The sequence below is a fragment of the Bos taurus genome, chromosome 29 (genome assembly GCF_002263795.3).
Source record: "Bos taurus isolate L1 Dominette 01449 registration number 42190680 breed Hereford chromosome 29, ARS-UCD2.0, whole genome shotgun sequence".
Classification (NCBI taxonomy): domain Eukaryota; kingdom Metazoa; phylum Chordata; class Mammalia; order Artiodactyla; family Bovidae; genus Bos; species Bos taurus.
Genome location: NC_037356.1, coordinates 39,561,792 through 40,049,378, shown reverse-complemented (window position 1 = coordinate 40,049,378; position 487,587 = coordinate 39,561,792). Strand labels below are relative to the sequence as shown.

Here is a 487,587-nt window from a genome sequence, read left to right as displayed (position 1 = left end):
AAAGAGAATGGCTACCCACTCTAGTATTCTTGCCTGGAGAATTCCATGCACAGAGGAGCCTGGTGGGCTACAGTCCCTGGTGGGGGGACACGACTGAGCGACTAACACAGGGCAGTGAGAGAGGCAGCTCGGGGTGGGGGTGGGAATAAGCCAAGCCTAGAGACCCTGGAATCCCAGCCTATTGGCTTGGCTTTCTGGGGTGTGCGAAAAAGGGGTGTGTGGAGAGTACCTGAATTTTTGGCTGTAGATGTGACTGGCTGCAGAGTGTGTGAAACAATGGCCCTTGACCAGGGGCGGAGGAGCTGAGATTTCTGGCCACTGAGGAATTATGGGCTAGAACCTACAGATGCCTTTTTTTCCCCCCTTCCATTTTGAATTAGAACATTCAATCCAAGGAAATCTGTTCTCTACCGGAACAATCTTCATGGAGGTTTGCTTGGGGGAATTTCCTTGTCTGTTTCTCAACCAGAAAAGCTGTGGGTGGAGGTGAATGTGTGTGTGTGTGTGTGTGTGTGTGTGTGTGTGTGTGTGTTATAGGCTCCATGTGAGTTCACGGAGATGGTGTGTGTGTGTGAGTGAGTGTGCTGGGGGAGACTTGAGATGGAGGCTTGTCCCTGGGGTGCTGGCTGCCTGCTGCTCTTTGGGAAGGTGGAGGTGTGGCTGGGTGTGAGCTGTGCAGTATAAAGTCCATTTCTCGAGGTGACAGTAGGAATCCTTGACTCTGGAAAGCCTGGTTTCCCTGCTGACTGCATTCTCAGTGGCGGGGAGGGGACGATGCTGCAGCAGTCCCCGGGATAACGCCCTCCTGCTTATCCCCTTCAGTTCAGGGTAGGGGCAGGCCCTGTGTTGTTTGACGCTTCGGTGTCTGTACCTCCTTGTGTAGGAGTGTATTTGTGTGCCTGTGTGTGTTGGAGGGGCGGGGAGAGTGCTGTGGAGGCGGTGTCATTGATTAGGTGTGTAGGTATGTGCAGGGATGCATTTCTGGACCTGAAACCAGCAATGGTTTGGTTCCAGGCTTTGACAAGCGTTGGTCTTGGGCCAAGCCTTGGGCCCCTTCTCCTCCCTGCCCCAGAATCAAACAGTTCCAATTCTGTAGAGAGAGGAGAATTAGGGTTCACCTAACTTGGACTGTGTTGAGCTGACAGAGGCAGGGAAGGCCAAGTGAGACCCAGGGTTGGGAGGGCAAGGAGGCCCTTCCTTCTTACTCACTGAAGGGCTGGGGTCAAGGAAAACAAGAGGGCAGTGGAGTGGTGAGAGGGAAGCAGGGACAGAGGTTGAGATGTCTGTTTTATTCTACTGTGTGGCTGGGTTAAGTAGGGAAGGTCACTAGGCCTAGTCCCTCGCTCAGGGTCGAGATGTTAGACCTTTCGGTTCCAGCTATGCGCAAGCTGTGGGCATGGCCAGCGTGGTGGACCCAGCTCAGCGTTGGCAAAAATCCACTCCTGGTTTTTGCACACACCAGCTTCCCTTCCCGGGACCGCCGCTCTGTCGAGCCCCGAGCTGACGCCCTTCAGCCGCCACCGAGTGGAAAACGCGGAGCGGATCTGCTCGCCTTTTGGAACGGAGTCAAAGGGCACCTCGGAGGAGGTGGCCGGCCTCGCCGCTTTGCCGGGTTCGAAGCCGCTGCCATCCGGGGCGCACCGGCCAGCTGGGGCGCCTGGTGCGGTGGGACCCGCAGGCCCGAAGAGCCCCGCCGGCGGGCTCCGTGCCCTCCCCGCGGGGGCTGCGGGCGGGCGGGGCGCGGGGCGGCGGCAGTGCCCTCGGGGCGGCTCCGGGCGGCGGCGGGCGCGGGCTGCAGTACGGCTCGCGGCCGGCAGCGGGCACCGGCGGACGTCAGGCGGTGGCGGTGGCCACGGCTCTCGGCGGCGGGCGGGCGGCGCCGGCGGTGTCCCGGGCGCGCTCACACACGCGCTCACACACACACATACACACCGCCTCGTACACACTCACACACGCTCCGGCGCGCACACGCGGCGCGCAGGACGGAGGGAGGAGGCTCGGCGCGGCTCGGCGGCGGCGGCGGCGGCAGCGTGCTCGGCGGGCGGGCGGGAGGGCTGGCGGGCGGCCCCCGCTCCCCGGCTCCGCGGCTCGGTGCAGTCCGCACGGCCCCCGCCCTCGGACCCGCCCCCGGGGGTCGCCCGGCCCCATGCCCTGCAGCGGCGGCGGAGCAACGCGCGGCCGCGGGAGGCTCTAAAGAGCCCGGAGGGAGCCGGCGACGAGGGGACCATGTACCGGGACCCGGAGGCGGCCAGCCCAGGTAAGCGCGGCCCCGCGCGGTCTGGGGCGCCCCGCACCGGCGGGCAGGACGGCGGCAGCGCCGGGGCGCCGTCTCGGAGCCCCAACCGGGGGCTGCTGTCCAACCAAGCCGCACGGACTCCCCTCACCCAGGGTCACCCCAGCCCCGGGGGCGCGGGCTGGAGCGGCAGCAGCTCGGACCCCGGCCCCCCGCAGTCAGTCCGGGCACTGCCAAGCTTGATGCCCGGCGCCGGCTTCGCAGTGTCCCCACAAGGACCTCCCCCCCCACCCCCCGCAGCCCAAGGACAACGTGTGTGGCGGAGCGGGGAGCTGCCGCCCCCGCAGTGCCCTCAGAGGCACCCCTGGGTCCCAGGCAGCTTTCGGCCAAGGTTGTGGGCACGGGGAAGCGGAGTGACATCGGCCGTGACAACTGTGAACCGAGAGGGTGCCAGGGGGCAAGTGGAAATCTGGTGCAGCCGCAGGGGAGGGGGGCTTCTGGAGGGCGGTGAGCCCCAGGAACGATGAGAAGGGAGGCAGGGGTACCTGAAGGGAAAGAGAGCAGAGATTGGTGAGAATAGGGGTGCCAGGGGAATGTTCTCCAGGCCTTGGGGAGGGGGGAAGCAAAGAACCCCAAACTCACTCCTGTCCTGTCGGGGGTGGGAGGGGGAGGGGCCGTGCTCCTTTGCATTTCTGCGGAGCCGGGGAGTGGCCTGAAAGCCCACGACTGCTAGGCATCTTGGAAGCAGGAATCTTTCCACCTTTCTCGGGAAATTGCTCTGCCATTTCCTCCTTGGCTCCTGATGACGCCTCCTCACACAGTGCCCACCTGTAGACAGGTCCCCTGCCCCTCCTCCCCAGGCTCAGTCTCAACTCCCACCTGGGGTGCCCCACCCCAGACCCAGCACCCCCAGTCTGCCAGTCCTAGCAGCAGGGTCTCTGCTTCTGGGTTTCTCTCTGATGCTGAAAGCACGACACCCAAGCCCGAGGACTTGCTCCCAGACCAAGAGCCTCTAGGCTTACTGATGCTAACCTCCGGGGTCTGGGGGCCCTGGGTGGGGGGAGGGACAGCTCTGAGGTCCTCTGCAGAAGGGGCCTAGAGCCCCAAGGCTTTTGAGGGCACTCCTGTGGTGCCAGCTTTGCCCGCTCTAGCCCCAGCCCCACATTTGCTCCTTCCCTCACATTTGCTCAGCCTGCCCCCGTGTCTGTCCTCACCCTCATCAAGTCATAGCAGCTCGAGCCCACCCAGGAGGACCTTCCTGGGTGCCAGGCATTGCACTCATTCTGTGCTTGCGTATATGCATGAAAGAGGACTCAGTCTCCCACTCTATAGCCTCATGGCCACCTATGAATGTTCTCTAGGTGACGGCTGAAGGGACAGTGCCTTTGGAGACCCCTCCCTTCATTTCTCGGGACCCAGATCACCCACCTTGGCACCTTCCCCCAAGTGGGCTGCCAGCTTCCAACACTGAGACCAAGGACATAGGCGTTCTCTTCCTTGGATCGCACTCTCAGAAGCCAATAGCTCAGTGCAGAGACCAGCTCTGGGGTGTGAAGGTGGAAGGGGGATGCAGTGAGAACTCTCCCCTCCCCCTGCCAGGCTGGCAGCCTCCTGTTAGGCCAGTGGCCTGGGCCATGCCCTTGTCCCCTCTCCTTCCCTCCTCTTTCCTCCCACGCCTGGGCACCATGACATCACCACAACCCCAAGCACCTCTGCCCTCTCCACGGAGGCCAACTTGATGTGCTTGGCATCTTCTGGGCAGAGGGCCTGGAACCCAGTGCTGCCCCCTGGCCTGCTGGCAGCCCCTAGACTTTTCCTTCTCCCCCTTGAATGGGCCTCCCTGTCTGAGCCAGAGACCTGTCTTGCCCACTCCAGTTGCAGGACTCACCAGTCCTCTGGCAGGGCCAGTTCTGGTGGAAACAGATTGGCCTTACTTACAACCGGTTTACTTCTGTCTGAGGTGGGCAGTGGGCTGGATGGGGTCAGAAATAGGCTGCAGAGGGCAGAATTTGCTTTTGATCCTAGATCTCTGGGGGTCTCTGAGGAGCCAGGGACCTCAGTCTGGACTCTGCGCCCCCTGGCCTCCCTGCCCACCTCCTTTCATCCCTACAGCTCCAGGCCAGGCATTCCCCCTTCCCCAGCTCACCCCAGGCTCCCCGGACTCTGCTCCCCCAGGCAGGGAGTATGTCCCCCAAGGCTGGCACTGGATGGGAGTAAGATATGCCAATGAATTCCTGTGTGATTCAAGCCCATCCCTCTGGTCCCCCAAAGGCCAGTGGACCTTTTACATCCTCATCACTTCATCCCACTGCGTGGAACACCTGCGGCCCAATCCTTTCAAAAAAAGATCTTTGTCTCCTGTCCTCTCATGCTCCCCACTGCCCCCGGCTGGTTCCAGAAGGTCCCTGTGGTACTCTCTCCTGTAATCCATGCCCTCTGCAAGTCCCCACATGGCTCAGCCTACTGCTAAGACCATTACCCCAACAGGGGACAGGCAAGCCTGTGTGGGCCCCTGGCCCACAGGCCATTCTCTTCCGGATCTGAATTCTCTTCCTTGGCTGAAGCAACGGAACTGTGGGGCAAAGCCCGAGCCCAGTGAAGAAGGAAGACCAGCCCCCCACCCCACACCTCCATCATTCCTGCTCCAAACTCTGCCCCGCCTCCCCCCTCCCAGCCAGGCCTGCAAGCTCTCCTCCACCTTCCCGTAGACAGGCAGCCCTCTCCCGGCCCACGGCCTCCATCTTCTGTTCATCCCGAAGCTGGGCTGGCCTGGCCGCTCTGTGTCCCTGTCCCCTGGCAGGGCAGGGCCTTGGCTGGCCCACAGGGGTCAGCGTTGCAGTGGGCAGGCAGGACGGCAGCAGAGAGGGAGGCAGGGATAGGTGACCTTGCGGTGAGCGAGTGAGCAAGGCCAGAGAAGGAAAGCCTGGGCTGGTGCGGTCGCTCTGGGAGAGAGTTCAGGTCCTGAGGGCCGCCAGCTCTGGCCCCAGCCCTCCCTGAACTTGTCCTTGGGGATAGTAGTACTTAAAGTCTCCTCTGTCTGTCCACCTGCTAGCGGACTCTGCTCCCCCCTACAGCAGCTCTGCCGGGTACGTCATTCCTAAGGAGTGTGGAGAACACCCCACGGGCCAGGGGGCCTTGGCACAGCAGGTCTTCTCTCTCAACCCCAAGACCAACCCCTCCACCTGTGGGCACAAGTGAGGGGCAGAGGCTGCTGGCTGGTGTGTGGGACAAGAATCAGGGCCTGGCCGAAAGGGCAGATTGGGGCTATACACTGTGAGGGCCATCAAGGTCAGGGACGGGGGCTGGGGTGTGGGACGGCCCAGGGAGGCCTGACCATCCTACCGTTTCACAAACTCTCCCCTCCCACCCCCACCCACCCCACCTGCACAGGCCCAGACCTCCCAGGCCTGCCTCCCGGGCTTGAGTCAGAGTCTCGAGCTGAAGATCACGGGACCTCCCGACGGGCCATGGCTGGTGGCAGGGCTGGATGTGTGACTTCTGTGGGGCTTGGGTCAAGGTAGCCAGCACCCCCAGACTGTAGCGTTTCTAGGACCAGCCCCCACCCTTGGCCTTGGGTTGTGCTGTTCAGTGGCCTTGTGCGGACAGCTTGACTAACAGGCTGGGGGGCTCAGGACCAGGGGATGGTGGAGGGGAAGAGAACCTCACAGCCCCTCCTGGTTCAGGAAGAAGGGCTCGAGCAGGCTGGACCAGCATGGGAGTGCACAGGCCAGGAGGTGACAGGGGAGGCACAGCTGGAAGGCAGAGGAACAGGTGGGCGTCAGGTGGACAGAGACAGGCCCCGGGCAGCTAGGGCTTGGCTGACCCCAAGCTCAGGCCCCAGGGACAGTGAAAGCAGCGTGGGGTGACGCTGGTGACAATGGAGGGCTGTCCCCTTCTCGCCGGCTCCGACCTACCCGAGGGACAGGCAGAGGAGGGGTGGGCGGTCCCCTCTCCCCCTCCACCTCCCTCCGCCTGACCCGCCCACCCGCCCCCTATTCTCTCAGGGACTCTGAATTCTTATTGAATCCGCTGGACCGTTTTCAATAGCTGCTTCCCCCAGGGAGTGAGGCCAGGAACAGCAGAGAGAGGCGTGGTGAGGGGGGCCTCCAGGAGGGTGTGGGGGCTGGGAGGTGGGGGCGGGAGGCCCAGTCCTGAGCAGAGGACTCTTGGCTGGAAGAGGAGTCGGCCGTACAGGCTCCCCAAAGGCTCTGAGGCCTCTCGGGTGGGCCCGAGAGGCCCTGCATGGGGCCAGCACCCTGTCACCTGGGCATGCCCGGCAGGTGGCACATGCCACCCGTAAGGTCAGCGCTGTCTGTTGGGGCGGTCACTGATCTGGCCTGCTGCCGGAGCCAGCCTGTGCCAGACCTAGCCCGGGTGACCGCCCGCCTTGCCAGGGAACCCCAGCCAGTGGTACCAGGTGGACCGTGCCAGTTCCACGGACATGGACGTCCCTGACCTTCCGGGCAGCGGGGGCAGCCTTGCTGGGCCCTGTCCAGCTCGTGTCTAGAGGGCAGGGCTTCGTCTCACCCCGCAGAATTCCCCAAGGGTTGGAACAGAGTTGGTAGACAAAATGGGACCTGTGGAAGGGGCTGGATGGTGCCCAGAGCCTGTGCCCGGAGCTCTGAACCCAGCTGGTCGGAAGGTGGGCTGGTGCGTCGGGCCTGCCCCGGGAGGCTCTGCAGCATCTGCCTGGAGGGGTCCCTTGGCAGAACTGTATCACCTGCGGGGCTGAGCTGGAAGCTGACCCAGACGGTGAGCTGGGAGGTTTGGGGAACTGATGGATCTGAGTGACTGCGGGTGTGGGGCCCCAGCACCCAGGAAAGGGAGGGCAGGGCCGGTGGGCAGAAGTGCTGGGCTGTGTATGTACTTGGGTGCAGGCGGGTGGCAGCTGGACGGCCCTAATAGCTCATCCAAGTGCCATGCCCGCTGTAAACAGGAGCTAATAAGTGGATTTGTAGCGAGGTGTGTCAAGGTGCGTGGGGAGCTGTGACAGAGAGCGTTGGGGGAGGGCAGCTCCCCTGGCCCTGTACCCAGCCAGGCGGAGCCTGTGCCCTCCAGGGGCCCTGCCTGCCCCCTGCCACACCCTCCCACCTGCCAGCTTGGCTGCCTGCAAGGCCTCCATCTGCTGGGAGCAGGGCCTCACCTGGCTGTGCAGTGTGCACGGCAGGGATGTTAGGGTGGATGGGGGGGTGGGGTTGGAGCTTTGGTGTGTACAGATACGGGGAGGCCCAGGACAACATGTGAATCTGTCAACATGTGTGTGTGTGTAACTGGGTGTGTATACGTGTTTCTCCAACTCGATGTGTGTGTGTATACACCCCTTCCCAGAGCTCTCAGAGGAGAACTGCCTCCCCCCATGTTGGTAGTGGCCCTGCTCCTCCGATGCCCTTCCTGGGGCGGAGGGAGCTGGGGTTCTCCAGCTGGCCAGGGTAGAAAGACGGTGACCCTTTCTGCCCATCGGAAGAGGCGGGCCGGAGGTGCTGGTTGCCTCGGAGAAAGGGGAGAACTTTGCACCTGTAGAACCCTGCCAGCCCTGTGGCTCCCGAGCGCTCAGGAGCCCCCAGAGTGAGAGGAGAGGTGCCAAGGCATCCATCCTAGCAGGTGGGGGTCTCACAGCACGGGCTGGCAAAGCGTGCACCCTGCTTCCAGCTGGGGTGGGGGGTGGCGTGGGGTGTGGGAGGCCTCGAGGGGTACCGGCGTGAGGCACTCCATGAGGGGAGCAGAGGAGGGAGCTGTGTGGCAAATGTGTCCAATTAAATTACTTCAAACCCTGCCGCAGCAGCTGCTCCCGGCGGGGCCCTGGGTACAAATTGGATCCGTCTCATTACCGCGGGGTGGTGTCAGCGGGGCCATAGAGCAGTGGCCAGCTCAGCTAGCGCACGGCCAGCCCCCTCCTGCCCTGCCCAGCCTGGGCCTGCCATGACACCTGCGGGTACTGGCTCCCTCCAGCATCCCTCAGGTTCCTCAAGTCCCCTGGGTCCAGATCCTGGGGCTCCCTGTATACCTTCTTGCCATCCCAACCCTCACTCCTGGCAGCCCAAGGCTTCCTCTGCACCCTCACTTTCTTTCTCCAGGAAAATGGGAGTTTCCTGCTTTATGGCAATCCACTCCCATATCCTTGCCTGGAAAATCCCATGGACAGAGGAGCCTGGGGGCTACAGTTCATGGGGTCGCAAAGAGCTGGACATGACTGAGTGACTGAGCCGACACATCCTGCTTTATAGGGGGTCCAGCCTAAGGAAACCCCTCTTAGATCATCCAACAGACTTTGTTCCCTCCACTGATAGTAACAGCAGGACAATAATAGAAAGTTCTTATTTATGGAACATTTGGTATGTGCTACGCACTTCATGTCCATGCAGCAAGGGATGGCTTGCTTAAGCCAGGTGTCTGGGGTCAAACAGCTTCTGGTAGAGACACTTGCGACTGTGTCCCTAAAGCAAGTCCCCCCACCACCCTGGCCTCAGTTTCCTCCCCTGTTAAATGGGTATGATGCTGGTTCTTACCTCCCATGGAGTCAGAGGATGAGGCGAGATAAGGCAGGAAACATCTTTAGCAGAAAGCCCAGCAGATAGTAAACACTCAACCAGCGACAGCTGTTATCAACATTACCCTGCACTGAGTGATTGATGTGCGGGATGCGGGTTCTGGAAGCTCCAAGGAGGACAGGCCTGCCTCAGCCCCACTCCACCCTGCTGCCGGCAGTGGGAGGGCTTCACGGAGGCAGTGTCGGTCCGTCTACTTCAGAATAGCAAAGATGTGTGGAGCATTCAGTAGATGCCACGTGCTCTTCTAAGCCCTCGATGTACGTTAGCTGGTCCATTCTCAGACCACCCTGGGACGGCGGAACTTGCAGTTAGAAGTTGATTTGGGACCAGCCACACTGCCAGACCCAGGAGCATGAGCCTCGGGTCCAGGGTTTTGGGTTTTGGAGGGAGAATGAGCTTGCCACGTGAGCAGGCAGGAAGGAGTCATTCCACGTGGTGGGGACAGCATGTGCAGTGCCCTGGACGTGTGTCAGGTCTCGGCCGGTCGAGGCAGCAGTGAGTGTCTAAGCCTGCAGGGCTGGAACGGAGGTCTTTGGGGGCCGTAGTAGGAGACTTGAAAGGCATGGCAACCCACTGCAGTATTCTTGCCTGGAGAATCCCCTTGGACAGAGGAGCCTGGTGGGCTACAGTCCGTGGGGTCGCAAAGAATCTGACACAACTGAGCAACTAAGCACAGGAGTCGAGGCTTGGGCCAGCTGATGAAGCTCCTGGCGTTCTGAAGTAGGAAAATTGGACATTTTTTTTTTAATTTGGGCAATGGCAGGCTATGGATGGCTTTTCAGCATTCTCTATGAAGAACTTTAACGCAGCAGTGTGGAGGGTGGGAAGCCTGGTGGCAGGCCCACCTATGGAGCTGCATCCCCAGCCATTAACGTCTTTGTTCCCACCTCTGTCCAGCCCCTCCACTGTCTCTTACCTGCCCAGGGCTGTGTTGAGAGCACCCTTAGCAGGAGGTCTGGGGCTCTGCCCTTGGAAAGCTTGTGGTGGGTAATGGGCAGTCAAGGGAACAGCCTGGTGCAGGGGGACATGGCTGTACACCCCCAGGGGCTTACCTAGGGGGCCGGGGTATCAGAGGAAGTCTCCCGGGGAGAGATGTAGAGCCAAGTGGGGTAGTCCCAGGGCCCACTGAACACAGTAAAGGCTCCTGAGAATCAGTCCTGCACCCCACCCCCCACCATGGGTATCAGGGCTTGGCCCTGGAGGAGCCGTACTGCTCAAGCTCCAGCTGCCAGGCCTGAGCTCCAGAGCCCCACTGGAGCCAGCCTGTCTCCACAGCAACTAGGCAGGCCGCCCCCCTCTCCATGCCCACGGCCCCTGGCACAATGGCCCATTCACAGCAGGGCCTGGGTACGTCCTCCCACTTCCCTAAGGGGGTCATCCCAGAGCGAACGCCCTCACACCCAGGCACTGGCAGCAGATGAGCGTGTTGGCATTTGAGTCTGTGTGCACGTGCAATGGGCATGGGTGCCCCATAGCAGGAAGCAGGGGGTGGGGATGGTCTATGATTTCTGCCCACCTTAGCTGGGGGTTTGTTTCCCTGGGGGAGAGGGTCCAGTGGGTACCAAAGAGGATGAACTCTGGGCTCCTGCCTCAAGGATCATGGTAAGGAGGAGGATTTGCCAGTGGGGGAAAGCCGTAAGGGGGATCTCTCAGCAGTGCCTGGTGGACCCACAGACCACCTCGTTCTACATGTACGGCTTTCATCTAGTCTTCACAGCAGCCCCTCGAGGGAGATATCGTTACCGCTGTTGCACAGATGAGGAAACTGAGGCCCAACGAGGTGGAGCGTCTCTCCAGGTCACTCAGTAGAGCAGGGCATGGAATTGCACATCAGCCTCATCACCAAGCCCTGGTCTTAACCACTGCACCACACTGCCCTTATCCTGAGCCAGCCTGTCTCTTGGTCCATTGCTCAGAAGGGAGGGCTAGGGATGGGTACTGGCCTCAGAGCTGGACCCAGAGTATATCCCAGCACCTGCTTTAGTGCCCGGCGTCCCCTAAAGCTTTATTGCCAGGCCCCTGGAGTGGGGCGGAGCCTCCTTCCCACCATATCTTCTCTCCCTCTCTCTGGGCGACGTGGAAAGATCCTCTCACTCAGAAGGAGGCACCCCTTACTCCCTACTTGGCACCTGCCAGCCCTGGAGGAGCCTGATGAATCGGCTGTGTGTGTGCCCCTCCTCACAACCCCGTTCCTCCCTCTCCAGCCCCCGCCTGGTTAGGGAGGTGCGAAGGGAGCGATTTCACAGCCTGTCAGCTGAGGCCTAAAAATACACAGAACTCTGAGATGCTTGGGCAGGGGGAGGAGAGAGCAGGGACCAAGGATGGGGTGGGGGGTGTGCACCGGTAACTTGGCCAGAGTAGCCCTCTCGGCATCACAGTCCTGCTCGGCAGTGGTGGACAGACCCTCTGTCCCCTGGTTCCCTGTCTGGCCCCATATCTGGCGATGACAAAGGGGAGTTGGCATCTCTAGGGTCCTGAGGGGCTCAGCTCTGCACTCAGACCTAAGGGAGGGCTTAGTGTCCGATGGGAACCATAGCCCCTGGGCCCCCAGAGCCTCTGATCAATGGCTCTTTCTCCCTCTCCTCCCCCCGGGTTGGCTGGCATCTTTGGGCTGTGGGAGCCAGGCTGGGCCTGTGCCTGCTTCCTTCCTGGAGAAGGTGCCTGCTTCTGTTAGGGGAGAGGCGTGAGGAAGGCAGCGTGGATGGGGGTGCCGGCAGGTGTGCGATGTGACGTGCAAGCCACCCAGGCACTGGTGGGGGGAGGGGGACGCAGAGGAGAAGGGGTGTGGCGGCCCACGTCACTGCCACGTGGCCATATGCTGAAGCCTGGCACACGGCTCCCTTGAGTCAGCCAGTGCCCAGAAAGGGGGCCGTGCGTGCGCGTTCATGTGGGCCTGCTGGAGCTGGCCTGTTCTTGCGGCCACGGATGGTCGTGTGTGGCTATTCCAGACAGAAACTGGGCGGAAGCACAGGAGTGGGTGTGGCAGCATGAGCAGACGCATGTTGTGTTATGCAGACACGTGATGGCGGGTGTGCCTCCCATGTGGAAGCATGATGGTGTGTGTGCCAGGGCCGAGGAACATAGGCAGATCTCTCTGGGGCACCAAGCAGGGGCGGAGAGAGTCATTAGGGAAACTGCAGAGTGGCAGGCAGAGCATGGGCTCTGGATCAAAAGTAATGGGGCCCAAATCCCAGATCAGCCATGTATTGATTAGAATTGTGCCCTTGGGCAAGTTACTTAACCTTTCACTGCCTCATTTTCCCATCTCTAAAACAGGCAATAATAGCTCTTACTTTAGAGTGGGCTGGAAGGGGCTGCTGAGTTAACATCCATATGCTGCCTAGAACCGTGTCTGTCACAAAGTTAGTATCATGTATACCAGCTCTGCCTGGAGAATTCCATGGACAGAGGAGTCTGGCGGGCTACAGTCCATGGGGTTGAAAAGTGTCGGACATGACTGAACAACTAACACACACACAAATACACACATACATACATACATACATACATACAAGCTCTATTATCTGGTCCTACCCTTTGATGGAGAAGGAAATGGCAACCCACTCCAGTATTCCTGCCTGGGAAATCCCATGGACAGAGGAGCTGGGGTGGGTGTGGCTACAGTCCATGGGGTCACAAAGGGTCAGACATGACTTAGTGACTAAGTAACAGCTCTTTGATGATATAGGTGGGAGAACCAAGGCCAGAGAGGGCAAAGGACCTGCCCAAAGTCGCACAGTATGTTAGTGGCAGAGCCAGAACTAGAACCCGGACCCCAGCACTGTAAAACAGGGCTTATTCAAGTCTAGGATCTCCTTTGGGCCATCAGAAGCCTCCACAACACAGAACTGTAACCCCATTGGCATCTGGGGCCTAGATTCTACCAGGGCTGGGCTAGGATCTTGCAAATTCAGGGCTCTGAGCATCTCCAGATAATGCCAGGGTGCAGGGGTCCTCAGAGCAGTAGCCAGCCACCAGAGTTAGAACCATGCCATTGGTTAGTCTGCAGACTTGGCCAATTACTCAACCCTCCCGAGTCTCCATTTCTTCCCTATAATAGAATAACAGTAATACATACTTTATAAGGTTATCGTGGGGATTAAATGAGATCTGCATGTAATGTCTTAAGTGGCTGGAACACTGTACCTAGTAAGTGCTCAATAATGTTAGCTGCAATTATAACCCATGCAGAACCCTCCCACCCAGGGCTCCATAAATGGTGACTTCCTTTGCTTCCCTTCCAGCCCCTGGAAACCCTCGCTGCCTTCTGCCTGCCACCCCACACTCCACAAGGCTTAGACGGATCAGGGACTGACTTGCTGGCAACCAAGACCTGTCTTGTCTCCTGTTATTGGCTTCACCCAGGAGGGAACAGGACCCACCACTGAGACTTAGCCCCTGAGCTCTTTTCATCTGGCCTCCTCGCTCACTTGTTCTGTGACCTTGGACAAGCTCTGTTTCCTCTCAGGGCCTTGATCCTCCTCTCCGTAAAGTGGAGGGGCTGGACCACACAGCCCCAGAGCCCCTTGGTCACATGGCTTTGTGACCCAGGAGGGTCCTGGCTTAGCCTGCTGGAGGGGGCGGCAGGTTGGCAGAAAGGAGAGTCGGCTGGCTGCCCTGGATGAGTGAAGCATCTGGGGCTTCAGCCGGCTGGTGCCCTGCCATCCTGCCCGCCCGCACCTGTGGCTGCGTAGGAGGGCGGGCAGGCCCGGCTGGCTGGGCACTGACATTGGGGGAGGCTCAAGGACAATGACGTAGAGAAAGCCCTTCTTCTCAGGGCCCTGGGAGCGGCCACTCCAGCTGCCCTCCCCCGCTCTCCTCCCCTTCTCCCTAGGGCTTTCCTTCAGCAATGCCTCCTTCCCCCTTCCTGGAGTCCCCCGGTATCTCCCCGCCTCTACCTTTTCCACTTCTGTCATCTTGACCATTTTCCAGGGTTCCGTCTTTCTCCCTTGGCAGAGGGGAAATCTCTCCCTCCTCCTCTGTCTCCCTGCTTCCTGAGATGCCTCCTTGTCCCTTCCTATGACGTGTCCCCGATTCTCTGGATCTTCCTGGCTCCCCCTGCTCCTCCCGAGCCTAGGTCTCTCTCTCACTCTGCCTGGCATGTCTAGGCTTCTTCCAGCTTCTTGTCCCCTGGCGCTCTCTCACATCAGAGCTGTAGCATCCCCGCCTCCCTTCTTCCCATTTCTTGGAGTACCTGACTCCACCACCCGTCCCCCCGCCCTCAAAAGTTTCCTGGCCTCCTTCCGATGATGGGGCTGGTCCAGGCAGTTTCTGTGGCTGGTGCTGCTCCCTAGGATCTCAACAATCCCCCACCCCCATGAGTTGAGAAAAGGGGTCAGCCCAGGGCCCAGGGACTGGCAGTCTTGCCTCCTAATTAGCAGGAAGTAATTGCCTGGAAAAAAAAAATCATTTCGAATGAGACTCCGAGACTCCAAGTTAGAGCTGAGCCAACTGATGGCCCCTAGAGAGCAGGAGAAAGGAAGCAGCTCAGGTCAGGGCCTCAGGAAGACCCCCAGGAGATGAAGGTCCTTAAGACCCCCTTGCTGGTTTGCCTGCAGGACCCCAGCCATGAAGAAGTAGGGAGAGAGAGAGCACTGGGCTAGGAGCCCCACCATCTTCACCTGAGTTCTGGCTCCATTACTCATTGTGTGACATGGAACAAAACTTATTCCTTTGAGCCTTAATTTTTTTTTTTCCTCCCCTGTAAAATCGGAAGAGGGCCTCAGTATCATGAGAGTTGATTCAAACAGTGGCTTTGAAAGCAATTCGCAGGCTGTAAGGTGCTGTGGGAGGGTGAAGTTTTCCTCCATGTGGTTCTCAGCTGAGACATGATGATGATGGAGGGGTGGGGTGGCTTTAGAAACCCCTAAGGGGGCAGTGAAGCTTCCCAAAGAACATGGAAGGATGGGGTGGTAGATCCAGTTGAGCTGTAAGGTTAAGGGCAGAAAGATGTGGTTTCCCTTGCTGGTCTCAATACTCATCAGCTGCACCCCAACTGAGTGGTCACCTCACCTCTCTGAACCCCACTTTCCTTATCTGTAGGATGTTGACCATGATGCTTCCCTGGGGCAGCGGGGTTTGGCCAGGCTAAATGAGATAATGTTCACAGAGCTCTCAGCACAGCGCTTGTCCTGTAGTAACTGCTCAATGTATATTAGCTCTATCTGCTGTAATTAAGTGGCTTCCCTGGTGGCCCAGCTGGTAAAGAATCTGCCTACAATGCAGGAGACCTGGGTTTGATCCCTGGGTTGGGAAGATCCCCTGGAGAAGGGAAAGGCTACCCACTCCAGTATTATGGCCTGGAGAATTCCTCAAACTGTATAGTCCATAGGGTTTCAAAGAGTTGGACACGACTGAGCAACTTTCACTTCACTCACTGTAATTAAAGGCTATTATCTTTACTCCCTGCCTGGATCCAGAGAAGCTGATTCAGGGTGTTGTCTTCAGGTGGTTTGATTTGTTTTGCTGTTTGTTTTAGGAAGAGAAGAATTTCTGCACCCAGTGAGGCTAATACAAGCAATCCCTAGAGACACCAAGCTGCCTTGCCTCTCCAAGAGCCCCTACCTGTGGGGTGGGGGGAACAGGCTTGGGCTGCAGCTGTGGCCCTCTCCCCCAAGACCCATTCTTCATAGGAAAGAGCTGTGGGCACGTTTCTTATTTGGGTGGATGTGAGGTAGAGAGACTATGCCATGGTGAAGGCATATTACAGGCCTTAGTGTTCATTTTGTTAGGACTGGCCTGGCAGCAGGAGAAAAGGTTGCGTTTGTTTAAACAGGTCTACCCCACCCACCTTGGAGGAGAGAACAGGAAGTTTCACCTGGTAGGGTCCAGCTGTGTGGGTTGAAGTTGCCGTGAATGGAGCAGCACAGCACCCCAAGGCGGCCGGAAAACAGTTGGACAGCCTGCAGCGTTTGTGTGTTGGACAGCGCTGCAAGCTCAGAGCTCCAGATTGCCCCAGGAGGGGTGAGGGGGCGGCGGGGGCCCAACCGTCTGCTGCTCCTTCCCCACACTCCCGGCGCCACCCTGGGGACCCTTCTGTGTGCCTGCTCTGAGCGCAGTACCCGCGCTAGCCGCCAGGAGGCAGTGTGGTGGGGGGCTACCCTGAGGGAAGGGGATGCCGCATTTTCATTATCTGGGAAGCTCTTTTTATCAGGAGCAGGGCTGCTGACTGGGGTTCTTGGCATCTTCAGGCCTCATCCAGGAAAAGGGGGTTCTTGGGGTTGGCTGCTCGCTGCTGGGTCTTCAACTTGGGACTTATCAGGGAGTAATTAGCAGAGGAAAATGGGACCGCCACGCTGCAGTCCCGGAAAAGGGCGCGGCCCTGGGACCGATTTCTGTTTCAGCACCAAGGACAGAGGCGATGTGCCGATCGTTGTTTAAGCACCGCGGACAGAGTTCAGAGCAGCGGGCTCCGTGGATCCATCCAAGTAATTTGTGGTGCAAATAATACCACCAGAATATGGAAGAACAACAGCTCCAAGAAGGAATCTCAGATCCTTATATTCTAACGCGGAGACAGGGCCAGAGAGTTGAGTTAGTTGCCTAAGATCACACAGCCACAGTGACAGTGGGTGGCAGAACTGGATTCAGATCCACAGTGGTCTCTCTCCATCCACCTCCTCCGACACCTTGATCCCAGCGAGTTAATCCCTCCTTCTTGAACATCTCTGGGAGCAGCTTCACATTATGTTGCATCCCCCGGAATTTTGAGCTGGCGAGGATTAAGTGTATCCCCTCCCCCACCAAAAACTCAAGTCGGGAATTTGAATCCCAGGAGAGAAGATTCCTAGCCCCCATGGCTTTCATGGCTCCGAGCCTCAGGTGGGAAGGTGTCACGGCAGGACAGGTGCCCTGTCTTGTAAAGAAGTGTATGACTTGCGGAGGTAGAGTTGAGTCATCAGCATGAGGAACTCTTAAGTGCTCTGAGGTCCTCAAATAAAATATAGCACACCATTCCAATCCCAGCTTCTTTGCAGCTGTGTATTATTAATAACAATAAGATGCTGATTTAGGCCAAGGCACAACAATGCATTATTCATAAGAGTAACTAGTGGTCAAGGCCTGCACTTAATCATCACACGTCCCTGATCCTGCCCCCGCTGCACACACCTGGTGGAGAAACCCTCTATCTGAGCTTCTCCTTTTCCTGGGCTCTTGCTGCCCTGATGGACATGATCATTTTCATGGCTGCCCAGGCAACTCATCAGGTTTTGAGTCAGGGTGAGTGACAGGTTCCAGGCTAGCTTCTGGCTGGACACCCTTCAGTCTGAGCTCCCTGCTCAGAGCTGGCACCTGGTCCTCTCTGTCCTGAATGGCTTTCACCCTGAAGACTTCCAGACTCAGTAGGTCTCTGGGGTCTACAGATGTCCTGTAACCCTCCCTACACACACCCTTTTTTGAGGCTGAGGACTAAGCCAGATGCACCAGACTTCCCTAAGCCAAGAATTGTAGGAGTTTGGGGGTGTGGCTTTAGTGAGGGGAGGGAGTCACCAGATAGAAGATACCCTCGACACCTCCATTAAATATGACAATGGATTTAAAATCCTCAGTAAACTCTGGAGCACTGTCAACTGTTCTGCACTAAACAAACCTGAGCCGTGTTACCAAGGCCATGTTCTCTGCTGGAAGACAGAACAGAGGTAGAGAAGGCATGGATGAGGTCCTTGTAGTTCACCAGGCCCCACTCCCTGATGAGGAGTCAGAGTTCTTGTGGATCCTGACATGTCCCCGTCCAATTTCTTGCTGGAACGGCTCCTGGCCCATCCAGATAATCCTTCATTCGCTGTTTACTCACTTGGCATCTCTTCTGAATTCTAAACTGTCTGCATCCAGCCGGCCTCTGCGGCCCCTGCCAGCACACTCTCCCTGGCTCACTCACGCATTATCTGTTTTTATTACAGTCAAGGTTGAGGAGGCTTGCTCGTGCTAAGCCCCTATTTTCAGCTACTTGTAACTTTCCAAAACAATTCCCTTTGGGCCTCCTCTTTCACCAGCCTTGTTCCTGCCCCAGGTGAGGCCAGAGAGCTTGTGGGTGCCTCCGCTGCTTTCTGAAGGACACTCAGAGAGACTGTCTGGAGGGTATGGGGGTAGAGCAACAGCCCAGCGCTCCTGGGAAATGAGAGGCTCTCTTTCCTCTCCTTTTTCTTTTTCCCTTCTACCTGTCCATCTCATTTTCTTTTTCTTGTTGGAAGGAATGAGCTGCCCCCATTCCCAAGGTGGGTGGCCTGGAGTGGGGGAGTTTTCAAGTGAGGAAAGGGCAGAAAATTCAGCATGACAGGAAGCCTGGAGCTTTGCCTGGCTGTTTGGGGTTCAGAGTTTAGCTCACTGGTTTTCTGTTGCTTTCTCCTACACTCTGCCTTTTTCTGGCTTCCTTGTGCATGTTGGGTCGAGAAGAGGAAGGGAGGTGGGGTAGGTGCCAAAATTGTTCCCCTTCCTATGCCCAAATAGTCCTGGGGCTGGTAGGCTCTGCCCTTGCCCTGCCACCCTCCCCCATTTCCATCTGCTCTGCATGCACGTGGAGGGGTGCTTCCTGTGGAAACCTGTGACTCCAGCTTTCACTGTTTTCCACCTCGAACGTCATCCTGCAGCCACCAAAGGATGGTGGGGGGAGGTGCTGGGGCATGATACATTGCGGTGCAGAATCAAGTGGGAGGAGGCAGGATCGGGATGGGAAAGTGATGGCAGATGTAGTCCCAACCACCCCCAACATCACTGCCTCATCTCTGGAAGAGTGGTTGCACCCTAGTCAGCACCTGAGACAGGGCCCTGGGTGAGTCCTCAGATACCCCACTCACCCCTTCTTCCTGCTCCTACCCTGTCTGGCCCCAAACACCCAATCCCCAACCTATTCTGAGACTTTAGAACATCTTAGCATCTATCTGATGGAGAAGGAGAAGGCAATGGCAACCCACTCCAGTGTTCTTGCCTGGAGAATCCCAGGGACAGGGGAGCCTAGTGGGCTGCCGTCTATGGGGTCGCACAGAGTCGGACACGACTGAAGCGACTTAGCAGCAGCAGCATCTATCTGATGAGGATGCTTTACTGAGGCCAAGGGCTGGACCAGTTGAGGAAGGAAGGAGCAAAGATGTGTGGGTAGGAGGGGTCTCTTACCCACTTTTCTCCAAGAAGTGCTTGGAGAAGTTTGTGGAAAGTGGAAGCCCTTTCCCTTTTGATGTGGAGCAGTTTTAAATTCTTTATTGAATTTGCTACAGTGTTGCTACTTTTAAAAAATGTTTTGGTTTTTTTGCCACAAGACACGTGGGATCTGAGCTCCTGACCAGGGATAAAACTGGAACCCCTGCACTGGAATGTGAAGTCTTAACCACTGGGCTGCCAGGGAAGTCCTCCTGGCTGCTCTTTATATTTTGTGTTCACTCGTTTCTTTCTTCCCTTCCGTCTCTCCTTGAAGCAACTTATTTTAAGGCTTAACTCCCATGGGGCACAGAGTTGAGGCCTTCCAGACTCCAGGTCCACTCCTGGCTTTGTCTCTCCTCTGCTGTGTGTTCTCAGGCAAGTATTTACCCATTCTGAGCCTCAGTTTCCTCCTTTGTGAAATGAGGATGAGAGGGTTTACCTTCAAAGGGCTGCTGAGGACCTGAACATGATTCAGTGTTGAGCATACACTAGTTACTATGATTAAAGGCACTTGGTGAGGAAAGCAAGGCCTTGCGATCTGAGGATGCCCCAAAGAGGGAAGCAGTCTAGGTTAGGAGGGTGTGAGGGTAATGGGACAACTTTGGAAGGGCTGGATGTGGGGAGTGTGAATGTCACCATCAGACTGTCAGAGCAAGTGAATTCTTGGGGAAAGAGTCTGTGTGCCCAGATTCCCAGCATGTCCACTAGTTTCTCTATATTGTGTCCTGGGCCATGGGCTGTGGGAAACCCAAGCAATGAGGAGAACCCCATAGGCCCTGCTTGAGGGACAGGCCTACTCCCAAGAAAAGGAGGTTGGACATAAGACAGTTAATTCAAGTTTGGAGAAGGAAGAGACTGCTGTGAGCACTTGTCATCAGGGAGGGCTTCCTGGAGGAGGTAAGCTCATGTGGGGCCTTGAATAATTTCATGCATTTGTTTAGCACTTATTTATCCAGCCTTTCCTGTGCACCAGACCTTGGGCTACAGAGATGAGTGATCTGGGGGTCTCAAATCTCCAAGTGTTCCCCGTGGGGGGAAGACATGGAAAATGCTAATTATTAATCCACAGGGATGGATTGCCATAGTTACAGGGGAGGTAGAAAGGAATGTGAGAGGAAATGAAGACCATCTTTGTCTAGAGATCTTGAGAATAAAAGGAAGAGAATAGATGGTAGAGAATAGAAGGAAGGGCCTTCGAGGCAGAAGGAACAGCCTATGTGAAGCCTCAAGTGTGAAAGAGGAGACATGTGGGTTGTGGCTGGGCTGTGCAGTGTGGCATGTTACAAAATGCTCTCACATGCTTCAGCTCAGAGGAGGGCAGCCATAGCAGGATCAAGGCCAAGTTCAAGCTGCCTTAATTCTCCATACCTGTTTCTTCCTCTGCAAAATTGAGATAATATAAGGTTGAGGAGATCACACGAGATGGTGCATATAAGCTTCCTGGCACAGTGTCTGCCACAAAAGGCACGTGTTCAATGATTGTTAGCTATTCTTTGATCCTGATGACACCCCAGCAAGAGAAGTTGGGGTTCTTCTCATCATTTGGAGGTAAAACACTGAGGCCCAGAAGGAGACTTGCCCTGGGTCACTGGCCAGCTGCAGAGGTGGGACCTGAGCCCAGGTCAGTTGCCTCCAAGTTTACTTCCTGTCCCACTGCTCTGCCCCAAAAGACAAACGGGGTCCATGGGGAGAGGACTCCAGGCCAGAGAAGGTGCATGAACACTTAGACTTCAGGGACAGCAGAGTGGGCTAGGTATCTGTTCATGACTGTGACCGTGGCTGTGTATTCACTTTTGTGTGTGAGAGCATGGGTGTCCATCCATGGGGTAAGTCCCGATGGCTTGTGTATATGTGTGTGTGTATACGTGTGTGTGTGCGTCTGTGCATGGGGGAGGGGGGCATAGATGTCTGCGCCAAGGGTGAGTCTCCATGACTTGTGTGTGTGCACGTGAGCCATGGGTGTCTCTGGCCTGTGTATGTGTGCCTGCTCCCCCTCTGGCTCCCCTCGTGTTCCCCCTGGGCAGCTGTGAGCTTGCCTTCAGAAGTCCACTGCATCTCCAGCAGCTCCCCAGGGCATCCCAGCAGCCGCAGCCTGTTTGATTCTCTTCATCTATAAATCATGGCTTGCTGAGGACATGAGGAGGAGTTGGGAGCTGGGGCAAAGTCCTGGCAAGGGATGGGGTCAGCTCTGCAGTTCATATCTGAAGCCTTGCCTGGCTTCCAGCTGTTGCCCCGACCCCCGCCACACCACCGCCCCCACCCCCACCCCCATGGCTCAGCTCTCCCCATTCCTTGTCATAGGTGTTCACTGAGGTTTGCTCTTGTTAAGCCCTGGGCCAGGTCCTGGGGAGGAGGTCAGGAGTACACAGGATTGAGTGAGACATGACCCCTGACCTCTGCTATCCTGTGGGGAAAACTAAATGTGTTTTTAGTATTTCATTCACCACTCACTGAGGGCCAACTTCGTGTCCCAGATGTCTCTAATGCAGGGCTCGATGTGGTGATATTATGATAATAGCTAGCATTTATTGCCTACTTATTCTGTGTCAGGCACTGTGCTAAATGCATTGTATGTGTTAATTCCTTTAAACCTCACAATAGTCCTATGAGGCCTGTACTATTCTATCCCCTGTTTGTAGACGGGGAAACCAAGGCACACAGAGAATCAGAATTTGAGCCTAAAAATCTGGTCCCAGAGCCCTGGCCCTTAATCACTGCATGCTAAAAGACGGGTACACGCACAGAATGATGGGAGCTCAGAGGCAGGAGAAATTCCCACTGGGCAGATTATGGAAGGCTTCCTGGAGGAGGTGCTTCTCATCTGGGTCTAGAAAAATCAGGACTTTTCAGGCAAAGATGGGTATGGGAGAAGACCAGAACTGATCCTGGGGGGGTGTGTGTGTGTGTGTGTAAAAGAGAGAGACTCTCAAACCCTCCCATCTCTTCTCTCCCATGTTGCTTGGGTGACAAGGGAGGTAACATATGCAAACACTGGGCATTCAACAAATATTTACTGAGTACCTTGCATGCATTGGCCTGTCACAGAGGTTATAGGAAAAAGCAAAACAGAAACATCCCCTTCCTTTATAATCTGGTACACAGTAGGCACTTAATAAATGGTAGCCTCTATTATTATATTTATCCCTAGAGGCTTGGAATTCCTCCTCATGCATTCTTTCAACAAACATTTATCAAGCACCTACTATATGCCCAGCTGTCCTTGGTGCTGGGAAGACAATGGTGAACACGAGGTCCAGCCCCCTTCTTGTGGAGCTGATGTTCTAGAAGGGAAGACTGTGTCTGGACATCTTATCCACCTTCAGAGGGGACCACTTCCTCGAGCACACAGGTCTTATTTACCCTGAGAGCTCCCGGTGGGATGACATGGTCAGGACCATGGTCTCTGCCCACAGCACCTGGTGAAGCCCACAGCACTCCACCAGATGGTCATCAATCCTGGGCTCTGACACGTTGACATGGTGGCCACAGTCCCGGGCAGAGGAGCAGGGATGTGCCTGAGTTCATGTCTCGCATCCTGACACCCCTGGGGCTGGACCCCGAGGGCCTGGCTCTCCTTCCTGGCTCACCCTGCCTCCCAGGTCTCCTGAAGACATCTGTCTGCCCTTGTCTGTGTCTCACCCCTGGGACCCAGATGTCTCCTCTGCCCAAGGGTAGGTCGTGGAACTCAGCCCTATCAAAGGCTGACTAGGGCTGCATTATTTTGTTTCCCCCAATGTTAATATGCTGACGCTAAGGGGACTTGAAACCATGTATGTCATCGGAGGAAGGGCCAGGGCAGCTTTGCCTGGAGAAGACCGGAAGGGGACATGAGAGCTGTCGGCGGGGATTTGGAGGCCTGTCATGTGGCAGAGGGAGCCGGCTTGTTCCCAGCAGCTCCGCAAGGCAGGCTTAGGACTGCGGGGGGAAGATCGAGGGAGACAGGCACAGCAGCCCTAGCTACCAGTGCCTGTTCATGGAGGGTCTGCCTCCCGCAGAAGCAGCTTCCTATCCCTGGCAGGGCTGCCCAGGGGGTTTGTTCATTGACGGGACCTGACTTCCGAGGTCTCTTGCAGCCAGAGACACAGTGACCCCACGCTCTGGGAATGGTTTCACTCTGGCTGGCAGGCAAAAATATGCCTGCCCCCCTTGTTGGCAATATCGCATGTTGGCCGAGGGCGTTGTGCCACTTGATTATGGTATCAATGCAGTTTCTCATTGGCAAGCATTTTGTTTTACCCTAGATTCAAGGACTGTTTAAGGGTTGCTTGGTGGAGGGTGGGGTGGGCAGGGAATCTTTGGGAGAGAGGTCAGCTGTGTGGAAGATGATAGCATCCGCACATGCTGCAGGGGGTCCTAGGGTCACTGATCTGGGAGGATTCAACTTTCCTTAGTAATATTTCCCTTTCTTCACATGGGACGTTCCATGGACATGAAACAGGGAAATCAGGTTCTTTTGGTTGCAAACGGCTTGAGGGGACACAGCCCTATCTACTCAGCATCCATCTTTGTCTGTGGCCCTTGAGAAATTCCTGGGAACCCTAGGTGTTCCAAAGAACACACTTGGAAAACCACTGATCACCCTCCTCTGTAGTGGGTGTGATGTCTGGGCAAAGAGTGTAGGCTCGAAGTCAGACGGTCTGGGTTTGAGCCTTTGCTCCATTACCTACTAGGTGAATGACCTTGGACAAGGTACTTGACCCCCTTTGTGCCTCAGTTTCCACGTCTGTAAGATGGGGACAATCTTAATGCTCCCCTCAGCTGTCGTGCAGACAAAGTTGTCACTGCATGTAGAACACCTTGAACATCTGTTCCTCGTCAGAGCAAGGACAGGTCAACTCTTCCACCCAGGAGGGCACTGGCATCTAAGGCTGAGTGCCTTGCAACCAGTGCCACACATCTGGTTAGTGGCCAGAATAGGGCCTCAGCCTCCTTCTCCCAGACTCCAAGTTTGGTGCTCACTCTGCATGCCTGCAGAACGCTGATTGCTTAAGACAGGTATTTTCTGGATCTCTGGGGTCCGTTCAGAGGGGCCACTGGCTTCTGGGATTGACAGGCTCTGTCCTCAGGGGCTCTTCAACTTACAACACAGGTCAAGGAGCAGTTTTGATAAGGACCTTGTTTGACAACGAGAAAAGGGAGCTCCAGGGAGGTGACCCCGTGGAGAATTGCCCCATGGCCAAGAGATGTGGGGCAGGGTGAGTGCGGAAAGGGCACCAGAGCAGAGGAATCACCTGGGGTGTAATTGCCAACCACAGCTCCCAGCTCACGAGCTTGCTGACTCCCTCTCTGATCCTACCCTCCCTGCTCAAAAACCTTCCATGGCTCCCACAGCCCACAAACACAAGGAGCCCCTCAGCGAGAAAGACAAAGCCCGTCTCCATCAGGCCCTATTCTCATTCCCAACCCAGCCTCCACCACTTCCCTCCCCATCCCCTAGTCCAGATCTTCCAACAACACGCCTGACCGTTCTTCCCTCTCATGCCTTCGCTCTTGCTGTCCCCTCTGCCCAGACTGTGCTACCTTCACATCCTGTCCCTCTCCCAGATCACACCAAATACCGCCTCCTCGGGGAAGCCTTGCCAGATAGCTCCCTGGTCCAGCAATCATTTCTCTGTCTGTACTCCTGGAGCTCTCTGGACACCTGAGAGAGAACTGACACTGCCAACCCTAATAATAATCCATATCTGCTCAGTCGCTTCAGCCGTGTTCAACTCTTTGCAACTCCATGGACTATACCCCACCTCTGTCCATCGGATTCTCCAGGCAAGAATACTGGAGTGGGTTGCCATGCCCTTCTCCAGGGGATGTTCCTGACCCAGGGATCAACCTGCAGCTCCTGCATCACAGGTGGATTATTTACTGTTGAGCCACCAGGGGAGCCCCAATCTGTATCTGCTGCTACTGCTACTGCTAAGTCGCTTCAGTCGTGTCCAACTCTGTACGACCCCATAGACGGCAGCTCACCAGTCTCCTCTGTCCATGGGATTTTCCACAACAACTCCATGAGTGGGTGTCATTATTATCTTCACTTTATTATTTTTTTAATGTGGTGGGGGGGATTAATTATTTTATTTTATTCTTTTGACCATGTTGCTTGGCATGCAGGATCTTAGTTCCCCAACCAGGAATCAAATCTGTGCCCCTGTGGTGGAAGCTCAGAGTCTTAACCACTGGACCATGAGGGATATCCCCTATCTTCACTTTGTGGAGAAAATGCAGACACTGAGCGGTTAAGACACTTGTTCAAGGCCACACAGTTATTAAGAGGCAAAGACTGTACTCACACCTGAGTCTGTTCTTGGGTCTCCTGGAGTCTTGAGCTTCAGCCTGGGTGTCTATCTGCCATTCCCTGGTTCTAGGACACGAGCCGTCCTAACAACAATTAGCTGAATTCTGACCTGTCCCCTGGGCCTCAGGGTCAGCTCTTAATAGACAGTGGTTGAAGAAAGCTCAGCCCAAGAAGGGAATTTATTTAAAAGTGAGTTCAGCAAAGGAATGTCTGCTCTCCCAGCCCACACAGCACCCCACCCCCAGGCTCTCTCCGTGGGGGCAGGGGCAATTCCCATGGAGAGAGCTGGAAAGAGCGCTGGCCCCATTCCCAGAAGCTGTGTCTGCACATCTCTTGACCACAGGCCTGAGTCTGGGGGCCTATGGTATTATTGTCCCTCCGCACCCCCTGGAGCCTGAAGGTTCAAGATGGAAGCCTCCCATCTGGCCTGAGAACCATGACACAAGTGGCCGCTCCAGCCTCAGCAGAGCTGTGCTCCTCTGCTGGAGGGAAGGAAGGGCAGGACCACTTCCCAGGTGTCTGCAGGCTGTCCAGGCCAGAGCCCCTGGGTGCTATGGACTCTGAGGTTGACAGTGAGCTGGGTGCAGTGGCTTTCTAGGGGCTGAGGCTGGGACTCAGGACAGGAGGAAGCGTAGATGGCCTGCCAGGTGGACACGGAAGGGCCCCACAAGACTGGCCTTTCCCCACAGCTTGCAGACTCCAGACTTTGAGGTGGGAGGGGTAGAGCCCAAGCAGGATTCTGAGGAGACCAGACAACGGGACTGGCTGCCCAGAGCGCTGGAGTCGTGGTGGGAGGCAGCCCGAGGGCCCTGAGCGCTGGGGCTGGCTGCTGGGCACTCCTCCATGAGGCCCCACAGCAAAGCAACAGGGACTGGGCGCCCAGAAGCTAAAACCGCAGGAACCGGGAGCAGACAGATATCGTCGACTCTTAATTACCACCATCGCTGAAACCAAAAAGCCCACGCAGGCTCCTCTGTAAATAAACAGCGTCTCCTTGACTTGAAGATCCATCCGGGCACGCACATATTTACAGAGCACGTGTGATCTGTGCCGGTCTCTGTCGACTCACTCCCCCACACAATAATCTCTGGTCAAGTTTCTCCTTCCTTACATTTAGGTTTGAGCTCGTGTTCACAACCACCTGTGAGGAGGGAGGGAGGAGGGTTAATCCACATTTACAGGGGGAGAAAGCCCAGCGGTTAGGTGACTAAAGCCGCATATCTAGCAAGCAGTGGGATTTGCACAGAAACCTGGGCTTTGGCTCCCAGGGCAAGTCCATCAAGGTTCCCACCCTGGAAGCTTAGGGCCCCTGGGCTGTTAGGACGGAAGCTGCGGGGCACACCCTTCCCCATCCACCCCTGCCAGGAGCACGGAGGGGCACTGTGAGCAACCAAGGTGAGGCTGAGCTGGAGGGGAGGGGGGTGCGGGGAAGGACGAGAGGCGAGCTCAGGGACTAGGGCAGGGGAGGACAGGGCATGCAGAGGTCAGTTGGGTGGACTTCCAGCCCAAGAAAAGCTGAGCTAAAGGGGATGAGGACTGCTCAGGGGGTTCCAGATTCCCTCTTTGATTACACATGTGGCCAGCACTTGGGGAGGGTCTGTGAGGGCCCATAGGGCACATGGCCTCAGAGGGGCTGTGGGAACTAACCCTTTTGGCAAATGAGGCTGGAGTTGTGGCTCAGAGTATGTGTATGGATTGTGGGGGTGGAAGCATTCTTGGCAGAAGCTCTTTAAGAGGTACTTGAAAGCCCATTGGGGGCTTCCCTGGTGGCTCAGACAGTAAAGAATCCACCTGCAATGCAAGAGACCTGGGTTCCATCCCTGGGTTGGGAAGATCCCCGGGAGGAGGGCATGGCAATCCACTCCAGTATTCTTGCCTGGAGAATCCTATGGACAGAGAAGCTGGCAGGCTACAGTCTATGGAGTCACAAGGAGTCGGACACGACAGAGCAACTAAGCACAGCACAGCACAGAAAGCCCAGTGAGGTCTGGGTAGGCCAGGGGCACACTTGACCTCTCCCTTAGGGGACGTGAAGTTTGGGGGACCATGCAGTCCATGCAGTGAGGGACTGGGAGAGACCTACCAGAGGCTCCCATTTTACAGATAAGGAAAGGGAGGTGCAGAGGGAGGAAGAGATCGCCCAAGGTGAGCCCAAAAGGCAGAGCTGAGTGTAGAACGTGGGGCGCACAGCTCCCAGTGTGGGTTGGGCGGTTGTTCTGGCGGGGGCTCTGGGCTGCGGGAGAATGGCTGGCCTTGACCAGTGAGGGTCTGACCTGTGCATGTCCTCTCCAGGGGCGCCCACCCGCGATGTCCTGCTGGTCTCTGCCATCATCACCGTCAGCCTTAGCGTCACTGTCGTCCTCTGCGGCCTCTGCCACTGGTGTCAGCGCAAACTGGTGAGGCTCTTAAGGGCTCCCGGGGGGACGCGGCCTGGCCCTGCACCCCGCCCTCCTCGACGACAGGCTCGTGAACGCTCTCAAGGGCGCGCGCCCACGACCCACCTGCCCACAGAGCCAGGCACACGTGGAAATTCACACCGGGCGCTCTGTGTTTGCTGGGGCTTGGTCCCATACGTCTGTGTGCACACCCAGAGCCACACACCTAGGCACACACTGGTGGGGGCATTCGCAGGCTCGTGACTACGCGCACACACGCCCCACTTCCCGCAGAAAGGACTGCAGGCACACACGCGCAGACTGAGAATGGAGACCCCCCTCCCACCCAGCGCCGCGCGCCCACTCCCCTCCGCCCGCGCGTTCCCGCCACCACCCAGGGCTGGGCGTGGCCGAGCCAGGCCTCCTGTCCAATGAGGAGGCTCCGCCCGCCCCGCCCCCTCCCCCTGCACCCTCCCATCCATCCTGGTTCTCGGGGGTTTGTACAGGCACAAACGGCTTCTTTTCATTTTTAACGAGGGCTGGGAAATTAACGAGCAGAATTAGGCCATCAATAAGTAACGAGACCGTCAGGAGGGACATTCATCACCGGAGGGCGCCGGGATGGGGAGTCGGCTTGAATCACCCTCCTGCACCCCCGCAGCTCCCCAAGGGTGGCTGCCCTTGAGGCCGCCGCCCCATTCCCCCTTCTGCTGCCCCAGTTTGGAAGTGCTGCGGGGTCTTTGAGGATTGCAGGGGGCACCCCCGGAGGTGGGCCCAGAGGTGTCCCAGGTGTGGGGCGTTTCTGAGGCTTCGGTGAAGAAGTGTCACTAGCAGACACCTTCCATGCCCCAGATCGAGGATGGTGGGAGTGAGGTCAGGGTGCCACATTTTTCTCCCTGCCCAATCACAGAGGGGCGAGGGGAGGGGAGGGCTGTGGCCATGGGTACCGTGTAGGTGGGAGCTCCATGCCTCAGTCCTAATGAGGAGAAGGGGCAGATACCCCTGGGGCCAGACCCAAGAGGCCACCATGCTCCCTTCAGGACTGTGTGCCTGCAGTCCTTTCTGCGGGAAGTGCGGCATGTGTGCGCGTAGTCACGAGCATGCGAATGCCCGTGAGACCCCTGTCTGTCCACCAGTGTGTGCCTAGGTGTGTGGCTCTGGGTGTGCACACAGACATATGGGACCAAGCCCCAGCAAACACAGAGCGCCCGGTGTGAATTTCCACTGAAAGGCAAGCCTGGGGGTTGGGGGTGTTCTTCTTCATCCCAGGATGTGCAGTTTCAGGCAGCCTGTTCCCTGGGGAGGATCCAGGGAAAAGGCCAACCCGGCCCCACGCACGAGAGCGTGCGAGTATGTGTGTGTGACTTGGGCCCACTCCTTGTGTGCAGGTGCCAGGCTGGCTGCCCTGCATTGTTCCTGGATTTCCTGTCTCTGTGTCTGTCTCAGAATTTCAGGGGAGGTGGAGGAGGGGGCTTGGCCACGTGCCTGTGTGTGCCAGTGTCCTCGGAGGCCTGGGAGGGGCTGAGCCTGCACTGCAGCCCTGTGCGTCTTGTTGCAGGGCCCTTAGGCTGCCCGTCTGTCTGTATGTGAAGGCAGGGGACTGTCGTATGAACAGGCACTGCTGCTGACCTTGAGTGGGGGCTGTTTTGTACTGGGGGTGTCAGTTTTGAGGACATTAGTGTTGTGTGCGTGTGTGTGTGTGTTCTGCCCTGCACGGTGGGATGTGGATCATCTCATCACATCCCCATGTAAGTGCTGCAGTGTGTGTGTATGTGTGTGTGCATGCGTGCATGTGTCTGTGTGTGCATGCGTATCTCTGTGTTTGTTGAGGGCCTCACCACTCACCTGGGGACAGGAGTTCAGAGATGACAGCTTTTGTAGCAGGTGGGGGGCTGTCACTGCAGGAAGTGCCTTGGGAAGCTGAGAGCTGCAGAACCTTTCCTGGCCCAGCCCCTCCTCCCAGCCTCCAGCCAGGAGCTTCCTCCGGGGTCCAGACCAGACCGGCACGTGTCCCTCTTTGACTTAATCCTCTGAGCTGCTGCTAGAACATTACTTTGGCCAGGACCCCCCAGTCCTGCCACCCCTTCCCCGCTGCCCCTCCACCTGGGTCTCAGAAGCCAGGGAGCTTTTTGTCCAGATTGTCTCCGGAAGGGGCTTTCAAATGCACCCCCAACAGTTGCTGGGCTCTCCTTGCCTGCCTGTCCCCTCAGCAGCAGTGACGTGATACTTGACAGCCCAGATCCCATTTCCAAACATTAATAACTTCCTTAATCTCCAGCTGGCTTTTTCCGGATCAGCCTGGCCAACCCCCTCCCTGCTAAGCAGGCTGGGGGGATCAGGCTCCTTTAGAGCCACCTAATTCTCCAGTGGGGAGGCTTCTTAAATGGCGTTAGTGGTAAAGAATCCACCTGCCAATGCAGCAGACACCAAGAGACCCAGGTTTGATCCCTGGGTCGGGAAGATGCCCTGGAGAAGGAAATGGCAACCCACTCTAGTATTCTTGCCTGGGAAATCCCATGGATAGAGGAGCCTGGCGAGCAGGAGTCCATGGGATCGCAAGAATGGGCCACAACTGAGCACTTGTCAGCAGCAGTGTCTCCAGGACCCCAGCTGGGGTTCCTCTCTTTGCCCCATTTACTTCCCCCTGACCCCTAAAGCAAGTCCTGCCTTGGTTCCTATCCCCCATATGCCCCAGCTCCTCTGCAAAAGGATCGTTGCAGCTGAAGGGGAAGCTTCCCTGAGCTGTGGCAAGAAGAGGGGCAGGCAGAAGCTTCCAGAACACCCTGGGTGAGCCAAGTGCCTGGGCTTGGGGCAGGGGCCATGGACCAGTCTTGGAAGAGGGTGCTGGCCAGAGCAAGTTCCCTGAAGACCAAGAAGAAAAAGGAGAAGGGATGAGGGGTAAGGTAGGGACTGCCAGCAGATGCTCCCTGCCCCAGGCTGCCTGAACAGCTGGAAAACCACGGGGCCAGGGCTCCAGACTGAGGGTCCTGCCCATGAAGGGCCCTGGGCCACCACAGAGGTGCTCCAGGCTCCCCACCTTCCCAGGTGGAACTAGGAATTGTTTGGGGCTTGAACTTCTGGGCGATGATGGGAAGGACCAGAGCTAAGCTGAGAGAGGCAGCTTTTGTGGACCCAAGGCATCCAGCACCTCTGGTGGGTTTTTTTTTTTTTTTCCCACTCTTTGGGTTCTGGCTCAGAACATCAGCCTGAGGCAGGGATGCCAGAGTGGGTGGGGCACCACACCAAATACCAGAGCCCATACAGTCCCTGCCATTGGGGGCTACATTCCCAGGGGTGGGAGCTGAAGTAGGGAAAGAGAAATATTAAAGCCGTGATAAGAACCTTGAAGGGTGAGGGACGAGGGCTCATCCAGGGATGCCACACCATTTCAGAAAGGAGGAAGGGAGGCTAGAGAGGGCAAGGGACGTGAGCGGGGTGACAGGGGGAGTGTGGGGCACTGCTGGGACAGGACTCTGGTGCCCCCAAGGCACAGGGATGCTGGGGGGTGGCATGAGGGCCTTCCCCCCACCCCCTCCTGCAAGCTCCACTGTTGTTGTCCCTAAACAGGCAGCTCCAGTCCCAGGAAGGGGCTGCAGCTGGCAGGAGCGTCGGGGAACACGGCTGTGCGGCTTTTATTTTGCTTTAGGGAGAATGGAATAATTGACTGTTGTGGCTACGGTCTTGGCGCACATGACGGGATGTTGGGGAAATGTATGCCTGTTTGTGTGTGTGTGTGTGTGCACACGTGCGTGTGTGCATGTGTATGTGTGTGTGTGTCCCCGTCCCTACTCTGCTGGGCAGGGGCAGGCCAGTGCCCAGTGGGTGACAGCCCCAGCCCCTGCACTCCCCCTTCCTCGCCCAGGCCCGTGGCCCCTGGGTGCGCGTGAGGACGCTCGGTGGCCGCCAGGAATGTTAATGGTGCCAGGCTCTGCAGGAGCTAAATTTAGAAACCCAAACCGAGAAGGTGAATGGTGCTCACCTTCTCAGCAGCAGGCCCAGTCACCGCTGTAGCCGTGGCCCTTGCTCCAGCCAGGGGACCTGGCGTGCCCACCCCATGCCCATCATTCTGCCCGGCCTGTCCCTCCACGCATGCTAGTTGAGGACATCTAGGGGGCTGAGCCTGGCTGCCCCCAGCCCCAGAGTTCGTGGGCAGCCCTGCTTCCTTCCTATAGTGGTGGGTCCTCAAGCCCTGCCCTGCCTCACAGGCCCAGAGCAGAAGTGCCTCAAGGAGCCCCCAGATAGTAAGGGACATGGCCCCGGCAGGACTAGGCACAGGCCTTCTCCCCGCCCCCGCTGCTCACGTCACTGGCCACTGCCAACCTTGCCCTGCAGGATGCCACCCCCACCATCTGGGGGCAGTGACGTGGCCCGTGTGACGTGGCCAGGCGCCTGAGAGCCGTCTGTCCATGGCAGAGGGAGATATGTTTCTGGGAGCCGAGCCAGAGCCCCAGGAGACAGGCAGGCGGGAGGGGCCTTGTCCCCAGGGGTCAGGGATGTGGTGCAGGTCAACAGGGCGGGGCATGGAGCCTAGGAACTGCCAACCGGGGAGCAGGGATGGGTGGGGGCCGGCACTCCTGGCTGGTGGCACCCTCAGGCATTGGCCCTGGCCCTTGCTGCTGAGGCTGGGCTCCCATCCACTCCCCTCCCCACTGGGACCTTGCTCTGGGGAGGCAGGGAGAGTCCAGGCCCTGTCTCCCAGGACTGACCCCGGTGCTGTCTCCACAGGGCAAACGCTACAAGAACTCCTTGGAGACGGTGGGCACGCCAGACTCAGGGCGTGGGCGCAGTGAGAAGAAGGCCATCAAGTAGGTGCCAGGCTTCGAGTCTGGGGAGGGGCACGCAGGCAGTCCAGGTGGGAGGAGCCCCCGGGTGTGGTCATAGTTTCTCCTTTACACCTGGGTGCTGTGCTCTCTCCGCCCGCACGCCCATATACGCCCTCCCAGCACCTCAGAGTGACTCCAGGGCCCCACCTACTCTGCCCGTGCCTCCCAGAACCCTCTCAAGGCTCCAGGGCCCCCAGCCCTATCTCTGGCTGCCTTCATTCCCCCCATGGTCTGCCTCCTCCCTCAACCCGGGTCCTGGGTGCTCCATCAACCTGCACATCACACACGTGGTCCCCCAGCCCTGCCTGGCTCCCCTGCACCTCCAAGCTCCTCCCCCAGCTGGGGAGCCCCTTTCTGGGGGTGCGGTGGAGGGGGCTCAGACCCCACCCATGTTCTGAGGGTCACCTGGAAGGAGAACAGACAAGAACCCTGGGCACCCCGACAGAACCCAGTGCTGGGTGGCTCTTGGAAGCAGAGCGTTGGGGGAGGTCTCCCTGGTCACACCTGGTCCCCACTGCAAGTCTTGCTGCCCTGACTCCACCGGTTTCCCCATTTGGCTCTGTGATCCCTCTTCAAGTGGGCAGGTCTGCCTTGCCCTGCAGACCACTCCTGAGAGTCACTGGGAGACACTGGGATAAGCTCCCAACCCCGCCACTGGGGACTCTAGGAACTGGGTGAGGGGAGAGGCCTCTTCCTAGAGGGCTTTCTGCCCTGTGGCCCAATGGATCGTCCCCTTCCTCTCTGCCTAGCCCCGGCCTTTGCTAAGAGGCGGCTGGGCACCCTTCCATCTTAGCCTACCAGGGCCGAGCCTGCCAGCCAAGGGCTCTGCCTGGAAGCGGGGCCTTCCCCAGCCCCCCACGCCCGACTCCAGGCCCCACTGCTCCTGCCCACGCCTCCCCTCCTGCCCTTCCCCTGGTCCGTCTTCCTCTCTTCCTCCTACCCTCCTTCGCTCCCCCTCTGCCCTGCTCCTGAGGGCTCCTTCCCTGCCCTTCCTCGGGCCCCCCCCTCTTTTTTCATCTCTTGCTCTGACCCTGTTTGGGGCCTTCACAGAAGCTGTGGGTGTGTGTCTGTGGGGGAGCGGGTAAGTGGAGGGGTGGGCCAGGCCGAGGTTGGGGGTGGGGAGGAGGCTCGGGAGGAGGCTGCCGGGAGCCTTTGAAGCTGGGTTTGGTTGCACATTCTGCAGTCTTCAAAGCTGAGAGCTGGCAGGTCTCAGGGGCTGTTGCAAGAGCCCAGGCCCCAGGCTTTCAGAAGGAGGGGAGGGACCACGTCGGGGAGCAGGGGCCAACCCAGCTCCTGCGCAGCCTCTGGGCCCGACTCCAGTAGCCTCTGTAGCCACGGTCTGGGCCAGGGGGCCTGTCTCTGCCAGGTGACCATCACCTTCCTGGATAAGGGTGTGTGTGTCCCAGACAGTCCTAGAAAGGGCCGTGAGAGGAGATGGGATTCCAATAGCAGGGAGAGTGGGCAGCAGGCTCTGTCTGCTGGGACAGGGTCCACAGGTATCAGACCCTCAACCCCAGGCGAAGGAAGCCACCTTTCATGGCTGCATGCCCCCAGGTCCCTAGCCTTTGGCTTTTGCCTGGGCCCAAGCCAGCGGGCTTCCCTGGTGGCTCCGACGGTCAAGAATCTGCCTGCAATGTGGGAGATCTGGGTTCGATCCCTGGGTTGGGAAGATCCCCTGGAGCAGGGAGTAGCAACCCATTCCAGTGTTCTTGCCTGGAGATTTCCGTGGACAGAGGAATCTCGCAGGCTACATGGGGTCACAAAGAGTCGGACAGGACTGAGCGACTAACACACACACACACACACACACACACACACACACACACAGCCAGTGGGGCAGCAGGAAGCAGGGTTTACCTGCTGCACAATTGCCCCATGGGCTTGGGACCTCCTCCCAAAGGATCATGTTATCAAGGATTCTGAGAAGCTGCATCCTTTAATAGCTGTTTTTCAAACTGTTAATAGTGTTTCTCAAACTGTGTTCCTCAGAGCACTCGTGCCCTGTAAAAGATTGATAGTGATCCCATGGATCCAGGGGTCCGTGACCAACTAAGTTTGGGAAACACTGATATGCATGGGTACGTTAAAGGCTCTGAGAAGCCCCTGCAGTAAAGAAATCAGTGTTTTGTAAACTTCTTTAATGAAAGAGCCTCTTTTCTGGTACTACCGCACGCAACCCTAGGGACCGTGGGCTCCTTGGAACACAGCGGAGGAGGCCAGCCTGGCAGTGATGACCCTGGGTGGGATGGGCCTCGATTTTGGAGATCTGGAGGGGACAGAGGAAAAAAGCCTTCCAGCTGCCCCATTGCTCTGTTACGCTAGGCCAGGGGGCCAGAGCATGTCTCCGGCAGAGTAGGGACTAGGGTCTTCTGGGGAGGGAACCTCCCCGGGGAGCCCCCACCACCACTCGGGTTGCCTTCCAGTGGCCTCCCTTGCTTCTCCCACTCCCGGCTCCTGCTGTACCCTGAGCTGGCTCAGGGCTTGGGCCTTGGACCCTGAGTACAGAATCCCCTGTGAGACATTTCCAAGGCACACTCTGGCAGAGACTGTCCGCACCAGGGAGGCCCAAGGGGCCCCTGCCCACCCTCAGGCCCGGGGCGCTGTCTCCTCCTAGCCTGGGGAGACATCTCAGCTCCACTTCCTCTTTTTCTCCTTTGTTCCCCAGTCTGAGGCTGAGAACCAAGGTTGAGGTCAAATGCTGGGGCTGGCTGGAGGGAGAAGCAGGTCCCCCGAGAACATGTTTCCTCTGTCCTCAGGGGCTGTGCCTCCTGACGGTGTCCCCCACCCCCAGCAGGGCCCTCACCTTGGCCTTGAGCAGTGGCATGGCCTAAGCACATGCCATGCCCACCCCTGACACGCCCCCCAAGCCCCTTGCTGTTGATGCCTTCCTGAGGGCTCAGACATGACCCCTTTCTGGAATGTTCCTTTGGCCTGGGGGTTGCCCTCCTCTCACTGTGCTCCAGTTCTGCTCTTGGGGAGGTTCCCAGGAACCCAAAGAGCTGGTGGAACCCCTGGTCTTTGACTCCTGGGTTTTCCAGGCCACGCCTCCTGCCGAGGCTTCTGCTGCCCACCCCTAAGGGAGATCCCCACCTTCTCTGCGCTTCTAGCACACCTGCTTCTTCCGTAGGACATGTCATGGAGCAGGAGGGGTGGGGAGGCGGGCACACGGTCCCCTCCAGACCCAGCAGCTCCACTTTGGAAAGGGACAGGGATAGGCCAAGTACACGTCAAGAGCCGAGGCTGGGTCTGCCCCGTCACTCCCCTCGCCCAGAGAGGGGTAGTCTCCCTCCATGCAGGCCTCAGACCTCCACCTGAAGGGCCTCTGCTGACCCTGCTCACACCCTTTTCTGGGCTGACCCAACTACCACTTTTGTAGTGAGCAGAGGGTGCCTTCAGTTCAGCTGACATTGGGATAGTCTCCTGTGAAGGCTGTATCCCAGCCTTTCCTGAGGCAGGGAGAGAGCAGAGGAGGCCAGGGGGACCTGGGGCCAGTGGGAGGGCGAGAGACCAGCCAGGAGCGGGGCCTGTCACCAGAGTGGCTACCTTAAGTAGATGGAAGGGTGGGGAATTTTGAGTCTTATGGCTCAGTGTTTGCAGCCAACCTTCCAGTTTGACAGGCAAGGAGACCGAGGCCAGGAAAGGGGGGCACGTAGCGGGTAGGCAGCAGGGTCTGATCTACCTTCCAGTCATTTCCAGCCAGAAACCAGCACGGCCCCGTCCTCCTCCCCGTCCGCATACCATCACCATCCCACCCTAGGCTGAGTCCCGGCCTCTCCTCCCCCGCCACCTCCTCTCTCACCATCTTTCTCTCTCCCACCAGCTTCCGGGGTGCAAGGCTCCAGTCTGCCCGCCTGCAGCTCGCCTCCTTTCACCGACCTCTCCCGCCCTGGAGCGTGTGTGTGTGTGTGTGTGTATGTGTGTGTGTGTGTGTGCACACGCGGTGTGTGTGTGTGTGTGCGCGCGTGGGCCACCCGCCTCTCTTCCTCCCGCAGGCACCGACCCCCGGCCCACCCCACCCTCAGTGGCCCCCTGGGGGCCCGGCCCCTCTGCCCACACGGGACTTGGGCGGTTCTTGTTTCTTCTTGTATCTCCCTGTTTTCTCCCCTCTCTCTCTGCCCCTCCAGTGATCTAGACAGAGACTTTTGGAATAACAATGAGAGCACAGTGCAGCAGAAATGGAGCTCCTACCCTCCCAAGGAGTTTATTCTAAACATTTCACCCTACGCCCCTTATGGCGACCCACGACTGTCCCTCAAGTGAGTGACTTTACCTGGTTTGATCATATGTACCCAGTACCCTCGCACGCCCTCCTTCCCCCTCCTGGCCCTCCCCCCACCTCCCCACCCGTGCACCCCATGGGCAGGCCGACCATGGAGACGAGCAACCCCTCCTGCCCCCCCACCCGCACCTGCCTGCCCCTGTCCCGTCCCCTCCCCCAGGGCCAGCCACCAGGAGCGCCCCCCACCCCACTCCGCAGCCACACCCGGCTCCCCAGCTGGCCCCCACGGCCCCCGCCCCCTCTGTGCAGTCAGGATGGGGTTGCCCGTTTTGGTTTTTTTTTTTGGATCCCCTCTCTCTCGGTGTGGCTCGCTTTTTCCTCCCTGCTGTGTGCTGCTGCCCTGGCTGCTCCGGTTGGTGGTCGGTGGTCTCTCGTGGAGGTGGTGGCGGTGATGGTGGTGGTGGTGATGAACTCTGACTAACACGGCTTTCTCTCTCTCCCTGCCTTGGGGCCTCCTGGCCTGGACAGCCCGCTCTTCCTCCGTCGTTAACCCTTCGTTGTCCTGTGGGATAGACTTGGAGGTGGCTGCCCTCCCCCACCCCCGCCGCCCCGGCCCCAGGCGGTGGGGAGGGGCCCCCCTCCGTTGTCGTGGTGCGTTGTTCTCCGACCCCCAGCCCGCCCCGTCCCCTCTCTCCTCTCTGCAGGCTCCGCTGGTGACCCATTTGCAGTGCTGACGTCTCTCTCTCTCTCTCTGTCTGTCTCTTGTCTGTCCGTCTCTCTGTCCTCCTCCTCCTCTCTCACTGCCTCTTTTTTCCTTTTATCTGTCGTTGTTTCTCCTCCTCTGACCCCACCCCGCCCCCACCCCCACGTGTGGCCTACCCTCTCCCCCACCGCCACCCCCGGTTGCCCCTCTGGCCCGGCTGCCTCATGGTACGTCCAGTGGCACCCTCCTGGCAGGCGCCAAAGTGGCCGCCGCGGCGGGGCTGGCGGTGGAGCGGGAAGGCCGGCTGGGGGAGAAGCCGGCAGCGGCGCCGCCACCCGGAGAGGACGCCTTGAGAAGCGGCGGGGCTGCCCCCAGCGAGCCGGGCAGCGGTGGCAAGGCGGCGGGGAGAGGCCGCTGGCGGACGGTGCAGAGCCACCTGGCCGCCGGGAAGCTCAACTTGTCCAAGTGAGTGATGGCCCCACGGCCGCCGGAGCCGTGAGCTCAGGCCTGCCCTCTCACCCCCCGCCTCCTGCCAGTGTGGACAGCGGGACCCCTGGCATGCCCGCTGCTGCCCCCAGAGGTGCCGTCCTCGGCCCCTGGCTCATCCCATCCCTTCACAAAACTCCCATCATCCTTGCCACCCGGCACGACCAACTCAGCCATGCACCGTGCATCTCAGCCTCTGGTTGCCACCCCCATCGGTTTCTCTTTGCCAGTGACCAGATCATTTCATTTTCTGCCCCTAGGGCAGCTTCATTTCAGTCCTTGGGTCATCCCATCCTCTTTGACTGGCTGCCCCATCTCGACCTCCATGGGCACCAGGCCACAACTGTTAGCCACTGGACCATCCATCCCTGGGGAGCTGGCCCAGCCTCAGCCTATTTTCTGCTGCTCATCTGCCACCGGGCCTTCCCTCTTGCAACCAGCACAAAGCTCTAGACCCAGAGGTCGAGCCATTTCATCTTGACCATCAGGTGACTCCATTGGCTTGTCCCAGTCTTGCTTGCATCATGACACCATCTGTTCCTTGGGCCCGCTGTGAGCAGCTGGGAGGTCCCCACTGGCTCATCCCCATTGACTGTCCCGGTCTCGGTCGGTGACCTGTCCTGCTCTCAGCTGTTGGGACTGGATGTTCTTGGAGGTTGGGTTGTTGAGCCCCCAGCTAACTTTTCTGACGAGGGTGGTCTGGATGTCAGACAGAAGAGCCGTTTCCCTTTTAATAACTTCTGAGCTGGCCAAACAGTCAGTCTAGTCCCTCCCTGGGAGCAGACATAGGGTGGGCCTCTATTCTCTGCAGATATTAAGTTCCTCCCTCCCGCCATGGGGCAGCCTTATTCTCATCTTGGCTCTTAGAACCTTCCATTTCCCCACAGCTAAGCCTCCCAAGCTCTAAATCCCTGGAACTATGACCGTTCTCACCTACTGGGACGTAGGTTCCATTTTCGGCTTTTAGAACCGCCTCGTTCCCAGCTAAGGCAGGAGCCTCTCACTTAGAAGGCCAACAGCCCTGACCCCTTCTTGGTGGCCGGGCTGGTTCTCTTCAGCAGACCTGTGGTTCCCGCCAATGGGACCACTGAGGACCACCACACTGAGACCTCGTTTGCTCATCGGCCTGAAGGAGCACCAGCCAATGTGCCCCCTGACGTGGAGCCTCAGGAAGGCCCCAGAGGGAAGCCCCAGCGTCCTTCAGAGTGCCAGGCCCAGCGCCCCGCCCTCACCGGGTTACTCTGGCCACAGACTCTGGGCTGCTGAGGCCTCCATGCTCTCTGCTGGCTCCAGGCCTGGAGGAACCGATTTTAGTCTCCCTGTGACTGAGAGGTTGTAAATTGGACTAATTCTGGATGTGATAGAAAACCAAAATGAGGTCAGCAAGGAGGAGGAGGAGGCGGCCGCCCCCGTGCCGGCCTCCCCTCTCCTCAGCCTGCCCCCGGGGAGTGTGGGCCCACCCGGCCAGCCAGGCCACGGCCTGCTCCTGGGGGTCACCCTGATGCCAGGCCTGAGCCAGGTGAGGCTGCCACCCCTGCCAAGACCCCAGCTGAAGCCATATTTTGCTTTTCTCTTTCTTCTTTCCTTTCTGTCCTTTCTCTCTCTCTCTTCTTTTCTTTCTTACTTTCTCTCTTATTCTTCTCTGACTTTCTGTCCCTCCTTTGCTCTCCCTCTTCTCGCTTTCTCTCTCTCAGCCCACAGGGGCAGCCTAACTGTTGTCCTTTTGGTTCCCAGGGTGGGCTCAGGGGGTGAGCCAGGCTGCCTGGTCATGGTGAACGTGGCTCCAGGGGCCCCAGGGCCTCCCTAGGGCGGCTCGGGTCGGGGAGGGGGGTGTCCCATCTGCCCTGTGGTCCCAGACCAGGAGGTGGCAAGCTATCTCTCTAAGAGATCTGATAGGAAATAGGCTTTGCAAGTCAGGTCCTCTCTTTTATGACTACTCAGCCCCAAAGCCACCATAGACAACATGTAAATGAATGCCAGTGGTTGCATTCGAGTAAAACTTTATTTATGAAAACAAGCGTCGAGCCAGATTTGGCCCACAGGCCGTAATTTGCCAACCCCTGCCCTGGACGACTGAATGGAAGAAGGAGGGAAGGGACAGAAGACGAGGAGGGTGGGCCCCCTGAGGCTGTGGCCCTGCAGGTGCTGAAAGCTCTGGCCAGGAAACAAAGCAGACAGGTTGCCAGAGGAGGCCAGTGGTCTTTGAGACCTCCTTCTGCCTCCATTTCCTGAGACATCTGTAGCTTCCCCTGGCAAGAGAGCAAGGACCAGTAGCATATTTCCCTGGGCCTGACCTCATTAGGTTCCCATGGCAACCCTGTGATGGAGGCAGCTCGGAATTTTTACCCCCATTTTACAGATGAGTAAACTGAGAGGTCGCCTCCTTTTCCCAAAGTCCCTCAGTGAGGAAGCAGCAGAGATGGGTCCTGAACCCTGGGTCTCTCTGACCCCAGACTGCCTCTGATGAGCCATGTCCTGTTCCCAGCATGTTTCAGAGATGCTGGTGGCCCATGAGGCAGGGGCCCTATTGCAGATGCATAGAGGACAGGATAATTACCCTGTTCTTTGTCAGAACTTGGGCAATCCAAGTTCTGCCAAGCAGCCGGCCAAGTGGTTTCCTGAGTTCCTCCTCCGACTGGGAGTCATTCCCAAGATACTGGGAAAGGAAACTAAGCCTCGGAAACAAGGAACCCCAGAAGGGTTCCCCGTGCCAGAGCCTGAACCCTGAGGGAGCACCGGCCAGAGGGCAGAGGTCCTGGAGGCCCGGGACACGCCCCAGCCTCTGAGGACAAAGCAGGACAACTTTTAGCTGCTCCTGACTCACCACACGTTACTAGGCCAGCTCCACGCTGGCCTGGATTTCCTGGTGTCTCCAAAGGCCTGTAGCACTTACAGCACAGAGGCGGACTTTCTTGGGGTCCCCCAGTGAGATGGTGGGAGGGGGTGGCCCAGCTCCCTCCACTCCCTCCCGCTCCAGCAGGACAGGCAGCCACGGGGCCCTGGGACCCGCCTTCACCACACGGCCAGTGGCGCAGCTCCGCGGCCCGCTCAGACCAGCGCAGAGGTCGGCTCAGACAGGAGGTATCAGGCACTAGCTGAGCCAGGGCCGGGGTGGGGGGCTGGGCAGGCCACCCTGGGGGCCTCTGGGTGGGTGTGGGGCCTGGTGGTGGCCTCCTGGGTGAGTTGGTGGTGGCGACGGCAGCGGTGACAGCTCGGATGGAGGCCCGGCGAGGTATTTCGGCAGAGAGCGCCCGGAACTGGGGCCTCCTTGTCCTGGCCCTAGGCGTCTTTCTCCTCCACTGTGATCCCTTCACCTGCTTCTCCTTTCTCTCCTCTCCTCCACCCGCCCCAAGTTTCGAGGACTCCACCCTGTCCACGGCCACTACCCTTGAATCTATCCCCAGCTCCACGGGAGAGCCGAAATGCCAGCGACCCCGCACCCTGACGCGGCAGCAGAGCCTGCAGCAGCCGCTGAGCCAGCACCAGCGGGGCCGGCAGCCCAGCCAGCCCACCACCAGCCAGAGCCTGGGCCAGCTGCAGGCCCACACGGCCTCAGTGCCCGGCCCCAACCCCCGGGCCCACGGCCGGGGCCAGGCACGGCAGGGCTCCTCGGCCGGCTCCAAGTACCGGCCGGCCGGCGGCCGCAGCCGCTCCAACCCGGGCAGCTGGGACCACGTGGTGGGGCAGATTCGAAACCGAGGCTTGGACATGAAATCCTTCCTGTAAGTGCCCTGCTTGAGTGGCCCGGCCCCCACCTCCCTGACCCAGCCTCTTTTCCTCCCCGTCTCCTTTGGAGCAGCTGGCTCTGAACCACGCTTAGCCCTCCGTCTCCAAGGCAAGGTGCCCGGCAGACTCAGGCACCCTCTCCCCAGCCTCTTGTGGCTTGTGGCTCGTCCCTGAAGCGCCCCCCTTCCCATGGAAGGACTTGTATCTGAGCCACCCCCTGAAGACCCCAACCCCCCGCCCCGATGTCCTCCAAAGCCAGTGGAGACACTAGGGGATGCTACCGAGGTCCCCAGATCTGTCTCTCCCCTTCTGGCCAGGCCCAGGCTCTCCTGGCCTCCCTGTCACCTCTCTCCTCTCTCCTCCTAAACCTGGTCTCCTTCACTCCAGCGCCCAGGCCTCGCCTCCTCCCATCCCTGTAACCCGACTCTGCTCACCTTCCGGCCCTGCACTTCCTCCCTCCCTCCCTCCCACTTCCCCTGTCCCTGCCTGGGGCCCTGTCCTCTGTCCCTCTGATGACCTTCCATAGCCACCTGCCCTCCACTTCCCTCCCTGGCTCCCACCATGACCCGTTCATTCCCTGAGAACAAACCTCAAAATGTCCCCCCAAAGCTTTAGAAAACATCTCTGTATCAGAGGCTTTTTCAAAGTGCACAGGTCAGAGAGGTAACAACACCCCATCTGTGTCTGGCCTTAACCATTCCCCTCCACTGGATGTGTCCCTCACCCACCCCCTGCTGTGTGCCCACCTGCCCCTCCCGCACTGGCAGGGCCCCACCTGGGGTGCCCTCTGCCCAGTGTCCCTCTGGGCATCTACACTCACTCTCTGAGCCCAGGGCCGGCCTGGGCTTCAGTCCCTGACATTACCTCCTTCCTCTGGCCTAACGTGACCTTCCTTCCAGGCTCTGGGGATTATTCTCAACACCCAGGTCTTTCCTGGGAGCACTTTACATGGAGCAGGAGACCAGCACACTAAGCCTGGGAGAGGAGAAAGGGAGGAGGAAGGGGAAGGCCAAGGTGAAGGCCCAGCTTACTGGCAAAATGTGAGGATTCTGAGCGTCCTTCAGGGCTCGTGCCTCCGGCTGAGACCCCAGCCCGAAAGGCGGGCAGGAGTGCTACCCCTGGGAGGGGCAGCCCAACGGAAGACACCCCCCTGCGCCAGCTTCCTGTACCCTTGGCCCTGGCCAGGCAGGAACATGCCATGCCGCCTGTGACTCTACTTGGCCAAACTAGGCAGCGCATCTGCTGGGGCTTTTCCCCACCCGAGGACCGTCAGGAATTCAGTGGACGCCGGCCTGAGACAAGACAGCCAACAGAGCCTCCTGGCCTGCAGAAGGGCGGTTTGTCCTGGGGCAGATGCTATGGCACCGGCGTGGATTGGAAGAGTGATGGGAATCGGTTCTGCCGTGGCTTGAGCAGAACGGAGAGCCGCCGGGAACCCTGCACCCCTCTGCTCCTCCTGACTGCAGGCAGCCATCTGCACAGCCATCACCCTGCCTCCCAGTCTGTAGCTGTCACGTGGGAGCAGGGGCCATGCCCAGGCTTCGGGAAGAAAGCAGCCAGCCTCAGAAAGGCCGCTGGTACCCCTTCCTCTGCCCACCCCTTCTCTAGCCGGCCAGGATTCGATGAGCATCACTCTCGTCCCAGCATCAGCGCTTCTTCTGCCCACTGCGGTATTTGCGCCCCTCACCAGCCGGCCAGCCCCAGGGCTCACCCCAGTTCCCCACCTCTTCCACTTGTAGTCCCTCACAGCAGGGGTCTGCAAACTTTTCCTATAAAGGACCAGATTTATAAATAATTTAGGCTCTGAGGGACACGTGGTCTCGATCACATTAAAAAAAAAAAGCAATATTTTTAAAATGTACAAACCATTCTTAGCTTGTGGGTTGCACAAAACAGGCCACCAGCTGTAGCTTGCCAGCCCCTGACCCCTCTCACAGTTCAGCTGGCGTGCTTCTGATATCCTTCTCTCACCACAAATGCTGGGGACCCACACAGAGAGTCAGGGTGAGAAGGCTAACCAGGACCCCCCAAATCCCACTACCTCTTGCAGGGAGAAGGCGTTCCTCCTGCTTCCAGGATGTGACCACCCCCCTCAACACCGCCAGCTTCTCCCCACATCTCTTCCTCTTGCCCTTCACTCGTGCCTCTGCGGCCTGCGATGCCATGGCGAATGACAAACCAGGAACTTATGCAGAGCAGCCGTTTTGTTTTTAAGAAGAGCAAAAGGAGTATCTGAAAAATGCATTAACCAGGGAAAAACATGTTGTTTTCGTTGGGTTTGACTTCCCCCAGCACAACCAGCTTCCAGGCAGTCAAATGGAATTTTACCAACTGTGAAACAGTACCAGTGGGCAGGGAACAAAGGAAAAAACGAGGATTCGTCCTGAGGAAAGGGGGGCGTTCTTTCCGAAAGTTAGATGCCGGTGCAGGTGTCAGCCTGGAGCAGCCGTGGCCAGGACGAAGATGCAAAGACAAAGAAGTCAGCATCCACCGGCTCCAGACCCCACGGCCTTCCCCCACTTTCTAAGACCCCCGCCCCTTCCCCTCTGTTGTCATGTATCACTCGCCTTTATGACGACCTCTCCAGCAACTCTCCAGGGCGACCAACCTCTTCGTGCTCTTGGACGGTGGTTGAAGCGGGAGACCTCCTGGCCCAGGACTCCCACCCTCTGGGACGTCCCATCAGGCTGGCCATCTTTCCCTTGGTGGCTTGCCTGCCGCTTCTGAGAATCGCTCTCCCTGTGTTCAGTTGAGAAGCCAAAGCAGGGGGAGCTCAGCCAAGCACCCAGAAAAACCTACAAACTGCAATGGACTAGAGGGGCAGAGGGGCACTTTTCACCCCTGGAAAGGGCAGGCAGCCCCACAACCGCCCAGCGGTTCTCTGAGAGAAGCTGGCCTGGAAGACGTCACCCCTTGACCTCTGGCCCCACGCTGCTGCCCACATGATGATTCCTAGGCCATCTGAACTGAGCCTTCCTCAGGGCACGATTCCTCCAGACCACCCTGACTGTGGACACAGGTCCCTGAGTCCTGCCAGGCTCTCTACAGACCTTGCCAGCTTCCTGCACTTTCTGTCTCTCTCTCTCTCTCTTTGCCCCTTGGCGCCTTCTGGACTGATTCTCCAAGGAAAGGCCCCTGAACTGGACCCCAAAGCCTTAGTGGCTATTCCCCAGATCTCCAGGAAGAGGGACCCAGGAGAAGGCGCAGGATGGCCAACCCACCATGTGCCAGAAGAGACTAACGTTCTCCTCCAATGGGCCGAGTCTCTAAGGACCTGGGAGGGAGCCCCCCAGACCTGCCTCCTGGCGGCCAGGACCCAGGGATGTCTTGATGAGGGACTTCTCTGGATGCAGCGCCCTCTGGGTTTCCAAGCTTTCTAAGAACTTCCTGCCTGGAAGCCCAAACCCCTGCCCGCAGGGTCCCCAAGCAAGATGGCAGCAGAGGGCCTCCCCCTACCTTCTCCCAGGGGCCCAGGTGCTCTGAGTAGCCTCTGGTCTTTGTTCAGCCCAAGATGAATGAACCTTCATATGGACCGTGTCCCCGGGCCTGGGCTCCACTCCTCCTAGCCTTCCCTGCGGGTTTTCTTGGGGCATCCCAGCCACACGCCTCTGCCCAGCCCCTCCTTGGTGGCGAGCTGGGTCTCAGGCTGCAGACACCTCCACTCCATTCCCCTCCCTTCCCCATCGGCCCGCCGCCCCCGCCTTCTCCCCTCCTCTGCTCTACAACTGTTGACAGTGCTGAAGTTTGGTTTCTCTTCTGCAGGCCAGTTTCTTACGCTGCTGTTTTCTTCTCTCTCTTTGTCTCTGTCTCTGTCTCTCTCTCCTCCCCCTCCCTGCCCCCCGCCACCCCGCGGGGCCTCCTCCTCCTCTCCCCCGGCTGGTGGGCTGCCCACCCCGCCCCCCGGGCAGGGAAGGCCGGATGGTGGTGCTATCCTTGGTCTTAGGGCTTTCGGAACAGGATGACTTTGCCAATATCCCTGACCTGCAAAACCCAGGAACCCAGCAGAACCAGAACGCTCAGGGGGACAAGAGGTACGAGCACAGGCGAGGGCCTGCGGCGGCCGTGGCAGAGGAGGAGGCGTGGAGAGGCTCCCAGCCTCGACCCCCGGCTGCTGGACAAGGCAGCGGCACCTTCTGCGGATGCTGGAGCGGGAGGACAACCCCTCCCCAGCTGGCGCCCTCACACCTGCCACGCTGGTGGTGTCCCTTGGGCCTGAGGCCAGTGTGGCTGTCCTGGGACCATTCTGGATCAAGCCTGCTCCCCGGGCCTGCCTGCCCTCGCCCGGAGCAAGCCAGCCTTTCGGCCCCATCTTCCTGCTTGGCTCCCCTCTGCTGCCCCCTCATCTTTCATTTCTGTCCCACCCGACCCAGAAATCCCAGTTTCTCCGGTGGTTGGTGGGCGGCGGGGATGTTAGGGAGGGGGCGTCAGCCTGTTTTCCCTCATCCCCGCCACCTCAACCTCCCTCTTGCCTGGAGGTCCCCTTGGGGTGATGGTCACACACACACACACCCCACCCCTGCGGAGATGTGACCCGGCTTCTCAGGGCTGATGGAAGAGGAGGCCCTGGCAGGGAAGATCTGGGGCCTAAGAAAGGCCCAGGGATCAGAAAGAACCAGAAAGGCAGCCCCCCCCCCGAGCCTGAGATAACTCAGGGAACGGGGTGGGTGGGGGGTAAGAGCAGGTGGCAGGGGCTGGTCAGGCCCTCTGTCACTGGGAGCCCTGCAGCTGGCCTTCGGGAGTAGCCCGCGTGGCCCCAGCATGGGCTGAGCAGAGGGCTGGGCATTTAACCATCTGTCGCCCTGGTCATCAGGAGCCAAAGGAAGCATCATCTGATGCCCTCACCTCAAGGAGGGAGCGGAGCGCTCTCATGGAGAAGGGGACGGGCAAAGGTCAAGGGACCCAGGGTTCAGGCAGCATCACTAAGGCAGGATGACCCTGCACCTGGTCTGGCTGCCGCCTCCCGCCTGGCCTTGGGCTGGGTCAGGTACATACCTGTAATCGCGGGAGGAGGATTCATCCTCTTGATTGGGTTGTACTTTTCATCAGACCAAAGGCCTACAGGAGAGTTGTGTGGCCTGACAGCCAGGCCACCTCCTTCTAGCTCTGGTTTTGAGACATTGGGCAAGTCACAGCCCTTCTCTGGGCCTCTGCTTCCTCGTCTGTCAAGTGAGGGATTGGACAGGGTGACCCCTTCCAACTCGGACATGCTAAGCCTCTAGCGAGGGAGCAGCCCCTCGGGTTGAGGCATGGGTCAGAGCCTGTCTGCCAGGCAGGGACCCTGACCCTCACTCACTAAGAGCCTGAAAGGTGCAGGAGGGACTGTCCCAGGCTGCTGCTGGGGGCCTGTGCGGGAGGGGAGGACAGGCCGAGTTTGCCAACTTGCTGTCTCTGCAGTGGCTTCTGGAAACCCAACTCTCCTATGTTCTTCCCATCCCAAGTTCACAGTGGCATGTCTGGTGGGCAAAGCCGCAAGTGAACAGAGAGTGGGAGGGGAGCATGGGACCAGCTCTTCCGCTCACGGGCACAAATGGTGTCACACCCTGAGCCCAGGTCCTGGGATGCGGGAGGAGCTGAGTCTGCCACCTCCAGGCCACTGGAACCATCGGAGTCCCGGCTTCCCACAGGCCAGCCAGAGGTCTTTGGGGGAGAGGGCTAGGGGCCGCAGGAGCTGGAGCCCTCTGAAAGCCTTGCTAAGAACCCGAGCTCCTGGACGACAAAGGTGTGAAGCGTGAGGGAGCAGATGCAGGCTGGAAACGAGATTTCACATCACCCATGTGTTAATTAACTGGCTCCATTTTCACCCACCGCCTATTTTTACCTCCTTGCCACTCAGGTCTCACTCCATATTTTAACACACTCATCCCTTCTGATCATTGCATCAGTCGTCCCCTGCCTTTCTGGGAAAGGTGGGTGTGGAGGTGGGGGCCCTGCGCCCTCGCCCCCACCCAGCCTGACTTTCAGAGTGGACCCAGGCCATTCCCACCCAGTCACACCTACTCCATTCCGGAAGCTCATTTCTCATGGCTGTTGGGGTGTTTCTCAGGCGATGGGCCACTGCTAGGGTGCTTCCTGCCCGGCACTCTCCCCTCCCCCAAGCTTGGCATTGGCATCACCCTCCGGGCACCGGGCACTTTAGGGTCCACCCTTCTGGGCTCCTGGCTGCATGGACCTTGCAATGGTGAGATTGGGTCAGCTGTTCCCTTCCTCCTCAGCTTCTGCCTCCATGTCCAGGGTTCGCCCTCCAGTCCCAGCGCCCCCGTCTCCACCCAGCTGACCCCTTGGCCAGGTGTCTCCGGGGTAGCAGATGGGTGGCCCACAGCTGTGGTAGGGGAGAGCATCCAGCCCCCCCAGGTCTGTTAGCCGCAGGTTCCCGGGAGACAGAAGAGCCCTAGGAGGAGGTGTGGCCACTCCAGGTCCCAAGCAAGGTGGGAGTGCATTTAGCAAGTCACTGCCCCCCACTCCCACAGTTCTTGGTGGCCCTGAAGCACCCCCCATCCAGGACCCCCCAGACCCCTAGGCCTCAGTGCTGGAGCCCCAAGAGATGCAGATGGCTCCTGGGCCCGCGAGGGGGAGGGAAGGAGGCCACAGCTGCTCCTGGCTCCCACGCCCCACTCGCCCGGCCCACCTCACCCGCGCTGCCCTGCACCCACGCATGCCTCATGCCCTGTCCGTCCCTCTCACCATCGCTTCTCGGGATCCAAATGGTTTCCATCATGGCCCCACCCCCCAGAGTGGGGTGGGGGGCAGGACGGGACCTGGCCACCCCATCGCTGCCCCCCGCTCCGAAGCCACCATGCTTCCTCCGTCCCGGTGTGTGTCCCCGCCTCCTCTCGGCCTCTCCTCTCGGCCGCCTCGCTCCTTGTCCCCTTGTCCACCCTGCAGCCTCTTCACTTGTGTCCGACTAACCTTTCTTGGCTTCTCTCCCTCCCTCCCTGTCTCCTTCCTCCCATCTGCTCCTCACAGGGGTGCCCCTGGGCCAGGCTGGGCCCCTCCGCCTCTCCCCCTGCCTCTGTGCCCCGTCTCTCTGTCTCTCTCTGTCCTGTGACCTCCGGTAGCTTCAGTGGTGCTGACCATCTTTTCCCAGGCTGCTTGGCAGCTGTGCTGATGCTGTGGTGTGGCCAGAATAACTCCGACTTTCTCATACCTTCAGCAGTCAATCTTGGCTCTCTCCTCCTCTCCCACTCTATTTTTAACCTGACTTTACCTCTCCAGCTATTTCAGTCTCCTCTTCCTCCCCGTGCCTGTCTGCGTGAGCACGTGTCCGTGTGTGTGTGTCTGTGATGCGTGCATGCGTGCGTGTGCTCTGCTGTGGCCCCGCCTCTGGGAGGGTGCCCCGCGTGTTCCGGCTCGGGTGGGGCGTTTTCCGTGCTGTCTGGACGAGGCCGGGTTCTCACAGCAGGTGCACCGTGCCTCTGACTCTCGTGGCGTCTGTCCCCAAAACTGCTCCCTGCTTTTTCTGTTTCAGTGTGTCCCAGTTCACACGCACCCCTTGGCATGCCCGGGCCTCCCTGAATGTGTGTCCTCTTGGAATCTAAGTGTGCACAGCGCTGCGTGTGCGTCATCTTGCTACCTCTGGTCGATCCGCCTGGTTGCCCATGCCATGTCTCTCCCTGTTGCCTGGGTGTCTGTCGTGCTTGTGTGCACTCGTGTGTGTTTATGTGTGTTTGTGTGTGTGTGTGTGTTCACACACCCTGCTGTTGGGTCCTGGTGTCTTCTCTCCAGGGCCTGGCATACTCCATGCATGTCCTATCTGCCTGTTGTAGCCAACCGTGGCTGCTGGTGGCTGGTCCATTCCGAGGGCCATGGCTTGTGTCCAGCCTGTGTGTGCCTCCGAGTCTATGGCTCTGGTAGCCTCGAAGCTGTTCTACCGTAGCCCGTCATGAGCCCCATGCTCCTCACCACACGGTCCCTTCCTCACTGCCTGCCCCCACCTCTCTTTCTCATGGGATGTTCCAGCCTGGTCCCTGGACAGGCTTCCTGAATCCCGGCTAGACAGAGACTGGCTCACCACCCAGCCGCTGGGCCAGAGAGCCCAGCTTCCCGGGGGCCATGCAGAGTCAGGGTGTAGATAGGGGCCTGGAGTGGAACCATCAGAGCCGGGGGCTTTTCAGTGGGACCCTGTCTTCCTCTGACCCCGGGTGAGAGCCTTATCAAAGTGCAGTCCTCAGAGTGGGAGGAGGGTGGAGATTGGGGAGCAAGGCAGTGTAGAGTTGCCCCATCCAGTAGGTGGCCATTTAAATTATGTCAATCAAAAGAAAAAATTCGGTTCTCAGTTGTACTGGCCATGTTTCAGATGCTCAATAGCCACACGTGGACATGGAAATTTCTAGTGGACAGGGCTGTGTGGACACCGGTCCCAACCTCACCTGGTCAGTCTCGTGTGTCTAAAGGGCACCTGTATTCCTGCTGAGCCTGAACAAACAGGTGGGGCCTCCAGGAGACAGGAGCTCTGGGAGTGTTTGCCAAGGGAAATGACGCGGACAGGGGAGCTGGACACGCTGTCTCGGGAGCCTCCCTCCTGGGCTGGGGCCAGCAGGGGTGGAGGGAGCCTCTAGGGAGGGCGGGTGCTCAGAGAGCACCACGTGAGCAGGGGCTGCAGGGTGGGATACTTTCTATGGGACAGGAGGGGTGGGAACACGGGCCAAAAAAGCAGCTGCCAGGGGATGTCCAGCCGGATCACGCAGGGGCAGAGGCGAGGGGGAGGTCTCCTGCTGGCCCGCAGGAGGTGGCAGCCGCTTGGGTACCAGAAGGTCCTGCCGCCTCCCAGGCTGGCACTGCCCAGTCCAGCCCACCTCCAAGCCCACACTCATTCGGATCCCTTCCTGCCCCCAGGTTGCCTGCAGGAGGGAAGGCAGTGAACACAGCCCCAGTGCCCGGCCAGACGCCCCACGATGAGTCTGACCGCCGGACCGAGCCTCGTTCCTCCGTCTCAGACCTCGTCAACTCCCTCACCAGTGAGATGCTTATGGTGAGAAGGGCAGGGGGCAGGGGGTGGGGAGCATGGGGGTCAGTCATGCAGGAGAATGACCCTGGTGGCCAAGTGAGCCTGCCCTGCCTCCTTTTCCAGCTCTTTCACCCCAGCAGCCTCTCTGTGCTTCAGTTTCCTCATCTGTCAAGACAGACTAAGAATTCCCATCCTCCTCCCATCTCTGGGTGGAGCCAGGGCCTTAGAAAATCTGATACATGGTCCTAGGAGGAAAGGCTTGTGGACCAAGGACTTGGAGCGGAAGGTGTCCCCTCTCTTGGAGGGACTGCCCGCTGAGTGGAGGTGTCAGGTGGCACTCCGGGACCCCGTTGCTGGGGGTCAGCTGAGGCCCAAAGAGAACAGGAGAGCAGAACCCCTCTGGTCCTAGTCCTTCTGAGTGGACCCCACCCTCCTGGGATCCCGGCCCTGTGGATCTGGGGTGTGCTCTCTAGGGGAGAGGTTGTGGCGTCACATGGCACCCCCTGGTGGCAGCAGTGAGTCACAGCCATTTGCCCCACCTGCACTTTCCAAAGGGCTCCTTGGAGGGCCCAAGGCCCCAGGGCGAGCCCCCTGTGATTGGGCAGCCGCAGAGGTCAGGCCAGAGTCAGTCAAAGGCCTGGCAGCCCAGAAGTCCCAGGAAGGCTTGGCGAGGACCTACCTGAGGGTGGGAACCCAGTGCCTGCTAGATTCCTAGTGGAGACAAATCATTTCCCATCCCTGAACCTGGGTGTCCCACCCTCCTCCCCTTACTCCTCCCTGTCTTCTCCATCCCTCCTGTAAAGAAGGAAAGGGGCTTGGTGGGCTCCCGGGCCCTTGCTAGACCTGACATCATTCAATTCAGTGTTCCCTTGCCCACCATTCTGACACCACACCCCCCACCTTCCCAGAGGCCCCACCCTCCTGCCATTTAGGGTTCTGGCTGGCTCAAACCATCCATCCACACTCCCCTTTTCTAGATTGTGATAGGCACACACATCACTGGGAGATCTCATTAAAATGCAGATTCCCAGTCAGCAGGCCTGCCACGGGCCCAAGTCTGCATTTCTCTGGAATATAGACTAGGGTATCAGATTTTTCCACATTCCAGATCTGGGCTTCCTTCGGCCTCTCCCCTCTCCCCTTCTTCCTGCCCGCCCTGAGCCCTGCCTGCCTGGTCCTCCACCACCTTCCTGCCTGTCTTCCCCAACCCATGTAAATCAGCCCGGCCTTCCTCTCCTCTGGACGGGCCTTCGGCACAGTCCATCCCGCCTCCCTGCACAGCCTCTTAATTGGTTCCAGCTTCCTGGTAGCCAGGTTCCCAGAAGGGACAGCCCTTTCCCAGCCAGCTTGCCTGCCCCTTGCTGCCTCCAGGGAGGGGCCGGCAGCCTCAGGCAGAAGGGAGTGCAGGCCCCAGAGCCCTCTCACGTGCTCAGCGCATGCTCAGAGGTGGGCAGGCAGGGTCTAATTGCCTAGCCTTAGGCCACAGCTGGGTCACTGGCATTAACAGTGATGATGAAGATGAATAGGGCAGAAGGAAACCAGGCCCCAGGCTGATCTCCAGGTCCCAGACTGTCCGAAGCTCAGGGGTCAGGAAACAAGTCGGGCACCCAATATAGCCTTTCAGACAAAGGGACTGAGGGGAGGGGGTCAGAGAGGAGGCCTAGCCATACCTGCATCTGGGTTACTCCTGCCTGCTTACCAGAGCTGGGGCTGAAGTAGCACCTCCTCCAGCCCTTGGTGGGAAGGGCGGGGGTGGCGTGGCATGGCTAGCTTGGTTGCCATGGATACAGATCCAGGAGCTGCCCCAGCTGGTTAATTAGGGCTCGGGGCTGTGGTTTGGGAAGACTGGGAGTGGACACAGAGCCACTGCCCACTTCTGAGGTGAAGTCCACTGGCCCAGGTTAAGACTCTCAGCACCAGACCACCCTGTTTGCGAACCAAGATCCAAATAACCAGACCAGGAGGGGCTGGGGCCACCTGTGCTCCGGTCACCAGGGTCTCCACCCCAGTTTTAGAAGGCATGGGGTGGGGCAAGTGGTCCTGGAAGGGACTGCATGCCCCAGGCTCTCAGTTCGTGGCCAGCAGTGGCAGGCGCCAGGCTGCAGAACAGGACCACAGAAGGGTCCCTTTAACCTTCCCTGGAACCCCATTACATAGGTCTGTCTCATGGTCCCACTCTATAGATGCAAAAACTGAGGTTCAGAGGGAGTGGGGCCAGTAGGAGGAGAAGGAAGGAGCTCCCGGGGAAAACTGGACCTGAGCTGGAAAGCCAGATTCTCAGTGGGCCTGAATGGAGCTTGCACAGGGCTGCCTGGATCCGGCCAAGGGGTGGGGCTAGGGGGACCCACTTCTGCTGTGAGAAGAATAGGGGAGGCAGCTCCGCCCTGCTCCCACCTCCAGGCAGGACCAGGGGTGTGGCTGGTGAAGCCCCAGACACTGGACCTGAGTGCAAGAGTGAGGGCAGCTGGAAGGGCATTCATGATGGCCGGGCGCTGACCTGCATTTGAATTCTAGCCCATCACTTAGTCACAGGCTGTTTGAGGCAATAATCTCTGTGCCCCAAACCAGACTAGAGCCCAGTAGTGTCTGCTTCATCAGGAAGTTGGAGGGAGTAGCTGAGGGCAAAGCGAACAGGGCAGAGCCGGGCCCAGGGTGGTTACTATTGGTGTGATCTGGGTGCCTCTCACCTGAGGCAGGGGAGTCCACACACTGGCTTGAGGGGGACGGTGGGAGAGTCTCAAAATCACCCTGGGATGTGCGCCTGCTTTGGTGGCAAGAGCGGACTTTCAAGTCAGAGAGAGTCCATACTGCTGTGCAATCTTGGACTTGTGACTTAACCTCTCTGAACCAGTCTCCTCAGCTAAAGAGTGGTCATAACTGCCTCTCCCAGCTGTTGTCAGGATTCAGCAAGAAGGTGATGTAAGAGACTTCTGCCGTGCTTGGTGCACATCATACATATTCGTGTCATCTGTATTCCTTAGTAGTTCAGAGCCTAGGGCCGCCTCTCCAGGAGGAAGGAGGGGGCACAGAAAAGTCTCCTGCAGGGGAAGGGGCGAAATGAAACCGGTTCCAGCAGTTTTGTCTTAAATGTGGTACCCTGGGCCCCACCCTGGCTCTTAATCCCCTCAGGAGCTTTTAGAGAGAGGAATTGTTGTTGTTCAGTTGCTGAGTCGTGTCCAATTCTTTTGCAACCCCATGGACTGTAGCCCACCAGGCTCCTCTGCCCATGGCATGCTCCAGGCAAGAACACTAGAGTGGGTTGCCATTTCCTTCTGCAGGGGATCTTCCCGAGCCAGGGATTGAACCCGGGTCTCCTGCACTGCCCGGCAGATTCTTTACCACTGAGCCACCTGGGAAGCCCAGAGTACAGAATGCAGGGACCATGTGGATCCCTGGGTCAGAGGCGGAATTGAGGATAGGACCCAGGGAAGGATGCAGGTGGCTGGGGAAGGACAGGATTCTAAAACCTAACCACGCGTCCCCAGTGAGCAACCACAGCTGGGAACACTTGGCTGAGAGACCCGCCCCCAGCTACTTCCCATTTTTTCGACTTCCTCCGGGGAATGGGACACCCATGCCACCCCCCATGTCTGTTGGTTGCTGGGTTGGCCCAACCAAGTGCCACCCGCCCCGGGGATGAGGACTGAATGCAGGTGCGGCCGCCTCTGCAGCCATCCGGCGTGCAGTACTGTCATCCGAGGCTCCTAGGAAAAAGCTCTGCTGCCCAGGCCCACCCCAGCCCCCCAAGAAGGAGGCTCCCCAGGGATGCGGCCTGGGAATCTGCACTTTGCATGTCCCTGCTTTACACAAATAGACGTTGCTTCTGAAAATTCACCTCTCTCATTTTGGAAATCTCTTTATCCTCAGAACCCCAGAGAGTCACTTTCTAAAGAAATGCCGTGGTAAACTCTTTTGAGATGAGAACAATCTCCCTCATCTGTTTTGTAGCCCAGGTTTTTGTGTTGGTGTATTTCACAGGAGGCCCTCCTGTAGGGCTGATGGAAGGGTGGGAAGGAGGAGGAGGGAGCTGGGGTCCCGGGGCGCACCAGGGGAGGTAAAGCAGCCTGTGGTGAAGCTGGGGGTGGGGGCAGACCCAGGGCTGTGAGAAGAGGCTGGGGAGTGGGGTGCACACGGCTCTGGGGTTCAGGGGTCGTCCTGGCTCTGCCCCCTCTCCCTGTGTGATCCTGGTCAAGGCACTTGGCTTCCGCCTCGGCATCCTCACCACCAAGATGTGAACAGGAGAGGTGCCCCACCAACCCCACATGGTGACGGGGCAGGGATGGAGGCAGCTCTCCGTAGCTGGACCGGCCTTGGGCACAGGCAGGGGGCCTCCCAACCCCGCTGGACTGTGGAGGGGGCTTCGGGGAAGCAGTATTCTCCCCAACGCTGCCTGCCTCTCCCCTGCCCCCAGCTCTCCCCAGGCTCCGAGGAGGACGAGGCCCACGAGGGCTGTAGCCGAGAGAACCTGGGCCGGATCCAGTTCAGCGTCGGCTACAACTTCCAAGAGTCCACGCTCACCGTGAAGATCATGAAGGCCCAGGAGCTGCCGGCCAAGGACTTCAGCGGCACCAGCGACCCCTTCGTCAAGATCTACCTGCTGCCAGACAAGAAGCACAAGCTGGAGACCAAGGTGAAGCGGAAGAACCTGAACCCCCACTGGAACGAGACCTTCCTCTTTGAAGGTGAGGCTGTGCCGCCCCTGCCCCCAGAGTCCCCTCTTCCCCTAGGCTGTCCCCCGTTCCGCCCAGCCACACACACACACACACACAGATGACCACATGCACAAACACACTTGTACAGATACACACACGCACAGGCCCAGGAACTCGGCCCAGTCACCCCGATGCATTTCATGTCTGGCTGGGATGAGGTTACAGGGCTGAGTGAAGCCAGCATCACAGCCAGAGGGCAAGGAGGAAAGCTGGGCCACTGCCCGGACACAGGACCCATCCTCAGCATGCAGGGAGGAGGGGAGGCAACCACAGGATCCAGAGGAGGAACACCTGCAGTGACCATAGCATAGAGGGTAAGAGCCCAGGCTGTGGCCCAGGCTGCCTGAGTTCAAATCTCAGCTCTGCTGCTTACTAGCTGTGTGGTCTGGGGCAAGTTCCTGAACCTCTCCGTGCCATGGTTTCCCCATCTGTAAAATTAAGATAATAGTGAGGGTTAAACAAATCAGCGAATTGTAAAAGCACTCACAACACCCAGAAAGCACTTTATATCAGTTTGTTAAACACCCTCTGGCAGGGTGACAGCCAGCGCACCCACTAAATAATTCCTTAAGGGTGAGCCAGTGGATATTTGTTTGTTTCTCCCCTCCTCAGTTCTGCATGGGGTCCTCAGCTCTGCATGAGGGCCGGTTTAGAGATGGCATAACCAGTGAGAGGCTCAGCTGTCTGCTGGTATAGGTGGCCAACTGGTCGGGTGAAGTTTAAGGGCAGAGCCTCAATCCACTGATCCCTTCTGCAAACATTTACCCAGCATCAACTATGGGCTGGGCACTGTCCTGGGTACTGAGGGTACAGAAAAGAATGAGGCACCATTGTGACCCTTAAGGCATTCTTTGGAAAACACAGATGTGTAGATAGGTAAACCATGCATTTCATGGCAGATGTGCAAGAGTCCAATATAAACTCCTGTTGGTGACACTGAAAACCATTTCCCAGAAGCAGGATCATTCATGGTGGGTTTTGATGGGTGAATAGGAGTTTGCCAGATAGGTGTTGAAGAGAGCTGACTCAAGTTCAGGGACTTCTTGGAGCCTTCAACCTTTCCAGAACACCTGTCCGCATGCATTTCACCTAAACATATGCCAAAGGTCACCTAGGGAATTCCCTGGAAGTCCAGTGGTTAGGACTCCATGCTTTCACTGGCAAGGACCTGGGTTCAATTCCTGGTTAGGGAACTAAGATCCCATAAACCGCATGGTGAGGCAAAAACAAAGTCACTTGAACAGGTGCCTGGGGTACTCCAAAGTGAGCAAGACATAGCCCATAGCACCCCCCCCCCCGCCCCCGATATGGGCCCCCTCTCAAGAATTCAGAAGCTGGGGGCTCAAGGGACAAAAAATTTCCTCTTCGAGTGCAGCTGCTCCTATCAGAGGCAACTCCGTGCTGCTGGCATCTCTGGTAGAAGGCACCAGAATCCCACAGAACTCTTCCTCTCCCTTCATCTTCTCTACCAGCTGAACTAGGATCTTAAGTATTCTCTCTCCTCCCTGCTCACACCTTGGTTCAGGATCGCATCACCTGAGGCCTCCAGGCTGGCCCGCACCCCCTGCCCTCCCAGGTCAGCTCTTCCTCCTACTAAGCCTCCCAAAGCCCAGTGAGTGACTCAGGCTTCAGACCTTCCTCTGGCTCCCCAGTATCTTCCATCCTGTCCCAGCGCCTTCCCCTGGCTCTCCGCTCTGGCCTGAGGTCCTGTTCCAGCCCAGAACACTCCAGCTGTTCCATCAGGCCCTTTCACGGGCATTTGTTCAATGATTGATTCACTTAACAAATATTTAATCGAGTGCCTACTACGTGCCAGAAATGGTGTTAGACGCTGGGATCTGGTGGTGGCTGAGGACAGAGATGCCTTCCTGGAAATTCTAGCCTTCTGGGAAAGCCAGACTCAAGGAAACATAAATCTCTAGTGCAGCCTGTGATAAGTGCTGCGAAAGGAATGGGCTAGTGTATAAAACAGGGGATCTGAGCCCCTCTGGGACGTCGGGAAAGAAAGCTGAGACCTGACGGAAGAGGATAAGCTGAGACACGGCGTGGTGGGGCCAAGGCAAGAAAAGCCAGGGTGGCTGGAGCCCAGTCATTGAGTGAAGAGCGGTCACGAGGTGAGCAGGGACAGGACAGCGGGCCAAATTAAAGCCGAGGCAGGGCACCCGGCTTTTATCCTAAGTGCACTGGGAGCCATTGAAAGGCTTTAAGCTGGAGAGTATCATGATGTGATTTCTATTTTTAAAAGCTCACTCTGGCTGCTGTGTTGAGAATGGGCTCTAGGAGAAAGCTCATGAGCAGGGAGGGCTGTTTGGAGACTCTTGTGAGTGTCTGGGCAAGAGGTGCCAGTGGCTCGGATGGCGAGGTGGCAGTGGAGATGGGGGTGGCTGCTGGTTTGTTGAGGAAGGACGGACGGACAGGCTGAAGCATTCGCGGGAGGCTAGGGCGAAAGTGGGGAACCTAAGACAGGAGTCTAGTGCTGTTTCTCCACCTTTGCCGTTTCCCCTGTCCTGTGTCCTCCTGGGCCTTGCTTTCTAGCAGCCGTGGCCATCTCAGGCAGGGCCACGTGCCCAGACTTGTCTCAGGATAATTGGCAGCGGCACGGCCGCCCAGAGGGCAAGGGGGGTCACTGCCCAGCCGCCAGGACAGACTCGTGATGAACAAGTGAATGAATCGTCTGCTCTTGATTAGCTGTGGGACTTTGGGCCCATAATTTAAGCCATCTGAGCCTCAGTCTCCTCATCTGTAAAATGGACACGATGCCGTCCACCTCGCAGAACTGTCGAGGGAGACAAATGAGACGGTCCTTGCTGACACTTCAGGGAGGTCTGAGTGCACACGTTCCTGCCCGGGAGCGCTGCCCTGCCGGGCTCCGTGTGACCGCTCTGTCCTGCTCTTTACCTGCACTGTCTGCCCCCCAGGTTTCCCCTACGAGAAAGTGGTGCAGAGGGTCCTCTACCTCCAGGTCCTGGACTATGACCGCTTCAGCCGCAACGACCCCATCGGGGAGGTGTCCATCCCCCTCAACAAGGTGGACCTGACCCAGATGCAGACCTTCTGGAAGGATCTGAAGCCATGCAGCGATGGGAGTGTAAGGCCCTACCTGCAGGTCCCCGGCTGGGCAGCTAACAGACCAGGTCCTGGTTGTTGTTCAGTCGCTAAGTCGTGTCTGACTCTTTGTAACCCCATGGCCTGCAGCCCGCCAGTCTTCCCTGTCCTTCACTATCTCCCAGAGTTTGCTCAAACTCATCTCATTGAGTCTGTGATGCTTTGCGACCCCATGGACTGTAGCCCACCAGGCTGTCCATGGAATTCCCCAGCCAAGAATACTGGAGTGGGTTGCCATTCCCTTCTCCGGGGGATCTTCCCCACCCAGGGATTGAACCTACACCTCCTGCATTGCAGGGGGATTCTTTACCATCTGAGTCACCAGGGAAGTTCAGATGGGGTCCTAGTCCCTCCTCAATAGCAAGGAATCAGGAGGGTTGTGGGCAGGGTGGGTAGGCGGGACCTGGCAGACCCGAGTTCCCACCACCCGGCTGGAGGCCAGTGCCAATGCTCAGCACCTGGGGAGGCTGGGCGGTGATAGAGAGCCTGGGGAGCAGGGCCCAGACCTTCCAGGTGAAGGGAAACCAGCTGTGCAGCTGTGACAGGCAGAGGGGGTGGGTAAGCACCCAGGTGCAAGGGGAGGGGTCCCCTGGTCCCCACGGCCCTCTTGTTCTCCCTCTCAGGGGAGCCGAGGTGAGCTGCTCCTGTCTCTCTGCTACAACCCCTCTGCCAACTCCATCATCGTGAACATCATCAAAGCCCGGAACCTCAAAGCCATGGACATCGGGGGCACGTCAGGTGCTGGCACCTCTCACGGCTGGAGGCAGATGGGCCAGGGAGCTTTGGGTGCACAGGAGTCATGCTGGATGTGAACAGCAGGGTCCTGGCTGTAGGCTTCACCCCCGACCCCCAGGCCCCACCTCCAGTCCCCACGCCTTTACCCTACAGCCCTGGTGGCGGCCTTGGGAATACCCTAAGGTTCAGCATCATCTTGAACTCTGCCCTGCTCAGGATCAGGAAGAAAGTGAACACGATGGTGGGGGGGGCCTTGGGTTCTAGCCCCAGCTCCGACACGTCTTATCTGTGACCTCGAGTGAGACCTGAGCCTCTCAGTCTTCCCGTTTGTGTTCCCAGAAGAGCACTAGGCAATGGCTACAGTCCCTGGCAGCTCCTCCATCTGCTGATGCCCCAGGTCCCCCTGCCCTCCTTCTCCCTTGGGCTTTCCTCACCCCGCAGGGAAAGCACACAGCCCTTCCTGCCCCAGCTTCCCCTCTCTGCTCCTCTGACCCTTCCCCCTGGTGTCCCCCAGACCCCTACGTGAAGGTGTGGCTGATGTACAAGGATAAGCGGGTGGAGAAGAAGAAGACAGTGACGATGAAGAGGAACCTTAACCCCATCTTCAATGAGTCCTTTGCCTTCGACATCCCTACAGAGAAGCTGAGGGAGACGACCATCATTATCACCGTCATGGACAAAGACAAGCTCAGCCGCAACGACGTCATTGGCAAGGTAGGGGGCGGGGTGGGGCAGCGCCTGGCAAGGATGTGTCCTTAAAAGGAGCTGCCAGGGTAGTGAGTGAGTGCAGGGCTGGACAGCAGGAGGGAGAGGGGGTCAGTCTGTCTGTTTCATCTGAAAAGGAGAGGATTGGTCGAGATTTGCCCCTCAGTGTCCTCCCATGGGTCCATCAGTTCAGGGCAGACCACTGGAAGAGCAGGGAAAGAAGGAAATGATAGGGAAAAGTGTCCTGGGCCCCAAAGGGGGTTTTCTGGGCAGGACCCTCTGACAAGGTAAATCAGTGTCACCCTGGGTTCTGCCTGCAGAGGGTAAGCAGCCTGGGGCCTGTGTTGAGAGCTGTAGTCAGGCTCTGAAGACTGTGCTCTTCAACAGCTGTAGGACCTTGCCTCTCTGAGCCTCAGTGTTCTCATTTGCAAAATGGAGCTATAATACCAACTCTACAGCACGTAGCAGGGTGTTGTAAGAACTGCCTGAGGCATGTGGACATTCTCCTTGCAGAAACTGACCTCTCTTCGTCATATATTAAGCGAAAGTCCATGCCTGGCCTTGAGTTTTTCCAGGATGCAATTCTGTACCGTAAAGCCATCTCTTTTCTACTTTGAAATGTCTATTCCTTTGTTTGGCTATGGCTTAGCGTGGAGAATGTGGGCTTGAGAGTCACCCTGCCTGGATCCAGGGCCCAGTGCTGCCTCTTAACAGTCATAACGTTTATGAGCCTCGTTCTTCCTCTTGAAATGAGAGTAAACAAACCTAGCCTCACAGGGTGCTGGGAGGATTAAATAACACAGGCAAGGTGCTTAACACAGCATATGGAACATGTATGTTAGCTACGATGGTAATGGCTGTTACTGAGAAGTTCCTAGTAAGGGCATGGGCGTCCAATCGGGAATGGAGGTTCGACCAGGAACAGTGCAGGAAGTCAGCTGATCAGGGAGGTACAGGGGAAGGGAAGATGCTCACTCACAGGAGCAAGTGAGGGGAGAATACGCGTCACCCAGGGGATGGCCCGGTATGAGGGAAATGGGAAGTGGCCTGGGCACCCACAGGGAAGAGGGCCAAGGTGGAGGCACCCCTCAGACAGATGGGAATGGAGAACCTAGCTATTGGGGGTGGGAGGGAAGCAGCTGGCCCCAAAGAGGAGACCTGGCCCAGCCTGCCATCCAGCAAGGCCCAGGGAGTATGTATGACTTGCTGACCTGTGGTCACAGGTAGGATGGGTCCCCAGGACAGCATCACCCACATCCCACTGGGACCATGAGTGTTGAGCCCTTCCTTGACCAGCTTAGTCTTTCTCAAGCTTAGTCTTTCAGAGTTGAGTGAGCCCTACCTTCTGCTGGCTGAACCGAGGTGAAGGTGGATTTCTTCTCCCTTTGGCCCAGGTAGCTTAGGGAGCCCTATGCTCTGAGCTAACCACCAGTCACAAGGCTGAGGTTAGCCAGGGGATCACGTACACAGCCTCCCCTGCCCCGGGGCTATGAAGCTTCTCACATGAAAGCAGGTAGAATTAGGTTGATAGTATAAAGTCCACGGGGTCTCCAAGACTCGGGCACGACTGAGCAACTGAACAACAACAAACGAAGCCCCAAAGATCCAGATTTAAATCCCTCTGCACCACTCATAAATCCTGTGACTATGGGTACAGGATACCTCTCTGTACCTTACCTCTCTGTACCTTAGTTTCTCCATCTATAAAATGGGGATAATAACATACCTGCCTCACCGGTAAGGATTTGATGATCTAGGTATGCAAAGTCCCTAGCTCCGTGCCTGATAGGTAGTAAGTGCCTATGAAGTGTGGGAGTGTTTGTCAGTAAGGAGAGATAGACAGTGCCCAGCAGGTAGGGGAGGGAAGGGCGTGGGAGAATCCTGCCTCCATCCCCATCCATCTCCCACCACAAAACTGGCTGGGAGTTTAATTCAAAAGGGCCAGGCATGCCCAGGCTCCCGAGAGAAAGCACAAGGAAGATAGGTCAGGCTGGTGGGGGGGTTGCTGGGGATAGGAGGGGCTTCTGTAGGGTAGGTTGTCACTGCAGGCAGAGACCCCATTGGTCCCCACGATCACAAGCTAGGGTGCCACCGTGGACACTGAGTGTCACCACCAGTGGGGGAAGGGACAGTGCCTCAGAGGGTGCCACTAACGCCTCCTCTTCCCTCTCTCCCCAGATCTACCTGTCCTGGAAGAGCGGGCCCGGGGAGGTGAAGCACTGGAAGGACATGATTGCCCGGCCCCGGCAGCCTGTGGCCCAGTGGCACCAGCTGAAGGCCTGAATGGGGCCAAGGGAGCCCCAGGGGGCCGAGAGCCGGGTCCCCATCACACCCTCGCCACTTTATGCACAAGGCCCGGCCTGGCCCCCCCGGCCATGGGTGAGGGAAGGATCCTGAGGGCTCGGCCAGGGAGAGGTCCCAGGAACCAGTCGGGCCCTGCTTCTAGGAAGCACCAGCCCCATTCCCCACCGGTCCAGCTCTGGGGGAGGGGCTCTGGGAGCCATTTGCCTGCTTTGCCCCTTTCCTTCCTGACTTGCTGATACTCAAGAAGCGGGGAGGTGAGCTTGAGAGCCAGAGGGCAGATCCCTCCAGAGGCCCGCCAGGTGGGCACGGTCCCCCCGTTTTCTTTAAGGCAGAGCCTAGGAGTGGAGGAAGGCCGCCCCCTCCCCCGCCCCCAACGTGGGCCCAGGAGAGGGGACTTCGGAGGCGTTTGGCCCTGGCCTGGCCTGACCAAGAGAGAGGGAGGCCTGTTCCAGGGCAGTTTCGGGAGCCGGCTGGGCCCTGAATGCCGAGGATAGTATATAGCCTGCTCCGGGGGTCCTGGAGCCGCAGCCCTGTGTACTTGTGTTGTGTCCACCGTGTGTGTGTAATGTGTGTGTGTGCGTGCACGTTTGGGGGTGGCAGCACGCACTCCCTGTGTCCCTGGGGCCCATGTACTGAAGGCGATGCAGAAAGGACTGGGTGGGCTAGAGGCTTGAGAAGTCAACGCACAGAGCTAGGGGGTGGGAGAGGAGAGGCAGGTGAGGGGGTGAGGTGAGGCAGGGATGGAGGAAGAGGTGGCTGGGGAAAAGGGGCAGAGAGGAGCTGGGCTGAGACCTGGGCTCTGTCCTTCTCCTCCCGCCTCCCAGAGCTCTCCACTGCTCCCTCCCCCAAAATGTCATCTCTTGAGCATCGGCTCATGCCTTTTAGGCACCACTGTGTATATCACATTCCACCTCTGCTCCTTTCTGTCTCAGGGGTCCCAAGCCCCCACGAGCTCTCTTCCCCAACATCCTCAATCCAAAGACACCCTCCCCGTTCCCAGGTGTCACCTCCCAGCCACACTGGTAGCACTCACCACGCCTTCCAGCTTCCTTCCCCTTCCTCCTCTCTGTCTGCCGACCTCCCTCCCAAATTCTCCCTCTCCTCCATCCCACCCCGTCTCGGAGACTTGCCCTTTCATTCCATCGTGGTCTCTGTCCTTGCATCACTTGAGCAGCTCACGTTTCCCACCGCCCCTGGTCCCCTGGTTAAGGCGGAGGAAGCAGAGAGCATTCCCGGATCCTGTGAGCTTTGAGGTTGCCCTCCTCCCCGACAAAGAAACTGTGGTTTCCCTGCCTCCGCGGCTGCAGAGACCAAAACTAGCAGCTCCACGGAGAGGGAAGATTTCAAGATGATCCCTGCTTAAGCCCCCCTCATCCCCACGTGGGTACCGGTGTTGATACAAGACAGCTGGAAAACGCCTTCGAATCCCGGGGTCCGCGCGCTTGCGCCTGACATTCCCGGCAGATGCCGCCAGGTGGCGCCAGCACACCACAATCTGTGGACGAGGCATGAGACCACGGCTCTACCCCCAAATGGGTCTGACGCCCCAGGAAAGGAGACCCTGGAAAAGGTCCCCCACTTTGCACGGCAAAAGCATGGGCAGTTGGGAACCATGTTCCTTAAGTAGATTTCCCTTTGAGCTGAGCGTTCTGCTCACATTTTTGCCCATATCAAAAGTTTCTTACATAGACTCTCATGCCTTCACCCTTACCCCTGACCCCAAGGATCTGGAGGAATATCATACAAAGTAAGTGAATCATTTTGTAGAGTGAAGAGTGCTAACGTAAAGCAAGTAGTCATCCACATTCCTTGTAAATCCCAAATTTTCTATATGGTAGCTTTGCTTAAAATGGGGGTCTGCCCTCATGGCACGGCCCTTATCGGGCAGGCTGGGGAACCAACCCCCAGCAGGGAGGGAAGACAGCGGCTCCGGAGACAGTGGAAGCGAAGAAAGGTTGCTGTTGGAAGCTCTGAGAAGCGGAGGGGCTCTGCCAGCCTCCATCCCGCCCTCAAATCCTGTGCCCCTCCACCCCGAGGCCGGTGGGAGAGCAAGCCCCGCCCCGGGTCCCCTTGCCTGCTACAGAGCTCTCGGGAATTGGACCAACTAGCACTGAGTGGGCGGGGCAACTGCATCCCCGTTTTCCGAGCCCCGCCCACGAAGCTCTTAGCCAATCACATGCAGAGAGCCTCACAGGGTCTTGCCTATTCCAAACCTGACCGCACCCAGGCGCAGCGATGAACCCTGCCTGGGGTTCTCCAACCCTCGACGTGCAGCCTAAGCTCTGGGACGCGGGGGTGGGGTGGCAAGCGGCGGGCCAAGGGCAAAGTGGGCTAGCAAGGGAAGAGGCGGGTGGTATGGGTGAGGGCGGAGGGAGGTCTAAGGCTTTAGGGAACAGAGAAAGGGGGAACTTGAGGGTGGAGGAAGGGCACTGCCCTGTCGCCATCCCAGGACCTTGGAAAGATCACCCACACTCCCAGGGCCTCAGTTTCCCCATCTGTAAAATGATGGTAATAATACTTCACCTACCTCATGGGGGAGGTTGTAAGGCCGCCGTCACCTGACCTGGGGGTGGAGGCAGGAGGATTCTGAAGGTGCTACCCGCGAGCAAAGTATTATTACCGCAGCCTGAAGGCAAGGCCCGCCTGCCCCTCCCCCCACAGAGCCTCCGGGGATAGCTGAGGCCGGCCTGGGCCCACCTATCTCTTCTCCACTGTGTTCCTGCACTCTTCTTGAGCGTCATCCACCATCTTTGTGGGCACCCTAGAGTTAGTTGTTAACTTGTTCAGGTATCCTTTCTTGTGACCATCACCCCACATACCTGCTGTATAAATTCCACCTGCCCCAGGACCCCGCACCTGCCCACTGGCGCTAGACGCCAGGGAAGGGACAAGGAAAACAGCCACACAAAAAGCCAAGGGGAGTCCCCAGAGTCCCCAGTCCTGCTGGGGCCCCAGGGGTGGGGATTGGTGGTTTCTGTTTGTATTGTGTTTGAGTCCTTGAGCGCAAGTGTTTTATTAAAAAAAAAAAAACTACGACAAAAACCCACCGTCACAAAAAAAAAAAATTGCAGCGAAGAGAAATGAAGAAAAACTGAAGAAAAAAAGAGGGAAAAAAAAATTTTTTTTTCCACCACATGCACCCTCTAAGCCAGCAAGATTTCCTCTTTGCAAAATCGTATTTTTGTGGGGATGGGCCCTGCTTTTTGTGGCAAGGCCCATTCTGATTAATAAAGGATCGTGAAAAAGTAGGGCCTTGGCTGTTTCCTCCGTGGGTCCTAGCCCTCCACTATCTCCCAGGGGAAGAGGAAGTGGGGGATGGGGATGGGTAGCCTGGGGCCAAGTCTCCCCTCACCTGTCACCTTTGGGATTCAGCTTCACTTGATGAGGCCCTTTTAGCCTATCTTCAGGTTGAGGATATGAACCCACCAGCTACCCAGAAAGCCAGGAAGCAGCCATACTCCCTGGATTATGCCTAAAGCAAGGCTTATTGGGAGTGGAGTCTCCTTAGGGCTTACAGGGTGCCCCCTCTAGTTCACCCAGCCCAACACACCCTCCCCACAGTTCCCAGGGGACCCTCACCACCCTCCAAGGCAGGTGAGACAAACCAAAGGGAGAGCCTTCACCTTCCCCACCACCAATGTGAACTCTGACAGGGCCACTGTGGTTTCAGGCCAGTGTGTCCTCTCTGTGTTCCCTGTGGAGTTCTGGGTCTGTTGGCTGGACCTGAGCCTTCTCTCCACCCTTTTTCTGGTTTCATCCTTTAGAATTAGAAAAGTCTCAACTCAAAAGCGTCCCAGGCCAGTCCCGGCCTGAGGACCTAGGAAGCTGGGCCCCAGTAGACACAGAGGCCCCGGGGCAAGCTGTTTCCTTCCTCAGTTCTCTCCATCCACAGAAGAGCAATAACCATCCTTGCCCTTTCTCCTTCCCTCCCGCACACAGCCCAGGGAAACGAGGCTTGGCAGCTCTCCCGGTTCTTTCAGAAGGGAAGTGCTGCACCTGTATGGGTGCACAGGAAAGGAGAGCCCTCCACTGTCATGTGGCCACCTGCTGGCCCCTGTCCACTCCTATTAGAGGGGCCACCTCGCCTCTTGCTCCCCCGCACCGGGGGCTGGCAGCTTTCTCCTCACTCTGCACTAAGTACTCCCACCTGAAGCTGCCCGCCCTCTCCCCTTCTGCCCCATACTGACAATATGGTTTAAATGTCTCTGGTTCAGAGGTTGGAGGGAGCCCTAGGGTCAGGTAAGTAAGCCTCACAAGCAGTTCTGGCCAGGACTTCTGCTCAATCTGGAAAATCTAGGCTAAAAAGCAGGACAGCTCGGCCTGGCAGAAGTGACAGCCCCTTGCCGTGGGCTCCAAGCCTCCCTCCTCCTGCACTTCTGTCTTTCTCCTGCCTTCACTTCGTGGGGTTTCTCTTCATCCCTACCTGCAGAGACTCCCCTATCCTTCCCTGTGCCTGGGACCACTGCCCTCTGGTCTCTTTCTCCTGCCAGTCCCTCTTGGATTCTGCTGCTTTCTGGAAGGCCATCTCAGGCCATGTCCTGCTCTCCTCTCCCTCCCCCACAAAGACAACCAGAAGGACACGGCTTGAACATGCTGTATGCCCCAGCCCTTGGCTCCCCTGACCACCTGTCTCCCTTGAAGAAGCCCCGCTCCCTGTGTCTGAGTCTTGTGTGTATGTGTTGTGTCACCTTTAGCTTGTGAGCCCACCCTCGGGCAAGGACCCCTGTCTGAATACATGTTCTGCGTAGCACACTCGGGTGTGCTAATAAATGTCCATTCTGAGAACAAGAGTGCCCAGGTGTCTTAAGGAAGCTTTGGGGCAATGGCTAAGCAAGCCCATGTGATGGCACTGGAAGCAAGGGAGGTGCTTCTGGGCAGGGCCCCCAGTTTCTGAGCACCCTGTTCTCCTGCTTTCTGAAGCGGGAAGAGGGGGATGGTGGTAATGAATTCAGGAATGCTGCTCTGCCAGCTGGGAGGGCTGGCTGTTGGGAGGCTCCAGGAGGAAGAAAGGCTATGATTCCCACTGACTCCATACCCAGACCTGACCACCAGCCACAGGCAGGTAGCATCTCCGGTGGTTCAGATTGAGCACTGGGTTAGGAGGCCTAACATACACTTATGGGCAAGTCACTTACCTCCCCGGGCCTGTTCTTTGCCCTGTTGCTGCCTCTGCTCTCATCTCATCACCATCCCCACAGCCTGCCTCTGCCCTGCATCCCTGGCACAAACACTGAACTCTTCCAGGGCTTCCCTGCCCTGTTCCCCCACAATCCACCCACCCCTGACTGTCCCCCCAACAACATGGGGAACTGCTGACCTGGCCATTGTTACAAGTGCTCCTATAAAAATCATCTCCCTTTCTCCCTTCTCCTCCAAGGCCAAGTGTTAAGTCACGGGCAGCTGGGGGCTGGGGAGCAGGTGGGCCAGTGGGGAGGGACCACCAACCCTGATGGAGCCTCAACAGGGGGACCGTGGCACCTGAGGGTCTCTGGGAGGGACACAGTCAGCAGCCAAACCCCAGGCTCCTTTTCTTCCTTGAGAAGAAGGCAGCCTCTAGTCTTCCCCATTCTACAAGCACTTTGTGCATTTGGAGGCCTTCACTCTCCCAAGCTGACTCCTTCAGATCCATCCCTGGCCTCCTCCTGATCCGCAGGGCCAGCCCAGTGGCCAGCGAGCTGCTGGGCCAAGCCTGACCTTTGGGCCTTATATGACATTATCCTTGTTGCCATGGTGATGGTGGCCTGGCAGCATCTTCTCATGCGACATAGGCCTCCAGGCTTGAGGTTTTACAATTTTCTCTCTTTAAAAAAAAAAAAAATTTAACTCTTTCCACCCTGCCCCCCCCTTAACAATGAGGAGAGAAAGTAATGACTGAGCTTAAAAAAAAAAAAAAAACACGAAAAAGAGGAAGAAACAGAGAGAGGAAAATGGAGCCAGGGAGATAAAAGGAGGGAAGAATAGTCACAGATGGGGAGGAACAGGGTCAGAACCAGTGAAAGAATAGAGAAAGGTCAGCCCAGCCTGAGATTCAAAAATATATTAAGAGTCAGGATATCTGAGAAGGAAGCTGGAGAAGACCGGGGAAGGGAGGCTGGGGGTTGGGGGCAGTGGCCGGGTGGCAGAAAGATACAGCCAGACGGAAGAGCAGTCTTGAGCAGCCAAAGCCATTTGTGACTGAAGACAAGCTCTCCTGCCCCAGACAGGATACAACAGTTGGCTGGGGCCACTGTGACGCAGAGCTGGGGCACATGGACAAGGGGCAGTGCCAGGGGCAGCCCAGAGTCCCCACAGCAACGGGACCCAGTGCTCCCAGGGCTTATAAATAAACAGACATGTGGGAAACGCACATTCTTTCTCCAAGAAATATAATTTATGTTTACAGCCAGTTTTTTTTTTTCTTTTTCTCTTCCTAAAGAAAACACCACCATGTGGGGCCCCCGCCCCAGACAGTGTCCCTGAGTGGCCCTGGCCCTGGGCCTTCCTCCCATTATTGCTTGGATGGGAAAGATCTGACCCTGGGAACTGCAGAGCAAAGCTTCATTCCTCACCCCCTGGAGGCTGTCCTGGTGACGGAGAGGAGGCACACAGGGCTCGTCCCCTGCCCCACGCCGTGCCAACCACCCTGACGCTGCCCATTTAAGGGAATGGAGAGTCCAGGCGGTGGCTACACAGGAGCAGCCGCCCAGAGCAGAGAGCCTCTCTCTTGGTGCAGGAGGCCCTGGAGGCACAGTGGCTTCTTTTCAAACCTGACAGCTGGAAGGCTCAGGCCGTGGGGAAGGGAGGGCCTGTTCTCTTTGCAGCAAGATTCCGCACACAAGCTGGGAGAAGAGAACAGAAGAAAAGGCAGGGGCAGAGACCTTGCCTTCTGGCTGACCCCCTATCCCCACCCCTTCCCCACAAAATTTAGGAGGCCTGGAAGGTATGTACCATGAGCCCCGGTGGAGGGGCAAGGGCAGCTGTGGTGTTTGGTCCCCAATCCCCGGCTCCCACACCTGTCTGTCCAGGGCACAGGCTCCAGCTCCAAGCCCCCTGCCCCTGAGCCAGGCCTTCTTCTGTTCGCACTTCTGCCTCATGCAGGCATGTGGTCCACCCGAGAGGTAGTGGCTCCTGCGCCAGAAAGGGTGGACCTAGGAGATCCAAACTCCGGTTGGAGGTGGGGGCCTTGGGCATCCAGACTCAGCCCAGGAGATGATTCCGTGGTCAGTGGTGACCCTGGTTCCAGGAAGAAGCTGGTGCTTTTATTGTGTTGTCAGTGACTCTATCAGGGGCCAGAGGAGCTATAGGTGGAAAGAGCTGGGGCTTCTTGGCCTGACGACTGCCCAGGGACCAGCCGGGAGGCAGTCTTCTCATCACCCTGGAATGTCTGAAGATGGCTCCCAGGCCTGCCTGTCCCTGGCAGTGTGCCCAAACTGACCCCTCCTCTGCCCCCAAGTAGGGACCCACCGTTCCCACAACCTTCCCGGAGCCCCTCCTCCCAGACTGGCCAAAGCCCATCGTTCAGATCACAGGCTCAGGTGCCCAGTCCTGGAGCTGCTTCCAGGGCACGGAGGCTGTCGCCGGGGGCCCCCAGAGCCTGGGAGCTACCGCCCCCTATGAGCAGGTCTTCTTCCTCTTCATCATCAAAGACCCGCGCTGGGCGCCTGGGCGGCGGCCGGGGCGTGGGCTCGTCGCGCTCGGCCATGCGCTCGACGGCGCCCTCGCCCACAAGGAAGACTGTGTCGGCCACGCGGGGGGGGCCAGTGACCGGGTTGTGGTCGTAGGAGAAGACGCGCAGGGCGCGCAGCGGGTGCAGGTCGGGGAAGCCGCCCAGGCGGTTGCGGTCTAGGTCGAGGATGTGCAGGCGGCCCATGCGCAGCAACGCGGGCGGGAATTCCTCGAAGCGGTTGCCGTAGAGCCAGAGGCCGCGCAGGCCCGTCATGCGCGGCAGCTCCGCGGGCAGCGCGCGCAACCGGTTGTCGCCCATCTGCAGCGACTGCAGCGCCACCAGGCGCAACAACGGCCGCGGGAAACGCCGCAGGAAGTTGCCCTCGATCCAGAGGCAGCGCAAGCTCTGCAGCTGCGCGAAGTCGGCGGGCAGCGCCAGCAGCCGGTTGCTGCCCAGGTAGAGGCGCGTGAGGCGCGGAAGGCGACACAGGCCGTCGGGCAGGCGCTCGAGTTTGTTGAAGTCGAGCGCCAGGATGCGCAGCTCGCGCAGCTCCTCGATCTCCTCGGGCAGCTCGCGCAGACCCGTGCCGCTCACGTACAGCTTCTGCAGGCGGCTCAGCGCGCACACGGCGCTGGGCAGCCGCCGCAGCCGCCTCCCGCTCAGCTCCAACTGCTGCTCGCCGTTGCGCAGTTGCTCCTCAGCGTCCGACGGCAGCTCGTCCGGCGTAGACTCGGCGATGCCCATGGTCACCAGCCCCGGGCGGGGCCGCCGCCGCCGCCCGGCATCGCCCCGCCCTGGCGGCCCCTGGGCCTCCTAGACGGGGCCGAGGCCGCGCTGGCTCCGGGGCCCCCCGCCCCGGCCTGTCCCTGCTCCGGAAGGGAGGCCGTGCGGGGCGGGGAGGAGGCGCCCCCCTGGGGCCCCGCCGAGGCGCGCCGCGCTCGGCCGCCCGCCCTCCGGCCTCTGCCGCTCCCTCTGCTGGAGACCGACTGGTTTGGGTTAGCGCGGATTCTTAGCTTGGAGACCCGTCGCCCTGGCAACCCCCGACGCGCGCGCGGCTGCCAATGAAGCGGAAGGAGGGCGGGGTGGGGCCAAGGTGCAGCTGAGTTGGGTCCTGGAGCTCCGGCCCGCGGCCCGCTTTCCCACCCGTCGGGCGCCGGAGACAGCACTAACCCAGGGAACCCAAGAACCGCGCCCCGCAAGCCTGGCTCCGTGCCAACACAAACCCGACGACTGACGCTGTCTACGCTTCCAGCCACAGCGAGCCGCTTCGTGTGCGGTTTGTAGGCGCCCAGAGCTGCAAGTCCGGGAAGGAAACAAGGACTGAGGAAATGCCGGCGCGCGACCCAAGACTCCGGACAAGTGGCTCTCCAGCAGGGACTGAGAGGCGAGGTCAATGCCCGCCAGCGTGCGTGTCCAGTCTTCCCGCTAGGGTCACATTAGGGGAGTAACTCAGAACAGTGCTCTTTCTGGGCTCTTTCAGGGTGGGTCGAGGATCTGCGGGGACCCAAGCTTGGCTCCGTACCCCTCCCCGCCCGGTACACCCTCAGCGCGCCGCAGGTTCCGGGTTAGTGCACTCACCCCTTCTGCCGAGTTCCTCCAGCTGTGCTTAAGGTCGGTGGGTAACTGCGGTGGACAGAGGACTGGAGCACACGAGCGCCTTTGAGCACCACAAACGGTGACCACACTCGTTCTGTAACGCTTCCTTTTGCACACGCTCTCACCAGCAGCCTTTTTGCCCCTGACTTCCCTCCTACTCCAAGCCCTCCTGCTAGAGCTGCCAGCAGAAACACTCCCTCTGGTTTATTGCCAGCCTGTCATGTGCCCAGCACTGTACTAAAAGCACTGCGTTGAATCCTTGCCACAAACCTATGAGGTAGGTACCCTCACTGCCCCGATTTTAAAGATGGAGAAACTGAGGCTCAGAGAGGTTTGACATGAGCTGGGTGACTTGCTTGGGGCTTCCCCGGTGGCTCAACTGTAAGAATTCGCCTGCAGTGCAGGGGATTCAGGAGACACGGGTTCGATCCCTGGGTCAGGAAGATCCCCTAGAGACGGGCATGGCAACCCACTCCAGTATTCTTGCCTGGGAAATCCCATGGACAGAGGAGCCTGGTGGGCTACAGTCCATAGCGTCGCACAGAGTCAGACAGGACTGAAGTGACTTAGCATGCACACATGCACGGGTGACTTGTCCAAGGTCACCCCGCTGGCTAGTGGCTGGGATTTGAAACCAGGCAGGGGACTTTCCTGGCTGTCCAGTGGTTAAGGCTGGCGCTTCCATTGCAGGGAGCGCAGGTTCCATTCCTGATTGGGGAACTAAAATCCCGCATGCCTCACTGCTTGGCCAAAAATAATAATAAATAAAAATAAAACCAGGCAGACTGCCTCTCCAACTTGTTTTCTTAACCATGTGTGCGTGTGTGTGCTCAGTCGTGTCTGACTCTCTGCGACCCTATGGACTGTAGCCCGCCAGGCTCCTCTGTCCATAGGACTTCCCAGGCAAGAATACTGGAGTGGGTTGTCAATTCCTTCTCCAGGGTATCTTCCCAACCCAAGGGTCGAACCTATGTCTCTTACATCTCCTTCATTGGCAGGCAGGTTTTTACCACTAGTGCCACTTGGGAAGCCCCTCTTAGGTACTTATGGGATTAAGAATGCCTTTGTCATCAGAGTTAGAGGCTCTGCCATGAGAAAATTCATGGTCAGAAGTGGAGTCGTTTCCATTTATTGGAGTAGTCTTAACCATGTTCCACTCCAATAAATGGAAACGACTCCACTTCTAACCATGAATTTTCTCATGGCAAAGCCTCTAATTCTGATGGTTATTAATCCCGTTGGAAAGATGAGGAAAGTGGCCCCAGAGGGATTAGGCAACTTGCTGAAGGTCACAGAGTGATGAAAGAATACAGTCAGGGAGTCAAGTGTGTAGGCTCCAAGCCTCCTCCATCCTGCCTTCCCATGTGACTGGTGTGTTGATAACTGGCTGAGTGACTTCTCTGATGGTCCAGTGGGTAAGACTCCATGCTCCCACAGGTTCCATCCCTGTTCTGGGAACTAGATCCCACATGCTGCAACTACGAGTTTGCATGCTGCAACTAAGACCTGGCACAGCCAAATAAATGAAATAGTAAATTAAAAAAAAAGATAATTGGCTGATGGGACAGACCTCTAGACTGCATCTTGCCCTTTGACCCATCCCATTTTTTCCCACTACAGGCAGGGCAGGAGGCCAGTCCAAGGGCAGACAGCAGTGGCTGATGCAAGAAAAGGATGCAAACCACAAGCCCTGAAATATAAGCTGGGTGGGGCAGGCACGCTTGTCTCCTTCCCTGCTGGCACAGGGTCTGGCACATAGTGGTGGTTCAATGAGAATTGTCAACATTTTAAAAGATGAAGGCAAACCTTACATACTGTGAAATGCCTAGGCCATAAGTATACGGTTTGGTGAGTTCTGACAAATGTAAACACCATGTAATATTTCCATCACTCAGAGTTCCCTCCTACCTGCCTCTTCCAGACAATCCCCATCTCCCAGAGGCAACGGTGATCCTGACCTCTATCATCATGGATCAGGTTTGCCTGCTCTTGAATTTCATATAAATAGAATTATTCCGTGTGTACCTTTTTTTTTTTTTTTTGGTCCTGGCATCTTTTGCTCAGATGCTTGATATCTATGTGTTGGATAAGGGAACAGAAGGGCAGAGCAATAGCAGTTGTAATCAGCTGAGGGATGTCACGGGGCAAACAGATGATGGAGAACACAGAGGCAGGTGTTGCTCTGAGCCAGGAGCTAGCTGCCCTGGAATGAAGACTAACAAGATCCGAGCTGAGTAGAGGAACCAGGCAGAGGATAAGTAGGGCTGAGATACCAGATCTGGGATGGAGGAGGATTCTGAGCCCCAGGCAGCAGGATTTCAAGCTCCTTCTGGATCTCCCCTAAGCCCCAAACCAACTCTCTCCCTTCTACTCATTTGGGAGAACTTCTGGGAAGAGCTGACACCTCAGAGACCAGAAAGCTGAGGAAAACCCAGCCAGGCATCTGGGACAGGAAAGAGCGCCTCCCCATCCACCCCACCTCCTGGTGCCACCCCCACCCCCGCCAGCAGCTTCCCCAAGGGAACATTTGCTGCGGAGGAGGGGGCCCAGCCAACCCCCCTCACCACATGCTCGGGGCTGGCACTGCAGCACCAGGCAGCCCTCTTGGGCTCTGCCAGCACTGGCAGGACACCCAAGCCCCTGCCACCCCAGCCCCGGCCTTGGCAGAGCTTCCTGGGCTCAAGGGTACAGGGGACCAGCCCTCTCCTTTCTTTCTTGCTCTCGGTAGATGCTGTACCTCGCCTCCCACCAGGCCCTTCTCAGTGGGGAAAGGTAAAGCGCGCTGTCGTTCTGGGCCCACGCAGGCTGGCAGCGGGGCAATCGTGTTGATGAATCACGCCGGCGCTGCGGGCGCCCAGCCCTTGTCGAGGCGTCACTAATGAATTAGCTTCAGCCCCAGCACGGGGCCTCTCAGCCTTTTCCCACTCCCCCGAAAGGCAGGAAACTGAAACCTGGGAGCCAGGAGGGGCTCTGACAGCTCCAGGAATTCACCCAGACCCCAGCCAGCCCCTCTGCCCACACGTGCTGGAAAAATGTCCAAAGGCCAGGCCCCTCAGGCCCCCTGAAACAGTTTCTCCAATTCTGGTCAGGAGCTAGAACTGTCCCACCCACCTCCAAATCCATTGTGTTGTTTGTTTTTTTTTAAGAAATTTTTGAAATACAGAAAACGTACAGAGCTTTCTGGGATAAACACCCCTGTGCCCAGAATCCAGCGCTAACAGTTGCTCACACTGTGTCACACTTGCTTTATATCTAGTTTCTTTTAAATAAAAGGAAGAAAACTGCACATGTCATGTAGAAGTCCCCTTTGTTGCCCCTCCTGTGCCCCCACAAGCACCCCAGCCCCCTGCCTCACTGACCCTGCCACGACCTGTCTGGTTCCTACCCCCACCATCCCATGTTCCAACCCCCCACCTCCCCCTCACCTCCCACCCCCCATCTTTGGAGCCAGGACCTCTGTGGCTGATGGAACTTAAATAAGATAAAGGAATGTTGGCATCGTCTATTCTTAGAAAGCAAGGCTTTGAGCCTATTAGAGCCAACCATGAAATGCCAGCCCTGGGAGTATGCTTGGTACATCAGAAGATCACAGGTTCTGTTAAGAAGCCAGGGACCCTCACCCCAGAAAAGTGCATGGAGGCAGGAACTAAATGACACTTACAATTCCCATGGTTCCTCATCTCCCGAGGGTCTAGTCCAACTCCCTCATTTGGCCAAAAAGGAAGTGACAAGTCCTTTGTACCATGGCCCACTCCCTTTACCTGTACCAGCCAGAACTTGAGTCCTCACCATCATTCAGGTTTCATTCAACAACCATGAAGCCCCTGCTCATATGCCCAGACACTGCGGATGGCTATGCATGTGAACCTGAGACAAAAAAAAAAAAAAAAACCCTGCCTTTGTGAAACTTGCATTCCTATGAGTGGAGATAATTAACAAACTGCATTTGAATATGTCAGGCAATAGCCAAGTTATAGAAGAGCTAAAATAAGAAGAGAGGACTGAGGACCCCACTTAAAACAGAGTGGCCAGGGACTTCCCTGGTGGCCTGATGGTTAAGAATTCACCTTCCAATGCAGGGGATGTGGGCTTGATCCCTGGTCAGTAAATTAAAACTTCATATACGTTGGGGCAACTAATCCAAGATGCAGATACCAGAGAGAAGCCTGGACTCCCCAGAGAAGAGCCTGTGAGCCTGCAATGAAAGACTCCTCAGGTTGCAAAGAAGACCCAATGCAGCTTACATAAACACATAAATAAATAAATATCAAAGTGAAAAACAGAAATAAAAAGTAAAAACAGAGTGGCCAAGGAGGCCTTGGTGGCAGGATGGCATTTGAGCAAAGACTGGAAGGAGGAGGAACAAATGAAGCAGACAGATGTCTGAGGAAAATAGGTTCCAGGCAGAGGGGATGGCAATGCCAAGACCCCAAGGCAGGAGTGTGCCTGGGCGTTCTGGAGCCACAGAATGCCCGCAGAGCAAGGGTGGGTGGGGCTCGGCAACAGATGAGGACAGAGAGGAAGGGACAGGGCAGACCATGGAGGGCTCATGGCCTCCTGTGAAGGCTTTGGCATTGACCCTGGGTGAGAGCTCCTTGGGGACTTTGAGCAGAGGAGTGACATGATTTGACACACATTTTAACAGGATCCCTTTGGCTGCAGCTGCAAGAAAGATGTGTGCCAGTGCGGCGTAGGGGGAGGAGGCGGGGGAGGAGTTTATGTTGCTCTCACCCCTCCCATCCAGTTCTCGGCCACAAAAATGATGATGGTTACCATTTACTGAGCACCCCCGGGTTTTCTGATTTACCTTTCTCCACACCTTGGCCAGGCAGGTACCTGCCCTACAGATGAGGAAAACAGATTCAGAGAAGTTATGTAGCTTGAACACGGTCACACAGCTGGTCAGGGGCAAAGGCAGGATTCCAACCCAATCCATCTTATTGCGAGCCAGGCCTCCCCCCACTGTATCTTGTTGCCCCTCTTGGCTGTGGGAAATCAGAAGAACCACCCAGGATGCCCAAGTGCTTTCTCCCACCCTGCCGACAGCAGAAAAACTTCCAGGACCGTCCTACTTGGAGATCTTGATTCCAGGCCCTGGGGTTCAGTGTTTGCCCAACTGGGGGTGTCTAGAACCCACAGTGCTAGTCTCAGTTCAGATCAGTCACTCAGTCGTGTCTGACTCTTTGTGACCCCATGAACTGCAGCACACCAGGCTTCCCTGTCCATCACCAACTCCCGGAGCCTGCTCAAACTCATGTCCATCCAGTCGGTGATGCCATCCAAACATCTCATCCTCTGTCATCCCCTTCTCTTCCTAGTGCAAGTCTAGGAACCCCAGAACAAGCTGGAGAGGGCCAAGCAAAGAGGCCCGTAGGGCTGTGATCTGGGCTCAGGGTTTGCCTGTTAGCAAATCCCAGGTAGTCTCTGGCCCCTCACTGGCCCAGAACTTTCTCTAGACAAACAGACTCACAAGGCTAGCCCAGCCTCAGCCTCTGAGCATCTGCTCCCCAGGCTCCCTGGAAACTAGAGCCTAGATATACCCTGGAGGATCATTTTCCCCTGAAACAAGAGCTCTGAGAGTGACCTGCCTGGTCTGTTGAAAGCTGAGAGTGTCATTTTCCATTCAGTAGCCACCCCCACCTCCACAAACCCTCTTCATCTCTCCCAAGGACACAGGAGCTGGAGCAACATGGCCAAGAGAGTGAGGCTGACTCAATGGCCAGGGCCTTGCCTCCACACTGTGGATGGAAACCTGACCAAAGTAATGGTTCTAGTAGGTTCCACATTCCAAAATGACTTCTGAGCACTTCCTTCCGAAATAGGCCACAGTGGTCACAGCTGACTGCTGCCCATATGTTAATACCTTCCTAGACCTGTGGCCAAGTGTAGGTCCAATCCTTTGCTCCAAGACTATAAACTCAGCTCCCAACCATGACCACCAAGGACTAGCCTGTCTTAGTCCCCCTCCCTGTGGTGGGGGCTGTTGAGGGTCACCAACTTCTGTTTTTTCCCACTTCTTCCTGAGTTCTCAGGCTGATGGGATGGGGCCCTGGGATGAGCCCTGAGCCGATGGATGTCGGCAGAATTGACACATGCCACCTCCCTACACAATCGGCCTCTCTTATTTTCTGCAGTGTCAATGGTGGAAAGGAATTGGATCCCCGAGTCATTACTTGGAAATGCAGTCTCTGATTCATGTTAGACTATGTAACAAATAAGGAATACATTTTTAATATGTTTAGCCATTTAGAGGTATAGGCTGTTTGTTACAGAATGCACCTGGTCTAACACACTTCCTCTCAGTTTCTCAAATGCACCAGCTTCTTTCTACCCCAGGAGCTTTGCATGTGCTGGTCCATCTTCTTCCCATTCTCCTTGCCTCGCACTGCTTACCCTTAAAATTTCAGCTGAAACCTCCCACTCTCAAAGAATCTTCCCAGATCCTTCAGAACACAGGAGTCAAGCCCCGATGTTACAGATTCTTCAGCTCCCACATTTCTCCTTCAAAGTACTTATTCCAATTATAATTAAATAAATAATTAACTGTGAATTAGTTGAAGTCTGTTTCTTCCCTGGTGGCTAAGAAAGTAAAGAATCTGCCTCACTTCAGGAGACCTGGGTTCAATCCCTGGATTGAGAAGATCCCCTAGAGAAGGGAATGGCAACCCACTCCAGTATTCTTGCCTGGAGAATTCCATGGACAGAGGAGCCTGACAGGCTACAGTCCAAAGAGTCTCAAAGAGTCTAAAGAAACTGAGTGCAAAGAGTCGCAAAGAGTCTAAAGCAACTGAGTGACTAACACTTGCACTTTCCTCTGTACTAAAGATATAAGATCCATGAAGGTGGAGACCTTGTTCATGGATGTTCCATGGTGCTCAGCCCCATACCTACTGAACGAACATGTGTTGAATGAATGGATGGGAAGTGTCCCTCCCACAGGATCCCTGGGGCCGTCTGTCCTGACTTGAACTACTCACCCTCTCAGAACCTCAGTTCTCACATCTGGAGGAAGTCCCAAACCGTGGTGGAATTGCGGGTGGGGAAGAAGTGGGAGGAGGGGAGCTAGGGACAGCTAGATTACTTGGGCCAGGCATAAAATTTAAGGGGGCACCAAAAAACTCAGTAATCAAGAGAAATAATAGTTTAATGCAATAAAAGCAGGGTCATAGCCAGTGCTGTGATCCATAGTGGATCATATGTCAAAAGAAAAGTCAGTGATATGAATCCTGTGTTTAAATTTCACTACTGTGTTCCTCATGAGGTTTTTTGCATTAATTTTGATTTTTTAAATTACTGCATTAAACTAATATTTGTCTGCATTCCTTGGCTTGATAGCACTTCTTTAAATCTTCTGCCCAAAGAAATGCCTCACTTGCCTCACCCTAGTCCCAAACCTGGAATCCTCCTCTCCTCGCAGGATCCTGTGTCAGTGAGATAACGTAGGAGCTGGGTATTATCTTGAGATAGCAAATGATGCTCCTCTGGAGGCAATTTCCTTATATCCCTTACCCTCCATTCAGATGCTAAATTGGCTTCTCAAATTCCACTCTCCAAAGGAAACTCAGAACAAAGAGTCAAATCCTTGGCTTTAAGTTGCAAAAGAGGCTTTGAAACACAGAGCAGGTTCTAAGAGAGAAATACTTTGTGTTAAGTCAAAAAGCTAGGCTTTGAACTTGGAGAGCCGGGAGCTGATGCTGTAAGCCCTGGAGCGAGGAAGCGTGTGTCATCACAGAAGTCAAGATCCCACCCAACGGGAGCTGAAGGCTCAACAGGCAGGCAGGAGAGAAGGGGGCAGGGGGTGGGGGGGAGGAGGCAGAGCCACATTCCTAAACATGGATGCTGGCCCGGGCTGAGCCTGAGGGTGCCATGAAAAGATCCCAAGTGGGCCTTCCCTGTTGACTCAGTGGTAAAGAATCTGCCTGCCAATACAGGGGTTACTGGTTCGATCCCTGGTCCAGGAAGATCCCACGTGCCACGGATAAACTAAGCCCATGCGCCACAACTACAGAGCCTGTGCTCTGGAGCCCATGCTCCACAATAAGAAAAGCTGCCACAGTGAGAAGCTCCTGCTTGCAGCAACTAGAGAAAAGCCCACGCAGCAACGAAGACTCAGCACAGCCAAAAATAAATAAATAAATTATATATATATATAAAGGTCCCAAGTACGTTTGAGGAATACCAGGGCAGAGGGGATGGCACTTCTCTTAGCAGGTGTGTCCTGAGGATATAACAGCTCCTCCCACCCCGCCTGTATGCAGAAGCCTTAGTAGAAATGGAGGTGATCTGGACCCTCCCCAGAATCCACGATATCCCCCTGTTTCCTGAGGGGGAACATCCTGAAGTTTATGCACCCCCAAGGAGGACTTGGTATGTCGGAGAGCAGGCTGATGGACCTGGAGGTGCTGAGTGTGTGGTCCAGGTAAGGCAGCTGAAGGACTGGTTGCGTGACCCTGGCAACCAGAGACCAGAGTGTCACTCTTGTTTCCAGGTAGATGCAGGCAGGACAGGTGTGGATGACCAAAGCCCACTTCACATCTCGGGGGAGTCAACCATGGACAGATGCCTCTCCCCCGGCAGCAAGCTCCAGGCAGGTATGCGCCCTCTTGGGGAAGGAGATGAAAGAGAACAGGAGCAGATCCTGACCAGACTGGATTCTCAGATGGACAGTTTTGCCAACTCCACGCTGGCACTTGCCATCTACAGCTTCCCAGCTGGCTCAGTGGTAAAGAATTCACCTGCCAAGCAGGAGACTTGGGTTCGATCTCTGGGTCAGGAAGATCCCCTGGAAAAGGAAATGGCAACTCACTCCAGTATTCTTGCCTGGGAAATTCCATGGACAGAGGAGCATGTCGGGCTACAGTCCATGGGGTTGCAAAGAGTCAGACGCGACTTAGCAACTAAATAGCAGCAGCAACAGCAGCATCTACCATTATGAGCTGATGCGACTGCTGACCTTGAATACCTCCTGAAAGGAGTTCAGGGTGAAGATCAAGAATGAGGCACTCTGTGCTCCTGCAAAAACTGGCAGAACAGGTGCTCAGATAGTTAAATATTTTCAATAAAAAAGGTTTTTTGAGTCCAGTTCTTGCATCTCTTCATACCTAGAAAAGCACTAATATCCTTCATGGTGATGTCTGCTCCTCGTGACTAGCAGTAACCTTCACGAGATTATCAGCAACCTCTGTTAAAAAAACGGCGGGGGGAGGGGGCGGCTTCCCCTGTGATCCAGGTGGTAAAGAATCCGCCTGCAACGTGGAGACCTGGGTTCAATCCCTGGGTTGGAAAGATCTGCTGGAGAAGGGCATGGCAACCCACTCCAGTATTCTTGCCTGGAGAATTCCATGGACAGAGGAGCCTGGCAGGCTACAGTCCAAGAAAAACATGTGCTTAATTTCATGTACTCTGCCTTCATTAAAATCGCATATACACTGACCTTCCTCTCTACCTTTTTGGATCAATTTCTCAGAGCTATCTGAAATGCTGCCTCTCAGCCTATAGTCCTCATTTTGCCCCAAATAAAATTTCACTCACAACTCTCACGTCGTGATTTTTTTTTCCAGTTGACAGTTTTAATTCAAAGGGGATCAAGTTGCACTGGAAGCAAAGAGATGGGTGTCTAAGTTCAGTTACAGAGAGACCGAGGTATGTTTCCAAGCTCCTGAGTATGTGCCTGTGAAATCTACATCTGCTGTGCGGAGGGGATGTCATCTATACGTGGGAACCACGTCCAAGGGGCTCCGGTTGCATCAGGAAACTTGTAGATTGGTATGCTGTTAGGGCAGTGGGGAAGGGCATCTTTTCTCATGTCCCACAGAGAGTCCTTAAGGACCAGCAGCAGCTCTGCCAGGTATGTGAAGCTCCCAGCTCACGGGAGGCATGCAGCAAATGCTTATTCCCTTCTTTTTTTCTTAAGTCTTTCTTGAATTTGTTACAACATTGCTTCTGCTTTATGTTTCCAATTTTGGCTCCCAGGCATGTGGGATTGAACTCAAATCCCCGACACTGGAAGGTGAAGTCTTAACCACTGGACCACCAGCAAAGTTGCCTTGTTCCCTTCTTGATGGTAACCCATATGTGAAGGACATTTGAATTCTTTGGGCCTCCCAGCAGTCTCTTGAGAGGGAGAACCCCAAATGCTTTACCAAACAGAACCCACACATCCTACTATGGAAGCTGAAAACTCTGGGAACTCCCAGCCTCCCTGGTAAGTTGGCTGCAGCCATCCAGCACAAGTACCTGTTCCAGATTTTGAATCGGATATGAGAGATGCAGAGCAGAAGAGACTGTGTGGAGTCCCTTCTGAGGATGTGTGGGGGCGGCGGCAGCAGGAGGAACAGAGTCCAGGCTCCTGCAGGGAGGGAGGCACGTGCTCTCAGGGGGCCCAGGTCCATGGGGCGATTTTGATCATGGTTCTTGGCTGGGTAGCCTCTAACCTTTATTCTCAGGTCCACCTAAAGATTTTGTGAGCTCCAAAAGCCTTTTAATAAATTTCTTATAGCTTAAATAAGCTGAAGTTGGTTTCTTTTTTCTTTCTTTTTCTTTACTTTATTAAAGAATATTTATTTATTAATTTGGATGCATTGGGTCTTAGTTGCAGCATGCGGGATTTTCATTGCAACACGGGGGCTTAGTTGTCTAGCGCCTTGTGGGATCTTAATTCCCCGATCAGGGATCATACCTGCATCCACTGCATTGGAAGGTGGATTCTTAGCCACTAAACCACCAGGGAGGTCCCCGAAGTTGGTTTCTGATGCTCGCAAAGAGCTGTGACTGCTACCCCGCATGGTTGGAGCCCTAAGTGAGTCACGTGATCACAGTGGAGGGCCCACTGACCCGGACCCACAGGGCCTTCACTGTCATAACTAGGAGGCCCCACACTGCCAGATCCTCCTCCTCATATATGCTCAGGAATAAGTCTGCCCAGGTTCTTCAATACCAGCTTCCCACACCTGGTGCCAGAGCCCACCAGGAGAAACAGGATCTGCAGCAAAGCTGTCCTGCCATGGGGACCACACCTCGCTGGGCCCAGAGCCTCCTAAAGCCTTTTTTGAGCACAGCTTTTTCAGGATCTTGTCCAATCTCTCTTCTTAGAATCCCTGTCTTAGATGCCTTCCTGGCCTCTTTACCTAAGGACCTCTGAAGTGTACACACACACACCCCACTTCAGCAAATAGTGAAAGTGAAAGTTGCTCAATGGTGTCCAACTCTTTGTGACCCCATAGGCTATACAGTCCATAGAATTCTCCAGGCCAGAATACTGGAGTGGGTAGCCTTTCCCTTCTCCAGGGGATCTTCCCAACCCAGGGATAGAACTCAGGTCTCCCACATTGTAGGCAGATTCTTCACCATCTGAGCCACCAGGGAAGCTTAAAGCCCCATGCTTTTCAGCAGCTGCAATCCAAGACCCCCAGTGCAGTGATGTGATGGGAAAGACCATGTATTCCTAGCAGAGACTAAGCCATGAGCCTCTGGGAGCTGGCTGCACCCCTCTGGCTCAGGCTGAACTTATTTTCACAAAGGTCTTTGCAGCAGTGAAGTTTTATGACTCAAAGAACTTTCTTGGCAAACCTTGTCTGTAGCAGCATCTTGAGAAGCAAGGAGTGTCGGGATACCTGGAGCAGGAGAACTCAGCAGGCCCTCCTCTGACCTCGAAGAGAGACCTCAGCAGGAGAGGGGTTTCCGGAGTCTGATGCCTCCAAAAATATTTGCTGCTCAGGGAACATTTCCATGGGACTGGGGACCTCTCAGGACAGTCAGAGAGGAAGTTGGGGGTCGGATCCTGCCTTTCAGGCCCCCATGTCTCTGTGTGTAGCAGCCTCCCCATGCAGGGCTTCCCACCACCCCCCAGGCTTCCAGTTCCCACCAACCAGTGCCTTTTCCCAGCTGGCCAGCTGTCAAGCCCGTGAGCTGGTGGATCTGTAGGTCGCCATGTGACCCGGGCCAGATGGTGCCCATCAACATCAGCTGCCACGGTTCTATAATGGCACCAGCCTTACACACATCTGCCTGCCGATCACACAGCACCCAGCACCTGTCTGCATCCTGCCGTCTGGGGCTCCACTCCCCCACACCCATGCCATCAGCACAGCACCCACCTGTGTCCCCAGACTTCCCCCGGAGGGAGGTCCCTCTGCATTCTTGCTCAAAAGATGAAGGCCCACAGAATGTTCCCAGCTCCCAGCAGGCTGTGGGGGCTTAATAAAGAATAATCATCCTCATTGTTGATGACACCTCAGAACAGTTTCTAAAATTTCAGTGGGGGGTGGGCAGGATTCAATATGGTAGCGGATTCAATGTGAAAGTCGTTCAGTCGTGTCCAACTCTTGGTGACCCTTCCATGGACTGTAGGAATTCTCCAGGCCAGAATACTGGAGTGGGTAGCCTTTCCCTTCTCCAGGGGATCTTCCCAACCCAGGGATCACCTGCTGAAAGGAGAGACTGTCCTGGTTACAGGTGAGCAGAGGCCCTTCCAGGCCTGGGGAAATTGGCCTGGGAGAATTGTCCTCAGAGATAGCACCCCCTTGAGGGGCCTCCGGGTAAGGCTGTCCAGGTGGATCAGCTACCCAAACTCTCCCAGACAAGCGGAGGCCTGCTGGCAGAGAAGAGACCAGAGGAGGGGCCTGTCCAGAGCCAAGCAGGAGGGGACAAAGGTCAGACCCTGTGACAATTTCAAATCCCCACTTCTATCTGGGACTTGGGTTTCCTCTGCTCCAGCATCAGTACAGCTATTCATCGCATGCTAAATTCTTTACACACGTCATCTCATTTAGCCCACAGGGTGAGCTATATTATATTAGCTGTAGCTCAAATGATCAGCTGGAGGAGGGAGGCAGCCTCAGGGTTCAGGGAGCTGGAATTTGGACCCAGGGAGTCTGATTCCACAGCTCAGGCCTAGACAGGTACACTCTGTGGACAGCCCTGGCCCAAGGGAGGACAGGGTGCTGGGCTGATGCTAGCTGGGGGCAGGCTAGAAACTCGAGACTCAGAGGGGTGAGGGCCCAGGACCCTGAAAACGAAACTACATCATCAGTTCCCACATTCACCTGACAGCCCAGAGGAGACTGACGAGGCAGAGGCCAGTCCCTCCCACGTGGTTTCAGTAACACAAATAGCCACAGGGCGAGAACATGTCCACCCCTCCTGCCCTGACAAGGCACAGAGGACTGCTTGGCACTGGTCCTACTGTGGTCCTGGAACCTGCCAGGGGTCAAGGTTGGAATGTGGGGCCCTCAGGCCACTGCAAGGGAACACAGTTGGGGCTGGTCAGAGGCCAAGCCAGAGAAGAGAGCAACGGGGCACACTCAGAGGGAGAAGAGGTGACCTGGGGGGCAAAGCACAGCGGTGCCAGGGGCCACAGCCATGGCATCTGGGCAAGGAGGCAGGGCCCACGCAGTCTCCATCACTGGGCCACAGAGATTCAGGAAGCCTGTGCTACTGACCTCCTGGTGTCGGGCAGGTGACACTGAGAACCCACATCTGGTGCCCACACCAGCAGGAAAAATTCATTCATTCATTCATTCTATTATTTAATATTTACTGAGTATCTGCAAGGGTGCACACACTGCCCCTGGCTTTCCGTGTGAACAAGACAGACACGGTCTGCGCCCTTTTGGAGCCTCATAATGGAGGAGAGCGGCAGAGAAGGGCCCTGCAGCATGGCCATCAAGGCCCCTTCCCCTGCCTTCCCCACAGGGATGCCCACCTCTCACCCTCCCTTGCTCCCACCCCCGACCGAACATTGGGCTGACCCCTCCCTGGAGTCCTTGCCCACAGTCTTCCCTGGTTCAAGGCCCATGACTGATTACTCTGCCCATTACTTCAAAGTTCGATCCCTTTGAGGCTTGGGGAGGAGGGCAAAGGCCAGGAAGCCAGGTATGACTTGGAATCAACTCACTCTTCCACCAGGCGACTTCTACCCTGGGTTCCCACTCCGCCCCTCTCCAGCAGGCCCCCTCCCACAATCCTTAAGACAGGGGGACCTGGGCCAGTTGCTCTACCTCTCTGTGTCTGCTTCCTTATGGAAAGATGAGGAAACCTGTGTCCTGCACCAGGCAGGGGCTCTAGAGTCACCTAGGTTTGACCTTGACCCCCTGCTGGACTCCTGTCCTGCCACCCCACCCTCTGGGCCACCCTATCCTCACACAACCCCTTGGGCTGGAGCCCAGGACCCAGACAGGGAGGCCAGGATGGGCTGCCTGAGAGCTGGGGGGAGAAGGCAGGGGTAAGGGGAGCCCAGGGGTGGAGTCCACAGCCCGGGCTCAGGAAACATTGTGGCGGGGGTGGCCCCAGGCTTGGAAACGGAGTTTAGCACAGTGAAGCAGGAGGTGATGGAGAGGGAGCGTCCTCCAGCTCTGGTGTCTGACATCGTAAGCCCTGTTGAGCTAGCAGAGGCAGGGCGAGGAGGAAACACGAGCTGTAACAGGACATGGCTGAGGAAGGACATGGAGAGGTGAAACTGGGTGAGGAGTGCGTGTGTGTGTTTCCATCTGCCTGGACTTACCCCTGATGCTGGGGACCACGGACCAGCAGGCCCCGCCCACAGTGTGTGGGGCTGTCACTGGGTCCTGAGTTCTGTGCGTTTGTAGTCGAGATACGCTGTGTCCCGCACTCCTCTCCTCCTCCCATGCTGGAGCCAGCTGGAGCCACCCACTTCCCACATGGAACCCCACTCAGACCATGGACAGCCCCCAGGCCTGCTGCTCAAGACTCCTGAGCACAGACAGGCCCCGGGGCCGGCAGAGCTGTTCCACAGACTCCCACGCAGGGGCAGGGGTGGAGGTGGAGGGTGGGGGCCCAGCTCTCGGACCACTGTCTGCCCCTCCACCTGCTGGGCTGAGCTGCGAGGTGCAGCGGACATCCAGGACATCCCCAGAGGGGCGGCTGCTGCCTTTCTGCCCTGTCCGACTTCGAGCATCTTGAAGTCGTCCCCTCCTCTCCGGGTCTAGGCTCCTTATTTATAAAATAAGGGGCTGGTGCGAGCAGGACCACGGCGTATGGTCAGAAGGCTGGGCACTGCACAAAAGCACTGGAGGAGGTGATGGAAGGCGCTGAGAGGCAGCCCAGTTTCTGCTTTGCAGGTTGAGGGGTCTCAGGCTGCCGCACCTGAAGGAAGGGAGGCTTTTCTTCCTCCCAGAAAATTTTACTCTTCAAGTCTTGTGTTAAAGTGGGGCATCCGCCTAGAGGAAGGCTTGTTCTCATTCTCACGAAGGTACTGAGGCACCAGCCTTGCGACAAGCCTTCACCCCACCCCCAGGGCCCAGTGTCCAGGGAGACATCCATTGCGGACCCTCCTCCGTCTGTCTCTGGAGAGAGATCTCTGGGACTCTTCCTGCCTGGCTTTCCTCCCCTCTTATTTATTTATTTATTTTGGCCATGCTGTGCAACTTGTGGGACATGGGATCTTAGTTCCCCAACCAGGAATCGAACCTGTGTCCCCTGCAGGGGAATTGCGGAGCCTTTCACCACTGGACCGCCAGGGAAGTCCCCTCCCATCTCCTTTAGATTCTCCGATGTGGGCACCAGCAGGGCCCCAGCAGACCTGCTCTGATCCCCCTCCCCATGCTATAGACCCACCTTCCGCTCTGGCCTGCCCGCCCCCCACCCTGCGGGCTTCCTCCCGCCCACACTGGACAGAACACTCAGCACAGGCCCGAGGTGACCCATTCCCAGGAGAGGACACTGAGTCTGAAGAGCGAAGTGCCTTACCCAGATCATGATGGTGAGTCCAACCAGGCCTCCCTGACTCCACATTTGACTCCAGTCGTGCACCCCCTCCCCAGCCTCACCCTTCCTTTCCCAGACCCCTCTGACACTGCAGACACATTATTTGGCTTCACTGATTTTATTTCATTAGGAAAGTAGCTGGGGAGCCCCCGGGGGGATGTGGGAATAGGGACAGTAGCCGGCTCTGTCCCCTGAGGTCAGCAAACCTGTGTGAACAGAGACGAGGCATGAAGGGCTCTGGGTGGTCCGTGCACTACTCCCCTCTCTCCTTCGATGCCCCTGACCTCCCACCTCCTATTCTGGGGCTGGGGTCCCCGGGCAGGGCTGGCCTGACTCAGGACTTAGGCTGGGGGGCTGCCCCACAGTGACCACCCCGGCACGGAGTGGGGGTCCCCAGCCCCTTACCCAGGCCTCAGGCTCAGTTGGGCGCAGTGAAGCGGCTCACGTGGCCGCTGGGAGGCGCAGTTCGGTAGAAGGGGTCCACAGAGATCAGGGTTCTGCAGGGAAGAAGCGGGTGCAGGTGAGAGAGGGGAGGGGGCAGGGAGCCCAGGCCTCCTCCCCTCTGCCTTCCCCTCTCTGCGGGGCTCAGCCCACACTGCCAAACCACAACCAGTCTTTGCCTGCCAACTCCAGGCCATTGTTGGTATAAATGTGATTTCTGAGGAATTGAATTGAGCAAAAAGAAGTCAGAGTGAGGAGACAGAACCACAGTCATTCAGCTCTGTCCCCCCCGACACCCCACCCCACCCCACCCCACCCCAATTAGCCAGGCAGGGAGCATGTCGGAGCCAGCTGAGCTCCCGGGAACAAGAAGAGGGCAGGGGAGCAGCGGTGCAGAGGAGGGGTCGCTGGGGTGAGATGGGCAGCAGAGGCAACGGATAAAGCAGTGGGGGGAAAGGCGCATCTCAGACGGGCAGACAGACGCAGGAGGCAGGCAAGGCCGGGGACAGGCCGCGGGACACAGCAAAGGACGCAGCGGGGCTGCGCTACCTGCCCACGTGAGGGTGCAGGCGCCTAAGGCTCTCCGTGGGGGTGGGGGTGGCCTCCAGGCGGGTGACCGGCTGGTTGAGGGCATAGCCTCCTGGCTTCTGGGGCTGCAGGCCACCTCGAGTCCAGCCCTCGCGGTCCAGGCCCTTGGGGATGTTCTCGAAGTATCTACCACGCGGAAAGAAGGGCAGGTTGCCGTACGTTAGCCACCTGGGCTGCCTCTGCGCTCTGCTCCAGCAGGAATCTCGGCTCCAAAGGAGCTCGCCCTGCCGTGGTCCTCCCGCCTCGTTGCCTTTGCCCACGCCACCTGCTCTGCCAGGCCCTCCTGAAGGCCCTGGCCCCTCACTCCCCTCTTACCCTGGAATCCTGCCCTGAGCTGCATGCCCCTCCTCTGTGGTGCCCCGGATACTGAGACATACTCAGGAGTGGAAAAGACTTTTGAGAGATGCCTCACTGAGACTTCCCTGGTGGTCCAGTGGCTAAGACTCCACGCTCCAAATGTAGGGGACCCAGGTTCGATCCCCCATGCCGCAGCTAATAAGACCCGGAGCAGTCAAGTATATATAATATATAATATGTGAGTGTGTCTACGTGTGTTTGTGTGCACTTCAATCGCTTAGTTGTGTCCAATACTTTGCGACCCCACGGACTGTAGCCCACCAGGCTCCTCAGTCCATGGGATTTCCCAGGCAAGAATACTGGAGCGCGTTGCCATTTCCTTCTCCAGGGGATCTTCTCAACCCAGGGATCAAACCCACATATCTTGCATCTCCTACAGTGGCAGGCAGATTTTTCACCACTATATAAAAGAGATGCCTCCCTGAGACTTCCCTCGTGGTCCAGTGGCTGAGACTCCACGCTCCCAATGCAGGGGACCTGGGTTTGATCCCGCATGCTGCAATGAGTAAGACCCAGCAGTCAAGTAAATACATACATATATATATATATACGTATGTATATATAAAGGAGATGCCTTCCTGGCCTGTGAATATCTCAGGGGTGGGAGAGGATGGGGGCTGGGAACTCCATCTCATCCATTCCCCTCTCAGCGTTGGACATCTCTTCCATTTTGCCAGTTTCCACTGAGCTAGCCTAGGCTGGGTTCTGAAGGTGCCAAGATGAGTAATATGTGGGCCCAGCCCTTGAGTTTACAAAGAAGGGGTACAGAGAGATAAATGAAAAAAAAATCAGTAATCACAACCCCCAGGGTTCTGGGCGCAGGAGGAAGAAGCAGCGTGCTGATGCTGGTGGGAGCTCAGGAAGTCGGACAGGTGGGTGGAGAAGGAGAAGGTGGAGGGCTGAGGGGTCTGTAGGAGCCTGGGGAGGGGCAGGGACACAGCTGTCCCCAGTGTCCTGAAGGAGGCTCTGCCCCTCCTCCTTGCCCTCCATGGGAACTGCAGCAGCCACGCACATCATGATCTGCTATCGGGCTCAGGCACTGCTTCTGCCCTCTGAGCCTCAGGGTTTCCATCCAAAAGAGGGGGCGTTTAGCTCCAAGGATCCAGGGTGGATGGGGAGAGCTCCCTGGGAGATGGAGGAGCTGGGGGAGGGCAGTGTAGACGCAGATGACGCATGCTGACACACAGATGACAGATGCCGTGAGGGCAGGATTTTCCTAAGAATCAATCTCCTTGCTCCCACTTGTTTGTGTGATGCCCTCCCCACCCAGTGCTGGCCGGGGCAGCCCCCACCGTGGCTCTAAGGCCGCTTCCTCCTGGAAGCCCTCCTTGATGCCCAGGACACTCATCTTGCCCAGGGCTCACACAACAGAGCTTACCTTCTGAGGGTACGTGGAGCCCTCCTGCCATGGACTTAGTGTTGTCTTAGCAGATGCTCTGTTGCACCACGTGGACCCCGTAGTACCCATTATTCCTTCCCTGCCCACCCATGACCTGCACAGCATCTTTGGGAAGGCTGCCCTTGGGTTGTTGAAGCCCACTTTGCCTGGGCAAGGAGGTACCTGGGATTTAACATCACCCCTGGGGACAGTTGTTAACCAAGGACCGGCAGAGGTGGGGTATAAATACCCCAGCTCTCTTACTTCTTGGCCCGGATCATTCTGAATTGTATGTTTTGCACTGGTTTCTAGAGTCTTCCCATGGGATATCTGGTTTAGTAACACACTACTGTTGGCCACCGGCCCTTCCTCATCATGCTTACTCCCTTCCTGACATCCTCAGTAAAGGGCTCACACCCAACTCCTCGGCTAGGGATCTGCTTCTGGGGGGAACCACATTCATCAAGTGTTGGGTCCTCACTAATTATTGTAAACTCATTACTTGTCCAGCCTCAGTCTCCCTGTCTGTGAAGTGGGTACCAGCTTCACAAACCCAGATATAAGTAATAGGGAAGGGGGCTCACCCTTGGTTGTAGGTGGTCAGGTAGCGATTATCCATGTCAGGGTCATAGGGGCTCCGGACATAGCTGGGGTTGTTAAGGCTGAACCCTGAGGGCTCCTGCACCAGAAGGTCAGAGAGGGGACTTGTCAGGTCAGGAGGGGAGTGGGGATTTGGGGCTGGGGGGTGGTACCGCAGACCTCACCTTGTTGCCCACGGTCTCCCGGCCAAGCAGGGCAACATTTGTCTGTTGCATCCTCTGGGGAGACTGGAATTGCCAATGGTTCATGCTGCTGGGTTCTGGGCAGGGAGGGGGCACCTGGAAGGGACAGAGCCACAGGAAGGGTGGCTGGGTGGCCAAGGCAAGGCAGCAGGATGGATGGAGGACAGGCAGAGAGCCCCAGCAGCCCCAGCCCCAGGACGGTGTCCCTCCTCCTTCAACACCCAAGTCACTGCTTTGAACACGCTCCTCACTTTCCAGCCCCTAGGCCTTTGCCTCTCCACCCAGGGGTCCTTCCTCCGCATCTCCAAAGATCCTGATTCTTCCCATCCTGCCTGGATCAAATGCCACCGGGTCCAAGAAACCTCCCTGTCCCTTCCCTTCTGAGTTGCTCCCCGCTTTGAGGGAGCCCCCTGAGGCCACTCACTCTGGGATTCAGGGTCCTCTCATTCACTCGGCTGAAGCCCGTCTCCCGCTCGGAGCCTCTGGCCAGCACTGGCAAGAACTCATCCCCCTAAGGCAGCAAGGAAGCCCCTGGTACAGCTTCCGGCACAGCCCCCACCGCCCCACCAGAGGACCCCAGGCTGCAGCATAGACATCCCTGCCCCCCACCCCCGCCCTGGCTCCAACCCTGGCTCAGCTTACATGAGGGTGGGAAATGGGGAGAAAGTCCGACTTGGTGACACTCCGGCCAGGGAGGAGGACCTGGAAAGAGGCCACAGGGGAGCATCAAGCCAGCAGAGGCAGCAGCTCCTCTATCCTAGGTACAGAGGACAGCTCAGCACCAAACGGGAGAGTTTGGAAGAAGGGAAGGAGCATGGTGCTGAATGGGAACCAGCAGGCCATGGGTCTTGTCTAAACTCCAAGTGACCTTGGCTACACTGCTTTTCTTCTTTGAACCTCAGTCTTCTCATCCGTCAAATGGGGGAGCTGACCAAAGTGGTGATTTTTGCCCAAGTTTTTTCATCTTGTGTTTAGACAAAGGCATTTGCAGCATATACATATTTAAAGCTAGAATTCCCCCAGACTGGAGGGCTGCAATCACCTTGAGTCTAGTGGGTCCCAGCCTGACTTACTGGGTCCCCAGGAAGGGCCTGGGAGGGTGGCTGGAAGACGATGGGGTTCTTGTTGGACTCTTCGGTGAAGCCAGTCTCCTCCTTGGCACCAACTGAATTCTTCTGCAAGAGATCTGCAAAAGACAGCCCTCCCTTGCTGGCCTGGGACCAGCTGGTCCCACCCATATGGCTGCCAGTGGCTCAGGGTCCCAGTAGGTGGGGAGGGAGGCAGCTCCAAGGATCTGGAGGCCTGAGCCACCAGGATCATGGGTACTGGTGGGGGCTCCAGAGTCCAGGGCAGAGAGCAGATGAGGAGAGCACAAGGAAGGGCAGGCTTCAAGCAGCCATCCTAGGCAAGTGAGTTGTCCTTTGGAGATCGGCAGGCCTAAAGCACAGAGGTCAGGCCGGGGAGGATAGTTTCCCCAAGCAGCCTGTGAGTCCTTCTTGTCTTCTGCTGATACCTCCTTTAGTGTTGTGCCAGCTCTGGGGTCCCCAGGGATTCCCTCCCCACGGGTCGGGGGTAGGGATGTGTGGTGGGATGGTAGCTAGAGCTCCAACTTGCATCTGCCTACCCGGCTGATGTGACGGCTCCTTGAGATACTTGGAATTATACTCGGAAGTCATAAAGCGGGGGCCCTGGAACAGAGAGAATGGAGCAATGGGGCACACAAGGTGGGCCAGGGCCTGCAGGCGGTGGGGGTGGTGCTGGCTCTTCAGTTCTCTGGGCTCTGAGTAGACCTGCATGGCTCTTTGAGACAGGAGGGCCGGCAACACTTTCCCTCCACTCCCTGCCCCCACACAAATCTTTCTTTCATCCAGTGTCACAGCACCCAAAATTCCAGCATGAGAGCACAGCTCCTCTGTGACGACTGAAACTAAGTCACATCCAGGGTTCTCTGGTGGTCCAGTGGTTAAGAATCTGCCTTGCAATGCAGGGGGACACTGGTTCGATCCCTGGTCCAGGAGGATCCCATATGCCACAGAGCAACTGAGCCCGAGAGCCACAACTACTGATCCCACGCGCCGCAGCTGCTGAAGCCTGCGTGCCTAGAGCCTGTGCTCCGTAGTGAGATAAGCCACCAGAGTGAGAGGCCTGTGTGCTGCCAGCAAGACTAGCCCCCACTCACTGCGTGCAGCAAAGAAGACCCACCACAGCCCCAAAAAAGACCTACTAAGTCACATCCCACACTGGACTCCAGGCCTGGAGCCCCTGAGAGCCAGAGCCAGGGGGGACCCAAAGAGAGAAGAGAGACTGAAGGGAGGAAGTGGGTGCTCACAGAGCACTGGGCCCCTGGAGGGGGTCAGGAGAGACGGGAGCTTGGGGATTAAACCCAAAGATACACATAAGGGGGACCACTTTGATGCTGTCTTAGAAACACCGAATATCAAATCCTTGGCTCACCCCTGTCTTTGTGTGGGCCCTGAGCCTGCACTGAGCCAGCTCCATGGGTGAGCCAGCTCAGAGCCTGTCCCAGGGAGGAAGGAGGAGGTGGGTTCTGGCCCCTCTGCCGGCACAGGGCCCTCATCGGAGCCAGGCACTCACATGTCCCGCGTTCTCCCACTCCAGCGATCCCTTGTTCTGCTGCTGGTGGAGCAGGGGCGCATCCTTGGGCTCCAGCCCCGTGATGGCCTGGGGCCCATAGTCCTGGGTGTCAAAATGGACCTTCCTGACCTGGGAGGAGGGAGCAGTCAATTTCCATCCTGTTGAGGGGATGGCAATCACTTCCAAACTCTGATTCTGCCCTTGACCCCTGCAGAGGATCTGCACAGCAGCCCGAGGGTCCTTCTACAGTGAAGCTGGGCCAGGACCCTCCTCTGCTCAGAGCCCTGCGGTATCCCCACCAGACCCCAGGTAGGATCCCACATCCTGACAGCGGCCCACAAGGACCCGGCTCCTCACTCTGCTCCAGTCTCCTTCCTTCCTGCCATCCCTCCTCCTGTCAGATGCTCCCGCCTCAGGGCCTTTGCACTTGCTGTCTGGACTGCCTGCTCTTCCCTCACTTAGCTGCATCCAGAGGAACATTGACCTCCCTCAAGTTTTTGTCTAATGTCACCATAGCAAGCTCTTTTCTGACCCTCCTGACTTGCAGGGGAAACTTTCACTTCTTCACTCCTTGCCCCTTCCTTGTTACATTTTTCCCTCCAGCACATATCACCTTCAAAAATAGAAGAGGTGGGACTTCCCTCATGGTCCAGTGGTTACAACTCTGTGCTCCCAATGCAGGGGGCATGGGTTCAATCCCTGGTTGGGGAACTAAGATCCCACATGCCACACAGCTTGGCCCAAAACTTAATAAATAAAAATAATAAGAGAGGTGTTTAGAACGTATGGTTGCATGAATGAATGACAGCATCCATCCTGGTGGTGGTGATGATAATAAGGAAGTGTTACTTGTTAAGTCATGTCTGACTCTTTGAGACGCCATGGACTATATAGCCCACCAGGTTCCTCTGTCCATGGGATTCTCCAGGCAAGAATACTGGAGTGGGTTGCCATTCCCTTCTTCAGGGGGTCCTCCTGACCCAGGGATTGAACCCGGGTCCCCTGCATTAGCAAACAGATTCTTTACGGTCTGAAACCCCAGGGAGGGTTTCATAATAAGGAAGACGGTCATACAATTACAGAAGTGAAAAAGATGGGGATGCCTGTGCAAAAGTGGGGATGGTGATGTGGCCATGGAGATGTGGATGGGACGGGGGGATCGTGAGACGGTGTTGAGGTTGAGGTGGGGAGGGAATAGGACTCGGGGGTGGTGATGATGGTGACGGGAGTGGAGATGGAAATGGAAGGGGACGTGATGGGGCGTAGGGTGCAGTCAAAGTGATGCAGGTGAGTGGACCCCAGCCTACAGTGGCTCCTACATGCCCAGTCATCTCAGCCTTGACCAACTCTTGGCAATGCAGCCGCACCCTCTGGAGGTATCCCCACTCGGGCCACCCTCTAGCGCTTCCTCCACCCCAGACTCGGGCTCCCCGTCTCCCCTGGCCCTGGCCCAGCACTGACCTCCTTGATGGGGGTGACCGCACTGGCTTTCTCCCGAGAGTAGCCAGAGTTGGTCTGGTGCAAGTTCCAGGGCAGTGGGTGTGTGCCATCGGGCACCTCCAGGGGGCGGTAACTCTGACTGGTCACGGTCTGGAAATTGTTGCAGCCTTGTTCCCTGAGGGTGGGGCAGGAGCTATTAATACCGGCGCCACCTGTCTTTGTCCCCTGCGGGTCGTCCACCTCCCTCCAACCTCCCACAGCTGCCTCAGGAGTCTTCTTGCCTTTGGGTCCCAGGCTGAGGACCAGTCCCTGAGTCCCCCAGGACCCCAGACCCCAGGCGCAGAGGCTGGAGTTGGTCTGATGAGGTCCGATGGCCCTGAGGGCTAAGGCCTGGGAAGGCAGGGGGTGAGGAGGGGTTGGACAGACTGTACCCCGTGGCCGTGTTATCCAGGGCATCGAGATGCGGTTGATAGGAGACCACAGGCCGGTAATTTGATTTGTAGCCTGTGCCTCTGTGACTGCCCACGCGGGGCTTGAAATCCTCCCGACCTGCCAGACGGGAAGCAGGCAGACAGGACTGAGGGTCAGCAGGGTGGGAGAACAGTGACCGGGGCTTCCCAGGCAGGGCCAGCATACTTCACGCCCACCCACCAAGGTCTAAAAGGCAGTCCCCATCCTGCCCCATGTGCCAGGGGTGGCTCCTACACAAAGGAGCCCTCACCGTAGGCTGTACAGTAGCTGGTGGCGTAGAATTTCAGAGGGTCTGTGCAGCCCCCCGAACTCATCTTCACATAAGGGGAGACAACCCCCAGGGGGAGTTTTCCCATCATGGTGCTGTGGGGCAGGGCCCCGGGGGGCCTAGGAAGGAAGCACACGGAGCCCTGTAGGTCTGGCAGCCCAGCCTGCCCCAGGCCCAGGTTGTGGGGACCACAGAGGGGGTGATGGAAGCCTTCACAACGGCCTTCCTCCCAGGTCTGTGCCTTTCCACCAACACCCTCAACTGGAGAAAGGACTAGTGATCGTCAATACGTAGCAGCCTGTGTCTCATCTCGCTTTCCCCACATCTTATCATCAACCCCTCCCCCATTTTACAGCTGGGAAACTGAGGTTCTGAGTGATGAAGGCTTAGCTCACAATAGGTGGCAGAGCCAGGACTCCCCAGTCCTATGTGAACCCACACACGCCCTCTTCTGGGGACTGAATGGCCAGACTACTGCCCTCCCTGGGAATTCTTGGCCACCCCAGCTCCGAAGCTCACTCTCAGCCCCAGGCTCCATGTCTCTCCCCTGGACTCCCCCATCCTTGCCCACCTCCCACTAGAAGTTGGCTTGGCTCTCTCAGGCTCTCTTGGGGCCCAGCCACAGTTGGCTCCACCCTTACCTGCCCTCCGCAGGGGCTCTGAGGTCGGGCAAGAGGCTGCAGGAGGCAGGAGCCGCTCCAGAGAAGCCTGAGCCCTCAGGGAGGTGGCCAGGCCAGGAGAAACAGTATGTTGCCTAGCAACAGGTGCCTAGCAACAGCGTCCCCTGGCCTCTCAAACCCTTCTAAAGCCAGGGCCCACTGGAGGGCTGACCTGGCTAAGAGAGGAGGCCAGGAGCTGCCCAGGCAAGGTCCTGCCTCTGAGGCTCCAGCCCCTATTGTGGTGTCCCTCGCCTGAGCTGAGCAGAATTGACGTCCGAGTGACACAACATAAAAGATAATCCTGAACAATCACTCGCATTTATTGAGTACCCACTTCTCACCAGGCACTTTACATCTTTTATCTCCAGGCTTCTGAGTAGCTCTTCCAGGTAGCTATTATTATCCTTCTTTTCACACAGGGAAAATGAGGCTTAGGCAAGCAAAGTGACTTGACTGGCCAGAGATCTCACAATCAGAAAATAGCAGAGTTGAGTTTCAAACGTGGGTGAGTCCAGATCCCACTCTTAAGCCTCTGGGTAAATTAATGTTTACTATGTTCTGCTAGAGCCAAATCTGTACCAAGCTCCTTTACACACATTACCTCGTATAATCCCCCAAACCACCCTCGAACTGGGTACTATTATTACAGAGCCAATAAACCACAGCAGTGAAGAGTGTGGTTCAAACCTGGCCTGTCGCCTTCGATGAGTTATTTATCCTCTTAACACCCCCATTTCCTCATCTTCACCGAGGGTGTCACTAGACCCGCTTCTAGGGCTGTTGGAAGATTTGATGAGAGTGTGGATTCAGTACCTAGCAGGTAGTTGAGACGCAGTTTTTAAAAGCTCTTCTCAGTTTTATTTTGTGATGGGAAAGATGAGGCCCGGGCCTCACCTGAATTAAAAGGGCACCTAAATTAAAAGGGCATAAGCCAAGGACTTCCCTAGTGGTGCAGTGGATAAGAATCTGCCTGCCAATGCAGGGGACACAGGTTCAATCCCTGGTCCAGGAACATCCCACATACCATGGAGCAACACTGCAACTACAGAAGCTTAAGTGAGGAGCCACCGCAATGAGAAGCCTGTGCCCTGCAACCAAGAGTAGGCCCCACTGGTTCCAACTACAGAAAGCCTGCACGCAGCAATGAAGACCCAGTACTGCCATAAATAAACAAAAAATAATTCAAAAAAATTTTAAAGTCCACGCTCCTTCTGTGAGGGCCCATTTACCTCATACTGACATAAGGCTTGTGAATGTTTAACAGTTGGATCTCTGGGGAAGGGGGACTAAGCAGTTGGGGTTGGGAAGAAGTGTCCTGATTTGTAGCATTTATCAATTTCTGTGGAGAAGGAAATGGCAACCTACTCCGGTATTCTTGCCTGGAAAAATCCCATGGACAGAGGAGCCTTGCAGGCTACAGTCCATGGGGTTGCAAAGAGTCGGACACGACTGAGCAGCTAACACTTTCATGATCTAAACACTCTCATCACAGGTCACTCTCAAATTATGAATGCAATGTTACCAAGAAGAGGACTGGGTAGACGGAGTCAGTAGCCCACCACTATATACTGTATCATATTTCCAGCATCCAGATGCAGTAGACGGAAGTAACCACAAGAACATGAACGACAGAAAAATGTAAGCATGCGATGAGAAGGTGATGACTTTGAAGTATTTATCTGCTTCATTTTTAATATAATTTAGTAGATTATAAGTTTATATCATCAAGTTTTTAACAATGGCTGCATTCAACAATCAGCTGCCACATTTCCTGGAAGTTTCCCCTTTCGCTCTCAGGAGCTGTATTAGTTGGTTCCAGGGCACCCCTGCTCTTAGGGGACAGTGGGATGTGAATGAAGTGGGGCCGTGGGAAGGGCGGCTGCCCTTGCCCAGGAGATGCCCTTGCTGCATTCACCCAGAGTGAATGACCTGCTGAGGAAGGGACTGTGTCTCTACTTGACCTCCACAGACAGGCCCTGGACCCAGAGGTGACCAGGACCCAGCAGAGGTGTAACAAGCACCTGCCCTCCAGAGGGACAAGTCTGTTTGGGGATCAGAAGTTGCAGGGACAGGGACTTCCTTGATGGGCCAGCAGGGAGCATGGGCACGGGACAGACAAAAAGGAAGAAAAAGGAAGAGCCGCAGAAACAGAAGTGAATGTCCACAGCCCGGCCCTCCAGCCAGGAGCTCCCTGTCTAACGACAGAGGCTCCCCTGAGTGCCGCACGAGAAACAAGACAGGGAAGAACAGGTGGGGAATCCCTTAGGACAGAGAGCGGGGAGGCTCTCCTCCAAGGGTTCTCAGGGAAAGGGTTACAAGCAAGGGTCCAGACTCTGAAGCCAGATGGCAGAGCCCTGGCTCTGACACTTAATAACCAGAAGACTTGGTGTGAAGGCTTGCCTGGGGGCTCAGTGGTAAAGAATCTACCTGCAATGCAGGATACTCAGGTTCAATCCTTGGTTTGGGAAGATCCCCTGGAGAAGGGAATGGCAACCCACTCCAGTATTCTTGCCTAGGAAATCCCATGGACAGAGGAGCCTGGTGGGCTACAGTCCATGGAATTGCAAAAGTCTGATATGACTTAGCAACCAATCCACCACCATGTTACTTGTGCCTCGGTTTCCCCTTCTGGAAAGTGGGGGTGATAAGGGTACCTCCCTGTGGGGCTGTAAGTGGCACCGAGGTGGTAGGTGCCATCTACGAGTTGTGGAAAGGTCTTGGCAAAAGACTGGGTTCTAGGGTTAAGAACACAAATTCCCCAGGGCACTGCCCTCTGGGAGCCCAAGTCTACAGCAGTCTCAGTCATGCCGGCATGATGTAGCCAACAAAAATTCACATCAGGACCCTGAGAGGACTGAGCTCAAAATTCAGGTCAGGGACCTGGTGGTCCAGTGGCTAAGAATCTGCACTCCCAACATAGGGGGTCTGGGTTCCAGCCCTGGTCAGGGAACTAGATTCCACATGCAGAGACTAAAGATCCCGCGTGCTGCAACTAAGACCTGGCACAGCTAAATAAATAAATATTTTTTAAAAGTGCTTCTGCCACTCGTTAGCTACGCGACCCCAGTTTAAAGGGGCTATGCGAGCCCCTTTCTGCACCTGTATGGAAGGAACTCGGCATCGATGTTGCAGGGTTGCTGGTGAATCTGAAATACCCTTTGCACAGTGTCTAGTAAGCAGTAGGCCTGCACCAGGCAGAGACGAGGGAGGGCACTCCACGTGGAAATCCTAGCCAGGCAAAGGTGGGACTGCCCGGTCCCTGTGTCCAGAGCACAGGGTGCAAGGGAGGGGCTCAGCTGGGGGAGGCAGCCTGGAGGGAGGCTGGGACTAGATTTTCCTTTTCGCAGTGGATGCGAGGCAAATGGGACAGTGAAAGGTTATTGTCCCATAGGGCTGTGTCTCGGAGAGCTCTTGAACCGCTGAGGATACCAGCGTCAAGCCCACGAAAACCTTGGGGAGGAATTCTGGGAGGCGGCGGTCTGTGTTTTTTTGCTGTGTGGCGACACCCAGCGGTCATAACGCAGAAACTGCAGGTGATCGAACGGTGCAGCCCGCGTAATGCTGGCAAGGGGCGGTTCCTGCAGGGGCGCGAGCAGAGAAGCTGCTAGATCGCCCAGCCACAGGCCACCCCTAGGTTCTCCAGAACAGAGGGGCCGGCCTGGGTAAGGTGTGCTCGGGGGCAGGGGCTGGAAGAGGTGGGCGCGGCAAGGACCGGGAGCCCACAAGGTGCAGGAGTCTAGGGGCTGCTCCCGGCGCTAATCCAATTGCTCTTTGACTTTTGAACCTCTCACCTCTGGACCTCAGTTTTTCTACCTCCCCCGTTCTCCTCTCCCCGCAGCCCCTGGCAACCTCCATGCGACTTTTGTGTCTCTGTGAATTTGACTGCTCGTTGTTGTTCAGCTGCAAAGTCGTGTCCGACTCTTTGCGACCCCATGAGTCATACAATATTTGTTCTTTTGTGTCTGGTTTCTTTCACTTAGCATGATGTCTTTAAGGTTCATCCCTATTGTAGCAGGTATCAGAATTCCTTCTTTCTTAAAGCCGAATAATACTCCATTATATGCATATATCGCACGCTGTTTATCCACTCATCTGTAGATGGACACTTGGGCTGTGTCCTCTCTTGGTTATCATGAATAATACTGCTATTACATGAGTGTACATGTGGTTTATCAAGACCTTGCTTTCAGTTTTGAGGGATGCAACCCAGAATTGAAATTGCTAGAAATTCTAAAATCCATACTCATAACCTCTAAAGTCCATGTGCTGGAGACTGGGATAGGCACAAAGGCAATGTTTCCTGACTTCAGGTGGGCCCCGAGGTAAGGAGGTTACTGGGGTAGGAGAATGAATCAGGTGCTGCCCCCAGAAAAGGCCTGGGCTGAGTTCCTTTAGGTGAAAGAGGAAGAGGCTGGGATGCCAATGTGCCAATGTCTTGGGTGAGGTGATGTCACATCTCTCCTCCTTTCTGAGCCTTTTCTAGAACTTGGGTTTGCTGTCTGCCTCTGGCACAAATGGCGCTGTGTGACTTTCCTTAATTAATCACCCTCTCTGATCTGGCTGTCCGTGAAAGAGGGCGCTGGGCCAGAACAGGAGGTTTGGCGTGTTTGTTTTTAGTTTGAGATGTGTGGTTTGTTTGGCCTCAAGGCCTTGGAACTCTTTCTTCAAATATATTAAAATGATAACTGGCTCAGCGTCTTCCCCATCCCCCTCATCGGTGAGACAGCAGGACCCAGTCCACCCTCTTTCCAGGTCCTTCCTCCCTGCCTTGTTACAGGGGAGTGTGGAGGGGAGCCTGACTCACCTAGCCCACACTCAGCCTCACCCTCTGGGACTGATGGTACCGGCACTGGCAGTACCTCCCAGCCGAGATCCTGAGGTTTGTCTGCAGAGGCCACAAGGTTTGAGGAACAGAGCTCATCACACCCCTGATTCTGCCCACAGGAACGCTGTTTCTGAACCCAGACTCTTCTGAGCCCACCTGACAACCCTCATCCAGGCCAGGGGTCCCCCATGTGATCACCTGGATCTCATCTGTTTGGAGCGACCCTCTGAGATGGAGCAACTTGAAACTGGGACATGACATTAAAAAGGTCATGGCAGGAAGGGCTGGCTGGGGCAGCGCCAAGCCCACGGGCCCCCTCTTGTCCGCGGCCTGGGGGTAGCAAGGTGGCCAGGATTCACACAACCATCCCTCAGGTCAGCCCTGGGTGGTGGGGGCTGCCCTCTGAAGGGTTCAGGATGGCCAGGTAACTGAATCGAGGGAAGGGGATCTGGAGGCTCCTGGGTCTGAATGGCCTGGTGTTAGGATAGGAGCCCTGGGTTTGGGGCCTTACCAACCTGCGTTTTGATCCCAGCCTCATCAAGGACAACCTTCCTCCCTGTGACAGCAGGGTGCCACCTGTTCCCTGGGCTGTTATGGGAATGAAATGAGGACTGTAAGAAAAGGGACTCAGTGTGACCTGCATGGTGGAGCTGGTGAGTGATGGGGGCTGGGAGTATTGCGGGTATACACACTGGGTCCAGGGATCAGGCCAGTACCCAGGCCAGGATGACTTCAGGTTTCACTATCGATTTTGCCCATTTCTAGTCTCTGCACTGTGACTTGGGCCTCTGGGAAGGCTGCTGCTTCAGTGAGGCAGATGAGGTGCCCAGGCCTAGGGTCCTAAAACCTCTACCTTTGAAACATGCCCTGGAGGCTTTGCTCACTTAGCTGTCACCACAGACACTGAAATAGCTGAGTCTAGTGACCTGGGCCCAACCCCTCTCCCTCTCTGTTTTTCCTAAAAGGAAATGATTCTCTTGCTGGTCTGAGCGCTGTCTCCCCTCACCTCCCACCAAGCTAGCACAACTTCCTGTAGTTCATGTGCACCCCCGGTAGATGCTTCCTGGAAGAACTCTGCCGAGCGTATTTGATGGCTGTTCTGTTTCTGCCTGTTCTGTTCTTTTGCTGTCTCCTCTGGGGGAACTGGCTGATCTTGCACAGGGTTTAAAAATTCATGACTCCTGAGGAGGATGAAATGAGATGGAGCAGAAAATAAGAACCCAGCCCCAGTTTTCCAGCGGGACAGAGAGATTCTTGCCAGTGAACAGCAAGACACCGAGGACAGGGGGCGAGAGGAAGCCCTCTGGATGCACAGAGACCTGGTTTTGACTCTCCACACACCTGATTTTCTGGGACCTGTGCTCTGGGACTCAGCTCATCCAAGCCTGTTTCTTTAGCTGCCTGATGAGGTCATGGTAGAATTCATACCTGAGGATTCTGAAAAGACGATATTTAAGTGCTTAGCGCATAGCTGGGTGTACAGAAGGCACTCAGTGAGTGCTTATGAGTCTTTTACTTTTCCCAGCCTCTCTTGCAGTTAGGGCCATGTGGCCAGTTCTGGCCAATGTGCTACACAAGGAGTTGAGGCGTGCCATTCCCAGTCTGAGACAGTCAGTGGTGGTGGGTTTTCTATTCTCTGTGCTTGGAGAGAGGAATGTCAGGATGGAAGAACCACAGGATGGAAGCAGCCTGGATCACTGAGTCACTGTCTGGAGGCAGGCTGTCCCTGAGAGCGGCTCTTCGCTCAGCAGACAGAGACGTGATAGAGAAACCGTGGCACTTCCAGCCCCTCAGGGCTGGGATGCTGTTTGCTGCTACAGCATAAGCAAAAGGTTTTTCAGAGATTTGACTCTCCACACTCTTTCAGAGTCAAGTCTCCGAAAATCAGATGCCCTCTGTGCATCCAGAGGGCTTCCTCTCAACCCCTGTCCTCAGTGTCTTGCTGTTTTTCAGAGAAACAGAATCAATAGGATGTATAAGAGTTCCTAACTGTGTATCTATAGTGGAATATTATTCAACCATAAAAAGAAGGAAGTCCTGCCATTTGCAACAACATGGATGGACCTTGAGGGCATGGTTGTTTAGTCCCTAAGTTGTGTCAGACTCTTTGTGACCCCTGGACTGCCAGGATCCTCTGTCCATTGGATTTCCCAGGCAAGAATACTGGAGTGGATTGCCATTTCCTTCTTCAGGGGATCTTCCTGACCCGAAGATCAAACCCATGTCTCTTGCATTGGCAAGTGGGTTTTTTACCACCAAGGAAGCCTGAGGACATTATGCTAAGCAAAACAATTTCTCAGACAGAGAAAGGCATACTGCATGATCTCAGTTACATATGCAGTCTAAGACAGACAAACTTATATTTCTATAAGTAAATTGGTGGTTGCCAGAGGCAGAGATGGGGAAGAGGGGAATGAGTGAAGGTGCTCCAGGGGTACAAAATTCTGATCATAAGATGAATAACTTCTGGGGATATAACGTACAGCATGATGACTACAGTTAACTGAGCTAATATTGTGCACTTAAAAGTACTAATTGATGCTTTCGATAGTGGTGCTGGAGAAGACTCTTGAGAGACCCTTGGACTGCAAGAAGATCTAACCAACCAATCCTAAAGGAAATCAACTCTAAATATTCATGGAAGGACTGATGCTGAAGCTGAAGCTCCAATACCTTGGCCACTTGATGTGAAGAGCTAACTCAATGGAAAAGACCCTGATGCTGGGAAAGACTGAGGGCAAGAGAAGATGGTTGGATGGCATCACCAACTCAGTGGACGTGAGTTTGCGCAAGCTCCAGGAGATAGTGAAGGACAGGGAAGCCTGGCGTGCTGTAACCCTTGGGGTCACAGAGTCAGACACTACTTAGCGACTGAACAACAAGAAAGTAGATCTTAAAACTTTTCACCATATACACATAAAAGGTAATGATGTAAGATGACAGATAATATATTAACTCACCTTATGGTGGTAGTCATTTTGCAATATATGCATATCAAATCACGATGTTGTACACTTTAAACTTACCCATGGTCTATGTCAATTACACCTCAATAAAGCTAGAAAAGGAGAAACAATAAAATTTAATATTTTATTTGAATTTTATGGGCAGGAAGTAGATGAGAAATTCCTGCAATTCTCAAAGAGGATAGAGCCCAAAACCCCTGCTTCAGATGCAATCAGGGAGGATAATAGGAAAGAAAGAGGCTCCAGTGAGCAAGCCAAGGGCCCTAGAGAGCTGGTGAAGGGGGTTGCTTGTAGGAGAACAGTCGCAGGGTCTCCTCTGCCTCAGAGGAGGGACCCACATTGTGTCTGCCCAGCAGGCTTCCAAACCATGGCTACTGGCGCCTCCCATCCTCCTCTTCCCAACAGCATCATTTTTTAAATCATTTTATTTCTTTATTACATTTTTAATTGAAGGACAATTGCTTTACAGAAGTTTGTGGTTTTCTTTCATATATCAACAAGAATCAGTCATAGGTACACCCATGTCCCCTCCTTCTTGAACCTCCCTCCCATCTCCCTCCTGCATCTTTTAAAAAATACTTTAGTTCCTTGTGGCATGAGGGATATTTAGTTGTGGCATCCAGGATCTAGTTCCCTGACCAGGCCAACCCTGGCCCCCTGCACTGGGAGCGCAGAATCATAGCCACTGCACCGCCAGGGAGGTCTCCTCTCCCCAGCGGCATCTTTCCTGGGGCTACCCTGCCACTGCTCTGTGTTTGCATTCTGAGCGTGCAGGGGGAGCAGGGAAATTGTCTTTTAAATTCGTGTATCTCTGGATCAAGAGGGGCCACATCTAGGCCCATAAGGAGACCTCAGGGCATCCAAGAGACCCTGGGCTAGAGGCAGGGATTGGGTTTTGTCTCTTGGAAAGGGGGTTCGTGTGTGTTGTGTGTAGGAAGAAGAGTGCATCAAATGCAGTATTTGGAGATCAGAAGGATGGACTGGGATAGACTTCTAGGGCTCAGCCAGATCTGGTTCTCCTCCCAGCTCCCTAGGAGAACGACCCTTTCCAGGCTCTTTGCAGACAGCAGGGCCACGTGACAATCTGCAGCCCCTGGGCCGTGAGGGTTGAGAGGATGAGAGTCTTTCCCACTCTCCCGACTTCTTCAGTGGCAGCAGTGGAGACCACACACTGAGATGACAGAGCCTGGATGGCTGGGTCACCACACAAAGGAGCTGTGCTGAAGAGATGCCCAGTTCACACTGGACTTGATACAAGTGAGGAGTAAACCTTGCTTTATGAAGCCACTGAGATGTGGGGCTTTTATTGCTTATCATTGTCTAGCCTAACCCGGCAAGTACCTTTCTATTAGGAAAATCATAGCTGTAGCATGCCTGGGATTGTCTCTGTGTGTGTTCAGTCGCTCAGTTCTGTCTGACTCTCTTCAACCCCATGGACTGTAGCCCACCAGGCTCCTCTGTCCATGGAATTTTCCAGGCAAGAATACTGGAGCAGGTTGCCATTTCCTACTCCAGGGAATCTTCCCAGTCCAGGGATTGAACCCATGACTCTTACGACTCCTGCATTGGCAGGCAGATTCTTTACCACTGGGCCCTGGGCCCTGGTTTGATCCCTGGTCGGGGAACTAGATTCTGCATGCCACAACTAAGACCTGGAGCAGCCAATTACATAAACCAATATTTAAGGGACCCTCATAAAACATTCAAACATTCTCCATTAACTTGTTGGGTCTCATGAACGGGCTCCATCGGCCACACTCCTGAATGGTCTTGCACCCAGTAGAGAGAGCTCCACGAAGAGCCTTCACCTTCATTTATCTGATCAGTCCATTAGTCATTCGATGAGTGTTAATGAGCACCAGTGATGTGCCAGGCATTGTGTTAAAAACAGGGGCTACAGTGGGGTGTGATATAGGGTTCCTTCCCCTATGGGACTTGTAGGAGGGGAGGGTTACGCATAAACAATCTCTCCATGCTCCCGGGGACCATGGAGGGTAGCAGAATGAGCAAGAGTATTGGAGGCTGACCTGGTTGGGTTCAAATCCCAGTTGAATCCATGTAATACACTTGCTTAGAACACTGCCTGGCAGGTGGCAAGTTCTACACACACACACACACACACACACACTCATGCACTTACCCCAGGACTGGCTGACTGCAAAGGCTGCAAGCTAATCCACCTTAACTTATAATTTTTTTGGCTGCACCACACGGCTTACAAGACCTTAGTACCCTAAGCAGAGACTGAACCTGGGGCCACAGCAGTGAAAGCACTGAGTCCTAACCACTGGACCACCAGGGAATTCCCAAGCATTATAATTTTTAAACATTATTGTGTCATTTTATTCCAGAAATAAGCACACAAGTTTGATCATGACATATAAAATCGTCTATCCTCCCTTCCAAATGTCATCTCTAACCCCTCCCACCATGTGCCCCCTGCTCCAGCCTCACAAGGGAAACCCCATCAAGAGTCTGCAAACAGGCCCTGCACTCTCGCACTCGCTCTGCCTGGAAAGCCTTTCCCCTGGCTCCGTGCAGGGATCTGAGTAAGTCTGTTCCCTGATTATAGCTCTCTGATGGTTCTTGGAGGAAATGCCTCAAGGAAATCACTCTCAAGCTGAATCAGAGGGCTTGTTTTCGTAGATGAAGGCCATTTTATTAAGTGGGATCTCGTGTGTTACCACAACTGGAAAGCGAAGCAGATAACTCAGGGTGGGGCTCGCTGCGTGGGGGGAGTGGAATGCAGTGACACGGAGAGGAAGAGATGAGAGCGAGGAAGAGATGAGAGCGCTGGGCCGCTGGGCCCCTGGCAGAGGCCTCCAGAGGCAGTGAGTAGGAGGATACAGGCAGTGAGCCCCAAAGAGCAGAAGGTTCCCAAAGCAAGCAGCCTCCCTGAGGTTTTACTGGGGGTGTAGACAAACAGTTTTGTTAAGTATTTATTTATTTATTTGACTGTGCCAGGTCTTAGTTGCAGCCTTTGTGATATTTTAATTGCAGCATGTGGGATCTGAGGAAGGCAAGGCAACCCACTCTAGGATTCTTGCCTGGAGAATCCCCATGGACAGAGGAGCCTGGCAGGCTACAGTCCATGGGGTCACAAAGAGTCGGACACAAGTGAATGACTCAGAGCAGCACAGCACAGGACACGTGGGATCTAGTTCTCTGACCAGGGATCGATCCCTGGGCCCCCTGCATTAGGAACATGGAGTCTTAGCCAATCGGACCACCTAGGAAGTCCTCAGACAGGTTTTTAAGAGCTTATATCCTTAAGTGGCTGAGTCGTGGGAATAGCACACATAAGTGACCCACCAAAGAAAGCCCTTTCTTGGTGCTTCCTTGATGGCTCAGATGGTAAAGAATCTGCCTGCAATGCATGAGACCTGGGTTTGATCCCTGGGTCAGGAAGGTTCCTTGGAGAAGGCAATGCCTACCCACTCCCATTGTTCTTGCCTGGAGAATTCCATGGACAGGGAAGCCTGGTGTGCTGCAGTCCATGGGGTCACAAAGAGTCGGACACGACTTAGCAACTAAGACTTTCATATTCACTAGGAACAGGCAACACTGCAGCAGGTGCGGAGGGCAGCTGGAACCAGGCTGCCGGCTTCTGTCCCACCTTCCCACTCACCAGCTCCCTGGCCAGTGGCATGACTCTTCTGCACCATTTCCCAGTTACAGTGGGATGGCCAGAGTGCCTCTCCCTTTCTTAATGAGAAATAAATTAGCTAAATTAGAAACTTGCTTCTCATGGTAAGCACATCTGTTATTAGTCTCAGGACAAAGCTAAAAGAAGTGTGGTCTGTCTTCCTGACGCTGACCAGGACACCAACCACATGTCAGCTCGTTTCTCTTGCCACGTGGCCAATGCACAGTGTAGGTGGGGGGATCCCATGGCAAACGTTACTCTTGAATGTTGAAAACCATTTTTTTATGGAACAAACCAATAGAAAAGTGTGTTGGAGAAGCCAGCTGAATTCTTTCAGTCTCTCCACCTACACACATATGGCTGTTGGCATTCTCAGCACTGGATAATATCACGGCTTAAAAAGAAAACTGATTTAATGGAGAATTCCACCTCCATTTTATTTATTTATTTTGGCCACACCACGTGGCATTCAGGACCTAAGTTCCCCTGACCAGGGATCGAACCTACGCCTCCTGCAATGGCAGTGTGGATTCTTAATCACTAGACCACTAGGGAAATCTCTCACCTTCATTCCAGATCTAATGGTATTAAACTAAGTATCCTTGGAGGGCAGATGAGTCCTAACCAGTTCCATTTTTCTTAGTGAGGAACTTATTTTTACATATGAACTTTTGTAACTCACTTAGACTACTTTTATTTGCACTTACTTTTCATTTAAACATTTTGTTTAAAACATTAAAATTTAATAAAACTGTTGCTGCTTTTTGTTTTTACAGTCACAGATGTGATTTTTGATGAAGATGCCAAAGCAATCAATGGGAAGTCTTTTTAATAAATGATGTTGGAACAACTGGAAGAAAAAGAACCTGAAACTTTACCTCAACCACACCTAAAAATTCATTTGAGATATAAAGATATGTTCGTGACTTAGTGACAAGCAAAGACTTCTTAAACAAGCCACAGAAAACAATAACCATAAAAGAAAAAGCTGATAAATTGGACTTCATCAAAGTTTAAAACTTCAACTCTTCAAAAGTCTCTCTTAAGAAAATGAACAGACGAGCCACAGACTTGGGTAAAAAGATTTGCAAACAAATATCTGGCTAAGGACTGGTATGCAGCACATACAAAGAACTCCTACAATTCAATAATAAAATGACAACGAAATTTAAAAATGAGCTAAACCATTGAACAGATACTCCGCAAAAGAAGATAGATGAATGTGGCCAATAAGCACGTGAAAAAAAATATTCAACATCATTCATTATCAAGGAAATGCAAATTAAAACCACAGTGAGGCAACAGGACATACCTACCAGGATGGCTAGAATTTAAGGCACAGACAACACAAAATGCTGGCAAGCCTCTGGGACAGCTGCATGTCTCACACATTTTTGGTGGGAGTGTAAAATAGTACATCTACTTTGGAAAAAGTCCTGGCAGTCACTTTGAAACTGGTTATACACCTTCCTATGACCTGGCAATTCTATTTCTAGATGTTCACCAAGAGAAATAAGAACATGTGTTCAGAGAAGGACTTGTGTATATCTTCATTCATAATAGCCCCAAACTAGAAACAGCTTGGGTGTTTGTGGGCATGCGTGCGTGCTCAGTCACGACCAACTCTGCAACCCCACGGACTGTAGCCCACCAGGCTCCTCTGTCCATGGGATTCTCCAGGCAAGAATACTGCAGTAAGTTGCCATTTCCTACTCAGGGATCTTCCTGACCCACAAACAGACTGTGGTTGAGTCAGATGATGGAATACAAATGGCCAATAATAAACAGGGACAAATACTGATGTATGTGATGACACGGATGAACCTCAAAAACTTTGTGCTGAATGAAAGCAGGCACATGCAAAAGAGTCCATACTGTGTGATTCCATCTATATGAAATTCTACAGCAGACAGAACTAATCTATGGCAGAGGGAAAAATCAGAGATATGGTTGCCTGGGCTGTGGGGAGGTGTGTTGTGGGGACTGACTGGGATGGAGCATGCAGGAAATTTCTGGGGTGATGGTAATTTCTATATCTTGATGGGAGGTTGGTATAAGCATTTGTCAAAACTCAGCAAACATACAATTAAGATTTGTTCATTTCATTGTATGTACATTTTATAGCAAAAGAAAAAATTTAAATACAAAGTATCAAAGTCTAGTTAATAATATGCATTCTGAAGTATTTAAGGGAAATGTTTTGATGTCTATAATTTTCTTTGAAATGCATCAAAAACTGGATGGATTTTTAAAAATATTTATTTGGCTGTGCCAGGTCTTAGTTGTAGCATGCAAGATCTTTTTAGTTGCAGCACGTGGGATCTAGTTCCCTGACTAGGGATTGAACCCATGCCCCCTAAAGTAGAAGCATAGAGTCTTCGCCACTGGACCACCAGGGACGTGCTCTAAAACACTTTGGACATTGCTGTATGTTTGAAATTTTTTAAAAATAATTGTTAGAAAAATTCAGTAACATCTCTCTTTTTTTATAGTTACCTTTTTAATTTTGGCAAGTGACACTATTGATGTGATTTTTTTCTACTTATGGTGATGATGTCATTTCCTTTTAAAATTAATTTGTTTAAATAAAAAGGAACTCAAGAGAAATAAGTAAGTAGATATTGGTATAGATGGTACATCAGCATAGATGGCAGAGCTCATGATGACAATGAGTGAACAAGGTAAGTCTGGGACAAAGGGGTGTTGTCAGATACCCAAGTTCTGGGGAGACCTCAACTTAAATCCTGTTTTGCTGCTTCCCAGCTCTGTGGCTGTGGGCAAGCCTCTCTGAGTTTGTTTCCTCAGATAGAAGCAGGATGACACAATCTCCTCTGAAGGGAGGCTTGTTGTGAGATGACCCAGGGAAAACCTGGCTTGGGAGACCACAGTAAGCGCCACTCCACTGCCTGCATCTGGGAAGGGTGGAGAACAGTGCTACCTGGAAAAACAGTCTGAAGGATACAACCAAGGCCGGGGGCATACATGCTTGGTGGGGATGAGCGGTGGGCAGAGAGTGTAAGAACGTCCACCACACTGAGCGAGGAGTAAGAAGGCACTCCCCCTTCTTTATGGTCCAACTCTTACGTCTGTACAAGACTACTAGGAAAATCCTAGCTTTAACTACACGGACCTTTCTCCAGTGGGGAGACAGTCATTAATCAAAGAATGATGGATTTTAAATGGATGGGTCAGGGAGGGCTTCTCTGAGGAAATGCACCTGAGCAGAGATCTGAAAGAGGACAGGAGTGAAGAGGGAAAGGGAGGAAAGAGAACTCCGGGCAGAAGGAAGCACATGTGCCAAGGCCCTGTGGCGGGAATGGTCATGGAGAGGATGAGAGGCTGAAGGAGCCTTGGAAGGGCCAGAGCAAAGAAACTGGTGGCTGCGCCAAGACGAGGTTTAAGATTGTGGGCATCCCATACAGGACCCGTACAGGTCATGTTAAACACTTTCTTTAAAAATTTTTAAATTTCTTTTTGGCTGCATTAGATCTTTGCTGTGTGTGGGCTTTCTCTAGTTATGGCAAGTGGGGGCTGCTCTCTAGTTGCAGTGCATGGGCTTCTCACTGCAGTGGCTTCTCTCGTATGCAGATCGTGGGCTCCAGGGTAGTTGGGCTTCAGTAGCCGCAGCCTATGGGCTCAGTAGTTGTGGTGCATGGGCTTAGTTGCCCTGTGGTACATGGGATCTTCCCAGACCAGGGATTGAACCCATGTCCCCTGCCTTGGCAGGTGGATTCCCAACTACTGGACCACCAGGGAAGTCCCCCCAATTTTTTTTTCCTAGAAGGTTTGAATACCTTGTATTTTATCTATTTATTTTTTAATATGGGCCTTTTTTCCCCCCAATTTCATCATTTTTGGCTGTGCTGGGTCTCCGTCGCTGCATGGGCTTTTCTCTAATGGCAGAGAGCAGGGGCTACTCTCTAGCTGTGGTGTGCACGCTTTTGATTGCGATAGCTTCTCTTGTTGCAGAGCATGGGCTCTAGGGTGCATGGGCTTCAGTAGCTGCAGCTCCCGGGCTTTAGGGCTTTAGTGTACCAGCTTGGTTGCTCCAAGGCATGTGGGATCCTCCTAGATTAGGGATCAAGCTCACATCTCCTGCATTGGCAGGTGGATTCTTTACCGCTGAGCCACCAGGAAAGTCCCAGGATTTTCATTTTTATTTAAGAGCAATTGCAGGGTTTTCAGGAGGGGGAAGCCATGGCTGGTACAGTGCATTGCAAGTCACTGATTTCAGGGCTGCAGGTAGAGAACAGATCTGAAGGGGGTTCAGATGGCCATAGCCATTGTGCAGCTGAAGAATGCAAGTTGACCATGGTGATGATGCTGGAGACAGACAGAAAGTGGATGTTTGCAAGAGCTATTTTGGAGGAAAGTCCACCAGCCTTGGGATGTAATGGATGGAAAGGGAGGGGCTCAGCACAATTCCTAGCTTGAACAACTGGATAGAGGCTGATGCCCTTCACTGAGAGACTAGAGGAAGACTAGGGAGGTTTTGGGGGGTGGGTGAGGTAGGGGGAATAGCCTCGTTCCCTTTTGGACATGCTGAGTTTGCAGGACCTTTGAGATACACTGGAGGAGCCAAGCTGGCAGTTAGATGTGCAGGCTGGAGCTCAAAGGAAAGTATGGTTTGAACCCAGATTTGAGAATTGTCCACATTCCGCAGTAATGGGGAGTTTCCCTGGTGGCTCAATGGTAACAACAGCAGGGTGCTAATGGATACCCTGGTGTGGGTGAGATCACAAGAGGGAGCACCGAGAGAAAAAAGGACGACTCTTAGGGAAGCATCAGGGAGGACTTCAAATTTAATGACTGCAGGGGAGTGGGGGGCGCCAATGTGTCTCCAAATAGGTAGAGGTGTGACTGGAAAGGCAGAAGGAAACTCAATGAAGTGTTGAATCATAAAATCAAGGGAGCTTTCTATCATTGGTCAGAGGGGACAGTAAAGCTTTGAATAATGATCATTGGATTTAGCAACTTGGAGGTCCTCGTGACCTTGGTGAGAGATGCTTTCGTCATCTCTGAAATGAGGTGGGAAGCTAGAGAGGTGAAGACAAGGAAACGATGGGAGACAAGGAAGTGGAGATGAGTATAGTCATCTCTTGAGAGAAGCTGACTTCTGAAAAGAAGGAAAGGAAAAGGTTTCATGTACCAGTAGTCACACACACCCTGTCTTTTCCTAGACCTAATTCTGGAGCCTAACTTGTTTTGCTGGTTCCCCTCCATGCTTTTCCCTTTCTCCTCAACATACTGAAGCTATTTGGAACAATTAAGTAGGAGGCTTCCCTGGTGGCTCAGGTGGTAAAGAATCTGCTTCCATTGCAGGAGACCCAGGCTCTGACCCCTGGGTCAGGAAGATCCCCTGGAGAAGGGTATGGCAACCCACTCCAGTATTCTTGCCTGGAGAATCCCATGGAAAGGGAGCCTGGCGGGCTACAGTCCATGGGGTCGCAAAGAGTCGGACACGACTGAGTGACCAACATACACAAGTAAGAGGCACACTTCTAATCTGATCCTTCCTGAGACACTTCATCCAAGGGAAAGTTTTACTGGGGCTTTGTTGCCCAAAGCTTTGCCTATATATTATCTTTGTCTATTTAGAGTATAGATTTCTAACCCTGGAAGGCCCAAGATTTCTGGGTTCTATTTCCTTTCATACCTGGTGAATTTCAGACACCAGGTAATTCTTTGCTGAGCTCATGTCTTCCTTATAAATCCTCACCAATTGCAGCCAATAGTAACCAACAGGGGTGACTGGTTTTCTGCCTTCCAGCCTCTTCCTTGTGGGCTGTCAGCCTGATAAACACATGGGCTTCCTCCCCAGTCAAAGCAGGCAGTAGCATTACCCACGTTTTGCTACTGCAGAACATAGAACTCCTACTTGTCAAGGGTCCTACCTCAGTTTCTTTGATTGCTTCTGCTCAAGTGCTGAGCCAACGTCACCACAGGCGAGTAACTCCATTCCTCTGGGTCTGTATCTTCATTGGCAAAATGAAGCCAACAGGACAGCCTACTTCATAGGGCTGTTACAGGGACTGCGTGAATCAATGCAGGTTCTGTGTTAGCCCAGTGTGCGAGCACTCAGGACGTGCTGCCTGTTCAGATGGTTGAGGAGGAGTTACATGTGTTAGTATGAGACGGACACTACGCTTATGAGTCTGATATACTAAGCAGCTGCCTTTTAAAAAGTGCTAAAGTGAGGCAGTCACCGGCCCAGGAGACAGGATACTCACTCACACTGGCCAGTCAGTGATTTTTCTTCTCTGTAAGCACATCTATATGGGAAGCCCAATTACCATCTGTGTCAGTTTCCAACAGTGATAATAATGCTGCATCACAAATCGCCCCAAAACTTGGTGGCTTAAAGTAATAAGCATTTATTTACCTTAAGGGTCTCTGGGTTTGCAATCTGGACTGGGCTTGGCTGGGTTAGGGTTGGGGCCACTTGCCTATCAGCTGACTTTGGCTGAGGGGACAAGTATGACTTGGACACACATCTCTCATGCTCTGGAAAGCTCACCTGGTAAGGCTTCCAGGTGGTGGCAGTAGCGGTGCAAGAGCTCAGGCAAGCCCAATTGTGCAAGTGCTTTTCAATGCCCTGCTTACTTTATAAAGGAGGTAGCGGATGGCTTTGGAGCACAGGCACTGGAGGCCCACTGTCCAGCTTCCAAATCCAGCTGCCCCACTTCTGGCTTGCGATGTGGGGCAAGCAGCTTAATCTCACCAGGCCTCACTTTCCTCACCTGGACAAAGGAAATGAGAGCTGTGCCCGCCTTGGATCCCTGTAGTGAGGCCTGAGTGTCATCCGAGGAAAGCTCTGAGAAGTGCTGGGCACACCATCAGCCAACACCACTGGCCGTGATGATGTCACTCGGGTGCCAGGCACCATGCCGAGCACTTCCCACGCGTGACTTCTTTTGTCTTTGCGGCAACACATGAGGTGGCTCTTTGACCTTTCCTTTTACAGATGAGACACAAAGTGGACAAGGTTAAACAGCATGCCCAAGGCCACCCAGCTGACCAATGGGAGAGCCAGGATTCTACCTTAGGTCTGTGCCCAAGGTCACCCAGCTGACCAACGGGAGAGCCAGGATTCTACCTTAGGTCTGTCTCCCGAAACGGCTCTGCTCTATTTCTCCAACCCGTGCCCCAGGGTGTCACCAAATGTGAACGTTCCACAACACAGAAGCTAACTGAAACCCACTGGGAAACTATGTTCATCTTAATGTCGTAATTTGCTTTTTAATGCTACACGCTGTGATGTGTAGTTATGGAAACTGCGTTTATGTTGTCCTTTTAAAGATAATAGTCTCATCCTTGGCAGGGGTATCTGGATTCGGGCGAGACCTGGGACCCAGATGGAGACTTTACCTCTCAGGCTACAAGGAGGTAGATCTCCTCCTTACAGATCTCCTCTTCGGATGCCTGATGTTATTTATCTTCGATAGCTTCAACTTTTCTGCTGTCCACCCTGAAATGTCTGGTGCCTGACAGGTGTTTTTTTTTTTTTTTTTCCCAGATATTTGTTTTTTAAAGGCAGAGGAGCACTCCTTGCCTCAGGTCACTATCCCACTGATGCTATGTTGCCTGACGGGGGTGGGGGGAGATCCTAATGCCGGTCCTCACTTCCAGAGGGCTCACCGGGAAACCAAACACAATGGCTTAACTGGGAGCTCATGAGCACTCTCGGCTTGCCAGCTGCAGGATGGCAAGTCCTCCGCCCTCAGATACAACCCGCTGTACTAGTAACAAGTGACCAGACAGGTCTCCCAGCCCTGCTTGCTGCTTACGGCTGTGTGAGCTTCCCCATCACGGCAACTCTCTGTCTAGCAGATGGACGGAAAGATAAAAGTAAACTCTCAACTTGCACAGTGGAATCTTTCCCTAGGGCTGTTTAAAAATATGAGTGAGGTTTGTGCCAGTTGCTGCCCTGCCTGGAGCTGAGGAGACAGGGCATGTGACCCCCAGATGACGGCCTGTGCTGGTCAGAGGTGGCTCTGTAGTGACCCCAACAGATATGCCCCATCTAAGGTCTGCTGCTGCTGCTAAGTCGCTTCAGTCATGTCTGACTCTGTGCGACCCCACAGACGGCAGCCCACCAGACTCCCCTGTCCCTGGGATTCTCTAGGCAAGGGTGGAGTGGGTTACCATTTCCTTCTCCAATGCATGAAAGTGAAAAGTGAAAGTGAAGTCGCCCAGTCGTGTCTGACTCTTCACGACCCCATGGACTGCAGCCCATCAGGCTCCTCCATCCATGGGATTTTCCAGGCAAGAGTACTGGAATGGGGTGCCATCACCTTCTCCGCATCTAAAGTCTAGAATCGGGCAAAGGGGATTTGGCTTACGGATTTTGGAGACTTAAACACTGGGGAGAGGACAGCTTTTACTGCCCCCATTTGACATCTGATGTGGGAGCCTGTGTGACAGGTCTCGCGAGACAACTTCAGGTAGGGTGGGGCAGGTCTCGCAAGACCTCTTCAGGAGGAGAGGGGCAGGGCCAGATGCCCATGTGCACATGCTCTGAATGAGGTCAGCGAGCAGTGAGGTGTCAAACGGAGAGGAATGAGTCCAGATTCTGGTTCCTCATGGATCCTTGGGGGGCTGCTGGCCCTTGCTGTGTGTTTATTCATTTTTAAAAAATGTCCTGTGGTCGGCCTAGTTTCACTTAATGCCTAATAAAGGGAAAAACTGTTCACACAGCACCCCTGGGTCTGACACTGAGCAGCTGAAGTTAGTTAAGATCCTTCACTTTCAGAGATGACAGAGACCAGCAGCCTGGGAAGAAAACAACTTCTTCAGAAGCATGCCATCCCCAGGTGAAAGTGGCAGCTCAACCCCTTATATTAAATAAGACAAAAATCAGGCGAGGAGAGATCAAACCTCCAGGGGAAAAAAAAGCCCAAATTGCATACTTGGCTGCTGAGATTTGCTGTCTAGGAGTCCAGGATTGATGGGTCACTGCCCAACTGTCACGTGCATTTCTGACAGTCCAGACATCTCTCTACATTGTCTCTATATTAACATTCTCCTCATGGTACATCAAACAATGCCTGAGAGATTGGCCAGAGTCTGCAATGAGCTCCCTGGGCCATCAAAATCGGCTTCTGCCCTCCATTTCTCACTCCCATTCCCTGCTTAGATGATCACGCTACAGATTTTTCCTTCAAAGGTCTTGACACCAGGGTCTGTTTTCTCTCCAGTCTTCACTGGCTGGTTAAGACACCCCGTGGTTCTTTAACAGGCCTGGCTTTCCTACCGGCAGAGGACTCGGCCCTGCACAAAGCTCTGGTGACCTTGCTGACATGCCAGGCTTTTTGCGTTAAGATACAACTTCTCAGACTGAAGCCATCTACCAGGCGCGGACTGTGTGATGAGGACGATGAAAGTCTTGAGACATGAGCTTTCTCTCTTCATGTCTGATCTTCACAGAGTTAAGACAGGGAGTCATCAACCCCGTTTTATAGATGGAGAAACTGAGGCTCAGCCCCATTCACTTACCCAGCAAGTAAGCAGTGGAGCCAGGATCTGACTTGCACCTACTGCCAGCCCTGCTTCTTCCAAGAGCTACCTTGGATGACCGAGCGCTTATTTTGGGAAGCACCTGACAGCTCCTCGTCCCCTACATGACACAAAGGTCATGGCTTAGAACTGTCAAGTCTCTTCACGATAACTTTTTATTTTTATTATTTTATTTTTCTTTTTTTACTTTTTATTTTGTTTTCTTCACTATAACTTTTTTTTAATTTTATTTTTAAACTTTACATAATTGTATTAGTTTTGCCAAATATCAAAATGAATCTGCCACAGGTATACTTTTTAAAGCGAAGATCTCTACAGTTTCCACCACTTAAGGCAGCATGTTCTGGCAGAAAGTTCATGAGCTTTGGAGACAAACTGAACTTTGGAGACAGACTGAACTAAGCAAGATTTTGGCTTTCTGACTTATAGCGACTAGATCTGGGACAGACCACTCTCTCAGAGCCCACTTTCTCATCTGCAAAATAGGCATGACAGCGCTTCTCTACAAGAGAGCTGGGAAGCTCTACTGAGATCATAAGTAACGAAAGGCTGGTTCTCTCCTCTCCTCTCGTCAGCCAAGGACCCTGAAGGGCAGGCAGGACCACATAGAGGTTCCATGGGAACCCCAAGCTCCACGACGCTGCAAACGGGTACTTCCTGCCTGTGTGTATCTCTGTTGTTCACCAACCGCCTGCCTAGCAAGTCTGGCCTGTTTCCTCCGATTCACACCTGTATCCTGGCCCAATCTGGGTGACATCTGTTCTGTCTGGATGACAGCTCCGAGGGCAAAATTCCTCCAGCGAGACAAAACCACCCTCCAAGCAACCAGAAGTCTTTTGGTTCTGGAGCTAAACACATTTTGCTAATTCATCCTAACACAGTATTTCTTACACATTATGAGTTTATCAACTAAAGCAATTGTGGAGACTGCAGAAATACAGAAAACATTTGCTATAATTGATACTTGGAGATTGTGACCTTGTAAAACTCTATAAACATATTGCCTGCATGAGAACACACAAAATTAAAATAATTGGGTGAGGTCTGAGGAGTTGTGATTTTCCTTTTTAAAATATTCTTTAATATACACAATTATCATTCAGTTTATTAAATGAGCATTCTAGAGAAAATCTGCTGAGGATGCTGACTCTTAAGCAGCACGCCCACACCATTCCTGCCCACTGCCCTCATTCTGCCTGTGGGGCCTTTGAAGGGTTCCACTCAGGGGGCTTGGACCAGCTTCCCCTGGCAGAAAGAACCAACCCAGGCTGGAAGGGGGAATTTCACAGGGACAAAGCCCTGGCTCACCCGGGGAGCTTTCCACACAGCACAGGCAGCTGGCTGCCTCTTCACACTGAGCACACTTCTGGTTGAAGCAGCGAGCCGGCACCGTGCTTCCTCCTATGGAGCCAGAGACAGAGTCAGGCCCGAGCGACAGTAACATGGACAAACTGCTTCTGAGGCTTAGATGGGAGCCAAAGGGTCTTAGCACAAGGCACACTGAACATATACATGTCCTTGGAGAGAGGCGGGTCCATCATTGCAGGCAGGACCAGAGGTCTGGGTGGGCTGAGCATCTAAGGAGAAGCAGGACATCAAGGCCAGTACCCATCACAGGCAATGAGCATCCGTGGAGCCCCCGAGGCCAGGCAGATGGCAGCATGTAGCTCAATGTGGCTTTTCGAAGAGGTATTCAAGATCCGGGGCCCGCAGTCGCTGCTCTTTGTTTTTGTTCTTAGCAAAGTCTCTCAGCAGGGTCATGACTTCGTTTTCAAATATTTCTGGGGCTGGTTTTGCTTCTGTAAGGATGGGCAAAAAGAATTACATTGGTCAGTCAACTGTCAGATATAGAAAGATATAGAACGATCTTTTTTTTTTTTTTTAAATATTTATTTATTTATTTGACCGCACGGGGTCTTAGTTGCAGCACTCAGGATCTTCGATCTTTGTTTCGGCAGGTGGGATCCAGTTCCCTGACTAAGGATCGAATCCATGCCCCCTGCATGGGGAGCACGGAGACTTAGTTACTGGACCTCAAGGAAAATCCCGATGGTATAAGGACCTTAAACCTTGAAACTCTGGCTTGGCCTAAAACCACAGTGGGTACACAGAGCAGCTGCATTCTTTCTCTGGATATACACGCAGCCTGCACCACAGGCTGGCAACCTCCGGCAGCTGGTATTTGTAAAGAGTGCTATTGGAGCAGCTGCTCTCACTTGTTTACATATTGTCCGTGGCTGCTTTTGCGCTACGATGGCAGGGCTGAGCAGTTGCCACAGAGACCATATGGCCACAAGACGACAGCATTTATTATCTGGCCCAGCGTTTATTATTTGACAAACACAGCCGACCCCTGGCCTGCCCAGCCTTGGCTGTTCTGTTTTGCTTTGCATTCGGTACTTCAGTTGTTTTTGGAATACTGTGTTTTTCCTTCTAGCCTATTAATTTCCCGAGGCAAAATTCCTTGGATATTAAGTGAAAGCAACTGATAACTCCAGTAAAATCAAAACATAAAAGAATTTACTGGAAGGCTATAACAGAGGCCCATAAAACTGACATGAACCTGTAGAACCAGATTTGGATGGAGGCAACAAAGGCACCAAGAGCAGACAGGAGGGGATGCTAGCCTCAGGGCAGCAGGAGTCTGGCGGATGCTGCACACCTCCGGCCTTTCTTTCCACCCCCAAGTCTCTCACTTAAGCAAAGCCTCCCATTGGGAAAGCTTGGGTACTAAGCTTTGGAATTACCCTCCTAGCAACACTAAACACAACGTCAGGAGAGGGCATTCCTCAAAACAAAGTCTGATTTTCCCTCATTCGGCACACAGCTGGCATCTGGTGGGCCTGGCGTCTGTTGTTTTGTGTGACCATCAGAGTAAGATGGAGGCGATTTCAGTTTCCCCCTAGAATGCTGAAAACTGGACAGAACACCCCATTCATCCCAAGAAGAAAAAGTCAGATAAACTAGAAACATCATAACTTTTTTGAAGTCATTAGAGAGCTGAGGTCACAGGCACCCAAAGAAAATAAAACATAAGGAAAGAAAGGCCCCTCAAAGGAGAAAATGGACATGAACACACATGCTCACTTGAGATAGGGCACAGGAAGAAGGGGCACTGGGCACCATACAAACAGGCAAGAATTTAGCTAAAATTGTTCATCAACTGCTGAAAGCCAAGTGTAGGTGAGCATGAGTGTAAAATCTCTGGGAGCCACAGACACAAGGGGAATCTGCCCCAGGGGGCAGGTTCTTCTCAACAACCCCTCACTGAGTATGCTCACAATGAAGACAGGGTCCAGAGCAGGAGGCTGCAGAAAGCCTCCCTCAGCAATGGAGGCCAGGAGTAGGGGAGCAGAAAAACACAGCCCCCACCCCCCAAAAGCATAAACCCCAGCCTAGTCCTTCTTCTCTACAGAACAAAAGCTTCAAGGGTCTGTGAATAGGTCAGTGAGTCCTGTCTCCTACAGGGCACATGTGAGGACCCGCTTGGGTTAGTGGAAAATCCTCTACCCCTGTGGGACCAGCAGGATCACTGAAAAAAGACCCTCCACCATGACGCATGGTCACAGGGCCGGAAGCTGGACCAGGACAACAGAGAACACCCTCCCCATCTCCCGTCCCCAAACTAACAAGCACCATCTGGAAATCAGTAGGTTTCTGCCTCTGGGGGAGGGCAACACCACGGACAGCCCTTTCGGGGCACAGAAACACAGGGAAGCGCACATGGTGAGACGTGCTGCCCTGGTGGCTCCGTGGTAAAGGATCCACCTGCCAGTGCAGAAGGCGTGGGTTCAATACCTGGGTCAGAAAGATGCCTGGAGAAGCAAGTGGCAACCCACTCCAGTATTCTTGCCTGGGAAATCACATGGACAGAGGAGTCTGGTGGGTTACAGTCCACTGGGTCTCAAAGAGTCAGATATGACTAAGCACACATGTATGCATATATACTGTAAACCCTAGGGCAATCACTAAAAAAATTATAAAGAGATATAAGAAACCAATGGTGGAGATAAAATGAAATTTTAAATACTCAAAATCCACAGAAGTAGAGGGGGAAGAGAACAAAAAACAGTAGAAATAGAAAACAACAACAACAAAAAGATGGTAAGTTTTAATTCAATCACACTGGTAGTTATATGCAAATGGCCAAAACACACCAATGAAAAGACATAAGATCAGATTAAAAAGAATGACAATATAAGCTATCTATAAGAAGCTCAACTTCAATATAAAGACAAAGATACATTAAAAGACTTCCAGGTTGGCCCTGAATATTTCCCACTCCCCTGTGTACAAGCCCTGTGGAAACTAAGTGGAAATATGGTGTATAATTTCTTGAGAAGGGTCCATTAAAAAATGGAGTGTGCTCTCTTACTCTTTTTCCCTGGCTGAAATATAGACATGACAGATAGAGCCTCGGCAGCCATCTTGAGGTCATGAGGTAGCCAACACGGGAGAGGGTGAAGGAACAAGTCAAGAGGAATCTGGCCTTAATGACTCTGAAACCCCTCTGTGCGTTCTGGAGGGCCTAACTCTGAACTTCTGTTATGAGAAAGAAAAACACAGTTCTGTCTTCCTTAAGCCACTGTTGTTTTGGGGTTCTTTTACTCACAGCCAAAGCTAACCCTAACTATACACAGTGAGAATTCATTCCTCACAAAGCTGGCGTCAAGAGAGAGACTCCCAAGGACTTCATGCTAGGCAGCCGGAACAGTCTTGTTCCACTTCATTCCTGCCCTGGTGTTTCTTCAACTTTCCCTTTGATGCTAAGAGTTTCCTATACTCTTAGCCTTAGAGAATTTCACTAAATTCTCTTTTTGCTTAAGTTAGACGCAATCAGTTTCTATTGCTTGCAAACAAAGGACCTTAACTTGTAAGACAAATTTTGCACATTTTGGAAAAATCTGAAGAGAGGTTGGGTTGAGTATCTATAAAAGAAAAACAAACTGCCCATGATACCTTTCCAGACTAAATCAGCCCACATCATCCCGTTTTTCACCTTATGCTGCTTATCATGCCTAGTACCTGTAGCCCAGTAGTAAATATCCCAGTCGTTACTGGGTTCATTAATCAGGCGATCGTAGAGGTTCAGCTGTTTCTCTGTCATGTGTTGCAGATGTTCCTTAGCGAAGAGGCTAGAGTCAAGAAAGACAAAGGTGAAAAGGCTGTCTCTAGCCAGAGAGAAGCAACCCCCATTCTCCTCTTCCCCTACCTAAGCAGGATGCAGTTTTCCAGCATTCCCCTCTTTCTGCTCTCATAGAGCAGCCGGGCTCGTTTGGTTTCTATGGATTCATCAGTTCGCTCCTGCCAGGGAGGCAAAGGGATTTCAATCATATCCTTCTGGGAATCTGTTGGGCTGTCACCTCTGTAGCAGCGTCTGCATGATGTCATGCTGAGTGAAGGAGACACTAGGCGGCGCCTTGACACAGCAAGCATCTGAAACAAAAAAGCCACAAACATCTTTTTTTTTTTCTTTTTGGCCAAGGCGTGCAGGATCTTAAGCTCCCCAATCACAGATTTGAACCCAGGTCCGTCGCAGTGAAAGCCCAAGTCTAACCACTGGACTACCAAGGAACTGCCTCCCATAAGCACCTTTTTAACAAGGATGACCATCGCTGTCATTCACTCAGCACATAAACCAGGTGCAAAATGCATCTTGTCTCCTTTAGACCTTAAGAAGTTACATTGACTTTATAATAAGTAAAGACGGAATTTAATCTTTAAAAACTGTGAACTGTTATATATCTGAAATTTATAAAATACTGTAAGTCAACTACACCTCAATTTAAAAAAAAAGAAATTATGCTGACACTGTCCCCACTTTACAGCTTAGGAAGCTGAGACTCAGAGAGGTTAAATGACTCACCAAGATCACCCAAATATTAAGAATAATTCCTGAGGGTTGGAACCCAACTCTGACTGCAAATATGTTCTTAACCAGTGCCTTCCCAGAAAGTCTCCAATGGAAATATTTTCTTCTTCCCTTGCATTCCCTTCAAATTCTCACAATATGGTCTGCATTCTAGTCACCTGCTTGTGTTAAAATCTGAGCATACAGTGATGGCAGGGTCCCTAACTCCCCAAAGTTTCCCGATATAGAGAAGGGCAAAAACTATCAAGATGCAATGAGAAGGCGGTGACGTCAGCAAGATGGTGTTAACAGGAAGCCCCACACTTTCCTTCTCCTGTGGAGACACCAACTCCCAACACATGGACCAGTTTCCTTTATAAGAAATCCAGAAACCAGCTAAGAGGCTCCTGAACCCTGCTGTGGCTGCTGCTGCTGCTAAGTCGCTTCAGTCGTGTCTGACTCTGTGCGACCCCATAGACAGCAGCCCACCAGGCTCCCCCGTCCCTGGGATTCTCCAGGCAAGAACACTGGAGTGGGTTGCCATTTCCTTCTCCAATGCACGAAAGTGAAAAGTGAAAGTGAAGTCACTCAGTCATGTCTGACTCTTAGCGACCCCATGGACTGCAGCCTACCAGGCTCTTCCATCCACGGGATTTTCCAGGCAAGAGTACTGAAGTGGGGTGCCATTGTCTTCTCCTGAACCCTAGGTGAGCACAAAAACAGCTGCATCACAGCTAGAAAATTCATGGGCCTCATTCACCACAGTCCCTGCCCCTGGCTCAGCCCAGTGCAACTGGAGAAAATTCTCAGCCACCGGCTTCTCTCTGGGGAGGGAAAGACTGAAACAGACGTCCAACACATGGCCTTTCACGGGGAGGCCTGGGTGACTAGTTTCCGTCTTGTTTGAATTGAAGTGTGACAGAAAAGGTGCCAGGTTGGGGGCTGCTGAGAACTAGGTGAGGGTTTGGACTAGCACACGCTTACTTGCCATCGCCCCTACCTGTGGCTCAGGACAAAACTAGCAGAAGAAAATCTCCAATTCTTGGCTTTTCCCTGGAGGAAGACTTGGCATGTGTGTCCAATGTTCCAACTTTTTGGGTAGCTGCCTGAAAGAAAGTTTTCTTTTTTGCCTGTCTCAGAGCACTAACAGAACCCAGTATACTCTAGATATCTGGGGGTCTCTGCAAACAAAAAGAGCTGGATGGCTTGCTGCTGCTCTGAGGACCCATGGTACAGCAGACAGAGGCCAACAGAAAGAAAAAGGAGCATGCATCCCAAACTCCTGCTTTCCAAGGAGCTGTACAAGAGACTAATTTCCGTCTTGGCCAACCTGCAGCACTCACGGGACCTGGGGTACTCTAGAAGACTGGAATGGGCTGAGAAGAGTTGGGAAGCTTGCGGCAGCTACAGAGAACCTGCAGTGCCATAAACAGACACAAGAGGGAGCCAGAGGTTATGAGCACTTGAAAAAAGCCAGCAAATCCCTTTGGTTGGGAATTTACATGTACAAGTCTAGAGAAGACATTTCCATACAAAAAGTTTGAGAGACCCCAAGATTCTCTGGCAGAACTGATGCAAAAGATCTTGTACAAAGAAAAGACTGGGAGGTGGTTACTTTTTCAAATGCATGGATCTAAGCACAAAGCTCCAAGGTGCATGAGAAAGAGCAAAACAAGGCCTAACCAAAGATACAAAATAAACTTCCAGCAACCAATCCTGGAAACAGACATATATGAATTACCTGACAAATAACTCAAAAAAAGTTGTCATCAAGATGTTCAGTGAGCTGAGGAAAACAACACATAAGCAAAATGAGAATACTGATAGAAAAAAAAATGTTTTTAAATTGGAACTAAAGAATAACAATTTTTGAAAAATTCACCACAGAACTTAAGCAGCATACTTGATCAACCAGAAAAAAAATCAGTGAACATAGTTTACTTGAGACTACTCATTCAGAGGAAGAAAATGAAAAACAAATGAGTGAGATAAGCTTGTGAGACATCACCAACCTGACCAATATAAATACTATGGGAGTCCCAGGAGGAGAAAAGAGAAAGGGGCGGGAAGAGTACTTGAAGGAAAAATGGCTCAAAACTTCCCAAACTGGGGGAAAGAAATGGACATCCAAATTGAAGCAGCAGATGACATTATCCTTATGGCAGAAAGTGAAGAGGAACTAAAGAGCCTCTTGATGAAAGTGAAAGAAGAGCATGAAAAAGCTGGTTTAAAGTTCAACATTCTTTTTAAAAAAACTAAGTTCATGGCATCCAGTCCCATCACTTCATGGCAAACACATGGGGAAACAATGGAAACAGTGACAGACTTCTTTCTGGGCTCCAAAATCACTGCAGATGGTGAGTGCAGCCATGAAATTAAGACGCTTGCTCCTTGGAAGAAAAGCTATGACAAACCTAGACAGCATATTAAAAAGCAGAGACATTACTTTGCCAACAAAGGTCTGTATAATCAAAGTTATGGTTTTTCCAGTAGTCATGTATGGACGTGAGAGTTGGACCATAAAGAAAGCTGAGCGCCGAAAAATTGATGCTTTTGAACTGTGGTGTTGGAGAAGACTCTTGAGAGTCCCTTGGACAGCAAGGAGATCCAATCAGTCAATCCTAAAGGAAATCAATCCTGAATATTCAGGGAAGAACTGATGCTGAAGCTGAAGCTCACCTGATGTGAAGAACTGACTTATTAGAAAAGGCCCTGATGCTGGGAAAGTTTGAAGGCAGGAGGAGAAGGGGCAACAGAGGATAAGATGGTTGAATGGCATCACCGAGTCAATGGACATGAGTTTGAGCAAGCTCTGGGAGCTGGTGATTAACAGGGAAGCCTGGCTTTTTGCAGTCCATGTGGTCACAAAGAGATGGACACTGAGCGACTGAACAAACAAAAAGGAGCCAAAGGACAGTAGATAATAACACAAAAGCATACGAAAGCATAAAGCTCACTGGTAAAAGTAAATTATGACAAACACAGGCTACTGTAACACTGCAATGATGGTAGGTAAATCACATTTAATTCTGACTTAAAAGTTAAAGACATTTAAAAAAAGCTATAAAATATACTAGTGGATACAGAATAAAAGGTCATTGTAATATCAATAACATAAGGTGGGAATAGTAAAAGAGAAGTTTTCGGATGAGACTGAAGCTATTATCAGCTTAAAATACATTATAAAATGCTTAATGCAAGCCCTATGGTAACCACAAAGGAAACATTTATACACAATAGAAATGAGAAAGGAATCACAGCATGTCTATAGAAAAATATCAATAAAACACAGAAGATGACAGCAAGAGAGGAAAAGGACACAAAGCTACAAAATAGAAAACAATGAACAGAATGGCAACTCTAGGTCCTTCTCTATCAGTAATATTTTAAAGGTAAACAGATTAAACCCCCCAATCAAAAGACACACAGAGACTGAAGGGATTTTTAAAAACCCACAAAATCCAACTATATGCCTTACAAGAAACTCATTTTAGATGCAGGCTGAAAGTGAAAGTGTGAAACACATTCCACTGCAAATAGAAACCAAAAGAGAGCACAGATGGCCCTACTTTCACTAGACAAAATCAACTTTAAGTCAAAAGTATCAAAAGAGATTTTAAAAGGCCATGAAATAATGATGAAAGGGTCAACTCACCAAAAAGCTACAACAATTATACATACAACCAACATCTGAACACCCAAATATATGAAGCAAATATTGACAGACCTGAACGGAGAAATTGCAACACAATAGTTGGGGATTTCAAAAGCCACTTTCAATATGCATAGAACACCCAGAAAGAAGATCAGTAAGGAAGTAGAGGACAGGAACAACACTGTAAGCCAAATGGGCCAAACATACATACACAGAACATTCCACCCAACAGGAGCAGAATACACATTATTTTCAAGCACTCTAAGAATATTCTCCAGGACAGAGAGCATGTTAGGTTACAAAACGAGTTTTAACAAAAAAGATCGAAATCATACAAGGCATCTTTTCTGACCACAACAGAATAAAACTAGAAATCAAGAGCACAAAGAAAACTGGAAAATTCACAAATAAGTGAAAATTGAACAACACCCTCACTCTTGAACTGGGTCAAAGGAGAAATCAAAAGGGAATCAGAAAATATCTGGAGACAAAAACACATCACAAAATCATGAAATTGGCAAAGAGCAGTATTAAGAGAAAAATTTACAGTGTTAACAGCCTATATTCAAAACGAAAAAAGATCTTATGAAACCATGTGAAATCACGACAGACACTAGAGAAGATTTAAAAAGAACAGAGAGGCTTAAGAACAGAGACAAAAAGCGCCCAGAAGCTGTCCGGCCAGTACCACCTGCAAATAGGTGAAATCTGAATTGGGTCTCTCACGAAGACTGATGGTTCAACGATATTGCGAGACAAGCACACAGCGGGCTCAGGCCAGGGTGGATGTAACCTGAATCTCCTACGTTGCAAGATCAACCTCTCCTTGGGTCTGCCCTTGCCTGGGCTATGTAAGACAGATAGATGCTTCTCTAGGTATCCACAACTTCAGAGGAAAACGAGACACAGTTCCCACCCTGGCCTGCCCAGGAGTCTAGAACCCCCCCCCCCCCCCATTCTCCTCACCCGCGCAAGAGCCGGGAAGACAGCGACCACCGCCATTTTTCCCGACCCGCATCAAAGGCCTACAGCCCAGCCACTTCCGGATACTTTCGAACACCAGGGCCTCAGACAGCGGCGCCGAAGACTTGAGCAGGAAGATGCGTCCTCGCGTATGGCGGAAGTGGCTGTGCGTGTGACGCCGGCGGCGGGGGGGGGGGGCGGGACCTGCGGCCGAGAGCGGTTCGCGCGCTTCGGGCCTAGTCCAGACTCGCCGCCGCCGCCGCCATATTCCCGGTAACGGGGGCGCGCGGCCGGGGGCCGGCTGGGCCGGAAGAGGGCTCGGGGACGGCGCTGAGGCGGGGAGGGGGTCGGTTGAGTTTGCGACAACCGGAGTTGGCGGGCGGCGGGAGGCGCGGGCCTTTGAGGGAGGGGGCCGAGGGCGTCGGGCCGGGTCTGTGGGGAGGGAGCGGGGCGGGCCTAGCCGGGGGCGAGGACTAAGGCCTGGGTGGGGAGCGGAGGTAGCTGGAGCTCCGGGAGCCGCAGGGACTCCTAGCCCGGGCTGCTTGGGGCCTCGGCAGGTGCGGCGGGCTGGGCCTGCGGGCTTCGCCGCGGTCGTTCTTCGCAGCGCCATCCGAGGGCCCGTAGGAGCAGAGGCCTGGACTTTCTCGTCGCGCCACGGGCAGCTGCGGCGCAGCTCCGGTCGGGCCCGAGGGTGATGGGCAGCGAGCCCCGCGAGCCCCGGTGGCCTGGGAGAGCGAGGGGCGGCGCGAGGCCGGGGGCGGGGCGGAGCGGGTGGGGCCGAGCTCGGACTGCCGGGATGCTGCGTCTCTGGAGACGGGAGGTTGGCAACCAGTGCCCTCCTTCCAGCCCGGGACCCTTATGCCTTGTAACTCTTGCTTCTTTCTGGATACCGCAGTGGCATCTTTCTTGCCTTGTCCGTTCTCCGGGCGCGAGATCTTCCTTCCGAAGCCATGTCAGAAGGAGTTGACTTGATTGATATATACGCTGATGAAGAATTCAATCAGGTGAGGAGTCCTCGGGAACAGTGGGATTTTCCTGTATCAGGCGAGGAATCTCTTGCAGCAAACTTGCAGGGGTCCCAAGCTCTGTCAGTGGTTGAAGATTTGCTCGGCCTGAACACACGTCTGTCAAATCTAAAATCTTCCTCTAGCACAGACTTTCAAGACATATGCCTATTCCGTTTTATGTCAACTAAAGCCTGCAGGCTTAATTTTAAAACCTTTGATTTAAGAGCAAATAAAAATTAGGTTTAATAGAGTGGTATATCATCAACCTGTGGAACTTGCTCCTCCAGGAAGCCAGAGTTGAACGTCAGTCTCCTGGAAGACTGGCCACATTTAAAAATCAGAATTAGGTGTTCTGTAGCATCTACGAAGGCAATGTTGATACGTGTTCCTTTGAGAGTCTCTCAAATGGCAGCTGGAGAAATGTAGTACCCCTTCCCTCTATAAGGCAGTGCAAGTATGAAAGATAACTTTAACTTTTAATGTTAGTTGTTTTCCAGTTGTTTTCAGCCTGCCTTCTTTCAGAAGTAGCTTGACTCTGGTCTTGAGTAGTCCATAGGCTTTTTAATGTTAGTTTTTTAGTAATACACTTTATTGATGATGTAATTGGTGGGAGGAGGTAAAGGTATTGGACAAACCAGTTCAGAAGCAGATAGAGACCCACTCACATACTCTTGAGTTCAGTTTGTTGATCTCTTTATGATATGTCAAGAAAATTATACAGTGATCTCCCTTGAAACAATCATCTCATATACAGGTCAATTCAGAAAAGATCTCAAGAATGTTCCAAAGTCTGTATTTAAAACTTAATATCCTGCCTGGATTATTTTCAGCACTATTCTCTTGAGTAAACTGGTTTTTCCCATTTTCATCTTTCAATGGCTATATGTAAGGACCTATAAAGAGGATTTAAAAAACAAAATCAGGCTAGAGAAGGAAAGCGGAGAAGGCAATGACAACCCATTCCAGTACTCTTGCCTGGAAAATTCGATGGATGGAGAAGCCTGGTACTGGTAGGCTGCAGTCCATTGGGTCGCTAAGAGTCAGACACGACTGAGCGACTTCACTTTCACGCATTGGAGAAGGAACTGGCACCCCCTCCAGTGTTCTTGCCTGGATGATCCCAGGGATGGGGGAGCCTGGCGGGCTGCCACCTATGGGGTCGCACAGAGTCAGACACGACTGCAGCGACTTAGCAGCAGCAGCGGCAGAGAAGGAAAGTGCTCTGATTGGACCCTGACTTTTTTTTTTAACTTCTATTTTGTACTGGGGTATAGCCTATTAACAATGTTGTGATAGGGAAGGGACTCAGCCACACATGTATCTGTTCTCTGCCAAACGTCACTCATATTCAGGCTGCCATAAAACATTGAGCAGAGTTCCATGTGCTATACAGTATGGACCCTGACTGATGTGAAGCAGCAGACAAGGTTTATATATGCCATTATGTGCCGTTTCTTTCACTTGGCAAAAGTTGATCATTTTCCCATGTCTTCTCAGGCAAACTGCAGTTGTCTACATGTGGCTGCTGCTTAACTTAAATACATGAAAATCTTTCTTTAAATTTCAAATAAGTCAATTATTTATGGATAAAAAGAAAGACTTAGCATATTTAGTTACTATTTACTTTCCTGAATTTTTCATATTTGAATCAAGACTCGTACTACTTTTTATGTTATTCTTTTAAATATAAGATAGCAAGAAAAAAGTCTCCTTTAATTCTTTTCTATTATTAATTTTAAAAACATCGTTTCCCCTTAATTTCATTATCTGTGGGTTGATGACAATACTGCTGATGATTCACTCTGGGAAATGGGTAGAACAGGGTCCTAGACCACAGGTCTAGCCACATGTGGTCTGAGAAGTGAGATTTCATAATCTCTTAAGCAGTATAGCTTGTTGGTCATAGACAAGACAGGTCTCATCCACTGAGTTGTTATCTCAACAATTTGATCTCTGGTCTCCTCAGTTAAATAGGACTTTTTTGTGTGTGAAATCAAGTAGATGTTTGTACTGAAACGACAATTTGGTACTTGGTTATGTTGAAGAAAGTATAGATTTTAAATGTTTTATGTCCTGGGGAAAGTCAGGAAAGGGTGCTTTCCCCCCCCACAAATGAGTTAATTTTAGCAAAGCTGGTTTTAGTAGAATTTGGAAGCTGCTGGAGAAGTGGTAAAAGCTCTGTTTGACTGGGATTCTTAGACATAAGCTTAGATTGAAGGCCAACAGTACAGATTGTGTTTTAGAATGTTACAGGAATGTTACTAATTCACCCCAACTTACCCCTCCCTGCACAAGAACCTTGTCATGTGTACTTTGCTCCCCAGGGGAAATAAGCACTGTTCCTAGATGGAACCCTGTGGTGCCGACTCCAGATATGTTACAGTGTGTGCTGCAAAATCGTCTTTTGCAGAGCTGCTTCGCTCCTGTTACAGAGGGAAACTTGGAGTTCTTAGGGTCTCTCTCAGGCTGAGGAGAGCAACTCGGAAAGTGACTGAAAGCTGCCGTCCCTGCTGAGTGTTTGGTCTCTTTTCTGTTTCTAGTGCTGAGACGGGCGCTTTGCACAGTATGCTCAGTTTCCTCAGCAAATAGTTACTGAGCTACTTCTGTTTGCTAGGCATCGTATTAGAACTAGTGAGATAAAAGGGGGAAGATGGATTTGTGTGCTCAAGAGGTTCCATTCCTGGTGGTCAACAGCAACGGACGGTGATAGGGAAGGAGAGTGAAGTGAGAATTGTGGAAATAGTAATCACAAAGCCAAGAGCATTGAGCTTTGGTTACAGTTATAAGAAAATTAAGTCACATAGGTTGCTTTAAGAAAAAGCTTTATTACTGTGTCTTCCCTGGTGGCTCAAACAGTAAAGAATCTGCCTGCAATGCAGGAGGCCTGGGTTCGATCCCTGGGTCAGAAGATCCCCTGGAGAAGGGAATGGAAACCCACTCCAGTATTCTTGCCTGGAGAATTCCATGCACAGAGGAGCCTGGTTGGCTGAAGTTCATGGTGTCACAAAAGAGTCAGACATGACTGAGTGACTAACGCTTTAGATATCAGGAAAGGGCTGGCAAGTAGGAACATTGAGCATTCAGGTGGGGAAGTTCTTATTTAAATTCAAAATCGTGCAAGTTCTTTTTTGTAAACCAAGAAGCTTCCTGAGACAATCACAGCTATTCCTCTGCTATAAAATGGAAACTTCTCTCTGGTATTAATTTAGTATTAAATACATCTTTTCTAATCTCCTTGAAATGAAATCCTTAACACCAATGCCTGTAAAATACTGTATTTTTCACTTAATTTGTAGAATTAGATTTTGCTTTAGCTGCATAAATAATCAGCTCACTTGGTAATCAGAAAAACCTCAGGTCCTTACCTCTTTTCTTGTCTTAGCCCCTTGATGTTGCTAGAAGATTTAGATGCAAATACATCTTGATAACATTATTTCTTCAACAAAATCTTCAACAGAATCCTCAATAGGTCTGCCATATGCATCAGAACAGTTCCTCCAAAATTCTTTGAACTGAGGTTCTGTGGCCCAGAGAGACCATTTGAATCTTGTGACAATTTTGCATTCCTTGAATCCTTTTGTATTTCTTAAAGTGGTAAAATAATCCATACACCAGAGTCTTCTGGGATTGGGACTGTCATATTCTCTAAGGAACCCCGAAAGAGTAGATTGTTCACTGAGGCTTACGGTATGGGAAATTTCCTGGTGATACCTTTGATCTCTGAGCTGCCCATGTCTGCATGTTAACTACTCAGTTATCAGCAATAGTCTTTGTATTAAAACGTTTCAACATGCATCTCTGAATCATAGATCATGGAAAGAATGCCACTTTGGTTCCACTGACCGTACAAGATTGTGAGTTTCCTTATTTAAGTTCCGTTTCACAATCCTTGATTAATTATAAAAAAAAAAAAAGTTATCCTGGTTTGAAGTAGTGTTGTTTTAGGGTTAGAGGATTGAAGAGGATCAAGTGGTTTCTAGGTCTTTTCTACACCTTGAACCATAAGAGCAAGTCATATGTAGTGCATGAATAAATAAATGATTTGTCTAGAGTTATGATTGTTTGAGACTTAGACTGTCAAATATTTTACACACAAAATATTGAGTTACTAGCTGTGACTTTCTTCACCTTTTAAATTCATTATCCACCCTGTACTCTCCAGTGTTAGCAGTTCCCCATCATACTCATCTTTTTTTATGCAAGGTCCTTATTTATAGATTTGACTACCTAAGATAGTCTTCTTGTGTTTATTTACCTCCCTGATTCTTTTTCAGGCTCTTCTCTTTCTGAGATTTTTACAAGGTTCAAGCTCTTTTCCTTTGGGCTTCTTAACAGTATCTGTAACATTTGAAGTTATTTACATTATCTTGCTGTGGATGTTCTTCCCTTTTACTTCAGATAAACTGAGAACTATAAGATTGTTTCCAAAAGTTTCTGTTGGTATGTAGGTCTAAGAATGTATTTTGTAGTGAGTCCTCTAGTTGCACTCCAGAATCAGGAATTCTTGTGATGGATTTGAAGGGAGAAAGTTACTGCAGCTTCCGCACCTGAGGTGCATTAGGAGAGATGATTCACCTTCAAGGAACTAAGCAAGTTGCCAAATAAGGTTCTTTTTTTATTCCCTTTGTATGGATCTTTATTCCCATTTTTAAAAGACAGCAATGACATGAATGAGCTATAGTGTCCCTAAAACACTCCAATGTCTCCTTGTATCTGTTTTTTGGCAGTTTCATCTTTAGCACTGTTTGGATGTTTGGACTATTACCTGGGGGGTGGCGGGGGGAAACAACTTGTCTGATCCTTAAAAGATCCTCTCTAAGATAATAACACTGAAAACTCTGAAACATTAAGTTCCCTTAATAGTAGTTCTTATGATTTTAGGAGTTTTGATATGTGTTACCTTGGTCTGCTATAATACTAAAAATGGGCTGACTTGTAAACAACAAATTTATTTCTCACAGTTCCAGAGGCTAAAAGACTGAGATCAGGTTTGTGTTCTGGTGAGCAGCCTCTTCCAGTTGCAGCCTCTGCCAGCTTGTATCCTCACATGATGGAGAGCAGAGCAAGCAAGCTCTAATTCTTACAAGGGCACTAATACATTTCATAGGCTCCACCCTCAAGACCTCATCTCATTTTAATTACCTCTCAAAGGCCCCGCCTCCTAATACCATCACACTGGGGAACAGTGTTTCAATGTGGGTGTGTGTGCTCAGTCATTTCTGACTCTTTGTGACCCTATGGACTCCTCTGTTCATGGGACTCTCTAGGAAAGAATACTGGAGTCGGTTGCCATGCCATCCTCCAAGGGATCTTCCCAACCCAGGGATTGAACCTGTCTGTGTCTTCTGCATTGGCAGGTAGATTCTTTACCACTGTGCCACCTGGGAAACCCTTCAAGGAGGTGTGTTGCGGGGCGCGGGGGGGGGCCACATTCAGTCTGTAACAGTAATATATAACACAGACAAAAAGTGTATCTCACCTATCTTCCAGAATGCACGTTCATATTATAAATGGTTAGTGTAATACAGCTTTATGATATGGGTGCTTGTTCTGTTTCCTGAGCTTTATGTTTTAGAAAACTTTGACTGCTTTTGTATATCATTAGATATCTCTGGTATTGTTCAGAGATGTTTCTTATATAAACGTCATGGTAATGTGTTGGATCTGCACGTCATGCACTAGAACGTATAAAGGAAAATCCCCCAATTATTCACTTCCTTTTTATTTTATTTATTTTTTGATGGTTAATAGAAAGATGGGATTATATACTGTGAGCTTTAGAGCGTTATTAAGTAGAATAGTAAGTTTTGTCTAACTCTTGATTTTGGAAATAGTGTAAGATGTTGAAAATTTCATTGGTATAAATGTGGTCTTGGGAAGCTGGCTTCCTGATAACAATAGCAGATGTATCTCTGTGCATTCTTGCTGTGCTGTGCTTAGTCTCTCAGTCGTGTCTGACTCTTTGCAACCCCATGGACTGCAGTCCAACAGGCTCTTCTGTCCTTAGGGATTCTCTAGGCAAGAATACTGGAATGGGTTGCCATGCCCTCCTCCAGGGGATATTCCCAACCCAGGAATTGAACCCAGCTCTCCCATGTGTTGCAGGCGGATTCTTTACTGACTGAGCCACCAGGGAAGCCCTGTGCATTCTTAGTGTGCTTGTTTAATTGTCCTGTACATTTTGAGTCTCACGGTTGATTAAAGCTAGAAACACTACAGACTCCTAATAGGGTCTTAAGAGAAACACCTACATAAACATAATTTTTACAATTGTTTTACATGGGGAAGTTTTTTGAGTATGACAGGAAGTTTTTGTATGTTTTACAAAGTATTTGACTGTGGATTGTAAGTAAATGCGAGTAAAATAGAATGAACAAAATGAAAGGTTTTCAAACCCACCTTTGCCAATGCCTCGTCTCTTAGGACCCAGAATTCAACAACACAGATCAGATTGACCTGTATGATGACGTGTTGACAGCCACTTCACAGCCCTCAGATGACAGAAGCAGCAGCACTGAGCCACCTCCTCCTGTTCGCCAGGAGCCATCTCCCAAGCCCAATAACAAGACCCCTGCAATTCTGTACACCTACAGTGGCCTGCGCAATAGGCGAGCTGCTGTCTATGTGGGCAGTTTCTCCTGGGTGAGCATGGGTAACCAAAAAGGCTTGGGTGGGCTGGAGGGAGAGCACTGGGAGGTGATGGCATTTTCAGAAACCACTGTTGCACTGTTTTGTGCTCTGATGGGGTTGGATTTCTTTTTCCTGGGATCAGGTTGGATTGATCTCTGAAAGAGAACTATCCTGAGGACGTACTGGTGCCGAAGAAAGCAATGATTAAGTGGGTAGTTGCTTTTTCTGCCATCTTGTTACCGCCCCTGACCCTGGGGCTTTATGTCTACCAGGGTCATCTGTGGGATGAGATTTCAGAGTGAACACCTTGAACTCTTGGTGGTCATTAGATGGTCCTGTGATAATGATGGGTGAGAGGGAGCAAAGACCTTGATAGCTGTAGTACACTCGGGGTAGGTGGTGATTGTTGTTTTGCAAAAGTTATTGTGTGACATGTTTTGGGGCTGGTGATGGGAGGTGGTTTTTTCCAAGTTAAGAATTGTATATACTGAGGGGGAAGTTGTTGACAGTGATCAACTCTGGCCTGTCAGATCTCCAACTAAAAGCTGCTAGTAATCAGTGTTTGAACTGATGATCCACATGGCAGTCAGAGTTAAAATAGGTTTTAATATTCTTAGTTTCAGATACGGGGATTGGGGCAGAGGTGGGTGGTTTGCAGTTCTGTCTGGGTGAGGACAATATTAAAACCTGCTCTCATTGACATCCTGATGGCCTTCTGGGTTTCCTTTGGGGGGTCGTGGTTATGACTAGACTCCTAGGTTTGGGGGAAGGGTTTGGGACATTCTGGGGGAGGGGGTATACCTCTTGACATTTCTTCCTTTTCCATCTTGCCGGCCCCAGTGGACCACAGACCAGCAGCTGATCCAGGTTATTCGCTCTATAGGAGTCTATGATGTGGTGGAGTTGAAATTTGCAGAGAATCGAGCAAATGGCCAGTCTAAAGGGTGAGGTCTGGATTTAAGAAGCCCCTTTTAGTTTGTAACCATTGGGATAACAGATCTGTACTGTTACTTTGGCCCTGTAATTTAATCCCTCCCACCCTGGCCCAGTTTACTGCCTTGGTTTTGACAAACCACCTTAGAATGGGGACCTCATTGTGAGGTAGGGGAACATCCATCCATTGAAGGGCAAAGAAAGCTGGTTTCTAATTTGAAATAAATGGTAACATTTTAGGCTGACACTTTTTGTTGTTGATAGTTTTGTATATATAATATAAGCAGGGTATCCTTTGCTTTACCAAAAGTGGAAGAGAATTTCTGTGTTTCTCTCTTGATTGTTTAGTAGATCTCACACATTTTTAATTTTTCTTCCTCAAGGTATGCTGAGGTGGTGGTAGCCTCTGAAAACTCTGTCCACAAATTATTGGAACTTCTGCCAGGAAAAGTTCTTAATGGAGAAAAAGTGGATGTGAGGCCGGCCACCCGGCAGAACCTGTCACAGTTTGAGGCACAGGCTCGGAAACGTGAGTGCGTCCGAGTCCCAAGAGGGGGTACGTGGAGACCATCTGTATGAAAGGGGGGTATTTTGTGGGTTTGTTTTCTGTGCTGTAGGCTTGGTCTACATTGTGGAGGAGTTTGAGGGAGGGTGGTAGTGATTATGGGTGGCAGCATGGCAGTGGGTGAGCTAAAAGTGAGACTTGTGTGCCAGGAGTCAGGTAGTTCAGGTTATGCATTTCTGCTGCTAACTCATGTGGCCTTGGGCAAGTCACTTTACTGTTTAGGGCCTACTTCCCCATTTGAACTGGACACAGTGTATAAAGTTCCTGTCACCTCTGAATTATGTGTTTACTATTTAAAAAATCAGTATATAGCAAATGGACTTACTTGTAAGACATGTTTCTCTATCAAATACTAAACAACCACAGTAAAATACAAATATGGTTACATAAAGATGGCTGTAATCTTGTTATAAACATACATTGGAAGGTACTCTTTAAGGAATCGACTGAAAGAAATGCTGGAGAGTAAAAATTTAACAGTGTTTTTCCAGCATTGACCAGGGGGGTTGGGTACCCTTTTGATTACCTGCTATTTTAGTTTGCTTGGCAAGTGTTTCCCATTAGTAAAGGATGTTGCATCATGCCACATTAGCCTGATGATGGTATGCCTTAAGCTCACGTTATTCCCTTTATTCTGACCCCGTTCTCACCAAGCCATCTTCTGATACTAATTTGGTTTCCCAACTAGGGTCTCCTACTGGGAAGAGAATGCACTGACCAGGTGACACGAGTATTCCAGTCTGCTTGGCAGTTGTATTTCTCATTGTAAATCACAAAATTGGCATTCTGGTTTAAGAATCAGTCTCTTGTGAATTTGAATAGTGTGAATCAATCTCCTAGGGTCCAGTCACCCCTGGGCCACTGTTAAAATCAGTGTCTGAACCTGTGAAACCTGGGAACCAGCTTTGGATTGTCATGACCTCACAAGGTGCAGCTACCCTGCAAGGCCCTGCCTGAAACAGCCAACTGCCATTACTTGCCTCTTACTACAGTGGGGGTGATGGCAAAGTTTTGTTACCTACTTTCTGTAACTGCTTAAGTCCTTTTCTCAAAACAGTGCCTTGTGTTGATTGAGTAGTCTACTGGGACCTTGGATAGATTGATTGAAGGTGGAAATATGGTCACTTAACTCTTGCATAGGAATAGCTATGTTCTTATAACTAGATTGAGAGCCTAGATGGAAGTGTTGTGAGCTCCTATTGCTCTGTATTAGAGGACACAACTTTTTTCCTTGATAACATGAATTTTCAGAGTCCATTCTGTTTCAGAGTCTTTGTATGATTCAGCCCTCTTCTGACTTCCGTAAGATGTATAATTTTACATTTATATTGAACACCTAATTGTCCTAGCACCACTGGGCTGTTTACTCCTGGGTTTTACCTTTCTTTGCTGGAATGATGATGGTGATTGAATTGTTTTTCTGCTCTGTCATGTTGATATAGTTGGACCCTGTTAATTCACTCAGTACAGCTGGTTGACATAGTCTGCTTAAAAATGGTTGCTACTCTTGGGACTTGTAGCCATAGCTACCAAAAAAAAAAAGAAAAAAACCTTTGCTGATGTGGGAACAGGAGCTGGGAAGGTAGCTAACTTTCAGGGGATTACACTTGCTAGTATTCTTTCTTCAGTTTGAGAGAACTCAGGGAAGAAGCAAGTTGCCATATGTGTGAGACATGAAAAGCACGAGAATGCTGGGGTAGGCACTGGTGATATACTACATTAGAGAAACCAAGGTGGTTGCCAAAGGGATTAATTCCACTTAATGCTTTCATCGGGAGTTAGGGTTTACTAACAAGTTTTTGTTTAAGGAGCACTCTTCTTTTCTCCTCTTCACACTTGTCTCCTAATGGCATCGTTTTACATCCAAGACTCCCAAGGCCATGTGATCACATTCTTCTGTTGGATTTCATATCAACCAGGCTGAGAGTAGACTATTAAATTGGAAAAAGGGAACAAGTTTAACCCAAGTGACTCAACGGTATCACAGCCATGTTTCCAGCAGTATGCAGACATGTTTTGAGTCCATTTTGCACAATGATATAACCACTGAACCATGATCATGTTCCTAGAAGGCTGCCCTGTGGGGTAGAGGGTTTGGACTGTTGAAATATAGTAGGAATTTCCCAGATTTCAGACATATTTTGTACCAAGCTTTTGCAAGGAGTCCCTGATGTCAGCTGTGTGCCATCTGCTCATTCTATGGGCTGATCTCATATGACCCCTGGTAGCTCAGACAGTAAAGCGTTTGCCTACAATGTGGGAGACCTGAGTTCGATCCCTGGGTCGGGAAGATCCCCTGGAGCAGGAAATGGCAACCCCCTCCAATATTCTTGCCTGGAAAATCCCATGGACTGAGGAGCCTGGTAGGCTACAGTCCATGGGGTCGCAAAGAGTGGGACACGACTGAGCGACTTCACTTTTTTGGCTTATCTCCCACTTTCTCTCATTTAACTTCTAGTCTTCCACTTCTTGTTCCGTGTCTCTTCCTCATCCCAGTTACCAGTTTTGGTACTTGGATGGAAGAAGTGTTGTTCATGCCCTGCCTGTCCCTCCTTTCCTCCAAATTTACTGGCCAAAGTGCCAAGGCAAAGAGAAAATTTCAAATAGATAGCAGGATAGAAAAGGGTAACTATTACAAGCCCAAGGAAAGAGTCCCTGAACTCCTACCAGAGAAAATTGAGATTTTTAATCTGCTTGAATCCAGCTAAACAGTAATGAACATATTTCAGCACTGTCATTTTTCTCGTGGGTTATTAAGAACCTTCTGCATTTAAAAACAGAAAACAAATTTAAGGATAATTTAAATGTGAAGCACTGAGAGTTCTAGATAAAGAGAATTCTTTAGCACACAGAATTTAGGGTGGTACTGCTTCCTGGGTTTATGTCTGAACTAGGCTGCCTCTTACCTTTCTGAGGCAGTAGGTGATTTTACCTTCTTCCTCAGCCACCTGTCACCTTCCTTAGTGTGGTGTCAGATGACTCTTGGTGACGGATGAACTTGTCCCATGGTTATGTTTAAGACTTGGGCAGTAACGGTAATTCTTTTTTCTTCATAGGAATACCTCCACGGGCCCACTCCCGAGATTCTAGTGATTCTGCTGATGGACGGGCCACACCCTCTGAGAACCTTGTGCCCTCATCTGCCCGTGTGGATAAGCCCCCCAGTGTGCTGCCCTACTTTAATCGCCCTCCTTCAGCCCTTCCCCTGATGGGTCTGCCCCCACCCCCCATTCCACCCCCACCACCTCTCTCCTCAAGCTTTGGGGTCCCTCCTCCTCCTCCTGGCATCCACTACCAGCATCTCATGCCCCCTCCTCCTCGATTACCTCCTCATCTGGCTGTACCCCCCCCTGGGGCCATCCCACCTGCCCTTCACCTCAATCCAGCCTTCTTCCCCCCACCAAATGCCACAGTGGGGCCTCCACCAGATACTTACATGAAGGCCTCAGCACCCTATAACCACCATGGCAGGTAAGGACTATCTTGTTCCTTTCAAATGTGAGCCAGGCATAGCAGGGTAGACAGTGTGTTAAGTTTGTTTTCTTCTCCCCAAGGAAGTAAGTGAGCACTGAACTATTATTTTCTTTTTCCCTTGTGGAAATTCTGTTGTCATAGTATTGAGTCCTGGGAAATAGTTAACTACCTGTTAGAGAATGTTTTTATTTGGTATTTTGTTTGCATCTTAACCTCTCACCCAAACTGTGTCCTTTGTATCCCCTTTTCAGGTGGTTGATTAAGTTGAGTGCTCTGAGTCACTGTTATGAGTGCTACGAGTGTCTAGCACTATGGGGTCGTGCCAGAATTACAAAAGTATACCACATAAATCCTGTCTTTAGAGAACATGAACATAGAAAACATGTGAACAGGCTTAGAATCATTTCAGACAGCATACAGGATAGTGTAATTAAATAGCATAGTACTCTAGAGGATGGTAAGATAACGCTGGGTATGGGCAGTCAGGAGTGATCTTGTCTCTGTATTTCTGTGTGCAGCCGAGATTCGGGCCCTCCGCCCTCTACAGTGAGTGAAGCAGAATTTGAAGACATCATGAAGCGGAACAGAGCAATTTCCAGCAGTGCCATTTCCAAAGCTGTATCTGGAGCCAGTGCAGGTAACTCATCCTTAGCTTTGCTGCCTTCTCCTTACTTTCAGTTTTGTCATTTCCATTGGTAAGAAATCCAAGATAAAATTGGAGCACTGGTACATTTTGAAAATCAATAATAACCTGCTTTTGGGCTTTTGGGGAGCTCCACTGAGACTATTTATTTAGCCTGTATCTAGACCTGCCCCATGAAAGCCAACTTGATGCGTAGAATATAAATAACTAATACTATCTCATTGTGGTGTTTCCTGCCTCCTGGAAATCTTGATCTCAGTGGTTGATCACTGGGTCTAGTGTCTGGGTACACCTTGAGTTTTTAGGACTGATGATGATGGTTGATATGGAATCCGATTATATTTGAGGATTGAGGCAGAGCTGATGGCCTCCATGTAGCCTGTCCTGGAAAGAGGCAAATCTATTGGGTGTCATCTTAAGGCATGATACACCCTTACAGCTAACTTTTGCCCTGCTGTCAGTATTAAGTGGCCAGAACCAGAAGCCATGCTTTTGAGAGCTGAGGAAACAGAATCTTTGCTTCCTAAGAGAAGAGTATATAGAGTTCTGATCCAAGTTTCACATTATAACACTAATCATATTCACTTTCTTCCTGTGAGTTTCCCACATGAATGTAGATACAGATTGTCATATCTAAGAAATAACTGTTTTCATCCATTTTCCATAATTTCTCTTTACTACGAAATCTGAATGCAGAGTAAAGACAGAAAGCATGTATATATTCTCTCTGTTTTCCACCGGAAATCTTCATTGACATCTGAGTAAATCTCTTTAAGTTAAAAAGTTAGGTATGCTCGTCGTAGCAAGTCAGATACACAGTGTAAGGAAAAACAGTCATTGTTCTCCACCAGTTCCTTCACATTGAGATGATCAGTAACTGAACCTCTGTCTCCTCCCTTTGTTTTGTTCTCATTTCAGTCATTCAAACCACAGATATCTATTGACTGCCTACAAAACAGGCAAAAATTCCCTCCCCTGGTCGAGCCAAAATCCCAGCATTCCTTGGCCTCCACAGAACTGCAGCTCCTCCAGTCTGTTTCGTTCTTTACTACCCTGCACGAGGAAGCTGCTGGTCCTGTGACTGGCCCCTGCCTGGTTTCATGCTTTCCTTGCATTATCTTGTCCTTAAGGCTCTTGCAATGCAAGAAAGCTTTAGTTAGGAAGTATGCAGGTCCCCACCCCAACCACTAGCCGTGAGTCTGAGTATCGCTCAGATGGTGAAGGAAGGAGCTAGTTCTTCATGGCAGCAAAATTTAAAGTGTGTGTGTGTGTGTGTGTGTGTGTGTGTGTATGCACACAACATAACGTGTTTTAACTATATGTTACTTCTGTGCATATACATGTTTGGTTATAGATTACAAATAATTCAGACAGAACTGTGCAGTGTTAATAAATGAAAGACTTCTGTACAAGAACTGTCAGTAAGACTACCATGCATCTGAAGTTTCTGTCCTTCAGGGTTGTTGTTTTTTTTTTGCATATAGCATCATATATGTATAATTTTGATATGGAATACTGTTTCACAGCTTTTCAACAATATTCTGATCATCTTTTATACCAGCTAACACCTAACATTTATTGAGCCCTTACTGTGTGCCTGGCACTGTGGTTAAGTGCTTTACATGGATCGCTTTGTTTATATCCAGATTTATTACCTTATGCTTTTTAACAACTATGGAATATTCTGTAGAACCGATGTTCCTTAATTTATATAGTCAGACCCTATTGAAGGAACTTTTAAGTTGTTTCTGATTCTTTAATAAAACAAATGATGCTAAAACAAACATGGTTTAAATTATACACTTGTGAGCAGAAGTTGAAAATTTTTAGAATTGCTAGGTCAAAAAGTGTGCACATTGTTTATTATAATGGGTGTTGTCAAATAGCCTGCAGACAATGACATGCCAGTTGATACATCCATTAGCAGTATCTGAGAGCATCTGTCTGATTCCAGACCATTGGAATATTGGTTCCATACAGTTCTGTACTTGCCGCTTCTGCCTCATCCACTATACTGTGGTTCTGTGGGACAGCTAGTTACTCTTGGTGTGTGTCCTCCTGAGTTCTCCTTTTCATCAGTTAGTTTACTCCCTCTGCTTATCCTTGGCCTTTCCCATCCATCCCCTGTCAGGGGATTACAGTGACGCGATTGAGACGCTGCTCACAGCCATTGCTGTTATCAAACAGTCCCGGGTCGCCAATGATGAGCGTTGCCGTGTCCTCATCTCCTCTCTTAAGGACTGTCTTCATGGCATTGAAGCCAAGTCTTACAGTGTGGGTGCCAGCGGGAGCTCGTCCAGGTGAGTTGATAATTGCTCCAGCGACAGCTAGCCCTGAGCAGCATTTTTCCAGGGGTTGGCAGGGGAAGGAAAGGAACACAGGTATCAGGCAAGGACCTGGCTGAAAGAGCAGACCTAGCCCTCGTGCCTTTAAGGAGAAGAAATTGATCAAATGTTTACATTAATAAATGTTGTAATGTCTGAAATCTGTGTTGGGTGAGGCAATGGGCTTATTTAGGATGGAAGACCAACATAGTTAAGAACGTGGGCTTTGGAGCCATACATTCTTGGATTTGAATTCTGCTCCTAACTATCTGTGTGACCTTGAATGTGAAAGTTACTCAACTTTTGAAGCCTTATTTTTCTCATTTTTAAAAAGAGGACAGTGATAGTACTTATCTTACAGATCTGTTGTAAAGATTAAGTGAAATAAAGCATGTGAAGCTCTTAGCACTGTGCCTGATACATTAATAAGTCTCAACAAATTTGTTCTTACTTTTCTTTAAAAGACTAGTCCTTAAAGAGCTAACATCCTCAGACAGTGGGCCCATGATAGAGTAATAGAAGAGTGGTTTAACAAATAGTAGGAGACACCAAAACACCAGGTTCTTGGAAAGAATGGGGTAGGTCTTCTGAGTGAGGCTGAAAACAGTCTTTCTAATAGGAAAAGACATCGGTCTCGAGAGAGGTCACCAAGCCGGTCCCGGGAAAGCAGCAGGAGGCACCGGGACCTGCTTCATAATGAAGATCGGCATGATGATTACTTCCAAGAAAGGAGCCGAGAGCACGAGAGACACCGGGATAGAGAACGGGACCGGCACCACTGAGAAAGGTGGGATAGAGCCCCATCGCTGGCTTGTTGATGATTTCTTATGAAAGAAAAAATATTGATAGTAAAGGTTTCTCTCCCTCCTTTTAAAGCAGGTAAAGGGGATGGGAGGACTTTGATTTATGTAACCAGAAACTCAGGAGGGCAGATTTTTTGCTTGTTTGTGAGATGTCTCACCTTGAAATGGACCTGAGATTAAGCTATTTTTGCTTGTTTTTTGACTGCTTTCACTCGACATGGTATAATGGCTAAGAACATAGTTTCTGCAGGTTATACATCCCATCTCCTCCAGCCATATTACTTTCTGTTCCTCATTTGTGAGTGAAAATAATAAAACAACTGTCTCATTGGATTGCTGAGTATTCAGTGAGCTAATTCCATATAGAGCATTTAGCTGTCATAGTATCTGTCACATAGTAAGTTCTCAAAAAATGATAGCTTTTGTTACTGTTATTGTTACATTTTATTTTTTGCCATGCCAGGTGTGGGATCTTAGTTCCCTGACCAGAGTTTGAACCTGTGCACCCTGCATTGGCAGTGCAAAGTGTTAACCACTGGACCGCCAGGGAAGTCCCTCACTGTTGTTATTTTAACCCCACCAAACTTTCAAAGGAAAAAATCAGGGAAATTGGCCAAGACAGAAAAAAGAAAAGTAAGACCATTGCCTACTTGTAAGTTTTCAAGGTGCAACATTAATAATTTTTTAGTATTAATATCTATTATTTAAAAGATTTTGAAAATCAGGATACTTTAGAGAAAGCAGATCTGAAAAAAAAAATTAAAGCTTTAGAGGATATGTGGAGTATGTGGAGGATACTTCAATGGCAGGATATGTTTTGGAAAAACTCATTGACAGCATTTTTTTTTTTTTTCTTAAAGCAAAAGCCAGGAGGGTTGAGGGCAGGGAACTAAATATGTTAACTCAAGTAACTGAAAAGTTGAGGTAGGCTTCTCAGACAGGCTCCAGGTTACATCCCACCAGCTTGGCAATCCCACCTGAAACCAAACTTCCAACAAAGATTGTTTCTGGTACATAAGCAAGCAGGAGCAGTTGTTGCCTCTGTTTCTTTGGAGATCTTTAAAAGTAGTCTAGACTCTGGTGGGGATGGTCTGTTTGTGGTTCCTGAAGGCTGTTGCATGACCCAGGTGATACTTTGGGGTCTCTTGTCAATTTTGTGGTTTCACATCAAGTACATTAGGAAAATGTTCTTGGTTTTGGCCAATTTGGTTGGTCTGAAGTCATGGTAATTGAGGAGGGTGAAGAGTTGGAGTAGTTCTATTTTGTGTTTTTGGGGTGGATACATGGGGGACTGGATGAAGAAGGGAAAAGAAGCCCTTCCTCTTCTGTGAGTGCCTGTCGTTCACAAGCAGTGGCTGGACTACAAACTGTTGCCTAATGATAACCTACCAAACTAATGAGAAAGGAGTCTGGTTATATTCAGCTACTGCCCTCTAGTTTGTTTTTTGTTTTGTTTTGTTTTGTTTTGCCCTCTAGTTTGTTGTTTGACATTGTCTGCCGTAAACCTAAGTGGAGGGATTTCTCTGGTCGTCCAGTGGCTGAGACTCTGCTCCCAATGCAGGGTCCCAGGTTTCATCCCTGGTCAGGGACCTGGATCCTGCATGCTGCTACTGAGACCCAACACAACCAAATAAATAAATGTTTTGTTTTAAAAAAAAAAAAAAAAACTTAAGCAGAGTTGTAGTTGGAAATTATTTTTGTCTTCTTTAGAGAGCAGATATATGGGGAAATGAAGTTAACATTTTTTACCTGCCTCCCTTCTCTCTGTTCTCGTTTATTCCACAGTCTTGGAGTACTTGATATTAATGGAAATCTAAGATACCCCTCAGAAAATCAGCAGTTAGGCTGTGGGTTCTAGATACTTCTTTCTAGATTTTGCAGTAGGTTGAGATTTGAGAAGTGCCCGTATATCTTCCAGAAAAGCAGGCTTCAGGAGAGGTGGAGCCCACAGATAGCTTTGGCCTAATTCCGTCTCGGGGTGGGCAGGAGGGTGGGTTGAGTGGGTCTTTTGATTGAGTCCTTCCCTGCTGTAGCAGTAGCAGCACTTCGCTGTCTTGTTGGAGCTAGCACAGTTGCTGGTGTTGCTTGTAGGTTCAGTGTCAGTCACCACCCTCCCCCATTCCTGCAGCCCACCGTGTGTGTCCTTTGCAGCTAGCTAGGACAGGAGTGACCAGGGAGGTGTTACTTGATGTGTGCGACGCATGGGGCCACACTCAGCTTCATAGTCGGAATGTGTAACTGCACATCACTGTTCTTGGTGGCTTTGCTCATCTGACAGCCTTTGATAGAGAAATTGTGAGATCCACTGATGATTTGAATTTTGGGGGTTGAACATGTGAACCTGAAACTTTAAAAACTGTCGTCTTGCTTCGTTTTATCCACCTGTAAAATGGGAGTTTTCTTCCATTATGGGATGGTTCAATTTGGATATCTGAAAAATCCTGTAACCCAGTAGTTCCCAGAAAACAGCCATTTGGCTGGTGCAGGCCCATGACAGATGAGGAAAATTAACTCTTGAGATAGGTTTCCTAGTTCCCCAGTTTTCCTAGTCATCCTTTAGATATGTTGGTTATTCCATCCGGATAATTAGTCTCATTTATCTTAAGAACTTCCAAGCTCTGTGTACAGTGAGTGAGTGAAGTCGCTCAGTCGTGTCCGACTCTTTGCAACCCCGTGGACTGTAGCCCCCCTTTTAGTTATTAAAAAAAATAGTATTTATACTGTATGGACAGGTGTTCCTGAGAGCAAAGGATATGTTCCATCTAGAGGCAACAAAAAACAGCAGCCTTTTTTTTTGTCTGCCCTTCCTCAGGATGGCCTCAACCTCTGAGGCTTAAAGTCTGATTGACCCACTTTGGCCTCAATCTGTTCAAACTTTACCACCAAAATGGAGCCATAACCTCTAAGTGGGTGATGTTCAGTTGACCCTTGAGCAGTGTAGGGGTTAGGGGAGCCAACCTCTGTGTAGTTGAAAATTCGAGTGTAACTTTACAATCAGCCCTCCCATTTCTGTGGTTTCACATCCACAGATTTCAGCCAACCTCAGATGGTATAGTACTGTAGTATGAATTTATTGAAACAATTCTCCATATATGTGGACCAGTGCAGTTCAAACCTGTATTTTTCAGGGGTCAACTGTAGTTTACTTCTGGTGCGCTAGTTTTCCTCTGAGTCTTTGTTTTGTAGGAGCAGTTTTGTAGGAGCAGTTCCCAAATCACATCTCTTTTGTGGTATATGTTTGTATGCTTTGGAGTGTGAGAATATTCTTAGGTAGTCTGTGGCGCTGACTTTTTGTAGTTGTTTTAAGACATTATCCTCTTTGATGTATATTTATTCTTTCTTCATTGCTGTCCTCCTGAGTGAGTGAAAACTGAGCATTCCGTTCAGTTTTGGTCTAATGCAGAGATTCGGAAACCCATGTGATATGAAATTGAGAAGGCGTTGAGGGCTTTCATTCTCTCGTATAGTGATTGAGGAAGGTGCTTGCATACAGAGGTGTTTAGAGAAGCCAGAGGCCATGGCAGAGTCTGAGGACCCCAGGCTGAAATAGTGCCATTTCAGAGTGTAGAAGGATCAGGTAGCTCACAAGTGTATTTTTTCTTTGGCTAGCTCCTCCATGTGCACACATTACGGTTGAGCCTTTATGTATAGGCCATGTTGCCAGCTTAGGCACTAGTTTAAATCTTCAGCCCAAATTTCATTCCCCCTGTCGCTTCTCACCATCAGTTCTGTCTTCTATGGTAAGACGGCCAGGCCACCCCTGCAGATTGGTATGACGGCATTGGAACTAGGGCTGTGTACTGGGCACCTAAAGTGTGGTCAAGATGTGCAAGTGATGTAACAGTGCTTTACTGTTGAGCAGTTCTTAACTGTGCTTTTAGTTTTCTTGGATGGTGACTGCTGATTGTTTTCTTTGATTTCCATGCTCTGCTTTCTGTTCTGGCCAGATCACTCCTGATTGGTGTTAGAGTGCTTCTTGGTCCCTCCCCCACAGCTGTCATCTGAGGGAAGACTTAAAATCTCTTGAGTTTTAGTACAACTTAGAACATCTCTGGCTGTGTGTCTATATCTATGTGTATGCTTTTTTAAAAGGAGAAAAGTTTAGTTTTTCCTGTATAAGTGCATGCTCCCTGCTAGGGCCTCTTAAGTATTTGGGGGTTAGTGGATTTGGTTATGTACACGCTTGTTTTCTTACCACTGTACCTCCCATTTCCAGATTTTTCCCCTTTCCCTTAAGGTAAGCTATGACTTGCTCAGAATAGATTTTCTGAAATAGTATTTAAACTCACCATGCTCCTTTACAGCAACTTTTCTTGAAATGTAGCAGTTTCCATACTTTTTCTGCCAAAGTCCCCTTGCCAGTCAGACTGCTTTGATTCCTCATTTCGTTGTCAGTGTTCTTCCCTCTAACCTTAAAGTAAGATGTACTCCTTTTTCCTCTATTCTGCTCCAGCCATGCCCTCACTACTCACAGTGCCAGACATTCCCAGACAATTCTGTTTTTTACTTTCCCACATGTGCATTCTGTCTGCATCCCCTACTTCATACATTTTAACTTTAGAAAATGCCACTATAATTTATTATAAGCCCTTGTTAATCAGAAAGTAACCTCTAACTTGTGCTTTCTTTCTTCCCTTCCGATGTTCTCATTACAGGAGTCTGGTTGGAAGCTAATGTTTTTTTAATGGACTTGCATCTCCTCACCTTGATCAGGACTAAAGGACGGAGGCCGCTCCACCCCTTCCCCTTCCTCCAAGCCCCTAACCCCTCCAGACACCCAGGGAATACCCTCTACCCTACAGGATTGAAGATTGCCTGGCAGCCCTCCCAGTCCTGCTCCTTTTTGCCAGGGTAAAGAACCTAAAGACTCCATGTGGTTGGGAGGGTGGAAGACAGGAAGAGACCATGTCCAGGTCCCTGGTCTCCATAGAGAATGGTGCTTTGTCCAAGGAAACGCATTGAGTTTCTGATTCTCCAGGAGCAGTTCAGTGGTGAGGTTGATGGGAAGAATCCTTCCCAAAGAAAATGGATCCTCCCTGTGGGATCTAGGAGAGTGACTGGGTGTGCCAAATATGCCCAGGGTCCTGCCCTCAGCACTAGGTTTGATGGGGCCAAGAGGGTCCAAACCCCTTGCTAACATACCACTTCTTTAACTCCTTTACCTTCCCAGCCCTTTGAGGAGGGACCATGGGAACAGAAACTACTTCCTGGAAAGCTCCTGTTCTTGCTTTTCCCTCTTACATATTGACGGTTTGTTTTCCTAACCTCCCGGAGGGCTCAAACCCTTCTAACTCCTGCTGCCCAGCCTCCTCAGTGGACCTGCCCCTCCTAAGCAGAGAAGGCCCATGAGGTTGCTGTCTGCTGAGGGGTCTGGCGGAGCCCATTACCACCCTCTACTGCTTCTTGCTTGGTTGCCTGTTGCAATAACCAGCTCCATCCACTAGATGTTCCCTTTCCCTGGGGCTTTTCCATTTCACATGTGGAGCCCTTCCCCCAAGAAGGCGGCTTCCTTGTTTTAGAGGAAGGTACTGCCATTGGGAGTTGGGGATGTCGGACCTCAGCAGTGAAGAACCCTCGTGAAGTACTAGGAATGGGGAAGGAGGCAAGTTGGGCAGGATATGGCCTACTTCCATAGGCTTTTCTTTTTTCAGGTTCGATGTGAGCATGGGCTTGCATCCTCCAGGTACATACTTTTACTTATTGTGGGATAACCTGGCACTAGTAAGTAAAGTCACAAAAATTTGGTATTTTTTCACCTTTTGACTTAATAGCTCCCCTCGCTCTGCCTGGAGGTACTTGCTACCTCTGATAAGGAGCAAGGAAGAAGTGGAGCCTGACTTGAATGAGCTCAGCTCAGAATTCTAAGGACCACCACTCTGGGGGCCATTTTCTACACAGGCAAATGGAATTGCTTTTCCCATAACATCCAGATTGTGATGTGGTTGCTGCTGACAGAAGCGGCAGCAACAGGGTCCTGCAATACCCATGGGGCGACGGATGCTGCTTCTGCATCTATAAGGGCATGTGACATCTAACAGGAGACGTGGCATGTGAGATGTAGGGTCACTGGAGACCCTTCTGGCTCAGAGGGGAGAGACTGAGTTGGACCGAACCCTTCCTCTGTTCCCTGCACGTTTCTGACACAGCCCTCAATCAGTCACTAAGGGAGTCCCCCCAGGGTTGGAGAGGCACATTCCCTTGGGACAGAGGCTACCGGTTGTAGCTTTTTATCCCCTGTCCCCCAACCCCATCCCCGCCTCCACTTCAGAATATGGCACCCCGCCCAGCCAGCCAAGTGTTAAGTGATGTGCTTATCCTCAAGAGCAGCTCCGGGTGTCTTTTTAATGTAGAGAAAACCAAGTAAGGTGACAGTTTACGGCGAAGAAAATACATATAGAATACCAGAAAAGCCGTTTACCCGGAGAATTTTTTTTCTCCCTATTTTTTGTTTTGTTTTTACTCAATGACACAATTTTTAGTTTTATTTCCTGATAGCAAAAAGAAAGAAACCCAACCCTCAAAAAGGCCATGGCCCCGTCCCCCTGTTGTTGGTGATTTGTTTGTCTTTCTGATAGGTTGAAAATTGTGTAATAAACTTGATGACACTGTCAATCTTTTATACTGCATTGTATTTTTTTTCCTTTTGTAACAAAATATTTTTAAATAATAAATGGGGTGTGCGCTGTTTCACAGATTCCGCATTGCATAGATTTGTTGAGGTGTCTGGGACATGGGTGCGGGCTGATGTAGAGGGAGGGGAGTGAATCCCAGAGTTCTCAGCTGAAACTGGACGGTGGGGGTGCAGTGTGTTTGGTACACCTAGGAGGCCTCGTGTAGTACTCTGGAGGTGCTGCCCCTTGAGGTTTAGCTTTTTTTCCTTAGCCATCTAAATAGCCTAATTCTAGGTCATCCTTTATCCTTCAAGATTCCTAAGATATATTCCCAGAATAAATGTCCTACCTTGTACAGTTGAGTTCTGCTATCATCAGGTTCATAAAGGGAAGAATCCTCTGCTAGGAATTAGCAGATAGGCTGGCTAGTGCTTCCTTCCACTGTCTAAATCTATGACCATGGACAGGCAGCATGTCCTCAGGCTTTCATCTGCAGGATGAAAATGATAGCTGTCCTGCCTTCCACACTGGGATGTTTTAAGCATCAGCAATAACAAATGGGAACGTTTTAGGTAGACTGAATTGCTATCTAATATAAGGAAGTACAGGTTAGAAAGCAGAGTGTTGAGGGGTGATCCTTGGGATTCCAGAAAGCTGACTTTTTAAAAAGCCCAGTGAACAAGAAGAGTTAACACAATAAAAAGATGAACGAATGACCAGGTGACATACAATGTGTTATCGAGACCAGTAAAGGCAAAAGCAGTATAAAAACAAGTAACCTGTAGTGGAAGGGAATCTCCGGAGGGTCTACGATGTTACCAAACTTACAGGAAAAAAAAATTGCAGTGCCTCTCAGAACTTAAACCAGTGTTCTCAAGTTGAGTTCCATGGTCACCTGCATCTCAGATGTGTGCCATTGCCAAAATGCCTTCCTGTGCTGCATCAACTCTAAAGTCTAGAAGTCTACTTTTTATGTTCCAGATGGCTTATGTGTGTGGGGACTAGAGTGTGAGGACTGTTAGACTGGAGAAGCAAATACATTCTGCAGTTTCTCTTAGGGGCAACCATTGGAGTATAGAAAGGGAAAGACTTGGATCACCTCTGCCGTGCAGTCACCTGGCAGTTCTAGGCATGAGTGTGAATATCTGAGCAACTTCTGTCAGCCTGTGACCAGCGCCTGCTCCTTTGTCCTTTCCCACTGTCCCAGAATGTTAGTTCTTCAGGTGTGCATGGTGTATGGTGGCTTCCCTTGACACTACGGTGAGTACAGCCTGACACGTTAAACCCTGAAAGACTAGCTGTGCTGATTCCATCCTCCACTGCCTCAGTTTCTATTGTATGATGTTCTCTGATGACTAACCATCCACACAGTTGGCTCTGACAAGCAGCAAGAAGAATAGAACATTTATGGGACCCCTGGTGGTCCAGTGGTTAAGGCTCCTAGCTTCCACTGCAGGGGTCACAGGTTTGGTCTGTGGTCAGGGAACCAAGAGCCTGTGTGCAGTGTGGCATGGCCAAAAATTAAATAAAAAGGAGGCGCATTTATGAAGCCATGCATGGGAAATGCAATGCTTCGAGGTGCCCAAGGAGAAAATGTGAGGACTTCCTGTTTTAATCCTGTGCCCGTTTTCAATCATTCATTCCCATACTCATGTGGTACCCTTTGAGGACTGGGGCTAATCCAGACTGAGACAAGTAAGACAAAAGTTTCTAACAAGTTAGTAACCAGTTGATGCTTGGCTATGTTACTTCCTCATCTCTAAACCTGCCAAGTCCAGGGTGAGATTGAATTGCTCTCTAAAGCCCCTGTGAATTATAAGTTGCCTCTTAGAACTGAATCTCCCATTCATTTTTCTGCATTGCTGGGAGGGTGGTGATGGTTTAGTCGCTAAGTTGTATCCTACTCTTGGCAACCCCATGGACTGTAGCCTGCCAGGCTCCTCTGTCCATGGAGTTCTCTAGACTGGAGTGGGTTGCCATTTCCTTCTCTGGAGGGGTCTTCCTGACCCAGGAATTGAACTCAGGCCTCCTGCATTGCAGGCAGATTCTTTAACCATAACCAATGAAACTAAATGAAATAGGTCAAGGACAATGAGTTCTCCAGGTTCATACCAGTGATTTCTTCAAAGCAGGGCTAGGTGGCAAAAAGGCAGTGTGAGAAACAGCAGAAAATTGTATTCATGGGATATGCTATTGAAATGTCAGGGAAGTTCCTACTGGAGTTTTTGTTACTGTGTCATGCTGAATTAGACCTATCTAAATACAGTCTTTGGATAGACCCCAAAGGCAGCTCTTAGGCAAGGACACAGAGGGTTAGGAAACACGAGAAGGCCTGGACAGTGGAGACCTTTGTAGAATGAGAATGAGCCTGATCACAGGAAATAAGCAGTTAAAAACCAGCATGACATTCTTAAAGGCCAATTACTTTTTACTCTGAGTAAGAGCAGATAGTCTAGGATTCACCTGATAGCATAGGGGCCATATGGCTCAAGGTTTCCTAAAGTGGCTTCTGTTAGGGCTTCTTGGAGCTAAAAAAATGGCCGCTATCATGTAAGACGAGAAACAGTTTTAAAGATAGTTACTTGGAAAAAAGAAGATACACTCATTTAGGGCAACATTTCTCCAGCTTAAAAAATAAAAGTATATGTTCCTTTTATGTTCACTTGAAATTTTAAAACAAACAACCAAAAAACATTGGTAAGTTTAGAATATGTTTCTTCCAATTAACCACACCTCATCCTGGAAAGATGACGATTATCTGTAAGTATGAGAGACAAGATGCTGGCTGTACAACTACTGATCCTGCGTGCTACAGCTAATGAAGCCTGTGTGTCTAGAGCCTGTGCTCCGCAACGAGAAGCCACTGCAGTGAGACGCCCGTGCAACACAACGAAGAGCAGCCCTCGCTCACCGAAACTAGAGGAAGCCTGAGTGCAGAAATGAAGACCCCGCACAACCAAAAATAAATAAATTTTAAAAATATGCTGGCTTTGGGGCAGAGGTGAAGAATGTGAGTGGTCAGGATGACAGGTCTGAAGAAGACACTGAAGCTGGCAGGGCCTTTAGGGATTAATTGAGACTAGAGCTGCAGGGGAGGAAATTCAGCAGGACATCTTCATTGCTGCCTCTGTGTCTGCACAGGATCACTAAGCACAGCCAAGAGCAAACCTTGGGGACAGTCTCTACTTTCTCTTGAAGTGGATGAAATACTAGGTACAGGTGCCATAAGGAAAAGGCTACAACCTCCCACAATAGAAAATACATATTTATTATAAAATAATGTTTGTTTCATGATGAGAGTAGAAAAATAACACTATGACCTTCTTAAAAAGTTCTGGAGCTCAGTTTCTGAGGAATAGCATGAGCGGCTTTTGCATCACTCTGGAAGCACACCCTCCTGAGGCACCGTGTGCTCTTGCAGGACATGTAGGGCACAGCACACATTGGGAGAGTGTGGCTCAGGTCCTTCTGGAAGCCCAGGGAGCCTGCAAGGTCCACACAAGATGCTCTGGCCACGAAGATCAAAGAGGAAAACCTGAGGTCAGAAGGGAGCTGGTTCCAAGGAAGGCCTGGAAGGCACCAGCCGTGCCCCTCCCTATACTGGAGTGTAGAAGAGTTTCCTGGCTGATGGTCCTTGTTGAGAAGATGGTGCCCAGTGGCCTTATGCTGGGTTTGTTCCCCAGGTGTCTGTGCTGAGGAAAAGCTGCAACCTTTCTCAGGACAACTTGGCCTGCCATTTCTCACTGGTATGGCTGAAGTACCAGAGGTATGTATGGTACTGCCATACATACCTTCAGCCTGTGAAGGCTGCTGGCTGAAGTTTTTGTACTTCACATCCTGTCCATACTGATGGCAGAAAGAAAGAAAGAAAATGTTAAAAGTCCAGTGAACAAAAGAAGCTGGCCTGAACTGTTCTATAATCCAAGCCTCTTGGCCCCAGAAAGCAAGAATATCTTCCCTAAGTGTGTAACTTCGGGAAAGACACCTTTCTACCCTCAGTGGGAGAAACACCTTTCTCACCCTTAAACATCCTCTAGAGTCCAGACCCTTCAAGCTTTAGAAGAACAATGAATCCCTCCCTGGGATGGGAACCCAACCCTCAGGTGATGGGAAATGGCCCCTCAGCAGCAGTACCTGGAGAAAGCGGTCAGGGTGAGCACCTCAAGCAGGAGCTCTGAGCCGCAGAAGAAGAGCAAGATGCTGTTCATGATGGCTTCCAGGCGGAGCACGTAGGTCTGCAGCAGCAGGTAATAGGAGGCCATCATGGTGGACGGAAAGGTCAAGGCCACACTAATACCAAGTGGCATCTTTCTCTGGCAGAGGTTTCCCTTTGTACCTGTCAGACACAGCCCATGGAGTCACCTCCAAGTGGCCTGCTTTCCTTGGCCTCAGAGGAAAAGGCGGGCAGGATGGGATGGACTGGCAAGCAGAGGCAAATGGTCCTGAATAGGGAAGTGCAACTTCATTAACAGGGTCCCACTGTGTTAAAAACAAGAGGCTTTGGAGCGGCTGTGAGATTAGCGTCATTCGCAGAAAGGTCCTGCTCCCAGTGAAGAAACAATGGGATCTTTATTTGAGGAAAGATCTTTATAATTATAAAAATAATATATAATCATTGAATACTTTGTCAATTAATATAGAAACTATGGACTTCCCTGGCAGTCCAGTGGTTGACTCTGCTTCCACTGCAGGGATCATGGGTCCAATCCCTGGTTAGGGAACTAAGGACCCACGTGCCCCACGGAATGGCCAAAAAAATAAAATAAAATAAAAAATATAGAAAATCATTTTAGAAAATATAGAAATTAAAAGACCTCATGATTCACCCTCTAGAGAAAGCCATTACTACAGGATGAGGTATACTGCTTCAGACATTTTTTGTGTATGTAGTCACGTGTTATTATTTTCATTATTATAAAAGTAGTGTCATACTCTGCATACTGTTTGGCAACTTGTTTAACCATTTAACATAGTTAGATGTCTTTCCACATTAACTACCTTTTACTCTATCATAACTCCACACATAACTATCTTTTTTAATGGCTATGAACAATTCATTGAACCAATATCATAATTTAACTAATCCTGTATTGATAGGTGTTAGGTTGTTTCTAAGGTTTTGATGTCAAAAAATACGTGGCAATAACATCCTCATATAGATATATTTGTGTATCTGTAGAAGTGTGTTTTTTTCAACCAGTTTTAGAAGGGAAATTGTTAATGTCTAAGAATATGAATTTTACCTGGTAAAACCATTAGCAAAAAAGGTTGTACTAATTTATATTCCTAGGGGTGTGGGAATAGAAATACTCACATGAGTGTGAGACCATACATACTGTTTCTTGCAGTTATTTGCATACTGAAAATCTGGAAATCTTTTAATCCTATAGGTGAAAATGTTACCTTGTTTTTCCAGTTTGCTTTTTGTTAGTGAGTTTGGGCATTTTATCACGGTTACTGGTCCTTTGTAATTATTCTTATGTGAACTGCCCATTAGGGTCCCTTGCTATTTTTTTTTTTTTTGCTGTGCAGCATGCAGAATCTTAGTTCCCCAACCACAGATTGAACCCCTACCCCCTGAGTTGGACGCTTGAAATCTTAACCACTGGACAGCCAGGGAATTCCCTCCCTTGCTAATTTTTAAAACTAGCTTTTTTTTCTTAGCATTTTATGTGAGCTTTCTTTATCCCTTGTGATATGTGCTGAAAGTATTTTTTTTTCTTCAGTGTGTTTAAAGAACATTTTCAGGGATGACATATTCTAACTAATTAGGGCTTGCTCTGTATTTCTGGGAATATAAAACTTGTCCTAGAGAGATCCTTGTTCAGAAAAATGAAGGGGATCTTAGTGCTGACCTGTGCAGGCATCTCCTGCCCCAGACATGGAGTTGCAGCTGAATCTATTCTCCCAAGAAAACCAGTGAGAAGAACAAGGCACTCTTGTAACAGTTAGACAACTGGGAAGGAATTGTCTAATATCTTGCCACTGCCCACTTCTGGCCCTGCAGGGCAACGGACAGATACATCTTGACCCAAAATATGAAGCAGCTTGAAACTTCAGAGAGGGGGTAATGGGATATACCACCAGATCCAATCTCTTGATTGGTGAGCCTAGGTTATATACTTATCCTTGTTGATCAGGTTACGGATAACAGCTCATCTCAGAAAGAATGGAAATATTCTTTGGACAAACACTCACCAAAAAATAGTCGAATTACTTCAACTCCGAGATACAGGAAGAGCATCACCACATCCAGAACTAGATTGGCTGTTGGGTATGGGAGCAGGAGACCTGCCGATACAAAAGTCAAGAGTTTGCAAACAACACAGAACAGCACGCAGGAGAACTCCCACACGCCTGAGTCTTATCAGCTTTCCATGAACTACTTAGTGAGATGTGGGCAGGATCTGTTAACCTGATGCAGGATGTGTTAACTCCTTGTTGTGGCTGCATTTCTGTTAGAGGCAGGCATGTTGTTATGGGGTTTTACTCCTAACTCGGACAGTCTATGAGGACTCCACCCTCCACCATTATCAGCTGTACACCGGTACACAGACCGCTGAATAGCTTCTGAGGGTCATCAACGGGCTGAAAGTGGAGTCCAGCAAGAGGTGATGGGGGAGAGTTGGAATGGAGAATCCCACATTTCCCAAACTCAAGAAATTCTTGCCCAGGAGCTTCCTACTAAATCATTCTACAGTCATCTGATGAAGAGACTTCTACCTTACAGTGAAGAGGATCCCTAGAGGGCAGAAAAGAATGAAAAATAGGAAGGTTTTTGGTGGGAGTTGGCTCTGCGCTGAAGTGGGGAAGGGATGTGGACAAGGGTAGTCAAACGCCAGGCCTCACCTTTATACAGAAATATGAAGAGTTCCAGCAGGAAATAGGTAGCATAATACCACCCATTCAGAAAGAACAGAATTTCCAGCGGGGTGGAGGACAACCGTTTACCTGAAAATGTGAGCACAGAGAAAAAGAGATGGGCTGGAGGGCAGCTCAAACCTGTTATTTCAATGGTTTTGTGTCTAACTTGAAGGAAACACGAGGTCGCAGCTAATGGAAAGGGCCACTTGGGGCACTTCTGATTGCTGATGAGGAGAGAGAAAGAGAGAGGGAGAGAGAGAGAGAGAGAGAGAGAGAGTGTGTGTGTGTGTGTGAGTGTGTGTGTAGGGTGTCCGTGTGTGTAGCGTTTCTCTGTGTGAGTGTGTAGAGTGTCGCTAAACTTGACTCTGGGCTTCCGGCGCGAAAGTCAAAGCCCCTTTAAGATCTAACCTCGTCACTATTTGGGAAGGGAAAAGGGGTGCAGAGGCCAGCACTGGCTTGTTTGAAGTCACGCTACAAATTTGTAACTGAGCTGGCCTAGAACAGGCCCGGCCAAGAATTTGGGGGAATCTGAGACCCGCACCTCGAGACCTTCAGGAACTCAGGGAGGGTGAGGCTGCTAGACCCTGCTTTGGACAAGTGAGGTGTGATGTCCATAACACCTGAGAATAGAGGGTTTATAAAAGTCGAGCAATGGGAGAGAAAGGAGTGGAGTATAGAAGCGATCAGGACCAGAGACTCACACACCTCCGTAATCTCACCTCGCGGCGCCATCTCCAGTCCCCATGGAAACTGCTTACGCGGCTACCTCTACTCTTGGAGCAGCGAGGCGTTGCCGGAAGCGGGGGACGGAGCGGCCCGAGATTCTGGCCTCTCTGCCCGCCCATCACACTCTATGGTTCCCTGGTGCGAAGGCCGTCTTGTTGCGTCCGCGCGTGCGCGCAAACGGCCTTCGCTGGGGTTCTGACTGGCGACCATCGACAGCGCAGTGTCAACCCACGGAGCTGGAGTCCGCAGGCCCTCAGGGCTGGGAGCAGCTGTTGGGCTTCACTACCCGAAGTTTTTTAGAAAAGGCAGAGGAACCAGAGATCAAATTGCCAACATCCGCTGGATCATGGAAAAAGCAAGAGAGTTCCAGAAAAACATCTATTTCTGCTTTATTGACTATGCCAAAGCCTTTGACTGTGGATCACAATAAGCTGTGGAAAATTCTGAAAGAGATGGGAATACCAGACCACCTGACCTGCCTCTTGAGAAACCTATATGCAGGTCAAGAAGCAACAGTTAGAACTGGACATGGAACAACAGACTGGTTCCAAGTAGGAAAAGGAGTACATCAAGGCTGTATATTGTCACCCTGCTTATTTAACTTATATGCAGAGTACATCATGAGAAATGCTGGGCTGGAAGAAGCACAAGCTGGAATCAAGGTTGCCAGGAGAAATAACAATAACCTCAGATATGCAGATGACACCACCCTTATGGCAGAAAGTGAAGAGGAACTAAAAAGCCTCTTGATGAAAGTGGAGAGTGAAAAAGTTGGCTTAAAGCTCAACATTCAGAAAATGAAGATCATGGCATCTGGTCCCATCACTTCGTGGGAAATAGATGGGGAAACAGTGGAAACAGTGTCAGACTTTATTTTTTTGGACTCCAGAATCACAGCAGATGGTGATTGCAGCCATGAAATTAAAAGATGCTTACTCCTTGGAAGGAAAGTTATGATCAACCTAGATAGCATATTCAAAAGCAGATATATTACTTTGCCAACAAAGGTCCGGCTAGTCAAGGCTATGGTTTCTCCAGTAGTCATGTATGGATGTGAGAGTTGGACGGTGAAGAAAGCTGAGCGCCAAAGAATTGATGCTTTTGAACTGTGGTGTTGGAGAAGACTCTTGAGAGTCCCTTGGACTGCAAGGAGATACAACCAGTCCATTCTAAAGGAGATCAGTCCTGGGTGTTCATTGGAAGGAATGATGCTAAAGCTGAAACTCCAATACTTTGGCCACCTCACGCGAAGAGTTGACTCATTGGAAAAGACTGATGCTCAGAGGGATTGGGGGCAGGAGGAGAAGGGGACGACAGAGGATGAGATGGCTGGATGGCATCACTGACTGGATGAACATGAGTTTGAGTGAACTCAGGGAGTTGGTGATGGACAGGGAGGCCTGGCGTGCTGCAATTCATGGGGTCGGACATGACTGAGCGACTGAACTGAACCCAAAGTTTACAGTGAATCGGCAGAAGTAACCAGTAGTGGTAATGTGACCACAGGATTGGCAAATAGGTCCTAGCCCCACAATTGTCTTTACTAATGGTCTGACAATACATGGATAAAAAAAAATGAAAGTGTAGTCACTCAGTCATGTCCAACTCTTTGTGATCCTGTCAACTGCATGTAGCCACCAAGCTCCTCAGTCCATGGGATTTTCCAGGCAAGAATACTGGAGTGGGTTGCCATTTCCTTCTCCAGGGGATATTTAGGACCCAGGGATCAAACTCAGGCCTCCGGCATTGAGAGCAGGGTCTTTACTGTCTGAGCCACAAGGGAATCCCACACAATGGTCTGACAATGCATGAAAGTGCTTTGCAAATGCAGTTTGGGGTTTGGGGGTCTTTTGTCTAGCAAGCAGTCTTTTGGGGGAGAGTAACAGGGGATTTAGTGCGTCCGATTTATCAAACGAGTACTTAGAACAGAATTAATCAGAACTAGAGGCTCCTTTGGCAACCCACTCCAGTATTCTTGCCTGGGAAATCTCATGGACAGAGGAGCCTGGCAGGCTAGACAATCCTGGGATTGCAAAGAGACTTCACTGAGCGACTGAGCAGGCAGGCAGAGGGTCCTTTCAAGGAGCATAAATAAGATGGGCAAGATGAAACATGATCACCACGTGACCCCTGACGTGCATCGGAGTTGGGAAGACAAAGTAGGTGGGAACTGAAAGAAGTTTTCAAGAGATGACTGGTGAACTGCGCTCTGAAACCTGATTATGGTTTGGAGCAGTTAGCATGTGTTACCGCCCACAGGGAAGCAGAAAGAAGAGTTTTGATTGGACTCAGGTTGACTTGACTGTCAGCCACTGTCAGGATAGGACAGAAAACATTGTACACTCAAACCAGGTGATTTGAATAGAGTGACTTTTGTTTTTCAAGTGTACAATTCAATGGCATTAATTATATTCACAATGTTGGGTAACCATCACCATCATTTTCAAAGCTTTTTGTATCATGGCAATGAGAAACTCTGTAACCATTAAACAGTAACTCCCCTTTCTCCCTGTCCCCCTAGGCCCTGCTAACCTTTGATCTACTTTTTATTTCTATGAATTTGCCTAGTCTTTATATTTTAAGTAAGTGGAATCATACAATACTTTTTCTTTTGTGTCTGGCATAATTCCATTTAGCATGTTTTTAAGGTTCATTCATGTTATAGCTTATATCAGAACTTAATTCCCTTTTATGGTTGGATAATATTCCTGTGTGTGTGTGTGTGTGTGTGTGTGTGTTTGCGCGCGTGCACGTGCGTGCCACATTTTGTTTATCCATCTGTTTACAGGTAGACATGAGTTTTCACCTTTGGGCTAGAAAAATGCTGCAGTGAACACTGGCATAGAAGTATCTGTGGATGTATCTGTTTTCAGTTCCTTTAAATATACATCTAGGAGGGAATTACTGAATTTTATGGTCATTCCATGTTTGACTTTAAAAAAAAAATGTTTTAAAGATTTAATGTTCAGATTTTTTTAAATGTTAAAATTAATTGGGGCAAATTCTGTTACAAGTAGGGGTTAAGGAAAGTCAGTGTGTGGCACAAAAGAAAGAGCAAGGACTCGACAGTCACAGATAATCTGCTCTCTTATTAGTGGCATCTCATCTTGGGCAAATTACTCATGCTGTAGCAGCAGTAGCTAATGTGACAAGATTCTTCCTTAGCACATCATAGAGAGAGGGCTCGGATCTTTCACAGAGAAAGTCCCATAGCCCAGAAGTTCTCCCAAAAGATCTCCACCACAGTACACCATATGGCTGCTCCTGCTGATCGTAACTCACCAATGTATACTGGCCTAGATAATACATGACCTCGTTACCAATGAACATTTCACCTTGTGCACCTGCTGCTTACAAAATCTTCACAAGTGGCAGTTTTGGTCATACCTGATTGGTTTGTTCAACTTCAGCTTCTTCAGCATTACTGGTTGGGGCATAGACTTGGATTACTGTGATATTGAATGGTTTGCCTTGGAAACGAACAGAGATCATTCTGTTGTTTTTGAGATTGCGTCCAGGTACTGCATTTTGGACTCTTTTGTTGACCATGATGGCCACTCCATTTCTTCTGAGGGATTCCTGCCCACAGTAGTAGATATAATGGTCATCTGAGTTAAATTCACCCATTCCAGTCCATTTCAGTTCGCTGATTCCTAGAATGTCGACATTCACTCTTGCCATCTCTTGTTTGACCACTTCCAATTTGCCTTGATTCATGGACCTGACATTCCAGGTTCCTATGCAATATTGCTCTTTACAGCATCAGACCTTGCTTCTATCACCAGTCACATCCACAGCTGGGTATTCTTTTTGCTTCGGATCCATCCCTTCATTCTTTCTGGAGTTATTTCTCCACTGATCTCCAGTAGCATATTGGGCACCTACTGACCTGGGGAGTTCCTCGTTCAGTATCCTATCATTTTGCCTTTTCATACTGTTCATGGGGTTCTCAAGGCAAGAATACTGAAGTGGTTTGCCATTCCCTTCTCCAGTGGACCACATTCTGTCAGATCTCTCCACCATGACCCGCCCGTCTTGGGTTGCTCCACGGGCATGGCTTAGTTTCATTGAGTTAGACAAGGCTGTGGTCCTAGTGTGATTAGATTGACTAGTTTTCTGTGAGTATGGTTTCAGTGTGTTTGCCCTCTGATGCCCTGTTGCAACACCTACCGTCTTATTTGGGTTTTTCTTACCTTGGGTGTGGGGTATCTCTTCACAGCTGCTCCAGCAAAGCGCAGCCATTGCTCCTTACCTTGGATGATGGGTATCTCCTCACCGCCACCCTTCCTGACCTTCAACGTGGGATAGCTCCTCTAGGTCCTCCTGCGCCCGTGCAGCCACTGAAAAAAGATATCCTTTTCATTATAGGGGACTGGAATGCAAAAGTAGGAAGTCAAGAAACACCTGGAGTAACAGGCAAATTTGGCCTTGGAATATGGAATGAAGCAGGGCAAAGACTAATAGAGTTTTGCCAAGAAAAATGCACTGGTCATAACAAACACCCTCTTCCAACAACACAAGAGAAGACTCTATACATGGACATCACCAGATGGTCAACACCGAAATCAGATTGATTATATTCTTTGCAGCCAAAGATGGAGAAGCTCTATACAGTCAGCAAAAACAAGACCAGGAGCTGACTGTGGCTCAGACCATGAACTCCTTATTGCCAAATTCAGACTGAAACTGAAGAAAGTAGGGAAAACCACTAGACCATTCAGGTATGACCTAAATCAAATCCCTTATGATTATACAGTGGAAGTGAGAAATAGATCTAAGGGCCTAGATCTGATAGATAGAGGGTCTGATGAACTATGGAATGAGGTTCGTGACATTGTACAGGAGACAGGGATCAAGACCATTCCCATGGAAAAGAAATGCAAAAAAGCAAAATGGCTGTCTGGGGAGGCCTTACAAATAGCTGTGAAGAGAAGAGAAAAGCAAAGGAGAAAAGGAAAGATATAAGCATCTGAATGCAGAGTTCCAAAGAATAGCAAGAAGAGATAAGAAAGCCTTCTTCAGCGATCAATGCAAAGAAACAGAGGAAAACAACAGAATGGGGAAGACTAGGAATCTCTTCAAGAAAATCAGAGATACCAAAGGAACATTTCATGCAAAGATGAGCTCGATAAAGGACAGAAATGGTATGGACCTAACAGAAGCAGAAGATATCAAGAAGAGGTGGCAAGAATACAGAGAAGAACTGTACAAAAAAGATCTTCACGACCCAGATAATCACGATGGTGTGATCACTGACCTAGAGCCAGACTTTCTGGAATGTGAAGTCAAGTGGGCCTTAGAAAGCATCACTACAAACAAAGCTAGTGGAGGTGATGGAATTCCAGTTGAGCTATTCCAAATCCTGAAAGATGATGCCGTGAAAGTGCTGCTATTAATATGGCAGCAAATTTGGAAAACTCAGCAGTGGCCACAGGACTGGAAAAGGTCAGTTTTCATTCCAATCCCAAAGAAAGGCAATGCCAAAGAATGCTCAAACGACCGCACAATTGCACTCATCTCACACACTAGTAAAGTAATGCTCAAAATTCTCCAAGCCAGGCTTCAGTAATATGTGAACCGTGAACTTCCTGATGTTCAAGCTGGTTTTAGAAAAGGCAGAGGAACAAGAGATCAAATTGCCAACATCTGCTGGATCATGAAAAAAGCAAGAAAGTTCCAGAAAAACATCTATTTCTGCTTTATTGACTATGCCAAAGCCTTTGACTGTGTGGATCACAATAAACTGTGGAAAATTCTGAAAGAGATGGGAATACCAGACCACCTGACCTGCCTCTTGAGAAATCTGTATGCAGGTCAGGAAGCAACAGTTAGAACTGGACATGGAACAACAGACTGGTTCCAAATAGGAAAAGGAGTTCGTCAAGGCTGTATATTGTCACCCTGTTTATTTAACTTCTATGCAGAGTATATCATGAGAAACGCTGGACTGGAAGAAACACAAGCTGGAATCAAGATTGCTGGGAGAAGTATCAATAACCTCAGGTATGCAGATGACACCACCCTTATGGCAGAAAGTGAAGAGGAACTAAAAAGCCTCTTGATGAAAGTGAAAGTGGAGAGTGAAAAAGTTGGCTTAAAGCTCAACATTCAGAAAACGAAGATCATGCATCTGGTCCCACCACTTCATGGGAAATAGATGGGGAAACAGTGGAAACAGTGTCAGACTTTATTTTTCTGAGCTCCAAAATCACTGCAGATGGTGACTGCAGCCATGAATTTAAAAGACGCTTACTCCTTGGAAGGAAAGTTATGACCAACCTAGATAGCATATTCAAAAGCAAAGACATTACTTTGCCAACAAAGGTCCAGCTAGTCAAGGCTATGGTTTTTCCTGTGGTCATGTATGGATGTGAGAGTTGGACTGTGAAGAAGACTGAGGGCCGAAGAATTGATGCTTTTGAACTGTGGTGTTGGAGAAGACTCTTGAGAGTCCCTTGGACTGCAAGGAGATCCAACCAGTCCATTCTGAAGGAGATCAGCCCTGGGATTTCTTTGGAGGAAATGATGCTGAAGCTGAAACTCCAGTACTTTGGCCACCTCATAGGAAGAGTTGACTCATTGGAAGACTCTGATGCTGGGAGGGATTGGGGGCAAGAGGAGAAGGGGACGACAGAGGATGAGATGGCTGGATGGCATCACTGACTCGATGGACTTGAGTCTCAGTGAACTCCGGGAGTTGGTGATGGACAGGGAGGCCTGGCGTACTGCGATTCATGGGGTCGCAAAGAGTCGGACACAACTGAGCGACTGATGAGTGTGTGTGTGATTGGTTTGTTCTGGAGAGTTCCTGCAAGCAACTGTCAGTTGTTGAACACTGGGCCGAGGTGGAAAATGGTGTCATTTTGGCCGTGAAGTGTCGTGAAGTCTGCTGGTAAGTCTTAATCGCCACTCGGGAGTTGTTTTCTGCCGAGCCTGTGGGTGAGGCGGCGTCAGTCACTGGTCGTAGGGCCTTAGCAGCATTTTGAAACAATGCGTAGTCCCATGTTTAACTTTTCAAGTAGCCATCAAACTGTTTTCCACAGTGTCCGTAAGCATTTTACATTCCACCAACACTGTACAAGGATCCCGATTTCTCTGCATCCTTATCAATACCTTTTATTTTCAGTTTTTAAAATTATTATCATCACTATCCAAGTAGGTGGGAAGTAATGTTTCAGTGTGGTTTGGGCCTGGAACCTTTTGATAGAGTACTTGCACCTAGACAAACATCTCCTTGAGCAACAGAATACAAAGATTCTTTTGGATCTTAATGTACATAATATCATATCATCAGAAAATAAATATAGTTCTACTTCTTCCTTTTCAATCCCTGTACTTTCAGTTTTTCAAGTTACCTTCTTGTACTGGCTAAGACCTCCAGTATAATTTAAATAGAAGTAGTGATAATGGATATTCTTACCAAGTTCAGTTCAGTTCAGTCGCTCCGTCGTGTCCGACTCTTTGCGACCCCGTCACAAAGAGTTGGACGCGACTGATCTGATCTGATCTGATGTCAAGTCTTTGTTGTGACACACGGGATATCTGTTGCATTATGGGGAATCTTTCATTGTGGCACATGGACTCTCTAGTTGTGGCAAGCAGGCTTAGTTGTTCTGCGGCATGTAGGACCTTAGCTCCCCAACCAGGGGTCAAACCTGCATTGCAAGGTGGATTCTTAACCACTGGACCACTAAGGAAGTCCCTATGATATGGATTTTAAATGTTGTATTTTCATTATGATGTAGTTTAAAGTACTCTCTAATTTCTCTTATGGTTTTTTCTTTGTGCTGTGCTATATGTATTTAGTTGCTCAGTCATGTCCAACTCTTTGCAACCCCATGGGCTGTAGCCCGCCAAGGTCCTCTGTCCATGGGGATTCTCCAGGCCAGAATACTGGAGTGGGTTGCCATGACCTCCTCCAGGGAATCTTCTCAACCCAGGGATCGTACCCAGGTCTCCCGCATTGCAGGCAGATTCATTACCGTCTGAGCCACCAGGGAAGCCCGGTGTCTTCTCTGATCCATGATGATTTACAAGTGTAATGTTTAACTTGTAAATATTTAGTGGTTTTCCAGTGTGGCAGTTATCAACATATTGGTCCTCAGCTTCAGACAGACACTTCAGTACCTGTTGTGCAGTCATGGACTGGACTGAAAGCATGTCTCCTTTTCAGTGAGCACCATGTTAGGCTCCGTCACTAGAGGGCACTGGATGGACACTGCAGGAAGAAAGGGGTTTTGCTTCCTGGTTCCAGCCTGCAATGTTTTGGTTTTTCTTGCTCCTGCTGCACAGTCAGAGGTGCATATGCGTGAGGACATCCAGCGGTGCTCTGCCCCAGCTGTGTTCCAGCAGGGGATTGGGAGCTCACTGGTCTCAGCCCCAGGCCAGGCCTGGTGATCTTCACCCTGCCTCTGGCTCACACCTGCAGCAGCCTCCTGATCCCCTGTGTCCCCCTGCCCACCAGCCTTGACTTCCTGCACCCCGAGGGTTGTTTCCTAGGGCTCTTCCTATGTGGACCCCACACCCTCCAGACTCTGCCCCTGCAGGAGTGCCTCAATTCTTCTGCACACCCACTCACCAGCCTTGGCTCATTTCATAAAAGTGAAGGTTCCTCGGATCCTCTCAAAAGAGACACGATGTGCCCCTCATAGCATTCTACACAACATTGCATCTGATGGAGAAACTCATTTTACAGCAAAGGAAGTGTGGCAATGGGCTTATGCCTCTGGAAATAACTGGTCTTAACCACGCATACTTCGTCGCCTGGAAGAAGGTGGTGTAATTGAAAAGTAGAATGGTTCACGGTAGACTCAGTTATAGTATCAGTAGGGAGACAATATACTGAAAGGATGGGGGTTCTAATAAACAGAATGAAGTATGTCTTTGAATCGGAGACCATTATATGGTATTGTTTTCCCCCCAGCCAGCTCACATGGGTCCAGGATTCAACAGGTAGGAGTGGGAATGACTTCTCTCACTATTACACCTAATAAACCACCCCCAGAGTTTTTTGCCTCTTACGCTGAAAAATTTGAGCCTGCTGATTTGGAGATCTTAGTTCTCAAGTGAGTCATGTTCCACAAGGAGACAGAACAATGTATTACTGAACTGGAAAATGAGATTGCCACCTGGTCAATCTGGGCTCCTTATGCCACTAAATCAAAGAACAAAAAGAAGCAGGGGGCATCCAACCTACTGGCTAGAATGATTGATCCTGAGTCACAAGGGAAAATTGGGTTGCAGCTACACAAGAGAGACAAGAAAGACTATGTCTGGAACCCCCAGAGGATGCTCTGGGGCACCTATTAATACACCCATGCCCCTCCCCCCAAAAGTAGAACTCAGATCCTTTAGGAATGAGGATTTGGGTTACTCTAACAGTAAAGAGTTCCAGAAAAACATCTATTTCTGCTTTATTGACTATGCCAAAGCCTTTGACTGTGTGGATCACAATAAACTGGAAAATTCTGAAAGAGATGGGAATACCAGACCACCTGACCTGCCTCTTGAGAAATCTGTATGCAGGTCAGGAAGCAACAGTTAGAACTGGACATGGAACAGACTGGTTCCAAATAGGAAAAGCAGTACGTCAAGGCTGCATATTGTCACCCTGTTTATTTAACTTCTATGCAGAGTACATCATGAGAAATGCTGGGCTGGAGGAAGCACAAGCTGGAATCAAGATTGCCGGGAGAAGTATCAATAACCTCAGGTATGCAGATGACACCACCCTTATGGCAGAAAGTGAAGAGGAACTAAAAAGCCTCTTGATGAAAGTGAAAGTGGAGAGTGAAAAAGTTGGCTTAAAGCTCAACATTCACAAAACGAAGATCATGGCATTCGGTCCCATCACTTCATGGGAAATAGATGGGGAAACAGTGGAAACAGTGTCAGATTTTATTTTTTGGGGCTCCAAAATCACTGCAGATGGTGATTGCAGCCATGAAATTAAAAGACGCTTACTGCTTGGAAGCAAAGTTATGACCAACCTAGATAGCATATTCAAAAGCAGAGATACTACTTTGCCAACAAAGGTCCAGCTAGTCAAGGCTATGGTTTTTCCTGTGGTCATGTATGGATGCAAGAGTTGGACTTTGAAGAAAGCTGAGCGCCAAAGAATTGATGCTTTTGAACTGTGGTGTTGGAGAAGACTCTTGAGAGTCCCTTGGACTGCAAGGAGATACAACCATTCCATCCTAAAGGAGATCAGTCCTGGGTGTTTATTGGAAGGACTGGTGCTGAAGCTGAAATTCCAGTACTTTGGCCACCTCATGTGAAGAGTTGACTCATTGGAAAAGACCCTGATGCTGGGAGGGGTTGGTGGCAGGAGGAGAAGGGGACAACAGAGGATGAGATGGCTGGATGGCATCACCAACTCGATGGACATGAGTTTGAGTGAACTCCAGGAGTTGGTGATGGACAGGGAGGCCTGGCGTGCTATGATTCATGGGGTCGCAGAGTAGGACACAACTGAGCCACTGAACTGAACTGAATAGTAAAGAAAGCTTCCCTGGTGGCTCAGTGGTAAAGAATCTACCTGCATTGCAGGAGACGTGGGTTCAACCCCTGGTCCAGGAAGATCCCCTGGAGAAGGAAATGACAACCCACTCCAGTATTCTTGCCTGAGAAATCCCATGGACAGAGGAGCCTGGTGGGCTATAATCCATGGGTCACAAAAGATTCAGACACAACTTAGTGACTGAACAACAACAGGTAAAGAACCCAGAGCAGCAGCAGAAGCTTGAGCTGAGGGAAAGAGAATTATCAACATAGGAATTGTAGCAGGAAGCCATGGTTATCAACTACAACTTTGTGACCAGTTATAAAAGTGACCAATTACAAAAACGAGAGCTCTGGTAGTTTTTTGTGTTTCTTTGTTCCTTGCATGCCTGTGTTTTGGGGGCTTCCCTCTGGCTCAGTGGTAAAGAATCTACCTGCAGTGCAGGAGATGCAGGAGACACAGTTTCAATCCCTGGGTTGGGAAGATTCCTGGAGGAGGACATGGCAACCCACTCAGGTACTCTTGCCTGGAGAATCCCATGGATAGAGAAGCCTGGCGGGCTACAGTCCATAGGGTCAAAAAGAATCGCACACGACTGAAGCAACTTGACATGCATGCATGTGTTTATTTGTATGTACTGACCATTTTCTCCTTTTTACCTTTCTATTGACTATTTGTTGGAGGTCAACTTCATAATTTAATCTTTATGTAATAGAATATTTAGTGAGACCATGACAAATTTGTGGAGTAATTAATATAGTCAGCTATGGATACCATGACTGTTGGGACTGTATGTTTTCTCATTTTAGGGGAAGAGTGAGAACGTCACTTAAAAAAATACTTTTATCTATTTGACTGCATCGGGTCTTGGTTGTGACACGCAGGTTAGATGAGGCTGCAAAATCTTATTTGTGGGGTAATCCTAATCCTAACCCTAGTTCCTTGACCAGAAATCGAATCCAGGCCTCCTGCATTGGGTCCAGTGCACCACGAGGGAAGTCCCGAGAATGTCGCTTTTAAGAATAGATATATGTTGTCAGTAGGAATGCAACATGGAAGTTCAGATAAGTGTAGAATGGTGCATGAAAGCTAAGTAGGTGAAAAAAAAAAAAAAAGAAAGCTAAGTAGGTGAAAAGACGGACATGAGCTCTGCATTCACCTTCAGAACCTGTCCTGTGATTCCAGACTGGACCTGGCATTTCTCCCTTTCAGTGAGCACAATGGTAAGCCCTGTCTGTAGAGGGCGCTGGAGGGATAGTGAGGGAAGGAAAGGGCTTGTCTTCCTAGCTCCCATAAGCTCTGGTTTGCTTTTCCTGCTCCTGCTCTGTGGTCTCAGCGGTGCATGTGTGTGAGGACAGCTAGGATATCAGATGGTCCTCTCCAACCACATACCAAGAGCGGGCACTCCCTCAGCAACCTCACGAACCTGGTCCATGCCTGGTGACCACTTTGCTGTGGCCCTCCTGTCGAGGATAGCGCATGCTCCAGGCCTTGGCACGCATGGCAGTTCCCTAACTCTGTGCGCTTGCCCCCTCAGCCTTGTTTATCTCTGCCCTGGATCACTTTCCCCCAAGCCCTCAGGCATGGACAGTGTGTATCCACAGCGGGGCCCACCTCCACATGTCTGCTCACGGACCTTGGCTCTTCTCCGAGAGGGTTGACTCCCGTGGCCCTCCATGCCTGGCATGGACATCGTGTGCTGCAGGCCTTGTGCACGTGGGGCATGCTGTGTGCACCTGCCCAACAGCCTTGGCTCATCTGTGCCCTAGAAGGTTGTTTCTTGCCTGGCAACTGTGAACCAGCTCTGCCTTGGCCAACCAGTGAACTTGTTCACCACCCAGTGGGCTGCTGTGAGGTCTAAACCCCAGATTTGGGGGTGGGGGCCCTACAAAGTTTGTCCTCAGCCCTCAGGTACCCTTTTAGAATTCTCTTTACGTTTTTATAGGGCTTTCCAGGTGGGTCAGTGGTAAAAAAATCTGCCCGCCAGCGCAGGAGACACAGGAGATGCAGGTTCGGTCCCTGGATTGGGAAGATCCCCTAGAGGAGGAAATGGCAACCCGGGTCTCCCACATGGCTCAGACAGTAAAGTATCTGCCTACAAAGTGGAAGACCCAGGTTGGATCCCTGGGTCGGGAAGATCCCTGGAGAAGGAAACGGCAGCCCACTCCAGTACTATTGCCCGGAAAATCCCATGGACGGAGGAGCCTGGTAGGCTACAGTCCATGGGGTCGCAAAGAGTTGGACACGACTGAGCGACTCCACTTTCTCTTATAATTTAAGGATTATATTAAACCTGCCACGTTTAAATTACTAGGTGGTTTCTGTCTTGTGATTGGACTTAGATTGGACCACCTAGTTATCTTATTGTTACTGATTTCTAACTCAATTCCATTATTGTCAAAAAAAGTGCTCTTTCTCCTTTTAAATGTACTGATTATTGTTTTATGGTTCAGCATGTGGCTTGCACTGGTCATTACTCTGTGTACATGGAAAACTGCATTTTATACTCATATGTATTATAAATAACTTAATAAGAAAAATATTTAAAAATAGTCTTTATATTTACTCAGATACTATTTCTGATGTACTCCATCCCTTTCAGAGGATCTGAGTTTCCATCTGTTATCATTCCTCTTCAAGCCAAACAACTCCTTTAGCATTTCTTTATAGCACTGGATTGCTGGCAACAAATTCTCTCAGTTTTATATCTGAAGTATATTTTTGGTAAATTTAGATTTCTGAGTTGACCTCTTTTTCTTGCAGCACTTTAGAGATGGTGTTACACTCTCTGCTGGCCTCTGATTTCTGGTGAGTAGCCAGTTGATAATTGTTGTTCCTCTGTATGTGTTTTGTTTTTCTCTTGCTGCTTTCAAGATTTACTCTTCATCTTTAGCTTTTGCCTATGATGTTCCTAGATGTGGCCTTTCTGTGTTAATTAAAGTGGCTTTGTGGAGTATCTAAAATCTGTACATTTCTTTTCATCAAATTTGGGAAAAGTTTTGCCTTTTTTTTTTTTCCTTTCTTCCTTCTCTTTGCCTTCTAGGATTCTAATCATACATTTGTCAGACTGTTTGACATTATCTAACTGGCCTGGGAGACTTTAAAAAAAACTCTTTTTGTCTCTGTTCTGCAGCGTGGGGCGTTCCTATCAGTTTACCTTCTAGTTCATTGACCAGTTCTGTAATCTTTTTGCTGTTAAATCTATCCATTTGATTAAAAATGTTTCAGTTGTTGTAATTTTTATTTCCAGAGTTTCTAGTTTTCAAAAGTCATTTGTTTCTTTGCTGAGGTTGCCTATCTTTTTCTTCACTGAGAACATAATTTCACTGCTGTTTTATTATCCTTGTCTGTTAACTCCAGTCTCTGGGTCACCTCAGTATTGGTGTCGGTTTTGAACATTAAATTGTGGAGACTCTGGCTTGTATTATTTGTCTCCAAAGAGTGACGGTTCTTTTATCAGGCAGTTAGCTTGGGTGGATTGTTGTTGTTGTTTAGTTCTTAAGTCCTTTCTGGCTCTTTTTTGACCCCATGGACTGTAGCCCTCCAGGCTCCTCTATCTGTGGGATTTCCGGGGATTGAGCCTGGGTCTCCTGCATGCCAGGCAGATTCTTTACCACTGAGTCACCTGGGAAGTCTGTTTTGGGTGGATATACAGTGCAGACCACACTTACGGGGCAGCAGCTCCAATCTCAGTTTAGATTTTCTGTCTTTAGCTGAGTTGCTTGAATCTGAACAACACATTTGTGGTCCAGAGCTTGGGCAGAGATGCGGGCAGACAGAACTTGGTGATTGCTGCCTCTTCCCTTCTGAGGCTCCCATCTTTTCCTCCAGTGGCTTCAGTTGCCCTGGCTCAGTACTTGTACTGTGATTGTCCACCAGCATAATGTACCTACTGCTTTGTCAGCTGCCAAGTTATAAGCAGCAAAAATAGGAAACTTTCTCTGCACAATTTCCTCCTGAGTGTGAACTCCCCGTCAAACTGTCTCCCTTCATTCTCTAGTAGTCTTTAAGTAGCTGTTTTTCATATCATGTTCAGGTTTTACAGTTATTTGTTGGAGGGGTCATTCTCAAGCATAGTACTCAGTCATTATTAGACATCCTTAGGTGTAGTCTTGGAGAAGGCAATGGCACCCCACTCCAGTACTCCTGCCTGGAGAATCCCATGGGCGGAGGAGCCTGGTAGGCTGCAGTCCATGGGGTCGCTAAGAGTCGGACACGACTGAGCGACTTCACTTTCAGTTTTCACTTTCATGCATTGGAGAAGGAAATGGCAACCCACTCCAGTGTTCTTGCCTGGAGAATCCCAGGGATGGGGGAGCCTGGTGGGCTTCCGTCCGTGGGGTCGCACAGAGTCAGACACAACTGAAGTGACTCAGCAGCAGGTATAGTCTATTTAATCCATTTCTTTCATATTTTCCTCTAGTTCTTATCTGGCTCACCTGTTTCTATTTTCTACCTTTGCTATGGTTTTAAATAATATGGTCTTATCTCTTGACTTGCTAGTAATTCTTATTGGATTTATAAATTGTATATAAAAAAAAATTATAGCACCTCTAGATGTTTTTTCTTCCAGTCTTTTCTCTGTTATACCAAGAGAATGGGGGCTGATCACCTTAATTCACTCCGAGACCACATGGTTTGAGGTTGCACTGGGATTTTGATAAGCCTCAGTCTGCCTGCTTCACCTTGTTCCTAGTAAGGAGCCCTCCTGAGCTTTGAACTGAAAGACCTATGTATTCACCAGTCCCTGCCCCATTGTGGGTCCTGAATTCTAGTCATCAGCACCATTAGCCTGCCAAAAATTTGATTCTGCTTTTCAGAAGTTTGAGGTTTAGCTTTTTATAGCTTCTGGCCCTATACAGCTTCAGTGTTTGGTAAGTATCTAAAAGAAGAAATGTGTTACGTCTTTAAGGCTCTTTCAGTCCCCAGTTTTGTTCTTCCAGTGTTATGAGAGCACTAAGCTCCACTGGCTTCTCTGGTCCCCTCTGCCTGGGCAATGCTTGGATCCTCAGCCTCTTGCTCAAACCCAGAGTCAGCAAATGCTCCCAGGGGAAAGTCTGCTGCAAACTGTCAGCTCACGTCCCTGATTCTACTTCAGAATTTTAGGGCCTTTCATCATCTTTCCTTCAGCAATTCTCTAAGATCTTTTTAGATGACTTTCATATTTTGTCTGGTCTTTCTAGTTCTCTAATTGGTCAGTTAGAAGCAACTCCATCCTATTAAAAGTCAGCACTTTTAAAAGTGTTTATTTTCTTCCTTTGATCTTTGAAAACTAACTGCCCCAAGCAATCAGTTTACATCACATCTTAAAAATATATTCCTACGGCTAAGTGAAAAAAGAAAAGCAAACCAGGTTATGGCATAGTCCCCATAATCACAACCGTATATAAAACATAAATACATAGCACTAAAGATATGATATTATTTCCAGGGTAGGATGTAGCCATATTTTTTCTTTTGTAAAAATGTTTCTGAAATATTACACTGTCTGTAAGAAATTATGCAAGTAAATGTAGATTGTCAAGGAGGGGAGGGAGAAGGAACTCAGTGACTGAGATACAGAAGTGGGAAGACTAATTGCACAAATATAACTTCAATTTTATATCACATGAATGCATTAACTATCAAGATAAAGAAACAAAGGAAGAAAGAGGGAGGGAGGGAGAGAGGGAGGTGGGAAGGAAGGGAGGAAGGAAGGAACACACACACACACACCCCCAAGAGACTCCTGGGACTACAAAGTGGCATTTATACTGGGAGTGAGGAAAACAAACATTTGATTGTACTTACTAGCTGCAAAGACTGCAGAGAACAATCCAGCCCTGATTCATTTGGGGACACAAAAAAATCTCCTATCTTTCAGGGGTTGTGATGAGTAAAGGGGATAATATTCCTGTAAGAGCTTTTATGAAAAGATTCAAAATTGGGCCGTTGTCATTTTTTGTACAGACGAAGATACAGTACACATAGATGGTGGTTTTGTTAGGACTTCTTAGATCACGTCCCCCAATTATAGGGGATGAGATCTTAGGTATTTTCTTAGAACTCTGTAACTTTCTTTTAAAATATCTGATAAATCTTGACAGCACAGCTGATTAACTACAGCCTCTCTTTCCCTAGGACTTCATTGTAGGCTTCTAAACTAGGGGTCAGCATACCATGGCTTGAGGGCACATCTAGCCCGTTTTGTATGACCCTCAAGTTAAGATTAGACTTACATTTATATGTGGTTGAAACAAAATCAAAATATTTGTGTCATGGGTCATTCATCTGAGTTTCATCTCTGCTGCTTTTGTGCTTTGATGTCAAAGTTGAGTAACTGCAACAGAGGCCACATGGCCCTCAAGATCTAAAATATTTACTATCTGACCTTTAACAGGAAAAGTTTGCCAACTCCTGGGCCAAAGTACTTCTGAATAATGAGTTTCATGGGGCAGCTTTCTGGTGGGGCGGAATGACCGCACCCTTGTCTTTTGCCATGAAACGTCCTAGCGCTTTCCCATTCTGACACTGGGCTCAGTCACATGATTTGCTTTGACCAATGGGAGTTGAAGAGACACAGTAGAGGCTTGAACTGGGGCTGCTCCCTATAGCTTGATCTCCTGCTTCTCTGCCACTGTCTAGTCAACCAACCCAGGCAAGCCTGCTGGACAGTAAGTCATGTGAAGCGGAGTCATTCTAACAGAGGTCAGCCTAGGTTAGCCAGAAGTCAATGATCTCAAGATCATGACAGCTGCCTGGCTGACCCACAGCTGACCACAGACATATGTGTAAGCCCAGCAGAAACTACCCAAACCCAGTCAGATGAGCTGAGCCTCAACTCAAGAGCCATGCACTGAAGTGTGGTGGTGGGTCTGTTACACGCAACTATTCTAAGCAACAGAAAACTGATACTACGGGCACACCAGTGTTTAAGATTTCTTTTGCCAAAAGAGGCTAGGGAACATTTCACTCTCCCGAGGACAGTTCTGGGCTCTGACAGGGGAAGACTGAATTAAACATGAAGTCTGAAACTCCAGAGATGGGGGTGGGGCATCAGATCACATCTTTTCTGCAAAAATATCTTGTACTGACAATGGGATTGAAGAATACCCATATCTTCTCTGTGGCTCAATTTGCCCACTGGACCAAGTAGACACTAAGGCTAGGCTAGGCTAGGACTTGGCATCCCTCTTAACCGCAGAGGGACTGAGCAAGGCAGAGACTCCATCATTTATGGAAAAGAATTTATTTCCTATTTATACAATGTAAAAAAAAGTACCTTGGGTATAAAATCTAAATGTCTGAGGTGTGCTCAGTCAGGAGCCCAGAAAAGTCACTCTTTGCATCCTTCAATCATTAGTGTGCAGTGCAAACAGAGGCGGGGCTGGGAGCTGCTCCTGTACTAGGGTCAGTGGAAAGTTCCCTTGGGAAAAGCCACAGAGCCCTTAGTGAGGAAGAAGGCAGAGGGCGGGAGGGAACGGGGGTGGGACTGTGGCAGGAGGCTGGGAAGGGACGGCATTCAGGAGTCTGCACTGGGGACGCGTTAAGGTGCTGGAGGGCGGCGCCTCCTCTTCACCTGCTGCACACTGGCTGGCTGGGGCCTGTCCTCGGAATGTCAAGCTACTTCCTAGCACGCAGGGCCAACCGCCCCCTCTGCAGAGCCCCCAGTGTGACTTCTGTCAGGAAGGAAAGGCGTTCATCGATGTGACAGAAAACGGTCACCTTCGAACTTGCATGAACTCCATGCGCAGCCATAAAGAGTCCTGGTAGAAGCGAGGATCGCCCAGCCTCACAGCTGTCCGTTTGTAGAAATAACAGTACAACACCGCCGCTGTGGAAAATAAACAGGAAAGAAGAGTCAGGGATGCACCTGAGTGAGTGTTTGTTTCAGGGGAAGAACACGACCAGACGAGGCCAAGGGGCCCTGTCCCATGATTTCCCAGTGACTCCCAGAAAGGGCAGAGGGCAGTGGTCTCTCCTGGTCTTGGCATGGCTGTTCCACTCATCTCACGCTGGTTGTGATGGGCTGGGAAGCCAGGATCAAGGCCCTCGCTGCCAGAGCCACAAATGGGGCCAAAGTGAGGCCTGAGGTTGCTGTGGTTCTTACCTAACCTCTGGAATACAAACAATGTTTGAAGTCCATCTGTCCAGACAAAGCAGTTGGAGTTTTTCCAGCGTAAGTTCTGAAGGAGACAAGAGTAGACAGAGAAAAGTGAATGGCCAGATGAGGCCCTGACATCTCCAGCCTGGTGAGCTGCAGAGATGCTGCTTCATTTAGTATCGGGCTAATCTCATCCTCTTCTTTCTTTCCACAGCCAAAGGAGTGTTTCTCAAACAAGCTTCAACAAGTCCCCTTGTGTTTTGCTGCAGAGGAAGTAATTCTTTTAACCCTGAGGGAGTAAGTCTGAACTAAGCCATTTATTTCCTTTCATCCCATTGCCTTGGCCAATGAGAAATGATACACATTATCTCAGGAGTTCAGCATGGTCAGTGTCTTGCCTTGGAAATCTGAGGCTTGGTTCCTGTCAGATAAAGGCTTGGTGCCCTCAGGGTTTAATCAGATTAGCAGCTTCACAGTACAAAGCCAGGACTATTTTGGCTCTAGGAACCTGAGCAGAGACAATCCTCTCTGGGAAGCACCTTGAGACTTTGGCACTGTGCTTCTTCTCCCCTGTGAGTTCTTGTTCTCTCTGGGGAATCACAGGGCAACCTAATGGGAGGTTTAGTCTGAGAAGGTGCCTTTAGTAAAGAAATGCCTGGGGATCCCTGAGGTTTTAATGTGTTCCATTAAATGAGTGCAAAGAAACACATGAGATGCCCACAGAGAAGAATCTGTGGAGCAGAAGAAATCTGAAGGAATGCCCTGGTGGCCCAGTGGTTAGGACTCTGCACTTCCAATGCAGAGAGAATGGGTTTGATCCCCGGTCAGGAAACTAAGAGCCCATAAGTCACTAGGTACGGCAAAAACAAAACAAAACAAAACATGAAAAACAAAAAAGAAATCTGAAACCACAAAAACACAGGCTTCGAGGACTATGTTAGAACGAGAGGCTCATTCTCCTAATGTAAGCGATGGGGACACAGCAGAAGACTTGTGGCACTCCTGCCTGGCTATTTCCCATGGGACACTGATGCCTAAGGATACCCTGTATCAACACGCACCTGCCCAAACAGCTAATGATGGTACAGATTCAATTTCCTGTTTTAACCTGCAGGTCTTCAGGGGCAAAATGAATCAAATGTTCCACAAGTGCCCCTCGACTCCTGGATAAGGCTGTTCTTCAACACATAAGGTTGAGAAAAAGTGCCTTATGAAATTCTCATGTGTCGAGCTCCAGGTTGGACTACATTCACTTCACCTGTTTCTTATCAAGGATTCTGTGAGATAAACATCCAGAGATGCTGGGTTCCCACAGATAAAACATTCCAAGTCCTCCAAGGACTCAGAGCCTCCCTCTTACCATGACCCAGACATGAAGAGAGATGCTCAGGGCGAAGTACACAGCTGTCAGGATGATGGTCCCTTTGAACTTATGGAAGAGGAGGTTGACCAGGCCAGCCTGGAAGACGAAGGTGTTGAAGAACATGAGGAAAATGATGATGATGTTGAAGAGGATTGCGATATCCTGGATGCTGCAAACATGGAAAACAAAAGGACAGCCAAATGGAGGCCTGGGGAGCACCCGAGTTGGCCCTGAGTCCTGAGGGACACCATGAGGTCTGTCCTTGCCTCTGAAACCCCCCAGAGGTAGTGTGGGTTTTGAACCCCAAGTGACATGAAATTAAAACTACCCGCTACCTGTTGGTCCCATCAGTTGAGTTGCAGTCTACGGACAAGGCTTTCCTGCTGACACTCCCAACTCAACAAGCCTCCGAGGCACCTGTGAGAAGCAGCTAGTTTCCTCCCTGTATCCAGAAAATGCCAGCCCTGTCAAATAACCTGACAGGCACCCAAATAACCTGGTGCCTAGTGCCATTCAAGTGTTGGTTCAAATGTCCCCTCTTCAGAAACTTTTCTTTCACCCCACTACCTTCTTCTCCCCATTCCACATACTTTGTCTACTGTGTAACATTTATTACTATTTGAAGTTATTAAAATGTTTGTTGTCTCTCTCCACTAGAATGGAAATCCCATCAAACAGAACTTGTCAGGTCCACCACTGCAGCTACAGCACTGTCTGGTAGGTTGATGAACATCTGCTGAGTGAAGACAGGGTCTAAAATTGTGGTTTTCTGTTTAGAACTTGCCTCATGGAGACTAAAAATCACTGTGGACGAAAAATGACAATAGCTTCCATCCTCTGGGATACATATATGTTATCAATATGGTTATTCTGGAAATTTCCTGGTGGTTCAGTGGTTATGAATCTGTCTTCTAGTGCAGGGGATGCAGGTTTAATCCTGGTCAGGGAACTAAGATCCCACATGCCACAGGGCAACTAGAGAGCCCGTGCTGCAATGAAAACCCAGAACAGCCAAAAAAAAAACCATTATTTTTACTCAGGGCCAGGTCAGTGAAAATGCCAAGTCTTAACCCCTGGACCACCAGGAAGTCCCTGATAACCCCTTTATCTGACATTTTGCAACCCTGTTTCATGGCACTGTAAGACACTTTCTACTCACAGACGGAGATAATGACAGTGTCAACAATCTGACCCTCTTTTTCTATGTGCATTGCTTCCTGTGTCCCAAACCCTTGTTAGAAGTATATCAAAGCAGAAGTATCAAAACAGTGTATCCTGTGACATGTCTATGGACCATGGAGTACCCAAGACAAACTGCAATTTTATTTTCCCTGATCGGGGCTTCTGAAATGATTGGGTTGAGCTGCACAGTCCCACTCACATGAAGAGCACCAGCTGTATGACTGGAGCCATTCGGAGTAGCTCAGAGAAGGAATTGACAAAGAGGTCATAGGACAGCAGCAGGAACTGCAGGGAGAGCACCAGGCTGTAGTTACTGGTCTGGAGCATCTTCCTTCTGCTCTCTTGTGCCTCCAAGGGCACATTCCACAGTTCCTCAGAAAACAACTACTGGTCCTCCCCCAGGCACTGAGTTCTTCAGAAAGGCAGCTGCTTCCCTTGCTCTAAGACAAGGGTCGGTTAAAGCCAAAAAAAAGAAGACAAAGAGAGGTTAGAAATTCAACAGTACAATAAATATTTACTTAGGACCTACTATATGCCAGGCACCATTCTAGGTGCTTGTGATACATTGATGACAAAACCACCAACAAAAAACAACTAGTCATTCCTTCCAGGGACCCTCACCCTCAAACCTGTCTCCGTGCCTGGAACCCTCTAAATGTAGAGCTCTTTCTAACCAGTTTTGAGTCCAAAGGAATCTAGGGAAAATACACAAAGTGACTGTCTGGTCATATAGCGATAATAATTCTAATTGCAGAAGCAAATCTTTGTATTTCACTTATAATTTTAAGCAGAACATTATTTAAATCTCTCCATTACCCTTGAGGTGGAAGACACACTATTACTCTCTCCATTATATAGAGGGGACAATTGAAGCCCAGGTAGGTAAAACAATTTGTCCAACGTCATATCGCTAGTAATTGGCAGGGCTAGCATTCAGATCGAGGCAGTCTGGGTCTGGAGTCTGAGGGCTTAACTACTGCACAAAGCTGCTTCTTACAAAACTGACAGGTTTACACGCAACTAGGCAGGAAAGGGCTTCCCAGGTGGTTCAGTGGTAAAGAATCCACCTGCTGATGCAGGAGACGTAGGTTTGATCCCTGGGTTGGGAAGATCCCCTGGAGGAGGAAATGGCAACCCGCTCCAGTATTCATGCCTGGAAAATTCAATGGACAGAAAAGCCTCGTGGCTACAGTCCATGGGGTCACAAAGAGTCAGACACAACTGAGCATGCACACAGGCAGGAAAAACATGGGCAGAGAAGTGGTTAATGGTTTAGGCAGAAAAAGCTGAGAGGAAATAGTGCTCTTCTAACGTTAAAGATTATGGTAGCGACACAATGGCACCAGGTAAGGGAAGCTGGGCCTTTATTTTCATTTATTCCAAGACAAAGAAGCTGCTCTGGGGTTGTCCTATGACCCTCTCCAGCTGGATCAAATCCATAAGCAAATTTCAAAATGTTTTGAAGTGTTACAGAATAACTAAATCAACATCTGTAAAATGTTACTTTACAAACTCTGCATATTTACTTCCTTATTTAATCCTATATCCATTTTAAGAACTAGCTGTTATTATGCTTATAGCCCCACTTTACACAGAGGCTCTGAGAAGTTGCAGAACTTCGTCCACCTCACCTAATGAAGTCCCACTGAGGATGTACAATGTGGTTTTTCTCTGAGCCGAGTTTCCTTATTCATCAAATAACACTGATAGTATCACCTATGTACCCACACCATGATAAACTTGTCAACCAAGATAAATTCCTTTAGTCCTTGAAAGTACTCTGCAAGATGGGAAAGAATTATCCGCATTCTACAGGCAAGGACAGTGTCAGAGTTCAGGCCGTTCCTCCAGGATTCACAACTAAGTGTGATACGAAAGCCCTTGCCCTTAACCGCTACTTCACAGGCCGCCACAGAAGGCTATTGTGAGGCTCCGTTAAAAAGAACCGTTCACCGCCATCACTAGGGAAGGATGACCATCATCTAGGGCTAGCGTAGCGGTGATTTCGAAAGGTAATGAAGCAGTTCGGTCTTCTCACCCCTATTCGCCGCGTTCCCTCGGTAGAGCAGAGCAATTTTCCCCACCCGTCCCAACCCACTTTTAAATGGGACTGCCTTAGCGAAAAACCAAAACCAAAGCAATTAACAACGAAATTCCGACTTCTGGCCTCTTGACACACTCCTCAACAAGGACTCACCTCAGAGGCCCAACGTCGGTTGTCATGGGGATACCACCCTGGATTCCGGAAACCGGCTTTAAACTCCGGAAGTAGATGGCGGACGCGGGCTCAGCCTGCGCCGTGCTACACGCTTGTCCTCGGCTTTCTCTCCCGCTCTATGGCCGACTCGGCCGCCATGTTTGGGCCCCCGCTTTCCTGGGCTCGCCTCTCTCCAGGCCTTCCCAGCGTCGCCGTGGCCTGTTCCAGGGCTCCTAGATCCGGCCAAGGCCTCCCGTTCACCCCGCGCGCCGCCTTGCGGAGGGCCAGCCCCTGGCCAGAGGCTTCGCCTTGGCCCGAACATTTCCGCTTCAGCGGAATCGTGGGGCTGAGGGTGAGGACAGGGCCGACCCGTGACGGCGTTCCTGGTCCCCGGTACCTCGGGGTTAGGGAAGAAACGCCCGCCGAAGAACTGGAGTTGGGGGTCAGCGCCTTGGCGCCCGAGAGCTGGAGACCCCCGAGATCCGGGACTTCATTTCCCAGGTGGCCACGCGCGCGACCGGAAGTATACGCGCCTATAAGAGGACAATGCGCCCCTAGCTTTTCGGTTGTAGCGCAGCGGTGCCTGGTGGTCGAGAGTGTTGCCGAGAGTCTGTCACTGCATCTTTCAGGAGCCTCGGGAGCAGCGGCTCCGGCGCGGGTTGGCAAGAGACGGGTCTCGGAGACCCCAGTCCTCTTGCGTCCCACTGTGGTTCGGGGGTGAGAAACAGCCCGGGCTGGGAGTTCAGGGACCTGGGTTCGAGTGCTAGCTCTGCTACTACCTCGTTTCGCGCTGTCACGACCCCTCTCTCTAAGTTTTCTCTCCTAGGAAATGGACACCATTCTCCATGCTCTTCCTTCCGCAGGTGGTGGTTGTAAAGCACGAAAACTTTTCAGAAGTCGCAGTCAGCAGGCGGAGCCTACCTTTTCACCCAAGGTTCAGTTGAGTTCAGTCGCTCAGTCGTGTCCGACTCTGCGACCCCATGAACCGCAGCACGCCAGGCCTCCCTGTCCATTACCAGCTCCCGGAGTTTACTCAAACTCCATTGAGTCGGTGATGCCAAGGTTAGCTGGGACCAAGGTGGTCCCGGCGGCGGGCGAGTCAAGGATCAGCCCCTGGGTTCCTAGAACCCTTTTCTGGACACTTGGGTCAGACCAGAGCACCGTGCGAAGGGCGTCCCTGTAATCACTCTGCCGCTCAGGAGGGCCTTGCTTATTTATCTCCTGCCTGGTATTTAAGGCCTCTCACTCCTGAGTCCCTGACTTTAAGGAAGCTCCGTTTGGAAGTGAGGCGTCCTTGGAGCCGAGGGGGGAGTCAACCTGGAGTCTTTTACCAGCTCTGCCACTCACCTTGGCCGAGTCACTTTAATAGTTTGGGCCCCAGTATTTTTAATCTGTAAGATAAGAATTAAGGATTTGAGCTCTAACGCTGGGTCTCAAGATTCCTAAAGCCCCCCACCATTCATCTGAAAAGTGGGAGAGCAGCCAACAGCCTTCCTATGCCTTGATCTATTTAAACTTCTAAGTGCTTGTGATAAAGTTTGGGTTTCCCTAAGACTAGGGCTGAGTAGGATATACCCATTTTCTGCCCCAGGGCTTGATCTGTTTTAGTGCAGCCTGGGAGAATCTTTTTTGCTTAGGGATTTAGGTTGGAGAGTACAACTCCTTAGATCAGGGTCAACAAACATGACCCACAGGCCAAATCTGGCTGGCCTGAATGGGTTTTACATTTTTCAGTGATTGAAAAGAAAAGGATATTTTGTGACGTGGAAATGATATAAAAACTGAAATTTCAGTGTCCATAGTTTTTTGAACACAGCCTGTACATTTGTGAAAGTATTGTTTATGACTACTTTTGCAGTATATCAAGAGTTGATAGCACAGTTATGACAAACCATATGGCCTGCAAAGTCTAAGATATTTACTATTCTCACACTTTACAGGACTTTGCGGACTTTTGTCTTCGAATGTGGCTCTACAAGTGCGGGCAGACTAGGAGCCTGCACACATCCTGAAATCTTAGCACATACTACTCTCTTGGAATAAATGAGAAGATAGTCTTAGCATTTGGATGGCAATTTTCACTGTGTTCTTTTTCTCTCCTTTTGCTCTCCATTTCAAGCAGAGGGAGGGCTCATCTGTGTACTCTGAGCAGTAAAACATTCCAGCCAGTCTGTCAGGAAAGTGTCCCTATTGTCTATTCCAAGTCTGTCCCAGAGCAGTAATCCAGGATCTCTTCTAGGGGGGCGGGTATGGTCCCTTTTGGATATTTTCTTTTTTCCTCTTACAAAGGGAAACAAATTTAAAAGTAGATACTAGCCAATGGACAGAGCCTGCTGATGGGGAGCCCGTTTGTGCTGACACTTCCCTGGCGCGGGGGGTGATTGAACATCTGGTGACCTGAAACTTCCACTGCTCTTACAGGAACGAAGGGGACACCTCTGAGGCTGGGTAGCAAATTGCTGAGTTTAGCAGCTGAGTCCAAAAGGTTCCAGGAAGCAAGTGGGATGATTTTCTCCCTCTAACCTCCTGGAAGCTTATATTTATTTTCCCCCCAGCACTCAAATCTTGCTTTCTCAGAGACTTCTGCCACCCTGGATCCCTTTGTGAGAGCTCCACAGGTGTTTCTGGTTAGGTGGACACCTGGCATCGAGACAGCTGGCACGACATGGAATCGGGACCACTGAGAGGCTTGGGCGGCCATAAGAGCCATGGGCTTCAGGGTTTCGTTAGTAGTTAGGATGAAATGCTGTAATACTACTAAGAAAATTTTAATAATTTACAATGTCCTTAATGTATTTTCTCACTTGATCCTCTGGCAACTTGTGATCAAATTAAAAACATGGGGTTTGAAATGGAAATAACCCCTCACAGGATTGTCAAGAGGAGAACATGGGATCAATCATGTGTCTTAAGGTTGTGGTGTGATGTCTGTTCATAGCTGCCTTTCAGTAAGTTACATCCTGTTGCCATGGTTTTCTTTCAGATGAGAAGACAGTCCTTCAGATGTTAAGTGATTTGCTCAAGGAGCCTCAGAGCCTAAGAATTGGAGTCCAGGCCACTACTCTGTCAGCTTGTCACTGGGTATAAAGGTGAGGGTCAAATGTTTTATCTCTTTGGGAGTGCTTGGCAATTTTAGGGGCCTCTTCTTGTGTTAGCTGGTTCCAGTTGAGGAACCTCAAGTTCCGGAAGCCATGTGTCACCTTGGCCTGACTCCTCAGGGACAGTGTGCCTGCCTTGAGAGCTGTTTTCATGCTGAAAGCAGGGGCATCCTGTGGCTTTGCAGATTGCCTGCCAACCCTCATGCCCACTTGCCTGGCTTTTAAGAGCAGCTGCTTAGGGGGCTAGGCATTCACCATGCCTGAAACCAGAGTTGGTTTCTGAGTTATCAGGTGTATGCGGAAACCTCAAAATAAATTCTTTGCTTTCTAGATCATGAGTTCTTGCTTCCTCTTTTCTCCTCTGGACTTTCCCTAGAGAAGAGAAAGCAGAAGTTGTAGGTCTAGGGACCAGCTACAGGCTTTTGTCCAATTCAAGATGTGGAGTATGGGGACTGGAACGAAGACCCCATCTCACGTTCCCATGGGTAGAGGTCACTATCTAGGGAAGAACTCTGCTGTGGAAGTGGGATCCTATAACAGTTTTTCCCAGGTGGCCTGATAATAGTGTGGAGACTGTGAATTTTGCCTCTTTATGTTAGAACGGAAGGCTTGGGCATTTGTATTATCTAGCCTGGATTTTGACTTCTGCCCTTTCTTTTTGTGAGGAGTGGAAGTATAATTCTTTACCTCTGGTCCTGTGAGGGGACACCCATCCTAGGGCTCTGGACTCAGCATCCAGCCACTGCAGAGGAGCCCTCTCTCCAGGGCCAGCCCTGGGGCTGAGCTGGCTGCACTGCACACTGCCAGGTGCTGGGGTGGCACCTCACTCTCACTCATTGTTCATAACCAGAGATGGGGTCCAGCATGCCATCAAGGCTTCATGGGACAGTGCCCAGGCTGATGGCAGGGGAACCACCCTTCCGGCCAAGAACAAGGTCAATGTTACCTCCTCTGGCTGGGGTGTGGGGTGCACCCGAGCCAGCAGGGGTGTGTGATTTCCCCTTCCTCTAGGGCTGCCTGGTCAGAATGGCCGTGGGATGGTTTTACCTGTCTGTCCTGGCACTGTGCTCCCTGGGCTCGATGTGCATCCTCTTCACCATCTACTGGATGCGGTACTGGCATGGTGGCTTCGCCTGGGATGGCAGCATGCTCATGTTCAACTGGCACCCGGTGCTCATGGTTACAGGCATGGTGGTGCTCTACAGCGCTGGTGAGTACGGGTCGGCAGCGGACACGTGGTGGGGCCCAGGCCCGTGTGGGGCAGCGCTCCCCCTGTCCATCCTGGCCTTTGTTACTGTCAGGTTCAGGGCTGTGAGGGAGGGATGGGATGCGGTGGGTTGTCTCTGGGCCCAGCTGACATTTGGAGGAAGAAGTCTTGAGAACTGAGACATCTGAGAAGGGCAGCTCCATGGATGTTCTTAGGCAGGGGTTTGCACATTTCCTGTTAAAGGCCAGGTAGGAAATATTTTAGACTTTGCAAGCCCTGTGATCTGTATTGCAACTACTCAGCTCTGCTATTGTATTGTGAGTGACCAGAGACATCACAGAAACGTGTGTGGCCATGTTCCAATAAAACTATTTATAGTGGTGGGAGGAGGAGAGAAATAGGTGAGGAAGAGGAAGAGGTACAGAGTTCCAGTTGCAGAATAAATGAGTCATAGGTACAGTGTGGAAATGAGAGTTAATTATTATATAATATCTTTGCTTGGTGACAGATCATAACTATAACTGTCACAGTGATCATTTTGAAATGTACAGAAATATTGAATCACTGTGTTATGTAACAGGAAGTAACATAGTGCTGTGTAGGTCAATTATATTTCAAAAACAAACAAACTCATAGTAAGAGTAAAAGAGATCAGATTTGTGGAGTAAGGGGTCCGGAGAAGGCGATGGCACCCCACTCCAGTACTCTTGCCTGGAAAATCCCATGGATGGAGGAGCCTGGTAGGCTGCAGTCCATGGGGCCGAAAAGAGTCGGACATGACTGAGCAACTTCCCTTTCACTTTTCACTTTCATGCATTGGAGAAGGAAATGGCAACCCACTCCAGTGTTCTTGCCTGGAGAATCCCAGGGACGGGGGAGCCTTGTGGGCTGCCATCTATGGGGTTGCACAGAGTCGGACACGACTGAAGCGACTTAGCAGCAGCAGAGGTGAGGGGTGGAGGGGAGGGGGAATTGAATGAAGGTCATCAAAAGGCACAAACTTCCAGTTTTAAGATAAATAAGTATTAGGGATATAATGTACCACATGATCTATATAGTTTTTAACACTGCTGTGTGTTAAATATGAAAGTTGTTCAGATAGTAAATCCACAGAGTTGTCATCACAAGAAAAAATTTTTTTCTATTTAATTCTGAATCTGTGTGAGAAGATGGAGGTTCACTAAACTTACTGTGGTCATCATTTCATGATGTGTGTGAGGCAAACCATGATGCTCCACACTGTTAGCTTATGCAGTGCTGTATTTCAGTTATATTTCAATAAAACTGGAAAATACCAGTAAAATTTTAAAAATTAGTGTCATTTAAAATATTATATGATTTAATTGATAATAGTCTCCATAAGCATTAATTACCTAGGATAAATTAACAAAAGCCACATTAGACTTCTACAGAGAAAAATATAAAACTGTATTGAGAGAAATTAAAGAAGCCTTAAATAAATGGAGGGATATACTGTGTAAGTAGTCTGGAAGACTAAACATTGAAAAGATTTAAGTTCCCCTGAAATTATTTCATAGGTTAATTTTAATTCCAAAGCCTCAGTGCTTATTTTTGTGAAAACTGACAATTCAATTATCTTGAAATGCAAAGGGCCAAGATTGATCAAGAAGGTTTTGAAAAAGAGCACAGTTGGAGAGCTGACTTGCCCATCTAGTCAGGGTTATTATAAAGCTGCTGTGATCAAGATAGTGAGGGGCCTACTGTATCACACAGGGCACTCTTCTCAATATTCTCTAATGGCCCTTAAGGGAAAAGGATCTAAAAAGGAGTGGAGATACATATATATGTATAACTGATTCACTTTGCTGCACACTGGAACTAACACAACATTGTAAATCAACTATCCTTGAGTAATATTAATAACAGTGTGGCCATGATAAGTGAATAGACAGGTGAGGAAAGGTGGCCCTGTAGAGCTGTGGGATAAGATGTTCTTTTCAATAAATGATGTTCAGGCAGTCATAAGGAGAAAAACCCCTTTATTCACAAAAACAGGCAGTGGCCTGGATCTGTCCTGTGAGTGGTAGCCTGCCAAGCATGCTCTAGGAAGTGGGAAGGTGAAGCCCCTCACGGCACAGTCAGGTCTCGACATGAGGGATCTGCTCACTCCTGCCGGACCAGCCTTGCTTATCCCGTGTGTTCACAGCTGGGCTTGGGGCCCAGGTCAGTCTTCCTCTCTCCACTTCTAAAATGGGAATTACAGTGACATTGATAAATAGCAGCTTGCCCTGTGTACTTGATGATATCATCCTGTTTTGTTCTTCAGTCCAGTTGCTCAGTCGTGTCCGCCTCTTTGTGACCCCATGAATCGCAGCACGCCAGGCCTCCCTGTCCATCACCAACTCCCGGAGTTCACCCAGACTCACATCCATCGAGTTGGTGATGCCATCCAGCCATCTCATCCTCTGTCGTCCCCTTCTCCTCCTGCCCCCAATCCGTCCCAGCATCAGAGTTTTTTCCAATGAGTCAACTCTTAGCATGAGGTGGCTAAAGTATTGGAGTTTCAGCTTTAGCATAAGTCCTTCCAATGAACACCCAGGACTGATCTCCTTTAGAATGGACTGGTTGTATCTCCTTGCAGTCCAAGGGACTCTCAAGAGTCTTTTCCAACACCACAGTTCAAAAGCATCAATTCTTCGGCGCTCAGCTTTCTTCACAGTCCAACTCTCATTTCCATACATGACAGCTTGTGAGGTGGGCTCTATTGTCTCCATTTTACAGATGAAACTGAGATTTAGAAAGAAGATGCCAGGTAGCTGAGAGGTGGAGCTGGGATTTGGACCTCGGTTATCTAACCTTAAAACTTGTGTCCTTGACAGCTCACTTCAGTTGTGAGAGTTCTTCCAGTTAGATGAAATAATGAATGTGATACTGCTTTTCAACCTGTATATAAAAATGCATACACCTGGCATATATTATACCATCAGTTCAGTTGCTCAGTCGTGTCCAACTCTTTGTGACCCCATGGACTGCAGCATGCCAGGCTTCCCTGTCCAGACCACCAGGGAATTTCCTAAATTGAAGTACTGTTGTTGTTTAGTCACTAACTTACGGACTGTAGCCTGCCATTCTCTTCTGTCCATGAGATTTCCCAGGCAAGAATAGTGGAGCGGGTTTCCATTTCCTTCTCCAGGGGATCATCCTGACCCAGGGATCAAAGCCACGTCTCCTGCATTGGTGGGAGGATTCATTACCACTGAGCCACCTGGGAAGTCCAAAAAATTGAAGTATAGTTGATTTACTAGGATAAATTAACAAAAGCCACATAAGACTTCTACAGAGAAAAAAATAAAACTGTATTGAGAGAAATTAAAGAAGCCTTAAATAAATAAATTACGTTAGTTTCCAGTATACACTGATTCAGTTTTATATAGAGTGTGTGTATATATATATACACACACACATATATTCTTTTCCATTATAGTTTATTACAAGATAGTGAATATAGTTCCCTGTGTTACCCAGGAGGATCTTACTATTTATCTATTTTATATGTAGTAGTCTGTGTCTGCTAATCCCAAACTCCTAGTTTCTCCCTCCTCCCGCCCCTCCCCTTTATCATGGTCCCTTCTCCCCCTTCATGGCTGATGGCTGCACTAGAAGTGATGCCAGGATGGAAGATGCTGGAGAGTTGATACTGGTGTCCTAGCACTTCCTGCTCCTTGTTGGGAAGCTGTTTGGGATCATGGCAGGGTGACTCCCCTGATGCTTGGATGAGCAAGAGGGGAAGAGGCCGAGCCCTGGGACTGCTCTCTCCGACAGCATCGCTGGTCTACCGCCTGCCCCAGTCATGGGTAGGGCCCAGGCTGCCCTGGAAATCCGGCCACGCAGCCATGCACCTGCTGGCCTTCCTCCTGACTGTGCTGGGGCTGCACGCGGTCTTTGAATTTCACAACCACGCAAAGATCCCCCACCTCTACTCCCTGCACAGCTGGCTGGGCATCACCACCGTCTTCCTCTTCGCTTGCCAGGTGGGTACTCTGTCCTCCTTGGGTTCCCGTTGGCTGCCTACTCTGGCTGGGGCTTCCCTCGCATCAGCACCAAATCTTCCTTCTGCTCAGTGCCTGGAGACAGTGTGGCAGGGCGCATGCTGTAGGATTGGCAGTTGGAGGGGCTCTGGGAGGCTGGTGGTTCTCCCATTCACCCTGTTCCATTCTCATCCCTCACACCACCCACTGTGGTCCTGGAGCGCTCTGAGCTAACTCGATCACAGTACGTACCAGGCTGACTCTAAGTCACCTTTTCCACTCCCCTTTTCTGTGAACCAGAAGCAATTTGAGCAGTAGTATCCACATCCTGATTGTAGCCATGTATGAATTGGGAGTTTTGTGAGCCAGGATAGGAAGGAAGCAGAGACAAATGAGGAGGGCTGGGTTTGCGGGAGGGTGGGGGTGTAGCCAGGCTTTTCATGTATGTGACATTCCTGTTTGTGTCAGATCACAGGGAGGAGGCTGCAGTGCCTGGCGGGAGGGTTGAGCTGTGAGAGAGGGGCCAGGGTTCATTGGCAAGCAGGGGGTGCTGACGGGCGGTGTGACCCGGCATGCCTTTGGTCACACGCAATACAGTCAGGTATTTCCTGTGTCCACAGTGGTTCCTGGGCTTCTCAGTCTTCCTGCTGCCCTGGGCATCCATGTGGCTGCGCAGCCTCCTGAAACCCATCCACGTCTTCTTTGGAGCCTCCATTCTCTCTCTGGCCATTGCGTCTGTTGTTTCTGGCATTAACGAGAAGCTTTTCTTCAGTTTGTGAGTGGGGGGGGCGTGTGTGGGACCTCCAACTGTAAGGTAGGGGGCAGGAATAGGGTCTTCAAAAGATGGGTCATAGGACCCGTCTGAGGGAGGGAAGCCTTTGGGGTTGAGCTCGTTCCTGATCTGGAAGGTAATGGACTCATCTTTCTTTAGGCTGAGATTGGTAAACTGGTCGCCAAATACTTACCCAGCATCAAAGTGATTTAGAACCTACTCTGGCAGAAACTATTCTAAACGTCTCAAATTTAATCCTCCAAGTGCCCTATAGCGTTGGTAATGTTGTCCTTGTCGCGTATGAATTAGGGAACGGAGGCACAGAGAGGTTTAGCAATGTGCCAGTAAGTGGCAGAGCTTTGAGTTAGGGGACTAGAGCTCGTACACCTAACCACTACCGTTCTCCATTTGGGGAGGGAGTTGGGGTGCAATGAAGAGCAGACAAGATTTGAGGTCAGACCTGGGTATAGATCTTGGCTGTGCCGTTTCCTAGTTGTGTACCTCAGGACGAGTTCATGTCATGTCTGGGAGCTTCAGCTTCCTCAAGGGTAGACAGCATTCTGCAGACACTAGTCATGGCAGAGACTTAGAAAGTATGTTAATATTCCAGGTTGCAGCGGGCCCTGGGAAGTCTTTCTTATCCTCTGTTAGTGGCATTGGGTCCCACATTGGGCAAAAACAGGTAGAAAAGTTTCTCAAGGGCCCGCATTGTTTTGTCATTCTCAGGAAAAATGGCACCAAGACATACTCCAACTTGCCCAGTGAGGCTGTCTTTGCAAACTGCGCTGGGATGCTGGTGGTGGTCTTCGGGCTGCTGGTGCTCTATATCCTGCTGGCTTCATCTTGGAAACGCCCAGAGCCAGGGATGCAGGCTGAGAGAGAGGTATGGGGTCTTGGTCTCCTGTTGCAGGTTGGGGTAGGGCCGGGTCTGAGGGGTCAGCCAGTAGAGGCTTGGGCTTTGCCAGGAAGACCAACCCAGTAACGTGGTGGGAAACAAGTAGCTTGAAGGTGGGGTTCGGCTGGCTGATGGGGAGCACCAGAGTGAACCCAGCGCTTCCTGTCATGGCCAGTGCAGCTGCTCCTAGGGCCCTGTCCGCTGGGGGAGCAGGGGCTTCCTCCCCTCCCCAGATGGCTGTGGTCTCACGGGGAAGTGTGGCTTTACCTTCCCCAAGGAAGGGCTGTAGTGTGAGGAGGAGGTATGCTGATTTCTGCTTCTCCAGCTTCAGAGCTCATCTAGTGGGATGGGAGCTTTCCTTGTGGGTGTGTGGTGACCGGTTGAGGGCTTGGGACATTTTGCCTGTTCTCAGCCATGCAGGCACCTGAGGGATGGAGTGTGTCGGTTGAGGGACTCTGGGGCTTCCTTGAAAAGTGTGGTGGGTGGACTGGGGCTCACCCTGCAGGTTGGGGTCTGTCTGAGCAGCTCAGGCTTGGCGGGACTCCTGCAGGTCAGAGGCCATTTTGACACCTGCTTGTCTTTCCAGGCCCTGTTGCGTGGCAGGGAGTGAAGCAGGAAGGGACTCCCAGGAGCAGTCTGTGTGCAGTCTAAACTCCTTCCCGAAGCTCTGCTCTCGCTGGTTGTGGGCCCCGGTCTCCCCTTGCCTCTGGGTGGGCCTGCTCTCCCATAGCCTGCCCACGTGCTTTCCTTGGTGGCTTTGGCTTCTCTGCCCCTTCTTGGCATTGAATTCTCAGGTCATCTGTTTACCCCTGGCCTCCTTGCCCTGGCTGCTCATGCTGTTGCTGCTTGTATGAAGTCAAGTTCGCTTCCCCTCATACCCCTAAGGATGTGGTAGGGAATCCTGAGGACTCAGATAAGCTGGGAATTGAGTACCATCCACATTGTGAAGAGTGGGGGAGCCAGGGCTTCCGTTGGCGTTCCCCTGAAGTTGAGGCTGCTGCCCCGGCCAGGCTGCATCTGCTCTTGTAACCTCCCATCCAGCCCACCAGGACACGAGGCCGGGCGGGAACGCCAGAGGTGATGCTGGAAGGAGAGCGGGGACTGGCAGAGCCGCTTCTGCAGAAGAGAAGCTGAGGGCTGGCTGCTTGCTCCTCATTTCCCGTCGCTGCCTTCTGTGTCCACGTGTTCTGTGTGCCCTGCTAGCTGCTGCTGCGACTGGGGCCTGGATCCTGGCTCTTCCCTGTGACTGACATGCCTGTCATTGCCGCACAGCCCTACGTGACCTGCTCTTTTGAGAAGAGCCTGTCCAGCTGTCCCTTGGAGTAGCAGACCTCCTTCCTTTTCCCTTACTGGGTCCAAGCTCGGCTGCCTGGCCCCAGGTGGGATCAGCCTTGGGCTGTCACCAGGGCCCTTGCCCAGCCATCTTCACTCTGCTGCTCACCATGAAACATGCCAGCATTGTGATGCACTGTACCCAGCAGAGCCCTGGAAGCCATGGCCACCCCCAGGGGCATCCCTTGCTGAGCATCCAAGTGCCTCACTTGCCCCTCCCACCCCTCCATGGCTGCTTGCCTAGCAGACAAGTCTCTGGTGTGACACAAGTGTGAGGTGTTGCTTTTCTCCCAGTGAGAGACTGGGGTGGCATTGCCCTCTGCACACAGGCCCTGCCAGGTCCCAGGCTCCATGCTGCTGTGCCTAGGTGACAAGCAGCAGGACACCTGGTGTCCTGATTTGTGGCAGATGGCAACAAGGCTGACTGTCCACCCCACCCCACGTGGCCAGATGCTGGCCAAAGGGCTGTGACTGAACCTCCCAAGCGGCTGAGACCCTCCAAAGGCACTGGGATGACTGCCAGGCACTCTGGTCACAAGACCAGCTCTCCCTTTTCTCCACGTGGGTAGGCGTTTGACTTATGAGGCTTGATTTTCATTAAATGTATTTTTAAGAATCAAAGCCTTCTGTGCTGAAATGACACTGTGACGTGATCTTGGGCCATTTGCAGAAGCCATGGGCTAGTACTGACCCAGACTTGGGGAGGGACAAACCCAAAGGCCCACATGACTCTTTTCCTGCAATTGCATGTGACTCTTGGTTCCTGAACTTGTCCTTAAAAGTAAATGGCCTTTGAGGATTTGGTTATCTTACCAGGAAGGAGCTGTTTCCTCTTTCATTTTCTGGAACACAAGACTCAAAAAGGCTTAAGTGATTTGCCTGAGGTCACCCAGCCAGGCAGTGGCAGAGTTGGGATCCACAGGCCAGGTGTCTGAGGCTAGAGTTTCCTTCCCAGGGGCTGGGTGTGTGTACCTGTGCCCACCAATAACTGTGACTATGATTGGCGACCTGTGGTGTGTCTGATGGGTGGGGGGCCCTGGGCAGAGCAGGGGAAGCCAAAGTGTTGAGGAAGCCTGCAATCAAGTTTGGGCAAAGTAAGTGGTCCCAGTGACTCCAGTGTTCTTGCCTGGAGAATCCCAGGGACGGGGGAGCCTGGTGGGCTGCTGTCTATGGGGTCGCACAGAGTTGGACACGACTGAAGCGACTTAGCAGCAGCAGTGTGACGAGCTGAGACCGCCTGGTGGTGGAGCAGAGGACTTGGAAGGAGCTGGATGCAGACATGTGATGTCAGCAACCCCCAGTGAGTGAGCATCTGGATGGTCTCTGGCCCTTTATCTTCACTGGTTCCTTTGAATCCTTTGTGTGCCTATGAGACTTCCTGGTGGTTGAGTGGAAAGAATCTGCCTGCAGTTCAGGAGACGCAGGTTCGATCCCTGGGTTGGGGAGATACTCCTGGAGGAGAGCATGGCAACCCACTCCAGTACTGTTGCTTGGAAAATCCCATGGACAGAGGAGTCTGGGATTCCAAGAGGTTGGACGTGAAGCAACTCAGCACATGTGCCTATGAGGTGGGCACCATTCTTGGTTTTAGATTCTAAGAGGCTAAATAGGCCTGAGTTTATGTGTAGCTAGTTTGAAACAGGACCAGGATTCAAGGTCATGTCAGTGTCTAAAGTGAGTCACACCAATGACTTTAACTGCACCCCTATGCCAAGCAGGGGCCAGGGGTGCGCCGTATGTCTCCACCAGGCACCATGCTGACCCCACAGCCCCTCCTGCTCCCCCTGGGGCTGTCACTGATGGCTCTGGAGATGTGGGGCCGGCCTGAGAATGGTTTCTATTCTGCTGCTGATCCTTAAAAGAGTATGGTGATTTGTTTTCCTTTTGGTGACCCACCTGCACATTTGATTTCTGAAGAATCAGTGAGTTCTTTTAGTCTAGGGCTGAGAAAAGGTCCGGGGTGGTGTGTGCACCAGAAGGACAGACTGGGTCCCAGTGGAGTTGGCCCACCTGCACAGAACCTGCCTTCAGGCCTCAGGTGGGAGGAGACGGGGGCTGAGCTCTGAGCCTCAGGGCATCGGTGGGCCCACTTGTTCACACGCTTGGATGAAGGTCCTTCAGAGGAAGCACAGCTCTTCTGCTTCAGTGTGGTTTATTGGCTGGCTTTTCACACTGGCTCAGTTCATGTGCAGAAGACCTTTCATGCGGAGTCTCAAAACCAAATTAGCATCACCAGTTAAAGGCTGTATTGCCACCCAGGGAAAAGCCTTATCACTAAAGCTCAGAACTGACTAGAGGCAGAGCCCGGTGACCCTAGGACTGCCCTCTCCCCGAAAAGGGAAAACGCATTGACACCCATTCTGGGCCTGCAGTTTCTACAGTGGAGGATCTGTAGGCTGGCTGAGGAGTTCCTGTTGAATGCAGAGGGCAGGTCTCGAGAGCCAGAGGCAGGGGAGGACGGCAGAAGGCAGAAGCAAGTGATGGTGGCTGCTGGGGAAAGCAGTGAGAGAGGCCCTGAGGCCCGTGGAGGCCTTCACGCACCCTGACTCTGCAAGACCTCCAGGATGGCACGCAGAATGGCCGCGGCTGCCACCGCCCCGGGGTCTGGCTGATCCAGGCGCGCAGAGCTGATGTAACTGGCTCTTCCAGCTCCAGCTTCCATGTTCTTGGTGGCCTCGGCTGCAGCTTCTGCACTCTGAGGGGTGGGGGTGTGGGAGCCGGTTCAAAGAGGAGCCATCAGGCTTCCTTCCTGCCATGGACCCTGGGGTCCCAGCTTTGCCAGGACCCTCTGCACAGTCACCAGGGTGGAGAGGTCACTGTCCACCCACCACTGGCAGGGACAAGGGGACACCATTTGCTGAGGGCCTGCTATGTCCCAGACCTAGTGCTGGGACCCTATGTATCTCTCTAGTCCCCAGCCACCCTCTGAGATAGGTATTCTCCACTGTCAAAGGAGGAAAGTGAAGTACAGAAAGGATATGAACTTGTTCAAGGTCGCACGGAGATGGGAGCCTGGTGGTTCTGTCTCTCTGGGTGGCTGGGCCCAGCCTCACTCACCTTGACAGCCTTGGTCAGAATCTGGAGCATATTGGCCCCTGGGCTCTTCCAGGCTTGGAGCTCCTGTCCTGCTGCCCACAGAGAATCCAGCTGGACAGGGGGAGGGGAGAGATGGGCTGAGGATAGGCCCTGCCACTGAGACTGGCCTTCAGGGCTTCTACGCTCCAAAGGGGCAAGGCCTGGGCCAGATACACACCATAGTCCTGTCACCTGGGGCAGCCTTTCCATACCTGGCAGGGAAAGAGAACTAGTGAGGCTCACCACAGGGAAGCACCACTCTGGGGGTGGGTGACATCAACCACCACCCCCAGCCCACTCTGGGCCCTGGCTCACTTCTGCATGGCCTCCAGGCCGGCATCCATGGCAGCAGACCAGGCCGGGAGGTCAGTCTTGGCCTTGAGTGGCTGGGCCGCCGCAGTCAGGAACAGGCCGTAGAGCTGGGGAGGACCAGGATGCTGAGCACGGTGTTGGCCTGGGGCCTTGGCCAACCCAGAACCCCTCTGTGTCAGCCCTCCACCCCCGGGGGCTGCTGGCACTCACTGCCCCTGAGGAGCCTCCCATCTTCTCCAGTAGCAGGAAGGACAATTTGGAGAGTAGCTGGGCAGGGCTGGCTGGGGGTGGGCCCTCCTTTAGCCACCCCTGAATCGCTGCAGGCAGATAAGAGATGGCAAGGAATTCAGAGACCTTCCCTCCCGTCTGCCTGGACCCCAACCAAGTACCCAGGCCTCACTGCCAGGCGGAAGGAATGGACGCTAGGAGAGGCTGAGGGAACCAACATGAAGAGACTCCCCGGCCCCCTCTGTCCTGCTGCATCTGGAGAGAGGAGGGGACAGGTCACCGATGGGGACCTTGGTGGTTAATGAGAAGCGATGATGCTTCCTCGCTTCCCTCTTTTTTGTCTTTTACTGATTTACCTTGTTAATGGTCTTTTTTTCCTACCAGAACATAAGCCACAAGAGCAGTGATTTTAATATTTTTCTAGCTATTGTATCCATAGAGTTGAGGGCAGCACCTGACCCATGGGCAGCACTAAATATATTTTTCTTGATTGAACAAGATAATAGCTGGATAATTCAGAACTTTTGCCTCGGCTGGGTAAGCTGAGAAAGAGTAAGGGTGTGAGTTTCCCTTTAGGATAATTTAAAGTTGTTATTCGGGCTTCCCTTGTGGCTGGCTCAGCTGGTAGAGAATCCACCTGCAATGTGGAAGACCTCAGTTCAATCTCTGGATCTGGAAGATCCCCTGGAAAAGGGAAAGCCTACCCACTGCAGTATTCTGGACTGGAGAATATAGGGTCACAAAGAGTCAGACATGACTGAGCGACTTTCACAATTATTCACTGAAAGACTGTAGTACTAGACATATCCCTTTATGAAAACAGGTGAAAAGCACGCTAAGTTTGTGATGACGTCTTTTGGCAAAATAACAGTTGCCAGCCCCATGTGAGTACTCCAAATGCTTTTGAAATCACTGATTCATGAAACGCCACGAGTGTGCCGTACCACCCCGTCTCCTACCCCAGGTGGGCCCTGGCACCAACCTCTGGCTGCACGGCTGTGGGTGGTGCCACAGTCTCCATCACCGGCAGCACGGTCCAGGGCGTTCAGATGTTCCTCCAGGCCCAGGAGGGTGGTGCACACCCACTCCAGCACAAGTACCATCTGCTTTGAGGCTTCACCTGCAAAGGGAGGACAGCAGGAGGGAGGCCCACCTGCCTGGCTCTTCTCACAACTGAACGTGACCAGAGTGCAGGTGTGGGTGCCAGGGCCCCTGCACGCCCCTCTGCACACACTGCAGCCTTTAGGCCTCAGGCCAAACGCCTGGGCCACCTTCCCCTAGAGCATGGCCCCTACCTGCTGCAGTAGTGGAGTCAGGGGCCGCCAGGGGCTCCGTGGGGGCGGCCCGGCTCCGCTTCCGCCCAGTCACCCAGACCTTGGCCACGTTAGGCCAGGCCGAGGCAGTGGTTTCAGCATCTGGGGACAGCAGGATGACTCTTCTTAGAGACGGGTCGGCTGGCCAGGATCAAGTAGGGCCTGGACTCCCCACCTGGTGGCCTGGTTCCCTCCACCGCAGTAAGTGGGTACTGAGTGCTGACTGTGTACATGGGAAATGAGGGCCCCTAGGGGAGGAGCCTAATTCCAACTCCTCCACAGTCAAGAGAGAGTTGGGGAAGGCTGGGGAAGCCAGAAAGGGCCTCTCCACAGGGTCCTAACTCATGGTCAGCCCTGATGGAGTTGGCTCCTTCCAGCTCCAGGGAGCCCTGGTTTGGCTGACCCCAGCTTCCAGGTCTCACCTATCAGTTTCAGGAGGGGCTCATCCACCAGCAGGAGGGTGAGAGAAACGCCAGGCATCTCCAGGGCTGACATGAAGGTGCCCACTAGGGCACGGGCGATCTTCACCCCGCGGCCCTCTGCAGTACCAGAGCATGAGAGTGTGAGGAAGAAGGGAAGTGCTTCTGGGCAGTTTCCCCCAGAGCATCAGAGAAGGAAACAGAGTAAGAGAAAAACAAGGACTTTGGGAGCTGGGGCCCTGAGGTCAGTAGGGAGCCGGTCAGATTTCCTCGGGGCGTCCTTTAAAGATACCTTGAATGACCACATACCCTGGAGGCGTCCCTTCTATGGGGGCAGATGAGTAACGACAGGTCTCAGTTACTGGGTTCTTCTTACCAGGTCCCATGTCCTGTGCTAAGTGAGTTAAATCTCATACGGCTACTCACTCCAGTATTATTGCCTGGGAAATCCCATGGACAGAGGAGGCCATGGCGTTGCAAAAATGTCAGACAAACTGAGAGACTAAACAACAACAACCCTCGTGACAACCCTTTAAGGCAGCTACTATTACTACCCTCTTTTTATAGACAAGGCAACAGGCTCAAGGCTCCTGGCAAGTAGGTCGCAGACGGCCATCTAAGTCGGGCCTGACTGACTGCACAGCCCGTGCTCCAGACTGTGGAGCCCGACTATCGTTGCAAGGCTCTATCTCAGGTGCCTTTCCTACATCCAGCTTCAAAGGGCGGGCGGGAGGAAGCTCGGGGGTCAGGAGGTCCGACTCCAGTGTGGGGCTCACCCAGAGAGCAGACGGCGGCGTCGGCTATGATGCCCAGTTCCAGGAACGACAGGCCACCCAGGTTGTTGACCATCAGCACTACTGAGGAGCCTGTGGGCGGACATGACGCCCAGGTGACTCTCTCGGCCCCATTTCCAGAGGGGGAGGCAAGGTGGGGAGACAGCGTGACAGTCCCTCACCGGGTGGCACAGGCACGTGGGATGCGTTGGAGGAGCTCGTCATGTGGTCCAGCATGAGCGCCACAATCTCGTCGGCAGTCGCCATCTGTCACGGAGCCGGGAGTGAGCTGCGTCGGGGCCCCGGCCTCGGGCCAGCCTGCACCGGGGAGGCCACCTACCTTTATCCGGCGCACGCCAGCCTCCCCATGGATCCCTGTGGACAGACACAAGCACTGCTGACCCACTCGGAGCCTGGGGAGTCGCTCAGCACGTTCTGCTCAAGGATTTTCTAAGTGGTCCGCATTAGGCTAGGCATGTGTATCTGGGGAGTGTGGGGTTGGGGGACACAGATGGAATAGTGAAACATACACAGTCTCTGCTCTCTGGGAGCTACGGCTTGGTGGTGGAGAGAGCCAGAGCTTTACTTAACTTCCAACTACTGAAGTAGCCTAACTAGAGGCAGTCACAGAGAGGCCACATGAGGCCTCTGCCCATCACTCTGAAAGCACAGGGGAGGAAGAGGGGAAGTTCTGTAGCTGGGGTGGCCCCAGAACTGCCCTTGAAAGAAGGGCTGCATCTTGGCAGGGTCATGGGTACAGGAGAATGGTGGGAGCACAGGCAAGGAGGTGCACAGGACATGGAGCCCTGGGTGCAGAGGGAAATGGCTGGTAGAAATCAGGCAGGTTGGGCCAGAGCAGGCTCATGGGCCCAATTAAAAAACTTCAGAGCCCCTAGGCGACGGCTCCATGTGAGCATACAGGACCCAGGAGATGGCTCCCAGGATAGAAACTGCTGGGAAAACCCAGGGAACCCAAGGGGTCACAAGCTTACCCAGCCCCAGCTCCACCTCATCAGCTGAGAGCTCAAAAGTGGGTTTAGAACCAGGGACGCTGCAAGAGGACAAGCTCACTCCCAGGGTTCCTACGAGAAATGAAGTATGAAGGGGATGACTGCTCTGCTCCTCGCATCAGGCGTCAGCCGGGCAGCAGCAAGCTCAGAAGTCTCTTCATTGATACAGGCTGCTGGGCTCTTCATCTCAGTGATGGAAGAGAACCCCTGCTCAGGCACCCAAAGCCGCTGTTCCCAGGAAACCCTCCTGCAGCCCCTGGGAAGCCTCCTGTGCTGCTTCAGGGAACCTGTTCCTGGTCCAAGGTGGGCCTCGACCTCCCCTGCCCTTCCCGAGCCCTGAGCTGGCACTCACCCATGGCCTTGGCGACGACGCTCACCCGATCTGTGATCTCCTCGAGTCCCACACCTGCCTCGGCCAGAGCACCCGCCACCTGCGCTCACAGAGACAGGCCCCCACCAGGGCAGGGGTCACTGTACCACTTTCGGGCAGAAGACAGGCTGGGGCTGAGCTTCTAGCTGGGAACAGGGAACCTCCTCGTCCTGCTGCATCAACCTGGCCCAACGTATTTAGGGCAACTGCCAGGACTCTAAGAATCCCAGAGCCAGAGGAACTTTAGAAATGGAGAAATGGACCCAGAGAGGGGAGGGGGCTTGTCCAATGTCACACAACCAGTTGGTGGCTAGTTTCCCTACTCTTGGTCTAGAGTCCTTTCTCCATGGCATATGTATTGTGGCTCACTTTGGCCACCCACCCACTTCTTGCCAAGCATCTAATATGTGCCGAAAAGGGGAAAAGGTGTCTAAATCATAGTCCCTACCTTGGAGGAACTTGATCTGGGGAGGGGTTAGAGAAACAGACAGCACAGACTGAATGTTTCATGTGAAGTGACGAATCTGATGATGGAGTTCACAGTAGGTGTTATGGGAACGCTGAGGGCAGGGGGTCCTAGCCTGCTTGGCGTGCTGAGACGGCAAGCCTCCCAGAAGGATAGACAGCAGGTGTGGGCCTCCACAGAATAGCAGGAGTTAGCCAGGCTAAAGGGGGATTGGACAGTGGAAGGATTTTCAAGGCCAAAGATTCAGCATCAGCAAAGCCCCAGAGGTGGGCCACAGCCCAGTAGTACAGGGCACTGGTGTTCATGGAAGATAAGGGGACCATAGGAGCAATGGGAGAGGAACTTGAAAGCCAGGTAGGAGGGGCAAGAGCGTGGTGGACACCTGACTGGAAGGCCTGCGCTGACCCTAGGAACCCTGGGGGTGCTTTCTGTAGCCGAACAGCCTGGTCAGAGACACATTGTTAAAAGACACCTCTGGGGTGGTATGGGGAAGAGATTGGGGCAGGGCAGGAAGGAAACAGGCAGAGGACCCAGGTGAGAAGGCAGCGGCAGCCACCTGGGTGCAAGCAGGCAAGACCAAAGCAAGGCTAAGACAGGAAGAGCAGGGCTTGGACGAGGAGGTGTGTTTGGAGGCCCTGGGGAGTAGGGCCACAGGATAGGGTGATGGAAGGTCGGGTAGGGGGAGGGCAAGGAAGGGGCTGGGAGGATGAAAGCCTGTACCTGGGCTGAGCTAGTTACGGGGATGGGGGTGCCCTCCTGGATCAGGGAGCACTGGGGAAGCAGTGGCTTCCTGGGGGGTGGGACAGATGGCTGGAAAGTTCTGGCACTGGGTGCAGCCTGGAAACCAAGGGGTCCCCTGGAGGGGACCCTCACCTTGTGTATGAGCACTGTGCCACAGAGCCCGCGCCGGCCCGCCTTCTTCAGGACGGTGAAGGCACTGTCGTCCCCGACAACCACCATCTCCACAGGGATGCCCTCCGCCCGGGCCTGCTCCCGGGCCAGGCCGAAGTTGAGTCGGTCCCCAGTGTAGTTCTTCACGATGAGGAGGGTCCCCACTGTGGGAACAGCCAGCAGGGCCCCATCAGCGCCTTCCCTCCCCACAGCAGCCCCTCCTGCAGGCCAGGCTTACCTGTGCCTGCCTGGGCCACGGCCCTGATAGCCGCCAGGATGCTGCCCACTGCCGGGGAGGTGAACACGGCTCCCGCGATGACCCCCGTCAGCATCCCCTTCCCTATGAAACCTGTGATGGAGAGAGGTGGGGAGAGGATGCTGGGTGGGGACCTGTGCCTGCAGGCCCTGGGGCTCAGGGCTTCATGCCCTGGTGAGCCCTACTGTGTGCCTGCTGCAGAAAAGCATCTGGGTCATGCTCCACAGATCTTTCATCTCCTTGGAGAGGTCTTCCCCAACCTCCCAACTGAACAGTCACTCACTCCATCCCCAGGTATTCGCTGCTCCTTTATCCTGCTCTCCTGTCCTCCCTACCTCACTTACATGCTCTGAAATGATCTCTTTCGTTTGTGTGTTTACCTGGTTTCTGTCTCCCCAAAGGAGAACAGAAGCTCAATGAGGGCAGGTACCTCGTCTGGGTCACTTTTGCGCCCCTAGTGGCCAGACAGTGCCAAGCACAGGTGCTCAGGAATGTTTGCTGAATGGATGAATGAATTCGCCAGAGAAACAGGAAAGATACAGAGGATACAAAAGCCTGGTCCCTATTCCTCCTCACTCCCTACCCCCATCCCTGAGCTCTCAGGGAAAGTGCACATGCCTGGCACTAAATAGGAAACAATCCAGGACAGTCCACTTTGAAAATGTAGGCTGGGAATTCAGAAGAGGGATACTGCTCTAGGCTGGAAGACTCAGGAAGGCCTCATGGAGGAGGAGACGGCAGGTCAGTTGGGCCTGGGAGGAAGGGAGGATTTGTGAAATCACTGACATTCAGAGCTGGAGAGGCCTGAGAGATCATTTGGCCCAACCTTGTGCTTTTACAGACGTAGAGACTGAGGCACAGCGAGCCCAGGCCTGGCTCCAGGTCACAGCTCATGGGAGCCGGGAGCCAGAGCCAACACCAGGCTTCCAGCTCTCAGCCGGGCTCCATCCTGAACCTCCTAACGGTGCCAAAGATCTCCCAGCAGCCCCCGTCCACTCTGCCCAGAGCCCACCCCCCACCTCTGCTCAGCGTGCTCACCAGCATGGGCAGGCTCATGGCCGGAGCCCCCACCCGACAGTAGGGCCACCCGGCCCTTGAGACTGTCCAGGTCAGAACGGAGGGCCACGCGGTGGCCCTGCAGGAGCTGTAGGCTGGGGTTGCAGGCCACCAGGCCGGCAAGAGCGTCGTCGGCACAGCCTGCCACTGAGTTCACTAGCTTCTTGGAGGTCTGTGGGAGAGAAGCAGGAGGAGGTTCTGGGTGTAGCTGGCAGGGACACCCCCTTGTTCTGCCCAGCCACACTGCTGTGACTAAGACCCCTAGCCCACACCTGCCCAGGAACTCCAGGGAACAGCGGTTCCTTGAATTAGGCATCATTTTATCTGGTGGATGTTTCTATGACTTAGTAATTTGTGACTTTTTATTCAATGCCTAACTTAAATTTATCCTGAAGAACGGCTTTGAAATTTATCCTGAAGAACGGCTTTGATACAAGAAAATGGGGGGACTGGAGTCCTCAGTACACAAAGATAATTGGGGCCCAACAGCCTTTTGTCAAAGGAGGAGAAGCCCCAGGTTGGGGCTCCTGTCCCAGGGGTGGGGGCCAGACAGGTCCCACACCCATCTGCTTCCTCAGCAAAACAGGGATTTAATGAACTACAGGATATGCCCCCTATACAGTAAAAACTGAATAAAAGGGAACTAGTCCCTTCTACTGCCAGCTCTGAAAAGCCGGAGCTGGCTGAAAGGGCTGCATGCGGCTCCTGCCTTTGTCCCAAACAGTGAAACTGGGGCCCAATTAGGATCAGAGTGGGCCGGGCTCCCAGCGCCCCCTGGTGGCCTGAGGGCAGCCTGCACCTGAGCCTTCCCCAAGTCTGCAGGAACTTGGTTCTTTCATGCAAACTCTGGCCTTTTCTGGGTCAGGGGTGGGCCAGGGCAGTGAGCCAGACCTCATTCTAGATCTGATTCTAAGCGTTTTCAAGCACATCTCATTCAACCTTCCAACAACCCTATGGAGTAAAATTAGCCCAGTGAGGAAACAGGCAGAATTATATGACTTTGCCCAAGGTCACCAGAGAAGGCACTGGCACCTCACTCCAGTACTCTTGCCTGGAAAATCCCATGGGCGGAGGAGCCTGGTAGGCTGCAGTCCATGGGGTCGCTAAGAGTCGGGCACGACTGAGCGACTTCACTCTCACTTTTCACTTTCATGCATTGGAGAAGGAAATGGAAATCCACTCCAGTGTTCTTGCCTGGAGAATCCCAGGGACAGGGGAGCCTGGTGGGCTGCCGTCTGTGGGGTTGCACAGAGTAGGACACTACTGAAGCGACTTAGCAGCAGCAGCAGCAGCAGCCGCCCAAGGTCACAAAGCCAGCAAGTGTCCAGGTCAGCCTGGCTCCAAAGCTAGTTCCATTTTGGCTTTATCATGCTGCTTTCCCCAGGGGCTGAAGGGAGGCTGAGAGTGGCAGACGTTCTGCCCAAGTGAAGGCATGGGCTTGTGGCTCCCAGCGCCTGCCAGGGACTGGAATATGCAATGAAGTTGAGAGTGGGTCTGAATTCCAAGCCCAACCTCCAACGCTACCACCCTCTGAGAATGGGTCCCTTTGCCACCCCTGACAGTCCGCCCTGCCTGGGATTTGCAACCATTCCCAAACCAGAGCCAGTGGAGAGATCAGCCGCCAGTGCCATCTGTGGCTCCCAGTGGCCTGAGGGGATGGAAGAAGAAAGGAAAGTTGCCTCCTACAGGCAAATGTGGGAGGCCCCTAGATCCTGGTCTGGTCAACACCCCATCGACTAATCTGCAGATGAGGAAAGAGGCTCAGAGAGGTCATGTTTCGGTAAAATGTCACACAGCTGGTTAGTGGTAGGCTGAAACTTGAACCCAGGCCTGCCCAGGCATGTGTTTGAGCACAATCCGTGACACAGTGCAGGGCAGGGAAGCCTGGTGTGTTGCAGTTCGTGGGGTCACAAAGAGTTGGACACGACTAAGAGATTTCACAACAACTTCCCAGGGCTGTTTTGCTTCAGATCTGTTCTAGAATGAGCCTGGGGCATGCTGAGGGGCATATTGAGCCTCCTGCACTGTAGATCCCACAAGCCCACACATGCCCAAGGCTCAGAAAGACACAACAGGTCCTTCTTTTGGACTCCTGTGTGGTGTCTATTACAGAGTCCAGTTCAGTTCAGTCGTTCAGTCATGTCCAACTCTTTGCGACCCCATGAATTGCAGCACGCCAGGCCTCCCTGTCCATCACCAACGGTAGCTGTTAATGTTCTAAACGCTTGACCCAGACCAGGGCCATGTGGGCCTTGGAGGGACTCAGAGGCTGCAGCCACAGATTGGGCTGGGCCTAGCTGGGAAATGAAGGGAAGTCAGGCCCTGAGACAGAGGATGACTCTTTCTCTTAAGCTCAGGAGGCAGCAGCATCTCTTGGTCAGGGAGTGAGGAACTGCAACATGCCCAGGGCTGACACACCTACTGCCCCAAGCCCATAGTGCCCTTCCTCTGCCCTGGCCCTCATGGGACTCACCATGATGGGGAGGCTCTGAAGCAAGTGTGCCTCACACCGTCTCACTGAGCTTCTGGCAGATGGGCAGTCCCGTGTGTGCAATCAGGTCTGAGCACAGTGAAGATGGCAAGCAGAATCTGCAAGAGGTGGGTAACGACATGAGCTGCTGAAGACACTTGCAGCCTACTGGCACAGTCATGCTTCCAGCACCCTGGTAATTAGGGAGCTTCCCCAGACTTTGATCTAAGTCCAAACTCTAGAATGTGAGCTGGGGATGGAGAAGAGTTTGCGGCTGACCAAGGTTCACATTCTGCACCTGGCTGCCAGAACACTGATAGATCCATGCTGGGCACACATCTGCCTTATGCTCAGGAGTGGCACCCACCTTATCACCAAGGGGCAAATTTACCCTCAGAGTAACTTCATCTATTACATGGGCACACATGCAGTGAATACGTTCCTAAAGATCTTCACAGACTTGCTCCTGTCAGTGTTGGCACCTCACCAGGAAGGAGATGGCTGAGTCTGTGACTCTATTTTCCTTCTGGGAAACCGACCCAGCAAGCTCTGTGATGTGTCCAAGGCCATTCCAACAACAGCCAGGATTCAAACCTATGTTTAGCTTCTCTACAAATCCTGTGTTCTTTCTACTGATAAATTCAGTGCCTCAAAAGTCAAGGCTGAAAGTCCTGGGTGTGGGAAATCACATATGTAAATCACAAAGACCTTTTAGCTCCTTTCGGTTCAGCCAGGTTCAGAGGTGTCTTGGGCTCAAGGCACCTTTCTGCAATGCAAAGAATCCCCACCAGCCTCAGCACCTAGCTCTGCCTCTGATTTCCTAGGGGATTCTGGGTAAATCAATTTGCCTGAGCCTTAGCTTCCTCATTTGTAAAATGGGGGCAGCTTCCTCTACAGCCTTCTGGCAGGTGCTCCAAGCCACGTGGTTCTTCTACTCCTTGCAGAGCCTGTCTGATGTGGAGTGGCTTGCAAGCTGCAGGGCTAACTGACTGCTTTCTTGGGTCACTAAGGTTCTCACCAGGCAAATTCTGCTTTCGTGTTTGAGGTCCGAGTTTGCACAGATCATGGGGGCACTAACTCTGCTGGAGAAGTGGCCTGCTGGGGCCTCGAAACACAAAGTTTCAAACACAAACAAGTTCAAAGGAGAGAAGGGACAGTCTAAGTGCCTCCCCCAGACGCCCGCCAGGTGAGATGGGAGTGATGGGTCATTCTAGGATCAGGCAGGGCTGGGTTTAGAGATACTGGGAAGGCTAGGGAGAGGGAGGTACGAACCTCGGTTCTAGTCTGGGAGGTGCACAAACTGATGTCACCTTCTTCCCCTCTCTGGGCCTCTGCAGTATCTTCTGGTTCCAAAATAGGGACCAGCCCCGAGGGCTCCTGGAGCTAAGAAGGGGGTGTGGACGGGGTCTGGGGAAGCGCGAGGGGAGCGGACTACGGATGAGGTCGGCGGGTCAGCTCCGGGGAAGAAGGAGGAGTCGGCGAACCTTTGCGACCCGCTCTCGTCCGGGTAAGCCTTTTCAGTAACCGCCACCAGTACCGAAAGACTCGCGACGGGGCGCCCTCATCCGGGTACTCCAAGCTCCAGCGGTAGAGAATGGGCGGGGCCTCCGGGGGGCGGGGCCTCCCTTGGTTGGCCGCCTCTGGCGCCTTGAGTCCTCCAAGAGGCCAGGTGAGGCCGTCCCGTGATGCCCTGCGTCCCGGTCGCTCTGGCCTGCAACGTGTCTGTGGGGCGGAGACAGCGGCAGCGGAGTTCGCCGCGCGGGTGGGGGATCCCAGTCTTTTAGCTCGTGTCCATCCCTCTATCGTTGCGCTTGAGTCCCACTGGGCTGCCCCAGGCCTCGACATGTCGTACAACTACGTGGTAACGGCACAGAAGCCCACCGCCGTGAACGGCTGCGTGACCGGTGAGGCTGCCAGGGCAGGAGACCCCTGTGAGGGAGGGAGCTGGGGGCAACCGAGGCCTAGGGAAGCCCGCGGCCCCTGGGTGGCCACCAAGCCCGCGGCCAGGACCGGGCCCGGGGAATGAGAGGCGCTGGCTGCGGAAGGACCTCCCACAGCCCCCGATTTCAAAGAAGCTGTCTAAACACACGCCTTTTAGGGGAGTAAGCGCCTTTAGGGGAGTCAACGCTGCTTTTGAGGGTCCGCTTTCGTTCTCGGCGGTCACTTGGCCTCGAGGACAGGGACGGGCCCAGTGGGACGGAGAGTGGGGTATGAGTTGATTGTGCGGTGTTGCTTGAGCCGCGAGATTGGCCTCGCGAAAGGGCGGTGGTGATGGCCATTTGGGGGCACGAATTTTCAAGTGGGAGAGCCTGGGAGGTGCAGGAGGTGGAGGGATGTGAAGAATGTCCGCACTCAAGGCGAAAGAGAGGAGTCCGCTTTGCCTGGGGCTGTTGTTTACAAGAAGGAGCTGCTGGGGAAGAGGGTTTAGAATGGCCCAGCCCAGTGCTGGGCTTGCCTTGTTTGTTTGTGCAAGAATTGTTAAGGACACAGATGTTCTGGACATAATCATCTTGAACCAGAATAATCATCTTGAACCAAATTTTCAACAGAATAGGAAGCTCTCAAACTTGTATTTTTATGTAAATTCTAGACATGATTCCAAAAGAAAACTATTGTTTGGAGAGTTGGAGGCGGTGAAGGAGTGTGGATGGGGTTTTGGTAGATTGCTGGGAGGGCAGGCAGGACAAACAAAGCAATATTTTAAGGTGAAGCTCTGAGAATTCTCTTTGTTTGATCTGGTCTGTTTGGTAAAGGTTTTGCAAAAATCCAACTAAGGAACTGACTAGAAAGGAACACTTTCTCCAGCATCTCTTCTTAATTAGAGGATGAGTCGGCCATTGCAATGGGAAAAGTGAAATTCGAGGGCACAGAGCCATCTGAAGGGTTTTCACCGTCATTGTCAGTTGAAGGACATGCTGCTCTTAGGCCCAGGCTAGTTTTCTTAGTCTGATGAGGAAAGTAGCTTTCTTGAACGTACGGAGTAAGACTCTTTGAGGATTTGTTGAGAAGGGAGAGAATGGAGGGAGCCAGAGAAATATGTGAAGTAAATGAGAATTCAGGAGGTTTTAGGTAGAAGTGATAGGATTACTTAGTGCTTTGGCTTCAAAAATTAGAGGATCTGTTCTTGCAGGACATTTTACTTCAGCGGAAGACTTGAACCTGTTGATTGCCAAAAATACGAGATTAGAGATCTATGTGGTCACTGCTGAGGGGCTTCGGCCCGTCAAAGAGGTGGGCATGTATGGGAAGATTGCTGTCATGGAGCTTTTCAGGCCCAAGGTAAGTGCTCTGGGTTGGTTGAGCCCAGCAACAAGGGGAGAACCATTGGTTGTAGTTGAGTTTGTGTTGTTTTATGTCATTGCTCATTTAGGATGGGTGCAATAAGGCCTAGGAGAGAAACTTTTCTCTTTTTGAATGGCAGATTTCAGTTTATATTCTTATTTAATACGTTTCCAAGAGATAGAAGGAGAAATTCACTGGGGAAAAAATTTATTTTATCAAGTTGAATTCTCTAGAAGAGAATATGAAAGCAGTTTGAAATGTGGGTCACCATCCTTGTGGGCCATCATAGTGATTCAGAGAGTAGGCTCTGGAGTTAGGGCAGTACACTTTATTCCTTATTAAATCTAACATTGGGTGTCACCTAACCTTTCAGAGCCTTATTTCTGCATCTGAAAAATGGGGATAACAATATTCAGTCTTCTGGGTTATTGTGAAGATGAACAGCACCTAGCACATAATGAGCATTCACTGTTGCCACTTACTGTCGAATTATTATCATTGTTATAATTCAACTGCTTTCATCAAAATAGCCACCACGTTGCTTCATTATGCGTTTATTGAATCTGATAAGAAAGCAGTAGGTTCAAAATTTAAATTATAACCCTTTGAACAAAAAACTCACTTTGTTGGGGTCTGTATTAGTAAGTAAGAAAGACTTGGTAGATGCATTTGAGCTTCCCTTGTTCAGTTTTTTTCTTTTTTCCAAGTACTTGGGAGGGATTAGAGGAGGTGTTACATTCATCTTTCAGAATTTGAATGGAATAACTGAGATTAGCTGACACGGAACTAGATGAATACATTGTTTGTAGAGCAGAGATACAGAATCTTGAAAGAGGACTAAATGTTTACCAGCTTCAGTTCTGACCTTTTGTACACACCCTTAGGGTGTGTGTAACTCATGTCGTTTATTAACATACATGTTCACCATGGATTTTTTTCAGGGAGAAAAGAAAATTCTTGAAGAATTTCATATGCTTAGGGAATGGTGAAAGCCTAGATAGGTATTCCTGTTTTCAAAAGAAATCTATTTTGATAGTATGATGTTGGTTTCCAGGGGGAGAGCAAGGACCTACTGTTTATCCTGACAGCTAAGTACAATGCCTGCATCTTGGAGTATAAGCAGAGTGGCGAGAGCATTGACATCATAACTCGAGCTCATGGCAATGTGCAGGTGAGGTGGCTGCTGCAGGCTGATGAGAGTTTTCCAGGTGGGGTTGTCATGATTCGGTGAAGGAAATTGAAGTGCTGGGGCAGCTCTCTCTGTGTGGTTAGAGAAACAAGGAGAAAGCACTAAGGACTTCTGTAGTTTACTCAGAATCCAAGGGATAAGGTAGGTAATAATACTTCGTTGAGATTCAGTGTATTGCAGAAAAGCCCACACTGACATTTGGGCTGCTTGGCATGTCAAAAAGATGGCACTCGTTTTACTACCACTCCTACTAAAGTCATCCTGGGAAGGTGGTACCCAGTGTTCTCTGTCACCCTAGGTGTTGAGGTTCTTCCCTAACCCCAGTTTTATTTCTCAGGACCGAATTGGCCGCCCCTCAGAGACGGGCATTATTGGCATCATTGACCCCGAGTGCCGAATGATTGGCCTGCGACTCTATGATGGCCTATTCAAGGTTATTCCACTAGACCGGGACAATAAAGAGCTCAAGGCCTTTAACATCCGCCTGGAGGAGTTGCATGTTATCGACGTCAAGTTCTTATATGGTTGCCAAGCGCCTACCATCTGCTTTGTCTACCAGGTACTGGGGCAGGAGAAGAGGGAGAAGCGATGTGGCTTGGCTCAGTGGGGAGTGCATTTTTGCTCATCAGAATGTCTGGATTTCATGGTAGAATGGGCAGAAGTGTTTAATGTATGTGTCCTGAAATGTTTTGAATGATGCAGTTAGTATGTGTGAGGTTTTGGTTGCACCTTGAGAACAGCAGTACTTACTGTGGAGGCAGGAAACAGTCAGGAGCTTGTAGCAGGCTTTAATCCTGAGATTACACTCTGGGTGTGCGCCTTGGAGATTTTGTAGGGCGACCCAGTTTATACTTTGTCACTTACTGGCATGCTAGGGGATTATTAAAATTTAGCTGTAGAGAAATGATCTGGAAATTGCCTTTACACGCAGTGAGAAATGTGTTGGGGATGCTTTGTGTGTCTTCCAAGAAGAAGTACATTTTGATCAGCACGCAACTTTCTGGTGACTGCTGGCTCTTGACTTCTATTTTAGTCTGTGCCTAAAACTTTTGTAGAGCTGATCCTGGGCAGCTGTTCTCTGGGCCAGATCTCTTGAGGGGGTGGGGGTGGGGGCAGGGTGGCAGAGCACCAGACTAACATGCCTGTATCTTGGTAAAATCTCAGCGTTTTAACAAAGGGCCATACAGCATGAGGTTATTTCAGTAGCATGTGCCTGAATAAATGTTGGAAGGAAGCTTAGTCCAAGTCTTAAGTACTGTGTGTGGGCATGTAAACACTTTGATAGCTGTGTTAAGTATTGGAAATACTGATGTGTTTTTGTATATTTCTTAGTGTCACCTGAGTGCTACAGCTTTGACTCTGGTTGGTATAAAGTTCATTTGAATAGGTTGAAACCAGTTTTGGAGATTTTGTTTAATCTTGTTTATAATACATTAAATATCAGAACTGAAATAAAAACTTAGGATTTCTCTCCCTTCAGTTTTGTAAATATCTGGTCATTAAGACATTGATGTTGGTTATTCAGGACTGACTCTGGGCAGGCTCAGGGCTGCCAGTTATGAATGTGCTTCATTTCCATATGTGGGAAATGGAGGCCCGAATCCAAACCCCATCTGGAACATACGGTGACGTTGCGTCTCACTCCTCATCATTGGTGGGAAAATCCTCATCAGCTATAAATTATTTTTTTCTCCTGTTTTGTGCTCAAAAGTTAGTTTGAAAACTACCACGTGAGGGAGTTCCCTGGTGGTCCGGTGGTTAGGATTTAGCACTTTGACAGTCGTGGCCTGGGTTCAGTCCCTGGTCTGGGAACTGAGATCCTTCAAGCCCTGCGGCATGGCCAAAATTAAAAAGATAAAAGAGAAAGGAAAATATCATGTGAAAGGTAGTCATGCACAGTGCGTCAGGAGCTATAACTGTGATTGAGATGTGGTCCCTGCCTTGAAACACACTGTCGGATTCCTCCCATAACTTCTCAGAGCCTGCCCTGGCCTTTGATGTGGCCGCTCTCTACTGGCCCCAGGCCGGCTCCTTTAGCTTCTTAAAGGTGACTTTGATGGTTCCAGGTCTGAAGTGAGTCACGGCTCAGAAAAAGGAGGGGAAGATGGTGTTGATGACACAGGGTTGGAAGCTGTGACCAGCGTTAGAGGGGCTGCTTGCTCTGTTTTCTGCTGTCGCCCCATCAGGATGCGTCTGAGATTATGTCAAAGTTTTAAAATTTGTTAAATGTATTTCACTTCTCAATGTGTTTGTTTTTCCTCTTTAGCTATTTTGTAAGTTCCTTGAAGGTAAGGAATAGAGGAATACACACACACAAATGTACATATATACACTTATATTTCTGTAGTGGTTAATACAGTGTGACATGTTCATTTTTCTACTTTTTAAGTCTCTTTGTTGATTTTGTTGTTAGAAACAGTTGGCCTCAGTCACAGTCTCCCCAGACTATCCCAAGCCCAGCTGGTGGCTGTCAGCATGCTCATGGATAAGGATGGGGAGGCTGGTGTGACAGGAGTGTTCAATGCTGCCCCCTTCAGGACCCTTATCTAGCCCAGGGGTCACCCTTCCTAGGGACTAACGATTCTACCTTTCCCCACCTAGGACCCTCAGGGGCGGCACGTAAAAACTTATGAGGTGTCTCTCCGAGAGAAGGAGTTCAATAAGGGCCCTTGGAAACAGGAAAACGTAGAAGCTGAAGCGTCCATGGTGATTGCAGGTTTGTTGGGGGACGTAGGAAATAGGCCCTACCCGAGTTATCTGTTGTTCCTTCCCCACCTTCTCTGCCCCTTTATGTCCGTGCTCCAGTGCTGTTGAGCACACGCATTGTTCACCCCTCCCTTATGTCTCCTCTCTTTAATGTGCTACTCTTTGCTCTTTGCATTTCCGTCTTCAAGATTGTCTTGTTTTTCACTCTTCCCCACCCCCCCCCCCAAAGTATAGTTTTCCTTTCTTTGCAGTGGTGGGTTTAACTAAAACAATGAGATTGATTTGCCGAGTGGCACAGGGAAAATAGTCTCATTTTATTGTCGGCAAACATTTTTAAAAACCAAAAGAGGCAATAATGCTTATCTTATCTGGTTCCTTTATTTCCCAGATGAGGAAACAGGGCCGAGGGACTTGCCTGTGCCTGTATTTCACTGGCAAAGCCTGGGCTGAAGTCCAGGTCTCTTTGCTGTTTATCCTATATCCTTCCTCAACATTATTGTGTGTTTTACCCAGTAGAGAAATTTTAAAACTCTTAAGTGCAAATTGGTTCTTCTGTATAGTAACTCTGATAATGGGGGAAGTTAAGCTAAGGCACAAGGGGAGAAAGTAAAAACTTTTGGATCAGACATTTAGAAGAGAAAGGGGCAGAATGCATATGGAAGAACACTGGGAAGACTCCCCACCCTTCAGACCATGTGAACTTCAAAAGAGTGGCAGTAAAAATATTTATCAGGAGTACAGAGTGGGCAGCTTACAATTTCTAAGACAGGAATCTCAGAAAAAGGTTATCGTGTTCCCTGGACTTTGATGTCTAAAATAATGATTATCTTCCAGTTTGCCTCAGAGATAACTGGCTCAGTGCCTAAGTTGCCTCAGGGTTTGGCAGGTTCCGGGTGCTCAGCATTCTAATGCTGCCCTCTCTCCTGCAGTCCCGGAGCCCTTCGGAGGTGCCATCATCATTGGACAGGAGTCGATTACGTATCACAACGGTGACAAATACCTGGCAATTGCCCCTCCCATCATTAAGGTGAGCAGCATTCCTTTCCTTTTTTTCCTTCTGTTGTCTCTCCCTCCTAATCCCCCATTGGTTAGAAGGGGATTCACAACTGTCACCTTATTCACTGTGTATATAAGACTGTGTCGGTCACTGGGAATACAAAGAGAGATTGGCTTGGTTTTGCTAACAGCGAGCTTGCTTGCTAACTTAAGGGAGAGAGAATAAAGTTCAGATTATCCTTTCTATTCACTGGTGCAATCTGAAGAAAGGAGAAATTTGGGTAATTTTGTTGAATGTTAATGTCTTCAGAGCACAAAGCATGTAAAATAATAAAGTGAAAAATACATATAGACTTAAAACATTAGTCATAAAAAAATTCACCTTAAAATATTGAGTCATAAAAATGAAACCTTACGTGTTTTTTATCTTTTGAGGCTAAATAACAAAATCTGTGGTAGCATAGTCCAGGGAATACTTACAGCTGTTTCCTCTTCTATATATTTGTTTTCCAGTAGAATAATATGTGAGTAAACAGTTAAAGTATATTGAGCTCCTTGGAACATTGTCCTCAAAAATCAAACGTCCCCATTTTTGGTCACCTATGTGAGTTGAGTGGATTTCTTGCTCATGAAGTGACTGGGTCTGGTAAAGGGAATGGTCTGCTAGGGTTTACTGTCTGGTGTGGAAGATGCTTTATGTCTAATGACTGTGTCTTTCCTCTTGGCAGCAAAGCACAATTGTGTGTCACAATCGAGTGGACCCCAATGGTTCTCGCTATCTGCTTGGAGACATGGAAGGACGGCTCTTCATGCTGCTTTTGGAGAAGGAGGAACAGATGGATGGCACTGTCACCCTCAAGGATCTCCGTGTGGAACTCCTTGGGGAGGTGGGCCTTGTCCCTACTCTTACGTTCTGCTAGGTGCCTGGTGACCCCAGACATGTGGTCCCAAACTGCAGCTGGGAATGACATGAGTTGACACCGAACAACAAATGCTCAGTCCTGCTGTGGGAGTTAGTTTTGGAATGAGTAGATTTTAGAGAATCTCACAAACAGTGGGATGCTACCTCAAGTATTAAAAAGAGAAACAGAAAGATACACTATAGAATTAAAGGTTAATCTAGGGCTGATACTCAATTATGGGAGGACATTCCAAAATAGTACTGTTAAGAACAACTCAGTGAATTTTAGAGGTCTCTGGCTATTTGGAGCTGTTGGGATTAAAATGGTCATTTAGATCACGCACCTGCAAGACAAATTTACAGATTTTTCTGACTATAGGGATGCAATAAAGGAAGAGTCACAAACTTCAGGGCTTTAGAAACGTTTATTGAGTGTTACCTGGGGATTTGAAATGGAGACTTGTTTTGGGGACCGTGGCTGCAGTTGTTGTTTTTCTAGGCACGGGTCTGAGAGATGGATAGGATGGTGTCTGGATCCCTTGTGAAGTACTTTCTGATGTCTTTCATGCTGCTGATTTTCTTTTAGACCTCTATTGCTGAGTGCTTGACGTACCTTGACAATGGTGTTGTGTTTGTTGGTTCTCGCCTTGGTGATTCCCAGCTTGTGAAGGTGAGAAGACATTTTCTTCTTTCTGGCTTCTATTTTTCAGTCTTCACTGCTTTTTCATCAAGTTTTTCCCCTGTGTTGGGTGCCACTCAGAGTTTATTCAGTTCACCCATATCCCTATTATACACCATTTTGCTTGATTGATGTAGCATCCTACCTTGATTAGCTTTTTGTCCTAAATGTTCATTCAGCGGTGTGTTAGGTTTTGTGGATACAATGGTGAACAAGACCCAGCTTATGCCTTCAAATAGATCATAGTCTAATATTCTTTACCCCCTCTAGAATATGAGAATTTGAGCCTTCTCTGCAGAAAAATGCATGCAAACATTTTACATTAATTTCCAAGCTATTCCTCTGAAATCCATCCATGGGATGCCAGATTAGAAATCCCTGACTGGTTAGTGGGTCACCTGTAGGATACCCATGCCCCTTAGTCAGCATTTCCTTTCTGGAAGCATCCACTAGAGCACAGGAAAGGCAGACCTAGTTGGGTTAAGTTTCTTTTGGATGAAAACTATCTCTCTAGGGTGCATCTGGAGCGTTCTAAGACTAAAATTGTTCCTTCTTTTTTAGCTCAATGTTGACAGCAATGAACAAGGCTCCTACGTAGTGGCCATGGAAACCTTTACCAATTTAGGACCCATTGTGGACATGTGCGTTGTGGACCTGGAGAGGCAGGGGCAGGGACAGGTAAGGGATCATCCTGGAAATGGATAGTTGGTATGGCCACTCAAACTGTGTCCTGGGTCTGCTTAGCTTGAATGGGGAATGTGCACTGCAGATAAGTTTTGAGAGCCTCACTCACTAATTCCAAAAATGTAAGGATTACTGCCATTTATTGGGTGCCTATCTTGGTCTGCCAGGCACTCTACATACATTATCTCTGATCACCCCAGCACCCTTTAGATAGGGATTTTTGGCTATTTCAGAAGTGAGGAAATTTAAGGCCTTGAAGGATTAAACAACTTGTCCAACGTCACGTAACTACTAAAGGGCAAGTGTGTCTGCCCCCAGATCCTGTGCACTTTCTAGTAAACTAGGATCCCAGGAAGGAAACAAGTTTGCTGGAAGCAGTGGTAGGGCCCTTTTGCTTCTTGGACTAGGGCACCCTATCTGCTTGATAAATATGAGACACTTTGGAGGTTACCCTCTGCTAATTCTGCATCCTCAAACCTAGCTCCCCAGCAGAGGGTGCTTGGACTTAGATATACCTTGTTTACTTTCTGAGCATCAGTCTAGTTGTATCTCTGGAGGGGGTTATTTAGAAACCTTTTCTCTACTTGCAGCTGGTCACTTGCTCTGGGGCATTCAAGGAAGGTTCCTTGCGAATCATCCGGAACGGAATTGGAATCCACGAGCATGCCAGCATTGACTTGCCAGGCATCAAAGGTAGCCTTTCGGTGGACATAGGATGCAGATCTTATTTGAGTGACTTTGGCGTCATTACATGTCATGAAGACACTTGGGAGCTAGAGGAATGCAAATCAAATGAAGAGAAAAAAAAACTTTTAATGCCAAATAAGCAGTGGAAGATTAAATGTATTTAAAGGTTCCAAAGTAAACTTAAAAAAAGAAGATATTGACCAAAATTGGATAATGGAGTAGAGGAATGGGCAATTTAGTGGAAAATTTAATGTTGTTTATATAAGGGAACTGATAGAATCTCTAAAGAAAGAGGAGACTGAGCATGTCATAGAACGAGGTACATATCAAAGGTAGCTTCTAGAACAGAAGTACAAATCTTCCTAAATTCCAGGAGAACTCTAATGATCAAAAAGATCAAACACAAACTACATAGCGAAAGACTTTTTTAATATACAAACAGTAGACATAACTTAAAATAATATGATAGAACTCAATGTCAAACATCTGTATGAGTAACTGATACATCAGATATCTACTGTCAGTAAATGTAAATAGGTTGAAATCACCTATTATAAGAAGTAGATGATCAGGCAAAAACTAATTCAAAGTAGTATATACAACACAACTTAAAAAAAGTAATTTAGAATATAAAAAAGTAAGAAGATGAGAACAGATTAAAAAAAGATTTCTGAATTAGGAAGAGATCATAAAACTACAAAACTCAAGAGAATTGAATACCTATAGACAGAACTCATTAAGGTAGGATATAAAATTAAGGTACTGAAATCAATAGCTTTCATGTAAAAACAGTCAGTTAGAAGGTGTAGTAGAGGGAAAGAGGCAGTTTACAATGGCAATAGAAAGATAAAATACCACGAAATAAGTTTAACAAGAATTGTGCAAAACTTATTTAAGGAAAACTTTGAAATACTCTTAAAGGATTGAAAGGATAGATTGATCAAATAAAAAAGACATGGTAAGGTCTTATAAATTAATATTATAAAGCTTTTTCTCTCTGATATTTATATTAAAATATATTTCAATAAAAAAATCAGTAGGTTTTTTTTCTTTGACCTGGACAAGTCAAAGTCCAAATGTGAAGCAGAAGATGCAAGGAAAGGTAGGAAAAACTTAAAAAAGAACAATGAGGTGGGTCTAGTCCTACCAGATATTAAAAGGTACTGTTAAACCTTAGAAATTAAAAGGGTGGTTTTGGTGCACAAATAGGCAGGAGTCCCATGAGCAAACTCAAATGTCCAGAAATAGACAAACTTGTACATGGGGCTTTAGTGTAGGATAGTGCTGGTATCTCAGCTCAGTAAGGTAAGGGTAATTCTTTTGAATAAACAGTATTGGGATAACTAGTCATTTGAGAAAAGATAAGTTTGGGTCCATACTGCACAATGTGTGCCCAGTGCTAGACTCTAAATAGATCGAAGACTTAATGTAAAAAAATGAAGCCATGCAAAAGCTAGAAGAAAAAGTTGGTGATTTCCTTTCTAATTTTAGAGTGGGGAAAGTCTTTCAAACTCTGAGTCAAAAGTACAGAAGCCAAAAGGAGACTGATAAATTCAACAACATAAACATAAATACCCTGCTTGGCAGAAACAAAACACTATAAGCTAAGTTAGAAGAAATGGTAAATTAGATGAAAACATTTGTAGTTCATCTTACACACAAAGGCCTAATCTGTCTAATTGATAAAAAAATTTCTAGAAAGACCACCAAATTTCCTGCCCCCAAATTGACAGAGTACATGAATGGACAGATAACAAGCCTAACTTATAAGAAGAAGTGCAAATCAAAACAAAATAGTGATACTATTCTTTACCAGATGCCAAAATCCAAGTGTGACAATGTCTGTGTTGGTGAGGCTGTGAGGAAAGGGCATGCTCATTGGCAGTGTCTACTGAAATTACAGCTGATTTACCCTGCAAGCCCAGTTCTGAGCATCTGACCCATAGACCTTCATATGTATAAGATGACATAAATACAAGATTATTCATTGTGGTATTGTATATTATGGCAGAATACTGAAAAAGCGTCCATCAGTGGGAACTTGCTAGTAAACTAGTACATCCATAAAATTAAATACTGTGCAGAGGTCAAAACCAAGAAACTGTTTGGTTCTGATAAGGACTCAGACATATATTAGATGAAAAAAAAAATGTATAGACAGTTGGTGAGAGGCTACTGTATTGGCTTGCAGTACAGCATTTATCTATTGAAAATAATTGGAGGGATAAATTATTATTGTTTACTTATTTGGGAGCTAGGAGAGGTATAGGAGTGAGACTTCTGTATTAAATATTTAAAAAATAAATTTTGACTTTGAGTCATAGAAATGAATTATCCCATCCAAAATCACTATAGTCTCACCCCTGTACTTCTCCTTCCAACCTAGCCTCCAAATGAAAAGCTTTGAAATACTAAGCTCAAACAGTTTAAAAAATACCAAACTTCTTCAGTGTCTTGAAGCCAGGGAGGAATAGAGTGGGTATTTCATCTTAGGACTGACTCAGAGTTTCTTGCTCTTTGTGTGGGGTTAGGCTGCTCCTTCCTTAGACCATGTGGAGCCAGCTGAGTGTTGGTTCATGCTGTGCCTCTTAATCTTTGATTTGTGTTCCAGGCCTGTGGCCACTGAGGTCTGATCCCAACCGGGAGACCGATGACACTTTGGTGCTCTCTTTTGTGGGCCAGACAAGGTAAGACGAGTCAGCTCCAAGCATCCATGTAAAGGTTGCAAGGTGGGGCAGCTGGTCCGGCTAACCCCAGCCTTCCCTTCTGCTGCAGAGTTCTCATGTTAAATGGAGAGGAAGTGGAAGAAACCGAACTGATGGGTTTTGTGGACGATCAGCAGACTTTTTTCTGTGGCAACGTGGCTCATCAACAACTTATCCAGGTAGTAACTGAGGAAAGGGCAGGCCCCATTTATGCATCAGTTTGACCTGGAGTGCATTACAGAGCACCACTGGATTTTTAAAGTCAATTTTTATGGCTCTAAACGTAATGTAAAAAGGCTTGGAAAAAAATTGAAATTACCTGGAGAATCCCAAGGACGGGGGAGCCTGGTGGGCTGCTGTCTGTGGGGTCGCACAGAGTCGGACACGACTGAAGTAACTTAGCAGCTGCAGCATCAGCAATCACCCATTACTGAGAGCAGTGTAACTCTTTTTTTTAAACTTTGGAGTTACTCCTTTTAGTTTTATTTTTTGCAAATGTATGTACAGTCGGCCCTTTGTATCTGTGGGTTTTGCATACATGGACTCAACCAACCACGATGAGAAGTATTTGGGGTGGGAATTCCCTGGAGGTCCAGTGGCTAGGACTTGATACTTGGACTTCAATCCCTGGTCAGCAGACTTAAGATCCTGCAAGTCACTCGGTGCAGCCAAAAAAATAAAAAATTGGGGGGGGGGAAGTCAGAAAGTTCAAAAAGCAAAACTTGAATTTGCTTTGCACCAGGAATGGCACCCCACTCCAGTACTCTTGCCTGGAAAATCCTATGGACGGAGGAGCCTGGTAGGCTGCAGTCCATGGGGTCGCTGAGGGTCAGACACGACTGAGCGACTTCACTTTCACTTTTCACTTTCATGCATTGGAGAAGGAAATGGCAACCCACTCCAGTGTTCTTGCCTGGAGAACCCCAGGGACGGGAGAGCCTAGTGGGCTGCCGTCTATGGGGTCGCACAGAGTCCATGGGGTCGCACAGAGTCCGACAGGACTGAAGTGAAGTGAGTTAGCAGTAGCAGCAGCAGCCACTGTCTACATATCATTTACATTGTATTCACAGTTATTTACATAGTATTTACATTGTATATTGTATTTTAGCTTCCCTTGTAGCTCAGTCAGTAAAGAATCTGCCTGCAGTGCAAGAGACCCAGATTCGATCCCTGGGTTGGGAAGATCCCCTGGAGAAGGAAATGGCAACCCACTCCAGTATCCTTGCCTGGAAAATCTCATGGACAGAGGAGCCTGGTGGGCTGCAGTCCATGGGGTCACAAAGAGTCAGGCACAACTGAGCAACTAACACTACATTGTATTAGGTATTACAGATAATCTAGAGATGATTTAAAGTGCACTTAAGGATGTGAGTAGGTTATAAGCAAATACTGTTCCATTTTATATGAGGGACCTGAACATCTGTGCATTTGGTATTGACTGGAGATTCTGGAACCAGTCCCCTGCAGGTACTGAGGAATGGCTGTATGTTGTATTTATTTACATTTTCTATTATGGATGGGATCATTGTATATGTGTGTGTGTGTGTGTGTGTGTGTGTGTGTGTGTGTATATATGTATTTGGGGGGGCAGGGTGATATTGTTTTAGCACTAATTATATCCTGTCATCTGAGACACATTTTCCACTCATTTTAATAGTAATATATACTTATTTGGAAAATACTGAAAAGCACAAAGAAGAAAAAGATTAGTCATATGCTACCATCCCTATATGACTTTTGATAGCACTTCCAGTGTACTACTTATAACTAGAGTTCTAACTCTGTTCAGATACTTATTTTAACTTTTTCTGTGGTAATGGGGATCATATAGCCCTTTGGTACTTGTGAGCCACGAGACCCTGATTTCTTTGCACCTCTCAGGACCTGGCAGGCTGAAGTTTGGAGTGACCATGATGCTCTTGGTTTTTTGCACACCCTCCTCACCCGGGAGCCGTCTCCACACTGAGCAGAGTCAGTATTTGCCTGTCGTGGCTGTAGCACTTGAGGGCCTAAGGATTACTGAACTCCATCGTTTTATTCTCTTGGTCTTCCTTTTAGCCAACAGGCAGTGGTGGGTTTAGTTAAAAACCAGAGGGAAGGTCTGTCACTTGGTTGAACAAGTGTGGGAAGTGCCCAGATACTGACTCAGTGCTTTGTCAGTGTTTTCTAACTGGGACCTGAATCCTGGCCCCAGCTCACATATCTTATTATTCAAGGGCCTTCCTCTTTTTTAATTTTCAGAATTATGCTGCTGCACTGGTTTTGTAATTTGTATTGGACCGGACCCTTCAAAAGCTGACTTCCTATTTTATTCCAGCTCAGTTATTACTAATGATGGGCTTCTTTACCAAATGGAAAGACTAATAACTCTAGGAAGTATTATGTAATCCCATTGTAGTTCATTAGTATCAGTAATAGCTTGTGGTATTTTTCTGCATCTCCCATAGTGTTTATCGGAGAAGGCAATGGCACCCCACTCCGGTACTCTTGCCTGGAAAATCCCACGGACAGAGGACTGGTGCACTGCAGTCCATGGGGTCGCTAAGAGTCGGACACGACTGAGCGACTTCACTTTCACTTTTCACTTTCATGCATTGGAGAAGGAAATGGCAACCCACTCCAGTGTTCTTGCCTGGAGAATCCCAGGGACAGCGGGGCCTGGTGGGCTGCCGTCTTTGGGGTCGCACAGAGTCAGACACGACTGAAGCGACTTAGCAGCAGCAGCAGCATAGTGTTTATAATTCTAAGGGTCTTTCTTTAAGTAAAAACTCAATTTTGATAAATAAGATATACTGATATTTACTAAAGAATTTTATGTGATTTTAATGGTTCATGCATAGTAAAGAACTTGCATATTTTAAATTCTTCTGGCCGTGCTACAAGCTTGCAGGATCTGCGTTCCTTGACCAGGGATTGAACCTGTGCCCTCGGTAGTGAAAATGCAGACTCCTAACCACTGGACCACCAGGGAATTCCCAGAAATTGGATATTTTAGAGATCTGATTTTGGGGTTGAGAAAAACAACTAGACTGGTAGTTGCAGGGTCCTACTCCATTGATACCTTTCCATAGGGTGCCATTTGTGATACCCAAGCCTTAATCAGAGTGAAACAGGACACGCCTTCTCTTTTTCAGGCTGTAGTATATGAGCTGTAAGCTGCTTGAAGCCAGTCTTCTTCAAGGCTTCAGTTAAAAATGACATCTTTATGTAATCGGTCATTGTGGAACTTGAAAAAATCTATATAGCAGAGGAGGACTTCATACCTTATTCTTAGGGTTCCGTGAGGGCAGCATTTACCACCTTCTCACCTCTGTGTAGATAGATCCCTGCAGGGGCTTGGAGACATTGCTCTTTTTTCTCTAGATCACTTCAGCATCTGTGAGGCTGGTCTCTCAAGAGCCCAAAGCACTCGTCAGTGAGTGGAAGGAGCCTCAGGGCAAGAACATCAGCGTGGCCTCCTGCAACAGTAGCCAGGTAGTAGTCGCCGTGGGGAGGGCCCTCTACTACCTGCAGATCCATCCTCAGGAGCTCCGGCAGATCAGGTGTGTGTTTCTGTCTCTGCTCTTTCTGCCCTCCCCTCTTCTCTGGGACTTCTTTGATCCCTGGAGTCCTTTCTGTGCCATATTCTTCTCTGTTCAGCCACACAGAGATGGAACACGAAGTGGCCTGCTTGGACATTACCCCTCTAGGAGACAGCAATGGAATGTCCCCTCTTTGTGCCATCGGCCTCTGGACAGACATCTCAGCCCGAATTGCAAAGCTGCCCTCTTTTGAGCTACTGCACAAAGAGATGCTGGGTGGAGGTGTGTTTCTTTTTTTTGAGGGCGGGGGGAGGGGTGTTTCTTTTCAAGGCCTGAGTTAGGATCAGAATCAGGATTTGGAACAAGCGCTCAATGTACCTCTTTCTCACAGAGATCATTCCCCGTTCCATCCTGATGACCACCTTTGAGAGCAGTCACTACCTCCTTTGTGCCTTGGGAGACGGAGCACTCTTCTACTTTGGGCTCAACATCGAGACAGGTGAGACTAGCATGTCAGGTGAGCGGCGCTTTGGAGAATCTGGGGTATTGGAGTCGGCAGAGTTCTTAGCTTCAGGGTGCAGCTTTTGAACCTTCACAGTCCAACTGTCCTGTTTTGTTTCTGTTTTTCTCTGGATGCTGTTCTTTCTGTAGGCCTGTTGAGTGACCGTAAGAAGGTGACTCTGGGCACCCAGCCCACGGTATTGAGAACTTTCCGTTCTCTTTCAACCACCAACGTCTTTGCTTGCTCTGACCGCCCCACTGTCATCTACAGCAGCAACCACAAATTGGTCTTCTCCAATGTCAACCTCAAGGAAGTGAACTACATGTGTCCCCTCAATTCAGATGGCTATCCTGACAGGTGAGCCTCTTTTTCTGTCTTCAGTGAGAGCCAGGACGGAAGGCGTCATGACCCTTCCCCTCCAGCCTTTTTCCAGTGACAAAGCCAGTGACTGGCTGAGATAAGATGTGTAGAACAGAGATTTGCAGACCTGCAGTAGAAATACCTCGTAAGCCTTTTAAATGTGCTGAATTGTTTTTGAATCTTTCTTAGAGTTTGCTTTGGTAGATCTAGGGTTGGGCCCCAGATGTGAATCTGTATTTTTAGAAAACCTCTTAAGCAATTCAAGTGATTGGTCAAGTTTCAGAGTTCCTGTGGCAGAGATCATTCATTATGTGTTCCCCTGGAGCAGGGATTCTCAAAGTGGCTCCCTCACTGCAGCCATGGCACCAAGTGGGAACTCTCTGTTCGAAATGTACATTCTCAGGCCTCGCCCATGGACTCACCAAATCAGAAACTCCAGGGGCGGGCCCAGCGGTCTTAGCTTCACAAGCCCCGCAGGTCGTTTTGATGCCAGCGTGGTTTGATAGTTCGAGAATCACTGTTCTATATCCGAATGCTACATGTTAGTGTTAAACAGATAGCTGTTAAAATCTCAGCCTAGACCCAACCAGACCAATTAAATAAATCTTGAGGGATGGGACTGGTCTCCAGGTGTTTTTTAACAGAGAGCTGTAGTTGATAATCACTGCCCTGTAGTAAATTAGTGTAATTCTGCCTTGTTTTTCTTCCTCTTATGGAGTTGCCTCATAGAATCCTTTTCTTCCTTAAGTGTAAGCTTAAGTGAAGTCGCTCAGTCGTGTCTGACTCTTTGCGACCCCATGGACTGTAGCCTACCAGGCTTCTCTGTCCATGGGATTTTCCAGGCAATAGTACTGGAATGGATTGCCATTTCCTTCTCCAGGGGATCTTCCTGACCCAGGGATCGAACCCAGGTCTCCCGAATTGTAGACAGACACTTCACCATTTGAGCCACCAGGAAGTCCTTTTTCTTCCTTGGGTGTACTCAGTCTAAACCCAGAACCTTCTTTCCAGCCTGGCACTGGCCAACAACAGCACTCTCACGATTGGCACCATCGACGAGATCCAGAAGTTGCACATTCGGACGGTTCCCCTATATGAATCTCCCAGGTGAGGGGCAGGGTAGGGGAGCTGCAGGGGACGGGGCCCTGGGGGTTGGTGTGCAGCGCTTCAGCCTTTTCCTGAGGGACCCTGTTGTTTGGTGCTTGTTCTGTAGGAAGATCTGCTATCAGGAGGTGTCCCAGTGCTTCGGGGTCCTCTCCAGCCGCATTGAAGTCCAGGACACGAGTGGGGGCACAACTGCTCTGAGGCCCAGTGCCAGCACCCAGGTGAGGGCAGTGGTGTGAGAGCAGCGGCAGACTGTTCAGAAAGGGTCAGATAGTAGATACTTTAGACTTTGCAGGTCACATGATCTCAGTCACAGCTACTCGCCTCAGCCATTACAAAGGCATCTGTAGACAACAGGTGGGCATAGCTGGGCTCCAGTAAAACCTTAAACAAATAGGCAGTGAGCTGGATTTGGCCGCCTCGGTAGAGACTTGAGAAGAACTTTAAATAAGTGTGGCTTCCGTGATTTTGCTACTTGGTACCCTTGCCTGATGAATAATTCCTTTCCTCTTATTATCATTTTGGGTACTTTGTGTCGGGTAGGGGTAGCAGTGTCGTACCATAGGTAAGAGCGTGGGACTTGGAGTCTGACAGAACTGGCTCCAGGGTTTGTTGCTCGCTGTGTCACCTTGGGCAGTTTCAGTTTTATCATCTGCGAAATGATAATGGACCGTCTAGAGCCGCACATCACAGACCCAGTGGAGATGTTAACTGGTCGTTTTATTCCATGTATTCTCTGCCTTTCTTGCTTGTAGACATCCATGGTATGACTTCTTCCCTTAACCCAGAGTAGGTCTTTATGTATTCATTTTTATTTGCAGTGGTTTCCTGCTCTTCCCATTGAGAGAGGTGGAAGCCTGTCACGTTATTAGGTCGCCTGGGTTTCTTGTTAGCTTTCTTGATTGACTTGGCATCACTGTTTTAGTGCTCTTAAGTGCACTTAGATTCTGGCGGTGTTTTGGACTGCTGTGTCAATTCCATATGGAGTCTGGATCCTTAGCCTCAGTCCCTGTGTCCTCTCTGAAGCCCTTTGCACTTGGGCTCTGTGCAGGCGGCCAGCCTCAAGTTTTTCTCGTTCAAACTCTGTCTCTGTTCTCTGATCCTGTCTGATGCTGACACTGCTCTCCCAGCACCCGTTCTTTTGAGAGGGGTGATGTGTGTTCTCTCTGTTCCCAGGCCCTGTCCAGCAGCGTCAGCTCCAGCAAGCTGTTCTCCAGCAGCACAGCCCCTCACGAGACCTCCTTTGGAGAAGAGGTGGAGGTGCATAACCTCCTTATCATTGACCAGCACACCTTTGAAGGTGCAAATGAGCTCTTTCTATCATGCTGTACCTACATCCTCCCTAAGCTAGGCTCTTCTGGGCTCTGCTGTATTCCAGAATTTGATAGACACTGGCAGACTATCCTAGGAGGAGAAGAAAGGGTGGGGCCTCAGAGTTGGCTGTGAGTTCAGAGTACTGGGCCTCTTCATGTCAGAATAGGCTGGCGAGGAGACAGGAGTAGTAGACACAGTACAGATGCCTTCTGTACTGTGCTCCAAGATGAGCTGTGGACCTCACAGAAGTGCAGAAGCACCCATGCGTGGGGGTTGTCAGTCAGTCACCTCTCTACTATTCTTCTTCTAGTGCTTCATGCCCACCAGTTTCTGCAGAATGAGTATGCCCTCAGCCTGGTCTCCTGCAAGTTGGGCAAAGACCCCAACACGTACTTCATCGTGGGCACGGCCATGGTGTACCCAGAAGAGGCAGAGCCCAAGCAGGGTCGTATTGTGGTCTTTCAGTATTCAGATGGTAAGTGGACACAGTCTTTGGCTTTTGAGAAATTTAAAAACTGGGAAAGGAAGCAGACAGACAGTTTTAGGTTTTAGACTCAGTTATGCAGAAGAACTTGGGTTAATTGCAGTGACACAAGATTCAAGATGTTTCTCACTTAAGCTGTTGATGGTCTGAATGAGTTTTGGAGTATGTGAGCAACGGCACAAATAAAATCTGCCCTTTTTTCTTCCTTTTTCACTCTTTGAAAGGAAGAGAAAGGGAGAGGCGACCAGAATGAGAGTTAGGAATTCTGGTAGGACTCTGTGGTGTGTTTTCCACTTGGCTGCTCAGCCTTTTAGGCCCTCTTCCCAGCATCGGCACTTGGTGTTCGTTTCTGTATCATTTCTTATCTCCCCTACCCATGATGGCTCTGAAGACTAGCTGTTAGCCCCCAAATCTCAGGTTAGATGGCTGAGGTGGAGTCTGGTCTCCATCTTGAAGGGAGATCCAGAGTCCCAGGTGGGAGGCAGAACCAGAGTGCTGTCTGGAATCACTGCGTGTGATGGGGTGGCCCACACTTCTAGAGGTGGTTAACCCCAGTATATTACAGATTCTATATTCTCTGCTTTGAAATGAGGGGTTTGGAGGGGCAGGAATTAGAGCTGGCGGGGGAAGCACAGGATTCTTCTGATTAAAGTGTGGGCTCATGAAGGAGACTGAAGGGTATCTTTTCTCCCCCAGGAAAACTACAGACTGTTGCTGAAAAGGAGGTGAAGGGGGCCGTGTACTCCATGGTAGAGTTTAACGGGAAGCTGTTAGCCAGCATCAACAGCACGGTGAGCCCTCCCTCTGGCCTCAGCCTCAGGCCTCCGTCCACAGATCCTGGTTCCCATGCATTTTCTCCCTCTGGTCTCGGCCTCAGGCCTCACACCTCTGTCCAGAGAGTCTGGTTCCCTTGCATTTTCTGAACTGCATGTGTGTCACAATTTTAAGGGTAACAGAGTAGTGAGTAGAGAGGATGGAGCTGGGAATATGGAGAGCTGGGGTTGGACCAAACACCAGATTTGGTTCTGTGAAGCCCTGTGTACGTATCGTTCTGTGGGAATTGAGAAGAGTGTAAGAACTGTGGTCCCTGCACTTAGAATGTGTCATGGCATGAGAATATTTTATCTGTGTGGGACAGAATGAGCCAAACTGCATTCATCCTGAGTAAACCCCTTAAATACTAGGCCTGTGAAATTCTTCACTTTTCTTCTGGCATGACCCCACCTCCTCCCTTGCCAAAAAACAAAAAAAATTATACACGGTCAAACAAATTTGGGACTTGCTGTATCCTGTATCTTCTGCTTAGAAGCTTCTCAGTGCATTGTAGCATATGAAAGATTCTGAGAAGATCAAGAGTAGAGAAGCATTGCTTAAATACTTCTTTTTTGTTTTTCCAAAGAAAAAGCAGCTTTATTTATTTTTTGGCTGTGCTTTGCAGCATGTGGGATCTTAATTCCTAGACCAGGTATCTAACCTGCAACCTTTGCAGTGGAAGCACAGAGCCTTAACCACTAGACCAGCAGGGACGTCCCCTTAAATACTTTAACTTGACATTCATTCAAGAAGTACTAACTGAGCACTTGAAGTATACTAAGCACTGTTTTGGTAGTTGGGATGAGGCAGTAGATGAAATGGACAAAGAGCTAGCCTCCTGGGGCCTGTGAGCAAATAGAATATATATGTGTATGTATGATGAGAAGCACCTCGTGAAAAATAAAAACAGGACAAGAAGCTGACAGAGTGCCAGCGTGAGCATGGAGGTGGCGCTGTTTTGTCGTATGGTTAGGAAGGTTCGCACAGTGGCTTTGGGGCAGATTTCTGAGGGAAAGGAGGGAGCCAGCCATACCTTGGTCTGGAAGAAGACAAGTGCCAGGAGTCCATGGCCAGCCTGCACCCAGTGTGGGAAGGCAGTGCTGGGTGCTGGGAGATAAGTCGGAGAGGCAGCCAGGAGCTAGCACGTGCGGAACCAGATAGGCTGTGTGTTTTGGGTTTGTAAGGACTAAGGGTTTTACTCCGAGGGGATGGGAACCTCTAGAGGGTTCGAGCAAATGCATGACGTGACTGTAGTTTTATATATGTATACATATATATATATGTATGATACATATAAAATATGCTGCTTTACTTATCAGGCTGTGTCCGGTCTTAGTTGTGGCACACAGGATTTTTGTTGTAGGCGCGGGCTCTCTAGTTGTGGCGTGGTGGGGTTTAGTTGCCCTACGGCACGTGGGATCTCAGTTCCCCATCCAGGGATCGAACTCATGTCCTCTGTATTGGAAGATGGATTCTTTTCCTTTTTAAATTTATTTATTTTTAATTGAAGGATAATTGCTTTACAATATTGTGTTGGTTTCTGCTATATGGAAAGTGGATTCTTAACCACTGGACCGCCAGCGAAGTCCCTGTAGTTATATTTTGAAAAGCTCACTGCGCATCTTGGAGAAGGTGGTAGAAGACCTTGGGTAGAAGCAATGAGATCAGCTCAGAGGCTCTGGTGATGATCCAGAGAGCAGTGGACGGTGCTGGGAGCAGTGTGCTGACAGAGGAGCTGAAGGGTAGTCAAATCCCGCAGATGTTAGTATTGAGGGGCTCTAATGCATCACTTCATGGGAAATAGATGGGGAAACAGTGGAAACAGTGTCAGACTCTTTTTGGGCTCCAAAATCACTGCAGATGGTGATTGCAGCCATGAAATTAAAAGACGCTTACTCCTTGGAAGGAAAGTTAAGACCAACCTAGACAGCATATTCAAAAGCAGAGACATTACTCTGCCAACAAAGGTCCGTCTAGTCAAGGCTATGGTTTTTCCTGTGGTCATGTATGGATGCGAGAGTTGGACTGTGAAGAAAGCTGAGCGCCAAAGAATTGATGCTTTTGAACTGTGGTGTTGGAGAAGACTCTTGAGAGTCCCTTGGACTGCAAGGAGATCCAACCAGTCCATTCTGAAGGAGATCAGCCCTGGGATTTCTTTGGAAGGAATGATGCTGCAGCTGAAACTCCAGTACTTTGGCCACCTCATGCGAAGAGTTGATTCATTGGAAAAGACTCTGATGCTGGGAGGGATTGGGGACAGGAGGAGAAGGGGACGACAGAGGATGAGATGGCTGGATGGCATCATCGACTCTATGGGCGTGCGTTTGAGTGAACTCCGGGAGATGGTGATGGACAGGGAGGCCTGGCGTGCTGCAGTTCATGGGGTCGCAAAGAGTCAGAAACGACTGAGTGACTGAACTGAATTGAATGAGGGCTTAAAGATGAGTCGTGAGAAGGGAATAAAGGGTCAAGTGTTTTGGCCTGAGTAACAGAGATGGTGTTGCTGTGTACTGATGGAGAAGATTGTGAGTAGGGCAGGTTTGGAGAGTAAGGGAAAACTGTATCTTTACTCACAACACTTCTGACACCATGTGTGAGGAGTTTTTATCCCTATGACAATCAGTTTTCCAACTGGGGGGTCCTATAATTTACTTGAATTCTGACTTTAGCTACCCAGAGTTGGAGTCAGATGTCACAGGTTCAAGGGCTCGGTCCCACAAGACTGTCTTTATTCAAACCCCAGCCCAAGTAGTGTTACTCAGACTTCTGTCTGACTTGCTACTAAGTTAGGGTTCCCACAATCTCTTACCACCCTTAGGTTTCATAATTTGCTGGAAGGGCTCATGAGACTCAAAATGTTTACTTGCATTTACCGCTTCTTCACCTCACTCTTGGAAGTCTGGAAGCCCAGTCCAACTGGGCTTATCCTAATCTGTGGTGTTCTGGGCTCACTTGACCCAGAACAGGAGTTGTGGTAGCCATTGTGCTTATTACGAGTGAGCCCTGGAGTGCACACCTGTGGGGCTAGTGTTCTTTGAACACATCTTGAGAAATCATGGCTTAATATATTCTTCCCAGGAGTGTCTGTACGTGCAGAGGTGTGGGTGGGGCTGCCTGGACCCTGAAGGATCTGCTGGGACTGGGCTGTGCCAAGTATCTGTTCATCTGTCTGTTGATCATAAAGCATCTTCGTTCTTTTGGAGATATGGTTATAATGGAAGAAACACTGCAGTGAAGAAAAAAGGGGCATTTTTTTCCCCTTTGGGTAGAGGGGTGGCCAGAGACTAGTTCTTTAGAGTGAGTTTCTGTTGGACTTTTCTATTCTATTTTCTTTGCTCATTGGATGAACATCAAAAGGTGCCAGGGATGTATGTGTTTTGAGAAGGGTTCAGAAAGGGCAGTTTGTTGGGAGGTGATCTTGTTTCTTTCTGATCAGGAAATTGGAAATGGATCTTCTCCTTCTAGAGATATTTCTTAGACAGTTACCAGACTTCAGTCACAAAACCATCTCTTGTCATTTCTATAGTGTTACTTGCTTTACTATTTACTTAGTATTTTTCTTTATCCTGAGTTATTCTTTTTTTTAATATAAAGGAAAACTTTGTAGTATTAAGTTTCAGGTGCTCACTCTGTTTTCATCTTTCATGAATGTATAATAATTACAAATGCTCACGCGAGTCCCACAGCAAACCATTTCACACCCCACACTGCACTGGGGTAAGTGGTGCAGCAGATGGAAGGCCCCTGGGGCTGAGAGAAACGCACTGCCCCCCTCTCCAGGTGCGGCTTTATGAGTGGACGACCGAGAAGGAGCTGCGCACGGAGTGCAACCACTACAACAACATCATGGCGCTCTACCTGAAGACCAAGGGCGACTTCATCCTGGTGGGCGACCTGATGCGCTCGGTGCTCCTGCTGGCCTACAAGCCCATGGAGGGCAACTTCGAAGAGGTAGCCGGGGTGTGGGCGGTTGGCTTGCTTAAGCTGGCGGTGAGGGGTGATGAAGCCCAGTGTGGGCGGAAACGTCATCCCTGGAGCACACGTTGTGCATCCGTTCAGTCTTTTTAGAGACCCCCAACTTGAACTCTGAGTAGGCCCTGTTTCAGGACCGTGTTGGCCAGGCAAAGGGGAGACTCTATAGAGGGGCGGTTGTTAAACACAGGCAGGGCAGGCACTTGGCAAAGTCTCAACACTGGCTTGCCTGCAAACTGCTGATTGTATTTCCCCTCTTGTATTTTGTCTTTTTTAAGATTGCTCGAGACTTTAACCCCAACTGGATGAGTGCTGTGGAAATCTTGGATGATGACAATTTCCTGGGGGCTGAAAATGCCTTTAACTTGTTTGTGTGTCAGAAGGATAGGTGAGTGGCCAGCTGTGGGAGTAGCCTGTGGTAGGTGAGGACACAGGGCCCTCACAGGCTCGCATGCGCCTCTTCACAGGGGTAGAGGGTATCTGTGAGAGAATCAGGCTGCAGAGATGGATGAGCCTCTTCAGGCCAGCTCCTCTGTGGAGTGGGTGGGCCCACCAGGGAGTCTGTCCATCAGTGCACGCGGTCCTTGGGGCCCCAACTTGGGGGACAGGAGGCCTGGGTTGTGAGTGTCTCGCACCCCTTGCAGCGCTGCCACCACGGATGAGGAGCGGCAACACCTCCAGGAGGTTGGGCTCTTCCACTTGGGCGAGTTCGTCAACGTCTTTTGCCACGGCTCTCTGGTTATGCAGAACCTGGGCGAGACTTCCACGCCCACGCAGGGCTCGGTGCTCTTCGGCACGGTCAATGGCATGATTGGTAAGGGTGGCCCCGTGAGGCGTGCAGCCTCCTTCCCAGGGCCAGGGGAGAGCAGGGTTTCGAGAGTCGGTGGCCAGCTTGTCCGTCCTCCTGCCTGGGCTCCCCTTGGCAGGCAGTGCTCGCTGTGGGCTCTGGAGCGCCCTGTAGCTTTCGGTTCCCTTTGCTTCCTTAGGCCTGGTGACCTCATTGTCAGAGAGCTGGTACAACCTCTTGTTGGACATGCAGAATCGACTCAATAAAGTCATCAAAAGTGTGGGCAAGATTGAGCACTCCTTATATCCTTCCCAGAGGTGCCCCCTTGCTCAAAAACATGGCCTGGCCCAGGCAGAGAGCACATTACCCTGAGCGGCCTCTGGAAATTTGTCCCTCTAGAAAATGTCTTGACTAGGTTCCAGTGGGGAACAGGCTATGTAAAAACTTCTCATGGAAAATTTCAAGCACACAATAGTGGAGAGAATCGTATGAGTATAATGAACCCCCATGCACTTATCTCCCAGTTTTATTGGTTCATCTTGAAAATGTACGTTGAGGTTCATGCCCTGTGTCTGCTTCTGACCTTTTTGGCGTTGCATGTCAGACCTAAGTTTAGATCACAACTTAGAACATCCTTTCAGAGATGTTGTTCGGGGCAGTGGTGTTTGGGGACCCTCGCTAGAGAGGCCGAATGGAAAAGGAGGGGAAAAGCAAAGAAGCTGTAAATTCCGGAAGCCCAAGGGTCCGCCCCCTGGACACTGAGGGGCCCAGTACTACTGGACGTTTGTTTATTGTGGGAGAGGGACGAGGAGCCCTTGGGCTCTGGAGGGGATTCTGCTGAGAGTCTGTTGTAAGGCAGGATAAACCAGCTCTCGCCAGGGAGGGAGGACGTAGGCTGACGTGTTGGTGTTCTGCTAACCCACAGGACTTTAGGCACATCTCTTGTTTCACTGAGCCTCAGTTTATTAATCTGTGAAGGCTAGACTTAAAGAGCAAGCAAGTGAACTGGCAAGCATCCAGTTCACATGGAGCACTTGTTAAAAAAAAAATCTGTACATGTCCATGCTCTGAACTAAGAGTCATCTGTATTCTGTTTTAATTTTTTAATTGTTTTTGGTCTTGCTGTGTGGCTTGCAGGATCTTAGTTCCCTGACCAGGGATTAAACAAACCCATGCCCTCGGCATTGAAAGCCCAGACTCCTAACCACTGGGCTGCAGGGGAAATCCCTGTAATTTTTAAAAGGTTATTTTGATGATTATTCCAGTTGAGAGGATCATTGGATTAGGTAATGATTTATAGGTCTTTGAAATTGCAAAACTGTCCAAACAGCTGTGATATTTAGTGGAACCTGTTGTTTTCTGTTCTCCTCCTGATGATTGCTTCAGACTGTGGTCTTGTGCACAGAGGTGGGGATGAGTTCGGAGAGGGTATTTATTATTTCCAAATGATCAGCACATTCCTTAACTCATCTGTCCACTTGGAGATCCTTTCATACTGAACGAAAAACAGAACCAGCCACCGGCTTCATCGATGGCGACTTGATTGAGAGTTTCCTGGATATCAGCCGGCCCAAGATGCAGGAAGTTGTGGCAAACCTACAGGTAAGCTGTGCCACTGTGCAGGGTGCAGCCCCGGGGCCAGTGACTCAAGTCCATTGCAGGGCCAGGCACGCCAGGAGGGCTCCCCTCCCTTGGTTCCCACGTGCTAAGAGCCCTTTTTAAAGTTTTCTTCTACCCACATGGAAAGCTAGTGTCCAAGGGCAAGGAGATAAGGCTGAGGCTCGTGGGTCCCCCCACCAGGCACCAGGCACTGTAACTTTAGCAACGAGGGCACCTTCGGGCATGTCTGGGATCCCTGGAACATCCTTAGGAAAGGGGGCAGGGCCAGGATCCTGCAGGGAAGAGGAGTTACCATGGTGCTGGAGTTTGGGGTATTGCCTACTGGAGGTGGTGCCTCTGGCAAACAGCCGGGTGGAGGTGGATGTATATACTGGGTGGCAGCCTCTGGGCAGCTTTGCTGCCAGCAGACCCTGCTCACCTGGACCCCCAAGGAGAAGCACAGGCTTCTGATGATTAGTCTTTGCTCCTGCCATGGCAGTGTGGCGCACGTACCGTTGTGGGCGTCCCCTTCCCCAGGGAGGGAGAGCCCGCTCTCAGCCCTCACGGCCTCCCCTCCTCCCCTTTCCTCGTTGCAGTATGACGATGGCAGCGGGATGAAGCGAGAGGCCACTGCAGATGACCTGATCAAGGTGGTGGAGGAGTTAACTCGGATCCATTAGCCAAGGGCAGGGATCCCTTCCCAGACCCTCTCTGAAGGCTTTGCCCTCCTGCTCTCCTCCTCCCTGCCACTGTCTCTCGGCCATGGGAAGCCTGTCCCTAAGCCCCAGAAGCCACAGCCTACCTGAGTGGAAATGGGGATTTCGTAGAACGAAAACCAGTTCACTGGAGACCTGGGCAAGGGCTGAAGGTGAAATGTTTTCTCCCTGGATTTTTACCAGTCTCACATGATTCCAGCCATCACCTTGGGCCACCAAGCCTGGATTGGTACAGCCAATTGTCCTTCCAGGGAGCAGTTTTGCAGCTCTTTGGATGAAAGGAAGCTCTGTGTGTGTGTGTGTGTGTGTGTGTCTCCCACACTCATGCATTGTCCTCACTATCTTTTTATTTAGGTTTGGGGTCGGGGAGGGTTGTGGGTAGGGGGAAGGTGGGGCGGGAGGGGTTCGTTGTCTTTGAGGTGAGAGCTTCCTTTGCTTTCTTCTGTTGCCTCTGAGAGCTTTGGGTCTGGAGGGCTGACCACCAGGCCATGGGCTGCCTGAGGGTAAGACCTGCAGATGGTGGATGATTTCCAAGCCACAGCCTTTTTGTCTCTGGGGAACTGCCTTCTTCAGAGGGAAGGAGGTGGGGGGACGTGAATTGGTGGTTAGTTTCTGAGTTTTACCAAATAAAGTAGAGTCTAAGAAGAAAGATGCATTTGTTTCTGCTCTTCTTTTCCTGCTTGGCTCTCCAGCATCCCAGGCGCTCTGTGCCCAGGGTACTGCAGTTGCCATTCTCTCCTTCACAGCCATTGCAGCGGCCCCTTGTCCTGGCTGCTGGAACATTCCTTTCAGGTAGAGAAGTGTCCTCTGTACCTCTCCTTTGTCATATGATCGCTCTTGGTGGGATCCCAGGGATGAAGGGAGTCAGGTTTTTGAAATTCAGCTGTCTTGGGTTGCCTTTGACTCCAGTCATCCTTCTATTCCCAGTGGCCTCTGTTAGTAATGCTGCTTGGGCTGCCTCTCCTGACGTCATTTTACAGCCAGCTGTATGTGCAGCATTCAGCCAACTAGCCCCCTAGGCACTGCTCCTCACACTCCTCCCAGCTTCCTGTTGCCACATGCCCTTTGGATTCAGATTTTATTTCCTCTGGTTTCATTGAGTAAACCTTTGGTGCCTTAGGTTTGAAAATACAGGAGTAGGGCACATTTGGGGTTCACCCTTCTGTTCAGCAAACAGAGCCAGTCTTCTTTCGACTCAGTGGGTCAGAGTGTCTGGGCCCACGTTTCCACCAGTGATCCAGTGGGAATAAAGGCTGCTCTGTCCCAACAGTGGAGCAGGGTTGATCCCAGGCATATTGGCTGGCTCCTTTAAGACCAGCCTTTGATACAGTGTCAGGAAAATTGTGGTTTCAAGTTCAAACTGTGGTTTTGGGAGATTCTAGGTTAAAAGGAAAAGAGCAAAGAAGCATCTCTGCTTTGGGGGTCTTTGGGAGTAAGTTTCCTTCCCTGGAGGCATTCCTTGAGTTTCATTACAGTTCTTTTCCCCTTACTCTCCTGGGGTTTCTGAGGGTGGAGGATAAGGGTCTTAAGGGAAAAAATAATCATCTCTCAAAAACCACAGTTTGAACTTGAAACTCAACACTGTGATTTGAATTCTTCAAGTCATGGTTTGAATTGAAAACGCCTGCCCCCATGCCAGAGACCAGCTTTAATGAGGCAGGCAAGCAAAGGCCTCCAGATTGTGATTATTTAAAAAATTTAATCCTAGATGGGAGAAAAACAGAATGTGGCAGGGTTATTATTCTGGTGCTTCTCAGTGGTTTGACCTGCAGCTGCGGAGACCTGCCATGTTCAGGAGAAGGTTGTCACTTACCAGGGGCTTCAGTCTTGACTTGAAACCAGAGAGCGTGCAGCTTTTTGTTTCCTACAATCTCGGGTATATTCACTCCGGATTGAATTCCAGCAATCCTTTAGAAACTGACATCCTGCTGCCACACTCCCACATCCCCTCTTAAAACCATTAATCACCTCTCCCGGGGTGAAAGGTTGCCTTTGGAGCTTTGCTGCAGCCAGCTGGAATGGCTCCTCTCCATGTAGGCGCTGATGAGCTCGCCTCACTCCGGCCTCTGCACGAACGGACCTTTGGGAGAATAATAGAAACACTGACTCATCACATGACCATTTGGAAGGGTCACAAGCCAGAGGCCTCCTTTCTACAGCCAACAACAACTTGAATCCTCCACCCTCCGTGGAGGGTCCCTTTTGTTACTGAGCAGCCACAAGCCACAGAACCGGTGAGGAAATACTGAGGAACCATATGGGCCCAAACTCATCCTTGAGGATGAATGATTTTAAGTGAGCAGCTCTCCAGGTCCAAAGTTTTCGAAGCCTCGAGGTCACACAAACCAAAACACAAAACAAACAGAAAATAGTGAAAACCAAACTGAAGAAGTGAACTTGGTATGGTGAGCAAGGTGAATGCCATAAGGTCAAAGAAACAGGAAGTGAAAGAAATGTCGGGCTATTTAGAAAGTTTCTTTCAAAATTCACCAGTAGGAATTTACAGATTTAAATTTCCTGGGCTTCTGTTGAGGATAGATAAGGATTTTCTTTATACACAGTTACATCTCGGTCATTGTGGCTGCCCACTGACCCAAGTCTGCCAGACTTACAGGGTGAGACGGAGGGGCCGGAACTCCATAAAGTAGTCAAGTTCAGAAAGGAGGTAGCTGAGGTGTGCTGGAGCATGGGAGAAGATGGCATGAAGGGTGATAGGTATGTAAAAAAAAAAAACCTATCCTGTGCAAATATGTTGAGAATTTGTGGGTAGCTTCTAGATCCAGGAAGACAGAGCACCTATTTGACACTGATGGTGGTCTAGATAGGAATGATAAGGACGGCGGTGTGATAGATTTTGCAGGCTCGAATGAAGGAAGAGTTTTCTGTTTATCCCTATTTAATAATTCAGGGCTATGGGATTCCCCTGGTGGTCCAGTGGCTAAGACTCCATACCTCCAAGGTAGGGAGCCCAGGTTCCATCCCTGGTCAGGGAACTAGATCCCACACTCTACAACTAAGACACAGCGCAGCCAAATAAATATTTTTTAAAGAATGATTTCAGGGCTAGATTTCTGACTATGTGGCCACTGACTGGGCATCGAAGCACATTGTGAGTGGTAGTGAGGAATGCAGTCTGAACGGCAGAGCGGGGAGGGCACCTTTGGGTGTGTAACATAAAGAAAAGATGCCCTAAGACCCTGAGGGTCCTCAGGACTCAGAATGGACATAAGTATGGAAGTAGCATTCATTTCCAATACAGAGTATGTTGGCAACCTATTAGCTGAAAACGTGTTGCTCAGATGGGTCAAACTAACACGACGAGCTTATGTAGTCACTAAGTCTTCTGAGACTCCGTGGACTGTAGCCTGGATCCTCTGTCCATGGGATTTCCCAGGCAGGAATACTGGACTGGGTTGCCATTTCCTTCTCCAGCAGGGTGAGGTAACCACCCTAAATTGAACACCTGCAAAAACTCAGCCACACAGGTTCAGGTAAGGAGATCGGCTTAGCAGCTTGTGTTCAGTAACAACAAAAAGACATGACAACAAAGAGCACCGGAGGCTTTCCTTTACTGTGAATCTTATGTAAGGAACTTACAGCATCATTGGGTTGTCAAAAAGGCCAAGCAATATCAGGCTGTGTTAATAGAAGTACAGCATCTGGAAGGGAGGAGGCAAGAATCCAGACCACTGTTGGCACCGTGTTCACTTGTGGCCACCAATGTTAAGGACTTTAGTGACAGGCTGAGGTCGCCAGTGGAAAGGCTACTGCACAGGCAGAACCAAAGGCACAGGGGTAATTTAGCTGGGAAGGAAAAACACTTCCCAACAAATGGGAGTTACTCAAAATTGGATTGGGCTGCCTTCTGATAGGTAGTGAGACCTTCATCCCCACAAGTGTTTAAGTAAAAGCTGGACTGATGGGAGGTTCCTGCCCAAAGCTGAAAGTAGAATTCAGCCAGCCTTTCCGCTTTCTCCCAGCCGGATGATTCTGACTTACGTCCACCACCTGCTCACCACCCTCCTGCCTACCATCTTTTGACTGGCCTGGGGCAGCTGCTGAAGGGGACAAGGGGAGTCTGTGGGTTCAAGAGCCGCTAGCGCCCCCAATCAGGGAGCAGGGGAACCCACTGACCGGCGCACCCAGGGAGGGTTAGGGTGCAAACCTGCTGGTAGGCTGGAGGCTAGCCTAGAAGTGGGTTGCCATTTCCTTCTCCAGCAGGGTGAGGTAACCACCCTAAATTGAACACCTGCAAAAACTCAGCGTCCCACCTTCTCGTACAACACAGGTATCTCGGGCTCCATCGCGACCAGCAATTCCCGGGACGCGCAGCCTCCAGCCTTGTTCCCGGAGTCTCTTTCCTCCCCCGGCCTCCGTCTCACGCCCACAGCCCTTCGCAGGAAGCCGACTCCCAAACCCGGGCAGGGGGTGTGGGCCGAGGACGAAACCCCGCCCCCAGGGGTCCCTGATCTTTGCCCCCGCCCCGGGCTCCGCGCCTCCCCGGGAGGCCACCGGCGGGCCGGCGGGCGCCGCTGCCTTTTGTGTGTTTCGTTTCGAGGTGCGAGAGACCCCCCAGCCGTACGCCGCGTCCCCTCGCGGCCCCCGGCGCCTCCTCTCGGCGTCCCCAGCCCCCCTGCTCGGCTCCGCGTGCCAGCTCGGGGCTCGCTGGTTCGCTCCCCGCGGCGCCAGGAGGAGGGGCGAGGGCCCGCAGCCCCCTCCCCCGCGCGTGGCGCCGGAGCCCAGCCGAGCCGGGGGGACCCGCCGCCGCCGGTCATGTGGGCCGGACTGCTCCTCCGGGCCGCCTGCGTCGCGCTCCTGCTGCCGGGCACCCCGGCCCGCGGCTACACCGGGAGGAAGACGCCGGGGCACTTTGGGGCTGAGAGGTAAGCGCCCCGCACCCCTCCCCTGAGCCTTCACCGGAGCGCTACCGGCGCGGAGCCGGGAGGCGCGGAGGGGCGTCCCGGAGCCGCGGGTCCGGGCACCCGCCCGTGGCACTGTCGGCGCGGGCGAGCCCGGGAGTTCGGGACAATGGGACAGCAGCTTGTGGTCCGGGCGGGTGGCCGTCCTGCGCCCCTGGCCGGGGCTGTCCTGATTGGGATCTGGCGGGGGGACCGGAGACCCCGATGCTAGGTGAGCCCTTCTGACTACCGTGGAGCGCGGATCCCTGGCCAGGGGGCCGGGGACATACCAGCTAGTCTTCGGACTGGCGGGCTTTTCGCTCCCAAACGTGCCCGTGGCTCTGCCTAGGCAGTGCCTGGCCTGCCCCGCGGCGCTGGCCGCTCCGCGGCTGGGGGCTTTGCCTGTATCCAGGCTCCGTGCCCGCCGTGGACCTTGGAACCGCCGGGGTCTCTCTAGGTTATGTTTCGGTTTCTGCCAGTGTGTGCACGCGGGCGGGGGTGGGGTGTTTGTCCCTTTGCTCTTTCCCGATTGATGTCTCCCTCCCCTCGTGTCTCCTCCTGGGAGGGCCGGGTCGCCGCGGGCGGAGCGCGTGTGTGCGTGATGCTCAAAGCGAGGGAACACGGTGTCAGCGGGCGGCCTGGCCCGCGGCCACGGCCTCGGGGGCGGGGGGCGCGCAGGGGGGCGGCCTCGCCAGGCTCGCAACTCGCACGTGTGCTCCACAGCCACCGCCAGTTCCTGCTCAGATCCGCCCTGCTCCGCCGGCGTGTCAGAGCTGTGCTGCCTGCCACCTGTCTCCCCGTCACCGCCTGCCCTCGGCCCCTTGGGGCGCTCTGCCCCTGCCCACCTGAGGATGAGGCTCCAGTGGCCTCCCGGGCATCCTTCCATCCACCGCTCTGGTGGCCCCCCTGTCCCTTTGAGAGCCCCATCTGAGGAGCCTCCTTCTCAGGCTGCTGCCATAATCGCTCCCACGAGGGCAGCGGGTGAGACATCCCTGCCGCACTCCCCACCCCCTTCCAGGGCCCCTTCTGTGCGATGACTTCAGAGAGGGAAAAAGCTTTTTGAGGCTCCAGGGACAGTTTTCTGCAGACGTTTCTGTTTTGCCCTGTGCCCAGAGTTTCCCTTTCCAGAATACTTGTCACTTTTGACACAGATTATTCTCCAGAAGAGCAGACTGACTCTGTCTTTCCATCCATGTCCCGAGTGTCTGCTGCACATCATGGATCCTCTGTAAACTGCCTATTGCTGTTGTTTAGTCCCTAAGTCGTGTCCAGCTCTTTGGGGTCCCAAAGGCCCCAGAAGAACCCTCCAGGCTCCTCTGTCCATGGGATTTTCCAGGCAAGAATACTGGAGTGGGATGCCATTTCTTTCTCCAGGGAATCTTCCCAACCCAGGGATAGAGCCTGCGTCTCCTGTACTGGCAGGTGGATTCTTTACCCCCGAGCCACCAGGGAAGCCCCTAGACTGCCTGACTGGCAGGATATTCCCACCAGTCTTCAGTCTCAGGTAGAACACTGTTGGGGGAGATTTCTTGTCCCTATTCTGTTGGACTAGGATTCCTAGTTCAAACTAGGCTGGACTTCATCATCCTCTGCCCAGCCCAGAACCAGTTCTTGTCATCGCCTCTGACCCTTTCCAGGCCCATGTGCTTGCCGCTCCTGCCTGGAACATTCCTCCACTCTCACCGGCTGCCCCCATTCTCTCTCCAGCCTCAGTTGAGGAAACCACTCCTGTGCTCCCTGGGCCTCCCTAGCCTGTAACATTCTGGCACTTGTTGCTATACATGGTTCCTTGTCTGCCCCTTGAAGGTGGAGGAAATGGCTTGTTCATGGCTGGACTGCCTCGCCTAACCCAGCCTTGGGCACACTGGGTTCCCCTTCACTCCCTTGGGCAGCTCACCAGCACCCTCTCCCCCTTCCCAGAGATGTCACCTGGGGAATGACATTTCACCATCTCCACCCCCCCTTCTTTTGTTATCCCTTCTCAACCTTGCCCTCAACTGCCATTGATTAAGTACCTACTATGTGCCAGATGCTGCCCTTGGTGTGGAGTTGAGCAAAAAGATGAAGCCCCTGTCCTCAGAGTATGGTAGGGGAGCTGGGGAATGAGTATGTCAACAAACTAGGGAGTATTGGGTTGGCAAAAAAGTTTAAGATGTTATGGAAAAACCAGAACAAACTTTTTGTCCAACCCAATAATTCAGTGTCCCAGGAAGTAAGTGTTATGAAGCAGAATAAAGTGAGGTAAGGGTGCACAAGTAGGGCCTCTCTGAGAAGGTGACTTGAGCAGAGAGACTTTTACAGGAAAGGGGGTGCTGTGTGTGTGTGTGTTTGGGGAAGAACCCTCCTGATAGGGGAAACTGCAAGTGCAAAGGCCCTGAGGCTGCCGTCCCTGGGGTTCTTCTTCCATTGCAGTCTTCCCTTCTCAGCTCTGAGGGCCCTCCTTGCTCTCAGAGCAAGAGTCCATGTGGCAGGCATCTACAGGCAGCTAGTGTCTGTTCTCTTACAACTGTGTCTTTGTCCTGCCTCCAGGAGGGACAGACCGTCTGGGTCATTTTTCTTTGGAAACTTCTCATTGTCCATTGGGGGTGGAGGTGGGGGCTTCCAGAAGTGTTGGTTGACTGACTTACTGACTGGCTGGGAGGCTTTCACTGCCCAGGAGATGAATCCTCCCCTGGCTCCCAGGACAGAACATGGAAGGTACTCTCTCCTCTCTTGCAGACGCCGGCTGGGCCCCCACGTCTGCCTCTCGGGATTCGGGAGCGGCTGCTGCCCTGGCTGGGCGCCCTCCATGGGCAGTGGGCACTGCACCCTTCGTAAGTGCCTGTCCCTGTGCCCCAAATGTCCTCCACAGCAGGGTGCGCCTTCCCTGGGCTGGCCTGAGGGGCAGACTGGGGGGCTCCAGCCCCGACTCCCTCACCTGTGTTTCTCCTCTCAGCCCTCTGCTCCTTTGGCTGTGGGAGTGGCATCTGCATCGCTCCCAATGTCTGTTCCTGCCAGGACGGAGAGCAAGGGCCCACCTGCCCAGGTAACTGGGGGCGCGGGCCCTGGCTGATGGGAAGAGCTCTGTTTACACTGAGACTGTGCCGGGCACTGGGCAGTTGTGCCCTAGCGCATCATTTTCAAACAACCCTATGAGGTAGGCATTCTCATTCCCATTTTATAGATGAGAAAACTGAGGCGCAGAAGCTAGTGGCTCACCCAAGGTTACATGGCCAGTAAGTGGCAGAGCTGCATTTAAACTCAGTCCTGTGTGCCTCCAGGGCCCCCTTCCCCACAGAATTTAGGAGGAACGGGGCGGGGGGCTGGGGAGGGGGGCGGCTGGGACTGCTGCATGGTGCATGCTCATAGGTGCGGTGATTGTTTCAGAAGCCCACGGACCCTGCGGGGAATATGGCTGTGACCTCACCTGTAACCACGGCGGCTGTCAGGAGGTGGCCCGAGTGTGCCCCGTGGGCTTCTCCATGACCGAGACAGCGGTTGGCATCAGGTGTACCGGTGAGAGGCCTGGGAGCAGCAGGGAGGGGCGGGTGGGAAGGGGGTCTCCTCCCTGTCCTCCGAGGCCAGTCTCCCGGGATATGCTGGAGTGAAGCCAAGCTAGGAGCAGCTCTGAAGTCTGCAGGTGGGCAGGTGGGCAGCTGAACATGAGGAATCTGCCACTTCGGCTATTCCACAAATACCTATCAAACATGTCTTAGGGACCAGGAACCGACCTGTGGTTGGGGTTATGCGGGTGGTGTCTGCTCATATGTTGCTTCAAGATATGGTGCAGGGAGATGAGTAAGGACAGTGACAGTCCCACCTAATGGGACCATCACTGGAGGAGTGCACAGTGTCAGGGCCCACAGGGGCACAGGGAACTGGGGCTGGAGGTGGGCTGGACTGCAGAAGACTCCCTCGAGAATGTGACATTTGAACGATGAGGCAAGAGAAATCAGTAGTTATTTTGTAAAAATATTATTTGTTCATGATTCAAAAAATTTCCTACAGGCCAAGTCTGTTACCTTCCCCATAGATGCTACTGTGACCAGCTTCTTACTTGTCTTTCCAGAGAGCTTGAAAGCCATCCCCCACCCCCACCCTTGTGCCTTTTTAACATTTTGTGGAAATAAACATTTCTTCCCCTGAATATAAAAATAAAAAATAACTTACTTTGGAACATTTGGAAAGTAAAAGAAGGGTATAAAGGCGAAAATAAACATGTCCCAGAAGTTCCTACCCAGAGATATTTGTTACTAAAATGAAGTTGTTTTTTTTCCTGCCCTTCTCCCCTGGGTCTGTATGTGTACTTGTGTGTGTGGGACATGCCTCTCTGTCTGTTTTATAAAATTGGGATCATACCTTATCTATCACTTTCGTTCGTTGTTTTTCTCACTTTGTGCTGTGAGCAGGAAATATTAGTAGTCCTTACAACATCACTTTTAATGGCTGCAGATGTGGCTACTGTAATCTAAGTACCTACTTCTGTGCTATCCATCCTTAGCTTGTCTGCAGTGTTCGGCTGCTATGAATAATGCTTCAGTAAAGTGGCTTCTAGTTGGCCTCTCTGATTATTTCCAGAAGGAAGACTATTGGGTCAAAGGTCCCATGAAGGAGTTTTGGTGCTTACTCCTCCCCCACCCCCTTCCCCTCCTTTTTCAGAAGGTTGAAGTACTTTCCAGACACATTTCTCCTTGCAGAGGCAAACTGGAGTAAGGAAAAGCCAGAGACCAATGTCAAAGCAAGTGCAGGGCAGGGGAGTCACAGGGGTGGGATAGGGTGAGTCAGAGTGGATGTCTTAGAGGAAGTGGGCATAGTCCCAAAGGTGCCTGCCATGGGAAGAGCAAGAAAGGAGAATGGAGGGGACCAGTAGGCATGGGGGCAGGGGGTGGAAGGGAGACTCAGGTGGGCAGAGTAGACTGGAGTGGGAGGAGCTGACCTCGTAGGTCTTCATGGTTCTGAGATAGGAAAGGATGTTTTGAAGCTGGGTGGGGGGGATTTCTGTCTCTCAGCCCCCTCCCTCCCCCAGGCTTGAACCTCCCTAAAGCAATATTGGCTCCCCCTGGACAGAAGCCTGGGGGCTCCTTTGTGCCCCACAGCTGAACCTTAACCCACCACCTCTCCAACTCAGCATCCCACCAGACTGCCCCCCTCCCCACTCCTCCACTGTGTTCCCTGTGCTTCCTGGAAGCTCCATTCGACAGCCCCATTCTTGATGCCACCTGGTCCTCTCAGCCCGTCTCCTCCATCACACAACTGCTGTGGGGGGTGGTCCCTGGTGGGACACATACATAGCCCCTGCCCCACACTGGCCTCTCATGGATGTGCCTCATGACTCCTGTGTTCTCAGGCTGCAACCGTCTGGAGAGCCAGCACTGTGTCTTAGTCATGTTTGTGTCCTCGACAGATCCCTTCCAGGTCCACTGCATGCCAGCGGTGCTCCACAAGAACTAAAGGGAATTTAATCAACCTTCCTGCCCCTTCCCCTGGCCTTTTTTGGGTTGCCTTGCAGGTGAAACTGTTGGAAATAGTTCTATTTCAACCAGTCTCTCCCGTCATCTGTTCTGTGTGGGTCAGAAGAGGCCTGGCCCCATGGCCTCTTCTTTCTTGGACTGGGGGCCCCTAAAACCAGAAGATTTACCTAGTGCCTTCTTTCTTCCTGGGGTGGCAGTGGGGCATGCCCCATGTGGGCTCAGGGTCCTTGTGGGATGCAGTCCCTCCCCATAAACAAAACACGTTCAGAGTGAGCTATGTAAGAGTGTTTCCTCTCTCCCTAGACATTGATGAATGTTTAAGCTCCTCTTGCGAGGGCCACTGCGTGAACACGGAAGGCGGGTTCGTGTGCGAGTGTGGGCCGGGCATGCAGCTGTCTGCGGACCGCCACAGCTGCCAAGGTGAGTGGCTCTGGGAAGGGCAGTGATGCTGCGTGCTGTCGCCACCGCTTTTAGACTCTGACGTGGACCTCGAGGCCCTGCGAGGCCCAGCCTGTGCTCTCCAGGCATGACTGCATGTCACCTTCACCACGGTTCTCTAAGTGAGATGCTGCTCTCTCTCTGTTTTTTGTTTTTTTTTTTTTTTTTTGCCTGCACCTCTTGGCATGTGGGACTTTAGTTCCCCGAGCAGGGAACACAAAGTCTTAACCACTGGACTGACAGGGAAGTTCCAGGAGATGGTGTTCTTATCCTCACTTTATGGATGAGGCTTGCCCAAGGCCATTCTGACAGCAGGAGGAGGGGGAGTCAGGTTGCATGTCTGACACTAAGGCCTTTGCTCTGGACCACGACTCAGTAGAAACTGCTGCTGCCATCATTGCAGGATTTGGGGTAGGTGAGGGAGAGGCAGAGGGAAGGGCCAGGGGCAGGCGGAGCAGACTAACCAGAGCGAGGAGGCCACTGACATGGGGGAGGGCTGAGGGGACGGGGCTGTGACACACAGGGGTGTGTCATGTGCGAGGCCATGCTGTGATAGAGTCACCACCTGCCCCTGTGCTGGGCCAGGCTCTGGAGACACATAGCCAGTAAGAAAGCATCCTGCCCTCCAGCGCCCTGCCTGATGGAAGGGGAAGAACAGTGAGGTTCTTCAGTGAGGTCCTCATGGCTCTTCTTCTAAGGGCACTAATCCCATCATGAGGGCCCCACCCTCAAGACCTCGTCTACCTCCCAAAGACCCCACCTCCTAATACCATCACATTGAGGGTTAGGGCTTCCATACGTGAATTTGGAGAGAATGCAGTTGAATAGCACTTGGTCATCAATCTGATGAGTGCCCTGCCTGCCTCTCCTCAGTACATGTTCCCTTATAGAGATAGAAGGATAAGAGATGCAGGGAGTATGGGGGGTTAATAGTTATTCAACTCCTGTGTTCCAGGCACCACGTTAAGTACTTAACACACATTTTCTCATTTCATCCTCAGAATTGTCCTATGAAGTTGGTACTGTTTATTTCCATTTTCCTGGTAGGAATAGTGAGGTTTAAAGAAATTAGTTTGCTCAAGATCATATTAGAGTTGAGATCTGAACCCAGTCATTGCTCCATCAGCTTTTCCCCCCTCAACAGTCCATCTTGAAGATATTTCCACATCAGGGTCAACAGATTTGCTTTATTCTTGTCAACTGCTGCCTGGTGCTCTGCAGTGCAAATATCTCATAGTTTCCTAACTCTTCTCTTATTGATGAATATACAGATTATTTTCAGTTTTTTCCTAATTTCAAACAATGGCTTGGGGAGGCTTTGACAGGGGAGGTGGTATAGAAGCTGGGTTTTGAGGTATGAATAGGAGTTTTCCAACCAGACAATATTAGAAAACATTCTAAGCAGATAGGAGAACATGTGTAAAGGAGGAGGGCCACAAGAGCATGGTGCATTTGGAAAATGGCCAGAATTTAGGCCAAAGTAAAGGTAAGGGGGAAGGAGGGAGCTTGAAAGGCAGCCCTGGGCTCATGAGCTATGGTGCAGCATTAGTACTTGTGGGAGCCTTGGAGAGATTTTAAGCAGAAAGTGGCCTGATCAGAGGTACCCTTCGTCAGAACTTCCTGGAGGCTGTGTAGAGGGTAGCTTGGGAGGAGCACAGGGAGAGGCAGAGAGACACACAACACTGTTGTTATCCTCCAGACCAGAGACAAAGGTGCCCTGGGCTAGGATATGGCAGTGAGGGTTGAGAGAAGTGGGCTGGTCCACGGAGAACTTAGGAGTTGATAGACTGGATGTGGGTTTTGAGAAGGAGAGGGGTTAAGAGTCTGGTAGGAGATGGTGATGAGAGAGGTCGGTAGAGAGGACTGTATGTTTCCAAAACCCCACAGGGAAATGAGCTCCAGCCATGTCCTGTTCCCTTCCAGACACTGATGAATGCCTTGGGACCCCCTGCCAGCAGAGATGTAAAAACAGCATTGGCAGCTACAGGTGTTCCTGTAGAACTGGCTTCCATCTCCATGGAAACCGGCACTCCTGTGTAGGTAAGGCCAGGGACCCTGCTGTCTTCATACTTAGGTTGCCAATCAGGAAGACTGACAGAGTGAGCCCAGGGACAGGGAAAGGTCAACAGTCTGGACCTCCTTGGTTCCCTGGAGCCTGCAAGTGCTTGAGCCTTTGCTCAGAGCCTACCTTTCCCTGGGGTTGGCGTGGCTCCTGATGGAAGACCCCGTCTTGGACTTTTCCTGGCCACATGCCACTTTCATGCTGTTATGTTTCTCTTCCACCCTCTCCCAGATACACCCCAAGGATTCCTCTCTGCTCACCCATTTTCTTGGCTGCCTTTGCTCCCCTTGGTAAATAAAGCACGTTATGTCTTGGTTCCTCTGGTTTAGAAGGAGACCCCTGTTTTCTCAGCCCATTAGCAGAAATTTCCAGAAAGGGATTGGCATGTTTGGCTTGAGCTTGGCTCATGGGTTGAAGGTGGGGTCCCATGGGCCTGAAAAAAGACCTTGTTCTAGCAAAGTTGGGTGTTTGTCCTGAAGCCTGCCCTGAGCAGTGCAGTGATTTTTTTTGGAGACTCTTTTTCAGAAGGGCCCACAGCACCCGATGCCCAACACTGGGATGGTGGAGGGTTTGGAGCCGAGATTCCCAATGGGGGCCCATCCCCACCAGCCAGCACTTAATCACTGCTGCACAGTGCTGGAGTGCGAGTCACTGGTGCATCCATTAAACGCCTACTGGATGTACAGACCTTCCAAGGGGACCAGCACTAGACTTCAGCCCCGTTCCCAGACTTCTGAGTCACGTCATCGCCCTGGGGCAGGGAAGGACCCCGTAAGAATACAGCAGGGAGACTTCCCCGGTCTTTAGGGCTAAGAGATGGAGGAAAGATAACTTGGTAGCCCTGACAAGGCAGCCGTCGGTAGCGAGGCTCTCCCGCAGATGTAAATGAGTGTCGGAGGCCCCTGGAGAGAAGAGTCTGTCACCATTCCTGCCACAACACCGTGGGCAGCTTCCTGTGCACCTGCCGACCTGGCTTCCGGCTCCGGGCTGACCGAGTGTCCTGTGAAGGTGAGCTCCTGGCCCCGCCCCTGGCTCTAGGTCCCGCCCCCGGCTCTAGGCCCCGCCCTCAGCCTTGCCCTTCTCTCCCTAAGCGCGGGAGACAGGGTGCCTCTTCCTTCCGCAGAAACTTTTTTTTCAGTTCATCTTCTTTGTTATTTCTACCACCGACCTTTTATCTTCTCTCTTTCCCCTTTACCCATCCTTCTTTTATTTTCCTTTCACTGTTTCCCCAGCCCTACTGTTTTCCCCCAAATAATAAAGGGAAAAAAACCCACCAAAAAACAATCAATGACAGAGAAGCCTTTATGTAGGAGTCCCAGTAACCTGGGCTCCACGGGACACTTCGGACAGTGTGGGGTCAGTTCTCTGCCATGCTTTAACAGCGTGCCTGTAAACGTCTGTGTAATATCGTGTCAATATCCAAGGTGTTCTTTCTAGTCCAGGGGCCAGTTTTCCATGGTGTGACTGCCCGTGTTGGTCTGAGCTTGGCCACCCAGGTTCCCCTTCCCTGCCCAGCCTGTTTTCTCCCGGGCACACTCTGATTTGTGACTCCCTCTTTCTCCTTTTACCTTTGCCCCACATTTGCCTCCTCTCTCTCATGTTGGTCGGATCTCTCTTTGAGACTGTTGGGCAGTTGGTGTCCATCTGCGGGGAAAATGTGTACTTTCCTAAGCGTGTATGTGAGTGTGTGTGTGTGTGTGTGTGTGTGTGTGTGTGTGTGTGTTTTGGGGGAGGCAACATCTTGTAAGCTGGCCTTTCTGGGGTGGGACCGGAGAGGACCCTGGGCTCTTCCTTCTCCTGAGCCTCAGCATCTCCTCGTGGGAAGCCCCCTCTGGGTCAGGAGCAGGGGACACACTGCCAACTTGTCGGGACACAGAAGTAGGGAAGGGTCATTCCCAGGATGGATCCCTGAGGGCTTCAGGGATCCCGAGTCTCCTCTGTGGCCAGCCAGGAGGGGAAGGGAGAAGACTGATTTGGCAGTGGCCGAAGCTTCTGACTGGAGAAGGTGATGGCACCCCACTCCAGTACTCTTGCCTGGAAAATCCCATGGACGGAGGAGCCTGGTGGGCTGCAGTCCGTGGGGTCGCTAAGAGTCGGACACAACTGAGCGACTTCACTTTCACTTTTCACTTTCATGCTTTGGAGAAGGAAATGGCAACCCACTCCAGTGTTCTTGCCTGGAGAATCCCAGGGACGGGGGAGCCTGGTGGGCTTCCGTCTGTGGGGTCGCACAGAGTCGGACACGACTGAAGCGACTTAGCAGCAGCAGCAACAGAAGCTTCTGACCACCAGCATCACCAACTCATAACTTCAGTTTGCTTGTTTGGTACTTTTTCATGAGTCTTCTCTCCTGATCGTCACTGCAGCCCCGTTAGTCTGAGGTTCAACTGTTGGTATTAGACCCATCCTGCTGATGAAGAAACTGACCCAGGTTCAGTGCCTTGTGATGATGGACCCAAGTCCACGCCCAGCGAATCTCACCTCTTGCCCCTGCTGCCTCCTTCCAGACCCTTCTGTGTTTCCGTTTCAGCTTTCCCCAAAGCTGTGCTGGCCCCATCTGCCATCCTGCAGCCTCTGCAGCACCCTCCTAAGATGCTCCTGCTGCTTCCAGAGGCAGGCCGGCCCGCCCTCTCCCCCGGGCACAGCCCTCCTTCCGGGGCTCCGGGGCCCCCGACTGGAGTCAGGAGCACACGACCACCACCTCCCATGCCTGCACTGTCCACGTCCTCCCCTTCTGCCCCGACGCCGCTGCTGTCCACCCCGGTGGCCACCCCCGTGCCGCATCCCTCTCTGCTGGGAACCCTCAGACCTCCCGCACAACTCCAGAAGACGGCGGTGACTCCTCCCTTGCCCAGGGGCCCCGAGACCACACGGCTGGCACCAGGACCCTCTGCCTGTTGGCACCTAGAGGCCACGTATGAGTCAGGGAGCCGCTGGACAGAGCCTGGCTGTTCCCAGTGCTGGTGTGAGGTGGGTGTGAGGGGTCCTTGGGGTTTCCCTGGTCTGGTGTCTGGGGCCTTGTGGTGGCTGGAACTTCCGTTTCTGCTTCTAGGATGGGGAGGTGACCTGTGAAAAGGTGACGTGTGAAGCTGCTTGCTCCCACCCGATTCCCTCCAGAGATGGAGGGTGCTGCCCATCGTGTACAGGTGGGAGCCGGTCCAGGGAAGGCTATGAGTTTCCTGCAAGGTCCTCCCTCTTCCTTTTTCCTGCCTTTCTGCAACTGAAAAACAGTTATCTAACTTTGATATATCACCTGAAGGGTGATCCCTGGGCCTAGCCCCCAGAGCTTCTGATTTATCAGGTGTAGGATAAGTCCTGGGAATTTGCCTGTCTCACAAGTTCCCAGGTGAAGCTAATGCTGTTGGTCCAGGGACCACACTTTGAGAACCACTGGTATCTGTGTTCCCAAGGGGAAGGTTTCATCTTAAGGACATCCTTTTTTAAGCTTTATTCATTCATTCAGCAGGTTTCTCCAGACCCAGTCTGCAGTCCCCTCCCCTGCCTCAATCCCCCTCCTAACTGCAGGAAGAGTAATTGTTCATAAATTGTATCGCTTTCCTAATTCCCTCCCACTATCTGCTGACAATTTTTAAAATTTGCTTTCATTGCTGTTAGGATAAAGACCTCAAATCGTAACAAGTCCTTCAGCAGAGTGCTTTAAAACTCACCCTGCACAGGAATTGCGGGCTTCCCAGGTGGCTTCAGTGGTAAAAGATTATGCCTGCAATGGGGGAGACCTGGGTTCTATCCCTGGGTTAGGAAGAGCCCCTGGACAAGGGAGTGGCTATCCACTCCGGTATTCTTGCCTGCAGAATTCCATGCACAAAAGAGCCTGGCGGGCTACAGTCCATGGGGTCACAAAGAGTCAGACACGACTGAGCAAATGAGCACACACACATGCACATGAATCGCTGGGGATCTTGTTAAAATGCAGATTCTCATTCAGAAGATGTAGAGAGGGGCCTGAGCTGTTACATTTCTATGAAGCTCCTGGTGATAAGATACTGATGCTGCTGTACTTTGAGCAGCAGTGAAAAAGTCTTTCTAAAGGTGACAAGGAAAATGCAACTCACTGATTTTCTTAATGATGATTGTTATCTTTTACTGTGTCTCTACTGTGTACTAAGCCCGAAATGTCAATTGCTGTCTACATTACATCTGAGGTTGTGGCTCCTTCCAGGTTCCCTGCAGGGCATGTGGTGGTGTTTCCATTTAACGAAAAAGACAACCGAGTCCCAGAGAGGTTAAGTGACACATCCAAGTCCAAGGCTACTCACGTGACAGGCCAGGTTTGGAACCTGGGGCTGTATGGCTGCCTTTCTTGCTTTATAAGAATAAAGGACCATACTTTCAACACAGTTCTGGGCTTATCAGACATGAATAGGACCTTCCCAGGGTACCATAAGTGGGTGTCTCCTGTGGTTTTCCAGGGGTCTTAGGACCCCACAATTCTGAGTACCTAGATCTGGCCACTGCTGAGGCATCCAAGCCAGTGAGAGAAGGTTCTGGGTATGTTATGCCTGGAAAAGGAACGAGACCTCCAGCTTCCTTTGAAGAGGTTTGATGCCTCCACTCCTGTTTGTCTTTCAAAGGCTGTTTTCACAGTGGCGTCATCCGGGCTGAAGGGGACGTTTTTTCACCTCCTAACCAAAACTGCACCGTCTGTGTCTGTCTGGTGAGCATCCCAAGCTTCCTGAAGCCTCATGGGTGTTTTCTTAACCTTTGGGGATTTTAGAGGAAGAGGGAAAGGCGGGATGGTAAAGGTGAGCTAGTTGAACGGAGGGAGAGCTCTCAGGCTGTGGATTTGGGTTGGAACTTGTCACATTTCAAAGTGTGGGGGATGGGAAGGCAGTAGTCTGTGGGGTCAGGGAGGCTTCTGCTGAGCAGAAAAGAGCCAGCAGGCAAACAGGGTCCATCTGTCTTGGAAGGGGAGGGGAGGGTACTCCTTCGGAAACTTCCTACCAGGGAGGCTGTTTTTCTCTCCAGGCAAAATATTTGCCGGCACAATAAAGGTGTCCACACGCGGAGGGAGAAGGCTGGTTACCAGACTCAGCTTGTTAGCATTTTGCTAGAGGCAAGTGCACTCCTCCAAGAATAGTTATTAAGCTCCTACTATGCACCAGACGCAATCAGGTGCTGTCCTGAAGACTGGCTCACGAGCACCCAGTGCGCACAAGTCTAGCTCCTCACCTGAGGCTCCTGGCAGCTCTTCAGGGTTGGCTTTACTGTCCCCATTCTACAGATGCAAAGACTGAGGCTGGGAGGTGACAGAACTGGAATTTGAGCCAAGGTCTGTCTGCGTCCAAACCTAGGCTCTGCCCACCAATCCTCACTGCCTCTGATCATCTTTAAAAGTGGCCCCAGCCTGTCAGGGATGATGGAGCTGCAATGTAAAATGGGGGAGGGGTGGCACGTAGACCGCTGCCACCACCCTTACTGAGCCCTTCCCATGTGCCACACTCTTGTAGTGACCAAGCACTTTTGTGCCTGATCGCATCTCACGCAATCCTCAACAACCCTGGCTCTTCTCACAGGTAGGGAGACAGAGGCTCAGAGGTGATATGCTCTGCCCAAAGTAGGAGGAGCAAACCCTGGGCCTCAGGTCTGGCTGACTCCAAAACTGGGGACCTTTTTTTGGTCTTAGCTTCAGTTTTTGAAAATTGAGTTTTAAATTTAATTCTCTGGCCAGTATCAGTGACTTGGTTCAAAACTCAGATGCACAGGAACGTGGAGTAACCTCTTCCTCACTGCCTAGCATTCTTCCAAGAGCTTCCGAATGCTATAGGATGGAATGGCATAGGGGGCAGTGCCATGGGAGGGAATGCCATGGGGAGGCAGTTCCATGGGAAGGAATGCCATGGGGGTGATCAATGGGGACAGTGCCATGGTGGGGAAGTGCCATGGGGGGATGTCATGGGGGGATGCCATGGGGAGCAGTACCATGGGGGTCTAGGCTCGTCCATTTTCGTGAGGAAGGCAGCATGCTCTGCTCTCCGTTCTGCCCCTCGTCTTGGAAAGGGGAATATTGGAAACCAACACCATAATAAACCCTGCTACTGGGTCCCTGCCTGCATCCCTTTGTGTCCATGCTGGCATTTAAAGGTCTCGGATGGCTTCCTTTAGGAGACTTTCGTGTGGGAAAGGAGTCCTGTGGATGATGTGAAATAGGGAGCGAGCTGGTTCTGATGGACCTGATGGTCCATCCTCCCCCCTCCACTCCACCTCTCACCTCCCCAGGCTGGAAATGTGTCCTGCATCTCCCCCGAGTGTCCCCCCGACCCCTGCCAGGCCTCCCCGAAGTCGGACTGCTGTACTTGCGTCCCAGGTAAGGGACTCTGTGGGGTGAGGACGGCAGTGTAGGTGAGAGTGGAGGGGTGTACTTCGAGTATGTTTTTTTTGAGGGGGAGTGAGCACAGTGTTCTTGCCTGGAGAATCCCATGGATGGAGAAGCCTGGTAGGCTGCAGTCCATGGGGTCGCACAGAGTCAGACACGACTGAAGCGACTTAGCAGCAGCAGCAGCAGAGTACAGAGGATGAGATGGTTAGATGGCATCACCAACTCTATGGACATGAGTTTGAGTAAGCTCCGGGAGTTGGTGATGGACAGGGAAGCCTGGTGTGCTGCAGTCCATGGGGTCGCAAAGAGTTGGACACGACTGAGCGACTGAACTGAACTGAACTGAGCATAGGAGAGAGCAAGAGCGTTGATTTCTGCTCTAGAAACTCAGATTAAGTGAAGCATTTTAGGGTGCTGTTTTTTTTTTTTTTTTTTTGCTGCATCACCTGGCATGAGGGATCTTAATTCCCCAACCAGGGCACCAGGGATCGAACCTGTTCCCTGTGCAATGGAAGGTGAAGTCTTAATTAGGGAAAGTATGGTCCCTTGGACCACCAGGGAAGTCTCAAAGTGCCAGTTTTAATTGAGCACCTACTGTGTACACAGCAGTTTGGATGCTAGGTTGGGCTCAGAGCCTGGCCTGCCCCCAGACAGGGTGGTGTGTTCAACCCCGACAGGAAGGGGTTTGGGTCCACCCTTGGCATGGTTCTGTCCCGACACTGGGAGGGGGTCTCCCTTGCCCCACTCCTGAGTCGGTTCTTTGTTAAAATGTGCTTCTCTTTCCTGAGATGACGTCATGGCTGTCACTGCTGGCTCTGGGCCGCTGCTGTGTGGGGTGCTTGCCAGCCCTTGATCTCATTAATCCCTGTGGTGCAGCCCTGAGGGAGTACTATTCATAGCTCCATTTTATGGATGAGGAAACTGAGGCTCAGAGAGGTCATCACTGCCCAAAGGCACATGCCAGTTAGTAAAGAAGCAGAGCTTGCTCTCAAGTTTACCTGACTTCAGAGCTAGTGTTCTTATTAAATACTGCTTTTCCTCTTAACTTTTGAATGTTATATTATTTTTAGTTAAAACATTTTTTGAATAGGCAATATGCTCCCTTTGAGGTAGGAACTGTTAACCCCATTCTACAGATGAGAAAACTGAGGCTTAGGAGAGCTTAAGTATTTTGCCCCTAGCAAGTTGAGAAGCTAGGATTTGAACCCAGTGCTCTCTGACTGAACCCAGGTGGAGCCTTGGCCAGTTTTTAAGGTTGTTTTTTTACCAACAGGGGTGAGGGATGTTCAGATAAGAGGTTCTTACTGAATCCTTCCCAACCCTATCCAGGGAATGATGGCATTCCCAGACCTGGCTGCAGGTGTCTGGGGCCCTCGTTTTTCATTTCTTCTTTTCTCTTACTCTTTTAGATTAAAAAAAAAAATGTGGATCGTTTTTAAAGTCTTTATTGAATTTGTTACAGTATTGTATCTGTTTTATGGTTTTGGTTTCTTGGCATGAGGCATGTGGAATCTTAGTTCCACAGCCAGGCATTGAACCTGCACTCCCTGCGTTGGAAGATGAAGTCTCAACCGCTGGACTGCCAGGGAAGTCCCACTTACTGTTTAGTTATTCAGGGCTTCACTGTCTTCTTGGTTAGGGACCTTATTTTGTGTATGCTTCATTCTCCACCAGTTTTTAAGCACCGATCTAATTTTATTAATAGTTGAGGGTAGCAGTGGTTGGGCTCTTGGGTTTGGGCATGCCGTGGAGTATTGTGGGGGTGCATTTTCTTCCCAGAGACCCTCTTACCTGTTTCTTTAGCTGTCCAAAGACCTTGAGCTGTCTTTTCCTTTTTCCTCCACAGTGAGATGCTATTTCCACGGCCGGTGGTATGCAGACGGGGCCGTGTTCAGTGGGGGTGGTGATGAGTGTACCACCTGTGTCTGCCAGGTAGGGGGCTGAGTTGGTGGGTGACGGGCAGGGGCACAGAGCTTTCCCAGGAGCCCTTGACTGGGAGAAGAGGAGACACTGAACAGCAAAAGGGAAACCGAGGCAGGAAAGAGACTAAAGGGACTTAGCATTCCCCAAGGCCTTCCCGCAGTCTCCTTGAAGGTGGTCCTTCAGCGTTGTTATTATAGAGCACCTACTGTGCACCTGGGACAGTCCTGAGTCCTGGGGCCACAGCCGAGCACAGGGCGGCCTCGGGTCGCTTCATCAGGAGGCCCACAGCTAGGCGGGCAGTGGTGTGCCTGGCAGAGGGCACAGTGTGAGCAGAAGGCTGGAGGCGGGAGAGAGTATGGCATAGTCTGAGGCCTGGTGGTGTTCATTCTGGCTGGAGGCCAGATGGCAAGAGGGACTGGAGATGCAGCCGAGGCAGGGATCCTGTTTAGGCTGGGTTCCAAGAAGCAGGGCCTGGGGTGGGCCTCTTGTGTAAGTGGTTTTCTGGTGGTGGTGCTCTCAGGAGGAACTGGCCAGGGAAGCAGGTCAGGCGGGTGAAGGGGCCACGTGGAGACAGGGTCTCGGGCTGATCCCATGGGGAGCTCTGGAGTGGGAGGACACCAAGGAGGTGGGTGTGTCCAGAGGCCATGGAGCTGGGCTCTTACACCCCCAGCATCAGGTGGTTGTACATAGTCCCTTGCTTCCTAGGGAGTGTAGGGGGAAGGAACCCGGAGGACGCTGTTAGCATCGGCCAAGGGCAGTGCCTAGGGGACCGACAGGGTCTGTATGTGGGGGTGACAGCCTCTGCTTCAGACTCAGTCAGGAAAGGCTTTGCCTGCCAGGCAGAGGGTTTGGACTTTGCAGAGCTGTCGGGTTTTAAGTGATGGAGGGGTACAATCAGATTGGTGCACGAGAAGGTTCTGTGGCTGCAGGTGAGAGTGGGTTTGGGGTTGGAGCAGAAAGCTGTTGGAGAAGCGAGGGGAAGAGGTGCTGGAGGCTGCAGCTAGGGCAGCCTGGGACCCTGCAGCCACACAGTCGGCATGTTCCAGAGACCCTCTCCCAGCCTGACCCCCAGCCCCCAGGGAAGGACTCACCCTTCCTTCCCCTCTTGCCCCCTGGAGATCTGTCACCTTCAGGGGAGGAGATGGCAGCCTGCTTGCCTTCTCTTGCCCCTCCCTGGTTCGTGCCTTTGGTTCTCTTCCAGAACGGGGAGGTAGAATGTTCCTTCACTCCATGTCCGGAACTGGACTGCCCCCGAGAGGAGTGGTGGCTGGGCCCCGGGCAGTGCTGCTATGCCTGCAGGGAACCCGTGCCCATGACAGGTAAGGGCCACCCAGCCTGCATCCCAGGCCGCACCCAGCACCAGGCCTGGAAGCGGAGGGGGAGGAGGCTGAGCTTCACCCGCTGAGACTTGTGTGTGTGTATGTGTACTCTGTAAGCATGTGTGTGTGTGTGTCTGTGAGTGTGTATGTTTGTGTGTTTTAAGTTTGTATATGAGTAGCATCTGTGTGTGAGTTTGTGTACAAGTTGTCTGTGAGGGCTATCGGTGTGTTTTATTGAGTATAATTGCTTTACAATGTTGTGTTACTTTCTGCTGTACGATTAAGTCAATCAGCTATATGTATACATATATCCCTTTCCCTCTTGGACCTCCCTCCCACCCCACCCCCCATTCCACCCCTCTAGGACATCATAGAGCACCGAGCTGAGCTCCCTGAGCATGCAGAAGGTCCCCCTGATTACCTGTTTTGCACGCGGCAGTGTAGACATACATATATGTCAGTGCCACTCTCCCAGCTTGTCCCACCCTCCCCTCACACCCTGGGTCCACATGTCCGCTCTCCATGCCTGACCTGGAAATCGGTTCATCTGTACCATTTTTCCGACTGTGTGTTTGTGTCGTGTGTCTGTTGTACCCATATGAGTGTGTCTCTGTGTGTGAATGGGTGTGTTCATGGATATGTATGGACGTGTACCTTTGTGTGTGTGTGCCCGTGTATACCAGGTGCATGCTGGGAGGGAAGAAATTGACTAACACGGGGAGCCAGGCGGCAGCTGCTGGGGCAGGTGGCTGCATGGACACAGTGCGAGTGAGCAGAGGCGTCTGTCTGTCCTCACCGGGTGGTGCTGTGGGTCCCTCGGGCATCAAGGCCACTCCTTGGCACTTCTGCCCACTTGTCCTTTCTCCCCCGCTGTCCCCCGCCAGGCTGCTCTCTTGATGACAACGGGGTTGAGTTTCCGGTTGGACAGATCTGGTCTCCCGGTGATCCCTGTGAGTTATGCATCTGCCAGGTGAATGACAACCTGCGCGCCTTCAGCTGCTTTCCCCGCCTCCCCGCCCCGGCCAGCACAGCTGCCTCTACAGAAGGGGGCCACGTCAGGCCCCATCCCCATCTCCCTTCCATGCTGTCAGCTCCTGTTTTTGTAGAAGAGCTGGGATCCAGGTTATTTTGTCCTCCGTAGATTTTCAGGACGGCAGAGCTTGGCAGTCTGTCTGTCGTAAGAGTGGAAAGTGACCCATGGTGCGTGTGAGGGGACCCGCTGGCCTAAGGGGTCAGAACTAGGATTCGTGGGAACAGGTTTTTCATGGACAGGATTAACAAAGGGAGCCAGGCAGCCCGAGGCCCAGTAGTTCAGGCCTTTTCTGTGCAACTGTGATGCTTCCTTCATTAACATCAATCCTATGACCTCACCTCTTCAGAAATGGATAAGGTGAGGGTGTGTGAGTTTGAGAGTCAGATCAACAGAAATGCAAACACAGCTATTTACCAGCACAATTGTTTTAGCTCCTGTTTGAGTACAGGTTGGCTTTCCTTTCTACTTTAAAAAATATTAAAAAAAATTTTTTTGTCTGCGCCATCTGGCATCTGGGATCTTAGTTCCTGACCAGGGATCAAACCCATGCCCCCCTGCAGTGGAAGTGACAAGTCTTAACCACAGGACCTCCAGGGAAGTCCCCAGTTTCCTCTCTACTTTGAAAGAATTTTTAGTCCCTTTGAATTTTATTTTTTAAAAATGAGGTCCCTGCACTGGCTGTGGGCTTCCCAGGTGGTGCTCGTGGTAAAGAACTTGCCTGCCAATGCAGGAGACATAAAAGACGCTGGTTCGATTCCTAGGCTGGGAAGATCCCCTGGAGGAGGGAATGGCAACCCACTCCAGTATTCTTGCCTGGAGAATCCCATGGATAGAGGAGCCTGGCGGGCTACAGTCTATAGGGTTACAAAGAGTTGGACACAACTGAAGCGACTCAGCACGCATGTACACACTGACTGTGTCATCAGCATCGCTGGGGGGCCTGGTAGAACCTTGGTTCTAGCTGCCCAGGCCTTGGACTCAGCATCTGCATTTTAATCCCTGGGTGACTTGGGTGTACACCAGCTCGTGAGAACCACGGCCTTCACATCCTCTTGATGCGCCATTTGTTAAAAGGCCTTAGACTCTTAAAAAACTTGGAAACACTTCATTGGAATTAGAGTGGGGAGGAAAGTTACCTCCGCTGCCTTTTTTCTCCTTCAGGACTGATCTAGGGCACTCATATTACAAGAAAATCACACAAAACTTCAGCCTCTTTTGAAAGAAAAGAAACTGTGTACGGCGCTTTCATCTTCTGAAAGACATTTCCGGTGGAATAGCTTTCTATAAAAATAGGATTTTATTGTACTCCGTAGGTTTGGGGTGAGCCAGGGTTTCAGGGAAACGCTGACAGAAGAATTTGGATGGGGTCATGGCACAGCCTTGGCTGTTGGGGGAAGGGACGGGAAGCTGAGGAGACCAGAACCCCAGCTCTGACCTTCCCCCTCTGGGGTATGGGAAGGCTTTCTGGAAGGCTCAAGCCCCCTCTCCCAAGTAGCTGGTTCTCTTTGGGGGAACCCTGATACCTCCTAGCTGCATTGTGATGCCCCTTAGGCCAGGTCCTGGCCAATTCGCAGCACTGCCCTTTCTTTTGGGGGACTGGCAGGGTGGAGTAGGGTGGGGAGGTGGGTACTGGTGTGGCAAGTGGGGTCTTGGTGAAGTTCTTCCTTCCTCCAGGCAGATGGCTCAGTGAGCTGCAAGAGGACAGACTGTGTGGACTCCTGCCCTCACCCGATTCGAATCCCCGGACAGTGCTGCCCAGACTGTTCGGCAGGTAATGTTCTGTCTTGGGGTGGGGGGTGGGGCAGCATAGAACCCCCGGTCCCCGCATCCGGGCTCACCCTGCACCAGGCTTCTCTGTGCAGAGCACCACCCCTGCTTCATCTCTGCTTGTCCTTGCAACATATCCATGGGGCAACCCCATTTTAGAGATGAGGAAACTGGGGCTCAGGGACGGAAAACGGTTTGCCCAAAGGAAGCTCCATCTGGGTGCTGGAAGCAGATATGAAAATGTGCAGAGCTTGCAGCCTAGGTGGGGTGATAAACGAACATCCCTGTGAGACAGTTGGAGAACAGGGAGAGGAAATTAAAGCGATCTTTTATATTTTAATAGTAATTTTCACCTTTTCCATCATTTCACAAGTAACATTTTGTTATAGAACATTTAGAAAATACAGACAGCAAAGGAAAAAATTAAAAAGCAACCATTACCACTTTTAACTTTATGTTTTGTCTTTCCAGTCTCTCTTCATGATATAACATCAGTATCTATGTATCTCTATCTCTATAATGTATCTATAACATACATCTATATATCTATCATGTCGTAGATACATAGCATATCATAGATATATATTACATATTTTTCTTTTTTTTTTTTAACTGTGCCACACAGCTTGTGAAATCTTCAACCAGTGATTGAACCTGTACCCTTGATAGTGAAAACACAGCGTCCTAGCCACTGAACTGCCAGGGAATTTCCTATATAATTTTTCTTATAAAAGGTTTCTCTACTGTCCCATCACCTGCTTTTTTATACTTACTTGTGTGGGATAAAGGGGCTTCCCTAGTGGTTCAGATGGTAAAGAATCTGCCTGCAGTTCAGGAGACCCAGGCTCAATTCCTGGGTTGGGAAGATCCCCTGGAGAAGGGCATGGCAACCCACTCCGGTGTTCTTGCCTGGAGAATCCCATGGACAGAGGAGCCTGGTGGGCTACAGCCCATGGGGTCACAAAGAGTCGGACATGACTGAGTGACTAACATGGGATAAATATCATCAAGGTGGCCACCCTCAGGCGGGCCTCTGCAGGCTTCGGGAAGCAGAGAGGGGAGCTGTGGGGGACCCTCCTGGAGGGTGGGGTTTGAGGTTTGGCTGAGTGCAGAGAAGCAGACAGGGTGGCTGTGGCACACAGGTTGGTTGAGTCTCCGAGTCCTTCATCCTGATCCTGCCTGGTGAGGGGTAGGAGGAACGGCCCCCTTGCCCAGGTGAGAACCCTGAAGTGAAGACACTATGATCCCTTTGCTGAATCCAGTGAGAAAAAAGTCAGCAACCGATCCAGGAGTGTGTTCTGTTCCTTCCCCCGTCCCCTGGGCAAGTGCCTGCAGAGCCCGTTGGCCTGACCTTTGCTGCCTGGATAGGCCTTGGACTTTGGCCCCGGTGAAGGCTGGACACCGCACCCCCTCCCCGCACCCCTTCCCCTGCCCCCCGGCCAGCCCTCACCACGTGCTCTCTCTGGCAGGCTGCACCTACACAGGCAGAATCTTCTACAACAACCAGACCTTCCCGTCCGTGCTGGACCCGTGCCTGAGCTGCATCTGCCTGGTATGACCACCCTGACCTGGTCCCCGTCTGTAGAAGCTCCCCAGGAACTGCCACCAGCTCTTGAACTCTGGAGGCAAACATCCAGAGACTTCGAAGAGAACGGTTGCTTCCGGGTCTTGGTGAAAGGCGGCTCCCTCCAGCCCTGCCTGGGATGAATCTTCACCCAAGGCCAGAGAAATACTTTTATCCCTGCCCAGCAAACCTCCTCTGCTTCTGGGTGACCAGGGAGGGTCTGGGCGGGGGCCTTAAGGTATAAAGTGTGGCCCAAGGTTCTCCGTGAGAGTGAAGGTGAGGAATGAAAGCCCAGGACTCTGCATGGAATCTTTAATATACTCACGTTTCTCAGCCCGTCCCTGAGCTCAACACAACCTCAGTTAATCCCCAGGGAAGCCTATGAGGTGGGCAGCACTGCCGTCCCCAGCTGCTGGGTGAGAAAACCTGGCACAGGGAGACAGTCATTTGCTCAAGACTCCATAAGTAGTCAAGTGAGGTGCCAGGAATTGATCCTAGCAACCTGAATCTCTTTCAGAAAGCACATGTTTACCTTAAGCCATATCACCTAGGCCATAGCTCAGTCTAAATGACAGGAGTTTCATTTGGTATTTGGAAAATGGAAAAATAAGCCCTTATTGCTTGTCATGCTGGATATGTTTCATGCTGACGAGGCTTCTTTGTTGATGGTGGTCTGCTGAAAAAAGATTGAGACACTTGGGGTGAACATCCCTGGCCTCTGGGTGACCCTGTTCATTCATAGCCGTTTACGTTGGGGAGCTTTGACTTCTGGGTCCTTTCTCCTAAATTAAAAAAATTAATTAATTAATTAATTAATCTTTGGTTGCGCTGGGTCTTTGCTGCTGCCCGTGGGCTTTCTCTAGTTGCGGCGAGCAGGGGCTACTCTTGTTGCAGCGCGTGGACTTCTCAGTGCGGTGGCTTCTCTTGTTGCAGGGCACAGGCTCTAGGCACACAGACTTCAGCAGTTGCAGCACATGGGCTCAGCAGTTGCCGTGCACGAGCTTAGTTGCTCCAAGCCGTGTGGATTCTTCCAGGATTAGGGATCGAGCCCGTGCACCCTGCATTGGCAGGCAGATTCTTATCCGCTGAGCCACCAGGAAAGTCCTTCCTAAGTTCTGAGTGCTCAGCTTCCCTGGGCGGTTCATGACTTGTTCAACAGGTACCTGTTGACAGATGAGCTCTCAGGGCAAGGCCAGGCCCTTGGCCCCGGGGGGCTTGCGTTCTAGCAGGAGGACAGGCTCCTACTTGGTCTGTCCCCTCACCATGGACCCCTAGCCTGACCTTGGTGGCTCCCATGGGCACTCAACAGCTGTGTGGTCTGTCATTCCCGAGTGTCCCTTCAGCCCCCAGAATGAAGGGCCTTGCGAGTTTTCTGTGTCCTGCAGCTGGGCTCCGTGGCCTGCTCGCCCGTGGACTGCCCCATCACCTGCTCCTACCCTTTCCACCCTGATGGGGAGTGCTGTCCAGTGTGCCAAGGTGAGTGGGACCAGCCGCCCCTCTTCCAGGACTGCCGGGTGGGCCTTGGCTCTCACAGCCCCTGTCTCTGCTGCCCCCTACAGACTGCAACTACGAGGGGAGGAAGGTGGGGAACGGCCAAGTGTTCACCTTGGACGATGAGCCCTGTACCCAGTGCGTATGCCAGGTGAGCTGGTCCTGGGGACCCCGGAGCTGCCTGGCCAGGGGCTGCTTCTAGCCTTTAGTCCCTTTGCCAAACCTGGAGCTTCTTAGCCAGTGTACACCCATCTTCCACCCGCTGTTATGCAGCTTTAATTACCTGTGGGAATACCTTTGGGTTTGACAGTATCCTCTGCCTGCGTAGTTTCCTTAAGGTTTCCCCACCGGGTCCGGCTTCACCTGTTGTTCAGGTGAGGACCAGACCCTGCAGCTTCTGCCCGAGATCTTTCTGTGGGTCCAGCTGCTGGTGTAAGAATTCCTCGAGGGTGCTGCTCTGGGCAGGTGAGATGCTCTGGGCTTCTCACCCGTCTCCTTCTGTTTCCCCAGCTGGGAGAGGTTACCTGCGAGAAGGTGTCCTGCCAGCAGGCTTGCTCGGACCGCACCATGCCCCGCAGGGACTGCTGCTCCTCCTGTCCAGGTAGGCGGGCCTCTGTGACCTGGAGTCTCATCACCATCTTTTTTCCACTCTGCTCTTCTCAGAAACACAGAACTTATACTGGGCTGGATGTGACAAACCCAGGCTCAGAGAGGAAATGTGGCCCACCTGAGGTCACACAGCTGGCTCGTGGTGCGCCCGGGCTCACGCCTGGGCTCGCTGACCCGTGTGCTGACCCGCGTCGGTGCTCTTTATTCTCCACTGTGCCATGCCATCAGACGAGTCTGTTTACTGTTCCCTTTTCTTCATTTCCTCCTTTCTGAGTCTCTTCCCCTGCTTTCTATTTTTTTTTCTTTGTGCTTTTTCTTTTTTTTCCTCTGTTTTCTAAATCCTTTCTCTAAAAGTTAGAATTTAGGAACTGAATCAATTTTGCAGAAGAATAATTGCTAATATGTATTGAGTACCCTTTATTTATCAGGGAACATCATATATATTTTTTTAGTTGATGTATAATTGACACAACACCTGATATTTTTGTTTCAGGTGTGTGGCATAATGATTTGATATTTTGTATTTTGTGAAAAGATCACCAGAGGAAGTCTAGTGAATGTCTCCCTATATGCAGTTACAATGTTTTTCTTGTGATGAGAACTTCTAAAGTCTAATCTCTTAGCAACTTTGAAATACAATATTTCAATACAGGATTTTTAACTATAGTTATATTGTACAGTACATCACCATGACTTATTTATTTCATAACTGAAAATTTGCACCTTCTGATCCCCTTCACCCGTTGTGACCATCCCTCACCTCCCATCTCTGTCAACCACCGATCTGTTCTCTGTATTAGTGAGTTCAGCTTTTTAAAAATGATTCCATATATAAGGGAAATTATATGATATTTATCTTTCTCTGATATATTCATTTAGCATTATACTTTCTAGATCCATCCACATTGTTGCAAATAGTAAGATTTCATTCTTTTCTGTTGTTGAGTAATATTCCATTATATATATTAACATAAGTGTGTGTGTATATATATATATATATATATGTATATATATATGGCAGGAGGAGAAGGGGATGACAGAATGAGATGGTTGGATGACGTCACCAACTTGGTGGACATGAGTTTCAGCAAACTCAGGAGATGGTGAAGGACAGGGAAGCCTGGTGTGCTGCAGTCCATGGGGTTGCAGAGTTGGACACAACTGAGCAACTGAACTGAGCTGATATATATCTGCACACACCACATACTTATCCATCTTTATCTATTGATGGATACTTAGGTTGTTCCCATGTCTTGGCTATTGAAATAATACTGGAATGAATCTGGAGGTGCATATATCTTTTTGAATTACAGTTTTCATTTTCTTTGGATATATACCCAGGCATAGGCTTCACTGGTAGCTTAGCAGGTAAAGAATGCACTGGCAATGCAGGAGATTTGGGTTCGATCCCTGGGTTGGGAAGATCTCCTGGAGAAGGGCATGGCAACCCACTCCAGTATTCATGCCTGGAAAATCCCCATGGACAGAGGAGCCTGGCGGGCTGCAGTCTACAGGGTTGCAAAGAGTCAGACATGACTGAGCGACTGAGCACGCACGCATACCTGGGTGTAGGATTGCTGGATCGTATGGTAGTTCTAGTTTTAGGTTTTTGAGGAACCTCCATACTGTTTAATGCCATGGCTATACCAGTTTCTGTACCAGTTTACATTCCCACCAACAGTGCATGAGGGTTCCCTTTTCTCCACATCCTCACCAATGCTTCTTATCTCTTGTCTTTGTGACAATAGCCATTCTAACAGGTGTGAAGTGGCGTCTCATTGTGGTTTCGATTTGCATTTCCCCAGTGATTAGTTATGTTGATTATCTTTTCCTGTACATGCTGGCCATCTGTTTGTTTTCATATGTGTTGATTCATCCCCTGTTCACAGCAAGTCTTTGTGATAGGTACTCTTATGTGTGCTAAGTCACTTCAGTTGTATCCAACTCTTTGCAACCCTATGGATTGTAGCCCTCTAGGCTCCTCTGTCCATGGGATTCTCCAGGTAATACTGGGTGGGTTGCCATGCCCTCCTCCAGGGCTTCTTCCTGACCCAGAGATCGAACCCATGTCTCTTTCATCTCTGGCACTGGGAGATGGGTTTTTTACCACCAGCCACCTGGGAAGGCCCATCGGCACTCTTAGCATCCCCATTTTCCAGGTGAGGAAACTGAGGCACAGAGAGATGAAATGAGGTGCTCAGGGTCACGCAGCTGGTTGGCAGTAGAGCTGGGATTTGAGCCCAGAGTCAATGCTTTTAGCTACTCTGCTGCATTAACTCCTGGACATTATTATGAACTCTATGTCATGAGTGTTCATCCATGTAGATCTTTTTGCAGAAGTATAAATGAGACATGGACATCCTACTGTACCACGTGCCTATGTGTATGCTAAGTTGCTTCTTTTCGACTCTATGAACTGTAGCCCGCCAGGCTCCTCTGTCCATGGGGTTCTCCAGGCAAGAATACTGGCTGGGTTGCCATGCCTTCCTTCAGAGGATTGTCCTTTTCCAGGGATTGAACTCACATCTCTTATGTCTCCTGCATTGACAGACGAGTTCTTTACCACTAGGAGCCACCACACAGTTCCAGAGAATTCACGTAGCCTGCAGTTGGCCATTTAAAAAGCTCCCGAATGTTGTGGTTTGCTTGCCCTTTGCGGCTTTGGTTGACATTTCGATGGTTTTCTTCTCCTTCTTCTTTTTCTGCCCACAATGGACCTACTGTGAAACATCTTTGGTCAGACACTATTTTTTCCCAAATTTCGTGAGTTGTGTTCAGACCCTGTGGTTAATAGGTGGAGTAATTGTGTCACAGGGTGTCAGGAGTTGTTTGGTGATTCCCACGGCATGACAGCATGTTACCAGATGGGGTTCTGGAGAAAGAGGAAGCTTACAGAAATAGCTGTAACTGGTTCCCCATTTACCCACCAACTGTACACTGTGTGTTTTGAATTTAATTTTTCCAATTTAGCATGTCCGTAGAGTACCTCACATGTGGCTATTTTGCACTTTTTTAAACTTCCAGGAGGACAGTGAATTTTTCCACAGATTTGTGGCCCGAATTTCCTCTTGTATAAAAGACCTCTTTAACTCCTTTGACCTTTTGAAGAGGACATTCTGTATTTAGAGCAGCTCTTCAGATCTGTGGATGAGCAGCTGGTGTCAGGAAACATTCTCATCCTGTACAGTCATTAAGTTGGGAACTGTTGAGTGATTGCAGATTCAACTTTAACCAGCACAAACCCCTCTGCAAGCTGATGGCTATTATTCCCCCAATTTCTAGAGATTAACCATTAGCTAAAGTGCCAGGCAGTGTATGGAGGATTTTATGTGTATCATTTCATTTAAATGCCCCAAGAATGTTTCATGCATTTAGTTGTTCAGTCACTGTCGTGTCCGACTCTGCACACCAGGGTTCCCTGTCCTTCACTGTCTCCCAGAGTTTGCTCAGACTCATGTCCATTGAGTCAGTGATGCCATCCAACCATCTCATCCTCTGTCGTCCCCTTGTCCTCCTCCCTTCTATATTTCCCAGCATCAGGATCTTTTCCTATGAGTTTGCTCTTTGCATCAGGTGGCCAAAGTATTGGAGTTTTCAGCATCAGTACTTCCAATGAATATTGAGGGTTGGATTTCCTTTAGGATTGACTGGTTTGATCTCCTTGCTGTCCAAGGGATGCTCAAGAGTTTTCTCCAGCACCACAGTTCAGTTCTTTGGTGCTCAACCTTCTTTATGGTCCAACTCTGACATCCATACATGACTACTGGAAAAACCATAGCTTTGACTATATGGGCCTTTGTCAGCAAAGTTCATGTATGGGTTCTCTTATTATCTCTATTTTGTAGATAGGGAGGTGGAGACTCAGAGAAGTTAAGTTTCTGGCTTTTAAAAAAAAATTATTTATTGTTTATTAATTTTTTTTGGCCATGCCACCAGGACTTCCTTGGTAGCTCAGACAGTAAGGAGTTTGCCTGCAATGCAGGAGATCTGGGTTCCATCCCTGGGTTGGGAAGATCCCCTGGAGAAGGAAATGGCAACCCACTCCACTATTCTTGCCTGGAAAATCCCATGGATGGAGGAGCCTGTTGCAAAGAGTCGGACACGACTGAGTGACTTCACTTTCTTTACTTTACTTTCTTTCTTTACCCAGCCTGTAGGGTTTCAGTTCTCCAACCAGGATCAAACCTCGGCCCCCTGCAGCAAAATTGCCAAGTCCCAATCACTGGATTGCCAGGGAATTCCCAAGTTTCTGTCTTTAAGGCCCTGCTCTAGGTGATGGTGTCCTCAGACTCAGGGCCAGATCTCTGATTCCTCACTCCCTTCTCAGCCCCATTCTGCTCTGTAGCCCCCTGATGGGGAATCAGGCCCAAAGAGGCGAGATGCAGAGCCCACCCACCTCCTTTTCCTTCACCTGCCTCAGCTGCAGTCACCTCTTCCTAATGAGATGTATTTTTAAGGAGAAACTGCTTTTTATTGAAATACAAGGTATTCATTGTTTCCTTTTGATAATTAAAAAAAAAAACACAGCTTACTTGAGATATAATACACACACCATACAGGTAACACACTCAAAGTACACAACTCAGTGGTTTTTGGTAGAGTTGTATGATTGTCCTTCTGATGGTTTATATATATATGTGTGTATATGTATATATGTACTTATTTAATTGAGGTATAGTTGACTTAGGGCTTCCCTGGTGGCTCAGATGGTAAAGAATCTGCCCTGCAGTACAGGAAATCCAGATTCGATCCCTGTCAGGGAGATCCCCTGGAGACAGGAATGACTTCCCACTCCTATATTTTGCCTGAAGAATCCCATGGACAGAGGAGCCTGGTGGGCTATAGTCCATGGGGTCGCAAGGAGTTGGACATGACTGAGCGGCCAACACGTCATAGTTGATGTACAAATTTCAGGTGTACAACATGGTGATTCACAATTGTTTTTTTTTTTTTTTGATTCACAGTTGTTAAAGGTTATCTCTCGATGATTTTTAAAATTTAATCGTCCCAATTTTTAATGTGTTTGCCAGCCTCTGTCTCCTCCCTTGATCATACCTTTTTCCAGTATTTTTTTTTCCTTCCACTATGGATTAAGTCCTTATGATGTGCTGGACTCCAGGTTGAGACTTAAAAAACGATTATTTTTCAGTAGAATTTTTTTTTAGAGTATTTTTAGATTCAGAGCAAAATCAAGCAGAAGGTTACAGAAAGCTTCCCATGTACCTACCTCCTGCCCTCCCCCAGGCACAGTGCCACCGCACCCCCCATGGTCAACATCCCCCACCAGATGGTGCCCTTGCTACAACTGATGAACCCACTCTGACACACATTTGTCACCTGAAGCCCATAGTTTACATTCGGGTTTAGGCGAGCCCTCTAAGGCTCCATTTCATTCAGTCTTCACTGCATGGCTTCTATGGTCATCACTGTTATTATGAAGCCCATTTTACAGATGAGGAAATGGAGGTTCAGGGAGTTAAGAGCCTTACACAAGGTCATACGGCCAATGCCTTTGGTGCACTGCGTCTCTCTGTTCATGGTTCCTCTTGGGTCTTCCCTTTCTGGAGACAGGAGCTGGCAAGTCCCTCTCCCCCTGAGCCCCCAGCTGTGCGAGGACCCTCGGAGGACACATAACAGGCATCGTCCCGGGGCAGCTCATGCCAGACCTGCCTCAGGGAGAACCACTGTGCATCTTCTCGCCCCCGCCCCTCTCTCTAGAGTCCCTGGAAGAGAGCCGGGCACTCTCCCCTCGTGGAGACGTGGAGCTCAGCAAAGCAGCCCGGAGCCCCCGTGGAGACCCCGAGGCCCCCATCAACTGCAGCTCCTGCCCAGGGCCCCCAGAGGTGGCCCCTCAGAGGCCAGCACTCCAGCTCCTCCAGCTCCTTCTGAGAATGAACCTGTCTAACCCCCAGACTTTACCCGTGAGCCCCTCAGGAGCCCAGGCCTCACCCTCACCGTCTTCGAGGCCAGGAGGGCCCAGGGCCTCCCAGCCTCCTCAGCCCTCACTGGGGCCTCCGATCCCTCCAGGAGCCTCCTCTCTACCTCCAGCCTCTCCCATGGCTCCCGGACCACCTCCTTTGACTCCAGCGCTCCCGTCCTCCGCCTCCGGGGCCCACTCAGCGTCCAGAAGGCCTTCTCTGCCTGCCGCCATCCCGCGTGGAGCCTCAGCCCTTTCCACAACAGGCCCCGGTGCCTCAGAGACTCCCGTCACTGTCCTCAGGCCTCGCAGGTCCTCTCCAGCCACCTCCAGACTCTCTGCAGCCCTCGTGGCCACAGCCAGCCCCGGCCCCCGGCAGCCCACCCTGGGGACCTCACAGGAGGAGGAGTCCACGGTGTAAGCAGGCCTCCATTTCAGGGTCATGCCCAGGGCATGTGGGACAGAGAAGACTCTGCCGGGGGCCCTGGGAGCTTGCAGGGCCGCTCTGGGGACCAACGAGGCTGCTGATCCTGCAGGACTCCTGGCGGGGCTGGAAAATCCTCAGGGCCTGATGTAGCCTTGTTCCCAGGAAGCATTTGGGATGTGTTGTGAGAATCCAGCAACGTGTTCTCCATGGTCAGCATCCTTCCTGGACCACAGCCCGCCTGTCTTTTGAGAAAGGTTGGGGCAGCTGAGTCCCTGCCCTGGAGGAGGAGGAAGGTCCGAAGGGGCTGGGATTCCACTGGGATTGTGCTACCAGCTGCCACATGTCTTCACCTGGGGTTTCCTGATTAAAATCTGTCTGGTCTCCTGCAGGCTGCCCTGCTCATTCACTTCTCGCCTTTGGAAAGGGAGAAGTCACTGCCTCATCACTGTCAAGCCCACGGGGGATGAACTAGCACCCACCTCAGCCCCCAGCTTGGGAGGAAAACCTGCATGGGCCTGGGGCTGGATTGGGAGGGGTCTTAGGTGAGCACCTGGTGACCTTTGATTCTGGGGGACTTCTAAAGTGAGGAGGGGAAGGACAGATGGAGAGGGCTTTGCAGGGTGGGTTCCCTGGGAGGGAGCCTCTGAGATGGAGTAGGAGGCCAGTGGAGTCTTAGGGTCCATGCTCAGCTTTAATATCTCTGGGTATGAGGGAGGGAAGCAGGAGGCTGAGGGGGTGGGCTGGGCAGTGCCAAGGTCTCAGCCAACCCTCTGTGGAGCTCTGAGGCTGAGATGGCCCTCAGAGTTGTCCTGCGTTGGAGCAACGGGACAGGGCTTCGTGCTTCCATGTTGGCCAGTAATTCTATCTGAGCTGCTCCCGGAAAGGGGCGTCAGCCAGGGCAGTTCCCTGTGAGGTCTGGCGGCCCAGAGCTGCCACCCAACAACCTTCTTTCTGACTTGGGGAGTAAATGTGTCCGTCCTGAAGGGGGCATCTGGGTGGCGCAGCCCAGTTTCCATGACAGAGGACGTTGCTGTCATTGATGGGGAGACAGGAGATGGGGGTGGAAGACAGAGAACTACGGTGTCACCAAGTCACCAACCTGCTACCCCTGAAACCCAAGAAGGCTGCATAATCACCTGCAGCCCCTGGTGCACGGACCCCGCTTGTCCTGGCCCAGGCCACCCTCCCCTTGGCTCTTCTCTGCCCTGCTGTTCACCATGTATCCCTGGAGGGGGATCCCCGGTGGTTATTGACTGCAAAGGCCATCTGGGGGTATCTAGCCCAGGTGTTGGTGTAGTTGTTTAGTCGCTATGTCGTGTCCAACTCTTGTGACCCCATGGACTGTAGCCTGCCAGGCTCCTCTGTCTATGGGATTTCCCAGGCAAGGAATGCTGGAGAAGGGAGTAATTTCCTTCTCCAGGGGGTCTTCCCTACCCAGGAATTGAACCTGTGTCTCCTGTATTGCAGGTGGATTCTTTACTGTCTGAGCTACCAGGGAAGCCCTCACGTTAGTGTACAGTGAAGTCGCTCAGTCGTGTCTGACTCTTTGCTACCCCATGGACTGTAGCCCACCAGGCTCCTCTGTCCATGGGATTTTTCCAGGCAAGAATACTGGAATGGGTTGCCATTTCCTTCTCCAGGGGACCTTCCCAACCCAGGGATCGAACCCAGGTCCCCCACATTGCAGGCAGATGCTTTAACCTCTGTGCCACCAGGGAGGCCCTATGTTAGTGTAAGGAGGGGTCCTAATCCAAGCAGGGTGGCAGGAATAATGAATTTGGAGTTAGGAGCCTGCAAACCAAAGACTTTAGAGATGCAAAGGGCTTAGAGACCATCAAGTGCTGCTGCTGCTGCTAAGTCACTTCAGTCGTGTCCGACTCTGTTCGACCCCATAGATGGCAGCCCACTAGGCTCCCCCGTCCCTGGGATTCTCCAGGCAAGAACACGAGTGGGTTGCCATTTCCTTCTCCAATGCATGAAAGAGAAAAGTGAAAGTGAAGTCGCTCAGTCATGTCCAACTCTTAGCAACCCCATGGACTGGTGCCTACCAGGCTCCTCTGTCCATGGGATTTCCCAGGCAAGAATACTGGAATGGGTTGCCATTTCCTTCTCCAGGACATCTTCCGAACCCAGGGATCGAACCCAGGTCCCCCACATTGCAGGCAGGTGCTTTAACCTTTGCGCCGGCAGGGAAGCTCTATGTTAGTGTAAGGAGGCGTCCTAATCCAAGCAGGGTGGCAGGAATAATGAATTTGGAATTAGGAGCCTGAAAACCAAAGACTTTAGAGATGCAAAGGACTTAGAGACCATCAAGTGCAGTGAGACCCAAAATGTGTGGTGTAATGAGGTCTGGGGTACTATGAAACCCAGGTTTGAGCCCTACACTCTGACTCGCCATGGGACCTGAGGTCTTCGTTCCCTCATCTGTATAATGGGATTATGACAGTGCTTCCTCCTGGAGTTGAGATGGTTGCATGTGACACAGACTCCACTGGTCTCTGTGCTTTGTGGTGGTCACCTTGTGTGGCCTGCCGAGCTTCACAGCGCTGCCTGGGATCTAATTTCAGGATGAGAGTGTGGAACACTGGCTGCCCCTCCTCAGACAAGCCAGCTGTCAACATGGTAGAGGCTCAAAGTCAGTGCCAGTTTTCTCATCATTATCCCTGTATTCAAAAAGGATGCGATTCAAGTTTTAGTACTGGTCTTCCCTGTCCAGAACACTCAAGTATAATAAATGGTATTCATTTTGAACATTAAAAAAAAAAAAAAAGCTGAGGGATGGGGAAGTGGGAGGACAGCTGTGAACACTTCCTCCAAGTTGGTCTAAGTATAAAAACATGCTTATTTGAGACTCCCCCATCCCCTACTTACAGCTGAGACCACAGAGGCCCAGAGAGGTCAGGAGAGTGTCCTAAGGTTGCACAGATTAGGAAGGCTGAGCTGGGAGGAGGGCCCAGGCTTCTGACTCCCAGTCTGGGCTTTTTTCCTTTGCGTGGCTTTTTGTTGACTTCTTCCGTTGGAGTTGCAGAGAGGCAGTTGATGGCTGCAGTTTATGCAAGGGTGCTGTGATCCCCTTGTCTTAGTTTGAGCTCTGTGAGAGCAGACCCAGATAGAGAGACTGGGTGAGAGTCACCGCCCTGGAAGTGATCCCAGGGAGCATGGTGGGGATGAGGGGGGCGGGGAGAGAAGGGAAGACAGCCAGTCAGTTTTTGTTAAAGAGTGGTCACTGCTGTGGGCCAATGGCACCCTGTCCTTCTGTGGACCCTCTGGGAGGTCATGTGGCACACGCTTCAGAATTGTCCCCCGAAGCCCTGAGGATGTCACTCTTGTCCCTCTCTTGCTCTTGGACTGTCTGCTCCCCAGTAAGTCCAGCTGTCCCTACCCAAGGACCATGCCTGCCTCCTGTCTGCTTGCTCCGGGCCTAAGAAGGCCTGGTGGGGGGAAGGGAAGGAGGAAGTGCAGGAGCTGTCGGCAGAGCACTCCACCTATCCCCCAGCTGGGCCAGGGCTCTTACCACCCACACTGTGGTCACCACAGTCCCTTCTCAGGACCCCCGGGGTGGGAGGCTCATGCTCTCCCCACCCCTTGTGGGCAGGCAGTGCCAATTGAGACATGTTGGGAGGTCTTGGGGGGACTTGGTAAGAGCATGCTCTGCCGGCAGTGAGCCCAGTATGATGCCCCTTGCCCAGGGCTGGCATCAGGAAAACCACTTTCAAGATCCCAAATAGGCACAGAGTGCTTTTTTTTTTTTTTTTGGTCACACCACTTGGCTTGGGATCTTAGTCTCCCGAGCAAAGATCAAACTGGTCCATGGCAGTGAAAGTGCAGCGTCCTAACCACTGGACCACCAGAGAAGTCCCTGGCACAGAGTGCTTTTCGCCAACAGATGAACTGGTCTGAGTTCTCAGCAGCCTGCGCTCCAGCAAGCGGGGGTGGGGAGTACTTGTTCTTGGGTGAGTTCACCCTGCACTCTCTCTCCTAGGAGTCCATCTGTCAGGTTCTGAGAAGCGGTAGAGGACAGGGAGGGTGGGCTGGAGCCTGTTCCCCCTGGGTCAGTTTTACTGGACCCAGGGAATTCCTGAAGGGCCAAATGATCAGACATGGTTCAAGAGACTTGCTTTTGGAGTTTATTAGATAAACACACTTGAGGACAAGCCATGGTAGGTTTCAAATTGGAACAAATTCTCTGAGGTTTAAAAGTACCTTTCATTAATTTATTTTCAATGTGGAGTAACCCACATCATTAGAAATAAAGATCTGTAAAATTGTATGCGGGGCTTCCTTGGTGGCTCAGATGGTAAAGAATCTGCCTGCAATGTGGGAGACCCAGGTTGCATCCCTGGGTCAGGAAGATCCCCTGGAGGAGGGCATGGCAACCCAATCCAGTATTCTTCCCTGGAGAATAGTGAGGCATCTCCCCTCACCATATCCACCTAGACACCCCCTCCCATGCCACCCCTTTTGTGGTTTCTGGTTCTTGGGCACCATTTCTCTGTTTAAATACGTGCAAGCAAATCTTATGCTCTTTATAATCCAAAGATAGAATTGTCTAGGCTCCGTCATCACCTGTTGTTCAGCTTGTGTGTGTTCTTCTCACCTAACGATCTCTTCTTGAGATCTTTCCATCCCATCCCTAGCTTGCATCTTCAATCCTTTGCTTTTTACAGCTGCACAGCAGCTCACAGCAGCACACAGCAGACTTTTAACCATCTCCTGGGGGTGGACTTTGGGTCGGTTCAAATCTTGCTTTTACAAAAGATGCTACAAAGAATAACCCTGGCCTTACATCATTTTGCACGTGTGCAAGTCTGTCTGTAAGATGAATTCCCAGAAGTGAAGTTGTTGGGCCAAAAGGTATATGCCTGTCTGATTTTGATGGATAGTGCCAAATGGCACTCCTTAGGGGTTGTACCAATGATGCTCCCACCAGTGGTGTGCAGGTATCTGAGTCTGGGAAGATCAGAGCAGAGAACTGTGAGATGAAAATAACACTCCTGGGGAATTCCCTGGAGGTCCAGTGGTTAGGACTTGGCGCTTTCACTGCCGTGGGCCTGGGTTTGATCGAACCCCTGTCAGGGTCCTAAGATCCAGCAAGACACATGGTGTGGCAAAAAGAAAAAACCATCAAAACACTCCTGGACAAGTATGAGTGGGAAGGATGGATTGAGCTGAGTTTAGACCCCCAAGGCTCTCAGGAAGTGGGGAAAGATGGATGGGAAAGAGGCCTGAGACCATAGAAATGGAATGTGAATCCATCTTATCTCATGGAGGGAAGTGTCAGATCAGACAAATTAGCTCGGGGTTTTCTAGTATGGATGATCTAATGGGGAGCCTTTTTAGACTCTGTCTGGATCCAGGAGTCCCAGGGTGAGGGAGCGGAAGAGGGGCTGGGAAGGAGTGGCTGAGCTGCAGCTGCTGGGCTGAGCAGGGAGAACACAGCGGAAGAAGCTGGGAGGTTGGGGCCAGGAACAGGAGAACAGGAAGGGTCTGGGGACACCTGGCTGTATCCCTGGAGCCTAGAATACTGCCTGGGGCATGGGAGGAGCTCAGGAAATAGCAGAAACACAAACACAGCAAAGAGCCGGGACACGGTGAAATTCATCCCCAGAAACCTGAGAATACACCTGTTTGTCCCAGGACCAAATATGACCAGGACAGACTGTCAGTGGGAGTGGAGGTGGACCCGTCTGTGGTCTTGACCATAGCCTCTCTCAAATTGGATCCACTCTCTCATCTTATCCTGGTTATTTCCTTTTAAAACATTATCTCAAATTCATCACTCAGTAAATTTTTATTAAGCACGTCCAGTGTGCCTGGCCCTGCCCTGGCTGCTGGTGCTTCAGTGGTTAAATATTTGATCACAGTCTCTGCCTTGGTGGATTTGAAACAAGTACTCCTACCAAGACATCATCACCAGCTGTGCCAAGTGCCATGACATGAAGGAGGGCCACCCTGTGAAAGGGTGGCCAGGAAGGGCTTTTCCGGGAAGTGACGTGTAAGCTGATACCTGAAGGATGCTAGGAGGGAACAGTGGGTCTGTATAAAGGCCTGAAGTGGGGAGAACTTGTGTAGGCAGTGGGCAAAGGCTAGGGTGGTGGGAGCTAGGGAGGGTATGAGGGATCAGAGTGAGACAGGGAAAGTCCAGGGGTACCAGAGCCTGCAGGGCTTGGAAACCATGCCAGAGATTTATTGTCTTATTCCAAATGCAATTGCAGAGCATTGATGAAATGGTTGAAGCAAGGGAGGAATGTGGTCAAATTTATGTTTTAAAAAGATTGGGACATCCCTGGTGGTCCAGTGGCTAAGACTCTGCCCTTCCAATGCAAGGGGTCTGGGTTCGATCCCTGGTCAGGGAACTAGATCCCACATGCCTCAACTGAAAGTCCTGCATTCCATAACTAAAGACCCTGCAACAAAGATCGAAGATCCTGGTGCTGTAACTAAGACCTGGCACTGCTAAAGGAAAAAAAAAAAAAAAAAGGAATAGATTAGGTTTCATGAAAGGCTTGTATAAAATTAAAAAAAAGAAGAAGATTGTGCAGCTCTGGAAAATAGTCTAGAATGGGTATAAATGACACTGGGGAGACCTGGGGCATTGACTGGGAGAGTTCACCCCACCCCTTCGTTGATTCCAATATTTTGCATTTATGTGGTAAATTACAAATTGGGGAATGATATGACAAGAGCGCCCAAAGCCATTTTGTTCTGAGCACCCCAAAGTCAGTTCCCTTCAGCAGGGAGGTGGGGCTCAAGCCCTCAGGCCAGTGTCTCCAGCAGATGGCCTTCAGCACAGCAGAAGCAGGCACCGTGTGCGAGGAGAGACTATGATAGGTTCATCAGCAAGAGAGGAGCTGGGATCAAGCTGGGCTGAGTCAAGTGAAACAGATCACTTTGCAGTAGGAGTTCTCAGAGCCTTTGATTGGGGTCTGTGCCCCGTGAGCCTCGAAGAAAGGCCTAGAATCTAGCCCATCGCGTACTTACTTTGATACTTTGAAAAAATAATTTTGTTTATTATTGGCTGCCTGGGTCTTCATTACCACATAGGCTTTTTTCTAGTTGAGGCGAGCAGGGACTGCTCTCCAGTTGTGGTGTGTGGGCTTCTCGTTGAGGTGGCTTCTCTTGTTGCGGAGCACGGGCTCTGGGGTGCACGGGCTTCAGTAGTTGTGGCACTTGGGCTCATTAGTTGTAGGTCCCGGGCTCTAGAGCACAGGCTCAATAGTTGTGGTGCACCGGCTTAGTGGAATTTTTGGTTTATTAGATAACCAGTCTTGACGACAAGCCACAGCAGGGCTTCCCTGATAGCTCAGTTGGTAAAGAATCCACCTGCAATGCAGGAGACCCTGGTTTGATTCCTGGGTTGGGAAGATCCCCTGGAGAAGGGATAGGCTACCCGCTCCAGTGTTCTTGGGCTTCCCCTGTGGCTCAGCTGGTAAAGAATCTGCCTGTGATGCGGGAGACCTGGGTTGGATCCCTGCATTGGGAAGACCCCTTGGAGAAGGGCATGGCAACTCATTCCAGTATTCTTGCCTGGAGAATAGTGAGGTGTCTCCCCTCACCACATCTCCCCTCATCCCATGCCACCCCTTTTGTGGTGTCTGGTTCTTGGGGGCCGTTTTTCTTTTTATGTATGTGCAAGCAAATCTTATTCTCTTTATAATCCAAAGACAGAATTGTCTAGGCTCCATTATCACCTGTTGTTCCTCTCCTTGGGGAGTGGAAAACCATTCTGGCCCATGTCTCGTGGTCATTTCTGCCTTGCCTGGCATACTTAGGAGTGCCACCATCAGTGGGAACCTCTCCTTAATTCTTTTCCTTTTCTCATCATCTCTTCTTGGCTTTGGGAAAAATAAGTTACTCCCTCAATCAAGAATTCGGATGCTGGGACTTCCCTGGTGATCCAGGGGCTAAGACTCTGCATTCCCAATGCAGGGGGCCTGGGCTCCATCCCTGGTTGGGGAACCGGATCCCACATGCTGCAACTAAGTCCACATGCCGCAACTGAGAGCTCAATTGCAAGCCACAGCTAAAGATCCTGAGTGCTGAAACTAAGACCCAGCACAGCCAAATCAATCAATAAATATTAAAAAAAAAAGAGAGAGAGAGAGAGAATTCAGGTGCTCTATTCTATAAGAACTTCCATCCCTGAGTGGGGAAGATCCCCTGGAGGAGGGCATAGCCACCCACTCCAGTATTCTTACCTGGAGAATCCCCATGGACAGAGGAGACTGGTGGGTTACAGTGCATAGGGTTGCAAAGAGTTGGATACGACTGAAGTGACTGAGCAGGCGCGTGCAAATTCTGTGAGAAAGCAACAGCCCTGGCATTTCTGGTCCCCAGGTCTTTATATGACGCTCCCAGCTGGTCCCCAGAGGCCCGTTCATCTTCCTAGCTCTGTTACAAAGCACGTGCTGCCACTGTGTTTGGTGCTATCCAAATGGCAGTGGTCAATTCTGCCCCCCTGCCCCAGTGTTCTGACCCCAGTGATGCAAAGGGGAACTCCGACAAACAGAAGCAACCACACAAGCCATTTTCCAGGAGGTTAAGATTTATTCTACATTATTGATGTGACAGGGAACAGGGCCAAGATTCCACCTCCAGGATCCCAGAGGAGGAACAACCAGGAGAATTATCTACATCAAAGATCAGGGGCAGAATCAGGGAGGGGTCTTCCTGGAAGTGGTTGGAACCGCGCGGGCTCAGGCCACGGGAGCCAGGCCGATCTGGTTGTTGCCCCTATCGAAGACGGTGAAATACTGGCGGATGAAGACATCACCCAGGATCCAGAGGTCCCCAGAGGAGGTGGAGATGTCCATGCCCTCGAACCCGCTGGAGCAGATCCCGTTGCTCTGGAGGAAAGGAGAATAAAACCCGAGCTGGGACTCAGACCCTTTGGGGACAGGCGCTGGGGCCTGAGCATCCAGGACCATGGTGCGCTGCCAGCCACGTGCAAGGAGGAGCTTCCTGGCTCGTGCCTGGGGACTTGGCTCTTCCTGGCCTGGGGTCTGCCTCTGTAAGCAACTCGCTGCTCTCTTGGTTTCCAGGGATTACCAGACATTATCCAGTGTTTCTGGCAGATGTACACACCTTGACGTCAGCATCAGAGCTAAGGGGCTTAGGGAGAACTCAGCTGCCGGGAAGGATTCTGGAAGCACTGGTGACACAGCCTTTTCTCATTATTCTGATCCCCACCAGTGGCAAACTGGATCAGCTGCTAGACCTTTTCATTCACTAAGTCGCTGACTTTGTGACTTTGGCTGCATATTACAATCTCCTCTGGAACTTCAAGCCCTCTGCACCCCACTCCCTACCATGGCTTAGGCTCCACCCCTTCCTAATTAATCAGCATTGCTGGGGGAGGGGCCTAGTTAGTTCTTGCTGAATGACATCCACCCACAGGGCAAAACTAGTTTCCCATCCAGCATTGTACTAGAAGGCAAGGTTTTCCTGGGTGCATCGGCACGACTGAGAGACTTCACTTTCACTTTTCACTTTCATGCATTGGAGAAGGAAATGGCAACCTACTCCAGTATTCTTGCCTGGAGAATCCCAGGGACAGAGGAGCCTAGTGGGCTGCCGTCTATGGGGTCGCACAGAGTCGGACACGACTGAAGCGAATTAGCAGCAGCAGCAGCAGCAGAGACTATAGGAGTGTCATAAGCCCTGACCCTATGGGAGGTGTGGTTTCCACTTGCCCAACACTTTGTAGCTTTGATGTAGGCAATCTTGCGTGATTACGATAACTGCACCCTGGTGTGGGGAAAGGTCTAGGTTTTAGATAAAGGAGGGATCCAGGGGCTAGTACCTTGCTGAAGAACCTGGGGCTAATCCTTGAGACCCAGAGCTTGGACTCCAGGGCCCAACTAGAAATCCTCCTTTCACACCACCAACCTTTGCTTGCTTTTCCTCCCTGGGGGTGCTGCCTCTCAGTTCTCAGTCTCACATTTATCTGTGATGTATTCTTTTTCTCTGGAGGCTGTCCAGAGCAAACGGAAGCTCCAGCTTGTGGAAGTGCCCTTGCCCTTGTGCCGAGGGGCAGTCTGTGTCCACATTCTGAGTGGGTACATCTAGTGGAAGGCCCAGACCCCCCTTACCTGCAGGATGTAGGCGCTGGGGGGCACAGGGTACTGGACACCATTGATGGTGAAGACAATGTCGGGCAGGCTGTCGATGGAAGAGCAGCTGATCACCACCTGGAAGGAACAAGGGTTAGCAGGGTTTTCATTGCTCGTGTGTGGCAGATCCACCACTTGAGTCTAGAACAGGGCAGTCAGAGCTGGACTTACTTCGCCAGAGGAATCCTCGCTGGCTCCAATGTAGCTCTGAATGTTGGAAATGGCAGTGGTTGGGCCGGCCAGCAGAGAGGTACCAGTGTCAACAATGGCCTGGCAGCCGTCGCTGCAAGCGATGGACTCTCCATTCATGGTGATGCTGAGGAAAAGAGGCAAGTCAGGGTCCCCTGAGCCCCTGGAGGGTACATCTCTCAAGGAGGAACCAGGCGACCCTGGTTCCTTCCCCATCCATTGGCCAATGCATAAAATTTCAGCTTCTCTTGTTCATACGCTCATTCTCTGAATTCACGTATTCTACCAGGAATTACTGAGTGCCTGCTCTGTGTTAGGCACAGGACATGCAAAGCCAAACAAGATGGGTGCACAGTTTCTGGCCACAGGGAGCTCCTACTCTAGCTGGAAAGATAAATTATGATTGAGGAGGAGCAGGATGAGTAGGGGAACAGAACCCAAGCCAGGGTGAGAGTGCTGGTGTGGACCAAGCCAGGGAAGGCTTCTCAGGGAAGTGGACACCCAAAGGTTGCTAGGGAGATCAGTGTGTCCCAGTTTCCCCGGGACTGTCTTGGTTTAACTACTGAAAGGCTGGCATCCCAGGAAACTGCTCACTCCTGGGCAAACCTGGGCTATGGGTCACCCAAGCAGGCCAACTGTGGGCAGAACAGCTAGAGGTTAAGGCTACCTGGGGGCAGACAGTCTTTGAAGTGGAAAGTGGAAGGAAATGTGTGTGTGGGTGTTAGTCGCTCAGTCTGTCCGACTCTCTGCGACCCCATGGACTGTAGCCTGCCAGGCTCCTCTGTCCATGGGATTCTCCAGGCAAGAATACTGGAGTTGTTTGCCATTCCCTTCTTCAGGGGATCTTCCTGACCCTGGACTGAATCTGTGTCTCCCACACTGAAGGTAGATTCTTTGCCGTCTGAGCCACCAGGGAAGCCAATGGGAGGAAATGTTTTGAAACAACTTCTCCACCATCTTGCCCTGACCTTAGACCAAAGTGACAAGCCCCCTAAAAGCCAAGATGTATGGACAGGGGACCCCCCACTCTCCATAGAGATTCTGGTAGACTGTCCTGTCTCTTTGCTCAGAAGGGAATTGGCTGTCTCATCCTTGCTGAGTCTCTGGGGTGTGGGGTCGGAGGGGGTGGTCCCAGACATTGCTTATCCTCCAGTGATGTGCCCTTCTCCGGGTCTCTCTGACTCGGCCAACTTTTACCTTCTCCTTCTGGAGCACATGTCCCTGTGCTGGCTGTTCCAGGGGGATTAATTATGTTAATTATGAGTGTGTAAAGAAATGCAGTCTGGGGCCCATGCCAGGATATAGCCCATCCACGATGACCTCACCTGTCCACAGTGATCTGCCAATAGCCCTCAACAGAAACAGGCACCCAGTTCAGACTTCCTGAGTAGTAAGAAGAATCGATGTCACCGAATATCACCACGCTGCCGCTCTCTTCGTTGCTATGGAGAGTGGAGGGAAAACAGGAATTCATTCATACATTCACAGTTCCAACTGAACATATAAACTGTGTGCATTCTAAGAGCTACTTTAAAAAAAAAGCTTTTTGTTTTGTATTGGAGTATAGCTAATTAACAATGTTGTGATAGTTTCAGATGTACAGCAAAGGGACTCAGCTGTACATATGCATGTATCCATTCTTCCCCAAACTCCCCTCCCATCCGGGCTGCCACATAACACTGAGCAGAGTTCCATGTGCTATACAGGAGGTCCTTGTTGGTTACCCATTTTAAATATACCAGTGTGTACATGTCCATCCCAAACTCCCTAACTATCCCTTTCTCCCATCGTTTCTCCAGCAACCATAAACTAAGAGCTACTCTTAATTGGGATCTTGCCAGCGTCAAGAGCTGAGCAGTGTGTGTGGTTCACAGGGTTTCTTATAATCCTGACACCAAGACCCATGCCTTGATCACTATTATTTCTGTTTTACACTGAAGTAACTGAGGCTCAGAGAGGTGGTGTAGTGTGCCCAAGGTCACACAGCCAGGCAGTCACAGAACCTGGGTCTTTTTGGTTCCAAAGTATGTGTGGTTTCCACCACATACGCTCTTTGCTGTGGGGACCTCAAGAGAAATAAATGAACGACGGTGTCTGCTCTTAAAGCCTTGATAATGTAGTTCATGGTTTGCAAATGTCTGCAGGCGTTTTTCATCGCCACGACTAGGTGGGGGTCGGGGGAGCCACTGGCCTCTGGGAGGTGGAGGCCAGGGAGGCTGCCAAACATCCCAAAGCAGCCCCCAACAGCAAGGAATCATCTGGTCCAAAAACGTCAATAGTGCTGGGATTGCGAAACTTCAATCTAGTTGGCCCTGTGTGAATTACCTAACTGCTCATAAAAACAGATTATGTTTAAGAGAGCTGAAGCTTGAATATTAAGTGGTCAAGAGAAAAAAAGGCTAAAAAGACCCTCCTGTTGTACATTGCTGGAGTCCTGATAACTGGAATAGTCATTGTATAAATCTGCAGTTTCAGTTTAGACAGGAAAGCAAATGTAGATGACACTAAGAAATTATTCAGCAAGCAACTGGTCACAGACAGACCAATCACAGGCAGATGATTCCACTCCCCAACCCCACCCCTCCTTCCTTGTAAACATCTGACAGTACCCGCGAGATTATAGAGCAGTCAATATCTTAAAAAAAACCCCATCAGTGATGACAAATCGCTTCAAAAGAAAAGGATGTGAGTGTCAGAGGAAGGTTGAGTGTCTCAAGAAAGTCGATGACACAACCTCAGATATTCTGGCACAAACCTTTACTTAGCTGAAACCAAGGCTTGGTTATTCTTTATTCTTAGAATTAACTCATAGCCACACCTGAAACCTAAATTTTGTTAACTAATATAAGAAACTTGCTTTCATCATTTAAAAGTTTCTCTGTTCAAGGTCTAAATCCCAATCAAAACTTCTTTTCATTTATTGCTATGAACTTTTGGCTCCAATTTTAAGCGGGTTCACTCTTTAAAATTTTTTTTTTTTTTTTTAATTTGGCTGCACCAAGTCTTACTCGGAGCATGTGGGATCTAGCTCCTGACCAAGGATTGAACCCTGGGCCCCTGCACGGGGAGTGCAGACTCCTGACCACTGGACCGCTAGGGAAGTCCCTAAGTGGACTCACGTTAAATGGTGGTCTTCTGGAGAGCAAATAGCTAATGGTATTTGACTTGCATAAAGCAAGGTGACGGAGAATCTTGCTAGTAAAATAAGACGATGAAGACTGTTCATCAGAGAGGAATTTGGCACCGTTCTCTCCAAAGATACACCTCTCAAGTCTAAGACACTGACCTTGCCAATCCCCCTGCTTGCCAAGATTCCAGCCCATCCAGCCTTCGACAGCCTCCTGCTGGACCTGGTGACCGTGACCTCCTTGCTTCACTTACCTGCTCAGGTAGACAGAGAAGAGGTCTTGGGAAACCAGACCCTGGTCCCATATGTTGTCAAAGACAGGGGTGGCCCCGGAGGAGGAGATGCTGGGGTAGGCGAGACCCAGGATGCCGTCGAAGGGAGCATAGTACAGGAAGGAGCCGGGCTCTGTCTCACTCAGGCCAAAGATCTGGTTGGTGTCGCTGATGCCTCCAACCTGCGTGGGGGAACCAAGACGTTTCTCATTAGCTTGTGCCGACTGAGCACTGCGGGGTGCCCACCCTGGGCTCAGAGCATCCCCTGGTTCACTTCATGTAGAACTTGGCTTCCGGGGCATCAGGCTGGAAGGAGGGGAGAGGGATTAGCCCTGGAATTTCTTGTTATTCTGCTGGAAAGAACAACTGAGGCTGATCCCCAGATGGGCACCGTCTGCGACTTGGTGTGAGAATGTGCTGCAGAACAGATGGTCACCATGTGTGTGTTTCTGAAGATCAGATGCAAAGCAGACGCTGGGCAAATCAGAACCCTGGACCCCTGCTGTGCCCTGGAAAGGCGGGGGATGCTTGTGGTTGAGCTTTTGTGACTTAGTGGGGCTGTGGGCTCAGGGAGGAGGAAGAAGAGGAGGTGCTAAAAGAGAACTGAGCCTTTTCCTACCTTCTTCCTACCCCTTCATAGCATTCAACTTGGGTGCTGATGCTGGCTTATGGCATTCCCCTACCTTACTACTTCTGCCCCCCACCCAACCGCCACCAGCCCCTCCAAAATATCTGTGGTATCTCTGCCACTTTCTTCATGCCCCAGTTAGGTTGCTTTTGTGATACAAAGACCCATATTGAAGGAGCTGCCGCAGAGGGTGAGGAGGGGGTGGGGGAGGTCTGTGCTGTGGCCTCTAAGGTCCCTGAAGTTGGAAGCTGTGCAGGATGAGGCGGCCGGCCAGAGTTTGCTTACCTGGACGGTGTCGTATCCAAGGATGCCCGTCATGCTGCCGGTTCCGTAGGTGATGGACAGTGTCTCGCTGGTGGCCTCATAGGTGGAAGAGTCTTGAGGGTTGAAGCGGTTGTGGTTGGCTGTGAGGACAAGAGGAGACATGGTCAAACTCCAAAAGCTGAGCCAGAGTCATGGGCTGAGGGTGCCTTCGTTTTGGGTTGGATTTTGGAAGAGAAATTAACTTTAGAAAAGTTAGTTAGAAAAAAGTTAACTTTTTTCTTTAGACTTTGGTGCCCTAGTGTTCCCAGTTTCCATTCCTGTCTGGTTGGACCAACTGGGATCATCTCACTGTGGATGGAAACTGCGGCTATGAAATGAAAAGACGCTTGTTCCTTGGAAGGAAAGCTATGACAAACCTAGACAGCATATTAAAAAGCAGAGACATCACTTTGCTGACAAAGGTCCCTATAGTCATAGCTATGGTTTTTCCAGTAGTCATGTAGAAATGTGAGAGTTGGACCATTAAGCAGGCTGAGTACTGAAGATTTGATGCTTTCGAACTGTAGTGTTGGCGAAGACTCTTGAGAGTCCCTTGGACTGCAAGGAGATCAAACCAGTCAATCCTAAAGGAAATCAACCTTGAATATTCATTAGAGAGACTGATGCTGAAGCTGAAGCTCTAATACTTTGATCACCTGGTGTGAAGAGCTGACTCATTGGAAAAAACTCTGATGCTGGGAAAGATTGAAGGCAGAAGGAGAAGGGGGCGAACAGAGGATGAGATGATTGAATGGCATCATCGACATGATGAACATGATTTTGAGCAAACTCTGGGAGATGGTGAGGGGCAGAGAAGCCTGGCATGCTTCAGTTCATGGGGTCACAAGGGGTTGGACATGACTGAGCGACTGAACAACAACAACTCTGATGGAAGGTCCTTCCAGGCTCATGCTGACTGGAGCAGGCCCACAGCTGCCCATGGTAATGTGCAGCTGCACACTCTGCCACTGGACTGAACTTCCTGAGGGCTGGGACCACATGTGATTCACCCCTTCATCCTCCAGGGCACCTAAGCCTGGCACATAATAGGTGCTCAGTGAATGCTTTTGGAGTGGATCCCTGAGTGGCTTCAGCGGGCTTGAAATCAGACCTATGTGAGGCCCCTGAGCATTCGGGGCTCCCAGGTGACTCAGTGCCAGGGGCCTGGAGAGGGTGGGGGGACACTCACTGCAGGCTTCGCTGGAGCAGTAGATGGAGGGCACCCACAGGTTGGAGGAGCCGGTGTCAAAGATGACAGTGAAGTCCTGAGCGGGGGTGCCGATGCCAATGGTGCCGAAGTACTCCGTCTGCCGGGGGGACACACAGCTCACCAACTGGGGACTCCCCAGCCTGGCCTCCCCAGGGACTGTCGCTGGGTCTTCTTGGCCACATCCCGCCTCCCCCTTCACTGGCCCCCTTTCCTTCATCTTTTGATCCAGTGCATCCCTCCATCCTTCAAGGCCCAGCCAGGTCTCCCTTCCTCCTTGAAGTCTTCCCTGATTGCAATCCTGTTAACCTCTGCCTATTCTCTTCTAAGCCTCATGAACACTCAACAATAACCTGCTGTCCCCTGTTGCCTTGAATGTCTTAGTCTTGTTATCCTAGAGAATGCACACTCTTGGATAGGGTAGAAACTTATCCAGCAGAGTAAATCTGTTCTTAGTCGCTCAGTCGTGTCCAACCATCTGCAGCCTGATGGACTGTGGCCCGCCAGGCTCCTCTGTCCATGGGGTTTCCCAGGCAAGAATACTGGAGTGGCTTACCATTTCCTACTCCAGGGGATCTTCCCAACCCAGGGATTGAACCCAGGTCTCTTGTGTCTCCTGCATTGGCAGGCAGATTCTTTACCACTAGCACCACCTAGGAAGCCCCAGCAGAGTAAATGCTTAAGCATTTTTTCTTTAAATTGTTGATCAGGAGATAAACAAGTCACCTAGAAGTGAAGACCCCTTGAGATATCTTATTCCTAAGTCTAGATGACTGCAGTGGGTTTAAGAAAGTATATCCTTGGGACTTTCCTGGCAGTCTAGTGGCTAAGACTGCATGCTCCCAATGCAGGGGGCCTGGGTTCCACCCCTGGTCAGGGAATTAGATGCCCTCATGCCACAACTGGGAGTTTGCGTGCCACCACTAAGACCGGGTGCAGCCAAATAAATAAAATAAGAAAGAAAGAGTATCTTCACGAATTTTATTCTTAGTGGCAGCAGTTTTTCCCTGGCCAGCTCTGCTCCAGCCACGCTGCTATGGTTCTTTCATGACCAGCTCATTCCCATCCCAGGGTCTTTGCACTTGGTATTTCTTGTGCTAAGAAAATGTTTATTCTAGATCTTTCCTTGGCTGACTCCTTCTGATCTAGTCAAATATCACCTCCATCAAGAGGCTCTCCCTGACTACTTTATCTAAATTTGCCCCTGCCCCATTCTTTTTCTCCTTACTCCAATTGACTTTTTTACATTCCTATTTATTTGTCTCTTATTTGTCTTTCCATCTAGAATATAAGCTCCAGGATCTTTGCTTAGTCACCGTTGTTTCCCCAGCTCCTGGCATAGTCTCTGATAGACAGTAGGTGTTTTATAAATATTTGTAAAGTGAACAAATGGGTTAACTTTACAAAGCTTTTACCAAGCTCTAACCAAAGGCCAGGCCCTGTTCTAAGCACTCAAAAAAACGCAAAATGAAAAAACTTCCCTCAAATCAACCTTCCCCCACTACGTTACTGCTTGAATTACTCTAAACAACCCTCTGGTGGTGGATAGTAATAGTTCTGTCTTACAGACAAGAAAGCTGAGTCTCACTCAGACTTGTCCAAGGTCCCATGACTTGGAAACATGAGAGCCTAGACTTCCCTAGGTCTGGCAAATGTCACAGGCCAAGCTCTTAATGACAGGCAAGAGTGCTTCACGACCTTGGCTTTCACCCAGGGGACCTATAGTATCCACTGAAAGGCAAGCCCGTTGGATCCGAAACGGAAGAGTCAGAATGATCTTCCTGAAACTCCAATCTGATCTTGTCAATCCCCGCCCCTAGTTAAGGTGATCTGGTGGCAATTAAGATGCCAAGCCTCATCCCCCCCACCCACTCTGGTCTGGCTCCACCCACCAGCCCCCATGGACACGGACCTCGCTTTGAAAATGGACTCTGGCTTCCATTCCTCAAATGCACTCTGCCCCCCGCTGTCACAGGGTCTGGTGCAAGTCTTCCCGCCCTCTGGGACACTCTGCTGTCCTCTCAGAACTCCCCTCTCTCTTCCTTGCCCCAGGGAGGTGCCCCTGCCCGTCATCTGTCTGCAGTCCCTGTGTTGGCTTCACTGGGTGGCCTTGGCCTGGTTGTGCTTGTCATGCTTTGTGAGGCTCCCTGATTATCATCTGTCTCTCCTGCTAGATTGTGGGACCCTGAGGCTCGTCCACTGCCGCTTCTCTGGGCCCAGCACAGAGCCTGACACACAGGAGGTGCTCCCTCTAGGTAAGCACTGGATGAATGAATGAATAAATGAGTTGAGAGCAACACCTCTGACTGTGAGTTTTTCTACTCTCCCTGTGTCTCTGAGATCCAGGGAGCAGACCCTGGGTTACACTTGCCTAGGGGTTTAGAGCACTGACCTGTCTTCCCAGACCCTGGGATACCCCCTCTCTCCTCTAGGCTGAGTCCTTGGAGCTGGCCCGCTGCCTGCCCACACACTCACATCCAGGTAGTTCTGAAGGGGCTGTTCAGACACCAAGGTGGCGGCCTCCCGGATGTACTTGCTGCCCAGGTTGTATTTGTGTGTCCTCATGAATTCCTTCAGCTTGCCATTCTCGATCAGATTCTGTCTCAAGGACTTCTTTTTGACGAGTGGGATCCTGTGGCAGAGCATTTGCACACAGTTGGTTTGGAGGAAGAAGGGTGATTAGACACTCATGGGGTGCTGTGGAAGATCCGGAAGGAAAAGAAAGCTTGCCCAAGAGCACAAGAAGGAAGTTGAGAGGGGCGATGCTCCCGTCTTTGGGCAGAGTAATGCAGACAAGAGAAGTGGTTGCTGGAAGTGGCCTGGCCCAGTGCTGGTGCTGAGAACCCTACCCAGCCTGGTCTGGAGGGTCTGTGCTGTTAACCATGTCTGCTGAGCTGCGTCCCCCAGTGAGCAGAGAAAAGAGACTCCGGACGGATGCAGAGAGAGGGGTTGTGGGAGGGAAGAGGGACAGACAGCAAAAGGAAATAACCCCAGGAAGACAGCTCTTGGTGCAGAGAGTCCCCCAGACTCACTTGACGACGCTGCACTCAGAGAGTGCCACCAAAGCAAGCAGGAGCAGCCACTTCATGATTCTTCCTGGCTCGCAAGTCTCCGGAGAAGGGAAGACGGGAAAGTGTACAGTAGCAGGCAGGAGCCGCTCCTTATATACAGCCCGAGTCCTCGGGCATGGCCTTATCAGCCACCAACGTCACCCATTACTCTCACCCCAAGCAGAAAGTTTCCTGATAAGATTGTCCTTGCCCTATGCCATGTTCAGAGTTTCCAGTTGAGTAGCTTTCCATTTGTTACGCAGACCTCGGGCTGGAATGACCCTGCAGAGAGCAAGCGGCCAAGTGGCGGCTTATTTCTTAAATAATAGAAGGCATCCAAACTCGATAAGCGGAATATTTTGACAAAATTGGTCCAAAGTGCACTGAATGTTGGACAGATGTCAGAGGAGCTCCAGGTACCCGAATGGTCCTGGTGGGACAGATGGTGGGACAGAGTGGCTGTCCTTGAAGTGATGGGCCATGTCCCCAGAGCTGCAGTCCTCAAGCACATCCTTGGGTGGGTGGTTTGGGACTCAGGACGCATTTCCCCATGAAAAGATCGTTATATGGGGTTGCTGGATGTCTAGCTAGCATATGGGCCTTATTTTGCTCTTGCTGCTCGTGGCTCTTGGGCTGCGTCTTGGGAAAGTGGTGTGTGTAGTACAGAGCAAGGGGATGGGGTGGGTGGAAGAATGCTTCCGACCCTGGAGGAAGCAAACTTGAAACAGGCTGGGTTTGTCTGTGGAATCTGTGTCTCTCATTTTCTAATACCCTTTTCTTCATACTGCCCTCTCCCATCCTCTTGGTTACTCAAAGCCTCTGAGACCCCATTTGGGTCTGACTCCCAAGCATTCCATGCTTAAAACTTGACTGAATCAGCTGCAGTGGGCCAAAGCAATCCAGGCAAATTCACACTAAGGTGTGAATGACTGAGAAAAGTTCTCTCTCTTCATCTCTCTCTTTTTGGCTGTGCCTCATGACATGCTAGATCTTCGTTCCCTCACCAGGGATCAAACCCATGCCCCCTGCAGTGGAAGCATGGAGTGAAAAGCTCTCTTCTTAAAAAGGATGCTTTCTAGCTCAATGGATTCTTCTTCCCTTTGTGAGGTTTATTCAGTGGACCAAGTGGAGTGAGAAGCTTGATGTAGGAATTTTGGTGAGGGGGTGGGAGGTGGGGAGGTCACAAGTAGGTAACAAGACCTGTCTGTGGGTCTTGTTCTGATAACAGATTCCCTGGGCCACATCTGGTTTTTCCAACAGTGGGAAACACAGATACTATAAAACTCCAATTTCCCTAGGGCCTCTGGATGAGTATGGAGGAGTGGGCAGTGCGAATCAAGTTCTGGGCCAGTGGTGAGCCTAACTACAAAGCACGTTTGCATTCAAAAGATACCCATGAAGACACCTCTGTGCCCCGATCATGGATCCTTGATCTGTATTTCGCATTTTCTCATCTTTTAGTGCCTGCTTCCTCTCTGCTCTCTTTTCCTCCCCTTCGAGCATTTCTTCTTTGAGCTATGCTGTCACTTTTGGGCACGTCTCAGTGCTTCTAGGAGGAGCTGATGGTCCTGAAGATGCCTGCCTAGGTCCTGGGAACAGCAGATGGAAACCCTGGCTCAAGACTCCCCGGGGCGGGTGGGGGAGGGGCATGTTCTGGGGGCTGGCCGGGGTCTTTAGAGGTACCTGGTGTCTCACGCTGGGCAGTAGGTACGTGGGTGCTCATGTGCTCATGTGTAGGTTATGCGTATATGAAACTGTTTACGATACTTTAAAAAAAGTAAAAGGAGGTTCTGCATACTTTTCAGCTTAGAAACGGAGGCAACTGAGGTTGGGTGGAGCAGGGTGAGTCAGGGAACCCTCAGGGTTGAGATGTGGGCAATGAACCATGAAGAAGATTACGTGTGTTTTATTCATCTTTCATCTCCCTCTGTGAATTATATGGTTCATCAAGTGTTCAACACAGCGCTTTAATTAATCCCATGTAAGCTCGGCTTAGTTAAGAGCAGCTTGGGAGTATACTCAGCAGGATCATGATTTCACAGTTAGCGGTTTCTGCCGTTTGCCAGCCATTGCAGTAACTGACACAAGAAGGGCTTCATTCACGTGTTTCTCTTCCTTGACAGTGAGGGGAGATGCGGGAGTTTAGATTCACTACTCTTAACTCGTTGTGGTAAGTGATATTATTATTCCCATTTTACAGATGAAGAAACTGAGGTCCAGAGAGGCTGTGCCACTTGCCTGAGGTGACACAGGTGAGAAGTGACTGAGCAAGGGCTTGAATCTGGATCCCTATCTCTCCCCATGCTTGCTCCCTTGTGTACCCACTAACTGGGGTTTACTGGAGGCTGTTGGAGAAGGCAATGGCAACCCACTCCAGTACTGTTGCCTGGAAAATCCCATGGACGGAGGAGCCTGGTAGGCTGCAGTCCATGGGGTCGCTAAGAGTCGGCACGACTGAACGACTTCACTTTCACTTTTCACTTTCATGCATTGGAGAAGGAAATGGCAACCTACTCCAGTATTCTTGCCTGGAGAATCCCAGGGACAGAGGAGCCTAGTGGGCTGCCGTCTACGGGGTCGAACAGAATCGTACATGACTGAAGCGACTTAGCAGCAGCAGCAGTAGAAGAATCTCAGGAAGAGCTCTGGCTTCAAGATCTGGGTTTGGATCTCAGCCCTACCTCTGAATAACTTCCAGACCTGGGGCTACTGATCCAGTCTCTAAGACTCAGTTTTTTCATCTGTAAAAGGGGGATAATAGTGCCACCAATTCCATGGGATTGTTGTGAGGATTAAGTACAGAGTCCTCACCAGCCATACACATACTGTGGCTGAAATAAGTTCTGATCAGGATGCTGAGCAAGCAGAACATTCCTCTGTTGCAGGCGGGGAACTTGAGATGTTATGGCCACTTTGGAGAACAGTTTAGTAGTTTCTTATCAAGTCAATATGTACCTACCATTTAGCCCAGAAACCACCTTCCTGGGTATTTACTGAAAAGAAATGAAAAAACATATGTCCCCACAAAGACCTGTTCCTACAAAGACCACTCAAATGTTTATAAGAGCTATTTTCATAATAGCCCCGAACTGGAAACAACTCAGTTTTCTTTAGCAGATCCTTGGGTAAGTGAAGAGTGTACAGCCAACTATGGAAGACCATCAGTGATAGAAACAGAACTGAATCTCACGGGCGTTATGCAGAGTGAGAGTCCAGATGCAAAGGCTACATTTGTAGGATTCTATTTATATGACATCCTGGAACAGGCTAAATAATGGGAACAGAAAATGGGTCCATGGTTTCTAGGGGCTGGGGTCAGAGTAGAAGACCGACTACAAGGGGCCATAGGGGAACTATGCGGGGTGATGCAAATAGTCTAGACTCACCTGAAAAGGTGGATTTCACTCAGTGACAATAGGCCAGACGTATCTGACTTTACAGCAGGTAAAGTGCTAAGCCAGAGATGGCCACACTGTAGGAGTGAAGACAGAACTGGGCACCAGGCACTGCCCAGGGCCATGGAGGCCTTGGCTGGGACACATAAAATGATGCAATCCTACAAAAGAAAACAAAACAGAAAAGAACAACTGATCATCATCTCTGCTTCTGTTTTGGTCCTTTGAACCATGAGTAAAATATGTCCATACTCCATGTCTGTGGCAGGGGTGACAAGGTTGGCAGGTGGTGGCAAAACTCCAAGGAGCTGGGTGGGGACTGTGAACGTTTCTCAGGCTCCTGGGCGCTGGGCTGTCCAGATGGGCTCTCTCATGTCACCCTGGGGGTAAGTGTGGGATGGCCCGAGTCCATTTAGGAGGGACGCTCCTCTGAGCATCCTGGAGCTGACATATGGTGCTTGGAGCCCAAGATTAGGCATAGGTCTCGGGGAATAGCTTGTCTGTGGGACCCACATAGGAATTTTGGACAGAAGAGAAATCTGTTTGGGAAGCAGGAGGGAGACTCCTCAGGCAGTAACCTGCAGGATCCATGTGCACAATCATTCAACATGTTTTTATTCTGTATCTACTCTGAGCTGAGTAGGCTGTCCTAGTTGCTGGGGGTACATCCACGAAGAAGATGGAGCTAGGGTGTAAGTTGAGGAGTTTGTGGTCAGGTCAGGAGAGGGCAGGGGAAAGTCCCTTTCCTTCCCACCCAGAGATGCCTTTGGATCACACTCACAGGAAGCCCTTGGATTGGTGAAGAATCTGAGGTCTGGGGAAACCTTCACGGGGGCTGGTGCTGATGTGCTTGGTGGCACCAATTCCCAATATATGGCAGACTCTACGATGGCCTCCAATTATCCTCACCTCCTGGTGTTCATGGCTCTTGTAGTCCCCTCCCCTCGAATGTATGCAGGACCCAGCACTTGCTTCTAACCAATAGCATAAGGCAAAGCAGATGGGGTGTCACTTTTGTGATTATATTACGTGACATTGTCACTTTGGTCTTGCCAGCAGGCTTTTTGTATAGATTTTTTCTCCCTGGATGGCTCTGAAGAGGTAAGATGCCCCATGAGGAGGCCCACATGGCAAGGAACAGAGGGTGGCCTCCAGCCACCAAGGAACTGAGGCCCCTTGTCTGATAACCCACAGGACACTGAATCCAGGGATTTCCCTGGCAGTCTGTGTCTAAGACTCCATGCTCCCGATGTAGGGGGCCCGAGTTTGATCCCTGGTCATGAAACCAGATCCCACATGCCACAACTAAGACCTGGCACAGCAAAATTTAAAAAAAAAAAGAAAGAAACTGCATCCTTCCAACAACCCTGTGAGCTTAGAAGATGACCTTTATTGAAGCATCAGATAAGATCACATCCCTGGCTGACACTTTGTCAGAGGCCCTGAAACAGAGAACCTAGCCAAACACAGAAACACTGAGATAATAAATGTGAGTTGTTTTAAGTTGTTAAATTTGTGTTAATTTGTCGCAGTGATAGAAAACTAATACAGGGTTAGACGCCTCCTAGAAAACTCCACAAAGATGTACCTGGCTGCCTCCTGCTCTTCGCCATTTGGGGGCCATTTCAGTGTTCTGCAAGGTGGTTTTCTGCTCAGGCAATATGAATGATCTGGGAAGGAGGGGGCTGACATCATTGGTTTGCTTATATGTAAATCCCAGTCAATATAACAAGGACTGTGTTTCTGTGGCTCTTAATGCTTTTATGAGTGCTTTGAGATACATCTGAGTTAAATCTGAGTTAATTCACCCATTCCAGTCCATTTTAGTTCGCTGATTCCTAGAATGTCGACATTCACTCTTGCCATCTCTTGTTTGACCACTTCCCCTGGGATTTCTTTGGAAGGAATGATGCTAAAGCTGAAACTCCAGTACTTTGGCCACCTCATGTGAAGAGTTGACTCAGTGGAAAAGACCCTGATGCTGGGAGGGATTGGGGGCAGGAGGAGAAGGGGACGACAGAGGATGAGATGGCTGGATGCCATCACTGACTCGATGGACATGAGTCTCAGTGAACTCCGGGAGTTGGTGATGGACAGGGAGGCCTAGCGTGCTGCGATTCATGGGGTCGCAAAGAGTCGGACACGACTGAGCGACTGAACTGAACTGAACTGAGATATATGACCTACTGAAAAAGTATTATTCCTGCATCATCCCCATTGACACACTTCAGAAGAGTTAAGTGATCAGTGCGGGTTCACATAACTAAGTAGTGATGTGGGCAGGAGTAGACCCCCGGGTCTTAGAAGGCTCTGGTCTTGGGAGGCTTTTGTCCCGGGCCAGGCTCTGTGCCCACATACATCCACCTGGTTTCCGTCCATTGGTTAGAGTGTACAGTAAATATTCCGAGAAGTCTGATGTCAGCCAGGACTGATCTATGACTGCCTTCAGGGAAGCTGTGTAATCTCATTGTGCCAGACTGGCGTGGCAGAAAGATTAGACAACAATGTTTACTTTGCCATTAGTCTTACCTGGGACTTGGCTTCTGGAGGCTTTCAGAACTGCTTTGCTAATGCATGGCATCTCATGCCAAGGGCACAGGTGTTCAGAAATGTTCTGTGAACATATCAAATCAAGTAATGGAAGGAAATCTGAAGAACTGAATCATGGCAAGACTGGGATGGAGCACGTTAAGCACGATTAGTGTTATTGAGCTGGTCTGATAGGCCTTGGAATGGCTGGCCCCCGGGGAGCTTTCAGTCAGGGTCTCACCCCAGGCATGTGGTCATCCAACAACACAGAGAACATGTCTCCACTTCTCAGTCCTGAATCTGTGGAGTTTCTCCAGAGACAGACATAGGTTTTAAAAATTAAAATTATAAGAACATTTTTGGGACCCAGTTATTGCAAATAATTTATGTTCATTGTGGCCTTCCCCAGTGGCTCAGTAGTAGAGAATCTGCCTGCAATGCGGGAGACATGGGTTTGATCCCTGGGTCTAGATCCCCTGGAGGAGGGCATGGCAACCCACTCCAGTATTCTTGCCTGGAGAATCCCATGGACAGAGGAGCCTGGCGGGCTATGGTCCATAGGGTCATAAAGAGCTGGACATGACTGAAGTGACTGAGCATGCACACACGCATGTTCATTGTAGATATTTATAAAAATTTTTAAATAACTCAACTCCACTACCCAGAACTATCCACCCTTAATGTTATAAATGAATACATTTACTTACAAAAATGAGGTCATTCAACACAGTATATTTATTTGATATTCAAGTTTTATTGAGACATAATTGACCTACGGCACTGTTTAAAGTGTACAGCATAATGATTTGACTCACATACATCATAAGATGATGACCACAATAAGTTTAGTGAACATTCATCTATTCATACAGATTCAAAAATTGAAGAAATAGAAAAATTGTTTTTCTTGTGATGAGAACCCTTTGGATTTACTCTCTTAAATTTTGGCTGTGCTGGGTGTTCATTGTGGTGTGCAGGCTTTCTCTAGGTGCAGTGCACGGACTTCTCTCCTGTGGAACATGGGCTCTGTGAACTCAGTAGTTGCAGTGGGTGGGCTTAGTTGCCCCTCGGCATGTGGGATCTTAGTTCCCTGACCAGGGGTTGAACCTGTGTCCCCTGCATTGGAAGGTGGATTCTTAACCACTAGATCACCAGGAAAATCCCTGGATTTACTCTAACAGCTTTCATAGATTATATATAGCAATGATAATTAATTCATCATGTTGTGCATTACATCCTTAGTACTTATTTATCTTACATCTGAAAGTTTGTATCTTTTGGCAGCCTTCATTCAATTTTCCCTTCCCCTAATCCCACCTCTGGTAACCACAAATCTGACCTCTTTTTCTGTGAGTTTGTTTGTTTTGAAGTATAATTGACCAACAGCACTGTATTAGTTTCTGTTACACAACATGGTGCTTTGGTATTTCTATACATTTCAAAATGATCAGCACAATAAATTTACTTACAATAGGTCCAATCAGTTCAGTTCAGTCTCTCAGTCGTGTCCGACTCTTTGTGACCCCATGAATTGCAGCACGCCAGGCCTCCCTGTCCATCACCAACTCCCGGAGTTTACCCAAACTCATGTCCATCGAGTTGGTGATGCCATCCAGCCATCTCATCCTCTGTCGTCCCCTTCTCCTCCTGCCCCCAATCCCTCCCAGCACCAGGCTCTTTTCCAATGAGTCAACTCTTCACATGAGGTGGCCAAAGTATTGGAGTTTCAGCTTCAGCATCAGTCCTTCCAAGGAACACCCAGGACTGATCTCCTTTAGGATGGACTGGTTGGATCTCCTTGCAGTCCAAGGGATTCTCAAGAGTCTTCTCCAACACCACAGTTCAAAAGCATCAATTCTTTGGTGCTCAGCTTTCTTCACAGTCCAACTCTCACATCATACATGACCACTGGCAAAACCATTACCTTGACTAGATGGACTTTTATTGGCAAAGTAATGTCTCTGCTTTTGAATATGCTATCTAGGTTAGTCAAAACTTTCCTTCCAAGGAGTAAGTGTCTTTTAATTCATGGCTGCAATCACCATCTGCAGTGATTTTGGAGCCCCCCCAAAATAAAGTCTGACACTGTTTCCACTGTTTCTCCATCTATTTCCCATGAAGTGTTGGGACCAGAGGCCATGATCTTAATTATAATAGGTCCGATAGGTCACCATAAAAAGATATATAATATTTGACTGTGTTCCCCACACTGTATGTTTCACACCTATGATTCATTTATTTTGTAACTGGAAGTTTGTACCTTTTAATCCCTCTCACCTATATCTTTCCTTCTCCTACTCTGCTCCTGTCTGACAACTACCTGTTTGTTCTCTGTATCTATGACTCTATTTCTGCTTATGTTTGTTCATTTGTTTCTTTTTTTTAGATTCCACATATAAATGAAATCATACAGTATTTTTCTTTGTTTCATTTATTTCACTAAGCATAACACCCTCTAGTTTTGCTCATGTTGTTGCAAATGGCAAGTTTTTACTCATTTTTATAATGGAGTAATATTCCATTGTGTGTGTGTGTGTATATATATATATATATATATATATATATTTATCCATTCATTTATTGATGGGCACTTAAGTTGTCTCCATATATTGGTTATTGTAAATAATGCTAATGTGAATGTATGGGTGCATATATGCTAATTTCTTAAGTTCAAACACATTTTAACAACTCTGCATTTTATTTCCCACCACATGTCTGCAGTTTTTGACATCATATTTTGCATCTTTTTGTTTTGTGTATCCTTTAATTGCAGATACAAATGATTTTATTACTCTTGTCTTTTCATCTTCCTACTAGTCTTTTTTTTTTAATTTTTCTTGGCTGCACTGGGTCTTCATTGCTGTGTGTGGGCTTTCTCTCGTTGCATCGAGTGGGAGCTACTCTGTGTTTCAAGGTAAGGGTTTCCCACCGCAGTGGTTTCTTTTGTCACAGAGCACAAGCTCTAGGCACGTGGGCTTAGAAGTCATGGCACATGGGCTTAGCTGCTCCATGGCAAGTGGGATCTTCCTGGACCAAGGACTGAACCTCAGCCCCTGCCTTGGCAGGTGGACTCTTAACCACTGGACCACCAGAGAAGGTCACCTTCATACTAGTTTTAAATGTGATTGATTTACTACCTTTCCTGTGTAGACGTCCTGTATGTCACCCTTACCAGTGAGATCTTACCTTGTGTAGTTTTCATGTTTCTGGCTGTGACCTTTTCTTTTCACTTAGAGAAACTTCCCTGAAAGTTTCTTATAAAGCTGGTTTGCTGATGCTGAACTCTCTTAGCTTGTCTGTAAAACTTTTGATCTCTGTATCAAATCTGAATGAAAGCCTTTCTAGGTGGAGTATTCTTGTGGTAGGGCTTCCCCTTTCATCCATTTAAATATACCATACCACTCCCTTCTGCCTGCAGTTTCTGCTGAAATGTTAGCTGATAGCCTTATGGGTGTTCCCTTGTATGTAAGTTGGTGCTTTTCCTTTGCTGCTTTTAATATTAGCTCTTTATCTTCCATCGTTGCCATTTTAATTACAGTGTGTATTGGCGTGGTCCTCTTTGGGTTGATTCTGTTTGGGACTGTCTGTGCTTCCTGGACTTGGATGACTGTTTCTTTTGCCAGGTAGGGAAATTTTCAGCTATTATGTCTTCAAATATGTTTTCTGCCCCTTTCTCTCTCTCTTCTTCTGGGACCCTTATAATGGGAATATTCCTGTGCTTGATGTTGTTCCTTGAACTGTCCTAATTTCTTTTCACTCTTTTTTCTGTTCAGCTTCAGTGATTTCTACTACTCTGTCTTCTACCTCGCTGACCTGTTCCTCTGCACCATTTACTCTACTGTTGATACCTTATAGTGTATTTTTCATTTCAGTTATTGTATTCTTCATCTCTGTTTGGTTCTTCTTTATATTCTCTAACTCTTTGTTACGAATGTCTAATTTAGTCTGTTCATCCAATCTTCCCTCAGTTTCTTTGATCATTACTTTGAACTCCTTATTCGGTAGGTTGCTTGTCTCCTCTTCACTTAGTTCTTCTTCTGGGGCTTTATCTTGTTCCTTCGGAACATATTTCTCTGTTTCTTCATTTTGCCTAATTTGTTATTTTTATTTCTATGTATTTGGCAGGTTGGTTACATTTCCTAACTTTGGAGAAGTGGCCTTTTGTAGGAGATGTCCTGTGTGTCCCATCAGCGCACTTCCCTGTAGTCACCAGAGCTATATGCTCTAGTGCATAAATTCTCAGTTGCGCAGTTGTGTCCAACTCTGTGACCCCATGGACTGTAGGCCCCCAAGCTCCTCTGTCCATGGAATTTTCCAGGCAAGAGTACTGGAATGGTTGCCATTTCCTTCTCCAGGGAATCTTCCCCACCCCAGGATTGAACCCACATCTCTTGTATCTCCTGAATTGGCAGGAGGATTCTTAACCACTGTGCCATATGCTCTAGGGGTGCCCTCTGTTTGGTCTGCATGGGGCCTTCTGTTCTGGTGAGCTGATTACTGTGGGTGCTCTGGTATGCATGGAAGGCCTCTAGTCTGGTTGGTTGCCTGGCCTTGCCTTATGCAGAGACTGCCGGCCACTGGTAGGTGGGGCAGCGGCTGGCAGCAGGGCCCTTGGGATCTCAGGACTAGTGCTAGCCTACTAGTAGCCAGGTTTCTTGGTCTCTGGTAGCAGGGACCTGGGAGTCCCAGAGCTGATATCAACCCACTGGTCCATAGGGTTGGATCTTGGGGCAGCTGGCTGAGGGGTGCAAGTGTCCCAGAGCTATTGTTGGCCTTCTGGTGGATAAAGTCACAGCCTAGAGGATCCCAGGGCTGATACCCACACACTGGTAGGTGAGGCTGGGTCCTGGGGGTAGGGGGTTCCAGGGCTGGTGTCAGCCTGCTGGTGGGTGGAGCTGAGGTCCACAGGGTCTGGGGGCTAATGCTGGCCCACTGGTAGGCAAAGCTGGGTCCTGAGGTCTCTGCCTACAGGGCCCTGGGGGTCTCCTGGGACTAGTGCTAGCGTACTGGTGAGCAGGGACAGATTCTGGACCCTTTGGTGGGCAGGGCTGTGTCCCTGGGTGGCCATAGGCTCAGGGGGTCTCAAGGCAGCAGGCCTGCTGGTGGGTGGGGCTGTGTCTCCCACCAGCTAGTGCAACTTGATTTTAAAAGAAAAAATGTTTTTTTCAAGTGATTTCTTAAAAGTTTACATCATCACTTTTTAAAGTTAAAGTATAATATGTACACAAAACAATGCAAGTCATGGGGAATAGCTTGATGAATTTTCACAAATATACCCATATAACCACTATGCAGATCAAGAAACAGAACATTGCAAGTAGCCCCTCTCCCTCCCCCAAGCTCTCCCAGCGTAATCAAAGCTCTAACTTCAAACAGCAAAGATTACTTTGGCCTATTTTTTTAGTTTAGATAAAGGGCACCATGTAACAAGCATGCTTCTGTATCCAGCTTCTTTGCTGAAAATCACGTCTGTGGGATTCACAGCAGTATAGTATACAGCTGCAAATAGGTTATTTTCATTGCTGTGCATATTTTTCCATTGTGTTTATTTATCTCTTCTCTGGTCAGTGGGCATCTGGGTAGTTTTCAGTGTAGGGTTCTTAGGAAAAGAGCTGCCATGAACGTTTTAGTACATACCCTATGGTGAACATATGCTTGCATTTCTGTAGAGTATAGACCCAGGAGTGGAACTGCTGGAGCACAGGGTAGGCAGATGTTTTAGCTTCAGCAGAAACTGCTAAACAGTTTTCCAAAGTGGTTCTATCATTTTTTGTTCCCGCCAGCAGCATATGAGCATTCTAGTTGCCCTACATTCTCATCAACACTTGCTATGTCGGTCATTTTCATTGTAGCCATTCTAGGGGTTGTAAGGAGGTATCTTCCTGTAGTTTTGATTTGTATTTCCTGATAAATAATAACGTTGGGCACCTTTTCATGTGCTTATTGGCTCTTTGTATATCTTCTTTTAGGAAATGTCTACTCAAGTCTTTTGCTCATTAAAAAAAAAGTTTGGGTATTTGTCTTTTATTAGAGGTTGTAGAATTTTTACATCAGTCATTTAATTTGATGGTGCAAAATATCTTTGCATTAAACATGACACGCATGTGATGCCATTATAGAAAAATGAGGGAAGCTGGGCTGTTCAGGCAGCAGAGGGGATGAAAACCCACCAGTCCCACAAGACAGCTCTATGGAACCCTTGGGGATCAAAGGAACACAGTTTGAAACCCCCCTGAAATAGATTATGCTCTTCAAACCCTTACCTCCTATATATCTATCTCATCTGCAGTTTTTGAGTTTGGGGAAAAGAGGTGAGAGCCCTTCTAGAAATCTACCCTATAGCTGTCCCCACCCAAGCTAACAATAGTAATTGCTTGTAGGTGTCAATCACTTACATGCATCAGGCCAGGTACCCACAGTCTCTCTTGGTGAGATAGATACAGGACTAAACGGGACTGTTTTACAGATTTGTGGCTGGTGAACTGAGGCTCAGAGAGGTGCATCAGTTGGCCTAGAGTGCAAAGCAGTGAGAGGCAGAGCTGGCATCCCTGACTCCTCTGTTCTACTCATCTGCTCAGAGGAGTCAGCATCATGACTCTGACTGTGCCTGCCCTTCTGGGTCTGAGAGATTCTTGGGAGAAATGAGGGTGAAAGTTTTTTTCGATGGAGACACATGAGAGGCTTCGGGAGACTGGCTTGTTCCATTTCTTGGCCTAAGTGTGTTTAATTTTATGTGTTAAACTGTGTACTTATGCTTTAAGCATATTTTTACATGTTTGTTATGCTTCACAATCAAAAAATAGAAGAGCAGCTAGTCCATTCATTCTGGCTCTGGCACCTCCCTATCCATTAAGGAAAGTGAATGTCAAGTTGGGTTTGGTTTCCAGACCTCTGAGGGCTGGCAAGTGGCACGTGGAAGAGAGAATGCTTTCCTCAGTACAATCCACATCCCCGGGGCAGGTGGTACAAAACCCCTTCCACCTAGATAAGTCACCAGGACAAGGAGGCAGATGAGAGCCAGTGGCAGTAAGGCACAAGTACCCATGAGCGTGACAATGGCTAACATGTATAAAGGCACATGTGTTATATAATGAAGAAGTCTCATTTTGACAATCTTATCCAGTAGGTACTCCTATTCTACTGATGGGGTGCAGAGATGTTCCCAAGTTGTTGAAGGGTTGCACAGTTTACATAAGGCTAAGGTGGGTTTCAAACCCAGGCTGTCTGGTTCCTGAGTCCATACCTGTAAGCATTCACTGCCTTTTAGAATGTGGTGAAAACTCAGGGCCCCCTTCCCAGGAAGACACACACACACACACACACACACACACACACACACACACAGCTAGAGCTCTGAAACTCAGCACCCCTAGTTTCAGAGCTCCCAAAGCCCTTCCCTGGGGTCCAGCCTTGAGCAAATTGAGTTATTTACTGTGGATAAGGTAACCTACAGGTAATGAGCTCTGCTCCATGGGAAGTATGTAAGAAGAAGCTGAGATGCCATCTGACAGCTGGTGCAGAATAGATATTCCATACAGATTAAGTTACCTACCTGATGGCTCAGACAGTAAAGAAAGTGTGGTCAGGAAGATCCCCTGGAGAAGGGAATGGCTATCCTCTCCAGTATTCTTGGCTAGAGAATCCCATGGACAGAGGAGCCTGGTGGGCTACAGTCCATGGGGTCGCAAAGAGCTGGATTCGACTGAGCAACTAACAATTTCACTTTCACAGATTAAGTGAATGAATGAATGAATGACTTTTCCCTTGAGGACAGGGGCAAGGGCCATGGGGAGTGAGAAACATCTTGGCCCCTGATAGCCCCCATGGTATGGTCCTTTGAATAGGAAGGGCATGGCACTGTAGTCCAAGCTCCCGAGGACACTTGGAATGCACTGATTAGGCAGTGGTTCCTGGGGGCAGAAATGTAGCCATGTAGAGTCCCAGGAAGGGACAGGCGTAGCCAGGAACCTCAACCCTAGCCTCCTGCGACCAGTCTGGCCAGCTTTCGGAAAGCGTTCTGATACTTGCTTTTGGGTAAAATGTAAGAGAAGGGCTTGCGGGAGGCAGAAATTCGAAACTGGGCCAAGCAAGAGTTAACTGGAAGCAGAAAAGGAAATGTTTGGAACCTGGGAGGGGGCTGGCGGGGGATGGAGATATTAACCAGGGTATGGAAAATTCCTGAGAACTGGAGCATAACAAGGAATTGGCTTGAAGTCCCACAGCAGGGACAAAGGGGCTCTCAGAAGGCCCCCACTGCCCTTGCAGCCCCCCTCTCCTCCTAATGGTGCCTCCTCTGAGCTGGTCCTTCCCTGGGCTGCAGAGCAAACCTACTGGAGATGGTGGCCTGCGTGAGCCCCACTTGAGGACAGAGGTCAAGGGTGCTTCTGCTGATAATGGGTCCCACCCCAGCGGCCCCCATCTCCTTTGTTCTCCTTATCTCTAACTCCACATCACTCCCTGGTGAGCACAGCTCTGGACCCAACCCTCTATGCCTTTTCTGATCCAATCTTATTCGATGTAGGCCCTGTTCTTTGTTTCGATGACCTGGGTCCTGGCTTCTGACTGGTATCTTTATCACGTTTGGTTACAGTGGAGTGAGCTGGGGTGTGACTGGAGGGTATTTATTACCCTCCTGCTCCAGATGGACAAAGCCATTCCTAAGGCAGCCAGGACACCCAGCCCTCCTGGCCCAAAGAGCCTGTGGCAGCAGCAGCTTCAGGCAACTTTGTGCCTTGGCGGAGGTGAGGAATGAGGCTGCAATCTAAGTGGAAGGCTTTACCATCTTCTCACGCCCTGCTGCCTGCCTCGCACCACCCACCGTGGCTGCGTTCCCGAGCACCCATCACTTCCTTTGCCTTATTCATCTCTTCATTCATTCATTCTACATGCCAGGTAGTAAGCTCAACAGAGATGAATTGGCTGTGAATTTTGCTTTTAACAGGTTCACATCCGAATGGGAGGGATACGACCCAATTTAAAATCCCTATAAGACAGAAAGGGCTTCCCTGGTGGCTCAGATGGTAAAGAATCCGCCTGCAGTGCAGGAGACCTGGGTTCTATCCCTGGGTCAGGAAGATCCCCTGGAGAAGGAAATAGCAACCCACTCCAGTATTCTTGCCTGGAGAATAACTATGGACAGAGGAGCCTGGTGGACTACAGTCTATGGGGTCGCAAAGAGTCGCACACAACTGAGCAACTTACACACACGTGCCTAAGACAGAAAATGACAGTCCTAGTTAACTAGAGCAGGATACTGAAAAGAGATGCCATGGGTCATTTAGAAAAAGGAGCCCACTTCCAGAGTGCCTCTAGGAGGTTGCCATGGACGAGGAGGCATTCAAGCTGTCTTAATAATATTTGGATTGGAAGTTAAAACCCCCCGGGAGAAATTACATTTTCATAGGGATCTGCACTTGGCACCCGTTGGACTAAGGGTTGAGCAGTAGACACCCGAGCTGACCCTGTGGAATGAGCTTTGGATGGCTGGGTTAGGGAGAGGAGGGTTCTAAGGCCAGCTGGAGGCTCTGAAATCACGCTGCTGGTGTACAGGCAGCACCAGCCGCTCACGTTATCATTCTCAGCAGGAGGCGGACCCATGTTATGGGGAGTGGAGCCCTAGGCCTGTCTCCTCTGGCCTCTCTGCCCCAGGCTGCAGACGCCATGGATGGTCCAGGGAAGGCTGCAGGCAGACCCCTAGAGATGGGTCATATGGGCAGCAGTGGATGGAGGGAAGGAGGTGTACAGTTTCCAGTCCAAGGCTGAGAGCTGGGACTTGGGCTGAAACAGCTTGCCTTCCAATCTTCCGGCAGGTCAGCCCGGGCTGTCTGAGTTCTCCCAGCAGGCCAGCCTTCTCTGCCTCTGGGCCTTGGCACATGCTGTTCCTTTTGAATGTGCTTCTCTCTCCTCAACGGGCGTAGGGGTCAGAGTCCTTGCAGAAAACAGGTGACCACCCAGAGGTTTCACCAAAGAGACTCAGGGAGGGGCTGTGTACAGAGGGGCGGGCAGGGTGACCCCAAAGAGGGATGTGGAGGGGCACAGGAGCCAGTGGTGGTGGTGGGGGGCAGGGAGGGGGCAGCAACCAAAACCTGGGGCTCTGAAGGCAGAGGGATGCAGCGGCCAGGAGCACAGGGAGTGTCGGCCCCCTCCCCACCTTCCGATCTCCGCTAGGGCTTCTAGACCCACCCTAGGGGCCTGTGGGCAGTCTCCTGGGCTCTGAGCAGGGCAGATCCCCGAGAAAGAATCTGGAGATGGAGGAAAAAAAGGGCCCCTGGGAGCTCCCATCTCCCTTAGGTTTTAGCACCATCCCCTCTGTTGTCCTGTGACTCTCTCGTCCCCCGGCATCAAGCTCATGGGGCCTGACCACCAGCAGTGGGCTGTGAGCCTAGGACGGGAGCAGGGTCTTCCCCGGCTTTCACCGCAGCGCCCGGCTCCGCCTGGCCCAGAGCCTGGAGAACACAGTACGCAGAGACGGAGCCTATGAACACACGTCAGACCCTGCTTCTGCCCCTGCCTCCATGTTAGTGACCTTGAGTGACCTTTCTGTGAGCCTTCCTGCCCTCATTTATAAAAAGGAGCATTAACATCCAATCTGTTGGGTCACTGATAGTGAAATAGGTCCACAGTTGGCAGCAGAAAAATGGAGAGCTGTTCTCTTCTCACTTCTGTCGTGGGACGGAGAGAAACGTGATCTGGTTTGTGGCCGAAGTTCTGGAACAACGATGTTGCCGTTAGTCACCAAATCACGTCCAGGTCTTTTTCGACCACCAGGGAAGTTCTGGAACAACAGTGTGAGAGATGAAATCACTCATAACTTCCTTTTCCTAAAAAAGATAATTCTTTTCTTATTTTTTATTGAAGAATAGTTGGTTTCAGTTCAGTCGCTCAGTCGTGTACGACTCTGTGACCTCATGGACTGCAGCACGCCAGGCTTCCCTGTCCATCACCAACTCCTGGAGCTTGCTCAGACTCATGTCCACTGAGTCAATGATGCCATCCAACCATCTCATCCTCTGTCATCCCCTTCTCCTCCTGCCTTCAACCTTTCCCAGCATCAGGGTCTTTTCCAGTGAGTCAGTTCTTCGCATCAGGTGGCCAAAGGATTGGAGCTTTAGTTTCAGCATCAGTACTTCCAATGAATATTCAGGACTGATTTCCTGTAGTTGGTTTACAATGCAACTAATTGCATTAATTTCTGCTGTAATTACAGTAAAGTAAAGTGATTTATTTATGCATATATATATTTTCTTTTTTCATAATGGTTTATCACAGGATATTGAATATAGTTTCAGTGCTATACAGTCCACGCATGCTCAGTCTCTCAGTCATGTCTGACTCTTTGCAAACCCCTGGACTATAGCCAGGGGATCTTCCCGACCCAGGGCTTGAACCTCTGTCTTCTGCATTGGCAGGCGGATTCTTCACCACTGAGACACCTGGGAAGCCCTATTGGCTAATCCATGGCACGTATTCAGTTTTCATCAGTTGTCCTAAAACTGTCCCTTTTAGTGGTTTTTCTTCTGCAGGATTTCACCCAGGGTCATGTATTGTCTTGGGTTGTCTGGTCACTTGACTCCCCTTCAGTCTGAATGGCTCTTAAGCCTGCCTTTTTTGTTCCTGATGATAAGAGTTTCGGAAAGTGTAGGCCACTTTTGCAGAACATCGTTCAGTTTGGGTTTGTTTGATGTTTTCTTACGGTTCAATTCAGATTATGTTTCTATTTTTTTTGTCCACGCTGCATGGCGTGTGGGATCTCAGTTCCCTGGCCAGGGATGGAACCTGTGTCCCCTGCATTGGAGAGTGGAGTCTTGACCCCTGGACCATCAGGGACGTCCCAGGTTACTTGTTTTTTAGCAGGAATGTTATAGAAACAATGCTGTGTCCTTCTCAGGGCGTCATATCGGGAGGCACATAATTGTTGATTCGTCCCTTTATTGGTGACATTAACCTTGATTATTTAGTGAAGGTGGTGTCTCCCACCAAGCTTCTCCCTGTAGTTACTGGGTTGTGATCATGGACATATTTGGTAGGGAGATACTTTGCAACTGTATAAGTAACCTGTGGTCCATCCACTCTCCACCCAAAGTTTAAGCAACCACTGATTTCTGCCTGAATCAGTGACTGAAATGATGGTTATAGAGTTGTGATTTTCTAACCCTGTTGTTTCTTTTACATTTTAAAAATTATTGGACTTCCTGGTGGTACAGTGGATAAGAATCCGCTTGCCAATGCAGGGGACACGGGTTCGATCCCTGGTCTGGGAAGATTTCACATGCTGCAAAGTAACTAGGCCATTGCACTGTAACTACTGAGCCCATGCTTTGGAGCCCGTGAACCACAATTACTGAAACCTGGGCTCCCAGAGCCTGTGCTCCAAGATAAGAGAAGCGGCCACAATTAGAAGCCTGTGCACCGCAAGGAAAAGTAACCCGCTTGCCACAACCAGAGAAAAGCCCTTGAGCAGCAACAAAGACCCAGTGCAGCCATAAATAAATAAATACTGAAGAAATAGATGTTGTTCTTTGGTAAGGAAGAGATTTCCTTTCATCTTGTTTGTTTATATTTGTGTTTATTGATCAGTGTGAACTCATAGGTTCTGACTTCACTCAGTCAGTGATAATCCATTATTATCAGAATTTTCATGCTGAAATTGTCCCACGTCTGGCCCACTGGAGTTCTTTATGCTGACTCCTGTATTCTTTTGACATGTCTCAAGGTTGCTTTTGTGTTTATGGTGTTATGGGCTGAATTGTGTGTCTCTCTCCTCCTCCTCCCCACTAACAATCCGTATATTGAAGTCCTACCCCCAGTACTTCCAAATGACTGTATTTGGAAGTAGAGATGATTAAGATTAAATGAGGTCACCAGTGTGGGCCCTAATCTAATCTGACGTGTCATAAGAAGAGGAGATTAGGATACAGACATGCTCAGAGGAAACACCCCTTGAAAACACAGAAGACGGCCATCTATACATCGAGGAGCGGAAGCAACCTTGCAGATACCCTAATCTCAGGCTTCCAGTCTCCAGAATCGTGAGAAAGTAAATGCCTGTTGTATAAGGCACTCAGTCTGTGGCATCTGCTATTGGCCCAAACAGACTGGTACAGTTGGCTATGTTCATGTATGTGCTTGGTGCTCAGTCATGTCTGACTCTTGTGACCACATGGACTGTAGCCCACCAGCCTCCTCTGTCCATGGGATTCTCCAGGCAAGAATACTGAAGTGGGTAGCCATTCCCTTCTCCAGGGGATCTTCCCAACCCGGGGACTGAACCCGAGTCTCTGGCATTGCACGCAGATTCTTTACTGTTTGAGCCACCAGGGAAGCAGCAGCATTCATACCTCTCAATTTCACAGGGTTGTACTCAGCATGAACCTATGACACAGTGTTCTCTTAGCCTTAATTTCACTAATACTCATAACCAAAATATTTACTGAACATCTACGATGTCCTAGGTTCTAGTGGAAGCACTGGAGATTCATCAAGGATCAAGACAAACCCAAATCACTGTCCTTGTGTCTCCAGGGAAGGAGACAGATAATTAAAGCTAGAGAAATGATACAGTGTGTGAAGTGGTGATGCTGGAGGAAAGTGAAAGCAAGGGAGAGGGCAGGGAGGGTTAGCATTTTAAATAGAGGAGGGGTCATTTCTCTATTGATTTGAAGGAGGTGAAGAAGGGAGAGTGAGTGTGTCTGTGACCTGAGATTCAGGCTGTACATTTCTTTATTCGGGCATAGTCCACACTCACCACCTAGAGAGCTAGGAGCTGATTCCTTCCTGGTGATAATTTCCTTGATGTTAGAATCTAAGGTGGTTTCTAACATTTTACTGCTGCTGCTAAGTCGCTTCAGTTGTGTCCGACTCTGTGCGACCCCACAGACGGCAGCCCACCAGGCTCCCCCGTCCCTGGGATTCTCCAGGCAAGAACACTGGAGTGGGTTGCCATTTCCTTCTCCAGTGCATAAAAGTGAAAAGTGAAAAGTGAAAGCGAAGTCACTCAGTCGTGTACGACTCTTAGCGACCCCATGGACTGTGGCTCACCAGGGTCCTCTGTCCATGGGATTTTACAGGGAAGAGAACTGGAATGGGGTGCCATGAACTTTTTACTAGTATATATCAAATCCTTGGGACAATATTTATAGTTAATAAATCATTTATAGATAAATATATATACTTGGAATCCATTTGTCAAAGTGTGATTATCAGGTCTAAAAGTGGGAGTGCTGATGGGAATGACTTCATATTGCTAAATAGCTCTTCCAAGTAGATGAAATCAACCGGCAGGTTTCCCAGCAGAGAGGTCAGAGCGGGTGAAACGTGCTTGCAATATCCACCATGGCCACTAGATGTCAGTCCTTCACCATCTGTTGCAGGATGGCTTTTTCTATGGGACTCAATATCGACTGAACGACTTCACTTTCACTTTTCACTTTCATGCATTGGAGAAGGAAATGGCAACCCACTCCAGTGTTCTTGCCTGGAGAATCCCAGGGACGGGGGAGCCTGGTGGGCTGCCGTCTGTGGGGTCGCACAGAGTCGGACACGACTGAAGCGACTTAGCAGCAGCAGTAGCAGCAGCAGCAATAGGCTCCAGCAGCCAACTCCAGCAAAGAAACGGTCCCCTCTTTGTCGGAAGGCTCTGTATTTTATAGAATAATGCTTAACTTTCTTCTGATCATAAATGCCATTCCTGAAGGAACTAAGAAAAGCATAAGGGGAAACATTTTCCGAATTGCTACCACCTTGATATAAATCATTGTTATACACGTTCGGTCTTTGTCTAGTGTTAACAGTGAAATATAGTAACAGCTCATTCTACTGTGTTTCAGGCGCTGTTCTAAAGGCTTTCCGTAGATTAATTAACTTCATCCTCACTATAGCTCTACAAGTTTGAGGATTATTCTTTCCTGTTTATATATATATGTGAGTATATATATGTATGTATATAACTATCTGATTGAGATGTATTTCAAATGTCATAAATTCTATCATTCACAGTGTACAGCTTAGTGATTTTTCATATATTCATGGAGTTATGTAGCCATCATCATGGCTTAAATTTAGAACATTTCAACACTCCAGAAAGAAGCAATGTACAAATTAGCAGTCAGCCTCTGCTCCCTTCCCTTCAGTTAGAAAGGACTATTCATTTTTAATTGTTTTAATTGGAGTATCATTGCTTTACTAACAATTATGTTACGTTACTAACATAACATAATGTTGTGTTAGTTTCTGCTGTACAACAACACGAATCAGCTGTATGTATACATAAGACTTTTCATTTTTTAAAAGGTATTTGTTTCTTTATTTATTGTAGCAATAGGAGAAGAAGGGAGCGACAGAGAATGAAATGATTGGATGGCATCACTGAATCAAAGGACATGAGTTTGAGTAAACTCCGGGAGATAGTGAAGGACAGGGAAGTCTGGCGTGCTGCAGTTCATGGGGTCACAGAATTGGACACGACTTAATGACTTAGCAACAATAACAAACATTTAACATGAGATCCTTTGCCTTAACAGAAAGGTAAGTGCACAATACAGTATTGGTAATGATAGGCATTAGGCTGTATATCAGATCTCTACTTATGTATACTTATGTATACTTATGTATATCTCTATCTCAACTTACTTATGTTGTGTAGCTGAAACTTCATACCATTTGAATAGCAGCTCCTCATTTCCTCCTCTCCTTAACCCCTGACAACCACCATTTGACTCTCTGCTGCTATGAATTTGACTATTTTAGAAAACTTATATGGGTGGAATCATACTGTGTTCATCCTTCTGTGACTGGCTTCTCTCACTTCCCATAACATCCTCCAGGTTCATTTAACTTGTTGAAAATGGCAGGATTTCCTCCTTTTAAAAAGGCTGAATAATATCTATTGTTTGTCTCTACCACGTTTTCTTTATTCATCCAACTGTTGATGGATCCAGGCTGTTTCTGCATCTCGGCTATTGTGGGAAGCACTGCAGTGTACACGGGAGGACAAATGTCCTTTGAGATCATGATTATAATTTTTTTTTTTGGAATAAATACCCAAGCGTGGCATTGCTGGATCAAATACTGATTTACAAAAAATTTCCTTTTGGAAAAACCTCAATTCTGTTTTGCAGCAGTTGCACCATTTCACATGCCCACCGTTGGTGTACAGGGTTCCACATCCTCATTGTGCTACCTTTCGAGTTTTGATAATGACCATCCTCATAGATGTGAGATAGTACCTCATGGTCATTTGACTGGGGTTTCCTGATGATTAGTGAAGAAGGAACAATCCCTACCCCCAAATATACAGAATAGGAAACTGATTTCCAGGGATGAATTTATTAAGGTCACAACTAGTAGGTCTCAGAGGTGGGATTTGAGCCCAGGCAGAAAAGCCGCAGGATATACATGCCTGGCGAGGATGCTGCACTGTCTTCCACGTGCTCTGCAAGCCTGGGATCATGCTGTTTTGTATTCTGTTCTTTTCTCTCAGTGTCCTACTGGAAGAATTTCTCTTAACATTGAATACTATTTTCAGGCAGTTGGTTGCATGATGGCCTGTCTATGCTGTGGACACTCTATGTTGAATGGACCTTGGAATATCCCAGTGTTTCCCTTTTGTAAGAGACTCAGAGGAATTCTTTCTTGCTCCTTTATGTTTGTGGGTGCTTCTGATCATAGAAGTGAAAGTCGCTCAGTCGTGTCCGACTCTTGCAATCCCTTGGACTATACAGTCCACGGAATTCTCCAGGCCAGAGTACTGGAGTGGTTTTTCTCTTCTCCAGGGGATCTTCCCAGCCCAGGGATCAAACTCATGTCTCCCACATAGAAGGCGGATTCTTTATCAGCTGAGCCACAGGGGAAGCCCAATGGCTTTACATAAATGTTAGAAGCAAAATTTCTTGGACAAAAGGCCACAGGTATATTTAGGACAAATCGTCTCCAAAAAGATTGAACAAATTTACACTCTTAGTAGAAGTGTTCATGACCTATCTTTTTCTTGTTGTTTGTGTTTTTTTTTTTTTGACCTTTTCTTTCACCAAAGTCTAATAATCTATGGTCTACAATTTGTAAAGGATAAAAGTGGAGGTTGGGGGAAGATAGTTGCTTTGAAGATCAGAATTCATCCTCAAGTTGGTGGCGCAGGCTGCAAATACAGAACCTTAAGATCAGGAGGCTCATTAACAGACTCCAGCTCCAGCCCTGGTCTTAGGCTGATCTAGGGGAGCAAAGCCTGACCTTCTCCAGTTGATACTATGCAGTAGCCGTGCTGAGACCATGCATGTGTTCTGACATGGATGACGCAATGTGTCCCTGAGAAGTATCTACTAATTCACCCATTCATTTACTCAACATGCATTACCTGAGGGCCTGCTATGTGCCTGTCACCAGTGCTGGAGCCAGAAGATTGGAGAAGACTTCTTTTCATCTGTACAATGGGGGTTATGCCTTGCAGGGACTCCCTGGGGGTCAGTAAGATTTAGCGTCTGTAATTAACCTGAGTTATTATTCTAACTTTTGTTGGTGGTTTCTCATTGACAGAATTGTTGCTTATGGTTCCATGAAGACCACCTGGAAAATGAGTTGGAGTGACTGTTCACTTGAGTCTTCATTTAGCTCACTTCATGAGATTTACTGTTAAAAAAAAGAACCACCAGTTTTACACTCACCTCTTCCCCATTTATCAGCTTTGGTAGCCAGTCTGCTTTCATTCCCCTCAAGCCAGTCATAATCCCGCATCACCTCAAAGGAGCCAGGCACAAGTGCCCGTGGACATATGGCCGATCTGCACACAGATGGTAACTGCAGGGTTTACGGGTGTGTTTCAGGGTTGGGGGGACAAGCCAGAAGGCAGTGCCCGTCCCCTTGTCCCATGCCAGCCATTTCCCATCTCCCTGAAGAGGAAGCTCTTTACTCCTGTGGTCTCCCACCTACACCTCTGCTGTTTTCTGCATCTGTGAGATGGTCTAGAACATCCCCCTGTCACTTCTTTGGGCTGCCTTTCCCCAGTTTCAACCACGTTCTTCTGTAGAAATCTGTCAATCATGTTTGCTGTGGGGGCAGGGCCACATGATCAACTGAGCCAAGCATAGGACCCCATGCCCCTGCCAGGATGGTTGGTCCGGTGCTGGACACATGCTCTGATGTGGCCTATTCAGAGCCCTCCCTGGAACCCTGGTGTCTTCTGAGCTTCTTTCCTTACTGGTTAGTCGTCTTAGACAGATAAAACCCTGGGGCAGGCAGCTTCAGACTCCCTCACTAGATGTAGAGGCCTGAAGGAAGAAAGCTGTCAGGTAAGAGAATCAATGATGAGAGAAGAGAAACAGCCAGGGGGAGAAAGAGTGAGCTGATGACTTCTGATTCCTTGGGTCCAGTCTCTGAGATCTTTAGATCTCTGGTTCCTGCATCCCAGACCCTCAATGTCCTTCCAATAAGTCTCCCCTTTTCTTGAAGCCAGTTGGAGTTGGGCTCCTCTGACTTGTGGTTGAGGCTTGATTCTATATCCTGCTGCGTTATGATGCATATCCCAGACCCAAAGAGAGGCACCCATTCGTATCAGCACCATTGAGATGAATCTTTTATTCTTTACTGAGAATACGGCTTTGCAGAGCATCAGGCATAGTTCACCAGCATCCCTGGGTGGGATGGCCCTGCATGTGAGTGAGTGTGTGTTTGTCTGGCCCTGATTGATTCCTGTAGCAGCCCGAATTTATGCTGCAGGAGCCAGGCCAATCCTGTTATTTCCTCGGTCATAAACTGAAAAATACAGCCTCAGGAAGACATCACCCAGGATCCAGGTCTCCGAGGTTCCCAAATTTTTCAAGATCTCTGTGCCCCCTTGAAAGCTGATAAAGCAGATCCTTTCAGAAAACTGGGGGAGACAGAAATACACACCAGTCAGCCTGAGCCCTTACCTGTCACCCCCCTCAATATCCAGAGCAGACAGCTTTTCCATTTTCCTTTGGGAAGAATCAAGTGTTTCTCTGAGCAACTGCAGAAGTGGGGGTACAGGAACAAGAAGGGCCGAAACATATGGTTGTCCCGACAGGGGGCTGGGGAGGGGAGGATTGGGAGTTTGGATTATCGGATGCTAACTAATATATGTGTGCTTAGTTGCTCAATTGTGTCCAACTCTTGTGACCCCATAGACTGTAGCCTGCCAGGCTCCTCTGTCCATGGGATTCTCCAGGCAAGAATATTGGAGTGGGTTGCCATTTCCTTCTCTGGGGGATTTTCCTGACCCAGAAATCAAACCCAGGTCTCCTGCATTGCAGGTAGACTCTTTATTGATTGAACTATGAGGGAAGCCCACAGTTAAACAACAAAGTCCTACTGTATGGCACAAGAAACTGTTCAGTAACCTGTGATAAACTGTAACAGAAAAAAATATGAAGAAGAGTATGGATATACTTGTATATATATAAAGCTGAGTGACTTTGATGTATAATGGAAATTAACACAACATTGTAAATCAGCTGTATTTCAATGCATGTGTGTTAGTTGCTCAGCTGTGTATGACTCTGCGACCCCACAGACTGTAGCCCTCCAGGCTCCTCTGTCCTTGTGATTCTCCAGGCAAGAATACTGGAGCGGGTAGCCATTCCCTTCTCCAGGGGATCGTCCCAACCCAGGGATCAAACCTGGGTCTCCTGCACTGCAAACAGGCTCCATACTATCTGAGCCACCAGGGAAGCTCAATACTTCAATAAATTTTATTTAAAAGGTACAAGAATGGCCTGTAGTTCCCCTCACACTCTAAGTTTCCTTCATTATGACCCCAATCGCTGTTTTCTCTGCAGAGAATGGCTGTTCTTCTCCCCATTCCCCACAACCTATTCTTTTTCTAAAAATTTTAAAATTTTGAATTGGAGTACTGTGGTGTTGGAGAAGACTCTTGAGAGTCCCTTGGACTGCAAGGAGATCCAACCAGTCCATTCTGAAGGAGATCAGCCCTGGGATTTCTTTGGAAGGAATGATGCTAAAGCTGAAACTCCAGTTCTTTGGCCACCTCATGCGAAGAGTTGACTCATTGGAAAAGACTCTGATGCTGGGAGGGATTGAGGGCAGGAGGAGAAGGGGATGACAGAGAATGAGATGGCTGGATGGCATCACCGACTCAATGGACGTGAGTCTGAGTGAACTCTGGGAGTTGGTGATGGACAGGGAGGCCTGGCATGCCGCGATTCATGGGGTCGCAAAGAGTCGGACACAACTGAGCGACTGAACTGAACTGAATTAACATTATTGTGATAGTTTCAGATGGACTGCAAAGGGACTCAGCCATACACATACATATATCCATTCTCCTCCAAACTCCCCTCCCAACCAGGCTGCCACATAATACCAAGCAGAGTTCCCTGTGCTACACAGTAAGTTGTTTTTGGTTATCCATTTTAAATATAGCAGTGCCCACAACTGGTTATTTATACCGTGCTAAAACCTTCTAGGGCTTCCCTGGTGGCTCAGTGGTAAAGAATCAGCTTGCAATGCCGGAGACTTAAGAGACATTGGTTCGATTTCTGGGTCGAGAAGATCTCCTGGGGGATACCATGGCAACCCATTCCAGTATTCTTGCCTAGAGAATCCCCATGGACAGAGGAGCCTGCCGGGCTATGATCTATAGGGTGGCAGAGTTGGACACAATTGAAGCGACATAGCACACACACAGACCCTCTAGGAAGCCTTCCTGACCCACATTCACCCTCCCTGGATACTCCAGGCTGGCTTGGGTGACTTACCCTGGTGCTCCTCCGGTCTGCAGCTCTCATCACCCCTAATCTGTCCCCAGCTCCCCTTTGCACAGCCCCTGAGGGTTCCATTTGCACATAATCCAGTGTAGATTCTACTTGACCAAGCAGACCTCCTCATGCCTCTATGAGGCTGGGGGTTTAGAATTACTGCAATTCCCTCTCTTCCTCAAAGCCTTCTTTGAGCCCATCAGCTTGCCCTGAACTCCCATAGGGAGCTGACATTAAGTCTTAACCCTGTGCTGGGGCTGTGCAGTCACTGTGCTCCCTTTATTCACCTTAGCATCCAACCTTCCCCACAGAGTGGTCTGGTACCCCAACTCACAGAGGGGGCGCTGTGAGTGCAAGGGGAAGCTGCAGCCAAGGACTAGGGTGACCATGTAATTTATCATCCCAACCTGCACACTTTTGAGAAGGGAAGAGAGACTGTTAATCACTATACTGGGACAGGAGATGGGGACTGTTTCCAGCCAAACCCTCCCTTGTCACTTGGCTTATTTCAGGGATTACTAGAATTGACTTTCTGTATTCATGCATCTGAGGGCACTGGTTGAACTGAGGCTTTGTGAGGCAGAGGCCCTTAGTGTTCCCCTCTCCTTGTGCCAGGCATGATGCCAGCAAGGGATGGTGTCTCCACGTTTATTTCAGGAGGATGAATGTCCCAGACTGCCCTCTACTCTCACGTGGTTGGTTTTGTGGGAGGCACTGGCCCAGCCACAGGGGCTCAGTAGCATCTGCAATGGTGTGACCTGGCCTGCAGAGGGCGCCCTCCTCCTAGCAGCAGCCCAAGGGTTCTGTCCCAGTTTGACAGCCAGCCCCCAGCGTTGCCCCCTCACCCTCTGGATGTAGTAGTCAGGGGGCACAGGGTAGACGATGCCGTTGATGGTGAGGAGGAGCGTAGGCAGGCTATTGATGGCATCACATGAAAGCATTTGCTGTAAGACAGAGAGGAAGATAGGTGGGCCCAGGAGATCCTAGGTGTGGAGGGAGCCCAGGAGGGAGGCTGTGACGTGATCCTTCACCTCGTCATTCAGGATAGGATTAGGGTTGATGAGCTTCAGGATGTCAGTGACCAGGTGAGTTGGCCCAACCAGCAACGAGGTCCCAGTATCCACAACGGCCTGACATCCTTGGGAACAACCGACCACATTCCCGTTCATGGTCATGCTGAGAGAAAGTGGGACAAAGCAGGCACCAGGTCACTCCGAAGTCTCGCCCACGACTGCCCCCTCCCTGACTGTCCCTGAACAGCCCTTCAGCTCTCGCCCGGACTCTGTTGTCCTTTGTTCTGGTCACATCACCCTTTTGACTTCCTTTCAGTTCTTGAATGTACCAGGTTCTTTCATGTCTCAGGGCCTGGGCACGGGCTGGTCACTCTTCTTAGTCCATCCCCTCTGTCTAGCGAATTTCTGTTCATCTTCCAGGTTCTAGTTTAATTGTCACTTTTCAGGGAAGCCTTCCCCCCAGACTAGATCGGGCTCCCGTCTTGGTTACTCTCTGTAGACACTTCTTCGTGTCTAGCATGTGCTGCTGCTAAGCCGCTTCAGTCGTGTCCGACTCTGTGCAACCCCATAGATGGCAGCCCACCAGCTCCCCCGTCCCTGGGATTCTCCAGGCAAGAACACTGGAGTGGGTTGCCATTTCCTTCTCCAGTGCATAAAAGTGAAAAGTGAAAGTGAAGTCGCTCAGAAGTGTCCGACTCTTTGCGACTCCATGGACTGCAGCCCACCAGGCTCCTCCGTCCATAGGATTTTCCAGGCAAGAGTACTGGAGAGGGGTGCCATCGCCTTCTCTGTACCAAAGTAGTAATTCATTATGTGTGTGAGTCGTTTCACATGCATCTGCCTTAGCAGGTGTATGGGCAAGTTGTATCCTTAGTGCCTCCCTCAGTACCCAGCACATAGCAGATGCATAATGTGTGTCTGTTGGATGAATGAATGAAAAAATGAAAGAGGAACACCCAGAGACCTGTATCTGTCATGTGACCAATAGTAGGTCCACCCACACAGTGAGGTGGGAGGTTCCCCGGGGCAGCAGATGCTTAAAGTGGGGGTGGGGGAGACACAGGCTGCCCTGGGAGCGGGTGTGTCCCATCACCGCCCCCTCACCTGGCTCAGACACTGAGGCCCAGGCCAGAGGAGCATGAGCCAATCCAGGGGACCTCCGAAGGACGGGAAAGCTTTTGTCTGAGGATATCATAGAGAATCCCATTAATTATTGCCCCTTGTTCTCAGGCCACTCCTGAATCCCAGCTTCCTGATTTGGCCACAGCCCCTGCCCGACTGTGTCCTCAGTTTGGGCAGTAAGTACACTGTTTAGGTGGGGTGTCTCTTTTTATGAGTTGCTCTCAGGTCTCAAGATTTCAGCCACCCTCTCTCCACTGCTGGGTAACTTCTCCCTGAGGAGACCAGATTTTCCAGTTTGTCCTGGACTTTTTCTCTATTTCTGCTGACAATTCTGTATCCTGAGGACCCCTTTGGTCCTGGGTGGCCCTGGTCAGTAGGTCATCTTAACACAATCCTGTTCAGGTTGGTGAAATTCCCCCGATCCTCTTTTCACCACACTATAGGGTCCTCTAACCAGGCTCCCCACCTCACAGCACAGGGGTGCAGCCCTCCCCCAGCCCAGGCCTCTCTGGACCCTTTCAGGACCCTGGTCAGAGGGCTGGTCAGGAGCCCTGGGGCGCCTGTGAACTATAGGTGATGTTTGTATCTGTGCTTGTGTGTCTGTGTGTGTGCTTGTGTGTATCTGTGTGCCTGTGTGTGTTTATATGTGTCTCTGTATGTGTTTTTATGTGTGTCTTTGTGGGTGGAGTATATGTCTGTGAGGGACTGAGTGTCTGTGCGTGCCTTTGTATGCGTCTGCCTGTGTTCCTGTGGACGTGTGGGAGCATCACTTGGGGTGATCCTCGGAGGGGGAGACTTACCTGCTCATGGCTACCTGCCAGAAGCGGGCTTGGGTCACTGGGATCCACTGGAGTTTTCCCTTGTGGTAGGTGTGGTCCACCCCGCCAAACATCACCATGCTGATGTTTTCTGGCCGGCTGAAGAGAGAAGGATGAGGGGGGCTCATTGGAGGAGAGAAACGCCAGACACTGAGGGCTGTGCTTCTCCATCCATCAGAGGCACTATTATGGTCCCCATTTTACAGATGCAAAAACTGAGGCTCGGAGGGATTGAGTACCTGACCAAGGTCAGTCACCATCTAATGAGTGTCAGAGAAGAGGTTTGAAGCTGGGCAACCTGGACTGTATCCGACCACCCATCCTTCTGAAGAGGACCAGGTCCCCTCCAGCTACCTGAGTGCTCAGATATACCCTCAGAGGACTTCGTGCTGGAGGGGTCTGGCTTCCTTCTTGTCTAGCCTTTCAGTTTTCATGCAAGTCGAAGCCTGAGGGTGTTATGGCATAGGTTCAGGGTCACCCAGGGCTGGTTTCACTGGCCTGTTCCCTGTGCCATCCATGGGACTCCAGATTCAGCAGGTCCCCCACCTCTTCTCTCCCTGTCTTAAAATTCCTAGTATATTTTGAACACAGGGTCCTATGTTTTCATTTTGCACTGGCTCCTGCAAACTGTGTAGCTGGTCCTGTGTTCCCAGTAAATTGTTAGTGAGGAAGGAACATTCCTGCCATCTCTCTCCTTCCTTCCATATCAAATTCGTCAGCACATCCTGTTGCCTTTTCCTCCAATCCATTTCCTGACACCTTCCATTGCTCTCCCTCTCATCTCCACTGCCTTAGACCAAGCCACTGCTCTTGAGCCCAAGAGCACAGTTATGTTCCAATGAAAGTGTATTTACAAACACCAGTGATGGGGCCAGATGTGACCCTGAGGCTGTAGTTCTCCCGTGTTAGACTATCTATTGTGAAAATTCTGGATCAGGTAGTCTATAATTTTTCATGCAGCTGGCAAGCATTGTATAGCTAATTCGAAGAGAGATCTGGTCTACTTCAGACTTACGAGCTCAAGTAGAAGGCAAAGACTGGCTCAGAAATGACTTCTCGATTCTTCAGGTTGTCGAAGACTGGGGTGGTCCCCTGGATGGCGAGGCTGGGGTAGGCCAAGCCCAGGATGCCATCATAAGGTACTTGTTCCAGGACGCCACTGGACTGATTCTGGCTCAAGCCAAAAATCTGGTTCACGATGACAAGGTTCCCGATCTGTGTGAGAGGAGAGTGTTCCCATATAATGTTTTGGGAAATGGGGCTGATACTGGGCTGGGGAGGAAATATCATTAGCATTGCAGAGAAGAAGTGAGACCTGGCTATGCCCTGGGTTAATATCAGATGGTCAGACCAAGCTGGGACAGGAACTTGGTTTCCATTGGTGTGGGGCTGTGTATTTTAAGAGCATCTACTTCTCACACGTGCAAACGCCATCTGAGTCAAATTGGCTTCATGCCTTCTGTACAGGTCGGGCAACAGGACAGGACTGAATGGTGCCCCCTTGTGGACAAAGCGAGTAGAGAACCGGGTAGCCTTCCCTTTGGCATCACTATGATCTAATGACAGAAAGGGACTGAATTCATTGTAATGTACTGTGAATTATGCATGTGCCCAGAAAGACAGAAGCCCATTATACAATGTCGCTGGCAGGGTTCTTAGGAAAACTCTGCCTGGCAAACAGGCTTTTCAGGGTGTGAACACTTGTGTGTGAGTGCCTGTGCATGTGTGAGAAAGAGAGAGACAGAGAAACACAGGGAGAGCATACTTAGGCACTTAGGGGGAGGCAAGATATAGTTTTCATTAGACTCTCAAAGGCCCCCTAGAGTGAGAATCCATTTATCAGGCCCCTCCCACATCTATGACTCCTGCTTTACCTGCCTGGATACCTGAAATCCTGGGCTGCCCCCAGGGACCCCAGATCAGTTTTAACCTCTTCCCAAATTCCCATGCCTGCTTGAGTCCTGACTGGCCAGCCCAGCTCCACCGCTTACCACATATGTGACCTTGGCCATGCCCTTGCTCTCTGCACCTCAGGTCCCTCACCTGTATCACGAGCTGATCATAGTACCTGCTGTGTGGGTCGCTACCAGATTAAACAAGTTATTACTGTGAACGTGCCTGGTAGAGTTTCTGAGAATATAAAAGCCCGCCTCCCTACTCCCAGCGAAATGAACCTTGGGCTGCTCACAGGCAAAGGAGCTGCAAATCCACCCCCCAAGCCACTGTCTGGGTTAGCCACTGTGGGAGCTTGTGTGTCTGCAGGGACGCCGTCTCCCCAGGCAAAGGCCCTACCCAGCAGGTGACCAGCCACTAGGGGACTTTGGGAAGTGGTCATGTTTGACGGGGCCACAAGGGAAAACTCCAGTGGGTACCTTCCCAGCTGGTCCTGCATCTGTTTTGTAAGCAGTGATCGCTCCCAGGGCCAGCTCTGACTCAGCCCCTGGTTTCCACGTTACCTGAATGGTGTCAGAGCCAAGAACCCCTTTCATGCTCCCAGAGCCGTAGACGAGTTCAATTTTCTGGTTCAAAGGCTGGAAGGTGGTGGACTTCTGAGGGTCGAATCTCTTATGTTTAGCTGCCGATACAAGTGATGGGTATCTGTCAGGTGCCAAGATGGAGAAGAGGGGAGGGGGAGGACAGGATGGGTGGGGGGCTGGGCACTCACAGCAGGAGGGACTTTGGCAGTCGACAGAGGGCACCCACAAGTCAGATGAGCCGGTGTCAAAGTTGACCTGGAACTCTTGAGGAGGTGTTCCAATGGTGATCGTACCAAAGTAGACAGCCTACAGGGGCCGGGGAGAGGAGTTTAGGGCAGACCTGGCTGCCTGGATATCCCCTGATTCCTGGAGTACTGCCTCCCTCTGGGCATCCCAGGTCTCCAGAAATCACTTTCCAACTGCCCCCCGCCCCCCACAGCCTCTGCTCAGACCAGTCCCTTCATTTGAGAAGCTCTGCCGTCTCTTCTTTAAGGCCCAGTCTCAGTGCCTCCTCCTCCAGGTGGCCTTCCTAGGTCACCCCAGGCCACTCCCTCTAAACTCAGACCATGTCCTGTCAACAGCACGCAGATGGCCCTTTCGTTTGACATGTATTTAATCTTTGCCTCTCTCTCAGCCTAGCCTGTGCATTGTTGAAGAAGATAAAGCTCTTTTTTTTTTTTTTGAAAATCACTATAGTGTTAATTTTTTATGATCTCACATGCCTTAGGGGCTCAGTAACATTTTTTAAAATTTAATTTTATTTTTTAACTTTACAATATTGTATTTGCTTTGCCATATATCAGCATGAATCCGTCACAGGTATGCACATGTTCCCCATCCTGAACCCTCCTCCCTCCTTCCTCCCCGTATCATCCCTCTGGGTCGTCCCAGTGCACCAGCCCCTGGTGTCATTCCTGGATCTGTGGAGGGTGAACTTTCTCTGCCTGGGTTTCACATTTGATGCAGTTGGCTTTACCTTTTGATCAGTCATGGCTCACCCTTCATCTGTAACTGAGTGGCTCCCTTTGCTCAGAAAGAACAATTTCTCTCAAATTACTGCCACATCTTTAACACAGAAACGGATGTTTACCTCCCCGCTGGTCATGCCGGACCCAGTCACCACAGACCAAGAGTTGAAGGTGAGAGTGACTTCTCCTCTGGGAACGGGGTCCCTTTCCCCGCGTGTTTCCGCCTCTTGCAGAGGCCCCACCCCAATCCCCCACCTGACACCTCCAGATGAACCCCAGTGCTAGGTCAGACCACCAGGGGGCGCTGTGGAGCACCATCCTCCCAACACCCTCACATTCTGGAAATTCTTCAGTTGGTGAGAAGAGAATTTCTTGTCAGGATCAGAATGCTGGGACAGGCTGTGAGGTTGTTCATCCAAGAAATCTTCCAGCAATTGTTTTTCCCTGATGGCTTCTTGCATGGTCTTCATCTTCGTTAGAGGGATTCTTTCACCGCGCATGGGGAAAAGGAAGCAAGGAAGGGGCAGCCGTCAGTTGTCCCTGTTATGACTGTCATACTTGACATTGTAATGGCACTTTGTAGTTTTTAAGCCTTTTTATGTGCCATCTTTATTATTAGAATGCTGTGCAGAGACCATGGCAAAGACCTAGGTCTGACTATAGGCCCTGTCGTGTAATCTTGGGTAAGCCGTATGACCATTTGGAGTCTCAATTTCTCATTGGTAAAAAGGTGAAACTTAATAATCCCCACCCCCACCCCCCATATGCAATGTTTTGTGTATTAAGTGAGATGATGGATATAATGTTTCTAATATACAGGAAGTCTCAGCAGTGACAGCCATTACCATTGCTGTTGCCATCCCACCGTATCTTTTTCAAAGAATCTCAGGGAGTGACGTAGAAGGGGATCATTATCCTGTTTTTACAGGTGAAGAAAGGAAATGCAGGGAATTTGTGACTTGTTTGTGGTCATACAACTTTGTTAGAGATAAAACAGCATAGAAGTAGCCCTCCTCATCTTCATCCAGGGCGCTAGCAGAAAAGATGGATGAGAGTAAATGTCAGGGGATGGAGAATAAATTAGAGAAATTAAGAGTCTAGAGAAGTAAGGAAGAATCAAAATAGAAAAAAACAAAACAGAGATTTCTGCATGCACAGAGATATCAAGAGATGGTGAGATAAAAAAAGAGAGATACACAGATGAAGACACTGACACATTCACACAGAGGTGGAGAGAGAGCAGAGAGAAGACCTAGAAGCAAATGCAAGAGAAATGCTGTTTCACAGGATCACACATACAGTTGTACAGGTTGTGCACTGAACAATTCCAAGAAGTGCCATTTTTACAAAGGTCATGAGGTGATTGGCACCCGCAGAGTTGTGCAACCCTGCAGGTGTGCCCCAAGACGCCTGGGCCCCACAGTGCCCATGACAAGGGTCTCATCAATAAGTGAGAGCCAGTAAGACTGCCAGAGAATGACTACTTTCTCTTCTTACCCTGGCGGGTGGAAGAATAAGAGGATGACAAGAGAAATCCCCAAAAGAGAGATGATGCCACTAATAGTTCCTGTACTTACTTGACTATGCACTCTGAGAGGGCCACCAGCCCGAGAAGCACAAGCCACTTCATGCTTCTTTCCTGGTTTCAAGTACTCAGGGAATATTGAGTTCTGAGCTTGCAGTGGTGAACAGGAGCTCCTAGTTATATATACTCTGACCTGCCCTAATTTTCCCCTTTAGGCTAATGGTGGATCTGATAAGAAACATGAACCTTTCTGTAAAATCTTTACCTCTCTCAGTCTCTCTGTGTATTCGACTTGGAAAATTCTCAGACTACAGAGAGACTACCGTAATTTCTTCCTTGAGGCTTGGATGGAAGATTAAACTAAACTAAGAGTGGCAAAACTCTTGCCAGCTGGGATACAAAACCCTGCTAATAATGTGATAAAAGTAAATGCTGGGGGCCATGCTAGACATTCGTGATCTCATGTGGTCTTTCTAGACACTTCACGAGATGCGCATGGCTGTGCTCAGTTGGGGAGGAGATTGCTAGGAGGAAGAAAAGGTCAAATGGCAAAGTGAAGACTTTAGGGGCAGCCCAGTGACATCTGAGTGACTAGGTAGAGGGACTTTGGCACAGATCAGGGGCACTTTTGATGCCAATCTGTGTCAAAGATCTAGACTAGAGCAGTATTACAACTGCACGGTTTCAGTATTGGAAGAAATGTCATGCAGGCATCCACAAGATACTATATCATCCAATAAACGTATAAGGAGAGCCCTGTGTGCTGGGGTCTGGCTAGGATGCTGAAAAGCCAAAGTCGTACAAGACACAGGCGGTCCGTATCCTCAGGGGCTAGCGGTCTAGGGCAGTTCTCACAAACTCGTGGCCCAGGAGGCAAGAGAAATGATGGAAGGGTGGGTGGGCATCCTGGACACGGGGCATCATGGGCCCTACCACTGGGGCAACCTCTCCTCAGCTCCAACCAGAGGCTGCCATGCTGGAAAGCTGGCCAAGTTTTCAAGAGAAGTCAGAAGTCTGGGTATTTATGTACAATCTCTTTATTTTAAATGTTAGCAACTTATCTTTTTTTTTTTTTTTTCCAAAAAACAATTCCCCAACAAATGTGTTCTGGATTCAGCCTGGGGGCTGTGCAGTTCTTTATGTCTGGCTTAGAGGTGGGGATAGAGAGGGGACAGGGAGGGGGTTCAATTGAATCTGGTTGATTGCATATGGGTGTGAATGCATATTAAACATGTTAATTTTCCTTCTACTTGTAAAAAAAGAATAGCAGGGTCATATAAACCATGAATTTAATATTGTACATTTGCTGAGGAGAAATGGGTTGAATTCTGATGTAATTCACCAATAGTGTCCGTGCCTGGAAACATTTTGTCTGCTAAACCAAACGTTTGTTGTTGTTGTTCAGTGGTTCAGTATTTGCGACCCCATGGACTGCAGCATGGCCTCCCTGTCCATCACCATCTCCTGAAGCTTGCTGAAACTCATGTCCATTGAGTCAGTGATGCCATCCGATCATCTCATCCTCTGTAGTTCTCTTCTCCTGCCTTCAATCTTTCCCATGATCAAGGCCTTTTCTAATGAGTCCATTCTTCATATCAGGTGGCCAAAGTACTGGAGCTTCAGCTTCAGCATCAGTCCTTCCATAAATATTCAGGATTGATTTCCTTCAAGATTGACTAGTTTGATCTCCTTGCAATCCAAAGGAAGCTCAAGAGTCTTCTCTAACACCACAGTTCAAAAACATCAATTCTTCAGTGCTCAGCCTTCTTTATGGTTCAACTCTCACATCCATACATGACCACTGGAAAAACCATAGCGTTGACTATACAGACCTTTGTCAGCAAAGTAATGTCTCTGCTTTTTAATATGCTATGCCAAACATACATACAACCAAACACATGAAGAGTTAATTTTGAAGTGTCTTATCTATCAAAGAAGACAAAAAAAAGAAAAAAACCACTCACTCAGGGCTCTTGCTCAGCCTGAGATGAACAGTTCAGCTCATTTGCCCAGTCATGTTCGGCTCTTTGTGACCCTGTAGAGAGATGAACAGGGCTACCTGTTAAAATGTTATTCCAGCTGAAGTAAAGACAATGTTGTTTTACGGCTCCTTCCAGGACTCCCGAGGGCCTGGGTGTTCCTTTGTGAGATCTATGCAAGCTGGTGTCTTGGGTAGAACATTGGGAGGTTCCCTTGTCACCAGGTGTGTAAAGATGGGGTGCTGCGTCTTAACCCTCATTTTTGCACATTTTAAACATTCAGTGGTTCAGTCTATAGAGGGGGTTTGATAGCATCTAGCGAATGATACACACATATGCCCTTTAACTCAGCAGTTCTACTTCTAGGGATCGATCTTAAAGATATACTGACAAAAATACAAAAGCATCATATGCACAAGCTATTCACTACAACACTGCTTGTAAATGCAAAAGATAAGAAACGTACCTGAAGTGACCATCCGCAGGGGACTGTGGAATAAGGCACAGGGCATCCCAATACCGGGGTATGATGTGGGTGGAGGGAGAAGTGGAATGGGTGAGATCTTCAGGGTACACTATTTAGTTTTTTAAAAGAGGGATCAAAAAAGTGCTTTTAGTTTGTTGCTTTTACATACGTATATAAGTCTATTTTCATAAGAAAAAGTGGACGAGTACACCATAAACTACTAAAAATGTAATTTATGGATGAGGAGCAGAGACAGAAGTGATTTTTCTTGTTTTATATTAACTTTGACTTTGCAACCATGTAAATGTGTAACAGAATTAAAAAGTAAACATATCTGTAGAGCTGAGAATAAACTAAGACCAATGAGCCTAACTGTATCGAGTTGGTAACAGAGCTGTTACAGAAAGAAATATTAAGTAACCTTAAACTTCAGAATTTTGACTCTGCGTTCAGAGTGGACTATTTTCAAAGGACAAAGAAACAAAAATAAGCCCCCATATCCAAAACAAAACCAAAATAAAAAACAAAAAGGTAAGGAAATCTGAGACTCTATTCAACACCTTATTGTTGGTGATCGTGCTTCTGTAACTATGAGAGTATCATATGTATGCTCCTGGTTAAAGCAGTGTAGCGTGAACGTCGCTCAGTCGTGTCCGACTCTTTGCGACCCCATGGACTGTACAGTCCAGGGAATTCTTCAGGCAGAATACTGGAGTGGGTAGCCTTTTCCTTCTCCAGGGGATCTTCTCAACCCAGGGATTGAACCCAGGTCTCCCACATTGCAGGCAGATTATTTACTGGCTGAGGTACAAGGGAAGCCCAAAAGCAAGTCAGTAATTAATGCTAATGTTGTTCTGAAACAAGACTTTCTGTGGATAGAGAAACCATTTATTATTGATTATTTTCCTTGTTTTATTTTTTAAATTGAATCTGTACTTCCTGGCTTGGATGCCAGAGAAGCCTAGAAGCAATGGCAACTTGATAACAGTGATTACCCTGAGGCGTAGCGTGTGAGCTCTAAACACCATCTCCTACCATAGGAACCAGAGATTCCTGAAGAGATGGCTGATTTCAGGCCTGGGCCAAGAAATGCACAAGATAAGCCTGGGAATCTTGAAGGACCAGAATGTTGAGGGCCCACAAAGGCCACTAAGAGCTGGACAAAAAGTTTCGGAATCCACACGAAGAGGTCAGAAGTGGGACAATTTTAGCATTACATCAAACTAATGAAACAAGTTAAATATATAAACAGCCAGAAGCTCCAAACACTAGTAGACAACACTTAATTAGTCACCGTGACAGGCTGCTGGGGCACCAGCTCACCTTTCTGGCCACTGAGAAAGGGAAATAATATTTATACTATTTTTTGTTTGTATGAGGTATATTTCATTAACTGCAAACAGTTGAAGGAATTTCTTTTTTAATTGGAACATTCCAGGAATTAAACTCAGGAGTGATAGAATTAAGAAATCACTGTTTTGCAACATCCTCATGAAACAATGGAACTAGGCCAGATCACCAGTGGTTGCTAGAATCATGTGACGAATGATCAAAGGGGAAATTTATAACAGATGCACGAGGTAGCCAACATCAGGACCTGCCACATCTCAGCATCTATCAAATTGGGGCAACTAGAAATTATGGCACCTCTTGAAGTGGTGCCACAGGGAATATATGGAACTACACAGGAAGTATTCCAATGCAATTTGTTGATCTCAAGTCTAGATCTAATTACTAGTGTTGAGCTTTTCTAGTAGTCATGTATGGGTGTGAGAGTCGGACCATAAAGAAGACTGAGCACTGAAGAATTGATGCCTTCTAACTGTGGTGCTAGAGAAGACTCATGAAAGTCCCCTGGACAGTAAGGAGATCAAACCTGTCAATCCTGAAGGAAACCAGCTGTGAATATTCATTGGAAGGACTGATGCTGAAGCTGTAGCTCCAATACTTTGGCCACCTGATGTGAAGAGCTGACTCATTAGAAAAGACCCTGGTGCTGGGAAAGATTGAGGGTGGGAATAGAAGGGAGCAACAGAGGATGAGATGGTTGGATGGCATCACCGACTCAACGGACATGAATTTGAGCAAACTCTGGAAGATAGTGAAGGGCAGGGAAGCCTGACGTGCTCTTGTCCATGGGCTACAGTCTGTGGGCTGTGCATAGTCCATGTTCGCACATAGTCAGACATGACTTAGGCACAGAACAACAACAACTACCAGTTTTCAGGGAAATACATGGATAAAGGTACAGAGAAGCTATTCTCTAAATTAGTGGTCCCCAGCTTTTTGGGCACTAGGGACTGGTGTCCTGGAAGACAATTTTTCTATAGATAGGGGTTGTGAATGTGGTTACTGGATGATTCAAAGGTATTATATTTATTGTGCATGCATTTCTATTATTATTACATTGTGATGTATAATGAAATAATTATACAAGTCAACATAATGCAGAATCAGTGAAGCCTTGATCTCGTTTTCTTGGAACTAGGCTGTCCCATCGCTGGGTGAAGGCAGAACGATGGGAGCAGCTGTGGATACAAATGAAGCCTCACTCACTGGTCTGCTGCTCACCTCCTGCTGTGCAGCCTGGATCCTAATGGGCTAAGACTGGTATCCGTCTATGGTCCAGGTGCTGTGGACCTCTGCTCTAAACCCAATACATCCTATAAGAAAAATGATCCCACCTCCTTCCACTTTTTAAAAAATAAATGGCATAAAAAGGAGACCACTTTATTTATAGTTTTAGAACAACCAAATGCAACGTATGTGTACATCCTCTAGATCTTGATATGACTGCTTAAAGACATTTTCTTAGAGGATTAGGGAAATTTGAATGTGGATGAGATATTAAATGTTAATTTTATTTGGAACAGATAGCATTTGTGGTTATGTATACTTTGTGAAATAGTCATCTCTTGCTTGAGCTTCCAAGGTGACTCAGTGGTAAAGATGTGCCTGCAACGCAGGAGATGTCGGTTTGAACTCTGGGTGGGAAAGTTGTCCTGGAGAAGGAAATGGCAACCCACTCCAGTATTCTCACCTGGGAAATCCCATGGACAGAGGAGCCTGGTGAGCTACAGTCCATGTCGTCACAAAAGAGTCAGACCAAACAGCAACAATAACAATAATCTCTTCCTTAAAATACTTCAGCAAAAGTGAATACATAGTAAAAAAAAAAAATTAAATGAGGGTCTATAGGAAATGGATGGGGAAACAGTGGAAACAGTGTCAGACTTTATTTTTTGGGACTCCAAAATCACTGCAGATGGTGATTGCAGCCATGAAATTGAAAGACACTTACTTCTTGGAAGAAAAGTTATGACCAACCTAGACAGCATATTAAAAAGGAGAGACAGTACTTTGCCAACAAAGGCCCATCTAGTCAAGGCTATGGCTTTTCCTGCGGTCATGTATGATGTGAGAGTTGCTGTGAAGAAAGCTGAGCGATGAAGAATTGATGCTTTTGAACTGTGGTGTTGGAGAAGACTCTTGAGAGTCCCTTGGACTACAAGGAGATCCAACCAGCCCATCCTAAAGGACATCAGTTCTGGGTGTTCATTGGAAGGACTGATGCTGAAGCTGAAACTCCAATACTTTGGCTACCTCATGCGAAGAGTTAACTCATTGGAAAAGACTCTGATGCTGGGAGGGATTGGGGGCAGGAGGAGAAGGGGACGACAGAGGATGAGATGGCTGGATGGCATCACCGACTCGCTGGACATGAGTTTGGGTAAACTCTGGGAGTTGGTGATGGACAGGGAGGCCTGGCATGCTACAATTCATGAGGTTGCAAAGAGTTGGACATGACTAAGCAACTGAACTGAACTGATTTTGGTTCAAAAAGAATAACAAGCCAGATCTGTGTAGTTGCTATAGATTGAATTGTGTCCACTCCCAAATTCAAATGTTAAGTCCTTAACTCCCAATGTGATGGTATTATGAGGCAGGGCCTTTTAGTTCAGTTCAGTTCAGTTGCTCAGTCATGTCTGACTCTTTGCAACCCCATGGACTGCAGCACACCAGGCCTCCCTGTCCATTACCAACTCCCAGAGTTTACTCAAACTCATGTCCATTGAGTCGGTGATGCCATCCAACCATCTCATCCTCTGTCGTCCCCTTCTCCCCTCACCTTCAATCTTTCCCAGCATCAGGGTCTTTTCAAATGAGTCAGCTCTTCTCATCAGGTGGCCAAAGTATTGGAGTTTTAGCTTCAATGTCAGTTCTTTCAATGAACATTCAGGTCTGATTTCCTTTAGGATGGGCTGGTTGGATCTTCTTGTAGTCCAAGGGACTCTCAAGAGTCTTCTCCAACACCGCAGTTCAAAAGCATCAATTCTTCAGTGCTCAGCTTTCTTTATAAGCTAAGGCAGGGCCTTTGGGAGGTGATTATCTTGAGATGGGATATTGATGGTTGGGCTGTTATGATGGGATTAGCACCTTTATAAGAAGAGCCACCAGAGAACTTCCTCTCCTTTCTCTTTCTCTCTCTCTCTCTCTCTCATTCTCCCTCTCCTTCCTCATTTCCTCCTCCCACTTTCACTCCCTCCCTGTACCCCATCATATTTGAGCACACAGCAAGAAGAGAAATGCCTGGGAGCCTAAAAAGTGTCCCCACCAGAGACCCAACTGGCCCGCACCTTGATCTTGGACTTCTAGTTTCAGTCTCTGAAACCACTCCGACTAAGGAAGTAATGTAGTTATTGATGCTGAATGGTGAAATACAGGTTTCATGATACTATGCATTTTCATTTTTGAGAGGTTTGAAATCTTTTTGTAATGAGAAGTTTTAAAAATATTCATTTTGAAATTCCTGTCTTTAGGGACCAGAAAAGCAGAGTCAAGTAGGTCCCTAGTGGCTCAGTGGTTGGAGAACCACCTGCTTATTATTCCAGCTCTTTTCCTGTCATCTGATCACCATCCCCCACATTCATCAACACCCCCTCACACCTGCACCCCACTCCCCTGCTAAGCTGCTTGGTCATCCAGGTGGAGACTGATGAGCCAGGTCAGGGCCTGGAGGTAGAAGCAAAGAGGACATTTATAAAAGAATGAACTGGGCCTCCCCCTCCCTGGTTCTTCTTCTCTAGTGCCATCTGCAGGTGAGGGATAGGGCCTGGGTAGGCAGGGAGCCAAGGAGAGGGTCTCTGGCCATGTTTGGAAGGGAAGGGAAGAGGAATTCATAACCCAATAACCAAGAGGTGGGCAGCTTGCTCAGGACCCAGGAGGGAAGGAAAAAGCACTGGGCAAAGAATGGTACCTACCAGAGGGCCAGACCCACATGAGTCTTCTGGTTAATCTTGCTGGAGGTCATTTCCTTAGTGCTGGAGTTACTGCTCTGGATATGGAGGGGATAGAGCCATCAGTTCAGATCAGTTCAGTTCAGTTCAGTCGCTCAGTCGTGTCCGACTCTTTGCAACCCCATGAATCGCAGCATGCCAGGCCTCCCTGTCCATCACCATCTCCCGGAGTTCACTCAAACGCACATCCATCGAGCCCGTGATGCCATCCAGCCATCTCATTCTCTGTCGTCCTCTATTCCTCCTGCTCCCAATCCCTCCCAGCATCAGAGTCTTTTCCAATGAGTCAACTCTTCGCATGAGGTGGCCAAAGTACTGGAGTTTCAGCTTTAGCATCATTCCTTCCAAAGAAATCCCAGGGCTGATCTCCTTCAGAATGGACTGGTTGGATCTCCTTGCAGTCCAAGGGACTCTCAAGAGTCTTCTCCAACACCACAGTTCAAAAGCATCAATTCTTCGGCACTCAGCTTTCTTCACAGTCCAACTCTCACATCCATACATGACCACTGGAAAAACCATAGCCTTGACTAGACGGACCTTTGTTGGCAAAGTAATGTCTCTGCTTTTCAATATGCTATCTAGGTTGGTCATAACTTTTCTTCCAAGGAGTAAGCGTCTTTTAATTTCATGGCTGCAGTCACCATCTGCATTGATTTTGGAGCCCTCCAAAATAAAGTCTGACATTGTTTCCAAGGTTTCCCCATCTATTTCCCATGAAGTGATGGGGCCAGATGCCATGATCTTTGTTTTCTGAATGTTGAGCTTTAAGCCAACTTTTTCACTCTCCTCTACTCACTGCTAATGAGTTACAGGGAGAGGGACAGCCTTACCCAGGGGCACTTTCATTCCACTCTTGGGATGTTTGCATCATTCCAAGCTGGACAGCAAAGCAGCAAAGTCATCCAAAGCATTTAAAATACTACCTAATTTATCTAATTATCCTGGTTATAAAAGTTACAGTAAAGCCAGAAGCCTATATGATCCATTATAGTTATATAAATTATCAGCCCAAATTTTTGAGACCAGACATATTTTGCAAACAAATTAGTCTTAATTTGGATATATTTGGTAGAAACGAGTATAATTTATTGTACTAGATATGCTGCTGCTAAGTTGCTTCAGTCGTGTCCGACTCTGTGCAACCCCATAGACGGCAGCACACCAGGCTCTGCTGTCCCTGGGATTCTCCAGGCAAGAACACTGGAGTGGGTTGCCATTTCCTTCTCCAATGCATAAAAGTGAAGTCTCTCAGTTGTGTCCAACTCTTTGTGAGCCCATGGACTGTAGCCTACCAGGCTCCTCCGTCCATGGGATTTTCCAGGAAAGAGTACTGGAGTGGGGTGCCATTGCCTTCTCCATACTAGATATATTTTATTGTAATATTTTATATTATATTTTAATGAATTTTATTAGAAAAAGATTATATTTTAATGAATGTTAAATCCAAATTTTGTAAACAGAGATTTGTATTTAGTGACTCACTTCCTAGATAGTTCCTTGCTGTCACCCTGTATTAAGGTAAAATTCATTGAATTGTTAAAAGGAACCTGTAAGTTTTTTCTGAAGCTTATCTCAGTAATCTTTGGATGAAATGTAGATATTCCGTGACCTGCAATCAAGGGATGATGTTTACTAGAAGACATAATTTACAGGACCGTCTCTAACCTGGATGGAAGGAGGTTTATAGGGTACTCTTCACTAGCTTATGCACAGTGAAACTGAAGGGAAACTGACTCTTGGATTAATTCCTACTTCCAAAGGCCATACACTAGACAGGAATACAGAGAGGTCTGCTGACCTGAAACTCACCTTAAAATGATGCTCAAACAAAGAAAACCACACCAGGACTAGACAAAGATGACATCAAGATGCTGGACCTGATTTGTGTGATTATATATAATGTTTTTGTGACTTCTAAGACTTTTGCATACCAATCAAATGTTTCCTATCATGGACATGACCATATGCTATTTTAAAGATCGATCCAATGTTTGGTTGTGGCCAGTTACCTCTGTCTAGTATGTCTATATTACCTTGGTGGATTTCTCCACTCCAAGATTCTTATTAGATGATCCTTAGAAAATTTATTTTAGCAGAAAGAAAGTTCAGTCTTATCCAAGTCACCATTGGTATTACTAGGTGGGATCCTCTCAGCTGTCCAATTAATAATACCTGTTCTGACCCTGAGCCCAATATGAATTTTCCTCTGAGTTGCTCAGCTTCAATCAGAGCAACAAGCACAAATTAGGAAAGGAATAAAACATCTCACAATTACGGGATGGATTAGTGTGGCTAACACCAGGCGATGGTCATTTAAATTTTAAGGGCCCTCTTTATCTGGGGAACAGTTAAATTCTACTAAGGTAGCTAGCTTAGTAATCCTACAAAACTGGGCTGGAGCCTTATGGATAGTCCCAATATACAATTTCCTGAAAGATAAAGATTGGTACAGAACAGCCTAAGTCAGACGACCCGAGCATATACTGGGCTAGAGCAAGTTCTTGTCTTAATTCTCGCTTATGACTTTAATAATACTGTTAACTGTGTTATTTGTACTTTGGCTGTTTTATGAAATTGCCGTTTCTTGCATTATCAAATGTGTGACTGAACCTGCAAAGAAAACGATGACTATGCTACTTGAAGCAGTCGATAGAAGATATAGTGGTATATGTGATTAGTGATCATAATAGTGTAACTCTAGATATGGGAAGATACAGCAAGAAGGAATTTTTTTTCCTGGACTGTAACAGATTACGTAAGAGAGATGGTCTAGAGCCCCGTGGTTACTGTTGGGAGACTTAATTCAGGAACAGTACATCGAATGGCCTATCAGCTAAATCACTGCAAGACCGGTTGAAGCTTCCTAGCACATGCGACAAAATGGTCATGAGATGCCTCCTAAGGTAGGGTCGAATTTATTACCCTGAGGTGCTCTTTCAACTATAAATTGGCCCTTGCCATCTACTTCCATAAGGATTAAGTCATGTGCTGCTGATTTTCAACACCCCCTAAAAGGACTTCAGGGTGGAGAGCAAAAATGAGGCACTTTGTGCTTGGGGAAAAACTGGCAGGACAGGTCTTCGAATTGATATTTTCAGGAACTGATTTTATGAGCTGAATTCCTATATCTTCTCTTATCTAGAAAAACACAAAAATTCTCCACAGTGAGGACTGTTTCTTGTGAGTAGAAAAGCTTCCCAAGCCCAGTGGAAACCTACAGGAAAAATTCGTTCCTGATTGCATGTATTCCCCCTTCACCAAAATCTCATATGTACTGACCTTCCCTCCTGCTTCTTTGGAGCAGTTTCTCAGAGCTATCTGAGGTGCTGTCTCTCAGGCTGCATTTCTCATTTTTCCCCAAATAAAACTTCAGTTGTGACTCTCACGTTGTGCTTTTTTTTTTTTTTTAAGTTGACATCGGTGACCTTTGGCTGGGGTCCAAGTGTGGAAGGAAGATTGGAGGTGGAAAAGTAGCCATTTATTAAGCTCGGTTACCTTGATTTTTGCAATGGCTATTTCCCCATCTGGAATGTTCTTCTCCCAGCTCTTGGCATGCCTAGTTCCTTCTCAACTTTTAGCATCATCTCAAATGTCTCCCGCTCGGAGGCCTTCCCTGACGACTCCAGTCTCTCAGCACAGAGCCTGATTCATTCAGAGACCATAGGCAGTGACTGCATTTGCCTATGTGCTTTTCATGGTCAGCTTGAGAGCTTGAGAATGTGCCAAGACGACATTCGGCACCAGCTTCCCAGCATGCCAGGAGCATGTGTACATTATAGTGTGGCCACATTTCTTTTCTGAAATTTTGATTACTGGACTACAAGTTTCTGCTAGTTCATGCATGAAAAGCAGGCCAGACAAGTGGACAAGCTTTGGATGGTTTGGCTCATGGAAAAAGATCAAGAACTAGGATTCAGGCCACCATCTCCCTGTGCCCAGCATTTGTTTCTGGGGGCAGTCCCCATGGTGTTCCTGCCTTCTAGGCTCCATCTGTGCAGGGAGAATTTTCACACTAGGCTTTAGCACCTTGAAGAAGTGTTCACTGCAAGAATGAATATTACCTAATAGATGAGATCCTTTTTCAGTTTTCCCCTCCATCTCCCACCCTCTTATCTCCTCTACACCACCCAAACCCAGTAAGGAGAGGCTGGAATTAGCAGTTGAACAGACCTGGATTCATATCTTGTCTCTACCACTCACAGGCCCTATGGCCTTCAGTGAGACGCTTAATTCTTCGCAAGCTCAGTTTCCTCATCTGTGAATTGGGGACATTCTCTTGCATGTGCCAATGCATGTACTGACTATTGTGAATGAAAAGTGTTGCCTGCCATATAGTAGGAAAACAATGTTACAGCCATACAATTGTCACATTACAGCTGCCCACAATTGTCAGACCAAAAGGAATTCAGGGTGGCAAATGAATGTCCTCCATTAAGCCCTCATCTATAAAAGCCACCCCACACCCACCAACCGTGTACCTAGAGGGAACGCAGGATGAGAAGAATGTGGATAATTGCTCTAGATAGCTACGGTACACATCAAAGGCAAGCTTCCAATGGGTCCAGGCTCTCGCATCTTCCCTTACATTGAAAAATGTTTAAATTTCTTGACTTGAGATATTTGACTTCTGTTAATAAACAGTGATCTTTTGATGTTCTGATTTTTTTTGTTGCTGTTGTAGCAAAAAACCCTGTATATCCTGGCTCCTCCTTTACCCCTTCAGAGCGGTCCCTTAGAGCTAGCTGAGAGGCTGCCCTCAGGCTTGAAGTCCCCAGAAAGCTTGGAATTGTCAATTTTTAGGCTGTGCCTTTTTTTTCCGCATTGACACCATCAAAGCATTTGCCAATAGTATGCTGTGTCACTCCTACCTACCTTGATTATGATTAAGTGGCTAAGTCGTGTCTGACTCTTTGAGACCCCACAGACTGTATCCTGCCAGGCTCCTCTGTCCAGGGAATTCTCCAGGCAAGAATACTGGAATGGTTGTCATTTCCTTCTCCAGAGGATCTTGCTGACCCAGGGATTGAACACAGGTCTCCTGCATTGTGGTTAGTCTCCTTATCGACGGAGCCACAAGGGAAGCCCCTACCTGCGTTATGTTGATGTAAACAAGCCGTAGGACCACAGTGAATATGAGGGAGTATGGAAATGTAAGCCAGCGTGCATTTACAATGAAGAGTTGACAATCTGTACAACAGCACTAATGATACACAGGACAATATAGAAAAGGGGAACCAAAGACCATGTCCCAGGGTGGAATGGAGGAGGCTTGATGTTCAAGGTCACATTTAAGAGTGTGAGATTTACTTAGGGTGACGGGGATCTTTGAGTAGGTGAGTGAGATGTTAGACTGGGAGAGTGGAGAATGAAGGAAAATGAGGCTAAAATTTAAGACAAACACAAGAGATTAAAGACCTGAATTGGAAGGAAGTACATTAAAGGAACCTGCAAACTGTGCAGAGGGGCCAGAGAAGATGCTTTTGACAGTGAGTTAAGCTTCCGATCCTTCGTTTCATTGGGAAGTGGGTGTGTGGACAGAAGTGTTGGAGTGCTTGCACTGGAAAATCAAGACCTTGGTACGGCCATGAGAACCAACCTCAAGTCTCTAACAGTTTTTCACAAAAAAAGACTACCTTTACTCTATGGTGAATTTTCTGAGTAGAATGAGGACAAAGTTTAAGTGGAGGGAAGGCAGATTTAACTTTAATTTGAGAACACCTTCTGTAATTAACTTACCATTGTTATTTGAACTGTTTTCCAACACCTTACATAAACTGGGCTGTGTGTGTGATATTCAAGAATAATTTCCTTACAGTTCTCAGAGCCTAGGGAAGAGGGAATGAAAAGGTAATACTCTAGGCTAAGAAGGCTGCTGCTGCTAAGTTGCTTCAGTCGTGTCCGACTCTGTGTGACTCCATGGACAGCAGCCCACCAGGCTCCTCTGGCCACAGGATTTTCCAGGCAAGAATACTGGAGTGGGTTGCCATTTCCTTCTCCAAGGCTAGGAAGGGGTGGTAGTCAAAAACTTTGTGGTGTTCTAGAACAACCTGAATAAAGCTTCCACTCTTGCCTGTGTTTTGAAGGCAAAGTTAAATGAATTTAAAAGGGGAGGTGGGCAAAAGAGCAGGTACATGGATGGAAAGGAATAAACACTCTCCAGGGAAAGAGGGGGTGGTCCATGCTGAGGCTGGTTCTCCTCCTGTCACGTCTGCAGGAAGGGGTAGAACTTCTGACTGGAGGTCTGTGGGTACTGTAATCAGATCCCAGAGCATACAGCCTTCAGAGCAATTGATGTGATTCCTTAGGCCTGGCCCTTGTTCCACCTGGACCTTTGGGGGTACCTCTGTGACCTGCCCAAAGACAGAGAGCACTGGCATATTACCTTGCGGCTGGGGGAGGTGGAAATTGATGGTGACACAGCAGCATGTCTGCATGAACATCTTCCCCTCTTGATTTTCCTTTGACACTGCAGTAGTCTGGACATCTCCAAGGATTCTATGGAGGATGGAGAAGAGTGAGGTATATTCTGGTCTGAGGAGTGAGAAGATTGAACTTGAGTTATAGATAAAGGCCTGTTGTTGTTCAATCGCTCAGTCATGTCCAACTCTTTGCAACCCCATGGGCATATATCTTTACCCCATGGATAAAGATATCAGTTTAGTTCAGCTGCTCAGTTGTGTCCGACTCTTTGCGACTCCATGGACTGCAGCACTCCAGGCTTCCCTGTCCATCACCAACTCCTGGAGCTTGCTCAAACTCATGTCCATAGAGTCGATGATGCCATCTAACCACCTCATCCTCTGTTGTCCCCTTCTCCTCCTGCCTTCAATCTTTTCCAGCATCAGGGTCTTTTCAAGTGAGTCAGTTTTTCGCATCAGGTGGCCAAAGTTTTGAAGTTTCAGCTTCAGCATCAGTCCTTCTGATGAATATTCAGGACTGATTTCCTTTAGGATTGACTGGTTGTATCTCCTTGCAGTCCAATGGACTCTTAAGAGTCTTCTCCAACACCACAGTTCAAAAGTATCAATTCTTCAGCACTCAGCTTTCTTTATAATCCAACTATCACATTCATACATGACTATTGGAAAAACCATAGCTTTGACTAGATGGACCTTTGTTATGTCTCTGCTTTTGAATATGCTGTCTAGATTGGTCATAGCTTTTCTTTCAAGGAGCAAGCATCTTTTAACTTCATGGCTGCAGTCACCATCTGCAGTGATTTTGGAGCCCAAGAAAATAAAGTCTTTCACTGTTCCCATTGTTTCCCCATTTATTTCCCATGAAGTGATGGGACTAGATGCCATGATCTTAGTTTTCTGAATGCTGAGTTTTAAGCCAACTTTTCCACTCTCCTCTTTCACTTTCATCAAGAGGTTCTTTAGTTTTTCACTTTCTGCAATAAAAGTGGTGTCATCTGCATATCTCAGGTTATTGATATTTTTCCCAGCAACCTTGATTCCAGCTTGTGCTTCATCCAGCCCAGCATTTCTCATGATGTACTCTGCATATAAGTTAAATAATCAGGGTGACAATATACAGCCTTGAAGTAGTCCTTTCCCTATTTGGAACCCGTCTGTTGTTCAATGTCCAGTTTTAACTATTGCTTCTTGACCTGCATAAGATTTCTCAGGAGGCGGGTAAGATGGTTTGGTAGTGCCTTTCTTTGGGATTGGAGTTAAAACTGACCTTTTCCAGTCATGTGGCCACTGCTGAGTTTTCCAAATTTGCTGGCATATTGAGTGCAGCACTTTCATAGTATCATCTTTTAGGATTTGAAATAACTCAACTGGAATTCCATCACCTCCACTAGCTTTGTTCATAGTGATGCTTCCTAAGGCCCACTTGATTTCACCTTCCAGGATGTCTGGCTCTAGGTGAGTGATCATACCATCGTGGTTATGTGGGTCATGAAGATCTGTTTTGTATAGTTCTTCTGTATATTCTTGCCACCTCTTCTTAATATCTTCTACTTCTGTTAGGTCCATGTCATTTCTGTCCTTTTTTGAGCCCATTTCATGAGTGCATGAAATGTTCCCTTGGTATCTCTAATTTTCTTGAAGAAATCTCTAGTCTTTCCCACTCTATTGTTTTCCTCTATTTATTTGCACTAATTACTGAGGAAGGCTTTCTTATCTCTCTTTGCTGTTTTTTGGAACTCTGCATCCAAATGGGTATATCTTTCCTTTTCTCCTTTGCATTTTGCTTCTCTTCTTTTCACAGCTATGTGTAAGACCTTCTCAGACAGCCATTTTGCTTTTTTGCATTTCTTTTTCTTGGGGATGATCTCGATCCCTGTCTTCTGTACAATGTCATGAACCTCTGTCCATAGTTCATCAAGCAGTCTATCTATCAGATCTAATCCCTTGAATCTATTTCTCACTTCCACTGTATAACAGTAAGGGGTTTGATTTAGGTCATACCTGAATGGTCTAGTGGCTTTCTCCACTTTCTTCAATTTCAGTCTGAATTTTGCAATAAGGAGTTCATGATCTGAGCTACAGTCAGCTCCCAGTTTTGTTTTTGCTGACTGTATAGAGTTTCTCCATCTTTGGCTGCAAAGAATATAATCAGTCTGATTTTGGTATTGACCATCTGATGGTGTCCATGTGTAGAGTCTTCTCTTCTGTTGTTGGAAGAGGGTGTGTGCTATGACCAATGCGTTCTCTTGAAAAAACTCTATTAGCCTTTGCCCCACTTCATTCTGTACTCCAAGGCCAAGTTTGCCTGCTACTCCAGGTGTTTCTTGACTTCCTACTTTTGCATTCCAGTCCCCTATAATGAAAAGGACATCTTTTTTGGGTGTTAATTCTAGAAGGTCTTGTAGGTCTTCATAGAACTGTTCAACTTCAGCTTCTTCAGCATTACTGATTGGGGCATAGACTTGGATTACCTGATATTGAATGGTTTGCCTTGGAAACAAACAGAGATCATTCTGTCATTTTTGAGATTGCATCCAAGTACCGCATTTCAACTCTTTTGTTGACTATGATGGCTACTCCATTTTTTCTAAGGGATTCTTGCCCACAGTAGTATATATAATGGTCATCTGTATTAAATTCACCCATCCCAGTCCATTTTAGTTCGCTAATTCCTAAAATGTTGATGTTAATTCTTGCCATCTCCTGTTTGACCACTTCCAATTTGCCATGATTCACGGACCTAACATTCCAGGTTCCTATGCAATATTGCTCTTTACAGCATTGGACTTTACTTCTATCACCAGTCACATCCACAGCTGGGTGTTGTTTTTGCTTTGGCTCTGTTTCTTCATTATTTCTGGAGTTATTTCTCCACTGATCTCCAGCAGCATATTGGGCACCTACTGACCTCGGGAGTTCATCTTTCAGTGTCCTATCTTTTTGCCTTTTCATACTGTTTGTGGGGTTCTCAAGGCAAGAATACTGAAGTGGTTTGCCATTCCCTTCTCCAGTTGACCACATTTTGTCAGAACTCTCCACCATGACCTGTCTGCCTTGGGTGACCTTATGTGGCATGGCTCATAGTTTCATTGTATTAGACAAGGCTGTGGTCCATGTGATCAGATTGGTTAGTTTTCTGTGATTGTGGTTTTCAGTCTGTCTGCCCTCTGATAGAGAAGGATAAGAGGCTTATGGAAGCTTCCTGATGGGAGAGACTGACTGAGGGGGAAACTGGGTCTTGTTCTGATGGCCAGGGCTATGCTCAGTAAATCTTTAATCCAGTTTTCTGTTGGTGAGTGGGGCTGTGTTCCCTCCCTGTTGTTTGACCTGAGGCCAAACTATGGTGGAGGTAATGCAAATAATGGTGACCTCCTTCAAAAGGCCCCATACAGGCACTGCTACATTCAGTGCCCCCAACCCTGAAGCAGGCCACCATCCATCCAGGCCTCTGCTGGAGACTTCTGGACACTCACAGGGAAGTCTGGGTCAGTCTCTTGTGGGGTCACTTCTCCTTTCTCCTGGGTCTTGGTGCACACAAGTTTCTGTTTGTGCCCTCCAAGAGTCTGTTTCCCCAGTCCCATGTAAGTTCTGGAGGCTCCATAGTGGGCTTAATGGTGATCTCCTCCAAGAGGGCTTATGCCATACCCAGGTCTCTGCACCCAGAGCCCCTGCCCCTGAGACAGGCCACTGCTGACCTGTACCTTCACAGGAGACACTCAAACACAATTCTGGCTCAGTCTCTGTGGGTGCTCTGGGTCCTGGTGCACACAAGGTTTGTTTGAGCCTTCTGAGCATCTCTGGCAGGTAAGGGGTTTGATTCCAAATGTGATTTCACCCCTCCTACCGTCTTGCTGGGGCTTCTCCTTCACCCTTGGATGTGGGGTATCTTTTTTTGGTGGGATCCAACATTCTCCAGCTGACAGTTGTTTGGCAGTGAGTTGTAGTTTTGGAGTTCCCTCAGAAGATGAGCGCACATCCTTCTGCTCTGCCATGTTGCATGGTACCCATGGTTTATACAGCCCATGGAATTCTCCAGGACAGAATATTGGAGTGGGTGGCCTTTCCCTCCTCCCAGGGATCTGTCCCAAGTACCAGTCTTCTCAAACCCAAATGTTCTAAACTGACTGATGTTCTTTCTCCCTGCCCTGCTCTGCCAGTCCCTCTCCTACAAATCATCCCATTCTATACCATCTGAATACTACCTATTCTCTTCACTTCCTGCTTAAATGGCTGACTTCCGTGATCATATGAGAGTTCATAAAAAAGCAAAAGTAGGTTCCCATTGGGAAGCTGTAGAATTTCTCTGCCTGTGTTTTGTATGAAACTCTGTCATCACTCTAATTGACTGGGACTCTGGGCTGCAATTCATAAATCCTGGACTTTTTCTTTTCCTTTGCGATTCATTTCACTTGTTCATAGGGGACCACACACAGAGGCCTCACATCCAGCCCTTTAGACCAAGAGTTCCCAGGTCCACAGGATTGAAACTAACACAACCACACGACTGCCAAGGACCAGGCACAGCGTTCAGTTCAAGATGGTGGTGGCAGGTCATTCGCAGAGACGCTGTGTCTGCACTGTGATCTAGAGCCTGAGGAGCATGCCTGCCCCAGACCCTGGAGCATTCTGCCCTCTTCCTGGTGCTTGCAGAGAACCCAGCTGAGCAGTCCCACCCTGGGCCTATGGGAAGAGCATGACTTCTAGAGCCCAAACTTAGGCCTCTCCATTGGATAAAGGTACATGACATCCTTGAAAAATGAGTGTGAGGAGAGCATAGCTCTTCAGAACACAGTGCTGGAGCCAGATATCCTGGGTTCAAATCCCAGCTTGGCCATCTACTAGCTGTGTGTTCCTGGACAAGTTACTTACTCTGTCTGTGTCTCATGTTTCCAATGTTTAAATTTGGATAATAACAAACTGAATAAGTTAATATGTGTAGGGTGCTTTGAATCCTGGTGAGTGCTGTATGAGTTTTGTATGAAGCTGTCAAATAAAAAAAAGCACAATGTGAGAGTTGTGTGTTAAGTTTTGTTTCGGGCAAAGTGAGGACTACAGCCTGTGATACAGCCTCTCAATTAGCTCTGAAGAACTTCACTGAAGAGGTGTGTGTGTGGTGGAGGTCAGTGTATACGTGATCTGCTGAAGGGGGATGTGTGCAGTCAAGCACACATTTCGGCAGAGCCTTGCTGCTAGTCATGAGGAGCAGATGTGTCTTAATGATTTTAGTTCTTTTCTAGGCATGAGAAGATGCAAGAAAATGGGCTCATGAAATCTTCTTTGAAAATATTTCTTTGAAGTCTTGTTCTGCCAGATTTCCCAGAGCACAGAGAGCCTCATTCCTGACCTCCACTTTGACCCTGGCAGGGTGTGTTGAAAGTCAGTGAGGTCAGCGGCTCCATCCTTGTAGTACCAGATGGCAAGGGACATTGTTTAGTTGGCTTAGTTAGTCAGGTATTTTGGACTCAAATTCATATTTGTTTTACCTACTGTATGTGAGGAGCTTGTTTGGGCCTTAGGAGCTGCTTCAGGGTCATGTCATGATTTGGGGACCATCTGGTCTCATCTCTGCTTTTGCAGATGAGGAATCAAGGCCGAGAGAGCAGGCAAGACTTGATCAAGGTTGCTCTAGACCCAGGGAGTTTAGTGACAAAACAGTGAGTGGACTTTGGGCAAGTTGCACTCGTGAGTCAGCCTCTCAGAAACTGTGTGATTGCTGTATGAGGCTGTCCAGCTGTGGAATGAAGGTGCTGCTTTGTGGGACTCCAGGCCTGAGTGGGCTAAGTGGAGATTATCTGACCGCCAGCTTCTTTGTGGGCTGCCTTTCGACTGCTGCCTGGAGGGAAGGCGGGTTGTTCTTTTTGAAATCTAGCTGGCTTGAGGCTTGGGGAGCTTTGTTTGATCTCCTAGAGTCTTATCACAGCAGATGCCATGGTCAATGGGGATGATAGTGTGAGGGACTGCAGTGTGATACCAAAGAGGACTGACTAAAACCTGAGCCTGGCCTGTCTTGGTTGAGCAGTTTATCAACAATCACACCAGTCCCTTCATTTTGTTCTTAAAAAGTGTGTGTGTGTGTGTGTGTGTTTGCACAGAGAGGATTAAATGCTAGGGTGAAAGGATCTCCACTGGGGTGAAATGTACTCCTGCACTGGAGGAGGGCATCACAAACCACTCCAGTATTCTTGCCTGGAGAACCCATGAACAGAGGAAGCTGGAGGGCTACAGTCCACAGGGTCGCAAAGAGCTGGACGTGACTGAAGCAACCTAGCACACATGCTGTCCAGCTGGCTCATCAGAAATGGTTTCTTGAAAACCGAGAACTCATCTCAGTTCATCAGAAACAGTTTCTTGAAAACAGAAATAGATTCACTGTCTTCCAAAACAATCTATAGTTACCAAAGTGAAAAGGTAGGAGAGGGATAAATTGAGAGTTTAGAACTAACATACACACCCAACTATATATAAAATAAGTAATCAACTAGGACCTACTGTATAGCACAGGGAACTCTCCTCAGTATTCTGTATGGAAAAGTATTCTAAAAAAGAATGGATACATGTATATGTATAATGGAATCACATCCCAGTGCAGCTAAAACTAACAGTATAGTTAGCTGCTCAGTTGTGTCTGACTCTTTGCGACCCCATAGACTGTAGCCCACCAGGATCCTCTGTCCATGGAATTCTCCAGGCAAAAATACTGGAGTGGGTTGCCATTCCCTGCTCTAGGGGATCTTCCCAACTCAGGGATCGAACTCTGGTCCTCTGCATTTCAGGTGGATTCTTTACCACTGAGCCACTTGGGAAGCCCCACAATCAACTATACTCCAACATAAAATAAAAATTAAATAAAAAAGTCACCTCTAGAGACCTGTGGGGCTCTTTAGACTTGCAGGATTCTCAATATGATGCTGGAGAAGGCAGAGCAGGTACAGAACACCTCAGTATAATCTGATGTTACATTTTCCCTGGTTTTGGTGAACTTTGGCTTCTAGTGGCACCTTTGACTTGTCTTTGTAAGATCTAATACAAGGGCCCTTGGACACTGGGTTAGTTGAAGGCTCAGAGAACAAAACCATTGTCCATCGAGCTTGCTGAACTGCTGGGCATAGTGTGAGACCTAGGAGGAAGGAGCAGGACTGAAAAACAGCTAGAAGGATCTGACTTGTGTTCCAAAAAAAAAAAAAAGACAAAATCTTCATAGAGATCTGAAGACTGAACTGGGGATTATGCATACCACATGGTCTAACTTCTTTTGAAAAGTGCTTTCCCAACTCAGGTCCCAAGTCTTTCCAATAACTCAGCTTCTTAAATACCGTGTCTTTGTTACCTCACATTCTGACCTCCCTGCTCACCTTCCTAACTTCTGTTCATATCACTTCACCATCCAGTCTACCAACGTAACAAGATCCAGTACTGAGGAGCTAAACAAACAGTTTTTAGAAGTGGGTAAAAACAGGATGGGGCTTCCCTGGTAGCCCAGCTGGTAAAGAATCCACCTGCAATGCAGGAGACCCCAGTTTGATTCCTGGTTTGGGAAGATCCCCTGGAGAAGGGATAGGCTACCCACTCCAGTATTCTTGGGCTTCCCTGGTGGCTCAGATGGTAAAGAATGTGCCTGCAATGTGGGATACCTGGGTTTGATCCCGGGTTTGGGAAGATCCCCTGGAAGAGGGCATGGCAACCCACTCTTGTATTCTTGCCTGGAGAATCCCCATGGAGAGAGGAGCCAGGCGGGCTACAGTGCTTGGGATCACAGAGTCAGACATGACTGAGCGACTTAGCACAGCACAGCCAACAGGGTGCCTATTTCTACTTTAATAATTTTTGTTCCTGATCAAAGTCATCTGAAGGACTGAGATGGCTAGAATAGGAAGATCTCTTGTTTCCTCTGAAATCCCAAGCAAGAAGGTGACTTCCTTGAACCTGGGGGTGGTGTGTTCACTTTTGCATCCACAAGTCTTAACAGCACAAGCCTTCAGTGTATGTATGTGGAGTGAATGAACAAGAGGAGAGGAAGGAGCTAGCGTCTGTTTCTCTCACTTTCACTTTTTGCCTGTGTCAGGGCCCTCTGAACAGGAAAACTGGGGAAATGGAGGCCTGGTATTAGGGACATAGGTGCAAGTGATAGGGAACGAGGGTCATAGTGGGTGGGGAGGCTGAAAAGAGCCAGAAATGGAAAATTGGAGGAAATAACAGGAGGAGCACTCTTTTCTAAGACCATCTGCCTCAGAATAGTGACGTGGGCCCCAGTTCTCAGTGGCCTGAACATTGGAGGGAGGTCACATCTGGTGAGGGGGATGTTTGTGGTCCCCGGAAGTGTGGGCTTGGGCTGCAATTTAACCAGCAGTAGCCATGGCACTGGCAACCCACTCCAGTACCCTTGCCTGGAAATCCCATGGAAGGAGGAGCCTGGTAGGCTGCAGTGACTTCACTTTCACTTTTCCCTTGCATGCATTGGAGAAGGAAATGGCAACCCACTCCAGTGTTCTTGCCTGGAGGATCCCAGGGACGGGGGAGCCTGGTGGGTTGCCGTCTATGGGGTCGCACAGAGTCGGACACGACTGAAGCGACTTAGCAGCAGCAGCAGCAGCCATGGCTGTGGTGGCCAGAGGTAGGTGAGCTGGACCTGGGGAGGGGCGAGGACGGGGTTGTGGGCAGCTCTGGCAGACGCTCCCCCATGCGCCTCACTTGGCAGAGGCTGGGATTGGGCATGAAGGGCACGTGACCCTCTAAAGGACTGCTGCCCGTGCTCTTCGCAGTTAAACCAGTAGAAGGAGGCAGTGCCCAAGCTCTCTGGGCCAGTCGGGCCTCCAGTCCCACGCCACTCCTCATCACCACCTTTCACCCTTCTGCCTGTACCTGAGCACCTTGCTTGCTGCACTTCTGATGAGCTAAGAGCCAATTTGCCCAACGTACAGGTGGGGAGAGAAGGGTAAGAGTGGGGTCTGACTTGCCAGGGGATTCATTGGCAGAGTGGGGTCTGAGGGATACTCTGATCTGTAACCCTTTGAGCTGTGCACTTCCCCACCGGCCCAGGGCAGTGAGGATATGGCTTCTCAGCCTTGCGTCTGCTCCTGGCCCCTATCCTTTTCCCAGCATCACTAACAATCCCTAGTTCTGGGCCTGCTGGGTACAAAGGTCATTGATGTTTGTGTATCTCCAAGGTATGCCTAGTTCCTCCTGGGTTCCAAGAGTAGTGGTGTGTGTTTGTGGGTTACTGGCAGAGTTGACTCTACACCTCAGTGTTTCTGCCCCTTAGAGAAGTCAGCTCTTTCTCAGCTGCCCAATGTCTGGGTTCCCTCACCCTGGTAATATCCACCCTTAACTCTGAAAACTTCACAGACTCACTTCCTTTCACTCCAGCAGTATCCCAGTAATACTGTTGCTGGCTAGGGACTTTTCCACTCTCTTCATCGGCTGCCTGCCTCTTACCCAGGAGTCCCATTTCCTACTGGTGCACCCAAGATGCTAAACCTGTGAGGTCTGTGACTGTCAGCCCTAGAGCTGCTGGTAGTGATGACAGAGGGACTTGGGAAAGAAGACTTTTTGGCTGACTTTCCAGGCCCTGCACAGGCCTGGGAGTTAGGACTTGGGGAGAAAGACTGGACCCTGAAATAAGAACTCGTGACAGTCATATGCCCAGAAAAGCTTTTTTTCCCCTAGATTATCTCAGAAATCTGGCTTGGTGCCTTTGTATTTTCCATTATGCAGAAAATTTTCTTTGTAGATTTCATCTGGGCAGCTTCTGTCCTGCCCCCCACTTAGGGTAGCAGTAGCTCTTATTCTTTTTGCCTTGCTGCCATGTGCTGTTGGCAGTGTTCTGGGGCTTTGTAAACATATGAGATTCTGGGTACACTTCAGGTTAGGTGATGAGCCTATTTTGCGGATGAAGTGAATCCTAGAAGTGAGTCCTAGTTAGGTAGGGTGCTGCACAGTAAGTGACCATGTTGGGGTTTTTACCCCATTGTCTTATTTCCAATCTAATGTATTTGCTGGCTTCTCATTGCAGAGGCTTCTCTTGTTGTGGAGCATGGGCTCTAGGGCATGTGGGCTTCAGTAGTGACTGCACGTGAGCTCAGTAGTGTGGTTTCTGGACTCTAGAGCACAGGCTCAATAGTTGCAGTGCACGGGCTTAACTGATCCTCAGCATGTGGGTTCTTACTGGATCAGGGATCGAACCTATGTCTCCTGCATTGGCAGGTGGATTCTTGACCACTGAGCCATGAAGGGAGCACAAAGCTGAATTCTATTGATATGAGTTCCACCCAGACATCTTGAGTTTGTTGTTCTCTTGACAGATGTGGTCCATGGAAGAATCTGAAGTTTTCTCACACCTAGGTTTGTGAGCTCTGTGGAGGTGCATGCTCAGAGGAGACAAAAGAAAGAAAGAAATTAAAGGAGAGAAGGAAGAAAGAAAGAAGGAAAGGATAAGGAAAGAAGAAAACAATTCTTTCTCAGGGTCCGTTAATGAGGAACCGGTCAATCACATGCTGTGGGGACAGGGCCAGGTGACGAATTAAGCCAATTATAGGATGCCATGCCACTGCCAGGATGCTTGGTCCAGGACTGGACACATGATCTGAGATGGTCCATTCAGAGCCCTCCCTTGAACCCTGATGTCTTCTGAGCTTCTTTCCTTATTGGTTAGTTGACTTAGAGAGATAAAGGCGTGAGGCAGGCAGCTTGAGACTCTTTCACTAGGTGTAGAAACCTGAGGGAAGAAAGCTGTCAGGCTAAGAGAATCAAAGAAGAGAGAAGGGGAAGCATGAGGAAAGAGTGAACTGATGCCTTCTGATTTCTTGGGTCCAGTCCCTGAGATCTTTGGATCTGTTCTCGTTCCTGTGTCCCGGATACTTGTATCCTTCCAATAAGTCTCCCCTTTCTTGAAGCCAGTTGGAGTTGGGCTCCTCTCGTTTGTGCTTCAGACTTGATTCTAGATCCTGCCCGGTTGTGATGTACCTTCCTGACTCAAAGAGAGGCAGCCATTCATATGAGCTCCATTGAGATGAAATCCTTTATTCTTTGCTGAGGACAGGGCTTGCAGAGCCCCAAACCCTGTGCCTCAGCATCCCTGGGAGGGAGTTTCCTCTGTGTGTGTGTCTTTGGAGTGGGTCTGAGTGATTCCTGAAGCAGCCCAGCATTTACACTGAGGGAGCCAGGCTGAGCCTATAGTTTCCCCAATCAAAAACTGTGAAATATGCTCTCAGGAAGATGTCGCCCAGGATCCAGGTCTCTGAGGGGCTCCTGTCTTCTGTGCCCCCATGAAAGCTGATAAAGCAGATATCTTTAGAAACCTGGGGGAGACAGGAATACACACCAGTCAGCGTGAGCACTTACCTGCCACTCCTCTCAATATCCAGAGCACACAGCTTTCCCATTTTTTCCCCTTCTTTGGGAAGAATCAAGTGGCTCTCACAGCAGCTGCAAAAGTGAGGATATAGGAGCAAGAAGGGCCAAAACATGTGGTTGCCATGACAGAGGGGTGTGGGGAGGGGAGGATTGGGAGTTTGGGATTATCAGATGCGAACTAACATTTGATATTTAAATAATAAAGCCCTACTGTATAGCACAGGTAACTGTATTCAGTATTCCATGATAAACTGTAATGGGAAAGAATATAAAAAAGAGTTGGTATATATTTGTGGGCTTCCCTGGTGGCTCAGTGGTAAAGATTCTGTCCGCAATGCAGGAGATCGATCCCTGGGTTGGGAAGATCCCCTGGAGGAGGACATGGCCACCCACTCCAGTATTCTTGCCTGGAGAATCCCCTGGATGGAGGAGCCTGGTGGGTTACAGTTCATGGGGTCTCACAGAGTTAGGCAAGCTGAAGCGGCTAAGCAGCAGCAGCATGTATATATTTGAATATATATAAAACTGAGTGGCTTTATCTCTGGGCTTTCTATTCTGTTCCATTGATCAATATTTCTGTCTTTGTGCCAGTACCATACTGTCTTGGTAACTGTGGCTTTGTAATAGAGCCTGAAGTCAGGTAGGTTGATTCCTCCAGTTCCATTCTTCTTTCTCAAGATAGCTTTGGCTATTCGAGGTTTTTTGTGGAGAAAAGGGAACTCTCTTACACTGTTGGTGGGAATGCAAACTAGTACAGCCACTATGGAGAACAGTGTGGAGATTCCTTAAAAAACTGGAAATAGAACTGCCTTATGATCCAGCAATCCCACTGCTGGGCATACACACTGAGGAAACCAGAAGGGAAAGAGACACGTGTACCCCAGTGTTCATCGCAGCACTGTTTATAATAGCCAGGACATGGAAGCAACCTAGATGCCCATCAGCAGATGAATGGATAAGAAAGCTGTGGTACATATACACAATGGAGTATTACTCAGCCATTAAAAAGAATACATTTGAATCAGTTCTAATGAGGTGGATGAAACTGGAGCCTATTATACAGAGTGAAGTAAGCCAGAAAGAAAAACACCAATACAGTATATATGGAATTTAGAAAGATGGTAACAATAATCCTGTGTACGAGACAGCAAAAGAGACACTGATGTATAGATCAGTCTTGTGGACTCTGTGGAGAGGGAGAGGGTGGGGAGATTTGGGAGAATGGCATTGAAACATGTATAATATCATGTATGAAACGAGTCGCCAGTCCAGGTTCGATGCACGATACTGGATGCTTGGGGCTGGTGTACTGGGACGACCCAGAGGGAGGGTATGGGGAGGGAGGAGGGAGGAGAGTTCAGGATGGGGAACACAGGTATACCTGTGGCAGATTCATTTTGATATTTGGCAAAACTAATACAATATTGTAAAGTTTAAAAATAAAAAACAAACAAACAAACAAAAAACTGAGTGGCTTAGGTACAGAGCAGAAACTAACACCACACTGTAAATCAGTTCTACTTCAATGTATTTTTTAAACAAAGAACAAGAATGGCCCATAGTTCCCCTCTCATACTGCTGTTTCCTTCCTTCCGACTCCTGCTCTCTTTTTTTCTCTGCTAAGAATGCCTGTTTAGCTCTCCATTGGCCACAACCCATTATTTTTTCTAAAAAAAATGTTTAACTTTTTAATGGAGGATAGCCAGTTAACAGTATTGTGATAGTTTCAGGTGGGCAGCAGTGGGACTCAGCCATACATATACATGTATCCACTCTCCCCCAAACTCCCCTCCCATCCAGACTGCCACATAGCACTGAGCAGAGCTCCCTGTGCTACATAGTAGGTTGTTGTTGGTTACCCATTGTAAATAGCATCGTCACGATGCGTTCTTTATACTCGCTCAGGCCGTCTAGGAAACCTTTCTGGTCCCACACTCACACTATTTGGCCACTCCAGGCTGGGTTGGGTGACTTATCCTGAAGCTCCCCTGGTCTGTATCCCACATCACCCGTCATCTGCCCCTGGACCCTTTGCACAGCCCCCGAGGCTGCCATTTGTAAGGAATCCAATATAGACTACCTCAACCCAAGCAGGCTCCCTTGTTCCTCATGAGGCTGGGGTGTTTAGGATTTCTGCAGTTCCCTCTCTTCTTCAAAGCCTCTTTTGAGCCCATCAGCCTGCTCTGAACTCCCACAGGGAGCTGACATGAAGCCTCCAGCATGTGCTGGGGCTGAGCAGTCACTGTACACCCTTCATTTACCTTAGCATCCAACTTCCCCACAGAGGGGTCAGTACCAACTCACAGAGTGTGAAGTTGCAGCGAAGTTCTAGGGTAAGCATGTAATTTATGATCTCAATCTGGAGACTTTCGAGTTGGGAAGGGGAGACTGTTAACCCCTATGGTGGGACAGCACAATGAGACTGTCCCCAGACATCCTTCTTGTCACCTGTTCTATTTCAGGGATTGCTAGAGCTGACTTTCCATGTTTCTGCATCTGAGGTCTCTGTTGAATGGAAGCTCTGTGAGGACTGAGGCCTTAGAGTTCCCTTCTCCTTGTGACTCCCACCAGACTGCCCTTTACTCTCACGTGGTTGGTTTTGTGGGAGGCGCTGGCCCAGCCACAGGGGCTCAGCAGCATCAGCCATGGTGTGGCTTGGCCTGTAGAGGTCCCCTTCCTCCCAACAGCAGCCCAAGAGTTCTTGCAAATCCCAGATTTGGGAACCAGCCCCCAAAGTTGCCCCCTCACCTTCTGGAGGTAGTATTTAGGGGACACTGGGAAGTCCATGCCATTGATAGTGAAGATAATAGGAGGCAGGGCCTTGGAACGGTCACATGAAATCAAGCTGTAAAAGAAAGCAGGAGAGAGGTTGGCCCAGGTGATCCTTGGTGTGTGGGGAGCCCAAGAATGATCCTGTGGCATGACCCTTCACCTGGCTTTTCTCCTTGGGATTGGGCTTGGTGTGTTTGAAGATGTTGCGGACCACTTGAGTTGGGCCAGCCAGCACTGAGCTCCCGCTGTCCACAATAGCCTGACATCCGCCAGAACAAGCAACCACCATTTTGTTTATGGAGATGCTGAGAGACAGAGGGACAAAGCAGGCACCAGGGTCACTCTGAAGTCTCTTCAGTGACTGCCCCCTGGCTGACTGTCTCCTGAAAAGCCCTTCAGCTCTTACCCTGACTCAGTTTTCCTTTTCTCTGGTCACATCATCTTTTTAACTTTCTTTCAATTCTTGCCTGCACAGGCTCTTCTGTGTCTCAGGGCCTGAGTTTGTGCTGGTTTCCTTCCTAGAAGACTCCAGCTCCTTGGTCCAGCTAATATTTCCTCATCTTCCAGGTTAATTGCCACTTTGTCAAGAAAGTCTTCCCCCGAGACTAGATCAGGCTCCTGTCTTGCTCACTCTCTGTAGACTCTTCCTCGTGTCCAGCATGTACCCAGCTGGTAATTCACTGTGTGTGTGAGTCGTTTCATGCACGTCTGCCTCACTAGATGTGAGGGCAAGTTGGATCCTCAGGGCCTCCCTCAAGTGCCCAGCACACAGGTGATGCACAATGAATGTATGTTGAATGAATGAATGTGGAACACCCAGAGACCTGTATCTGTGTCTCACCAATGATGGGTCGGTCCATACAGTGAAGATGGAGGTGTCTAGGACAGCAGATGGTCAGAGTGGTGGTGGGGGAGACACAGGCTGCCCTGGGAAAGTTTGTCTCCCAGCACCACCCCCTCACCCGGCTCAGACCCTGAGGCCCCTGGTAGGGGAGCGTGAGCAGACCCGGGGGCCTCCAAAGAGCAGGAAAGCTTTGGCCTGAGGGCATCACAGAGAACCCCATCAATTCTTGCCCCTTGTTCTCAGGCCACTCCTGGATCCCAGCTTCCTGACTCAGTCACAGCCCTGCCCCACTGTGTGCCCGGTTTGGGCGGTAATTAGCACTGGTCAGATGGGGTGTCTCTTCTTATGCGTTGCTCTCAGGTCTCAAGACTGCAACCAAACTCTCTTCACTGCTGGGTAACTTCTCTCTGAGGAGACCAGTTTTCCCAGTTTTTCAGGACTTTCTCAGTTTTTCAACTGGCAATTCTGTGTACTGAGAACACTCTAGGTCCTGGGTGGCCCTGGTCAGTAGGTCATCTTAACACAATCCTGTTCAGGTTGGTGAAATGCCCCCTGATCCTCTTTTCACCACACTAGAGGGTCCTCTAACCAGGCTCCCTACCTCACAGCACAGGAATGCAGCCCTCCCCCAGGCCTTCTGGACCCTTTCAGAATCCTGGTGAGAGGCCTGATCAGGAGCTCTGGGGCAGTTATGAACCCATGGGTGATGTGTGTTCCTGTGTGTGTGTTTGTGTGCATCTGTGTGTGTTTGTATGTTTGCCTATGTATGTTTTTATATGTGTCTCTGTATGTTTTTATGTGTGTATGTGTGTGGAGCGTATGTCTGTGTGTGACTGTGAGTGGATTAGTGTGTGTCTGTATGTGTCCATGTGCATGTGTGGGAGCATCATTTGGGGTGGCCCTCAGAGGGGGAGGCTTACCGGTCCACGGCTATCTGCCACAAGTGGGCTTGGGTCACTGGTACCCACTTGAGATCCCCCTTATGGTAGGCATGGTCCACCCCACCAAGCAACAGCAAGCTGCTCTTCTGCGGCCAGCTGAAGAGAGAAGGAAGAAGGGGCTCATTGGAGGAGAGTAACACCAGGCACTGTCTGAGGACTGCGCTTCTTCACCCATCAGAGGCACTGCTACGGTCTCCATTTCACACATGCGGAAACAGATGCTTGGAGAGCTTGAGTGCCTGACCAGGGTTGGTCCCCATCTAATGAGTGTTACAGAAGAGGTTTGAAGCTGGGTAGCCTGGCTCCAACCAGGCCTGGCTCCGACCACCCATCCTTCTGAAGAGGGCCTGGACCTTTCCAGCCACCTAAATGCTCAGATATATCCTCAGAGGACTCTATGCTGGAGGGGTCGGGCTTCCTCCTTGTCTAGCCTGTCATTTTTCAGAAAAGCTGATGTCTGAGGGTTCAGGGTCACCCACGGTTGGCTTCTCTTGCCTGTGACCTGTGCTGTCTATGGGACTTCAAGCTGAGCAGGCCACCCACCTCCATTCTCCCTGTCTTGAAATTCCTAATATGTTTCGAACAAGGGGTTCCACATTTTCATTTTGCGTTGGTTCCTGCAAATTCTGTAGCTCGTCCTGGGTTCCCAGTGAAATGTTAGTGAGGAAGGAAACATTCCCACCATCCCTCTCCTTCTGCATCAAATTCATCAGCAAATCCTGTTGCTTTTTCCTCCAGCCATATCCTGGACCATTTCTCTCCCTCCTACCTCCATCCCGCTCAACCAAACTGCACCCTTGAATCCATGAGAATGGTTGTGTTCCAGTGAAACACAACCATTTTTTATTGACAAAAACCAGTGATGGGGCCAGTTGTGATCCTGCGGCCATAGTTCTCCTCGGATAGACTATCACTCAGGAATCTTCTGGATGAGGTGGCCTACACTTTTTCATGCAACTGAAAGCATCTTACAGCTCGTTTGGAGGAAAGGCTTGTCCAGCTCAGACTTACCTGCTCAGGAACAAGGCAAAGACAGGTTGAGAAATGACTCCTTGTCTCTTCAGGTTGTCGAAGAGAGGGTTGGCTTCACGCCTGGTGAGGCTGGGGTAGGCCAAGCCCAGGACACCATCATAAGGTGAATTTTCCAGGAACCCACCAATCTTACTCTTGGTCAGGCCAATTGTCTGGTTCTTGGCAACAGCTGTCCCAATCTGTGAGACAGGAGAGTGTTCCTACATAAAGGGTTGGGAAGTGAGGCTGGGCTGTTTGGTGCAAATGCCATTAGCACTGCAGAGAAGAACTGAGGCCTCAGTTCAGGCCAATTGTCTGGTTCTTGGCAACAGCTGTCCCAATCTGTGAGACAGGAGAGTGTTCCTACATAAAGGGTTGGGAAGTGAGGCTGGGCTGTTTGGTGCAAATGCCATTAGCACTGCAGAGAAGAACTGAGGCCTCAGTTCAGGCCAATTGTCTGGTTCTTGGCAACAGCTGTTCCCAATCTGTGAGACAGGAGAGTGTTCCTACATAAAGGGTTGGGAAGTGAGGCTGGGCTGTTTGGTGCAAATGCCATTAGCACTGCAGAGAAGAACTGAGGCCTCAGTTGACCTCAGATGGGTAGGACAAGCTGGGATAGGAATTGGGCTTCCATTTGTGTGGGGCTGTGGATTTTAACAACACCTGCTTCTCCTGCAAACACCATCTCAGTGAGTCAAATTGATTTCATGTCTTCCATACAGGTGGGGCAACCAGACTCAGGACAGGACTGAATGGTCCCCCACTAAGGATACAACAAATAGAGAGCAGACTAGTCTTCTCTTTGGCAACACTATGATCTGATGGGCTTCCCTTGTGGTTCAGACAGTAAAGAATCTGCCTGTTAATGCAGGAGACCCAGGTTCATTCGCTGGGTTGGAAAGTTCCCCGGAGAAGGAAATGGCAACCCATTCCAGTATTTTGCCTAGAGAATTCCACGGACAGAGAAGCCTGGCGAGCTAGGTCCATGGGGTCGCAAGACTGAGTGACAAACGCTTTCACTTTCATGATCTGATGACAAACATGAACTGAATTAATTGCAATGGACTGTGGATTCTACACATGCCCAGGAAGACAGAAGCCATTATGCAGTGTCACTGGCTGGGTTCTAATGAAAATTCTGCCTGGATATCAGGCTTTTGGGGATGTGCACACTTGTGTGTGAGTGCCTGTGTGTGTGAGACAGAGAGAGAGAGAGACCGAGACAGAAAAACACAGGGAGAGCATACTCAGGCACTTTGTGTGTTGGTGGGCAGGCCATAGTTTTTATTAGTCTTAAAGGCCCCTTAGAGTGAGAACCCTTTTATCAGGCCCATCTTATATCTGTGACTCCTGATTCCCCTGCCTGGATACCTGAAGCCCTGTGCTGCCCCAGGGGCCCCAGATCAGTTTTATCCTCTCCCCAAACCTACACCTACTTGAGTCCTGAAGATCAGTGAAGCTCCACTTAAAAAATATGTGACCTTGGCAAGGCTCTCGCTCTGTGCACCTCATGTCCCTCGTCTTTATCCTGAGCTAATAATAGTATCTCCTGCCTGGGGATATTGCAGGATAAAACAAGTTATTACCATGAAAGTGCCCTGTAGAGCCTGTGAATATAAAAGGGGGTGCTTTATTGCCCCTTCTTCCTGCTCCAGCAAAATGAACGTTGGGTAATGGAGATGCAAGTCCACACCCCAAGCCCCTCTCTGGGGTTCGTTGTTTTGGGAGTTTGTGTGTCAGCAAGGGAGCTGTCTCCCCAGGGACAGGGCCCTGCTGGGCAGGTGGCCAACCACTAGGGGATTTTCAGAAAGACAGTCCCTTCCAGCTGGTAGTGCATCTGTTTTGCAGGCATTGGTTGCTCCCAGGGCCAGCCCGGACTCAGCCCCTGGTTCCCCCATTACCCGAATAGTTTCACTGGCAAGAACTCCTGTTATCTTTCCAAAGCCATAGTGGAGGTCGAGTTTCCTCCATTTGCACTGGAAGGTGGTGGACATCTTAGGGGTCATATGTCCAGTATGCAACTGCCAACACAAGAGATCCATATCTGTCAGATGCCAAGGATGGAGAAGGGGGGTGGGGGAGAACAAGATGGGTGGGGGGCAGGCACTCACAGCAGGAGGGACTTTGGCAGTAGACAGAGGCCACCCACAAGTCAGACGAGCCCGTGTCAATGATGACCCAGAACTCTCTTTTTTTTTTTTAATATAAATTTATTTATTTTAACTGGAGGTTAATTACTTTACAATATTATATTGGTTTTGCCATACATCAACATGAATCTGCCACAGGTATACACCTGTGTATATACACCTGTATATACACAGGTATATACCTAAAGGTTCGTCTAGTCAAGGCTATGGCTTTTCCTGTGGTCATGTATGGATGTGACAGTTGGACTCTGAAGAAAGCTGAGTGCCGAAGAATTGATGCTTTTGAACTGTGGTGTTGGATAAGACTCTTGAGAGTCCCTTGGACTGCAAGGAGATCCAACCAGTCCATTCTGAAGGAGATCAGCCCTGGGATTTCTTTGGAAGGAATGATGCTAAAGCTGAAACTCCAGTACTTTGGCCACCTCATGTGAAGAATTGACTCATTGGAAAAGACTCTGATGCTGGGAGGGATTGGGGGCAGGAGGAGAAGGGGACGACAGAGGATGAGATGGCTGGATGGCATCACTGACTCGATAGACATGAGTCTCAGTGAACTCCAGGAGTTGGTGATGGACAGGGAGGCCTGGCGTGCTGCGATTCATGGGGTCGCAAAGAGTCCGACACGACTGAGCGACTGATCTGATCTGATACCTACCCCCCGGAGAAGGCAATGGCACCCTACTCCAGTACTCTTGCCTGGAAAATCCAATGGATGGAGGAGCCTGGTAGGCTGTAGTCCATGGGTTTGCTAAAAATCAGACACGACTGAGTGGCTTCACTTTCACTTTTCACTTTGATGCATTGGAGAAGGAAATGGCAACCCACTCCAGTGTTCTTGCCTGGAGAATCCCAGGGAAAGGGGAGCCTGGTGGGCTGCCATCTATGGGATTGCACAGAGTCAGACACGACTGAAGTGACTTAGCAGCAGCAGCATACCTACCCCCTCCCCCTGTTACCCTCTCAGAAGTACCATATGTTTATTACTGGTTAAAGGAAGTCAATAATTTATGCTAATATTGTTCTGAAGCAAGACTTTCAGTGGATAGGGTAAAGAGGTTCAAACATAAAATGAAAAACCTTTAGTAAAGCCCTATAGCCTTAAAAATTGATAACATAAGTTTGTACTATTTAATTATTTTCCTTTTTTCCCCCTTTTCTTTAAAGGAATCGGTACTTCCTGGCTCTTTCAACTGAAAAGCCTAGAAGGAATGGCAACTTGGCTACGGTGACTATCATGAGGTCTATCATGCGGCCTCTAAATTCTATTTCCCACCTTAAGGTCCATGGATTCTTGAAGAGATGACTGATTTCAGGACTGGGCCAAGGAATGAACAAGATAAGCCTGAGAATTTTGAAGGACCAGACATGTGAGGGCCTTCAAAGGTTAGCAAGAGCTGAACAAAAAGTTTAGGAATCCATTTGATGAGGCCGAAAGTGAGACAATTTTAGTATCAGATCAAATCCACCGAAACAAATTAAATATATAAAAATTCAGAAGTTCCAAATGTTAATAGCTAACATGTAATTTGTCACCGTGGCAGATTGCTAGGGAACAAAGTCACCATCATGGACACTCAGAAAGGGAAATAATCATCAATATTTATGTTATTTTTGTTTGTATGAAGCATATTTCATGTAACTATAAACATTTGAAAGAATGCTCTTATTAATGGAAGATTTCCAGGAATTAGATTTAGCAGTGGTAGAAAGAAGAAACCACTGTTTTGCAACATTCTCATAAATTAGTGGATCTTGGCCGAGATCATCTATGGATGATAAAACCATAAGATGAAAGGTCAAAGGTGAAGTTTATAATGCATGCATGAGGTTGGCAACATCAGGACCCAGTGCATCTCAGCATATATCAAAGTGAGGCAACTAGCGATTATGTCTCTTAAGTGATGCCATAAGAAATATTTGTGACTACAAATTAAATGTTCCAATAAAATTTGTTGAACATAAGTCTAGATCTAACTACCAGTTTTCAGGGAAATACATAGATAAAGGAAGAGAGAAGCAATCCTCTAAATCAGCAGTGTCCAGCTTTTTTTGGCACTAGGAACTGGTTTCCTGGAAGACAATTTTTCTAGAGACATGGTGGAGGGGGTGATTTCTGGATGATTCAAGGGTATTACATTTATTGTGGACTTTATTTCTATTATTATTATGTTGTAATATATAATTAAATAGTTATAAAACTCACTATAATACAGACTCTGTGGGTGCCCTGAGCTTGTCTTCCTGGAACGAGACTATCCCATCTGGGGGTGATGGGAGAGCGATGGGGAGCAGCTGAAAATACAGATGGAGCCTCACTTGTGTGCTGCTCACCTTCTGCTGTGTGTCTGGTTCCTAATAGACCAAAGACTGGTACTGGGCCTGGTATTGGTGTTGTGGACTCCTGCTCTCAGCATAAGACTTGGGACTTTCTATGAGGCACATCACATTTTAAACAAATAAATGATAAAAAAGAAAGGGGGAGAATTTTATTTATTGAAAGTCTTAGAACAACCAAATGCAACATCTAAGTATTCATCCCCTAGACCTAGATTTGAATAAGTAAACTATAAAGGATTTTTTTTTTTTAGAGGATTAGGGAAATTTGAACATGGACTAGATATCAGATGTTAATTTTATTTGGAAGAAAATAGCACTTGTGGTTATGTACATTTTATGAAATGGTACTCTCTTCCTTGGGGTTCCCAGGAGGCTGAGTGGTAGAGAGTCTGCCTGCAATGCAGGAGACATTATTTTGATCCCTGGGTTGAGAAAAGCCCCTGGAGAAAAATGTTGCAACCCACTGCAGTATTTTTCCCTGAGAAATTCCATGGACAGAGGAGCCAGCAAATTACAGTTCATGGGGCCACAAAAGAGTCAGACTAAACAACAACAACAGCAACAACTACAACAGCAACAATAACAGTCTCTTCTTAAAATACTTCAGCAAACATGAATACATAGCAAAACCCAAAATTTAAATGAGGGTGTGCTTTGATTTAAAGAAATAGATCTGAGTATTTGCTATGGATTGAATTGTGTCCACCCTCAAGTTCAAAAGTTGAATCCTTAATTCCTGATGTAATGATTTTAGGACGCAGGGCCTTTGGGAGATCATTAGGTTGAGATGAGGTCTTAATAGTAGGGCCCTCATGATGGGATCAGGGACTTCATAAGAAGAGCCCCCTGAGAACTTCCTCTCTTTCTCTCTCTCATTCTCCTCTCTCTCCCTCCTTCCTGTCCCTCTTCCTTCTCCCCTCCCTCAATATCCCTCCCCATCACGTGTGAGGACACAGCAAGGAGAGAACTGTCTGGGCCAAGAAGAGGGTTCCCACCAGGAACACAACTGACCAGCACCTTGATCTTGGACATGTAGCCTCAGGTCTCTGACACCCTGGGTGGACTGAGAGAGTAGTGTTGTAGTTCTGATCTCGGTGAGGCAGCAGTGCGATGTGGTGTGAAGCAAGATCTTCATTCCCTGCCAAGGAATTGAACCTGGTAGCCAGGATGAGAACCAGGAATCCTAGCCACCAGACCAGCAAGGGCTAGAGGCTAGAAGCTATTTTTCCTTGGATCTTTGTCCCCCAGTGAAAAATGCCTTTATCATGGAGGCAGAAACTGTAAATGAAGGTACAAAGTTTCTTATTAAAGACATAGAACAAGTGGGAGAGCACACAGAGAAATAAATGGTTTGTACAGATGAGATGGAAGCAAGGCAGAGATGCACACCTGGAGAGAAAGAGGATGGGCCTAGTGAGTAGGAGTTCACTAAAGAGGCGATTAAGTTATTTATATAGGTCCGTTCTTCAAGGTCTTTGTCTTCCTTCAGGCCAATTATCTGATCTCTTTTTCCATACCTGACTCACCCTGGGAACCTCCCCCGGGTGTGCATGCACCCCTCAGCCCCTCAGGATCTGGACGTGAAGGCTTCTGGGAGGAGCAAGACTCAATATTTTCATTGTTATTCAGACGCTAATTCGTGTCCAACTCTTTGTAACCCTGTGGACTGCAGAACGCCAGGCTTCTCTGCCCTTCACTATCTCCTGGATTTTGACAGGAGGATGTTGGAACCCACCAAAAAAAAAAAAAAGAAAAAAAAAGATACCCCATGTCATAGGACAAGGGAGAAGCCACAAAGAGATTGTAGGAGGGGCACAATCACGTTGAAGTCAAATCCCATACCCACCCGGTGGATGACCCATAATGGAGAATAATAATGCCAGAGAAGTTCTCACACTTTTGCGAGGGCTCTAGGCCCCATATCAGACTTCCCAACCTGGGGATCTGACAAAGGGACTCAGAATCCCTAAGGAATCTGACTTTGAAGGTCAGTGGGATTTGATTATAAAACTTCCACAGGATTGGGTGAAACAGAGACTCTTGGAAGATACAAACAAATCTTTGTGTACACTAGAACCCAGGGGAAAGGAGCTGTGACCCCATAAGAGACTGAGCCAGACCAGCCTGTGAATTTTGAGGGTCTCCTGTGACAGCATTTGTCAGCTCTGGCCTGCTGTGTGGACAGGGGCACTGGTAGCAGCGGTCCTGGGGGTCTGTGTTGGCATAAGTCCTTTTGGACTTCACCTTTAACCCTACCATAGAGCCTATAGACTCCAGAACTGGGCTGTCTCAGGTCAAACAACTAACAGGGAGGGAGCACAGCTCCTCCAGAACTCTTGCCTGGAAAATTCCATGGACAGGGGAGCCTGGCGGGCTACAGCCCATGGAGTTACAAAGAGTCCCAGCACATCCCAGTGGTGCTCAGACACGACTGGGCCACTGAGCACACAGTGCAGTTTACAAATGATAATAAGACAGCCAATGGTTTCTGTTGTAAATTCCCCAGGCCAATTACTCTTCACACAGTGCTTTCATTAATTCCAATGTTAACTCTCATGTGTTAAGATTTCCATTAAATTTCAATATATGTAAATATTAGAAATAAGCAAATCCAATTCCAAGCATGTATATCGTTCCCAACTAGGGATCAAACCTAGGCCCCCTATGGGGAAGCGCAGAATCCTAACCCATGGGGCCGCCAGGGAATTCCCTTCCATCATTCAGTTTAATTCACAATAGCTAGGACCATGGAGGCAACCTAGACGTCCATTAGCTGATGAATGGATAAGAAAGCTGTGGCATATATACACAATGGAATATTACTCAGCTATTAAAAAAGAATACATTTGAATACGTTTTAATGAGGTGGATGAAACTGGAACCTATAATACAGAGTAAAGAAGTCAGAAAAACACCAATGTAGTATATTAATGCATATATATGAAATTTAGAAAGATGGTAATGATGACCCTGTATGTGAGACAGCAAGAGACACAGATATAAAGACAGACTTTTGAACTCTGTGGGAGAAGGTGAGGGTGGGATGATTTGAGAGAATAGCACTGAAATATGTATATTACCATATGTGAAATAGATCACCAGTTCAAGTTCGAAGAATGAAGCAGGGCACTCAAAGCCGGTACACTGGGACAACCCTGAGGGATGCAATGGGGAGGGAGGTGGGAGGGGGGTTCAGGATGGGGGACACATGTACAGCCATGGTGATTCATGTCAATGTATGGCCAAAACCACTACAATATTGTAAAATTCAGTTCAGTTCAGTTCAGTCGCTCAGTCTTGTCTGACTTTTTACGACCCCATGAATCGCAGCATGCCAGGCCTCCCTGTCCATCACCAACTCCTGGAGTTCACTCAGACTCATGTCCATCGAATCAGTGATGCCATCCAGCCATCTCATCCTCTGTCATCCCCTTCTCTTCCTGCCCCCAATCCCTCCCAGCATCAGAGTCTTTTCCAATGAGTCAACTCTTCGCATGAGGTGGCCAAAGTACCGGAGTTTCAGCTTCAGCATCATTCCTTCCAAAGAAATCCCAGGGCTGATCTCCTTCAGAATGGACTGGTTGGATCTCCTTGCAGTCCAAGGGACTCTCAAGAGTCTTCTCCAACACCACAGTTCAAAAGCATCAATTCTTCAGCGCTCAGCCTTCTTCACAGTCCAACTCTCACATCTATACATGACCACAGGAAAAACCATAGCCTTGACTAGACGGACCTTTTTTGGCAAAGTAATGTCTGCTTTTGAATATGCTGTCTAGGTTGGTCATAACTTTCCTTCCAAGGAGTAAGCGTCTTTTAATTTCATGGCTGCAGTCACCATCTGCAGTGATTTTGGAGCCTCAGAAAATAAAGTCTGACACTGTTTTCACTGTTTCCCCATCTATTTTCCATGAAGTGATGGGACCAGATGCCATGATCTTTGTTTTCTGAATGTTGAGCTTTAAGCCAACTTTTTCACTCTCCTCTTTCACTTTCATCAAGAGGCTTTTTAGTTCCTCCTCACTTAAAATAAATAAATCAGTTAAAAAAAAAAAAAACTCAGTCCCCAAAACTCCTGAGGTGAAGCAGCTCTCTCAGCGTGGAAGAATGCGCCACCTGCTGGAGACATCAGAGGACTCCGCTTTGCCACAAGTCATCAGGGAAATCTGGGTGTGTCGCCTTTATGAGGAGGTCTAGCACTTTCTGGATGGCTCAGATGGCAATGCAGGAAACCCGGGTTCAATCCTTGGGTCAGGAAGATCCCCTGGAGGAGGGAATGGCAACCCACTCCAGTATTCTTGCCTGGAGAATTCCATGGACAGAGGAACCTAGGGGCTACAGAGTCAGACATGACTGAGCTACTAACACCGCAAGCCTCACCAATGAGCAGAAAATTGGACTGAAGATTTACTGAGTATGGCCCTGCCCGCCAGAGCAAGACCCAGTTTTCCCCAAGTCAGTCACTCACATTAGAAAGTTCACACAAGCTTCTTATCCTCATCCATCAGAGGGCAGACAGAAGCAAGAACTAAAATCCACATCCTTCAGAATGAAAAGCACAGTTACAGAAACCTAACCAAAGTGATCACATGGATTACCGCCTTGTGTAAGTCAGTGAAGCTATGAGCTATGCTGTGCAGGGCCACCCAAGATGAACTGGTCATAGTGGAGTGTGAAGACAAAACGTGGTCCACTAGAGAAGAGAATGACAAACCACTTCAGTATTCTTGCCTTGAGAAGCCCATGAACGGTATTAAAAGGCAAAAAAAAAAAAAAAAAGACTCATTATGGCCTGACGTTATCCCATGTCTTTTTACCTACAAGGAGCCTTTCTGCACATGTGTAGTGTCTCCCTTGTCCCAAAAGAGTGGGGAGTGGTGATCCCTTAAACCTTTAACCAAACAGCGTTTTGCTCCTCTTTGTCCTTGCCATGACTATTACCTTAAGGTGTTTACAAGAGGTAAACACTGGCTATTTACCCTGTTTCTGTTATTACTCCCATTTTGGAGGGCAGAGAGGAGGCTGATTGTAAATGCCCTAACTGGATCCCACCTAACTCTTGTCTCAGAAAATGCTAACAGTTGTGAGTATCCTAGCTGAAGCCCACATCTTGTGCCCCATGAACTGCAAACAGGAGGCCAGTTGTAAATGTCTAGCCTGGAGCCCATCTATCTCCTGCAGTTTTTGATGCTGTGTGATGAAATACAGGGCTCATGATAGCATGCTTTTTAATTTTTGTTGTGTTTGAAATCTTTTTGTAATAAGTTTACAAAATATCCATTTTGAAGTTTTTGTCTTTAGTGATGCCCTGAGGGTCCCACTCTCGTATTCTTGCCTGGAAAATCCCATGGATGGAGGAGCCTGGTGGGCTGTAGTTCATGGGGTCGCTAAGAGTCAGACACGACTGAGTGACTTCACTTTCACTTTTCACTTTCATGCATTGGAGAAGGCAATGGCAACCCACTCCAGTGTTCTTGCCTGGAGAATTCCAGGGACGGGGGAGCCTGTTGGGCTGCTGTCTATGGGGTCGCACAGAGTCGGACACGACTGAAGCGACTTAGCAGCAGCAGCAGTAAGTCTAGATTACCTTGGTGAATTTCTCTACTACAAGATTCTAATTAGCTGACCGTTACAAAATTAATTTTAGCAGAAAGAAAGTTCAGTCCTGTTCAGGTTACTCTTGATATTACTAAGTGGGATCCTCTCACCTGTCCAATTAATAATACCTGCTCTGACCCTGGACATAATATGAATTTTCCTCTAAATTACTCAAACTCAATCAGAACAGCAAGCAAAAATTAGGAATAAAACCTCTAACATTTATAGGATGGATTTATACAGTTAACACTAGGCTGTGGTCATTTAAGTTTTCTGGTCACCCTTTATCTGGGGAACAATTAAATTATACTAAGGGTAACTGGGTTAGTAACAATAGGAAATTAGGCTGGGAGCCTTATGGACAGGGCCAATATATAATTTCCCTGAAAGATAAAGATTGGTGTAGACTAGACTAAGTCAGACGATGTGAGAATATACTGGGCTACACCTAATGCAAGTTCTTGGTTTAATTCTTACTTATGACTTCAATAATACCACTAGCTCTGTTATTTGTATTTTGTCTATTTTGCAAGATTGCTGTTTCTTGCATGACCAAATGTGTGACTGGAACTGCAATGAAAATGAAGACTAGGTGACTTGAAGCAGTTGATTTAATATATAGTTGCCTATGCCTTTGGTGTTCAGTCACTCAGTTCTGCCTGACTCTTTGCGACCCTATGGACTGCAGCATGTCAGACTTCCCTGTCTTTCACCATCTCCCGGAGACTGCGCAAACGCATGTGTGTTGAGTAGGTGATGCCATCCAACCATCTCGTCCTCTGTCATCCCCTTCTCCTCCTGTCTTCAATCTTTCCCGGCATCAGTGCTGTGCTGTGCTGTGCTTAGTCACTCAGTGGTGACCGACTCTTTGCGACCCCATGGACTGCAGCATGCCAGGCTCCTCTGTCCATGAGGATTCTCCAGGCAAGAACACTGGAGTGGGTTGCCATACCCTCCTGCAGGGGATCTTCCCAACTCAGGGATCAAACCCAGGTCTCTGGTATTGCAGGTGGATTCTTTAACATCTGAGTCACCAGGGAAGCCCTCCCAGAGTCAGGGTCTTTTCTATTGAGTCTGCTCTTCTTATCAGGTATCCAGAGTATTAGAGCTTCAGCTTCAGCATCACTTCTTCCAATAAATATTCAGGGTTGATTTCCTTTAGGATAAACTGGTTTGATCTCCTTGCAGTCCAAGGGACTCTCAAGAGTCTTCTCCAACACCACAGTTCAAAAGCATCAATTCTTTGATGCTAAATCTTCTTTATAGTCCAATTCTCACATCCATACATGACTACTGGAAAAACCATACCTTTGACTATATGGGGACTTCCCTGGTGGCTCAGATGATAAAGCGTCTGTCTACAATGTGGGAGACCCGGGTTCGAGCCCTGGGTTGGGAAGATCCCCTGGAGAAGGAAATGGCAACCCACTCCAGTACTATTGCCTGGAAAATCCCATGGACAGAGGAGCTTGGTAGGCTACAGTCTATGGGGTCGCAAAGAATCGGACACAATTGAGCAACTTCACTTTTGACTATATGGATCTTTATTGGCAAAGTAATGTCTCTGCTTTTTAACATGCTGTCTAGTTTTATCATAGCTTTTCTTCCAAGGAGCAGGAGTCTTTTAATTTCATGACCACAGTCACCATCTGCAGTGATTTTGGAGCCCAAGAAAATAAAGTCTGTCACTGTTTCTATTGTTTCCCCATTTATTTGCCATGATGTGATAGGCCTTGATGCCATGATCTTAGTTTTTGAATGTTGAATTTTAAGCCAATTTTGCCATGCTTCTCTTTCACCTGCTTCAAGAGGCTGTTTAGTTCCTCTTTGCTTTCTGCCATAAGGCGGTATCATTGCATAACTGAGGTTATCAATATCTGTCCCGGCAATCCTGATTCCAGTTTGTGCCTCATCCAGCCCAGCATTTTGCATGATGTACTCTGCATATTGAAAGCGAGATTAAAGGCAGGAAGAGAAGGGGATGACAGAGGGTGAGATGGTTGGATGGCATCACTAATTCAATGGACGTTAGTTTGAGAAGGCTCTGGGAGTTGGTGATGGACAGGGAAGCCTGGCATGCTGCAGTCCATGGGGTCACAAAAAGTTGGACATGACTGAACAACTGAACTGAGTTGAATTGAACTCTACATATAAGTTAAATAAGCAGGGTGACAATATACAGCCTTGATGTACTCCTTTCCCAATTTTGAACCAGATAGCTCTGAGAAATTGCTCCAAATAAGCAGCAGGGAAAGTCAGTATATACAAGATTTTGTTGAAGGAGGAATACGTGCAAGCAAGCAAATATTTTTCCAAAAGGTTTCTGGGAAAACTTGTCTCATGAAGCTTTTGCTACTCACAAGGAATACTCATCACTTGAAGGGTTTTGGTGTTTTTCTAGATACGAGGAGACACAGGAATTGGGCTCATAAAATTGTCTCCTGAAAATATCTATTTGAAGATTTGTCCTATCAATTTTTCCTTGAGTACACACTGCCTCATATCTGCTTTCCACCATGAATTCCCCTCAGGGGGAGTCAAAAATCAGTACCTGCTGCAACACAGGGTTTAATCCTTTCCGAGGCAGATGGCTAGTGCCCATGGCAAGTGCGTATGCCATTAGTGATTGTAATAGTGTCAGTCTAGATATGAGAAGATACAACAAGAGGGAATTTTTTCATGGACCATACCAGATCCCATGTGGTCTAGAGCCCCTTGGTTACTGTTGATGGACTTAGTCCAGTAACAGCACATTGGGTGGCCTACTAGCAAAATCTTTGCCTGACCTGGAACTGAAACTTCCTAGCACCATGGGATGAAATGGTCATGAAATGCCTCCCAACGTATGGTCAAATTTATGACCATGTGGGGCTTCCCTGGTAGCTCAGCTGGTAAAGAATCAGCCTGCAAAGTGGGAGACCTGGGTTTGATCCCTGGGTTGGGAAGATCCCCTGGAGGAGAGCATGGCAACCCACTCAGTAGTCTTGCCTAGAGAATCCCCATGGACAGAGGAGCCTGGCATGCTGCAGTCCATGGCGTAGCAAAGAGTAAGATACAACTGAGCGACTAAGCACACACGCATGAGGCTCTATCAGATACAAATTGGCAGTTGCCACAATGCTCGCCATATACCTCTTCCAGGAATAAATACTGGTGCAGCAGCTGGTGATTTTCAACCTCCCCTGAAAAGAGTTGAGGGTCTAGAGCAGAAATGAGGCACTCTGGGCTCAGGAAAAAGCTGGCAGGACAGATCTTCAAATAGATATCCTCAGGAGGCAATTTTGTGAGCCCAATTCATAGAGATAAAACAAAAAAATGATGGTTGGTAAGGACTTGGGGAAGGGAAGAATGGGAGTTAATGTTTAATGGGTACAATGTTTCAGTTGGAGAATGAAAGAATTCTGGAGGTTGATGGTGATGATGCTCATACAACAGTGTGAATGTATTTAATGTCATAAAATTATACACTTTAAGTGTTTAAAATGGTAAATGGTAGCTCAGTCAGTAAAGAAGTCACCTGCAATGGAGGAAACTGGGATTCGATTCCTGGGTTAGGAATCACCTGGAGAAGGAAATGGCAACCTACTCCAGTATTCTTGCCTGAAAAAATCCCATGCATAGAGGAGCCTGGTGGGCTATAGTCCATGGGTTTGCAAGAGCTGGACGTGACTTAGTGACGAAACCACCACCACAATGTTTTACCATAATTAAAGGTAAATAACATATTTTAAAGGTAAATTACATATTTTTACTTTTGAAGTATTTGTGTCTGTGTATTTAAAGTGGATCTTGTTGGCAGCAGTAGATGAGTTTTGTATTTTCTAAAATCCAATTTTAAAATTTCTGCCCTTTAAGGGATGTTTAGACCACATACTTTTAATATGACTATTACTGTAGTTGGGTTTAATTCTCAAGTTTCTTCTAGTCCACTTTCATTCTTCCCCAGTGGCTCAGATGGTAAAGAATCTGCTTGCAATGCAGGAGAACTGGGTTTGATTCCTGGGTCCCTCTGATCCCCTGGAGAAGGGGATGGCAACCCACTCCAGTATTGTTGCCTGGAGATTTCCATGGGCAGAAGTGCCTGCTGGGCTACAGTCCACGGGGTGAGAAGGAGCTGGACATGGCTGAGTGATTAACACATACATGTATTCCACTTTCAGCCTCCAGATCATAGATTTTAATTTGACCTGAGGATGTCAGCTAGGCATTTTCCTTGCAATTCCCTCTGACAGGCATGCTGTGACTCAAGGTTGTGCTCTGCATCTACATGTTGGGCAGCTATCTTGCCTGAACCTGCTCGCTGGGGTGCAGGTACAGTTGCCTGAGGCTCATGCCTAGAGTCTGAGACACATGGGACCCTGGGTAATGGGGCTGGTGGGCAATATGTCTTTTTCCCTCTGGCAATTTTTATTATTACTTGTTTGAATCAATGTATTTATGATGTGCCTCGGTGTAGTTTTCCTATTTCTTGTGTTTGGGTTAATTGATTTTTTGTATCTGTGGTCTTAAAGGTTCCATCACATTTGGAAATTTTACACCGAGTTATTTTCAGGAATTTTCTCTCTTATCTCTTGCTTCTTTGGAACTCCAGTTATATATTTTAGTGTTCTTAGAGTTGTTTCAAAGCTCCCTGTTGCTCAATTAATTTTTTTGCCTGTATTTTAAAAGTTTGTGGTTCCTTTTGTATAGTTTCTGTTGCTGTTTCTTCAAGTTTACTGAACATTTCTTCTGTTGTATCTAATCTGCTGTAATTTTCATTCTGTATACTTCATTCCTAGAATTTTGATTTGGACCTTTTTAATATTTCCCATGTCTTTGCTTAAAATGTTCAATCTTCTTTAGCTTCTTAAATGTATGGAATATGATTGTAGTAACCATCTTAATGTCCTTCCCTGCTAATTCTGTTATCTGTATTTTTGAATGTTTCTACTGATTAATTTTCCCCCTCATTATGGATCATATTTTTCACTTCATTGTATGTATATAAATTTTTGATTGGATGTTAGGAATTTTATGCTTTTGGGTGCTGGATTTTTTATTTTAAAAAATATTTCTGGCACTATTTGGGGACACTGTTAATTTCCTGTAAATAGTTTATTTTTTTTTACAGGCAAGCTGTTCAGCTTTGTTAGCTGAGAGGAGACCTTTAGACCAGGGTTACTTTTCCCCATTCAAGGCAATATCCTCTTCAGCACCCTCTTGATGTCCTGTGAATTATGAAATATTTCCACTCTGTTAGGTGGTGACACAAATTAGTCTTGGCTCAAGTTGAGGCTCCTGGATTGTTTCCTCTAATCCCAACCAGTACTATGAACACTCAACTGAAAATAGGAGTGGCATCTCGATAGATTTCCAGAGTTCTCTGTGTTAGCGCTCTCCTGTGAACTCTGGCTACCTAGAACCCCAGATTCCCAGCTTGAGGAGACTGTAGGGCTTTGCTTGGATATATGCTTCCTGTTCCAGGCTTGGAAACAGTGTCTAGACTTGGAAACATTTGGAACATTGTCTAGAGTTGATTCTATGTAGAGCTCATTTCCTTTGTTCCTCCCTCTGAGGAATCTATCCTCTGTTGCCAGATGTCCAATGTTTGAAAACTGTTGTTTTGTTTAATATGTCTGCTTGGGTGTTGTTTGAGGTAGGAGAGTAAATCTGGTGCCTGCTCCTGTTTTTTCTTTTTTTATTCTGTTGCAAAATCGTGTCCAGCTCTTTATGACCCCATGGACTGTAGCACACCAGGCTTCCCTGTCCTTCTACCATCTCAGAATTTGCTCCTGTTCATGTTCGTTGAGTTAGTGATGCTATCTAGCCATCTCATCCTCTGCTGTCTTCTTCTCCTGTTCTCAATTTTCCCCACATCAGGGTCTTTCCCAAAGAGTTGGCTCTTCAAATCAGGAAGGCCAAAGTTTTGGAGCTCCAGCTTCAGCATCAGTTCTTCCAATGAATATTGGACTCTTCGCGACCCCATGAATCGCAGCACGCCAGGCCTCCCTGTCCATCACCAACTCCCGGAGTTCACTCAGACTCACGTCCATTGAGTCAGTGATGCCATCCAGCCATCTCATCCTCTGTTGTCCCCTTCTCCTCTTGCCCCCAATCCCTCCCAGCATCAGAGTCTTTTCCAATGAGTCAACTCTTCCCATGAGGTGGCCAAAGTACTGGAGTTTCAGCTTTAGCATCATTCCTTCCAAAGAAATCCCAGGGCTGATCTCCTTCAGAATGGACTGGTTGGATCTCCTTGTAGTCCAAGGGACTTTCAAGAGTCTTCTCCAACACCACGGTTCAACAGCATCAATTCTTTGGTGCTCAGCTTTCTTCACAGTCCAACTCTCACATCCGTACATGACCACTGGAAAAACCATAGCCTTGAATAGATGGACCTTTATTGGCAAAGTAATGTCTCTGCTTTTGAATATGCTATCTAGGTTGGTCATAACTTTCCTTACAAGGAGTAAGCGTCTTTTAATTTCATGGCTGCAGTCACCATCTGCAGTGATTTTGGAGCACCCCAAAAAATAAAGTCTGACACTGTTTCCACTGTTTCCCCATGGGGGCCTTACTCTCATCCAATAGATCGAGTTCCCAGTGTTTGAGGTAGGTGAGCTGGATTTTGTAAAGATAGAAAGTAGCAGGAAGAAGTTGAAGGTAAGAATGCAAGCAGCAGGGCCAATATCTGAGACTTCATGACTCCTTCCCATGGTGTGAGGGTTAGTAAAGGCCCACGGTGTGCACAGAAAAGCATCTACTTCTGCTTCATTGACTATGCCAAAGCCTTGACTGTGTGGATCACGATAAATTGTAGAAAATTCTTCAGGAGATGGGAATACCAGACCATCTTACCTGCCTCCTGAAAAATCTGTATGCAGGTGAAGAAGCAATAGTTAGACTGGACATGGAACAACAGTTCAAAACTGGGAAAGGAGTGCATCAGGGTTGTATATTGTTGCCCTGTTTATTTAAGTTATATGCAGAGTACATCATGGGAAGTGCTGGGCTGGATAAAGCACAAGTTGGAATCAAGATTGCCGGGAGAAATCTCAATAACCTCAGATATGCAGATGACACCACCCTTATGGCAGAAAGTGAAGAGGAACTCAAAAGCCTCTTGATGAAAGTGAAAGTGGAGAGTGAAAAAGTTGGCTTAAAGCTCAACATTCAGAAAACAAAGATCATGGCATCCGGTCCCATCACTTCATGGTAAATAGATGGGGAAACAATGGAAACAGTGAGCTCTTGGGGATGAAAGCACAGCAGAGACAAAAGAAGGAAAGGAAGGAAGGAAGGAGGAGAGAAAGGTAAAGAGGAAGTTTCTCAGGGTTTGTTAGTGAGGAAACAGTTATATATTTTCTCTTCTCAGTGGAAGGAACACATATTAGCACCTTTTCCTTTCCTGCTTGGGTCCCAGTCCTATCTCCTTAGAGTGGGAGGTATCGTCCCCTAAAGAGCTGTTGTCTCTGTACCTGTGGATGCTGTGTGACTTCCTACCCACTTCCCAGCTGTTCCCACCCTGTCTTGGGCCTCATGCACCTGCAGTGGCTCCCACGGTGGCCTTGCTGTTACCTCGGTCTGTCCAACCGTCTGACTCCTGCCCTGGGATTTGAACCCAGGCAGAATGTCCATGCCTGGCAAGGAGGCTGCACTGTGTTCCAACTGCTCTGCAAACCTGGGATCATGCTGTTTTGTATCCTGTTCTTTTCTTTCAATGTCCTATTGGAATGACTTCCCATAACATTAAAAACAATTTTTCAGGCAGTTGCTTGTGTGATGGTCTGTCTATGCTGTGGACACTCTATGTTGAATTGACCTTGGGATGTCCCAGATAGTCTCTTTTGTAGGAGACTCTGAGGACTTCATTCTTGCTTATTTATGTTGGTGGCTGCTTTTGACCATCGCTGTAGCATAATCATTAGTAGCAAAATTGCTGGAACAAAGGCCATATGTATATTCAGGACAAAACATCTTCAGAAAGATTGAGCAAAATTACACTCTTAAAGAAGTGTTCCAGACCTATCTTTTTGCTATTTTTTCCCTACTGTTTCTCTCACCTAAGGTATACATCTCTTTGATCTACAATTTGTAAACAATAAAAGTGGAAGGTGGGGTAAGATTATTGCTTTGGAGATCAGAATTTATCCTCATGTTGGTGGCACAGTCTACAAACATAGAGCCTCAAGAACAGGAGGGGCTTCCCTGGTAGCGCAGCTGGTAAAGAATCCGCCTGCAATGTGATAGACCTAGCTTCAGTCCCTGGGTTGGGAAGATCTCCTGCAGAATGGAACAGCTGCCCACTCCAGTATTCTGGCCGAGAGAATTCCATGGGTGTATAGTCCTTGGGGTTGCAAAGAGTCCGACACAACTGGATGACTTTCACTTTCACTTTTCAAGAACAGGAGGCTCGTTAACAGACACCAGCTCCAGCCCTAGCTTTAGGAGAGCCCTAGCCGATCAGACCCAGCTTATCTAGGGGGGCAAAGCCTGACCTTTTCCAGTTCATATTATGGCAGTAGCCGTGCTGAGACCATGTGTGTCTCCCAACATGGATGCACCAATGTGTTCTATTGGAAGTATCTGTAAATGCACCCATTCATTTAGTCAACATGTATTACTTGTGGGATTATTATGTGCCTGTCTCCAGTACGGATGAAGAAGATCGGAGGAGACTTCTTCCATCTGTACAATGGGGGACATGCCTTGCCAGGCTTGTGTGGAGACAGCAAGATAGCATATGTAATTGACCAGAGCTGTGCTTCTTACACTTATTGGTCATTTCTTACCAACAGAATCATGGCTTATGGTTCTATGAACACTACTTGGAAAATGAGTTTAACAGACTGTTCACTTGAGTCTCCATTTAGCTCAGTTCATGATATTCACTGTCAAGGTGATCATAATCCAGTGTCACCTGAAGGGGCCAGGCACAGGCAACCTTGGACACGTGGCCGTTTCGCACACAGATGGCAACTGCAAGGTAGATGGGTGTGTTTCAGGGTTAGGTGACAAGCCTGAAGTCAGTGACCCTCCACTTGCCCTATGCCAGCCTTTCCATGTCTCCCTGAAAGGAAGCTCTTCACTTCTTGGCCTCTTACCCACAACCCTGCCGTTTTCTCCATCTGGCGCTCCCCGTTAGCATTGTCTCTTTATCTGTCTCCACGACTCGGTGGTGGGTTCCAACCCATCCCTCTCCCCTGGGGTCCACCACAGCACCTGGCAGATAGTACCTGCTTAGTAAATTTGTAGTGAATGAAAGATGCGGAAGGAATGAGGAATACATCTCTCTTGCTGACGCTTGTCTTGTAGAGTAAAGGCCCATACTGAGAGGGTAACAGGTAGGAAGGCCAGAGGACCCCAAGCGGCAGAAGGAAATAACAAACTGCAAGTGGCAGATGTTTTTTCCTTCTCCACACAAAATTCAAAGAATCTTCTTTAAATTCTGTATTGATGACACATGGTTCTGCCTTGAGCTACCCAATGTGTTTTTCTTATGGAAATGTTTTTTTCCTAAGCTATGTTAACGAAACTATGTATTTGCTTTGGAATCTTTCTTCAAAATGGTTCCACCTAAGACCAATTTTCTTTTTCTTTTCTCAAACCTTGGGCTGTAAATGGCTCAACCAACTAGTATTCCTGTTAATTGTTTTATGGCCAGGGGATGACACACCTCATGCCATCTTATCTCAAAAATGCATATTATGGGAGAAGGTCCTGTGAAACTCCCTCAGCATTGAGGTGTCTGTTATCTGGTTAATAGCTTTCTAACAGACACAAAACACCTTATTAAATACTAGCAAGGGGGCACTCTTTCTGTCCCCTTCTGATGTCTATGTCAGAAGCTTTCCATATCTCTATTATGCTTTAATAAAACTTTGCTACACAAAAAGCTCCAAGTAATCTAGCCATGTCTCTGCCCCCAGATCAAAATCCTCTCCTCCAGAGGTCACAAATCCCAGTGTAACACACAGCTCACAGCAGCAACCTTTCAATACTATGCATTGAATTGGGTCTGTTTTCCATGTTACTTATTCTTTCTTTTTTTTCTTTTCTCTTATCTTTTTCTCTGCCTCTGACCCTGGTGTCCCCATCAGGGCCTCTGCCTCAGGTCTCCAGGTGAGAGAAAGTGATGCTTCCACTCTCACAGTGTCAATCCATGGCAACTCGAACCAAATGGTTTAGAGCTCTACCCCTGAAGGAAGTCAGAAAGGCTGACGGTCCCCCATTATATGAGTGGCATCCTCCCCAGCAGCACTGGAGGCCAATGGAAGGGTCCTGCTGGACCCCAGAGGAGAGGAATGGCTCAGGGATGCACACAGGCCTGAACCTTGGGAAGTGGGACTGGGAAGGACACAGCAGGTATGGGTTGCAGAATGCTGGTGACTAGGGGTAGGAGGAGGAAAGGAAACCATCTCAACTTGAAGGACTTCACTGAGATCCCCCTGGAGCAGAAAGTTACTGCCAATGTTCCTCTGAGACAGGGAGGATAGAAGCTATTTTTTTACCCCTTACCATCACTGTGAAAGGGGGCTTCCCAGATGGCTCAGAGTTAAGAATCTTGCTTCCAGTGCAGGAAGCATGAGTTTGATCCCTGGGTTGGGAAGTTCCCCTGAGAAGGCAGTGGTTACCCGCTCCAGTATTCTTGCCTGAAAATCCTATGGACTGAGGAGCTACAGTCCATGGGGTCGTATAGAGTCAGATATGACTGAGTGTGCAGGCACTGTAACCCTATCCATCTGGATGGGAAGTGGTGGAGTTGGTGGTTCAGTCATAAACTCTTCACTTCTTTGGGGCTGCCTCTCCCCAGTTTCAGCTATGTGGTTCTGGAGGAACTGGTCAAGCACACACAGTCATCACAGGCAGGGCCAGGTGATGAATTAAACCAGCTATAGGACTCCATGCCCCTGCCAGGGTGCTTGGTCCAGGACTGGACACATGATCAGAGTTGGTCCCTTCAAAGCACTCCCTTGAACCCTGATGTCTTCTGAGCTTCTTTCCTTACTGGTTAGTTGCCTTAGAGAGAGAAAGGCGTGAGGCAGGCAGCTTGAAACTCTCTCACTAGGTGTAGAAACCTTAGGGAAGAAAGCTGTCAGGCTAAGAGAATCAAAGAAGAGAGAAGGGGAAGTGTGAGGGTGTCAGAGTGTGAGCTGATGGCTTCTGATTTCTTGGGTCCAGTCCCTGAGATCTTTGGATCTGCTCCAGTTCCTGCATCTCAGATCCCTAGTGTCTTTTCAATAAGTCTCTCCTTTCTTGAAGCCAATTGGAGTTGGGATCCTTTTACTTGTGGTTCAGACTTGATTCTAGATCCTTCCAATTATGATGCACCTCCCCAACCCAAACAGAAGCAACCATTTGTATTAGCTCTATTGAGATGAAATCCTTTATTCTTTTCTGAAGACAGGGCTTGCATAGCACCAAACACAGTTCACCAGCATCCCTGGGTGGGAGTGCCCTACGTGTGAGGGTCTTTGGAGTGGGCCTGAGTGATTCCTGAAGCAGCCCAGCATTTACACTGAGGGAGCCAGGCCAATCTTGTTTTTACTCTGATCGAAAACTGTGAAATATGCTCTCAGGAAGATGTCACCCAGGACTCAGGTCTCTGAGGGGCTAATGTACTCTGTGCCCCCATTAAAGGTTATAAAGCAGATGTCTTTAGAAACCTGGGGGAGACAGAAATACACACCAGTCAGCGTGAGCACTTACCTGCCATCCCCCTCAATATCCAGAGCAGAGAGCTTTCCCATTTTCCCCCCTTCTTTGGGAAGAATCCAGTGGCTCTCACAGCAGCTGCAGAAGTGAGGGTATAGGAACAAGAAGGGCCAAAACATGTGGTTGCCATGACAGAGGGGTATGGGGAGGGGAGGACTGGGAGTTTGGGATTATCAGATGCGAACTAATATATAGAGACTGTAAAACAACAAAGTCCTACTGTACAGCACAGGTAACTGTATTCAGTATCCCATGATAAACTGTAATGGGAAAGAATACGAAAAAGAGCAGGTATACATTTATATATATATAAAACTGAGTGACTTAGGTTTAGAGCAGAAATTAACACAACATTGTAAATCAGCTCTACTTTAAAGTATTTTTTTTTTTTAAAGGAAAAGAATGGCCCATAGCTCCCCATCACACTCTGCTGTTTTCTTCTGACTCCTGCTCTCTTGTTTTCTCCACAGGGAATACCTACTCTTCTCCCCATTGCCTACAACCCATTCTTTTTCTAAAAAAATTTTAATTTTGTATTGGAGGATAGCCAATTAACGGTATTGTGATAGTTTCAGGTGGACAGCAATGGGACTCAGCCATACGTATACATGGATCCACTCTCCCCCAAACTCCCCTCCCATCCAGGCTGCCACATAACACTGAGCAGAGCTCCCTGTGCTACATAGTAGGTTGCTGTTGGTTACCCATTGTAAATAGCATTGTCACAACATGTTCTTTATAGTGCTCTCAGGCTGTCTAGGAAAACTTTCTGGTCCTACACTCACATTATTTGGCCACTCCAGGCTGGGTTGGGTGACTTACCCTGGCGCTGCCTTGGTCTGCAGCCCTCCTCACCACTATGTGCCCCCGGGCACCTTTGCACAGCCCCCGTGGGTACCATAGAATCCATTATAGATTTGCCTCAACCCAAGAAGGCTTCCTCATTCCTCCATGAAGCTGGTGGTTTAGAATTACTGCAATTCCCTCTCTTCCTCAAAGTCTTGTTTGAGCCCATCAGCCTGCTCTGAACTCCCACAGGGAGCTGACATCAAGCCTCCACCATGTGCTGGGGCTGAGCAGTCACTGTGCTCCTTTATTCACCGTAGCATCCAACCTCCCCACAGAGGGGTCGGTATCCCAACTCACAGAGTGCAGCGTTGCAGCGAAGTTCTAGCATAAGCATGTAATTTATGATCTCAATCTGGACACTTTCATGTTGGGAAGGGGAGATTGTTAATCACTATGGTGGCACAGCACACTGGGACTGTTCCCAGCCATCCTTCTTGTCACTTGTTCTGTTTCAGGGGTTGCTAGAGCTGACTTTCTGTGTTCCTGCATCTGAGGTCTCTGGTTGAACTGAAGCTCTGGGAAACCTGAGGCCCTTAGTGTTCCCCTCTCCTTGTGACTCCCACCATGCCAGCATGGAGTGGTGTCTCCACATTTAGTTCAGGAGGATGGATGTCCCAGACTGCCCTTTCCTCTCACGTGGTTGGTTTTTGTGGGAGGCACTGGCCCAGCCACAGGGACTCAGCAGCATCTGAGGTGCAGCAATGATGTGACCAGGCCTGCAGAGGGCGCACTCCTCCCAGCAGGAGCCCAAGGGGTCCTTTAAGTCTGAGATTTGGGAACCAGCCCCCAGGGTTGTCCTCTCACCTTCTGGATGTAGTATTTACGGGACATTGGGAAGTCCATGCCATTGATGGTGAAGATAACAGGAGGCAGGGTCATGGTGCTGTTACACAAAATCAATTGCTGTAAAAGAAAGCAGGAGAGAGGTTGACCCAGGTGATCCTTGGTGTGTGGGGAGCACAAGAATGACTCTGTGGCATGACCCTTCACCTGCTCATTCTGGAGGGGGCTGGGGTTGATGCTCCTCTGGATGCTTCTGACTCTGTCAGTTGGGCCAAACAAAAATGAGCTCCCGACATCCAAAATGGCCTGACATCCACCGGAACAAGCAATCACTTTTTTGTTCATGGAGATGCTGAGAGACAGAGGGACAAAGCAGGCAGTAGGGTCACTCTGGAGACCCCCCACCCCCCCCCCCATCACTATCCCTTCCTTGACTCTCTCCTGAACAGCTCTTCAGCTCTTGCCCTGACTCTGTTTTTCTTTTCTCTGGTCACATAATCTTTTTAACTTCCTTTCAGATCTTGCAGGCACCAGGCTCAGGGCCTGGGCTTGTACTGGCGAACTTCCTAGAAGAACCTCATCATTGTTTTTTTTTTTTTTTCATCTCCAATACTTTATCTATTAATATAATCTTATGACACATAAAGGCAGGGTAGGAAAGACCTAGTTAGTAAGTCACTTTACTTGTGTACAACTCTTTGTGACCCTATGGATTGTAGCCCATGGGATTCTACAGGCAAGAATATTGGAGTAGATTGTCATGCCCTTCTCCTGGGGATCTTCCTGACCCAGGGATCAAACCCAAAACTCTTACACCTCCTGCAATGGTAGGGAAGTTCTTTACCCCTAGCACCCTCTGGAGCCTATATATAAATGAAAGTGTCTGAAGTTCTTGACTGACTTCAAGCTTCATTTCAGTTCAGTTCAGTTCAGTTCAGTCGCTCAGTTGTGTCCGATTCTTTGCGACCCCATGAATCACAGCACGCCAGGCCTCCCTGTCCATCACCAACTCCTAGAGTTCACTCAAACTCACGCCATCGAGTTGGTGATGCCATCCAGCCATCCCATCCTCCGTCATCCCCTTCTCCTCCTGCCCCCAATCCCTCCCAGCACCAGAGTCTTTTCCAATGAGTTGTTGTTTAGCATCATTGTTGTTTAGCAAATTTCTCCTTATCTTCCAGGTTAATTGTCACTATGTCAGGAAAGTCTTCCCCCAAGACTAGATCAGGCTTTTGTCATTCTCACTCTCTGTAGACTCTTCCTTGTGTCCAGCATGTACCCAGGTGGTAATTCACTGTGTGTGTGAGTCGTTTCATGCACGTCTGCCTCACTAGATGTAAGGGCAAGTTGGATCCTCAGTGCCTCCCTCAAGTGCCCAGCACACAGGTGATGCACAATGTATGTTTGTCGAATGAATGAATGAGGAACACCCAGAGACCTGTATCTGTGTCTCACCAATGATGGGTCGGTCCATACAGTGAAGATGGAGGTGTCTAGGACAGCAGATGGTCAGAGTGGTGGTGGGGGAGACACAGGCTGCCCTGGGAGAGTTTGTCTCCCAGCACCGCCCCCTCACCCAGCTCAGACCCTGAGGCCCCTGGTAGGGGAGCATGAGCAGACCCAGGGGCCTCCGAAGAGCAGGGAAGCTTTGGCCTGAGGGTATCACAGAGAATCTCATCAATTATTGCCCCTTGTTCTCAGGCCACTCCTGGATCCCAGCTTCCTGACTCAGTCACAGCCCTGCCCCACTGTGTGCCCGGTTTGGGCGGTAATTAGCACTGGTCAGGTGGGGTGTCTCTTCTTATGCTTGCTCTCAGGTCTCAAGACTGCAGCCAAACTCTCTTCACTGCTGGGTAACTTCTCTCTGAGGAGACCAGTTTTCCCAGTTTTTCAGGACTTTCTCAGTTTTTCAACTGGCAATTCTGTGTACTGAGAACACTCTAGGTCCTGGGTGGCCCTGGTCAGTAGGTCATCTTAACACAATCCTGTTCAGGTTGGTGAAATGCCCCCTGATCCTCTTTTCACCACACTGTAAGGTCCTCTGACCAGGCTCCCTACCTCACAGCACAGGAATGCAGCCCTCCCCCAGCTGCCCAGGCCTCTCTGGACCCTTTCAGGATCCTGGTGAGAGGCCTGATCAGGAGCTCTGAGGCAGTTATGAACTCATGGGTGGTGTGTGTTCCTGTGTGTGTGTTTGCATGCATTTGTGTGTCTATGTGTGTTTATATGTTTGCCTATGTATGTGTTTATATATCTGTTTTTATGTGTGTGTGTGTAGCATATGTCTGTGTGTGACTGTGAGTGCATTTGTGTGTGTAGGAAAAGGAGTACTTCAAGGCTGTATATTGTCACTCTGCTCATTTAACTTATATGCAGAGTACATCATGAGAAGTGCTGGGCTGGAAGAAGCACAAGTTGGAATCATGATTGCTGGGAGAAATATCAATAACCTCAGATATGTAGATGACACTAGCCTTATGGCAGAAAATGAAGAAGAACTAAAGAGCTTCTTGATGAAAGTGAAAGAGGAGAGTGAAAAAGTTGGCTTAAAACTCAACATTCAGAAAACTAAGATCATGGCATCTGGTCCCATCACTTCATGGCAAATAGATGGGGAAACAGTGGAAAGAGTGAGAGACTTTATTTTCTTGGGCTCCAAAATCACTGCAAATGGTGATTGCAGCCATGAAATTATGAGACGCTTACTCCTTGGAAGGAAAGTTATGACCAACCTAGATAGCATATTAAAAAGCAGAGACATTACTTTACCGACAAAGATCTGTCTAGTCAAAGCTATGGTTTTTCCAGTGGTCATATATGGATGTGAGAGTTGGACTATAAAGAAAGCTGAGCACTGAAGAATTGATGCTTTTGAACTGCGGTGTTGGAGAAGACTCTGAAGAGTCCCCTGGACTGCAAGGAGATCCAACCAATCCATCCTAAAGGAGACCAGTCCTGGGTGTTCATTGGAAGGACTGATGTTGAAGCTGAAACTCCAATACTTTGGCCACCTGATGTGAGAGTTGACTCATTTGAAAAGACCCTGATGCTGGGAAAGATTGAGGGCAGGAGGAGAAGGGGACAACAGAGGATGAGATGGTTGGATGGCATCACAAACTCAATGGACATTAGTTTGGGTAAACTCTGAGAGTTGGTGATGGACAGGGAGGTCTGGCGTGCTGCAGTCCATGGGGGTCGCAAAGAGTCAGACACGACTGAGTGACTGAACTGAACTGAACTGTATGTGTCCATGTGCATGTGTGGGAGCATCATTTGGGGTGGCCTTAAAAGGGGGAGGCTTACCGGTCCACGGCTATCTGCCACAAGTGGGTTTGGGTCACCGGTACCCACTTGAGAGCTCCCTTGTGGTAGGCATGGTCCACCCCACCAAGCATCAGCAAGCTGCTCTTCTGCGGCCAGCTGAAGAGAGAAGAAGGGGCTTGTTGGAGGAGAGTAACACCAGGCACTGTCTGAGGACTGCACTTCTTCACCCATCAGAGGCATTACTACGGTCTCCATTTTATACATGCGGAAACAGATGCTTGGAGAGCTTGAGTACCTGATCAGGGTCGGTCCCCATCTAACGAGTGTCACAGAAGAGGTTCGAAGCTGAGCAGCCTGGCTTCAACCAGGCCTGGCTCCGACCACCCATCCTTCTGAAGAAGGCCTGGACCTTTCCAGCAGCTGAATGCTCAGATGTACCCTAGGAGGACTCTATGCTGGAGGGGTCGGGCTTCCTCCTTGTCTAGCCTGTCATTTTTCAGGAAAGCTGATGTCTGAGGGCGCTAAAAATATGGGTTCAGGCTCACCCAGGGTTGGCTTCTCTTGCCTGTGACCTGTGCGATCTATGGAACTTCAAGCTGAGCAGGCTGCCCACCTCCACTCTTCCTGTCTTGAAATCCCTAATGTGTTTTGAATAAGGGGTTTCACATTTTCATTTTTGAGCTGGCTCTTACAAATTCTGTAGCTCGTCCTGGGTTCCCGGTGAAATGTTAATGAGGAAGGAAACATTCCCAGCATCCCTGTCCTTCCATCCATATCAAATTCATCAGCAAATCCTGTTGCCTTTTCCTCCAACATCCTGACACCTTCTATTGCTTTCCCTGTTACCTCCACCTCCCTGGACAAAACTGCACCCTTGGACCCATGAGCATGGCTGTGTTCCAATGAAACCGTATTGATGAAAACCCAGTGATGGGGCCAGATGTGATCCTGGGGCCGTAGTTCTCCTAGGCTAGACCATCTCATAGGAATATTCTGGATGAGGTAGTCTTTAATTTTTCATGCAATTGAAAGCATTTTACAGTTAATTTGGAGAGAGGACTTGTCCAGCTCAGACTTACCTGCTTATGAAAAAGGCAAAGACAGGCTCAGGAATGATTCCGTTTTTATTCAGGTTGGCGAAGATGGGGGTGGTCCCATGGATGGCGAGGCTGGGTTGGGCTAAGCCCATGATGCCGTCATAAGATGCATGTTCCAAGGCCCCACTGAGCTGATTCATGCTGAGGACTAATGTCTGCGACTTGGCAATAAGTCGCCCGATCTGTGAGAGAGGAGAGCGTGCCCACGTAAAGTTTGGAAAGTGGGACTAGAACTGGGCTGTGGGACTGTACATGCCATTAGCACTCTAGAGAACTGAATCCTCAGTTGATCTCAGATGGGGATATCAAGCTGGGACAGGAGTTTGAGTTCCATTTGTGTGGGGCCATGCATCTTAGCAATACCTGCTTATCCTGCAAACAGCATGTGAATGAGTCAAATTGGTCTCATGTCTTCTGTACAGGTGGGGCAACCAAACTCAGGACAGGACTGAATGGTTCCCCTCTGAGGATACTATGAATAGAGAGCAGACTAGTCTTCTCTTTGGCAACACTATGATCTGATGACAAACACGAACTGAATTCATTGCACTGGATTGTGGATCCTGCCTCTGCCCAGGCAGACAGAAGCCCATTATGCAATGTCTCTGGCTGGGTTCTAATGAAAATTCTGCCTGGATATCAGGCTTTTGGGGATGTGCACACTTGTGTGTAAGTGTCTGTGTGAGTGTGAGACAGAGAGAGACAGAGACCCAGACAGAGAAACAGGGAGAGCATATTCAGGCACTTTGTGTGTGTTGGGGGGCAGGCCATAGTTTTTATTAGTCTTAAAGGCCCCTTAGAGTGAGAACCCTTTTATCAGGCCCATCTTACATCTGTGACCCCTGATTCCCCTGCCTGGATACCTGAAGCCCTGTGCTACCTCAGGGGCCCCAGATCAGTTTTATCCTCTCCCCAAACCCACACCTACTTGAGTCCTGAAGGTCAGTGAAGCTCCACTTAAAAAATATGTGACCTTGGCAAGGCTCTCGCTCTGTGCACCTCATGTCCCTCGTCTTTATCCTGAGCTAATAATAGTACCTCCTGCCTGGGGATGTTGCAGGATAAAACAAGTTATTACCATGAAAGTGCCCTGTAGAGCCTGTGAATATAAAAGGGGGTGCTTTATTGCCCCTTCTTCCTGCTCCAGCAAAATGAACGTTGGGTAATGGAGATGCAAGTCCACACCCCAAGCCCCTCTCTGGGGTTCGTTGTTTTGGGAGTTTGTGTGTCAGCAGGGGAGCTGTCTCCCCAGGGACAGGGCCCTGCTGGGCAGGTGGCCAGCCACTAGGGGATTTTCAGAAAGACAGTCCCTCCAAGCTGGTAGTGCATCTATTTTGCAGGCATTGGTTGCTCCCAGGACCAGACCTGACTGAGGCCCTGGTTCCCATGTTACCTGAACAGTGTCAGTGGCAAGAACTCCCATTATCCTTCCACATCCATAACGGAGGTTGATGTGTTTCCCATCGCCGGACTGGAAGCTGCTGGATGCCTTAGGGTTGTATCTCAAGTGTTTACCTGCCGACACAAGAGATGAGTATCTGTCAGGTGCCAGGGATGGAGTGGGGGGTTGGAGAGGGAGGACGAGATGGGTGGGGGGCTGGTACTCACAGCAGGAGGGACTTTGACAGTAGATGGAGGAAACCCACAAGTCAGATGAGCTGGTGTCAATGATGACTCGGAACTCTTGAGGGGGTGTTCCAATGGTGATGTTGATGACGTAGGCCATCTACAGGGGTCGAGGAGGGAGGTTAGGGCAGACTTGGCTGCCTGGCTACCCTCCGTTCATAGCATCCTGCCTCCCTCTGGGCATCCCAAGGCCTGAAATCACTTTCCAATTGCCCTTCCTCACAGCCTCTGCTCAGAGGTCCCTTCATCTGAGAAGCTCTCCAGTCTCCTCTTTAAGGCCAACCTTATCACCTTCTTCTCCAGGTGGCCCTCCTAGTTCACCCCAGGCCACTCCTGCTAATCTCAGAGCATGCCCTGTCAACAACACGAAGATGGCCCCTTTCTTGATATGTATTCAATTTTTGACTCTCTCTGACTCTCTCTGCCTATGCATTCTTGAACAAGAGATAAGCATCTCCCCCTCCTTTAAAAATGAAACAAAATAAAACAGTAGCTATAGTGTTAGACCTTTACGGAGTCACATACGTTAGGGGCTCAGTAAATTGGTGCCTTTTCTGGATCTGTGGAGGGTGAACTTTCTCTGCCTGGGGATTCACACCTGATTTGCAGTTGGTGTTATCTTTTGTTTGGCACATCTCACCATTCATCTTATATCAGTGGCTCACTTAGTTCAGAAAGAATAATCTCCCTGAAACTAATGCCACATTTTTGTCCCAGAAATGGATGTTTACCTGCCAAATGGTCATTGCTGGGCCCCGTTATCACAGACCAAGATTTGAGGATGCGACTGCCTTCTCCTCTGGGAATGGGTTCCTGTTCCCCACTGTGTCTGCCTCCTGCAGGAGCCCCAGCCCCAACATCCCACCTGGCACCTCCAGATGAGCCCCAGTGCTAGGCCAGAGCCTCAGGGGGTGCTGTGGAGCACCATCCTCCCAAGACGCTCACGTTCAAGATTTTCCTCAGGGGATGAGATGAGAACTTGTGGTCAAGAGTAGTTTCCTGGGACAGGCTATAAGATTGTTCCTCCAGGAAATATTTTGGCTTGATTTCTTCCAAGACCACTTCTTGAAGTGTCTTCATCTTCGTTATAGGGATTCTTTTACCAAGCACGGGGAAAAGGAAGAGCCAATAACCAAGTATGAGTGTCATATCTGGCATTGTAATGGCACTGTGCATTTTCTAAGCCTTTTTATGAGTGTCACCTTTTATCAGGATGCCGTGCAAAGACATGTCAAAGACTTAGGTCTGCACACAGGTTCTGTTGTGTAATCTTGGGTAAACCAGATGACCATTTGGAGCCTACACAGATGAAGACACTGATACATACACACAGAAGAGGAGACAGAGCAGAGGGAAGACCTAGAAGCAAATGCAGGAGAAATGCTTTTCTACAGCACCACACCTACAGCTGCACAGGTCATGCACTGAACAGTTCTAAGGAGTGCCATTTTTATATAGGTCATGATATGACTGGTACTCCCAGAGTTATGCAACCCTGCAGGCCTGCCCCATGAACGATGCCCGTGACAAGATTCTCATCAATAAGTGAGAGCTGAAATTTAAGACTGCCAGGGAATGATTACTTTCTCTTCTAACCCTGATGGGTGGAAGAATAAGAGGACGAAAAGAGAAATCCCAGAAAGAGAGATGATGCCACTTACAGTCCCCATACTTACATGACTATGCACTCTGAGAGGGCCACCAGCCCGAGCAGCACAAGCCACTTCATGCTTCTCTCCTGGGTCCAAAGACTCAGGGAAGTTTGGGTTCTTAGCATACAGTGCTGGCCAAGAGCTCCTAACTATATATGTTCTGACCTGACATAATTGTCCCCTTTAGGCTACTAATAGATCTGATAAAGAATACCAAACTCTTGATAAAATCTTTATCTCTATCAGTTTCTGTAGACATTGGATTAGACAATTCTCAGAATACATATATTTCTACTGTAACTTGTTCTTTGAGGCTTGAATGAAAAATTAAACTAAACTAAGTATGTGGAGACTCTTGCCAGCTTGGAGACAAAACACTGCTAATAATATGATAAAAGTAAATGCTGGGGGCCATGCTAGACATTCGTGATCTCATGTGGTATACCTAGACATGTCATAAAATGTATGTGGCTGTCCTCAGTTGGAGAGGGGATTGCTAGAAGGAAAAGAAGTCACTAGCAAAGTGAAGACTTTAGGGGCAGCCCAGTGACATATAAGTGGCTTTAGGTAGTGGGACATTGGCACAGGTCAGGGACACCTTTGATGCCAGTCTGTATCAAAGATCTAGGCTGGAGCAGTACGGCAATTGCATGGTTTCAGTATTGGAAGAAATGTGATGCAGGCATCCCCCAGATTCTTTATATCATCCAACAAACATTTAAGGGGAACCCTGTGTGCTCACAACCAAGATAATCACGATGATGGGATCACTCACCTAGAGCCAGACATCCTGGAATGTGAAGTCAAGTGGGCCTTAGAAAGCATCACTACAAACAAAGCTAGTGGAGGTGATGGAATTCCAGGTGAGCTATTTTGAATCCTGGAAGATGATGCTGTGAAAGTGCTGCACTCAATATGCCAACAAATTTGGAAAACTCAGCAGTGGCCACAGGACTGGAAAAGGTCAGTTTTCATTCCAGTCCCAAAGAAAGGCAATGCCAAAGAATGCTCAAACTACCACACAATTGCACTCATCTCACATGCTAGTAAAGGAATGCTCAAAATTCTCCAAGCCAGGCTTCAACAATTCGTGAATCACAAACTTCCTGATGTTCAAGCTGGTTTTAGAAAAGGCAGAGAAACCAGAGATCAAATTGCCAACATCCGCTGGATCATGGAAAAAGCAAGAGAGTTCCAGAAAAACATCTATTTCTGCTTTATTGACTATGCCAAAGCCTTTGACTGTGTGGATCACAATAAACTGTGGAAAATACTTCAAGAGATGGGAATACCAGACCACCTGACCTGCCTCTTGAGAAACCTATATGCAGGTCAGGAAGCAACAGTTAGAACTGGACATGGAACAACAGACTGGTTCCAAATAGGAAAAGGAGTACGTCAAGGCTGTATATTGTCACCCTGCTTATAACTTATATGCAGAGTACATCATGAGAAACGCTGGGCTGGAAGAAGCACAAGCTGTAATCAAGATTGCTGGGAGAAATCTCAATAACCTCAGATATGCAGATGACACCACCCTTATGGCAGAAAGTGAAGAGGAACTAAAAAGCCTCTTGATAAAAATGAAAGAGGAGAGTGAAAAAGTTGGCTTAAAGCTCAACATTCAGAAAACGAAGATCATGGCATCCAGTCCCATCACTTCATGGGAAATAGATGGGGAAACAGTGGAAACAGTGTCAGCCTTTATTTTTTTGGGCTCCAAAATCACTGCAGATGGTGATTGTACCCATGAAATTAAAAGACGCTTAATCCTTGGAAGGAAAGTTATGACCAACCTAGATAGCATATTGAAAAGCAGAGATGTTACTTTGCCAACAGAGGTCTGCCTAGTCAAGGCTATGGTTTTTCCAGTGGTCATGTATGGATGTGAAAGTTGGACTGTAAAGAAAACTGAGTGCCAAAGAATTGATGCTTTTGAACTGTGGTGTTGGAGAAGACTCTTGAGAGTCCCTTGGACTGCAAGGAGATCCAACCAGTGCGTTCTAAAGGAGATCAGTCCTGGGTGTTCTTTGGAAGGACTGATGCTAAAGCTGAAACTCCAATACTTTGGCCACCTCATTCGAAGAGTTGACTCATTGGAAAAGACTCTGATGCTGGGAGGGACTGGGGGCAGGAGGAGAAGGGGACGATAGAGGATGAGATGGCTGGATGACATCACCGACTCGATGGACACGAGTTTGGGTGAACTCCGGGAGTTAGTGATGGACAGGGAGGCCTGGCCTGCTGCGATTTATGGGGTCGCAAAGAGTCGGACATGACTGAGCGACTGAACTGAACTGTGTGCTGGGGTCTGGGTAGGACGTTGGAAAGTCAAAGTCGAGTAACACACAGGTGTTCCTTATCCTAAGGAGCTAGCAGTCTAAGTCATTTCTCACAAACCCCTGGCCCAAGAGAAACGAATGATAGTGTTTGGTGGGCATCCTGGATACCTGGCATAACAGGACCTTGCACTGGAAGCTGCCTCTCCTCAGCTCCAACCAGCAGCCTCCAGGCGGGAAAGCATAGCGATTGGCTCTGTTTAGATTGATTCCGTTTAGAGAAGTCTGGATATTTGTGTACTATCTCTTGATTCAAATGCGGACAACTTATCTCTATCTCTTTTTTATTTTGGTTTTCGAAAACAAAATGAGGTAGCTGACAGTTGACCTCTGGGCTAGATACCTGGTAGTTGACAAGTGGAGTATGTTTTCACCCAGACTGTCCGAGGACAAAGTTAGTGGTAAAACCGAGCTCTACTAAAACAAGGAGATAAGGTGCCCACTCCTGAGGTCAAGGAAGATTTACCTGTCTGCACATGCGCAAGAAGGCTTCTTGGGGTGGAAAAGGGAGGGGACCTCACTCCATAATAAGTGTGGACATGCACCCAAAGGCCTGTGCAGTGGGATCCATCTTAGCAAAAAGTTGTGAATGCATCTTGGGGAGGATCCATGGACCAGTCAGGTGTGAAGAAAGAAAGAAGATAATTGGCCAAGGGTAAACAAAGACCCAGAAGGATTGTCCTATATAAATGATTTACTTCACCTCCATACTGCACTCCTTCTCACGCAGGACACCCGCCCTCCTCTTTGGGTATCGTCTCTGCCTAGTTTTTGACTTACTGTACTCCTCTTTGTTAGAGAAGATGCCCATATGCTTTCCCTCCCTGTGTGTTTCTCTGCCTTGCTTCTGAGGTGAATGGAACAATTGTTTTCCTATGTGCCCTCCCATACATCATATCATGTCTCTAATAATACAATTTGTACCTGATTTTACAGTTTTTGCCTCTTTGAAACATTCTTGCTTTCAAACAGGGGTAAGAAGCAGGACCACACTGCTGCTAACCTCTAGCTCCTGGTGGTCTAGTGACTAGGACTCTGGGTTTTCTTCCAAGTTACCCAGGTTTAATTCTTGGGCAGGAAGCAAAGATCTCTCTTCAGGACCGCTCACTACTCTCCCTCTGAGATCAAGTGGGAGCCAAATGTCAAAAAACTTTGTGCTGAATTCAGGTTGCATGCTGTGCAGGTTTTTATTTCTGTCCTAGAAGTGGGAGTAGTGAGGGGACAGAGAGGGGATTCAATTCAAGTTGGTTGATTAAGAGGCTGGATGCATATTACCTGTGTTAATTTTCCTTCCATTTGTAAAGAAGGATCAGCAGGGTCATGTAAACCAATAAATTTAATAATATCCATTTGTTGAGGACAAATGGATAGAATTCTACTTCCCTAATAGATTCCATGTGAAATGAGCACAATTGTGCAGTAGTGTGAACATTCTTTGGCATTGCAGTGAAAATTGACTTTTTCCAGTCCTGTGACCACTGCTGAGTTTTCCTAATTTGCTGGCATATTGAGTGCAGCACTTTCACAGCACCATGTTTTAGGATCTGAAATAGCTCAGCTGGATTCCATCACTTCCACTAGCTTTGTTCATTGTGATGCTTCTAAGGCCCACTTGACCGCACACTCCAGCATTTCTGGCTCTACTTGAGTGATCACACCATTGAGGTTATCTGGGTCATTAAAATCCTTGTTTATAGTTCTTCTGTGTATTCTTGCCACCTCTTCTTAATATCTTCTGCTTCTGTTAGGTCCTTGACATTTCTGTCCTTTATTGTGCCCATCTTTGCATGAAATGTTCTTGAAGAGATCTCTAATTTTCCCCATTCTATTGTTTTCTTCTATTTCTTTGAACTGTTCACTTAAGGCTGATTTCTCATTTCTCCTGGCTGTTCTTTGGAACTCTACATTCAGATGGGTATATCTTTCCTTTTTTCCTTTGCCTTTCACTTCTCTTATTTTCTCAGATATTTGTACAGCCTCCTCAGACAATCAGTTTGCCTTGTTGCATTTCTTTTTTTCCTGGGGACGGTTTTGGTCACCACCTCCTGTACAATGTTACAAACCTCTGTCTGTAGTTCTTCAGGCACTCTGTCTATAACATCTAATCCCTGGAATCTATTAGTCACTTAAACTGTATAATCATAAGGGATTTGATTTAAGTCACATCTGAATGGCCTAATTGTGTTCCCTCCTTTCTTCAATTTAAGTCTGAATTTGCAAATAAAGAGCTCATGATCTGAGCCAAGTCAGCTCCTGGTCTTGTTTTTGCTGACTTTATAGAGCCTCTCCACCTTTGTATGCAGGGCTTCTCTGGTGGCTCAGAGGTTAAAGCGTCTGCCTGCAATGTGGGAGACCTGGGTTCGATCCCTGGGTTGGGAAGATTCCCCTGGAGAAGGAAATGGCAACCCACTCCAGTATTCTTGCCTGGAGAATCCCATGGATGGAGGAGCCTGGTGGGCTACAGTCCACGGGGTTGCAGAGTCAGACATGACTGAGAGACTTCACTTTCACTTTCACCTTTGTATGCAAAAAGTATAATCAATCTGATTTTGATATTGACTACACAGTTGTCCTCATTTCACATACTAGCAAGGTAATGCTCAAAGTCCTTCAAATTAGGCTTCAAAAATATGTGAACCAAGAAATTCCAGATGTACAAGCTGGATTTAGAAATGGCAGAGGAACCAGAGATCAAATTGCCAACATCCATTGGATCATAGAAAAAGCAAGAGAATTCTGGAAAAACATCTACTTTTGCTTTATTGACTTGCTAAAGTCTTTGACTGTGTGGATCACAACAAACTGTGGAAAATTCATAAAGAGTTGGGAATACTAGATCACCTTACTTACCTACTGAGAAACCCATATGCAGGTCAAGAAGCAACAGTTAAAACTGGATATGGAACAATGGATTGGTTAAAATTGGGAAAGGAGTACATCAAGGCTGTATATTGTCACCCTGCTTATTTAACTTATATGTAGACTACATCAAGGGAAATGCTGGGCTGGATAAAGCACAAACTGGAGTTAAGATTACTGGAAGAAATATCAACAAACTCAGATATGCATATGACACTACCTTAATGGCAAAAAGCACAGATGAACTAAAGAGCCTCTTGATGAATGTCAAAGAAGAGAGTGAAAACCTGGCTTAAAATTCAACATTCAAAAAGCTAAGATCATGGCATCTGGTCCCATCACTTCAAGGCAAATAGATGGAGAAATAATGGAAACAGTGACAGATTTAATTTTCTTGGTCTCCAAAATCATTGTGGACAGTGACTGCAGCTATGAAGTTAAAAGACACTTGCTCCTTGGAAGAAAAGTGATAACAAACCTAGACAGTATATTACAAAGCAGAGACATCACTTTGCCAACAAAGGTCCGTATAGTCAAAGCTATGGTTTTTCCAGGAGTCAAGTACACGTGTGAGAGTTGGAGCATAAAGAAGGCTGAGTGCTGAAGAATTAATGCTTTTGAATTGTGGTGCTGGGGAAGACTCTTGAGAGTCCTTTTTACAGCAAGGGGATCAAACCAGTCAATTCTGAAGGAAATCTTTGAATATTCATTGGAAGGACTGATGCTGAAGCTGAAGTTCCAATAATTTGTCCATCTGATGTGAAGAACTAACTCATTGGAAAAGACCTGATGCTGGAAAAAATTGAGGGCAGGAGGAAAAGAGGGTAAAAGAGGATGAAATGGTTGGATGCCATCACTGACTCCATGGACACGAGTTTGAGCAGACTCCAGGAGACAGTGGAGGACAGGGAAGCCTGGTGTGCCGAAGTTCATGGGGTTACGAAGAGTCATACATGACTGAGTGACTGAACAATAGCAATAGGATCCAGGCCTTGCAACTTTTTGTCTGCCAAACCAAACACAGAAAGAGATAATTGCAAAGTGTCTAATCAATCAAAGAACACACAAACAAAATACAAACCACTCAGAGCTCCTGCTCAGCCTGAGATGAACAGGGCTACCACTTAGACTGTTATTCCATACAAAATAAAGGCGATGGTGCTTCATGGTTCCTTCTATGACTCCCAGGGCCTGGGTGTTTCTATGTGAGGTCTATCCAAGCCTGTCCCCTGCATAGAATATTGGGAGGCTCTCTGGTCACCAGGTGTGTATAGATGGGGTGCTGGGTCTTATCCCTCATTTTTGCACATTGTTAACACCCAGTTTTTGTGGTTCGGTTCCTACAGAGGGGATTTGACAGCATCTAACACATGACACACACATATGCCCTTTAACTTAGCAATTCTACTTCTAGGGATCTATCCCAAAAATACACTGGCAAAAATACAAGTACCATATGCACAAGCTATTCACTACAACACCGTTTGTAAAAGCAAAATATTATAAATATACCCAAAGTGACCTTCCATGGGGGAGTGTGGAATAAGGCACAGGGCATCTCAGCACCTGGGTATGATGTGGATGGAGGGAGGAGTGGGATGTGTGAGACCCTCAGGGTGCACTGTTTTTAGTTTTTTGAAAAAGAGGGACCAGAAAAGTGCTTACAGTTGTTGCTTTTACCTACACAAAAATGTCTATTTTCAATAAGAAAGAGGGGAGGAATAAGCCTAAACCTACTGAAAATATAATATATGGATGAGGGCCAGGGACAGAAGTGATTTTTCTTGTTTTACAGTTTGACTTTGCAACCAGGAAAACACGTTACAGATCAAAAATAAATAAATATATCTGTAGAAGTTGAGAACAATTGACAGCAAATTAGCCTGAGTGTATCAAGTTGGTGACATGACTGCACAGAACAAAACATTATTTAAGTGGCTCTAAAACACAGAATTTGACTCTACATTCACAGTGGAATGTCTTCTAATGACAAATACAATAAAAAATACTCTCTCACATCCAAAAGAAAACCAAAAACAAAAAAGCAAAATATTTGAGCCTATCCGTCCCCTTATTGTGGGTGATATTATTGTGGGTGATATTGCTTTTGTTATTGTGAAAGTATCGTATACATGTCATTGGTTGAAGCAAGTCAGTAATTAGTGCTAATGTTCTAAAGCAAGGTTTTCAGCGGCTAGAAAAAAGTTTCAAGTCTAAAACACAAAACGGTAGGTAAAACCCTATAGCCTAAAACTTGATAACATAAGTTTGTACAATTTAATGATTTTCCTTATTTGTCTTTTTTTACAGAAATCGGTACTTCCTGGCTCTGACAACTGAAAAGCCTAAGAAGGAATGGCAACTTGGCTACAGTGACTATCCAGAGGTCTACCGTGTGGCCTCTAAACTCCATTTCCCACCTGAGGGTCCGTGGATTCTTGAAGAGATGACTGATTTCAGGACTGGACCAGGGAATGAACAAGATAAGCCTGAGAATCTTGAAGGACCAGAAATTTGAGGGCCTTCAAAGATGAGCAAGAGCTGAACAAAAAGTTTAGGAATCCATCTGATGAGGGAAAAAATGACACAATTGTAGCATCAGATCAAATCGATGCTAAAAATATTAAATAAATATTAATTTAAACAAATTAAATATATTAAACAAGTTAAATTAAATGTGTAAAATTAAACATTAAATATATAAAAATTAAAATATAAAACAAATTAAATATATAAACAAATTAAATATATAACAATCCGACAGTTCCAAATGTTAACAGATAATATCTAATTTGTCACTGTGTCAGATTGCTAAGAGTACCAACTCACTATTCTGGGCACTGGCTTTCCAGTGCTATCTTTGTGTGAAGCATATTTCATGTAACTATAAAGGTTTGAAAGAATGTTCTTATTCACTGAAGGATTCCAGGAATTAAATTCTGGACTGGTAGAAAAAAGAAACCACTGTTTTGCAACATCCTCACGAATCAATGGATCTTGGCCAAGATCATCCATAGATGATAAAACCATAAGTGAAAGTGAAAGTCGTTTCTGAATCTGCGACTCCGTGAACTATAAAGTCCATGAAGTTCTCCAGGCCAGAATATTGGAGTGGGTAGCCTTCCCTTCTCCAGGGGATCTACTGAACCCAGGGATCGAACCCAGGTCTCCCACATTGCAGGCAAATTCTTTATCAGATGAGTTACCAGGCAAGCCACAGAATACTGGAGTGGGTAGCCTATCCCTTCTCCAGCAGATCTTCCCAACCCAGGAATCAAACCAGGGTCCCTTGAATTGCAGGCAGATTCTTTACCAGCTGAGCTACCAGGGAAGCCCATAAGACCATAAGACAAAAACCTTAAGATGAAAGGTCAAAGGGGAAGTTTATAATGCAAGATGAAAGGTCAAATGGGAAGTTTATAATGCATGCATGAGGTTGGCAACATCAGGACCCTCTGTATCTCAGCATACATCAAAGTGAGGCAACTAGCAATTATGTCTCTTGAAGTGATGCCCTAAGTACTGTATGGAACTACAAATCTTCCAATACAAATATTCCAATTGGAACTACAAATATTCCAATAAAATTTGTTGAACTCAAGTCTGCATCTAACTACCAGTTTTTAAGAATTGCAACTGGAGAAGGCAATGGCACCCCACTCCAGTACTCTTGCCTGGAAAATCCCATGGATGGAGTAGCCTGATAGGCTGCAGTCCATGGGGTCGCTAAGAGTCAGACATGACTGAACGACTTCACTTTCACTTTTCACTTTCATGCATTGGAGAAGGACATGGCAAGCCACTCCAGTGTTCTTGCCTGGAGAATCCCAGGGACTGGGGAGCCTGGTGGGCTGCCATCTATGGGGTCTCACAGAGTCGGACACGACTGAAGCAATTTAGCAGTAGCAGCAGCAGCACATAAGGAACAGAGAAGCAGTCCTCTAAATCAGCAGTCCCCAGCTCTTTCAGCACTACGGAGGGTTTCCTGGAAGACAATTTTTCTAGAGACCTGGGTAGAAGGGGTAATTTCTGGATGATTCAAGGATATTACATTTCTTTTGTTTGTTTGTTTTTTATTACATTTCTTTTGAATTTTATTTCTTATGTTGTGATATATAATGAAATAATTATTCAACTGTCCATAATGCAGAATCAGTGGGAGCCATGAGCTTGTTATCCTGGAACGAGACTGTCCCATCTGGGGGTGATGGGAGAGCAATGGGAGCATCTGCAAATACAGATGAAGCCTCACTCACTGGCCTGCTGCTCACCACCTGCTGTGTGGCCTGGGTCCTAATAGATCAAGTTCTGGTCCTGGTATTGGTGTTGTGGACTCCTGCTCTCAACAAAAGACGTGGGACTTTCTATGAGACAAACCACCTAACTCCTCCCACATTTTAAACAAATAAATGGTTTAAAAAGGAAGGAGGAGACTTTCATTTATTGAGTGTCCTAGAACAACCAAATGTAACATACAAATGTTCATCCTCTAGATCTAGATTTGAATAAATAAACTGCTAAAGATTTTTTTTAGAAGATTGGAGACATTTGTGGTTTTCATTCTGTCTGCCCTCTGATGGATAAGGATAAGAGGAAGCATCACTATGAACAAAGCTCATAGTGAGGTGAGCTCATAGGAGTTGATAGAGCTCCTTTGAGCTCCTTTGAGCTCAAAGCTCATAGGGGATGATGGAATTCCAACTGAGCTATTTCAAATCCTAAAAGATGATGCTGTGATAGTGCTGCACTCACTATGCCAGCGAATTTGGAAAATTCAGCAGTGTCCACAGGACCTGAAAACCTCAGTTTTCATTCCAATCCCAAAGAAGGGCAATGCCAAAGAATGTTCAAACTACTGCACAATTGCACTCATCTCACATGCTAGCAAAGTAATGCTCAAGCTTCTCCAAGCTAGGCTTCAGAAGTATGTGACTGAGAACTTCCAGATGTTCAAGCTAGATTTAGGAAAGTCAGAGGAACCAGAGATCAAATTGCCAATATCAGTTGGATCATAGAAAAAGCAAGAGAGTTCCAGAAAAACATTTACTTCTGCTTCATTGACTATGCCAAAGCCTTGGCTGTGTGGATCACAATAAACTGTGGAAAATTCTTCAAGAGATGGGAATACCAAACAACCTCATCTGCCTCTTGAAAAATCTGTATGCAGGTCAAGAAGCAACAGTTAGAACTGAACATGGAACAACATACTGGTTCCAAATTGGGAAGGAGTACATCGAGGCTGTATATTGTCACCCTGCTTATTTAACTTCTATGCAGAGTACATCATGCGAAATGCCAGGCTGGATGAAGCACATGCTGGAATCAAGATTGCCGGGAGAAATATCAATAACCTCAGATATGCAGATGACACCACCCTTATGACAGAAAGTGAAGAGGAACTGAAGAGTCTCTTGATGAAAGTGAAAGAAGAGAGTAAAAAAGCTGGCTTAAAACTCAACATTCAAAAAAACTAAGATCATGGCATCTGGTCCCATCACTTCATGGTAAATAGATGGGGAAACAGTGGAAACAGTGTCAGACTTTATTTTTCTGGGCTCCAAAATCACTGCAGATGGTGACTGCAGCCATGACATTAAAAGATGCTTGCTCCTTGGAAGAAAGCTATAACAAGCCTAGATAGCATATTAAAAAGCAGAGACATTGCTTTACCGACAAGGTCCATATAGTCAAAGCTCTGGTTTTTCCAGTAGTCACATATTAAAAGTTGGACCATAAAGAAAGCAGAGAGTCAAAGAATTGATGCTTTTGAACTGTGGTATTGGGAGAAGACTCTTGAGAGTCCCTTGGATTTCAAGATCAAACCAGTCCATCCTATAGGAAATCAATCCTGAATATCCGTTGAAAGGATTGATGTTTAAGTTGAAGCTCCCATACTTTGGCCATCTGTTGCTGACTCATTAAAAAGACCCTGGTGTTGGGAAAAATTTAAGGCAGGAGGAGAAGGGGATAACAGAGGATGAAATGGTTGGATGGCATCACTGACTCGACGGACATGAGTTTGAGCAACCTCTGGGAGGTTGGTGATGGAGGGAAGGCAGGTGTGCTGCAAGCCATGTGGTCACAAAGAGTCGAACACGACTGAGTGATTGAACTGAACTGAGGGCAATTTGAACATGGGCTGGGTATCAAATGTTAATTTTATTTGCAACAAAATAGCATTTTTGGTTATGTACATTTTGTAAAATGGTACTCTTACTTGGGCTTCCCAGGCATCTTGAGTGGTAAAGAATCTGCCTGCAATGCAGGAGATGTCAGTTTGATCTGTGGGTGGAGAAGATCCCCTGCAGAAAGAAATTGCAACCCACTCCAGTATTTTTCCCTGAAAAATTCCATGGGTGGAGGAGCCTGGCAGACTACAATCCATGGGGCCACAAAAGAGTTGGACTAAACAAGACCAACAACAGTCTCTTCCTTTAAATACTTCAGCAAAAATGAATAAATGGTAAAAAAATAAAATTTTAAGGAGGGTCTGTTTTGCTTTAAAGGAACAGATTTGAGTAGTTGCTATGGATTGAATTGTGTGTAGCCCCAAATTCGAATGTTGAATCCTTAACTACTGATGTGATGGTATTAGGAGGCAGGGCCTTTGGGAGGTTATTCAGCTGAGATGAGGTCTTAATGGTGGGGCCGTCATGATGGGATCAGGGCCTTTATAAGAAGAGGCACCTGAGAACTACCTCTCTTTCTCTCTCTCATTCTCCTCTCTCTCCCTCCTTCCTCTCCCTCCTTCTTCTCTCCTCCCTCAATATCCCTCCCCATCACGTGTGAGGACACAGCAAGGAGAAAACTGTCTGGGCCAAGAAGAGGGTTCCCAGCAGGAACACAATTGACCAGCACCTTGATCTTGGACATGTAGCCTCAGGTCTCTGACACCCTGGGTGGACTGAGAGAGTAGTGTTGTAGTTCTGATCTCGGTGAGGCAGCAGTGAGATGTGGTGTGAAGCAAGATTTTGATTCCCTGCCAAGGAATTGAACCTAGTAGCCTGGGTGAAAACCAGGAATCCTAGCCACCAGACCAGCAAGGGCTAGAGGCTAGAATCTATTTTCCCCTGGATCTTTGTCCCTAGTGAAAAATGCATTTATCACAGAGGCAGAAACTATAGATGGAGGTACAAAGTTTATTGTGAGAGACATAGCACAACAAGCAGGAAAGCCCACAGAGAAATGGTTTGTACAGATGAGCTAGAAGCAAGGCCACCTGGAGAGAAAGGGTGTGGGCAACTGCCTAGTGAGTAGGAGTGCAGTAAAGAGGCAGTAAAGTTATTTACACAGGTCAGTTCTTCAGGGTCTTTGTCTTCCTTCAGGCCAATTATCTGATCTCTTTTTCCATACCTGACTCACCCTGGGAACCTCCCCTGGGTGTGCATGCACCCCTCAGCCAAGATGGATCTGGATGTGAAGCCTTCTAGGAGGAGCAAGACTCAGTACTTTCATTGTTGTTCAGTCGCTAATTCGCGTCCAACTGTAACCCCGTGGACTGCAGAATGCCAGGCTTCCCTGTCCTTCACTATCTCCCAGATTTTGACAGGAGGATGTTGGAACCCACCAAAAAAAAAAAAAAAAAGACACCCCATGTCACAAGACAAGGGAGAAGCCACAAGGAGATTGTAGGAGGGGCACAATCACGTTGAAGTCAAATCCCATACCCACCCAGTGGATGACCCATAATGGAGAATAATAATGCCAGAGAAGTTCTCACACTTTTGCGAAGGCTCTAGGCCCCATATCAGACTTCCCAACCTGGGGATCTGACAAAGGGACTCAGAATCCCTAAGGAATCTGACTTTGAAGGTCAGTGGGATTTCATTATAAAATTCCACAGGATTGGGTGAAACAGAGACTCTTGGAAGATACAAACAAATCCTTGCATGCATCAGGACCCGGGGGAAGGAGCAGTGACCCCCAAGAGACTGAGCCAGAATCTTGAGTTTTGAGGGTCTCCTGTGGCAACTTGTGTCAGCAGTGGCCTGCCTCGTGCACAGGGGCACTGGTAGCAGCAGTCCTGCGAGGTGTGTGTTGGCTTAAGTTCTTTTGGACTGTAGCTTTAACTGTACTATAGAGCCTATAGACTCCAGGACTGGGCTGCCTCAGTTCAAACAACTAATAGCAAGGGAGAACAGCCCCACCCATCAGCAGACAATTGGATTAAAGATTTACTGAGCATGGCCCTGCCCACCAGAGCAAGACCCAGTTTCCCCCAGGTCAGTCACTCCCATCAGGAAGTTTGCATAAGCTTCTTATCCTCATCCATCAGAGTGCAGACAGAAGAAGGAAGAACTACAATATACAGCTTCCAGAATGAAAACCACAAGTTTAGAAAACTAAGCAAGATGGTCACCTGGATCACAGCTGTGTGTAATTCAATGAAGCTAGGAGGCATGCCAAGCATCACAAGTTGTCTGGGACTCTGAGTGGAGACTTCTGGGGACGCACACTGATGGGGGCTTCACCATCGGCAGTGTCACCGGTGTCACAGCAGGGGGCCAGCCATGTGCCAACATGTATGCTGACTACTGTGAATGCCAGATTAGTAAACAAATGCTGTACCGCCATCCAGCGATCACATCACATCCACTCCCAGTGGTCACTAGGAAAGGTATTCAGGATGGCAGAAGGATGCCCTCCATCAAGTCTCAGCTACAGAAGCCACCTTTCCCACACCCCACCAACTGTGTATCTAGGAAACTCAGGATGATAAGAAGGTGGATACTTGCCCTAAATAGCTAAGGTGCATATCAAAGGAAAGATTCCAATGTGCCCAGGCTTTTGCATCTTCCCACACATTGCTGCTGCTGCTGCTGCTGCTGCTAAGTCGCTTCAGTCGTGTCCGACTCTGTGCAACCCCATAGATGGCAGCCCACCAGGCTCCCCCATCCCTGGGATTCTCCAGGCAAGAACACTGGAGTGGGTTGCCATTTCCTTCCCCATACATTGAAAGACTATTAAATTCTTTGAAATATTTAATTTCTTTTGATGAATAGCAATTTTTAATGTTCCAATTATCTTTTGTGTTGCAAAACTCCCATATATCCTGGTTCCTCTTTTACCTCTTCAGAGTGGTACCTGAGATCTGAGAGGCTGCCCTTGGCTTGAAGTCCTCATACAGTTTGCCGAATTAAACAGAATCGTCAAATTTTAGTATGTGCATTTTTTCAGTGGACACTATGAAAGCATTTGTCAGGAGTGACCTGTATCACGGATACCAGTATTATGTTGGTATAAACAAGCCGTAGGACCACAATGAAATATGAGGGAATATGGATGTGTAATCCAGGTTGAGTTTAGGATGAAGACTTGAATATCTGTACAACAGCACTAATGATACACAGGACAATGTAGAAAATGGTAACCAAGACCAGGTCCCAGGGTGGGTTGGGGTGGGGCTTGATGTTCAAATCCACATTCAAGAGTGTGGGATTTATCCTAGGGGTGATGGGGATCTTTGAGTAGGTGACTGAGATGTTAGATTGTGATAATGGAGGAGAACAAGGGAAAATGAGGCTAAAACATAAGATGGATACAAGAGAGTAAAGATGTGAAGAGAAAGGAAGTACATTAAGAGAAACTGGAAGCTATAGAGATGGGCCGGAGAAGACCCTTTGAACAGTGAGTGAAGGCCATGACCTCTAGCTTCCATTCCTTCCTTTCCTTGAGGAAGGTGACTGTGGACAGAAATGTTGGAGGGTTGTTCACAGGGGAAAATCAAGACGTTGGTAGAGGTACAAGGAACAACTGGAAGTCTCTAAAAGTTTTTTCACACACAAAAAAGGACTACATTTATTCTGTGGTGAATTTTCTGAGTAGAATGAGGACAAACGTTAGATGGGAGGAAGGCAGATATCACTTTAATTTGATAACAGCTTCTGTCATTAACTTACCCTTGTTATTCAAACTGTTTAGAAGAATCTCACACAGATTGGGCTGTGTGTGTGATATCCAAAAATGTTCACTTCCCTCCTGTTCTCAGACCCTAGGAAAGATGGCACGGAAAGGTCATACTCCAGGCTTAGGAATGGAGTGGGAGTCAAGAGCTTTTGGCGTTCTACAACTGCATTGAAGAAAGCTCCCAGCTCCCACCCTTGCTTGTGATTTGATGGCAAGTTAAAGGAATTTAGAAGAGGAGAAATACAAAAGGGTAATTGGTGGGGTGGGAAGGAGGAGGAAGCCCTCTCTAGGGAAAGTGGGGTGGTCCACGCTGAGGCTGATTCTCCTGTCACGACTACAGGAAGGGGCAGAACTTCTACTGGAGGTCGGTGGGTAATGTAGTCTGATCCCTGAGCATGTAGCCTTCAGAGGAATTGCTGTGATCCCCTAGGACTGACCGCTTCTCTGCCTGGACCTTGGGAAGGCAGCACTGTGGCCTTCTCAGATGCAGAGTCCAGTGGCATGCCACCATGTGGCTGGGGGAACTGCTATATGAGGGTGACCTCATGGTGTCTGCGCAAACACCACCTCATTTCATTTTCCTTCTGACACCACAAATTGCCAAGGATTCTATGGAGGAGGAAAAAGAGTGGGGTATAAGTTTTCTCTGGCTTGATGAGTGAGAAGATGGAACTTGAGTTATAGATAAGGGTGTATGACATCCTTCCAAAATGGGAGTGAGCAGAGCACTTAAGAACATAGTGCTGGAGCCAGATGAAAGAAAAAAAGTGAAGTCGCTTAGTCATGTCCAACTCTTTGTGACCCCATGAACTGTAGCCTACCAGGGTCCTCTGTCCATGGGATTTTCCAGGCAACAATACTGGAGTGGGTTGCCATTTCCTTCTCCAGGAGATCTTCCCGACCCAGGGATCGAAGCCAGGTTTCCCGCATTGCGGGCAGATGCCTTACCACCTGAGCCACCAGGGAAGCCAGGATGTCCTGGGTTTAAATCCCAGCTTGCCCATCTACTAGCTGTGTGTCCTTGGGCAAGTTTCTTCGTCTGTCTGTGCCTCAGGTTTTCCCATCTTTTAACACTGGATAATAACAGAACCAACTGAGTTAGTGTGTACAGTGCTTCGAATCCTGGTAAGTGCTATATGAGTTTTAAATAAAATTGTCAAATAAATAAGAGCACAATATGAGACTTGTGAGCTTAGTTTTGTTTGAGGCAAAGTGAGAACTATAGCCTGTGACAGAGCCTCTTACATAGCCCTGAGGAACTTCATTAAAGAGGCTCGTGTGTGGGAGAGGTCAGTGTATACGTGATCTGGTGCAGGGGGATGTGCAGTCAGGCACACATTTTGGCAGAGGCCACTGGTTGTTATGAGGAGCAGATGTCTCTGTTTATGATGCTAGTGCTTTTCTATATATGAGAATATACAATAAAATGGGCTCATAAAATCTCCTTTTGAAAATATTTCTCCGAAGGCTTGTTCTGTCAGTTTTCCCAGAGCACCGAGTGCCTGCTTCCTGACCTCTGCCCTGACCTCTTTGCAGGGTGTGTTGAAAGTCAGTGATGTCAGTGGCTAATGATTCCATCCTGGTAGTGCCAGATGGTGAGGGACAGTGTATAGTTGGCAAAATTAATCAGGTGTGTTGGAGTCAAATTCTTACCTGTTACACCTGCTGTATGTGAGGAGCTTGTTGATGACTTGGAAGCTGCCTCAGGTCATGTCATGATTTGAGGGAGTATCTGGTCCCATCTCTGTCTTTGCAGTTGAGGAATTAAGGCCAAGAGAGCAGCCAGGACTTGACCATGGTTGCTCTACACCCAGGAAATTTTGTGACAAAACTGGGACTGGAACTTGGGCAAGTTGGAGTCGTGAGTCAGCCTCTCATGAGCTGTGTGATCGCTGTCAGGAGCTATCCAGCTCTGGAATGAAGGTGCTGCTTTGTGGGTCTCCAGGCCTGAGTGGGGCAAGTGGAGACTGGCCTACAGCTGCTCTGGGGACTGCCTTGGACTGCCTGGAGGAGAGGCTGGTTTTTCCCTCTCACATCTAGCTGGTCTGAGGGCTGGAGAGCTTTGTTTGACCTCCTGGAACCTTATCACAGCTGATGCCAAGGTCAGTGGGAACACAAGTGTGAGGGGCTGCAGTGGGACGCCAAAGGGGACCCAAACTGAAGACTGAGCCCGATCTGTTCGGCTATGCAGTTTATCAGCAATCCCATTAGTTCCTTCATCTTGCTCTTAAAAGCATAGATTGTGTGTGTGTGTGTGTGTGTGTGTGTGTGTGTGTGTAGGTGAGGGCGGAAGTATGAAAAGCTAGTGTGAAATGGTCTCTATATCTATGAAAAATACTCCTACCTCCAGCTGATGACTCATCCTGGTTCATCACAAATGGTTTCTTGACAACAGAAACAGATTCAGAGCCTTCAAAATCAATCTTATGGTTACCAAAGTGAAAAGGCGGGGAGAGAGGGATAAAGTGAGAATTTGGGATTAATGTATAAAATTGACTATCTATAAAATAAATAATCAACTAGCACCTACTGTATAGCACAAGGAACTCTAATCAATATTTGGTAATAACCTGTATGGGAAAAGAATCTAAAAAAGCAAGGATTCATGAATATGTGTAATAGAATCACTTTCCCACACAGCTAAAACTGATACAGCATTGTAAATCAACTATATTTCATTATAAAAGAAAAATCAAATTTAAAAAGATTTCCTGCAGAGACCAGAAGGGGCTCTTTCCCCTTGTGGGGTTCCTGATGTGACACTGGAGAGGGCAGACTGGATACAGAACACCTTGACATTATCTGATGTTTCATTATCTGAGGTTACGTTTTCCTTCATGTTGGTTTCCTCTTGCTTCTTTTAATAGTTGGGCTTCCCTGTTGGCTCTGTCTGGAAAGAATCTATCTGCCATGTGGGAGAACCAAGTTTGATCCCTGGGTTGGGACATTTCTCTGGGGAAGGAAATGGCAACCCAGTTCAGAATTCTTGCTTGTAAAATCCCATGGACAGAGGATCCTGATGGGTTGTCTTTAACTTGTCTAAGGAGGATCAAAGGGTTCATATGCAAGAGCTCTTATAAACTGGGTGTGTTGAAGGCTCAGAGAATGAAACCTTTCTCAGTTGATCTGGGCTGAACTGCTGGACATAGTTTTGGAGCCAGGAGGAAGGCCCAGGACTGAGAAACAGCTAGATGAATCTGACTTGTGTTCCAAAAAAAAAAAAAAAAGACCAAGTCTTCACTGGAGATCTCCTGAGCACTGAAATGGGGATTATACATACCACAATGACTAACTTCTCTTGAAAATCTATTTTCCAACTCCAGTCCCATATCTTTCTCAATACTTCAGCTTCTTAAATATTTTATCTTTGTTACCTCACATTCTGACCTACCTGTCTCATCTTCCTTACTTCTGTTCATATCACATCTCCATCTAGTCCACTAGCATAACAAGATAGAGTACTGAGGAGATAAACAATACCTTCTAGAAGTGGGTAGAAACAGGATGACCATTCCCACTGCATTATTTTTTTTTTTCTTCCTGATCAAAGTCATCTGAAGGACTGAGTTGGCTAGAATATGGAGATCTCTTATTTACTGTAAAATCCCAACCAAGAAGGTGACTTCCTTGAACCTGGGGATGGTGTGTTCAATTTTGTATCCACAGATCTTAGCAGTACAGGGATTCAGTCAATGTATTTGGAGTGAATTAACAAGAGAAGAAAGTAAGGAGCTGCCTTCTCTTCCTCTCTCATTTTTGCCTGTATCAGAGTCAGTCTGAATAGGAATGACATTGTGTTTAATCGAGGCATGGTGTATGAGGACATAGGAGCAAGTGATAGGGGACAAGGCTCATAGAGGGTGGGGAGGCTGAAAATAGCCTGAAGTGGAAAATAGGAGGAAATGAGGTTGGAGGTTAGAAATGAGCACCCTTTTCTAATGTCATCTGCCTCTCATAAGTGGCCTGAGCCCCAGCTCCCAGGGCCTGGATATTGGAAGGGGGTCATATCCTGGTGGGAAGGTGGTGGTTGTGGTCCCTAGAGGTGTGGGCTTGGGTTGTGATTTAACTGGAGATAGCGGTGGTGGCAGCTGTGGAGTCCTGGCATTGGTTGGGACGAGGACTGGCAACCTCTCCTTGCATGACCACTCCTGCACACCTCACCTTGCAGAGGCTGGTGATTGGTCATGAGGAGCATGTGAGTCCCATCAGGCTCAGGCCCCTTGCAGTGGGAGTGTGGGTGTGGGAGCTCCACCTGAGCTCCCCATACAGGTCGTGCCACCCGTCTCCTGCACTCATCACCGTCACCTTTACCCTCCTCCCTGTGCTTGAGCATCTTACTAGTTAGAGTTCTGGTGATCCTAGAGCCAAGTTGCGCATAGTATACATTTGGAAAGAAAGGTAAGAGTGGGGTCTGACTTACCAGCAGGAGTCTAGCAACTGAGTGGGTTCCGAGGGATGTTCTGGTCTGCAACACTTTGAGCTGTGCACTTTCTCCAGGGTAGTGAAGATATGGCTTTTCAACCTTGGGTCTGCTCCTGGCCTGTATTCTTTTCCCAGCATCACTGACCAATCCATAGTTCTTTGCCTGATCTTGGAAAGAAGCTTCCTAGCACCGTGGGATAAAATGGTCATGAAATGCCTCTCAAGATATGGTTGAATTTATAACCCTGAGGGGCTCCATCTGCTGAAAATTGGCACTTGCCATGGGCACTTGACATATACCTTTTCCAGGAATAAATCCTGCTGCAGCAGCTGATGATTTTCAACTCACCTGAAAGGAGTTCAGGGTGGAGAGCAGAAATGAGACACGCTGGGCTCAGGGAGAGGCTGGCAGGACAGATATTCAAACAGATATCCTTAAGAGCCAATTTTATGAATCTATCCCATAGAAAGAGAAAGAAGAATTAGGGTTATCAAGGACTGGGGGAAGGGAGGAAAGGGAGTTTATGTTTAATGGGTACAATGTTTCAGTTGGATAAGGAAAGAATTCTGGAGGTAGATGGTGATGATGCTTGTACAACAGTGTGAATGTATTTATACACTTTAAATGTTTAGAATGGTAAGTGGTAGCTCAGTCAGTAAAGAATCCACCTGCAGTGCAGGAAACCAGAGTTCAATACCTGGGTCAGGAAGATGGCAACCCACTCTCGTATTCTTGCCTGGAAAATCCCATGGATGGAGGAGCCTGGTGGGCTGTAGTTCATGGGGTCGCTAAGAGTCAGACACGACTGAGTGACTTCACTTTCACTTTTCACTTTCATGCATTGGAGAAGGAAATGGCAACCCACTCCAGTATTCTTGCCTGGAGAATCCCAGGGATGGGGGAGCCTGGTGGGCTGCCGTCTATGGGGTCGCACAGAGTCGGACAGGACGGAAGCGACTTAGCAGCAGCAGCAGCAGCAGCAGCAGCAGCCTTCTTTGTGGTCCAATTCTCACATCTGCACATGACTATTAGAAAAACCATAGCTTTGACTATCCAGACCTTTGTTGGCAAAGTGCTGTCTCTGCTTTGTAATAGCTGTTTAGGTTTGTCCTAGCTTTTCTTACAAGGAGCAAATGTCTTTTAATTTCATGGCTGAAGTCATGTGTGCAGTGATTTTGGAGCACAAGAAAATAAAGTCTTGTGTTTTATTTAAAATAAATAAAAAATGTTTCCATTTCCCCCCTTTCTATTTACCTTGAAGTAATGGGACCGGATGCATAACAGAAACAGAAGAGGAAGAATAATTAATATTTGTTCCAGACTTAGGAGTTTGCAAAGCCCTCTCAGGGACCCTTGCTCATCCCAGTAACACGTGTGATCCCCATTTATCATCATGGTACATGTTTGGCAGATGAGGAACTTGAGGTTATGCCACTTGATCAAGGTCACACAGGTAAAGTGCTAGGGAGCCGAAGTGCAAACCCAGGACATCAGTCCCCATGTTGTATGTTTCTGCCCTGCACCCAGTGTGGGGGGAATGGAGACCTGGCACTAGTTGTTTATGCTGAAGCAAGGGGGCAAGGGGTACCACCAGCCATCTCTGGGGCTGCACACCTTACTCTAATCTGAGTGCCCAAGGGGGCAAGGGGTACCACCAGCCATCTCTGGGGCTGCACACCTTACTCTAATCTGAGTGCCCTCATGCTTAGCAAATGCCTCAACCTTGCACAGGATCTGATATCAGTTGAAACTATTTGTTGTTGAGCTGAACGGTCATATGATAAATCCTCACTCAGCAAGAGCCAACAATGCCTCACGTTTTTCACCCCACAGATGTGAGACCTTCAGAGTTATCCTGAGCTAGTCCTCGCCCGCATCCCTCCCCTTTGGGGACATTCTTCAGACTCCCCTTCGGGGTGGTAACTGAGGGTGCCAGTCTGGCTTCCGTCCACCAGATATTGTGTAGTCTCCTCTGGGCCTCACTATCTTCCCATATATTGAGTTTCCCATGTTCCAGGTATGTGAGCTGGATCTCATCAAAATAGAATGTAGTGGAAAGGAGTTGAGGGCAAGAACTCAAGCAGTAGGGTCAGTAGCTGGAGAGTTCGTGACCCCTCCCCATGCTGTGGGAGCAAGGCCCAGGGTCTGTACCTGGAAACTGTGTTGTTGGTTCTGACAGGCACTGCTCCAGCTTTGTCAGCCCCTACACAGGGCTCAGTGACAGAAGCTGGGCTCCAGGACACCTGAGAAATGTCTGTCTCCTCACCCCTCTAACCCTTCCTTCCTTCCATGGACTCTGTCCTCCCTGTGTGTCTCTCATGGAGGGTGTGGTGTTGATGTCAGGTGGCAATCAACAGTGCACCTCATGTTTGTTATAGCTTTAGCTTGCTGTTGAAATTTAAAAATGGGGAGACATCACAGCGATGTGGGTTTACAGCCTCCCTTGGAGACCAGGCAGGTCTGGTCGCGCTGGGCCTGCCTTCGCGCTGGGCCTGCCTTCCTGCTTGCAGGAGGTGCCCGAGTTGGGATGGAGCTTTCGGAGGACACGGTCTCTGACACGCCAGCCTCCTGCGTCAGCATCTGGGTTTGTGAGTTTTGTGGAGGTGAAAGCTCAGAGGAGACAAAAGAAAGGCAGGAAGGAAGAAGGAAAGAAAGGAGGAAAGAAAGAAGGAAAAAAGAAAGTTTCTTTCTCAGGGTTTGTTAGTGAGATAACAGTGATACATTGTCTCTACTCGGTGGAGGGAATGCAGATCAGCACCCCTTCCTTTCCCACCTCCATCCCAGTCTGATCTCCTTAGAATGGGAGGTAATACCCCCCAAAGAGCTGTTGTCCCTGTACCTGTGGATGCTGTGTGGGCGCCTCCCCACTTCCCAGCCCTCCCCACCCTGTCTCAGACCTCACGGGTCTGCAGTGGCTCGTATGGTGGCCTTGCTGTTGCTTGATCCTGACCCTCTGACTCTTGTCCTGGGATCTGATCCTAGGCAGAAAAGCTCCAGGATGCACATGCCTGGTGAGGATGCTGCACTGTCTTCCATGTGCTCTGCAAACCTGGGATCATGCTGTTTTGTATTCTGTTCTTTTCTCTCAATGTCCTAGTGGAACGATTTCTCATAATGTTAAATATAATTTTCAGATAGTCGGTTGCATGATGGCCTGTGTGCTGTGGACATTTGAAGTTTATGATGTTGAAAGGCCTTGGGATGTTACCGATCTTCTCTTTTTTTAGAGACTCTGAGGACTTATTCCTTGCTGCTTATTTATGTTTGCGGTTGCTTCTGATCATCGCTTTAGCAGAAAGTTGGAAGCAAATTTGCTGGGACAAAGGTCATATGTATATTTATGACAAATCATCTCCAAAGAGATTGAAGAAAAAGACCTAGCGTTTTCCTGTTTTTTTTTTTCTACCTTTTCTCTCACTGAAGGCTATAATTTTTTAGAATTAGAATTTGTAAAGGATAAAAGTGGAAGGTGGGATAAGATTGTTGCTTTGAAGATCAGAATTCATCCTCATGTTGGTGGCACAGGCTACAAGTATGGAGCCTCTAGACCAGGGGGCTCATTAATGGACACCAGCTTTAGCCCCTACCTTAGGCTGGTCTACGGGAGTACAGCCTGACCTTCTCCAGGTTTTATCATGGCAGTAGCATGCTGAGATCATGCATGTCTCCCGACATGGATGCACCTATGTATTAGTGGAAGCATCTGCTAATTCACACATTCATTTAGTCAGCATGTACTTCTTGGGGGCCTACTAAGTGCCTGTTACTAGTGGTGGAGCCAGAAGATCAGAGGAAAACTTCATTCATCTGTACAAAGAAGGTCATTTTTTGCCGGGATTCATGGGGAGGCAGTGAGGTAGCATATGTAATTAATCAGAGCCATTATTCTTACTCTTGGTTGTGGTTTCTCACCAACAGAAACATTGCTTATGACTCCGTGAAGACCACTGTGAAAATGTGCTTGAGAAACTGTTCACTGAGTCTCCATTTAGCTCGCTTAGAGATCAGTTCAGTTCAGTCGCTCAGTCATGTCTGACTCTTTGCGACCCCATGGACTACAGCACACCAGGCCTCCCTGTCCATCACCAACTCCCGGAGCTTGCTCAAACTCATGTCCATCGAGTTGGTGATGCCATCCAACAATCTCATCCTCTGTCTTCCACTTCTCCCGCTTTCAATCTTTCTTAGCATTGGGGTCTTTTCAAATGAGTCAGTTCTTTGCATCAGGTGGCCAAAGTATTGGAGTTTCAGCTTCAGCATCATTCCTTGCAATGAATATTCAGTACTGATTTCCTTTAGGATCGACTGGTTTGATCTCCTTGCAGTCCAAGGGACTCTCAAGAGTCTTCTCCAATACCACAGTTCAAAAGCATCAATTCTTTGGCACTCAGCTTTCTTTATAGTCCAACTCTCACATCCATACATGACTACTGGAAAGACCATAGCTTTGACTAGATGGACCTTTGTTGGCATATACTGTTAAAAAAGAAAAACTGGTTCTGCTCTCATATTTCTCCCCTTATCAGCTCAGCCACTGTCCACTTTCTTTCCTCAAGCTGATCATAATTCAGGGCCATCCAAAAGGGTCTAGGCACACATAACTGTGGACATAAGGCCAATCTGCACACAGATGGTAATTGCAGGGTTGAGGGGTGTCTTTCACAGGGTTTGGGGTGGCAAGACTGAAGTCAGTGACCTTCTGGTCACCCTATGATAGACTTTCCCTGTCCCCTTGAAGAGGAAACCCCTCACTCCTCTGCCCCACCTCCCACAAGTTTATTGTTTTCTCCATCTGACCCTGCCCCTCGGTGTGGTTTCTTTATCTGTCTCCGTGACTTGGTGGTGGTTCCTAAGCCAGCCCTCTAACCCTGGGGTCCTCCACAGCACCTAGCACATAGTAGATGCTCAGTAAATTTGTACTGTATGAAAGATGAGGAAGGAAGGGAGCAAGACTTTGCTTCTGCTGATGCTTGTCTTGCCTGAGTAAAGGTCCATATTATGTGTTGTCTTGGGGAGTGTTTTCCATCGCTATTATTCCTTCCTGTTTCTTCTCTCACCTGGGTCTCACTCCACTTCTGACACCTGCTGTTCCATAGCCTGGACTTTATACTAAGATCTCCAGGTAAGAAGTGATGCTTCCACTTCATAAATGCCAAATCATGGCAGCTCAAATGAAATGGTTTGTAGCTCTGCCCCTGGAGGAAGCTCAGAAAGACTGAAATGCTCATTGCATCGTGGGTCCCCTGTTACATGAATAGCATCGTTCCCAGCATCATTGGAGGCCAAGGGAAGGGGTGTGTTGGGCCCTGAAAGGGTGGGGGATGGCTCAGGGATCCTCATGGGCTTGTCACTTGAGAAGTGGGACTGGAAAGGACACAGCAGGTGTGGGCAGCAGAGAGCTGGTGACTGTTGTGAGAATACAAAAGGGAACCATCTTGCTTGAAGGACCTCACCTGGAACCTCCCTGGAACTGAAAGCCACTAGCAGTGTTCCTCTGAGATGGGAAGAATAGAATCTATTTTTAATACCCCTTACCATCTGTCTGAATGAAGAAGTGGTGGACTTGGTGGGGCTATCATAAACTCTTCCATAATCTAGAACATCCCCCTGACAGTTCCTCTGGGACGGCTTCTCTCCACTTCCAGCCATGTGGTTCTGGAGGAAACTGTTAATCTTGTTTGCTGAGAGCAGAGGTGACAGGGGCATGTGACTAAGTAAAGCCAATCATAGAACCTCGTGCCCCTGACAGGATAGTTGGTCCAGGGCTGAACATATGATCTGAGTTGGGCCAGTCATATCCATCCCAGGAACCCTGATGCCCTCTGTGCTTCTTTCCATACTGGCTAGAGGCTTTAGAGATGTAAAGCCCCAGGGCAGGCAGCTGCAGAGTCCTTCAGCAGCTGCAGAAGCCTGAGGGAAGAAAGCTGTCAGGCTAAGAGAAGCAAAGAATAGAGAACGAATAGAGGGAAGGAGAGAAAGACTGACTGATGACTTCTAATTTCTCAGGTCTAGTCATTGAGCTCTTTGGATCTACTCTGGTTCCTGTGTCCCAAATCCACAGTGTCCTTCCAATAAGTCTCCCCTTTCCTTGAAGCCAGTTGGAGTTGGGCTCCTCTCACTTGTGCTTCAGGCTTGATTCTAGATCCTTCCCAATTATGATGCACCTCCCCAACCCAAAGAGAGGCAGCCATTTGTATTAGCTCCATTGAGATGAAATCCTTTAGTCTTTACTGAGGATAGGGCTTGCAGAGCAGCAAATACAGTTCACCAGCATCCCTGGTGGGATGGCCCTGCGTATGAGTGTGTTTGGAGTGGGCCTGACTGATTCCTGAAGCAGCCAGCATTTATACTGTGGGAGCAAGGCTGATCCTGTAGTTTCACTGATTAAAAGCTGAGAAGTATGCTCTCAGGAAAATGGTACCCAGGAGCCAGGTCTCTGAGGAGCTCATGAGCTCTGGGTCCCCTTGAAAGCTGATAAAGCAGAGGTCCTGAGAAATCTGGGAGAGACAGAAATACACACCAGTCAGCCTGAGCAATTACCTGCCACCACCTCCATACCCAGAGCAGGCAACTTTTCCAATTTTTTCCCCTCCTTTGGGAAGAATCAAGTGGCTCTCTCAGCAGCTTCAGAGATGGGGATTATGAGAACAAGAAGGGATAAAACCAGCTTAGGGTATGTTGGACAGTGGTAGGGTTCTACAGAGATGCAGGCTAAAAAGGGAGCAGCAGAGAAAGCAGGCCAAATGAAGACGAGTTTCTTAAATTTGCTTGTCGAACTGCAGTTAATGGTTGCAAAATTCAACTTACTAAAATATAATCAAGCAGGATTCATACACTTGGATCCATCCTGCTTGCTAGTGTTGAATTGGAGCCATAGAAAAGTTAAAGCCCTCTTCTATAGAAGCCAGCCACATAGGTTAAGGTAAGGATACAATATTGCACCTTACTAAATGTACTGCTTAATAAAGCAGTGGTTAAGTATGTTGCTGAAACTTACATTCTTTTAAAACAGAATACACAATTACAAAACAAAATTAGGCGGGAAGATCAACTGTTTTATTTGGAATGAGAAAAGAAAGCTCAACAGCTGATTGGAGTCACAGAGTTCTAGATTCCTTTCTTCTGAGATGGCTTTAAGCAATTCACCAGAAATGCTTACTTAGAAATGTTTCAGCTCCCAGCATCCTGTATCATGCATCGAAACTGGACTGGCGATTCATTTCACATACAGGATGCTGGGGCTGATGCACTGGGATGACCCAGAGGGATAGGATGGGGAGGGAGGTGGGAAGGGGGTTCAGGATGCGGAACACATGCACACCCATGGCGGATTCATGTCAATGTATGGTAAAACCAATACAATATTGTAATTAGCCTCCAATTAAAATAAATAAATTTATATTATAAAAAATATATGATTAGCATGACAGAGGGGGGTGGGTAGCAAGGATTTGGAGTTTTGGATTATCATACAGAAACTAATATATAGAGGATGTATAATCAACTAAGTCCTAATATATAGTACTGGATTCTATATTCAATACCCTGTGATAAAATCTGTAGTGGAAAAGAATATGAAAAAGAATATGTGTATACACACACACACACACACACACACACACATACCTGGTTCCATGGCATCCAGAGATCATGGCATCTGGTCCCATCACTTTATGGCAAATAGATGGAGAAACAGTGGAAACAGTGGCAAATTTTATTTTTTTGGGGCTCCAAAATCACTGTAGATGGTGACTGCAGCCATGAAATTAAAAGTCGTTTATTCCTTGGAAGGAAAGTTATGATCTAGACAGCATATTAAAAAGTAGAGACATTACTTTGCCAACAAAGGTCCATGTAGTCAAGGCTATGGTTTTTCCAGTAATCACATATGGATATGAGAGTTGGACTATAAAGAAAGCTGAGCACTGAAGAATTGATGCTTTTGAACTGTGGTGTTGGAGAAGACTCTTGAGAGTCCCTTGGACTGCAAGGAGATCCAACCAGTCAATCCTAAGGGAAATCAGTTCTGAATATTCATTGGAAGGACTGATGGTGAAGCTGAAACTCCAATACTCTGGCCACCTGATGCAAAGAGCTGACTCATTTGAAAAGACCCTGATGCTAGGAAAGATTGAAGACAGGAGGAGAAGGGGATGACAGAAGACGAGATGGTTGGATGGCATCACCAACTCAGTGGGCATGAGTTTGAGTGAACTCTGGGAGTTGGTGATGGACAGGGAGGCCTGGCGTGCTGCAGTCCATGGGGTCACAAAGAGTCAGACATGACTGAGAGACTAAACTGAACTGAATTGATACACACACACACACATATACAAAACTGAGTGAGAGAAGAAATTAGCATAATATTGTAAAGTAACAATACTTCAATAAATTTTTTAAAAAAAGAACAAGAATGGCCCATAGTTCCCCTCACACTCTGCTATTTCATTCCTTCTGATCCCAGCTGGTTCTTTTCTCTGCAGAGAATGCCTCTTCTTTTCCCCATTGCCCGCAGCCCTTTCTTTTTTTCTTTTTTTAATTAATTTTGTATTGGAGTATAGCCAATTGACAGTATTGTGATAGTTTCAGGTGGACTGCAAATGAACTCAGCCATACATATACAGGTACCCATTCTTCCCCAAACTCCCCTCCCATCCAGGCTGCCATGTAACAGTGAGCAGAGTTCCCTGTGCTACACAGTAGGTCCCTGTTGATTGCCCATTTTAAATATAGCAGTATACTCAACCCATTGTTGATACTATTCTCAGTCTTCTAGGAAGACTACCTTAACCTACACTCACCCTCTTTGGCCACTTCAGGCTGGGTTGAGCGACTTACCCTGGTTCTCCCTGATCTGCAGCCCTCATCACCCCTAATCTGCCCCCGTCTCCCTTTGCACAGCCCCCAGGGGGCCATTTGCATAGAATCCAGTATAATTTGCCTCAACCCAAGCAGGCTTCAATGGCACCCCACTCCAGTACTCTTGCCTGGAAAATCCCATGGACAGAGGGGCCTGGTGGGCTGCAGTCCATGGGGTCGCTAGGAGTCAGACACAACTGAGTGACTTCACCTTCACTTTTCACTTTCATGCACTGGAGAAGGAAATGGCAACCCACTCCAGTGTTCTTGCCTGGAGAATCCCAGGGACGGGGGAGCCTGGTGGGTTGCCGTCTATGGGATCGCACAGAGGCAGACACGACTGAAGCGACTTAGCAGCAGCAGCAACAAGCAGGCTTCTTCATGCCTCCATGAGTCTGCAGGGTTAGAATTATTGCAATTCCCTCTCTTCCTCAAAGCCTCCTTTGAGCCCATCAGCCTGCTCTGAACTCCCACAGGGGGCTGACATGAAGCCTCCACCCTGTGCCAGGGGCTGAGCAGTCACTGTGCTCCTTTATTCACCTTAGCATCCCCGGGTTCCCCAACTCACAGAGTGTGAAGTTTCAGCAAAATTCTAGGGTAAGCATGTAATTTATGATCCCAACCCGGACACCTTGGAGATAGAAAGGGAGACAGTTAAACTCTATGGTGTGACAGAACACTGGGACTGTCCCTGGTCACCCACCTTGTCATTTGTTCTATTTCAGGGATTGGTAGAGCTGACTTTCTGTGTTCCTGCATCTGAGGGCTCTGGTTGAACTGAAGCTCTGTGAGGGCTGAGGCCCTTAGTGTTCCCCTCTCCTTGTGACTCCCACCATGCAGGCACAGGATGGTGTCTCCATAGTTATTTCAGGAGGATGGATGTCCCAGACTGCCCTTTACTCTCAAGAGGTTAGTTTTGTGGGAGGCACTGGCCCAGCCAATGCCTGTGCTCAGCCAGTACACACCCTCATGGTCCTCACAGCTATTGTTATCTTAGAGTTCCCCACTCCTATTTTTTTTCATTTGTAAGACCTGCTGAATTCTGTAAGATTGTACTTCGGAACCTCTACCTTAGTATTAGACAGAAGTCATCTTTCCATAAAAATTTTCACTCAATTATGTCCATACTGACTCGACTTCTACCTTTTCTGGAGAAATTTTACACTCTATATAGTAGCAGCTGCAATGAGGTGACTGGGCCTGCAGAGGGCTCCCTCCTCTCAGCAGCAGTCGGAAGTTCAGTCAGTTCAGTTCAGTTGCTCAGTCGTGTCCGACTCTTTGCGACCCCATGAATCGCAGCACGCCAGGCCTCCCTGTCCATCAGCAACTCCCAGAGTTCACCCAGACTCTCGTCCATCGAGTCAGTGATGCCATCCAGCCATCTCATCCTCTGTCGTCCCCTTCTCCTCCTGCCCCCAATCCCTCTCACCATCAGGGTCTTTTGGCCAAAGTATTGGAGTTTCAGCTTTAGCATCAGTCCTTCCAATGAAAACTCAGGGCTGATCTCCTTTAAAATGGACGGGTTGGATCTCCTTGCAGTCCAAGGGACTCTCAAGGGTTCTTGCAAATTACAGATTTGCGAACCAGCTCCCAGTGTTGTCCCCTCACCTCCTGGGTGTAGTATTGAGGGGACATTGGGTAGTTGATGCTGTAGATGGTGAAGACAACAGGAGGCAGGGTCTTGGTATTGTTACATGATATCATTTGCTGTAGAGAAAGAAGGAGGTTGGCCCAGGTGATCCTTGGTGTGTGGGGAGCTGGGAATTACCCCTGTGGCATGACCCTTCACCTGGTCATCCTGGTTGGGCCTGGGGTTGATGCGCCTCTGGATGTTGCTGACCGGTCACTTGGGCTAACCAGCAATGGGCTCCCGGTATCCACAAAGGCCTGGCAGCCATCAGAAGAAGCCATAACCGTTCCATTTATTATTTATTTATGGAGATGCTGAGAGAAAATGGGAAAAATCGGCACCAGGGTCACTCTGAAGTCTACCCTGTGACTACTCTCTCCCTGAATATCTCCCGAGCAGCCCTTCAGCTCTAGCCCTGACTCCGTTTTCCTTTTCTCTGGTCACATCACATTTTTGACTTCCTTTCAGTTCTTGAATGCACACTGTATTGTACCTCAGGGCCTGGGCTTGTGCCAGCGCCCTTCCTAGAAGACCCCTCATCCTCTTTCTCTAGCTAATTTCTCCTCATCTTCCAGGTTCCTAGTTAATTGTCATATTGCCAGGAAAGCCTTCACCCCGGACGAGATCAGGTTCCTGTCTTAGTCACTCTCTGCAGGCACTTTCTCAAGTCTAGCTTGTACCCAAATGGTAATTCACTATGTGTGTGAGTTGTTTCACATACATCTGCCTTAGCAGAAGCAAGGGCAAGTTGTATCCTCATTGTCTCCCTCTAGAGCCTGACACATAGTGGATGCATAATGTATGTTTGCTGAATGAATGAAGAACACTCAGAGGCATGTATCTGGTGTCTCATCAATGATGGGTCAACCCACACAGTGAAGATGGAGGTCTCCAGGTAGCAGATGCTCAGAGTGGTGGCGGGGGAGACACAGGCGGCTCTTGGCGAACATGTCTCCCAGCACTGCCCCCTCACTGGACCCAGACACTGAAGCTCTGGCCAGGGGATGCTTGAGCTAGCCCAAGGGACTCCAAAGGACAAGAAAGCTTTTGTCTGAGGATATCATACAGAATCCCATCAATTTTTGCCCTTCCTTCCAAGGCCAATCCTGGGTCCTAGCTTCCTGATTCTCTCTGTCATGGGAGAGAATGTGTGCTCGGTTTGGGCGGTAAGTAGCATTGGTTAGGTGGGATGTCTCTTTGTACACATTGCTTTCAGGTCTCAAGACTGAAGCCAACTTCTCTCCTCTGCTGGGTAACTTCTCCCTGAGGAGACCAGTTTTCCTGGATTGTCTAGGACTTTCTCAGTTTTTCAACTGGCAATTCTGTGTACTGAGAACCTCCAAGGTCTTGGATAGCCCTGGTCAGTAGGTCTTATCACAACCCTGTTTAGGCTGATGAATTCCCCCTGATCCTCTTTTCAGCACAACATAGGTTTCTCAGTCCATGGCCCCCACCTCACAGCATAGGGATGCAGCCCTCCTCCAGGTGCCCAGGACTCTTTGGACCCTTTCAGGACCCTGGTCAGAGATCTGGTTAGGTTCCAGGGAGCAATTATGAACCTGTGGGTGATGCGTACCTATGTTTGTGTCTCTGTGTGTATGCGTTTATATCTGTGTGCCTATAAGTGTGTTTATATGTGTCTCTATGCGTGGAGCATGTGTTTGTGACTGTGCATGAAGTTATGTGTGTGTCTGCATGTGTACACATGCACGTGTGGGAACATCACTTGGGGTGGCCCTCAGAGGGAGAGGCTTACTGGCCCATGAGCATATGCCAGTAGCAGGCTTGGGTCACAGGTACCCACTTGAGATCTCCCTTGTAGTAGGCATGATCCACCCCACCAAACATGACCACACTGCTGTTCTCTGGCTGGCTGAAGAGAGAAGGAAGAAGGGGGCTGGTTGGAGGAGAGTAATGCCAGGCACTGTCTGAGGGCTGTGCTTCTCCACAAATCAGAGGCACTACTACAGTCCCCATTTTAAAGATGCAGAAATTGAGGCTCTGAGGGATTGAGTACCTGACTGAGGTCAGTCACTGTCTAATGAGTGCCACAGAAGAGGTTCAAAGCTGAGCAGCCTGGCCTGGCTCTGACCACCCAACCTTCTGAAGAGTGCCTGGTCCTCTCCAGCGACCTGACTGCTGAGATACACTCTCAGAGGACACCATGCTTGAGGGGTCAGGCTTCCTCCTCATCTAGCTTGTCATTTTTCAGGAAAGCCAAAGCCAGAGGGTGCTTTGAGCGTGGGGGTTCAGGCACACCCATGACTGGCTTTACTTGCTTGTGACCAGTGCTGTCCATGGGGCTCACAGCTGAGCAGACTCCCCATCTCTGCTATCCTTGTTTTGAAATTCCTAATATGTTTGACCAAAAGGTCTCTATGTTCATTTTGCACTGGCTTCTGCAAATTCTCTCACTGGTCCTGGACTCCCGGTGAAATGTTAGTGATGAAGGAAACATTTTTGCCTTCTTCCCATATTAAATCCATCAGCAAATCCTGCTGCCTTTTCCTCCAACCCATTTTCTGGCACCTTCCATTGCTATCCTTCTTACTTCCACTCCTCTGGACCAAACTGCTGTCCTTGAACTCATGAGTATGGTTGTGTTTCAATAAAACTTTATTGACAAAAACCCAATAGTGGGGCCAGATATGATCCTTGAGACACAGTTCTCCTAGGCTAGACTGTTTCTCAGGAATATTCTGGATCTGGTGGTCTACAATTTTTCATGCAACTGAAAGCATCTTATAACTAATTTATAGAGAGGGCTTGTCCAGTTCAGACTTATGAGCTCAAGCAGAAAGCAGAAACAGGCTGAGAAATGGCTATGATTCCTCAGGTTATCCAGGATGGTTGTGGTCCCTTTGACAGTGAGTCTGTACTGTTAATCTCTTCCTTGAGGCGTGGCTGAAAAGTTAAACTAAAATAAAAGTGATGAGACTCTTGCAAACTTGGAGACAAACACTCCTAATAATGTGAAAAGTGTAAATGCTATGGGCCATGCCACACATCCGTGATCTTTTGTGGTCTTCCTTGACATGTCATATAAGTGCATTGCTGTCCTCAGTTGGAAAGGAGATTGCTAAGAGGAAAAGAGTTCAAATGGCAAAATGAACACTTTAGGGGCAGCCCACTGACATGTGAGTGACTTTAGGTAGTGGGATGGATGGCAAAGATCAGGGGCACCTTCGATGCCAGTCTGTGTCAAAGATCTAGGCTGGAGCATTATTACAATTACAGTTTCAGTATTGGAAGAAATGTGATGCATGCATCAACAAGACACTTTATATCATCCAACAAACATATAAGGAGAGCCTGTGTGCTGGGGTCTGGGTAGGATGCTGGAAAGTCAAAGTTGAGTAAGACACAGGTGGTCCTTATCTTCAGGGAGCTAGCAGTCTAAGGCAGTTCTCACAAACTCATGGCCTAGGAGGCAAGAGAAACGGTAGAAGTGCGTCCTGGGCATCCAGCATCACAGGCACTGCCCCTGGGCAGCTCCAACTAGTGGTTGCCATGCTGGAAAGCAGGCTGATTGGCCCAGTTTAGAGAGAAGTCAGAAGTCTGAATATTTATGTACAATCTTCTGATTTTAATAAAAAAATTCCAAACAGCGTAATGAGAGCCAAATCTCCAACAACTCTGTGCTGGATTCAGGCTTAAGGCTGTGCAGGCTTTTAGTTCTTGGACAGAGGTGGGAGTAGGGATAGACAGGGAGGGGGTTCAATTGAAAAGGCGTACGGCAGGCTATGTATTGTCACACTGTTTATTTAACATATGCAGAGTGCATCATGAGAAATGCTGGGCTGGATGAAGCACGAGCTGGAATCACGATTGCTGGGAGAAATATCAATAACCTCAGATATGCAGATGATACCACCCTTATGGCAAAAAGTGAAGAGGAACTGAAGAGGCTCTTGATGAAAGTGAAAGAGGAGAGTGAAAAAGTTGGCTTAAAGCTCAACATTCAAAAAACTAAGATCATGGCATCTGGTCCCAGCACTTCATGGCAAATAGATGGAGAAACAGTAGAAAAGGTGAGAGATTTTATTCTGGGGGCTCCAAAATCACTGCAGATGGTGACTGAAGCCATGAAGTTAAAGGATGCTTGCTCCTTGGAAGAAAAACTATGACCAACCTAGACACGATATTAAAAAACAGAGACATTACTTTACTGACAAAGGGCCATCTAGTCAAAGCTATGGTTTTTCCAGTAGTCATGTATGGATGTGAGAGTTGGACCATAAAGAAAGCTGAGGGCCAAAGAATTGATGTTTTTCAACTGCGGTGTTGGAGAAGACTCTTGAGAGTTCCTTGGACTGCAAGGAGATCCAACCAGTCAATTCTAAAGGGAATCAGTCCTGAATATGCATTGGAAGGACTGATGTTGAAGCTGAAGCGCCAATCCTTTGGCCACCTGATGCGAAGAACTGACTCATTGGAAAAGACCCTGATGCTGGGAAAGATTGAAAGCAGGAGGAGAAGGGGAGACAGAGGATGAGATGGTTTTATGGCATCACCGACTCGATGGCCATGAGTTTGAGTAAGCTCAGGGAGTTGGTGATGGACAGGGGAGCCTGGCGTGCTGCAGTCCATGGGGTCAGAAAGAGTCGAACACAGCTGAGCGACTGAACTGAACTGAGGAAAGCTCCAGGATGCACATGCCTGGTGAGGTTGCTGCACTGTCTTCCACGTGCTCTGCAAACCTGGAATCATGCTGTTTTGTATTCTGTTCTTTTCTCTCAGTGTCCTATTGGAAGGATTTCCCATAACATTAAATACAATTATCAGGTAGTTCGTTGTGTGATGGCCTATTTATGCTGTGGACTCTTTTATGCTGAATGAATTTTGGGAAGTCCTAGATATTCTCTTTTGTAGGAGATTCTGAGGACTTCATTCTTGCTTATTTATATTTGCTGGTGCTTCTGTTCATTGCTTTAAAATAAATGTTAGAATCAAAATTGTTGTGACAAAGGTCATATGTATGTTTAGGACAAAACATCTCCAAAAAGATTTAATAAATTATACTTGATGGTATGGGGAGGGAGGTGGGAGGGGGTTCAGGATTGGGAACACGTGTACACCCGTGGCCAATTCATGTTGAAGTATGGCAAAACCAATACAATATTGTAAAGTAAAAATAAATAAATAATTAAAAAAAAGAAGTGTTCAAGACTTATCTTTTTGCTATTTTCTCCTGCCTATTCTCTCACTGAAGTCTACGAATCCCAGTTGATTTCATGGCAGTACCCATGCTGAGACCATCTATGTCTCCCAACATGAATACAGCAGTGTGGTCTGGTGGGAGCATCTACTAGTTCACTCATTTGTTTACTTATTTATTTTTCTCTTATCTGGGTCTCCCCATGCCTCTGACCCCTCGTCCCCAGCCAGGCTCTCTATCTCAGATCTCTAGGTGGGACAAAGTCATGCTTTCACTTGCAAGTGTCAAACCATGGCAGCTCAAACCAAATGGTTTGTAGCTCTGCCTCTGAAGGAAGCTCAGACAGGCTGAACGCTCTGTGCATCCTGAGTTCTCCTTTGACATGAATGGCTTCCTCCCCAGCAGCACTGGGGGCCAAAGGAAGGGGTGTGCTTTGCCCTGGAGGAGAGGGATGGCTCAGGGATCCACACGGCCCAAAACTTGGCAAATGGGACTGGAAAGGACACAGTTGGTGTGGGTGGCAGAGAGCTGGTGATTGGGGTGGAAGGAAAACAGGAATCACCTCAACTTGAAGGGCCTCACAGAGATCCCCCTAGGGCAGAAATTCACTGCCAATGTTCCTCTGAGATGCGGAGGATGGATAGAAGCTATTTTTATTACCCCTTACAATCCCTCTGAAAGCAGGCTTCCCCGATGTCTCAAGAGTTAAAGAATTCACCTGAAATGCAGGAGATATGGATTTGATTCCTGGGTTGGGAAGATCCCCTGGAGAAGGAAATGGCCCCTCCAGTATTCTTGCCTGGAGAATCCCATGGACAGAGGAGCCTAGGGGGGCTACAGCTCATGGGGTCATATAGAGTCAGATGTGACTGAGCATGCAGGCACAACAGCCCTGTCCCTCTGGATGGGGAATGGTGGAGTTGGTGGTGCAGTCATAAACACTTCCATGGTCTAGAACATCTTCCTGTCACTGGATCCCCAGTGTCCTTCCAATAAGCCCCCCTTTCCTTGAAACCAGTTGGAATTGGTCTCCTCTCACTTGTGGTTCAGACTTGGTTCCTGCTCCTTCCTAATCATTATACCCTCCCGGACCCAAACAGAGATACCCATCTGTTTTAGCACCATTAAGAGTGAAGCTGTTTATTCTTTACCGAGAATAGGGCCTTGCAGATCATCAGACACAGTTCCTCAGCATCCCTGGGTGGGATGGCCCTACCTGGGTGTGTGTGTTTGGAGTGGGCCTGAGTGATTCCTATAGCAGTGCAGATTTATGCTGCGGGAGCCAGGCCAATCCTGTTTTTACTCCGATCGAAAACTGAGAAATATGCTCTCAGGAAGACGTCACCCAGGATCCAGGTCTCCAAGGGGACCATGTTCTCTGTGCCCCCTTGAAAACTGCTAAAGCAGAGGCTCTTTGAAATCTGGGGGAGACAGAAATACATACAGGTCAGCCTAAGCCCTTACCTGCCATCCCCCTCAATATCCAGAGCAGACAGCTTTTCGATTTTTTCCCTCCTGTGGGAAGAATCAAGTGGCTCTCACAGTAGCTGCAGAAGTGGGGGTACAGGAACAAGAAGGGCCAAAATATGTGGTTGTCATGAGGAGGGGAGGAGGAGAGGATTGGGAGTTTGGCATTATCAGATTCAAACAAATATAGAGAGGATGGTTAAGCAACAAAGCCCTACTGTATAGCACAGGGACTGTATTCAGTATCCCGTGATACACTGTAATGGAAAAGAACATGAAAAGGAATATGTATATGTTTGTACATACATAAAACTGAGTGCCTTTGATGTTCTGCAGAAATTAACACAACGTTGTAAAGCAGCTATACTTCAAAATACTTTTTAAAAAAAGAACAAGAATGTCTCATAATTCCCCTCACACTCTTCTGTTTCTTTCCTTCCAACTCCTGCTTGCTCTATGCTCTGTAGAAAATGCCTATTCTTCTCATCCTTCCCCACAACCCGTTCTTTTTCTAAAAGATTTTGATTTTGTATCACAGTGTAGCCAGTTAACAGTATTGTGACACTTTCAGGTGGACAGCAAAGGGACTCAGCCATACATCTACATGAATCCATTCTCCCCCAGGCTCCCCTCCCATCCAGGCTATTACATAACATCAAGCACAGTTCCATGTTCAACACAGTAGGTAATTGTTGGTTATCCACTTTAAATAGCAGTGCCCACAATCTGCCCTTTATATTGTACTTAGGCTGACTGGGAAGCCTCCTTGGACCCATACTCATCCTCTTTGGCCACTCCAGACTGGGTTGAGTGATTTCCCCTGGTGCAACCCTGGTCTGTAGCCCTCATCACCCCTAATCTGCCTCCAGATCCCTTTTGCACCAACCATTCCATGCAATGGATTGCATGGAATTCGGTGTAGATATCCCTCAACCCAAGCAGGCTTCTTCACTCCTCCATGAGGCTGGGGATTTAGAATTACTGAAATTCCCTCTCTTCCTCAATGCCTTTTTTGAGCCCATCAGCCTCTTTTGAGAAGGGAAGGGAGACTGTCAATCACTAGGGTGGGCCAGCACACAGGGACCATCCCCAGTCACTCCCCATTGTCCCCTGTCTATTTCAAGGGTTGCTAGAGCTGACTTTCTGTGTTCATCCATCTGAGGGCTTCAGTTGAACTGAAGCTCTTTGAGGTCTGAGGACCTTAGAGTTCCCCTCCCCCTTTGCCTCGACACTGCTGGAACGGGCTTGTGTCTCTCTATTTATTTCAGGATGATGGATCTACCAGACTGCCCTTTACTCTCAAGTGGTTGAATTTGTGGGAGGCACTGGCCCAGCCACAGAGCTCAGCAGCGTCTTCAATGGTGTGGCTTGACCTGCAGGGGGTGCCCTCCTCCCAGCAGCAGCCCAAGGTTTCCAGCAATTGCCAGATTTGGGAACCAGCCCCAGGGATGAACCCTCACCTTCTGGATGTAGTATTTAGGGGACACTGGGAAGTCAGTGCAATGGATGGTGAAGATAACAGGAGGCAGGTTCGTGGCATCATTACATGACATCATTTGCTATAAGAAAAAGAGGGAGAGTGGTTGGCCCAGGTGATCCTTGGTGTTTGGGGAGCCCAAGAACGACCCTGTGGCATGACCCTTCACCTCGCTATCCCTGATGGGACTGGGGTTGATGTGCCCCTGAATGCTGCTGACCAGATCAGTTGGGCCAATCAGCAATGAGCTCCCAGTATCCACAATGGCCTGACAACCGTGGTAACAAGCAATAATCTTTCCGTTCATGGAGACACTGAGAGACAGAGGACAAAGCAGGCACCAGGGTCACTCCGAAATCTCTTCAACAACTGCCCCCTGCCTGACTGTCTCCTGAAGAGACCTTCAGTTCTTGCCCTGACTCTGTTTACCTTTATTCTGGTCACATCACCTTTTGGACTTCCTTTCTTGAATAAACTGGCTGTTTCATGTCTCAGGACCTGTGCTGGTGCCCTTTCTAGAAGACCCTCATCCCCTTTCTATAGTTAATTTCTCCTTATCTTCCAGGTCCCAGCCTAACTGTCACTTTTTCAGGAAAGTCTTCACCCCAGACTAGATCGAGCACCTGTCTTGCTCACTCTCTGTAGGTCTTTCCCTCATGTCTGCTGCTGCTGCTAAGTCGCTTCAGTCGTGTCCGACTCTGTGTGACCCCATAGACGGCAGCCCACCAGGCTCCACCGTCCCTGGGATTCTCCAGGCAAGAACACCGGAGTGGGTTGCCATTTCCTTCTCCAATGCATGAAAGTGAAAAGTGAAAGTGAAGTCTCTCAGTCATATCCAACTCTTAGCGAGCCTGCCAGGGTCCTCCGTCCATGGGAGTTTCCAGGCAAGAGTACTGGAGTGGGGTGCCAGGGCCTTTTCCTCATGTCTAGTATGTACCAAAGTGGTAATTCACTATTGGACTACCGTGTGAGTCATTTCATCTACGTCTCCGTCACTAGAGGTGAAGGCGAGTTGTATCCTTAGAGCCTTCCTCAAGTGCCCAGCACACAATGGATGCATGAGGTATGTTTGTTGAATGAAGAACATCCAGAGACCTGTATCTGGTGTCTCACCAATGATGGGTCGGCCCATACAGTGAAGATGGAGGTTCCTCGGGGCAGTAGGTGTTCTGAGTGGTGGTGGGGGAGACACAGGCTGCCCTGGGAGTGCTTGTCTCCCAGCACCACCCCCTCACCCGGCTCAGACACTGAGGCCCCTGCCAGGGGAGTGTGAGTAGACCCAGGGGCCTCCAAAGGACAGGAAATCTTTGGCCTGAGGGTATCATGCAGAATCTCATCTATTATTGCCCCTTGTTCTCAGGCCACTCCTGGATCCCAGCTTCCTGACTCAGTCACAGCTGCTGCCCTACTGTGTGCTCGGTTTGGGTGGTTGGTAGCATTGTTTAGGTGGGTTGTCTCTTTTTTATGTATTGTTTTAGGTCTCAAGACTGCAGCCAACCTCTCTCCACTGCTGGATGGCTTCTCCCTGAGTAGATCAGTTTTCCCAGACTTTCAGGACTTTCTCAGTTTTTCAACTGGCAATTCTGTGTACTGAGAACACTCGAGGTCCTGGGTGGCCCTGGTCAGTAGGTCATCTTAACACAACCCTGTCCAGACTTGTGAAATTCCCCCTGATCCTCTTTTCACCACACTGTAGGGTCTTCTAACCATGCTCCCCACCTCACAGCACAGGAATGCAGCCCTCCCCCAGCTGCACAGACCTCTCTGGATCCTTTCAGGACCCTGGTCAGAGGCTTGGACAGGAGGCCTGAGGCAATTATGAACCCATGGGTGATGTGTGTGTCTATATTTGTGTGTCTGTGTTTGTGCATATCTGTGTGCTGTGCGTGTCTGTGTCTGTGCCTATGAGTGTGTTTATATGTGTCTCGTATGTGTTTTTATGTATGTTTGTGGGTGGAGCCAGTGTCTGTGTGTGACTGTGTGTGTCTGTCTGTGTGCATGTGTGGAAATGTCATTGGGGTGACCCTTAGAGGGAGAGGCTCACCGATTCATCATTATCTGCCAGTAGCGTGGTTGAATCACTGGTATCCACTTGAGATCTCTGTGGAAGTAGGAATTGTCGACTCCACCAAACATCACCATGCTGGTGATATCCAGCTGGCCAAATAGAGAAGGATGAGGGGCTTGTTGGAAGAGAGTAACACCAGGCACTGTCTGCAGGCTGTGCTTCTTCACCCATCAGAGGCGCTACTACAGTAGTTTTTATTTTACATATGCAGAAATTGAGGCTTAGATGGACTGAGTACCTGACCAAGGTTGGTCCCCATATACTGAGTGCCAAAGAAGTTCAAAGTTGGGCAGCCTAACCTGGTTCCACCACCCAATCTTATGTGGAAGGCCAGGTCCTCTCCAGCCACCCGAGTGCTCAGAGATACCCTCAGAGGTCTCCATGCTGGTGTGGTCTGGCTTTCTCTTTGTCTAATCTATAATTATTCTGGAAAGCCAAGGCCCGAGGGAGCTAAGGGCATGGTTTCAATTTAACTTCACTTGCCTGTGACCAGTGCTGTCCATGGGGCTTACAGCTGAGCAGACCTCCAACTCTAATATCCCTGTCTTAAAATTCCTAATATGTTTTGGTGTTCCACATTTTCATTTTGGACTGGCTCTTGCAAACTCTGTAGCTGGTCCTGGGCTCCTGGTGAGATGTTACTGAGGAAGGAAACATTCTCTCCATCCCACTCCTTCCTTCCATATCAAATTTATCAACAAATCCTGTTGCCTTTTCCTCCAATATCCAATATCCTGACACCTTCTATTGCTCTCTCTCTTATCTGTACCCCTTGAGCCCAACAGCACGGTTGTGTTTCAGTGAAACTTTATTGACAAAACCCAGTGGTGAGGCCAGATGTGATCCTGGGGCCATAGTTCTCCTAAGCTAGACTATCTCTCAGAAATATTCTGGATCTGGTGGTCTATAATTTTTCATGCAACTGTAAGCACAGCTAATTTAGAGAGAAGACTTGTCCAGCTCAGACTTACCTGCTCAAGTAGAAGGCAAAGACAGGCTGAGAAATGACTCTTCGGTTATTCAGGTTGTCGAAGACAGGGCTGGTCCCATCGGTGGGAAAGCTGGGGTAGGCCAAGCCCAGGATGCCATCATAAGGCCCGTATTCCATGGCCTCCCTGGACAGATTCGTGCTCAGGCCAAATGCCTGCCACGGGACAAAAAGTTCCCCAATCCGTGGGAAGAGAGAGTTCCCACATAAAGGTTTGGGAAGTGGGATTGGGCTGGAGCGCAGATCATTAGCATGTCAGAGAAAAACAAGCCTGGCTGTACCCTGGCTGGACGTAAGATGGTTAGACAAAGCTGGCACAGGAATTCAGGTTCCATTTGTGTGATGCTGTATATTTTAACAACATCTGCTTCTCCTGAAAACACCATCTGAGTGAGTCAAATTGACCTCAGCCTGCTGTACAGGTGGGGCAACCAAAACTTGGAACAGGACCAAATGGTTCCTGCCTGAGCATGCAATGAATAGAGAGCAGGCTAGTCTTCTCTTTGGCATCACTATGATGTGATAACAGAAATGGACCGAATTCCTTGCAATGCATCGTGGATTCTGTATCTCTCCAGGAAGACGAAATCCTATTATACAATGTCACTGGCAGGGTTCTTATGAAAATTTGGCATGGGAAAGAGGCTTTTGCTGATGTGTATACCTGTGTGTGAGTGTATGTATGAGAGGAAGAGAGACAGAGAGACACAGGTAGAGTATACTAGGCACTTATGGGGAGGCAAGCCATAGTTTTTATTAGTCTCAAAGGTCCCCTGGAGTGAGATCCCATTTATCAGGCCCCTTCCACATCTGTGAGCCCTGCTTTACTTGCCTGGATACCTGAAGCCCTGTGCTGTCCAGGGGACCCAGATCAGTTTTATGCTCTCTCCCAAACCCACACCTACTTGAGTCCTGAAGGACAGCCAAGCTCCTTCACTTGAAAAATGTGTGACCTGGGCAAGGCCCTGACTCGCTGCACCTCTTGTCCCTTATCCTTATCATGGAGCTAATAATAATACCTCCTTCCTGGGGTTGTTTCAGGATCAAACAAGTTATTACCATAACTGTACCCTGTAGAGTCTGAGAATATAGAAGTGGGTGCTTTATTGTCCCCTCCTTCTGCTCCAGCAAAATGAGCTCTGGGCTGCTCATGGGTAAACGAGCTACAAATCCACATGTCAAGCCACTCTCTGGGTTAGTTGTTCTGGGAGTTTGTGTGTCAGCAGGGGAGCTGCCTCCTCAGGGACAAGGCCCTGCTGGGCAGGTGGCCACTAGGGGATTTAGGGATGGACAGTCTCTGCCAGCTAGTCCTGTATCTGTTTTGCAGGTAGCTGTCGCTCCCAGGGCCAGCCCTTACTGAGCCCCTGGTTCCCACATTACCCAAACAATGTCAGAGCCAAGATATCCACTCATTCTCCCAGAGCCAAAGCTGAGGTTGATTGTCCTCCTCATGTCCTGGAAGGTGCTGGATTGACTAGGGTTGAATTTGCTATTCGTAGCTGCCAACACAAGAGATGCGTATCTGTCAGGTTCCAAGGATAGAAAAGGGGTGGGAAGGGGAGGACAAGATGGGTCGGGGGAGCAGGTACTCACAGCAGCTGGAACTTGGGCAGTAGACAGGGAGCACCCACAAGTCAGATGAGTTGGTGTCAAAGATGACCTGGAACTGTTGAGGGGGTGTTCCAGTGGTGATGTTGCTGATGTAAGCCATCTACAGGGGCCGGGGAGGGGAGGTTAGTGCAGGCCAGTCTTCTTGATCACCCCTGATTCCCAGAGTACTGCTTCCCTCTGGGCAACCCAGGTCTCCAGAAATCATTTTCCAACCGTTCCTCCTCACAGCCTCTGCTCAGACTAGTCACTTCATTTGAGAAGCTCTCCAATTTCTTCTTCAAGCCCCAGACTGTGGGCCTCCTAGGTCACCCCAGGCCACTCCCTCTAAACTTCTGTCAGCAATGCGCAGGTGGCCCTTTCACTTGACATGTATTCAGTCTTTGCCTCTCTCTCAGCCTGGTCTGTGCATTCTCAAAGAAGAGATAAGACTCTTAAAAAAAAAAAAAAAAAACAATGACAGAAACAATAACTATAGTCTTGGACTTTTATGGCCTCACATGTCTTTGGGACTCAGTAACTTTTTTCTGGTATCATTCCTGGATTTGCAGAGGGTGACCTTTCTCTGCCTGAGGATTCACACTAGTTTGCAGTTGGCTATCTTTTGATTAGTCATGGTTCACTCTTCATCTTAACTCAGTAGCTCACTTCGTTCAGAAAGAACAATCTCCCTCAATCTAATGTCTTTGGCACAGAAATGGATGTTTACCTGCCACCTGGTCATTGCTGGGTCCAGTCACCACAGACCAAGAGTTGAGGACGAGAATGCCTTTTCCTCTTGGAATGGGGTCCTGTTCCCCACTGTTTCTGCCTCCTGCAGGAGCCCCAGCCCCAACATCCCACCTGGCACCTCCAGATGAGCCCCAGTGCTAGGCCAGAGCACCAGGGGGCGCTGTGGAGCACCATCCTCCCAACACTCATGTTCAAGATGTTCCTCTGGGGATGAGATGAGAAACTCTGGTAAAGACCAGAATTGTCGGACAGACTGTAAGCTTTTGCCTGCAGGAAATTTTTTGTCAGGATTTTTACCCTGAAGATTTCTTGCAGGGCCTGCTTCTTCTTTATAGGGATTCTTTTATTGAGCACGGGGAAAAGGAAACAAAGAAGGGTTAGCAATCAGCTGTCTGTATTATAGTATGACTGTCATACCTGGCATTGTAATGGCACTGTGTATTTTCCAAGCATTCCTATGAGTGTCATCTTTTATCAGGATGCCGTGCAAAGACATGTCAAAAACCTAGGTCTGCATACAGGTTCTGTTGTGTAATCTTGGGTAAACCAGATGACCATTTGGCGCCTATGCAGATGAAGACATAAATACATACACCCAAAATAGGAGAGAGAGCAGAGACAAGCCCCCGAGGCAAATTCAGGAGAAATGGGTTTCCACAGCACCACACCTAGAGTTGCACAGGCTGTGCAGTGAACAATTGCAGAGAGTGCTGTTCTTGCATGGGTCCTAATGTGACTGGCACCCCCAGAGCTGTGCAACCCTGCAGGCCTACCTCAAGATGCTTTTGCCCCTCAGTGCCCATGACAAGGTTCTCATCAATAGGTAAGAGTTGATCTTTGGACTGCTAGAGAATTGCTTTCTCTTCTAACCCTGATGGGTGTAAGGATAAGAGGACGACAAGAGAAATCCCAGAAAGAGAGATGATGCCACTAACTGTCCCCATACTTACTTGACTATGCACTCCAGGAGGGCCACCAGCCCAAGCAGCACCGGCCACTTCATGCTTCATGAAGTGAAGGATCTTCACAAGGTCCTTCATGCTCCAAGGACCCAGGGAAGATTAAGTCCTGAGCTTGCAGTGGTGAACACAAGCTCCTAATTATATATGCTCTGACCTGCCCTAATTTGCGCCGTTAGGCCACTAATGGCTCTGATAAGGTCATGTGTGCGTGCTCAGTCATTTCGACTCTTTGCAACCTCATGGACTCTTCAGGCTCCTCTGTCCATGAAATTTTCCAGCTAAGAATGCTGGAGTGGGTTGCCATTTCGTCCTCCAGGGGATCTTCCCGACCCAGGGATCAAACTTGGATCTCCTACATTGCAGGCAGATTATTTACCACTTCACCACAGGAATTCCCATAAAATGTTTACCTCTGTCAGTCTCTGCACATAGGATTTGGAAAATTCTCAGATTACAGAAATTTCTACTGTAATCTCTTCCTTGAGGCTTGGCTGAAAAATTAAGCTAAACTAAGAATGGGGAGACTCGTGCCAACTTGGAGACAAAACGCTGCTAAGAATGTGATAAACAGAAATGCTGGGTGCCATGCTATACATTCGCGATCTCATGTGGTTGTCCTAGAAATGACATGAGATGTGCATGGCTGTGCTCAGTTGGGGAGGAGATTGCTAGGAGGAAAAGAGATCAAACAGAAAAGTGAAGACTTTAGGAGCAGCCCAGTGACATATGAGTGGCTTTGAGTAGTGGGACATTGGCACAGATCAGGGGCACCTTTGCTGCCAGTCTGTATCAAAGATCTCGGCTGGAGCAGTATTGCAATCACATGGTTTTAGTATCGGAAGAAAGGTGATACAGGCATCCACAAGATACTTCATATCACCCACCAAACATACAAGGAGAGCCCTGTGTGCTGGAGTCTGGGTAGGATGCTGGAAAGTCAAAGTCCAGTAACACACAGGTGGTCCGTATCTTCAGAGGCTAGCAGTCTAGGTCAGTTCTCACAGATTTATGGCCCAGGAGGCAAGAGAAATGAATGGAAGGGCTGGGTAGATATTCTGGACACTGGGCAGCACAGGTCCTACCACTGGGGGAAGCTTCGCCTCTGCTCCAACCAGGGACTGCCACAGAGGAAAGCAGGCTGGTTGGCCAAGTTTCCAAGAGAAGTCAGAAGTCTGTAAATCTATGTGTAATCTCCTGATTTTTGAATGTTAGCAACTAAACTTTTTTTTGTCCAGAAAATATAGTGTGAACCGATTCTCCAACAAATGTGCATACATTGTTCATTTGAAGGGATTCAAAGGCTGGAGGGATTCGGCCTTCAGACTGTGCAGATTTTTATTTCTCGCCTAGAGGTATGAGTACAGAGGGGACAGAGGGGGAATCCAATTCAAGTTGGTTGACTGAGTAAGAGACTGAATACATATTAACTATGTCAATTTTCCTTCCATTTGTGAAGAAAGATCAGCAGTGTCATATAAACCAGCGAATTTAATAATATCCATTTGCTAAGGACAAATGGATAGAATTCTGATTTAATTCCCTAATAAAATTCATGCCTTGAAACATTTTAACTGCTAAACCAAACATAGAAAGAGATAATTTTGAAGTGTTTTTATCCATCAAAGAGGACCAAACAAACAAACAAATCATGCAGAGCTCCTGCTCAGCCTGTGATGAACAGGGCTGCCTGTTAAACTGTTGTTTCAGCCAAAGTAAAGACAATGGTGCCTCATGGCTCCTCCCAGGACTCCCAGAGCCTGGGTGTTCCTGCGTGAGGTCTAGCGAGGTCTGACTCTGACCCTTGGGTAGAACATCGAGAGGTTCCCCGGTTACCAGGTGTGTATAGATAGGGTGCTATGTCTTAACCCATATTTTTGTACATTGTTTACATTCATTATTGGTTGTTCAATCTCCACAGAGTGGATTTGACAGCATCTAACAAATGCCACACACATATGCCCTTCACTCAACAATTCTACTTCTAGGGATCTGTTCCAAAGATACACTGGCAAAAGTAGAAATCACCATGTGCACAAGCTGTTCACTACAACAACTGTTTTTACTTATTTATTTATTTTAGTTGGAGGCTAATTACTTTACAATATTGTAGTGGTTTTTGCCATACATTGATATGAATCAGCCATGGGTTTACAGGTGTTCCTCATCCTGAACCATTTGTAAATGCAAAAGATTACAAACATACCTGAAGTGACCACTTGTGGGGGACTGTGGAATAAGGCCCAGGGCGTCCCAACACCTGGGGAGGATGCGGGTGGAGGGAGGAGTGGGATGGGTGATTTCTTCAGGGTACCTTGTTCAGTTTTTTTAAAAAAGCAGACTGAAAAAGTGTTTATAATTTGTTACTTTTACATACACGTATGTCTATTTTCAATAATAAAGAGGGCAAGAATAAGTCAAAAGTACTAAAAATATAATTTATGGATGAGGGGCAGAGAAGGAAGTGATTTTTATTATTTTATAGTTTGAATTTGCAACAATATATATGTTACAAGATCAAAAAATAGATAAACACATCTGTAGAAGCTGAGAACAAACTAAGATTAAGGAGCCTAATTGTATCAAGTTGATGACATAACTGCCCAGAACAAAACATTACCTAAGTAAGTGGCTTTAAAATGCAGAATTTTGACTTTGTAGGCACCCCACTCCAGTACTCTTGCCTGGAAAATCCCATGGACGGAGGAGCCTGGTAGGCTGCAGTCCATGGGGTCGCTAAGAGTCGGACACGACTGAGTGACTTCACTATCACTTTTCACTTTCATGCATTGGAGAAGGAAATGGCAACCCACTCCAGTGTTCTTGCCTGGAGAATCCAGGGACCGGGGAGCCTGGTGGGTCGCACAGAGTCGGACACGACTGAAGCGACTTAGCAGCAGCAGCATTCAGAGTGGAATGTTTTCTAAGGACAAAGAGAAACAAAAACATGCCCCCACACCCAAAATAAAACCAAAAACAAAAAAGCAAAGAAATTTGAGACTGTGTCCAACACCCTATTGTTGGTGATATTGCTTCTGCTGTTGTGAAAGTATCGCATGTGTGTTATAGGTTAAAGCAAGTAAGTAATTAAAGCTAATATTATTCTAAAGTAAGACAATCAGTGGATAGAGGAAAGAGGTTCAAGTATAAAACAAAAAAGCTTAAGTAAAACCTTGCAGTCTTAAAACTTGAAAGCTTAAGTTTGTAACATTTAATTATTTTCTTTTTTAAGAATTGCATACCTCATCACTCTGATGGTTAAAAAACCTACTAACGATGCAGCTTGCTTATAGTGATTATCCTGAGGTCTAACTTGTGACCTCTAAATACCATTTTCCACCAGAGGATCTATGGATTCTTGAGGAGATGGCTGATTTCAGGACTGGGTCAAGAAGTGTACAAGATAAGTCTGGGAATCTTGAAGGGCCAGAAAGTTGAGCCTTCAAAGACCAGCGAGGGCTGGACAAAAAGTTTAGTAATCCATATAAAGAGGCTAAAACTGGGACAATTTTAGCATCAGATCAAATCAGCTGAAATAAATTAAATATATAAAAAGCCAGGAGATCCAAATGCTAATAGATAACATCTAATTTGTCACAGTGACACATTGGTAGGGCACCAACTCACCAACATGGGCACTGAGAAAAAAGGGAAGTAATCATCAACATTTATGCTATTTTTGTTTATATGAAGCATATTTCATGTAACTACAAACAGTTAAAAGAATCATCTTTAATTGAAGAATTTTAGGAATTAAATTCAGAAGGAGTGGTAGAAACATAAATCCTCTGTTTTGCAACATCCTGATGAATCAATGGATCTAGGCAAAGGTCATCAATGGATGCTAAAACCATAAGATGAAAGGCTGAAGTGTTTTACAATGCATGCATGAGGTTGGCACCATCAGGACCTGCTGCATCTCAGCATCTGTCATAGGAGTGGGGGAAATTATGAGCCTCTTGAAGTGGTGCCATAAGAAATATATGGAAATACGTGTAAAATATTCCAATGAAACTTGTTGAACTCAAGTCTAGATCTAACTCCCAGTTTTCAGGGAATTACATAGATAAAGGGACAGAGAAGCAATCCTCTAAACTAGCGGTCCCCAGCTTTTTCGACACTAGAGACTGGTTTTCTGGAAGACAATTTTTCTACAGGTGGTGGTGGAGGGGAGTGGTTTCTGGATGATTCAAGGATATTGCACTTGTTGTGTACTTTATTTCTATTATTACATTGTGATACATAATGAAATAATTATACAACTCATCTTAATGAAGAGTCAGTGGGAGCCCTGAGCTTGTTTTCCTGGAACAAGAGTGTCCCATCTGGGGGACGGGAGAGTGATGGGGAGCAGCTGTAGATACAGATGAAGTCTCACTCCTGCCGTGCAGCCGGGGTCTCAATAGGTCACAGACCCTACTGGCCCTTGGTAGTGGTGTTGCAGTCCCTTGCTTTAAACCCAATACTTGTAAAATTCTATAAGACAACTCCACCTCCTCCCACCTTTTAAACAAATAAGTGGCATAGAAAGGAAGGGGGAGATTACAGAGAGCAGAGTGTCAGGCCTAGAGTGAGTGGAGGAGGGCAGCGGCCAGTGGCTGTGCACAGAGGGATGAGCCAGAGGGCCAGCGCTAGTGCTGAGCAACCACCAGTACAGGCACAAGTTCAGCGGGAACTGGCTACCAGCGGGAGGAGCAAGGAGCGGTAGCTGGTTCAGGCAGCTGACATCATGGACGAGAAGGTATTCACCAAGGAGCTGGACAAGTGGATGGAGCAGCAGTCCCCATCCCAGGTCAAGAGCCTCTGCAAGAAGGCTAAAGAAATGCTGACAAAAAAAATCCAATGTACAAGAAGTTTGATGTCCAGTAACCATCTGCGGAGATGTGAATGGGCAATTTCATGATCTCATGGAACTGTTTAGAATTGGTGGTAAATCTCCTGATACAAACTACTTGTTTATGGGCGATTATGCTGACAGAGGGTATTATTCAGTGGAAACAGTTACTCTGCTTGTAGCTCTTGTGATTCCTTATCAGTGAACATATCACCATTCTTCAAGGAAATCATGAGAGAAGGAGACAGATTACATAAGTATGTGGTTTCTGTGATGAATATTTCAGGAAATATGCAAACGCATGTCTGGAAATATTTTACAGATCTTTTTGACCATCTTCCTCTCACTGCCTCAGTGGCTGGGCAGATAGTCTGTCTACATGGTGGCCTCTCACCATCCATAGATACACTGGATCACATCAGAGCTCTTGATCACTTACGAGAAGTTCCCCGCGAGGGTCCAACGTATCACTTGCTGTGGTCAGATCCAGAGGGACCATGGAGATTGGGGTATATCTCCTCAAGGAGCTGACTACACCTTTGGGCAGGATGTTTCTGAGACATTTAATCATGCCAATGGCCTCCTGTTGGTGTGTAGAGCTCATTGGCTGGTGATGGAGGGATATAACTGGTGTTTTGCCTGAAATGCAGTAACGATTTTCAGTGCTCCAAAATATTGTTATTGTTGTGGTAACCAAGCTGCAATCTTGGAACTTGATGATACTCTAAAATACTCTTTCTTGCAGATTGACCCAGCCGCTCACAGAGGCAAGCCACATGTTGCTCATTGCCCTGTAATGAAATTTTAAACTTGTGCAGCCTTGAGCCATATATCGATCTAATGGATATAGGAAGAGTGATAGTAACTCCACAAATGTCAGAGGATAGTTCACATTCAAGAAAACTTGTTTTCACAGGGACCAAAAAGATGTGCCATATAAAAATACAAAACCTCTTGTCTTCAACAGCCGTGACCACTTTAGAGTGAACCAGTTCATCGCGTGCTGAAGCGACATTGTTGGTCAAGAAACTCGTTTCTGGTGTAGCGCTATTTGTAGTTACTTTGCTTTCTCTGAGAGACTGCAGATAAAAAGAGGTAAACCTTAACGCTTCATGAACACAGTTTAACTTCCCTTTAGCTATAGCTTTACTCAGCATGACTGTAGAAAAGAATAGTAGCAAACAATCACTGGAGCCTAATGAACATTTTAAAAAATAAGTAACAAGGCCTCCCCTCTACTTGTGACTTTTGAAACTGTTCTGCTTATTTTCAGGGATAGCATTTAACTTAATATTGTAAAGTAATTAGCCTCCGATTAAATAAGTTTAAGTTAAAAAGAAAATTGTATGATTTGTCTGCCCTTGGCTTATTTTCTCTTTTCAAATCTCAGCCTCATGTTGTTCTTTGTTACTGTCAGAACCTGTTGATTTGCAGTGTTTTCCATGATCATCTTGTAGACCAAGAACTGAAAAAGTAAAATTTGAATTGTATCAATGGGCAAGACTGGTGCTGTTTATTTTATTTTTTAAAAATTTATTTATTTTAATTGGAGGCTAATTGCTTTACGATATTGTATTGGTTTTGCCATACATCAACATGAATCCACCACGGGTGTACACGTGTTCCCCATCCTGAACCCCCCTCCCATGTCCTTCCCCGTACCATCCCTCTGGGTCATCCCAGTGTTCTAGTCCCAAACATCCTGTATCATGCATCGAACCTGGACTGGTGATTCGTTTCTTATATGATATTATACATGTTTCAATGCCATTCTCCCAAATCATCCCACCCTTTCCCTCTCCCACAGAGTCCAAAAGACTGTTCTATATATCTGTGTCTCTTTTGCTGTCTTACATACAGGGTTATCGTTACCATCTTTATAAATTCCATATATATGCGTTAGTATATTGTATTGGTGTTTTTCTTTCTGGCTTACTTCACTCCATATAACAGGCTCCAGTTTCATCCACCTCATTAGAACTGATTCAAATGTATCCTTTTTAATGGCTGAGTAATACTCCATTGTGTATATGTACCACAGCTTTCTTATCCATTCATCTGCTGATGGACATCTAGGTTGCTTCCATGTCCTGGCTATTATAAACAGTGCTGCAATGAACACTGGGGTACATGTGTCTCTTGCGAGACAGCAAAAGAGACACAGATGTATAGAACAGTCTTTTGGACTCTGTTGGAGAGGGAGAGGGTGGGATGATTTGGGAGAATGGCATTGAAACATGTATAATATCATGTATGAAACGAATTGCCAGTCCAGGTTCTATGCATGATACTGGATGCTTGGGGCTGGTGCACTGAGATGACCCAGAGCGATGGTACGGGGAAGGAGGAGGGAGGGTGGTTCAGGATGGGGAACACGTGTATACCTGTGGTGGATTCATGTTGATGGATGGCAAAACCAATACAATATTGTAAAGTAATTAACCTCCAATTAAAATAAATAAATTTATATTAAAAAAAAAAGACCTGTGTAGTTGGTATGGACTGCATTGTGTCCACCCCCAAATTCAGATGTTGAATGCATAACTCCTGATGTGATGGTATTGGGAGTCAGGGCCTCTGGGAGGTAATTTGGTTGAAATTTTGGTTGGGGGCTTCTCTGGTGGTTCAGATGGTAAAGAATCTTCCTGCAATGCAGGAGACCCAGGTTCAATTCCTGGGTCAGGAAGATCCCCTGGAGAAGGAAATGGCAATCTACTCCAGTATTCTTGCCTGGAGAAGTCCGTGGACAGAGCGGCCTGGTGGGCTACAGTCGATGGGGTTGCAAAGAGCTGGACATGACTGAGTGACTAATACACACTTGGTTGAGATGGGGTCTTAATGGTGGGGCCCTCTGATTTGATTAGTGCCTTTATTAGAAGAGCCACCTGAGAGCTTCCTCAATCTCTTCTCTGTCTTTCATTCTCCCTCCCTCTGCCTCCCTCCTTACCTCCTGCCCCGTCCACCACCATTGGGAGGACACAGTAATATGAGAACTGTCTGTGAGCCAAGAAGAAAGGTCCTAAGAATGCAGTTGGCCAGCACCTTAATCTTGGACATGTAGCCTCCTGGCTATGACAGACTAACAGAAGAGTGTTGTAGTTCTTGATGCTGTGTGAAGAAATATAGGGTTCTTGTTACTATTATTTTTTATTTTGTGATGTTTGAAATCTTTTTGTAATCAGCAGTTTACAGATTGCTCATTCTCCTGTCATATGATCACCGCCCACCCCTTCCCGCCTCCCCTACTGCTAAGCTGCTTGGTCATCTGTCAGGGAATGTTTAACAGGAGGATTCCTATGTGCTGTTTCTCATAAATCCTCTGTTCCTTATCAGTTTCTGTTGCCAGAAACCAGTGGAATGGCACACTGCTCCCAGGACTGAGGTCATAGTATGAGACAGGCTTGAATCTCCTTCAGTAAACATTCTCCTTATGACAAAACTGCTTAGTCTCGATCTTCTTTCTTGAGATATGGATTATCTCCTGGCCTTGTGAGCATTATTAATCTCTTGTTCCCTTGGTAAGGGTTACTGTACATTTGGTTTTCTGATCTTTACCATTATCGAAAGAAATTTCTTGTACAACAGCCTATATATACTCACAGAAAGATCATTAAAGCACCTTTCCTCCATCAGAGCTTGGGTCCCCGTGTCTTTTTCTCTCTTTCTCTCCCTCCCTCTGGCTCTCTCTTTCACTTTCTCATTGTCGACTCCAGACCACCAGGTTCCAGTCCATTAAAGGACCCAATAGTCATCCAGTTGGGACTTTGATGAGCCAGGTCAGGGCCTGGAGGTAGAGGAATGAGGATACTTTTAGAAAGAATGAACTGGGCATCCTCTCCCCAGTTTCCTTAGTGCCACCTGCAGGTGAGGGCAGGGCCTGGGTAGGGAGGGAGCGAAGGCGTGGAGCTGCAGGGATATTTGGAAGGGAAGAGGAATTTCCAACCCACTAACCAAGACGAGGGCAGCTTGCTCAGGACCCAGGAGGGAAGGAAGAGGCACTGGGAAATGAAAGGTGCCAACCAGAGGGCCAGACCCACCTGAGTCTTCTGGTTAACCTTGCTGGAGGTCACATCCTTCCTGCTGGAATTCCTGCTCTGGACATGGAAGGAATAGAGCTGACTTCATTGCTAATGAGTCATGGGGAGAGGGACAGCCTCCCCCAGGGGCCCTTTGATTCCACTCTAACTGTGGGCATGATCCCAGACTGGACAGTAAAATGGCAGGTCATCCAAAGATTTAAAATAATCCCTAATTTATCTAAGTGTCCTGGCATGTATTGTACCCAGAGTTCCTTTATGAGAGGTGATTCATCACCCTATCTCGGGTTTCTGCTGAGGAATCGAAACCTTCCCAGTTGGTAACTTCTGTCTTATGACTACCTGATCTCATCCCACAGAACCCAGGTGGCAAAAACTTTACTGGGCAAGGCCCTAAGATCCTCCATCTCACAGCAGCTGTGTGCCAACTGGTCTGTTACTCCCTGTTCTGAGTCCATCATCACCAGACACGGCCAGGGGGTCACGGCCCCCTAATGACCAGATGTGGCCTCCAAGTCCTTGGCAACATGTACTTCCCAGACACTTGTCCACTAATTGGTATTGAGCTTCGGTCTGGAACAAGTGTTCTGGAGCAAGTCCAATCTCCGTCATCCAAGTGATCGGGAAACTGAAACCTGGAGTGTATGACTCACCCAAAGGCTGCAGGTAAGTTAGTGAAGCATGGGGACCCAGGGCCTCTGGTTCTCAGGCTGGGAGAGCTCTGAGAAGGGAAAGAGCAGAGAAAGCTCAACTGTATCCACTGCTGGACAGCTCTCAGAGGTCTGCAGGTGCCAAAGCAGAAGTCTTTTCCCCTTGCCCCTCAAATCCAGCACAGCTTTTATCAGCAGACCTACTATCTTATAGCAGCAGGAAAGCAACAAGGAGCTGGGTCTGCTGGGTTCCAGGTACAGTATGGGCAGCCCCAGCTGGAGTGGCCCCAGGAGGCACATCCAGGTGTTGCTGGACTCAAGGTCAGTTCATCAGCCCCATATCTCCTCCTCCTGGTTCACACAACACAGACCCTTGGGAGACTGGGTAACATGGACCTTCTTTCACAGTGAGGAGCATTTTTCCTGCTCAGCTCTCTGGCAACTTAAGATGCAGTGTCTTACTCTTTTTCAGGAAACCCCTGGCTGAGGGGGGTTGGTAGGGCTAAGACAAGTCTGGATGCAAAGGATGCGTTCCCTTCTGGATGCTCAAAAAAGAGCTTGTAGCTTTGAAGTCCTTGAGAGGAGATGCAACTAGTCATGTTCTTTGAGGACTTTGCTTTATGGATCTTGTTGGGGGAGAAGGACGGACAAACAGGGCAAGGCTGGGCATTCCTGTGTCCAAAGTACTTGTGAACGGACTTCCAGCCACCAGACTACAGGGTCCGGTGCTGATGCTGGTCTCAGGCCACCTTTGGAGAAGGAGTAGAGGAAAGAGATTTTGTCCAGAGAGCAGAGCGGTCAGGGGGCCACGGGATCACACAGGGCAAGATGAGACAAGAGCGATTGCTTGTTTCTTTGCTCTATCTGTTCCCTGGAGTTTCTACCCCTGAGGACAAGCATACAGAGATGGTCAGTTACTGGTGGTGCCCCTGCACCTGATGCCCCTGGTAATAACTATCTTGCCTACATGGCCCCAAGACCCAGAGCCAACTTAGCCCTGTGTCTGCTCCAGGGTTTCTCTTCTGGGGAGGATGAGATGGCTCATTGTTGGTATCTCACTAGTGAAGTATGTGATGAGGTCAGAGTGGGTGAGGTGTGGCTGAGTTCCAAGTGTGGAAGGAAGATTGGAGGTGGAAAAGTAGCCATTTATTAACCTTGGTTAACTTGGGCCTTTGCAGTGGCTATTTCCCCTTCTGTAATGTTCTTCTCCCACCTCTTTTTTTTTTTTAATTTTATTTTATTTTTAACCTTTACAATATTGTATTAGTTTTGCCAAATATCGAAATGAATCCGCCACAGGTATACCTGTGTTCCCCATCCTGAACCCTCCTCCCTCCTCCCTCCCCATACCCTCCCTCTGGGTCGTCCCAGTACACCAGCCCCAAGCATCCAGTATCGTGCATCGAACCTGCACTGGCGACTCGTTTCATACATGATATTATACATGTTTCAATGCCATTCTCCCAAATCTCCCCACCCTCTCCCTCTCCCACAGAGTCCATAAGACTGATCTATACATCAGTGTCTCTTTTGCTGTCTCGTACACAGGGTTATTGTTACCATCTTTATAAATTCCATATATATGCGTTAGTATACTGTATTGGTGTTTTTCTTTCTGACTTACTTCACTCTGTATAATAGGCTCCAGTTTCATTCACCTCATTAGAACTGATTCAAATGTATTCTTTTTAATGGCTGAGTAATACTCCATTGTGTATATGTACCACAGCTTTCTTATCCATTCATCTGCTGATGGACATCTAGGTTGCTTCCATGTCCTGGCTATTATAAACAGTGCTGCGATGAACATTGGGGTACATGTGTCTCTTTCCTTTCTGGTTTCCTCAGTGTGTATGCCCAGCAGTGGGATTGCTGGATCATAAGGCAGTTCTATTTCCAGTTTTTTAAGGAATCTCCACACTGTTCTCCATAGTGGCTGGACTAGTTTGCATTCCCACCAACAGTGTAAGAGGGTTCCCTTTTCTCCACACCCTCTCCAGCATTTATTGCTTGTAGACTTTTGGATCCCAGCTATTCTGACTGGCATGAAATGGTACCTCATAGTGGTTTTGATTTGCATTTCTCTGATAATGAGTGACGTTGAGCATCTTTTCATGTGTTTGTTAGCCATCTGTATGTCTTCTTTGGAGAAATGTTTATTTAGTTCTTTGGCCCATTTTTTAATTGGGTCATTTATTTTTATGGAGTTGAGCTGTAGGAGTTGCTTGTATATTTTTGAGATTAGTTGTTTGTCAGTTGCTTCATTTGCTATTATTTTCTCCCATTCTGAAGGCTGCCTTTTCACCTTGCTAATAGTTTCCTTTGTTGTGCAGAAGCTTTTAAGTTTAATTAGGTCCCATTTGTTTATTTTTGCTTTTATTTCCAATATTCTGGGAGGTGGGTCATAGAGGATCCTGCTGTGATGTATGTCGGAGAGTGTTTTGCCTATGTTCTCCTCTAGGAGTTTTATAGTTTCTGGTCTTATGTTGAGATCTTTAATCCATTTTGAGTTTATTTTTGTGTATGGTGTTAGAAAGTGCTCTAGTTTCATTCTTTTACAAGTGGTTGACCAGTTTTCCCAGCACCACTTGTTAAAGAGATTGTCTTTAATCCATTGTATATTCTTGCCTCCTTTGTCAAAGATAAGGTGTCCATATGTGCGTGGATTTATCTCTGGGCTTTCTATTTTGTTCCATTGATCTGTATTTCTGTCTTTGTGCCAGTACCATACTGTCTTGATGACTGTGGCTTTGTAGTAGAGCCTGAAGTCAGGTAGGTTGATTCCTCCAGTTCCATTCTTCTTTCTCAAGATAGCTTTGGCTATTCGAGGTTTTTTGTATTTCCATACAAATTGTGAAATTATTTGTTCTAGCTCTGTGAAGAATACTGTTGGTAGCTTGATAGGGATTGCACTGAATTTCTCCCAACTCTTTACATGGCTGGTTCCTTCTCAATATTCAACATCATCTCAAATGTCTTTCTCCTCAGGGAAACCTTCCCTTGCCACTCCAATGTCCTAAGCACAGGGCCTGATTCATTCAAGGAGACCTTAGACACTGATTGCATTTCCCTACATGCTTTTCAGGAGCACCTTGAGAGTTTGAGATTGTCCCCAATTTACAGATGAGGAAACTGAAATGAGATGGCTGGATGGCATCACTGACTCAATGGATGTGAGTCTGAGTGAACTCCGGGAGTTGGTGATGGACAGGGAGGCCTGGTGTGCTGCGATTCATGGGGTCACAAAGAGTCGGACATGATTGAACGACTGAATGAAATGAAATGAAAGCACCTCCTCTCACACGCTAGTAAAGTAATGCTTAAAATTCTCCAAGCCAGGCTTTAGCAATACGCGAACTGTGAACTTCCTGATGTTCAAGCTGGTTTTAGAAAAGGCAGAGGAACCAGAGATCAAATTGCCAACATCCACTGGATCATCAAAAAAGCAAGACAGTTCCAGAAAAACATCTATTTCTGCTTTATTGACTATGCCAAAGCCTTTGACTGTGTGGATCACAATAAACTGTGGAAAATTCTGAAAGAGATGGGAATACCAGACCACCTGACCTGCCTCTTGAGAAACCTATATACAGGTCAGGAGGCAACAGTTAGAACTGGACATGGAACAACAGACTGGTTCCAAATAGGAAAAGGAGTTCGTCAAGGCTGTATATTGTCACCCTGTTTATGTAACTTATATGCAGGGTACATCATGAGAAACGCTGGTTTGGAAGAAGCACAAGCTGGAATCAGGATTGCTGGGAGAAATATCAATAACCTCAGATATGCAGATGACACCACCCTTATAGCAGAAAGTGAAGAAGAGCTAAAAAGCCTCTTGATGAAAGTGAAAGTGGAGAGTGAAAAAGTTGGCTTAAAGCTCAACATTCAGAAAACGAAGATCATGGCATCTGGTCCCATCACTTCATGGGAAATAGATGGGGAAACAGTGGAAACAGTGTCAGACTTTATTTTTTAGGGCTCCAAAATCACTGCAAATGGTGACTGCAGCCATGAAATTAAAAGACGCTTACTCCTTGGAAGGAAAGTTATGACCAACCTAGACAGCATATTCAAAAGCAGAGACATTACTTTGTCAATAAAGGTCTGTCTAGTCAAGGCTGTGGTTTTTCCAGTGGTCATGTATGGATGTGAGAGTTGGACTGTGAAGAAGGCTGAGCGCCAAAGAATTGATGCTTTTGAACTGTGGTGTTGGAGAAGACTCCTGAGAGTCCTTTGGACTGCAAGGAGATCCAACCAGTCCATTCTGAAGGAGATCAGCCCTGGAATTTCTTTGGAAGGAATGATGCTGAAGCTGAAACTCCAGTACTTTGGCCACTTCATGCGAAGAGTTCACTCATTGGAAAAGACTCTGATGCTGGGAGGGATTGGGGACAGGAGGAAAAAGGGATGACAGAGGATGAGATGGCTGGATGGCATCACCGACTTGATGGACGTGGGTTTCAGTGAACTCCGGGAGTTGGTGATGGACAGGGAGGCCTGGTGTGCTGCGATTCATGGGGTTGCAAAGAGTTGGACACGACTGAGTGACTGAACTGAACTGAACTGAAGCATCACCCTGGAGGCCATAGGGCCTGTGAGTCATAGATCCAAGATTTGAATCCAGGTTTGTCTGACTGCTAATTCCAGCTGTTCCTAGTCCTGGGCTTGGGGAACCAGCCAGTGATGCAGAGAAAAGAGGGTAGGGGATAGAGGGGGAAACTGAGGAAGGATCTCATCTTTTAGGATATTCATTCTTTCAGTGAACACTTCTTCAAAGCGCTCAAAGCCTAACACGGAAAATGTTCCCTGCATAGATGGAGCCTGGAGTGCAGGAACACCATTCAGACTGTGCCCACAATACAGACACTGTGCCCAGGGGGAAGATGGCCTGAAGCCCAGTTCATAATCTTTTTCCATGAAGCTGTTCCCTCCAGAGCTTGTATCCTTGGAGTACAAGCCAGCTTTTCCTATGTGGACTAGCAAGGGCCTTGTAGTCCAGGAATCCAAATGTTGGAACAGAAATGTGAGCAGCCTGTAATGGAGACATGTTCCTGGAGTCCTGGGAAGCTGAAGCCTAAAGTTGCCTTTGATAGCATGTGATGAACGGTGCCACCAGATTCATGGTCTCCAAAGGAGAAGATTTAGCTCCAGGACCAAAGACAGTCAGTCACTCAGAGCTTTGTGTACATTTTTATTAAAAGTGGAAGTGACAGAAAAAGCTTCTGACAGAGACATCGGAAGGGAGCAGGAGAGTACCCACCTCACTAGTTTATTAAGCGAGGCCATGTATACTTTTCTCCTGGTGGTTCAGATGGTAAAGAATCCGCCTGCAATGCAGGAGACCTGGGTTTGATCTCTGGGTTGGGAAGATCCCCTGGAGAAAGAAATGGCAACCCACTCCAGTATTCTTGCCTGGAAAATCCCATGGACGGTGGAGCCTGGCAGGCTACAGTCCATGGTATGACAAAGAGTAGGACATGACTGAGCAGCTTCACTTACTCACTATATACTTCTCAACTGGTTACTGAGAATAGATAAAAAGAATACCTCAAGGTTGTAAGAGTTCCACCAGACCCTTTCCCAAGGCATATATCCTGAGATAACTTTGGCACAAGATTAACTAAGGAGACAGGCTTCTGGGCTGGTCTCTGGGAGATATATACTGTTGGCTGTGTAATCAGGGGTACAAGTCTTGAGAAATTGGTTTCCAGGCAAGATATGTTACAATTATGATCATTAACACAGAGCCTCAGAAAAGCATTTCCATGAGTAAGACTTTGTGCTCTGTGATTAGTTCCAGAGGTAAAGAAAGATCAGTTCTCAGGCAAGATACATTGTTGCACAATGTATATTTAAGGAAAGCCTGGGCTTGATGTTCATCTCCTTCTTAAAGGGCCCTAAGCTTTAACTCTCTCACCTTGGGTGAAACATTGGAAGGCTTCCTGGTGGAGGTGGCTACTGAGCTGTGTCTCCATGGATAAAGGACATTGCTGAGTGAGTGTGGGCAGAGGGAATGCCTATTAAAGAGGGCAGCACTGATATCCTACTGAACTCCAGGGATTGTCAGTCACTTTGAAAGCTTAGCCCTAAGGGATACATTATATCAACCAGTCTGGGCAGTCTGTGCAGTGGTACAAAGAATGCACAGTTTAAAAATAGGAGCTCAGGACTTCTCTGGTCATCCAGTAGTTAAAACTTTTAACTTTCACAGCTGCAAAAATGGGTTCAATCCTGGTCACAGACTAAGATTCCGCATGCCAAGTGGTGGGTTCCCAAAGTGAAATCTTTCTGTCCATCACAAGTTGTTTGGGGCTCTGACTGGATACTTCTGCAGATGAGGACTGATGGAGGCTTCACCATCTGCAGTGTCCCTGGTTGCTGTGGCAGGGGGAAGGGCATGTGCCAATGTATGTACTGACTATCGTGAATGAAAAGTGTGGCCTGCCATATCAGTAAACCAAGGATGCTATATCCATCCAGCTATCACATAGCTGCCTATAAAGGTCATCCCAGAAGGAATTCAGGATGGCAAAGGATGCCCTCCGTCAAGCCCCCAGCCTCTGAAGCCGCCTGACCCCCTGCCAGCTGTGTATCTAGAGAGGCCTCAGGATGAGAAGAAAGTGAATACACTCCCTGGACAGCTAAGGTGCATATCAAAGAAATGATTTCAATGAACCCAGGCTCTTGCATCTTCCCATACATTGAAAAATGCTTACATTCCTTAATCTGAGATATTTGACCTTCTCTAATGAACAGCAATCTTTTAATATTCTGACTATCTGGTTTTTGTTGCAAAAACTCCTCTATCTCTTGCCTCCTCCTTTACTTTTTCAGATAAATCCCTTAGAGCTATCTGAGAAGATGCCCCCGGGCTTGAAGTCCTCAGAAAGTTTGCCAAATAAAACAAAATTGTCAACTTTTAGTTTGTGCTGTTTTTTTTTTTCCTAGTGACACTATCAAAGCATTTGCCATGAGTGAGCTGCGTCACTGCTACCTGCTTTATATAACAAGCCACAGGGCTACAGTGGATTATGAGGGAGTTATGGATGTGTGATACAGCCTGAATTTAGGACAAAGACTTGAAAATCTGGACAACAGCACTAATGATACACAGGCCCATGTAGAAGATGGAATCCAAGACCACCTCCCAGGGTGGTATGGGGAGGGCTTGGCAGTCAAGCCTAATTTCAAGAGTGTGGGATTTGTGCTGTGTGTGATGGAGATCACAGAGATTTTAGACTGTGCTAATGGAGGAGAGGAATGAAAAGTGAAGACTAGACAGCAACGAATAGAAGAGATGAAAAATGTTATGAGCAAGGAAGTGCCTTAAGAGAACCTGGAAGCTCTAGAAACCGGGTGGGGAAGAATTTGGACACTGAATGAAGAGGTCATGACCACTAGCTTCCAAACCTCCATCTGGCTGGGAAGTGGGAATGTGGGCAGATATTTTGGAGGCTTGTTTACACTGGAGAATCAAGCTTTTGGTGGGGGCATAAAGACCAACCTTCAAGTCTCTAAAAGTTTTTCACAAAAAAGGGACTAACTTTCTGGTGAATTTTCAGAGCAGAATGTGGACAAAAGTAAATGTAGGGAAGTCAGCTTTAACTTTAACTTGATAACAACTTCTGTTGTTAACTTACCATTGTTATTCGAACTGTACCAGGCACCTTGGTCCCCCTTATGTTTGTGGAACTTTGTTCAGATTGGTCTGGAGCCTGTTTCAGAAAGCCACAACCGTTAGTATACTGTATTGGTGTTTTTCTTTCTGGCTTACTTCACTCTGTATAATAGGCTCCAGTTTCATCCACCTCATTAGAACTGATTCAAATGTATTCTTTTTAATGACTGAGTAATACTCCATTGTGTATATGTACCAAAAAAAAAGGGGGGGGGGCGGGACATGAAATACTTAAAAAAAAAAAAAAAAAAAGAAAGCCACATCCTTTGCTGTCTTCTAGGACCTGTTCTCTCAGAGTTCAGGGTTGTCAGGCAGCATTTTACAATAATAGATTTTCAAAACCTGTGAGAGTGCATGAGTTAGTGCTATCTAGTGCTGGTCTAGTGATTTTTCTAGCACCTCCAGAAACTTTCATGTTTATTTCTTGTTAAACTCTTACAACCACCCGATGAGGTTGGTAGAGTTAGTTCCTTGTTACCAAGAAGAAAAGAATTCAGAGGCTGAATAATTTGCCCAAGGTCACATAGCTGGGATTTAAATGAAGAATATTAGACTCTCAAGCCCTGAACTGTTTCCACTGCCTTTCACACTGTTTTAACTATTAAGCACCAGGGGCCATGAAGGCATCTTCAATTCTAATCCCAACTCCAGAATATCCATAGAAAGAAACCTAAGAAAGTCTCTTTTCTGGGGCACACATGCCAACTTTTGGGATTGTTTAGGTAGGTCAATTCAATAGTGCTTTGGGCCAAGTGAGAAGTGCATGATGGGTGGTTTGCTTTTGGCATATGCTGTGGGAACTGTGGTGTTGGAGAAGACTCTTGAGAGTCTCTTGGACTGCAAGGAGATCCAACCAGTCCATTCTGAAGGAGATCAGCCCTGGGATTTCTTTGGAAGGAATGATGCTGAAGCTGAAACTCCAGTACTTTGGCCACCTGATGCGAAGAGTTGACTCATTGGAAAAGACTCTGATGCTGGGAGGGATTGGGGGCAAGAGGAGAAGGGGATGACAGAGAATGAGGCACCACTGACTTGATGGATGTGAGTCTGAGTGAACTCCGGGAGTTGGTGATGGACAGGGAGGCCTGGTGTGCTGCGATTCATGGGGTCGCAAAGAGTCGGACACGACTGAGTGCCTGATCTGATCTGATCTGATCTGTGGGAAGTTAGGCAACTGAATGTCTGGGTACTTGACTGTGTGGCTGGAATTATCCTGGGAAGAGAAACTTGATCAGGTCAACATATATTTCCTCATTAAACAGAAAGCTTAGAAAGATTTCTAAGACAACCGCAGATGTTTTTGTCACAAGGGGAGAAATGGGTCCAGTTCCATATAACACTCAGAGATTGAACTGTGCAGGCTGCCATGGTAACAGCTTCTTGTGCTACCCTAGGAGATGTGGGAAACTGAGAAGAAACCAAAGGCCTTTACAATTCTCTTTGCAGTGTGATTTCAGGCTTGAAGTAGTTGGCAAGGACAGGTTGGCTGGTAAGGATGAGGAGGGGAGTAATCAGCCTGTGCTTTAGCTCCTTGTGGAACCAGGAAAACAGAAGCCCTGGCTCAGTCAGAATTCCCTGTTATGGTTCAGAAGTAGCAGTTATTTGCTTGACTCAGTACTAAGCCCCGTGGGTGTCAGGAGTCCCCTGAAATCATCAGATTGTCCCCCAGGAGGCAGAATAATTAATATTTGGCCTGCTCACCCAGGCCACTTGCCAATCCCAGGCACACATGCAATCCCCAGGTGGGGATTCATCACAACACCCATTTTCTGGATTAGGAAACTGAGGTTATGGGACATGATCAAGGTCACACAGGCAAAGAGCTGAGGAGCCAAAGTGCAAACCCAAAGCATAAGTCCCCAAATAATGTCTTTCTCCTCTCTACCCAACGTGGGGTGAGGGGGTGAGGCAATGGGGGCGGGACAGGGCCACGTGATCAAGTAAAGCCATAGTACCACTTGCCCTGCCAGGCTGGTTGGTCCAGCCTGGATATATGACCTGAGGTGGACCAATCAGAGACCTCTGTGGTAACCAGATTTTTCAGAACTTCTCTCCTTCTGGGTTAGATACTTTATGGATACAGAACCCTGTGGTAGGCACCTTCAGACTCCCTCACTAGGTGTAGTAGTCTGAGGGAAAAAAGTTTTCCGGCTTAGATTATCAAAGATGAAAGAATGGACAGAACGAGGGAGAGAAAGAGTGAGCTTGATGGCTTCTGATTTCTTGGATCCAATCACCGATCTTTGGATTTACTCTAGTTCCTGTGTCCCAGATCCCCAGGGTCCTTCCAATAAGTCTCCTCTTTCCTTGAAGCCAGTTGGAATTCGGCTCCTCTCACTTGTGGTTGAGACTTGATTCTAGGTTGTTCCTGGTTATGATGCACCTTCTCGACCCCAAAGAGAGGTATCCATTCGTATCAGCCCCATTGAGATGAAATCCTTTACTTTTAACTGAGAATAGGATTTTGCAGAGCAACAAACACAGTCTCATCACCTATTCCCTTGGGCCAGAGTGCCCTTGGTGTGAGTGAGTGTGTGTTTGGAGTGGGCCTGATTGACTCCTAAAGCAGCTCATCATTTACACTGCAGGAGCCAGGCCAACCCTGTTGTTTTTCCGATCGAAAATAGAGAAATACAACCTCAGGAAGACATCACCCAGGGACCCAGGTCTCTGGCCCTTTAAAGCCTTCTGAGCCTCCTGCAAAGCTGCTAATGCAGAGGTTCTCATAAATCCGGGGGAGGCAGAAATACACACCAGTCAGCCTGAGCCCTTTCCTGTCACTGCCTTCGACATCCAGAGCTGGCAGTTTCTTGCTTTTATTTCCCTTCTTTGTTGAGAATCAAGTGGATCTTTCCACAGCTCTCTGCAGGTGCAGAAATGGGGGCCCATCCCCATCCCCTGAGCCCCAGAACAAGAGGGCTCAGGTAGAGTGGTTTTCATAAGGGAAGGGACAGAAGGAGGGGAGAATTGGGGCTTTGGATCAACAAATGCAAACTAATATACAGAGGATGGATAAACAACAAAGTATTACTGTATAGCACAAGGAGCTATATTCAGTATCCTATGATAAACCATAGTGGATAAGAATATGGAAAAAATGTAAATATATACATGTAACTGAGTGAATTTGCTGCATAACAAAAATTAACATAACATTGTAAATCAACTGTATTTTGTAAATCAATAAAATTTGTGAGAAAAAAAAAAGAACAAAAATGGCTGGTAATTCCCCTCATACTCTACTGCTTCGTTCCTTCCCACCCCTGCTCTTTGTCTTCTCTGGAGAGAATGCCTGTTCTTTTCCCCCTTCCCCATAACCTGTGTTTTCTTTTTAAAATTTTTATTCTGTATGGCAGTATAGTCGATTAACAATACTGTGATAGTTTCCAGTGGACAGCAAAAGGGACTCAGCCATACACATGCAGATATCCATTCTCCTCCCAAATGCCCTCCCATCCAGGCTGCCACATCACACTGGGCAGAGCTACACCGGTGCCTCAGAGGAGGTCATTGTTGGCTCTCCATTTTCAATAGCAGTGCCCACACCTGGTTCTTTGTACCATGCTCAGGCCTCTAGGAAGCCGCCCTGGCCACTCCAGGCTGGGCTGGATGACTTACTATGGTACTCCCCTGGGGTAGCCCGCATCCACTAATCTGACCCAGCACTCCTTTGCAGATCCCTCAAGGGGAGGGTACATTTGCATGGAATCAATGTAGATTTGCCTGTACCCAAGTGGGCCTCCTCATGCCTCCATGATGCTGGGGCTTTAGAATTCCTGAAATGCCCTCTCTTCCTCAAAGCCTTCTTTGGCCCATTAGTCTGCTCTGAACTCCCGCAGGGAGCTGACGTGAAGCCTCCACCCTGTGCCGGGGCTGAGCAGTCACTGTGCATGCTTTATTCACCTTAGCATCCAACCTCCCCACAGAGGGGTTGGTACCCCAACTCAAGAGGAGGCCCTGGGGCTTAGCAAGGGGAAGTTGTAGCAAGGACCGGGGTAACTATATAATTTATCATCTAAACCAGGACACTTTTGAGAAGGAAAGGGAGACTAGGGTGGGACAGCACACTGGGACTGTCCTCAGTCACTCCCCTGCCTTTGTCACATGTCCTATTTCAGGGATTGCTAGAGCTGACTTTCCTTGTTCATGCATCTGAGGGTTCTGGTTGCATTGGAGGTCTCTGAGGGCAGAGGCCCTTAGTGTTCCCCTCTCCTTGTGCCCCTCGCCAGGCCTGGATGGGGTAGTGTCTCCACATTTATATCAGGAGGATGGATGGCCCCGACTGTCCATTATGCTCAAGTGGATGATTTTGTGGGAGGCAGTGGCCCAACCACAGGGGCTCAGCAGCATCTGCAATGGCGTGGCTTGGCCTGCAGAGGCTGCCCTCCTCCCAGCAGCAGCCCAGGGGTTCCTGCAAGTTCCACATCTGAGAACCAGCCCCCAGGATTGGCCCCTCACCTTCTGGATGTAAGCACAGGGTAGTCAATTCCATTGATGGTGAAGATGATAGGAGGCAACTTACTGATGACATCACATGGAACCTGAATCTGTTAGAGGAATAGGGAGAGAGATTGGCTTCAGCTGATCCTTGGGGTGTGGAGAGCCAGAGAGGGACCCTGTGGCATGACCCTTCACCTCGGGTTTCCCACTGAGCCTGGGGTGAATGAACCTCCAGATTTTGGCGACCATGTTACTTGGGCCAATCAGCATCGTCGTCCTGGTGTCCACAATGGCCTGACATCCACAGGAACAACCAATCACCGTCCCGTTCATGGAGATGCTGGGAGACAGTGGGACAAAGCGGGCACCAGGGCCACTATGTAGCCTCCCCTACAACTGCTGCCTCCCTGAATGTCTCCTGAATAGTCAGGGCTTCAGCTCTCTCCCTGAGTCTGTTTCCCTTTGCTCTGATCATGTCACCTTCTTTGACTTCCTTGCACTTCTTGATGCACCAAGGTCTTTCATGCCTCAGGGCCTGGGCATGTACCATTGCCCTTCCCACACAACCACCATACCCTTTGTTGCGTTAATTTGTCCTCATCTTCCAGGTTTAGGCTTAATTGTCACTTTGTCAGGGAGTCTTCCCACCAGACTAGATCAGGTTCCTGTCTTGCTCACTCTTTGTAGACCCTTCCTTGTATCTAGCAAGTAACAAAGTGGTAATTCACTATGTATGTGACTTGTTTCATGTATGACTGCTTTACTAGATGAGAGGGCAAGTTTGACCCCAGTGCCTCTCAGAGCACAGCAGATGCACGATGCATTTTTTTTTTGAATGAATGAATTAAGAAATGAATGAGGAACAGTCAAAAACCTGTATCTGGTGTTGACCATTAATAGTTCAACCCACACAGAGAAGATGGAGGTTCTCTGGGGAAGCAGATGTTCAGAGAGGGGGTGGGGGAGATACAGGCTCCCCAGGAGATGTTGTCTCCTAGCAACACCCCACCTGGCTCAGACTGAGGCTGTGGTTAGAGGATGCCCAAGTTAGCTCATGGGATGCAAAAGGGCACATCAGCTGTGTCTGAGGGTATCACACAGAATGCCATTGATTATTGCCCATTGTTCTCAGGCCACACCTGGATCCCAGCTTCCTGATTCTCTCTGTCACAGCCTCTCCCCACTGAAACCAACCTGTCTCCACTGCTGTGGAGCTTCTTTCTGAGGAGGCCAGGTTTCTCAGTTTGTCTAGGACGTGCTCTGTTTTTCAAGTGGCAGTTCTGTGTGCTAAGAAGTACCGCCCTCCCAGGTAGCCCTGGTCATTTGGACATCTTAACACAACCCTGTTCAGACTGGTGAGATTCTCCCTGATCAACTTTTCATCACAGTATAGGGTCCTAAACCCTGCTCCCCACCTCATAGCACAGCAGGTGCTCCCCTCCCGCCTCCCCCAGCTGCACAGGCCTGTCTGGACCCTTTCAGGACCCTGGCCAGAGGCCTGGTCAGGAGGCCTGGGGTGATTTTAAACCCGTGGATGGTGTCCGTATCTGTGTTTGCTTGTTTGTGGGTGTGTCTATACGTCTCCCTCTGTGTGTGTGTGTGTGTGTGTGTCTGTTTGTGTGTATCTGTGTGCCTCTGTGTGTTTACATGTGTGTATTTAAATGTGTTTCCATATGTGTTTTTATGTGTCTTTCTGGGTGTGTATGTCTGTGTGTGACTGTGTCTGTGCGTGCACTTGTGTGTGTCTGCCTGTGTCCTTGTGCACATGTGGGAGCATCACTTGGGGTGGTCCTCAGAGGGAGAGGCTTACCGCTCCATGGCTATCTGCCAGAAGCCGGCTCATGACACTGGTATCCAGTTGAGCTCTCCCTTGTGGTGGGAGTGGTCCACCCCGCCAAACATCACCACGCTGCCATTCTCTTTCTGGCTGTCGAGAGAAGGAAAGAGGGGAGCACCATGAGGACAGTAACACCAGGAACTATTTGAGGGCTGTGCTTACCCACCCATCAGAGGCACTACTGTGGTCCCCATTTACAGATGCAGAAATCGAGGCTCAGAGGGATTGAGTACCTGACTCAGGTCTGTCACCATCTAATGAGTGCCACTGAAGAGGTTGGAATCTGAGCAACTTGGCTTTGACCACCAGCCTTCTGAAGAGGGCCTGGTCCCCTCCAGTGACCTGAGTTCTTACAGATACCCTCAGAGGAACCATGCTGGAGGGGTCTAGCACCCCTCCTTGTTTTGCCTGTCATTTTTCAGAAAGACCAAGGCCCCAGGGTGGTAAGGACTCGGGTTCAGGGTCAACTAGGTTTGGCTTCACCTGCCTGTGACCTATGCTGTCTATGAAGCCCTGTACTCAGCAGGGCCCCACCTCTGCTCTCCCTGCCTTGAAATTCCTAGTATGTTTTGAACAAGGGGTCCCACATGTTTATTTTGCACTGACTCCATGAAAATTCAGTCACTGGTCTGGGCTCCTGGTGAACTGTTAGTTGAAGGGAACATTCTCACCATCTTTCACCTATCTTCCATATCAAATCCACCAGCAAACCGAGTTACCTGTTTCTCCAACCCATTTCCTGACACCTCCTATTGCTCTTCCTCTTCCCTGAGCCCTTCTGGACCAAACTGCTCCCCTTGAGCCCACGAGCATAGCTGTGTTCCAAAAAAATTTTCTTGGCAAAAACAAGTGATGGGGCCAGGTGGGTCCCTAGGGCAGCATTTCTCCTTGCATAGACTATCTCTCAGGAATATTCTGGATCAGGTTGTCTATAACTTTTCTTGCAGCTGAAAGAATCTTACAGTTAACTTGGAGACACGGCTTGTCCAGCTCAGACTTATGTGCTCAAGTAGAAGGCAAAGAGAGGCTCAGAAATGACTCCTTGTTTCTTCAGGTTGTCTAAGATGGGGGCGCTTCCTTTGACAGCTAAGTTAGGGTAGCCCAAGCCTAGGATGCCATCAACAGGTTGGGATCCCACGGGTCTGTTGTACACCTTGCTCAGGCCAAATGTCTGGTTCACGATGACAAGGTTCCCAATCTGTGGGAGAGGAGAGTGTTCCTATGTAAAGGTTTGGAAAGTGAGACTGGGAGGAGATGCCATTAACACTGCAGAGAAGAACTGAGGCCTGACTATGTCCTGCATTGACTTCAGACTGTTAGACCCAGCTGGGACAGGAATTCGGGTTCCATTGGTGTGGGGATGTGGATTTTAACCAACACCAACTACTCCTGTAAACACCATCTGTGTGAGTCAAATTGGCCTCATGCCTTCTGTACAGATGGGGCAACCAAAGACTCAGGACAGGACCCAGTGGTTCCCACCTGAGGACAAAATGTACAGAGACAAGGGTAGCCTTCTCTTTGGCATCACTGTGATCTGATGACAGAAATGGACCTCATTCATTCATTGTAATGTATTGTGGGTTCTGTATCTGCCCCGGAAGACAGAAGCCCATTATACAATGTTCTTGTATACAGGCATCATTCTTACGAAAACTCTGCCTGGGAAACATACTTTTGGAGAGGTTTGGGCCTGTGTGTGTGTGTGTGTGTGTGTGTGTGAGGGAGAGAGATAGAGAGTGAGTGACTGAGAGATAGAGAGGGAAAATAGGTACTTTGGGGGAGACAGGCCATAGTTTTTACTAGACTCTCAATGGTCCCCCAGAGTGAGAACCCATTTATCAGGCCCCACCCGCATATGTGGCTCCCTATTTCCCTGTGTGGATAACTGAAGCCCTGAACTGCCCCCAGTGGCCCCAGATCAGTTTTATCCTCTCTTGAAACACTCCACACCTGCTTGACTGGCCTGACTGGCCAGCCCATCTCCATTGCTTACCAGATGTGTGACTTTGGCAAGGTCCTTGCTCTCTGAACTTCAGTTTTCTTACCTGCCTGTATCATGGAGCTAATCACAGTACCTGCTATGTGGGATTGTTGTAGGATTAAATAAGTTATTACCATGAATGTGCCCGGCATAGTCTAAGAATAAATGTGGGTGCTTCTCCCCTTCTCTCCCTGCTTCCAGCAAAATGAACCTTGAGCTGCTTATGGGCAAAGGAGCTGCAAGTCCACACCCTAATCCACTCTCTGCGTTGGCCTTTCTGGGAGGTTGTGTGTCAACAGAGGTGCTATTTCTCCAGGGACAGGTCTGAGGGGCAGACAGCCAGTCACTAAGGGACTTTCAGAAGGAAGGGCTTTGCCATCTGGTCCTGTGTCTGTTTTGTGAGCAGTAGTCACTCTCAAAGCCTGTCCTGACTCAGCTCCTTGTTTCTAACTTACCCAAACAGTGTCATAGCCAAGAACTCCCGTCATCCACACAAAGCCGTAGATGAGGTTGATAGACTGGTTTGAGGGGTGGAAGGTATTGGATGCATTCAGGTTGAAGTGAAATAGTGCAGCTGGAGACAAAAGAGATGAGTGTGTCAGGTGCCAAGGATGGAGAAGGAGGTGGGATGGGGAGTCTGGGATGGTCGGGGCCGGGGTGGTACTTACAGCAACCTGGACTGTCACAGTAGATGGAGGCCACTCACGTGTCAGATGAGCCAGTGTCAAAGACGACCTGAAACTCTTGAGGAGGTATTCCAATGGTGATTTTTCCAAGGTAGGTGAACTACAGGGGCCGGAGGTTGGTGGTTAGGGCAGACCAATCCACCTCTGATTCCTGGAGTACTGCCTCCTGCTGGGTTTCCCATGTCTTGTAAAATCACTTTCCAACCCTCCACCCCCTCCACCTGTCCCCCATCTCACAGCCTCTGCTCAGACTAGTGCATTCATTTGAGAAACACTCCAGTCTCCTCATGTTCAGCATGAACACAGCCTTGTCCAGGTGGTCCTCCTGGGGGTCACCCTGGGCCACTTTCTCTAAACTGAGACCATATCCTGTCAATACTGTGCAGGTGGCCCTTTCATTTGACATCTATCTACTCTTTGCCTATGTCTCAGGTGACCTGCATATTCTGGAAGAAGATAGGAGACATTTTTCAAATCAATAGCTATAGCATTAGACTTTTATATATCACATGCTATATGCGTGCTAAGGTGATTCAGTCAAGTCCAACTCCTTGCAACTCTATGGACCATGGCCTGCCAGGCTTCTCTGTCCATGAAATTCTTCAGGAAAAACTACTGGAGTGGGTTGCCATGCCCAGGGTATCTTCCCAACCCAGGGATCAAACCTGCATCTCTTATGTCCCCACTAGCACCATGGTTCAGTATCTTTTTTTTTTTTTAATGGTGTCATTCTTGGATCTGCAAAGGCTGAACTTCCTCTGCCCGGGGTTTCATAGTTGATTTGCGGTTAGCTTTGCTTTTGATCAGACATGGCTCACCCTTCATTTGTAACTCAATGGATCACTTGGTTCAGAAATAACAGTCTCCTTGAAACTAATGCCACAACTTTGACACAGAAATGGATGTTTACCTCCACCTGGTCATTGTTTGTCCCAGTAAACACAGACCAAGATTTGAGGATGAGAATGTCTTTTCCTCTGGGAATGGGGTCCCTGTTCCCCACCGTCTCTGCCTCCTGCAGGAGCCCCAAACATCCCACCTGAAAAGTCCAGGTGAACCTCAGTGCTAGACCAGAGCACCAGGGGGCGCTGTGGAGCACCATCCTCCCCAAATACATCCTGCAAGTTTTTCAGGGGGTGAGAAGTGAATTTGGGTCATTGGTGGAATTGTGGGACAGTCTGTAAGCGTGTTTCTCCAGGAGATCTTTCAGCACTTTTTTTCTGGGACAGTGTCTTGCATGGTCTTCATCTTTGTTAGCAGGATTCTTTCACCAAGCATGGGGAAATGGAAGCAAAGAAGGGGCAGCAGTCAGGTGTTTGTTATACTATGACTGTCATGCGTGGTATTGTAATGGCAGTGTATTTTCCATTTTTATGAACAATTGAAGCTTCAGTTTCCCCAGTGGTAAAAGGTAGAATGCAATAATCTCTACCCCACCAATATAGAATGTTTGGTTATTAAGTGAAATGAGGGATGTAATATTCTTGATATATATGAAGTCTCAACAGTGACTTACCATAGCTGTGGCCATCCTACTGTATCTTTCTCAAAGAAATACAGGGAATAAGGTAGAAGTGGGTTTATCATCCTCTTTTTTACAAGGGAGGAATTTGAAATGCAAGGAGTTTGTGACTTGGCTGTGGTCACACTGCTATTTAGAGATCAGAATTTAAAGATCAGAAGTAGTACTTCTGATCTTTCTCTGGGGCTCAAGCAGAAGAGAGGAGTAGGAGAGGAAGCCAGGAGATGGGAAATAAATTAGGGCAATTAAGAAGCTAGAGAAGTAAGGAAGAATTAGAATAGAAAAAAGAAATCAGAGAGTTCTCCATGCACAGAGACATCCAGAGAGATGGAGAGATAGACACGGAGATGATGATACAGACACATATACACAGAAATGGAGAAAGGGAAACAAGAAGAGCTAGAAACAAATGCAAGAGAAATGCTATTCCACAGGACCATACCTCCAGTCGCACAGGTTGTGCACTGAGCAATTCCAAGGAGTGCCATTTCCACATATGTCATGATGTGACTGCACCCCCAGAGTTGTGCAATTCTGCAAGCCTACCCCAAAAACCTTGGGCCCCAGCTGCCAATGGCAAGGTTCTTATCAATAAGTGAAATTTGAACTGTAAGACTGTCAGGGAATGATTACATTCTCTTTAAACCCTGGTGGGTAAAAGAATAAGAGAAAGAGGAAAAAAATCCCAGAGAAAAAGATGATGCTACTTATAGTCCCCATACTAACATGACTATGCACTCTGAGAGGGCCACCAGCCCAAGGAGCCCAAGCCACTTCATGGTTCTTTCAAGGGTCCAAAGTGCTCAGAAACAACTGGGTTCTTAGCATGCAGAGGTTGCCGGGAGCTCCTGGCTATATATGCTCTGACCTGCCCAAACTGTCCCCTCTAGGCCACTAATAGGGGCTTCCCTGGTGGCTCAGAGGTTAAAGCATCTGCTTCCAATGCAGGAGACTCAGGTTCAATCCCTGGTTCAGAAAGATCCCCTGGAGAAGGAAATGGTAACCCACTCCAGTATTCTTGCCTGGAGAATCCCATGGACGGAGAAGCCTAGTAGGCTACAGTCCACAGGGTCACAAAGAATCAGACATGCCTGAGCGACTTCACTACTCTATTCACTAGGTCACTAATGGATCTGATAAGATATACCCATCTCTTCATAAAATCTCTACCTCCATCAGTGTCCAAGGGGAGTTGCTTTGGAAAATTATCAGAATACAGAGTTTCTACTGTAATCTCTTCCTTGTGGCTTGGCTGAAAAACCAAACTGAACTAAGAATGGGGAGACTTTTGCCAATTTGGAGACAAAACACTATTGCTGAGTGCTGTGCTAAGTCGCTTCAGTTGAGTCTGACTCTTTGTGACCCTATGCTAATAAGGTGATAAAAATAAATGCCAGGGACCAAGCTAGAGATTCCTGAGCTCATGTGGTCTTCCTAGACATGTCATGAGATGTGCATTGCAGTCTTCAGTTGGAGAGGAGTTTGCTAGGAGGATAAGAGGTCAAATGGCAAAGTGAAGACTCCAGGGGCAGGCCAGCAACATGTGAGTGACTTCAGTTAGTGGGACAGATAGCACAGATCAGAGGCACCTTTGATGCCAATCTGTATCAAAGAGCTAGACCAGAGCAGTATTACAATTGCATGGTTTCATATTGGAAAGTATGTGATATGTGCACCCACAAGATAATTTATGTTATCCAACAAACATATAAGGAGAACCCTGTGTGCTGGGGTCTGGGTTACATGTTAGAAACTCAAAGTCGAATAACACTCTTGCATGCACGCTCAGTCACTTCAGTTGTGTTCGACCCTTTGTGACCTTATCGATTGAAGCCCACCAGGTTCCTCTGTCCATGGGATTCTCAAGGCAAGAATGCTGGAGTGGGTTGCCATGCACTCCTCTAGGGATATTCCTGACCCAGGCATCAAACTTGAGTCTCAGGCGTTGGTGGGTGGAATCTTAACGGCTGAGACACCAAGGAAGACCAAATAAACCATATGCCCAAGCTTTTCACTGCAACTTTGTTTTTAAAAGCAAAAGATTTGAAAGTTATCAGAAAAGACCATCCACAGGGGTGTGTGGAATAAGACACAGAGCATCCCAATAACTGGGTATAAGATGGATGGAGGGAAGAGTGGAATGGATGAGATGTTGAACTCAATTCTAGATCTAGCTTCCAGTTTTCAGGGAAATACATAGATAAAGGAATAGAGAAGCAATCCTCTAAACCAGCAGTCTCCAACATTTTTGGCACCAAGGACTGGTTTCCTGGAGGACAATTTTCCCAAAAACCAGGGTGTGGGGGATGGTTTCAGGATGATTCAAGGGTACTGCATCTATTGTGGATTTTGTCTATTATTATTACATAGTTATATATAATGAAATAATTATACAAGTCACTGTAATGCAAAAAGAGTGGGAGCCCTGAGCTTATTTTCCTGAAATGAGACTGTCCCACCTCTGGGTGATGGGAAGCACTGGGGAGCAGCTGTAAATACTGATGAAGCCTCACTCACTGGCCTGCTGCTCACCTCCTGCTGTGCTGCCTGGTTCCTAACAGACCAAGGACTGGTACTGGTCTTGGTACAAGTGTTGTGGAGCCCTGCTTTAAACCCAATACTTGGGACATTCTATAAGACAAACTACCCCGCCTTCTCCTACTTTTTAAATAAATGTCACAAAAAGCTAGGGAGTGGGAGATTGATATCTAGTTAAAGTCTGAGAACAGCCAAGTACAACATATGTTTGCATTGTCTAGTCCATGATTTTAATCAGTAAACTGTTAAAATACATTTGTTTTTAGAGGATTAGGGAAATTTGAACATGGACTGGATATTAGATGTTAATTTTGTTTGGAACAAAAGAGTACTGTGGGTATATATATTTTGTTAAATGGCAATCTCTTCCTTAAAATACTTAAAATGAATATTTATTCATTCAAGAATGAATAAATAGCAAAGAATAATTATAAATAGGATCTGTCTTGATTTAAGAAACAGATCTGTGTAGTTGCTATGGATTGAATAGTTTATACCCTCAGAGTCAGTTGTGGAATCCCTACCTCACAACGTGATGGTATTAGGAGGCAGAGCCTTTGGGAGATAATTTTGCTGAAAAGCCTCATTCACAGCAGGCCAGTGAGTGAGGCTTCATCTGTATTTACAGCTGCTCCCCATCGCTCTCCCATCACCCAGAGATGGGACAGTCACATTCTAGGAAAATAAGCTCAGGGCTTCCACTCTTTTTGCATTACAGTGACTTGTATAGTTATTTCATTATATATCACAATGCAAAAGTAATAGACATGAAATCCACAATAGATGTAATACCCTTGAATCATCTTGAAACTATCCCTCCCACTCTGGTTTTTGGAAAAATTGTCTTCCAGGAAACCAGTCCCTGGTGCCAAAAATGTTGGAGACTGCTGCTTTAGAGGATTGCTCAACAATTTTCTTGATGGTGGGGCCCTCATGATTTCATTAGTGTCTTTAGAAGAAGAGTCACCTAAGAGATTCCTTGATCTCTTCCTCTCTCTCAATCTTTCTCTCTTTTATTCTCCCTCTCTCTGCCCCCTTCTTGCCTCCCGACCCCTCCACCACCACGTGTGAGGACATAGCAAGATGAGAACTGTCTTCAGGCCAAGAAGAAAGTCCCCACTAGGAACCTAATTGGCCAGCACCTTGATCTTGGACGTGTAGCCTCCAGTCTATGACAGACTAACAGAGTAGTGTTGTAGTTCTAGATGCTGACTGATGAAATAACAAGGTTCATGCTACTATTCTTTACATTTTTGCAATGTTTGAAATCTTTTTGTAATAAGAAGTTTACAAATTGTCCGTTTTGAAGTTTCTGCCGTTAGTTATACCTTGAATAGCACAAGAAAAGCAGGCTTGGGAAGGCCACCACTGGGTGAGTGGTTACAGACATAGAGCTCATTAGGCCAGCTGTTCTCCTGTCATATGATCACTGTTTCCCCACTCACTCCCATCCCACCCTGCCCCTCCCCCAGCTAAGGTGGATGTCATCCAACTGGAGACTCTGATGAGTCAGGTCAGGGCCTGGAGGTAGAAGGAACATGGACATTATTAGAAAGAATGAACTGGGCATCTTCCTCCTTGGTTTTCCCTTCTTTAGTGCCATCTTCAGGTGAGGGGTAGGGCCTCGGTAGGAAGGGAGCCACAAGTGGGACTGCAGGGATATTTGGAAGGGAAGGTAGGAGGAATTCATAACCCAGTAACCAAGAGGTAGACATCTTGCTCAGGACCCAGGAGGGAAGGAAGAAGCACTGGGAAAAAAAATGGTGCCTACCAGAGGACCAGACCTACCTAGGTCTCCCGGTTAACCATGCTGGAGATCACATCCTTCCTGCAGGAATTCCTGCTCTGGACATGGAGGGGATAGAACTGGCTTCACTTCTAATGAGTCACGGGGAGGAAGACAGCTTCCCCATGGGTCATTTGATTTGACTCTAACTGTGGGCATCATCCCAGGCTAGACAGTACCATGGCAGGTCATCCAAAGCATTTTAAGTACTTCCTATTTATCCAAGTATCCTGGCATGTAATTGCACCCAGAGTTCCTTTTTGAGAGGTGATTCATCAGCCCAATGTGGGTTTCTGCTGAGGAATCTCCAACCTTCCCAGTTGGTAACTTCTGTCTTATAACTATCTGATCTCATCCCACAGAACCCGGGTGGTGGAAAGATCCAAGGTCCTCTGTCTCATAGCAGCTGTGTTCCAACTGGTCTGTCACTCCCTGTTCTGAGCTCATTATCACCAGACACTGCGAGGGGATCATGGCATCATGATGAATAGATGTGGCCTCTGTGTCCTCAGCAACATGCATCTCTGAGCCACTTGTCCACAGATTGACACTGAGCTTCAGTCTGGAACAAGTGTTCTGGAGCAAGTCCAGTCTCCCTCATCCAAGAGATGGGAAACAGAACCCTGGCATGTATAACTTACCCAAAAGCTGCAGGTATGTTAGTGAAGCACAGGGACCCAGGGCCTCTGGTTCTCAGAGGGGGAGAGGTCTGAGAAGGGAAAGATCAGAGAAAGCTCAATTGTATCCACTGCTGGACAGCTCTCAGTGGTCTGCATGAGCCAGAGCAGAAGTTCTTTCCCTGTGCCTCTCAAGTTCAGCTCAGCTTTTATCAGTAGACTTACCATCTTGTAGCAGCAGAAAAACAATATTGGGAGCTAGGTCTGCTGGGTTCCTGGCACAGTGAGGGCAGCCCCAGCTGGAGTGGCCCCTCGAGGCAGTTGTGCAAGTTTTTCTAGACTCACTGCCAGTTCATTAGCTCCAGTGCTCCCGCTCCTAGTTCATACAACACCGACTCTTTGGAGACTGGGTAACATGGACCTTCTTTCACAGTGAGGAGCTTTATCTGCTTAGCTCTCTGGAAACTTTGATGCAGTGTCTTACTGTTTCCTCGGGAACCCTGGGCTGAGCAAGAATGGTGATGCTCAGATAAGCCTGGACCAAGGGTTGTGTTCCCTCTTTGGTGCTCAAAAAATACCTTAGAGCTTTGAAGGTCTTGAGGGAGGATGCAACAAGTCATGTTCTTTGGGGACTTTGTTTTATGGATCTGCTTGGAGACAAAGGACAGACATACTGGTCAAGGCTAGGCATCCCTGGGTCCCAGCTGATTGTGAGTTGAGTTCCAGCCACCAGGCTTCAGGGTCAGGTGCTGATGCTGGCCTCAGACCACCTTTTGAGAAGGAATGAAGGAAAGAGATTTTTCCCAGATAGCAGTGTCTTCAGGGGTCACTGTGACCATACAAGGGAAGATGAGACAAGAGCCTTTTCTTGTCTCTTGGCTCTATCAGGGCCCTGGGGGTTCCACCCCTGAGGAAAAGGACATGAATAGGATAAGAGTCACTGGTGGTATCCCTGGCACCTGATGCCTCTGATGATAAACCAGCTGATCTACATGGCCCTGGGCCCAGAGCCAACTCAGCCCTGTGATAGCCCCTGTGTCTCCCTTCTGGGGAGGATGAGATGGCTTGTTGCTGGTATCTCACAAGTGAAGAATGTGATGAGGCTATGGTGAGTGACTTGTGGCTGAGTTCCAAGTGTGGAAGGAAGATTGGAGGTGGAAAAGTAGCCATTTGTTAAGTTTGGTCACCTTGGACATGTGCAATGGATGTTTCCACATCTGGAATGTCCTTCTACCACTCTTTGCATGACTGGCTCCTTTCTCAAAATTCAGCATCATCTCAAATGTCTCCACCAGAGGGAGGCTTGCACTAGCCACTCCAGTGTCCCAAGCACAGAGCTTGATCCATTTGAGGAGACCATAGACACTGAATGCATTTCCCTATGTACTTTTCATGGGCACCTTGAGAGTTTGAGATTGTCCCCAACTTACAGATGGGAAACTGAGTTGAGAGAGGTTTAGCATCTCCCTGTGAGTGGTAGAGCCAAGATTTGAATCTAGGTCTGTTCAGCTGTTAATTCCAATTGCTCCTTGAGTGACCAGCCAGTGATGCAGAGAAGACAAGAGGGTGGGGGATGGAGGGTGAAACTGAGAAAGGATTTCATCTATTAGGAAATATTCACTCTTTCCGTGAACACTTCTCCAAGGTGCGCTAAGCCTAGCATGTAAAATGCTCCCTGCATAGATGGAGCCTGAGTGCATGAGCACCATGCAGACTACGCCCAGAAAACAGACAATGGGCCCAGGGTAAGATGGCCTGAAACCTACTTCCTGCACTTGGAGTGCAGGCTGTTTCTGCTTGGGCTAGTGGGGGTCTTGGGTTTCCCTGGGGGCTCAGACCATAAAGAGTCTGCCTGCAATGCAGGAGACTCGAGTTTGATCCCTGGGTCAGGAAGATCCCCTGGAGAAGGGAATGGATACCCACTCCAGTATTCTTGCCTGGAGAATCCCATGGACAGAACAGACTGTCGGGTTACAGTCCATAGGGTCACAAAGAGTTGGACACGACTGAGCAACTAACACTTAGGACTTATGACAGTCCATAATCCAAATGTCAGAAAGAAATGTGAGCAGCCTCTAATGGAGACCTGCTCCCAGTGTCCTGGGAAGCTGGTGCCTGATGTTGCCTTGGGTGGAACTTTAGGAAGGCTTCGTGGTGAAGGTGGCAACTGAGCTGTTTCTCCATGGCTCCATGGATAAAGGACATTGCTGAGTGAGTGTGGGGAGGAGGGAATGCCTATCAAAAACAGTAGCATTGACATTGTACTAAACTCCAGGGGTCGTCAGTCACCTAGGAAACTTAACCCAAAGGTGTAAATTAAATCAGTCAGTGTGGAAAGTGTAGGCAATAAAAGCAATGTACAATTTAAAAATAAGAATCTGGGGCTTTTCTGGCCATCCAGTGATTAAGACTCTGCATTTTCACAGCAGGGGAATGGGTTCAGTTCTGGTTTGGGAGCCAAGATTCTTCATACTACGTTGTGGGCCCCCAAAGAGAAATCTGTCTGTCCATCACTAGTTGTCTGGGACTCTGATTGGAGACTTCTCCTGGGGATGCAGACTGGTGGAGGCTTCATCATCTGCAGTGTCACTAGTTGCCATGGCTGGGGGAACAGCATGTGCTAATTCATGTACTGACTATCGCAAATGAAAACTGTGGCCTGCCATATCATTAAACAAAGGATTAACAGCCATCCAGGCATCACATTATAGCTGCTTCTCAATGGTCAGCCCAGAAGAAATTCAGGAGGGCAAAACATGCCCTCCATCAAGCCCTCAGCTACTGAAGCCAACCCCCCAACCATCAGTTGTGTATGTAGAGGGGACTCAGGATGAGAAGAAAGTGGATACTTCTCTAGATAGCTAAGCTGCATATGAAAGGAATGATTTCAGTAGGCCTGGCTCATGCATCTTCCCATACACTGAAAAAGCTTAACTTCCTTAACTTGCAAATCTGACTTCCTTTAATGAATGGTAACCTATATCTGTTTTTGTTGCAAAAACTCGTATATATCCTGCCTCCTCCTTTACCTCTTCAGATAAATCCCTTAGAGCTATCTGAAAGGCTGCCCCAGGCTTGAAATCCTCAGAAAGTTTTCCAAATAAAACAGAATTGTCAACTCTTAGTTTGTGCTTTTTTTGTTTTCCAGTGGACACTATCAAATCATTTGCCAGAAGTGACCTGTGTCACTGCTACCTGCTTTTCGTTGGTATAAACAAGCCACAGGGCCACAGTGAATTTTGAGGGAATATGGAAGTGTAAGCCAGCATGTGTTCAGGACAAAGACTTGATAATTTGGACAACAGCACCAATGGTACACAGGACAGTGTAGAAGAGGGTAACCAAAACCACCTCCCGGGGTGGTGTGGGGAGGGCTTGGCAGTCAAGTCTAATTTCAAGAGTGTGGGATTTATGTTTTCTGCGGTGGGGAACTTTGAATAGGTTAGTGAGTTGTTAGAGAATGGAGGAGAAGAATGAAAGGTGAAGGTGCAATAGTAGTGAATAGAAGAAATGAAAGATGTTAAGAACATTAAGATAAGCTGTAGAATCAGGGTGGGGAAGCCATTGGACACTTAGTGAAGGTCATGGCCACAAGCTTCCAATCCTCCATTTGGTTGGGAAGTGGGAAGGTTGACAGATATTTTGGAGGGTTGTTTACACTGTAGAACAACTTCCCTGATAGCTCAGTTGATAAAGAATCCACCTGCAATGCAGGAGACCCTGGTTTGATTCCTGGGTGGGGAAGATCCACTGGAGAAGGGATAGGCTACCACTTCAATATTCTTGGGCTTCCCTTATGGTTCAACTGGTAAAGAATCTGCCTGCAGTGTGGGAGATCTGGGTTCGATCTCTGGGTTGGGAAGATCCTCTAGAGAAGGGAAAGGCTACCCATTCCAGTATTCTGGTCTGGAGAATTTCATGGACGGTATAGTCCATGGGGTTGTAAAGAGTCGGACACAACTGAGTGACTTTCACTTTACACTGAAGAATCAAGACTTTGGTGGGGGCATAAGGACTAACCTTCAAATCTCTAAAAGTATTTCACAGAAAACGGATTACATTTACTCTATGATGAATTTTCAGAGTAGAATGACAACTTGTTGTTCAGTCACTAAGTCATGTTGGTCTCTTTGTGACCCAATAGGCTGTAGCATGCAAGGCTTCCCTGTCCTTCACTATCTCTCAGAGTTTGCTCGAACTATGTCCATTGTGTTGATGATGCCATCCAGCCATCTCATTCTCTGTCATCCTTCTCCTCCTGCTTTCAATCTTTCCCAGCATCAGTTACAATAGGAAACAGGAGTCCAGAATGGCGGTGGCTAAAAGACAAGGAAGGGAAAAGCCCACAAAATAGAACAAAGGAAAGTCAAAGGAAGGTCTGATGACCAGAGTGAAGACTTCAGGTAGAACAAACAGCACTCCTGGCTAGCCCAGTTTGCATAGGGCAAGTCCAGGGGGAGGAAAAAACATAAAAAAGGAGGAGCCAAAGCACTCTCTCTCTCTTTCCCGAGTGCATGCGCTCTTTCTCTTTCTCTCTCTCTCTCTCCAGCGCGCTGGCATGCTCCTCCACTCTCTTCTCTTCATGTCTTTGGGTTGGCATGGCCTCACGCTTTGAGGATGGATTCTCCTGCTATCTTTTAAATAAAATAGAGCTGTAACACTGATTTGTCTAAGAGCTTTAACATGGTTTGTCTAAGACCCGAGAGCTGTGACGCGCTGAGGGCTTTAATGTCCCTCACTCCGAACTTTTGTTGTGATGAGACAGAACTGAGGAGCATACACTCGCCTAACATCTATGGTGCCGTGACTCGTGGAAGAGGCCAAGCACAGCAGGAGCCCAACTCAGCGAAACCTCCCATGGTTGAAGCAGAAAGCGAAGAAAACCCAGCGCAAGGGAAGTGCCAAGAGGTCCATCATGCTGGAGACCAGGACAGCGAAAAACGAACTCAGCAGAAAGCTCATGCAGCTCAGCCTCAGATTCCAGAAGACCTCCAGTTAAGGTAGGAGGTCCTCACTTCTATGGCTGGAGGAACATGCCTAACAAAATCTTAATTCCTCTACAATCTTTCCTTTCTTGTTTCCTTGAACCCCCTGCGAAGAGACGGGCGGCAGTGGGCGCAATTGAGGGACTCTGGAGAGGCTACTCTTTGGTATGTCCCAAAGGCACTATCTGCTGGGCCCCAGTAGCTGTTACCCAAGCTGGTGGGGGTTCTTCTGTCCTTACTCTTCTCTGTGCCAAGAATCAGGCCAATGAAAACTGTGAGCACAGGTCAGGAATTTAGTAGATTTTCTGGCAGGCTATGAAGGGGATTCCTTGACACGTTTTCCCCACTGCTTTTTCCTCCTGTCCTTCAGCTCTCTCCTGGGACTCAAGCCTAGACAAAACCCAGGATGCCTGGCTTCAGGACCTAATAAGCTCAGGCTCTGATATCTCATTGCAAAAATTCATTGAAAGACAAAACAATAAGTAAGAGGTGGGTTTGTTAGGATTCAGAGAGAAGCTACACTCTTCATGGTGTGGGCCATTGCTGAGGGCAAGGGCTCTGGCCATGGAATGCAGCCTGGCTAGGTTTTGCTGGCGGGGTGAATTCATATGCCAAAGAGTGGGAGCATCATCCCAGCCATTGGGGAACCACCCACTCCTCCATCTTTTGACAGTGCCTTGGATCTGTCCTGCCACCTCTGGGTGTGTCTGTTGGCTTATAGATTGGGGATTAAGGTTTACTTGAATTTGACTTGTCATCTTGGACCCAATTAATTTTAATTGGTTTACATTATACCCTTGTGCTATGTCATTCTTTCAAAGGTTGTGCTCTGCCTCCTTCCCTCCTATTTCATGCTCCTTTCCTCAGCCCCATCCAGGCCCACAATGTTGCCTCTACAATCTTCTGGAGGGACAATCAGAAAAGAGCTTGCCTTGGGAGGGAAATACTGTATAATATACAACCCCTTAATCCTACCTAGCACTGGTTACACTGGAGATCTTGGGGATGCCCAACTCCAGTCCGGGGGTCCCAGGAGGTCAACCTTCCTTGACCGGCCTAGGGATCTGGTCCTCAAAAGTTTGTCACTCCTCAAACTGCTCAGGGATCTGCCAGTCCCAGGGGTCCCAGGTGGTCGTCATGCCTCGACCTGCCCAAGAACCCAATTCTAGGGAGGCCATCACGCCTCGACCTGCCTGGGGATCTGCACCCTTACCCTGGGACGCCTGGCTCTCAGGTTGCAACAGTACTGGGTAGGAAAAGGTTCAGAAAGACTCACCCCTAAGGAAGTCCAGCCATGGAAATTGAAGGAGGCCTATTAGTTTTCTTCTTTTTCTTTTCCTCCCTGTCATGACTATCTTTCATATGGGAAATTACCAATCCACTTCCTGCAGACGCCCTTGAGATGCATCCTTGATAAGTGGAAGCTGTTCGATCCTTTAACTTTGAGGAGGAATTGCTTAAAATTCTTTTGTGCCACTGCTTGGCCACAATACCCACTGGGGGACGAGGAACACTGGCCTGAGGATGGGAGTTTAAATTACAATACCATCCTGCAGCTACAATTATTCTGCAAAAGACAAGGAAAATGGACAGAGATTCCCTATGTCCAAATTTTCTTTCAACTAAGAGATATTGAAGAAGGAATTCATAGGGCCTGGACTCCATCTTAGGCCTATTCATGCTGATCATGCTCAGCCACCTTTCCAATGGACTCTGAACTCTGTGTTTAGTGCCTATGAAAACAACAACAGAAGGATAAGACCCCCTCCAGACAGGGGAACCTTGAAGATCCTATCTAGGTTACTCATCGCCTAAGAGAAAACATACACTAATCACCCCTTCCTCCAGACAGGCCATAAATTTTTCCGTATCTATCAGAGTGTAACCTCGGGTTTATTGATTATTGGCTAATTGTTTGACTGTTTGAGCATATGAGCACATAGCAGGTGAATGATGGGGTTATTGGGATTGTATTTTCCTTGGTTTATGCAAGTCTCAAGGAATTTGGAGTGGTGGGTTCAGACACGTACACATGGGGTGTAAAAGATTTTCACAAATGCTGGTCGGGGTCCTTGGCTAAGAGGAGACAATGCCTTGGGCCCGTTGGTGTGATAAACTGCACTCCACTATCTGCATTGTCCTTCTGAGTGAGTTTGTTTCCCGGAACTCGTGGCTACAACAATATGAAGGAACTATGTCGTAAGTATGGGATTGTTGTACGCCCTAAAAGTGAGCCTACTAGGCAGATGGTGTTAGGCAAGGTAACCAAGAGAAGGGATTCCCCGTAAATGCTCACCTCCCATGCCCCCCAAAAGACTGGAGCCTCCCACAGCTCCTGAGTTGTCTGGTGCTTCTTCCTTGTATCCAAACTTGCCCCCATATCTGGGAACACCCCCTCCACAAAAGCCAGCTCGAGTATGTCCCTTAGTTGAAACTGGAGGAGAATTTGGACCAACCCAGGTCCATAAGCCCTTCTCCCTTTTAGAACTAAGACAGATCAAACAAGACCTGGGAAGCTATACAGATGACCCAGGCAAATTTGTAGATACCTTCCAACATATTACCTTGGCCTTTGACTTGACGTGGAAAGACATCATGGTCGTATTTAGTCAAACTTTATCTGACCCTGAACATACTAAAGTTTTAAAGGAAGCCTGAAGGTATGCAATGGGGCTTCACATGTCAAGTGATAGATACCCAGTAGGGGAAACTGCAGTCCTCCCCCTCCTATCCTAATTGGAATTATAGTGACCCTGAGCACATCTGGGAAAGGGATCATTTTCTAATCTGTGTGAAGGCAGGACTGAAAGCAGCCCAACAAAAAATAATTAGCTATGCCTGGGTCTCAGCAATAACTCAGGAGCCCAATGAGAACCCCACTGCCTTTCTGGAAAGGCTAAAAAGAGGCCCTCCAAAAGTTTACCAATCTGGACTTGACTCTTATGAGGGACAGGTGATTTTAAAGGACAAATTCCTGTCCCAATGTGCATTTGATATCAGAATTAAGTTACAACAGCTACAGCAGCAGGACCCTGCTTCCTCTTTAGATGAGATGGTCCAGACAGCCACCAATATCTTTTATAACAGAGAACAGGAGAAGGAGGCCAAGGCCCAGAAGAGGGAGAGAAGGAAGGAGACAAAGCATGCCTAGATGCTGGCCACCTTCCAGGGAAGCCCTATGGCAAACCCCGAGTCCTTGAAGGACAAGGCACGAGGCAAATGCCTAATCTGTAGATAGGAGGGGCATTGGGCCAAAGAGTGTCCAAACTGGGACAAGTCTCCTAAAATGGCTTGCTACAGATGCCATCAACTGGGACATTGGGCGGCACTCTGTCTTTGGGACCTAAGAGCCTCAAGGTCAAGTGCCAAGTCTTCCCTCATGATGGTTCAACAGGACTGAAGCGGCCCACTCCAGCCAGCCCGCCTGTCACAGATAACCATCATGGGGCTGGAGCCAAGGGTGCAACTTGATGTGGCAGGTAGGCCCAAGAATTTCTTGGTTGACACGGGGACTACCTACTCTGTCTTGATCTCCTACTCTGGAGCCGTCTCCTCCCAAATCTGTACCATTTTGGGTGCTACAGGAAAAACAACTACTAGAAGATTCACCCAAGCTCTTCTTTGTTGCTAGGATGGACAAATATTTTCCCACCAGTTTTTGGTGGTCCCTGAGTGTCCTACTCCCTTAATGGGAAGAGACATACTCATTAAACTGGGGACCATCCTTGTGATGGGAGGCTTTTCAGCCCCTAGAGCTCTACAGCTCCTGGTTACTACTGAAGAACCCATTACACATTCTCCAATAGGGAGGGTCAAAAAACTATGGGAAGACAAAGTTAACCCCCAGGTGTGGGACTAGGGGATTCCTGGATGAGCCCACCAAGCTGAACCAGTCATCATTGTCCTCTGAGATCCCACTCAGTTTCCTAACTGGAAACAACATCTCCTCAAAAGAGAAGCTCAGGAGGGACTACAGCTTTTAATAAATAAATTCCTTGCTGTGGGCTATTGGTCCCCACCAGTTCGCCATATAACACCCCAATCCTCTGAGTAAAGAAAAAGAACAGAACCTGGCGAATGGTTCAAGATCTCCAGATCATAAATGAAGCTGTAGTCCCCCTCCATCCCACAGTACCCAATCCCTATATAATCTTGGGAGAAATCCCACCCAGTGCCAAGTGGTTTACAGTCTTGGATCTCAAAGATGCTTTTTTTTTTTTTTGCATACCACTGGCTAAAGAATCCCAATATCTTTTTGCCTTTGAGTGGGAGGCTCCAGGAGAAAAACACCAACAGATGACTTGGACAGTATTACCTCCGGGGTTCAGAGATAGCCCCCACCTGTTTGGACAGGCCCTTAGCTGGGATCTCCTAGATCTGGGCCTGGGACATAATGGGAAAATATTACAATATATAGATGACCTACTAATCTGCTCTCCAGATGAGAAAAAATGCCCAACAACATGCAATTCAGGTTCTAAACTTTTTGGCAGAAAGGGGATATAAAGTCTCCCGTGCTAAGGCACAAATGGTCGAGACAAAAGTCACTTACCTGGGAGTTCAGATTACACATGGGTCTAGGAAGCTGTCCTCTGATCTAGTACGAGGAATCCTCCAGTTGCCCTCCCCCCCGACTTGAAAACAATTGCGAGCTTTCCTGGAGCTAATTGGGTATTGTAGAATCTGGATACCCAACTATGGTCTAATTGCCCAGCCCTTATATGAAAGCTTGCTTCCCTGATGGCTCAGCCGGTAAAGCGTCTGCCTACAATGCAGGAGACCTCGGTTCAATTCCTGGGTCAGGAAGATCTCCTGGAGAAGGAAATGGCAATCCACTCCAGCACTCTTGCCTGGAAAATCCCATGGATGGAGGAGCCTGATAGGTTACAGTCCATGGGGTCGCAAAGAGTTGGACATGACTGAGCGACTTCACTTATATGAAAGCTTAAAGGGACAGGATGAATCAATCCCACTGATGTGGGGAACTCCTCAAAAGAAGGCAGAGGCTATACTAAAACAGACCTTAACTCAGGCACCAGCCTTGAGGTTGCCAGACCCAGAAAAAGCATTCCAACTTTATGTCCATGAAAGAGAGGGAATAGCCTTGGGAGTGTTAACTCAAAGGCTGGAATCTGAGCCCCAGCCTGTAGCTTACTTATCCAAGAGGCTTGATCCAACTGCCCGAGGCTGGCCCCCCTGCCTTCGAAATCTTGAAGCTATTGCAATCATGATAGAAGATGCTTTAAAACTCTCCTTTCGGGGCAAACTATTTTTACCAGCCACCAAGTAAAACAACTCCTAAATGGGAGAGGCCATTTATAGATGTCTGATTCATGGGGTCGCAAAGAGTCGGACACGACTGAGCGACTGAACTGAACTGAACTGATCAAAGAATCCTCAGATATCAAGTAATGCTGATGGAAAATCCAGGCCTCACTATATCCCCTTGTGAGGTTCTTAACCCAGCCACCCTCCTGCCTACCCCCGAGGGCTCTCTCCCCTTTCACTCTTGTCTAGAAACCTTGGACCACTGGACAAAACCCCAAGAGGGATTGTCGGAAGATCCTCTGACCAATCCTGAGGAAATCTGGTAAACTGATGGAAGCAGCTTTGTCTTAGATGGAAAAAGAAGAGCCGGATATGCAGTAGTCTCCAATTTTGAGATCATAGAGGCTAAGCCTCTGCCACCAGCAGTCAAGGTACCAGGATATGACTCCTGGATTCATTACTCATGAGTCAAGCCATGGAAGAAAACAGAAGAGGACACTCAATACACCTGTGAGCCCCTGGGAGGTCTCAGATACTTATTCAAAACTACAAATGAGTGCCATTCTAATGAACAACCCCAAAATCTGGTTTCTGAGGATAAGATTTCTCAGGATAGCTCTAAAGAGCCAACACAGCTTGGTAGGGACTGTACTCCAAAACAGGTAGGAGATAAATCTTCTGATCCCTGAATAAGGAGGGACTTGAGCCATCTTGGCGAAGTAAATTTGGAATTGGCTAATGCCCCTACTAGTCCTTGTTAGCCATATTGATGCTGCTTATGATTGTTGCATGTATTGTCAATTGTCTAACCTGTTTCGTCTCTGCCCAGGTCAACAAGCTACAACATGCAGTGCCAGTTCAACAAAGATACAAAACTACAGCCGACCATGGAAAATATCACTCACTCTTAGATGGACACCATTATGAAGACTCTGAGGCCTGAGACTAGCAAGAGGGGGAGGCCCAATACCCCTTGCTGTTCCAATTCAGCAGGAAGTAGCAAGAAAGACCTCGACGCCCCTATTCTCAAAGAACTGGACTTCTCATCTCTTAAGGAGGGAATGTTAGGTAGTTAGAATAGGAAATAGGAGTCCAAAATGGCGGTGGCTAAAAGATGAGGAAGGGAAAAGCCTGCAAAAATAGAACAAAGGAAGGTCAAAGGAAGGTCCGAGGACCAGAGTGAAGACCTCAGGTAGAACAAACAAAACTCCTGGCTATCCCAATTTGCATAGGGCAGGCCCAGGGGGGAGGAAAAAACATACAAAAGGAGAAGCCAAAGCGCGAGCTCTCTCTCTCTCCCCCCACCCCCGCCGAGTGCGTGCACTCTTTATCTCTCTCTCTCCGGCGCTGGCGCGCTCCTCCACTCTCTTCTCTTCATGTCTTTGGGTTGGCATGCCCTCACGCTTTGAGGAGGGATTCTCCTGCTATCTTCTAAGTAAAATAGAGCTGTACCACTGATTTGTCTAAGAGCTATAACATGGTTTGTCTAAGACCCAAGAGCTGCGACGCGCTGAGGGCTTTAATGTCTGTCACTCCAAATCTTTGTTGTGACGAGACAGAACTGAGGAGCATACACTCGCCTGGCAGACTACATTTACTCTATGGTGAATTTTCAGAGTAGAATGACAACTTGTTGTTCAGTCACTAAGTCATGTTGGACTATTTGTGATCCAATGGGCTTTAGAGTGCGAGGCTTCCCTGTCCTTCATTATTTCTCAGAATTTTCTCAAACTATGTCCATTGTGTTGACGATGCCATCCAACCATCTCATCCTCCTCCTCCTGCTTTCAATCTTTCCCAGCATCAGGGTCTTTTCCAATCAGTCAGTTCTTTGCATTAGTTGGCCAGAATATTTGAGCTTTAGCTTCAGCATCAGTCCTTCCAATAAATATTCAGGACTGAGTTCCTTCAGGATTGACTGGTTTGATCTCCTTTCAGTCTAAGGGACTCTCAAGAGTCTTCTCCAAGACCACAGTTTGAAACAATCAATTCTTTCATGCTCAGCCTTCTTTATAGTCAATTTCTCATATACATACGTGACTACTGGAAAAACCATAGCTTTGACTATACAGATCTTTGTTGAGAAAGCGATCTCTACTTTTTAATATGCAGCCTAAATTTGTCATAGTTTTCCTTCCAAAGAGCAGGTGTCTTTTAATTTTGTGGCTGCAATCACCATCCACAGTGATTTTCGGGCCCATGAAAGTAAAATATGCCACCGTTTTCATTTTTTCCCCCCATCTATTTGCCATGAAGTGATGGGACCAGAGGCCATGATCTTAGTTTTTTGAATGTTGAGTCTTAAGCCAGCCTTTTCACTTTCCTCTTTCACCTTCATCATGAGGTTAAAAGGGGGTGGGGTGGGGGTGTGTGTTTGTGTCAGATTTAACTTGATAACAACTTCTGTTGTTAACTTGCCATTGTTATTCAAACTGTTTGCTAAGCACCTTGCCTGACTGAGGTATGGGTGATATTTGAAAATGGTGACTTCCTTCTTGTTCTCAGTTCCTAGGGAAGAAGGAATGAAAAAGTAATACTCTTGGCTAGGAGGGGGTGGTAAACCAAAGGTTTGTGGTATTCTACAACTACATTGAAGAAAGCTCCCAGCTCCCACCCTTCCTTGTGTTTTGTAGGCAGTTAAATGAAGTTAAAAGAAGAGGTAAGCAAAGGAGTAAGTGCCTGGTTGGAAAGGAGGCAGAAGCTCTCTCTGGGGAAAGACAGGTGGTCCACACTGAGGCTGGTTCCCCTCCTGTGAGGTCTGTAGGAAGGGGCAGAACTTCTGACTGGACATCGGTGTGTACCGTAACCTGATGGCTGAGCATGTGGCCTTCACAGGAAATGGTGTGATCCCCTAGGTTTGGCCCTTGCTCCACCTGGGCCTTGGGAGGGGCCCCTCTGTGATCTGCCCAGACACAGAGAGCACTGACTGTCCCCATGCAGCTGAGGGAACTGGTATATGATGGGGACAGCATAACGTCTGCACAAACACCCCAACACTTCATTTTCCTTTTGACACCACATAGTCTGGAAATATCAAAGGAGTCTGTGGAGGAAGGAAGAAAGGGATACAAGTTCTCTCTGGTCTGGAGGGGAGAGAATATTGAACTTGAGCTAAAGATGAAGGAATATGATATGAATTACAAAATGAGAGTGAGCAGAGTATAGCACTTAGGAACTCATGATGAGCCAGATGACTTGGGTTCAAATCACAGTTTGACCATCTATTAGCTGTGTGATTCTTGGACAAGTTACTCTGTTGGTGCCTCATGTTCCCCATGTTTTAATAGGGGATAATAACAAAGCCAAATGAGTTAAAGTGTGTAGGGTGCTTCTATTCATAGTAAGTGCTATATCAGTGTTTTTTTGTTTGTTTGTTTTAAAGTTGTAGATTATTAATAAAAAACACAATGTGAGAACTGTGAGTGAAGTTTTGTTTTGGGCAAAATGAGGACTATAGACTTGGAGACAGCCTCTCACATAGGTCTGAGGAACTTTGCCAAAGAAATATGTGTGTGTGTGTGCCCAGTGCATATCTTTTTTTTGGTGAAGGGGGTACATGCAGTCAAGTACACATTTGGCAGAGGCTTGCTGCTTGTTGTGAGGAACAGATATCGCCATTTTGTAGCTATAAGAACGTACAAGATACCAGGCTCATAAAATCTTTTTTTGAAAGTGTTTCTTTCAGTTTTTCCAGAGCACTAAGAGCCTCATTCCTGATCTCTGCCCTGAAGATCTTGTAGGCGGTGTTGAAAATCACTGATGCCAGTGACTGGTGACTCCATCTGTACTGTGCCCAATGGTGAGGGACAAATTCTTACCTGTTCCACCTGCTGGATGTGAGGAGCTTGTTTGGGCCTTGGGGGCTGCCTCAAGGTCATGTCTTGGTTTGAGAGACAATCGGTCCATCTCTGGCTTTGCAGGCCAAAGTCTCTGTAGGTCAAAGGAGAGTGAGAAACACACTTCAGACAGCCTGAGGGCCATCTCAGAAGGAGAGAGTGGCCCCCAGGGTATGAGGTTGTCGGCCTTTATGCTCATGCTTGTGCTAAGTCACTTCAGTCGAGTCCAACTCTTTGTGACACCACCGACTGTAGCCCTCCAGGCTCCTCTTTCCATGGGACTTCCCAAGCAAGAATACTGGAGTTGGTTGTGATTTTCTCCTCCAGAGGATCTTCCTGACCCAGGGATCACATCCATGTCTTTTATGTCTCTTGTATTGGCAGGCGAGTTCTTAACAAGTAGCGCCACCTGGAAAGCCCTTAGTGACATTTCAGGTGGTGGAAGTGAGGCATGCTGGAGTGGAGTGTCGGCTGCTTGCCAGCTGTGTGATTGCTGCGCAGGGCCATCCAGCTGGGGATAAAGGTGCAGCTTTGTGGGCCTTCAGGCCTGAGCAGGGCAAGTGGAGGAGATCTGACCTCCAGCTGCTCTGGGGGCTGCCTCAGGACTGCTGCTTGGAGTCAAGCCTGTTTTTTCCCTTCTGACATCTAGCTGGCCTGAAGGTTGTAGAGTTTTGTTGACTTCCTAGAGCCTTATGACAGCTGATGCCGTGGTCAATAGGGATGAAAGTGTGAGGGGCTGTGGTGTGACACCACAGGGACCCAACTAAATATTGAGCCTGGCTTGTCTTGGCTGAGCACTTTATCAACAATCCCACCAGTCTCTGCATCTTGCTCTTAAAAGCACAGTTTGTGTGTGTGTGTGTGTGTGTGTGTGTGTGTGTGTGTGTAAGGGGGATTAAATGCTAGGGTGAAATGGTCTCCATTGGGGCGAAATGTACCCCTGCCTCCAGCTGGTGGCTCATCCCGGTTCGTCAGAAATGGTTTCCTAAAAACAGAAACAGATTCAAAGTCTTCAGACAATCTTACGGTTACCAATGCAGAAATGTGGGAGGGAGATAAATTGAGAGTTTGGGATTAACATATACATGCGACTATACAAGGAACTACCATATAGCACAGTGAACTCTACTCAATATTCTGTAGTAGCCTGTATGGGGAAAGAATCTATAACAGAATGGATACATTAATTCCACAAGGGAATCACTTTTCCTTACAGCTAAAACTAATACAGTATTGTAAATCAACTATTCTCCAATACACAATAAAAATTAAATAAAAAGGAAAGTTTACCTCTAGAGACCCATAGGGCTCTTTAGACTTGCAGGATTCCGGATATGATGCCGGAGAGGGCAGAGCGGGTGCAGAAATCTCGACATTATCTGAGGTTGTGTTTTCCTGGCTTTGGTGTGCTTTGGCTTCTAGTGGGTACCTTTGACTCAACTTTGGAGGATTCTAATACAAGGGCCCATAGACATCGGGTTAGTTGAAGGCTCAGAGAACAAAACTTTCTCGATTAATCAGACCTAACTGCTGGCCGTTGTGTGGGAGCCAGGAGGAAGGACCAGGACTGAGAAATAGCTAGATGGATCTGACTTGTGTTCTGAAAACAAAAAACAAAAACAAAAAACAAAAACCCACCATAAAACAAAAAACGAAGTCTTCACTGGAGATCTCCTGAGGACTGACCTGGAGATGACACATACCACATGGCCCAGCTTGTTGTGAAAACTGCTTTTCCAACTGAGGTCCCAAATCTCTCTCATTTCCTAGCCTCTTAAATATCTTGTGTTTGTTACCTCACATTTTGACCCACCTTGCTCACCTTCCTTACTTCTGTAATGGCCAATAGGCACATGAAGATACTCAACATCATTTGACATTAGGGAAATGTGAATCAAAATGACAATAAGATAGCACTTCATACTCATTAGAATAACTATTGGTAAAAGACACCTGAAATATTGACAAAGATGTGGAGAAATTGGAACCCTTCTTTATATTGCTGGTGGGAATGTAAAGTGTGCAGCTGCTGTGGAAAACAGTATGGCAATTCCTCAAAAAATTAAATATAGAATTATCATATGATCTAGGAATCCCAATTTTGGGTATACATCCTAAAGAAGTATAAGCAGAGACTCAAACAGATATCTGTACTCCAATGTTATTCGCAGAATTCTTTACAAAAACCAGAAGGCAGAAGCAACCCAAGTGTCCACCAGTAGATGAATCTGTAAACTAAATGTGATACATGCACACCATAGAATATTATTCTGCTTTACAAATAAAGGAAATTTTTGACAACATGGATGAAATCTGAAGGAATAATGCTAAGTGAAACAACTCCATCACAAGTTTCTTCTTATTATGTAAGGTTCCTGGAGTAGTTACATTCATGGAGACAGAAAGAAGAATGATGACTGCCAAGGGCTGGGGGAAGGGAGGAACTGGAGTTAATGTTTGATGGGTACAAAGTTTCAGTCTGGGACAATAAAAGAGTTCTGGGGGTAGATGGCTGTGATGGTTGTACAATAGTATGAGTGTATTTAATTGCACAGAATTGTACACATGAAATGGTAAATTTTAAGTTATGTATGTTTTGTCATAATCAGTAAATAGATAAGGATTAAAAGAATAGTGTGGTGTATCTCTTACATACTTTTACTTCTAAAATATTTGTGTCTGTATATTTAAAGTGGGTTTCTTGTAGACAGCATGGAGATGAGTTTTGCATTTTGTAAAATCCAATTTTACAATTTCTGCCTTTTAATTGTGATGTTTAGACTGTTTACATTTACTGTGATTATTAGCATAACATCAGACATGACTGAGTGACTGAACAACTACAACAAACTATTTTCAATGAAATTCTAGCCAAAGACTTACAGGGACTACATTCAAACCAAGCAGTCTTCCTTATATATGTGGATGATTTATTAATAGTAAACTTGGATTTAGAGCACTGCTTGTCTAACACTATCACAGTGTTTGATCACCTGGCCTGCTGCAGCTATTAAGTCTTTCTTGCAAAAAAAGCTCAAATCTGCCAACGACAAGTGACTTACTTAGGATTCCAGTTACAAAAAGAGATCCAGAGCTTGTTAGCCAACTGAAAGCAGACTATGTGTAACTTGGACATTCCAAAAGCCCTCTGACAACTCTGAAGTTTCCTCGGGAAGCCTGGATGTTGTTGCTATGGATACCAAACTTAGCGATAATTGCAAAGCCATTGTACCATGCTTTGAAAGGTGCAGATTCTGAACATTTGGTTTGGGCAGGAAACGAGACTTTAAAACTTAAGACCACAACTACACCAGCCCTGGGTCTGTCTGACCTCCAGAAAGAATTCAAACTCTGTGTGCATGAGAGGCAGGGGCTGGCCCTGGGGTACTCAACCAACCAGTGGGAACATTCCCTGACCAGTGGCTTATCTTTCGAAGTAGCTAGACACCACAGCCACCAGCTGGCGCCATTTGCTTACACACAGTCACCTCCACCTAAAATTTTTTTAAGAAGAACAAGAATGGTTGGTAGTTCCCCTCACACTCTGCTGTTTCTTTCCTTCTGATGCCTGCTTTCTTTTTTCTTTGCAGAGAAAGCCTGTTCTACCCCTTCTCCACAACCTGCTCTTTTTGTAAGTTGAATTTTTTATCGGAGCATAGCTGATTAACAATATTGTGATAATTTCAGGTGGAAAGCAAAGGGACTCAGCCATACATACACATGTATCCATTCTGTCCCAAAGTCCTCCTCCTATCCAGGATGCCACATAACATTGAACAGAGTGCCCAGTGCTACACAATAAGGTCATTGTTTATTACTCATTTTAAATAGCACTGCCCACAACCCATTCTTTCTACCACGCTCAGGCCCTCTAGGAAAACTTTTTTTTTTGAAAACTTCCCGAACCTGTGATAACCCTCCTAGCCACTCCTGGCTGCGTTCGGCAATTTACTCTGGTTCTCCAGTATGTACCCCTCATCACCCCTAATCTGACCCCGGAACCCCTTTTCACAGCCCGCAGGGGTGCCATTTGCATGAAATACAATATAGATTTGCCTTGATCCAAGCAGGCCTCCATGAGTCTGGGGGTTTAGACTTACTGAAGTTTTCTGTTTTCTTCAAAGCCTTCTTTGAGCCCATCAGCCTGCTCTGAACTCCCACAGGGAGCTGACATGAAGCCTCCACCCTGTGCCAGGGCTGTGCAGTCACTGTGCACCCTTTATTCACCTTAGCATCCAACTTCCCCACAGACGGGTTGGTACCCCAACTCACAGAGGGGGCGCTGGGGCTTAGCAAGGGGAAGTTGCAGCCGAGGCCTACGGTAACAATGTAATTCATCATTCAAACCTGGACACTTTTGAAATGGGAATCAGTTCAGTTCAGTTCAGTTCAGTTGCTCAGTCGTGTCCCACTCTGTGCAACCTCATGAATTGTAGCACTCCAGGCCTCCCTGTCCATCACCAACTCCCAGAGTTCACCCAAACTCATGTCCATCGAGTCGGTGTTGCCATCCAGCCATCTCATCCTCTGTCATCCCCTTCTCCTTCTGCCCCCAATCCCTCCCAGGATCAGAATATTTTCCAATGAGTTAACTCTTTGCATGAGGTGGCCAAAGTGTTGGAGTTTCAGCGTTAGCATCAGTTCTTCCAAAGAACACCCAGGACTAATCTCCTTTAGAATGGACTGGTTGGATCCCCCTGCAGTCCAAGGGACTCTTAAGAGTCTTCTCCAACACCACAGTTCAAAAGCATCAATTCTTCGGTGCTCAGTTTTCTTTACAGTCCAATTCTCACATCTTTACATGATGGAGACTGCTAATCTCTAGGGTGGGACAGCACACTGAGACTCTCACCAGCCACACCCCTTGTCATTTGGCCCTTTTCAGGGACTGCTAGAAATGGCTTTTCATTTTCATCCATCTGAGGGTTCTGGTTGAACTGAAGCTCTGTGAGGGCTGAGGCCCTTAGTGTTCCCCTCTCCTGTCACTCCCACCATGCCAGCATGGGGTGGTGTTTCCACATTTATTTCAGGAGAATGGATGTCCCAGACTGCCCATTACTCTCAAGTGGTTGGTTTTGTGGGAGGCACTGGCCCAGTCACAGGGGCTCAGCAGCATCTGCAGTGGTGTGACTTGGCCTGCAGAGGGCGCCCTCCTCCCAGCAGCAGCCCAAGAGTTCCTGCAAGTCCCAGATCTGAGAACCAGGTAGGTGGCACATTGGTAAAGAATCCACCTGCTAATACTGGAGACTCAGGAGACATAGATTTGATCCCTGGGTCCGGGAGATTCCCTGGAGGAGGAAATGGCCATCTACTCCAGTATTCTTGCCTGGAAAATCCCATGGACAGAGGAGTCTGATGAGCTAAAGGCCATGGGGTCACATAAAGTCAGACATGACTGAGTGCGTGTGCACACACACACACACACACATACACCAGAGTTGGCCTCTCACCTCCTGGAAGCAGGCTTGAGTGGGCACAGGGTAGTTGATGCCATGGATGTTAAAGATGACAGGAGGCAAGGTCCTGGTGGTGTTACATGAAACTGAGATATGTTAGAGAAAGAGGGAGAGAGGTTGGCCCAGCTGATTCTCAGTGTGTGGAGAGCCCCAGAGTGACCCTGTGGCATGACCCTTCACCTTGACCGCCTGGGAGGACCAGGCATTAATGAACCTCTGGATGTTGGTGACCAGGTTACTTGGGCCAAGCAGCAACGAGGTCCCAATATTCGCAATGACCTGACATCCACTGAAACAAACAATAACCATCCCATTCATGGAGATGCTGAGAGACAGTGGACAAAACAGGCACCAGGTGCGTATAAGATGGTGGAGGAATAGCATGGGGAGATCACTTTCTCCCCCACAAATTCATCAAAAGAACATTTGAACGCTGAGTAAATTCTACAAAACAACTTCTGAATGCTGGCAGAGGGCATCAGGCACCCAGAAAAGCAGCCCATTGTCTTCGAAAGGAGGTAGGAAAAAATATAAAAGATAAAAAGAGAGACAAAAGAGGTAGGGATGGAGATCTGATCTGGGGAGGGAGTTTTAAAAAAGAGAGAAGTTTCAAACACCAGGAAACACTCTAACTGGTGAGTCTGTGGTGAGCCTTGGAACCTCAGAGGGCAACATAAGTGGGAGGAAAAATAAATAAATAATTAAAACCCAAAGATCTCCTGCCCAACGGTAACTCCCAGTGGAGAAGCAGCCCAGATGACTGCATCCACCACTAGCAAGCGGGGGCTGGGCAGGGAGGCATGGGCTGCATTGCTTAGAGTAAGGACTGGGCCTTAATGCCCCTAGGGCAATCGAGGGAACTAACTTGAGGTAGCAATCCAGATTGTGGGATAGCTATCCCGTGAAAGGCCCTAACCTAAGACACCTCCAGGCCTGCTCACAGAACAAAGAACTGAGCAGAGCTAGTCAGCTGCAGGCCAGCTTATCCCCTGCAGGAGACAGGCAGGCGAGGGCAGCCAGAGCTGGAAGGGGGCAATCGCGGCCCCATAGAGGCATCATCTACCAAACTGCAAGCAAGCTTCGTTGCTAACCAAGACTTCTTGAGATTCTGGACGGTCGACATCCGCTAAGGGGGTCGCAGCCAGAGATCAGCTCCCCAGAAGAGACAAACGGTACACCTGAGAAGGTGCGCCGGTTGTACACCCAGAAAACTGAGCGGCAGGGATGGGGAGGTGATAAGTCTCAGCGACCATGCTCACCAAGCACCTGGTCACCTGAACTGCTTGGACCTTGGAAGGGCACAAAACGCAGGCCCAACTGAGTCTGCACATTTGAGGAGTACCCAAGTAGCTGAACTTGAGTGGCTTAGACCTGGGAAGTGCATACAACCCAGGGCCCGCCTCAGACAGTTCCTGGCAGAGCAACCTAGAGCCTAAGCAGTGTAGACAGGGAAAGCAGACACGCCGTGAGTGGGGACAAACCCAGTGTGGCTGAGTCACTGTGAGCACATGCCAGTATTATTTTTTTGCAGTGTTCCTCCCTCCCACAGCACGACTGAACAAGGGAGCCTAAAAAAGTGTCCACCACCACCCCCTTGGGTCAGGGTGGAAATTAGACACTGAAGAGACCAGCAAACAGAAGAAGCTAAAACAAACAAGAGGGAACAGCCTTGGAAGTGACAGGTACAATAGATTAAAACCCTGTAGTTAGCCCTGACTACATAGGAAAGGGCCTTGAGAAGTATAAGCCGGATCAAGGAACTATCTGAAAATGAACTGACCCCACACAATCCACAACACCAGAGAAAGTCCTAGATATATTTTTACTATTATCATTTTTTAAATTAAAAAAAATTTAAGTCCTCTATTACTCCTTTAATTTTCATTTTTATAAATTACTATTACTTTGCAAAAAAAAGACCCTATTTTTTAAAGCAAACTTCATATATATCAGATCAGATCAGTTGCTCAGTCCTGTCCGACTCTTTGCAACCCCATGAATCGCAGTATGCCAGGCCTCCCTGTCCATCACCAACTCCCAGAGTTCACTCAGACTCACATCCATCGAGTCAGTGATGCCATTCAGCCATCTCATCCTCTGTCGTCCCCTTCTCCTCCTGCCCCCAATCCCTCCCAGCATCAGAGTCTTTTCCAATGAGGCAACTCTTTGCATGAAGTGGCCAAAGTACTGGCGTTTCAGTTTTAGCATCATAACTTCCAAAGAAATCCCAGGGCTGATCTCCTTCAGAATGGACTGGTTGGATCTCCTTGTAGTCCAAGGGACTCTCAAGAGTCTTCTCCAACACCACAGTTCAAAAGCATCAATTCTTCGGTGCTCAGCCTTCTTCACAGTCCAACTCTCACATCCATACATGACCACAGGAAAAACCATAGCCTTGACTAGACGAACCTTTGTTGGCAAAGTAATATCTCTGCTTTTGACTATGCTATCTAGGTTGGTCATAACTTTCCTTCCAAGGAGTAAGCGTCTTTTAATTTCATGGCTGCAGTCACCATCTGCAGTGATTTTAGAGCCCCCCAAAATAAAGTCTGACACTGTTTCCACTGTTTCCCCATCTATTTCCCATGAAGTGATGGGACTGGATGCCATGATCTTCGTTTTCTGAATGTTGAGCTTTAAGCCAACTTTTTCATTCTCCACTTTGACTTTCATCAAGAGGCTTTTGAGTTCCTCTTTACTTTCTGCCATAAGGGTGGTGTCATCTGCATATCTGAGGTTATTGATATTTCTCCCGGCAATCTTGATTCCAGCTTGTTTCTTCCAGTCCAACGTCTCTCATGATGTACTCTGCATATAAGTTAAATAAACAGGATGACAATATACAGCCTTGATGAACTCCTTTTCCTATTTGGAACCAGTCTGTTGTTCCATGTCCAGTTCTAACTGTTGCTTCCTGACCTGCATACAAATTTCCCAAGAGGCAGATCAAGTGGTCTGGTATTCCCACCTCTTTCAGAATTTCCCACAGTTTATTGTGATCCACACAGTCAAAGGCTTTGGCATAGTCAATAAAGCAGAAATAGATGTTTTTCTGGAACTCTCTTGCTTTTTCCATGATCCAGCGGATGTTGGCAATTTGATCTCTGGTTCCTCTGCCTTTTCTAAAACCAGCTTGAACATCAGGAAGTTCATGGTTCACGTATTGCTGAAGCCTGGCTTGGAGAATTTTGAGCATTACTTTACTAGTGTGTGAGATGAGTGCAATTGTGCAGTAGTTTGAGCATTCTTTGGCATTGCCTTTCTTTGGGATTGGAATGAAAACTGACCTTTTCCAGTCCTGTGGCCACTACTGAGTTTTCCAAATTTGTTGGCATATTTAGTGCAGCACTTTCACAGCATCATCTTTCAGGATTTGGAATAGCTCAACTGGAATTCCATCACCTCCACTAGCTTTGTTCGTAGTGATGCTTTCTAAGGCCCACTTGACTTCACATTCCAGGATGTCTGGCTCTAGATGAGTGATCACACCATCGTGATTATCTGGGTCGTGAAGATCTTTTTTGTACAGTTCTTCTGTGTATTCTTGCCATCTCTTCTTAATATCTTCTGCTTCTGTTAGGTCCATACCATTTCTGTCCTTTATTGAGCCCATCTTTGCATGAAATGTTCCTTTGGTATCTCTGATTTTCTTGAAGAGATCCCTAGTCTTTCCCATTCTGTTGTTTTCCTCTATTTCTTTGCATTGATCACTGAAGAAGGCTTTCTTATCTCTTCTTGCTATTCTTTGAAACTCTGCATTCAGATGCTTATATCTTTCCTTTTCTCCTTTGCTTTTTGCTTGTCTTCTTTTCACAGCTATTTGTAAGGCCTCCCCAGACAGCCATCTTGCTTTTTTGCATTTCTTTTCCATGGGGATGGTCCTGATCCCTGTCTCCTGTACAATGTCACAAACCTCATTCCATAGTTCATCAGGCACCCTATCTATCAGATCTAGGCCCTTAAATCTATTTCTCACTTCCACTGTATAATCATAAGGGGTTTGATTTAGGTCATACCTGAATGGTCTAGTGGTTTTCCCTACTTTCTTCAATTTAAGTCTGAATTTGGCAATAAGGAGTTCATGGTCTGAGCCACAGTCAGCTCCTGGTCTTGTTTTTGCTGACTGTATAGAGCTTCTCCATCTTTGGCTGCAAAGAATATAATCAATCTGATTTCGGTGTTGACCATCTGGTGATGTCCATGTGTAGAGTCTTCTCTTGTGTTGTTGGAAGAGGGTGTTTGTTATGACCAGTGCATTTTCTTGGCAAAACTCTATTAGTCTTTGCCCTGCTTCATTCCATATTTCAAGGCCAAATTTGCCTGTTACTCTAGGTGTTTCTTGACTTCCTACTTTTGCATTCCAGTCCCTTATAATGAAAAGGACATATTTTTTGGGTGTTAGTTCTAAAAGATCTTGTAGGTCTTCATAGAACCATTCAACTTCAACTTCTTCAGCGTTACTGGTTGGGGCAGAGACTTGGATTACTGTAATATTGAATGGTTTGCCTTGAAGATAGAATGGTAGAAATAAATGAAACAGAGGGGAAAAAAGAAAAACGAATTAAAAGAAATGAGGACAATCTCAGAGACATCTGGGACAATGTTAAACGCCCCAACATTCGAATCACAAGAGTCCCAGAAGAAGAAGACAAAAAGAAAGACCATGAGAAAATACTTGAGGAGATAATAGTTGAAAACTTCCCTAAAATGGGGAAGGAAATAATCACACAAGTCCAAGAAACCCAGAGAGTCCCAAACAGGAAAAACCCAAGGTGAAACCTCCCAAGACACAAGATCAAACACACAGAACAAATATTAAAAGCAGCAAGGGAAAAACAACAAATAACACACAAGGGGATTCCCATAAGGATAACAGCTGATCTTTCAATCAAACTCTTCAGGCCAGGAGGGAATGGCAGGACATACTCAAAGTGCTGAAAGAAAATAACCTACAGCCCAGATTACTGTACCTAGCAAGGATCTCATTCAAATATGAAGGAGAAATCAAAAGCTTTACAGACAAGCAAAAGCTGAGAGAATTCAGCACCACAAAACCAGCTCTCCAACAAATGCTAAAGGATCTTCTCTAGGCAGGAAACACAGAAAGGGTGTATAAACTCGAACCCAAAGCAATAAAGTAAATGGCAATGGGATCATACTTATTAATAATTACCTTAAATGTAAATGGGTTGAATGCCCAACCAAAAGACAAAGACTGGCTGAATGGATACAAAAACAAGACTTGTATATGTTGTCTACAAGAGACTGGGAGCTGACTGTGACTCAGATCATGAACTCCTTACTGCCAAATTCAGACTTAAATTGAGGAAAGTGGGGGAAAACCATTAGACCATTCAGGTATGACCTGAATCAAGTCCCTTATGATTATACAGTGGAAATGAGAAATAGATTGAAGGGATTAGATCTGATAGACAGAGTTCCTGATGAACTATGGAGAGAGGTTCATGACATTGTACAGGAGACAGGGATCAAGACCATCCCCATGGAAAAGAAATCCAAAAAAGCAAAATGGCTTTCTGAGGAGGCCTTACAAATAGCTGTGAAAAGAAGAGAGGCAAAAGGCAAAGGAGAAAAGGAAAGATATAAGCATCTGAATACAGAGTTCCAAAGAATAGCAAGGAGAGATAAGAAAGCCTCCCTCAGCGATCAATGCAAAGAAATAGAGGAAAACAACAGAATGGGAAACAAATTTTTCTCTTCAAGAAAATTAGAGATATCAAGGGACTATCTCATGTAAAGATGGGCTCGATAAAGGACAGAAATGGTATGGACCCCAAAAAGCAGAAGATATTAAGAAGCGGTGGCAAGAATACACAGAACTGCACAAAAAAGAGCTTCACAACCAAAATAATCACGATAGTGTGATCACTCAC

General features: G+C 49.1%; 17 protein-coding genes, 3 long non-coding RNA genes, 2 other non-coding genes and 2 pseudogenes across 56 annotated transcripts; 11 read left to right on the top strand and 13 right to left on the bottom strand.

The window, feature by feature from the left end:
• Positions 1-1,948: 1,948 nt before the first annotated feature.
• Positions 1,949-65,289, top strand: SYT7 (synaptotagmin 7). Of its 10 annotated transcripts, XM_024987683.2 has the most exons (13): positions 1,949-2,257; positions 27,497-27,600; positions 32,305-32,384; positions 36,527-36,658; positions 37,562-37,789; positions 41,164-41,532; positions 45,445-45,567; positions 50,369-50,504; positions 54,892-55,162; positions 58,111-58,280; positions 58,921-59,035; positions 59,547-59,746; positions 61,916-65,289. In XM_024987683.2, the coding sequence occupies exons 1-13, from the start codon at positions 2,227-2,229 to the stop codon at positions 62,018-62,020; spliced, it is 2,064 nt and encodes a 687-aa protein (XP_024843451.1). In that variant the 5' UTR covers positions 1,949-2,226; the 3' UTR covers positions 62,021-65,289. The 10 variants fall into 10 exon arrangements, with proteins under 10 accessions (XP_024843451.1, XP_024843453.1, XP_024843455.1 ...); XM_024987685.2 differs by lacking the exon at positions 36,527-36,658; XM_024987687.2 differs by lacking the exon at positions 37,562-37,789.
• Positions 2,278-2,335, top strand: MIR2885 (microRNA mir-2885). The gene has a single exon (NR_036350.1). It is a non-coding gene; the product is annotated as a microRNA mir-2885 (primary transcript).
• LOC132344203 (uncharacterized) lies at positions 44,087-51,888 on the bottom strand. Its single transcript, XR_009493363.1, has 3 exons — positions 51,160-51,888; positions 46,529-46,695; positions 44,087-44,275 (listed from the first exon to the last, which is right to left on the bottom strand). It is a non-coding gene; the product is annotated as an uncharacterized lncRNA (long non-coding RNA).
• Positions 65,290-68,389: 3,100 nt separating the features above from the next.
• LRRC10B (leucine rich repeat containing 10B) lies at positions 68,390-70,549 on the bottom strand. Its single transcript, NM_001204828.2, has one exon. The coding sequence runs from the start codon at positions 70,428-70,430 to the stop codon at positions 69,552-69,554; it is 879 nt and encodes a 292-aa protein (NP_001191757.1). The 5' UTR covers positions 70,431-70,549; the 3' UTR covers positions 68,390-69,551.
• Positions 70,550-87,104: 16,555 nt separating this feature from the next.
• Positions 87,105-96,082, bottom strand: PPP1R32 (protein phosphatase 1 regulatory subunit 32). 3 transcript variants are annotated; one of them, XM_005226888.5, is made up of 14 exons: positions 95,967-96,082; positions 95,308-95,444; positions 94,868-95,135; positions 94,608-94,761; positions 93,147-93,275; positions 92,176-92,239; positions 91,625-91,737; positions 91,194-91,253; positions 90,976-91,062; positions 90,534-90,647; positions 90,354-90,448; positions 87,996-88,160; positions 87,411-87,502; positions 87,105-87,211 (listed from the first exon to the last, which is right to left on the bottom strand). In XM_005226888.5, exons 2-13 carry the CDS (start codon positions 95,414-95,416, stop codon positions 87,424-87,426), a joined length of 1,437 nt encoding a protein of 478 aa, XP_005226945.1. In that variant the 5' UTR covers positions 95,417-95,444; positions 95,967-96,082; the 3' UTR covers positions 87,105-87,211; positions 87,411-87,423.
• Positions 96,083-97,266: 1,184 nt separating this feature from the next.
• On the top strand, positions 97,267-111,071 carry LOC132344202 (uncharacterized). Its single transcript, XR_009493362.1, has 4 exons — positions 97,267-97,622; positions 100,929-101,462; positions 103,361-103,587; positions 108,198-111,071. It is a non-coding gene; the product is annotated as an uncharacterized lncRNA (long non-coding RNA).
• MIR2405 (microRNA mir-2405) lies at positions 100,566-100,635 on the top strand. Its single transcript, NR_031304.1, has one exon. It is a non-coding gene; the product is annotated as a microRNA mir-2405 (primary transcript).
• A 6,924-nt stretch (positions 111,072-117,995) lies between the features above and the next one.
• SDHAF2 (succinate dehydrogenase complex assembly factor 2) lies at positions 117,996-127,533 on the bottom strand. 2 transcript variants are annotated; one of them, XM_005226955.5, is made up of 5 exons: positions 127,410-127,497; positions 123,789-123,894; positions 122,150-122,373; positions 121,963-122,072; positions 117,996-118,736 (listed from the first exon to the last, which is right to left on the bottom strand). In XM_005226955.5, exons 3-5 carry the CDS (start codon positions 122,371-122,373, stop codon positions 118,606-118,608), a joined length of 465 nt encoding a protein of 154 aa, XP_005227012.1. In that variant the 5' UTR covers positions 123,789-123,894; positions 127,410-127,497; the 3' UTR covers positions 117,996-118,605. The 2 variants fall into 2 exon arrangements, with proteins under 2 accessions (XP_005227012.1, NP_001070513.1); NM_001077045.2 differs by lacking the exon at positions 123,789-123,894 and having other exon boundaries at positions 127,410-127,533.
• Positions 127,534-127,598: 65 nt separating this feature from the next.
• On the top strand, positions 127,599-150,397 carry CPSF7 (cleavage and polyadenylation specific factor 7). Of its 5 annotated transcripts, none has more exons than XM_002699281.7 (10): positions 127,599-127,679; positions 128,302-128,410; positions 134,837-135,055; positions 135,884-135,987; positions 136,360-136,505; positions 139,598-140,012; positions 140,534-140,652; positions 142,790-142,958; positions 143,602-143,769; positions 148,441-150,397. In XM_002699281.7, exons 2-9 carry the CDS (start codon positions 128,357-128,359, stop codon positions 143,762-143,764), a joined length of 1,389 nt encoding a protein of 462 aa, XP_002699327.1. In that variant the 5' UTR covers positions 127,599-127,679; positions 128,302-128,356; the 3' UTR covers positions 143,765-143,769; positions 148,441-150,397. The 5 variants fall into 5 exon arrangements, with proteins under 5 accessions (XP_002699327.1, XP_003588081.1, XP_024843333.1 ...); XM_003588033.6 differs by having other exon boundaries at positions 136,360-136,532; XM_024987565.2 differs by having other exon boundaries at positions 127,599-127,752.
• Positions 136,527-161,259, bottom strand: TMEM216 (transmembrane protein 216). 5 transcript variants are annotated; one of them, XM_015461231.3, is made up of 5 exons: positions 157,980-161,259; positions 157,246-157,347; positions 156,595-156,687; positions 154,531-154,732; positions 136,527-138,472 (listed from the first exon to the last, which is right to left on the bottom strand). In XM_015461231.3, the coding sequence occupies exons 1-5, from the start codon at positions 157,990-157,992 to the stop codon at positions 138,448-138,450; spliced, it is 435 nt and encodes a 144-aa protein (XP_015316717.1). In that variant the 5' UTR covers positions 157,993-161,259; the 3' UTR covers positions 136,527-138,447. The 5 variants fall into 5 exon arrangements, with proteins under 5 accessions (XP_015316717.1, XP_059738801.1, NP_001160035.1 ...); XM_059882818.1 differs by lacking the exon at positions 136,527-138,472 and adding an exon at positions 145,439-148,196; NM_001166563.2 differs by lacking the exon at positions 136,527-138,472 and adding an exon at positions 153,641-154,242 and having other exon boundaries at positions 157,966-158,020.
• Positions 161,260-161,354: 95 nt separating this feature from the next.
• Positions 161,355-181,571, bottom strand: TMEM138 (transmembrane protein 138). Of its 7 annotated transcripts, none has more exons than XM_024987108.2 (5): positions 179,315-181,336; positions 177,931-178,102; positions 176,577-176,652; positions 176,192-176,300; positions 161,355-162,326 (listed from the first exon to the last, which is right to left on the bottom strand). In XM_024987108.2, exons 1-5 carry the CDS (start codon positions 179,440-179,442, stop codon positions 162,281-162,283), a joined length of 531 nt encoding a protein of 176 aa, XP_024842876.2. In that variant the 5' UTR covers positions 179,443-181,336; the 3' UTR covers positions 161,355-162,280.
• CYB561A3 (cytochrome b561 family member A3) lies at positions 181,441-193,226 on the top strand. Of its 4 annotated transcripts, none has more exons than XM_005226947.5 (7): positions 181,441-181,813; positions 184,296-184,401; positions 185,422-185,620; positions 189,401-189,609; positions 190,227-190,381; positions 191,105-191,261; positions 192,315-193,226. In XM_005226947.5, the coding sequence occupies exons 3-7, from the start codon at positions 185,437-185,439 to the stop codon at positions 192,405-192,407; spliced, it is 798 nt and encodes a 265-aa protein (XP_005227004.1). In that variant the 5' UTR covers positions 181,441-181,813; positions 184,296-184,401; positions 185,422-185,436; the 3' UTR covers positions 192,408-193,226.
• A 1,514-nt stretch (positions 193,227-194,740) lies between these two features.
• On the bottom strand, positions 194,741-206,818 carry TKFC (triokinase and FMN cyclase). Of its 3 annotated transcripts, none has more exons than XM_005226906.5 (18): positions 206,729-206,818; positions 205,248-205,363; positions 202,757-202,946; positions 201,701-201,811; positions 201,445-201,626; positions 200,088-200,166; positions 199,718-199,807; positions 199,066-199,100; positions 198,908-198,992; positions 198,729-198,818; positions 197,956-198,072; positions 197,516-197,635; positions 197,203-197,340; positions 196,203-196,309; positions 195,996-196,099; positions 195,859-195,892; positions 195,663-195,752; positions 194,741-195,300 (listed from the first exon to the last, which is right to left on the bottom strand). In XM_005226906.5, the coding sequence occupies exons 2-18, from the start codon at positions 205,248-205,250 to the stop codon at positions 195,139-195,141; spliced, it is 1,737 nt and encodes a 578-aa protein (XP_005226963.1). In that variant the 5' UTR covers positions 205,251-205,363; positions 206,729-206,818; the 3' UTR covers positions 194,741-195,138.
• A 221-nt stretch (positions 206,819-207,039) lies between these two features.
• DDB1 (damage specific DNA binding protein 1) lies at positions 207,040-234,894 on the top strand. Its single transcript, NM_001080262.1, has 27 exons — positions 207,040-207,148; positions 208,375-208,523; positions 209,581-209,697; positions 210,053-210,274; positions 212,317-212,431; positions 213,351-213,448; positions 214,146-214,304; positions 214,905-214,988; positions 215,559-215,675; positions 216,272-216,374; positions 218,980-219,055; positions 219,144-219,252; positions 222,437-222,615; positions 222,713-222,876; positions 222,986-223,093; positions 223,246-223,453; positions 224,468-224,563; positions 224,670-224,781; positions 225,737-225,860; positions 226,185-226,349; positions 227,055-227,149; positions 230,952-231,122; positions 231,422-231,531; positions 231,788-231,957; positions 232,130-232,232; positions 233,409-233,532; positions 234,126-234,894. Exons 1-27 carry the CDS (start codon positions 207,088-207,090, stop codon positions 234,207-234,209), a joined length of 3,423 nt encoding a protein of 1,140 aa, NP_001073731.1. The 5' UTR covers positions 207,040-207,087; the 3' UTR covers positions 234,210-234,894.
• Positions 234,895-238,937: 4,043 nt separating this feature from the next.
• On the top strand, positions 238,938-269,868 carry VWCE (von Willebrand factor C and EGF domains). Of its 4 annotated transcripts, NM_001191209.1 has the most exons (21): positions 238,993-239,128; positions 241,862-241,956; positions 242,079-242,168; positions 242,510-242,638; positions 244,897-245,013; positions 246,955-247,071; positions 247,973-248,101; positions 249,624-250,063; positions 250,146-250,239; positions 251,686-251,768; positions 253,331-253,418; positions 255,277-255,362; positions 256,555-256,672; positions 257,557-257,642; positions 259,380-259,476; positions 260,942-261,024; positions 262,422-262,512; positions 262,596-262,678; positions 263,038-263,128; positions 267,880-267,890; positions 268,857-269,647. In NM_001191209.1, exons 1-21 carry the CDS (start codon positions 239,019-239,021, stop codon positions 269,472-269,474), a joined length of 2,856 nt encoding a protein of 951 aa, NP_001178138.1. In that variant the 5' UTR covers positions 238,993-239,018; the 3' UTR covers positions 269,475-269,647. The 4 variants fall into 4 exon arrangements, with proteins under 4 accessions (XP_005227014.1, XP_010819331.1, NP_001178138.1 ...); XM_005226957.5 differs by lacking the exon at positions 267,880-267,890 and having other exon boundaries at positions 238,938-239,128; positions 257,557-257,622; positions 259,384-259,476; positions 268,855-269,868; XM_010821029.3 differs by lacking the exon at positions 267,880-267,890 and having other exon boundaries at positions 238,939-239,128; positions 268,855-269,868.
• Positions 269,869-278,007: 8,139 nt separating this feature from the next.
• Positions 278,008-288,443, bottom strand: PGA5 (pepsinogen 5, group I (pepsinogen A)). The gene is made up of 9 exons (NM_001001600.2): positions 288,351-288,443; positions 287,794-287,950; positions 285,301-285,418; positions 284,094-284,212; positions 283,163-283,362; positions 281,107-281,223; positions 279,764-279,908; positions 279,572-279,670; positions 278,008-278,326 (listed from the first exon to the last, which is right to left on the bottom strand). The coding sequence occupies exons 1-9, from the start codon at positions 288,404-288,406 to the stop codon at positions 278,177-278,179; spliced, it is 1,161 nt and encodes a 386-aa protein (NP_001001600.2). The 5' UTR covers positions 288,407-288,443; the 3' UTR covers positions 278,008-278,176.
• Positions 288,444-308,521: 20,078 nt separating this feature from the next.
• On the top strand, positions 308,522-314,917 carry LOC132344201 (uncharacterized). Its single transcript, XR_009493361.1, has 3 exons — positions 308,522-309,211; positions 309,606-309,814; positions 311,819-314,917. It is a non-coding gene; the product is annotated as an uncharacterized lncRNA (long non-coding RNA).
• PAG8 (pregnancy-associated glycoprotein 8) lies at positions 312,831-323,093 on the bottom strand. Its single transcript, NM_176619.3, is given in 9 exon segments — positions 312,831-313,148; positions 315,861-315,959; positions 316,047-316,191; positions 317,951-318,067; positions 318,984-319,183; positions 320,425-320,543; positions 320,634-320,751; positions 321,749-321,899; positions 322,991-323,093. Coding segments are annotated over 9 exon segments (1,164 nt in total). The 5' UTR covers positions 323,044-323,093; the 3' UTR covers positions 312,831-312,986.
• A 25,108-nt stretch (positions 323,094-348,201) lies between these two features.
• On the bottom strand, positions 348,202-357,414 carry LOC524173 (pepsin F). Its single transcript, XM_002699310.4, has 8 exons — positions 357,341-357,414; positions 356,122-356,204; positions 355,918-356,060; positions 354,017-354,216; positions 352,985-353,101; positions 351,381-351,525; positions 351,197-351,295; positions 348,202-348,393 (listed from the first exon to the last, which is right to left on the bottom strand). Exons 1-8 carry the CDS (start codon positions 357,412-357,414, stop codon positions 348,241-348,243), a joined length of 1,014 nt encoding a protein of 337 aa, XP_002699356.3. The 3' UTR covers positions 348,202-348,240.
• An 18,185-nt stretch (positions 357,415-375,599) lies between these two features.
• LOC521902 (pregnancy-associated glycoprotein 2) lies at positions 375,600-385,140 on the bottom strand. The gene is made up of 9 exons (XM_002707800.4): positions 385,088-385,140; positions 384,357-384,507; positions 383,394-383,511; positions 383,179-383,300; positions 381,768-381,967; positions 380,728-380,844; positions 377,632-377,776; positions 377,446-377,544; positions 375,600-375,743 (listed from the first exon to the last, which is right to left on the bottom strand). The coding sequence occupies exons 1-9, from the start codon at positions 385,138-385,140 to the stop codon at positions 375,675-375,677; spliced, it is 1,074 nt and encodes a 357-aa protein (XP_002707846.2). The 3' UTR covers positions 375,600-375,674.
• A 36,365-nt stretch (positions 385,141-421,505) lies between these two features.
• LOC617765 (pregnancy-associated glycoprotein 2) lies at positions 421,506-428,110 on the bottom strand. The gene is given in 7 exon segments (XM_024987501.2): positions 421,506-421,658; positions 423,165-423,263; positions 423,351-423,495; positions 425,226-425,338; positions 426,217-426,424; positions 427,622-427,736; positions 427,831-428,110. Coding segments are annotated over 7 exon segments (951 nt in total). The 5' UTR covers positions 427,949-428,110.
• A 5,778-nt stretch (positions 428,111-433,888) lies between these two features.
• On the top strand, positions 433,889-435,178 carry LOC100139844 (serine/threonine-protein phosphatase 2A catalytic subunit alpha isoform-like; annotated as a pseudogene).
• Positions 435,179-448,809: 13,631 nt separating this feature from the next.
• Positions 448,810-457,986, bottom strand: LOC521301 (pregnancy-associated glycoprotein 2-like; annotated as a pseudogene).
• Positions 457,987-466,602: 8,616 nt separating this feature from the next.
• On the top strand, positions 466,603-473,817 carry LOC100296410 (uncharacterized). The gene is made up of 2 exons (XM_002699278.2): positions 466,603-467,148; positions 473,231-473,817. The coding sequence occupies exons 1-2, from the start codon at positions 466,832-466,834 to the stop codon at positions 473,310-473,312; spliced, it is 399 nt and encodes a 132-aa protein (XP_002699324.1). The 5' UTR covers positions 466,603-466,831; the 3' UTR covers positions 473,313-473,817.
• The last annotated feature ends 13,770 nt before the right edge of the window (positions 473,818-487,587 follow it).

Bases quoted from the DNA above. Each gene is read 5' to 3' on its own strand.
- VWCE (NM_001191209.1), top strand. From the start codon at position 239,019: ATGTGGGCCGGACTGCTCCTCCGGGCCGCCTGCGTCGCGCTCCTGCTG. The intron at 251,769-253,330 runs GTGAGCATCCCA...TCACCTCCCCAG, and splicing joins GCACCGTCTGTGTCTGTCTG to GCTGGAAATGTGTCCTGCAT. The intron at 262,679-263,037 runs GTGAGCTGGTCC...CTGTTTCCCCAG, and splicing joins GTACCCAGTGCGTATGCCAG to CTGGGAGAGGTTACCTGCGA.
- PGA5 (NM_001001600.2), bottom strand. From the start codon at position 288,406: ATGAAGTGGCTGCTCCTGCTTGCTTTGGTGGCACTCTCTGAGTGCAGC. The intron at 283,363-284,093 runs GTAAGCAAACTC...TCCCCCACGCAG, and splicing joins TTGGATACGACACCGTCCAG to GTTGGAGGCATCAGCGACAC. The intron at 279,671-279,763 runs GTAAGTCCAGCT...TGTTCCTTCCAG, and splicing joins GCGAGGATTCCTCTGGCGAA to GTGGTGATCAGCTGCTCTTC.
- DDB1 (NM_001080262.1), top strand. From the start codon at position 207,088: ATGTCGTACAACTACGTGGTAACGGCACAGAAGCCCACCGCCGTGAAC. The intron at 222,616-222,712 runs GTGTGTGTTTCT...TTCTCTGTTCAG, and splicing joins CAGGAGCTCCGGCAGATCAG to CCACACAGAGATGGAACACG. The intron at 223,094-223,245 runs GTGAGACTAGCA...TTCTTTCTGTAG, and splicing joins TGGGCTCAACATCGAGACAG to GCCTGTTGAGTGACCGTAAG.
- LOC100296410 (XM_002699278.2), top strand. From the start codon at position 466,832: ATGGTTTGTCTAAGACCCGAGAGCTGTGACGCGCTGAGGGCTTTAATG. The intron at 467,149-473,230 runs GTAGGAGGTCCT...GTCTCTGCCCAG, and splicing joins CCAGAAGACCTCCAGTTAAG to GTCAACAAGCTACAACATGC.
- LRRC10B (NM_001204828.2), bottom strand. From the start codon at position 70,430: ATGGGCATCGCCGAGTCTACGCCGGACGAGCTGCCGTCGGACGCTGAG.
- PPP1R32 (XM_005226888.5), bottom strand. From the start codon at position 95,416: ATGATGGGAAAACTCCCCCTGGGGGTTGTCTCCCCTTATGTGAAGATG. The intron at 94,762-94,867 runs GCAAGAAGACTC...CCCCACCCTCAG, and splicing joins CCTCAGCCTGGGACCCAAAG to GGAACAAGGCTGCAACAATT. The intron at 93,276-94,607 runs GTCAGTGCTGGG...CCCTCCTCCCAG, and splicing joins CGGTCACCCCCATCAAGGAG to GTCAGGAAGGTCCATTTTGA.
- TMEM216 (XM_059882817.1), bottom strand. The intron at 154,733-156,594 runs GTGAGTGTTTGT...TGTGTCTGACAG, and splicing joins AGTAATTCGACTATTTTTTG to GTACAAAGGGAAACCTCTGC. The intron at 153,932-154,530 runs GTACTGCTGCTG...TTCTGACCTCAG, and splicing joins ACCCTGACCGCTTTCTCCAG to GTTTTCCTCTTTGATCTTCG.
- SDHAF2 (NM_001077045.2), bottom strand. From the start codon at position 127,445: ATGGCGGTGGTCGCTGTCTTCCCGGCTCTTGCGCGG. The intron at 122,073-122,149 runs GTAGGGGAAGAG...TCTTGACTCTAG, and splicing joins GAAAACTGCATCCTGCTTAG to CCTCTTCGCTAAGGAACATC. The intron at 118,737-121,962 runs GTACTAGGCATG...CCATCCTTACAG, and splicing joins TATTTACTACTGGGCTACAG to AAGCAAAACCAGCCCCAGAA.
- TKFC (XM_005226906.5), bottom strand. The intron at 199,101-199,717 runs GTAAGCTTGTGA...GTCTGTCCACAG, and splicing joins TGAGGTGGAGCTGGGGCTGG to GGATCCATGGGGAGGCTGGC. The intron at 195,893-195,995 runs GTGAGCCAGGGC...TTTCCCTGCCAG, and splicing joins GGCCTGGAGGCCATGCAGAA to GTATGGAAAGGCTGCCCCAG.
- LOC524173 (XM_002699310.4), bottom strand. From the start codon at position 357,414: ATGATAGACCTCATGATAGTCACCGTAGCCAAGTTGCCATTCCTTCTA. The intron at 356,061-356,121 runs GCCTGCCCCCCA...GGCATCTGACAG, and splicing joins AAGTCCCTCCTGCTGTGAGT to ATATGGATCTCTTGTGTTGG. The intron at 348,394-351,196 runs GTGAGGGGGCAA...TGTCTCCCCCAG, and splicing joins CTAAATACTACCTCCAGAAG to GTTTCTAAAGATATCTGCTT.
- LOC521902 (XM_002707800.4), bottom strand. From the start codon at position 385,140: ATGAAGTGGCTTGTGCTGCTCGGGCTGGTGGCCCTCTCAGAGTGCATA. The intron at 383,512-384,356 runs GTGAGCGTCTTG...CGACCCCTGTAG, and splicing joins CCCTGAGGAAAATCTTGAAC to ATGGCCTACGTCATCAACAT. The intron at 377,777-380,727 runs GTAAGCCTCCCC...TCTGTCTCTCAG, and splicing joins TGGCAGATAGCCGTGGACCG to CATCTCCATGAACAAAAAAG.
- CYB561A3 (XM_005226947.5), top strand. From the start codon at position 185,437: ATGGCCGTGGGATGGTTTTACCTGTCTGTCCTGGCACTGTGCTCCCTG. The intron at 189,610-190,226 runs GTGGGTACTCTG...CTGTGTCCACAG, and splicing joins TCTTCCTCTTCGCTTGCCAG to TGGTTCCTGGGCTTCTCAGT. The intron at 191,262-192,314 runs GTATGGGGTCTT...CCTCCCATCCAG, and splicing joins GGATGCAGGCTGAGAGAGAG to CCCACCAGGACACGAGGCCG.
- SYT7 (XM_024987683.2), top strand. From the start codon at position 2,227: ATGTACCGGGACCCGGAGGCGGCCAGCCCAG. The intron at 58,281-58,920 runs GTAAGGCCCTAC...TCTCCCTCTCAG, and splicing joins AGCCATGCAGCGATGGGAGT to GGGAGCCGAGGTGAGCTGCT. The intron at 59,747-61,915 runs GTAGGGGGCGGG...CTCTCTCCCCAG, and splicing joins GCAACGACGTCATTGGCAAG to ATCTACCTGTCCTGGAAGAG.
- TMEM138 (XM_059882898.1), bottom strand. From the start codon at position 179,442: ATGCTCCAGACCAGTAACTACAGCCTGGTGCTCTCCCTGCAGTTCCTG. The intron at 178,103-179,314 runs GTGAGTGGGACT...CCATGTTTGCAG, and splicing joins ATACAGCTGGTGCTCTTCAT to CATCCAGGATATCGCAATCC. The intron at 162,327-176,191 runs GTGACCGTTTTC...ATCTTTTTTCAG, and splicing joins GAGTTCATGCAAGTTCGAAG to TGGCTGCACGGGCGCAGGAG.
- CPSF7 (XM_003588033.6), top strand. From the start codon at position 128,357: ATGTCAGAAGGAGTTGACTTGATTGATATATACGCTGATGAAGAATTC. The intron at 128,411-134,836 runs GTGAGGAGTCCT...CTCGTCTCTTAG, and splicing joins CTGATGAAGAATTCAATCAG to GACCCAGAATTCAACAACAC. The intron at 140,013-140,533 runs GTAAGGACTATC...TTCTGTGTGCAG, and splicing joins CCCTATAACCACCATGGCAG to CCGAGATTCGGGCCCTCCGC.